General features: G+C 41.4%; 3 protein-coding genes and 1 non-coding gene across 4 annotated transcripts; 1 reads left to right on the top strand and 3 right to left on the bottom strand.

Moving 5' to 3' along the window:
* The first annotated feature begins 145,489 nt into the window (after positions 1-145,489).
* Positions 145,490-145,573, top strand: TRNAL-UAA (transfer RNA leucine (anticodon UAA)). The gene has a single exon. It is a non-coding gene; the product is annotated as a tRNA-Leu (tRNA).
* Positions 145,574-192,250: 46,677 nt separating this feature from the next.
* fz (frizzled class receptor) lies at positions 192,251-445,029 on the bottom strand. Its single transcript, XM_071591153.1, has 4 exons — positions 443,520-445,029; positions 440,619-440,788; positions 196,290-196,558; positions 192,251-195,019 (listed from the first exon to the last, which is right to left on the bottom strand). Exons 1-4 carry the CDS (start codon positions 444,695-444,697, stop codon positions 194,609-194,611), a joined length of 2,028 nt encoding a protein of 675 aa, XP_071447254.1. The 5' UTR covers positions 444,698-445,029; the 3' UTR covers positions 192,251-194,608.
* A 3,297-nt stretch (positions 445,030-448,326) lies between these two features.
* LOC139692824 (chitin synthase chs-2-like) lies at positions 448,327-478,381 on the bottom strand. The gene is made up of 22 exons (XM_071591122.1): positions 478,377-478,381; positions 476,154-476,392; positions 469,960-470,253; positions 468,822-469,148; positions 467,605-467,822; positions 465,933-466,062; positions 464,230-464,432; positions 463,793-463,981; positions 462,072-462,327; positions 461,118-461,380; positions 459,269-459,479; positions 456,480-456,674; positions 455,552-455,778; positions 454,446-454,613; positions 453,999-454,307; positions 452,239-452,486; positions 451,928-452,082; positions 451,673-451,833; positions 451,267-451,440; positions 450,789-450,962; positions 450,315-450,579; positions 448,327-448,526 (listed from the first exon to the last, which is right to left on the bottom strand). Exons 1-22 carry the CDS (start codon positions 478,379-478,381, stop codon positions 448,327-448,329), a joined length of 4,611 nt encoding a protein of 1,536 aa, XP_071447223.1.
* A 22,362-nt stretch (positions 478,382-500,743) lies between these two features.
* Positions 500,744-569,005, bottom strand: LOC139692823 (chitin synthase chs-2-like). The gene is made up of 25 exons (XM_071591121.1): positions 568,911-569,005; positions 566,819-566,932; positions 559,687-559,751; positions 559,324-559,357; positions 552,731-552,978; positions 548,233-548,542; positions 544,436-544,626; positions 540,244-540,443; positions 538,863-539,016; positions 535,823-536,025; positions 534,668-534,856; positions 532,824-533,064; positions 531,496-531,758; positions 529,316-529,526; positions 527,942-528,142; positions 524,492-524,718; positions 521,557-521,724; positions 517,899-518,207; positions 514,790-515,034; positions 511,780-511,931; positions 510,883-511,043; positions 510,266-510,442; positions 509,642-509,809; positions 507,413-507,674; positions 500,744-500,958 (listed from the first exon to the last, which is right to left on the bottom strand). Exons 1-25 carry the CDS (start codon positions 569,003-569,005, stop codon positions 500,744-500,746), a joined length of 4,803 nt encoding a protein of 1,600 aa, XP_071447222.1.
* Positions 569,006-576,716: the final 7,711 nt, after the last annotated feature.

Here is a 576,716-nt window from a genome sequence, read left to right as displayed (position 1 = left end):
TAAAAAACTATCAATATTCTTTTTGCAATAGTTAACAGCTTCCATTGCAAGAGAGTAATGGTAAACCTTACATCACACATCCTTCTATCTAAAGTGTTTTCTGCTGATTCAATGACGCCCCACTTCCATGGAAAGCGAGCATATAATCGATTTCAATTTGAATCTCTTTGCGTTAAGTTTCGAAACCTCTGCTAGAGAATCAGCGCTATGAACATTCCTCTGGGTTTGGATGGTTCAAATGTTTCTAAATACGGTGTCACGGTGTAACGATATTAACCAACGATCCCATTTTCACCAAAAAACTGGGGTTCTACAACTAATTTGCTAATAACGGTTTTAACGTCCGAATTGAGGAAAGTAAAGGCAATCGGATTTTTCAAGCAATGAATGAAGGTGCGGGGGCAGGGCAGCCCTTTTGGTTCCATTTTATAATACGTGTACTTATATATAACCAAGGTACATGAAATTCTAATGTTGGCAGCTCGCATCAATTGTTATATCTAGTTTCGATTTAACTCAGGTGTACCATTTATTCTTGACTCTTTAATTTTAGCAATGTGAATCATGTCACATGTTATGATGCTAAGCCACATATGCTAAGGGCAAAAAGGAAACGCAAATTGTCCATTATTATTATTATTACTATTATTAGGAAATCCACCGTTTAAGGCAGGTTTTGGATGGAAATGGACTGGAAAACGATACAGTTCTTCACCTCTCCTAACGGAAGACATCCTGACACACGAAATTGCAATTACCCCTTCTTCAATTCCACATACTTCCTTCCACCCGTCATTCTGTCCAGCATTCTTCTCCTTTTCCTGCCCCACCCTCACTCGTCCAACGTTCTCCACTCTACCACAATATTTAATAAAGTGTCAACACGAAGTTACTTGGGGTTCTTTTCACATCACTCACTTGGGTTTAACCAATTCTGTGTCACCATATGTTATTTTTGATTCTCTGCTCTAAACTAATTCATGAAAACATATTTTCAACATTCTATGTGACACAAAAATTATCGTAATGATCGTTTACATTGTTATCAATACTATAATAGCAATTTATCTTGGATCTTGGATCATAACACAATTTTATGCGCCATTGTTTGATCCTCCGACTTGTCTAATAATAAATGTACTGCAGAAGAAGATTCGTTGAAATATGCCAGCAATAATGAAGTTGCTATTATTCGTGTGTGCGGATCCAACAATTTTTTTCACGGCCAGAGCTATTGTTTCAGCAACAGAAAGGCCTGTGTGCTAACACAGTCTGAAATGGTGAGGGCAGTGGCAACCTCCATTCCAGAGAAAAATTTCATCGGGCTCTCGCTTTTATCTTGTTGGTGGGAGCTAACTCGGGCGAATGAATGATTAAAACGCCAATATCTAAGTCATTTCCTGCGAAATACTACGGGGAATTGTGGCAGGTCTTAGAATACCAACGTTATTTTTTATGAAAATAATTTTTTTTATTGCAAAACCTGAGCTTTTAATGAAGACTCGCACAAGGGAAAAGAGACTATTTCAATCAATCACAGCTGCAGTTTATTCCTCAAATTTTATCTGGCGGTGAAAAATGATTTATTTCAATTCAGAATGCTAGGGTGTTTAGGAACTATCTTTAACGAAGCTTAGGATTGCGGTATTGTGCAGCCACGGATCCATCAAAAACCAAAGTTGGCAAATAGTTTACTGTTAATAACTTCCATGGTCTCGTCTGGCTGAGACCCTGATCAATCCATCTTTGTCATTAGGAAACTCGAGGCCCCAGAGCCTTTCTCTTTCGCTTGCCTTCTTTGTTAACAGCGAGACCTCAATTCCAGTTTCTCCTTTAATTCCGTCACTAGTTCTTTTCTCCAAAACCTCCATCTGAACTTCTTTGAGACTTTACTGATTCAATAAACCGAATTTAATTTCACTGAATCTATAATAATTTCTCGATATACGTACATACATTGTATAAAAAGTGACGAGGAAAGTTTCGGAAAAATAGATTTATTTCAGATATTGCTAAAATGCCTCAATATTCTTCAAAGTACATCCCTTGAGCGTCGATTCGCCTTTGCCAGCGGCTTTTCCACGACTCGAAGGCTCCCTGGTTGGCGGATTCCGGAAGGTTCTAAAAGATACGCGTGCAAGCTTCTTTGACTCCACTTAGGGTTCCATGGTGGTGTCCTTTGAGGGAGGATTTCACTTTTGGGAATGGAAAATAGTCTGCTGGAGCCAAGTCGGTATTTAAAGGGAGTTAGGGAATCGTCGCGTCGCCGTTGCAGAAGGTATTCGCAAGCAGACGCTCGACTCTGCTCTTGGTCGTCCGTCAAGCCCTTCGGGACTAGTTTGGCGCAGATCTTTTGCATCGCCGAATTTTCAGTGATAATGGTGTGCTCTGTCATCTTATCAATGCCAATACCATCTGCGACCATGAGCAAACTTAATCGACGGTCTGAATTCAGCACTTCACGCACACGTCAGAAAAAATCGTTGCCGATAATATTTATACAACTCTTGTATATTCCAAATAAAGTAAGTCTTAGGATTAATATTGGTGAAATTGTTCATTATTCGAAATGTTGTCCATTTTTCTTTTTAAGAATAATTTATTTTGTGTGGGAATACTCCTAGTTAAGCTAGGATCTCATCTGCCGGGATTGTGCCCAATACAATATATTCACGTAGGTAGTATTGATTCAAACTGCATTATATAGACTTTGGTTTTAAGAGACATTATGTATCTTATATTCCGAGAACTAAATTTACTCCCATTTAACGTGTGTTTTTGTACGATATTCCATATTGAGTCAATAAACTCACCGATCTCTCATTCTACTGGAGGCATGATATATGATTATACCGCACCATTGCATAAGAAATATTATTCAATAGGGCCAATGTCAAAGTCAGCAATTTTACAAATACCATTTTTAATGTGTGGTTCATAAGCAGTACAACATTCCTTACCGGACACCGTGAAAGAGGCAAATAGTCGCAATGCATGGAAGTTGGGCTAAAGTGTCTCTTTAAGTTTGTAGGGTAGAACATTTTTACACATGGGGGCGTGATTGACAATTTTGTGAAAAATTCATCGAATATTTTTGATGTGGTCCAGCCATGACGAAATTTCAGAACTCATTTTCGTTTTCCCTTTTTGTTCTGCAAACATTCTGTCGCAGCCAAGTTTATTCATGTGAGATATAAACAAACATACATTTTTACGTGCACGCTTGGACGAAATTTGCCATCTCTCCTAGGATTAGAATCACCTCGATTTGAAACCCCGTACTAAAATCCTAAGAAGCAAGACTCTCCATTTGATGTCATCGCTAGTTCACTAAAGCGATTTATCTTCGTCTCCTACGGTGAAACAGCTAATCCACTCGCGTGATTCATTCCTACGAGTCCAATATTTGAAATAATCGTATTTTTAAGTGGAACACCCTGTCGAAGATGGTGCATTGTGCCAAGATGTAAATCATCACGCAACGCCCCCGTAATCATCGCGAGCAACATCGCCCTGGGCGGTATACGAGAGGAGGTAGTCGAAGGCGGGAAGGAACAGGTGAAACGGACGGTAGAGTGGACAAGGGGTGTCCGGGAAAAATATCGGGCCCAAGGCAGTAGAGAGAGGGAAGGGGAGAGGTGAGGGAGAGGGAAGGGAATGGGAAAGGGGTTGAACAGGTGATGCGATTTGAAACGTCGGGATTTCGATTGCGGGCCGAGATATGGACGGCAACAGAAGTGCAGCGGAAAATGGGATTTAGAAGATAAGGAGAATGGGATAAGGAAATGGGCAGTTGGTAATGGGATCCGATTGAAATGGAAGGAATCGGGCGAGGGGATTTGAGAGGGGAGGTGGGGTGAAATGGAGAGAATGCGAGATGAGGGGGATGAGAGTGGATTATGGGAAGAGAAGGGAATGCTCGCGGTGAATCGGGAGAGAGGGAGGGATTTGGACGTGAGGTGGGATATGGGGAGGGCGGAGAGTATCGGCCTTCGTCGCTGCTGCCATCTTCGTCTCCCACGAACTAAGTCTGTCGGATGCGAACGAGCGCGGCGGTCTGAGTCGTGGAAGCCGGCGGTCACTTCAGCCTCTCTCGTCCATCCCCCATTAGCCCCGTTCACTTCCGACCGAAATCTCGAAGTGCATTTCGCTGCTGTGGAATTTTGCATTTCAACCCCTGTCCGAAAAAGTGGGTCATATGTTTACGGTAGTCATGTGGCAACAATGGGAGCATTTTGCTCGATATCTATGGAATCAAAATCTGTTGAAACAGAATTTGTGCCTTCAGAATTGCATGAGACTCTGATTAATGACGCATCATCGAAATGTGGACGGCGTGGGTAAGAGTCGATGGGTGGGACTGTGGGAGAGGAGGACTTCGGGTTGAGGGGGGGGGATCTAGATCAAAGAGAGCAGTGGTGTCCCTCGTATTTTAAACATCAGCTCCCTCTTTCTCTCTCTCTATCTCCAACTTTTCGCGAAGCAGATTACGCACCATGCTTCCTAGGGACAGGGGAGGCAAGAGGGTAATTTTTCGCTTGACCAGTTTCTCGTCCTTCGAACCTCTCCCATCGTTCGAGAGAAAGAGAGGGCAGGAAAAAAGGTAAAAAACAAAAGAGACGTGACCAGACCTCCACAGAGCCTATCTGATGTATTCTGTCGAATTCTGTAATTGCGGCCACAAAAAATTGATTCACAAAAAAACCCTCATTTCCCCGAGCTCATGCCCCCGACAATGGACGAGAGGAGTTCACCGTCCGCCTCACTCCGCTCTCGCTCCGAGATAATCATTCTTTTGTTTTCATTACCGCAGCAACGGGGCCGCAACACCTGGTACTGCCATCTCGATCTCCGTGCTTTCCAATGGCTTACATGACGGGCGCGAGAAAGACGCCGGGTGAGTAATTGCTTAATTCGACCCAACTTCGGTTTTCTCCGATCGCGGGTGGCGAGGGAGTTGTCTCGCGAGACTTTGCAGCGTGCCTCCACGCTCACTCCGTAGGATTTCGACTTCGTGCTCAACACTCGGGGGCAGTGGGGGACAAGGGAGTAGGAGGTGGTTGTATCGGACTGCTTCATGGAAATCGTGCGAAATATTTGCCATTCGTCGTCATTATCGGGGGTATTAATCCGAGAATGTGAAACAGCTGTCCTGGTTAGCCTGTCAACCTCTTCATTCTTTCATGGAGAAACCTTCTTCCATCAATGCATTCCTCTCACCCAAGAGCCTTTCTTCATCTGATTCTCTTCCTTCCATTATTCCTACAAGTATCGTCTCCTAGCGAATTATCGTGCATCAGGACGTGTTCAAAGGTTTTTCTTCCCATCTTTCGCCTTTCATACACTACTTATCTTTTCAACCCATGACGTCCGATTATGAAATTTATATTCATTGAATTTACTATATTAATATTGATTAAGGGTGGTAGATTGCAAATCTCAAGAATATGTTCAACAAAAAATCATAATTATTGTCAATTTTATTTTAAAGTAAAGTTCCAGCAAAACATTTAAAAAGCTCAGGTAAACGTATCATATATGAAATAAAGAGCCGTGCGACGTAAGTGTTTGCATGCCTACCATGTGTTTACGGGTAAGTAGTGAAGACTACTTAGTGTTGAAACCTGCTAATTACGTTACTTTTAAAACTAGGAAAACCGAAGTTGACCTTTAATGGTTTCGTAAAAGGCACAGAGAGATAAATTTCAAACCATGTGCGAATGGTGACTGAGTTTTGACAATTTAAAATTCGCTTCCAGCTCTGCTGAAGAGTAGCAATATTTGACAGCATACTATCTATACATACTGAATATAGGCAAGCTTCTTTTGGCACGTCTTGTCTTCTTGGCAACTGAAAAATCGAGGAACCACCCTTTTCAGTACAAAATATTTGATTGATTTTTATATTAACTTTTCGATGAATTAGACTGCATTCACTTCGCCATGTTATTTTATACATGTAAAGGTATCAAAGCAAGAGCAGGGTAATGAAAAAGATCAAGAGTATAAATATCAGTGTGGAAAAGAGGAGATAACGGTATATTTATCTGAAAAAATAATATTATTATTGATGAAATTTAACATAAAATCGAGAAGATAAAATATTTCATTTGAAAATCACTTCTGACCTTTATCGACCTAATAATCTTGCGGAGTTTAGCAAAGTGAAAACTATCTAAGATGAGAATGAGTCAAATCTAATCGCGAATTCTCACAATGATTTCGCTATACGTACATACCTTTTTTTGGGCAGCAATACCTTCAATATTTGCTTCCCTCATTCAATATCACCCAAGCATCGAGTTAATATTCCATCCATGAAGCAAAATCATGAATATATCAGCCATATAAACACAAACGCCGCCCTTTGTTTTCTATCATTATGATGACTAAAGTGTGAAAAAAATTATTTATCAAACGGCTTTTCCAGTACCAAATCAACCAGACCTTAAAAAAATATTTGGTGCCAGTGTTTTCAATAAATTAAAGTAAAACATGTACGGACCCCATTTTCAAAGTTATACTTGTACTGCAGGAATGGCTGTCTCATTTTCTCAAAATTCGTATTATATCTCATATCCTAATATTAAAAAAATGTTCTGTTCAAAGGCAAGACTTTCATTGATGTTTCTCTACGTGGATTAGCGAGTTACCAATTACTTCAGCTGTCATCATTGGGCGTACAGCCAAAAGTTGTTAAGTATCAGCTCCAATTTTTATTGTGTGCCTAGTTATAAAAAATGATGAGATACTCAGAGTGTTATGTCAAGTAGCATTCACGGTTGAATTAAACCCAGCCTTCCAGGATGGCCAATCACACTTTTCTCGGAGCTGGAAGTAATGTTACTACGGTATTAATAATACCCCGGAGCAGAACGAAACTACACAATGCAGATATTTTGTTTTTAAGGTTCTTTTTGGGCATTTAATTTCCCTTGCGTATTCCCTTGCGGTCGTCTCATCAGTGAAAAACACTTCGCTGTTATTAATTATTTGCCTGAATGTCAGTGCACCCTGTACCAATCACTTAAATATTTCATTTGCCTGAAAGATGGTTCAAAGCAGATTTCAGCCTTTAACGACCCAGAGGTCGGTTCACTCAGTATGCAAACTGATTAGGATTCGTTTTCGAAGAAGGTATTCATCGATGCCCCAGGTGAGAAACCACTATTACTCTTAGAACAGGCAGTGGTTATTTTCCCCAAGAGATGCAGCTCGGAAACGTTCACGTTGCTTAGAATTCCTTGATTATATATTCATTGGAAACGACAGAGGGCGACCATACGTATGAGAAAGGAGCTTTGAATAAGTTATCTGTGGTGATGGCTGAGAAGACAATCCGAGAATTATTTGAGGTGATAAAACCGAAAGGTCGATTCGAGAGCGAAATTGATGGGATTCCAAAGCGGAAGCGGAGAGAGAGAATATGAATCATCGCGAACAAATAAAAACCGCAAAATAATTACAATAACGGGAACAAAAGTAAACACGACGCTACTACGTGATTTAGTATTCTTCAAATGACACATAGGAAGACTACCATACACATCAGTCGATGGGAAGGGGTAAGGTCAAAATATAGGAGAATTCGCCTCCTACAGGTATATTCGCCTCCGAAACAAGTATCTGAAATTAGCTTCAATTCGGCCAATTAGCTAGGGCATGAATTATTTTCATGCGTTCGAGTAAATATTCACGACATACGGTGCTAAAAGTGATCGCAGCAAATACCTTCAAAGAAGTTGTCCCCAAGTTTCAATCATACAGGCAAAATTACTACATATTACACTTCTTCCTCCAAATCTTCGCATTTACAAAATTTAAGGTGAGGAAAGTTTAAATGTTAAATCTGTGCGATTAAGCGATAAAATACTAAAATTGCTTGAGCCGTTACTTGGTGGGTTATTTCCTTCGAACCGAATAATTAAAACCCTGAAATACCGCCACTTGATTTTTATTTTCCACTTCCATGACCACGGTTTCACCACTATGAAGTACAATCAGATCACATTGCAAGGTTGAAAGGGAAATTGACCTTATCTAATATACGCATGCAAGCTTTTAGCATATATCATATAATATGCGAATATTTAAAATATAGCTGCTGTCGAATTAACTTGTATCCTACCCATCGCATTGATGTTATCGCGTAGCCTTGTCAAAACCTGTTCAATTACTTCGCCTGCTTGTATTGATGTTCAAAAATATAAGGTGCGTATTACTTGATATACGAATTTTTGCTCTTATACATTTTACGTGTTATGAATGGGTTTTAAGTAAGAATAAAACATCTTTGATTCAGACGAATTACTTGTGCGATAGAAATTTCCAAACCCCGAAATTAAATTGGCATGATCCCAGAAAGAGACCTTTTATATACATCTATATTCAATAGAAAAATTCCAGTTTAGTAATCTTGGATTACAGGGCATATTCTTTTCAATGCGTCATTTTTTAAAGCTAATCATCTTTCCTGTTTCAATGAAAAAACAGTATTATGAATCGCAATTCGATATTTCTAATGATCTGAAAAATTCACAGGCTTTCAATGTTATTAACAACCAGATAGATCTAAATGGACCTCAATGCAGAGCCAACGCGGAATGAGATTAAATTATTCATTATAAAATAAGTCACCTATTTCTTAAGTGTTTACAACATAACAGGGTTTTTAAACATTTTATCAAATGTATAAAAGAAATATATTTGTGCATCATCATCATAAACAGTATTTCAATCCTAAGATTAGTTTACTGCAGCCCTCCATTATTTGATATTCAGTGTTATTTCCCTCACCCCTGATATCTTCTCTGTTTTAAGTCCTTCTCAATTTGTCCATTGTTCTTGTATCTTAGTCTTCTTCACTGGATCTTCTCTTTAATTTCCGCTTTGTTACTTTTCTATGTTATTGTGTTCCAACGTGTGCCCAAACCATCGAGTTCTTCTTTGACTTAGTGTTTTCTGCCTAGCCTTTTCTCTTCTGCTCTTCTATATAATCGTATTTCCTCGTTCCTCATTTTGTCTGTCCATTTAACATTCAGCATTCTTTTCCAGCACCATGATTCAAAGACTTCTATTCGGTATTAGTCCACTTTTCCAATGTTCTATGTCTCTGATTTGATGGGTGCCGTGCTCCAAATGTATGTTTTGCCGAACTTTTTTTATGTTTATAACCTTTGATTCTTTGAACATAGTAGTTGCCCCTTTTCCATGAACGTCTTTTTAGCTTACGTTATTTTTTGTTTGATGTTTATTGAAACTCTTCAATCTCAAATTATGTTTCTACCAAAGTGAATGGATTCTTTTTGCTCTAGTTTCAATCCGCAACTTGTGATATCTACCTTAAGGGTCTCTCTTTAACACACAATGGTGTTAGTTATCTTCTTATTGGTGGTCAATATTATATTCTCAAAGTACTTGGTCGATAGCATTTAGTTTCTTGCTCTGCCGTTTATGCTACTACTGCGATGTCATCTTTGAACTGGAGCATGTTAATTTCTTCGCCTTCTACCTTGAATCCTTGGATGCCCAATTCTTGTGTTCCAGTTATTTTCTCCCCCACTGGATATACTTTGAATAGTACTGGTGAGAGATTACGCCCTATTTCTAGCTCCTTTGCTTATTCTGGCTTCTTTTTTCCCTTGATTTTTCATTTTAATTGCTGTTACCCGATTCTGGTAGAAGTGATGGATTGTTCTCCTGTCATTGCAGTTCATTCTAAACTCTTCTAGTATCTTGAGCATCTTGTCCCATTCGGTGTTGTCGGAGACGCTCTCTTAGTCCACGAATTACACATATAATGTGACAAGTTCATTTGTATCATTTTTTCGGCCAGTACTCTCAAGCTGAGTATTGCCTCTCTTGTTCCTCGTTTTTTCCAGAATCCGAATTAGTTTTCCGCAAGAATTTCGTTTCTTCTATTTTTCGGCTAATTATCCCGGTAATTATTTCGATCCATGAGGCATCAGGCTAAATGCCCAGTGCTCTCGTATTTATTTTTTCTTGGTTTATTCGGTATTATAATCATCACATTCTTCTCCAAGTTCTTTGGCAGTTATCCCCTGTCATAGCTATCTTTCACTATACCATAAGGGTATTCTTTGCTTTGGCCCGAGTGCCTTGATTATTTCTCCGTCTATTTTGCCAACTCCTGGTGCCTTACTGTTCTTCAAAATCTTTCAAGGTTCTGTCAAATTCACCTCTCAGAATCTCCGGGCCCCGTTCGTCTTCCTCTCGTCTATCACAATTCCTTCTTGAATTAAGTCATTTTCAAATGAGTTGGTCCCTTGGTTCAGTTCTACAGATGTATTCATTCCAACTCTTCCCAATTAATTCGTCTTTTATTCGTACCTTTCCATTAGCTTCTCGGACGTCGAAGTGTCTCGTCATTAATTTATAGGCCGTTCCGTTGTCTCTATTTTTTAGGTTGTCATTGATTTCCTCGCATTAGCTTTCGGTCCATTCTTTTTTTGCCTTCTTGCAATCTCATATGACTTGGTTTCACAACTTCTTGTGTTTTGTCCTCAGTTTCATAGCTTGGATTCTTGTGCTTTCTTTTTGACTCAATGAAGTCCCTTACTTAGGCTGTCAATTTGCATATATTTGTGCTGTTCATGTATTGCAAATTTCCTGGTCAGATACGGCTTACATTTGATATAATTGTAGCTGTACAAACAGTCTCTACTACTTACATTTCTATGTTTGATTGAAATGATATTTTGGCAACCTACATCATTAATTTTGCTGAACTTCTGTAAAAATGGTACTCATATCCAACTAATGACCCATTATGTGAAATAATAGCCGGCCATAAAAATAATCGACCATATGGACCAAAGATTCGGGATGGGGGAAGCCACAGCTTTGATCCTGGCATAGATAAGGTGAGGAGGGCCAAAACCATAACGACCTTTGCATTGCATTACATTGCAGCCCTGCTATTTCCATGGATGTTGAGGCGAAAACGAAAACACGGGGGAGAGAGGGAGGAGATGTGGGAGGAATGGAATAAGCGAGAGGGCTGTCGGGGGGTGGGGGAGGGTGAGGTGGGCGAGGGGGTGGATAAGGTATTAAGAGGAGGACGCGATACGAGCGCCACAGTCCTTAGAGGAAAGACGCTCACTCTACTTATCTCGAAGGGACTCGCTCAGCCTCCCTTCACTGCACGCGATGCATTGTGGTCCACCTCTTTAAGTGCTCGGAACACTCACGGAGTGGGGCATAAAAGGGTGGGCATACACACACACACACACACACATATATATATATACATATCGTTCTTTTTTTCGATCCCTTTCACACCCTCTTCATCTTCCAACGCGAGTCCGTTTCTGTCTCCGAGTCCCCTTTGTTCTTGCCACTGATTCACGGCGAGAGCCGTCGACGTGTGATGGAGTTTGCCTGCGATTCTCTCCCTATCTCCCTCTTTCTTTCACGTACACATTTTCCAAAGCGGGGACGTTGAAACAAGCGAGACGCGTCCGGCGTATGATGAAGTGACGGGTAAAAAAATACGCATTTCAAATGAAAGAGGAAAGGAAAAAATGAAAAAGACTCCATTCAACCTCCACACAGGGAGAAACCAGTCGAACTGCAGTGATAGACATTGTTATCCAGGTGTTAAAAACACAAAATTATATACGCGATACAGATTGTCCACCATCTGAAAGTGCACTATTCTAAGGTTTTAGTGGAAACAAAAAAATTCGGGAAACTCTTATACTTATTAGAATTTTTCTAAAACCTCATAAAGTTCTGAGACTAGATATCTTCGGGTGAAGTAGTAAACATGTACTAATATTCCTAATGGGTAATGATTTGAGATTAAAAATAATTTTGAGGCCTTCTGAACTTTGAACTTTTAGTTGTGATCTGACCATAATTCTAAGAATCTTATTTCTTCCAGTAACGCAGCGGCCAATCGGGCCTCATCTTTTTTTCCCAGTCATGCGCGGAGAAAAGATCCTTGTCAGTGGATACTTCAAGAACTTAAGATTTAAAAGACGGACAAGAATTGAGAAGTGATTAGCGAGATTGATGGCTGAATTAGTACTATCACCGCAACAAACATACGCACCTTAAGCGTGTGATAACCAGACTATGCGAAGTATGAGGTATAACGCATATATATATATATATATATATATATATATATATATATATATATATATATATATATATATATAAAAGAGATAACCTCGTAAATACGAGCAGAGACTAACTTAACACTTCCCGTTTCGAGATAATTTTCTCATTCTCTGCTGTTGTAGCTATCTCTAATGAAAGGCTGGAGTGGGATTCTTAGACAACGATCGAAGTATCTCATAAAATAAATAGACATGTCGTAACGGGCTGCAAGCAATTAAGTAGAGAAATATTACTCCTTGAGGCTCTATATATCTCAGAAGTCATTCAACACTTGCGGTTTATGTATTCACCCGCTTAAAACGAATGTTTTCTACGCGGTCACCATTTTTTCCTCAGGATTCTGACGCTCAAATTAACCTGAATATTGCTTCTTCTCATAAATATAAAGGTTTTAAAGCAATTAATTAACACTGCTATCATTCGATCTTCACATTCATCGCGTTCATATCATTACCACTGCTTACTTGGGGAGAATACCTCTTACAGGGGCTAAAATATTTTCATGCAAAGGTGCGACTGAAATCGTGAAGATAAAACACCGAGTTGGGCAAGACTGGCCGTGTTACTAAGTTATGGAGTCGACCGAAGTCCATGTTAATGCCACCACCGCCGTCTGTTTCGGAATGCTGTCTCCCTGATTCCATAATTTCTCCAGCCAAATTGCTCGAAGAGAAACAGTCGCTCGTTCGTTTATTTGCCGATTGATTAATGAAATCCATATATATTTTAAGCTAACCAAGCTTATGGGGCCTTTAATCTACCACTATATAAATCGAAAAGTCGCAACTGAGTGAAAATTCACAGAGAAATATATAATTTTCTTTGTGGTAAGCAAACAGAGAGGAAACTGATATATCTTTTATCCCTCAGATGAAAAAAATGAGCTAAGACTTAACACCACACAAATCATCAAAAGGATTACTTTGGCTGTCAAACTCCCGTGTTTTTATTTCATTTTTCAGATTAATAATATTTTCATGCCACTTTTACACCCACCAATTTGGAACTCAGCATAAACATTATTAATCGACTTTTCTAAAATAAAACCAAAATAATGAATCAACCTTTATGCTGAGAAGTGAGAAAACGACCATTCTCAAAATTGATTGAGAATTCCAATCAAGCTACTCCTGTGCTCTCTAGTCGCAGGAATTCCATGCTTACTATTAGTTGTCATTGAAGGATTAAGAGTAGTTGACGCGCTGATCATGTTAGAGGAATTCACAAGAGTCACGAAGAGTGAAGGTAGGGTTAAGACAGGTAGGGTAGGGAGATACAGAACGCCCTAGTTTATTAGTGACTCCAAAGAGGGTACTCAGAGATACTTGAGACCGAAGCTTCGTGGAATTCCATTATTGCTATAGGGAAGTGACACATGGGACTTTGCGTTTTCTCAGTCCCAACGATGCTACAGCGTAATGAAACTTGTCGGCAATAAAAATCCATCCGGTGAAAACGCAAGGTCTTATGCGTCACTTCCCTCTCACAATCAAGGGAGTGATTATAGTTCAATATTAAATTCACAGTTGGACCACCAGGGTAGACATGAGAGATATATATTCCAGCTCCGACAAATTCAAGCACTCATTCTTCCCTCACGCGATGCATAATTAAAACAATGCCAATCGCATTGGAACGCAGGAACCCCAACGTATTTGCCTTAAAAAGTAAAATTCAACAATTAAGTCGAACAAACCCATTACTGTTTGACGTAAATATAGGCATGTGTGCATAAATGTACGTGTGCTAATGAGTAAATATATATATTAATATTGTGTAATGATATCATATTTTTGCATGAATGTCTAGCACCTTAACACCGCAGCCCCACACCCAAGCCCTTGCGATGCGCTCGTATTGCGCAGGTGCGCAGTCACTTTTCTAATTAAGGCTAAACTTTCTCAATTAACGCAAAAATACTGTCGGCATTACTGCATCTAATGGGTAGACCTTCATTAATAAATATTTTTAATAAGCGGAATATGTTATTCATACAAATATAAGTTGCAGAAGGGTATTTCTACCCTATACCATGCTCAGCGTGTGTTGGGTGCGCCTGCCATAATTTCGCATAATACTTGGCATAGGTTCGATTATAGCATCCCTTTCCTTCTGAGTCTATTAAGTGACACCGTTTAAACTGAGGTCTCCGGAATCCGGGCTCTGAATCAAAATTAACATAAAATACCATTAAATCATACAAATACAAAAATATATTTAAAAATTTCAAAAAAATATATAAATCATGCATCTCAACAAATAATATCACAGCAAATCATATTTATATGATTATATAATTATATCTACATATGATGTGATATTAATTTAAATCATAGTTCGCAATAGCTCCTAGGTAGCTCGCTACTGCGACACTTATTCCTCTTTGTATTACCCGAAGCTTTAAAGCGATGCATATCGGACAAAATAGGTTCAATTATAAAAGTAAAACGCAAAACTTCATTGTTTAAAAGGGTCTGTAGCTTGAAGTTGTTATCTCTAGTTTCCTATTTTTGACTTCCAAAACGAATTCCACTGCACAGTATCGCCATTTAAAACTGTACATATGCTCCTTCCCAAGCATACTTTGTTCCTTCCATCTCTAGCTATCAATCAACTTCCATATCTCCGATATTTCTCCTCCCACTTTACTTTCCTTGCCTTTGCAGCCTTGTGAAGAGTTGAAAGAATTTTGGAGAGCTACGTCTCTCCGAAATTCTTTCAACTCCTTCCTTTCCCATCCCTCTTGATCGCAATATTTTTGCTTTTTTTCCATATACAATGACCTTCCCCTTTCACAGGGATGTCAGAAGCTGTTAAAACACATGTGGTGGTCTTCATACCCAAATTAGTTATCATAGCGGAATCCCAAAGGAATGCAAATACTTCTGTCATCACTGCAAAATAATTTCGTACGAAGGATATCTGTGCCGCGTCACTCATTCAGAGGTTCAATCAATGATGGGAGAGATGAGTGTTTATTGCTTTTATTACTCATCAAACTCGAGTTGTTCGACCTCTGAAAAGCCTGATGACAGGCCGAAGTGCTTTATCGAGATCCCAGGCGCACAATGATCACCAGTAACATCTGGAGGGTGGAAAAGAGAATGATTGAACTGTAGCAGGAGGCACGGTAACCGACTGAGGTAGAGCGTTTGGATATTGACCCGAGGCTCATATCATGGATGATAACTTTGGACGATCCCACTTAAAATCGTATCATGCAATTTTCTGCACATGAAAACTTCGTGAGGAACTGTGGGTGGCAGAGGGAAAGGACCTGCCCTCAAACCCTGAATGTCAGAATTTGACATCCTTCTCGTATTATGCTCATTCCAAAGTGAGGTACGCCTCTATCAAACCCAACCTTCTACCATGCTTGATAACTATCTACAGGTATGTGAATTATTTCCTGTACTCCTGTGAATAACTCCCGTCATTTTACCGTACCCTTGACCACGGAGGCTCTCCATTTCCAACCCACCTTTCTACTTGAGTGGTACCAGCAGCTCCAGGTTCAGTGTAGTCGTGTGCTAGGGAAAACATGATCACGCCTTTCTTAATTTCTTTGAAATCATTTATGTATACCTAACACGGAGAAAGAGAGAAATATTTGCCAGTCTCGTCTGCCGTGACAAATATCGCCTCCTGACATTTCTTCATGAAAACATGCTGTATTAGTTTACCAATAAATTTTACTACATTTTTTCGCATAGACGGACTACGCATGTCTCATACTCTACATGGTATTTCCAATAGTGTTCATTGTGCATAGCCCAACATTTGGCTTTACCGACTGCTGTGGGATGAGTACTGAAATTTACATCATTACAATTTCGCTAGGCTCACAATGTGAATCTAATTTACTCGAAACGGTGAATCTTCCAAAAATCAGAAGCTTTTCAAAAATGACGAGAAGTATTTGCATTTTATCCACGTGAGATTTGCGATCGGACGCATTCTTTTCTTCTGTCAAAGAATCTTTGAATTAACTGTTGTAATGTCGTAAGCATCCTACTTCGCGAATGTTTTTTGGAAAATGGAAGATTGCTAATATCGCATCTTGATGAATGAAAGAAGAATAATAGGCAATTTCCACACACTATTTATTCGATACAACTAGTTTCAACGCATAGGCGTCATCCTTTGGTACAAATCATTGAAACTAGTTGTATCGAATAAAAAGTGCGAGGAAATTGCCTAGTATTCCTCTTCCATTCAAGATGAATTTCCACGTAGTCAATCCTGATACTATCAAGTGTATCGTATATTAGTATTAATTAAACGGTTTTCAGCACAAATAACAGGATATTCCTGAGGCACGCCCATGACTTTAAATGCATCTGAATTGAAAGGACCACACGCATATTTTGAAAACTGTTCGTTGCATTTTTTCACAAAGTGTTAATCAGGAAAATCTTTCAAACATATGACTTAAAATTTAAACCTGGCTCAGACCGTTTGTCACGAAAACCCTGCCTCATATTTACTCTGATTTCGAACCATTTGAAAGTCCTCTTATTTACTTTGGCGTATAGATAGGTAAAGAATAGGATGATGTTGGAACCCATATTTTTTCAATTTATATAACACTGCATTTCCTTGCCGATATATCATTCCTGCCAAATGAAGTCCGATGTCGTTCTTGAGGAAATTTTAATCTAGGCTTTTTCATAGGGACATTCATTACCCAGTAAGATTCGCCTGATACTATTGGAAGAGCCGGAAGAAATCTTCTGCGGAAAGAATGAAGCATAACCCATCGCGAGAAAGAGGTTGGAATGGGTTGGGCTCTCTTGGGCATCCCCCCCTACGTTACTGTTCAGATACTAAAAAAGGCAGTAAATGTATTCTTTTTTCCAAAAATGTTTTAAAAATTAACGTAGATAGAAGAAAAAAATAATTATACTTTCATGGAGAAAAAGGAAGTAAAACTCGGGAACACTTCAATTAAAACATAACTTCCATGAATTACAAGTATGAGCAAAAGGTATTCTTTCAGCCTTATTCAGTAATACCTCCGGAACTCAAATGGTCGTTTTTATGGAGTCGATAGCAGAGCAAACTGTTTATACCTTTTTAGCTCGTGTCAAATCACTTTGAATTATCACTCTATTGAGTGGTTAAGAGAATAACTCGATTCTAACTGACAACGTTCTACACAGATGGGCCAGTCATGCTTTAAAAACTTGTCTGATATTGTACAAATAGAATGCATATAAATGAGCTTCCTTCAGTGCAAGCAATAAACTGGATGCATTATTGGCTCTAGTTCAAAGTTACAATGCATGAAAACATGTTTGCGCTGTGCAATGGGATTTATTTTTTGTGAGACCTAATGTACATTTTCAATACAGAGAACTGTTATCTCAGTTCATGATCAAGAGATTATGATACAATAGAAACTGATTGAATAATCGATTTTTTGTGCATATTTTTGAAGATGTTGCAGGAATACCGGATTCCTTTAGACTGTAGCGTAAGGTCTAATAATGTTTTTTGCACATAAATATATATTTCAGGGTGAAATGCCATTTTGAAGAAAGATGCGAGCTTCCAATAATTCAAATCCCCTACTGAGCTCTACCCTTGTATTTCTGAGCAGAATAGTTCAACATTGTCAACGATGAAAGAAAAACACAAAATTATCGGCCCAAAATTAAAGAAAAAGAAAGGCATATGAATTAATGAGCTGTCTTGAATGCATTGGCGCCTATGCCATAACTTGCATAAAGGTTCGGACTATTGTTAATTTTTATTTGATGGCGGTTCAATCTTGAAGCCCTGTTTTAATTGTTGGATTTATTTTTAGAGCTAATCTCTCATAAGTTTAATTTTGAAAAAAATACAAATTCTTCTTTTCTTTGACAAGGCTGGGATTTAAATATGCTTTCATATTAAATATCTCAGAGTTGTCTGGCACAATAGGTCTTTAGGCTCTTCAATAATTGCTCAATTGTCATGAAATATCAATTCTACTAATAACATCTATTAGCTACCCAGTTTCGTTTTTTATAATAACGGCAGCTGAAAACAAGAAAGAAAATCGACAGAAAATGGGTTTTTCTAGTCATAAACTCTCCGGCAAGGCTCAGCAGATTATTCATTCATGTCCTAGGGTGCTCATACAATTTATGGCCGAGGTAAAAAGTTAATTTTTAATTTGTCCGAAACTGCTTTTTTTGCCGAATCCTGCCTAAACGCGATGTAAAAAAAATAAACGTTGTCGTGCCTTTAACTCAGCCAACGCGATTATCATGTGCGAATGGTTGGTTGAGGAGAGATGCAGAGAGGCCAATTATGACAGCCTAATTGAAGGGAACCCGTTGCATATTTACGTTGGGAAGCACGGACTCGGCAAACAATGATGCGTCGTAAATCACCTTCGTCCGCGAACGTTTCCGAGAAGATGATAGGTTGGGCTCGCTAACGAGAAACATTCCTCAATAACAATGGATCCCGCGACCTGTGGAGAGAGCAACCCTATTTGTTTCAATAGGTATCAGCAGGGAGGTGGGGGAGAAGAATGAAATCAATATTACTGAGGTGTTTCTTTTCCGATTTTTGCAAATTGAAATGAAATTCAAATCGTGACAGGAATATCTCGAACTGCACGTCCGCGGCACATTTTTACGATTCTAAAAGAAACTTATGCGAAATGAATTTAAAATGGTATCTCAAGAACGGAACAGATAACAACCTTGGCATTCCTCTGACACACGTACCCAGCTCGGCTTCGGGAATCGAGCGAATTGAGCTGACATGTGAATTGAATCTGATTGAATCTATAGCTTGATTTTAGAGCGATACATTTTTACAAGATTGTGCGCCCTTGTTTGACTAATTGATCGCATGCATTCCAATCAGAAGAGTGACAACTGCATTCCATAATTTTTCTTAATACAATGGCGTTCGAACCTTAATGTTGGATTCGATGGCTGAGGGTAGAGCAAGCGTCGAAGGAATCCATATTATGTGCGATGTTAACACAAAATGCGGATGCCAGTTCCTCTCAGTGTCTCAACTCCGGTACCCACGAAGCTTTTCCATCAAGGGTGTCCCTTCCATTATGAATATGAGATCGCTTGATAATTGTCATTACCTGCGGCGGAAATGTATTAAGTACACTTGAGGTAATAAAGGTGGTTGAAATGTTAGAAGAAACGCATTGCCTTGCCATTTTCGGGAAGTGGTGCAACATGAATCACTTTTAATCGAAGTTGAAATCGGAGAAGACTTCACTGAAATATTTTATTGAAGCAAAATTCTAGTAATTTCCTTCTCTAATGAGGGTAAAAATTTACTTAAGCTACATTAAACTGATAAAACTAGGGCATTGAACTAAAATGGATAATTAATGCTCACTTAGAAAATGTTCGTTTCCCATTTTAATGTTCTACTCTGTACAAAAAAGAAGATGAAAAGTTTAATATGAAGGGTAATTAATTTTAATTTTCTCAGTAGCTCATGATCTAGTAAAAGATACATTTATGTGCAAGACAGGAACTTTTTTCTATTGTTAATAACAATTATTTTACGCTGTTAACATTGCATTATCATTCAATTAGCAGTTTCGGCTTGACTTAAATATTGGGGATAACAAGCAATAAAATTCTGCTGGGCATAAAATACCACAACAGAAACAGAGGTTCTCATATATGTGCATTGGTTTACATCAGACTTGGAGCATTAGAGTATGAAAAGGTTACTGGTAAAATAACTCGTCAAAGGCAAAAAGAGAAAGCAATGGGCGAAATAGAAAACGAATTTGCAGACACAGAGTCCATTAGTTATGGCCTGAAACTATAATATCACAAAGGAGACTATATTGACTCAGCCGAACTATTGTTGTTCAATCTCATGAATACCTAATGAGTTTCGTAATGGATTGTTTATGGGGCTCATTTTCTTGATATATTAATTTTGATACAGAAGTATAAATTTTGTTTCAATGAACGAAAAGAAGAACATCTGCAAAAAATATCAGGGTTTTGTTTAAAACTGTATGGTAGAAACACAATAGTACTTTCGGCATTAATCAACATTTCCCTATCAGTATACTCATTAAAAGAAATTAAAACCAATTCAATAAAATATTTACCGCCCGAAAGAGATCACTCACCTAATAAATATATTTAAGTAAAACTCTGACAAAGCATCACTGCGTCATATTAATTATTATTTATAGACTCCAGCATAAAATATCACAGAAATTATGTTTTTAATCTGGTTGGATAAAAGAAAAATAAATACATTTTTCATGAGGAATTAGAGGACAAATAAAGATATAATTTGAATAAATATTGGGTTAGGCATATATGAATTACTATTAAAGAAAAACTAATTAACTGGTAATTTTTTTCACATTTTCCCCTACCTGAATCATCAAATTTTAGCATTGGCTCTTCGATACGCCAATTCCAAATGAAACTGTGGGCATGAAATGATATTTAGCCGTAAAAAATATGCACCGTAAATTTTTACGCGACGCGACGCTTTCATACCAGACTGATCTAACACAGCCCCGGTCCCTGTAAGGTCCCCATTCCACTGCCCCCCCTCCGCCTGTCCCTATCGGATACATATTCCGCCTCAATTGTCTTTGATAGAATCCCTCAAATACCACTTCGGTCAAAAATGCCTTCCGTTTTTTCATTTTCGAGATTTTCGTCATTTTTCAAATTTTCCACCAGACAGTTTATGCATGCATTAGTCTGTATTGTTTCTCGTGTCCTTAAGGATAGAAAATAAATATTTTCTCTCCTTGTTATGCCCCTATCCATTTGGTTTCTCTCTCTCTCTGCCTCTCTCCTTTACTCGTGAGGCACAGACAGGAACGGGGGGTGAGAGACTACTGCGCCGCTTGGAATAAATTCACCCCGAGGAGAGATCACCGCTGGGCACGGCGGTGAGCTGCGCTCGCTTAAGCACACACACACACACACTCATACACACAAGGACGAACAATCACGTGCTCCGACGAAATGGTCCCTCCTTCCTTCCATCCCTTCGTTCTCCCTTCCGACCCTTCCCGTTTATCCCGTCGTTTCGCGACGGGATAAATGGGCCCCTCTTGTCCCGTCCTCTATACGAAATGCATTTCCTGTCTTTGGAGTGAGGGGGTTGAGGCCTCCTGGGCAGGGTACGTGTGGCCGGCCGGCGGATTGGCCTGTCGTAGCGGGTCCACGTGGTTTGGTCAGTTGCGGGTGAGGGAGGGTGCAGGGGATGGTGGAGGAGTGCGTAAGGAGGGTGGAGATGTTGCGAGAGAGGCTGCGGGGAGATTGACCGAAACGTTGAAGAAGTCCCTTTGAAAAGCGAAGTGATCCACGCCATTCATCTCCAGGTAATCCTATCGCTCTCAGCGGAAGGTTGCGACGGGTTACCGAGGCGTTTAAATAGAGACGTTTACGCCAATCCTAGGAAGTTTTGCAGATGCTTCGGGAAGTGCAGTTAGAAATTTATTTCCAATCAAGGTCTAGGGGTGATTAAAAAATGAACATCTCAATGCTCATTATCTCAATGCTCAATGCAACTTTTGCATGAAAAAGTCGTATGAAAGCAATATTGAATGTTTATTTTCGTCAATTTCTTTATTAATTAGATTTAATATGTGCTTGGAGCATACCTAGCACCATGATATTGCTTGGACAGAGCTGCAATACGTGTCTACTCACTTTACTATATTTCCTTTGTTTTAGGGAGAATTGTTTTTAAAGTGAAAATTTTTATTCATAGAATATATGAAATATAATACATTCTATTTGTATTCTTAGAATATATGAAATATAATATGAGCGATGCATTAAACCTTTTAAATATTAGAAATAACATACCTCACAGACTCTGTTTTGGCGCCAACAAATTTTGGGTGGCTACTTTGTAACGATACTTATTAACACTTAAGAAATGTATGAATTATAAATTTCCTTTGCAATGAATATGATTTTGGACTCGTTTTTGCTACTCACGAATTTTGCACTATGGTGCTACTATGCAGGTGATATTGGCATGAATAGCTTCTAATCTTAGATATTCATTGTTTAAGTTTAAAATAATACTGAATATAGCGTCATTGAGTTGACTCTTTTAATTTTTTATGCTTCCTCTTTAAAATGAACTTGAGTTAATGCGGCGGGATAGGCTCTTATTTTTATTTTTTTAAGTAAGGTGAGCAAAAAATATTACGTAAATAGAAAAGTAAACTGGAAAACAAAACGCCTCACTCAGAACCAGAGAAATGCGCTGGAAAGATGGAAATACGAATAGTCTTTCAAGAGAAAATGTTCCGTACTTAATAAACTCTTTCCTACAGCCAAGGAATAGAATAAATTTGACGCCTACCAAATGGCCAATCAAGGAACCAATTTATTATTCGGTTAGCATATTATTTCCTTATGGTTCGGTAGCATCTCACGATTACAGTGAAAATTGAATCAACTAAATATTCATTCCATGAGGGCATGTTTCCTCGGCGTTTAAGTCACTTGAGCCAAAATTCAAATACAAGTTTAAAAACAAAAATATTCGGCGCGAGTGTAATGCAGCGGGAGCAATTTTCCTCAACGGTGGCAAAAATTGCTGATTGTTCCCTTTTTTCGGGCTGGTGTTACTGAAATGGTTTCGCCTTCAAACAAATAGCTCCCCTAGTCAGCGGCGGCCGCCTATTTTGCATGGGAGTAGGAGGAGGGAGAAGGCGTGGTTGAGGAGAATAGGGAGAGGAGAGAGAGAGAGAGCGGGAGAAAGGCGGGGGCATAGCCGGGGGGGGAAAGGCGCAGGAGGGACGTCTGGGAGGGACGGGTGAGGCGTGATGGAATCGAAGAATGTGAGGCAGAGGGTAGGGAATGGAGAAAGAAGAGAGAGAGAGAGAGAGAGAGTTGGGGAGGGGTAAACGAAAGACTTGGAGTAAGCGAAGCGAAGTGAAAAAAAAAGGATGATGGAATGGAATGGGGAGTAGGCGGGGCGGGAGAGCGTCCCTTCCTAGCAACACCTGCTGCATTAGCAAACACACAGCGGAGGAAAACGGAATGTTTTTAATAGTCAGGGAGAGAAGGAGTCGAGGGAAAGAGAGAGAGAGAGATAAGATTGACAGAGAATGAGTAGTGTGTGTGTGTGCGTATATGCATGGCGGCGTGGTCCCCGCCCCCCTGTTGAGGAAACAAGGGTGTTCATGCATTTCGAAGGTTCCGATTCCGGACGGGGTCTTCTCGAATGCGAGCCCCACTCCATCGTGTGTGTGAATTACATCGGAAGCGGAATATCTTTTCGCCAGATGAATGGTCTTCAAAGAAAGGCCTCCCGAGCTTTGTCATGTCGTTTATTTAAATATAACTCACCTTATCTAAGTTTGAAAATGGAAGAAAATTAATAGAAGCGATCAGTAACAAGAAACACGGCACTTCATCTTGCCGCATTCATGCCGTACGTACTGACCGTCTCCATGTTATTTCTTTACCCTTGTCTCTTCAACCTGCCTTTGGCGCCGCGGGGTCGTAAAGATAGATGAACGTGAAGGTAGAAAATGAGACAGCTAAAGACTGTAAGCTTGAACGGAGGGAAATTTGATTTCTGTAATTTAAAAACAAACACTCCCTATAGCGAATTATCATCTGCCATTAGTTTGGAACATGGTGGGGTAAAATGACGGAAGATATGTGAAAAACGAAATTTTAAATGAGTTTCCTGTGCTTAGTATTTTCTGAGAAATTTCCCCTTTGCCCTGAGTGTGTTTCGGAAATTGCCATAATTAAAATTTGGCTATGCTATTTGAAAAAGGGAACTAGATTCGTGGAATACTAGGGGAAACAAGAGAGATGATAAAGGGGGTGTAAGAAAATTAGATTGCCTATTACGCCGAAATTCTAAACCGGTTATGGCTTACATGTAGCTTTCCAGGTTTTCGTTCCAATTTTTAGAGGAATACAACTAATAGATAAAAAAGATGAGACAGAAAATATCAAAATCCTCACACGAAAATAAGCTATAATGACGATATTACTGCTTACGGCGAAGATAAACACACGAGGCGCTGCTCATATTTCCAGATGGATTTTATTCCTCTTCAGGTTTCAGTGCATGCGGAAAGGACGGGTTTGGATGCATGGCAGAGAGAAAAAGAGTTGAAGAGCGAGTGTTGAGGAATTGCAAATTTTTTTACCGACTGCCTGCGTGCGTCGTACGATTTAGAGAGAAACAGGTGTTGCCACGGCGACGGGCGTGTGGGGAGGGGGGAGGGTTGCCGGCGTGGAGGAGGAGATACGGGAGGGAGGTTGGGGTCGGGGAGGGAAACGCGAAAGAAGAGGAGAGGGTCCAGCGACCAACCACGCCCTCGAAGCCCATCTCGTGCAACCCTCTCCGGAGGAGGCTTAGCGGACGCAGCGGGGAAGGGGGGTTGTGAGTTGGAGCGGACAGGGGGAAGGGGGAGCAGGAAACCCCCTCTCACACAACCTCCGCCCATCACACACCCCTCATTTTACACGCCTGTTTCCTCGGGACAGACAATGCAGGGGGGGAGGGAGGGAGTTCGACGGAGGGATGGGCAAATGGACAAATGATCGCCGCTGTGCTTTTGGAGTGGAATGCTGCGCTGTAAAGGACGGGGGAGATGCAGGGGGTTGGCGTCGCTGTTAGGAGGGTTGGGAATGGTGTGGGGTGGGTGGAGAGATGAGGCGGGAATTGGTTCTGTGCTTTGGGGGAGACCGGAGAGAGAAGGGGAGAAGATAGAGAGAGAGCGAGAGAGAGGGAGGGATTTTTGGTCGGGGGAGAACATATAATAGTGTGGTGAATAGGAGTGGGATCCCCAATAAGCAGGTGTCCCCCGCAGTGAGAGAGAGCAGATTTTCGCCAACGCTTCAATTATGAGCGCCGTGCTAATCGATGCCAGTGGGGCTATTAGCCTCGATTGCTGCCCGGTGGAACGAGCAAAAGGGAGAGATGATGAGGAATGGGTCTACGAATCTCACTAAATGAAGAGGGGAATATTCTGGCGCCGCGACCAACACCCGCGCCAGTCTATGTTGACTGTAGGGTTCGCTGGCTCCCTTTTCAACTTTTGTTGTCCACACACCGCCGACCATGGCAATAGGAGCGAAGGAAATCATCGCTTCAACTCCTTGTCACATCAATGTTTGACAATGTTTCCCTCGTGGCCTTCTCTTTCCTCCGATTTTCGTCTGCCCATCAATCCATCCATCGCAATTCGAAACGTAGATCATACCACCTTTTGTACTCTCAAGGCACTCAATACCCTTCGCCGACCTTAACATTTCTCATTAATTCGGTCCTCACCAACTCTCATCATTCTCTGTGCATCACTTCTCCTGTGTTTTTCACTCTCCTCTATCTACCGAAGAATTATGTTTCGGGTTGACTAAAAACATTATCGTAGAGGAATATATTAAAAACCATAGTAGTGGCGACGAAAGGAGTGGCAACAGAGAGCTAAAATTGACAAAAGTTGAAAAATAAAATTAATCAACCACAATTTTGTCTATTTTTGCAAGTGCGATGTATAATTCTCGAGTTCATCAACAGTCCCTTAAATATATTCAGCAGATTCAGGAGAAATGGAGTGAAATTTGTTCATTATGACAAAAACAAATTTGCACTAATCCACAGATTTATTTGTTCCTTACAGCGCGTTTTAGTTCATCGAACCATCTTCAGGTACAAGACAAGATTCAAATTGCGATACATCATATCACCTGTATATACTTGTTTGAGGTAGGGGGGGAAGAGAAGAATGGGAAGTATGGTAGTCGGGGACAAAGAGGGGGAACATGGAAAACCCAAATAAACAGAAACTCAAGAAATGGAAGGGTAAAAAGAGGGGGCGGGGGAGACAAGCACTTTTGGTCATTATTTGAGAGGATGGTTGCAGGTAGCTGGTATCCTGGCGGTAAGAAGGGGGGAAGAATAAAGAAGGGTTAAGCGGGAAGGGGACATGGAATGGATAGAGGCAAAATGATGGTTCGATGAACTGAAGCGCGTTGCACGTTACAAATGTATGTGTGGAAAAGTGCAAATTTATTTTCGTGTCCCTGAAATTATGCATAAATAATCGATCCCAAAAAACACTATTTTCAACCATATTCTTTTCGCGTCTCAGATTTAAGATATTTTGACATCTGAGATGGTGAGCGTGATCATTAGTTTTGGCTCATCTTAGATATATTCAATTTTTAATCATTGGTATTTTTTATATAAACGATGGATGAGTATTTAAGTTGTATTTCAAATTTTTATTTAACTTATTTTTAATGTGATTCTTATTCACTGAATTCGTTCGAATCATGTTAGCTGTTTTTATTTAATTTTTAGAAATGATTCTTAGTGTTTACACTCATGCTGAAATCGGAACAGACGCCAGTACTCGTCGCAATAATTTTTCAATTTTGAGATCCCAGTTTTTCCAAAGTACGCTTTCATCTCGTGTTATTTGAAATTTATAAGAAGAGCTCATAAGATAAATGTAGTTATCAAATACAATACCAAGAATTTTATTCCAATGATATCGTTGAGTCATAGGGATTGTTTATCCAACTCATGGACCCTATTTAAGTTAAATACCTTCCAATTTTATTAAAACCCACATAAATATTTTCAAAAATTCTCGCCTCTCAAAAACGCATAGTATTTAATGGTCGGCCCTTAATGAAAGCATAAAATTGTGCCTCCTTGGCAGATTGCATGCGCGGAAGCGTAGTCTGATGAACTCAACTGAGTACAATTAATCTAAACTTAAGGAACATTTGCAGTACTGTACCAAACTAATTCCAATACTCCATTCCAATTAACAAAACATTGCGTCTTATTTTATAAATTAAAACTTTCAAATTTTAAGCCCAAAAATGTTTAATATACATTTGAAAATTTTAATTCCTCTATCGATTAAAGGTTATCGACAAGAGGTTCTCATATTTTTTTGTTTTTCGCAGGTCAATGAAAATCTTTCCCAGCTCTAATTAGTGCACTTCCCACGATAGAGCATCGAACTCAAAGCCATAGGGTCAGGATGTGAGCGGATCCACTTTGAGGCCACCGTAGCCAATGGTTCGCATGGTAATTAGCCGAGTGTGATGCGTTGACCATGTGAAATACGCCCACCTTTCCCTTCCCCTTCCACACACATTCTCTTTTTCTCTCCCGCCCGCAATGGACTGATAAGGGCAGGCGTCGAAAAATCCAACGGACGGTTGACAGCGGCGAGGGAGAAGAGAATAACTAACTAGTTAATGGACGTCGCCACTTCTGCGAATGGGCATCGGAGAGAGAGAGGGTCCAATTTATGGCCGCGAATGCCACCGGAATCTTTTGTCTGATCCTTCACATATCCGATCGCTGTTCAATCGCCGCGCATTTTTCGCGATGACGTCCCGAGGCGATTATTTTAGCCTTCGCTTTCCGAACACCACGATTTATGGTGAAAGGAATGTTTTAAACCCGGTCAGCATGCATAACTTGTCACACACAACTTGTACGTCGCGATATCACTTCCACTGACTACCGCTAACGATAACCATCGTCACTTCCAAACGAAACTACAAAATCTCGTATGAGGTTTTTACTTTCCTCATTTATTTACAGTGAAAAATCGAGGGTGTAAGTCATCTGCGTAAAATCCTGAAACACCACTGGAGCTTTTGACAGGAAGCAATTGAGCACCAGTAAATGCGCAGTAAAGGAGACGGAAAATTCAAAAAAGTAAAGTTAATTTTATTTAACTTCGCTGCTTTGATTTAATACACACATCAAAATTTTATGAACACATACGCGCGTACACACACGCACACAAAAAATATACAATTTTATATATATATATATATATATATATATATATATATATATATATATATATATACATACACACACATATATATATACATATATATATTTTCATACATATACATATATACATATATATATATATATATAAATATGTAAAAACACAGATTTAGATTTTTAGAATATAGAAACACAAAGAAAGGACACTCACAATTTGTTATTTGACGTTTCGACAGCACGGCTGTCGTCTTCAGAATCAAATCACAAAGTCAAATAACAAATTGTGAGTGTCCTTTCTTTGTGTTTCCATATTCTAATAATCTAAATCTGTGTTTTTACATATTTGTGCGTCGCCGAAGAGCGTTCCATTTCGAAGATATATATATATATATATATATATATATATATATATATATATATATATGTATGTATGTATATGTATGCATATGTATATATATATATATATAAATTAATTAAATTTAAAATTAAATAAAAATAAATATATATTCACACAAACACACATATTATTGAAAAAACAATCAAAAACTGATGAAGTGTCCATGAAATATAATAAATCTGTATACTTTTATTGGGTTGTCGAAATAACACACATTTTTAATGAACGCGAGGCAGCGGATAAACACTTTACTTGCACTTTAAATAAATGGATGTACTCATGTTCCGATGGAAACACAAGAAATGTTTGGGGACTCAATTCCATGGAAAGTATTGCAGAACCCCCCACCTTCCCACCTCTTTCCCAATCTCCCTCGAGTGCTCTCAATCCCCTTGAAAGGGCCCCACCATAGATCATGGCATGGCACCCTCCCTCGCTGCACGTACTGTTAATGCGTGTACTTAACACGCTCTCTCTCTCCTTCGCTCCCTTCATTCTCGCTCTCCTGCAATCGGCACCCCATCAACGCCCAAGTGAAACGAGAAATCCGCCTTCGCATGATCGGATGTTGGGTGGCGATCTACTATCCTGTGAGTTATGCAACGAAAACGTCATTTCGCGAATATCGCAAAAATCGCCCTGTAGTATTTCTGACGACCACTATTTCACCCACAGTCTCTAAATATTCACAGGCGATTTCGCCGGCAGTCTTTTGGTTAATAAATTCACCTTCCTATGAGCTATCGCAGCAAATTAATTCACGTCAGAAATGCTTGCTACGACCGTTCCAAAATTTCCATTTCCGTATTCGGTATATAGTAAGGATGAGAAAATTCAAACTACTTGCATATGTAAACAATACTCAAAGGAGGAAAATAATTTTCCACATACAGTCCCGTATAATATGCAAAATTAAGGATTAATAAATGAAATAATTGCGTGAGTTGAAAGAGGATGGTTACCTGACCTGTGCCCTATTATTAATGAATTCTCGAGACAAGCCTAAATTATATTTTCCAAACGTTAACGCGTTATTTTTAAAGTTATTGAAACTTTTATTATTATTTTAGTTCTTATTCATTTATTTTTATAGCGTTCCTCCGTCACTCCAAGGCATTCTAAGCTATGCTTCAAATTAATGTTTTCACTAGACTTTTCTCTACATATTTATTAAGGTAGCTATCATCAACTCTATAATCAACTTATAAGCACTTATTTATCCATTAAAATTCTTCATTTAATACCCTTACTACTCTTTTTCCCTTCTCCAAAATCCTTCCCAAATAAGTAAACTGCCCAACCTGTTCTAGTTTATGCCCGGCAAATTAAATGCTTATCTTATCCTTTCTCATTCTTGAGAATCTCATCACCGTCGCATTAACTTCGCATGATCATAACGTTAATAAGCGTATTTTAGCCAGAGATATTTCTGAATATTTCATGACGCACAGCGGATATATTTTTATTGGCAAGATTTTTAACTACTTCGCAAATGCTATGACACACCACAACACGTCGTCATTGTACTAATTTCACCAGGCACGCGACGCGTGAGGATTTCTGAGAAAAAAATGAATGTGCTAAATCAGTGTTACCACGCACAGCATTTTTCGATGAAATTCACTTCTCACCTTGCGAAAAATGTTCACACATAAATAATGCGTAAATCCAAAGAGTACGTAAGGGCGGGGATGGATGAATGGCTGGACTGGGGAGATACACAGTGATCCTCGGATTAATCTGAAACTTCATAAATATTTTTACATGCATAATGGAAGTTGACCTTTAATATTGATGGGTATAAATTAAGGCAGATAAGATTTTTTACTCATTTATGAAGGTTACGATAAAAATAAAAAAGTCAGCAACAACTTTAAGAGAATCATTGTGTCTCGCGAAGAAGTATTTAAAAAGAACCAAGTGGGTGTACGTATAGAGATAACGAAAATACCATTAAAAACTTTTAAATAGAGCTTACTTTGGTACGACCCGAAACTAAATGATTCAGGCAAGAGGATAACACCATAATGGAGACCTTAGATGAGGGCGTAGAATGGAAGAATTAAATAAATATTTTGGACGGAAAAAAAAGACACGGAGAAGTGCTCGGCATGGTGGGGTAAAGGAGATGGTTTTTGGAAGAATTTCGAAGAATTTTGGAGAAGAGAATGGAGAAGATATTGAGAGAAAGTGAAATGCTGGAGAATGTTAGATGGATAAGAGAGACGGAGGAAAACATTTGGCATGTTGGATAGAAAGAAGACAGGTTGAAAGTGCGTGCAGCTGAAAAATTGTTCATTGCAATTTGAGATGTGTATGACATATATTGCCTTGTCGGATAAAACTTAGAGATGACAAAGCTTAGAGCTGCACAAGTACTAAGTCTCTGGGTTTGTCAAAAACGTACCTCGAACAGTGAACCACTGATAAAATAATAGCAGAATACGTTCGCAGGGAGATGACAAGGTAACGGAAAGGTGGATGGCCCAAATTGCAACGGGGAAGGGTAAAGATAAATAGGTAGACGTCTTTATTTTGGGATGAGATTGGGACAGTTGAGTCTACGGGGAGTAAAATAAGGAATGGTTGTCTTATGGTGTATTTTTAGCGATTGTATTTGTAAGGCTTCAGGGAAAGCCACAATGTTTTTCACACTGGGAAAGATTTGGTCGATTGTCAGCCGAATTAGAGGTCTCCACTGAATGTGGCGGGCGCCAGCAGTACCTCCATGCATGAGACTGCGGTGTATGCGATGATTAAACTCCACACAAGAGAAATGTTCGGATCGCTTCGTTCTTTGTCCTTACCCCCACTCTCACACTCAAATGTAAACTTGCAAGGTTTCTGCAGTGGAATAAGAGGGGGAAGAGTAGAATTAAATTTTACATTACGTTTATCACAAATATTAAGAATCTTTCTTCAAGAGATTGGTACTGGTACTACATACGTTAAAAATCTCAACGCGCCAGAATAAGAAGACTCGCATCCTGCAATTGTAGACGGCTTGACATCCACTTAATTTCAATAGGACAACATGATACTTATACCTGCATTTAAGATCTGCAAGTGTGATCCTCGAAAATTAGGAAACGGGTTACATTTTTAATTTTGGAAATGAAGTAAGGGGGAGATTTTACGATAGAATTAATAAAAATTGATATTCATATCATTCATTTGGTTTCTTTCATTGAAATTTGGGCAAAAAAGGTGGAAAATAGGAATAAAATTACTCATTAGCACGCATTAGGCCAACCGTAAAAATTTTCTCAGTTTTTATGATAACTATAAAATAATGGTAAAGAACCGTAAAGGTGTCTGCTGTAAAAGCAACAATAGATGATAAAGAACGATATGCTTAGGTAAAATATAAAACAATTAAGTCATTATAGGAAATACGCATATTAAAAAAATTCCCCCTTCCACACTAATCAACATAATTTTTGATGAAAGGTTATCATTTTTTAAGAAATTTATTTCCCTCTTGCGGTGGTGGCTCCCCAAATTATTTCTCTTTTGCGACGCAGCCTGTTGCCTCAGTATGGTTGGTTACACTGTCTGTTCTGTTCGGCTCTTTAAGAGGCGTTACACTCGCTTACAATAACCTACCAAATATATTTCGATGAACGTTCGGGTTAAATGACTGTCAGTATTTTTGACAGCATCGTCAGGTGGATATCAAATATAATTGCAGAGTGACTAATGACTAACCTCTATCCCAATTTCAATCCAATGCAGCAGATGCGATTCCTGGGTAAGCAATAAATCTTTCCCGAGAGATAGATGGCTACTTTAGCATCGGGTAGGCGGAGAAAAAGGTTGAAATAAAAGTTAAACCACTTGAATTAAATCGTGAGCAACTGTGCAAAAATCTCTTGCGATCTTCTAGTTTTCGATGGATTTATTAATTATTCGATAAATCAATTCCAGAAGGAACAAAAAGAATATTGTGCAAATGAGCCATATGCTTTAAGATCCTGCAAAGAAGCAATTAATCAACATAGAATGGCAAAAAGGCTATTTTACGCCTTTTTTATTCTAGTGCTTACATTTACAGTGTATTGCAGACATAATGGCTGCAAGTTCATTTTTTTCACGCAATAAGCCCCATTCACATTAGATTTTAATTATCAACTAACGCCTGAATACATTGATTTTTAATTCGCCAATTCAAAATGCGCATTTTAAAGACGGTGACTTTACCAGTGACGCTTACTCTTTAGCCTTGGAATTTATTACTTCCATGAAAATAACTCATTAAATTTCTAACCGATTAACAATATTAACATTTATCACGAAAGATAAGCACCAATATGGTCCGAAAGATAAGTAATAACTCTATACAGAAGCCTTATTCATTAGACCGGTCTGGGGGAGAAAACAGGCCATGACAGCATTGCTGAATGATGCTGGACGATCATCATGAAAAGAGCACCCCCTAAGGGGATAGCAATTTGCAGTTAGCTCATGTGACGATGAGAGATGACCGGGGACTTTTCGCGCGCGTTCTCATTAATAGTAACTACTGCTTTTATTATTTCATTGCAGACCACTTACGTGAGGTATGGCGATATTGTTCGGTAAACATTTGCAAACATTAAATAGCCACGAGGAAACGGGTGCCAGGTTTTAATGACCTTTATAAACCATTTTCGTACATCTGAACGGGAATAAAAACATCATTTCAACGGTGGCATATAATGGTAGACTCGAAAACTCTTTTTTACAGCGATTTGTACTAGAAATATTATGAAATGAAGATGCTTATCCATGCTAATTGCATTTGCGGGAATGAAACGGACGCTTTAAAATGTCTCATTTATCACAATACAGATGCCAATAAGCAATAAGCTAAACTCAAACAGAAAAAAGTTAAATATCGAGAGTGAGCTATAAAAACTGAGGATTCCTTTTACACTCTTATACATTAGTGTAAATTTTAGTCTGTATGATGGAAATAGAAGTGGTTACCAATTCAAATAAAACCATCTTGTCACTCGATTCGATTTTAAATACTCAGTTTATGTTCAATGAAGAGTGATCAACAAATTTTCATTCCCATCATTAATCATGCAAAAATATAATTTATACATGTAAGTTATATATCCTTCAGCTTTCTCATAATACGCCAAGTCATGCTGAAATTACACTTTCACCATCAGAAGCAGTCGAGCATGTTTGATAAAATATAAGCACTTTTCATCTTATTTCTTTAAGTATTAGGTATTAAGCCTGCCGATACCTTCTTCAGCCTTAGCCCTTCCATCTACTTCTTGGACAACCCAGAGACCTTCTGCTTCTCGCTCGACATTTCTGTTTGGGTATTCTTTCTTCATCCATTCGTTATATGTGCTTTTTCCATGTATTTTTTATCTTTGCTCCACGCAATCACATCATTGATGAAACCGATGTAAAAATCGGAAGCGAAGGAAGATCAATAGAGTTCCGCATTCTTCGAGGAGGAGCTCACGTCTTCGTGAATGGGAATAGAAGTATATTTCTCTTTTCTACCATTGTTCGCTCACTTTGGCATTCGCTTCCCGTTTCTCATAATGACGTTAAGCTCCTGTAATTAAATCCATTACACCGAATGGTGAAAGTCTCCAGTTACGCCAGCAGTCGATTTTGCATCTGAAAATCCAGGGAGGTAAGGTGCAGACACAATGGACATTTGTAACGGTGGCGTAGGCACGCGGGAAAAATACGAGTGATTTCCACACACGTTTCAATGGCTCAACGATGTGGGAGACGACCAGTGCTCGTCATTTCCCCACGCCAGTGAAGTGAGACATGCTAATTTACCGCTAGAATATTCTCGGGACACCGATCATCCACTGTATACTTTTCGAGGATGGATAAGAGTTAAGCGTTCGAAAGGGAAAGATGAAAAGCAAGCATATGCATCACAACTGTTTGCAACGGAGACGATTGTGCCGTTGTGTTTAATCTTATTTTTTTGTTACGATCGCGAATTGTGTGAGGCACGAGAACGTACCTTTTTTTTTAAAGCCCATCATTTCGTCAGTCTCCTTCCCTTATTTTAACCCGGGTGGTCTTCTCAAACGTTTACACGTGCGATCTAACTCGGAAACGATAAAGCCCACCTAACTTGTCGACGGCGATAGCAGTCAACCGTGCGCATTCATTGTGGGTGTAATAAAACGGCAGAAGAGTGTGCTTTTCTGATGGAATGGTGTTTTTAACCGTGGAGAGGTTGAATTTCAGCTACTGGGGCTCGGAAAATTACTTGTTTGAGCTTCATCCTCCGTGGGCGGTATTAAATCACAGCGCGTCCGTCAAGGCGATGGGGATTCTTCTCGGAAGAGCGGAGGGACTGCCGCTCCTCCTGGCCGTTTCCTGTCAACCACCGCACGCTCATTACTCCCTGAACAACGTCATTGTGCATTTATATTTCACTGGCATACCGTAGAGAAAATTCAATCCTGAGTACAAGGGAGATCTTGGGTAAGAATGATTTAAAAGAAAGACTGGTTGATGAAAATGACAATAGTTGACTGCATCGGGTTGAGAGAAACGTAACATAGGCTTGCGAGGCATACAAAAATCTAATGGATGCATTTAATATAGTATCCTTTGAAGGAAATAAACTTTCCAACAAGAACTTAAAAAAAAGTCATTACCTCAATTACCCCCGTGTACGTTCGCATGTTCGTATCTAATACGAGGGTCATCCGGAAAGTAGTACCCGTTCGTGAAATAAAGACACAAAAGTAAATATTAACAAACATAAAAAATTTTATTTGAAAGAGGATACTTTAAACTACTTCTCAACATAATCTCCAAGCAAATTAAGGCATTTGTCATAACGTGTGACAAGTTTCTGTATTCCTGCTGCATAGTCCTTCGCCGCCAGCTCATTGAGATACGCGAGGGACCCATCTTGCACAAATTTTTGCATAATGCAGATGGTGTTTAACAATTTCATGAACAATTGTTCGAGAAACATTGGGAAAATGCTCACAGATGTCATCAATTGTGACGCGCCGATCGTTCCTCACGAATTCGTCAACTGAGCTCACCAGTTGGTCTGTAATGACAGACGGTCTCCCCGAACGCTCATCGTCGTGTGTGTTCCCCCTCCCCATGTTGAAGTTGCGACACCACCGCCGAACAGACGACTCGTCCATTACATTGTCTCCATACACCTCCTTTAATTGGCGATGAATATCACATGGGCGAACGTTTCTTGCATTGAGGAATTTAATCACTGCCCTCACTTCACAACTGGCGGCGTTCTCAATTTTTTTAAACATTGTAAACAATCACAGAAACAACACAGGCAATGCTAGCGTCACGCAACTTGGCTCAGAGAAGGCAGACAAGCCACTGAAGCTATCTGACCTCGTCCAGCGGCTACTCGCGTCGTCAGCACTTCATGCGGCACGAACGGGTACTACTTTCCGGATGACCCTCGTATAACTAGTATCGTTCACTGCAGTCACAATGTATTATTGTCTTTCAAAAACGAGTCCATTGGTGTACCAATACTAAAGTATTATATCCTTCATGGCTTGCTAACGGGTTTCCCAAATCATGCATGGGTGTGCACAAATAAATTGGAAGGTGTGTGTCTAAAGTATTTTTATGCATACTGAATGCGCTCTTGGAACTTTTTCTGCGATGGATTGCATGTCAAGTTTGCTCATTTTGATGATAAACTAACACATCTGTTAAAATAATGTATCTCATGTACGGTTTATCGACGAATCTGAAGACAATTTCTCTGAGCTCGAAGCTATTTCATGAATATCAACTCATGCGACTACATAATGATATTAAGGGTACCAAATGTTATTAAACATTCTTGACATTTCGGAATTTATAACAGATTTCAATCATTTAATTTATGCTTTGCACTTATTTATAAAATATGTGCAAACTAATAGACTTGAAGTGGAAGTTACATAAAAACGAATAAAATTTGTTGTCTCAGGCGTAACTTTGTGGAATTTGCATTACATATTGAAATGTAATGAAATAATTGACTTAGTAATTCCACACAAAAGTGTGTGGAATTACAAAGTCAATTATTTCATTACATTTCAAAAACGAATAAATTTCATTTATCGCCATCTGACACACAGACATATTACTGAAATGAATACCTTTCGATAACTATTTAGGACATTAACTGTAATCAATTATATAAAACAATATAACAATAATAATACATTCATCACTAAGCAAGTCGTGCATAGTTGATGTACTCTCCTTAAAAATATTTAGACGTAATTAGAGCCTTAAAATTCTTTGTAGATCATTATTTATTTGTATCTTGGGAAAACATATATTAACTTCCTCCACATAAATTTTCCTGAAAAATATTTGCTAATATATTTTTTATATTTTAGCTTTTAAATTAGTCATCTAGATCTATCATTTGTGTACGCAAGACCATCAAATTAAGACTATTACGCGACCGAAGCCACAATTTCTGTTTTCCATTTGTCGTAAAGAGTTAAAATTTCAACGCTGCAAAAAATATTTGCTTGGAATTCCATCATAAGAAAATGAATTATTTACCAAAGTGTTTTTCTCTTTTTTATATTGATAAATATTCAGCTGCATTGTATGGTGGTGTAACGATCTGAATGGGAGAAATCCTCCTTGTGCATGCTTTCATTTCAATGGTACAATGGTTCAATGGTATTTCAGAGGTTGCAGGCTTGAAAGCGCCAAGAGGTTGTTTTGTCCTTTTTTATTGGACTGATAAAATGAAGTTGATTAAACAAACAAACGAATTCATCATCTCAGGAATGTCGCAAAGCAGTTAGAATCTTTTATTATTTAAATTGCGACTGCTTGGAGTTAGATAAAAAAATTCTGCACAAGCGGGCAAACAAAGAAATGCAGCACAATTTCCTTCCTTGGGTCGCCTTGTTGTTTTCAGAGTAACCCAGCGTGACTGGCAAAGCGGAAGACCAAAATAAAAGAGAATCAGCAAGCGGTAGCGCTTTGTTACAAATGGATTTTTGGCGCATAAAATTAATTTTTCCTCCATCTTTTGTGTTTAGATGCGACATCATTACCGGGAAATGTATTTATGTGTATGCAGGAAAACAATTTAAAAAATTCCCTTTACAATGAGAACCGTTACAATTCACGAAAAGAGAGAAATATTTCGTTTTAAATATAGCATAGGTCATCACCGTTGGGTTTGATTATTTTTTCTCTCACTGGAGAATTGTGATTCAACCACAAGGTGGATGAAGGTGGTCATATTTAGAAGCGGAAGTCATTAAAATGGCAGGCTGGGGGACTTTTACTGCGGCATAATTTAGTTCGTGATACAGCTTCGGTATGAATGAATATACGTATTAGCGTCATGGCTTTTGTGTTTCCGGATTTTGGAATAGGAAATACAGTGTGGGTAATGGTGGAGCTTAAATCCAGTCCAGCGGTCTGGCTGTATGTACATAAATAAGTATACTGTGCATAGTCTGCTCTTGCTGTATTTAGCCCGCGGATGGATCGCGTAGGTGAATTTAAGAATGGAAATGAATGGGCAATATCCAACGGTGGCCCCAGATTTAGCGTTCACGTGAGTAATTTTCCTTTTAGAAAAACCAGCAAAACGAAGTAAATGCACGTGCACCGTTGGCTTAATCCGGACTTCGAATACTTCCGCCAAAGCTTTGGCTTTCCTCCAAAAGTCTCGAATATTCTACGAGAGAGCGATGAATTTAACGGAATTGACTGACCTAGTGATCCAAATGGCTTTGTGAAATTTTTCTGAGAAAAAAGTAAATTTCCTCGCGCTTTAAATGCAGTTTAAGGAAGTCTCATTGACTGCGTTGTGCAATAAATCTGGAAATCCTCGTGTGCGACCTGGGATACTGAGAAGTCTCGCTATGGAAGGCCAAGTGAAGTGAAATACCTGAAGTGAAATCTTTCGAGAATTACCTATAGCTTAGAATTTGCTTAAAAGTGGGTAATTCAAGGTAATAATTGATAAAAGGCAAATGGAAAATTTGAAATTAAAAAAAATGGTACATTCAGGTGAAATCGGTCGCACAGTCCGTTTTTATTAGAGAAAAATAAATTGCGTTTAATGCTATCGACGTTAAAAAAAGATTTAAAACCGTGTGGGCTGGAGTAATTGACTGCTCTAAAATTTTCAAAAACTGTTTTCTTTATTTGAAGACTGATGCTCCACTCATCAATGTTAAGATTTAAGTAGTCATTATCAAATGAAAATAAACGCAATAGAATAACTGGTTTGCATTTTTTGCCAGCAATAAATGAATTGGCCTTGCCGTTTTTTACTAGGAAGAAGTCAATAAAAAGAAATTACACTATTGGGCGACAGCCAATATAAAAATATAGTTTTTAAAGTGTTTATAGTTTCATTCTGAAATTCCCGTTTTCTCCACAATATTAAAAGGACAATTTTGTCCCCATTTGGTGTTAAACGAGTTACAAAAAATAAGTAAAAGATTTCAGTATAGAGTAAAAATGCTATTGGTTATTGATTATTCAGCCGTCAAATGTTCCTACTTTACCAATCAAGCATGTGTTCCAGTAGGAGAACAAAACATCAATTATTATAATCTAAATGCTACAACATTACAAAGGATTCTGTTTATTACAATTGCTAGCATTGCAGACAGAAAATCTATGGGAAAATATCCAGTTCCTTCTTCAAAATTATTTCATTGAACGCCGTCGCTTTATCGCAAATTATTCCTTAAATTTGTCTTGTTTGTCATTAATAGTTATTCTTTGTTTCTATTTAACCAGTATTTGAAATTTTGACGAAGGAACATAGTGAATTTTACTTAGCGAAATATAGACAATCGTCCAATCGGCGATCAAGAAAAGAACATTGTTAAATGGAACCGGTACTCAACACTACTTACATTTAAATTCATGAATGAAATATTTCATTCAGACTTGATCCAATTTCCGACATAAGATAAACTATTTATCCATTTTAAATGATTTAAATATTCAGATATCAGTGAAGTTCAAATCTTGATTTGGATTTAGTGCCAAGGTTTCACCGTTTTCCGAATAAATCTTCAATGACTGATAACAATTCAACATTACTTTACTTTGAGATTCCCACTAAGAAATGTTGAAACTCCTGAATCATCGACTGACGTGAACATACTACGTATCAACTTGCAGATAAAACACAAACTTAGTTTTTCGCCAGCAACTGTATTTCGAGTATTTTTTGCTTGTCATTAAATATTTGAAAAATAAAACAACAGGGCTTTTATAATTGAAAAATATGGGACTGAGTAACCAATATAACCTCCTAGCATGATTATTTCTGATTTCAGAAAAGGAATACCTACTGATTTTGTAAAAGATGTTTAAATTTCTGATTATTTGAGTGCCCACTTTCTCTCGTCATAGTCAAACGTCCATATTTCCGTTTTTCTGGCTCCTACTAATCGGTTATTGAGGTACATTTTATCAATTGGTTAATTTTATGAACTCAGGGATGCTCGAGGGACACTATAAAATACGGCTACCTGACGTTCGGAACCCCGCGAGTAAGGATTTCGTAAATGATGTCTCACATCATCTAGGACTCTCCATTCCTTCAGTTCACCGAATCAACCAAACCATAGAAAGAACAGAACCCCACTCAATTTAATGAGTCTTTAAAATGTTCTTGGGGAATTTTTTCTCGCAAGGTGAAGGTCGAGCCAGTGTCTGCTAATTACCAGAGGACTTCCAAGAGTTATTTTATCTCTTGGTCGATTGCCTGAGATATAATCGCCCAGTGAGGTTAATAACTACTCACAATTTCGAAACATAGTGGAATATTCATTACAAATATCCAGAGGAATTTGTTTTTCAACGCTTCGTTGACTAAGCATCTTTAAAATCTCTTGATGACCTCTCACAGGCGTGCATACCACTCTTTTCATTGCTTATTAAGACGCTCGTTAGCTGGAGACATAATGGCTTGTCCTAAACAAACAACCTAACTGCAACAATCAGTGCTGGAGATGATAAAATACTTTCTTTCATGCTGTCGGGCATTTAAGAAACGGGGTGAATTTCGGATGTGAAGTCAGCAACTTACAATTAGAAGAGATTTGAATATCGCTATTAAGGAAAATGTATCGACCTGTCACCGGAATATTCCGCATGAATGAAAAAAAAACTCACGTCAACCCGCCACACTCGCCGTTGTTGATCGAAACGTTGTTTTGAAGCTATTTATGAGGATAGCACGGTGATGTAGGAGAAGGAGATCCTACCATTAGTGAAAGGAGGATCCCATTTCCTCTTCCTTCCCACGCTACTTCCCTCCGCCCGCATTAACATACTCAACCTACCGGACTTAATTTGCTTCTGTCAGGAGCCCACTGCGCTTCACAGTGCCCGGACGAAGCAACACGGACGAGTTAATTTCGGTTACTGCATTGAATAGCACCGAGAATATTTGAAGTGAAAAAAAGTGATTATTCGCAATTCTCCTGGTTAAATTAAGGTCAAGTGTGGGGTTTGTTACAGGCATGCATTAGCATCAACTAGAAAGTCTGCTACTGAGTTTTTCGTCCAAATCATTACCCGCTGGATTTTAATCTTGGTCTCCTCGTCCGTACAAGTGACAAGGCAATTAAAATGAAACTCCCCTGCCCATATCCTAAGAATTCTATTATTATTTACTCTGTAGATTGATGGAACACTAAGCAGTGAGAAAAATCACGGTTGTAATCATAATCAAATTCAAGAGGATTTAGTTGAAAATACGTGAATTTAATTTGGAGCAGATTATTTCTGAATCCATTGGATTACGTGAAATAGAAACTCATTTTTTTCCATAGAAACTATTGCGAAATCGGGGTAAGTAAAAAAAACGGAATAGCGTATTAGTAATCTGAGATTTAGTAAAAAACTTTGAAAAAAATACAAGACATAAATCACAAATCCAACATTATCTGACTCATAAATTAGATACGTATGTAGGTAATTAGTGCTGGCAGATGGAATTAATTTGAAGATATCATTTTCGAAAGTAAATGTACAGTCAAAAAGTAACAAGAGAGTACAGATTTTGAGAAATACTTCTAAGGCACACTCCAAGGAAGTATTGACCGCAAAACTCACTCCTTGGAGATTAATTAGTATTCCATTGCAATTGATTTATTACTGGAAATGTTTACTGACCACAGTGCAAATGACATACGACCCGAGTATCGCTGCATTACCATCATCATCTAGAGAACTGATGGTGATGCTAATGCATTGAAATCCCGGGCCGTCTGTCATTTTCAATATGATCTATAATGCTTTCAGTATTAAATCAAGTGGCGACAGATCTAGCTCCTCATTTTCCTCAATTATGACTGTAGCGGCATGTGATAAATTAAAATTGCTATGAAAGAACATCAAGTATCACAATTATAAGAAAATGTAGGATAGCAGTCACTCAAATGGCGAATAATGCAACCAGGACGTAATTGAATGAAAATATGCCAATATAGAAGCTTGTATCTACACAATTATGATATTTATAACTCCCATTGCGTTTCCGTCACCTTAATAGGATGTTTGTCTGGAATAATCAGTCAAATCAACCTCTTAGGAACCCGTTTCCCTTCGCCATGTTCATGATCGTATCAACAAATAACATAAGCCACTACTATTTTAGCAACAAGAAAACTGTGTGATCCCATTTTATTTTATAAGGGGACGTGCTCAGTTTACAAATCTACCCCGCCGCAGACCACTTTATGGCGTACATACGTTGCCGTAATGACTTTATCTCCATAATGATGAAAACTACTTTCTTAAGTAAAAATATGAATGAACACAACACCAGACAGAATAACAAGAACATACAATGTAAGACAACTGGTGATATTTTTATTCATACTCTCATAAATGCCGCTCAAACACTCAAACAGAACTCCTTAAAGTAGTAAGAGACGATAACGCTAATCTCGCTGTTTTAATAGACATTCAAACTCTCCATATTCCGTTTTATTTTGGTTTATTTTTAATCAAAGAAAACCTGAGGTTGTGGGCGAGTATTTTGATAATTAAATATTTTATTTAGACCTATGTATGTTTATGTGAATTTCAGGAGCGTGCTTTCCATTGTACGCTCATAAATGGGTTTGATGCAGTTCTTCAAGTCACTGTTTGCAGAGATAACGTCGCAGAATGATAATTAAATACTCCTTTCCCCTCAAACCCTTCCTCATTGCCCATAAGCATTAGAATTCCTCCTCATTCCTCCTCCTCCAGTCTCGCCTTCCCCCTTTTTCAATCCCTACCCCAACGGCTCGTCTAAAGACGATATAAGTGCAAGTGTTCTGAGAAAATATACGCGATGATGCCGACTATTCGACGCAACCTGTCTGCACCTGAATACAATCACTGTGAAGATTACTAAATTGGGAATTTTGTTCTGTCTGGTATGAGACTACAGAGTTGATCCTAATGCCATAGATTTTATTTTTCCCTTGTTTACTTCGGAGAGAAGAGTAGATATTGCCATATCAGCAATGGCTTTAATATATTTCTTGAAAAACATCTGGAAGCGGTGTGGGCTTTGTGCCAATGAAGGAGTCTTCTCATGTCAGTTTTGAAAGATTTGATCACTTAATCATTTGAGTTGGTCGCTAAAATAAGCTGGAATTCCCGTTGAAAATAAATCAAAAATACATCAAATTAAACAATCCAAGTGTTATTTTGCAGAAAATTTAAGTTAAACTCGATGTTGAAAAATATAAATATTGTTAATAGACACGATTTAAGCTCAGTTAAAAAAAATAATTTAAGGAAATCTTCCGGTTTTCCTGTTTTTCTTAATCCTCGCAAAGTTAACTCCACATAATGATACAATTAATTCCATCTGGCCTCAATTTTTGGAATGACGCATCAATTTTTGGCCATAAAAAGAGTTTTTAGGCAATTTTCAGGACATCATTTACTCTTTTCAATGGATTTAACCTCCCCGGCGTCATTTTCATGGAAAATTAAATGCTTTCATACGTATCAATTTCACCTTAAAAGTGAACCCGAGATGATAAAATCTCCCGGAAGTAATAAAAGAATTCTCGAAGCATTATCGAGCATTTCCAAACAATCATAGTGATTTTTCCAAAATTTTCGCAGCATTTTATTTAAAACAATTATACTATAGCCATCCATATATATGTTGATTGTAAAAATTTTCTGAAATGCGGAATTTCCCAGAGCTACGAGTAGTAGGGCGTTCGGTAAATTTGTAATTTAGTCAAGGAAAAATAATTGCATCCGTGGCGAGGGGCAAGGCTCATCCTCGGTCGCATCGGAGATTTTTCATTTTAAAACGGTTACGCACACGAGCAAGCATTTCACTCGAACGACATCGCCGCGTTGTATCCGACAGAATAATGGTCACCGCGGCGGCAATAATTCTTACATTTCCTCGCAATATTCTCTCAAGGCACTTCCACCATTCCCACTCCCTCTCTCTCTCGCTTTATTTATTGCGGGCATCGCAGCAGCTGGAGTTGATTCAATGGCGCGTCGCGGAAGCTCATTGTCCCGCCTCGTCCCACTCAGCGTCGGCGGCGGCCCACCGCAGATTTCGAGGGCCCATTGCCGCCCCAACGCTGTTGTCGATGCAAAAATAATTAAATCTCTCATTGAACAGGATATCCTATTGACACGGTACTCAGCTGTTTCTCCCTGGGGTAGATTACCGCGTGCTTATATCAGGTTAGTTTCAGCTTGTATTCCTATAAGGGATGCATGAATCTAAAATTTTCACGAGTTAATTGCACCAACTCCCTGCCATGCGATTAGCGCAGATGATTTTTCACAAGTTGAAATCAATTAATTCGGCGATACCGGGCCTAAATATTCATTTCGTTCTTTTTTTTAACTTAACACCTTCCAATTATTCCAGATTCTGACATAACAATCCATCATCGGTTATTAAGCCCAACTTAAAACGAACATATCTTTGTCCTCTCCTCAAAACGTGCATCACAATAAGCGTCTTCAGAATGTAACAAATTATATGGAATTTATGAAGCTTGATGAATGCAAGAAGGACAGTCATTTATTCTTCCGAATGTCTAAATATTTTATTAAATACAGAGCGGTATATGTCAGACTTTATTATAACGACTACCATTTCAATTACATTTTGGTCCTTATATTACTGATTTATAACTGCTGAAATGATCGCTTTAGATTAATTATAACGAGGATTGATTTCTTCGGTCCTGCTAATTTGTACGTTCAATATAATCCAACTACCTACTTGAACACGTTAAAATGGAGAGCAATATATTATTTACAACACACTAGGTACAAGGAAATTAATTTTTCCACGGGCACTACCGGTGTGAGAGAGATGGCAGAAGATATTAAGATTTTGCGAACAATTTGTTACAGAAAAAAGAGACAGAAAGTATAACACACTATAGAAAATTGTGATGTTGCATGCAAAATACATGATGTATCTCTATGCTAGACTTCATTAAGGTGGTTCATCTACTTCGTTTCAATATTCAATTTCAACAATTTTTACTTGATTTAAAGATAGTGGAATGCATCACGATTTCAGCGTTTAGGTATCTCATTATTTTACGGAAATACACAGAGGTCCTATTTCTGGAAGTGACATTCGGGAATGTTTTGGACCAGCGTGAAAGACTTTTCATTGGACGACATGTAAACATTTGAAACATGCATATATTGTGCAAAAGAAATGTGTTGCCTCAAGTGAAGGCGTCCTGAGTTAAAGAATCTTTTTAATTATTTAAGTTCGCCGTGATACGTTCCCAACCTTTCTGGATTGCAAGCCTTGCGGTGCCCCCACTCAGTTCCCTTGTATTAGCGTACTTGCGCTGTTCAGGAATCCGTCGACTGTCTTCATGAGGTCACTGTCATCTGTCACACAAAACTGCCGATCGACAAATTTCCTCGGTAAAATCCAGAAAATACATCATCCCTCCCCTCTCCCCACAGCCAACCAACCACGGATTAATCGGTAATCATGGCAACACCGCGGCAAACCGCGCACCGACAACAAATGCCCCCCACCCCCTCCACCTCTCCCTGGACACCCCGCTCCCACTAATTCCCCATCCCACCCCCCCCCCCGATCCCGCTCGAGATGTAATATATGGAGGGCCCTCTGCAGCATTGGCGGTCTCGTGTTGGACCCCTATCGGGAACGGACATGTCCCTTTCTCCGTCGTTGCGTGCCCTCGTCCGCCCCCAACCCCCAATCCGACCAGCCCAAGGGAGAATGGGCGTGTTGTAAAAGAAGCGCGGAGGGTGGGAGGGGGTGAGGGGAACGGGGGCCCGAGACCCCCTCCGCACGACACTGGACATTTCACCTCACCCGGTCGCCAATTCTTCAAATTTAATAAAAGAGCTTTTCCATTTTCCCCTCCCGCCTCCACCCCCATCCCTACTATCCCTCTGGTTAATTCGTAAAATCTTTTGCTCGTCCCGCCTCGCGGAGGAAATAAAAATGTCCAGAAAACGAAAGAGAAGGCTGGGGAAGAGAGGCGATCATGGGATACGTCCCTGATTTATCGTCGACCACCTCCGCGCTCAAGAGTTTATTCTGGCCGTGATGTATTCAAGCGCAGCTGAAGATTCCCCGAATCATCCGCGGAGGTTACTCAGGCTGAGAGGAATCCACGTACATTTAAACGATTTGAGCGTTGGCTCTTGTAAAGGTCTCCTGGGAACCTTGATCTTTCGTCCAGTTAAACAAGGGTTCCTTATATTCCATTCACTCTTTCTTATCACCCAAGGCCTCACTTTGTGGCCATAAACTTAACTTTCGTAGCCTGGGCGCATGTTGTCTGCTAACGCTTCTGCGCCTGAAAATATCCATTACGTCGTATCGAGTAAAGACAAAAAAAAACGTATTCATTCTCTGTTGCTTAAACACAAATGGAAATGGAAAATTATTTATTCTCTTGACTACTGATCCGCCAGATATAAGCAGTATTTGTCATGATTCTTTTTCTCGCGAGCAAAAGTAATCACCTAAGCTCTACAACATCGTCTATCCATTAGAGAACATGTATAATATGCCAGAGAAAATATTAAACATGAATTTCGTCAAGTAAAACTTAAGGCATTAAACTAGCTTTCAATGAAAAATATCAATATATTCTGAAAAGTTATAAAATTGAACCTATGACAAAAATGAAACCAAGTTTGTTGTCACTGGGAGACCAAATGCAACTAGTTCGCCACAGCTTTTAAACAAGGCAGTAGAAGTTACTTCTTCAAGTAAAATTCGCTTTAGCAAAGTAACCTTCTCGTTTTTTCTTTCAAAAGGTTAACTTTATATTACTTAGGAACTTTTCTTGCCGATTGAAAGCCGTATTTCATTATAACTTCATATGCATAGCGACGCCATCATGCCCCTATAAAAAGTTTTGCAGAGTGATGGCTTTAATTTTAAATTCAATTCACTTGCGCCCTTTTTATAACCAACTTTTTATAGAGACCCAAGATGAAATGAATACACACGCATACTATTTATGTAAAGATGGGAGTAATAAATGACAAGTAGAAGAATACCTCCGTCATTTCCAAAGGTCGCATTTCTTGCAGTAGCAATAGTACTGTCGCAGTTTACATCAGTAAATAAAAGACACCGAGTTTTTTGATAATGCCGGCAATCTCTATTACTTTGGATACGTTCCATTAGTATGGAAAAAGTTATCAAATATGTACATAGACATACTTATGAATGACATCAGAAAACTTTTCTCGTACAACGAGCATTTTCGAGAAGCTGGAATTTCTATATTTGGATATCATAAAAGGAAGTTCTGACGATAATTTCACTAATCGCTGCTCAAGGTGGATCTGGTATCATCTAGAGGGCAGCAAAGATCTTCGGGAAAGGGTTCTTTGCTCCCTTTGCTGTGAAACATTTTATTATTGATCTGATATTTTTTCTGTGTGTATATCATTCTTTATCATTTAAATGCCCAATCGTAGTAATAGTATTAAAGAGTATTTACTTATTGCATAGAAATGTGATAATCTACTCAACTAGTACCTCTGCGTGACCCAGATGGTGCTACTGCTTCTCTCCCCGTGAGTTGCGGTGGAGAGAACGAGCCGAGATATTTTCGACCAGTATTTCATATTGGCCAGAGTGGTATAATGTGGGGGGATGGTACATAGCGATTGATTACAACACTTGCTGGAATTACTGCATAACTTCATACAAGTATATGGATATCGATGAAAGAGTGAGTGGCGGATGACGCAATACTGACCACGGGCCTTAGATCTTCGAGAATTTAAGTGATTCATGAGGGACTTAATGCAAACCAACAGCACACACACTGATGATATGAGGATTTTCCACACAATACTTTCCCTCGAATTTCACTTGACTTTTCACATCATTCCCATCTCAAATATCCATCAACTCACTTTCGCACATCATTAATGGTAAAACATTAGGATGTTATGCCGTAGTAGAAGATTGTCAATCCCCAATAAAACACGGTAAAAATATCCTGTACCTATAGTTCCTGTGAAAGATTGTAAACATTGTAAACAAGGAACCGTCGAGCCACAATTCAGCGGTTCGATTACCACTCCCGTCGATCTTAATTAACGGTCAGTCACAGTTTTGTTTGAGAGACCCTACGAATAAATCCATCCCTCCTCGACTCCGAACGTCTGCATTCTCCCAGGATTACTTCTCGCATGACAAGGCTGTTTGGGTCATGCAGACGCTGGAAAAGGACGGGCAACCTGATGGCGTCAATACCCAACTTGCTGCTGAGAGAGGCGTCCGTCTAGTTCAATCGCCAGACTATAAATCTGTAAGCACTCTAGGCGACTGCAGTTAATAGCAATACTTTGATAGAGACGCCGAGACTCTTCCGGGTAGACTATGGATGCATGCATTCTTCCCTCGGGGCTCCAGACCGCTATTCTGTCAACGCCAGGGTTCCGTTGAAGGAGTTGTGATCCCAATAACCCTCACGGATGGAAAGATATCCAGATTGCGAACGGACAGTAATTAAGGGCGAGCTCTGGAAGTAGGTTTATGTACGTACGGCGGCGCAAGCCACTCGAGCCCCGTGATGAGTATTTATAGGCCGTGAAATGATCCTCCGTCTCACCTAACTAGGCGTAAAGAGTTTTCGACGAAAATGTCGACTGGCAAATTGTGGCCGTTGAACCCATAGGCACAGCACCGCGAGCGTTTTCTTGAAGAAGTAGTCTTAGATATTAAGGTTAATTGCTTGCCATCCACTCATGACTCCGGGGTAAGGGGATCGGGAACTCCGCTCCTAAGACGTCAGTCCATTTCATGTATTCCTGCGGGAATCCAGACTCCTTTGTCAAGATACCTGCGATACCTCCGGGGAAGAGAGGGGACGGTCGCTCTCTCACTCTTTTTTCCAAAGGAGAGCCTTCCAAAGGCAAGGTGGAGCAGAAGGAGCATCGTCGTCTTCCATCTCCCGTCCCTCCTCTCTCCCCCATTGCCCACCTCCGCGTTCCCTCATTAGCATAGCAGTCGTACATACACGATTGCCCCCGGGGGACTTCGGAGGGGCGGCGGCGCACCATCGCACATGAATCCATCCCCAGACGTGAGGCGGGGATGGAGTCATCAATCATCCCCGCGGGCAAACGGGCGGGGGGAGGCGATGCTCCCGATGGATGCCCGCGGGGCGACGAACCGGCAGGAGGACGGGGGGAGATTCGCGAGGGACCCCCACGCTCGCCCGCGAAAAAATGAAAGACGAATGAACTTGGTGGCTTCGGTCCGTAAATAGCAATCCGTTCCCCGTTTTTACTAGTAGTCTGCGCAGTAGTCTATGCTCACAGTTGTTATCACAGAAATTGGATACGATAACGCGTCCCCTCGCGAAAATAACAGGGAGAGGGAAAAGATACATACATTAACTCTTTCCACTAATAGGAATGCGATGCGGAATGACGAAACGCATCAGAGACCACCATCGATATCAACATCACATCGACATTTGTCAAAACATTGGAATACCTATGACAAGAAATTTTCCGGTTGAAGCCGAAGGATATATTGCTCACTCCCCTCCCCCTCCGACGACCAACCAACTCTCTCGCGAGAAATAATCACCGGGGGTATAAATGCCGGTGTGCTTGATTTAAGATGACAAAAGCATTAAAAATCTCGGATGCATGCGAAATGGACGTATAATTGCCCTCCATAAAAGCACCACGATACGACATAGAAATCGCAGAGGTCGCCCGTTTATTACTTTCAGCCTTTAATATTGGGGGAAATCGAAGCATTGAAGTGATTAGCTCTACCGCTCATAAATTCCTTTCGAACCTCGCTTACAAACATTTATTTTTATCTGAATAAATATCTAAACTGCGGAACGCGATTTTTTTTCCATTCGACGCACAAATGGGTAATTTGTGAGAAACTGGTTATTGAGGATAAATAATACTATGGCTTTGAAAACGTATTTCTTCTCGGGAAACTCATTTTTCATCGTCACTACTGCCACAATCATGCGTTACATTTGAATGTAGTTCATTGAATTAGCAAATTTTAGTTCATTCCAGTTGCAGCTTGAAAACATGTAATCGTAGAGATTTCAGGATAAATATTTTTTAAATGGATAAAGAAGAGCTGTGACTAGAATTCAAGTGAATTTTACTTTTGAACAGTAATGAAATGATGGTTTTCTGCTGTGATGTGGTGGAACTGGAACATGATTTGACCAATAATTGAAAGCTTCCACTTTTAGAGCTCAGAGCATAATGATATAGGTTTCAATGGTTTTACATCATCTTCAGGTAATCATTGAAATAAATGATTGTTGGTGTTCACCCTAAGTCTGAGGCCGCCAGGTGTGTAGCGGGTAGGATATTCGAGCACTGCACGGCTTTTTTAGATTAAAGTGTGTCAGGGTGTAGGTTAATTGATGGGCCTCTAGCCTTCTTTACCAAATTATATGTATAGCTGTAAATGAAGTGAGTTTCAGTGCTAGCAATAGTTCATTTAACACGAATCAGATAGCATCGGACGGAAAGTTTCATAAGGGATTCAATATTAATAAAAAGACGATCCTCGTCAAAAATTCAAAAAACCATATGGGTAGTCAATTTCCGAAGTTTAAATGTCGAAGTCGCGGAATATCATCACCTTATTCAATGTATAGACGCAGATATAATTATTGGGACAGAAAGCTGGTTATCCACTGTTATTGCCGACGGTAAAATTTTCCCATAATACTTTTTCATTGCAGAAATAACAGAACAAATAGAATCGGGGGCGGTGTCTTTATTGCAGTTAAAAATTCCTGCGTTAAAAGGGCTAAGGTAATCCCGGTTAATGGTTTGTTAAATGTTTGGTGCTCCATTAAAAGTCCTCGATCCAAAGAGCGTTTTACAGACCGCCAATCGGCAGAGATAACTCAATATTGTAATTAGATTAGCAAATCAAAGGTTTTTATTCCAACACAATGTTATAATGATAATGACGCTATAATCGGTGGAGATTTCAATGATCCATCTATTAGCTGGAGCACATATAGTTTTGAAACGGGCGGAAAAGACAGATCTATCTGTAAATCGCAATTGAATTTTTTTACGTTGAACTCATTGAATCAACTGCCTACTTCACCAACTAGGGGAAATAATATTCTTGACTTGTTAGCGACGAATATTCCGATACCGTCTAAACTATAGAAACTATAAAAGGAATTAGTGACCACAGGGCAGTAAATGTTAAGCTAAATGGGGTCTGAAATAAGAAGCCCAAAAGTAAAACATACTTGTTTAAAGAAGGGGACTACAATGGCCTAAAGAATCAATTTTGCAAGTTTTAAGAAAGATAGTAATCACCGGAATATTGAAGATACACTACCTTGAGATCACGCGCTCAGCAGTCAACAAGTTCATTCCCAGTAAATTTATAAAAGACAGCACGGGACCGAGGTGGTACAACGCGGATGTTGGAAAGGCAATACGATGTCAAAGTCTATGTCATGCCAAGATGAAAAATATTAGGGATGATATCTGTAGTGACAAAAAGAATGAGATCGCTTATGATTATAAGACATGCAGGGCAAATGCCAAGAATGAATTTCGAAAAGCGTTAACTGAATTCAAAATGAAAATATCAGCGAAAAATTTGAAAGGTAATCCGAAAGCAATTTGGGTCGTGCATCAGAGGGGTTCAGGGAAATAAGTCTACATTTAATTCAACAAATAATGATAAAGGTGAAAGAGTAACCAGCAGTTTGAAAAAGGCTAGCGTATTAAATTCCTTCTTTCAAAGCGTCTTCACTAACATCTCAAGAATGTCTCCGATAGCTTACCAAATCGTGTCGGTCAACCGATGCCCGGAATTGAAATCTCACATAATGGAATAGAACATTTGCTGAAAAATATTAAGGCTAATAAATCCTCCGGGCCCGACGAAATACCCGCTCGTATATTTAAGGATCTAGCTTCGGAAAATGCGCCGTATCTAGAAATAATATTTGAGAAGTCACGAACTTATCACAGTGATCCCAAAGATTGAAAAACGGCTAACGTAACACCAATATTAAAAAAGAAGACAAGGAAGAACCGGAGCAATTACAGACCTATTTCCCTCACACCCATTTCGTGCAAGGTTATGGAACATACTGTTGCCAGTTCTATCGTGAGACACCTCGATAATCAGAAGATATTAATGAAAAATCAGCTCGGTTTCCGAAAGGTAGGTCCCGCGAGACACAACCTGCGCTTTTTATTCATGGTATTCTTATTTCAGGAGAGAGTAATATTCTAGTGGACGAGATTTTTCTAGGTTCTAAGAAAATATTCGACAAAGTGCCTTGTATTTATCTACTCGCAAAGTTAGAAGCATATGGCATAGATAAAATATCCGGGTTTTGGATTAAAGACTTTTTGAATGATCGGGTTCAAAAATTAGTGATAGATGGAGTTATCTCAAATGCAGTAGATTCACCTGAACGCCTACTGCATTGGGAACACCGAAATGGAATGTGTAGGCTCAAATTCATATATAGCCATTACCCATCACTCACGATCTCTCCTGGGTGGAAAACATACTGGGAATATGTGGACAAACTAACAAAAAATTAGCATTTACAGGAGTCAATTATGTATTAGAAGAGTGCTAGGTGAATGTGATGTAAAGGCCCAAGAGAAATGATATCTGTCGTGGGTTAGGCCTCAATTAGAATATGCTGCAAGTATATGAGATCCTCAAGAAGTTGGATTAATTGCCGAATTGGATCGCGTGCAGCGCAGCGGGGCTAGATTTGTAAAACGTTGTGGCGATAGACTTAGTAGCGTATTCAAAATATTAGAGCAGCTAGACTGGAAATCACTCACAGAGCGAAGGTTAAATTACAGATTGAAGCTCTTGTATAAATGGGAAGGAGGTCTCTTTAGCAGTGATGTTGAAAATGTATTATTACCCCCATCGTACTGCGGTAGGAGAGATAATGCTAATAAAATTAGAGAGATTAATTGTAGAACAGATTTATTATGTCATTTTTTCCACAAACGATAGAGGATCATAATAACATTATTCCACTCCGGTAGGGTCATGTTCGGGCAAAATTATTCTGGCGTGTATTCACCCCCTGCCACACACCCTTGAGGTGGCTTACAGGGTATATATAAATAAATGAATTAATAAAAAATACGGCGTTAACACATAACCAACATTCATTGCAAGGATCGCAAACAACAACTATTCAATTTTCAAATCATTCAAATTTCCTAACTTGAAGAAATTTACACTATATTAATCATTCTCCTTCAGGGGAACGAGGACACGAACCAAGAATTATTAACTAGATATGAGATAATGCCGAATAAATTATGTAAGGGGGCATGTCCAGCTCAAAGAAAATGAGAGGTCGTGCCAGTTGGCTATATGACGCCATGGAAAAACAGGCATTCTCATCCTCGGCTAAAACGCCGTCAGCAAAGAAAATATGACAACTTCCTCCTCGAATGGACTCTAATACTTTTAGAGGCTATTTAACTGGTGGCGTATTTGCAGATAAATTTTTGCATCCTGTGTCTCATGCCACATGCTCACGTTCAATGAGGCATCTTAATGGAAAGTGTCGTGAACTTTATCAACAGGTGATTGATACAGGCTTTGTGTAGAGAGCACATTGCAGTGATCAAATATGGTGAAAAGGGGGGTGATACCGTGTAGAGAAGAATAAGGGGGATGATGCTTATCGCCTTTGGTCGTTAATGTGTGCACAGAGAAAGCAATAAATGAGATAAACGAAAAGATAAAACGCAGTGCACGGATACACGAAGGAAGGATAAGCATACGGCGGTTAGCGGGCGACATAGTTACAATGGTTGAAAGAGAAGAAAGAAGGCCAGTAAAGGTGGGACTTTATTCACCGCGACGGTTTATACTTCCCCGTTTAGGCAGTCAATGAACATTTCGTAAGAAGAAAGAAGAGGTAAGAGGAATAGTACCGAGTAGGGAGGAGAGGACAAGAAAGTGAGCCTCAAAATTAGAAGTTGTACGAATAAAGAAACTATCCTGTAGCTAAGGCAAAGAAAATACTCGCAAAATAAAACTGAAAATGCTGGACTAGATGAAGGGGAAGGAATTCGCTACTTGGAAATTAGAATTGTCAGTATGATTAGACGAAGTAGAAGGAAAATTAACGATTACGAGAATAGCTCAAGCGATGAGGGATTTCTATGAGAAGGAACGGCAAAAAGAGGCGGGACTAATCTATCCGGTACATGAAGAAATTATTCGTGAAAACCTGAACTTGCGATACGTAACTTCTTTACGACCGTGAGACGGGTCACCACAGAATTAAAACATTGAAAGCGATCTCAATGCAGTGCCAGCGAAGACTCCTGATAATGACATTTCTGGATTGAATGATTAATGAAGGGATTCTTCGAGAAATACGTGAAGGGAGATGCCAATGGAAGATAACAACGAGAAGAAGAGAAAAACTAACATAAGAGATATCCCGAGTCGCAGTAATGCACTGGATAGCACAGTAGAATGTACCACAAAAGGGAAGAGCACACAGGGAAAGAGAGTGGATGAATCACAGGAAATGATAGAAGAAACAGCGCAAGGGACTTTGAGGAGTGCACGAAGAGATTATCAGACAGCAAAATAAAAAAGGAGTGCTTCAAACTGTCATTTGAATTGTAAATCTGCGATGATTTTTATTACGTCTAAAAAGAATATCAGCATTTTTTATTTGTGATCGCCCATGTTCTACGTAAAAGGCGAAATAATTTAATTTTAAACCGGTGCGTATACAAAATTACTGGAAAAAGAAAGCATATGCGTGGTATAAATAAGGTTAGAAGTGTGTCTATACCTTTAGACAGTTATTTCCCATTGAATAGAATTCAGTTAGCTGCATTAAATAAACAGTTTTTTCGAAAGAACGTAAGTGTTTCAAAGAGACAGTAGATAATTACAAAAAATCAATGCTTCGGGAGGGTTACAATGAAAAATAATATTATTTGATTCTCGCGTGAAAACATTAGACTATTATTTTGATTGGATAGTATCTTTGTTTTCTTCCTTTCCTACCAGAGGAGAATCCTGACGTATATGAGCTCCAAACCGAATGAAAAAATAAAGGTATAATGGGAATTTGTAAATGGATAGATCGGCCTTCGACTCTTTCGCATCCCTCTTCCCTATCTGCACTTCCACTCCATCTATCCAATGCTCTCAGGACTAAAAATAATCAGAACCGGCGATGACTCATCTCCTTCCTGTTCTATCACTCCATTCAGCCTCATCATTCACCCGCCACTCCCTCTCGACCAAGCCCGTTGAGATTGATAGTGAAGGAATACCTTCAATGCGACGGAAAATCGTAAAGTTCATTTCGAGCTAAAGCAAAAAATATTCTATATATTGCACTCACTGTTTCCCTTTCTCTCTCTCGTATTTTTATCGTATAGATCCTTATTAAATTCATTAAAAGGAAGTCTTTCCTACGCTCTGCACGATCCAGATTCTTCGGTCGTTATACGTAAATAAATTATATCGAACGACACATGAATGGCTATGAATAAATAAATTTTCATTCACTCCCTCTCTCATGCTCATTCTGAATAAATAGGAATGAATTTCTCGTAACTCAAACGCTGCATTGGACACACGGGAGAGCTAAGCTGGAATCGCGGAGAGCGAGGACCGATGATTATTTCTATCTTTGGCTTGCTCGGGTTTCCCGAAAGGCCAATTATTTGCCCTTCTCTTTGAACGGCCTCAGAGAACAACTCAACGAGACTCCACTTTGAAACTTAGTGATGAAAACAAAGGAACTGCTATGCAATAAACGACATCATTAATGTTAGGATCTACCTTAAAATGTATAAATCAAATTGCACAAATATTCAGACATGTTATATTTATGTTTAAAACTTTATTAACCACTAAACCACTGATATTAATTTGATATACTTGGATTAAACGTCTCATGTTGACGTCGAGGGCAGATGCCAGACATGCAATGCATCCTCGCAATGTAAGTTGTAGAATGATACGAGGCCTCTAATCTAATGGATAGAGACTTAGTACATCCTCTACTGTAAAATAGGCGACTGCCACTATTGAACTAATCAAGGATTCTTCCTTCTTAAAGCATGAATTAAAAATATTCATGAATTGACACTTAAATTGAAGTCATAAAGAGCCTTTACGAAAACTGGGGAAAAAACGCTTGGCATCCCAATCGCGTGCAGCGTAGAGGAGCTAGAGTTGTAAAACGTTGTTAATGACGAACTGGGTAGTGTATCAAAATTGTTAGAGGTCCAATGTAGGTTGAGAATCACTCACGGAGCGAATGTTAAATTACATATTAAATCTCTTGCATGAATTGGAATGCTGTCTTTAAGCGAAGATGTTGGAAATGTATTATTAAGCCCCATCATACTGCGGTAGGAGAGATCATGTGGATAAAATTCGAGAGATTAAGTGTAGAATAGATAGATTTAAGATGTTGTTCTTCCACAAACGATAAGGGATCAGAATACCATTGCCCGATCGTGTTAGAATGGAAAGAAGTTTTGGGTCAGGGGTAGTCTGGTGTGTAATCCCCCCCTGCCACACACTCTAGCGGTGGCTTCCGGGGTGCCATCTACAAAAAAGGGATGCGTAGAAATTATTGATATCTGCTCCAATAAGGGCTGCAGCGAGATAGTAAAGACGGATTATGCAAAAATATAGGGCCCGTACAATAGGTACCGGGACTGGTTCGCTGTAGCGTCAACAGAGCGGTGGATGGGGGTCCGACCAGTCGGCTCGGTAGGGGGGTACCCCACCACTCAGGCGCACTTTAGTTCAGTCGCCTCCGGGCATACCTTGAGAGAGGAAGTGGATTTTTGTGACGTGTGATTGTTTGTGGTGTCGTCGCGCCAGCATGGAGCGCACCGTCGAGCAACGCTACGCTGTGAAGTTTTGTGTTAAGCTCGGGAAATCCGCTCCTTGAACTCATTAAACAGGTTAATGGGGATGATACCTTAAGCCGCAAAAGAGTTTTTGAGTGGCGCAAAATGTTTAAGGTAGGGCGGGAGCTCGTCGAAGACGAGCACCGCGTCGGACGCCCGACAACCGCTCGAACCGATGCTTAGGTGGCCAAAGTGAAAAAAGTTTTGGACTCGGACAGGCGTTTAACCATTGCCCTTATCAGTAAGGAGACCGGCCTTACAGTCGGAACCGTCCACACCATTGTAATAGAGGATCTTGTGATAACTAAAGTGTGCGCGAAGCTGGTGCCGGAGGTCTTTAGTGAGGAACAAAAACTGTTGCGATTGTTGTGCGGCAGCTGCTGACGAAATTCGGCGTGGCAACGTTGCCTCGCCCACCCTACAGCCCCGGCCTGGCTCCACCTGACTTCTTCTTGTTTCCACGAATAAAAAGGGAACTCAAAGGAAATCGGTTCGACTCCATCGAGGCGGTTCAAGCAGCGACGACAAAGGCTCTCAAAATTATTGCGGAAACCGACTTCTAGCGGCTTTTGACGAGTGGCAGACGCGCCCAACTAAGTGTATCGATGCAGGAGGAATGTATTTTGAATATTATTAAGTAATTGTAATGATAACTGCAATAAATTTTGTCAAAAAACCAGTCCCGATACCTATTGTACGGACACTGCATGAAGTTCATAGTAACATCTCTCGTTGACATCCCTCTGTTAAAATAGTCTTAATTTGAAGGGACAGTTATTGTTACAAGAGTTTCTATTTATCAACTCTCAGGAAATGTAATAAATGGTGATCCCATTATATCTTCTATTATACCATACGTAAGGTGAACTGCATTTCTAATCATTGAAAAAAAGCCGGAAGACGAGAGAGAGACGCAAATTTCAGAGTGCACGACTTTGTTACCCGTCTTATGATGTCCGCTCTCCGATTTCTCACCTATTTTCATTCTCCCCTTATCCTTTCCCCCCTCTATCTCGCCTACCTAATCTTCTCCCCTCTGTCACTGTTTCCAACATTCCATACACAATGTAAACGCCCTGAATCCATCTTTCCTGTCTCCTTCGGATTTCTCTCAACACTCAACTCCTCTCTCCAACCTTGTTTCGCACTTCCTCGATTTTTGCCATTCTGTCCAATTCACATTTTCCATTTTTCTTCAGACCCACAATTCCAAAGCCCTCAAACTGTTTTCAATGGCCGCGTTTCCACGACGTGCAAAGCCAATCCATATCAAACCTCGATAGCAAAGTTCCAACGGGCCTTTTTTAACATCCTTACTTAACGCCCCGGTACTAAGTCCCTTCTCCTTGTGACGGCTTCTTTGCCTAGCGCAATTCTTCTTCTCATGTCCCTACTATTCTGCCTACTTTGATCCAAAACACTTTCAAAATAGGTCAAATCTACTACTATGTTAACCAAAATGTATGCACAGAATTAGCAGCATGTCTCAAAATAGCTCTTCAGTGTATAATAGCTCTTTAATAACCTAAAATTGAAAACGTTATACAAATTACTGCTAAGTAGACCAACAGTGCATACGTTGGTGCGTACAGGGTGAATAAAACTGAAGTCTTGCTGGGAAATTGTAGGGCCAAATCAAAGGGAGCGAGCCGTTGACTGAAATTTACTCCTTATGCGCCCCTATTATTTTGCATACATTTTATGGATCTTTTTGCTTATCTTAACTGTAAGACATCACCAAGACAACAAACCGCTCATACGGACCTTCGCGGAAGAAACCCCGCAAGACACATATCTTCCCAAACAACAGGGTGCAGAAGATGTTCCCACTTGTTTGTAGCCTAAGTATTACGTATTGCATCAGTTGAAACTTTTAATTGGCACTAAATCGCAACTCGCAGGCAATAACAATGAGCCACGACTTTGACATGGCTGCTGTAAAAGTAACAATGATATCAATAAATGTGTACTTTTCGTGATAATTAACCGAGCGTTTGTGTAAGTATGACGCCATCCACCATTCATCTCTCCTTCTTCTTCTATTTCATCCTCCACTCCCGCCACGTGCAATTCCTTATTTCCCCCCTCTCGGATTCCCCCCCTTCTAACCCATCCTTAACACCCACCCTGTTATATACCCCGCGTCAAACATTACACTTCCTCCACCCCTTCAACCCTTCGCATATGCACAGCCAAGCAGCTCTAGAGAAATGAGCCCTCCCGCACGCACCCCCTTCCTTCCCTCCCCCCCAGGGCGCCTGCCCGCTGCACCCGCTTCCTCGGCTCCCTCCCGCGGAGCGCGTTCGGTTCGGATCCTAGGCGGGTCCTGCACGTGTCCTCGGAGGGAGCATTAATCATCGCCTCACTCCCTGCAACCCAACGGGTTGTGGATGCGGAGGAGGGCGAGGGTGGTTGGATGATTGGGGAGGGCGAGCGGGTGGTTGAAAGAGCGCGGAGCCATTGCCGGGCGGAGGACAAGGAGAAAGGAGAGATGGCCTGCTAGCTGGAGGGGCCGAAGAGTGGCGGAAGGGAGTATGGGGAAGCGGATGTCATGGAGGAGTGAGGTAACCAAGGAAGGATTGGGCCCGTAGGGGGTGGGTGGACGTGAGGTCGGGAGGGAGGGATATGGGGAGTGGGGGAGATTGGGGACCACCGTGAGACTCAGCCCAGCCCCATTCTTCAAAGGGTTAATCGAATGAAGCGATCGGCCACTTCCCGCCCATCCGAAATTTCCATCCCACCACCCTCCCGTCCGCTTGCCCTCCTCTGAGCAACCTCGCTCAACGCCGCGAATGAGCACACTAGCACATTGGCTGCCATTGCATATTGGTGTGGTTTCCCATTCGATGCCTCGACACTTCGTAAAGAATGTTATTCCGCCGACCGATGTACACTTCTCAGAAAGGGAGGCAGAAGTTTTTGGGGATTCGGATGAGGGAACGAGCGTTCGAACGAATGAGTTATCTCATAAATGAAGAACCGTCATCCGTATCGCCATCCCACAGACCTGGATAGAAAAAAAATCGTAAAAAGAACTAATCTTTAATCCACGAAGCATCAGTAATTTTTAAATTGCCTAAAATAATGGTGTATACTTTGATGTAAGACCAAAAGTCAATTTGCATATGTTCGCCGATTGAAGTGCATAAAGTAAAAATGTTTGAGAAAAATGCCCGAACGTCAACACCATTTAAAGTATTTTCAAGTCACGGGTCTCTTTCAGCGGACTTCAGCTTCGGTGGAATGATTTCCTCGTGGTACTCATCATCCCTTCTCTGGGATAAAACCTTTCAATGGAACACTTCGACTTATACCCGGATTAAAGGGGGTAAGAACATAAGAAGAATTCCGTGGTGAATTAGGCATTTACATAACTGAAGAAACTGCTGAGTGAATTCTGAGTTGAAGCAAGGCCAAGAGAGACTGATAAGAAATGCTCTTCGGGAGCTTGGCCATTAAGCAATCAAAATGAGATAGACTAAGAAGGTTTGGAATTCGACGTTGGAGATGATGGAAAAAAACATCTCATTTGAGAGGAAGGCAAATAAACAAGTATTATCTGAGGTGAGGTAAAAGAGAGTAAATTTGACAAGCATTCGAAGCAGAAAGAATAAGTCGATGGATGAGACGCTTAAAGGTAAGCGGTTGAAAGTTATAATATAATGGCGAAGGCCAGACAACAGTATACGAAAATAAGTGTTTCAGCACAAATGAAAACAAGCAGGGCTGACTGCAGAAGTCTATTTACTATGATGAGACCAACGAGGTAATAGCTCATACTGTGCTTGAATATTTGGTAATAATTGTGTAATAGTTCTATTCTATTATTTTTCGTGATAGGGTGCAGGCCACCGCAAAGGGTGTGTGGCAGGATGTGATTCCAAATCAGGCATGCAACAATAAAAGTTACGTTTTCCTTAATTTTTATAAACCAATAATGATGTAAAATACGTTAAATAATGGAGATGATGTCGACTATATGTACATGAACTGTAATATCTCGGTGTAATATATCTGTACGCATGCGAGATGAGCTGCCAGTAACAAGTTAGTTAGCTATGTAGTTTTCAGGAGCACCTGACGCTTGCTGTCGATAAAAGTTACATTAACCCTACCGAATTCTAAGTTTCCAGGAATCGTGTAAGCACTTTCTCTTCATGGGAACAATGGTATTATAATGGCTAATATTATAATTGCATCACACGACGGATAATTGTCGGATATTATTTGGGAAACACGAACTCTGTGCTTAAAATATTCCGGGGACTAGAAGGATCCTAATATATTCTAAACTAGAGAACACTACCTCGTTATGCACAGCATATAGTACATTCACAATCAACTCTCTCATTAAGTCGGGAGTAATTCAGGTGCATCCGTGCCTATCGTTCAGGGTAGATACTAGACTAAACGAACGAATACCGGACGACATGCGCGGATGGACAATTCAAGGGGAACAAATGAAAAAGGAACACAACTGGTCCTAAACGGTTGTCTAGTTCGGTTGTTCACGTGAAAGCTATCATGTTTATCGGCGATCTTCATTGGAAGGGGACGAGTAAGAACCCGACGATTGCTGGATAAATAATGAAAATGTTGGCGGCGTAAAGTGATGTTTCGCTTCTCTCTCCTTTGACCGCCTCAAGCCCCGGACCAGAGAGAAGAGAGGAGAAGAAAATTAAAATTTTATCGCCTTTATCTACGGTGAGGAGAAATCGGTCGGCTGGGCCTTTCGAACCCCAGCTAGTTCATTGTTTATGCATATGCTCGAGTAGTGAGTCGACCGACGAAACAATCAGCGATCCGACGAAGCTAGGAAAACTGGTTTCGGTCAAACAAAAGCAAATTTCTTTTAGTTATTTGGGGAGGTCACAAAAGCATTTAATATTCGAATCACATTATAACAGACTGATGAAGGTTTCGATAGCAGTAAATATTGACAGCGATATTAACGTCTTGTCGAAAACTGTTAGAAGCACTAACATAAACACTTCGGAGGTTCTGAAGAAGGCACAATTTTCAAAATGATCACGGCGTTATGACGCTTTTAAATTCTTAATTGCTGTAAATAATCGGTAGCTCATAACGTAGAGATATTAATCTTCCAAGTTGTGTCCTCGATTAAAGTTATCGCTCGGCTATTTTTAGGCTTAGTTCGAATTTTCTTGCAACGAAACGAGGAAACAGTTCCAATTCACTGCTTCTTCATGTAGATGTATGTATTCATTCATGTATTCATTCAATGTATGCTTCTCCATGTAGATGTATTTGTAGACTGTATATTGTTATAAGCCGTAGATGAAAACATACTATTTATACGACTAATAAAAAGTCATATAACCAGAATATACCGCATTTAAAGTGTAATACAAGTCAGGAATGGATTATCAAATAGAATAATTGAACGGTAGTTGTACATACTATTGTAATAGGTTTACCTATGACAATAGTATGTACAAATTATGTAAAAGACTTCGATAACACTGATAGACACCAAGCCCTCTAATAAGATACCACTTTTCCCAATGACAACGAGCTTATAACTCAAGTTTGATTCGACTGCCGCCGTAATAATTTCGCCTTAAACTGTTAGGTTACATTTATAAAAAAGGTCTATTGTCACTATTTCGAAGGAGAAACAAAACAAAAGAATATGTCCTCAAGAGGAAACGTACAAATATATCCATGAAATGTGAAACAAAGGAACATTTGTTAAGACTAAATTCAAGAACGCCGAAGAACATGCATCAAATCAGTACCAGGCTCTCTCTGCCCGGGAGAGATTTTTTTGGGACATATTTCCAAGGCAGAGAGGGGTTCTCAGAAGAGCAAAAGGACGTGAAGCTAACAGTTAGGTCATTTTTCTCACTAAGTGCCATCTTCCACGCCTGACAAAAACTTCTTTGCTCCAGGGATATAGACTTAATTTACAGTGCACGCTTTGAAGGAGACAAAAAAATCTGTGGCTTGCTCCAGTTAGCATAACTACCGCGATAGCAGAAAGAGCATTAAAAATGGTCTGATTTTTATCAACTTATAATTCCCGCCTCTCTTCTGAGGCTGACCTTTTTTGGCTCGGGGTCAAGAAGAAGAGTGCTTGTGGAGGGATGAGACAGAAATAGAGGGAAGTCTCGCAGGAAGTTGTTCAGAGAGCCTGTGTGTGAAGGATCACCTGTTTCATTATTCTCGTCGCCTAGTGTTAATGTAGCTGTTGTCCTAACGTAATCGACTGACAAAAACCCGTGCAGTTTATCACGAGGATTCTGGAGGGACGCTCCGCCCTTTTCGGCCGCATTTACCAAGAATGATGGTCCTCCATCTCTTCGCCCGAATTTTCCCGCAATCCCAATCGTCGGCCCACCCACGGCACTACGACTTAACGAGTTCCGTAAATTCGTCCCAAGGCACCAGATTGAATGCCAAAACTTCCGATACAAGTCTTTTTTTCCAGTGAGTTAGGTAAAATTTTTTAGCTGCCGTTCACCTACCCCTTTTTTCAATAGGCAATTGGCTAGATTATTTTTTCAACAGAGCAATATCGCGGATCAATATTGCTTTTTACGCATCTGGAAAAAAACAACAATTTTCCGCTGACGCAACCCGTTAATTGGATTCTCGCTAGGTCGAGATATTAATCAAAAAATTCCCGTGCAATCGAGCGATCAGATCTAAGAGTTATTTTTTTTTCTTTTCATCTTAACCTTTTTTTTCCTTTACATCACGTCTTTTCCTGCGTTCCTGTATGCATATATACGCGAGCGTATATATATATATATATATATATATATATTTACAAGCACACACGTAGAAGCATACTACCTTGATCAAAAATTTCCCGGAATTTATTCAGAAAATTAAAAATACAAGTTTATTCATCTAAATCTATATTGTCCCCTTCAAAGTAATCCCCATCGACTGCAACACACTTATGCCAGCGCTTGATCCAATCCTCGAAACATTTTTTATATTCGGTTTTCGGTATGTCCATCAGTGCTTCCTGCGATTTTTCCATTACTTCCTCTCGGCTGCTAAAACGCGTTCCCCGTAATGGTTTTTTAACTCGATTGAACAGAAAGAAGTCACAGGGAGCCAAATCAGGTGAATTCGGTGGCTGTTGGATGGTATTTGTTGCATTTTTCGTCAAAAAATTACGAATAATGATAGCACTGTGCGACGGTGCGTTATCATGGTGCAAAATCCACGAGTTTTCTGCCCACATTTCTGGTCTCTTTCGGCGAATTGCTTCACGCAAACGTCTCATAACGCCCAAATAATACTCTTTGTTTACTGTCTGGCCTTCTGGCAAAAATTCATGATGCACTACACCGTTGTAATCCATGAAAACCGTCAGCATTGCTTTCTTTTTTGACTGAAAACGACGTGGTTTTTTTGGTCTCGGCTCATTTGGTGAACGCCATTCACTTGCCTGATGTCTGGATTGCGTGTCGTACTCATAAACCCACGTCTCGTCTCCAGTAATGATCCTTTTGATGAATGTGGGATCGGATTCAGCCTCGCAAATCATGTCTTTTGCGACGTCAACACGGTCTCTTTTTTGCATGAAATTGAGGTCTTTCGGCATGCTACACGACGGAAACCCAAATCATTAACCACAATGTCTTGGGCGGATCCATAGGCAATGTTCAAGTCCTCCGCTATTTCTCTGATGGTTAATTTGCGGTTATTGACCAACATTTCTTTTACTTTATCAATTTTTTCACCGACTTTCGATGTCGATGGTCTGCCACTGCGTTCATCATCTTCGATTGACTCACGACCACTTCTGAACCGCTCGTGCCACTGGTAAACGACCGTTTTTTTTAGAGAATCGTTGCCGAAACACTTTTCCAACATTTCCAACGTCCGTGCGCCACTAAATCCGTTTTTTACGCAAAATTTAATACAAGTTCGTTGTTGCAAATTTAAATCCATTTCTGAAATTGTAAAAAATCGCCAACACACACAGAGATAGATGTACTCTTGGCTACGTAACTTTTGCAAATGTCAAGTTATGACACTAAGATTTAAAGGGAATATCAACAACAGATGTAACAATTTAACAAAAAAAAACAGAACTCAAATCGGAACGATGGGAGCGCCACACGGTGGTTATTCCGGGAACTTTTTGATCAAGGTAGTATATTTTTCATCAGTTGTTGCGAATCGCTCGGCACCTGGTTTGGAGCTGTCGGATAAAACTCAGTGCGGAAGGATCATGGTTCAAAAACTAGTTCGCGCCAGGGCTCAAGGGATGGATGCTGGCGAGGGTGATTGGCTTTGGCATGGGTCGGGCCCAAAGGGCTCCCTGCAGCGGGTGGGTGGTTAGGCGGCAGGGATAGGGTGGAAAAAATCAGGGCGGCCCGCACAAACAAACAATAAATCATGCAAATACATCGCGCGTGGAATGACGCATCATTAAAAATGGCAATTACGTACTCGATGGGAGGTTGTTCGGTCGCCTCGGAATAGCTTGACCCCGGAAAGATACTGGGGCAGAAGATTTTTGTTCCCTTAACATTTGGGCTTACAGATTTGGTTCCCTATTCCCTCCCCAGCATTCCTTGAGTTTTCTTCTCCTTCCTATGCCGCTGATTAAACATTTTTTTCCTTTCAATAATTAATCATTGTTTTTCTCATTACTAGCGTGCATGATTTTTCCTTAAATATTATGTATAGTGGATCTTAAGTTTTTACCCGATGTTGCACTTCATTCCATTCAATTACTGCCACAGAGTTGTGCAAAATAAAAAAAAATGCAGTCTGGGTCACGATCACGGAATTTCATGATGTGCGCGCGTTTTCATTCTCGCATTGATGCGATTAATTACACATGAGTAACTTTGTGACTGCTCTTCAAATTTGCGAAATGGAACCTGAGGCAAATACTATTACTACATTTGGGGCTACCGCGTATTATTACAAACTATCGCGTTATGGAAAGCTAAATGAATATCGCACATAAAAGACAACGCCACTGGATCCACTATGAGTAGAATAATAGCACGCCATTACGGGTTGTTTGTGTAAAAGAAAACCCCAAATACTGATTTTCTTCTAGGCATATAACAAACATTATGTCTTGACAGTTTCCATTATACAAGAATAAAATTTATGAAATTAATGCCCTTCAACCTTGCGCTAATATTCTTCATGCCCCAAAATAGGTATCTCTAGCCTTATAGAAAATCATTAATTTCCACTTTTAATTGAAGCATACCTTGCTAATCATTACTTCAATAAATATCAGGGAGAGTGGGACCAGTGTCTAACTACCGGAAAAAATTATTTGAACCTACGTTTAGATTAAACATGCTAGAAAAAAGGACTCAAATCAAGCTTTTTCATCAAAGTTTTTGGGAAGTTAATGTTAGTTAAGAACAAATACTTCTAGCCAGAAGTGAAAGCATGAGTGTATTTCCACCCTGTTTTATTATACATACAAACGATTAGTGTTTCTACTCATAAATGCCTTTTATTTCCGGTAAACCAGTGGACATTCAACAGTATTTTCTTTTCTGCCACATTAGCATAAAGAATTACCATAAATTTACGCATGAAACTCTTCAATAAATTTTGGTAACCCAACATGTATCTCTGCTGGAGTATATTTTTTACTCAATTGGGACAGTCTCAACCGCCAATTTATTTTTAATTAGAGTATCCTTGGTGCTATAAAAAGGCCCGAGTGCATTTCATCTTCCTAATCATCTTAGTCATAGCTTTCTCTCATCCATGGCTGGAGGGAATCCCATCTATTTTCTTGCTTTTACTTTTCCAGCGAAGCAATTTAATTTTGGGATCTTCGTTAAACTTTAATCGGACTCAGAAATTAGCACTTTTTCTGATGGCCTCCGATACTTATTCTGAGTTTGATAAAATCAAGGCGAAAAACCATCTCACTTTCACTTTTTCATTTTATTTATATTTTATCCGTCCAATGGAGCCGAGTTCCTTTTTTCTTTAGCATGCCTGAAAAGGAAGTTTAGAATTAAATGGCTCAAAAGTACTTGACTCGTTTGGAATTATTTAATTTAATTCAAGTGTCGAACTTTAAGGTGCAATTCCCATTTATTTTTCTTATTCGAAATATATAGTAATAAGTCCGAAATATTCACTAAATCGTCCGAGTAACCGGCCTCTGCTGTGCTCGTCATTTCAGGTTATGCTAATTTGTTGCCTGTATATTATCTAATGCTGCCAATATTGGAATTTTAAGCCATTTTATAAATACGTAGATAGGGCCTAATCATACTGTCCAATAGGATAGAATATGTCACTTTTGATATTTTGAGCTCATAATATCAATTATTATTTGTAAGTTAAATAATACTTACCGAAACAGTTAAGTCATTTTTTTTCTATAAAGGGAAAATCATGAATAAAAAGTAGCACATGGTTTCATATGATCCACATTCCCCAATTCCCTTATGACCAGTATCACTAAAAGGACACCCTCCTCTTTGTGATTTATATTGTCGCAAGCTAACTCTTAATCACGTGGTACTGAACCTTCAATCGTAGACTTACATAAAAATGCCCTTTCCTGAGACCGATTTGCCCTTCCCGCCAGTGACACTTTCATTTCACTCCTTGGATCACCAACTTCTTGAGAGATTAGAGTTGACGGACTAATGTTTTTAGTCCAGGCTCTCTGAAAAATTTGGTTCTATTAAGTTGACCTAATTTACATGTTTCAACTTACATTTAAAATGTTTGTCTTTCATTCCTTTCATTGTTACTACATTTAACTACCTTTCACTAATTCCCTAAAAATATGAAAACAAAAGAATTTTGATTCTCTTTCAAATATTCCAATCGTGTCTAGCTTTTGAATACTGTACGCGTAGTAGGACATCGGGCATAATCTCTCTGTCTTTGCTCTACATTTTATTTGTTCCTTTCTTAAAGTTATCTCAAGATTTTCAACTTGAATACCTTTAGAGTTGGAGGGTATTTTTCTTCTGTTCATGTTTATGTCACTCCAGGTTCTCTCTTGAGCCATCAATACGCAGTGAAATGCGTTTGAGTTTGTATGGAGTGGCATTTATCTACTCTCTCAAGTAAGATATTCTCTACTCTCTCAAGTAAGAGAAGGGAACAATTCCCTTCCTATGTTAAGAGACAAGAAAATTTTGGAAGGCAACCAAATTGGCGCTCTTACAAGCCCTTGCACCCACAATCCATTCCCATATACATATCAGTTTTTTAACAATCGGGTTTATTTTTTTGCGGAATTGGCTCTCTGTCCTCTCTTCTAATATCACATTTTCCTTGTGTTGGCGCAGCAAGTTTATATTGTGCATTCTGTGAAATCATTCTTCAAGTGACGCTGAAAACAATCAAATTTAAAGAAGTATGTTTTATCTTGACAATTATCATGAATTTAGTTTATTTTTCTTCATGTATAGTTGACATCACAATTTAATAATATCACCTCAAATTATTATTGTTATTTGAAGGTAGGTTTTCAATGGACACAAAATTAACACCCTTACATTTATTAGCCTCGCCCAACAAGACGCAGCGTAACTCTACACATTATAATAAACCCTTCTTCAATTCCGTATGCATTTGACCTTCCTTAAATCCGCCCAACATGCCTATCCTTCTACCCTCCACCTACCTCGCCCGCCTAACGTCCTCTCCTCTGTCACTGTCGTCAACATTTCCTCCTCAAAGAAAACGCTCTGCATCCATTTTTCCTGCCTCATTTGAATTTCTCCCAACAATTCTCTCTCATCCCTCACCATGCCTCTTGATTTCCTTACCGATTATTTTACTTTTTTCCGTAATGACCATCATTTTTCCACAGCATTATTATCATCTCAAAATCCTTCAATTCTACACCAAACATCTTGCGTCAATGGCCAAGTTTCCGCACCGTACTTAAATACGTCAAATATCGATGTTACACTTATATTTTCCTAACATAATATGTCTGTCATCAACCCCCTCGTCCCCGTGAAAGATTCTTTGACCAATGCCATCCTTCATCTTGTATCCCTACTACTTTGTCTAAATCCCTTCCGACGCATGGAAACTGCTCTACGTGCTCTAGTCTTCACCACCCAATTTTGATGCTTAACATAGCCCTCAAGAACTCTTCTCGTAGACCTCAAAAACTTTGTTTTGTTAACATTGTTTCCCATCCTATTCCACTGATTTTCACTTATTACACTGCTTTTCTAACACACTCAGCAATGCCTGCAATCACCTTGGCCGACTGGTTGGCTAAAACTCGATCATTTTTAACTGGTAATCAAAGTCAAGTGTTCATTTTTTCACAGAGCTATAAGATAAGAAGGAATTAGTTTAAATTTTTTTATGCTTGAGTAGATTTGGTTTCGCGGCTTTTTTCATCAAATAAAATGCCTACAATAAATAGCGCAAAAACTTTCAATCTCTTGAAATTGAAGGGCTTTCAGGAGGCATACCTTTCACAGTAAATCAATTAAACCGCCTTATAACTCTCCATTTGAAAACTCAAGATAATCATCCGCCTTCCTGCATTCGGATCGTCTCCACTTGCTGCCCAGTGTAGCAAACTTTCTAAGTAAACCTTAAACGCCAATCTTCTGCGGCAGCCATTAAAATATCGAGGGCGTTCGATCAAGCGGCGAGTGATTTATTTCGCGTGGTTACTCTGAGGTGGATGTGCTCAAATGAGAGGCGTGCCCAGACATTTCCCATAAACGTAGCAATGGAAACGTTTCTCCTGCGAGGCGGGGCTTCGGAATGAGGAATGATAAAAGCGGATACACTCCAAGGCCTGTGGCGGGTGGAGTCATTCCAATTACATTCACCATTGTAAGGATACGATTAACTTACTCATAAAGTCAAGACCGTTCCGTCGCTCGATGAGAGGAACTCATTATTAAACCGAGACGAAAGAAGCCATGAGACCGATCTTTGAGCACCTGAAATCTCATCGAAGCATGTTGATTAACGAATTAACTTCATGCAGAAATTGTTAGTTTAGTTAACAAGGCCTGTATCTCTTTCACTGATATTCCCCTAACAGTGTGTTATGAATTCTCCTCTTTCTCGAATGTTTGGAATAGACTACCTTTGATCAATTTTGGTATAACTACCACCGCTTCTGGGAATCAGCACTCAAGCAGGAGAACCTCAGACACAAGTACACCATAGAGAAGAAATTATCTCATCAATCGCTAAGGCACTGCGAGATTCTGGTTAGGATACAATGAGTAACACTCAGGGAATTCGGTCACAATTAGTCTTCACCCAAAACTAGGGCCGTAAAAAACGGCTTTTTCTAATTGCGTTTTAGTAGAAAGTGGTTTTCTTTAAAAAAAGACTTGTTTTTTTCAGTATAATACGTATAAATTGGAAGTGTAAGGAAACAATAAGCGGTGATATACCCTTTGTTACGCATGACTGAAATCAATATGTGGCATAATTCAAATAAAATAATTATTTTTGGAATGTTTAATTGCGCTACAGTAACAATTATTACCGATGATGGCAACATCGTAGAACACACCTGGAAAAATCTATAAATCTCAAAATTACATGGAAAAGTTTTAACTTTTGATCATGCACATCTATGCCTACGTGAATATAGCTACTATAGGATTTCAATTTATAGAAAAACTAAAAATTAAAATGAAATATGCTCGTAGAGTTCACCTTCAATATTTGTAATTTTATCAGCGGACCCACTTGATATACCATGCACTCTAAATATCCGGCTCATGCCTGTGCGTGTGATAATAGGGAATTTATTTTCCTTCGAGTGTCGTAGGAAAATTGAAAATGTTTTTGTTAAAGGAGTAGAAAGTCTTCATTTTGGTGGTCTGACCTTAAAGGACATCAGAATACTACTTCACATGTCATTGGATGAGAAAAATGATGAATTTTACCATACTGGGAAGGCTACAAATTGTGTTTGATATGAAAGAGTAACCATTACTGTTGTGATTAATTTACGTTTTAAACTCGACATTTTTGCATGTACCAAAAGATCTTTCAGATATTGCTGATGCTGCCGGTAATGATAAAATCATCACAGCATATTTTGGCAGAAGTAATAGAACACAGAAGCGGTTACTCCATTCCATGCATCAGGAGGAATTGATAAGAAAGATACTCCAAGAGTACCCATGCTGAGTAAATTGGTCTCTTTCTCACCAGCACGTCAGGTTAATTGAGATACAATTCCGCTAACATCAGTGATTATCTTAACTACTTTCTTGGCGTCATCTACAATTAAATATATATCAATATCTGATACACCTCGATGAATATGCATATCGCAAATCCAAAAATATTGGAGTAAGTTTGGAAAATACGAGCAATAACAAGCCGGGAAATATTTTTCGATTTTCACTCCACTCAGATGAGATACGAAAACTGCTCCAGTACATGAAATGCGGAAATACAGCCTTTAGCGTAGCTATTTTAAGAAGGAAGGTAATTAGTCAACTTATTTTGCAACACAAATGTAATTGAGAGGTTCAAAATTTAATATTTTTAGTATTATTAAAAATTTCGTTCCCTGTACTAATTGCGATATTAATACACCTCAACATCTTATGATCACGTGGTAATGTCTTATATTTAACAATAAAGACGTTTTATTTTACAAGTGATTTGCTCCACTCATGTATGGCTTGCTGGAGAAGTTTCGTGGATAGGTGAATATCAACTTGAATTACCATGATATAATCCCTAATTGGTATTGTCTTCAAAATCTCATAGAAAAAAAACACAAGCCTCCGACGAAGATTACATTAATTTTAGCCGCTAGCATTTTGCCCAAGTTTTATTTAACACTAAACGCCAGGCTTGTGACCTTAGGATAATCGCCTGGGCGTTGGAATCATTTGGTCGTGCCGTGTCAGATAAGAAAGGGAGTGCAGCCTACCTCTCGTGCCGATTCCACAAGGTGAGTTCCCCTGGTAAGTCAAGCATTTCGCGTGACAATCTCTTTCCCATCTTGACAGATATTGGCAGGAGTTGCCACTTACTCCGTTGGGGCACGATTCGCTATCGGAGGCAGTAGTAGCATTATCGACACGAATTTTACAACACGCCCGAGACCTCGCGCGCGTTCGCGTCTGCTCGGAAATCTCTTTATGCAAGCGTGGGAGGAAGGAGTCGCGGCTCTGCGGCAATCGTTCCGTTGCATCGTGACATCGAACTTTTTTTTCTTCGGAAGAGTGTCCCATTCCCCCGGTGGCAGCCCTGGTCGTTTCGCCGATGCGTCTTCTAAGCGATGGTGCCTTCTCGGAATTTCCGGGCTACGTCCTCCACGAAAGTATTTCTTAATAAATCAAACTCGCAGCTCCGAATCTTCCGCGCTACGGTCGTATTATTCCTTTCCGTTCGAGGTACTTACTTCAACGCATCTCCGCCGTTTCGGTATTTCCGAGCATATATTTTCAGGGAGCTTTAAATGGCCAGCCCTTAAAACATCAACGCTTTGTAGTTCACCCCCTAACATTACAAATGTCTCGAGATACGAACTAAAAATACGGTCCACCGAAGAAATAAGAGGTTCAGAGCTTAGATTAAAGCAAATTTGTATCATCATCGTATTCCATCCGAACTTATTTCGATTCCAATTCTTTATAACAGAACCATGTTTTTTATCTGGACAAAAAAAAATAATGCTCTCGCGAATCATGAGTTTGCATGGGAGAAATGAGAGAGATAGAAAGTATTTTTGGACTGAAATTACAGCTGATTATCATACGAATTTCGATCACCATCTACCGTTGCCTGAGGTTGACTGAAACAAAAACCTAATTGAAATGCAAATTGAAACGATTTGTAACGTAATTGAAGATCGATTACGTTTGAATAATGATTCTCGGGCGAGCCCCTTCGGCTGAAACTCCATATTTATGAAATAGATTGAGCGATTGAAAATTGGTCGAAGTAATAGTCTCTTTCTATGAGCCTGCTGTTTTTTTTGGCTAAATTGACGCCTCTCGTTACCCACACTCAGACTCGAGCGCGGCAACTTAATTAAAATAAATCTGAATTCGCCGTTGACTGTCCGCGGAAGAGTTGATTTAGATTTCGCTTGTCCCTTCTCATTTATGCCCACCTCTGTGACGAATCGCGACTCATTTTAACGAAATGAAGTTAGCATCTTTGAGGTACTTGGATACTTCATAGTGGAACACAGTTTTCACGGACCTGACGACCGTTCTAATGCATGATACATGAATTAAATCACGTACGAGTTTATCGGCTAAAGCGCAAGACATACTCAACGTGAAAACGATTTTTGCTGCCGGGAGATGATGAATTATTGCATTAAATTATTTCTCATGTGCAGTGGTTTTCACGAGCAGGGATCTCATAGTGTTGAATAAATGAATTTGAAACTTAGTCTTAGCTTTTAAACTCAGCTTAGGCGTCCGAATGGATTATGACAAAAGTAGACGCAAAATCCAATGAAGAGAAGACTGTACACTGATATTCATCTAATACAGTCTATTTTGGTCGTTTACATTGGTCTTTACACTAATGTCATTGCTTATCATTACTATACATACATTCTATTTCCCTTCATTCTGCCTATTATCTCGAACCTTGTCCTGTTCATTCCTCTCTTGTTTAACTTTCTCCACTCACCCAAGTTCCGACATCCCATCGTCAATGAAAATGCTCTGCGCCCATATTTCTTGCCTTCATTGGATTTCGCCCAGCAACGCTCTCTCTTCCCCCACCGTGCCTAGTATTTTTTCGTTTGATTTCCTATCCTTCAATTTCACCTTTCCCATCATTCTCTCCAGCCACATCTCAAAAGTCTTCAAGCTACGCACTCTGTACTAGCATCTTGCTTCGATGACCAAGATACCGTGCCGTACAATAACACGTTCCATATCGAAGTTTTATTGATATTTTCTTGAATCCTTTGCTAAACATAAAAACACAACAAAAATTAAACATAAAAACATCATTAAGTACGAGAAACCCATAAGTTAATTCTGAAACTTATCTGTCAATTTGTGACACCATGTTTTGATTATTTCTTGAGTGAACCATGGTAATACGTATGCTACATTAAAGCACAACAGAACCGTGGAAATAATTTTGTAAGAAGTTAATTACATTAATAGAGTGTGTGTTTTTTCTGGAGATAGATAAGACCTTGCTTCTTTTAAAATTGATCGATAACGAAATAGAGGAAGTACGATTAAATTCCCAAAATATTTACAAATTTTGATGATGAATTACCCACAATAACGTGTAATTTAGGAGTGTGGAGAAGTTTTGAAAATCGTCTTCTATCTTTTATTTCGGAGCTATTTATTGATTTTCTACATCTGCATAGTACTTTACGGAATAATCGCTCAATCAGAAGTCATATTCCGTTGGTTTTTGCCTGACCTTAATATAATGATAGCGTTTACTACAGAAGTTCAATAATCCACAATAGTACGTCGCACTGAGGTTTTTATGGCAATATTGAGAAAATATTTTTGATATCATGGATCTGACGAAGAATCTATCAATTCAAGTGCCTCGATCAGCACAAGCCTTACAATGAGGAAATATATTAATAGCTTCAGTATCTAACGGTGTAGCAATCGCGCCCGTCTAACCTGGCAGCTTATAAATTGAATTGGGTGTTATTTTGTTTCCTTTAATTCATTCAAAAATATTCAGTAGACCCTTCATATTTTGAAGATGTATACTTCAATCGAAATAACAATAATATAAGTTAGTAAAAGATTATTTTTAGTGCCAAGAAAAATTACAATGGCCGTTGATTCATACAGTGCATGAATAAAATAACGAAATAGAAAATCATTGTATCGCAGTACAGAAAATTCATATTTATGCTACAAGTTTCCGAAGTGCCAAAGGACAGTGACATGATTTCACGAAGTTACTTGGCAACAGATAACTTGAGGGGAGTTTTATTGGAAGAGAACACTTTCTCAGATAACCAGGATCTGGTATCAGCTCATCATCCATCTCATCCTGGTGTTTCGCAGCGATGGTGAGAAGCCAGACATGGGTATCTTCCCAGGGTTGGGTCTTTCAGCTTTGAAAATATTTGCTTACTAAGCTAACACTCAAAAACCATCGAAGCTAACAGAAAATCTGTATCCAAGCTAAGTAGTTAACATTATTTGTCATCTTAATTACTGTCACCACCAGAAAATATTATTAGTATAAATATAGAAAAAAATATAGAAAAAAATATAGAAAAAAATATAGAAAAAATGTATATATTTATACATATATAAAAATATATATTTTTTGTATACATATATTTATACCTGTATATATATATGTGTATATATATATATATATATATATATATATATATATATATATATATATATATATATATATATAAAATATCTTCGAAATGGAACGCTCTTCGGCGACACACAAATATATAAAAAACACAGATGTAGATTTTTAGAATTAGTATAGAGACACAAAGAAAGGACACTCACAATTTGTTATTTTACGTTTCGACAGCACGGCTGTCGTCTTCAGAATGGCGCTCTCGGGGAAGAGCGGAGAGGATGTGCGGGGGAGAGGTGGGGGAAGGAGAGGTAAAGGGACCAATAGGAAATGAACAAGGGGGTGGGGGGGATATGTAGGCAGCCAATTGATGCATTCAGTGGGCTTGGTTCAGCCCGGGCGGTTTGAATGATTGGGCCACCCAGATATGCGCCATCTCGCGGGTTCTCACTTCTATTATACTCGCAGATTTGGGAAGGATTTCAATAACCGAAACAGAGAAGCAGTCGTCAAAAGATTGGTTGTGGGAAGCGGTGTGAGTAGGGATGGGGTAATTAAGAAAGGTGGGAGATTTGGTGGAATATCGGTGGTTATTCATGCGGAGGGAAAGTGCGGTCGTGCATTCGCCCACGTAGAAGGCAGGGCAGAAGTTACAGGAGAGGCGATATATAATATTTTTTGAGGTACAGGTGGCGAGTGGTTGGGAGTTGGTACTGAGTGAGGGGGAGGGTCTTAAAAGATGACAGCATTTGCAGCGTGGGCGGTTGCATGGTGCGGATAGGGGCGGGGGAGAGACGGGGGTGCTTGAAGTTGGATTTGTGGACTTAAAGATGTCTCGCAGGTTCGACGGGCGTTTAAATGAAACAGAGGGACAGTGTGGGAACAAAAGTGATGTGGACTGAGTGTTATTGATAATTGGGAAGAGGTCACGGATTAGATGTTTACGGGGACTGTGTGTGTGATGTGGGACCTCTCCCCCGCACATCCTCTCCGCTCTTCCCCGAGAACGCCATTCTGAAGACGACAGCCGTGCTGTCGAAACGTAAAATAACAAATTGTGAGTGTCCTTTCTTTGTGTCTCTATATTCTAAAAATCTACATCTGTGTTTTTTATATATTTGTATATATATATATATATATATATATATATATATATATATATATATATATATATATATATGTATATGTATATATATATATATATATGTGTGTGTATATATATCCGAAACAGAACACTTTTTCGTATATATGAAAATCTGCACCCATATAATATGGCAGAAATCTAAACTTAGCGTAGAAACACAAAGAAAGGACATTCATGAACATGGTTGACGTGCTCCGACGGTCAAGCCGTCATCCTCAAATTCTGAGGATGTTTCAAGGCTCCTGTTTGTAAACACACACTGCGTAAAGAGGAAGCTAATCTATTCGCTTTGTTCACAAAGACTATAATGCGAGACAATATGATCCGAGTTCAGAATGCTTTTATAATGTTTTATGCCGAGGGATAGAGATAGATAGATAGGTGTGCGAAAAAGACATGAGCGGCTGTGGATGCGCGGGGGTTACCCGAAGGTTTAACATAAACGCTGATGCAGGGAGAGGAAGAAGACGGGTAGCTAGATGATCGACTCCTTTGTTTTTTCCCCACCCAAGACCAAGGGAAGGGAGTTGCTTTCCACCTTCCGCCCTCCTCACCAACCCACCCCTTCCTCACTCCCTCCCCTCCCCCCCCAGTCGCTCGCTCGCTCCGATGGCTGCGCTGGAAGGGCGTACCGACGAGTGAGCTTGGGGAAGGGGGAGGGGGTGGGGTGACGGGGATGAGGGAGGGTAGGCGGGGGGGGGGGGCGTGAGGGTGTGTGCGAGTGAGAGAGACGAGACGGATCCCGGGGCGGAAAATTGGTGCTCCTTCCCACGAATTTGAGGCTCACTCACTCGGGCACGGACGCATTCGCGCACGCACTCTCTCTTTCACACACGCACACACACAACGCAACAAAGAAGAGGGCGGTAGTTTCAGGGAAGGAGGGAGGAGCACGCGCAGTCGGTAACTAATAGCGAAGGGAGCGAGTAAAGAGAGGGAGGGAGAGGATGTGGAGTGGTATAAGGAAGGTTGGGGTTGTGGGAATGGGGAGGGTGGAAGGGGGCCAGGGGGGGATAGGTGGCAAACCGGAGTGGGCGGGGAGCGGGGTGTGGGGGCGGGAAGTTGAGGAGCGGAGGGTGGTGGGAATGGTGAAAGGGGTTGATGACAACCTCGTCCGACCTTGGATGAAATATCGTGGCCGAGCGATGAGAAAAACAGTATCAAAGGAAAGAGTGGTGTGAGTGTGCGGGGGGGGGGTAGAAGGGGCGGTAGAGGGAGAGTGGTGGGGGGTAGAGGGGGAGTGGTGGAGGGGGGTAAGGATGAGGGGACGGGAGGAAGTCTGAAGGAATGCGTGCGAGGGGAAGCGGGAAGGAAGAGATATTAAGGTATTAAGAAATGGGAGGAAGTCAGAACAAAATGAAGGAGGCTCTAAATATAGGTGTAAAAATGTAGGAAAAAACTGGTCAGGCTAATGAGATTATACTTGATTAAAACCACATACCCGTGTGAAATGAAAATAACTCCGTACCAGGCTCTCGTCAGGGAGTCAGAGAAATTAATCTATCAATAGCCCGACATTTTCATAATTTTATCTAGGTTTAGACCGGTTAATCAGCGGGAAATTTGAATTTATGTTTAAGTGACGTCAATATTTTATTAAAGATATTAATATTTATCGATAACATTTAATTATTAACACTAAAAATGAATTTTAATGTATGTGAATGCTATGCAAGCTCGTACAAATAGACTGCTGGCTCCTTGATAACATCATTAACGATTGTTTGTAGTCCAGTAATAAGTCAAGCATTTTTTTCCCAGAGCTGGAAGACAATGCTTCTTTATCAAGGACTAAAATTAAAAATTTAGCTAGTATTTGAGAAAACAGTAAATTAAAATATACACCCTTAATGATGGGGCCAGTTCTTTTTAAGGTGAGTGACGATGTATCCCATATGTTAAAATTAGCGTTTTAGGAATGCAAGGAATACTTATAGGTGTAAACATGCCATTAGTTATGACGCACCTTTCATGATAGGCATATAAATAAATTTCCGAAAATATGCTTTACAATTTATTTTAACCATACAACTGGTACAATGTAACATTGCACGTCTGTACAAAAGGGAGTAAATTCGAAGGTAAAATAATAGTGATATTAATCTATTGAGTAAAACGGGGAGTGTTTAAAAATGTACCAGTGGAAAGTGTACGCTAAACAATATTGATCTATATTTTGGGGAACACAATCTGACTTAATGACTAGTAGTGCATATTATCAGTTTGTACTCCACTTGCACTTGATAAATACATGGACGCGCGAAATAATATAGGTATGCTTTTGATTTTTCGATTTGGAAAAAGCTTGGCGAAGGCTCCAGGATATATCTGGTAAAGCTGTGGAAGGTTTTAAAAGAATGTGTGATGGACGAAATGTTATTAAATATATTTAAAGTAATTATGGAAATAAGAAAGAATTGCTATCGTTTTGAAAAAAGTCATCGTGTAAAAAAATACGATTTATGCAGCAATGATTTTACAATGACTTTATGGATAAATGTGTGAGAGATGGCATGTCGGAATGTGTCAACTCTAACTTTGTGAAATGAACAAAAAATTTCTTAACACGCTCCTACCGGTTTCATCACATAGGTGATATCTACAGGTCTATGTGATGCCCCCACCTATGTGATGAAATCACTAGTACCGAGTTTTTCTGTTTCCTCAAGATGAATGCTCACAAGGTTTAGCCGGATGCCATTGGAATTCTATGATCCTCGGTATAAAATCATGACATTACGTATATAATCATATATCAGGACTATATGATGAAAGTTAGGCACATAGTTTGTAAAAATTACTTTTAATGAAAATAAGCCGCGTTTAAAAGTAATATACTAGTCAAAACTTTGAAGTCAATCAAATAAATCCCTCTTCTTTCCTTGAAAAGTGTTATTGCAATGCATGGTTCAGTATATAGTGTACTGTTAGGTCTGACTTAGAAGAGAAGCTGTGATTACTCTCTGGTTCCATTATACTCATTCTCAAACCGGTAGACTTCCTTTGATAATAACTAAAAAGATTCGAAAATTGAGAAATCATCACAAAAAGTTCTTTAACGAATGCTATTAATTTTAGAGCACACTTAAAAACTCATTCAGAAAAGAGAATGACCTGACAACCCAAATCTTAAAAAATTGAATGGATCCTGTTGGCCTGCGGACTGTTCGGCCAGGCCCACAGAACTCGTACTCCAATTCTTTTCTGCAGGGAGTGCTTTTTAATGATCATGTGATAGGTGCTCTGAGTGAGGTCTTGGCGACACCTAATTCCACAATTGCAAACGAAAAAGAAAACACGGAGAAGAGAATTGCCTGGAGAGTTAAAAAAAATTCTCCCTCCTCCAACGAAACCGCTTAGAACGTCGGGGCACCAGTGTCAAAGGAGTTGCCTTTATTAGTTTCATCAGAGATAGTAGAATGTTTGAAAGGGTAAACTTTAAACCAATTATTTTGCGTCACATGGACGCTGTGCGGACATTTTCGGCGAATGGAGCACGTCGAAGAGGGAAACCCCGAGGGAGCAATGTGGAGGTGAGGGAGGTTGCATGGGAGATAAGATGGAAGGGAGAGAGAGAGAGATAGAGAGTGAGGAGAAAGGGGAAATGAAGAGAGAGGGACGACCGTAATGAGAGTTGCGTGAGAGGGAGCAGTGCCCGGGGGAAAGTTTTTTTCCCTAAAAGAGCTCAATATTCTACGCCTAATTTAAAAAGTAAATAAGAGAGTATGTACCTTAATTAGTAGTCTCACTTCTTCTAAGGGAGACTGCGGCGGTGTAGTTAAGAAAGGGAAAATTGGGAAAATGGGTGAAGAAGTGGAACGAAGGGGAATAAGGGAGAAAACGATAAAAAATATGACTGAAAGGCTCAAAGAGCCCGAGGATTTTTACGTCAATATCATCCACTTTATCAAACTAGACACACTGCTGCTGCTAAATGATTCTATGGCAATCGTACGGTCCGCATGCCTTCCACCTGACACTACAATAAACCCTTTTTCAATTCCGCATACTTACTTACTCCCCTCATTCCGTTAAACATGCCCATCCCTTCCCCATTTGCCCAACGCTCTCCCCGATATCACAATCTTCAATATTCCATCTCCAATCAAGATGCTCTCCATTCACTTTTCCTGGTTACCTTGGATTTCTCCCAACAGTCCGCTCTCCTCCTCCACCATTCCTAGTACTTCCTCGTTTGCTTTCCTTTCTGTCCATTTCACTTTTTCCATCCTTCTCCACACATTTAAAATCTTCAAAATTACGCCTATCGTCTAGCTTCCACAACTACGAGGGTCATCCGGAAAGTAGTACCCGTTCGTGCCGCATGAAGTGCTGACGACGCGAGTAGCCGCTGGACGAGGTCAGATAGCTTCAGTGGCTTGTCTGCCTTCTCTGAGCCAAGTTGCGTGACGCTAGCATTGCCTGTGTTGTTTCTGTGATTGTTTACAATGTTTAAAAAAATTGAGAACGCCGCCAGTTGTGAAGTGAGGGCAGTGATTAAATTCCTCAATGCAAGAAACGTTCGCCCATGTGATATTCATCGCCAATTAAAGGAGGTGTATGGAGACAATGCAATGGACGAGTCGTCTGTTCGGCGGTGGTGTCGCAACTTCAACATGGGGAGGGGGAACACACACGACGATGAGCGTTCGGAGAGACCGTCTGTCATTACAGACCAACTGGTGAGCTCAGTTGACGAATTCGTGAGGAACGATCGGCGCGTCACAATTGATGACATCTGTGAGCATTTTCCCAATGTTTCTCGAACAATTGTTCATGAAATTGTTAAACACCATCTGCATTATGCAAAAATTTGTGCAAGATGGGTCCCTCGCGTATCTCAATGAGCTGGCGGCGAAGGACTATGCAGCAGGAATACAGAAACTTGTCACACGTTATGACAAATGCCTTAATTTGCTTGGAGATTATGTTGAGAAGTAGTTTAAAGTATCCTCTTTCAAATAAAATTTTTTATGTTTGTTAATATTTACTTTTGTGTCTTTATTTCACGAACGGGTACTACTTTCCGGATGACCCTCGTATATTTCCACGCCGTACAAAAACACGCTTCGCATGAATTTTTTAACGAGTCTTTTCTTAACATCCTTAGTCAACATACTCTGTCATCAATTCCAACTTTTTAGTGAAAGCTTCTTTGCCTAACGCAATTCTTCTTCTTATGTGTTTACTACTTTGACCTACCTTGGTCCCTCTTCTTCTCCGTCCCTTCTACATATGTCCCTAATACTTAACCTTGATCAATAAACCCTGCCAGGATAGGTTAACTGCTCCACCTGACCTATTTCTGACCCTATATTTTAACGTTTAACTGAGCCATACTCGAATTCGATGGTTTGAGGGTCTAATTTGTAAAAATTCATGGTCACCGTATTGATATTTTTTTCGCATAAAAACTTTATCATACTACTACCGGTTTCGACGCATAGGCGATATCATCAGGCATGGTAAGTTTTACTCTTTCACGTAAACCTCATAACCCTTGTTTTGATCTCTTAAATTCTCACTCCATTCCTATAACAATGAGTTTTAATTTGCCTTAAGAAATATATTAATTAACTCCAAGCTAAGGATTACCTGCGTTGCGGTCTTATTCGACAAGAGACAAAAGGTACCTCTTTATACAATCCACTGCTGCAGAACCACGCATTCGGCATTGCATAATCTCCTTCGTGTTTAGGGAGAGTTGCTTAGGCTATGTCCCAAAATAAAAATATTCTGTAGCTCCCAATCCCTTACTCTACCCACGCTTACCACTTCCGCACGCGTTTAACCAGCCAGTAAAGTTCAATGTTGATACCATACTCCCCGACGAATTCTCTTGACAATTTACATTGTAAAGAGAACTGCAGTTCCCCTTTTATACATTAGTGAAATTGTTTGTTCACTGATAATTATACTTGTTCACAAAAAACTGTACATTTTTTTAAAAAATGGTCCACATCGTCAAAGGTTTATCATTAAATTCAAAAAAGAGGGGTATCAACTATTTAAGGTTCAGAATGACTAAAAATGGGAAATGTATGAATCTCATCATAAGCTCTTTTAATACATAATGAAGAGTATTGATGATCACAATGGTTGATAATAACTACTAAACGTAAATTTCATTTCATCTACAAAAAAACTAAGATTTTACACTGATTTTCACAATTTATAAAAATAATGAATCTTAAATTGCTGTGAATACGTAATTAACGTCATATAGAGGTTAAATAAGTGCCTTAAACCAGGCAATTATGCCTATTTCGTGGCAAAGGTAAAACCTAAGTATTCTGAAATATAAAATACATTCTTAGAATGTCAAGAATATTCATCGTGATTTTCTTCATCCTCTGACCTTTTTGGGGCTTTGTAATACATATTAATAACGAAGTATATGTTTGTATCCAACTGTTCCCTCGAAAATGTAGGTACTGGGTGGGTTGTCTAAAACTAATTCGAGTGCTGCCGCACCATAGATGGTGGGGTGGCGAGCGCCCCCGGAGTGTGGGAGGGAGTTGAAATGCAGGAGGCGAGATCATGAGTGGCGAAAAATGAGTGGAGGGGTAGACGCGGTGGAAATGACGCCGTGGAATATGTAATTGAGATAAGAAGGGTGCGGAGGTTTGGGACTCGGTTTTGAAGGAGGCATTTCTGGGGTGCCTCCCTAGTGTGAGGGGAGAGGGGGGAGGTCGAAAGGGGAGGGGAATAGGGGAGAGAGGAGAGAGAGGGAGGGGAAGGAGGACGGATGGCGTTCTCTCGTCTGATGGTGACATTTCGATCGGATCCCAAATCTGATTTTTTGTTATCCCTTCAAAGACTCGATTTCGAGGTATTTTAGCCGAGCAGATTCATATCTCCAGAGAATCAATGATTACACTTCGGTATTTCCTTTTTCGGATGAAATTCAAATTATTTTTCATCATACTGTTACTTTATTACTCGCTGAAATAAAATTACCGCCACATATTCGGAATTAATAAAACCAAACCATTAACACCGAGGGGATGGTCATCCTGATGATGAAGCTTTCGCTTTACATTACTTACTTCCTATGGATAAGATACGTAGATGAAGAGGAATTAAACAAACTTTGTAAAAATCACCAAAATTTATTAAAGCTTTTCTTCCAGTTTGATCACATAAGTGATATCTTCAGGTACCTAAAGATATCACCTATGGAATGAAACCGTATGAGTTCGATACCACTGAAAAGATATATGCTCTAGACTGGGATAAATCATCAATTATTTTACAATATATAACCATATTTAGTAGAATTTTTTTAGTAATAGCTTACGATGGATTGGAAAATCTCCCTCCTCAATCCCTTCCGACTGAGGTTAAGTTCAGAAAGTTATTTTTCTTACTGCCAAGTGATGGATAATTTAATTTGCTGTCTGTAACACAAACAATATAGGTTCCCATGAGTCGCTTATAAAGGAACAACTGTTTAGTCTTCATGGGACGCCTCTAAAACTACTTAAAAATAAATACTGAGCTTCCAGAATGGTAGACTTTTGTTCTTATCTAAGAAAAAAATAGCACGTCTAAAAGGAGCTCCGCCAAACAAAGATATGTTCGCCTCAAGGATTAACACAAAGGAAACGCAAAAGAAATACGTATCGGGCTCCTTATCCATTCCGGACTCCTTGAATTTAATTTTGATAAAAGAAATACGTGGGACTCATTCCGATGGAATTCAATTTCACATCTCCCGTCGTCACAACGACCGAACGCTTTGGTGCAGATGGATCTGGAAATTTTAAACGCTGGAAACATAAAAGCCGCGTGATTTATCTTCGGATCGCTTTGAAGCATCAATGAGAGAGAAAAAGCTCGAAAGCCCATTCGGCGGTGCCCCCTCGAGGCCCCACGATATTATGTTAGTATGAGGGCCCTCGGAATCTCAAAGGTGGATCGTTGGTGAGTTAAAAAGGGGCGGGTGGGCGAGGAGGCTTGGCGTTGGTGCGGTCGTGAGATTTGGGAGGGTGGCGCGGAGGAAGAAGGGAGGACTTGTCGGGGAGGCAGGGGTGATGGGGTGGGAGGGGTCGAGGATGGTGGAACCCGAAGGGAGGGCGGTCGAAATGGGGATGAAGGGGGAGGAGAGAAAGAGAGAGATAGGTAGGGAGAAGAAGGAGATAGAACGAAGGCGATAAATAAATATAAGTGAAGGAAAAGGACTTGGTGGGGAGGAAGGAGGTGGTGGGGTTTGTGTGTGTGTGTGAGAGGAAGTGGGGGAAAGAGCCGGCAGAGTTATGTTCCCGCCGTCGCACTGCTTTCTTCACCAATTAACTCGTGATTCACGTGGTCAAAATAAATTGCGCCCAAACAATATTGGACAGAGATGAGTAATGAGCGCATGTACCTTTGCCACCGGGGCAGACCGACCCTTCGAGGACCGAACCATTCACCGACCAACTCGCACACGAGGCCGCGTCGCACTTTAATTAACATCACACGATGCACACGATCGCGAGGGAAGCAGTGTCGATTCCATGTGCGCGATAATTCGAAAATTTATCGGCTTCCGTGCGTTTCTGCGGAAAAATTTCTCCGGAACAGATGGTCTCTAGATCAAGACGGTAAATAGGGATTGGAGCGACATTCTCGTGATAGGGGAGTTCACTTTGCGAGATGGTGTGCATAATTTAATCAGTCATGCCTTGCGAAAATCAATGTTTACCGTCTATTCATGGCGTAATGGGCAACTCACGATATGACAGACTCGGAAAAAGAAAAATATGAATTGCCAAAGGGGAAATTGAGACCGTATCCAGCAATTCAACATTTAAGGTGGGGTGTGGTAAACCCATCCAAATGATTTCATCCAGCGAGTTCACATTTGTCACGCCGCGAGTAGAAATGAACTCGAAGACGTGGAGAGAGGGTGGGTGTGGTGGGGAGTGACGTGCTACAACCACAAGCCAATGCCGCAATAACACCACTCGGCGGACCCGACATCGTGAATGGAGTACGTCGCCTAACGAGGAAAAGTCTGGGAAGTAGCATTTTGTTTGGAATGACGGGATTTGGAACAGAGCGAGCCCTGGAATCACTTGACGTGAACAAACAAATTATTCACATTTGCTGCTATTCGCCGGTTCATTATTTTACGCCGCGGTGTAAACCTTGTCAGCTTTTGAAATATTTCATTTTCCTCTGACACGCTGAAATAATGGATCCTTTTGTGTCGCATAACGCGCACGAAAAGAAACAAACAAACCACGAAAGGCCGCCGATTCGATTCCCTCCCCCCCCACCCCCCCCCTCCCGAACCCCGCCGTCCCATCGCCATTCCCGCCCCCCCCCCCCCTTTCACCTCCCACGCGGAGGGTATTTCATCACGCCGTTTTAAGTCGGCCCTTTAATGAATCAACCGTCGTTTCCATAATGAGCTTCACCTTGTAATGCACTTACGTGACGTCCTTTCATCGGCGTGCTTTGTTTCCGCCCCCGCGGTCTAAGGGAAGGGGGAGTTAAAATTCCGTTTCAAAGAATTTGCATCAACGCCAACACTTGGACATTTTCCCCGACGTCCACGACAGTAATTAAGGGCTTTATTGCGTGCGAGATAAACGCCGCATTATAACGCTCCATCGATCCACCGGTCAGCTGTCCCCCCCGACCAGTCTTTTACTTCCTCTCCCCTGTTCTCCCTCTTACCCTCCCCCCCGCCCACTCCCACGCTCACTCCCTCCACCCACGCGACCATCCCCCCGCCCCCGCGCCGCCCTCGACCGGCGGCGGCGGGCGGGGATGACGACGCCCCGACGCGACGAGCACGCGACCCTCGCCGAGACGAGAACGAGCGGGAGACACCGGTCTTCGCCTCGCTTTCAGCCGTTCTCGGCTCGGGAGAGGCCGAGAAGCCGAGTGTCGACTTCGTTTGTGCGTGTGTTATAAAAAAAGGAATGCTCCCGGTAGGAAAACCGTTTCCGTTGCCCGGTAAATGGGCTACCTGAGGATCTCGGATCACGTGAGAAGAGCACCTGGGGACTTAGGAGGCCAAAGGGGAGGGGGAGGAATCGGAAAGGTTGAGGATTTCAAGCGATGGATTGGAACAAAACAGCAGAAAATGCCATGATAGAGAAGTTTTCTCTGAAGAGGGGAGGAGGCAGACACAAAAAGGACCTGGTCAAGTGTCAGGCGTGGCTTTAAGTAAGACCACACAGGTATGATAGATACGAGGCACGCCTAAAGAGAAGGCGGTACGAATGCGTAATCGGTTATGTTTGGTACGCTGTGCATGTATTAAATACATGTACGCATACCACGGAGCAAATGGAAGACGGATTTCGGGGATCCGTGAAATATTATTATTAGCTACGAGGGTCATCCGGAAAGTAGTACCCGTTCGTGAAATAAAGACACAAAAGTAAATATTAACAAACATAAAAAATTTTATTTGAAAGAGGATACTTTAAACTACTTCTCAACATAATCTCCAAGCAAATTAAGGCATTTGTCATAACGTGTGACAAGTTTCTGTATTCCTGCTGCATAGTCCTTCGCCGCCAGCTCATTGAGATACGCGAGGGACCCATCTTGCACAAATTTTTGCATAATGCAGATGGTGTTTAACAATTTCATGAACAATTGTTCGAGAAACATTGGGAAAATGCTCACAGATGTCATCAATTGTGACGCGCCGATCGTTCCTCACGAATTCGTCAACTGAGCTCACCAGTTGGTCTGTAATGACAGACGGTCTCTCCGAACGCTCATCGTCGTGTGTGTTCCCCCTCCCCATGTTGAAGTTGCGACACCACCGCCGAACAGACGACTCGTCCATTACATTGTCTCCATACACCTCCTTTAATTGGCGATGAATATCACATGGGCGAACGTTTCTTGCATTGAGGAATTTAATCACTGCCCTCACTTCACAACTGGCGGCGTTCTCAATTTTTTTAAACATTGTAAACAATCACAGAAACAACACAGGCAATGCTAGCGTCACGCAACTTGGCTCAGAGAAGGCAGACAAGCCACTGAAGCTATCTGACCTCGTCCAGCGGCTACTCGCGTCGTCAGCACTTCATGCGGCACGAACGGGTACTACTTTCCGGATGACCCTCGTATATACCCACAATTGAAGAAATTAATTGTTTTTCAAAAAACCAAGTGCTATGCATCAAGATTCTGCAAAATGTATGCAGACCAACCATTAGCATTCACCACTGAGTAAATCCTAGTTTTCACTTGCGAAAGCTATGACGAAGTCTTGCTGAATAGTGCCAGTTCTAATGCGATTTCTGAACTTGAGAAATACCACACTCGGTTATTGCACACCTCGGTTATCCCCGGGTCAATGCAAGAGGATCAAAGAGGTGCTTAGTGGTGGAGGCCCATCACATCTGAATAATGTGCGAGTGGAAACGGGGGATCTGCTTGATTTCCCATTGCGAAAAACCCGTTGCGGTGTCTGGCAAATTTTATTTTTCGAGTGCGAGAGTACCCATGGTGTATTCCTAGCAGGACTAATTTTAGTTCGCACTGCGGCGAAGGACTATTTTTCCTTCCCCACTAGTGAGACTTGTCAGACCTTCGCCTTGTACGAGTTGAATTGACCACAAATCAATTCCAATTCTATTTTTAAACGATCGTTAACGAAATGTGCTCTGACGTATATTTTTGAACCTTTCAAATCGCTCTCTCAAATATAGTCCATGCTAAAGGGAATGACGACTGTTATCGGAAAGAGATAAAACTGGAAGGAGCGAATGCTGGAATTTTTATTAGCAGTAGTCTACCGCCTTAGGTTAGGGTTTTCATGGGCCCCGATACTACCCACTTTTGTAACCCTAAGTAGCATGACCCAAAATATTATTATATCCACATCATACATATAACAATAATCTTAAACTTCACACAATATATTATTCATTCTTTAGCTCTTCATCCATTATGCTTCCCTACGTAAATGCCATCCCAAAGGCCTATTCTTTTCCTCCCACTACTTTGCTTTCCCAGCATTCTCCCTCCTTTATCACCGCTCTCACAATCCCATTGCCTCTCAGTTTCTCGTGCATCAACTGGCCCTGGCTAAGAATGTCTAACGGTAGTGCCCTCCTGGATTTTAGGATCAGTTTATATTTCCAATGGGAATCATTACTGACCGGTAATGTGTTAAAAGTTATCATAAGGGAAGAAAAATTAAGGCAAAAGCAAAACATGGAATGAAGAAGGTAAAAAATTTAATCGAGAGCTAAAAATTTCGCGGTTCACATAATGATGACAGGGGTGATGGGAAAATGTCTCGCGCTGGCTATCATCACGGAAATACATAAGTATGAGAAATACTCGTATTCGCGACTGAAGGTCTCTTTATCCTCACCCAAAGTTTTCAAAGTGTGAACTATAATGCATGTACAACATGGGACAACTCAAGCAAACAATGTCATCATTCCAGGCAAACAATGTGTTACTGGAACAAATAAATGAGCTATGCATATTTTCTAATTGGCTAATAAATAAATTGATTTGGACATGGTTACTGTCGCAATCATCACTACCAATAAAGTATATCCCTAGAGTGACATTTAAGTCGGAAAATGCGACGTAATTTTCTCGAGCGGAGCCGATACAGAATTGCGATTGACGGTAAAGCGATGGGAGCGAAATAATGCTCTTTCAAACGAAAAGTTGATAATGACATTACGTAAAAATGTAATGGTGAGGTAGGTCGAACACTTTAATGAGTGCCATACGCCCAAATAATTACGATTTACGATCTCTTTATCAAGATCACATACGAAATTTCTCGTTGGAACTATAAGTTGTACTCCTCCCTATTTTAATAGACCTCAGAGGTATAGACTCAGGACTTTCAGAAAACCTCTAGAATCACGCATGAGAAGAGTTTTGGTTGATTGTAGAATACTATTTGTTATGCGTTGGTGCGTGCACAAATTAGATCAAATGTTGTCACTCCTCTTAAAGTTTCTATTAAAGACGTAGATTTATTTAGGAATCCATCCTTTTAAATACTAAATATAGTGAAGTAAATACACTTTCTGACGCTCCACATACGAACTCTCGATGCCAAAATACTTCAAAAATTGCACCAACGTTACTCTCAACTTCTCTGATTTCCAAAATAGTCAGCGAAATTACTTCCTTACAGTTAATTATTTAATTGCAATCTCTTATACCATTTCCCCCATTTTCATGACCTTTAATGTTGTTCGACATCCCCTCCTGCATTTAAACCACCTCTCAGACTCGTAAAAACCGACTTTGGGTAATGTCAGTGAATTGGAACGATGCGCATTCATATGGGGTATGATCAAGAGTTAGTCTGCATATATTGTACTATGCATTATATTTCATTAGAATGTGTTGGCGCACTAGACGTTCAATGTCCATGTTATACGCTCCTAAAATTTAAATAACTAATGCGTAAATTTTACTGCCAGAATGAGAACAGTAAATAGATTTACAGAGAGATAATCTGAAGCACAGCCGTTGCACGCAAATGGCGTGATATCCTCGCCGCGCTCCACTTCGGCAGCTCCGGACAGATTCAGTGGGTATAATAAAGAGGATAAAACATTTTTGCTATCGTGGAATATTTTAGTCGGCGTTTAACTAAATTAGCTATTATTTTTTTAAAAATTTAAATCGTAAATAGAATATTTTAATTGAGTAATTTACACGTCATGTATATGCTCGATATCCATGCTAAATTAGGTGTAAAACCGTACTCCGTGTATGCGATTGATCCTCTCTCGAAAATATTTAGAAAATACGTATTAAAAACCTGTTTTCACGGAATAATATATCATATTTTAAATAATATCATTATTAAGCAATTTCATAGGATCTCCCAATGCGAACTATGGTTAAGTTAGACCAATATTCCGCTGTATCCATAATGATGTTTCTGCATTCATAATGATTTATGATGGGAATTTTCCTGACCTCATAAGATAATACTTGCCCAATGTTTTCCATCGCGTAAATGAGAGAAATAGTCTCCAGAAAGAGAAAAGAATATCTCTAATGATAATGAGATTACCCACTACAGTTGAGGATCGTGAAATACAATAAGGAAATCAAATTTGTAGTTCTTTGTTATTCCTTTTTATATTAGTCTTCGTTGCCAACTCTAGGGCGAATAAAATTCCATGATTTCGGAGAAAAGCATCCCGGTCATCGTGTAACTACATATGTCGGTTGGCTGGTCATTCGCAGGCTCCGAGATCAGCACGTTTCAGCAAGATAGATGGAGGCTGTGTGATGGGTGACGAAGCAGAAGCACTGGGATTGCTCGCTCAACGCCCAGATTAGATGGTGTGTTGACTCGATTTCTAGCGGAAACGGGTTTTTTATAAAGGGTAAGCACTTGCATTTTAAAAGGAGGGTAGACCTCTCAAGTGCTGAATACTGATCGTCGAAAGATACGCGGAGAGCGGCAGTCATTTCAACCTGGGAAGCCGGCGCAACCAGCTATTCCAACTCTTCTGCCCTCACTCCTGCCCCGTAGGGGATTGGAATGAACACAGAGAGTGACTTGTGTATTTACGTGTTCGCAGTTCACACTTGATTCCCGGGAGTATTTTTGCTTTCCTTATTTTGATCCTGATTCAAATTCCTGTTCATGAAATTTAATATCATTCCATGATATAAAAGTTTTAGCTTGAGAATATGATGAAGAATTAAAAATTTGCAGAAATATTGAACATTTTCCAAAAACTTGTTTCGTAAAAAATTAGTACGATCGGGAAATCAACAACCATTATCTTCTGCCTGTAAAGAGCGAATTGGAGTCAATTTTAAATCAGTTAAATGTATCAACTATACCATTAATAACACCACAAATCACAATATACGAGCTTGTAGTTTCATTAAAGCAGGTCAGTTTATCGACATTAATTTTGAACCACGCGCACTAACAAAGAACTGTTGGGCTGTCTTAGAACAACTGGTATACTGAAGTCTGAGCCCACCCATGCAGAGCTAGAGTAAGTACTATTTTACCACCGTAAATTTACAGTGGTTGCGTCCTTTTAAATACTTGATGATTCAAGACTTATTCAAGATACTTCATGATAAATGATTATACTAAAGCTCAGCGTAATAGCCGAGCTCGGGTATGCCACGAAAAGTTTGATGAGATGGTGACATGAAGACATCATTTTCTCACGCAAGTGGAAAGATTACAGTTATCCCAAAAAAGATGCTTGAATAATGATGATTATTATCGACAGCTGCTACGCACCGTAGACGATGTATGCCAAATTTGTTGGCGTATACATTAATATGAGGGTTTTAATTCGCAATAAAATAGTCTGACATGGAAACTCGAGACATGAAACAGGAAATTCGAGCAGCACAGCAGTCAGATGAGGCCATGGGTCTCATTAGCCCGTGCTCGTACACTCGAAAAACATCCGTGGAAGTAATAAAATTAAATATTTCAGAAATCGACCAGGGGGAATGGGAATTTTGCCCATATTGTAAGCTCAATTAAATTCCATATTTATCAATAGCAGCTAATTATTCTGCAATTATTACGCGCTTCCTATTTATGTATGAATTCATAATTCTTTGCAAAGCTCGAGCCCAGCGTGCGGCCCTCTCATCTTGTGCCAGTACCGCGATGTGGCACATCGCGCAAGCAAATCCAAATAATAAACATGCGAAGAAATTATAACCACTCTCTGGCAAAGCAAGGAAGAAATCTTTCCTTTTGGCTTCAAATAACATGAGAACCGAAATAATATTGTAAAAAGAAGGTAGGCTTACCTTGGTGGAATTTGGAGGAGCGGATTCTTCTTCTCAAAACCTTTATGGAGTGCCTTGGATGTAGAAGTGGTTGCCGATTATATTTTACGTTGAACCCTGTTGCAACCCGGCGATGGCGACACGTGTAGTAAATGAATTAAAGTTCCTTCGTTTCCAGGGCTGCAAAGTCAGAATAATTTAAACAATCAAAAATTACTTTTAAAGAAAAATAGAAAATATATTAGTACATTAGTACCTTTGTTTAATGTTTCTTTAAACTAATACATAAATATTGCATTATTGTAATATTGTATCTAGAAGCGCCAGTGAAATGAACAAAACGATTGGGCATCAATGGAGTCGTGCTGAATGGCGAAGAAATTAACATACTCCGGATCTCAGATAGCATCGCAGTAGTTGCAGAAACGTGAGAGAAGCAACCCCGAATGATATGCTTCAGGAATACAATATTATCTTCAACAAGAAGAAAACTAAATTCCTCGTGTCTGGAAGAGAGAAGCTGAATGCAGATATCACAATTAGCGTAATGAAACTAGAGTAAGAAGAAACCATCCTCTACCAATACAGCCATAATTTAACGTAGTGGATAAGGATGGGAGAAGTTCAACCGACACCAAGCGACGAATATCTCGGGCTAGGAAGCAATTCATGAAGACTAGGTCACTACTAAGTTTAAAGAAACAGGTTGTAAACAAGGGAGCAGTTAGTGAAAACTTTCGTGGGGACCACGGCACTCTACGAATCAGAGAGAGACATGGTAAATCGGAAAAGTGGACCATCAAAGAATAGAAGCATTTTAAACGGAGTTGGAGAAGAATGCTGAAGATTGATTGGACCGGCAAAGTGAGGAACAAGGAAGTTAACAGAAAATCGGAAGAGGAAAAGACCATGCACGTACAAGTATGTAGAGAACGCTGCGGCAAATAAGAAATACAATATAGATGAAGTGGACACACACACACACCTTGAGGCACAATGGATCAATAAAAAATTAATAGTTGAGAAAATTGTAGGGAAGACCCCCTAAGGAAGGCCAAGAGAAGTACGTCTGCAAAGAAAAAATTAAGATGGATGTAATATAAAGAAGCTATCCAGGGGTGAGGATATTAACGCTGAATAGAGAAGATTGGAGGGCAGGAGTAGACCAATCTTAGAATTGAATTTCTGATGATAATTGTAAAAGTGAAGACGGATAGTTGTTACTTATGTTTTCGTGATGTAAGCATAGGTTTGCAACCATTGTTGTAGCGGAGAATAGATATATCGCGGTCCAAATGACTAGAATGCAGTGCTGACAAAATAAGATCGGTCATTAAAACTACTAACTCTTTTGGAGCACTTATCACGTGATTCCCACACTTATGGTAGGTCAAAATAAATGCTAGACATGGAGAGGGCATCAAATCAAATAAAACACCTCAAGCTTAAATTGGTGTAATGCCCTCCCCAAACGTGATGGTGATTTCAAACCTTGTAATTTATAATCATGTTACTTGCAATAAGAGTGACCACGCGACATTGTAATATTCCCGAAAAATAAGGGCAATTTTTCAGTCTTTCGTTATTAGCTTTTGTTCCTATTTTCAATTACCTTTTCCTTCCATAAGCAACGATATCAACACTATACCTGTAATTGTGAAACCATGTAAAAATTAGAGTTCTTGAAACACCCATGCATTTGAGGTATGTAAGGCTTACGCGGAAGAATAACTGCAATGCATACAAATCATACGATTGCCTCGACAGAAGTGAGTTCAGCGATACTTGCATGCGCAGGTATCCAATACCTGTCGGGAGACCCCATCTATCTCCACGCCATAAACTCACGGATTGCAACCCTGAGGGATATGTAAAATCTCTTGTTCGGTCTGACGAGCAGGACTCCGTTCCCGCGAATGTAATCCTTGGGGCGAAAACACTGATTTGAATTTTCACGCGAAAAGGAATGATTTGATCATCATGGTAGCACCAGAAACAATGGCAAGCGGGGGGAAAGACGATAGCCCTACATAGATCATGTTAGGATGTAAACACGTTAAAGTGCATTGCATAGCAAACATTTATTAAATTGACTCCGACATTATGCTTCAACGTACTATTGTGTTCGTCTTCTAGGTGTAGTATTGATAAATAAATTACCGAGCATAATTAGTTCCGACTTCATGCTCAGAACCGTGATACGAGGACGTGGAATACCAATAGTTGTCGTTCGTTTCATTATTTCTTAGGAAGACGGCAACCGGTGAGAAAGCCGACTATCCACAAATATTAGTGATATTTTGAACATTTTTGGAAACCATTGAGGCAGCATAGTCTGATCCTCCACGGGAATGGACAAAAAAAGGAGTGTGGAATAAAAGAACAATTATAAACGTTAGTTTCATTTTCCTCCTCGCTGTCGTGGGTTCATCTGACAAAGTTTGTGTTGCTTTGATAGCAATAGAACGGTAAATACGTTGATGACTTTGAAACAAGTGAAATAGAGCACATCTGGAGGGCACCAAAAACTGCGAGCTTGTTAGAACTTCATAGATTGAGATTTTAATTACATTTTGTGGTTATATATTTCTCCGTTGCTTAGACAACTAGAAGACAAGGGGAAAAACATAGAAGGATAGTAAACAGAAAACAGAAGAAACCAAGAAACAGGTTCATAAATATTTATATCTTGCGGCAAACAAGAAGTACGGGCTCATTGTGTTCATTCCCATTTTTATAATGGCCAGACCGAAATAGAACGAGGTAAAATCACTCGGTACCATCATGCTTCTCTAGCTGCCTAATTCAACTCTTACTCAACTGCCCGCAACCATGAGTATTGAGGATTTTAAATCAAGGAGATGGTTGAAAGCCATATGAAGCTCCCTCATCCATCATAACCCTCCTTTTCATCACTTTTCCAATTTCAGGCATGTCATTTTCTCCTAGCATACATTATTCAAAGTAGATTTAATTAGCTGCCGTAGCAAAATAAATAGCAGTGTTTTGATTATTATAGGAACGAAAATCCGGGGGATCCACGTTCCCCTCTCGCTTATGCAGCTGGAAGCGTCCATTTCAATGGAGAAGTACGTTGTATGCACATACATATTTTAATGAAGTATTTTCTCACTCCCAAGGTTTCATTCTCCCAATACCAGTCCATCAAGCGTCTGCGTACTCAGTTCTATATTATATCGGTACGAGATATTTCCACCATCTTCATTTGAAGTTTCACGCTTCACCGAAAGCCGAATCCCTTAACGTACATCCCCTCGAAAATTGCTAAATTCTCGCGAAACGCAAAACTTGTAATATTCGTGTGCAGGGATGAAATTAAATTATTTGGCGACGAATCGAGATTGACTTTTTCTGAGTGGCTTCAGGCCGTCTCCGCTTTGGAAAGCAATTCTCCAAACGATACACTACAAACTACCTGCTCTAATTCTCTCCCCTATTTTCTTCATCCTCTTCCAAGTTACATGTTCGGGGGGTCGTGGGACGGTTCCAATTTCGACCAAATATATGGTCTCTCCCTTTCCACCCCCCCCTCCCTCGTGGCCTTAACAGTGACGTAACGGATATTTTCCAGGAGCCCAAACCGAAATGGTCCCAATTCAGAGGCTCATGAACTCGTTCCGAACAAGCCAACGATGGAATGGGAGAGAATACGAGTGGGAGGGGTGTATCCGGGAAGATTACGGAGCACCACTGGATGCTAATGGATTCAGGTGCCGAAACAATACGATTCCGAATACAAATGGGGCATCTTTTTTTCCCTCCTCCCGCTCAAAGACTGACTGCGAGCCTCCTCCTCGAGTCGATGAGGAACGAAGGTCCCCGAGGCCACGAAGGCGCAGAAGAGGCGGGAGAGAGAGAGATGCGGAGCACATAACACCGACGAGAGTCCGAAAAGGAGGCGAGATTGGAATGGTTTCCCCGGCGCTCAAAAGAGAGTAGGAGGGTGCTGCAGTTTGGCGTGCGAAGGAGGCATTTCCTTTTGGCAGCCAAATCGCTCCGTGTAGGAGCATTAGCAGGGGAAGAGGAGGAGGAGGAGATGGGAGGGGTGGAAGGGGAGGGGCGGGCGGAGGAAAGGAGAGTTTGGCGTGGCACCAGCACCATGAAGTGTGGAGGAGGAAAGAGAGGCGTGGGGGGAGGTGGGAGGGGGAGGATGGATGGTCGGCGGGAGATTGAATTGGCGCGGCGGCGAAATTGGGAGCGCTCGGGGGGTCGTCCGCTTCGGAAGTGGACACGAAACAAGAAGCGTGGGGGTGGGCTGGGGAAAGGAAAAAAGAGATAGAGGGGAGGGGAGCGGGTGGATAAGATGGAGGTGCGAAACCTATCCAGATGCCCGCCAACGCTGTTGGTTTTTACCGAGGGCGCTAACGCGAGACGAGAAACCTCTCTTCCAGGCGGGCGAAGAAAACCGTTTTCCATTTCTTGCCATGCATCCCCTTCGGGCAAAAATCGTCGAAATGGCTTCCAATAACGGAAGGAGAGAGAGTGAGTGGGGGGAAGGCTCATCTTTCCTTCCTTAAGGCCTTTAAACTCGCTCACCCCTCCCCAGACGAATCATGATCCTTCGTTTCGCAAATTTCGGGATGTGTGCGATGCGGTGGGAGCACAAGGCGTTGCACCTCGAGGGCTCTTCGATGGACGTGGCGGGGCACGAAGCGAGAGTTGATGGGAGGCGTGGGTAGGCCGGGAGCCCGGAGAGCAATTCCCTCAATCCAATCCCGTATGCGGTCATATTTGAATATTCTCCCGAGGCGGATGAGGGCACCGCTCATCACGAGCGATGAGCGAGTAATTGGAGTTGGAGGAAGATGGATGTCGCTCGCGCCCGGGCGGCGAATGAACGAAGCTCGGTCTTCTCTAGTTGTCAAGTGTGTAGTGCAGTACGGAATCTATTACTTTCTCCATTCCGAATGAGAGCAAATTTGAAAACGCGTACGCCCAAAATGTATGTTGGAAAAAGGTGAATGTATCCTTATACCTTCAAAGGATTCGCCAGGAATAGTCTGAAAATATATCTACGCGCTAGGCATTCAGTTTTAAAGCCATTAGCGTGACAGTGAAGTCAATGAAATTTTCCGCAATAACTTATTATATATTGATTGAATTGAGCTCTTACGGCTGGTAGTATTGAAAAAATAAAAAAAAACTCCAATAGCCGTGAACAGTTTACCTTTCCAAACAATGTACAGTTGAGATTAGTAGGCTAACGCCACAAGTCAAAGGATGGGGTAAAAGTATGATTGACCTTCAGTACGCTGAAGAGGGCTACTTGGCGGCCGAAACACGCGTATTCGTATTCAACTTTCTCATCCCTTTCCTTTTTGACCCTTTACCCCCTCCTTTGATTTTTGGCGTTAGCCAGCTAATCTCATTTGAACTATGTTTTGAAAGGTAAACTGTTTATGGCTGTTATAGTTTCTTTTATTTATTCAACTTCTATTATGTTTAGTGACAAATTTCCACACCAATGCATTAACCTAATTTTCAGGTCCAAAATTTTGGTAGATTTTGTACCTGAAGTCGATGACGCCTATGCGTTTGAAATAGTAACCTAGGGTTCCTACGCTTTCAAAATGTATAGGCTTACTATAATAGTTGAATCTATTAAGGTACTTCACTTGTACCGTACTTGAAATAGGTAATTTGGGGGCAGTGGGAGAGGCAAGAAGAACTTATTTTACATCTTTTTCACACCTTTAAAGGGGCGCGGAGTGGTACCTTCTAATATTGCACCTGGAAGAATATGAGCGGAACTTTAATCTCGTTAATTAAAAGTCTAAATGGAATGAATATTGTAGACGAAAAATATTCACGCTTTTCGGCAATAGAACTCTTCCAACTGTTCTCTGCATTTGGCACCGAACCAATCCCATTTTACATTGGTATATTTGAAACTGTGATTTATAGATGTATATCGAAAAAACCACCCGAATCAAGTACATACACCCCCAGTAATCAAACAGAAGGTTGGTTTGCTAGCAAACTGTGTACCAAATCTACTCCTAGAACTCTTTCACCAATAATACCGTTTTAATTTTATGAAGTGCAATGCATAATTGCTATACGAATGAACAGATTTTTTTAAAAAGTTAAAAGTGACACTATCAGAAAAAAATAGCTGTCTTTTTAAAGGGATGGAATTCATGAAAAGGTAAGCAAGAAAAAAAACAGCGTTTATTTTACTTCTTACCGCAACATTTGCGCATAGGACTAGTTCGTAAGCTTGCACGGAGGATTTCTGACGAGATCAACATGTAGGAATGGCATTAAAATGTCGGAGAGAATTGAGACTTTTTACGGAGAATCCCGGATGACAAGGCCGCCATTAATCTCCCCGAAGAATAGATCGAAGAATAGGAGAGAGGACGCGCTTTTTGATTCCGGAAGTCGTGTACGAGACGCCAGCGACGAGAAGTCGACCTGGTCGCGTGACTTACGAGAAATTTCGTTCCCATTTCAGATCTTGCACGAAATCGCGATCCTCGCTCTCTCTCTCTCTCTCTCTCTCTCTCTATGTGAAAAGAGAAGGCGGAGTGGGGTGTAATCTGAAGAAGCATTAGAGTAGACAACATCTTCACTATTTCCACCCCATTATTCTCAGCCTCCCTCTGTTTCTCCGTTCTATTATTTTTTATGAACTGGTTGATAGACACATTAACCATTTACATACATCACGAATATCAGGCATAAATCGCCATGCGATAATATTAATGGCCGACTAGTGCCAGGTGTAATGCTTGTGTTCAATGACATCTATACCCATTTTGTGACCAAAAGAAAATGCTTCAAACTTTAAAATTGCAATCATTTTTAACGGTGAGCTTGCAACTGGTACCTCTCGTGTAATGATTATTCCGGATAGGTTTTGTATTCCACTTCTAGCACAAATCACTCCGCACGAAGGTTCGTGAATGTTTTATAGATCTGCAAATGGGTAACTGTACCAAATGAAACGCGAGAGGTCAGCTCAAGCACATAAATTTCAATCCACCACCACCACCACTCCGCATGCATGCACGCCCCTGGATTATTCGAGCGTGTACACGTCGATGTCCTTGCATCCAAATCCGTTCACTACCAAGTTTATAAGAATAAGTAGGTCTATTCTTTTGAGAGAATCAAGCAGAAACTTAGATTTCCCACGGTTGCTTTCCTTTCACTCTGCTGTACAAGTGAATGTTAAATTGAGTTACAATTGACTCCGACAACGATTTAATCATCCGTGTCGGTGACCAAGGAATCGCGGGGAGAATTTACTACTATTGGAGTCTGATTAAACATCACATTATTATAGAAACTGTTATGTTTTTTATACAGCAGCTCAAGATGCTAAATTTACTCTTCGAGAGTACACAGGAAATTGAACGTGACATAAAGACGCTGCGTATCATATCATCCCGTAGCAATTGAATATTATCAGTTGCTACGAGATGCAATGTCATCAGCAGCAAAACTTCCCAATAATATCTGGACTAGAGCCTTTGATGCACGAATTTAGAGAAAAAAGTGACGTCAGATCTCAAGAGCAACAGAAATGGACCATTACCAACGGGTAAATGTCAAATCTCTGAGAACCATAACGAAGTGGCAAGGAAATCGACGCGGAAATAGCTTCAAAGGTAGAACAAGGCAAGGTAAGAGTACTCATGTACGAGCAGTTACCCTGACGTTAGGATAATTATCCATCCTAACCTGAAGAAGAGTATTTTATTAGCGAAGAGAAAAGAGAAGACGTATATATGTAGAGAAACGTGGTAGGTTAGAAAGAACAGGCGTTCAGAAAAATTGTAGGCCTTAAAAATCAAAGATATTACAAAATAGTTTTTGTTTCTTCAACTAAATAGAAATAGTGAGAGTAAAATTATACATATTTCCTTTTTAAAATTTTTATTTGCATTATTGCACGTAATTAGGTGTACATTTCAAGTAAAATATGGTGGTAAACAATTCAAGAAACTCATATCACCTCGATTATATATTATATTACTCGGTTACTCATCAATTGGAAATGGGAGTCTGGTTATTTATTGTTAATAGTCTTAGATGCAGGTCAATGTTTAGAGAGTTAAATCGACTTTCAAACGTATGTACCTTTCCTGTTTTTTTAATTTCGGGCAATTATCAGAGTAAGAGAATCAATTGGAAATAATGTTTCAATGAGATAAAAAGCCCTTAATCGTGGGTAGTTCACTGAAACTTTCACAAAGTGACTTTTGCCTGAAGCGATTGCCACTGGGGGCGATTCTTATTTGATCCTTAGTCACATGCCAGTAAAAACTACCGAATTTCGTGACAAAAACAATTCACTCACTAATTCGACGACTCCACCTATATTCATCCTGACACCTGCATTCTCACTTCGTCACTCCTTCATATCTAAGTTTCACTCATATTTGAGAAAATTTAATCCAATACCAGAAATACTGGAATCTACATACTCACGAATTGAATGAGAGCATGAGAAAATCGTTGGCGACAGTGTGGTACGGAAGGAGGAGTGACAAAGAAATACAGAAAATCTTAGCTGATTTGTCGATCGCGGTAATCTGCAATCAATCCAAAATTCAATCAAGTGACGTAATCGGATACAAACTTGCGGGGAAAATGATGAAAATTAAAGCATTAAAAAAAATTTTTAGAGCGAAGAAACTTAGTGTGACCGAGATGGCGACGGTTCGCACGAATGGCACAAAAAATGTTATCTTAAGAAAGATGGGGTCACGCATCTACTGGAAAGGTCACAGTGCAGTGACTTGCTCCCAAATCCTTATCGGTTAAGTGCTCCTCAGGTCGCCGGCATTCCCGACAGATATTTTCATAAGATCAGAACGGAGTGCATAACTCAATTTTTTTCCGTCCACGGCAACCCTATCTGCGGCGCGCTCTGATTTCAGCGAATGACAGCACGTCGTCCCAGCCAGGCATTCCTTTCCAAAAGACGACGACTTCTCTCTCGCTTCCGTTTCTCAACCTCCTTCGGCTCCTGCCAGTTACCCCAGTGCCAAGCAAAGCGGTAAAAAGGCCAAAGGAAAAATCTGAGTCGGGCGTCGTTTTTGGCTAGGTAAACAAGGGGATGTAAACAGGTAGGTCAGAGAGAGGGAGGGTGGGTATTTGAGGGCAGAAAGAGAGGAGCACGGTGCCCTTTTTCGGACACGAAAGGTGGGGCATGCAAACAGGGGAGGGGAAGCGGATAATAATGTGCGCGCTCTCTCTCCCCAGTTCCCTTCCCACCACCCTCCTCTGTTTCCCTCTGGTGCCACTCCTTCCCGGAAGAAGAAGAGAAAAACCCTTCGGGGGGAGGGAGGGGGTGCTAGTGCCATCTTAAAAGAGAGGGGGAGAATAAAAATCCCTTCCGGGAAAGGAACGCCGAGGAGAAAACAATATTCAAAGTGTGCCCTCGGCTCCCTAGTCGACCCTTTTGCGTCTTCTTCTGCTTGGACTCCTCCAACCCCCCCCCCTACCTCGCTAACTCGCAGGCTGAGGAGATCCTAATAATTAGAGGGTAACATTTTGTATTCTACAGACACCCTTAAGCTTGATGGCAGTCGACTCCTCTCCTCAAAGAAACCTGGAATGATAGCATATTGAAATGGATTCCTATTTGTCCTTTGCTGGATATATCCTAAAGAGGACATCACGGGTTAAAAAAACATAACGGCTTCCACGGCAATAACTAACCGTTCATGTTCATTTCGCCCAGCGGAATATTACGTATTTTCGTTGTTCAATGTTAATTCTGTCTCCACCATCCAAACTGCGTCAGTGCAATATGAAGAACTGGAAAACAACCAGGTCTCACGTCTTCAACATTTTGTTCGATAGCTGTAAATATACATTTGGAAATTAAATTATTTCAAACTAATTTTTATCACTCTCATATTTTTCAAGGCGATTATTTTCTGGTTGAACGATAAAATGGCGGGGTATTGCAATCAAATTACTGAGTTGAGTGCATCGTTTAGTTTTTGTGAGCAGAAAATACAACTTTGACTTAAAGCGAGACATGGGTGACCTGTTAAAAAGTCTTGGTAGCCTGAAATGCCTTTTGTGCTAGAAACTACTTTATTAAATTTCAGATTTGCTCTCAACTTTAAGATTTTTAATCAGAGAGATAATAGTTATAAACTCTACACAGGTCTTTTTTCAAATTCATTTGCCCATGTTTTATATTTAACAAGCCATAGAACTTCATGCAATATTTCTGACTAGCACATTATCATTTATAGCAATTGCTTTATGCTAAGGCTTGCCTATGTGTTGCCAATAAACCTAAGTTTGGCTTTAATTTTGTGAGCATATGCATTTAGGTTACCTGAGCATCAAATCTTCTGCAAAAAAGTTTACATGAATCGTATGGGGTAGTTATTATTCCTAATTTGTTGCCATATGAACACTCCTTTGAGAGAATTATAGAGCGATTCTTCAGAATATTAAATAATCTGCCGGGTTGGAATAAAGTTCCAATGATATAAAATTGCTGCCATTTCCTACAAGCAAGTGTTAAATATTAGTGTGATGAAATAATTAGTCTTCCTAAAGTTTTAAGAAATGATTCTTCTATATTGCAGTCCCACTTTCAGTTGTGAGGAAGAGATAGTCTGACATTACGGATATGAATTGCGTTTTCGTAATTCATCTCATCCTTCATCTATGGAATAGCACATACCTATATAGTCATTAATGTTGATTATCTTCATTGATGTTTTGGCAACAACATGAAATATTAATTTACCAGGCTAAGCAATATCTTTTGTGTGTTAGCATTGTAAATCACGGAATTGTATTTCAATTTCTGTTGAGCAAGGAACTATAGTCTCGACTGGTCCATTTTACAGAAATGTTTTGCAGAAACAGACACCATTTCCTGGGATATATCAATTACATTTCTCAATCTAAGTGGCATAAAATAAAATCTATTATTTGAAACTATACATATGCATTTTTATATAAAAGAAATATTATTATTATTATTATTAATAAATAAGTCTACAAAGTGATAAGTTTTAAAGGTTGATTCCGTGAAAATCATATTCGGTTTAATGGGAAGATTCGGAAGAAGGGAAATGATAGGCTGCAGAAACAAGAATGAGAAAAAATTTAAGGTAGTTATGTTTCAAGCGCTTGCAACTTGGGAGACAGAATGATACATTTTGCGCCATGCTATTAGAAATTACAAGTCACTTGTAAGACCCGATAAACTTGGTCACTGAGTTAGGGAATAAGTCGATCACTAATCCGGGAGCGGGGAGGAGTGAAAGGCACGAAATCCACGTGTTTCAACATAAAATATTTTTTCTCCCGTTTGATCGAGTCAACACAAAACGGGCAAAGCATCAAAGAATAAACTGTAGCTCAGCTCGAACTCTTGACGGCGCGACAGACGCTTTGTGCATTTCAGCATTTCCATTCGTGTAAGCCATTGGAGAGGGGGCGGGGGGGGTGGTGTCCATCCCTCGAGAAAGATAAGTAGAAAGGAGAGGGAAAATAGAGGAGAAAGAAGTTTAAAAAAGAGCGAATGTGGGTGAGAGTGGCAGAGAAGGAAGGAAATCCAAAGTTCCCTCACAGCAATCCAAGTTCCTTTTGACGGTAAGTAAATATTTTTTAAGTCGAAGTCAGGTTTCAAGAGTGGGGAAAGGAACAACACGGAAATAACTGAGTTCCCCTAAAGCGAATACATAGTTCAGGAATTGAATGATTTCCAGTAATGCGTTCATTTTAAATCCAAAAGGTATCCTGGAAGGAACCCTCAACGTGTGCGGCAAGGGGATAAATTCACAAAAGGGGTGCAAAATTCATATATTAACCATGTGTCAAAATTAGCATAAGAGTTTTAGCCAGACACGTAATATGAGCGATTACAAACAGATTTACATCCGCTATATTAACAGTTGTTTAATCATTATCTAAACTTGTAAACCATCTTGTACCCAATGACTTTAGTATTATTAGAGTCGCATACAAAAATTGCTGCAACGTAAGATATCCAGTCTAGCATATCAACCCTTGGCGAATTTGATCACATTGGTATATTATCGTACCTAAGCGAATAAAACCGTACTTTACGGCTATTATTTTATCTCTTTAATCTTATATTCATCGCCTTTCCTACCTTTGTTCGATGAAGCTGGAAATCTTTCTTTTTGCGATCTTCACCAAAGAGATACGCCTTAAATTTGCAAAAGAGATTTCGCCTATATTTAAATCGTCAATCTTCATGTCATCTCAACCCTTCTCACCATCTGGGCACACTACTGAGTTGATTTTAACATATATCTTTTCAAACCGAGCTCTTGTTAATTATTCTCGATCTTATTCAGAAAATAAAACTTTCAGGCATGGATATTGTAAGGATCCCATTTACAAGCAGCATGCGTTGAAGCGAGGACTAAAGTCGCAATTTTTCCCTTCATATTTCCCCAGGACTCTTGTACGTTTGTAACTCAGGGAAACTGAGATAGATGGATGATTTATAGAGTTAATTACATATTAAGACTTAAAGTAAAAATTGAGGATTGGAAAAATAGTGTGTTAGATGCACTAGTGAGCATTATGTTTCTCTTTTACCATACTTGTATATTCCCTTGTCTAAAAATATTGTTTACTCAGCGTAAAACGTTGTGAAATATTATTGATTAATTAATATGTGTATATGTATTATATATATGTATATGTATTATATATATACAGAACAATGAGTTTGCAAACAAGATATGTATGTAATAAATTGTGAATTACACTATGTTTTCGGGTGTGCTTCGACTGAAAATTTAATACAATTACAAATATTAAAGCGGAGTAATGACAAAACCTCAAGAAAAGAAGACAGCTTTGCGAGAAGAGGTGTTAGATACGGAGAAACCTAATGATAGAAATGATGATGATCAAGAAAGTGGGCAAGCGTTTGAGCGAAAACACAAACATTTTGACTGTTTGGTCCAATCGAATTTATTTATGACACGGTATAGGAGGAGCTCCTGACGCTGAGATAAATTCTTTTAACAATAAATGTTCCAGATATTGAGGTATTTGCAATAATAATATTTTGCTCTTGGCACTGATGTATTCATAGTGACCACTCACGTCAAGGAAAACAAAATATTCCTTTAGATTAGGATGTTAGCACGGCGATTACTTTAATTTGATGTATGAAATTGAGATTGATTGGAGGGGAGAAGGAGAGGAGGGGGACAAAACGAAATAACGTGGGGCAAAGGGAGAAAGGTATTTGCACACACCAACTTTCGACCAAACACAGCTTTTGTGCATACATACACACACGTGCTTTGCACGGCGGTCCTTAGTCAGCCGCCGCTTTAAATAGGGCGGCGGCCGGTGCGGAAAGGGCGGCGGAGGGGGTGTAGAGCGGGGGGAAGGGGGGGCTGACCCGGTCGGGCCATTTTCGGTAATCACGGCGATGAGCGGGGAGTCGCCGCCTGCCGTTGCTGTGGCGACCGTCGTCGGGCCGGGGTTGTTTGGAGGGGTGGCTCGGGGAAGGGGAGGCGAGGCGTAAGGGGAGCTGGTGGGAGGGTGTAGAGAAAGGTGGGAGGGTTGAGGCAGCCGGCCCTGTACGTCCATCCCTTTGCATGACGAAAGGGTGTTAATCGGCGACCGGATAGTTCGTGCCTTCAATTTATTCGTTCGACTCCTAAAGCCATCTCCATTTCTCTCTCTCTCTCTGCGTTCCGAAAAATTGTTTCAGGTCTTCTGACTGTGCATTCGGGGAAATATTACTTTTCGTCCACCTCAACCGCACTCGCCGGAGTAGTTTTTACGACGGGAGAAGAGCGGTGGTTAGTTTGACGACCGGTTTATTTTCATATTCCTTCTCACTCTTCCTCCCTCTCGTTTAGGCGTCAAAAACGAAAAGCTTCGAAGAGCCCACATCAAATTGTTACTCCTCGTTTCATTTGATTTTCCAGAGACGGAATGATTCTTTTTCGTTTGATATTTCTCTTTAAATTTTATTTATTACCTTTTAGAATAATTTTTTGTCGTGTGACTCCTTCGAGTTATCAGAATAACACTAAACAATTGGCAAAACTGTCGGGGTGGGTTACCTTTGTTCTATTTCCTGGGGGCCGTCTGGTTTTAGGAAAATTTAGTGCATTTAGGAATACATATTTTTACATTATTTCACGTAGGTATCTCTGGCTACTGGAAATACTTCTCACGGAGAATCATTCAAAATTCATTTAATTTGGAATTCTTTCTCGTAGCTATTCAAAATAATAATGGAATCCCAAACATAAATAATCCTAATTTATTCCCTCACAGTGGAGAACTCATTCGATTACGTGGTCTGCTGAAAACAAGAAAAATTTCAGTTGCCATACCATTATGAAAGCCTTAGGAGAAAAAAATGTGAATTTTCACATTCGCTTCCAGAGCAAATGGAATATTTTAATGCAATAACATCAAGGTTGAAATTCTTGTCAGGTCATGCGCGAGATTGAAAAATGGTACATTTTGAGCGCAATCATTTATAATGGGCGTGGTGATTCCGAAACCGGAAAGAGTTAACGAAATGGCATCAACCGCAATAATCCATGGCTGCAGACTATGCGTCACGAAATAGAATGAGCGGGCACGCAGCAGCGGACATGATAATGTGAATTTAAACTACTGCGGTGCCAGAGTAAAAGCATTTCCATTTCGTATATTTTAAAGCACTTCCCTTCCGCAGATCCAGGCAACTAAAAGTGACTTCGAGCTTAAACAGTTTCTCAACTCGCAGAGAGGGGAAATGTTGGAGCGGAAACTGCGAGACGTATTGCATATTTGCATATTCGGATAGGTTTCCTGCAAAGCGTATCCGCAGTCATTTCCCACCGCCACGCCATCCTCGACGGCCACTTGGACGCGATCCATTTCGCGACGAATCCGTGTCTGCATCCTGCTCTCGCGTCCCCACACCTCAGGGAACGCCGAGGGCTCTCGTAGGGAGAGGGGAGCATCCCGACGGAACGGAAGATTTGCCACACGGGGGAGTGGGGAGTTGGGGGTAGGATGGAGAGACGAGAGGAATGGGTGAGATTGCACATCTCCTTGGTGTGGACCCTGACAACGCTAGGGCAAAGGAATATTTGGATTCATTTTATCTCTCGAGGAAAAGTGTACAAATAATATATATATACATATTTCAATATCATCTGGTCCCGTTTCTGGCAGATCTTTCTGTAATTATTGGAATATTAAAAAGCAACAGAAAAGCTTTGCGATTTAATATTGGCAACTTTTTTCATTTCACGATTACTGTGCCTTTGTCTTTCATCAAAAAGAGGGGACATAGTGGATCAAACACCACGGTTTGGTGGAGGATTCAGACTATTTTATAAGACTGAAATAAAAGTACCGATGTATGATTTCAAACTTATTCTTCATTCTTCAGCGGGGACTACCATCACTATTAATATTCTCCAAGTGCATAAGCAAAAAATAACAAACCTAGACGCGTGCCTTTGCTTGTTTTCCGTTACTTCTGTGAATTTCAAAATTTTTGGGTTGGATTACAAAATGGAACTAAAAATCAAAGTTTCATGAACAATGTTTTGTTTCTATTCATGAAGGCCATGATGTTTTAATTTAAGCATGAACATATGCTAAATAGCGAAAAGTCGGAGAAACAAATGTAAATTTCTCCCAAAGTAACTTCATGATAATCATCCAGAGAAGGTTTTAAGTGAAACTACCCCAGAAACCAATTTTAATTCTGGCGTAGTGACCACTGAATAAATAAACTCGGTGTTTTTTCACACAAAAACATCAGGGCGTTGGTGATATCATCAGGTCCATCAGACCTGAATATGTCGCCTATTCGTCGAAACCGGTAGTATTATAAATTTTAATGCGAAAATATACCGAGTTTATTCATTCAGTGATCATGAATTTTAACAAAGAAGAGCCCCAAACCATCAAGTTCATGACGCAGTGACGTTAGACTGTGGTTTTAGATCATGACACAACCAAAAACTCTTTCCTGCTAGTTAATAAGGAGTCATTGACGAGGTTACCAATGAGTTCCGGCTTGCAATGGGTTCTCGCAATCCATTCTTTGTTCATAGTTTTCGTCCATGGGGTTTCGTTTTCTTGAGAAGTCGACTGGGCGGGACCGAAGGAGTCGACTGGCGAGGCCTCTGAGCTGCCCATCCCCTCGCAGATGGGCCATTGTATGCTAAATCCCGGCTTTTTGCGCGGAAGAGGAACGACTTACGAAACATGTTGAGGGTTCGCCCCCCTCCCTCTCTCTTTCTGGGATGTTCCCTGGGTGCGCCCTTGGGCCACGCCGCAGGAAAAAAATATAAGGAATTCCTGCTGTCGGCTTGCTCTTTTCCTCGGTACTTTGTTTTGCAAGCCTCAGGTCACAAACGGATTTTAAGCCTCGGTGAATGTTTTTTTTTGAACACCTACCTTACATCCTCTGCTTCTAACTCTACAATACGTGACTGATGCCCAGCTTTGTGGCCTCCGTAGCAGATAAATTTATTTGCTGCGCCTGCCGAAATTCTGAGCGGAGGAATGGATGAATGTTAGGGGAATAAGTGTTTTGCTTGGTGGATTTTTGAATGGAGGATCTGACGCTCCTTGTTTTGTTTATTCCGGGATTTTAGCCACGCCGGTATTTCATCGTATCGCCGCAGAGGTGCCACTCTTGAACGCCGCGGCTACTGCACTGCATCACCTGCCGCGCATGCCGCCCAATGGCACACGTACGTACGTCGGTGTCATTAGTGTTATGCCGCAAAACTGACGTTGGCCGCCTGAACGTCCTAGGGTGCCGAAATTCCTCATTTTCCGATGTCATTTGCCATATTGTAGCTTCAGAATAAATCCGTGCTTCTTTATGATTTCGCTGCCTGATACATAATGATTCTTTACAAAGAAAATAGACCTTGGAATTTTTTTCTTCATCACCACGTGATTTTCTCCGCAATGTTTAGATCGTCGGTCAAAAAATAAGACCATCTCAAAACAACATTCCTCCTTTATAATTGATGGTTTCCGGCGTAACTTTATGAAATCGATTCATATTGGAAATGAAAAAATAGAACTTTGTAATTCCACTGGCAATTCATTTCGATACGACCCGGATTTTGACGATCAACGTTATCTTAACCTGAAGATGACGCCGAACGTCGAAACCCGGGTCGTATCGAAATAAATTTTCTGTGGAATCACAAAGTGGCTATTTTTTCATTTCCAACATTTCTCCTCCCCAATGCTTCGCTAATGCTTAATAGAATCTTCGAGGCAAACAATTGAAACTAAACCAATTTTATAAAAGACGCAAATTTGAAGAGACCATGAACTGGATGAAAACAAGATTCTCTGAATACTCTGAATTTTTTTAATGTGAATATTCCTTACCTACGAAAATATTGCGAGACTCTAGAAAACTATGAAGATTATCACGGATTCAATAAAAAACTGTTAAATGTACCCAATGATTTTGATTAATACGACCCGAATTGCGTCGCGTCACGACATTTGAAGATGATATATCATTAAGTTAACTTAATTCTTAGTTTTTTCGTTATCTCCGTGATGGATAACTCCCACAAAATAAATTCTGAAACCGTTTCCTCCGTTATAAAATTATCATTTACAAAAACATGAAAGGTTAGACAGACGGCAGATATTTTTACTGTCACATTTGACTGACATACGTATGCAAAAAATCATACAGTTTTTTTACCTGGGGCGACTGCCATGAATATTAGCATCATATTAGGGCAGCAAGTCTCAGTGGCCAAGGAAAAGGTGAGGAATTTGAGTAAGAAAGATAAATGGAGGAAATGGCTCCAAGGCATTTTCTCCGCCATATGCGGGAAACATTAGACAGCTTGTTTCCATTTTCTAAATTTTTTAAATATTCTTAACTGAAAGCAGCGAAGAATCATAGTTTGAAGTTCAGTCCGACAGACGGACACGGCGCGCATTCAGTAATATCACACTCATCCTGAAGCATCTGAAACGATTGGGAATCGAACCGGGACCGCGAGCGTCGGAGGCCATCCACCTTGTACTTTTTCCTCCCCTTTTCCATAAATATAGTGACACTATAATTTGAAAACGGAGCCATCTGCCTACCACATATTCCAGTGCATCCAGGCTACGAAAAACAGTAACATATCACTCAAAATACAGGTATGTAGCTATTTTTAAGTGCGCCCAAAGTTTTAGCGTTATTCCTCTGGATGAAGTACTTCATCCCAAAATTATTACCTTGGAAAAACCGAGATATTTGATTTCGATATATGCTCGTGTATTTAACAATCTCCCTTTCTATCACGTCGCTAATGAACCACAATTTCCTCAGTTAATTTTGTCTTCCAACTTATAATTTCACTTTTTACTTTAAAACTTCTCCCATAATCTTCTGACTTATCTTCAATCCGTTTGTCTTCCTTCGTACCGAACTCTCTATCTTTATCTTTAGACTCTCTAAACTCATGTATCCGACAGTTCATTGCCTACAGTACGTACATTGTCCTAATTATCTAATATATACTCTCGCTCCACTCCATCCCTAATTATTATCCATAATTTTATTTACCTCTTTATCTCGTGGTATCAAATTAACATTTACCCTAATTACCCGTATCAAGAGTGATTGTGAAATTCCGAAGGATCCGAAGAAAGTTGAGTGTATATTATTCATTTGGTTGGGGAATATTTTAAATGTACCTGTCCTCAAACCTTAAGTTGATTTGACTGGTGAAAGTGGAGTATACCGCTTGCAGCACCAGTGAAATTCACACATTCAGCCTAAATCACTTTCCACAAATTCCCAGCCCAACCTCCTTTCCCCGGATCCTCCGCTACACGTTCTCGACCTCAGAAAATCAAGTGCCTCAGTTTATGTGGGAGTATTCAGTGGCAATAGCGATATTTCAGTCCACGATCTTCAGCAGGGATTTAAAATTGGTCCTAATTGTTGTCAAAACTTTTATAATTTCTTATTTTCTCAATATTAATCCTTAAAACGTGAACCAATATATGTAGCTTCATAATGACATACACTTTAAGCTCTCATTTTTGTTTACGTGGCACCTGCAAACAATCCAGAACTGACTGGCTTGGCAGGACCTGAATGGGTATTCCATGTATAATTTTTTAATGCATGCCACTACTACCTGTATTGTACTACTTATTGTATATTATGAAGATCATATAACTATGGTATATGATAAAGATTATCTGTAATTGTACGTTGCATTGATTGTCTTAATTCTTTGTATATTATATATGATGAAGATTATACTACAATTGTAAATTATACATGAATAAAATAAAATTTTCAGGAAGAAAATAAGGATGGTAATACCGCAATTTACGGATTAGTAGCACGTCTATTCACTGACCAAACTTGATGACATTGACCGTGAAAGTGAGGCCTTCACACCCCGTTGGACCCGCCCCTGGACTCAACCCTTCCCCTGGCAAGGCAGTTTCTTTTTTAGCGTCCATACCACATTCTCCATACGATATAGTAATTAAAATATTCTACCTGATATGTCAAGAGTCTCCCGCACTCATCAATGTTTCCGCCAACCCTTTTACGAAACCTTGCCAGTTTTACCCACAGTAAATCTCAGTTTTTCTGTTCCTGTGTCGATCATAATCACCATATCTAAATATGGTCATAATCACTATCTATTTAGCCAGTCGTTTAGTGCTTTCTAACTGAACACTACGGCTTTTATCGACTTTTTGTGACCCGATTCATTAATGTTAGCATTTTATTTCCATAAGTTTATAGTAAATAGAGCTCACTACAGATGACTTGAAAAATGAGAATGTGTAGTTAAATTGATTTACACCAGGGTGACCCGAATACAAAATGTTATGAGACAAAAGTAGGTCCAACATAAGTAAGTGCCCATTGTAAGGTATGCAAATAATTATGGGCGATATTTTAGGATTTGGCAATCCTTACTTTGTGACTATTTTAACTTAAATACTCATATGAGCAGTCCTACGTGACAATTTAAGTCACTTGGATGATTAACCATATCTAAAAGCATTAATTTCTGAGAAATAATATAACTATTAATAAACCTACTGCTGTTATTCCCGAAGACAGTATTTCCAACGCCTTTCTCTCCAAGTTTTTCTTGCGCACATGCCGGTGAAGTAGGGGAGATAAGGACGAACCTCTCCCATTTTCCCATCAATAATTAACTGCCCCGTTCCGCCAAATTTTCTTAGGTGTTTTTCGCGTAGATATTTCGAATAAGGTATTTATCTCATTAATATATGTTGTATAATATATCCGTTTTCTTCAATATTGCTATTGACTTCGTTTTAAATACTCTATCATATTCTTCTCAAAATTATCGAAACGAAGACATTGTATTTCGTTTTTATATCAAGTAGTGTTACCATTGTACAACTTTCACCCCCTGTCATTGAATTCAAGATAATCATCACGCAAATTATTGCTTCGGATGAAGACTAGGAAAATATAATTCGTCAAATATTGCTAAAACTCGCGACAAATTTTCCGAAAAAGTTGACAGAGAAAACGAGGTGAGAATTAATGTATATTTTTTTTGGATGATGTGATTGAACTATTGTGGAAAGGTGTGTGGGGATGAAGGACGATTTTTTTGGGCGACGCTCGAGAAAATGGGAGACACTATGAAAGCTTTCTCAGGAAAGCGGTCTTTACGTGCCCAGCCATTTGGAACAGTTCAAAACCTATCATAAATAGGAGAGGGACACCGATTATTTATTTAAACGCCGTCGGTCATATAACTCCTCTCGTTCGTTTATTCTCCACGGAGCGGAGTTACGTATACGATTTTCAGCCGCTTTGGTGAACACGAAAAGAGAAATAGGGGAAGAGGAGAGGAAGGAATGATAAAAAAAAACACTTGAACGTTTTTTTAAAATAGGGGCGAACGTGTTTCACGAGGGCGCAATGCATCGCGCACGGGTGCGACCGCACCGTGCGCGATGCTCGTCTTCTTTTTTTTGTGGAGGCCACATGTAGTGTCGGGGGACGGGAAAATCAATTCAGTCGGGAGGTCGGACGGCGGCGAAGGTGAGGGAGGGGGATGAGAGGGGGTGGCCGGGGTGGTTGGGGGTGCGGAGGGAACTTGGGGTGACCGTTGCGTGCGACGGCCATTAATGCGTTATGCGCATTCGGACCCGCAAAAAAAATGAATGAAACAAAACGAAGACAGATGGCGCCTGCGTGGCTGCACGAAGGAGGTATCGGGTTCGACCCCCCGATGGACTCACTCCCTCTGAAGTTTGCCGCGCTGCATCCCTCAAATGTTTCCCGATCCTCCTCATGATCTAATGGCTCGGAGGGTGGCGCGAGGGGGTGCGCAGTGCCTCACTCCTCCGATTCATATCGTACACACGACGATCGTACTTAAGCATCGAAGTCGGTGCTCGAATTTCCTCATGTATAAATGTTTGACAACAGAGGAGTGAATTTAATGTGACACTTAAAAAAAAAAATAACAAGAGCTCACTTTTCTACCATTAAAATATACCCCGCTGGTCATTTCAAAATCGACTCACGTGAAAACCAATACGTGTACGCCAAGCATTGCGTACGAACTAAGAAACTTCTGAGAAAACACGATACTAGAACTAGCTGCAATTTCCTGCAGTTCATCCTGAATTGCATTTTTTTTATAACGTTGGAAGTTTGAGTTAATGATACTCAAAGAGATTAGCTACCCCGTAAAAATTAGGGCCACAAAAGGTTAATGATTTCGTTCGGCCTCCATAATGGACGCTTAATTTTATGTTAGGAATAGAATTCACGGGTAATTTCATTTTTAGCCAAACGCGAGGAAATTACGAGGGATTACTGAATTTTATTCGCGCCGGAGTAAAAAAGAAATCAAGAGAAGCGAAGGCCTCCGTCATTATTACCGGTCGCTCTCCGTGGATCGCAGATCGAGATGAATTTTTCGTGAAAGGTTAATAGCTTCGGAGGGAAATTTCAGCGTATAATCGATCTCCGCCGAACATTTCCGCGATTGCATCGGACACGACGGGAAAACGAAGCGGGGGGAGGGGGGATCAGGGGGGGGGGTTTTCTCTTCGCCCCAATTTGTCCAATAATCGCGTTCTCGTGTCTTCGAATTTCGAACCTCTCCGCCGTTTCGGAAAAATTCCTACGCCAATGCTCAGACATGCCCTACTCCTCGATCGATGTCCTCACAATCTAATCGAGAGTTTCCGGACTTTGATTTCCTATTCCTACCTCTCGCCCTAGAACAATGCATGAGACATGTCGCCGAAAAAAAATTTAATTCCGATCAGATTTTTTTCGCCGAGTCTGAATCCTTTGTGCGCTCGTCATTTGAAAAATTCCCCGATCTTCAAACTGGTATCACGGCTCGCATATTTTGATTCCGCGTCTCCGACGGAGGACGTGGTAGGTGCGACGATGACATCTCCCTCTCGACCGGGACAAAAGTTGTTCGAATTATCCGTTCTTCGTAACTCTTGCGGAGAAACTTTTCCAATCACCTGGGCCATTGTTCCTTCGGCATGTCCCAACCTATCTGGGTGAGGGGTAGGAGGAGGGCCTTTTCGAGCGATCACGTTCCGCCGTCCCACTTAAACGGAACGGCATGTAGTATCACGGCCGAAATTTCAGGAGAGTTCCCCAGATTAGTTTCCTCTGCGGAGCGGATGAGCGAAACGGGGGCGAAAACGGAACAGAGGGAATGCGTTGGGAGTACACGGGACCGTCGAGAAAGAACACGGGAACAGCCGACTTAAGCCTAATTTCTGACGTCAAGGGGATCTAACGTACCTAGGACGGTCCCCGATTCCTGGAAATTTGGCAAGAAACGGAAAAAATGGAACTTTTTTGACTGCAGATTTGGATAGGTGGGAAATGGAAGATTTACTGCTGACCATGTTGGAGAAGAGAACAACACTGGTTAATTTTCACATATTATTATTAATGATAATAAATCCATTAAATATATGTAATTACGAATCCTTGATAACTTGCTCTTCAGAGATGAAACAATAGACGCTAATTCATAAATAAATATCGTAGAACAATCCAATGCATTCTCTTCTTTCACATGAATACGGAGTAATATTTCCACAAAGTTACGCCGTTAAGTCTTTTTGTGTGATTAAAATATAATCTGAAATTATCAAAAAAACATTTTAGGCTTCGGATTCATTTCTTAAATTTAATTAATTGTTCACAATCCAACGTGTGTTAATTGAAAAGGTCATAGGAAATTAAATTAAAGTAAAAGAAGCTATACGTTTAAGAACTAATTTTTCTCGAGGTAGGTTGCAACAAATTTAGATCCCTCTTCCTTCAATTAATCACTTGAGACGTCCTCTCCAATTACCCACATCACATTACACTGCCCCTTGAAACCATATCCGTGCCCCGTTGGGTGGATTTCAGGGTACACTTGCAGTTGCAGAGTTCACCCCGAGATAGGGGACCTTTCCTCCAATTGGCCAATGCTTGCAGAGGGTGATGGGGGCGGTGTCCGGGAGGGCGAAGGGATGGACGAGAATGGAATTAATTACTTGATTACAACCGGTTTACAGTTGACATTGGTCTCAAATAAAGGACTGTTCCAACATGGCGAAGGGGTGAAGGAGGAGAAAGGGCGTCGATGTTCCCTCAACCCTTGGAATGCATTTCGCATCCAGCAAATTGGCTCGATGAACGGACCGTCACACTGCTAGCCCTCGCGTTAACCTTCCATGATATACTGAATGATTGTCACGACTAGTGGCAAAACAAACTAAACCCTAAAATTATTTTCCTCGCGAGAAACGAAAAACTCAAATCTCTGGATATTTCAATATGAATTAAACCCCACGCCTTTTACTACGGACGGGAAGTAGTGGTTTTCGATAACCAATATCTACACATCACGGGTATATGAGGTGAAACGTGCTTCTGAAAAATGTCCTTAATCTATTTGAAAAAAATACATTGAGATAATTCTATAGACTTACCTAAATGCTGACCATTTTGACAAATGTTAATGTTCAATATGAATATACTCGACCCTAGCGCTAGTTAATAACTCTAAACCGCTCCTGCAGATGATTTTCAATGCATCCATAGTTGAAAGGCATCTAGGTACACAATTGCCGCAGTATGAAAAAGTTTATGAATACTGAGAATCAATGAAAATTATAAGTAGTAATGGTGACATACAATAACGACAAGGAAAAGTAAAATCTTAGTTATCTAGCATAAAATTTTCTGTCATCCTAAGGAAATTTGTCCACTCAGGGTAATAGGCATACATACCGCCGTCATCTAACACCGCCATTATTCTGACCGTTATTGTCGGAGGCAATCGACAGCTGAATTCATTTACTCCATTAAGGATAGATGAGTAATACGGTTAGAATAGAATATCCAGGGAATGGGAGAAGGATGGGTGGAGAGAAACACTACGCAGCCATCAGTCTACTCTTAACGAGACACGCCAAAGGTTCCACAATTTAACGCCCCGTCCGACGGACGGCGCACTCACTAGAAGTGCTGCTCTGCATATTGGAATCTAAGTAGGGATAGGGAACCCACTGAACTATCCTGCCAGCACTGGGTTTTGAACCCGGGCCCTCGTACTGAGAAACCAGTGCATTAAGCCACCGCGCCATCCCAACCCCCTTCAGCCTCTTCTTAGGGTGAAGCGTTTCAATGAAAAGGATAGGTGTAAAAAATTTTAATTTAATGAATGATGGACGCTGTTTCAAACTTGTAATATTTATTTGCATCCATGGAAAATAAATTATTTTTTAAGACGCTGGCATAGCGCCTTAATTTTGTTAGTGATAAAGTTTGAGTTAATTTCAGAGCTTTGTGGTTGACAACAAAGCAAAATGGGTCGAGGCTTGAGTTAATTCCGTGCATTTGTAGGCGCGCACGATCAAGTAGACCTCCGATTATACATTGCTCGATTTCTCCAGGGGGGAAGCGGGGAGTGGGAGAGGCTGAAGCGCAATTCCCTTCGATCCTTCTCTTTTCCTCCACACTATACGCGTCAAGCTCAAACTCCGTCCTCCCCCCCCCCCACACACACACACATACACCTCTCACGAGACGTTCTCCTATTAAATTTCTCATCTCCGAGTTCCACTCACTCCCTCTCTGCAGGGTGGGAGCGCTGGGGGGGAGGGGGGACGAGGGAAAAAAGGAACGATGACGGGGGTAACGAGCGCACAATTCGCGGAAATCGAGCGAGAGGATCGCTCTCCCTCCTTCGCTTCTGACGCCCCACCCTCTCCCCCACCCACTCCCCCACTCGCTCGTTCATTTGGCGACCGCGAAAGAAGAACGGTCCCCCACATCCTCTCCTTCCCTTCGTCTCTCTTCTCCTCCCCCCCATCCACTCCGTCTCACGCCAGCAAAACAAACAGAGGAAACGACCCGCGCGAAAATATGGAACTCGCCGGAGAGAAAAATAGTAAGAAAAGGCAAACCGCAGAGTTCACACCTGGCATGCGGGCGAGGGGTAAGAGGAGAGAGGGGTCGTCTCGCCGAAGAGAGAGGGGAGGAAAGAGTTGGAGGAAGGGGGTGGGTCCTGTGGGTGGAGAGGGAATCTTCAACGACGTGGCGAGAGGCGACGTGAACGAAGGTGACGATCGAATTCAACAGGGCTCGAGAGTGCTGGGGTATTATTCAATGCGGTCTCTCCAGCCCCGCGATCGTCCATGTCCCTTCTCCCGCCTCCTCCGCCCCCATCGTCATCATTCAAGCTCTCGTCATGAGGAAGGTAGTCAGTGCCGGTCAAGACACAAGAAGTTAGGAGCACACCTTGGCGGGAACGCACGTCTTGTCGATGGTTATCGACTGCGTAACTTAATTCAATGGAATGACCAACCAGGTGAAGGTATGCTAGCATATTTTGCGCGCGGAATCCGGAATGAAAGGATGTACTGTACATATAACAGCGATTTAGAACACTGTAGAAGCGTCTCACGGTTGACTGAATGAAGTATCTCTGTAATTCTCCACATAATCTAAAACCTTGAAAAAGACTTCGTTGAAATCACGGTAGGCAATCAAGTTTCGATTATCACGAGATCAATCACATTGATGGCGCACGTCAGCTTAATTGATCTCGTAGATTAGAATCCAAACTTAAGATTCGTGTTTCATTGCTCGATGCTGCTCCTACGATCGTTTGGAAAGAGTCCTCTCCTCTATTCCCGCATTACCAAAATACCCCTTTAACTGCTATGAAATTACTGGATGCAAAATTTGAATCCACGGGCAAAAGTGTTGGAAACCTAAGTAAACAACCCGGAGGCTGTTTTTTTTGGTGTGGATAGAGATAATCCAGTATCAAGCCCTTGATGTTATATAATGTCAGGGCATTGAGGGATAAAAAGGTCATGGTTATTTATTTTCATATAATTTTTAGTTGATGGACTAAAGTACCTATTGGGTGGATCATCATGAATTAACTTTACGTTAGATAATATTATAAAATTGGTAAATGGAAAAAATAAAAATAGTTTCATTCCAGTATTTTAACCTGTCTCAGGGCATTAAAAACTAGATTGAGGTTCATCTGGTTGTTTACATAATAACTCCAAACTTGTTAAATAAATTTACGGGTTGCTTAGTAGATGTTCTTTTTAACCTACGTATCCACACATCTTTCAACTGTGTCACTAAATATTCGGTATCCCTGGAAATATTTCCTTGTTTTTTCCCTTTAAATGTCATGAAGTATTTGTAGGTGTAATAATTATATTTAATCAAAATACTTAAATTCGACTGGAGTAAAATGGGATTAAGGAAAATAAAAGAGACAATTCTTAGGAGGTCGTGATAAAAATACAACAGAGGGCAGATGGGGGAAACAAAAAGAATATTGTTTCGTCTCCCTCATCATTTATTTTCAAAACTGCTGAGGTTAATTAAAACTGAACGTTTGATATTCTCTCATTTTCTACCGTCAAACCTTTAAATCGTATAATGAATCATTCGTGGCACATTTAAGGTCTCATATTATTCCGAGCTTTAGGACGCTGTCCATCACCAAGATTATTTAATCAGCTTGGTGTTTAAAACCGGTTGTTTGAAGAAGGAATTGCTGGACCACAGTTTCATTCCGTCGTTCCATATACGATATGCTGTTGCTCAAAGAGGTTTTCCTTAGATGTCATCGGTCTTATGGCTAATGTATTCTTCTTATTCCTGGTATTTGAAAGAACCAGCAGACGAGCTACAGTATGAGGGACTGATAAATGGTTTCTAGTAAAAGCAAGTGAGGTGAATAATGGAAGGAATAGGACAGATAGAACCTACGAGTGTGCAAGTTTGGGACACACTATACATTCCATTAACTTTTAGTGATTGTTACTACACGGTTAGATATATCAAGTTATCAGTATAATATCAGAACACATGAATTTCGAAGGTATGGATGTATACGTCCAAGTTGTCTGTCATAATATACGAGTTATTTATTATTGTTACTCGTATAGTTACTAACTGGCTAACATTTCAAGAACTATATTCGATAAAGATTTTGAGAACGAAAATACTAGAAAGGGGGTTGAGACTGTCATGAGGAATGTATATTATGAGAAATTAGAGAGTAGTATTCTGGAAGAATGTTTTGAACATATTGAAGCAATACTTCTCATTGCATCTCTGTGCATTCGAGATGCAATGAGAAGCGTTGTGCATTGCATCTTCTCGTGCGTGCGCGAGATGATGCAATGTGCGTTTTTACCTTAAGTAAATGTATCATTGGTCATTCACATAGTAAGGAGAGCATGACCAGTTTTGTGGCAAAAAGGAGCGAAAGCACCGGGAAATAAAGAATAAACACAGCGGAAAGTTGTTAATAATTTGACAGGAAATGAATATTGCTAAGAATTTGCCAATAAATTAAGACGATTTATTTCACGATGTAATTGACACTGAACGTATAGAGTTTTGAGATAAAGTGGATATATTGGCTATTGCCCGTTCAGAAGATTTACCAAGTGATATGAAGGAACGCATGTGGTGAGTTGGGGATTTAAAGGAAAGATTGAATACTGGAAGTGCCTCCCGCATCGTTTATCCCTGGGATTCCATTCAATTACACTTATTGTGGGCATCCGTTTCTGTTTATCCCGACTAAAGAGGGCACTTTCATTCATTCGTAATGCGAATACGTATCTTTTCTACGCTCCTCATCTCGACCGAGGAAGTGGGTAGGCAAGGTCGTCTCAACCGGCAGTTTTTATAGCGGTGCGAATGGAGGGAAACGTGAAATCATACGGTTACAAAAAGTCTTGACGCTGTGGCTTCGTGGTTTAATGCGAGCGGCAGTGACGCGGAGCTCCGGCGTAAACAATGGGCGCACGACACACGCACGGAAACACCGCTCCGCAGCGCAATCTTAGGGCAGACAATGTATGTTTAAGCTGGCAGGGACGGAGGGAGTCGCTAAGATACAATCACACTCAGATGTTATCCCGTCGCACTTATATTCTTTCGTAACTATGGTCTATCGAATCTAGCGCAGCTTCTTTTAACTCATCTGATTACTAGTTCTTTCTTAGCACTTCCTCGGATAGATCCCGATCACTTTCCGTGTATTCCAAACTTAGATTCAAGGAAGAGCCTCGGGCCCTAGGGAAGAACTTTGCACTGAGTGCATTTCAACTCGGTAGATATTGAAGAGAACTGAGGAAAAAGCGGATTGAAGATGTTGAGAATTTGATGCGGAGGCGGATGAGGAAGATCTACTGGAATGATAGGGCAAGGGATGATGAGAGTTTAAAAAAATTAAGGAAAAGGCAACGCTAATGGGGACAATGAGGAAGACAAGAGCGAGCTGGAAAAGGCATGTGCTAAGAGGAGACGGTTTGTCAAAGAGCTTTATTGAGGGCGTGTTTGAAGGAGAGAAGGAACGGGGGAGAGAGGAGGAATTAAGATGCTGAACGACTTGAAAAGAGGAATGCCCTGTACTGTGAAATGTGGAGAATGTCAGAGGAAAGAATGTAGTGGCGAGGATGTGGCAAATGGTTGTCAAACCTGATTTAGAAGCAGACGAACCATTATGATGATTATGATGGTGATGATTCCAGAGAAGGCCTTATAAATGCGAAATAACGCCTCTTCTGCACTTCATTTTCCCACAGTTCGTGCGTAAATACAGGCGAAACTCGGTGAGGGGGCGGGGGACGCGCTCGCCTACAGCGAAAGAAGTCACGGGTTAGATTCTCATCTAAGCAGTTTTTCCTTTGACTAGGGCTTGTGTGTTTGTTTCTGTAAAATGTCTGCGTTGCAATGGTTTGTTTCGGGGGACATTAAATAAATGAATAAGTTTTTAGCCAGGAGTTACATGTGCTGTAACGCTTTATTAAAGATTCAAACGTTTAAGTGACAAGTTGTAACGCATGTTAATCACTTAGGCAAGTACTCACTGACGAACATCACTAGCGTTTTCCGCCTATACGAGTGAACGGAGCGGAAATAAGAAAACGGTTGATTCATCAAGAGAATAGTGGGGAAATATTCGAATGAGATATTTTAGGACACATGTCATTTCGAGTAATTCAAACCTCACTCTAACTACACGTCAAGGGCTCACAAGGTCTTGGGGACCTTGCACAGAAAGATTTATTTTCAGATTTAAACAAGATAGGAAAAGAGAAAAGTTCACCCTTTCGTGAGGAATTACTGTGAACATACAGAAAGCGTGATATTATTTTTGGATGGCCTCGGTTGGGACACATTGAAATCGCGAAGGTTAGATGCACAACTCAAACTTTAAGATAAACACATGCACAAGTTATTCGAGGATAGCACTGGTACAGAAAAATACTTTTAGCCCCGCATTAGCACTCTGGTCGGCGAGACCACATCGCGAAGTTTCTTTCACACGGTTAAGGTTTCGCACACTGTAGAAGACGGATATTGACTGGCGAAGCGATCGATATAGTAAGAAACCCTCTGTTCCCTCGCACGATTCGTGACTACTACAGTAGGAAACAACGTACAACTCGAATTTCCCGAATGCTTTTAATCACTTAGCATCGATTATATTCATGGATGGTTCCGTTTTTCATCCCCTGCCACACACCAACATGGCAGACGCCGATGTTGATGTGCTCCTCTTCCATCCCTCGCGAAATTTCTAGATCCGTCTATGGCGATTCTAATTCGAACACTCTCATCATTTTTCCTGCACGCCCTTGGAATTTCGACTACTCCCGAGATTGCCATGTGCACGTAATATAAATTACTGCGTGCACATCAGTGCAACCAGTCTTGCTGAGGAAAGGGGGAGTGAAATTCGTGTTTGGGTTGTTGAAGAGCTTTAAGACGAGGGCAGGTGGAGAGGCCGTATTGTGGAGGGAGGTAGGCGTTCGATGGGAGGGGGCGGGGGAGGGGAGGCCGGGGGTGGCGAGGTCGCGGAAGGGGTGAGGAGGCGAAAGCGAGTGGTGGAATGGGGATGGGGGATGAAGATAGCGGGAATGTGATTGGGCGAAATTGAGTCCGAAAAATAAGTCCCAAACAAAAGATAGCGAAATTCGGTGACGCGAGGAGAATGAATGAATGATCGTCGGAATGCGAGGACGCACATAGTAACAACTTAATACTTGTATAATGGCTATAAAAAGGGTATGCATCAGGTTTTCGAAATCCGAGTATGGGGGAACATAGAACTCAATGTGATTTTAAATATCCTTCTTAATAAATGATGAAAGGGTGACTAAAATAATGCCTCTTTGTTTTGAAGTCCAACGAATGCATTTGAAAGGGAAATAAATATCTTCGAAATTGAACACTCTTAGGTGGCGACACAAATATAAACAAAATTTGATTAAGTAGTAACGTCAAACCTACGTATATGTGTCCTTTGTGTTTCGGTGTTTAAGTTTTCTAATCAATGTTTAGAAATGTGTGTATATATATATATATATATATATATATATATATATATATATATATAAAATCCCTTTTCCTTATATCTACTTCCATGTGAATGAATATTTGTTCACCATATGGCGAGATTCCGTGTTTGAATGTGTATTTCGCCAATGTGGCTCGTCTCCTTCTTCTGGCTATGCGTGCCAAGAAACGCACTGTCCCTATCCTTTATGGCGTTGTATGATTGCTTTCCTACTGTCCTTTTCCGTTGTGTCGTCTATTTCTCCTTTGGTGGGTGAAACAGCTCCATAACGAAATCTCTTGGCCAAAGAATCGGGGCACTTGGTTGCATTAACCCCCTGCAGAATACAGTGTAAATTACGTTTCCTCGATAGCTCAAGTGTTTAGAGCATCGGCCCAGCTAGTCGAAATATCCGGTGCTCAAGTCCCGGTCAAGGAAATCTGTGATCTGCTCGATTCGGCCTTCCCCACCTCTCCTGTGTTCGTCCTCTATGTGTGTTCCCATCCATTTTCCTTATATATATATATATATATATATATATATATATATATATATATATATTTATATATATATATATATATATATATATATATATATACCATAAACACAGTAATCAACCCGAAGGTCGGTTTGGTAGGTGATGGTAGAGTACACCCAGTACTAAGCCCGAAGGCGTGTGAAATTCACACATCAGGGTAGGGGGGCTAGTTCCTTTCCCTGTGCCGGCTATGGTTTCCCAGGAAGACCTGGTACCTGAAAAATCACATAGCTTGGGTGGAGCTGCAGGTGCCCAGAGTGCCTTGCCCGGGAAACGAACCCGGGAAAAAGTTGTGCCACTGAGAAACTCAATATATATATATATATATATATATATATATATATATATATATATATATATATATATATATATATATATATATATATATATATTGAGTTGACGATATATTGAGAGACGAGCATCGAAACTTCGGCGAATATGGAACCCCTGACCCGGTGGAAGACCCGAGAAAACTTCATCAAGCGAATCGTTCTTTTTACAGCAAATATATAATGTGTTTCAATATGGACAGTGTCCATATTGAAACACACAAACGCATGGGCACGAGTGTCCAATGGAATCAAAATCAGGAAGTGTCCAGGAATCAAAATCTATTTTTCAGTTATAATGAGTGTTAAAGCATATTTACGCATAATTCCGAAATAATGGTTTTTTTTACACATTTTGGTCACATGTTTCACAATAAAATTCTTTCTGCTCTAATGGTACATGAAGAACGAAAGTCTACTGTGATTTATCTCACTTTCAAAACATTCCGATTTATAATGAAGCATTATTTAAATATTCATTTGAGTCAACCGACTCCTCTCACTTAAAGTTTCATATCTGCTTAGCTAACAGTGTCCTGTGGCTCAAAGCATGCTTTGTAAAATGAGCCTTCAATGCTTTCGGGCATAGTTTGTGTTTTAAAGCCATATTTTCGTATTTTTTAATTCCACGAGTGCATCCATTTATCATAAGGACACAAAGCATCAGACTTTTACTATAGAACGCATTTTACACTATGTTGTCAGAGAGAAACCCCTACATGCTTCTACCGTAAATTGAAAATTATCATCTTGATCACAGCATTCTATCGTTTGGCCTCTTGGGTCGCCATTGGAGAAAGCATGGATGTTATCAATTGAGTAAATTTAACTCTAATCAAGGAAGGATAGATGTAAAAAAAATCTTGCAACTACACCCGGGGATGTTTACTGACTATGAATAATTGTCCCCTGGATAAATCGCCAGCTCCAAGAGTGTGGACGGAAACATGTACAAATTATCTAACTAACTGTATAAAAATCGTTATCATTTGTCCTGCCATTCCTATGCGTTTGGCAGCATTCTGATATCTCTTTTCCGTAAACTGTGTCAGAAATATGTCAGTATTTCTTAAAAAAAACATCATTACAGCCCATCGTGCTTCGAAATTTAAAGGACATTGTCGCATTGAACATTTTCAATCGCATATTTATCATTATCTGGATTGATTTGAATACTTATTTTAAAGATCGTATGTGAAAACGCCTGAGGTTGAGGCGCGCGATAGAAAATGTTCACTGTCGCCTGGAGATCGCGGCACCGGTGGCAATTCGCGTTAAACACGTCCCTTCAGCGCCAACCGAGCGCCCCTCATCCCTCCTCCCCCCCCTCGCCCCCATTTCCCTCCCCGCAGATCGCAGGCCCTCCTGCTCCCGTCAGCCCCACATCCCGGCGAGCGCTTTGCGTGCTGGCCGGAAGGGGAAAAAACCAGAAAGAGGTGGAATAATTCATGAGGGTGGCGGAGGAGGAGAGTGGTTGGTGGCTGCTCTTCGGTCGGGGGAGTGGGAGGGGAGGAGGGAGTTGTGGGGCCGGGGGGGGGGGGTGTAAGGACTCGTTCTCAAGGACGAGTCTGTCTCCTTCCCAATACCAACCCTCTCGCTCTCCCTTTAAGGAGGAGGGGGGCTGACTAGACGGGTATTCAAGTCGTCCTCAGCCGATGCTCCCTCAGCGATCGAGAGCGCGCGCGCTATCCCTTTCTAATCTGCTCCCGATGCAACGAGAGGGAGGACTCACGGGGGGAGGGGGGTTTATGCGGTAGGGGTAAGGGGAGTGATCTGTAATAGGGGTAGGTGGGAGTACAACAGGGGAGGTGGGGTGAGACGGAAAGTGGTCGAGAGAGGAAGTGGAGGGGGGATAATGAGAGGTTGGGGTGGGGAAGAATGGCAAAGGAATGGGATGTACTTGGGAGTGAGAGCGAAAGTACAGCTGTATGCGTTCAGACGCAGGGATCAACTTCAATCCGGCGACATGAGTGGGGTTTCTCGCGGATTTTTTTAAGGTGGCCCATGAAATAATGCGGGCAAAGCCGAATTTTGATAGAGCGAAGACGGCGCTCACTTATTATCAAACCCGAGGTATCACTTATTCAGAGCAGACACTTCAGTACTTTTCTTCATGCCATGCAGAAAAACTGGCTTGAGGGAAACTTGCAGATAAAATGAATGATATCGGTTCACTGAAACCACGCTATAAAATTCGTGAAATAAATTTTATAAACACTAGGAATACGGCGTGAAACGTCACCTTCATGCAGAAGGGGGGGATTGAATTTTCTTTGAGCCACGAAAAACTGCTTGTGGCTCTGCTTGAGAGCGCTCTTTCCTGCAATAAAATAATAAAATCACTGATATATCACATTAAATCAGGGCAGAATTGAAAAGATTATGAGGAAGTAAAAAGAGATAGAGAGAAAAACGATTTACGGATACGATTCACTCATCACTCTACTCCATCAGTAAACAGAAATGTAATGTAAAGAATGGTCGGAAAGGCGATGCATTAACTATAGTCTGAGTAACAGGACGGACAGGAGCAATGGAGAAAAGTTGCCCGGCGAATATGAACTGTAGACCTAATGAGGTGTCTGTCTACTCGCATTGCCTCGACCAAAATATTAGGAGACAGGAGGGAGGGATAACCAAGAGGGAAGCTAAAATTCCGAAATGGGAAAGGAGAGAGGGATGAGGAAGAAGGTGGAAAGAGAGGAGGCGAAGGGGAGTGGGAGGATGGGAAGGGGCGGGAGAGGGAGGTTTGCGGAGAAAGCCGATGGCCCAGGTGATGCGTTTACATCGACATGCCCCTTGCTTCTGCCGCCGCGTGGTGGGGAGCCGCCGGAGGGGATTTCGCCTGCGGAAGAGGCGGGCCGCTCTTTTCGAGGAAGGAACTCTTGTCGTCGTCGGAGAGAATGGCGCTTAAATCATGTTTCCACGGAAAATCGCATCCCCGCCCTCCAGGCCCCAACCCAGCAATCCGCCCGTCTGAACCCAAACACGTGAGCGCGCCGATACCGACTATTTATCCATTCCTATTCGGCTGATTGGGGCTTGTTGAGGCGCGCGCACGAGTGGGGGGAGGTTATATGAAGGAAGGGTGTTGGGCGGAGGGGGCGAGGCATCGGGAGGGTGAAGAGTGGAATATGGCTGTCAGGGTGGAGTGAGGTTTCGGCCGGGGCTGCTGGGTGGACCACCCGAGGGCTGTCGGTTGCCTCGTCGTCTTGGATTTATGAGCCTTCGGATAATAGATGTGAGAGATTGAACAGCCGAATTTGGTGCGTTATTTATTCATTCCTGATCTTTTTTTTTCCACGTCGTTATTTTATCATCTTCTGGATGGAGAGAGCAGTAGCGATGGTTGAACGGACGTCGTTGGAAGAAGCGATGGAGCGAGGGCGAAACAGTCTTCGATCGACTGGAGATAATGCGGTTAATTAGGTTACCTTTTTTGGGCCGGAATAAAAAAACCTATGAAGCTTGAGCATGAACTTTCGTTAACACGCAGGAGATAAAGATTAAAAAGTTTTTTTTTGGTTCGTTTCAAGCGATCGATACGAGAGAAATGTCGGTAGCGTGTTGGTAATGACTTGCTGAGATCGGGGGGAGAAGTGGGAGAAGGGAGCAGTTTTCACGTTGATCCGCTACCAATGATTTAACCGAGGAACTGGTTCGGGGATGTCCGTGGCTTTTTTTTTATTTTAAGATGGCGCACTCGTCCTCCCTTCAAACCGACGAGCACCTGAAAGGATTTTTTTTTAATGCTGCAAGGCAGAAGCCTTTGGATGGATCCTTTTGATATTTCCCTCACGTAATTAATTACTATCTGGGAGACTGTGCATTTTTCGTTTCGCTAAAAAAGTAATTAATTAGAGGGCATGATTAATTCTCCCCGCAAACTTTAAAACATTCCCGGGCCCACACAAAACAGACGGCGCTAAGCATGTCATCGCACTTAATGCGACAGGGATACTTCATGAGATTCCCACACTCCGCGCAGTTTTTATTTCCAGAGGGTGGCGACTAAACCAGGTCACGACTTACACATTATCATCACAAATATCAGAAGATTCGTTTAAAGCAGCCAGCGAAGATATCCCGAACCCTGTTCATTCTATCAGTGCTCTACCTTCCTCTTCGTTTCTTACTTTAAATGACTCATTTTATCAAGTTCTTCGGCAAAATATTATCCGTCAGAACGCGAACAAAGACTTTTCCTCCTCTTATTGCCATGTCTTGCATAAACCGCAAAACCTCTCTTATCTCTTATTCAGCCATTTTTTTCCATTTAAGTCAATTAGTTCTGCCTTCTTCATTAGTCACTCAGCTTGCCTATCATATTTTTTATAATCCTTTGATAGAATTGTATTTATATTTATTTTAGGATTTTTTCTCTTCTTCTTTTTTCATCTGGGCCTCCATCATCAGAAAATCAAGCGTATATGTGGAATTTTATTAATCGTTTCCTACCCAAGCCACCGCCATTTGTTATCAGTATTCGTTTTTCTGATAGGAACTATTCTATGAATTCCATATTCGATCTAATATCTCCCCCATACCTCTTCCATTATGGCGATCCTTCCACCAATATATCACAAATTCATTGCGTTATTCAAGAGGTTCCTTCCCTATTTTTATTTTTAAAACTATCTTCCCTCGGTATCTCCCTTTTCTTTAATGTACATTATGGCAGTTCCTTTCCAACCCATTCTCCACATAGACCTATATCCTTTTCAGGCTTTCTTCCCTACACAGCGCGTCTAGAGCACAACCGTGTCGTATACAAACCGCAATTTGCCTATCTGTTTACCCTGCACCTGCACACCGCCTCTTGCCCATTTCATCATCTCGTTCATTGTATTCTCGAAGGATACAATGAAATTCAAGGCAGGGTGTTATCTGTGTCCCATCTTTTTTAAACCATTCCACCTACACCACATTTATCCACTATTGTCCACACCGTCTTTGAAGAAAGGCATATTCCCCTCCAGACCAGCCATCTTCTATCTGTGTCATTTTTCTTCATTACGCTTCATTCCGACCTATCAAAAATTTCACTAATTCCTGTTCTGATTCTGGGGAAAACGTTGCGACACTTGGACTGGAATTATATTACCATCGGTCCTTGTTTGCCCTCCTCAATGAAGTCAGCGGTCAAGAACAACCTCTCTTGCACATCTGCTGACGCTAAAGGAAAACTGATCTCCGTTGAAGCGCTTTGAAAATATCCTCTATAATTTTCTGTAGGTTATTTCGGTCTTTAAATTCGGTGAGTGGTCAGTGACACTAGTTGTACGAGCTTCCGCCCTTTCCCTTTTCACAATGGAAACGATTACCCACATAATTATGGACATCAGTATTTTTTCCTCTTGAAATAAATTACAGATCATTTTCTACAAAGAATAAATTTTTTTCTATTATTTCTGATGACACTTCGTCGATTCCTCGTGTTATGTTTGCTCGTAAATATCCAGTTAATCTCCGAGTATGGAGATTCCATTATCGCCATCATCAAAGACTTCTTCTTCGAATAATACATTCATTAACTTACGAATCTCCATCTTTTGGCTTCGAGATCTCATAAATAATTTCAAATTTTCCTGATTGCAAATGACCCTTTCTCACCTTCCTAGCCCATTGGCATTTCGTATTTTTTATAATTATTTCCCCCTAAGGCATTTCTTCAATGTTCCTGTCTTCTTTCTTCTATTGCCATCACCGTATCCGTGATCAAAGATTCGCTCACCGTAGGCTTTCTCTTCTGGCTCACTTTCATCTTGTATGACGGCGTCAAATACCACTCCTAGTGCCTATTTTAGAATTATTCCGTATTGCTACGATTTTCAACTTGATTTGCTAATATCCGCTTCAATGCTCCCTTGTCTTCCGTTTCCTTCATAATTTTTTTCTTCCCATCAAATATCTATTGTTTTTCATTTAATTTGGCATAATAGAGGGAATATGAGCTTCAATGTTTTAATATATCTATTGAAAAACATTCTTTTACTCGATACTGTGTTTACACAAGCTAAAAAATATAATGTTATCATAATTTACACATTGAATACAATGGCCATATTTACCTAGAGCTTAATGTTTTTAGTAAACCCTGATTTCCATTTCACCTCCATTTCACTTTCTCCAAATGCTTGGAGGAAAATATTGTTTCTTGAACAATTTCTGCTTCAAAAAATTCAAGAGAAATTAACATTTATAGGTTTCCGAACATTTTCCGAATTATTTCTGTCTGTATCTATGCGATAGATTTTCGTGAGCATTAAAATTGTGAACCTATTAATCTGAGCTCCCAAAAATTCATATATAAAAGTTGGATTTAGAGTAGACGAAGTGGTCGTACTTTGGCCAACATTTTTACATCAGCAATACTCGTTTTGGACTGGAATGAACTAATCGAGCCGCCACAAAAAAACCATGAAGATAGGAATAAATGAAACTATTTTAACTAATACGACTCCGAGAAGCGCCTATTTATTTTTCATTTAAATATAAAATAGTTCCTTTATTAGCATGGGACTTAAAAGGTTATAAATAATTATTTGATCTTTCTTACAATGTTTACCATTTATTGTAGCTTGTAAGTAAAGTTTAAATGCTATCAATATGTGAATCTGTCGTGTTTTTGGTTCTTTAGATATAGTCACCTTGGAAAGCCCAATGTCGGCTACGGCCCATTCTGCTTTACAGGGAAAATACCGATTCCATTCAACCCCTGAAAGAATTATATTTTGAAAACTAAACACACACACACACACACACACACACACACATATATATATATATATATATATATATATATATATATATATATATATATATTATACGATTGTACGGAAAACTCACACGAGCGGCACAATAATGGGCTGACACAATATAACACAAATAGAATAGAATAGCAACATTTAAAAGGACACTCACACGGTAAATTGTTCGAGCTTTCGGCCCTCTCAGAGGCCTTCTTCAAGAGAGACTCTCTTGAAGAAGGCCTCTGAGAGGGCCGAAAGCTCGAACAATTTACCGTGTGAGTGTCCTTTTAAATGTTGCTCTATATATATATATATATATATATATATATATATATATATATATATATATATATGTAAGAATAATTGTAATAGGAGATAATTTCGAGGCAATTTCTCCATAATTTATTGTCAATGAGGACCATTATTCTTATCATTGGCCCCAAAAAGGAAAACCGTGCAGAGAAAGTAATATGCCGTCCATATGAGACATTTAAATTGACATTTGATTAGTGCTAACGTGTTGTCGCTGTCAATTAGTTTACTGGTCATTCATTTAGCACCAAAAATCTGATATGGAAAGATAGGATCTTTTAGAAACAGCGTATTCAACACCATCATTTTATTTTTCATTGCTCAAAAATGGAATAACCTTTTCCTCTTTCCAGACCGAGCAGTCGCGCAGGCCTTGATCCGTCAAAACCTCCCAAAGGAAAATTTTCACCTGAAGGTATCACGCCGTGATTAAAATCTAGGATGTAAAAATAAAAAATTAGAGTGGAAAATTAGTGCTTTTTCGTCTCCCCTGTATATTACCTTCCTTTTTACACTCCCATCACCTTCCACCGCGATGCATTCTGTCCCGAAGAAGTTAGAGAAAAATCATTAGAAGCATAAATCACTTCTAATTAACTTATTTGTTTTCTTTTTGGTAAATCCTGATGGATGAATTCGCTCTCTCTAGCAATTTTAGGGAAAAAAAGGAAGAGAAATGCGAACTTGATGGGGCATGTGTTAAGAGGAGACGGTTTGTTAGAGAACGTGTGAAATCATGACTGAAGAAGAGTAGGGGTGCAGAGGGAGAGTAAAGATACCGGATGATCTGAGAAAGTGGATGCAGTAGGGTGAAACGGAGAAAATGACAGAGGAAAGATATCATCAGCGGAGAAGATAGTGTTAACAGCTTGCTGCACCTGTTTAAAGAAGCAGATGAACTAAGATGAATTCAAATGAATTAGACTGTAGGATAGTTTATTTCTTGGACCTGGAATAACTATTCAGTTTTACCCTCCTAGATACGATTACGGAAGCACAGCGTTAAGCTGCTCTCGTAGTTGGACCGTAGTTTCGTTGATAACTTGTCAATATCATCTATCGAAAACACGAAGTATATCTTCTGGGATATCTCAGACCTAGTGAATTCTGGGACACATGTTAGAACTACATGAAACCACTGATTGAATCCAAGTTTCCTGTAAGATATCAATGGGACTCAAATATAAGTTCCTTATGTCCACAATGCTGTAAAATATTATGCATTTTTACAGGAATTTCCATATACCGTTAGTCTGATCGCGATTCTGAGTGCTTTAGGAGAATTTCCTCTCTGAATTGAATTTCTAGCTAATGAAGGCAACTACCTAATTTTTAAAAGCAATATTCTTAGGGTGAGATCGTGGACCAGCGTCATGATAATTAAATTACAAAACAAATTACTACCTCATTTTTTTGTCTGTGCAATGCACCAAACATTTTAAATATTCATTTGAAAGATTTTTAAATGTTTAATTCGTACCAAGTTGGGCTAAAAATTTAAATGTCAAATATTTCTTTTGCAATTGAGGAATTGTTGAAGGGGAATAAAAGAATCCACTCCTGGAGTATTTGGCTCACACATTTTGGTATGAGAATTTACTGAAGAGTCCCGTAATGAACTCTCTTTAAAAATAACCAGACCGTTTGGTTTTACAGGCGATAATAGCTAGGAGAACTCTTTCAATGCAAGAAATTATTAAAAATATAAAAATTGAATCCCAAAGAAGAGTGTAATGGTTCTTTATCAGTTTTGCAAACGATTATTTTAGTCGTTTAACTTATAGAAATATTAATTAGAGGGACCTGTCAAGTGCCCGGTAGGATTAGAATCCGCGAAGCTTGAGACAAACGACTTCGTCCCATACTTAGATACCATTTCAGTCGATCTCCTTTCCATGTCTCCCTTTGATACTGACTCCTGCTTATTTTGGATATAGATTTGGAATGACATTTTTTATAACCTTTAACAGCACTCACCTTTTTTTGCAGAACTTCGTAATGACATCTGGTCGAATAGCGCAAAACGCAAATGGGACATTTCTCTTTTGAAAATACGTAAAATTAACGGTGGCCATTCGAATTTACGTTCCCACACTTATCCCTCACAACCCTTATTTCAAACCCGTAATAGAAGGAAGACTTTTTTTGCGAGCTTGAAATACGAGAAAATAACAACGCAGCGTTCCTCTAGACGACCCTCTCTTAAAAATCCAGCGAACGGTCATTTCGTGAGATGAGATTCTGGCGTTTTTATTTCACCCGAGAGCATTGTTTCGCTCTCGGAGCAATGAAGACATCTTCCCCAGCCTTCTCACCCTCCTCACTTCTCTCTCCCCACCCTCCGCTCATACGAAATAAATAATTAATTTATTAACCGCTTCCGCGGGAACGGGCGTAATTCACGTCGAGGATGGCAATTTCGAGTCGGACAATTAAGTAAACGTTTCCGGAATTGGGGAAGCGATAGGGGGAAATCGTCGAGGGATGGCGGGATTGCGGAACATCTTCTCTCGGGGTCGTCTCTGCGCTGGCTCTGGTTTTAAAGCTCCAAGCGACCAACCCCAAAGACCGCCAACCGCTTCCAACGAAACCTCTTTTCAGGTAGGGTAGTACGAGAGGGTGCGGAAGGGGAAATGTCGGCCAACCACTGAAGGTGGGGAGGCTCTGGGGGAAAGTACGTATTTGGAGGATTTTTTGGGGTAAGGGGAATTTTAGGAACGAGGAGATCCACGCAGGGATTTACGAATCGTGAAAAATATTTCCGCATAAAAAAATCAAGGAGGGGAGAAAGACAAAAAAGTTTTTTTTATTAAAAAAAGCGAAGGTTGAACGGTGAGGGGACAGCAGCACTCACCCCGTGGGTCGTTTGAAAAGCCTTAACGAGACCTAATTTTTTCCCACATTTAACTCCCTCTCTTTGCATGGCGACACTAATGCGCGAGGATTGGCGGAGCAAATTGCTCCGCAGAAACAAATGAGCGGGGAAAATTTCAAATGAAAGTACGGAGATATTAAAGGGAGACGGTGACAGTCAATTTATGCAACTGCTTTTGCCGTCTGCTCCTCCATTTCCCCCCCCCGCCCTCCCTCTTCTCTCTCCCCACCCCATCCTCCGCCTCTGCGTTTCATTTTTCATGTTCTAAATGGTTAAAAAATAAAATTCAATGAAAAGTAACGAAGGGTACGAGGTGGGTCGGACCGATTAGTACTTCCCGATAAAAACGCCATCCAACGATGTTTTATGGAACGGCTCTGCGATACTCATTTTCATTTTATTTTTCCCCGGAAAAATATATCGCGGATTGCAACTAAAATTTCAAACCAATTCTTGTTTCCCTATAATATTGAGAATCATTATTATTCATTATATTTTTGCTCAAGTTCCTCAAGCCTCCTCCAGCAGGGATTACTAGTGAATATGGACTGCAGTTGACTAGAATCAACCCAGCGATTCATTTAAATTTATATCCATCAAGCAGTTTTTTTCACAAGCATAATGGCCTGAGATTCACATATAAAAAAAACGCCCATAAGAAATTTCGAGTGCGAAGTTGCAATTTAATTATGAAACGAGATTTATCCTTCGTCGTCGGAAAAGCGAATAAAATAGGCCCACGCGGTTTCATTCGTCGCCTTTAGAGCGGAATTTTAAAAAAATTCTTTGTGTAATTAGTAACAAATGAATTTAGTAGTCGACCTCTTTTAATTTTTTTTACCTCCCGTTCAATCGGCGTGTTTCGGCCTTGATTAAATAAGCTCGTATTTCATCGACTGAAATTAATTAGCCCTGTCGACACTCGATCCTTCTCTGACGTGTCACCGTCGAGCGCGATGTCGCCGGGAAGGTATGACGGAGCGTACCCGAGTGAGTGATTTTTTTCGACAACCAATAAGAACCAACAGAGACGAGCGCGTTTCGAGCCGCGTTGGGCAACAGCGGGGTCCGCGAGAGCGGCGCGCGGCGGCAGGGCGTAATGGGCCTCCGAAAAAGCGAGAGAGGGATTTCAAATCATTAGAAGGAATCTCGCAAAACAAGCAGGGCCCGAAAGGACCTATTCGCTTAATTAAGAGCAGACGAAATGAGTTACGGAGCGAAGCATTTAATTAGAGGATTACCGATCAGGAATACGGATTCAGATAGAGAGAACGGGGTGGGGGAGGGGGGATAAGATCGAGTCGAATCACGAACGGGAGAATCGATCGATGATTTAACAAGGGTGGAGGAGAGGGATGGGGAGGGGAGTGGCGGGAACCGGGAGTAAATAATAGGTTGAGATTCCCACACGGATCCCTCTCTGCTCTTCCTCCCCCCATATTGTTGACAGTCCAGAGACGCTGCTTAAAAGGAGCTGTTAACTCGGAGAAATGGTCGGCTCTCCTCTTTTTGCCGCGTCTTTTTTTCCATCGGTACCGATGATCACCGATGGCCCGCCTCCGATAGAGCGGTCCTTCCCCGCGGATCGTAAGAAATCGGCCCCATTTTCATTTCCCCGCCCTCGGAGCGCCATCTCGAAGGCGGAAATCACGCCGGCACATTTGGCAGCGAAAACGAGCGATCATGTTTATGCATGGGCGATCCTAAAAAGTTGAATCTTTGAAGGAGTGGGTCGCACGGCATCCCGACCCCACTTCCTTGGCTGCGGACCTGGGCTCTCGGTTATATAGATGGGAGAGGTTTACTACGGGTACGTCTTACACCTTTCGATAAAGCCCGTCACAAATGGTGGCATTTTATTTTTAAAATATTATTTTGGGTAGTTCGAATTGTCCTACGTAATTTTAATACTGCTTTGTTCAAGAATGGCGAGAGTGAAAAAGTACTACTTATATCTTCCTGTCTGGCAGTCAATATTCCCCAACTTCTCATTTTATTCTAGCCTTCCAATGTAATGCGGGGTTCAAAATATTTCTTCCCTCCTCAACGTCAAACTCACTCGATTTGCATTTATCTTTTGCTTGGGCCAAGTCGTGTGTTCAATCTTCTCGATTAACAATGGCACCCAATTCATGATCACCAATAAAAGTGTGGCGATTTCTTTTTGTCCATACGGTCTGCAACGAAACGAGCTATTGTTCCTTGAATCTTGTTCAATTCCGATATTAAATCCCTCCACGTTGTGTCCCAAAACGCAACTCACTACAATCGAGGCCTAATCAATGCGAAGTAGCACCCCTCCTTAATATTTTCAACGAGTATTCCCCCGCTATTCATTCTATAAACCCAAATTGAAGCACCGCAGATATTCCGAACGCGTTTTTCCCATGCTGGGTCCGATGCTTGATTGACCCCCAGTCCCCTGGATCGGGAGAGGATGAGAGAAGGAAGCATCGGAACCCAGAAGGAGCGCGCCCCACGGGAGCATCATCCCCCGCGAAATGATGAATGTCCGCAATCGTCGAGCGATGAGGAATGAAAGACGGAGCCGGAGTTGTGGTCCGAAGGACACGGGGAATCTTTTCGCATCGCATGGTCGCGCGAGTGGCCACTCAATCAATCGAACGGAGACGTCAGACGGCGTTGAGGAGGAGGAGAAGAGACGTCGGATCGAAATGCATTTGCGCGGTGCGCGTCATGAAAAGGTCGCCGCGGGTTGATCATCAATCTCGATATTAAATATGTACGGGTGCTGGATGTTTGCTTTCCTATCGTGCAGTCTCCCTTTAATGAATGCAATGGTTTTGCAAGGTTTATTTTCAGTAGGGTCGCATCGAGCAGCTTAGCGAGATGCAGAAATAAAAATCTCTCTCGGCTGTTTATCTAGGACTTGCGCGGTCAACACAGGAGGATTCGTGCGCCGACAGACCTGACTCCCCGCGGGCTTGGTCCTACTCTGATGATGCTATGAAGACGAAAACGTAATAGACAAAATGAGCCTTCGCTAGTATAGAAGACTACATTAAAACACACTCGACTTTCTATTCATTCTGAAAATCATCCTTTAAAGAAGAAATCACTGTATTGCGACTTTTCGTCTATGAGGTACTCATAATATTCCATATCAATCTCTCCTCCATCCCTTTCAAACACATTTTCCTTTTATCTATCAAATCTACTCTGTACGTACACTTCACGAATCATGCGACCCCGTGACACTGGGTACTATTCTCATTATACGTATTTCACTAAAATGCAAGAGAGAAATAAAGAACAACAATGTTCCAAATTGAAAACGGAACTGGAATTATAAATACCTGTATACATCAATTTATCGTAAGCTTTGAATAAAAATCAATGCATGTGATACAAATTTTTGCAGTGATTATAATACAATAAGAGTTGCATGAAAACTGCATGAAAGTGTGGCAAGACTGTTAAATTACGTCATAAGCAATTTGATGACGACTGAGCTGGGGTGCGATAGTGTAATTGTTGTGCCATAGCAGTTTCGCTATCCATATTGTGTGTGCTTTTCATGTGTAGCAACACAGTTTGGGATCACGAAACTTGGGGCTCCAATGATTCATGGTTGCCCCGGGAATCGGGTTATGCTAGGTTTCATATCGCTAAATTTAAAGAAAGGGAATAAACACTCGTTATTCACACCCTTAATCACGATGCCGCGCGTGCGTTATGAAGATTCATGATCGCGCCAAAGCGGTGGCGTTCCCTATACCCGGATTGACTGGGCCTACGTACCGTGGTATTAGCCAGGGGGGCTAATTCTAGTCGTACTCTATTGTGAACTGTGATAGATGACCGATGAATACACATGGAGTATTACTGGTTTCGGATGCGGTGACGTGTCCTGGGTATAATGACATTTTTCGAGGGGAAAAACGTGCACTATATTGAATTCAACTACGGTTCGGGGCAATTCGAAAATGCTCGGCTAGCTACGCCACGGCGCCCCGTACCCCTTATCGTCCGCGGATAAAAATAAATATGAATTTGCTACAATTTTTTCTCTCCGATTTTTAACTCGCGATCCTATCTGATGTAGTATGATTACGAATTTAGTGATTTTTTTTAACATCCTGAGAAAATAGATCCGGACCCAATTCGCATAAGGGACTTATACTATATTTTAAATGTTGGTTTCAGACTCATTCCCACTTTCTTATAAATCCAATCAAACTAATAGGGGTAAGATGATCATAAAATCTTTTATGCAGACACGTTTCGTTGCTGTACACGATTTAATTGCCTCCTAAAGTTACACTACCAATTTAGTCTAAATGAATATAAAAAAAGTGAAAACAATAAAACTTTGATATTGTTTTCACATTACCTCAGTGCCCTTTGGATAAATCTTAATTTTATAATATTTTTCCTATTACCTTCAATAGAAGCCTTGATTACGAATAATACTGAATACTTTAACATATCAATTAGGCTACTTATATTCAATTACAGATTGGCTGGTAAAGGGTGGTAAAACAAATATTTTTAAAGGAAAAATATTTCTTTCCGAAGCATAATTACCACGCATTTTTAAAGTTTAATATCATTTGCCAAGCGCCGTTCAGCATTGAACTGCATCTATATCCGTCACTAATGAAGTCCTGTATACTCGTATGTTGTCCTTGCTCAACACTACTAAGCCAACTAATGGGCTTGGAAGAGTTTAATTCAAACTCGGAAATGACAGTACTGATGCATTAAAGAATAAAATAGGATCAATTTCGCGTTACTGGGGAACATACGATGTAATAGTGACTGAATTAGAGATCATGTCAATAAAATTTGAGAGATTACGTGCAAAAAAGGCAGATTTAAGTTTTAATTTTTCTCATGAATGATAAGGGATCAAAATAAAAGAACGTTTGTCCGACCGCGCTAGGAGGGAAAGTCAATATTAATCTAGAGTCTAATCACTCCCTGCCAATCACCCTGGTGCTGGCAAAACTAAATAAACCTCCAAAACTAAGCTGATAACCTCCAAATCAACCATTCATGAGCGTCTATTATTGCATCTTCTAATTTATTAGAAATAATTGTATGCAGTCCATAAATTTCTAGCTAAGAGGATAACTTGCTACAGAGCACAAAATTAGACGTTTTTCTATACATACCAGATCAAATTGAGCATTATTTCTCTCGAAACCGAAATATCATGAACAAAAATTGTTAGTTGGATCTCGAAGTATCCCGCGTGAGGTCAGTCTAGGAATAATGAATTAATGTTGATCATCATGTCGATCAACCAATCAATAAAAATTGCTTGGTTAGATTAGTTAGTATGAGGAGAAAGTGGTTTTCTTTTCTTTTCTTTTCTTTTTGAAACTCAATTTCTAGACCAGCTTTTTTCAAATGAAAATCCGCGCAGCATGTGCTCTTGTCGTACTAGTATTATGCGCCTCTTTCGAGGGGCATAATATCATAATATAATAATTTATATAAAAACTACAATGTTATTTTTACAAAGCGAGGAGAACGAAAAAGAATGCAACCAAACTCTACACGATTTGAAATACTTGTAGGATTTTTCATCAAATTTGACTTCTCCCGATTTCGTTTATCTATCAGAAAGAAACTAGATATACGATCAACCTGAGACCATGCTGAAACTTGATGTAACCAGCTTCTTTATCGGAAATCCCACTTGTACGTATTTTTGTCTTGATTAATATCTAAGTGATCGTCATTTCTCTGAATCGAGAACAAAAACCCTTTTCCTTCCTGAAACATAATTTTGAAGGCATCCGAAATGTCGTCTGCCTTCCCGTTTGCATGCTGTTTGATTTCGCTTGATAAATGCACCATCACTTCTGTGCATTCTAAAGTGAACTCTATATTTAAACGCTTAAAAAGTCGAAGTAAAACGGACAGGTTGAATCGGTGGGGAACGCAAACACCAAATAAAGCAGAGGAATCCTCGCTGCACTAAGTCTTGAGCATGTAAACGTAAGGCATGTCAGCGGGATGTTCCGCTTAAGTTTTTATTGCGCGTTGTTTTGTTTCCTCGAGATGAGGGTGAATGTTATGCAAATGTGCCGAGCGTCAGAGGGGTGCGAGGAGAGGAGTCGTCTCTGTTTGGGGCGCTGCCCGATCGGTCCTGGGACGGGGAACATACACCGGGAGTCCTTATCACTTCTCCGCCGCTTCGCAAGGGAACGCTCAAACTTCCGGTTTGCATAAGCCACCATTTCGCGAACACATGCCGAAAGAGGTATGTTAGCATAGGAGAGAGCAGGAGAAGGTACACTTCTGTGGGAAAGGAAAGGGGGTTATCGCTTCTATAATATAAACTCCACAGGAAGGTAACGATCAAGACGCATGAAGATAATATTATCTCAGTGGTTTGTTTTGACTCCGGTTCCATACAAACTTATGAGCGCAGCAAAATGGCAGCAGCCCGAGCCCAAGTTTTTATGCGATAATCCAAATGTTACCTTAGACAAAAGGGAAGCGATATCAAATCCTTCTCCTAAATAAAAGGACGACTTGTATCCCTACCCCGACTTCCCTGGTATCATTTTGGAAACAAGGTATTTTGCAACAATGACACAAGTATGAATTATTGTTTCTATGGTTTTGATATCGTAATGATGGAAATACTACGATATTTGCATTATAATTTTAACCAGTGTTCCGAAAGGCTGAAAGACCGATTGTCGCCCACTGAACGTTCATGGAAGGAGTTCACGTGAGCGTGAACTTTGAACTTGTGTGTGTGAAGAAAGCCGTTACAAAGAACTCTCATCTTTATTAGTCATGACACTTTCATAAAAATACGTGGGAAATAAAGAGGCGATATTCTGCGGCGGAGATAAAGATCAGCGAAGGGGAGCACGAAGACCATTTCAAAGACTAAAATCCTAATGTAATTGTCTGGAAAGGTTAGTGCCGTTATGATAATGGAGCGGCGAGAACTTGGAAAATTTCGCTGTAACAGGGAAAAGATGGGGGAATTTGCTGTATTTCCAGGAATTTTTCGAGGGGCCAATCATGAATAGTTATAGACTTTACGTCGACAGTGAACGTGAGAAATGCTCATTAAAATAACCTTTTTTCCCATCGTGAGACTGTGAAAATACGCGTTTCTTCTTGTATTTGCGTCCAAATGATCCCTAATTATGAAAATAAAAATGAGGATATCATAATTTTAAGGAAATTACCATACGACTAAAAGATTAGAATAACCTCAAGAAATTTAAAACAAAATGAATACTCCCACCTTCTATCAGGAATGTCAGATTTGTGTGCAAACTGCATGCTTTCCACGTTCGTGACTGCCGATTACATTGATAACTTTCTGCAAAAAAAGTGAAAAAAAGACCATCGGGTAGTTATTAGTTATTATATTAAACACGATGGCCATCCCGAGGTACTTCAGCTGAATACTACACTTTAATATATTGAGGAAACTCAAGTTTGATCATCATCTTTACGAATTTCTCTTCTTAAAAGCTTAACAAATGTATGCATAAGGAAACTCATGCGAAACCATACTTATGCATTCAAGAATAGAAACATTATTAATAGGTTATTCCATACTTAGTTAACAAATTATCATACAAGTTATTAAATTATCAAAAATTTCGGTATTCCTTTACCCCAACTTCCCCAACGGCAAATTCTAGTGATATTTTGATTCCTAGTTTTCCTTCCAAAAGAAATTTTTCTTTCAAAGTTTTTTTTCTAACAAGAGAACCTTCGTGTTAACGGATGCTTCTTTTTTCGCAGGCCAATAAAGCACCGGTTTCATGGTTCATGCATTTTTAATGGCGAAAGTGATCTTTAAATCTCCGTGCGAGATTATTATTTCCATTATATCTCGACTGTCTCCCTCGTATATACTCAAGTAATCAATTCTGTAATGTGTTAGGAGTGTGAAATACGAGTTTCTATCTGGCCGGGGATGCTATGGACCGTTTTATTATTTCTAATATGTCACCTATATTAATATTACCTATCTAATCCTCAATTAATGTTAACCTTTAATGTAATGCAACAATGGAAGATATGGAAACGAGTAGGGGGTCGAAATTGCAAAACCCTTTTCTCGAGACCCGATGGTTTTTCGACGTGGAGCAATCGAGGGTGGTCAGGCGTCAAAATATCATATCCATGCGTTAGGAGCGTGCAAACGAGACGGAGAGATAGCGCGCACGCCATTCGAACGCCTCCCACATCCTCCCCAACCTTATGGGGCCTCGTGCAGCGCTGCTGCACGGCACGCTCGCCACTCGCCACAAGAAGTTGGGAGCACAAAGCGATCGCCGATCGGGATCTCGCGCTGCACCTCGATCATCAATCCTCGGGTCCGCTTCGAATCAGGCTAAAGGCAACGGCAAACCGTCAATAAAGACGGAAACAAACTATGCGGCCGTGCGCACTGGAGGGAGGTTCGAGCGACCGAACGATTGCGGTAGGGGGTGCAGTGGGGAGGGGGTTGGGGGGGTCGGAGATAATGAAAGGGAACGAGAAATGTCTCAATCAGCAAGCTCTAAAAATGGGAGATGAGCTGACTGATAATAATTCGAGTTTCTCGCTACGCCATCTTGTCGGAGATAATTCTTCCTTGACCGTAACGTACCTCGCCTTTCTTCCATATGCCTCCTCCTCCCTCTCCTCTCCACCAAAATGGAAGCATGGATGCCTTTTCGCTCGAGACGTTAATCTCACGTTTTCCCTGGCCTCAGCACGCTTCCTCGCTTTCATGCATGCATTTCCCTCCTCTCAGGAGACACCGACGACAACGGATGGGTTGGCCTCGCGGGGCGCATGTAAACGACTGGCGGACCCATAGCGGACGCATTGATGCATCGGGAGGGAGGGGGACGGGGGGGTGGGTTGGAAGGATGCGGGTGAGACGGGAGAGTGGCGGGAGAGGAAGTGCGCGCGACGGCCATGATTCAATGCATTCGAATGCAGTTTTGTTGAGCGGGGGAAGATGGGATGGGGAAAAGATCGCGTGTGTATCCAAGAAACCACACCCTCCTTCCATCAGACTCGAGAGGGACGGTAAGCAAACATTTTACGAGCGGTCAAGGGGAAAAAAAACAGCGACTCATCATCGAGCCAGTCTTCGGCCGGAGGAGCTCTCCCCTTCTCCTTCGAGGCGATCGGGGTCCTAGGGGAGTGAGTACATACTCTCCACGGAGAACCCCTTGGATCGTGAATGACCTCGAGTTCACGACGAGGCATTCGTGCAAATGGGCGAAACTCGCTGAATCTATGGCGGGTAGGAGCTCCGAATCAGTCACGCACGTAACTATTCCTCCGACGTCGTGTGTCCGCTCGGACGGAAGCGAAATCTTAGGCATTTGTCGGGTCCGTTAAGACGTCGACTTGGAAAACGATTGGCCAGTGAGAGAGATGCGACGGGACTTTTAACCACCCAAATTGCGCCCGACAAATGAACTCGGTCGTCGTCAATTTAAACGACGCACGCGATTAAACTCGAATACTCCCAGTCAAAAGTCTCGTAATACGAATAAAAATGCTATCCTTTATGGAAGGACACGCAGACGCTCTAAGAAGATATCTCTCCCCCGCAAAGACTATTCAAAGGACATCAACCGTTTAAGAACAGAGTGGATGATATAAAAGTTTAACTTTCAATTTACTAGATTATTTTTCTTTCTATTCTTTAGCTTGATAATAGATAACATCAGTCGTTTCAAAATCATTTTTTAACCAGAAAGGATTAGGTTCATTCACATTTACAGCGATGAATATGCTTGGGGTTCCCTTAAGTTTCATAATTGGATTCTCGACGAAATAGGAGTATTCATTCCATAAATCTGATAATAAGGCTGTTATTGAATGAAAACTGGATCAACAAAGGAAATAAGCATTGATTGAAGATCTTACAAATACTTATTTCTGCTATCCGAGTATATGTACCGGTAAAAGCAACAAAAATTGTTGTTATTAATAGAAAACGTTTAAGCAGTCTGGAATCTTTCCTGTACAAAATTAAACATAAAAGTTAAATAACATAAAACATAAAAAGTTCAAAGAAAGGCAGCAAGGTATGTACTCGGAAGGTACAAAAGAACAGATAGTGTCACGGATATGTTAGATGTACTGAAATGGGAGAGTTTGAAAAATAGAAGAAAAAGGAGTAGGTTAGGCGCGATGTATAGAATTGTTAAAAAGGACGAAGCGTGGGAAGATTTATGGCAAGGGATAGAAAAGCCTAACTTTAAAGGAAAAAACGACCATAGCCACAAAATAAAAATAAGGACTCAAAAGACCAATAAGAAAAAATACTCTTTTTTAAATAGAACCATTATTGATTGGAACCAGCTGCCTGGAGGTTTGTTTGAGCCCTTTCCATCCAATTTTAGAAGTTTTAAGTTGAAATGTAAAGTAGCCACTGGGTAATAAACTTCACTGTAGTTTTGAAAATATTGTTTGTATGTGATGTGGACGGCATTTTGTAGGTGGAGTGGAAGTTTGTTTGTATGTGATGTGGAAGTGTCATTATGTAAAAATATTTTGTCTCTTATCTGTTTTTATGTGTTCGTATGTAATTTTCGTTGTTAGTAGTTATCTTTGACCTAACCTGACCGTTGCCACCAGGAAATTTGCCTAATTGTAACGTAATTGTGTAAATAAATAAAAATAAATAAATAATAAAATAAATTGTTTAAAATTAAGATCTGCCATTATGTACTGCTGATTATTATGGTAAAATTAATTACCACAATTTGATAAGTTGCATTCATATTTCGACATACCCTTTTTATAAGAGGAACCATATCAAGAAGAAATAAAATCATAATGGAAGTGAATGCCGTGATTTACTAAAGTAATATTAAAAAACTAAGGGTTCATTTTGAGGATATAAAACGATGAAACACAGCGAAACTTTTCGCTTATCATTGAACGTAATGGTTCTACGTCGCGTACACCAACCCACCCATTTATCAACCCACCATAACTCACATGATAAAGTTCCGTGAACCAAATCACTAATTACTTATTCAAGGCTATCGACATTTTCCCCATGTATATTATATTTTTTAAGGGAACATGTTTCACTTGTATTTTTCTGATAACTAAAACTAGCTAGTTTTACTGATCCCAAATTTTCCCATATTTTCCTTTCCATCACTAAAGATATTTCCTGCTCAGATATGTAATAGTCACGAATAGTTTCTTGCTTTCATTTACCTTCAACTATTCAACATATCTTGAAATGCTCCGATGGATTATTTTGAAGTGATTTTTTTTTAGATTATTACCAATAATATTACTTACAGGAATAAATATCGTGCGTTAGGTGACAAAATAAGGGATGAGCCAATGGAATATTCTAATATGAAGATGTTAAAGCATTCGAAGGGAGATGCCGTTTACCCGGAACTCCTAAAAAACAGTCACCGGTTAAATATTGTTATGCTAGAATACTAAATCTTTAAAATAATAAACTGGCGGTGCCCATTTGCTACGAAATACTTTTATGGAGTAGGGATATTTTTCAATGTCATGCCGAATGCCTGTTGCTTCAAATTGCACTTGAGGAAATACAGATGAAAGTGAGACCGAAGGAAAAGAGATTTATGGCAAATTGTACGGAAACAGCGGTTAGGTTTCACCAAGATTGGATTCCTGATACACCCTCGATCGACCATAAAGATTCGAGCTTAACGGAAATCCCACTCAAGTATTGTCACTACACCATTTTAAAATTGTATACAGAAAAACTTGTGCTGCTTCAACACGTAAATATTATCGGTTTAGGGCTAACAATAAAGACAAAATATGTTCAAAGTCGATTGGGGAAACGTGTTAGATGCACGTAAGGTTGTAAAAACCTTATATGCAACAATTCTTGAGAATTATATCTACAGCACGCCATTGAATGAACTTACGTAACAAATGCACTTTGCACCCTGCACGAACATCGTCAGGTTGGCCGAGTGGTCTAAAGCGCCAGACTTAAGTTCTGGTTCCCAAATGGGAGCGTGGGTTCGAACCCCACACCTGACAAACAATTTTGTCTTTATTTATGTTTATCTTTTCCTCATTCAAATCTGCTATGCCTTAAATCTAAGTGTTAACTTATCGATTCAGTTCGATCAACGACAGTCGACGCGAGTGTTTTATGGTTAGATTCAACTACATATTCCACAAGTTCGGTTGGATAACTTTTCGTAGGAGGGATTTCTACAACACGATATTGGTTCTAGGCGCCGAAGTTTATTGGGCCTTTAATTGTTCACAGTCAATCTTTCGATTTAGTCGTGAATATTTTCAGAGGGTTCAGAATGTTTGGTGGATAAAAAATTAACATAATAGAAACTAATTTTAAGAATATATAACAAATAAAGTTACTTGGAGACAAAGAAGACTAAAAAATATAACTAATTGGGGGTAAAGAAGAAAACATATGACTACTTGTGGGTATTCATTGATAAAAATATTACCTCAGGTCAGCATAATGGAAAAATAAATAACGAATTAAATTACATCCTTCGTCAAGTTCACTAAATTACGTTTTTTACGTTTGAATGAGATCAAGATCGAGTATTTTGTATTAGGTGAGATTATTTAGAGATATGGTATAACGATATGGAGATTCACTAATTCTACAAAAATTAATATACTAAAAATAAAAAGAAAAGTCCTAGAGGAAATGTCAGGGACTCGATCAAAAAATAAAAATATCCTAGAAGTAAGAGGGAATACTACTGGTTGAAAGTATGTATAGATGATATATAATAGGAAAATATTTTAATGACAAATATAAAATACGTGACGCATAAAAAGTAACTACCCTGAAGTATATAACAAAAATATATCGTAAAAATCAAGGTAAAAAAATGGAGGCCACTGTAATTCTAATGTAATTCCTAAGGAGATCATTAGATTCAATAAATGACATGAAAAAGAAAATAAATACTGGTTTTTCCATGGGAGGGTCTGGTGCATTGGAAAAAACTAAATACAAAATACAGTTGAATAATTTGCAACATTTTATACGCTTTATAACTATTTTGTTATATAGCGTATAAAATGTATATGTGGCACCTGCTGTTAAGCCAGAACTTATTAGTTTAACAGGACCAGAATGAGTATTCAATTCGTGCCTCTCTCAATTTATATTACTATTATATATGATGTAGATTGCCTGCCAAATATCATTTGCATTAAAATTTTCTATTGTACATGATAAATAAAGCTGTCTTCCAAGAAAAGAATCACGACCAAATTAAACCTGCTTTGTACGGAAGTTTTTTGTTTAACTATTTGATCGAAGGGCGTTAATCCGTATGCAAGGCTTCAACATGTAAAGTGAAAGCTAACAATGTTGTCGGATAAAATTAGAATTTAACTTCAAACCCCTTAAATCAATCGGTTTGTAAAGTATTGACTATATTGATTATATGCAGGTGGAAATTTCAAACATTACTGGAAAGAAAAAATAAACGAATATAAATGTATGTCAGAGAAATTTGATTATCATTTATTTCTCAAAAGGAAGGACGACGTAACGAATAAAAATATGATGGAGGGTATCCCATAAGACATCAATAGTGAGGAGGTCTACAGCTCATGAATAATAAAGAGAATAATGAATTGGTGTCTTACAATATAAGAAATTTCGGGGTGAATTTTATGTGACAGAAGAATTTCTTAACCCTTGCAAAAAATTTGAATGAATTTGAAATGAATATCCAAGTAGATTCCAAGTGAAATGATATCCAAGTAGTAGAATATCCAGTGGCTTTCACTACTAGACAACAACAATTTTATTTTCCAAATGAATACCACTCGAAAAGTATTCATAAAAAGAATTCATTTTGCAGTTCATTTTTTTCTTTACTAAATTTACAACTAATATACATTTTAGATCAACGATAGTACAGGTCATTTCACAGGATTCTGTAAATAAAAAAACAAACATTTTCAGGAAAGTATTTTCTACGTCTTACCTCAGAGTCAATTGACATTAGTTTCTACAGGATAAATTTTATAATGGGTTCAGAATTTAATAGCTAATTGGGAACCAGTAACCATGAAACTGTCAAATATTTCATGTATTCTTAGGTTATTGAATGCCTTAAGCGCTTTCTGAAGAATGATCCAACTTCAATCGAAATGAAAAACCAAGAAATTCATGTCATTTTGTTCCAAGTTTTCGGAATGATATTAATTCAACTATAGTATTTTCATCGTCAAATGAGGCACCAAAGCTATATTTTAAGCCCAAAATAACCGAAATACAATGAATTGTTACTTCATCATGTCCTAAAAATATCAATGAACATTTAAAGTAAATTTTAAAATAGATAATTGAGAAAATGACATAGCAAAGTTGGTTTGAATTTTTATTTCAAAATTCAAAGAACATTCGATTCCCTAATAGTTAATGAGATTTTTTTAGCCTTCGGATCTTATTACGGACTAAAGAATGGAGTAAAACGAAAAAGAAAGCAGCAACCTAGGTACGATACACTCTAAAGAGGAACGAAGTTACTTTTATCTACTTCACCTATTTCAGTTTTACCCACCAAAAAAATTGAGGAAGATATTCTCTTTACGTATAAGCATTTTTTCTGTAGTTATGCGGTGGTAAGTGTGTTATGTGCAATCGAATAAGGAAGAAATCAAGACAAGAGTAACAGGTTCTCCGTTACAACACCCCAAAGTTGTAATTTTAGAAACAATCGGCTCATAAATACCCGAGAGGATGGGGAGATTATGCCGAGTTGGTCATGCCAACAGCAGTCGAACGGGTTGGTGTGCTTTTCGGAATGGAAGGTAGGCATACTTATCGGTTCCCAGGGCAGTTAAGAGTCGGGCGCAGAAAGCCATCCGCTCGGTGAAATTGTGTTATATTTATCCTTGGTTGTGAGGTAATGAAATGCACATTTATCATCCACTCGAATCGCACTCACGTATGCTGAATATGTAGTGCCTCAAAAAATGAATTCGTCGACAATCGCAAAGACCGCTGGAACAGGTGCAGAAAGGATGAAGAAAATGTAGCCTTCAATCGTCGAATTTAAAATTTGCAACCACGGGGTCACGTAGGTTTCCTCGCCAAATGTAGAGTGAATTACTGAGTGCACATTCTAAAATAATTGCGCTTCTGTGGATATACGATGTCCTTATTATTCCTGGAATGTCAAATATTGTGTGTGATACATTGCGACACACATTTCTTAGGGCATACGAGTAGTTTATGTTCCGCATGAGATTTCCGCAGGTTGATTTCATTCCACGCTGAAAAATGAAAATCGTTATTGCTATAACTAGTATATCACGTGTATTTGAACTCCACTTTAAAATGTAAATTCCATTCCTTTCCTCTATTTCCAGACCTTTGCGTGTATAAAGCTCCGAATAACAATATTTAAAACGCATTAAAACCAAAATGCAAAATCTGACGATGATTTAACGATAAAAAAACAATTTAATTAAATTTCACTAGAGTAATCATACTATAATATTACTTATGGAAATCAATTGCCCTTGGAAGTAAAAAGAACACAAATCGTCGATTGATGTCGAGATTCCAAGCTTTATTTGAAAACGTGGAACTAAATCGGCAGGGTAGGCGGCGTGGGAATGGTTTGGTGAGAGCATTTGTCGAGAATTCGCTTTCGAATCGCATTCGATTCTCCATCCCATAAGGGACCATGCAGGGTAAACGGTCTCTCTGCCTTTAGACGAGATTTTCACCATCCACGTAATGCAAGTATAATATGATTTATCACTTCGTTGTGACTGATAAATCATTTTCCATACTTTGAAGGAAATTTCATTTGAAATTGAATCAACAGCTGAATATGGAAAAATAATTAAGAACTTATAAAATTGCTTGAAAACAAGGACAGGTATATTAAATACCATATCAATTCAAACTCTTTTCATACAAATAATTGATATCCTGCCAGAAATGACAATTGTTATTCCAATAGTAAGTTTCTCATATTATATCAGGAATAAAATATCCATAGAGAGAAATGAACTTAAAAAAATAAAACAAGTATCAAGGAAATTTGGAACAACATTAAAATAAAAGAGTTTGCCAGCGAAGTGTGACAAAAATATGCCTTTAATGAAAGAATCCAGAAAAGTATTTTAAAGATACTGCGGAATGTGAGGTTCAAAAATTCTGCAGCTAAGCTCGAAGAATTACTTTCACTATTCACAGAAGAGGAAGAAAATATTATTTTTCACTCACATTCGTATAAAGGAATGACAGCAAAAGACTATACTTATATCTCGATCGTAGATTTCAATTACAATAAATTACCATTGATTGAGCCAGGACTTTAATAACTGTAACTCTCATTTTTTTAAAAATGCAATAAAAGTTCAAAATAAATGTGCTTAACATGTTTCGTTGATCTTTTGACATCCAGTTATTATATTAAATTATATTAAAATGGGTATATTATCTGATTAAATATATCCGGCATCGTGATTTTGGTGTTTTTGTAAATTAATAACATTTATAGTGTAGCTCTGCGATTATTGCATAGAATTAAACTCAATGCTACCACATGGCCATTGTTTAACTGCTGATTGTATTATAGCCTCAAAGTAAATATAATAATTTCGCAAAGCGTCAACGATAATCTACTTACTCGCGCGCACAAATAAAAACACATTCGTAAACAAGCACACACATGCATGTGCGTGTGTGTGTGTGTATATATATATATACACACACACACACATACATATATATATATATATATATATATATATATACATACATATATATATATATATATATATACACTCATTTCTATAGAAACAGATATAAGGGAAAGGGGATAGGAACACACATAAAGGACGAACACAACAGAACAGAGGTGGGGAAGGCGGAATCGAACGAATCACAAGAGTAAAAAAACGTATATCCTTGACCGGGACTCGAAAACCGGATCTTTCCACTTGCCGGGCGGATGCTCTTAACCACTTGAGCTATCGAGGAAACGTAATTTACCCTGAGATATATATATATATATATATATATATATATTCTTTTTTTTTAAGGTAATCTACCGGTTAAGGTAGGTTTTTGGATGGACACAACTACCAAACAAATATTTTATTACTCCTAACAAAACACAAAATCCATCATCCTACTCTATATCAGGTCCCTCTTCATCTCATCTCTGAGTACTTCCTTCCTCCCTTCATTCCGTCCAACATCCCTATCCTGTTCCTTCCCTTTCCTCGTTTGCCTAACATTCTCCCCTCAATTACAGTCTTCAACATCCCACTGCCGGTCAATACCCCCTTCATCCACTTTTCCTGCCTCCATAGGATTGCTCCCAACAAACCCCTCTCTTCGCCCACCATACAAAGTACTTCCTCATTTGTTTTCTTCTCTGTCCATTTCACCTTCTCCATTCTTCTCCACACCCACATTTCAAAAGCCTCCAATCTACGTCTATCCTCCCGCTTCAATGACCACGTTTCCGCACCGTACATAACTACGCTCCATATCAAAGTTTTTACGAGTCTTTTCTTAACATCCTTACTCAAAGTCCCCGTCATCAACTCCCTCCTCCTTGTGAAAGCCTCTTTGCCTAGCGCAATTCTTCTCCTTACGTCCCTACTACTTTGACCGTGTTGGTCCAAAACACTACCGAGATACGTAAACTGTTCTACCTGCTCTAGTTTTTGCCCTCCTATTTTAATGTTAAGCTTGGCCTTTTTCTTTCTAGAAAATCGCATAACCTTTGTTTTATTAATATTGATTCTCATCCCATACCTGTCGCACTGAATTTCCAATTCACTCAGCAATGCTTGCAGCCCCTTGGCTGACTGACAAACTAAAGCTTGGTCATCAGCAAACCTAACTGATTTTACGAATTCCCCGCCCACTTTCATTCCTACCTCGAGTTCTTCCCATGCCTCTTTGATCATTTCCTCTGCATATCGGTTGAACAACAATGGTGATAATGCACAACCCTGCTGTACACCTCTTCCTAAAACTGCCCATCCGAACACCCCGTTCCTCACCCGCACCTGAGCAGTCTGGGACATGCACAGGTTGTGGATTAGCCTCCTTTCCCTCCAATTTATTCCTATTTTCTGCAGAATACTCATTAGTTTTTCCCAATTCACTCTATCAAACGCTTTTTCGAAATCTACGAAACAGGCAAATACCTCCTGGTTGTGTTCTATATTCCTCTCGATTAATATTCTCATTACTGCAATTGCATCACGCGTACCTCTCCCCTTCCTAAACCCAAACTGATCATCCCCTAAGTAATCATTTGCCCTACTCTCTATCCTTTTGTTTATGATCCTGAGAACAACTTTAGCTGCGTGGGATATCAAACTAATTGTCCTATAGTCCTCACATGACGTGGCCTTTACCTTTTTCGGAATATATATATATATATATATATATATATATATATATATATATATATGTACATGTATATATATGTATATATGTATATATGTATATGTATATATGTAGAGTCGTGATGGGCCATTTAAAAATATTTTGTATAGTGTAAAAGTAAAAGTGTATGATAAACAAATAGACGAAAACAACAAAGGATAAGTAAATTTCCACGGAAAATATGATTCCGGATGTGTCATATTTTAGCAGAGGAAATTCCTCATCCCTCGTGCTCATCCATGCACACGAAACATATCCTTTAAGTTTACTAAACCGCTTTACTTTGCCTTATACCAAATATGTCATTTCATTATAAAGGGTAAAGACGAATTATGTTATTAGTATACCCCTTTAAATTATAAACCAAGCTAGTCGGGAGTATTTTCACTTATCCTCAAGAAGAGATACAATACGCATAACTTCACTTCGTGATTTTGAATGGTTAGGAAACAACGTGAATGATCCTCCTCATCCCTACCCCTCAAAACCCCTCTGGTCTGGGAACGGGAGAACCATTCTTCTGCGTGCGCGTACGCTTCAGAATCATTTAAATATGCCATAATCGCCACCACATCCCGTAAAATAGAAAGGTTCATTCTACATCAGACGCAGGAGTTCTTGGAATGGCATATCCTGAGGCAATCGGATATTCCCGACGCAGCCAACTCCACGTCCGGGTCATAAATGAGGCGAAACGGTCAAGGGATCCCGAAAAATCCCGAAAGAATTCCTTTGGTCCCTCCTTCCTCTTCCCCCCCTTCCCTGACCCAAACCCGCCTCCCCCTCCCCCATCGTCATTTTACATCGAGAGGAATGAAAATAAGAAGCGCCCGGGCAAAAACAAAAGCGAAGCGATCACCGGGCATCGCTCCCTGGCCGGGGGCGGAATTGTTTCGGCTGCAGAGGACTCGAATTCTTACGGTCGCATTTTTTTATTCCTTTCCTTTCTCTCCACCCCCCTCTCCCCATACCGTCCGGGACGAAATTCCCCCCTGTGAGTTTTGTCCCACCTTTTCGGTTCCTTTCTCCCCTCCCTTCTCCCTTGTCGTCCGAGATAGAGGGGCGGTGGATAGGGGGGGAGGATACAACGGAGGAAACAGCGCGCTTCGAATGTTGCGGAAATTCTTCCCTCGACGCCTTCGCCTTTGCAACGAACGCGATTCCCCCCTCCGCCTCCCCTTCCCCCGACCCCCACATCCCTCGGGAGTGCCAAAAGTATTCGCCAAATCGCACCTTTCGATCTCGCGACGATCGATTTCTAATTAAACATCGACGCGGGACCGGGTTCTCTCACCGGGGGGCGGGGGTGTGTGGCAAGACTGGGACAGGTAGGGGAGCGAAGCTGGGTGGAGGAGAATGGGAGGGGTGAGCGAGGAAGGAAATGGGTGCAGAGGAGGGAAAGCTGGAGGATGCAGGAAGGAAGGAAGGAAGGGAAGAGAAGGGAATAGCGAGGGCTGCCTAAAAGAGAAGGGGTAGAGGGAATGGAAGAGGAGCGAGAGGGGGATGAGTAGTGAGAATCTTATACAAGCACGCACTAAAGCCATGTTGCGTGCATCGGCGGTGGTGTGCAGCCAGGGTCAGAAATGGAATAGTGTGAGCGATTTATCGACGCCGGGCGAGGGCCGTTTTTCAGCTTATCTACGTCCCCGTTCCCATCCTATCAGCTGGATTTTTGCGTGGGAATGGCTGCTGAGACCCCATCCCAAAATATAAGTAGTCATAGGCGAGCTATTGAGGAAAACATACGTGGATTTAAGAAGGAATTTTCAAAGGAATGGTTTAGGACGTTTGGGAAAGGGAATGGCGGAGATTAATTAGAAAGTTAACACGTCGAGAGAAATAAATTAAGTTTGATAACGAATTTTCAGTCAAGTTTTCACACTAAGTGCCAGAAACATCGTGTATTTCTCATTCAACTCATAAATCGTCCGGAAGAAAAACGACTACTTAAGTTCTTATCAAAGGAAAACAGTTCAGCATGCTATAAAATTCGAGTTCCGAACATTTTGTTTCAGAGGATTTCCCAGTGAAAATTATGTTTATGAAAACTTTATACAGGCCCCCACTAATCTCTATTAAGAGATTTCCGATAGAATATTTTAAACGATTGGTACTTCTTCCCAAGAGGCTTTTTTTTAAATCCCGGGTAATGAGACGACGCGAGTCTACATCATCAAATTATCATTCAATAACATGCAAAGGAAATTGGCGTAGTCCTAATGTATGTGCATTGAAATGTATAATAGTGATTTCGAAAAATAATGAGATTATTGGTGGATTGATTGATTAATGTGTTAGATAAACTCAACAAGTCTGTAAAAAAGTAAAAATATTCCATTCAAAGATAAATGTCACTCGCATGCGATAAGACATACTCTAATAAATATTTATATTCACTATCCTGAACATGTTCCAAATATTTATGGATATTTCAAAGAAGCTGTCACGTTACAGTTTCATTTTGTTTCGACTCTTTTAGCCAACTGTTCCTCGTGCGGCAATAAGCTTGTTAACGTCAAATTTAAGATAAACTTTGGAATTAGAAAAAAATCATCATTTTCCCCATTATATTGATTTACAATCAAAACACTCTGAAAATCAACAAAAACAAGCATTGACAACCGCTGATCCAACGATTAAGTTAGCATAATGATCTTCCTACCTCTCCCCATCAGCCTTTAATTATATTTCATTTCCGAGCTTGAAATAATAATGCTTTCGTTTCAGACCCTAAGAGGTTGGCAGAACGACCACTTTTACTCTCCTCCATTTACTACCTATTTCAATTGATTAATCAATTTCCAGTCCTAGCTATAGGAAAGGGCTGAGCTTACGTCAAGGTCGGACCGAAGACAGCCACGATAGGCCAAACGACGAGGCCTCGAGCGAAAGATAATTTTGCGACAGCGGAGATAAAATGAGCTGTCGAAGGGAGCGGAGGGCGGGAGAGAGAGGCGCAGTGGAGAGGAGAAGGACTTAATTTAGGACGTACGATGGAGAAGAGAAAGGAGCTACAATCGGAGCCGCGTTTATCATTCCGAGGCGGACGGCACAGGGAGAAGGTTATATTTCTTGGAGGATTGACAAAGCTTTTAGCGAGGTATTTGTCGAAGAAGCAGGTTTATATATTTTTTTCTTTATCCACTACATGTCCGGCGTCTTCTTCTTCATTAAGTCTATTAATGTAGCTCCACGTATTGAGGAAACGTAGGAAAGGAAAAAAATCAAACTGCCGTGGAAGAACGACTGTTGATTAAAGAGACGAAGGGAAGGTGACAAGGATCGGGCGAGAGATGGCGCTGAAAAAGTTCCTTCCAATCATGACGCCATGAGGGGGCGCGAGGGTAAGTGCCTGCGGTGGACACATGAAAATGACTTTTTTTATTTTTACGGCAGCTTTAGATTATAATCGTTTCTGGAATGGCATGGCGGTTCCTTTTCCCTTCGTCATGAGCGCGTTAAAAATTAAGCCACAGCGAAATTCTTCCCTCGTTTGGTGAAATCGCTCGCTAAATTAAGTGTCTCACAAAAAAGTCAAAGCGTCAGTTTTCCGAGGATAATTAAATTCCTGCACTTGTCACTATTCTAATTCGTTCCATGTAATTAATTCCATTTTAATGTTTTCATTTACCAAACAAATTTAATTGAAGGAATGCTCTGCATTTCAGATCTCACCTGCGGTCTTCACAGACGAGAAAAGGGTTGGGTTCATCAGCATTTTTGCTGCCTCTTATAATGAAAATGAGGGATTTTCGGAAAAACAGTGACGGATGTATGTTTAAATAAACAATTAGTCGCCGTTGGGAAACACAGAACGTGCAAACGCCGAATTGTATTCAAGGAAGGTGATAAAAAACGTGTATTTATTTATAATCCGATAATTATTCAAAATTGGTAAAAATATTACTTTCGAAAACAAAATTCTTATGAGATATAAAAATTTAGATGAGTTGGCAACTAAGTTTTCAATATTGCATACAATTACATTCAATGCAGAAAATGAACGGAGTTAAAGAGAATAGTAAGCCTGAATGCAAAAAATAATTTTTTTTACCCCTTCGATATATAACGATTAAATCTCAAAATTATAATTTTAATGAATGCTCCATCGAAATTCAAATTCAAAGTACATCTAGTTAAGAGTTAATTATCTAAAAATAAATAAATGTCATCTGTAGAAATAATGGGAAATCAGACAAGTGCACTGAATGGTTGATTGCTCTAAATAATTGGGTATTTTCCTTCATGAACACAAATTAAAGCTGGAGATAATGTCAAAACACAACTCACGATCCCGTGCAGGTAGTGGACCCCACGCCCTTTGGATTAGATCGACGAGTCTTATCCGCCAGCGAGAGAAATTACCCACCAGCCTGACCCCGTCAGCGGCAGATTTGACAAGAGACACTTAGTTTAAGTTCTCACGAGAGCATTTTCGTGTTTAGTCCGAATGCTGGACGATTCCGGAAAATTGGGATCAAACACACAGAAATTGTTTCCTTTTAGCCATCGCCGGGGATTTCTGACTCGAGTGACGCTGGCCAAAATTTCAGCTCTATGAGTAAGTGGTACAATTTGGGCTACAATAAAATTGTTTACGAAGATTAACTTAATAAATACATATTCAAATATGCTGCTGACATTTCAAGTATCTCAATAATAATTAAATATAAACTAAGGGAACATTTTCCATAAAAATTATTAGAATATTCAACTCGTAAACCTGCCCTAGAATGCTGCCATAGGGTCGTGGAGCGTGTAGTTATGATTATTAAACATTTTGGGAAAGAATTACTAATTGCAATAAATTCGCAGACAAAGAAACAACTATATTTCACCTACCCTGTGCATGTATGTATACTACCAAATATTTCCGAGCATAATATTTAAAATTTCTGAATAAACAATTCTATGCCGCAGCTGATATTTAATAACGTCAGTTTCAAGTATGGAAGACCCGCATAAAATATCTGTACATATATTGAGTATCAACAAAGTAGCGTTCCCTTTCACCTTTCCGACCTAGTATCTGTTAATTTCGCATGAATCATAATCATTCGCAAAACTAAAACATCTCATTGTGCCTGAATGAGCTTTTAATTAACACGGGGCAGCAGGAGTGGATTTGACGTCCTTTGAGAAGTAACCAAGTCATAATTAATGAATTGTTTGTATGAAGGCAAGAGGTTTCCGATAAAATTATACTTAGATTTAAAATTTTAAATTATCAAATGCAGGGGTATTAATAATTATCTTAACCTAAACACAAATCCACCCTTTTTTCCTGAAGAAATGCCATAAAATCCAAATAATCTCCCCATTATAAGGAACAGAATTTTGATACCAAATTATATTTGAAACGACGCACATAAACTAAAGAGTGCATCCTGTAATAATAGTAATAAAATATCTTTATTGGGACAATATTGAGACTAGACAGTCCCTTTCTTCCTCCTAACTACCACGACCAAAAAATTTCCCATTGATTGCAGTGATATATGGAGGACCCCAATTATCTCTGCCATTGGAAAATGTTCACTTTAGCACTTAAGTCCTAGTTACCATGTATTTACACTAACTCCTTTCAGGACTCTGCCTAATGGTTCGGCAAACGTATTACTCCTCCACGGTCTCATGTTTATGTACCTGCACGAGTTGGAAACGGCACTTCGTTAATGTCCGATAATGCCTGGTTAGCTCATGAGGCAATCGTTGAAATGTTTAGCGTGGAAGTGATAGGAGAGGAGAAGTGGCGAAGGTGCGAGAGGGAGACGAGGTCAAACAGTTTCGTCTGCAGGCCATTGCCATCGACAGATGAGGAGTAGTAGCTCAAGATGTGGAAGTGTCATTGTATGTAAAAATATTTTGTCTCTTATCTGTTTTTATTGTGCGTGTATGTATGTAATTTTCGTTGTAAGAGTTATCTTTGACCAAACTTGACCGATGCCACCAGGGAAATCGCCTAATTGCAACGTAAGTGTAAAATAATAATAATAATAATAAAATGATGAATGTTCATTTTTGATGTGTCTTGCCCGGTTTTCGTCAGAGTGGGGCCACACTTTGTAAAGTCAGTAATTGTCACTGAGTGCCATACATGATACCAAACTAAATCATCAAAGAATATGTGTATTTATAATGCCCATGATCACAGTCAAACATTTACTAAATGCATTTTCAACTTCAATAGTTGGAAGGATTTCTTATTTTACTTTTTCGTAAAACGTTTTAGATCAGGTGATAGCTAAATATTTACTTTCCCAAGTTTAAATATTAATGCAGAAATCAGATTGTCTTATAAACGCAGGGGGAAAACTTAATATTTATATATCAGTTTTTGTTCACTATCTATTAAGAATAGCCAAAATATACGATACGTCGGTAATTCTTCGAAGATATACCGAACTGTATCGATACATATTGCCCCTAATATGTATCCACTGCATTTATACCGATATACATGTATACTTGTATACCGACATTATTTGTCGATAGTGACGGCAGAATACTATATTTTCTATATTTTTAGAAGTAGCTTCGTTGTTAAATATTATTTCTACCCTGAGGATGTACTAACATATTAAACAATAAACGGTAAAGGATGACCAAATAACCATGACATTTTACTTACATATCCCATGGATTCAGAGCTAAACCTATTGACAAATTTTTATTTACACTGGATAGTAATGAAAATGAACGGAATGCTTCGGTGACACTTACAAATTTATGACTTCCCTTTAAGTCAACTTCTTTTATATATACTGAAGTTGATTCGGTAATGACACCGCTCTATAGTTTACATAAGACTGTGGCAGAAGATTTATTCGATGATCTCCATTGTTTTTCTGCTCTATTTATATCACCTCCCTGTCTACTTCTGCACCGAACATTATACATTGTGTGTATAAGCACAAGCTTTTTATTGCAAGCATGCGATTTATATCATTTCTAATTCAGTTGAAAGCATTGTGGATTTAACTCTTCGTTATGGAACTTAAAAGAAATTTGGCACTAAAGGTCTCATTTCAAATCATATCCTCGCATAGAGTGAAATGAATTTTTATCGGCTAATATGTACCTGCTTCTCTTACACCAATAACCTATTTTCAAACTTCTTAGGACATGTTCATTGTGAATACTTAGCCAAAGTAGGAATATCACTAATGCTCATAATGTTTTCGTCACAACCATAGAAAGGGACAATTTTTGTGAAAATAGTGAAGATGTTAGATTACTGATCTTAACAGAGCCTAATTCATTATTTGAGGTAATCATTGAAACGTTTAACACATGAATACGTAGGAAGGCATACATAGATAATGACGCTGGTTAGCACTCTACCTGAGCCAATCCTCGCTATATTCCGCTATACGCAATGCATATATTTCGCAACATTTCTCGTACTATCATCAGTTCTATCCGCTCTGATTTGCCTAACGCCTTCTCGATATCCACTAAGAGCATTAAGAAATTCTGTTGGTGAAATCTTCTCTTGTTTTCCACTGGGCTAGGCTCTCCTTCTCCGACGACGTTTCAACGATTGACTCGCTCATCACCTTCAGGGCAATGTCACTTCCCTACACCTACTCCCTCCTCCTTCCCATCGAGCACATCACAAAATTATCAACTGGGAATAATAAGAGCTGTTTCCATAGGAAACCCTCGGCTTCGGTTTTATTTGTCGATCACAGAAAAATGACGTCTATATATACCCTGTCTCCATGGGTCCGGTGCCAGCTGATTGGTTCGTAGAATGTTCACCCCTTTTTCGCCTCCTAATTAGCTGTCCGTTTTTTCTCTACTCCCAGATACGCGTTACTGAGTTGGCAACCGGGATCCCAATTAAAAATATTGCTTTGGAGCCGGATCTCAATAGCCTGCTTTGTAACCCGGTCCGAATCACCTTGCGAGTGGCAAAGTAGTTTTGCGTTGTTCCATGCAATGGCATGGTCACGGCTAATATAGTACTATGCCCTGCCACCGCTGAATTGAGCGGTTGTTCCAACCTGGGCTTCCTCCGCTGTTCCTTCAGTCTAGTTTCAAACTTCGCCGCACTCACAAGGGATTCCTCAGACACCCGGTGTTTAAAGTCCCATTCGACCCTTTACTCTAACTGACCAACTTATTATATTTGCCGGTGGTTTACTCACCGAGACGACATTGTGCCTTTGGAGAGTAATCGATATTTTTTCTGAAACGATTGAGATGAGGAGATGCCCGGAGGGCATGCCCTGGCAATCCGTCCATCCTCCCTCTCTTCTGCCTGGCTTCCTCTTGGCTCGATGGACCTTTTTAGGACCAAGGAGATCTGCCGTTCGTGGTGCCTATTCTACCGGAAAGTCTTCCTGAAATATTTAGTTTCGCCTGGCAGACTTGGTTGTTATTAGTAGACTTGGTTGGCTCCAGGTACTAGCGGTAACAGCACTTCGAACCGTTGGAAGTATGGTGGTGACCTGCTCCGTTGTATATATAGGTCGTTTTAGCTTGGTTTTCGGAAGACACTGTGTCCTAGGTTACCACCCATTTTCCTTTGAATCAAGCTATCAAGGAAAGGGAATGACCGTCGATCTCATTCTCTACCTCAAATTGGATGTTGGTATGCTGGTTGTTCATGCGTCCCAGGAACGAGTCCAGAGGGTTCATTCCATGGTTCCAGGTGGTCAACGTGTTGATCACGTATCTGTAGAATCATTTCAGGCACAGATGGGCTGGTTCAAGGGCCCGCTCCTCCAAGTTTTTCATGTTAAAATTTGCAATGGCTGGTGGTTACGGAGATACCATGGCAACGCCATCCGCCTGATCCTAGAAGTTTCCAGCGGGCGAAAATATCTTGTAGTCAGTATGTAATGGAACAGTTTCACCGGGTCACATTCGAGTTTTCTCTGCAGGAGTTTTTACGGTGTCGCCAATTGGTTCTCTGATGAAGAGCGACAACATATCGAGGCTGCCTAAGATATCGTCAGCCTCTAATTTAATTCCTTACTGGGTATTTACACAATCTGTTGACTGTCTGACGTGGTCCTGACCTGAACCCACGTACGACGTTAGGACCCCGGTCACGTATTGAGCCAGGTCGTAGGTAGGTGAGCCTATGGCACTCGTCATTAATCGTAAGTGTATTCCCTTTGGCGATTTTTTTTATCCATACTTTTGGCAAACCATCCTACTTAATATCAGTTGGGATTTTGAATTGTCCAGAAGACGATGGGCGGATTGTGTGTCGGTGGAGATGGATGACCTAATCCGGTAGAAAACCCGAGAAAATGTCACCAATACCATCCGCGGGGAAAGCACGAGAAATTTCTTCATAAAGTTATTCTGGTTGCATTTCATATTCCTTTTTTTAATGTTCTCATGACTAAAACAGCGTCAGGTATTTCCTTCCACTTCCAAAGATGAAAATGATCTCAACCTTAGTACCTGTACACGCTATTGCGTAATCTTCTAATGATTTATCTCGGCACTTATTATGTGGCATATGGAATTAAACTAATAATCAGCTTCTATAGAGCTCACATACTACCGATATGCGTACTCAGTTGCAGAAAGAGATTCTAAACTGACCTAATGAATACTCCTAGCAAAGTATTTTGACCGAAAGGTATACTATAATGAAGCCGAATTTTTAATGTGGCACACACAAATATAATTCTACCAGTTTTAGAAGTAATTATTTGATTTTTAAATTAATTTTTTTTTCATATTTTACAATCGACTTGTACTTAGAATTTTGTCTTTCGTAAGTTGAGTGCTACCATCGACTCCTTTACGAACATGCTCCTTTTAATAAAGCTCGTATTGATTCGCTCAATCGGCGATAATCAATTATATGCTGTAATGTGTTATCTAAGGTTTCAATGTAATAATTACATATAATTATGTATAAGAAAGTTGTGATGTAACTGACAGTTTTTCATTAATTATACAAAAGGCAAAATTAGTTGAATTTTGATAAAATATGCATTTATATTGGCCTGTTAACAGCAGGTCTGCAGAAATTAATGGACGTCAAGCCGTGCGCTTGTTAACATTTTCATAATACAATATTACGTGAAATGAAATCGTAAAATACTCGGTTCAAAAATTGAAGATGCTAATGTTTTAAAACTACATTTATTGATCGCAAAATTCTCATTTACGGCTTGAAACAACAGCAATTCAGTATTTATAAGTTAATGAATCTATAAATATCTCTCATATCTGTGTCCAATTTAACAACTAACATTTATGGTTCCATAGCAATCATATGAATTCACATAGCAATCAATACTGCCAATTTTTCAACATGAAAATTGTTCCGATTTTTCGATACATTGATTTTTAATGACATAAAAATCTATCGAACAGAGCAATAGTTTTTATAGTGCCAAAAGTCGATTTATTGATTTTTTACAATCAGCCATCAGCTATACATCCATGTTCGACCTTCACCAGGCATTTCATCGAACTGTTACTTGGTATTTTCTGGCCATTAAACTGCTTACTGCTCTCCTAGTATGTAACTTGGTATTTATTAGCTCTAACAGTAGATTTCCATTCCCACAGCAAGCACAGTTTAGCGGACACCATTACCCAAGACCGCAACGTCCACACCGCTAGCATTGCTCAAACTCGCGACCTTTGAATTAATTGACCTAAAGGCTTGCCAAACCTCTCAGGCGCCTCAGGTAATATGTCTGTGTTGAGCGTGTATATTCAATGTTTAATTTAGTGCTCATATCGCCAAGGCGAATAACTTTATATTCATTCAAAAACATGTAACGGAAAGAAAAATAAGTATTGCTATGAAATTTCTATGATAGACGTTATCGACTTCCCACTTTTCAGTTTTATTAAGAAGAGTATTTTTGCTCCAATACTTTGTCAAATGTAAAATAATATCTACTGATAGGGCTTCGCATAACGCGACGCTGCTATAAGTTAACCCATGCCTCACATTTTCCTAAATTTTAGTATAATAGCGAAGCAGAAGTACACGATGGAGGGTGACACAATGGCTCGGGACATTCATCTTTTTTTTATTTTTCGTTAGATTATTGAAAGTGACACGATATCTCAGTATTTTCATGAAAGCTTATCTTAAATAATGAATACTACTTTCCGCTCGGCAGTGATCGGTCATAATTTTGAGACATTTTAAAAATAAACTCTAGGCAAATTATTTTTTGGCAGAAGTGTTGGTCAGTAAAAGGGTCAGTTATCCAATATCAGAGAAGTAATTGAATATACCCAATAAAAAACAATGCTATTGTGCTCGCCGTCCATGGGAGGTTCTAATGCAGGGGAAATTTTAAGTTTCAATTCACATCACACAGAAGAAATGGAACGACGGAGGTATTACGAATTCAACTGCAGGTTGATGCACATTTATATCTTATCACGCCAATCACTGCGAAGGACGGGTGGAAGAGGGTGTTGGATTACCATTCAATCAAGTAATTATTCATTTATGTGTCGTAGAAAATGTTCCCTGTCGCAGCGGCCTTGAGTTGTGCGCGAGGAAAAATAATTCCTTATACAGCGATCGAAACTTTTGTCAATTTCCCTTTGGCCTATCACTCGCCTAGAACTGGCCTGCCACTGCAGCGATGCAGCGTAGGGAATAGTATTCCTTCCATGTTGACATTAAATTCGAGTGATATCTACTCTTCTTAAAGTCTAAGTCACACCGGCTACCTTCGTGTTTTCAGTGTTTCCCAAGGAAGGCCTTCCAATAATACCGCTACTCTTTATGCTCATTCATATGGAGCAGATTTTAATTGCATCTTACTTAAGCCCGTAATTAATTGCTTATGCAAAGCGTCTCAAACATATAAATAAATATAAAGTTAAAAGGTAACGATTGAGTGAGTTTAAATTAGCGGTATAAACATCTCCTGGTGTCCCTCTCCTTAAATACCTCTGTCGTATTTGGATAGATCTAGACCATGGCATGGCAATTAAAGGCATGCTTAAGTTTGTCAGCATGCCTTTAATTAATGATCGATAAAAATTTTTCTCATCCACAGTAACTTTTGTGAATAGTAATACTCCGGTTGTGGAAAAAACAAATTACGGGGCATAGATATAGACGCATGAGTGACTCTGTGGTATTCCGAATGGCTCTGTTCAAATGCACATTACTTACAATGTTTATCACACTTTTAGGCTCTAACCACGAGTGCCCTAGGTATCCCTTTGTAACGAAAGATTCTTAAAGTTTGATTCTAAGAACCAGAGCTAAAGTACTATCAGTTTGGCAGCAAGTATAGACACAGTTCTCATTCAGTTAAAACGGGTTCAAATTACAAAAGAAGACCTAACTCATGTAAAGTAGAAACTAATCTTACCACCAAGATTATTTGCAAAAAGTTATAATTCCTATTTTTTGTATGCAATTTTCATATGTTTTAAATGAATTATTTCACTAACTACCTAATAGGTATAGTGCAGTGATTAAGACAGCAATGAATGTCCACCAGGCTTAATTAAGTCGCTGAAATGTAAATAAGAGGAGAGTAGAAAAAATACTCTATTTTTGTTTTTGGCAAATTTTAATATCCATTTGGCATCTGCTCAAAAAAACATAAAATTACACCATTTAAGCGTCAAGCATGATTCATGACCAGTGTTTGCGAAACGTATGAAATCACACATCACATTAATACCGTGATCATAATGAAGATTTTAGACTACTTTAGAGATAGCAGTCTAGCTGAATAAACAGACTGAATTTAGGCAGTCCCATATTTTTCTTGGCATGGCGTAATTTATATAATGCGTCACTGCTATTTTATTTTATTTTACTGCTGCTTTATCAAAAATATAACCGTGACATTTGCAAACAAATGTCATGCGTGATGAAATTTGACGGATATTCACCGGCCTACCGCAAGGGTTAGTGTAATGCATTGCATAAATCCTTGATGGGATTACCGGACAAGCGAGAAACCGAGTTGTGGGGAAAGAGGCAGCAAGGTGGGAATGGGAAGGGAGCAGGAATAGACCGAGAGAAAGTTAGGGGAAGGTGGATGGAGGAGAAAGGGAGAGAGGGGGGAATTTAAGGGAGAGGTGGGGTGGGATGGGGGAGGTCGCAGACCGGGCGGATGAGGGAGTTCTTTACGGGGGAGGAAGCGGCACTAGAGGGTCCTCTGGCGGCCTCCCAAAGCGGTCATCACCCCCTCCCAGTTGGCGTCTCATCGGCCCCCCACCCCTGGACACCCATTTCAAGAAGTCCGCCCACGCACGGAGCGCGAGGGGCCGCAAGGGAGGAGGATCATGGAATAGATGCGCCCCACGGGGACCAGACGCGATGCGCGCGGGGCCCTCAAGGGTTCGGGATGAAGACAAAGGGGGGGGGGGGGAAAGTGGGAATAATGGGCGGGCCCCACAACGGGAGCGGTCCAGCCTGGTTTATGGAAAGGGTCAGCAAAGGTGGTCTCGGAGGGCGTCGGGGAAAAGTGGGGATAGCGGTCAAGGTGTGTCCAATGGGTGCGTGCCGGATGGGATCCCGCAAGGTGAAACTGGAGGGGTCGACAGGTTTGTGTGGGGTCTCCCTTGGCCCCTCTCCACACCGCACACCACTTTCGAACACCTGCCGTTCCTGTATAAATTACCCCGTGGGTCTCCTGTTTGCATCGTCGGGAAAGGGGTGCATAACTACATTTATAGGTACACACTATCGGTGCTGGCGGCGACATTCCCACAGAGGGAGGATGAGGGAGGGCGGGGGTCGCATGGGGAGGGGGGAGGGAGGAAGGGAGATTTGTAGGTGGGGCAGACCTGTACGCGACCAAGTCCACCACCGACGTATCGGAAAATTGAGCCGAAACGATAATAATAAAAAAAAACTTGGAACGGGACGACACTGGAGATTTAAAAAAAAGAACTCCCAGACGCGTAAAAACAAACAAACGTGCGAAAAAGCGTTTTCGAGGAGAGAGAGAGAGAGAGGAATGAAAATGGCGGGATCCTGACGGGCAATTTTGTTGCTGTGCCGGGTGCGGAGAGGGGTCGCGGAAGGAGGCGGGGTGGGGTGGCTGGGGCGATGCACGTACGCGAATTCACGCAGGCGGACGCTGTGCACACAAACGCGCCGAGGAGGAGCTGCTGTTTTCCTGCACCGCCGGAATTCATTTTGCCGCATGGTGCAGCTAGCTCTCTCTCTCCCTCTCTCTGCATTTGGCACGCTCGTCCGTCGGACGGGATTCACACTCACGACCGAGGCGCGCCGTGTGCGAGAATTCTGCGCCATTGAATCTTGACTGTTTATGTGTGTGTCCATCCCCGTCTCCGAAAAAAAAATTCCCTACGTCATTGCGTATGCACGTGGTGGTACGTTCGCCATATCGATCGCACTTTATTTCGAAGATCTAAGTCGCTGAACTGGAACCACTTTTAAAAAAATAGCCAAATAAATATATTGCACGACGGCTATTCTACGGTAACCGCTCATCACGCAATATTCGTCAAGATCAAAATTTTCCCCTCCATTTTATATTTTACATAAATACCTACAACCGCCAAATATCAGTGCACATTAAACAGATTGTCAATCGGGATGTTTATCATTTCATGATGTGAGACCTGAAGCAAGATTAAAAGGTGACGATTGTACCAAATTTTTAGTCCTGATATCATAGTTATTATAGGATATGATACTTCAAAGTTGTTCACCTCCTTTCCCGAAATCACCAAAACCGGTCCAAATTCTTTAAAATTTGAGATAAATAACTACAAGATCATTGCAAAAATTTCAAAACATAAACATGATTCGCTTTGTCCGGCCATTGTTTTGAAAACGGAAAATATCTACTACATTTCAGAAATTCTGGCATGATAGATTCCAAATATTCATCTCATAAAGTAGTTATTGGGCAGTCAATCTAAGGTTCGGGGAAATCAGAAAAAAATTCTCTCCACCATCGTTGAATATTGGGACTGATGACGACGTTTCAGTCCTGTATATCCTATCCCAATGCTTTATTTCGGTGATTGGTCAAACCAAATCTCGAGGGAAAAATTCAATTCGTCAAATCTTTCACAGAATTGGGCACATCTGATGGATACTTGACGTCTGCAAAGGAGATGGAAAACCGAAAATTTATGGGGAAGGCCCAGTTACAAGATTTTGGGACGAGGATGATTAGTGAAGGGGGGTGGCGGTATAGGAAGGAGAAAGGAATGGTTATGCCGTAAGGTATAGTCTCAGGATGAACACGCCATCATCGATGGATACTCATTTTCTGGAAAACGGCCAGGGGAGGATGGAGGAGGGAGACCGCCGGAAGGTTGAGAGAAGGAGATGGAGCGAGTTTCGGATAGGTTCGTGGTCCGAGGACAATTACAATTTGCCCCCCCCCCTCCTTCACTGTTCCAAAGTGAAGGGAAGAGGGGTTTGGGTAAATCATCAACTGCTGGAATGTTTTGCCCCGGTGAATCATTATCTGCATAATCCTACAGGAATGGGGTATAACGTCAGGGGAGAAAACAGGGGCACGACCGAGGTCCCGAACAGCTCGATCCCCCAACCTCGACCACACTCCCCTCCCATTCCACCTCCCACTCCACCCCCTACCCCCCTCTCCAAGGCCTCGTTGCTCAAACCACCCCTGTACACCGCCGACGAGGAGGAAGAGGTAATTGATGGGCAAGTCGTCTCAATAAGGAGGCGGGGAGGGCGAGCGGGCGTGAGGGGTAAGAAATAAATACCTCGCGGATCCAAAATCAGCGAGAAGCGTGGTCTTGCTATCACTTCCCATTCTTTTTTTTCCCCCGGATTCCGGATCACGTCATAATCACATCACTTTGCCAAATGAGGCTGCTCCTTTTCTTGTGATCGTTTCGCTTTTATTTTAACGCGCAAGGAATGAAGACATTTTCGAGGTATTTAAATTAAAGCTTCGTGTGAAATTATTACCTCACTTCTTAAGAAGCTGTTATCGCATCATTAACCGCATTTTATTCTATATTCGATGATAATTCACTTCTTCGGCCCTTTTTTATTGACGTACAGCGTAGACCTTGCTCACTTACATTTTTCAATCAATCCTAGACGATGAATCAGGATTGCAATCAAACTCCCAAAATTTGAGTAACCAAAACAATAATCATTAAAAATGAAGAAAGAACACGTCGATAATTGAAAATATTTTTGGAACAATTTATAGATATAGGTTTGCAGTGCATTGTATTTGGGTGCAAAGAGAAAGTAGAATGGAAAATGTATCGTCATCAATCATGCAAAGCTTCCTGAGAGATTCTCTTGAAACCCCGTCCCTTGTTATATATAACAAGGGACGAGGTTTCAAGTATGTATGAAAACCCATATTATATATATATATATATATATATATATATATATATATATATACATTCAAACACGAAATCCCGGCAAACGGCGAACAAATACTCATTTATATAGAAACAGATATAAGGAAAAGGGATAGGAACACACATAACGGACGAACACAGGAGAGGTGGGGATGGCGGAATCAAGCAGATCACGAGAGTAAAAATATTTCCTAGACCGGGATAGGAAATATTTTTACTCTCGTGATCTGCTTGATTCCGCCTTCCCCACCTCTCCTGTGTTCGTCCTTTATGTGTTCCTATCCCTTTTCCTTATATCTGTTTCTATATATATGTATATATATATATATATATATATATATATATATATATATATATAATATTTAGACGACACAATAGAACACAAATAAAATAGTAACACTTAAAAGGTAACACCCAATGCCCCTCGCTCGCATACAGACGACCCGCCAATCTCAAAAACCTTCTGAGATCCACCAACCTTTGGCGACCCCCCTGACAAATTTCCTCATATTTTCCCTACTTGTAACCGCCCCCGATGTAAAACTTGTCTACTTATTATATCTGTTTCCCTCTCCTCATATCCCCTCATTGCCCCCTCACCTCGTTCCCATGCTAATTTCCTCTCAAAAAATATTATTTATCTGTTTTCATGCAAACAATGCTCCTCATTTTACATAGGCGGCTGCATTACCCCCTTATCCATTCGAATGAATAATCACCGCTACTCCTGCAATATTACCTCACTCTCTCCTCTTCCTATTGCTTCACACGCAAATCCCCACAACCTTTCATCTGATCAGTGTTTCTCCCTTAACATCCTAGAATCCCTACCTGATTCAGCCACCAATATAGAGGTGAGAACTCGTGACTCCGCATATATACTAGCTTTCCGATCTTTTAAAATTCCCACCCTTAACCGTCATCTTTAATTCCCCTCCCAGCATTCCCTGCACCTTCCCCTTCCTCCCCCCCCCCCCAGACAGCTAACGTTTCTCCGAAATTTTTAGTCTTACTTAAAGAAGGCCTCTGAGAAGGCCGAAAGCTCAAAAAATCCAAAATGTCCTTTTAAGTGCTACTATTTTATTTGGGTTCTATTGCGCCGTCTAAATATTATACTGCTCGTGTGAGTGTTTCTATATCATCGATATATATTGTATTATGAAACGCTAATGGAACCCTTACTGTATATAAATTTCCTCTGTACCAGCGTTCGATTGTTTTTCCAGAGTGCGAATAATCGTTATTGAAACCCAATAAATGTATTTTCCCTGATAGTGAAGCTTTTTCCGTTCGCTTTATGATTTGTGATCTCATCGCACGTCATTCGACGGAGAGTACCTTCACAATCAGTTTCCTTCTTCATCCCCCCCTCTTTCAAAATCCAATCGAGTCCTCCGTGGCTTTGATCGTGGGAGCCCCCTCCCGCGGGCACAAGTTAAGTTTTCCAAAGGGTTTCCTGAAGCGAACTTTATTCAAGTCTAGGAAACGCTCGGAGAACAATCACCAACCTTAACCGGAGAAATGGGCTCCCCGCGACGCCTTCCTGCCTCTCGTCAAGTGGCTGTGACGACGTAAAGACGCCCAACACAATAAACGGCGCAGGAGGCTAAGGGAAGTGGCCGTCTCCTCCCCAGAATAATAAACCCTATGACGGGAGAGACGAATTTCCGACGCCACGGGCGCCGCGGCTTCAAGTTAGTTAGGACACTTAATGAGTCTGTTTTGGACGCGGGGACCTGAGATGTTTGGCCCCAAGAACTTGTCAGAGTTGATCAAAGACGAAATACGCATGAGGGCTCCGTTACACAGTAAAGCTTAAAATGAGACAGTAGGTGAGAGTAAGGAAATTGCTCAAGTCATGTAGAATGCATACTATAGCCTGTTAAAAATGATTATCCTCATGGGTGGTATCCAGATGAAGAGGAGATAAAACAAAGAGAATGATGAAAAGTTTCCGTGTATCAAGGTAAATAAGCGTATGCATAGCTGAGGTCATTTTTGCCGCTCAGATTGAGAGGTTTCTCGGGAGTAATGGAGCTTTTCGCGAGGGTGGGAATCATGGAGTGAGATCAAGGTGAATACACACCAGACTAATTTTGACCAGAATATTTTTCCCTCTAGCGCGGTCGGCCGAAGTTATATTGATCCCTTATCGTTCGTGGGAAAAATTACATTTTAAATCTATCTGTTTTACAATTCTTCTCCCTAATTTTATTGAAATAATCTCACCTATCGTAGAACGATGGGGCTAATAATACATTTTCAACATCATTGCTAAAGAGGCATCCTTCCAATTTATGCTGGAGATTTAATCAATTAGCAATTTAAAAAATGCAATTTAACCTTCGCTCCGTGAGTTTTTCCCAGCCTAACTAGTCTAATAATTTTGATACGCTACTCAGTTAATCATAGCAATGTTTTACAAATCTGGTTCCTCTACGCTGCAATTCAATTTGCCATTCAATCCAACTTCATGAGAATCCCATATACTACCAGTATATTCTAAATGAGGCCTAACCAACGAAAGATAACATTTCTCTTTAACCTTTGTTCAGATTACTCCGTAACTCTTCTAATAAATCCTAATTGTTTGTTAGCTTGTACACATATCCCCCATATAGGGAAATACAGGGTAAACGTCCCACTGTTCACTCTTTGAAGACGGAAAATGGAGAAATCATTACAGATAGCGTGAAAAAGGCAAATATTTTAAACCATTTTTTCCAGAGCGTCTACAACAAAAACACAAAAGCACCAAACGATCCTCCACGCCCACCCGGGGAACACATGAGCGATCTTACACTGACCAAGCAGGGAATAGTACATCTGCTCCGTAGTATCAAAGCACACAAGGCACCTGGTCCGGAAGAAATACCTGCTAGAATATTAAAGGAATTAGCTGACGACATTGCCCCATTTTTACATATTGTTTTTCTAAAATTGATAGAAGAAGGCTCAGTGCCTCGCGACTGGAAGCTAGCCCATATAACTCCCATCTATAAAGGCGGCGATAGGGATAAACCAACCAATTACCGACCCATTTCTTTAACATCGATCTCTTGTAAAATATTGGAACACATTATTGTCACTAACATTATGAGATTTCTTGATAGTAGGAAAATACTAATCCACAACCAGCACGGATTTAGGAAAAGCAGATCTTGCGAAACACAACTTGGTCTCTTCATTCACGATATACTTAGATCGGGAGAAAACAACACCCAAGTCGATGCAGTATTCCTGGATTTCAAAAAAGCCTTCGACAAAGTCCCACACAATAAATTGTTACATAAACTTAAATACTATGGGATCAATGAGAAAATAATTAATTGGATTAGAGACTTCTTGTCAAACCGCAAACAAATAGTAGTCATAGATGGGTTGTGCTCAACGGAGAGAGATGTTACTTCGGGCGTCCCCCAGGGAAGTGTAATAGGGCCTCTTCTGTTCTTAATATACATAAATGACTTAAGCACACACGTTAGTAGCAATCTAAGGTTATTTGCTGACGACACGGTGATATACAGGGAAATAAGGAGCCAACTAGATCGCGAGCTACTCTCTAGAGACTTAGACAATATCTCGGAATGGTGCAATAAATGGGGATTAACACTTAATATAGATAAATGTGCAGTTTTGAAATTTTGGAATAAAGGAAGCGAGGAACAGGATATAAACTACAAAATAGAGGGTTCAGTATTGACTACGGCAAATCAAGTTAAATATTTGGGGGTTGTTCTAACACCACACCTTTCATGGGGAGCACATATCAGGACAATATGCGGATCAGCTTTAAAGAAACTTGGCTTCATAAAACGGGTGGTGGGGAAATGTAATGAAAAAGTTAAAGAGAGGTGTTATTTTGCTCTAGTTAGACCTCATTTGGAATATGCCGCAAGTATTTGGGATCCGTGGGAGAAAATTTGGCAAAAAGAATTAGATAAAGTCCAGAGAAAATCCGCTAGATTCGTTAAAAATTGTTATGATAAAAACACAAGTGTGACTGGTCTCTTAGGGGATTTAGGCTGGGAACCACTTGAAGTGCGGAGAGAACAAGCGAGGCTTAGACTTTTAGAAAGGTTCAGAACAAACGAGTTTAAATATGACACTGAAGGAATTATAATGGCCCCACACTACTTAGGTAGATCAGACCACAAAGATAAACTAAGGGAGATAGATTCCAAGACAGATAGGTACAAATACTCATTCTTTCCCCGAACAATCAGTAATCATAATAGCAAGAAACCGAAGTCACTTTAGAAATATTAAAAACGTTGAATTTACAAGTCGGAACAAAATTAAACACTATAGAGATGTTAGGTATACTTTCAGGTGCATGTGTATGTTAGTTGGTAGTTTGAGTGTTTGCATGTGTGTGGGGTGTAAGTGTTCATGCATGAATTTATGCCAAGTTTTTTTTTTTGGATATATGATTTTGTGGTTATTGCATGCGGTTTTTTTTTCTTTTTCTTTTCTAAATTACGGGTGGTGTCCTAGCACCCCCCGCCACACGCCCTTGCGGCGGCTTGCGGGGTATTGAGTAGATGTAGAGTAGATGTATATGTTACAGCCAGGAGAGATCGTGAGTGAGGGTAACACCTAGGTATTTCATCGAGTCTACACATTCCATTTTGGTTTTCCTGATGCAGTAGGCCTTCGGGAGGTCATTGCACGTTTTCACTGGTATTTTGGTATTCCCTCTAGATATATTATTCCTTTATTATCTCATTCCTTATGTCGCTAGAGATATCATTCCTAATATTTTTCATCATGGCGTGACATAGCCATAGACGTCGCAATGATTTTTTAACATCCACGTTGTATTACCTAGGTTCCGTGTTATACATTTACTGGGAATGAGCTTGCTGGCTGTTGAACGGGTGATGCCAAAGAAGTGATTTTAGGTATCCTCACTATTTCGGTGTTTACTATCTTTCTTAAAATTTGCAAATTGACTCTGTAAATCATAGACATTTTAGGCCTTTATAGTCCCCTTCTTAAAACAAGTAAGATTTTCTTTTAGGCTTCTTATTTTGGACGCCATATATGGAAAATTTAGCATTTACTGCTCTGAGTCCCGTATTTCGTTAATAGTTTCCATGGTTAAAACTTTTTCGGCTACGTTTGTTGCTGACAATTCAAGAATATTATCTTGTCTAGTTGGTGAAGTGCAAAATTGATGCATGGAGTCCATAAACACAAAGCCTTGCATTCCCAAAATACTCATGCACACAACGCCATATTCCATACTAACGCTTTAAGAATGTCAGGCATGAGCTAAATGATATGTTTATTATGATAATTTCTCGAAGAAATGGCTATATGATTTGAGGGAAGTCGGTACATGGCGGTTGAAATAGTTACGTACCAGCGATGAGAGATGTCTATACGGAATGATCTCTTTCCATACTTTCTATCTAAATGCTAATGCTTACGATCCGACATCTCGAATCCGTTTCCATTTTTTAAACCGAACTCAGCGAGGTGTATGGATGAAGAAGAGATAGATTTTCAATAAAATAAAATACATTGGCCGTATTTAAAAAAATGCATATTTCATTTTATCTTTACCAATTTTAAGACAGCCATTGCATGAAAAAGGCCTCGATCCTACAGTTATCATGCATCAAAATTCCAATTAATGAAAATAAATGGTATTGATTGAAAAAAGTCTCTGAAACCAAACTTCGATCTTTCTCGGCTACATGTATATCTTGATTTCCTCTCTCTTTCTCAACTCCTTTTGTAGTAAGTCAACTTTTTGTCAAGTAATCCACATTGAAGGTAGACTTATCAAAAACAATTGGGTCGAAGTAAGTGAACTATAGAATTTCTTCGGTTACAGCTCTTCATCTGACTCAGGACTTTTGCTAAGTCCCCAGTACATGCATTTCCCATCTCCTGCCATTGCCCATTACATGCCGTGCGCCGGCGAAGTGACCAACGACGAATTCCAATCCATTCCCTTGACCCGGGGAGGCCCCTGATTCGGGAAGGAGAACGTGACGAGAATGGATGTCGTACCCGGGCATCGGATGGCGCTGCAAAGCGAACGAGACAATAACCCGATGCCGGCGACAATAATCCTGTTGGCGCCGCAGTGCCGCCGGGATAATCCCATTTCTGTTGCAATATTATTATCACATGGTGACAAAACAATAAATCGCACTCACGGATGATATTTTAAAAGTTCTAATTGCTAGCTGGGTTAAGACTAAATAATTTGTCAAAATAAATTATTTGGTCAAAATCTGATTCTATTCTTATAAAAATTCATAAATTTCGATGATATTTTCTTAATAGAAGCTTTTGCAGTGCTGTGAGAGGAATTACTTGTTGAGAGTCACTTCTTATTATTCTGAAATAAAACCCTGCCTTAGCCTTCGATTGCAATCACGATACTTGCCCTTGTTGATAATATGTTTCCCTATTAAATGGTAATTTTACTATTCACCTTTCCATTGGCAAAAGAAAACTGAGAAGTGCTCATCGGAGACGAACACTTTGAGAGTTTAAGTTGTTTATTCTCATTCTGCATTAATAAGAGAGCGTATTTAATTCTGTTTTGGTCGGGGCTTGAAATGAATGATGGTCATTTCAAACTCTGCAATCAACATTTTGACGAAATAACAATTGAATTCCATCAATGTTAGCGTACCAAAAAATTACCAATTCATTCATTAGCTTAATGATCCGAAGACTGTTTAACTTTAACTCAGTAGAATTCAAAATATTATTACAATGCTGAATTGAGAATGCTTTGATTGAATCATACAAGCTGTTCTCCGAGATTAAATATATAAAAGAAACAAGTTTTGGGAAACTATTAAGCAATATTGTAAATTTATTTAAACGAATTCACTGGCTAGAATTAGCATTATTAACCTTAAGAGATACAGTATAGCAAAATGTAACCCAACATTTTAAAGGAATTAACTTCCGATCTGTATATTACCTCACATAAACAAAATAGGATTTGAAATTTAAGCTAGTCATGGAGTAAGTAACTGATTCCTAACTCTTATTGTAAGATGTAACTCGAAGGAAGATTCACTCGGTGACCGGTCAATACGAATACTAATTCTTTTAATTTAACCAAATATCCAGTTATGGCAGCAGCCGGTTTACGTATATCACTTGACTGTTAACAGTTTGATTTCATATTTAGAACAAAAATATATGGGGAAGAATTTACTCGTACATTCATTGTAACAATTTTTTTATTGCGTAATAGGACATAAGTTTTTTGAAACTCCCAGTCTTTTATGAATGGCTTGTAACCGTAACTTTTTGCGTACTGTACATGACTGTTGTGCATTCAACTCCTGCCAGACACCATAACTGTGAATAGAAGGGATTGCAAAGTCAATGGCACGCAGATTTATACAAAGGGTCTTCGCCGTGATGGTGATATCTCTTTAGATCTGAAATGAAATATTACATATATTCTTCGAATGTGCCATGCTATTACGGTAAAATTGTTTGGAGTGCCCCTTTCCTGTCTAAATATGAAAATTTTAACCATAAAATAAAGTATTTGATCCTCAATTGTACAATTTGATCAAGTTTTTAAAATACTGTAACTTTAATTAAAAGATATTTGACTTGAAACATCTCTTTTCCATCTGAAATATGAATCATTCCGAGCAGGAGCAATAAACCAATTCAGACATTAAAAAAAATTGAAGTACACTTTACCGTACTCTAAACACCGTCCATGATTCATGAAAAACTCAACTCTCCCAAGAAAGAAACTACATCTAGCAAACCAGTATTTCTATCTGCGCACGGATGATTCATTAAAACAGCCAATCCGATTGGCGTTTAGCCAACAAAATTGACAGTTTCACTGATTCCTTGATGTTGCTTAAGTGACTGGCGACGTTCTGAAAAAATGTATGTACACCTAGGGTTTTAAAACTTGTTCAGATAATTTGTGAACAAATGTGATAAAATCATTTGATTCCACAAGTATGACGATGCAATTTTCTTCGCGGCAATGCAAGGCGTGACCGATACATAAATTGTAAAATTTAGAAAAAAATAGTGGCGTGCGCATATTAGGTACCAGGGAAAATAAGCAGCGTTCACCCATATGCCAGGGGGTAAACTATATCCCTTACAGACATTCATTTAAAGCGTCATTGTAGATAGATAGATAGAGGTCTTGTTTGGGCGAAATTGAGACCAAATGGTCCCTTCTTTCATTCAACCCATCGTCGTATACATATTATATTAGGCATTAAACTTATAGTTACATTCATATGTACACATAAATACATATAGACAGACATAAATTCATTTAGCACAGATTTGCACATCGAAAAGAAAAAAGTATATATATTTGTATATACTAACGCACATACATACACATACCTGTATACATACATATCCACACACATCATTGTACAGATGCTAGAAAACTTTATCACAACCCCTTTCCTACTTCAGTAGAAGATGGTCAGTGTCGGATTATAGAAATCAAATTCATAATCCACCTATTGATACTATGTGTAGGTATGTGTATGCATATATCTATGTATGTGTGTGTACAGGTATATTAAAAATATCATTTTTTAGGCGAACGATTAGGGATATCTATATTTCTCAGCGAAGTCACCTAGAGATGACTAGGCCGAATAAGAAGTCTAATTCTTAGTTACTACAGCATATAACTATATTTTATCGTAAGCCTCTCTATCAGCTGGAGTGGCATGCGGAAAATTCTCCTTAAAATTTAAGAACTGCAGTGCATTAGAAGATTTTTATAAATATTGTTAGTTCTACTTGTATGACTTTTAAAGAAAGTATTAATTAACCTTAATACTTTCGGGTGTAACTTTTTGAAGTGATGCTAGTTAAGAGAAGAGACAGACTTTTACCCAGTTTTTATAAGTATAAATGCCTGAAGGTGTGTTATTAATATGAAAATGGTCGCATTTATAAAAAAGAAGTGGTAAAGTACCATGCCTGCCACTTCTTTGAATATCCTCAATTTGCCCCTAATGTTTCAGCAAATTTAAATATAGTACCGTGCATGCCTGGTACGGAATCACCATTGCTATTTAACCCAGAAGTATTCTACAAGTAGGCCAAGGTGCAGATGAAGCATTACGTTCCGTTGGAGTACATTTGCACGCCATGGAAGAATCTCGCGACGAATGGAAGGGGTGAAAAGGTTCTGATTCCCTAGAATTTTCAATACAGAAATTCGGGAAGTCCACATTAAAATCACAAAATCGACATCACTATTTTCCCCATGTGGACTAATACGGTCTCCAGAGTTGTTTACATTATCTCTGCTTCTAGATGAAAGTCGCCTTGCAGGCCACTGCGAGGGAATATGGCAGTGCGTGTCATGCCAACAGCTTTCGTAGTTTTTTATTATGAGCTTTAGGTTTCGTTTGACACTCGGGGATTTTGAACTCCCGCGCCTGATGTTTCCATCTTCCATGGTCACGGATTTAGCGAATAAAAATGATATCTTTAATCGATTTGTTCGACAGTGAATTCCCCTCAACCTCTCGCCATAGTTTCATTCACGAATGCAATACGGGACTAAAATTATTTCCTCTTTGTTAGTGCCATTCTCGAATGATTTGTATACTACAGCGAAACTTGTCAACGGCGGAACATGCTTAAGGCGAAAAACTTTCTATGCCGGGATTGTTATTTTAATTTGTAAAGGTTTTCTTCCAACGAGCTCCCGTGTAAGACGGAACCTGCGAGACGCAGAGCATCATGCGAGAGGCATTTCTCGGGGGCCATGAGCTTCATTTGGATGCATTAAAAAAAGAAAGAATATTTATGGCCAAAAAAATTTTAGGAAGTCTCATTCGGGGTTGGAGTTTTTTCTAATCGTTTAAAAACCGTTTGCAGTCACAAAAAATCCTTCCCTCTTGGAATTATTAAATTCTTTTTATAAACCGTAAGGTTGTTAAAAAAATATTATTTCATTTTTATGAATTTAGTTCCATTTTTCGCGTATTCCATGGATTGGTGCTGCCTGAGATGCTAAATCACTGTATCTCGGAAATTGCAAGCAGTCCCCTGAGAACTCGAATTTGGTTGGTTTCACTGTGGTTTAAGTCTTCCTTGTAATCTTCGCGATTCCAGTCGGCCCCAAATCAGACTACTATCAAGAAATAATGCGATGCTTCCCGTTCGTTCACGAAGCCGCCCATTTCCCGAAACGGGCAGCTTATCTCGGAATTATTTAATTCCGAAATTTGGTCCGTTTGGGTGGTGTGAATCTCTCCATGATTACCGGGTCTCCTCGGGATTGCCTCTGCAGAATAGACACCTTCGCCAGAAAAAGAAAAAAAGTAATAAACAAGCTGCGAATAAGCCTCATCGCTTCGGACTAGCTTCTGAAAGGATGCGATGATAATTGTGATCCAGCATGCTATCCAGCCATGCTAAAGGACTCGGATATGCAGCGGACCATCGGCGAAGGTGAGCTTAGGAGGATTAATTATCGCCCGACGAAAAAATACCGTAGCCTTGGACAATCAATTTGCATACATCAGCAATTCACTATAAAATATATATCAGAAAAGAAAATTTATGCAGCTCGTCGAGTTCACAAAATTGCAGGGAAGATAAGAGGAATATTTCGACGGTTCAAAAATTATGCCTCCGAGGAAGACTTAATTCTACCCTCGAAAGATGTGTAATTGACATTAATATTTGTTCTCTTTTTCCGTTAAAGATTTCGGGGATAAGAAGCGAGAAACTTTGAGAAATCTGCCTCGTTTTCCGGTCTTCTTTACCCATTCGACTGGGACTCTGACATTAAGCCGTCAAGAATATCCTCTTAAGGGGCTCAGAAAGTGGACGGAATCGCCGAATTTCTTCCCTCCAATCTTTATATTCCCTCCACGGGGTTGACTCCCCCCCCAACACCCGCGTTTGTTTCAAGTGTTTACGAAATATCCACTAACCCTCCGGCCGGAAAGTAGGGACCACTGGGCTCATTCCCCAATACCGATATGCCTATCCACCTTCCTCCTCCACCCCCTCTCCTCTAACCCCTCGCCCGACTCCACCCTTCCACGCCCCTCCCGCCCTTATCCAACCCTCGAGCCGGGGTGGTGTGTGGGTAGGGTGAGAGGTTGGGTAGGAATTTCCTCGCCGAGGACCCGGTAATTACCACTTATCATGCAGGAAGCTGTGAACTCCGCCCCTTTCCCCCACGTCGTCACACTCCCACCCAACGCCACCGCCCCCCCCCACACCCCCGCCAAAAAAGAGAATGAGTTAGAGAAGGAGGAGGAGGAGGACTGGAGGGGAGGAAGACGACAAAACTTTCGGTGCCAGAGGAGGAAACGCGAAGTGTGAGTGAGTGAGTGGAGGCGGAGTGGGGAAGGAAAGAGAGAAAATCCCTCCCGAATAAAAAGGGAAAAACCATCCAGGACCGTGAAACGTCGGAGGCAGCTGCCGTCTTTAACTTTAGCCGCGGAGTGTCCCTCCCTGCCTTCTCTCACACACATCCCCCCATCCCCCTTATCACTCTTATAAACGCCTCCAAAGCGTGGAACCAGCCCTCGATCTCCGACAAGAGACAGCCTGGAGACCCCGTGCCCCTTCCCATAAACCCCTACCTCAAACCCCCCTCCCTCCCTCCCTCCTCTGAGCTGAAAACGAACAAGCGAAACAAAAGAAACAAAGCCCTCGCCACACGACATTTCTCTCCTTGTCTCCTACCACCCCCTCCGCCCCCACTCTCTCTCCATTCCGCACTCGAAAAGGTCCTCCTCCTTCCTCCCCCTCTCCCCCGGGAGAGAGGGAGAGAGAGAAAAAGGGGAGGGGAAGTGTGGGAGAAAAAAAGGAGTCCCACACCTCGCTCCCGTTCCCCATTTTTCTCTCCGAACCAAATTAATGCGTCCTTATTTTTTTTATTATTACATTTTTGCTCTCTCTCTCCTGATCTTTTGTCGCCACGCCCTCTGCCACGCCAGTGAGGGAGCGGAGGAAAAATAACAGAAACGCTCTCTCCGTCCCCCATCGTAATCTCCCCGTAACACGCGACACTCCACCGCTTCCTCTGCCACCTCCCTCACAACCGATTCCCCCGCTCCTCTTTCTCTCTCTCCTTTAAAACATTCGACGTATACAACAACGAAATCTTTAGGAAGGACAGAGGGAAAGGGCATTAAGAAAGGATGTAAAAAAACAACTCGGAAAGGGTATTAAATCCCCTTTCACTGCACACTTATCTGCGAGGTTCGCCTCCCTCTAGAAGTATTCCGTGGCGCACTTTCCGTCTCGCTCACTCACACAAACGCACAAGCCCTTCCCCCGCTCCCTATTCACTCCCTCCAATCTCAGTTCCCTCCTCCTCCTCCTCATCCACCCGACGCATACCCCCACGTGTCCCTTTGCCCACCACGCTCCGTCTCCTCTCGCTCGCTTTTATCCGTAATAAATCTACGCGAAGAATAACGCATATCTAAAAGGACGGGACAAGGGTTTACGGCGACGGAATGAGAGTGAGGGGAGGAAGAGGGGGGCGATCCCTTGGAAAAAGGAAAGAAATGAACTCGGGACGAAGGACGAATGGGCGATTGAGAGACGACGGAAATAAGTGTCGAGGGATGGATATTGAAGGAAATTTGATTGGCGGGAGATGAGGGAGGAAGTGTGGTGCGGAGGGTTGCGAAATAATTATCAAGAGCGGAGGGTGGGGGAAAGTGGGGAGGGCACGAAAGAGATCACGCCCGACGCACACTTGTCTTATATTTTACACTTCCCGTGTGCGTATGCAAGGATTCTGTTGCCCGGGCGTTGAACTCGACTCCTTCGATGTCGAAAATTTCCTGGGAATCGTACTGCTAGAGAACTCACGTTTTGAATAACTCCGTGTAAATTACGATTAATTACTAGAATTATGCTACTGATTGGGCTCAAGAACTTTTACAAACAAGCAGAAATTTTTTATTCGGTCTTAAAAAAAAGTGTATAAAGTCAGGTTTACGACGAAAGAAAAGTGCTGCTGAAATGAATAGATAATTTTTTTATGCTCGACGGCGTATCTTTGTTGAGTTTTTATTGTTTTTGCCGTAGGAATTTAATTGCATGCAACCACGCTTTATTGAGAGTTACCTAGATTTTTCATGAGGACTTGACGTAAATGGGTTCAAGCAGATAACTATCGGAATAAAAAGCGAATGATTTAATGCACAGGAGTTCATGGGAATAAGAGGAATATCACGCAGGAGGCATTTTACTTAGTACTTGCGCTTTTTTGAGACCTCTAAAATTACTACCCTTTATCTGACCGCTTTATTCAATAAGAGATGGAATGGCTTGTGTAAATCGATAACACAGAAAGCTAGGGAAACGCCTATACTATGTCTATAAACGAGATAAGAAAATGCAAAACTCCATATTTTATTATAAAATCTATTGCTTCGAGATATTAGAGTGTTTCCGCAAGACGTCAACCAGCGATAGTTGAAAATTACTTTAGCTTGAGACAATTTTGCCATCTAATTTCACTTTATGTTACGTACTAACTTTTCCTACGTCATTTTGATGTTTCTCACAACACACAGGTTACACCTAGTTTAATTTGAAATGCCAATCTTGGCAAAAATACACACATAAATTAAAGAAAAAACATTTCATTTAATTTATTCCCAAGAAGTCACAGACTCAAATGAATGCTTTCTTTACTTTAAAACTCTTTTTTTTGCGGAGGTAATTTTCTAGTTAGGAGGGTTGACAGAATGTTTTAATGTAAAAAGACATTCCTCGGGTTTAATCACAGGATTTATAAATAACCTCGAGAGGAGTGATGTTGTCGGGATGGAAAAAATGAAAATTAAACGAATAAAGTTGTATTTGATGTGACAAAAAAATTCGAGTATCCGAGGAAAGAGGAAAATCAAAAGAAACGGGATGAAGTTGGATAAACGGAGTGGAGGAGAGGAGAAAAGAGTGTCTGGGGAGGACGCGTCGCTGTGGGACCGGAGGTGGATAACTAGTTCAAGAGATCAAGAGGAGCTAAGGGAGTGAGGGATAGAAGGAGAGAGGTAGAGAGAGAGAGAGATTAAGGTAGACGGGGAAAGAAATAATTGGTATCCGACGCCTTAACTTTGAGTCTCGGCAGAGAATTGATGGAAGGGATTACATTCAGGGAAGCGAGGGATAATCCCAAGGGAGGTGGGGGATGGAAGAGGGAGCTATTAGGAAGAAGTGTCCCGGGAGTCAGTAAGTTCAGCAACCAGTAAATTTAGAAGCTTAGAAGAGAATTCCCGTCGACAAGGTTAGAAGAGAGACTTTAGGGGCGTGGTTGGAGAATATTTAGCATAACTTCTGTTAGCTCTTGGGTAGGGAGGCTGTGACAGGATGTGATGGGGAACAAGGTGGCTGGGTTATAACGGACGCGCATAACATATGCCAGGACGATTACTTCTCTTTATCTCTTCTGGGGTCCCTCGCCACTATTCTTGAAGGAAAAGAGCTCGTTGTCTGGTTTGTTGGTGCCACGGACAAGATGACTATGCCTAGATAGATTTCAAAACTCTTACTATTGAATAAGGGAAGAGATCATCGTCCTCTTAGGTTCATAATATTAGCTGTAGTTAAGGTTGTAAGGATTCACTTTTTTTCCAAAGTAAGAAAGAAACACCCATGGTCCTCATTAAAATATTTTTTACTTTTCCACCGAATTTCATTCTGTGTAAAAGTGCATAATCCTTTAATGGGGATATTAAATACTTCCACGAAGTAAAGCCTAAAAACTTAGAGTATAAATATCCATGCATAAATTGTAAGTATTTCCGTTTACATGAACTCTGACTGCTGAATTCACAACAGCATTTTACTCCTGAAATGAAAAAATGTCTATCAAACGGCTTACTTCACAATATCCATGAAAGACGGACGGATATGCGGCTTTTCAACCGTCTATACTTATGTATGGGATGGGTTGCCGAATGCGCTACGTTCCAGTGCCCAAGTTCCAAACTATAATCTAATGGAAAACGTATGACGCAAGAGTGGAAAAGAATAAATTGAGTAGCTTCAGGCGTGATGTGGTGGAAGTCGAACATAATGAATAACTGATCGTAGCACTTTTCCACAAGTGGAAAAGTGCTACGATCAGTTATTCATTACAGTGGAAAATAAATTTGTACCCAACCCAAATAATTCTGGAAAAGGATACAAGCGAGGTATTACTTCTTAACCATATTACTTAATTTTCACTCTGATCTATTTCGACACAAAGTTTGTGAGTTTTAAAGTTACACATTTATTGTTTTTTTTTAAGACGAGTCCAATGGTTTCTTTTATCGTTCCAAACTTTTTCCGAGTGGTGTCGCGCAACATAACTGATCACATGGGACGGAAAATGGCAAATCGTGCGTTCATTTGGAGAAGAAATGAATAAAATAACAGAGGATCGATCCTAACGAGTAAAATTACAACGAAACCTAAAATGCCTAGAATCGGACCCAAATTATTGGTAAATGTCTGGGAGAATAATTCTTTTTACATCCGCAACTCACCTATGATTGTGACAATTGGAAAAAGAGACCCCTGGGACCCGGTACGAATGTGACATATCGTACGTATGTACTGAGGGTCACTTTCACGAGGAAGGATGGAAAACGTTAGGAGGACAGAAATATATACAAACGAAGAGACTCTAGGAATGTTAGAAGAGAAGAGAGATGTTGGGATGAATTCAAAAAGGGTGGGGAATATAAATAGATAAAGGGAACAATGAGCGGAAAAAGAATTGTGAAGACCATGACGGGGGAGATTGGTGGCTAAGCGAGGTGGAGGCAGAAAAAAGAATAGCCAAGTTGGACGGAATGAAAGGAGGCAGAAAGTATGTGGATTTGAAGAATGGTTTACGGTTAGACAGGGTTTTAAATATTTATTTTGTATTGAGTCAGATGGGGATTTGAAGTATAGCTGTTCTTAGGTAGAGGAACCATCAAAAACAACCACCATGGCCTGTAGACAACTCTTGATAATACAATCTAGGAGCTGAGGGTAAGGGAGAGAGTGTCCATAGGGAGCAATTGGGTGCGTGGGGAGGTAGGGGCCGGGTCAGGGCCGCGGGTACAAAGATATGGGTTGGTAAAATCTCATTGAATAATTCACGTATATTACTTCTGATTGGCAGGCTCCATTTTCCCCAATTTTTCTGGAGAGGATCGATATTTTCTGGGTCAATATTAACTGTTATCACATGCGCAAGGGGAAGAATCAACAAACATTATTTTTTAAGCAATAAGGAACCGCTTTTCTTCAATTTAGTTCTTCTCGTAAGAAGTCCTATCCAAAGTAGATCCATTAGAATTGATTGATGATCAACATGAAAGATTAAGCCAATGCAGACTTCACGTCAAATCGTTTTTGTAACATCGTTTGAATAAATTACACAATCCTTATAGTGTTGACTTTGGAACCTTGTGGTAAGTTTTATGCTGTGTGCACGCATCCATATGCTATGCCAAAGCGTTCTATATGCTGAGTATGCGAAGCTATTGAATTGATTCCCCTTTCGGCGCCAGGAACACTTATCGAGACATTTTTTGTGCAGGCATTCCAGAAAGCCATCTTCATGGCCGAAATTCAGAATAACTTCTCTTATAATTTACTAAGAACAGATCATTCATTACTTTGACAAACCAAAATGTCCACAGAATACACTTATTGCATTTGGCTTACGTGTAGGAGTGAGATTCAATGGATAAAATTCCCAGTACCACTCAGATTACAAAATTCAATTATGAGACAAAACAAATCTATGCCCATCCTTAGTGCCATGAACAGACCTATCAGATAATTCATAATATTTTTTTAGAAATACTCAGCTTAGCAATTAAGTAGCACGCGATTCCGTATTCCAAGAAGGTGGTTTGATATGTTAAAGAATCTTGATATGCATTTATTTGAAAGAGCAGCAATGGCCTTGTCGTACGATGACATCAACTGGGTAAGGACAGCGTATTTCATGTTCACGAGTCCACACACAAGAGGAAAAATCAATTTCAATAAGGACTCGTACATAATCGATGAATTTGGACAAACGACTACGGTGACCAGTGGGCATTTTACAGCTTATACATTGATTTCAGATGATTAGTGGATAATTAAGCCTCTCCTTTTTCAAATATGGTTGGAAAAACTCAGTACTTTTCATAATACCGTCCTTTAATGATAAGCAAACAGCTAAAATTAACGCCATGCTCGACAACTGCAATGAAATATTTAAACATCCCTGTGTCAAGTTCATGCGAAAAGAAGCCGTCAAATGGTAGCATGCCTGCGTAGTACTGCTTTTAGTCCGAATATTGTTTCTTTCGACTCTTAGTGAATCATGAGCTCCAATGCTAATTCCTCGTTACTCATCACGCTTACTGCCTCCTCGCAGAAATTTTTAACAAACCTATTGGATTTTCTCCGAACCATATACAATTGCTTGATTAAAGCTTTCACCTATTAACTTCAAATATTTGCCACACATTACGAACGCGGCCTATCAAAATCATAACCTTTTCAATAAATTTGCCTATAACCCGTCTAATGAAACCTCGCTTCCTTTAAGGCTGACTCGAATCATGTATCGATTGGCAATCGATATGTACCTATAACTACTGCACATGCCGGGCGTTTTGAATATTCTTTCGCTTTTGTATAACCGCCGAGAGGATATCGTGTTCAGCGCCCCTCGATGTCTTTTATGGAGACCTAAGTTGGTCAATTACAATTGTATCACGAGCCCAAGTCTACGTAGACTAAGGTGGAGACATGAAGGAAATGCATTGAAGAAAAAAGCTAGTTAGGAAAGAGCTAGTTGTACTAACAAAGCTCAAGAATATCTAAAGAATGAGTGCGCAAATCGGCAACTCGTTTTTGTTAATGGGGGAAAAGGTTTCCTCCCGTAGATCCAGTATGCAAACTGAAGCCATGAGAGAAGTATTTAAAACCCGGCGGATTAAGGTCGATACGGTGGAAATCCTTATTAAGACCCAGCGGACTTCAAGGAAACTTGAAGTTGAGCAAAATAAATGTTTTTAGGAGGTATAATTCACGTTCCTGCTTAATTAAATTCCAATATTTTAGGTAAGATTCAGAGAGAGATCATTTTGACAAATCTCACTTAGGGTAGGGGACGCCGCATTTCCACCACCCTTCTTCACTAACGAGAGCCCATACTCCATAAAATTTTGAACATACTGTCACGTGGGAAAAGGCGTGGTGCGATCGAATTTCGTCCCTCTGATTCGTTAATTAAATGAGAGTTCCATTATTCCCTGAAAAAATTCACCAAAAACCCTTAATCCTTCTACCCTCCTAAACTATAGTCGGGAGCATAATGGGAGTAGGGCTAAGACCGCTTAGTTCTTCGATTCTTAGTCAATACTTTCACTTGAAATCTTAAGACCGTAAATAATAGTTCGGCCTTGCAGCTCTAAACTAGGTGTTTCCAAAGCTTAACAACAAATACCATTATTTAGGCATGGGATTCGATACAAGGCAGGCTAAATTCCATTCAAGTGTTCACTGTTTAGCGCGCAATTGTCGATAAAGAGTTAAACTTACAACGTGTGCGGGGTGGTTAGTGGGCATTGTTTGCATTTACCTTGAGCATCGGGATCTGCTGGGGAAGAACCCGGCCGAGGGTCGTCTCAGCGTCCGCCGCGAAGCCGCGAGGCGTCCATCCTTACAGCGAGGTGTCTCGGGTCACACGACGCTCGGTTCAGGACTCGAGTAGTCCGTGTGCGCAAAACATTTATCGTCCCAGAAACATCCACGGTTATCTTTTGACAGGGCGTATGCGTTGCGGGGTTTGCTGGCTGGCAGCCAATCCACCACCTTCGAAATCTTACCCTTTTTAAACTTATGCCGTTCCGAAACGATGACTACGCTCCTCCATTGCACACACCTGATTCAAACCCAGGGCAAAAGAGTAAGTATATTGGAAGTAAACATGAGTTTCATTCCTCCCTGTGTATTTACTCAAAAAAATAAATGTTTTTATATCTAATACTTTCAGATAACTCATGTGTATTAATAATAAATAAATTGAGATTACTTAGAAATAATATCGGAAAACTATTTAATTCAATAAAATAATACGCTAAGTAAAGTTATGAAATCCCTGAAGCCGGAATAATTTATATAATTTTTGGTCCAAGGGTTACAGTGAAAAAAGAGCATGATATTCTAATTATTGAATTGAATACTAGTTGAAGCGGCGATGGGGAAGTAAGAATTCACCAAAGCTCTTCTTTAGATATAGGGAATAGTAGGACACCATTAACCCAAAGGTTATAATTTCATGGATCTCTGCCAAAATGACAGGTTCATGAAAGGAGGTCACTTCTGACGTTGGAATCACTTCTAGGTCAGGATTTTTTTCTGTGGAAGCGTTTCCATTGCATTTGTTCGAGCTCTCTACCCCTAACTATCCACAGTATTCATAGGAGTTAAAGTCAGCGTAGTAGAAGATTAATCATTTTCCTTATATGTCGATATTTTTTAATACAATAATAAAATAGAAATGAAACGAATGAAATTTTGATCGAATAACGGCAGCGGCTGTTAAAGTAAAATTTTAATTTTGAAGACTATGGATGCGAATACGCAATGAATAAACATATAATATCACTTTATAGTAATTTTTAAAATGCATACAAATAAATCTATACATAAATATAACCTGGTGCTTTTCTGAACAAAAACCTGGAAAAGCAAAAGTGACCATGATTATTCATGAATTGAATGCAAATTATTGGTTTGCACGAACAAATTTCGGTGCACGAGATTTGTCAGTTGTGTTCCATTCACTATTAGTGTGTATTAATCATTACGTTTCCCTGGTATATCGGTTGGCCGGAGCACCACTATGAATTCCGATGCGTCATTCATAGTTTTCCATCAGATTTCCCAGGGCTAGAGCCACCAGCGTTTACGCAATAGCCATGCCAGAGTGAGGGATTCAGGATAGCAACCGGAAACTCCTTCTCCAGACCGACGCATCCGGATGTACGTTAGCACCGCGGCGAGTTTAAAGCTGTTTTCAACATCGGTTATTTTAATCTTTTTGGGTATATAGGAGGCTCTCCACTAGCTCCAAACCATATCGTAGTTGATATTTATTTCTGATGCCTGGAATCACTCTAAACGTGGGTTGAATGGTAGGTATCAAATAAGCAGAGGTAGATGTGTACAAGCACTTGTACATGAACTTTGTGTGAATGAGAATTTTTTCAAAGGGAAAGTAGGCTAATAAGCACATTTTACCAGATGTAGGCAAATATCGGTGTCGGAAATCTCTCGATTCTTCTTCATTTCCTAATTAGTACTTTAACTAAGACACTACTTTTTAATAAATATTCATGGCACATACGATTGAGAAAACCCCGGACATCTAAGAACGCAAAGGATCAAATCATTCAAGCATATGCCCTGGAAAGAGACTAAATATTCGAAATACGGACGAGAGATGCTTGCAAAAAAACATAAAAGGCTGGTTTCGTAACACCCCCGCGGTAATTTACGAGGATAATGTAGACGTAGATTGTTAAGGAAACTTAGGGTTATAAGAAGGGAAGGTTTGAGCGAAAACCTCCGTAGATTTCACGACTTTAATATGATACAACCGGCTTTATCACATAAAGAAGATGGAGAATCATCTCGGTTACGCCGTCTTCAATATGACAAGTTTCACAAGTTTGACCCGAAACAACTGGGTAAGGGAAGGACATTAAGAAGGAGAATCTTTCGTCTACGTCAGAAACAACATAAGATGAGAATTTACGAACTCGACAATCATCAATTTCGGGATAGCTCAAATAGCTGAAGCCACTAGAGACTCCTGATTAGGCAATTATGAGAAGCATCTCCTGAGATAAAAAAAGCCACGTTGTTAATCAAGGAAACAGTACATAAAATATATTATGAAGTGAAACACTTTTGGACTGGGAGACTTTTGAAAATCAAATCAAAGTCAAGAAAGGTATAAAAGAAGGGAGGTATCCGAACCTTGGTTCTGGATGCTCACATGATGTGAAAAACGAAGAAAAGTACCGTAAAATAGAAGAGGATGGCACACACTGTGCCATGCGAAATGCGTGGGAAAGATGGAAGAGATGGCTTTGTCAAATCTTGGGCAAATGGATCTGCTTGAAGAATAATGGGAAGTACGTTTCATGAAAAAGAAAAGAGGAAAATTTACCCTAAACAAACAGTAATGCAAGAATATGGATCTCTCAGGGAGTAGACTTGCGTTGGGGAGGGAGGAATGGATGGATCCCGTCATCCTATCTAATATATGACATAAAAGATCTTTCCCAGGGAGACTTTATGCATGTTGCCTCAATTTTAATTTTAAATCCCAAGACTACAGCCACCGTAAAAAAATCAGCAACTATTCGCATTACAAATTAAAGGACCACGATTTATGCCAATCAATTCAATGGATTGAAAAGAATTCGTAAAGAACTCGGTGACCGGGCCACAACTACGGTGGAGGGGGACATGTGTCCCGGGAGCCACGCTGAAAGGGGGGCCAAAATGGCAAAACAGTTCCTGACTACTGAACTTTTTTCTTGACACTTTGATAGCATCTTCAATACAACTCTCTGCCAAGCCCTTCTATGCGCGGCCATGATACACGTAGATGAGTTGCCTAGATGTATGTGTACACATTTGCAAGTACAAGTTGTTGTTACAGAAGCCGTATGGTCAACGATGGTAACCAAATCTGTCAAGTATGCATGAAGCATTTTGTAGGGGGCATTTATTCTTATTTCCCCAGCCGTAGAGCATAGGCATATTCTCATTTGACCAATCACGTACCGTATTAAGATTCTGCAAACGAGTTATCCCTTTCTTTAACGCTTAGGGTGCAAAATATCACCCGATGATGGGATGAATGTCTCGCCGTCGAGGTGAATTTCATTCGCAGACATCAACTAATGTTGAACTAAATAGTGGACAAAGAATCATCCCGCCGCATCCGAAGAAACCATCCGATTAAAGAGATCCCCTTAAAGATGTTAAATCACGCGCTGCAGGAGATTGGAGAGCTCGTGTCTAATTGGAGTCGTCGCATAATTTCATCCTGCTAGCGAAGCCAGCGCCGCCTCCGACGCACGGAGCGTTCGACTCTCATTCCCCTCACTCCTTTCTATTCCCTCGACGAAGGGGGAACTGCCGTGCAGTGACCAATATTGTTTTGAATCCCAGGTTTTTCAGGAAGAAGATTTTTCCTAACTATCGATGGTGGTTATCATGTGGTTTTAGTAATTATTCTTGCAATTGTCAAATAAAATCGGTCTGAAATTTCAAATTTTGAAGACTTTTTTCCGATGGGAAAGGTGATAATGCAAATTCGCCCACAATACACCGCAATAGGCAGTGGGAAAATATAAGGAGGTAATCGACTCCACGTAGGCCTTCTTTTTAAAATATATCTTTAACGATTAGGCCCACTTTTATAGTGTCCCAAGATATCAAATCGTTAGTTGACTTGGACCATTACTTAACCTGATAACCGACAGGTCCGATTTTATATACAAGTAGTAGTAGTTTTGAGGGGAGGCGACCGACAGCTAAGGTCATTTGCGCCATAGGGGATGGACAGGAAAGGATGAAGGGTGGAGAGAAACCCGGCGTCGGCATTAGCCTACTCTTTACGAAAGGCGCCAAGAGGTCCGCAGTTTAACGTCCCATCCGACGGACGGCGTACTCACTCAAAGTACCCTCCACAAAGCACCTCAAGTAGGGATCGAGATACCTCTGAAAAATATTCAACACCGCCGGGATTTGAACCCGCGCCCTCAGGGTGGGAAGCCAGTACGTTAGCCCCCGCACCATCTCGATCCCCTTTTATATACAAGTAAGATTTCTTGTTAGTGAGCATAAACATACCGATTCTAGTAACTCCGTCTTTAAATTAATGAACTGATATAGTTAATGTAGATTTTGTACAATCCAGTTTCAACAAAACAATGGGTGTAAACGTAACATTTGCGTTCAACATTAAAGAGGGTTGATGGTAGAGTATCAACATTCTTAATGGAGGAGAAAGGGATGGAAGGAGACCACGCAGAGCGAAGGGTGCAAAGAACGATGGAAATGTGTGAAAAGAAAGTTTTAGGAGGTGTTTTCTTCTCTCAGAATTTCTTTGAATCCATCCCCACGATTTGTTTCCTTCCTTCCCTCACCTCCTCTTGACTAAGCTACGTGCATTATGCCCCTTTACCGAAATATTTTTCAATAGGTTTTGGAAGTCAGGGCCCAAGAATAATGCTTAAAGAAATGCTTGTTTCACTTCCACTCTGGGACAATGGAAGTTGTGTTGATGCCATCGATTAAGGATACAGAGTCTGCAGTATTCAATCACTAGTTCGGCGATTGAAAAAAACTGTTAAGAGATGTAATTCAACACAGTGAAGAGCAGCTCAAAAGAATTGGAATTTACTATCCATTTATTAACTGCGCTCGACGGGTTGTTGTCATACGTCATAATTAGATACAAATACAGGATTATTCATTTAGTTTGTATTTATGATTGGGAATATGCATATATACTCGTACGTACTATACGCGTAGTCAAATAGGAAGGATCGGAAAAAGGGGGTTTGTGGAAATGAGCTGGTCAAGTAATGTAGGGGAGATGTTAACTCAGTTTTATGACTGACAGACACACCACTCAAAAAGTTGCATTTTCTTAATATTTCCAATTTCTCAAGCACGCTCGTTCTGCGAAAGTTACATTAGAAGCGCTGGAGTTGGAGCCCGCAACCGTCTCACTTATGCATGACTGACATAGTATTTTAGTGGCGAGGAAATCGAGGGGAATTTCTCATTTTGATTTATTTCTGTAGCAGTTAAGTTAAGAGCTTCCTTCATCACATGGGAGGTCTGGCCAACAATGCAGTCCTCACCAAGTAGTAGTACCGGGATGGGGGTAGGGAAGAGAGGCAAATGCAGTGAACTCATTTATGATGAGGCAATAAGTCCTCGTTTATTTTTAAAAATAAAATAAATACAACAGGTGCCCCACAAAGTGAGGATCGTCAATGCTATCGATGTGGACGATGAAACATGTACACCATAGATGTGAGAAATAATAGACAGCAATACAAATATACAAATGGCATCGTCCGTACAGGTGGACTGACCCTCAACATTTAAAGTAACAGCAATGGTTGAACATTAAATCGGGCATTTCAATTTATAAGTGGGAGACACGATGATGATACACATTGTTTAAGCCAGAGAGTACGGTATATTTAAAAACACGGCTGAATAAACATGAACATTTTTCATAGCACCTTTTTTTTTTTAAACGATACATTTTTGCACAAAATTATTACTTAGACCTTCAATGATCCAGAAAAAATGTGAAGCAACATAATGATGTTAAGGGTGTTACAGTGAATGAAAAAGGAAGTTTTTGGCTTCTAATACCATAATGACACAAAAACAAAATGCATGGATGATATTAATACAACACTATACACAGTTAAGTTGTTTCACACATCAGGGTGACATGCTAGCACACTATCGCCACAAATCTCTTTTATTTACAGAGTTATAAACACATCCCTATGTGTGACACAGCTGTTTTCGACTAATGCAATTAATCCATGCATTTTTTTTTATATTATATAAAACATTGTTAATAGTTTTAATTAATTTGTATTATAACTTTATACAGCTATGTACACAATGTAGTGAAGCTCCAATTTCCAATACCCACATAGAACTTGCTTCTTTATTCTCAATGATCACATTTTTAAAAGAATGGGTCATAACAAAAATACATATAATGTCTAAGTTTTCACAAAGGATTCAATCAGGTAGCACTTCCACTTCCTAAAAAATCATGTTCACATTGACATCAATAAAATGTTATTTACAATGACAAGCCTTTCCTGAGAGCCAATAAAAGGCCTTGGTATTCAGACTTATATATGACACGTGAGGTATAATATGAACAATTTGCTTTACTTTCGGCAAAGTCAGTCATGCCACAAAACTAAGTTGGCTAAGGACAATTAACTCAAATGGAGGAACTACAAATAACCAAAAGCAACGCAAATTTTAATAGTGATAGATTGATGAAAAACAAAGTAACTACAATGCCCTTGAAACAGGTGTATGAATGAACTTCCCAAATGAGGCAAACATGATGTGAACACTTTAACTCTACGCACGATAATGAGTTGGTCAATGAAATAATAATAAGTTTGGCACTATTGAAATGGAGTGCATTCTTAAAAAGTAGGTTCCACTCGGAAACCTAAACAATAAGGCTTTCCTCATCAAGGACACTAATAAAATGGTATCCTTAGTGACAAAGGAACCAAAACATGATATAAAATATTCTCACGGGGCTACCTTTCCTTACTCTCCTCCTTATCTTCCTTTCTATAAAAATTAAATTGCCCTGCTACTGGCGCACTAAATTCCGCCGCACCACTTCTGAATTACCTCACAAAAAAAAGAAGCCAAAAGAGAAGTGAATGGCACTTTGATCACATGCAATGCTTTTTTTCACATCCACATTATCAATCATTTGACAGACGAGGAAAGCTCAATAGTTTAAGGCCAGTCCTGTAATCGCCACTTCTTCACTACAAGAAGCTGTCATCCGAAGATCTTACTGAGAAAGACTGACATATAAAAATGGGCCATTCCTCAAAAATATTGTCCAAGTGATAGCTTTCAAAGGCAATAGGTGTTTCTTTATAATGCTTAAAGTAAAAATTTCATCACCGTAAAATGTATTATCACTTTGAGCAAATAACAAAGTCGCCGGAACACATTTCCAACAAAATGTTTGCCACAAATTACTCTCAATTAATATTGTGTTGCAAACGTGCGATATTTACAGTCCGCGTCGCGGTCAATGCAACATATTTTGATTACAAACGTCGGTTGACTCATCAAAACATTAAGGAAAAGTAAGATACTAAAGGCATCCCAAGGAGATCCTTCAGCGGCTATTTCGCCTTTTCAAAAAGCTGGATGACGTTTCAGCGCACTCACGAGGAAAAAAGGCACTGCGTCGTCATGGCGGCGCAGATACTTTCCATCGGACATCGGCGAAAGACATTATCGGGTTTCGGTGCGGGCCTAGGAGCTCGGGCGACACCAGATCACAACGTGAAAACTTTCAGTCTCTTCAGGGATTCCTTTTACACGTTTAAGGCTACATACAGTGAGTGAGTCCTCTCGAACAACTTTGGCGAACGCTCACGCAAATAAAAAGAACTCGATTTGAAAAAAAATCAATTCAAAAAACGAACACAATTCGCTCCCGATGACAGCGGTGCTAGGGTTTCGAATCACACGTAGGCTTCGACCCTCCTTCCCCTTATCCTCAGGAAGAAATTCCTCCAGCTGGTGACCGTCTTGCCCGACCATATCCAGAAGGAGGATGTGATCCCCACGATGAGCGCCATCAGGTATTTGATCATGAACACCTCGAACTCCGGCTTGGCGGTGACCTCCGTCTGCTGCTGGTGCAGGATGGGCACGTGACCTCCTCCCTGCGAGTGGACCCCCTGGAACTGGTGGTGCGCCGCGCCCACCACGGCGCCGAGGCTCGCCACCAGCCCTGTCGAAGTGAGCGGGCACGGGATGGGGTAGGGGGAACTGCCGCCCGGAATTCCGCCTCCGGGGAGGACGGCACCCACGGGCACCCGCGGGTGGCACAGCTCCAGGTGCCAGCCCCTCATCCACGCGTCCAAGTGGGCCTGTGGACGAAATCGGGCATCAGAAGGCATTCCACAGGACATGGGCTAGCGAGGGATCAATTGACTGGTGAATTCAGCGAGTAAAGCCGAGTAGGGTAACATCTGAACCAGACCTAGAAACTATTTACATTGACGTCTATCTAAATTCATCAATGCACAGTGGAATTTGCTCGAAAAAAATGGTTCAAAAGGAGATGACGAAGTCTAAAGATTATATTGATGCTTTATTCAACTCAGAGGAGACCTTTGAAGCAACGGTATAATGTAAAAGGTATTTTTGTGTCATACAATAAACGAATATTTCAAATAAAAATAACCAACTTTTAATTTAGTCGCGGACATATTACAGGGAATGGATCGGGCTCATTTTTCTCATCTACATGAATGACGTTCATTGTTAAGGAACTAGCAACGATTATACTCCGATGATACGGTTACCTAACGAAATTAAAAATCACTTACTTATACAATAGACCACCAACATAGCGCGACAGATTCCGTTTCATCTCTTGGACACTGATAAAAAACAAAATCAAGGGCAGGAAATACAATATAACCTGAAAATTAAGATTTCCGTGGGAAGTCCGTGGAGAATATGACTCCAGATGACTGGACATCACTCTGGATTTATTTCAAATTTCTCTTAGTTGACCCACCATTTTACACCCAATATTATAGCAAAATTTCAATGAAGACTGGCTTCAGAGAAGTCTAGGCTTTCTTATGACGTTTTGGTCGTGTAATGGCGGTTGCTCCATTACCATGTAACGGCAGTGCGAAGGGTTGCGGTTGCCAATTGATTGGCGGAAGCCAATGGCTATTCACCACCACTCTTATCAAACTTTTTAACTTATGAATCAAATCAATTTTCATTTGCCTATCATGAACACCAAGAATTCATTGATTTAGACATAATTATTATGCCTGCCGCCTTTATGTACAGGTGTTCCATGTATGATATTACGTACATCCAGTGTTCCATCCATCCCACTAGGTTTGCTCCACCTAGTATCACGTAGGGAGCTATAGGCCGAGACTCCAGTACCAAAGGAAGCACACTCAAGAGCAATGAAACGGAAAACGGACCCAGGGGACACAGCATAGGAAAATTACAGTTAAGGGGTACGTGTAAACGAGAGAGACAAAAAAGGAGGAGCTTCCAAAATTAAACTTGCTTCTAATTCACTTTGTAGTATTGAATTACCACTTGTTATTGCTTTTATTATGGTTGGTAAAAAGCTCATAATGGTAAATGGAGGGCTTCGCTCACTTGTTCGTAGAAGAGGCAGGCCAGGACGACGACGGCTGGGACGGTGTAGAGGACAGAGAAGACGCCGATGCGGATCATGAGGCGCTCCAGTTTGTCCGTGCGGGTGCCGTCGTGCTTCATCACGGTGCGGATGCGGAAGAGGGAGACGAAGCCGGCGAGGAGGAAGGCGGTGCCGAGGAGCAGGTAGAAGGCCAAGGGGGCGAGGACGAAGCCCCGGAGGGCGTCCGCGTCCCGCAGACCAACGAAGCACACCCCGCTGAGGACGTCGCCTGCGAAGGAAACGAAGAAATTAATGCGTGAATGGTGGAAATCACGAGGAAGGGGAATCACTGCCAACCGTTTTCCATGCTAATGCAATCGGGTCGCGTACTTTGAATGAACGGTGTTTCGTGGCACGGTTCATAAAACTGACAATTTAATGATATGACACTGGTCTTCATGCATTCATTCACATGACGTTTCACTTGACACGCCCGAGCAAATCGTTGCTCTTATACAAATATTAAAAAGTTTGACTGTTCTCTAATTGTGCAATAGTTTGGTCAAGGTGCGTTTATCTCAAAATAAAAGCCAACTTACTGGTCGTGATAGGAGGATAACATGGCTGAACCACAGAACGCAAATAATTTACCACCGGCACAGAGTACTATCTCCTGGTGACAGAATACGGACGGCCTAATGGTTTCTTTCCACATCATGGATTTGAGCCAAGCGACGCTTTATACTATTAAATGCATACATTATGGCTCGTATAAAAAACCCTTTCGGTTCGCAATTTCAGAAATTTGCAAATATTTTTTCTCCCAGCACAAACACATTTCCACAGCAAATGTGGGCGGTTTGAATTTTTTAATGTCTTTATTAAGTCTCTTATTCGAGGCCTTGCAAATTTACTTAAGCTAGCTATAAGCTTCGAGAAACAGGTGGAATAATAAGAAGTTGAGAGAAGCAATGAAATTCCCATGAAAAGTCGGCCTTCTCCAGGCACAGAAACACCACTCAAAAGAAAAGGGAGCGGAAATGCTTCGGGCACCGCGGGTTTATCCCGGATTTCCTCGAACGAGATGGTACGGTGGCTAATGCACTGGCTTCACACTCTGAGGGCCCGGGCAGGATATTACGGTGTTATCCCAATTTTTGGTGCCATATGGAGAGCACTTAGCAAGTATGCTGTCCCTCGGAAGGGACGCTAAACCGTGGACCCCTTGGCGCCTTTCGTCAATTGTAGGCTAATACTGGCACCGAGTTTCACTCCACCTTTCATTCATTCCCTGTGTGTCCTACCCCCACCAAATTACCCATCTACCCCTAATGGAGGCAATGATTTCAGATGTCAGTCGCCAAATGACCTCAAAATTCCGAATCTAGAAATAGTTACCGTTCACATTTCTCGAATAAAATGTATTCCCATTCTCAACGGTCAGATTTTCGGAATAAAATACATGATAAACTTTATAATGTCTATAAAACTTATTTATGGTGAGCGCACCAGGTTAACTGTGTGTGCGAGTATAATACTAGGTCGAGAAAATCTACGCGATGGACGTGAAGACGCACCAAATGACTACTCAGCACGCCAGTTTCTCAGCGAATTTAATTGAGTTTCACCGACTGCACCTCTATCGAACTGGCTCGATCGAGAGAAGTTTAGCCCTCAGCTCACGTTGGTATCCCAAAAGCGCTCTCGTAGGACCACCCCATTTCTTTTTACTCACTTTTTAAAGAGCTCAAGAAAGTTCGTCGAAAATCTCCCCCGAGGGGAAAAGCGCGGCTAGGGAGCGCAGGTGCGAGCGAGCCCACATCGCTGCTCCCGACTTGCCCCCCCCAGGGGGCTCGACGCTACCCCTCCTCCCGCCCCTGAGCGAATATCAAGGGTCTGTGAAACAAAAGGTAACGGCACACGCTCAAATGATAAATACCGAAATGCACGAACCCAAGGTGACTCGAGGGTAGGTGAATAAGTGAAGGAGGGCGTCATTCCACAGGTCGGCCAGGTGTCGCGGATCGTGCAAGTGCATGGGCGGAGGGATTGGCGGACATCTTGGGACAAGAGCCCACAGCCGCAGGTTTTATGGGCAGGGCGTTGCGAAGTGACTGGGGCGGTTCTCCGCATGCCCCCCCCCCTCCCCCCCCCCCGTCTCTCGTCATGCCCCGACGCCTCCGACTCTGCTTCAGCCGTGTCATGCCTGCACTCCCGTGGAGCAACTCGATGGCATTTCCATAAAATCGTGACAGCTGCGAATTGCTCACATTCCCATAAAATAATATGGGGGAGTTATTGATTCTTTAAGATGTCAAGCGTCTTGTTCTTGTCCCTTCGGAATGCTTTATTTATTAGTACAAACTCACGGTCGCTATTATTGGTCTTTCGTGCGCTCAATGCTGTCGTCCTTGCATTTTTCTGAACGTACGCTGAATTATGCAGATGATAAATGGAAAAAATTGGGAAGAATGTTGGGTTCAGGTCCAAATACGACCGTTATTATTCGATTTAGCAAAAACTTGAAACCGTTATGAGTCTCGAATACATTTATGAGAAAAAATTGAAAGTTAAGAATCTCAGCAATTCGAAGTATTAGAGTCAAATTCTACAGCGTTTTATATCAAAGGAAATAGAAATTAAATCCATACGCTCAATAAGAATCAAGCAAAGTATTGCAGTATTTGCCAGCTTGGAAAAAACGAAACAATCTGAGAAAAATAAATGAAAAAGGTACACTCCTGATGGGATGAATCGTTTCCAGCAGTGAAGACGAAATTGGGGATATGTAATGGTCTAAAAAGTGAATCAAAAACGGATCTAGGATCGAGTGGCTATTCACAAAAATGCGATTAAAATCGAATCGATCATATCGACTCACAGCCGTTTCTCGTTAATTCCAAAGGAAATGTTTCACGTGGATTCATAGTCGTGAATTACAAAGACTAATACCAAAAACTCCCTCGGTTCGTACGTCATACTATATGCCGAATGATAAAAAACGCGAAGGAATATATGGCAGAAGAGGACATTGTGACCATGTAGCCTTGGAGGCTAAGAGGAAAGATGTTAAGAGCGGCAGAAAGGGTTGGGAGGAAATAGCATCGCGACGAGGAGGGTAACTAAAAAGGAGAACTCGACAATGAAACGGTAAGCCGTCACCGAATGCTCAGCACGAGCGAAAAACGAAGGAATAGAGTGGATGGAAGGTAAAAATAATTGGTAATACACACACGCGCACCGTTAATCATTAGACAAGAGAGCGATCCTAGGGCGGAGATTCACTCCGAGGAGGGAAACGGAGAAGGAAAAGGAAATGGAAGGCATTCGCGACTTGCGGGCCGATTTATTCTTCTCCCCGGAGACGTTGTTTGCGACCTGATACCTGACAGCGAGTGGATATGCTCGAGAGTTTCTTCTTTCGACCGAGTGGGTTTAAGACCCGTTCCTCTCGCACACCGAGAGGAGAATAACACGTGAACTTATTTCCTACGAGGCGACGGCGATATAGGACACGAGCCACGGAATCGGATTATCACTTTTTTGCGCTCATAGGATTATCACTCAATTGGCCGAAAGGAACTCCGCTCGCGGTGAAAAGTAGGGAAACAGACAACCCTTCATCTGCGCGTCCATGGGACGGAGACGGAAATAGACACGAAAAGAGACGGTTGAAGGGAATTCCTAAACAAAATAGAAAATACGAAGGCGGCAGTAAAGCGCACGTCTCCTTATTTTGATAACCTTTTTTTTATGGAAAAGCGTCCTTGGCACTGCGCTAGGAGGAAGCGATTCTTTTATCTTGTATTTTATTTTTTTGCGCAGCTATAAACACTAATAATACATCCGAAACCAATTTCGAAATGTAGCACGGGATGAAAACAACGTTGCCTCTCGTTTTTTCCCTTTTTACGAACTCATTTTACGAAACGCAACCAAGCGTGAAAACAAATCATGACCGTCCCGTTCCCTCGCGAATAACACCCTTTTTACATTCGCATTTTTTTCCCCTCTCCCCCGGCCCGGGTGGACGTTTCGCTGAAAACTTGGCGCCGAGACGGGGAGGCGCGCACGTAATATTCACCGAGGCACAAAACACGCCCCAGAGCAAACGATGAACGGCTACGAGGGAAACCCGCCCGGGCCGTGGATTGATGGCGGCCCGCCCGCCCACCCTCCCGCCCCGCGCCCCCCTGCGCAGACCCACGCCGCCTTCGGTCGAAAGAAGACGGCGGGAAATGGACCGAAAACGTCGTAGCCCGTCGTCCGTCCAATCCACTTTGTGACCCATCCAACCCGGGGAGGACACAGAAGAATATCGGCGGAGGAAGGGAGTGAAGGACGGGCGGCAGAGGCCGCGGCGTGTGGGATGATTGGGTCGCCTGAAAAGGGCCCGGCGTGGATTCCGGGGATGTGGGGTGGAGGGTGAGATGGAGGGAGGGGGTGGGAGGTCATAAGGCCTGGCGGGCGAAATTGCTGAATTGACTGATGGGTCCCAACGCGGAGGAGCGAGCATCGGGGTCCGCCAATTGCGTGGGATGGCAGGGAGAGAGAGAGACGGAGAAGTGGGGAAGAAGGGTCACTCACAAAGAGCCCTCCCTGGACGCGGTGTCCTCTGGGGAAGAGGGGGGGGGGAAGGTCATAATGCGCCCGTTGATGGGCAGGCGGAAGGAGAGGTCCCGTGGGACGGAGGGCAGACTTTGTGCTATAGTATTCGTGTGTGCGTGGGTGGGCGGAAGGGGCGGTGCAAATGGTCAACGCCCGGAGGGATTTGGGGTTGGAGAGGGGGGCCGGATTCAGAGAGTGCGAGCTAAAGCGAGGGTGGGTGGGGCGGAGCGATTATGGAACCCAACGGCGATTATGACGCGGGGAGGGAGGGGGCACAAATTTCGCGGCAGGGGAACGAGGGGACACATATTACCAATAATAATTTTTAGGCGGGAGATCCACCGCGTCACCACGGGCGAAAAATGAGCGTCGAAAACGCGATGACTTTTTCAACGCGCCCGCGAAAAACGTCCATCCGAGTCAAACCTTTCACAAAGGAATCCAATTTGAAAAGCTCGTTCGGGGGTTATATTTTTTTTAACACCATTTTGAAATTTTATAAAATTCCCTTGCATCGTCCACGAGTTATGGCATTTCGCGGAAAGCGTACAATAAAAAATTCCCTTTTCAAGCATAAACCTCTTAACTCGGATTGAGGGGTAAGCGTGTCTGAAATTTTCTCTTTCGCGAATGAATCGGCCGCTAAGTGCAGGACGACGCAAATTAAAACTCAAATCCACCGCTGGGAATAGAAATCAGCCGTGGATTTTACCAAGCAGCTTATGGCAGCAGCCGTAACAACGTCAAAAAAAGTGTTTTTTTTTAATTTACATGCCCACTGCGTAGAGTGAAAAATGGGATACTACATCGAAGCACCTACTTTAATCGTGGACAACATTCCGGAGTCGAAGGCAATCAGTAATTGCGCCGTGGGAAAGTGTGCACAGAGGAAGGACAAGATTAGTGAAAAGGAAAGGAAAATAAACCTATCGCGGCTAGGGAATGTTGTCTAATTTAGAAAGCGTTTCCGACAGCAAAAATTACGTCAATGTCTATAAGTGAAAGTCAGCAGAGGTCAGCGTAAAGCAGTGCTCTGAGGGGCAATGCTTATAAATGAAAAGTGATTCATCAATCAGAAGGATTTTTCTTGACCGATCGCTCATCTCTTCCGCATCCCAATAGTCTACAAATTTATCCGTTAGCATGTCTCGGGAGAATTCCCCCTCCCCCGCATTAAACTCCTACCTACTCATTCTGCTTCAACGTGAATCCATTTATTCGGGTCCAACATTTATAGGCCGCGCTGAGAACTATCACTTTCAAATGAACGAATTTGTGGATAAAGTGGGCATTACACTCATTCTGAGCTAAACCGAAAAGTATAAAAGTTCATCCTTGCGGTAGGTCCAACTTTCTGGCGCTTATTTGCATTTCTATAAATCCACATGGAACTGACAAGTTAGAACACTTTTACGTACCTATTTTACGAAGTCCTTAGCTAATTAACCATAAACGGTAATCGACCAGAAGGTCGGTTGAATAGGGGAATGATGAAAAGTAAAAAATACATTCGGCCATCATTTAACTTTTAAATTTGCCTTACTATAAACGTGCGAGAATCCATTTAAATAACCCTTTCTAAACTCTCCCACATCAACTAAATAATTCAAAAAGAAAAACAGGTACAAATTTGATACTAACTTGATTTATACCTTAAAAACTGAGCATCTATGAAGGTGTTTTCTAATACACTTAGTGTAAGAGGCCAACGAAGAAACTGGTGGAAGACCTTTACCCTGAAATTCTGACTATTTTCCGTTTCTCCTTCGATTAAGAATCCAGAAAACAGTCAAAGTGCTCAAGAGTCAAATTTTATGAGCGAATCCCTCTTAAAATGCTCAAATTGCCTGTTCTGCAAATACACACAGGGAGAACCGCGTGCCAAAAAAATGATAAAAGGATAATGAGGAGTTCGCCGAGTCGAGGACGAGCCAAGAGGAGAGGGAAGGGGGTGAAGCTCCTGAATTACTCGGCCAAACAAAAGAGCGAAGTTCTCTCTCTTTCTCCAAACAAGAGGCCGTGTCTTGTGCGCTCCGAGGGGTGGGTGGGGGGTGAGTTTGGGGAGGAAGGGGGGTTAGTTTGGGGAGGAAGGGGGGCGGGAGAGGCCAACCGATCCCCCGCTGCGTGGACGCCGCCGGCGCCACAGAGCTTTCACGCCCTATCGCCTCTCTCAGACCCTTCCCCCACTATCCCTTTTATTCCGAACCCTTTACCCTGCAACCCGCCGCCCCTTCCGCCTCTCCCCTCTCTCCCTTAGGGACGAGCGGGCCGCGGAATGGGAAGATGAAAGCGGGAGGGTTAGGGCGACTGGGGAGTCGTGAAGAAAGATAACTCCTTCCCGTTCCAATTCGAGTCCTTCCCTCCCTCGAGGGCTGACTCGCTCGCCCTCCCGCCCTGTGCCGCTCCCTCTCCAGCATCAAGGGACAGGCTCTTCGACGCCGGCCGAACAATTCGAAGCGTGGCCGCATTCTCATGGAATGGAGTTCGTAACGACATATTGTACACGCCCATGTGCGTAATGATAACACCTGAAACAACGGTAATTCGCTCGAAGCGCACGGAGATTTCCAGAATCAATGCCCACCACGGTTTAAACAAAGAGGAAATATATTATTTTATTGCCAAAGCACCGTTGTACAGTAGTGTGCGCTTCATTCAAAACCTACCTAAACCGATTGAATACCAAAATAATAATATTATTTTATCTACCTCTATCATCAGTATCTATCAAAGATTTCCACATTGTTCCTCCGGCCAGAGAAACTCCCATTGATTTAATGCATCTAACAGTTATTCTAAAATTTACTTTCATTTTAGCAACCGGAAAGAGCCATGAATTATTTTGCGTTTATTTCTTTCCATTAGAACGGAGAACACGTATTTTCCGGCCGAGAGAGCAGTGGGAAGAAAGCCCAAGATCGATAGATGGACCACAGATTGGACTTCAAAGTATCCCCTCAGAGAATCTATGGTACGAGTAAACACGGTAGGAGACTTCCTTTCCTCACTTCTTTACCTTGCTCTCCGCATATCAAATCAACCCAAGGTCGAGGAGACTATCGCCTCGATTTCTTTCAGGGTGGTGTGCCGGATGAGTGGTCCCTCAACTACAAACACTTACTGGACTTCAAAGAAATTTAATGCAGTTCGATCAGTTTCATAACATACGTGGGGGTATCGATTTTTAATAATCATTACAAGAAATAACCTAGATGCCTGGATAACATTTATTCTGTATATTCATTCATCCCTTTTATCGCGCCTATTTTGTAAATTTCAGCTATAAATGCTGACTTGTTTTATTTCAGGAAGCCGTAGATTGGAACAACTCACAGTATGCAGAAGGCAGAGGCTCGCGTGTGTGATCCTCTGGAGTTTCTTCATTTAAAAAGTAACACTGCCCGGCATATCCACGATGAAATGATGGCTCGCCATACAACACATTTATGAGGTAGAAGGGGAATTTTTAAACTGGCCACATTTCCCTCAGAGACGATCCAGGAAGTAGATCCACTCACGGACGATGCTGCCACAGTGAAGAAAATAGAGAACTTTATCCTATTAGACCAAAGAGCCACCATCCAAATGATAATAAATGAGACTGACCTTTGCTACGGCAGTGTGTGGAAAACTATTCACGAAGAACTGCACATGTCAAAGGTGTCAGTGCTATGGGCTCCACGACTACAGACTCATTTTCAGAAGCAAAAATGGCGCAACCTGCAATCGCGACCACAGCGCGCGGCCCGCAATCAGAGCGATGCGGCTTTGAAAATTTTCCACAGCCGCCCTATTCTCCCGATCTCGCCCCAAGTGACTTTTTTTTATTCCCAAAACTCAGAAAACCATTGCGGGGTCGGAGATTTGACAACACAATCGACATCATCCAAGAGGTGGAACAGTGGTTTTCGAGTCCTACAATGACGGCCTTCGAAATGTGAAGAAACGCTGGGAGAAATGTTTAACTCTGGATGGTGATTACGTCGAGAAGTCTCTAGAAAAAGAAATAAAAATGAAATTCTTCCGCGATAATTTTTAAGAAACAAAAGTCAACGAAACCTTGTAGGTGCCATCTTGAAGTGCTTTTTTTGCCTAAAAAATTGCACCTAAAAATGTGATCTGAAACTGGTCGTACCTTAAATAAATACTTTTCGTTTCCGAATGGCCTTGCATTCTTTTTAACAATTTCTGGTACTATTGTTAAGGAGTATGCAATCAGATTATTTTCAGATTTTTGAAACCCATTCCCGAATTTTATTGTCGCTATTACGGTGTACGTATTTTTAAAACAGCTACTGATTAATGGCACGTTAATCGTTCCTCCCGTAGAATGTAGATGTCAAATACTAGACAAATTGGACTTGACGATTCCTAAATTTCACACATAAGAATTGGGAACTTTCGAGACTGCGATATCACACCCACGGCACTTCAAATGAACGACAATTCCGAGGCCTTTCTGAATTGCCCCGCGGGACCTCCGCTCTTGCTCTCCTACTCCCTAAAGCCTCTTCCCTCGCCCATCCATGCGGCGCGCATTTGGGGGTATTTCCCCACGTGATCGTGGAGAAAGGGAGACGCGACCGGTGGTCCCCCTCCCTCCGCGTTTCCACTGCGCCCTAACCCTCCCTTCGTGCCCTAACCCTAACGCCTTCTCCTCCTCCCTAAGCTCGTGCTATGCAACGGGAGGCTTTTCCAAGAAATAGAAATCCACCCCCGCTCGTGAGGCGCGGAAGTTAAAAGGATCCCTCATCCCTCTTTCCTTCCCCTAAACACCCTTTCCCTACCCCCTCTCAAAGGCTCTCTCGGCTCCCCAGTTCACCCAACCCGCCCGCATCTAAACGGAAAGATTCTATTTCTCTCACCCATCCCAACCCTCGCGCGAGAGGCCAATTGGAGACTCGAAATGGGATTGTTTACTCCCCCTCGGAGTGGAAATATACGATAGATAGGCGATGTGCAAGGGGAAGAGACTGAGAAAGAGGGAGAGTCGAGGAGGAGGGTCCGGGGGGGGGGGGAGCGAGAAATAGTTTCCTTGGCGGTATCCATCCTTCCGAAGCTCCTCGACAAACAAGCGCACGACTTCCGGAAGACTTTTGGGGTGGAAGCATTTGAAAGAAAGGGAGAGAGGGGGAGATGAAGACCGAAACAATACAAGTATGGCAGGGCGCGCAAAAAGCGTTTCGATTTTTTTCTAGGGGACAGGGGAAAAAGAGGGGAGGAGGCGATTCGGAAGAACGCGGGGCGGTGATTTCTTCTTTGCGAGAGTGGCGATCCATCCGAGTTACGGAATGGACTCCCGAGCGTCGATGGCACGAAAACATAAATGCAATCAAAGCAAGCAAATGTTTCCTACGCAAGGGCTGCGGGATTGTAAATAATATCTGGAATGCCCCGGTGCAACGCTTGGCACCCCACTCCCGCCAGCAAAGGGCTATACGGGCAAGGATTTGTGACCTGTAAATGCCACGGCGCTCATGATTTACGACCGATAACCTTCCTATTGCTGACTCCCTTGGACCCCGCCACTCGAAGCAAGACTCCTGATTTGAAAGCATGAAAATAGCGGACGTAAAAGCCTCCTCATAGGTAGCATGAAATAAAAAGGGAATAAATTAATGGTAGAACGATATTGTTTCGTGGGGTTAAATAGGTGGCTTGCTCGCCCGCATTCATTTCATAAAGAGTAGGGCTTCATAACGATGTATAAGAAACAACGAGTAGGAAGTGCGATTAGTACCCGAGGGAAAGGAACTTTAACAGCTTTCACATTTTAAGTGACAGACATCGATGGTTAAATTAAAAAAAAATATACCGGCAATGTTATTAAGATTACGACGACCGATAATCGTTCCCTGGACCATCAATCACTTATGGAACGACGGGAAGAAATAGATAACAGGAGAACGAGAAGGAAAACTCATCGGTTAAATTCAAGTGGTTCATATCCGCCCGTTTTATTTTTCGAGCGCCAATGGAAAACTCCCACTCATCCCAAGCGCTTTACGATCGGTAGTGGGGCCAGAGACACGAATTGTCCCGAAGGTAATGAATTATCGGGTTTTGAAAGCGTCGAGTACACCACCTCTGGCGCGGCGCCGATGAGAACAACAATCGAGCTTTCCCATTCGAACGAGAATTGTTTTTATCGACTGGACTTTTTTCTTTCATTTGTCTAATATGTATAAGGATCTGGACGCGGACTCGTAGCTACAAATCTCATGGAGCGAACATTATCGCCATTCTTCCACCATGCCTTGTAACAGTCACATGTGACGGAGGAAAAACAAAAAAAGATTAACGCCAATAATAAACTACGCAACAATTTAATGCTCCTCTCTCGGTGGGCGGGGGGGGGGGGGGTAATTACGGGGGGGTAATTCCGGGGGGGTAGTTACGGAGGGGGGCGACTTCTATCGGCATTCCTCGGCCGATGCTCACACGAGGTTCGTGTCGCGATGTCCTAGTTACACCGCAGAAGGGGTTTAGAGGCCGTCTCGGAGGAACCGTGCAACCGAGCAGGAAAATCAGCGGCTCTCTTGGATAGCATCAGCACAGAGGTGCGCCGGGCATGTCGGCGGTGTTGGGTAACGAACGAAATCTTGTATCGCGCGAACAGGGGAAAGAAAACAAGGCACGGATCCATCAACATTGACCCCGGTAGTTGTTTTATCCTGAATCTTAGGAAAAATCGAACTCATGGAGTACGAAAGGAGACCTCTACAGCCTTTCCTAAAACGATGTCCCTGGCTGAAACCCGCGACAAGATTAATGAATGGCGAATTTGAACATATTATTTCATAAAATTTCTCTCCCATTACTAAGTGATGCATTGAGCCAGCCAGACTGCAATTAACGAGTTGTTTATATTTAAGTGAACCTGCGAGTTCAGCAGATCTAGGACATGGAGAAAACTTATGAAATTAAAATGACATCTAAGACAAAGACATCGACCAAATTATAGACCACTTCAACTGTAACATATTCAATGCTTTTCTTGTGAACTACCAAATTGGGGCTGGGCTTCCACGAATTCGTGTAATCATTAAGAAAAATGAATGGCACACACAATAAATAAACTCCAATACCTCCTTCTATCGGGTATGGATTGTATGGCGTCAGACAAGAGCATAACAAGCCGGAAATTTAAACGCAGCGAAAATTCAGCGGCAAACTATAGCAGAAAAAATGCTCAAAATTACAAATCAATTTGCTTCCAACGAAAAGCCGTTCTCACTCGAACTATGATGATTACTTTGCTCGTGGGAACTAAAAAAAATCAACCCCGGCATGTGACCTGTCCTTGGACCGCCAGAAAAAAAGTACGTCCGAGCGGCGAAATAGCATCAGAATAGAAATGGTTTGGAGGAGGTGGGTGGGATAAGAGGGGAGCCAAACAAAAGAAAGGCACCGCGGACGATTATAATAAGCTCCCGTTCCACAAAGAACGCGGTCTAAAAAGAGAGCGAGAGCAATGAACCCCAGCCAACTGACCTTTGCAAGATCCACTCTTCTCCTTGAGGTTGAGGAGCGTCTTCCCGCGAACAATTGGCCTCCGTATCATCATCCCCTCCCTCCTCCTCCTCACTCGAGGAGTGACCGGAGGGAGAGGCGGGAAAGGGAAAAAATATACACGCGGGACAAAGACTCGAATAATAAATTTCCTCACAACAAACCACCCCGGAGAGAAAGGCGCCTTTCCGCACGACACCCACATAATTGCAAAGCACGGAGCCAAGTCCGGAGAGGGAGGGAAAGACAATTAGCTACGAAAAACAACGGCGCCGGAAACACAAAAGGACAAGGACGACCGGAGCGCGACAAGACGAGAAGAATGAAAGCCGTAGTTGAGGAGGCTGAGACAGTAAACTTCTAAGTTCCACGACACGTGACGGCCTTTCGGATTTTTGATCTCTCGACGAAGGACGACGATGTGCGGGAGAAGAAGTGGGAAGGGAGATTGGACGGGAGCGGGCCGTCGGAGTAAAATAATTGCACCGTGGACAGGCGAGACTCTCGGTCGAGAAAACAACTCTAGGCCTACTGTAGGCCGAAACTTGGGGAGGAGGAGTTTAGTTGCTATTAAAAGGGCAGGAGCAGTTACTTAGTCAATTTCGACATTCTACATTTTCAAAATAGAAAAAAACTACTTCAAAACAGGAATCAGCATTAAAATTCCCATCGAAATTATACGCACACTATGCATTTCTGCTGTATTTAATTTTATTCATGAAATTAATCTTCTACCGCAGCAATTCCCAAGGATTTTTCGTTGACGTCTCTCAAAACCTTACCATATATGCATACGACCTTTCCATTCCACGTACACTCTTCTACATATACATCAGAAAAATATTAACTCGAAAGTAGGTGTAAGTATGAATAAAAATATAAAATTACATGATTTGAGTCTGCCAAGGTGAAATAATTACTTAAAGCATTGACATAAAACCAAGCCACCATGCATTCTCTTAGGAAAGGAAAATTAGATATCGCGAATTATAATGGCCGCTTATAATGTTTCATTTCCAATTTTTGTATTTTAAATTCCACTGCGACAATTTCGCATCTCTCGAGGGAATTGGTTTAAATACAGTTTGATAATCATTAGTCAAAGTCAATTACTTTCACCTTCAGCCGTTGTTTTTTTTCCTTTTGTATCAGGCCAAATCTGGGACAAATCTAGGAACATGCAGCATTCCAGGTTTGGGAAAATCTCATCCAAGAGCACATAAATGGAGAAAATTTCGAATGGCCGAAAGAATGCCCGTACGGATCCAAGTTTTTTTCGAAGGAAAAAATAATTACTAGATCTCTCGGCTATGCAGGTAACAGGAAACTTATGTGAGAGAGAACACGGAGAAAACGGGGAAAGTTGGGCATTCGTATCAAACAAGATTGTGCTGAAGGAAGAGAGCAAACTCCGTAATGAACATTTAAGGAAGAAAAACAGTCTAGACATATGGACATTATAACTGGTGAGCGTCCACACAAATAACACGCCATTTCGCATAAACGCTGCCCTGTAAATGCATATAATTTTATTCCTCCCGTAAGCTATGCGCGTTCCCTGAGAGTCTAGTTAATGAGACTTGTTTCATTGCTGCGTTCAGGGCGATCGAGTTTCAGGCAGATTATTTGCAGGATTACTCGCCAACACCCTAATTTAGCGTAAAAAACGCAAGTGAAGGGGATAACGCTGTCTATTCTTCCGCATCGACCGAAATTGGAGCGCGAAAAAAAAAATGATTGCAAAAAATTGGGAGTTAGGGAAATTATGTACTCAACTCTTCACAGACGGAATTATTTCAGAAATGCGGTCGACTCGCAGCTTTCCCATTTCGTGAAGTTCACTTTCTTCTCACTCGCGTTACAAAAAATAAAATTCTTCCGTTATGCAATGGTAAGACGCAATGAAAGTGGTGAATAAAATTACATTTCCCCGAGAAAGCTCGATGTTGGCCGCAGCCATTTCAGTAGATCAATCGATATTTCACTAATAAGTTTCGCAGTAGACGGTTGAAGCTGATTTTTTCACTCATCGACAAGAATGGAAAAAATAATTCCATAGTGTATTAATGCACGGAAGTGATGCCAAGGAATAATTTAGAGCAGGAAAATTGGTAAGGTTGCCATGTAGATGAACATAAAACGAAATTATCCTTTTAACAATGCACCACACTAACGCACCACAATTAAAAACTGTCTCTCTTGCGATAAAAAAACAAAATCATTATTAATATCAATACCGTTTAAGTTAGGTACACTTGATCCTTAAGGTGCGTCTCAATCGATGAACGCAAGATTTTTTTTAAGAATCACAAATTATAAGAGTCAATAAAAGTTATAAGATTCAATAAAAATCAAAAGCCTCAGATTATAGTTGCACATGAGCTCTCATTAGACATTGCTTAATCTATCAACGTAAGGAAATAAATTTATTTGAAAAACTACTCTCTACAACCCTCCTAACTTTTTCATTCACGGTTGGATGAATGCGCCGATTCAAACGGAAATAAACCTAACTAGAACCTTAAAAGGGGATCGCATGATTTGACACATGACATGGCCAACTATATTTTCTGTTAATTTGGCAAAAATTCTCATTTCTTCGCAACAATTGTGAACCACCCATTGTGAGTGGAGAGAGAGAACGCCCACTTGGTACATACAGCAGGAGAATCTCAAAAGAAACGGGCACGCTAAAGCTTAACCGCAAAACAAGAGGAAGTCGTGGCACCGGACCGACAACCCTCTCATTACACGAGTTCGAGAGGAAAGGATGGAGGCTCGGGAAAACGGACTGACCCACGCTCTGGTTCCATGTGTCGGGCGGAATAGAGAAGTTGTGAACAAGAATAAAAGTATAAGCCACCAAAGATCGCCACCACCCTGAATCAGTCGGCTCTCTCTCTCCCACGCCATCTCAAAATAAAAGTATGCAATTCCTTCGCACGAAAACGGGAATCCTCACGGGGAGAAGGACCATTGTAAGCGGAAGGGCGGAGGTGAGGCGAATCTCCGCCACAAACACAAAGCCAGAGAGAAGAGGAAGGCAGTGGGGAGAGGGGGTGGCGAGGGGGAAGATTCAAAATAAAATAATGAGTAGGGGAAAGAGGGATGTCGAGGGGAAGGAGGGGAATTAGAGCTTTAGGGGAGGAAGGGAGGGGGAGGAGAGGGATTCCGGGGGGGATGCGGCGCCTCTCTCCGCGGGAAGAGGACTGCGACAGGGAGGAGGAGACTCTTGCGGCACCCATCCCTCGGGGAAAAGTCACGCTCCCTTAGAGACGCCGCTCGGTGGAGAATCCGGAAACCAGCATTCCCCAACACGTCCGCACGTCCGTCCCGTCGCACCCTCCCTCCCCAAGCCTTCCCTTCATCCTCCTGCCACACACACACACACACACAAACACAACTCTCTCCCTCCACCTCGCTTACCCCCACACCCTACCGGACGCATCCCAAAAGCGGATCCTAACGGAAAGAAATCCGCGAATTCTCCGTCCCGGGATCGGAATGAGAAACGAGATGAAAAGGGTCGTTGAAGGAGAAAGGGGGGGTAGGCGGAGAGAGAGAGAGAGGGAGAATCGAAGGACATAAAGGACGGAAGAGGACAGGAGGAGGGTGGAGGGATGTGGGGAGGGAAAGATAGAGAGAGGGTGAGGGAATATGTCGAGGGCGTCTTTTTATCCCCCAGCGGGGTCGTGAGCGAGTGGAGGGAAAGGGAAAGAAGTGGAAACTGAAGGGGAAAAAAGAAGAGCGAAAGAGAGAGAGAGGCTGAAAACGGAGAGGTCCTCGCTAAAATAGACGCAAGGCGAGAAAGTGGGAGGCGGGTGGAGAGGCGGAGGGTTGGGGGAAGAAGGAATTCCGGGTGCTGAAATAGTGGGGCTTATAAGTAGGGGCGTGAGAGTTGGGACGAAGGGTTAACAGCGGGGCAAGGAATGGGAAGAAGAAGGCACGGGTGACGAGGGGTGGGGGGAAGGCCTTGACGGAGAGGACTCCAGATTCCCTGTCTAATTAATACGCCTCTTCCGTTCGCCTTTCAACTGTCAGCTCACGCGAGCGACGTGAGACGATTTTTTGGGGAAGCGCTTTATCCCCCACCCCATCCCCACCACACCGGACTCCATTTCTTCTTTTACTTTCCTGGACCGGTATCAAACTCTAACCTGCCCCCCTCCCCTCCCACCGCCTTACATCCTCCTCCTTTTCTTACCTTTCTCTTGCTCTCCTCCTTCCACACGGAATGATACGGGCCCCGCCCCTCCGTAGCCATGGAGACGGTAGGAATGCGCGACTACAAGCGGGAGCACCACTAGTCACTCGGTTCAAAGTCTCCTCTCGTTTCCTTCACCCCTCCCATCCCCCCCGGAGGATCTGAATCGAGGGAAAACGGAAAAGAATTTCCCTCCCGTCTCCCGCTGACGGTCCTTTCATTATGGCTCGACTCTCTCGCTTGCTCGAAAAAACAAACGGTCGTAAATTGGGAGGCAAAGAAAAATATGCGAATCAACGGTTGGAGGTGGGCGGGGAGACGTATCATCGACGCGTCGGGCGATTTACACGGCCCAGCGGCCACAACCTCGCAACCCCTCACCGTCCCCGAAATAGGAAACGACTTCGCCTCCACTCGGCCGAAAAATTAAAACCCGAGAGCACGACTTCATTCATTCGACTTCCAGGAAACATGTCACACCACCCCCTCGTCATTTCGCACCCGGGAGAGATGGAGAGAGGGGGGGTGGTGGGGATACGGTTGCTGTCGACCCGGCGCCAGTCGATCGGCAATGAATGTAAACAAACACTTGTGCATGTATGTGCGAGCGCACCTTCCCGTATCGCATTTGGAACCCCCCCGACAGCACGCGGGTAAAAAACGTGTTCTCTTTTCGACCTAAAGGACTATTGCGCGTGTTTGGCCATAACTGGAAACGCCTGGAATATAACATCCATTCCCGTCGAAATCCATGCCCCTTCCACTGCTATGAACGGGGAAAGAGAGAAGTGTCCCTTTCCCATTATTATATAATAATATATTTTTGAAGCATCTTCCGGGTTAAGGTAAACTTTGATGGACCTAGGCACTAAACCCTAGTGCATTCCGAAACCCTTCCTAACAATACACAATATATCCTTTCACCTCATATGAACTATTACAATAGCTCATCCGTTGTCAATGTATACTCTAATACCTCCCTTAATTCTATACAAAATGTCTATTCTATCCCTCACTCTCCCAACTAATACCGTCTTCTGCATCCCAGTATCTGCTTATCCTGCCAATAATTACGCAATAAAAAATTTCAGCTACTTTATATTAATTTCTTACAAAAATTTAACTCTTAAGTACCTTTAACATCACGCATGCATCTGGTATTAATTTGCTCATCCAAACTGAACAGAGGGTTAATTTGAACCGTAGAATTTCATTCGGCATTCCCGAGATTGATAAATAATTACATTCCACAATTATTTAGCCATTTATCCGTAAGTCAGCACAAGCGCGTGTGGTCGCGAACAATTCAGGAGGGGAAGACATTTGTAAAAGGAATCCTCGAGTGGATTTTTTCGAAAGCCACTACACTATACATCTCTAGTTCTGTCGCTTTTGTCTTTTCCAGCTAAGTATTTGATCTTTCCACGATTTCACAAGTAAAAATAAGAAATGTACACCTTTGTTGATGTTGAATGTTTGCGTCCCTACGGTGGAAATGGAGGGGCCGATGACGTACGTTAGACCGGCTAGGACAACTGAAGGAGAAACACCTCAAACATTCACTCTAAAAGAGAAGATTGTTGTTTTTCGCAATATTTTTGGAAATATGGGCTCTTTAACTAACAATATCACTTGCACTGAAGCATCTTTTATGCTCATTTCTTGTCTTTCAGGATTTATTCTGGCTACCCGTCGCGGTGAAAAGGATGCCGCAGGGTTGCGACAAGGAGAGATCTCCTGTCAGCCAACCTCGGGGATGATAACTGAAGAGGGATAATGCCATCACCACAGGTAAGAGATTAAATAATGCCACCAGCGGTCTCTCGTCCGATTAATATGCTCCCCATCAAAGAAAATAGTTATTTGTTTCGGACACAAAAACCCGTTAGGCATTGCGGTAAAAGGTCAAATGTTTCATGTCCCCTCCTTATCTGCAAGTATAGCGTGATGCAAATTTATCGTTCTCTTAACTTGTGTGGTGAATGTGAAAATGCCATCAAAGTGCCATGCCACTAGCATTAGACGACAGGTATTTCAACCATTACAAAACAAACCTTTGCTTTAGCATTATCATGATGGGTTGTAATGCGACTTCATTTGCGAGTGATCCGTTAAGAGGCCGATATGGAGAAACATGAACATGGGGAAGGAAGAATTGAAGGGAACCAGAAACGGCGTGACGTCATTCTGTTCATGAAGCCAAATTACACTGTTGCATACATACACTAAATGGAAATTCGATACCGCTTGATACATTATAAGGAAGAACACTCGCATCATCTCTTGAAGAAATTAAGCGGGGAGTGACGAGACACACCCTTGAGGATAAGGGAATGCGCCTTTTATATCTTTGTTGCGTAAGTACAGCCCCGGGAAATACACGCGAGGGAAATAGAGGAAAGGCGGAAACCAAATGAGTGCCCCTTTCTCGAGTCGCCGTGCCGAGCCGAGCGCACTCAAGAGCTCCACCCCCCGCCCCACCACAACCCTCCTCTCCCCCAGTTTATGCCCCAACACGGGGTGGGTAAACGATGCGACATTTCCCCCTTTTCCCTTCTCCTCTGATATGAAGCCCTCGATACCTCGAACGCTCCTCTTTTTACGTCTCCACTCGGAGAAGGCGAAATGAGGTTCTGTCGCCGACAATACCTTATAAAGGGATTCCTCCTCTTCCATATTTCCGACCCCTCTCGGAAACCCCTTTCCTTTCTCCGCATCACGGGAAGATTCCGAACAGATAGAGAAGGTGGGCGGAGGTTCCGGGAACTCACCGAGGACGACTGCGGACCAAGATGACGACAACCACGGGGGCATTCCTCTTCCTTCCCCACACTTCCCCCCCCCTTTCCCCAGACCACTCCGATGGGAACGATTTTTAACGGATTGCGGCGAGTTTTAGGACACGGCGCGCGAGTGACTTCTCTCTTCGGCGGAATCGAAATGGCTTTCCGATTCCCAAGAAGAGGACGAGCCAGGAGGTTTAAAACTACTATCCTCTTCTAAGTAAGTGGAGTTGGATCTCCCCGTGATTACGACAAAACGTAGATGAAGGAGGGAGAACTGACTAGATGTAATCGATTTCATTCCATCCCATTCCCGAACGAAACGGGACACGCCACGAAGATTTCAGACGCTTGGATATTCGACAGTATGCGAGATAAAAACTTTTTTAATTTTTACGGGTCTCGTAATAATATCGTTCCTTTCCTAAATAACCGCCTTCGGAGTGAAATATATTTTTTCAGTGAAAATTTGCCTTCGACCTATATTCCTAAAAAAGAGACATGACAAATTTATCTCGGATTAAAAACAGATCGGTCGAGTCGAATACTGTCACGAAGCGAAAGTGAGTATCACGCGGTTATTAAATAAAATGGAACGGGAGTTCCCCCAAACAAGGCGAATTAGACTTAACTAAAAGACTTACAGACGCGACATCAGAGTGTCCTGATAATGCAGAGGGAATTCTAAAAGCAAATAAAATATCGGAACATTGAACAATCCAAGTAAAACAGAAAATATATTGCATTATGAACAGATTTAATAAGAAACTACAACAATAACTTTAAGTTGCCATTTCAGAAAGGTTTTACCATTTTGCAATTACTATTACGAAGTCATCACATTCATTTGATGAATTAGAATTATAAAAGATAATTACCGATAAACCCTTTGCCATACTTCCATATACGACACGCTGAATAGAAAAATAATGCAGATGAAGTAATTTCTTATTCGATTACAATAAATGAACAGTTGTTAAGTTATTCTGCCTTTTACAGTGGAAAACCTGTAATCTTGTGTTTTAATATCAAACGCTTCCGCCACATCGTTTCAGAGTCATAACTAAACTTAATTATCACAGATGAACTAGCCAATATTTAGATCGAAGACGAGTCGTATGGATCTGAAATCGTTCACCAAACTCTAAAAAATTGCAAAACCGACAAAGAAATGCCTTTCCAACTTGTGAAAACAGCTCAAACGAAAAATAGAAGTGTTCTTCTCATAGACCAAATATATCTCGATTGCTTAAAATAAGAATAGTTTTGATTGGTGGAGATCCGATATTCATGAAGCGGAAAGGGCTTACATCTAAACTTTCGACATGACAATCAAGACCAAAAAGAAGAATGACACACCCTTGCTGTATAATTGAAACTTCAAGCAATTAAGGCTTAGTTCACTTCTAGGACTATTTAAGGAGACTTCACAAAGGCCAAATATTAAAACTTTTGTTCCTAATCGTCTTACTGGCGAAATTCACCAGCGAGGGCTGCAAAGAATTAAGTTACAATAAGGTATTCCTGTAATCGATAATTTCGGGAGAGCGGAGGGAGGTTATGATGAGCAAGAGAGCCAAATAAAATCATGCCATCTTCATCAACTGCGATATTTTACCGTAACTATTTTATTAAGACATGCGCAGAAACATTATCTACCTCACGGTGAATAGCTGGATTCCACTTTTCGTTTATGACAGGATTGGTGATATACCACACAGAGAAAGCCGCAAAATTGTTATAAAAGCGTAGCATTAAAAATTATACATCGCATGGAAGCCATTTCACAATCAAACTACAGGACATCTAACAGGAGATGATTGCTATTCAGAAATAAACTAGAGCATGATAACTAACGGATTTCATTCTCTTTAGCCTCCAATGAAAGTTTTTATCTCCATTACCGACAGCACCTAACACCGAAATTAGTTCCCCGTCGAAGAGATCCATGGTTTCAATCAAGATTCTTGAGGCTGTAATTATATCTTTCAGCGAGATTGCGGTCGGGGAATTTTTCGTTTAAGTGACGCGTTATCCCCGACGTGGAGGGAGGAAAAAAACCGTAATCGCTCCGAAAATCTTATGGTTACGAGACGGATTTGCCTAGGCATCCGAAACTAGCGTGGGATGGAGGCCACCAACGAGCCCGCCTCGCCGCCTGGAGAGATCACTGCTCCCCAGGGGGCCACCCATTGCCATTATGCGCCATTTAGTCGTCGGGCAAAAACAATCGAATGCCCAATGGAAAAATCGACGATCAAATTTGCGGGCAGAGATATGTGGTGGCCCGAGGCAAGAGCCGTCGCACGGCAAGCACACGAAGTTGGAAACGATGGGCGTTGGAACGGACTAAGGGAGATTTGAGAAGGGAGGAGGAGAAAGGATGCCGAACCTACAGTCCGTTTCAAAAAGATACCGAGTGGAAGACGTGTTTGAGTCTTCAGCAATTTTAAGCATAAACGCATCAACTTAATACTATGTGCGTTTATTTATTTAAGTACCCCACAAGCCACCGCTAGGGTGTGTGGCAGGGGGTGAATACACACCAGATCAATTTTGACCCGAATATGAACCAACCGAGGTCGGACAATGTTATTCTGATCCCTCATCGATCGAGTAAAAAATTACATCTTAAATCTATCTGTTCTAAACTTAATATCTCTAACTTTAATGACATGATCTCTCCTACCGACGGGGGCAATAATACACTTTCAACATCACTGCTAAAGAAAAGTCCTTCCAATTTATGCAAGAAATTTAATCTGTAATTCAACCTTCGCGCCGTGAGTGATTTCCAGCCTAAATATTTTGAATGCACTACCAAGTTTATCATAGCAACGATTTACAAATCTAGTTCCTCTAACGCGTCGTAACAATCATGAAGAGAACGAATTTAATAAGTTTCATTGATATTTCCTTACCATAAAGACATACAAAGTTTCACACCAATAGCGAATTCAGTGAGACTCGTAATTTCTAAAACAAGCATCAGGTCGCTAAAGTAGGAGCCTCATTCGCCAAGACACGTATCGATATTCAAAGGGAAGGCTTAGCGCAACAGCTGCATTACTTTTATAGCACCAGTTCTTTGCTCCAAGCCACCTTCATCATTGTGATAGGTTAAGAGTGACATCATTATACGAGTCACATGGAATATTCCGAGTTCAATGATTGGATATAAATTAGTCAAGTCTTGAAAAATTAAAGATATTATGCATATAAAAACTATGAAGGAAGTGTGTGTGTTGTAATGATAAGATACACAAGTAACGTGCTCACTGGACATTTTTAGCTTTCAGGAACATCGGAATTCTAATCATTACGTGAACATATACCATGGGAGAAAAACAGATAATTTGTGTGCATTTAAGGAATAAATCTCAATACTCAAACGAGAAATTGTCGATGCTGCGAACTCCTTTCAACGCTTCATAAGCACCTGTCCGTAATCTTAGTGAAATACGTTTGACTAATAAAAACATTACGATTACTTAGAATTTACTTTGATAAGTATTTCGAAATCTCAAATGTAAATATATCATATATTCGCAAAAAAAACTGTAGGCTCACATTTTTTATGAATATTGCTAAACCTTCACGACCTTAAGTTAACTATACACAAAAGCGTGGAAATTTTCCAGGTTTTTACTGACTGGCAACCTAGTGTGCACCGGACCTACTGTAAAATAATATATTTGGTTCAATGATCACGGATCAACTGAGTTCATATACTGAAAACTAAATGAAAAGTTCGGTAAAACCAAAAGAAACAATTTGGGGCGTCAAATTTTCAAAAATCTACCAAATGTATTTGAAAATTACTTTGCCAAACCTTTCGCGAAATGATGCGACCAGCGTAGCGCCAAGACACAGCACGAATTCATCTACAAGGCTTGGGCTCAAATATAAAAAAAACATATATACTCCACCCATACAAAAGGAAAAAGTATCAAACCCAAACGATAGATACTGTTGAAACTGCATTTCAGAATGTGTGAAAGTCATCGTCGCAACGGCGAAAATTACCCCAGGCAACCTCAAACCAGGCAGCTTCTTCCTCTGGGACACCGACGAAGTTCATTAAAACTTTAGCAAACACAGCTCCCTTTCACACTCACCAGGATGCGGACGGAGTTCAAGGAAAGAGAGGCTATTCATTCTTCTCGTCGGCAACTAATTGGAGAACTTTTCTTTCCCACGACGTCGCGGGGAGGAGCAACCGAGGGCCGCCACGAGACAACGGACACTCTTCGCTAATATTTATTCATATTTCACGTCATAACTCAGCCCCTCGTGAGCGGAGGCGGAGGTGCCGGTGAGTCACGGAGGAGGCTACGGATGGCACGCGAGGGGGCGCGGGGTGAACGACGCGCGCCCACCGGCGGCCGTGGCGACACTCGCCGACCTCATACGCGCCACAGTCCCGTCGCACGGGGGGCGGGCGACGATGTGAGACGAATGAAGGACTGCAAGGCGTCCGATTGCTGCCGCGCGCTGAACGCTCCCGCGAACGAAATCGATTAGCGGAAGCGACGAAGCCTTTTGGCGCTGCCGAGTTTTCTTCAGGAAATCAACGGAGAGTCGACGCCATCGCTGGACAAAATGAAAAGCTAAGAAACTTATTCACGTAAAAAAATATCCGTGGAATCTTCATGCCTTGCACTGAAATTAGCTGGCTTATCCGACGTGACTAGTAGCATTTTCACGGAAATCCGAGTTCACATCAAATGGCGAATGTAAATGCAGAGGAAATAAAAGACCCGACTTGAAGGAAGATTTCCAATGAACCACTCGAGAACATAAGCATGGGCACACGTTAAAAGGTTAAGATGCATTCACAATTCCATTTTTTTGCCTGCCCAAGGGGGAATGTGACAGGAAAAACACGATGGATTAGGCCATTGGGGAAATCTAGACAGTTTCAAATGTCAACCGGGTTTTGCGAGTGAAATGCGCTCAGAATTAATGAATTTCTAAATCGATGATCTTTAACTCTTTAATACATGCGATTGATGGTACTACAAGTGCCCTTCATTTTATTCGAATTAATAATCTTTCAATCTCAAGCTCTATACTCATAGTTGCGTACATGTAACTTTTTCTTGCATAGAGAAGGGGACTCTCAATGAAACCAAAACGAGACCGTGATGATTATATTAAGCGAACAAAATTAAGTTTTTTTTGTGTTCCTATACTTTCCCCTTATTCATATTTCACGGGAATATTCCAGAAGGTTTAAACAAAATATCAAGCCTTTTGGCCGGCAAAGCATCCCGGTAAATTTTCTTACAAGTAATTTAATTCCAACTTCACTGCAGTAATTACCTTACACTCTCAAAATAATCATCAACCTGCAAGACATAATCCCATGTAGTAAAAACTTTATGTGCGCTACCAAGGCGATAAATCTTCCAGTGGTTAATGAATACGACCAACTCACGCCCAAGGTTTAACTTGCTATAAATAGATTAATTAATCACTACCATTCGGTTAAAATTCATGCAAAGAGTGGCGTGAGATCATTGGTTTGGATTTAAGGATAAAGAGAAACAACTCAAGCAAATTGCACCTTTTATTCTGAGCTTCTATTCGAAAAAATTAATAACAGAGCAAAGCACTATATAGGGGTTATGTAATTATCAAAAACATTAATATTGCGTTCCACGACGAAAGGAAACTACGGATGGCGGAAAAACAATTAGCAAACACAAGAAACAGTACCAGACGATTAAATTAACTCTCGAGAGGAAAAAAATGCACATTCTTCAAGAAATATAACTCATAACTCTTCAACATCATGTTTTACGGCTGAAATGTATTAAACCAGGAAGGTAAATACGCCATGAGATAATTGCTGAGATCAAGTGAACGTTCAAATCGTTCGTTCGTTTCGCCTCACTTGCTCTCTGACACGAACCAGCTAATGAAAAAGCAAGTGTTCCGATGGGGTTCCTCTATGAACTAAATCCATTAAATTTCCGATATTCAAAATGCATCACACCTAGAAGTCTTGCATTCGCGCATACATGTCATGAGAGAAACTTCTGGTCGGGGCTTAAATACAATTTCTAAATGTACACACTTTGACAGGATATTAGACAACATAAATGGCATCTATTCGAGATACTCGTTAATGCATCAAATCGCAATCAAAATATACTTTATTTCAGCAAACTTTCACCCTCTTTATTATTAAAATTCCTAAAATTAATTGGAAGCCACCCAGATAAATATAAGCAACCATTGCCGATTATGAAACGAGGAAGAAATATGACACGTTAATCTTTATGGATATGCATATGGGATACGCTAATCTAAACAAGAATTTATTTGGGTGGAAACATGATTACCGAATTGACATTATACCATTTCAGATACTAGGTAATGTCCAGCGTGTCTAAAATTATGTAATTGGGTAAAGTGGGCATATATCGATTGGATTGAACAGTACTTCACAAGGAGAGAAGTACATCAACGGTTAATACAGTCAAACTCGTACATCTTCAAAGTTCGATAAAAATTTACACAAAAGATAATAAAAGTTGTAGATCATTAAAAGAATGTTTGACACGATTCTGCCGCGAAACACCCCCACGGCGCACGCCCCGAGAGCGACAGATTAAACCCCCGGTTGAAAAATAAAAGGGTGAGCGGCGACACAAGCACCCTCTTTCCTTCCAGAGGCGAGAGGTGTCGAAAAAACAAACAAGCGGACGTCTATTTGGGCAGGCGACCGGGTGGGGGGGGGAGTCTTCAACCTCCTTCCTCCTCCTCCTCTCCATTCCGGTCCCCATCTCCTTTTCCCCAATAATGTACGGATTCCTGGAAAGTATTGAGCAGAGGGTGTGGTGGAGCGGGAGAAAGGCGCAAGGGGCTCGTGTGTGCGTGTGGAATGCTCCTGCCCCCCCTCCCCATCCGCTCCTGCCCCCCTCGAGAGGCCAAGCAGCAGATGTGACGGCGGAGGCGAGAAGAATGGCCGAAGGACGCGCAGCATACGCAGGGGGCGAGGGGTGTGGTGGAGGGCGCGAGTCCAAATAAAGGCGCGGTGGTGTTGGTGGTGGTGGCAGTCGAGTTAGCGCTGCATTATGCCCGGGATGGCTGCCGGGCCATGACGATGATGATGATGTGGGGCGTGATTAGCACCTGCATGCGAAGGGAGGATGGGGACGGGGACGTTGCCGCACTCCTCACCCGCCACCAGAGGGGGTAGACGAGGGTGGCATGAACTTCCGGAGGGGGAAAGGGGATCAAAATGGGATGGGAATAAGGAATCCCAGCTTCCCCGGATCAATTGGACACATCACGGAATGGGGGGGGGCGGGCGGCGCATAGTTGGGGGATGGACGGGGGGGGGGAATTGGAGGAAAAGGGTGGCAGAGTGACGGGGAGGAGAGAGAGAGAGAGAGGCGTATGAGCGCCGGTAACCAGGCAACTCGCGGCGTGCACGTAACCTGGCAACCGAGTGACGTATGAAACGCAATTACGCTCCCTCGCTTTTCGGGTTTCCGAGCCCCGGGGAGGTGTGGCGAAACCCTTTCTCTCGTGGACCGTGTGCTTTCGGGAGGAAAACTGGATAATAATTGGCAGGAGATGAAACTTTGGCGCCGGCGACCCGGCTGCGGAAGCGTCATTTGTAGATTTGGTTGGGGAGCGCGCGGGACCGTGGACGATGGCGTGATTCAGTGCAGTGGCGTTGGCGCCGGGTAGCGATAAAAATAAAAGACACGTCTTCCGGCTGACGAGCAGGGTGCGAACAAACAAACGCTTATTTTTCCTCCCTCCTTATTCCAGAACAGCAGCATTAATGCATGGAAACGTCATGGGGACCAAAACAACGCGGGGTTAATTTTCTGTCACGTGTACGCGCGCTGAGCGCGACGTTTTGTCCAAGTTTTCCCCAAACGTAGACGAGGCAATTTATTCGGCCGAACGAAACGGTTAAAAAAGTCGGAAACGCACGTATGCATGCACCTATAAAGTTATTATGCCCGTTTCACTCGAGCTATCACGCTGCGACGAAAAAATCTCTTTTCAAGTTACGTCGTGGAAAATTAGAAACGCTTTGCAACGCCAGAATTTTACGAGGCGATACGACGAACTAAATTCATACCCAGGGATCCGTAAAGGAATGAATTTCAGCTGATGCATTTTTGAACCTGGTCTCGATACTGACGGCATTCCTACCTGCAGGCATTAATTAGCGAGTGACGCAAAGAGATGGAAGGTAATCGGATTCATTTAACTAACAGGGTTGCCATGGACTAAAAAACAAACGACACGGATAATTTGAACTAAAAACAGTAACTTTTGACACGATTAGAGTCCGAAAATAATTAGAGTAGGTATTCTTCATATGCATGGAGAAATATGAGAATAAAAACTGAAATGATATGGGTAAAAAATGGGACAAAAATGCGAAAGCACTTTTAATTGCAATCTCTAATTAATATAAAGTTCAGTGAACGAATCCGATTAATACGCGTATATAAAGCAGATGAAAATGTTGCGGGGCATTCATTTTTAGCTCATTTATGCGGTTTAGTCGACTGCATTCGATTTAAAGTATGCACCAATGAAGTGCGAATAATCTAACCGATGACTAAAAGCAGAGAAATGTGACTTGAACCGGTAAAAAACCAAATCCATTCACCATTTCACGGAGAATTCATCGGGACACGTGCGAGCCACGCTTTTCGACACGGGTTTTGATTGACCTGACTTTCCTAGCTCGAAAAGAAACACCGAAGAAGAATTTTAGGCAATACACCAACCCCGATGACCACAAATGTAATCTCTTTCCCAGTGTCTCTCCATTATTCCATTATTTATAAGTTGCCAAAACACTCGTAAATAAAAAAGAGCTCGTATACTGTTAACCGACGCGCAAAATTAACACGGATGATCCTGCCACTTTGAGATATGTCCGTCGGTAATTAGCTAATCTTCGACGAGAAAATGATAATTTTAAATGTCCATTTTTACCTAATAATAACTTTTGTCGATTACTATATTCATTAATGCAACGGTTCGCTCGCCCCTTTCGAAATATTTCTCGCACTCGTAAATACTAGTAACGCACATTAATTACCAAGCTGTGAGAAACAGATTCGGAGTCTCATCTTGCTTTCAGTCAAGTTCGCTTTTTTTACGATATGCAATTGCGATAGTCAATATGAATCAATTATGTTTTAGAGCCTTTCTCATTCTCACCGGCAATCACGAAATGAAGGGAGGTTCATTTGAAGAAAGTGCATCCCGCCGATGCCGGAATGGCCGCATGCGCTAGGCAATTTGAAGAGGACTGGAGAGACAAAAAATCACTCTTCTTCTTCACAACCGCCAATTGGAAGCTCCAGCCCTAGCTCCCTTCTTCCCCCCCCCCCTACTTTCCCTCCCCGTGGGCCCCAACTCAGGCTCGCAAAAAACCCGGTGCCTTCTTCAAAAGCTCACACCAGGAGGAGGAAAATAAGCTTAACACAAGCCAATAGCGCAGACTCTCTCCTATAACAAAAGACTAGGCTCATCCCATTAACGGCTCATGAATAAATCACCTAAGAGCTGTAGCGAGATAATAAATGCCAACATCCAATCTCGTAAATGTAATTCGTTTTTATGCGAAACAGTGAGTGACTAGACACAGATCATGAGAAATAATCCCACCGTAGATGAAGAAGAAAACACAGCGGTTTTCAAAGGACCCACGGGTGTTGCTTCCATATGAAAAACATGGCACAGTAATTTACGACTCGTGTACTCATAAGGTAACTTTCTCTTTTTAGCCCGAATTTTCTCCCCTCCCACGAAATTTGACACTTTTCTTCCCGGAAGACTGATGGTAACCACATAACGTCGTCTTTTCAAACACACATCTCCAGACGGCATGAGGGAAGAGATAAATATGAGCAATCCGTTTTAAACGCACCTGGTAAGGATGTCCCTAAGTCTTCGTAAGTACCTTACCTGCGCATTAAAATTAAAACCCACCCCGAAGTCACGGATGAACTTTAAGGTGTGCGGAAATTAATTGGTACTTAATGGTGGTTGGATGTACACGTTCGTACATGTGAAATGCTACACCTAAATTTGAAAAAAAGATTGGCACGTGATGTACAGCGAAAGGACGTCAATGACAAATGCAGTAAGCAAGACAACAGATAAGAAAATTTACCGCACATATTCCCCACCTTTCTTCTTATTTATGAAAAATTGTAGTTGCGGTCAACAATTGGCATTTAAATAGCGTTTTTGCTTTCCCTCATTAACATTACTATTTTTTTGGAGGTATATCAGAGTCATGGAGTTTTGATGCAAAAAATGGCCGAAATTGAAGTGAAAAATGAACAACAATAAGGTTCTTCAGATCGCTTAATTTCCTCTCACTTCTGTACCTCGTATATGTGACGCCGTGCGAAGTACATTTCAATAGATTTCCACCAACTTCGAAGATGAACTGACAACAGATGACCCCGCGTCGAATTACCCGATTTACTATGGAAGATCAGATCACCAACGTAAATTCAGGAAGATAGAGAGTTGAGCGGATACATTTAAAAAGTTTTTCCCTCGTACCATTAGAGATCAAAATAGACAAGACAGCAATCGCATAGGAGATAATTGGAATCGACAGTATATTTATTTATATTTTGTAGATATCCTGCATGCTATTTCCTGCACGCTGTGTTTTATTTAATAGAAACCATCTTTTTAACAGTTCTACCGCATGATTTGAATATAGGTATTCTGTTATTGAATATTGTTGCACGTAAGTACCTTCCTTCGGGTGATTATCTTTGCTCCAGTGCATGATGAAACTAATATTTGTGTAGAGGTGTCCTGATTGGGATTGCGCACGCATCGCTGGTGACCTAACACCCCCCGCCACACGTCCCTGCGGCGCCGGGGAGTTGCGTAGATGTAGACGAATCCTGCCCGTTTCGGTCCTCTGAATGGAATGCCCCATTCCATCGCGACGAAGCAGCATTTATTAAATCCGCCACATCAAACATGGATTCAACTATTGCCACTCTTCAATTGCATTGAACAGTTTAATACTTTGCCCACGCATGTGCGCACAGAACAAACCTAAAATCGCTATAAGCGTCTCGGTAACAATGACACAAGGGCGCTAAAAGTCCACAACAGGTGTTCCATTCTCTTGGAGCGGTTAATTCACCACCACTCTGAAAAACGCAGTCGTGCCGTACTGAAGGGAGTGCTTCCACCATTTGCACGTGCGTGCGCATGCACTCCTTAGCACATGGGGGGTAGGGCACGACACGGGAGGGAGGGCACGAGGCAGGGGGTGCTCAGGCACGAGTCTAACAAGTGGTAACGGCATTCGCGGATGGATGACGGGCAGCAAGCACAATCCAAGACGTGGAAGACAAGCGTGCAGATCACCTCCGCCAACCACCTCGCGCGTGAATAATGGAGGGAAAAGAAAGCGGAGACGCAGTGTGTGACAAATCCCACAGGAGCGTTAACCTCCCGGCGAAAAGATCCTCCCAACGAATAGAACGCGGAAGGAAACGAACACTTATTTAAGGGGAAGGCACGACTCGAAAGACCAGGGAAGGGGACAGAAAGAGAGCGCGGGGGATGGGGGTGAGGGAGGTATTGTGAGGAGAGGAGACTAAAGAGGGAGGGGAGGGGGGCGGCGCGACCCGACCCGTGCTGCTGCCCCCCCCCCCCCTGCTCGCGACTTCCACGAGGAATGAAAATGAGTTCACGGCCGCGGTGTCGCATTTCGAGGAGCACTAATAAATTCGCGAGGGAGACATGGGTGAGAAAGAGAGAGGGGTTGTGGGGGGATGAGAGGAGTTGAGAGGGAAGTTGGGCGCAGGAGACGTGGGACGAGAACACAACCGGACGGATGTGCGAGCGCGGCGAGGGAAACAGGGCGTCGGAATGAAGGAACTCCTCCTCTTCCATACGCGTGGAAAAACGAATGACGAACGACCGGCGGGGGAGGGATTGTGTGTGCGACAGAGTACTACGCGGGGTGCACTACTGCGATCCATCGTGTCAACGACAAAGAAACCGGATTTCATTTACGAAATAAAAGAAAGGAAGAGGAAAAAGAATCGCATCCGAAAAGCGTGAAAACTCGGGAGAGGGTGAATCTGAAAACGATACTGAACGCTGGGAACGAGCACGAGCGGGAAAGCGAGCTCACTCAGATGCTGGCGAGAGACATTTAATTCGTGAATAATGACTCGGATTTAAAAAAAAATAGGATTCTTTAACAAAGAGCGATGCTCGCTTGGGATATCTCGCATTACGGAGTGCTTGGGGTGTCGCTGCGAACTTTTTTTTCCAGTGGGAGGCGTAAACTATCAAATAAAACGCAGGAAATAAGTCGTAGGAAATTACTGCTGATGCTTGGGAATTCCGAATGGCCACAGAAAGAGATTTAATCTATTTTTCCAAAGGCGATTCATCTATAACGAATGACTAAAAAAATTAAGGGTGGGCATCAATGATTATGCAATCACGGGCCAAACCGGCATAGTTCCCTCCCCCATAACCCGACTTCTAGTTAAACATTCAGTACCAATGGTGACCTAAGCAACGGGGCCAAAGAGAAGTGAATGCCAATACATTGATAAAAAATTACCTACTTAGCCATGAGCAAGAGGCATCGCTGTGTCATGAACACCACTTCAAAAGCCATGCGGCACCATACCCGTTATGTGATGTCGGGGAGAGTGAAAGATATGGAATTCTTTCGCATGGAGAGCTGGCAAGGACCAGCATTTTTTGAAGGATGATCTCCCTCGTTGCGTGGGCTGCCTTCGGAGCTTTTCACTGAGGCTTTTAATTAGGGACAGGGAGAGAGAGAGGAGGAAGAGAGTTTTGGGAGCGGGGAGGGGGGGAGGGTGATCCCTAAAGGCCCCTGCCGCCACCACGGTGATGGAGTCGCTCCGAAGAATCAGAGCGGCAGCCGGGGCGACGATGGCGGAAAGCGCACTCGGCCCTCGTGGACTCCAGCATGAGATAAACAAGAGCTCCACGAGCGGGTCGACCGCTGCTGGAGGGAGAGGAGGAGGGGATCGCGTCGGTTGTGAGGGCGGGAGGGGAACAGGATGGCGGAGGAGAGAAGTGTGGCAACACGGCCCGGAGGTTCCTGAGACGGCTCCTACGGGAGATCTGGTGCGTCGGAAGGTGAGAGGAGTGGATGTTTGGGATGGTGCGAGGGAGGGGGGGAGAGAGGGGAAAGGGCTCGAGGAGAGATGTTGTGTGCGCTGGGTGGGTGAGGACGGAGGGCGACGAAAGGTACGGGCGTGCCGGGGCAAGAGGGTGCGGGAGAGGGAGAGGAGATGCCCTCCCTGCGTGGGAGGAAGGACGAGAAGAGACAACCGAAGAGTCAGCCCCGGCTGCGAGAGAGGATGAAGGAAGAAGGCATTCGCTTTTTATCCGCAGCGTTTACCGCCGTAGGAATTTCCAAAATTTCTCCCTCCTCCCCGGTCCGTCCCGAAATTTGCACCTCGCTGGATGATGATGATGGCGGCAACGATGATGATGTTTTCCCCGCCTGCATTCCGCCCCGAGTCGAAATTTCCACGGTCGGGGTAATTCGCTTGTTCCGTTCGCTCCCTCGTAAATATCAAGTCCGCGTGCTTGAGCACACTCTCGCTTTCAATTACGGGATTCGCATCTGGCCCGCACTCTCACGACGACGAAGGCACCTTCGAGAGGCCCTCCTCGAATTCTGAGCGTCGATCTCACAATTAGCGCGGGCTGCAAAGTGGAATTCCTACGGCCTGGTTCGGAAAGTTGAAATGACACTGAGGGTTATTGTGTTTGAGAAGGATCGAAATATTTGCCATTCGGTAACCAAGGAGAGTGACGTCAATCGTGCTGGGAAAAGATATTGTTGCGAGCCGTTTAAACACAAAGAAATCTCGAACCGAATGTACTCGTGAGACTTTTGTCTGATATTATTATCTTAAAAAACGCCGAATAGTTCTTAGGCAGCCACGACTTCTCAAGAAGTAGGCTTAACTTTAGAAAATTAGGAGAGCATCTAACTTTGATAAAACGTATGGAGTCAAAGCGCCGTTTTCCCAAAGAAACGTGAGAAGGCTTTTACCTACCCATATGTTCCTACGTAGACAAAAAAATGTTACAATAATCTGTCAAATACCAAAATTTTTAATAAAAATAAGGAGAATTTCAAATATTAAATATTTTTACTGAAATTGTTCATTATACACCCTTTATCTAGGAACCATAACATTTTTACACTGCCGACCGTAGGTGCACTCTTCATAAAAAAGTCAATTAATATCAGCACAAAGAAGCAAAGTTAAATAAAGGAAATCAAGTTCAACATGATCTAAAGCTACGGTGGAGCCGCAGAAATGATTTTTTTGTATACTAATACAGCACACTCGGACATTTCCTTCGGATGTCAAAATGCAACGGCTAATCAATCAGCTAACAAATGAAGAAGAATAAACACTAGGACTCTCACGAGTTTTTTTCTTATACATGGTGCAACTTCTTTTTTAGCGCTAAACATCGATCTGGGGTTAGAGCCACAATTAAATCCAGATACACCAATTATGCGGAGTCAAGCAACCTCAACAATTCCATAATTATGCCCCATCGGATAACTTTACGGAGGCCTCGCAGCTACAGACGGTAATGAGTGATTCAGTTCTAAACCTCTACGATGGGATGCGTAGGGATTAGAATAACGGTGGAGAGCTCACATTACAGAACGGTCGAATTACGAGGGAAATTGACCCCCGGTAGAGGTATGAAAATGTAACCGAAGCGCAAAAAAAGCCGGGGAGCGCCACGCGGCGGAAGCCGGCGATTGATGCGATGGCCCGCGGGTGAGCTTACGCGGTGATGCCGGAGGAGGAGAAGATGGGGAGGAGAGGGAGTTGCGGGCGAGGGCGGCTTATAATACAAATTACATCCACGGCCCCCACCTAGGGCGGGCAAATAGCAGAGCGAGAGAGCGGAATCTAGTTTCCAGAAGGGCGGAGTCTTTCCGATGTGGCATCGGAGGGCACAAGATTACCAAAGGCGTGGAGGAGAGCACCCAAGAAGGAGTTTTATCTCGTGGCGAAGGAGGGCGGGAGAAGGAGCGGTGGGAGGCATGGAGGGATGCCTGGGATCCAATACAGTAGTAGGCTTTCTCCTACCATTCGACCACACTACGGGCCCAAACTTTGGTCGGATAAACGAATGAATGACCTGTGATTAAGAGACCGAACTCAAAATCTAATTTCAGAGCATCAAATTAGTAACAGTAATTATTGTTTGGCAATCTTTTCCATTATGAAATAAGAAGATTGTTGAAAAATATATTTCAAAAATATACAGTAACGAACTCGGATCTGTCTAATTTTGTAATCGCTACCACGCCATAACCATAGTTTATTTTTAATCAATAGACCCAAGTCATATACCTTGTTTTTATGCAAGTCCGCCTTCGGGGATGGAATGACGTGGGAAGCACCGCCCCTTTCCCGTCAATTATTTCCTGGAATCTCGTTTTCCTGAAGAATCCGTGAATCAGGTATGTACAATATACAGAAATTATATAGGGGTAAGGCTGTTGCAATTCAGATTCTCTAAAAAAATAAAAGACCGAATAGAGTGAGCGTCAGGCGGTTGGTTACGCGGGGATCGGATAAGGGAAAACCTGCTGTAGGGCACGCAATGAAATGAGTGCAACAAATTGAGTGCTAGTCTCATGCGACCTGGGGAAATATTTTACACTAGGGTAAGAATGAAATCGACAAACATATTCCGACAAAGACATCAATAACCATGCGAAAGATGACATGGGAAACGTGATGATGTACGCAAATTTACTGAATTGCGTAATTAATTAAGTACAGCCCCAACCCAGAAGCCGGTCGGGCTTCCCCTTCATGAGGAACACATTGCTCACATTAGGAGGATGTGTTTTGTCCACCTAATGGAAATTTGTCTTCGTTTCACGGGTGAAAGCTATACAATACAGGTGAGGAGAAGGGGCTATTTCACGTCGATTTCTTTACATTTCGAATCTGGTGCAAATATTTGGCACCTTTGGAGGAAAGAACCAAAGAAAAAGATTATTCTTTGAGATTATTTAAAAATTTGTCACGAAAATAAAATTAATACGAATGAATATTTTCAGTTACTCTGGCTGGAGTCACGCCAGACCTTAAGAGAACAAGCGAGAATATCACTAATAAAAGCAAAGGGTACTCGATTTCACTTCAGTCACCGATGGAAAACACGGAATGCCATTCGTGCTAAACAATTACCGTCCATATGAAATGATCAAAAAAATAATGCTTATTTAGATATTTTAATACCGTGCAAGCCACCGCTATGGTGTGTGGCAGGGGGCGAACACACACCAGACTAATTTGGACCCTAATATGACCGTTCCGCGGACGGAAAATGCTATTCTGATTTCCTTATCGTTCGTGGAAAAAATGGAAAAAAAGATTAAAAATGGAATTCGGATAAAAAAGGGGAAAAAATATAAACATGGTAAAAAAGGATAAAACTGACACTCGCAGGTTCGGCAATCGCGACAAAATCAAGGTTGAGCAGTTCCAACATATTGAGTGCCACTCATTGTAAGAACTCCAGAAAAATTCCCACTGTTACACGGATGTAGTTTAGTGCCTCTCTCCAAAATGCCTCCGTGTGCGCTCGATAGGTATGACCTGCCATTAAGCGCAGATGCTGCTGAGGTGATTCGGGAGCGGGAGGGGGGGTGCGGGGACGACAACTCAAGAGGGCCAGACGGAGGAGGGAATGCGTGCATGCGAGCACGCGGTGCACTGGTGGCGAGAGCTAAGAGCGCACGATTCGATTGATCGATTAAATTCCAAGCCGGGTAGGATGTAAGTGAGGCGGCCTCTATCAGCAGTCAACGTTGATGTATGGCGCGTCCGGCTACAGGCCACAGAGTGGGTGCGGGGCTTGGGGTACGGGGAAGGGAGGGTTAGAAAAACTTCCTCACAAGTACAAAAAAGAGCGACTGCGAGTGAGAGGGAGGGAGGGAGGGGGGGCTGAGGGCCGGGTAGGAAGGGGGAAGTTGTGGGGGAACTTTTTTCGAGCCTATCAATTTTTCCCCCTTGAAGATGGAGCGATGAAATGGAAGGGGCGGTCGGAGCGAGCGGGCGACCCGTGGAGGCTGGCGACCCCGGGGCCGTCGCAGGCGCCTCCGGATGTTTGCTCTCCTCACTTGACTCGCATTTCACACTGCTTCGATTCTTCGTGACCCTCGCATTAATCACATAGTTGGGAGTTGTTGAACAAATTTTATAAAGCCTGCGGGAAAAAAATCCTTTCGCTTTCTCATTTATCGGCCTTCTGTTGTGAGAGTGGGGATCGAGGGTGGTGGTGGGCGGCTGTTCGTGCCGGAGGTACCGAAATTCCTGGGGTGAGGAGGATGAGACGGGAGTGAGCGAGAGATAAAAAGGACGGGGGAGGGGGGAGAACGAACGACGAAGCGAAGGAGGTTGAACCCTGAAAACGATTACAAAACGTCATGCACTCCTAAAGCACTCCTCCAACAACTTTTGCTTCCAACTACTTCCTCCTAAAGCCCCTCACGATTCCTCACTCCATAAAAGACTGCCATAACTCCCCAATCCTAACCTCTCTCTTCTGAGATAACTCCCTCCCTTCCATCATAGCCCTCAATATCGTATTAGTTCTCATTGTCTATTGCATTCATTTATTCAGCTAATTCTTTCTCCAAGTCTTCACCCCACAATTCTCAATCAAAAAATCTACCATCCTTCTAAACTCTTCTTTCGTTTCTCTAATTCTTCTCCTAATGTCCCTAAATACTAACCTAACACTTTTGCCCGAAAACGCTAAGTGCTCCACCTGCTCTAATTTATGCTCTCCTAATTTGCTGCTTAGCTTAGGTTTCCTACTTCTTTCTTGAGACTCTCGCTTTCAGATGGGGCGGAACTCACCACCGAATCTCCTCTTTAACACTAGAAACACCACCGGCTAAAACCGACGGGAAAGTCAGGGGGGAAAAACGACGACACCAAGAGACACGCGGTCAAAGAAGGGCAAACATGGGGCGAAGGGGTGAAGAGGTGGCGGCCGGGAAGGACATGGTGGTTCGGGGGAATGTGGTTCATTGTCCTTGGGAGAGAAAAATGCCCTCTAAAACCCCAGAGCATACACATGTTTTGGCGACGCCTATGTTACATTGGAAAGTAGTTTCAGAAAAAGGGAAAAACCTGGAGATTCGGTTGATGCGGTGGATTTTGTACTGGCTTCCCACCCAGAAGGCCCGGATTCGAATCCCAATGGTGGCAAAATTTTTAATGTTATCCCAATCTATGCCCTAAATAGAGAGAGCACATACCTTCAAGGGCAGTAGTACTCCATCCGTCGATTGGGACGTTAAACTGTAGATCCCTTTGTTAATTCCTTTATCCTTACGTTAACAGATAATGCTAATGCCGAATAAGGATTCCATACCCCTATTCACACAATCCCTGAAAATCCTAAATATAACTACACCAAATCACCCACCAATCCCCAATGTCGTAAATGACCTCAGCGGCCGGTCGTCAACCCTTATAACTACTACCGCATAGAAACAACAGCCGCATGAGAGTTATATATACGCCCGCATTCCTTTCTGCCACCACTGGCATGAGTATAGAAAAGCCAAAATGAGACGATATATAAACGAAGAACACAGAAACAAATATGCTAAAAGGTTCTAAATAAGAATTTGCCGCCAGAGAAGAGGCAAATTCTTGCATTCTCTTGACTCTAAAAATATTTTAGCAGCAGAGAGGAGGGAATTTGAAGCTAGCAGAGACATGATACACGTTTGAAGAAGTTTGACATTTAAAATGAAGTCCCATTCAAATCATGAGAAGTCATGAAAAATAATACGTAATGAATGTTCCGTTAGATGATGACTATATAAAATTCAGGCTAAATGCAGGGTACATTTACGATTGAAAATAGCGCGTGAAATATAACAACACAATATCGAAACTTGATGGAGCAGGATGTGATTTTAGGAGAATTACATATACATAAAATACGAAAGATTTGGCAATGGAAGGGTACAAAATCCACAATTGCACGAAAAAAAATCTTCAATTGAACACCCAAAAAAAATCCACTCTGAATACCAAAACCAGGATCCAGCAACTCATCTTTGATTCCCAATCACTATCTTCGCAGCTACATCTGTGAAATTAACATCCCAATTAATTATTCCAAACTAATTATCATTGAAAATCACAATGCCAACCAACTTATTTAGATCTAACTATAAATATTGTTGGCCGCATTTTTTACAACCTGACCACAATTTCATTTTGATTTTCGCTCGTGAAGCGCAAACGGGCCCAAAATCAGAAAAGGAATGCGGAGAAAACGGACCTTAGTGGCGTCGGGAAAGACAATATGCGATGAAGATTTACTGTCGCAGGATGAAATGGAAAATAAGTACAATTTCACGCATGTCAACGAAAGGAAGAAAGAAAAAAACAATAGGATGTACGAATCGAGAGAGAGAGTAGCGGAGTTCCCGTAGAGCACACAAGAAGAAAAAGGCATGGGTGTGAGGGGACCTGAGAGAGGAAGGGAGAAGAGAGAGGAAGGGAGAAGAGAGAGGAATGGAGAAGAGAGAGGAAGGGAGAAGAGAGAGGAAGGGAGAAGAGAGAGGAAGGGAGAAGAGAGAGGAAGGGAGAAGAGAGAGGAAGGGAGAAGAGAGAGGAAGGGAGAAGAGAGAGGAAGGGAGAAGAGAGAGGAAGGGAGAAGAGAGAGGAAGGGAGAAGAGAGAGGAAGGGAGAAGAGAGAGGAAGGGAGAAGAGAGAGGGAGGGAGAAGAGAGAGGGAGGGAGAAGAGAGAGGGAGGGATAAGAGAGAGGGAGGGAGAAGAGAGAGGGAGGGAGAAGAGAGAGGGAGGGAGAAGAGAGAGGGAGGGAAAAGAGAGAGGAAGGGAGAAGAGAGAGGAAGGGAGAAGAGAGAGGAAGGGAGAAGAGAGAGGAAGGGAGAAGAGAGAGGAAGGGAGAAGAGAGAGGAAGGGAGAAGAGAGAGATGTGCATACAGAGAAGGCACGAGAAGGAGCGGTGAGGGCCGCGCGGGAGCAGGAAGAGACGAGAGTGAAAAAACGGGAGGCGAGAGAAATAATGAGCAGCCGGCTCGGGGAGAAAAATATCTCGGGCACGGGAATGGAGATAAAAGGAAAAACCAGAGGGCGGAGGACGAAAAAGCGCGTGACTGGCCCTCTTATCACTCACCGGGCGTGAAAAAAAAACCATCCCAGTGCACGGGGAGGGGCAGAGCAGGGAGGGAGGGTGAAAGAAAGAAGAAAAGGGGTCGGGAGAGGAGGCTGGACAAACTGGGGTAGGGATGGTTGGATGGAAGGTAGGCCGGCCCCGGGCACGCCCTCCATCTCATACCCCTCTCATACGGACGACGCACGAAAAAAAACACGACGACTCCTTGCTGACTCCACCCGCCGCGAGAGGAAGACGAGCCGAGGCACGGGGGATGGTGGGTGGGGGAGGAGAAGGAGGACGGCAGGAAGGACCCCCGGCACCTCCCGCGGGAGAATTTTTTCACATTACCCACTCCCTCCACTCGACCTACTTGCCTCCCTCTCTCTCATTCTTTTCACATCCAGAATGCAGGAAAACGCGGAGGACAGCGGAACGACGGAAAGGAGGAAAAATATAAAAGATTTCGGGAGAGGAGCATAGAGGGGAGGTGGAGGGGATAAAAAAAATGAAATCTCTCACTCCGAGAGCACAAAGGGATAGCGGTGAGAGAGAGAGGAGAAGAAGTGCGGAGAGAGCGGAGTGAAAGAGAAAGGATCGAGGTGGCGCATGTAATGGAGGGGAAAAGGAAAAACGCGGAGAATGCGAGGGGGGTGGAAGGGGCGTTGGGGTTGGGGGGGGGGCGGTGGGTGGAAGAGGAGACACGGAGGAGAGAGCGAGAGGTGTGGCCCGTGGAGAGTGGGGAGGACGAAGGAAAAAATCCGAATCGCGCAGAGTTTTATGTGAATATAATGGAATGCTAACAAAAGAATTGGAGAATGCGGCGGAGGAGGAGAGGGGGAAAGCGAGAGGGAATTTACTCGGGAGGTAGGCGGGAAATCCCGGCGAGAGGGAGAGAGGCGGCATGCCGCGCCAGCCGCATCAGATGGCCACGGTGCCTTCCCAAAAGAGGGCCAAGGTGACGATGGTGTGATCACCCGTAAGGTGTGTATGAAAAAGGATGGGAAAGAGAGAGAAAACTCTCTCTCCTATCACCATGAGGATTCAGTGCCGAGGGAGTAATTGAAGTTAACCCACAGGCGGGGGTCGCTCGCTCAACCCGAACAAAATGGAATCCTTGATCACAATGCTGAATGCTAGGTGGAATTACTTACACGAGAAACAACAAGAACACTTAACTCACTCTCTCTCCTCAGACACATTTAATTTAACTAAATTAATAAGTTGCAATAGCAAGTTCAAATAAACGGTGGTCCGATTTAGCACTTCAGGATATTTTAATCGTGAAATGGAATTTCTACAGTGCACTTTCATCCTAAGATAAATATGTAATAATTTTACATGGTTACTACCCAGTCAAACCTTTGCCATTATTTGTTTCAATCATTTTCCATTTATTTCGACAGGCCAATCAAAAGATTATCAGCAGCCGTTGTGGATGGATGGGTTATTTCCACACCTTTCCGCCACAATAGGCGTTTCTATGTGTATGCTGATGCCACATAAACTGTGAAGTAGGTTTTCAGCGGCGCATTGCAACAAAAAGGAATGCGATGAAAATAAACACATTACTAAATTAAGGAGACCATTTCAAACTTGACCTCGATCAAGGAGCAATACGACATTCCAATTCAAAGATTACGAATACTCGAAAGGATAATGTCGTCGTTTACACCAATTCTCGTCTCAACTGGTCCTTTGGCTTTCATTTAAATAGAGCGCTTTAGGATGCCATGTTCTTATGTGGCCATGGCAAAACACAAAGTGGAAAGGCGTGCCTAAACCTGAGGTTCAAAGAGAGAGGAGAGACATCGTGTATGTGTGTGTGAAGGTGTGTGTGTGGGCTGGGAATGGTTTGAAGGAAAGTGGTGATCTGAAGCGCGGGATTTGGAGAGCGTAGTTGAAAACGGAAAGGGATGACGGAAGGCGGACTTTGCCCGCTCTGCTTCCTCCTCTTCTCCGGATATCTCAACCCTTCGGATTTATGAGAGACACGTCTTTTTGTTTTGACTGGCAGAGTAGTGGTTGGAATAGGCATTCCTTCTACTTCAAACCACTCGCCTCCAATAAGGGAAGCTTAGGAAATACTTCGGAGAGAGAGAGGAAGAGGGGGGGGGGGGAAGGAAGACAAACGGCTTTTTCAAATGGCTTTCTTTGTCCCATCTGGTTCCGCGCGGCAAATGAGAGAGAGAGCGAGAAATACCGAGTTCCTCAGGAAAACGAGACGTCCCGCTCAACTCCACATAAACTACGGCCATCTACGCCGAGACAGTCGCGATCGTTTGACGCAAATACACTCTGGTAATAATTCTAGGGAACAAATCTTCTTCACTTTCAGACTGCGCAAAGAATTTTTTTGCGAGAGAGACTAGATATTCGAAGCGACGAGTAATAGAAGACTTCCCTTAGTGACAAAGTGCAGCGACGGCGGACCTCAACGGTGAGAAAAGAGCGGAAATCTACGTAAAATGCATTCCACTTCCACGCCATTTCGACTGAACAGAAGCGGTAAAGATTACTTTGGGAAGATCAATAGAAGTGCGGACTAAATACGACATTCTAGATGCCACACACTTTAAGGAGTGAACAAAAACGGGATGAAGCATCGATTCCAAATGACCTATAATTGCTGAAAAAATACCTCGAAGGATTCAACGCTCATGAGAGCCGATAAAGGAAAGTTTATGAGGCCTTATAGGGTTAGGAAAGGGAGAATCAAATTACTTTGAAAAGAAATGAATTTCTAGACGCACCATTGACGTACGGAATGGAATGGAGAACCAATTTCTAGACAAGAATTTTACCGTGGAATAAATCATGGGAGACCAAAGGTGAAAGGTTTTCAAACTGGTGAAAGGGCCATTCTCGTGAGCTGAAAATTGCTCTTTTACATAGTACTAACAAAAACGCAGCGACAGAGATGTATTCCATACGGACGTTAATAAATGTGGAAAGGAAAATAGATAAAAGGAAGGTGTCAGCGCGGCCTGCTAGGCGATGACAAGATTAAAATGCCCTCAAAAATAAAACGCCTTCTTTTTGCAAGCTCCCTCAAGATCTCGACGTACAATCAGCAATAACGTGGAACGAGTTTTGGTCGAGAGCACTCCAAAAACGGTTCGCTGAGCAATAAATCAGACTCATTGCGAGCGACTTCATTTCAATTATGGAACCCACGCGAGGCACCCGGCTGAAATGGGAAGTAGCTAACGGGGCGCGGATAAAAACTCATAGCCACGTGTAGCGAAAAAACTTTTGATAAATACACGTGGGATATTGCCCCTCTGGCTACTCTATCCTCGCTTGCAGGGATACTTGGAATCCTGCATAAATATACAAGAAAGCGCAACACATGTAAGCAGTTCAAAAATATGAGTAACGAGGGAAAAATGTGATAAACACAACTAATATAATAAATTTATTAGAGGTTAAGTACTTCCATGAGGAAAGTCACGCAACAGATGCCTTTGCACCACAAAAGGGCTCGACGAAAAAGAAAACCATAACTTACCATTAAGGCAGATTCGTAGCAAAGATTATGCCAACGAGTCGCCCTCTTATAATAAATTTCCTACGGTGTAGACTTCTTCGAGAGCACCAACTGAAATGGCAGCTGTTAATGATGAAAATAAATACACGGTCACAGTTTCAATCGGGCTCGTACTTATTTAAAAACATTGTAATTGAAATTATTCTTAATCTTTAAATGGCATTGAGAACACTTTTATGATTATCTACCGAGGTGAAAGTGAGAGAGTTTTTACTTGAAAATTTATGTTCACTAGAGGGACACGGGTAGACACTGGGGAATAAATATGTCAAGGGATGAAATTTGAAAGGGGATCGAGATGGTGCGGGGGCTAACGTACTGCCTTCCCACCCTGAAGGCGCGAGTTTAAACCCCGGCGGTGTTAAATATTTTTCAGAGGTATCTCGATCCCTACTTGAGGTACTTTGTGGAGGGCACTTTGAGTGAGTACGCCGTCCGTCGGATGGGACGTTAAACTGCGGACCCCTTGGCGCCTTTCGTAAAGAGTAGGCTAATGCCGACGCTGGGTTTCTCTCCACCCTTCATCCTTTCCTGTCCATCCCCTATGGCGCAAATGACCTTAGCTGTCGGTCGCCTCCCCTAAAAACTACTACTACTATGAAATCTGAAAATACGAACTGAAGTTGGAATCGCTACCGCATCCATCAAACTCGCCGGAACTAGATTCAAATTAAAAAAAACCCACGGGGAAAAATTTAAGGCGAAGAAAGCACCATCGATACAGTGTAAGCCTATTTCGAAGGGTTCGACAAATATTTACAAATGAAAGGGATATAATTGAGCTACGCCTACCAAAGTTAGAGGTTAAAGGTCAAAAAGAATCTATCATCAATTTCACTCTTTTCTTTTTCGCTAAATTATCAAAGAGACATCGGACATTGGCGATGCATGCCGCAGGGGGAGATTTCATGTATCTTTTGTATAAGGAACACGACGATCGTCCAAGAGTTCCGTCATTGTCATTCGAGTAGGAAGGAGCAGCAGCAAGAAATCACGGTGGAATTTTAGCCGGGACATGGACAGAAAGACGAGCGTCTTATGAAGGTCAAGCACTGTCCGGTCTTGCCACAATCGGAAAGCACGAAATTGTCTAATTCCCAATCGGAAAATCCATCTTCTATGTCGGCTCAATCGGTCTTTCCCCTATCTCATTTCTGAGGAATGATCACAACGGGCAACTTTTTATTCAATCCTCATAATCCCTGAATTATCGCCGCGTGTGCATTCGGCAAAAGAAAAGGCTTATGTTCTCAGTGAATCCATGCTTTATATCCTTAACGATAGACTGACTTCTCAGCCCTTTCACACTCGATTTTAAGCATTCTACCCAACCCTTTTCCTATCTCTGCGCACCGATTAAGATGTCGTCTTAATGTCGTAAGAATATCATGTATCGCGGGAGAAAAAAAAACATCAACCACCGCTCTTACACAAGTTTCCTCTAGAGACCGCATATTTATTTTTCAAATTACGAGACGAGTGATAAAGAAAAACAGAAGAGGAAAAAGGAAACTTGGAAGATTTATTCGCGAAATGAGACTTTTAGCGACTTAAGCGGGGGGGAAAAAGAGACCAAAAGAGTTAAAAACGGTTTGTTCCGAGAGCTTTGTTAGAGCAACAGGGAATTACGAAGTGATCACCTACACGGACGGATTACGAGGGTTAAGAACACGCAGGCATATCACGTGGATAAGGAAAGCGGCGTGAGGAGGGGGAGGAGGGCCTTCGTCGCTGGGACCTGCGAGCCGACACGGTAGGGGTGTTTGGGAACGGCACCATTTATCATGTAAATTCAGGTGAACGCAATATGATACTCGTTCACACACCCTTCGCCTGGAGAGCGTGGGACATGCGAAGAGGATCTGAAAGCCGAGGAATGGGGAAGACATAATAAGTGAGGCATATCGTGTCCCTAAACGAAAGGGAAGTGGGCGAGGAAGAGGTGGACAGAAGGGGAGTGATGGAGAGGAGAGGAGAAGGGAGGATTATTACGAAACAATCGCCTTCGACTCCCTCCCTCCCTCTCATCCCACTCCCGAGGGAGCCATCAAACGCCCTTCTCGCCAACAGACGCCCCCACACCCCGAGCCATTCTCCGGGAAAACATTAAAACGCCCCGGCGGCGCACATATTCCCCCGCTCCTCCCCCCTCCTTTTGTGCCTCCTTGATCGACGTCACGTGTTAACAGCTACGGGGATGTAACTAATGACCCAAACAAGAGAGAAATAGAGAGGAACCCTTTCTCCGCGACCCATCATCCATCCTTCTTCCCGAAAAGCGAGCGGCGGCCCTTCGGCAGTTAAAAAGTCAGTCACCTCACACACACACACCCTTTCTCTCTCCCTTTCTCTCCCCAAGCGAGCGAAAGGCGAGGAAGGGGAAAGGCGTGTAGGAGGGAAAGGGATGCCGGGAGGTGGTGGTCCTCCCTCTCGAGCCTGCATCACTTCTGGGCACCGATAATTAAACACGACCCTCGGGAGGGAAAGAGCGGCGAATCCTAAACAAACAGCTGCGGCAACGCATCTCATCGCCTGCGCGAGTGTGCGCGCCGTGAGAAAGGTAAATAGCAAGGAGTATCAACAGACCTCGAGTTGAAAAAGGCAAGGGCGAAACAGTGACAAAAGGACAGGGTTGGAATCGTTGGTGGAGAGAGGACAAGGAGGTGATCCCGAGGGATGATGTTACGAGCTCCTGTTATTAGACACGAGTTTTGGCCCTCTGATGACCTAACCGGGGGATAACCGTCCTCGTAATTAAAATAAATATTGGGGACTTCAAGGAGGATGGATCATTTTAATCTACAGAATCCACGCGCAGCTTTGAGGCACAGATGAAACGATCCGTGCGTACCTATTCCCTCGAATTTTCTCGGACAGGGAGTCGGCGTTAAGAGATGACATGCACAGTTTGCATACTAGATGTTCTTAAGAAACGATTTTAATAAGCTTAATTTGCAATCACCACCAACATTTTTGATGATACATGGGAATGGAACTGGATGTATTCTCATCTACATCTACATAATACCCCGCAAGCCGCCACAGGGGCGTGTGGCGGGGGGTGTTAGTTGACCAACCGTAAAATGGAACAATACCACATGCAAAACAACAAGATGGAAAATTAAACCCACAGCAGCGCACACACTCATGCAAAAATCCCTTCATCCAACACTCATGCAAACACATATGCCATAAATCAACAAACAACTCCACCCCAGGATGCAGCACGAAAGCCATCCAAGATGTATTAAGAAAAGGCCGAACTTAACATGGCCAAACAAACTCGTACTCTAGTAATTCTTTGGAGAGCAACATCTTATGTAACATACTCACGCGAATCTCAAATACTTGGAACCCTAACGTGCGGTGGAATGAAATAAATAGTAACCAAACATGTTCACATCCTTTGACATTTCCTTTTTTAATTTTGTGAATTTTTCACTTGACCTAAAGACCGAAGGACGGATGCTAACCGTTTAAGTAAAAGCGAAAATAATTATTTTTCGACGACACCAGAAGAGGAAGTGCTGAAATGGGCAGATACTCGAAGCCAACATCGCTTTCATATCGTTTTATTTTACAGGTAGGCATGTCCATTGTGAAAACTCTCGCTTAATAACGGGCATTTATGAAACTTATAGAAACACAATCGGAAACAAATATCCCGAGTCACTACAAATACATTCAGAAATCGCTTTTATGTCAAAATTCTGAAAATATTTCAACTTAGTTTTAGATTTCCGATACTTTCGATTCCCGGGACTTTTCAGGTTAAAAAATCTTTTAAAGAAAATTCCATTAAAAACCAATTAACATCGATTAAATTGGTTAATTTAAGTCCCCCACAATCTTTGAGAGTAGTACAGCAATGTCTTCCTACAAATGAATTACTCGAAGAAACAATTACAGTTTTGGATATCGAGAGTTCCTTAACCCCTTTCGAGCATTTTTTTCCTCCAAGCGATGGATGAGTCGTCGCTTTTCCTCCCATTCTAATAACAGTGCACGGTTTAGAGCAAGCAGGGTTTCAAATTGCAGGCTGAGCGAATCGAGCCCTAAACTTACTTTCACGATTTCCTCCGCGTCCTCAAAAGACTCCTCGCTGGAGTGACGAAGGCACTTAAGCCTGAGCAATGGGATCAGAATGAATGATGACTTGTGCGATTAACTCCGAGGAAAAAGGACAGACGCGGAGTAGTCGGTTACCTCGCATTACCACGCCCGCGGACTGCTTTACGATAACCCCCTTTATTTCCGTCCCATCCGAGCTCTATTTTATAGCCAGTTAGAAAAATATCATGGAGCCAGGGAGGAGTAATGGCCTCAAATTACAAAGGACAATGGGCGGGATTTTGTATAAGACAAATCCTCCCAAGGCTGCGAAAGCAAAACAATTTTGAAATGTGCACAAAGCGTTGCATGTGGGAATAGACGAATAGCACTCTCGGTAAATTCGTTCAGCGGGTAATTTGTTCAAGGATTCAATTTGGCATGGCGGAAGCCTTCACGGCGTGAGAACTCGAAGTTCCTCTTCCTCCACCCAAAACAATGAATTTTACAAATGCTCTCAATTAAACTTAAAAACTTATCATTATTAAACTTAAAGACAAACTTACATGGATCGACTTCCGATAATTTTTAACATTTTAAATCCAAAGAGGAAAATACGAAGGCATTGCCAACGGACTCAATTCTGATTGAATAGCGAACTAGAGGTTTAGGAGAACAATAGATTACGAAATAAAACGTCGAAGATGAAATAAACATCAACCGCATTCATTGGCTTCCTTCCATTCATTCCAAAGACTTAAATCCTGGTTAAAGAAACCTTGGGAAATTTATTGGGCAATAAATCCTGTATTTCAACGGGTAAACCTCATGAAAGCGCTCAGTTCCAATTTGTGGATGCCGAGCAACCTACTATATGAACGTCAAGCTCACGGAGATCCCAAACAAGCGCATTCGACGAATTAAGTTTCACGGTGAACTTTCAATCCAGAGTCATATCCGTTGATCCCATCCAAATTTTATGCCTTATTTTGCCTATATTAATGGAATGAAAGTGCTATTCATCAGAAAAATTACATCACCAACAGATGTACGTGGGGCTGATTACTACTTCTCAGCCATTTCACCAGAAGACGGCTACAGAAAGGAAACGATTCGTTCGCTAACCAAAATAGCTTGACAGAGAACTATTTCCAACTTGGTGTTATCTTTTACTATTTTTAACCTGCCTGTATCCATTACCAACTGTTACATTTGCCGCTAACGGTTGCTTTCCATTACTTTTTTCTTTGAGTTCCAACGTTGATTAATTCTTCATTATACCCATGCATTACACTTAGAATTCAATAAATGTTCAAAACTTTCGTGAATTTCATATTCATTAAAAGGATGCCTCAGGTTAAACTTCTTGTCGCACTGCCATTCACGTATTTTTTCTATTTTTCTATGAGAAATTCCCACGGCGAGACAGAAGAATTTGTAGATGCATCGAATACGCATCGGAAAACATTATCGCTTACGCCGTATTTCACTCACCTCCCAGGACTATAAAAAAATCATCAGTCAATCTACTATTTACAGGAGCCGTTTTACGAAGGAAATAAATCAGAAAACAGGTCTCTAGGGACTTATCCTGATAGTAAAGGGTTTACCGTCGTAGGGATGAATAATGTAAAGCAGTTACGAGATTCATCAGCGAGAGGATGAATGCACATAAATAATGGATTTTAACAGCAGGGTATTCATCTCAATTCCAACCTTTCCAATGCTATTTTTCGATTAAGTTCCATTTACGCCCTCAGAAGTCGTTCACGACGGGCAGTGTCAATAAAATATTAAATGGCGGCGGTGGGGTAATCTTCGGCTTGGAACTCCAGTATGAACAATGCGAAGCAAAATCAATTCTACTTCCGTATTAACTATTCATAATCATTCTCGTCCACACATTTCCCCCTCCTCTTTCCACTAATTCCTCTCCCACCTTCCTCTATGGGATTACGGATGACAAAGTCACACTCCCTGATGATACACGCACGCACTTACGGCGGCTTGCGGGATCCAGCGTGAGCACAATTATTGCGGCAAAAACACGCTCTGGAGGTGGTGAGTCGAGGGATGGGTCGGTGCACGGAGTGGTTGGGGGAAGGGAGGGACGGGAAGGGAAGCATGTTCGCTAGGGACCCTGCCCCAGTCCCTTCCCCCCCTGAATTTCTTACTATTTATCCGCTCAGCTGCCGAAACGCACGCTGATCACATCCCGGGGAGAGCGACCGACGCCATACGGTGGGACACGGCAGCGTTAATCGCCAATTATCCCGGAGGACAAACTTCCTCGCGACCCGACCCCCGTCTCTCCCCGAGCACACCGGTTCGCGCGGCGGGACGGAAAGGGAAGACGAGGGAAAAGGGTCCACCCCCCTTCCTCCCGCATACCCTCCTCTCCCTTCCCGGAATACTCCCCCTCAGAGTCCCCCCGACCGCACCCCGACACCCGGGCGCCGCAACAGAGGCGTCCTTGGTTATGAAACGAGCGACACCTCTCTCCGCGGGATTCAACACTTGGCCAGAACGATGGAAATTTGAATCGAGAGGCAAGAGACGGCGGCGGCAGGGGGTTAACGGCACCTGTTTATTACGCCCGCGGGAAAGCATACGTTGCAAAAACGAATTCCCTGCCTCGTAATTGAATAGTACTCCAAGGCTCACCATACTCCGCGGAACGCATCGCTAGACTTGTTTTTCACCCATATCTTATTTTCCCTTTTCTTCGCGGTCGTAACGAGAGGCGATTCGAGCCTCCATCGAAAATTAAGTTTCCGCACCATCAAAGGAAATAACGTGATTAGTGGAGAACTTTAAGCTCAACTGCCTAAATTTTGTTAATTATTCGCTTTGAAGCTTGAACGTCTTAATGTCGAGCGACTCGCTCCGAAAGGCCCAGACGGAATGCGCACATTCCAATTAAGACCCTCACGCGAACCGAGGTTTCACGTCTAGATCTCTCCTTTTTCTTCTTCCTCTTACTTCCGGCGACGTACGGCCGTTTATGATTAAAATTAAAAATTCCCACTCAAAACGCCCCATCCCGTGGTACTCCGTGCAGCAGCGCACGCGCACAAAGGCGCACTTTCGCTTTGGGTGCATACGGAGGGAGCACAAGAGGCTCCGTTTCACACGAGAACTGCACACAATTCGCACTTGGTGGGAGCGCGGAAGTGCGCATCGATGTAATTTACCTTTTAAAGGATCAAGAAGGCGCAGACGTTGGTATCCCTTTTTTCCGGCACGGAGAATTTCTTATTCTCTACGGCCCTTCCGGTTAGAATTTGAGACGCCTGAAACATGATACTGCCCAACACACACACACGAGTCCCTTGCTCTTAGCAGTGAGGCCATTCGCCGAATTCATTACCCACGATCGCTCTTCTCAATGTTTTACTTCTCCAAAATGAGGAAGTAGCAGTCTCCGCAAGAAGCCATTTCCTCACATATCATACGAGCATATCATAAAAATATTCTCTTATAAAACAAATAAAATAATAATAAGACTCTCATCACAGGTTTACTGAAATAATACATTTTAAAATGCCCATCTTTCTATGGCAAAACTCAAATGTGTGGCAGGTTTTGGAATGTTTAAAACAAAGAATTGATATTTTAGGTGGACGCTTTTGGTGATTATTTATTTTAAAATACACGAAAAATCCTAGGCTATCACATAAGAGATTATGTTGACTTCGACATACATTTTATTAACTCGGAAGAGACATTTCTATCCTAAAATCATACGCTCCTAAAATAGGCACCACACTTATTTTCCCCATTTTACTTTCGTTAGTGTCTCCATCAATTCAATAATTTCGGCACAAAGACTCGTGGCACCTTAGAGCAAGCCACCTCGACCCAAATAGAGCCAGCCACACCATGAACGGGGATGTGGCAAAACGCTCTGTTTATCAATTCGTCAGGAAATTTGTGCCCCGGTAAATAACGACAGTGGAGGGAATCCGAGCCGCGAGGGAAATCCGCGATGATTAAAAGAGGAAATTTTGGTGCTCGCGTTCGCCGGGACGGGATAAAGAATCGGCCGGGAGAAAGAGGGCGCTCGGGGAGTGGAGTTGGGCGGGGTGTGAGGTGGGAAAAGCGACGATTCTCGGGTTGCAGGAAGCGAAACGCGAGGAGGATGGGGGAGAAGTCGTTATGGAGTGAAATGAAGAGGAAAATAAAGGGAAGGGGAAGGAAGGGCGGTGGGAGAAGAGAGAAGTTCCAGTGAGATGGAGAAATCCTCGAGTTAAAACTTGAGCCATTTTAGTCGAGAAACGCTTTCCGAAGACCCAAGCGAAGAACATACGGGAGGGGGGGTGGAGGTGAGGGGTGAGAGTAAGAAGGTCCCTTGATCCACTCGATCCCAAAACCATCCTGCTTCCAGCACGTAAGGCAGTCCTCCTCCACCTACCCCACTCCCGATGAAAACCCTCCCATGGGTTGGAGAGAAAGGGGAGCAAGGGTTGCTGGCTCCAGTTTGAGCATTTCTCCCAGCCGCACGGAGAGAGAGAGAGAGGGAAACAGATGGCTCCTCTCAGGATGGGGAGAGGATTGAAGTGATGATAAAGGAACAGACTACACGGGGGAGTCCTCGAGGACACCTCCGTGCTCCGGAAGACTAGACCATAAGACTTGAGCGGCCAAATCTTCAACTCCTGTGGGTTTCGGTAATAGAGAAGTGACGCTAAAAATTAAACCAATTCTTATTTTACAAAAAAATACGCAGGCATTTGAAGTTCGATAGAGACAGAAGGTAAATAATAGCGGTTTATATTAATACCTTTAATGGCCTCTTGTGTGTTGATAATCCCTCGACTACCAGGTTTGCGGGGCTTATCTACACATTTTGTCCTGATTATACGTGTAGCATATATGTGAAAAACTAAAGAAACTAGAGAAGACTACCTAAATAATACGATGGGGTCGCTTCGTGCTAGTTTGGCGACATTCCTCTCTCTACTCTCAGTATGTGTGTCACACTGCTTCCAGGTCGTCTCTTTTATCATTCATTTCAAACCGTCTGACAAAGCATTAACCTACATTCAAAATTAGGCACATATTTTCTCCGAAAACCCCTAAAAATTACATCATCCCGTATAAGTACACCCCAAAGATTCCCAATGCATTTTTTCCCAACAGTTGGTCTCGCGGTGAGACTGGAATAAAATAAATCCTTCGCTCAAAAGGCGATTATCAATTCCGGAGTGGAGATAAAGGAAGGAGGGGTGAAAAAGGGGTGAAATGAATGGGGGACGAAGGCTTTGAAATACCCTGGAGAGCGAGAGGAGAGTCGGGGATAAGGAAGTTTCCAGGGAACAGGACTGGGAATCCACTCTCTTCTCCCTAGAGGAGGAAAAAAAGGAAAAAACAAAGCAATAAAGTTGCTCACATATATTTCCCAGACGGAGGATGAAGGAGAGGTCGTGTGGAGGAGGCCTGGGGTGGCGCTTAAGCAGATGCATAAATTCCGCGCCGAAACTTCTTTTTGAAAGAAAGAAGAAATAAAAGAGAAAATGGCTAAGGGGGCGCACATTTTTCCCCAACTTTTTTTTTCATCCATCCCGCACAAATCGCGGAAAGGGGGCCAAAAAATCGTAATGGACTGCCCCCCTCCCCTAGCCACTCCCTTCTGGGAGGGGGAGAAAGAGAAGGGTTGGTGGGGTTGGGGGGGGGAAGGAAAGAGAAAATAGGACTCCTTCCAGGAGACATTTTTGCGCAGACCGCAGAATTCTCCCCCGCGGAGATCATATTACGCGATCCCGACACGTCGGACGGAATTAAAACAAAAGAAACCGAACCTCTCGATCGGGACGACCTCTAAAATAAAATACGAGAGGGATTTTTAATTCCGAGGATCTAAGCAGAGGGAAAGAATGAAAGAGAGAGAGCGGGGTGGGAGAGCGAAAAGTCGCGAGAGCATACGAGGCAATCGAAAACTAAGGAACAAGAAGGGAGTTGGAATCATTTTTTTCCGCGAAAAATCTCCCGGGCGTAATGGAGATTTTTATTCCGCCGGCAATGCGCAACTTGACTCCCGCCGCCACTCAGGCCGCGACGCCACACCAATGGCGCTCCGCTCAATGACCGCCGCGCGCGTAATCCCGGTGGCCGGGGGAAATTAAAAAAATATATATAAAAAGGAGGCGCACGACCGGGCGAAGGCCGACTCGTGTTATGTTTTCACGTCCGAGTAACTTTTCCCATTTTTTTAATGGGAGGGCCCCACTTTTTTTTTGTTTCTCCCCGGCTCACCTCTTCCCTCAATCCCTCCTGCAGCCCAGGAAGGGAACTGGTGGATTCCAGAAATTAGCCAGATTCTCAATCCCGATAAACACGCGGTATTCCTGGGTCGGAGTAGGAACGCGTGGGGAACGGAAATAAAACTTCAACCCAAAAGCTAAAGTTTGGACACCTATTCTCCGAGATGGTGAGAATTGATAAGGGCAGGGCAGGGACGAAGAACTGAGGAGGGAAAAAGGAGAGATTAAGGGAGACACAAAAGGTACATCTGGTAGGAGGTGATACCACTAAAATTACTTCCCGGCGACCTTCGAGTTACCCTTCGCCTCGCCGGGCGAGATTAGCACTGCAAAACACCAACCCGAAGAGTTTCACGAAAATCGAACAGATTGGAAGGGGAGAGAGGGATTTTATTTTTAAAAAACGAGGGGGAACTGGAAGGGTTTATTGAAGGAAAAACGACAGCCACAAAGCGAAGCCGCCGATGCTGGTTCGATTGGAGGAGGAGGGCTTAAGTCTTCTTGCCCCGACGTAAAATGGAGGAGTTTCAGTGGGTGGGGGAAGGGAGGAATGGAGAGGGGAGGAAGGGGGAGGGAGGCCAGGGGGGGGAGTGGCCCAGGAGGAGGTGGCACTCCTTTGAACTCTCGATAAGGTGAAGTGTTAACTCGACATTCGCACAGAAGTCGCATGCTTTCGAAAGGGAAAGAGGGGGTTGGGGGAGGGTTGAAGGATGAAAAGGCGACCACTCTCGTCACCGGTTGAAAGGGAACTTTTTCCCAGCAATTCCAAATACGATTTAATTCCCTTTCAATATTCGTTCTTATTCTGGGCGAGGGTAGGTGCCCCTGTCTGTGTGTGTGTTTTATCCTCAAAGTATCAAGGTTTTAAGCAACGCGAAACTCCCCGTTGAGCACCTTGCCGACGGAATGTTTGCTTAGGTGCTGCCTCAAAACGGAGGCGACGGTAATAAATAAATACAACCGGTGAGTTCCAGAAAACGGAAGAATAAAAAAGCGACCCCGAATGCAATCTAAATACCGGCGAATTCTCCCGTGGCGAAAAAGAGTACTTTTCTAGATATTAGGGAAGGATTTATCACACTTAAGAGAAACCAGGCGTTCATTCTATTTGAAATAACATGAATGTGTTAAGAATTTGTGATGAGTTGTGACTATAAAAAATTTCCAAATGGAATTTGACGCAAAGAGCAATGGGTATATTTTTTCCGGCATTTACATCAACATATTTTCAATAAATAAGAACTGAATCATGTTGGTTTCGATCAAGTGTTCACGTATTTCAGTATATTTTACTTGCGAATTTTTTTATGGATGTCACATTATATATATATATATATATATATACATATATATTTATTTATATATATATATATACATATTTATATATATATACATACATATTTATATATATATATATATATACATACATATTTATTTATATATATATATATACATATATATATATATTTATATATATATATATATATATATATATATATATACATACATATTTATTTATATAAAAAACCATAAACACAGTAATCAACCCGAAGGTCGGTTTGGTAGGTGATGGTTGAGTTCACCTAGTACTAAGCCCGACGGCGTGTGAAATTCACACATCAGGGTAGGGGGGCCAGTTCCTTTCCCTGTGCCGGTTATGGTTTCCCAGGAAGACCTGGTACCCGAAAAATCACTTTAGCTTGGGTGGAGCTGCAGGTGCTAAGAGTGCCTTGCCCGGGAATCGAACCCGGGACCCTCTGGTCAGCAGCCCAGCGCTGACTGACACCCACTGGACTACCGCGACCCACATGCTAATTTTTCTCCTGTGGTTGGTAACCTGCGACGAAGAGATTTACCTGAAGAAACCAAACCAATGCCGGACGTACCTTTGTGCCCTTTATATTAATGCATACAAAAACCTTAACATAAAATAATATTTATGTATTTTAAAACTGCCTACTCTATAAAAAACTAACCACAGTAATTAACCTGGGGGTTGATATGACATGTGATAATAATTGCAACATTAATCACGACATTTCCTCAGCCTTATATAGAACACAAAGCACTGCAGGGCCTCAAAATATAACCAATGGCACAAAACCTTGTTTATAAGTCAAAGTAAACACTGAATCACAGACGGAAACAACATGCGCAAAATTTATAAATAATAAGTTTGCCCGACGTAACTAGAAGTGAATTATTCAGTGGCGTTAAACCATCACAGAGGGTGAGAGAGCAGAAGAAATGGAAAGAAATCAGATTAGAGAATAAACTTGGTGCATTCAAACGTCAAAAACATTGGGGGACTCGCCGCGTCAAATAAAGTATATTTTTTCCGTAGAAAAAAGTATACGCCAAGCCGTACGACTTTAAAAAGGGTGAGGAGCACCTTTATTTTTTTCCATCACCGCTGCCCTCGATAGCGACGCCATCTGTCCCGAGGACTCAATCTCGGCTGGAGAGACGCGGGAAGGACACAGGACTGGGTGTGCGAAGGAAGGACGTGGAGAGGCAATGGGAGTTCCAGCACGTACCCCTCAACGAAAGGCCCCCCCCCCTCGCTCGCTCGCCCGCCCGACCACCAATTCCTTCCCTTGGTATTCGTCCCTATCCATCCCTCCTGCGCGATTTTAAAGCATTAAGTGCAATGAAAGCCCAATTACATCGGTCCTAAACTCGAGGTTCTGTAAGCTTCTTCTGCCGGGGCACGATCTACTCAGGATATTCGCCGATCGTCCCACAGAAATCCACGATGAAATGAAATGGGCACATTTGTTTACGCAGCTCGAAGGTCTCAGGTTCGAGATCCACCTGAGGACTTATTTCTCCGCCAAGTCGGACTACCAAGCCGGAAACACCCCGCATGACGGGGCGCAATGACTCACCGATTGAAAATAAACTCCCGAGGCTCCCCAACATCCGAAAGAACATCACCTGCTCATGAGAGAATTTCTCGGCGAAGCTAAATGTCGGCGGGACACCAAATCCTCGGGAAAGACACAGTCGAGCCTAATTTATTATATACGTACACACCAGGAATAACATTATACCCACAACACGTCGAGAGTCGGTGACTTTTGAAGAATTTACTAGCACCCCGGGGAGAATAAAATATATCCCCGTTATGAAAACACGCTTTTCCCGAACAGCTACACAAAAAAAGCCACGCGTTCCGAGGACAATAATTACGTACATTCATGCGAAACACGAAAAACAAATTCAAAGGAGTGAAAAGTTATGTTTGAGTAAAAGATCCGCGGATGGTGAAGGTGTTGATATCCACGTGCGACATTCGACACTTTTCTCGAGAGAGAAACAGATGATGAACTATAATCGAGCATCCGACTGCGATATGGGGAATATGCACACAGAAAAAAGGTGGGTAGGGGATTGGTCTAAAGATGTTACGAAACAGCGCAAAAACCCGGTTTTTATCAGCTTTTTTCCTGCGAAAGAAATCTTTCACTTTCTGCGAGGGGAGAACAGGTTTCCAGATTTTTTTCATTCCAAAGGACTTCGAAGCGCCATTATGGAAAACAGCCGAGAGTACAAGGAATAGACAATAGGGACAGGGAGAAAGAGAAAAAAATAACAGTTAAGGAGACGTGTTCCGTCGGCAAAAAATACAAATCTTCTACCCTCTTCGCCATTAACACTTTCTTGGATTCCTACCTTGTTAGCGATATGGGACGACGCCCGAGTCGATTACGACGAGCAAAATAAGTAGCAGGGGGATAAAAAATCACGGACCGACACAAGGGCACGTCTTCCTGCGAGCAAGAAGAACCAAAACGCCTTGGCTTCCCGATTCTTTCGCACGCACAACCGATGATGCCCCGGGGCGGCGAGGACGGAAGGGAATGGGGGACAAGCTACCGACCGAAGGAGGCGGCTCTTCGCGTGGAAAACAGCGGCGGCCCAACGCAAAAAGGACCGTCCACTTTTGATCCCACCGCGGCTAAAACAATCATTCGAAACGAGCGATAGATAAGCACACTACGGATAGCATGACAGGGAAACAGATACGGTGAGTTATCAAAGGAACGTCCAGTTCTCAAGATCTCAAATAGGTATTTTTGGAAAGATTCGAACCCGCTAGTTAGTGATAAGAAGTTAGACATTTTAACGATACAGGATTTATAGTCACGAAAAGCGAAAGACGCATTGATTGTCAGATCGAAATAAAACCATCATTCGGGGAACTATATGATCATCGTAATTCTTGAGTCCTCGGTGTCTTGGACCAATCGATCGACCTGTACGTAAGGGAAGGAACATATGGGCTAAAATGGGAAATATGGAAAAAAAGGTTTAATTGTCCTAGGGTAATTTAAAAAACTTTCGAGCTCATTTAAACCAGAGTATATAGTACGGCTTAGTATTAACTTCATAGACTTATCTCCCTGCGGCATTTAAAAACATGTCTGAAATAGTCACATGGCTACTGAATAAATAAAACACCGAACTCCGTATGCATTACTGGTATCTCCGGCCACTTAACCTTCAATCTTATATCAAATAGCGCCCGAAGTAACTATAACCATGAAGGAGAAACGATCCCTCCGCAGGAATTTCCTCCCGGGCTTCTGGAAGGAGGGGAGCAAGGCCTACGGGAGTGTTGAGTGCGTACCTTTTTCCCCAGCCAGCCATCAATCGGCCTTGCTAGAGGAGAGCTCTCTCCCTCCTCTGCTGATGAGCGATGAATCAAGATTACGAACCAGAGAGCGGTGTCTCTTTCTTTTTTGCCGGTCCGGTCGGGGTTTCGGCCAAGAAAAGGATCGGCATTAATGAGGGGGGGCCGTGGTAAACGGCCGCTTGCCGGCTGAGCGGCCCATAATGATTTCTATATCGTTTAATCGTCTTCTCGGTCCGATCATGTTTTATGGAGACGAGGGAATGGAGGGTGAGGGGACACCACCACACGTAATGGGAGGGGCACCAGCAGGGGGAGACGGCAGCAGCAGGAACAGCCTCGCAATTAGCGTAATTGCCATGGTTACCCAGTTACGCCGTCGACTTGGGCTTATCTCTCACGACATGGAAATCACCGGGCACTGGAAACGACGAATGTACCTTTCCCATGCCATGCCATGAAAGAGGAGGCAGTTATAACGCACGTACATCGTGGGGGAACCACCCACTCCCTTGTATTTACTTCACCCCGTCACAAGCCACGGAGGGGGCTACCGCGAGGATTTATGTACATATATATCACGCATGCAAGAGGCAAAGTTACCTCAACACCTATTTAAAATCATATTTTTAATAATTTGGACTCTTACTTACTCTACAATTAAAAACGGCCTGGTAACCTAGAGACATCGCTTGTCTGATGATGTTTAACTCTGGGAGTAGTTTAGCATACAGGAAACATAGCATAGAAGTAGATTTCACACACACAAAAGTACATTTCACAGAGTTCACAAAAACTTCGTGGAGGTCTGAATCTGAGGCGTGGAAAACGTTCCTTTAGAGCAGGCATCACACTGGGCTCACTTGTTCCGCAAATAATATTAAGTCTTGCATTGTGGCGGGTGCAAAGTTAGATATTTAGCTAAGCACGTCAATTACATTTTCCGTAAATCCGTTTTCTTAAGCGCAAGGACTACGAAGAAGAAATTACCGTCTGCCAAGGAACAGATGTTGCTCCGGTGATCAATCTAAGGAGCTCAAAATGTTAAGGAACTCAAGATCCAGCCACCTTGGCGATCATTTCGGGCAGAAATGCTCGGAATGAAAAAAATGGTATAGCAATCCGAAGGGGACCTTTACTAGAGGGATAAGAATTCGATGTCACAATCAACAATTAGGCATGAGGATTACGCACTAAACCATCAGATCAATCACCAAGCTAATGATACCAAGGGGCATTTAGAAAAGTGGTTTAGTTTAAATAATCACTTAAACTTCAGCATTGAACAGACGCCGGCAAGCACCTCTTCTTCCACATTTTCACGAGTCGATACGAGCTGATGCCGAACCCAATAGGAGAAGGACAGCTGGTTAAGGTGCAACGAAGTTTAATGAATTTGCATAATACACACACCTTTTTTCATTTGTACAAGAGCACACATATAAGCTTCCACTTCTAAGCCTTTCCTTTTGATTCACCCGAAACTTTTTTCTACTTAATTCGGCGCGGTACGCGGGGCGTGGGGAGTGTTTTTTTCAAGAGGGCTCTTATTATGCTGGGACTGATAAAAGGTTACAAAAAATACGAGAGGGGGGAGAGGAAGAGGGAGGAAAGCGACGAGACAGGGAGATTGGATGAGAAACGAGAAAAAACAAGCGAAGGGCGACCAGCGATGAAAGGCTTTCCTGAATGGTACAATTTGAGTAAGCAAGGTCTTGCATCATCCCCCGGGAGATAAACACGCCAAAGAAACAGAAATCAGGGGATAGAAGAGACGCACACGATGATCACTGATAAGAGCACAGATATCAATCCCCCCAACCTCTTGCAATGAAATGTCCCATGGAAGACTAAGGATTTACATGCTCAAGAAAACAAATGGGGGAGACAAATACAGCATAACATTTGGGTAGGCACTGCTTACGAGGCTAGCGAATCTTGAGCAAGTGCAATAGACAAATGATAAACAATTTTAAACGGAAATACTCCATCCCCAGATATTTATTAACTTGAAATAATGAAAAAAATAAGTTTTTCTCCGTGAATATCTGCGGCACTTATAACTAGTGAACAACCACGCAGGCGCGAGTCAGAGATGGCAGTAGTTATTAGGAGAGACGATCGACAGCTGATGTTATTTGCGGAATAAGGGATAGGTGAGGATAAATTGGCAGGATATGAAGAAAGGGTTGGGAGAAACCAGACGTCGTCGGCATCAGCCTATTCGAACAATAGCCCAAATGATAGGCAGCAAGAGGACCGAATTTCAACGTCCCATCCGACGAACCGCGTACTCCACTTGAAGTGCTCTCCACATGGAGGCCAAAGTAGGGATCGGGCACCACTGAAAAATCCTACTACCTCCGGCCTTGGCGAGGGAACGTAACGGATTAGCCACAGCAGCGGCCTGATCCCCTTGTGGAAGGATTATGGGACACCTTGCATCATTACCTACGAGGGTCATCCGGAAAGTAGTACCCGTTCGTGAAATAAAGACACAAAAGTAAATATTAACAAACATAAAAAATTTTATTTGAAAGAGGATACTTTAAACTACTTCTCAACATAATCTCCAAGCAAATTAAGGCATTTGTCATAACGTGTGACAAGTTTCTGTATTCCTGCTGCATAGTCCTTCGCCGCCAGCTCATTGAGATACGCGAGGGACCCATCTTGCACAAATTTTTGCATAATGCAGATGGTGTTTAACAATTTCATGAACAATTGTTCGAGAAACATTGGGAAAATGCTCACAGATGTCATCAATTGTGACGCGCCGATCGTTCCTCACGAATTCGTCAACTGAGCTCACCAGTTGGTCTGTAATGACAGACGGTCTCCCCGAACGCTCATCGTCGTGTGTGTTCCCCCTCCCCATGTTGAAGTTGCGACACCACCGCCGAACAGACGACTCGTCCATTACATTGTCTCCATACACCTCCTTTAATTGGCGATGAATATCACATGGGCGAACGTTTCTTGCATTGAGGAATTTAATCACTGCCCTCACTTCACAACTGGCGGCGTTCTCAATTTTTTTAAACATTGTAAACAATCACAGAAACAACACAGGCAATGCTAGCGTCACGCAACTTGGCTCAGAGAAGGCAGACAAGCCACTGAAGCTATCTGACCTCGTCCAGCGGCTACTCGCGTCGTCAGCACTTCATGCGGCACGAACGGGTACTACTTTCCGGATGACCCTCGTATTTGCGGGCAAGGTTTAATGCTAGTCGAATCAATGGCAGCAAACAATGGAGTTTTATATTTACAAATGCAGGGGCCCTTAATCTTGTTTAAATCACTAACAGTTCGGAGGAAGAGTGCAAAGGTAATTTTAATCTATCGATGCTAAAATCTCTCTCTCTTATTTTATCAAGGTAATCTAATTTGCGATTCACCGCAGGAATGAGCGGATGTAGGAGGTTACTTAGGGGAGAGGCTATTAAGCAAAGTATAATGCATTATTAAGCAATATTAATTAAGGAGTAATATAATACTTATCAAGTAAAATAAGCATAATGGAAAGTTCTAGAAAAATTAATCAAGAATGCATAATGAAACATTGAGCAAAAAGACGCGGGACATACGTTAGCTCACTCAGATAGAACGCCACAGGAATTAAATACAAAATTAACAGGGTATTCCATAACTCTTCCCCGCCTGGGACTGTTGAGGGATCAGCATACATAGGGTTGAAGCCCTCATGAAATAAGAAGTGGTTAATATTTCTTCATTTCCTCTTGATGCAGCGCTTACGAAACCCAGGAGGGAAACAATAGAAGAACCGAAAGGCGTTTAAGTAATATCCTAACTATGGCTTATCTAGAAAGATAATATTCCCAAGTGACCGCTCAGGAAAAATGACTATTTTTACTTTAGCGCCAAGAAAATGAGAACCCTTTCCCTTGGAAGGGGGTGTCGTCAGAGAGGGAGAAAGAGAGAGAAAGTGGAATGGACTCAAAAGCCCCTCATTTCGATTCCACCGATTCCTGGAGAGCGGCAAAAAAAGGGCAACGGATTGAAAAGGGAGGGAGTGTACGAACCTGGACAAGTGGCCACGGTGTTCGCGGAACTGCAGAGCGAGGTGGGATCAGTGGATAAGCAGTCGCGGTGAGAGAACACAGTTGTCAAGAAAAACACGCTCCGAGCTTTGAAATGCATCCATACCCAAAGCGAAACTCGCAGTGCCATAATTTTCACACCGCCGCGCACAGACTGCCGGGGAAAAACGTTCCCCCCTCCGGCGAAAATGGGCCTACAAAAATACTATGAAAATCGTCCCCCACCCACCCATACACACACACAAAAGCTTATGACGGCGCGCGTCGACGATAAGAGGGCCTCGAGTACTAGAAAGCCGGGGAAAAGAGTGTCATTACAGGAACGCGGTCGACGCCAGATGATATATTCCGGAAAAATATGCCACATTCACTCTATTGTCAGACGATTACTGTCGGCTCTGGTTCTCGGGAACTGTGTACAGCTCTCCGCGCGGAACCGTCTCTCTCTCGCTCCCTCCAAGTTATTTATCACGACTCGGCGTGCGCGAGGGGCAACGCGTGGGGGAGCACCCCGAACAATCGGCCGTCCGCAGCACGCCCCGATGAGAAAACCCACCGAAACGAACTCCATTAGAAAGAGAACCGGAACACATAAGGAGATCACATTTCGTGGGGCGGTTTAGCGTACTCCACGCACGATTGCCACGCCTATATGATTTCCACGGAACGGCGACAAACAAAAACAAGGAACTGGAGTCCTTCTCCTTTGACGGACGGTGGGTGTTCCAAAGCCGATGGGAAAAAAATGTCCCCGCGACTTGAGAAGTGTCATCTGGTGACAGGACTCAGGGGCGTGAAAATCTCGGGCGTCTTAACACGAGGGTGGAGGACGTGGGTGAGTGATACGCGCGCCTTTTACGCGTGGGGGGGAGGGGTGGCGGTGTCGAGGGAGTGGTACGGGTGAAGGGGGAGTGGGGGACCACAAACGATGAAGCGCCATCCTTGGCTGTGCTACGTACGTACTCGAGGGTGGGGACAAGGGGGCGATGGGGGATGAACTGGTGGTGGAGCGGAGGAGTCTCTCCACCCGTGGGGAAGGAGTAAGAAGAAATTTATTTGTCCTCCCTCTAACCCTTCTGCAGAGAGAGGTGCACGTTCGTTCGCAAGGCCGAGGTCACAAGAAACGGTCTTACGAGTTCACGCTTGGGATAATCGTGACTGCAGATTTTCAGAGAAGCACCAACGCGATGAAACTTTTTGCACCACTTCCGAAGCTACATATGATAATATAGGGGCGAATAATGAGTGTTGACACTGGAAACGTTCCACCGAATTGCAGTTTTATGCGACAAAAGAAATACTACACTGATATCTTGGCGAGACGGAGACAAACGCCACTCCGTCTAACAAAACTGTCTCATAACGGAGACAAACGCCACTCAGTGCTAGACCAACGCACTTACAGAAATATTAATGCTCGCTATATGTTTCGTGCGGATTAGGCTAGCGAAAGACATGTGTCACAGAAAGAGGTATGCTAATGAAGAAAGATCAACGTAAGCATTCCAAATTGAACAAGTACCCATTAATATTTTAATTTATACGTTAACAGCTCTAAATAACGAAATTAGCGTGGTGGTACTTCGTTTAATGGCCACACAAATCAAGACGATCGCGTGGGTGACGACTTAAATGTTTGACGGATGCTGAATAAAAAGCTACTCTGCAAAGATTAGAAAACTAACTTAAAGCTAATTAAATTTTCGATCAAAAAAGCGCTCAATAAATTAGTTCCTCGTCGAAATCATAAAAATGGCAGAGAAGCAAATGAACCAGCGAAAACATAACATGAGCAACTCACCCCTATGATGGACTCCCTCTCTGTTATTAATTAGTCTCACGGAATACAAAACTACTGCTTACCTGAAAAGAGAAAAGATCAAAATTAGCCTTTGTACCATACACATTCATACTTTTAAACTCTAAGAATTAAAAGCAATTCACACGAAAACTGGATATAATCACATTGTATACTCATCTCAATTTCCAATTTTATATGCACGTAAATCTTAGCTGAAACCAACAGTCGCAACAGCTATACCACACTCTAAAAACACTAAAATACCGCGCTAACTAAAACACTAAAAAGTATTCCTGCTGGAGATTAGCAGTCTTAAGTGCTAATGAAGGCCTTAAGTGAAGCAAAGCGGGAAACAGGAAAGGAAAACCCACCCCAAACCCCAGAAAAGCCCACAGTAAAGTTGTGTATTCCCACTTAGATCATGAGGCTCGCGGCGAAATTGACGACAACCTCTTTGAGATCCGAACCACGTTGGGATTGAGTTTGTCCTCCGGAGCGCGATGGTGATGGCGGGAGCTCGGCGTTGTGATGCAAGGAGAGCCATTCGCTCTCTGTACACCAGCTGAATAGGATGTTAAGTGCGACAAACAAATGAAAGATATTGAAATAGAACTTGAAAGGTAAAAGGCCCATTAGAAAACACAGTTATTCAATTAATGGCGAGATTTCGCATTGAGCAATGCAAACAGACTGGTAAGAAGGACGGAGAATAAATTTTATTTGCATTTCCTTCTCGGCCATGGCCATGTAAAAGAACCTCAGCATTGCGAGTTTCCACGGATAAAGCTGATTCATGGAGAGTATATAAGTTCCATTAGAGCACCGATGGTTTTTTTCTGTTTACTTTCCGAAAGAGAAATCCAATGGCTTTGGGATAAAACCCTTCCTGGAAAGCAAAAACGCCCAGGCGATAGGTATGGACGGGCAAAAAGCGCGCATTTCGAACGAACTCCGATACCTTTGCGTAATGGGATTTTCAGCTCGTAAGATTAGCGGGTAATAAACTAGTTATTAACGATGCGTTCCCGACAAGTAAAACCAAAATTCGATCACCCCGATTAGTGCCAGAGAAATGCACATTTATCCAACCCAAGCACATTCATATTAGAAAGACATTAACGAACACCATTAAAAGAGAGGATACGGCTGAATTTCAAAGCAGATGCCCATTACATTAAATATCAACCGTAGTTAAAACATACAGCCAATAGTTCAGCTTCCATGACAGTGTTGGCGATGAGAGAAAATGAGCATAACATGAAGCAGTTCGGTATGTTTGCAAATTAAATTTAGGCCAAATCTCAGCATTTTATAAGTACTTACGAATATATTGATTAGTTTTCACATGCATACGCTGTTTACTGTTTCAAATTTTTTAAGTACTCGCACCTTTCACCGTCCCGGTTGACTACCCGGAGTGTCCCAGGTCGGAATCCGGTTACTCAAATCCGTTTCTACGAAATTTACACGCGAATGCACTCTAGATTATTCCGGACGGATTATTCCAAATTCCATTCCTTGGCAATGCCCGAAAATCGATAAGAGGATGATTAGGAACGTAATGTACATAAATCTAGAATTAACGTTCAAAGTAAAATACGATCTAATGAGAAATGAATCAGGTATTCCCTATCACAATTGCCAGAGATTCTTTCTGCTATGAATTATTAAAGAACCCTTGGGATGAAAAAGTTCCACTTCAAAATGTCGGTACTACTATGAGATGAATTATTTGTGTTTTTTGCGTACCTCAGGGAGAGAGGGAGAAAGAAGAGGAGGAGGAGGAACGGCGCCCCGCCTGCCTCTACGCACTCTTCGGTCCAGCAGAGAACCCATTGCAGACGGGCTTAAGAGCCCAAAGCTTACGTATTATATAAAAAGGGCGCACATGGTAATCACAACCCGCTATCCACTGCGAAGGACTGGCTCAAACGAAAAACCCCACTGACAAACCAACCCTGTTCTAGCACCCTATAACAGACAAAAATATTATGCCTGTGATCCTAATGAGGCACAAAAATGGACTTGACCATTCCCTTACTTCCGGATACTTAACGGAAGGCTTTCCATTTAATTGAGTTCATAATATGCCTAGTTTTGTATGTAGCCCAAACAAATCTTTAAAAGGCTTGATTCTGACTGTACTCCCTCCCACAGTCCTGCACGGAATAGAAATAGAATAACAATTCAGAGAAAATTATCCAAATATAAAAAGCAGTCCAAAAAATGCACACACGCCATTTTCAGTTTAAAATATGACAAACAGTGACAGTAATGAACAATTATGTCACCATTCGGAATTTTACACTTATGCCTGACATTATCACTTTAACAACTTAAAACTACATGAAACGACGCAAGTCTGCATAAGAATATGTTTCCGTACTGGTTTATGAAATTTAATTTTAACTAGGTCAATATTAAATTTACAGGATGAATTTTTAGCTAAAAATTCTTACAATTTTCATTTTTTTTGGGAAGAGTTGAGGGAACATTTTTCATATAATGATCGACATTTTCATTAATACAGAGCTATCGTTCTCGACTACTTCGGCACATTGCACATTTGTGGACGGCAATCGTAATTCCTCCATGGAAAGAGAGAGAGAGAGAGTACAAAAAATACACGGAGCATAATGACGGATCTCAGAAGGAATTATTAAAAAATCCAAACCAACACCTAAAGCGATAACATGTCTTCATCTACATCTACATAATACCATGCAAGCCGCCGAAATGGCGTGTGGTGAGAGGTGATATGCCACCACTCCTGATACAATAAAACCACACGAAAAACTAACAAATTCATGCCAACTTACGCCTACAGAGGCGTTTTATTTCTTGCGAAAACCTCTTTCACTTACACGCATTCAAATACATATACTATCAACATATATGTCTTCGAGTAAAAGGTATCTTAGTGATAAACTTTCCTACTTTCTAAAGACGTGGCAACCTTTAGATGCCAAGGCTGGCGATCATTTGTTATGGTTCTGTTTCGATGGCAAAGCCTTGTACACAGGGAGTGAAAATATGTACGATATATTTGCACATTTGTCACGCTGTGCGACGATAACAACGTGAGGCACGGCTTAATCATTTCACGGTGCCGGATTAGCTCATTGAGTTGAGTGCCGGTGGGAAAATCAAGGCTCGCGGATAAGAGCGACCACTACGTCGTTGGCATGACTAAAATGTGAAACGGTGGAGATCAAAATGGAGATTGCAGACTAGGGATCAAAAGGGGCTTCACCATATATATGAATTAAAAACAACGTCCACAACCCCAATGCGATTACGGTTGGCAAGACCTCCTTTTACTCCCCAGGGCTATGCAGGGCAGTCTACTCCACAGCGCTATGAACCATTTCTGACAGCATGCTTTCGTGATTTCGTTATTGTTTTCCACGTGTCCGCGCCGAACAAAGATGACCTAAAGAAAAGCACAATTCTCCACCGGAGAGATCTTATCAAAAATCTCTCCGATGATTATTTGGTCACACAGGTGACCAAACCAATTACTTAATGGATTTTTGCGACACAAAGCCCTTCTGGAACACAGACATACTAGAGAGCGGAGAAGAACTCCCCCAAGGCACGCCCCCGCGGCGCACTCTTCGGGGATGACCGCTGCCTTCCGGAGTGAGTGTGAGGTCAGGTGCACCTTTGGACGCCCGCGGTTCGCCCCGGGAGAAAGCAAGGGGATTTGGGGTCGGGGGCGGGCAAGAGAGCGCTCGCAAGGAGAAGCAACGGGAAGAACATCTACATCTACATAATACCCCGCAAGCCGCCGCAAGGGCGTGTGGCGGGGGGTGTTAGGTCACCAACCGTAAAAAGGAAAAATACCACATGCAAAAAAACAACACGGAAAATTACACCCACAGCAGCGCGCACACTCATGCAAAAATCCTTTCATCCAATACTCATGCAAACACATATACCGCAAAACAACTTAAATAACGAACGAAGTTAAACGGAGGAGTGTGACGTCTGGAGTTCGCATCTAAAACCCTGTCAGGATTTTTAGAGACGTATTTGAAACTTAGATGCTGCTGAGGAAATCTGCATCTGCATAATACCACGCAAGCCGCTGGAAGAGCGTGTGGCGGGGGGTGTTCGGTCGCCAGCCATGCATGCCAAATCATTACACTTTACACAGCTATCTGTTCGATCATACAATCGAACAAAATTATTAAACTCTACTAATAATAATAATCCTCTACACTCCTGTGATCATACCCCCGCCACACGCCCTTGCGGAGGCTTGCGGGGTATTGAGTAGATGTTGATATCTATTTTGATCACTAATCGTGGGAGGAAAATACGATATTTTATTTGTTCTCTAATATCTATTTCCCTAATTTTAAGTAAGGGGTTCACTGGTGTATTCTTATTGATCCCAAGGTCAACGCAAGGAGCACTCCAAGCAAGGAGTACAGGCCGGCTGATTTTCTACAACTGCTTCAGGATAGCGTCGACCAATAAGTAACAGCCGGTATTCAAAACAGCATTATAAGAGGACAGTGAAGACTCTCCGACAGGCAAAACTATTCATGGGATATTAAATTAACTATGGCTGTATTAATCAAATAACGTGAGGAAGTACCTACGTGCTTTCACTTCAAGGCACGCGCCACAGTAGACAGTGATACAGATGAAGACGCTGGATCCTCGACTTAAGTCCAAAGACGCGACCCCAATTCACACGAAATATTTATCAACTAATAGTCAATTTATGCTAAAAAATTTAAACTCTTGAAACGAACGCTTCTTAGAAAAGGTCTATTAACAGCACAAACACGTGTAAACGTTTGGGGAGGGTAAAAAAAAGAGTTTCGGGACGACTCAAAAGTTCCAAGTTTTAATTGCCACGAAAAGAGCTGGTGCTTAAAGCATTGCAGCAATCAAGCGAAAATCGGATAGCAATAATTAAGCAGTAAAATTCATAAATGATAACCGAGGTCCACATAAAGGAAACACAACGGGAACACGTTGAAAGACCTTAAAGGAAGAAATCATGGGGTGAAAATGGGATTCCTTAAGAGGCGACGGGAAATTAAAAAAGAAGCGAAAAGCGCTGGCAGTATTTTATGGCTAAATAAGAAAGACTCACAGGAGCAATAGCCCCCCCCCTCCAACCGCCACTACTTCTATGGAAATTGGTAGTTATAAAAAGCTGGGGAACTCCGACGGCGAACTCGGACAACTCGAATAAACTCTACCTCTCAGCCACTTCGCCCAATCACTTTTGATTTTCCGTAAATACGTTTATTATCACTCTCCTCTCCCTAGCTTGGCGGGGCTCTTGCGCTGTAAATCAATAAAAGGAATGGAAAAAAAACATCTTCCCACGATTGGCTCTAAACAAGGTCCCATCGTCAGCGGATGAAAAGAACCGGACTTTTACCCCAAAAGCGGAAAGTTCCGAGAAGAGGATGCACTATAAAAAAAAGACACCAATGCCAACCAAGATAAGCCACAGACCGACGAGGAGAGCGGGAGCAGAGACAGTGAATAAGTCGGGAGCGGATGACGGAGATGTAACAAACAGTGGGGGGGAGTTGGCGCTTAGTCCCCGTCGCCCACAAGGCCTCAGAAATAGGAATTCCCCGAGCGATGACAAGCCAAGTGGACCTCGCCCTTCCTCTGGCTGGTACTCTTCCTTCTGCTCACCCCTCGAAGAACCCCCCCCCCCGTTTATGACCCATGCCCCCGATTCACTCCTCCCCAGCCCTCGCCCGAATGAAGTCATTCCATCAGTGGGGAGAGTGTAAAGATACGTCGTAGGGGGGGATGTGTACTTGAAAGAGGGTTGGGGGTGGTGGGAAGCACTCATCTCCTCCCCAACGGTTTCCATTCAAAAGGCCAAGGGCTATATAGTACGGTAGGCGGAGGGAGTGGGGATGGCAAGAATAAATACAGGATTTATATTTAGGATGAAAATAAGACTATCAATCTTTGCCTCATGCCTTTTAGTGCCAAAGTTATAAAACACGTAACATACATGCACGCATGAATAATTTAAATGAAGACTAGATATAGTCCGGTTTTTTTTACTGCGCGCGATTCTGCATAATACCGTCGAGAGGGTTGTTCAACTCCATTCACGTCTCCCGCAGTGAGCGTAGACACCACCGAACCGGATGAAGTTGGTGTGACTCGGTAACCGAATGAAAGAACGATTTTGGTGATTCTTCAGGGACAGAATATTATCGCCATGTCAGCAAGAATGTAGACGGAGATCATGTCATATGTTGAATTTAGACGTGAAGTAGTTAGATAAATGACAGGCATGAGTCAACGCATGTATTTGAAACCAGTAGAAAATTCGAAATGCTCATAAGTGATTATCCATGACATCATTAGGAATAACGAAACACCAGTACGTAATTTGGGGAGGAGGAGTGATAGTGAACGCGACTGCAATACCGAAGTATGTTCGCCCTTTAATTACCAAAAACGAAGCAGACAATCATCAGAGATTAATGCATACATTAAGGGAGTGCGTGAACTCGAAATGCTCTCCAGGATTTATAACTGCCCGAAAATGGTACATGTACTAGTAGTCGCACATACGAGTGGGCATAGGAAAATGAACGTGTAATCAAAAGAAAAACAAGGGAGGGCGGCCAAGTGAGAGAGAAGAGAGGTAAAGTGAGGAGGAGCGAGTGGAGGAGGGGATATAAAAAGTTAATGGGCACGGAATACAGAATGCGGGGGCGGGTCTGGCGGGAGAAAGGGGGAGGGGGAGGAGGCGCGTCTCCTTCGCTCTTGGCAAGATTCGACACTGGAGTGGACGTGCAAGGAATCGCGTCGGGGGTCACACAACCCCTCCCCCCCTCGCCCACTTCCCATCCGCACCCCCGCAATCTTCTGGGCAGATAGGCAGTCCTGAGTGGCGCCACCGATCCCCAGACCCTTGATTACGTCGCGCCGCGGACAGAGGGAAGCGATTGCGGACGAGCCATCATCCCCTCACTCCCAAAAACACAGCCGACCGACACAGGGCGGCGAAATAAGCACTGAGTGCGGCCCACGCAATCTGTTCTTTCGCGCGCGGGAAGTCGCTCACAACCCACTTGACCGTGGCGAAAATCACGGGTGGGTGTTAGGAAGCTGAGCTGAACGCCGGAGACGCGGGGTGGACGTCCACGATAGGCGACTGGGGGGTGGGGGCAAAGTTACTTCGAGAATTCCTGGTCGACACTGTTAGCATCACTCTGGAGCGAAATCTTTTTCACTGGACACAATATTTTAGGGTGTCAGTATAATTTGATTTTAAGGTCGAATGAGGAGGCTAGATTGCACCCGAAATTAAGGTTTCCACAGATGAGATTCCAGGGACATCACAAAATTATCATTAACCATGATAATAACAATCCCTACCTCGGAGCGAAGATTTTCCTATCAAGCTGCAACGCGAATTAGTCTAAGAATTGGTGCAGAAATTGTCAACTAAAGTTTCCCAAACATATTTCGTCAAAATGTTTTAAAAAGCTAATGAAAGTAAAAAAAAACAATTTTCAACTCGCAACAAAAAAGTTGTGGGCTGGCAAGGAAAGGGAACGAAGATGAAAAAAAACACATAGAGAGAAAAAGAAATAGACAGAAAAGAAAGATAAGCTTATCTTTATGAGACTGCTCGCTTTATGATATGCTCATAATAGATTAAAGATAACCTTAGGGTCCAGTTGTCCGATGCGTCGAGTAAGTTAGAAAAGCAGAAGTGCGCGAGAACACATCATCTAAAGAAGACGTGATATGAAATCTAACAGACAAAAACTTTTTCACATATTATTAAAATTAATTCCACAAAATTGAAATAAACTTCGTGAAAATTATACCTGGAGATCTTAAACGAGCGAAACCAAATGTACTCGTCTTTTATGAAATATATCTTTGAAATCTATCTTAATCGTCTTATTATGTCTCATATCTACTAATTAATGCCTGCCAGTGTGAATTTTCATAAATATTATTCAAAAAAGGGATCATAAATTTTGCAGTCAAATGTATCCCTTTAAAGCTACTTCCAAAACACTCCCGAGCGCCAATCATTTATCCATATAAATGTACTTATGAGACCGCACTTAATGGAAGTGTGAAGATTGAACATGCAAGATTGTGTACACCTTTGCTCCATCCAATCCAGGTCGACTTGTGCCATTTCAACGTATGAGGGGTTCGATGCACCACCAAGGGAAGTGGGTGCCAAACACCTTAGCTCAATTGACACCTCTCTGACCATTACCCATTACGATGCAATCCCAACATCGTTCCTACCCGAGTCTTTATGGATCCCGAGTGGTGAAATGGGGGTAGGAGGGGAGCAGGCAGGTGGGATGGGAGAGGGAAAGGGTGGTATGAAAGACTGTGTGGGACTCGTCTGCCACCCTCGAGGAAGAGCGGCACGGAGGGAATACTTAATGGACCAAATTATAACGGTAGGCCAAGCCACTACGATTAAAATAAGGGAAGAAGACTGAGGCACGGACAGATTCATACCCCTTTCCATCCCTAGCACAATCTGCGAACACGACGACAGGAAAAAGGTTGCACCCACCACAATGCTCAGGAAAATAAATTAGAACCTGATATCCTTATTGCGAACACATCGTCTTCCCCTGAATTTGCACGATAAGGAGTGGTTTCCTGAAACCCCCGGTCATAAGGTCCATTTGGGGAGGGGGGCGGCTCACCGGCGATAACGTAGAAGCATATGAAGGAGGAACCAGACGGCGTGGCTCGAGTGTGGTCGACTCGCACTCCGACGGTGAGGCGAAGATCGCGAAGGAAATTATCTTGCCGCCTCCATCTACGCCCGGAGGACACCGTTGGATGTTGCGAAGGGTTGAAAGGGAGGGCGTGGGGGCGGGGATGAGGGGGGGGGAAAGAGGGAGCGAATGTTCTTGCTGAATGAAGGCGTCGCGAAGAGGAGGCGAAAGCGAGCAGAATACATTTCAAGACGCTCGCCTTCCCTCAATATTCCCTCGATTCAACGAGACTCAACTTGTAACTCGTGACCGGTTGAGGTGCTCGGAGAAGCGAGATTCCTAGAGGGAACTTAGATCGCGTGACTGAGAACCCCAGGGCGGATTACCACACGAACCCCTCCCCCCTTCCGCCCCCAACACCACTCTCCTCCCCCTCGCTTAAAATGCTTTACATACGGCTTCTGGATTTCGGAATGCCTGAGGACTACGGTACGGGTTGCACGGCCATTAATCGGGTGAAGACTGGGTGGTTGCTGGGATGGGGGAGGGAGTGCTTCACGTACATGTCTTCCCGAGGAGGCACGCCGTGAAAGTTGGCCGTGATGGCGGGAACGGGGGCTCTTTTCGTTGAGCGCTAAACCGAGTGGAGGATTGCCTCGATTATTTAATGCACCGATGAGAGGAGCGCAGGAGACGAGGGTTTCGACATAAAATGAGGTGAAGTATCTACAACTCCCAGCTCCGAAGGAAACTTGCGCGCAGGCGGTCGGTGACTATGCTCCGGCTGATTCCGAGTACGGCTTGAGGTTTAGAATCCGATTTGGATCGGGTCTCGAGATTAGGACAACGCAAAAACGTCAAATGACTAACAGTCAACTGCTCTGAAGTTATAGGCCATGTTCGCCTAAGTGGATGAGTGACTGCCAACCGTACATCGCATTGCCAATTTTCTCGTCTCTTGAAGAGTTGGAATTCTCAGAGCTCCCAGCTACTGATTTCAAAGTCACGGGTACCGGTACTTATTTGCACGGTGGAAACAAAGACTAAATATTTCGGTCATGTACGTGGAATTTTATTTAGAGCCACATAAAAATCATTTAGGACGTTGTAATTTTTTTGAACGACTGAGAAGATGGGGGAATCGCCACCGTTTACGTCCTCATTGCCATAAAAGCACCACCCTGCAATGCGAAGTGCTTGACGGCATTCGTATTTTAACTGCCGGCAGCTATTAAATTAGGATCTCACGCGTTATGGCGAGGCCTTTAATTTTTTAATGCTTCCTTACCGAGAAGTGGGAGGGGAGAATTTGCCCAGTAAATTCCACTAATGCAGTTTTAAAATTCATCAGCTGCCTGACAAATGCATCGTACAGTAATTCACGCGGAAATGAAAATGAAAAAATTGACTCTGGGTTACATAATCTACATTATACCCTATGAGCCGTGAGCGAGTGGCAGGGAGTGTTTTGAAATCACCCACTATTAAATAAATTCATATACACGAGATGAGAAATAATCGGAATTCTACTTAAGGTATCGCATTTTTTTATTTTTTGAATGATCTCTCTATCATTAGCGATCCCTCTTTCTCCACTAATTTGTCACACTTAATTTTACATTACTTAATATGACAGAATATAAGACATAAGTATATTGCAACATTAATAAGACAGTTTTTTGTAACTTCAAGTCTTTCATGAACGGTATGTGTACTTCGCGTACTGTGGATACCTGGCGTGGATCCTAGCACATGCCCTGCCACACTTTCTCCCGGTGACCTGTTGGGTTACAATGTTCAAGATATAGCTATTTTCGTAATAAAAACTTCACTTTAGAAGTTCTGGAGCATTACCCACGGGTTACTTAACTCCCTGCTTCGTTTGTAATCGCAGATTGTTCGCGGGAATAAAAAGTATACTTCCGTGGCCAAAGCAATGACAACTTTTAAATGTCCAGACCAAAACTTTACTAAAAAAACAATCGGAAGGAAAAATTTCATTTCAAATGTCTTAAAACAATCCATAGCATAACATCGAATCCAAAGCGGAACGAGTTTTCATTTAAATAGATACTAAATTGCCGCAGCAGCAATTCATATGATAGTGCCGCGGCAAATCGCCTTCTTGGGAGTGACTGATGACATCAGCTTATCTTAACTCGTAAAAATAAAACGGAAATGGAAAGGGCACGAATTCACAAAACCTTATCTGACATAAAAAATAAGGAAGAGTGACGACGTCTGTCTCTACCATATCAAATACGCTTCAAGATCGAAACACTTAAAAAGGCGAGAGGGCGAGAATGGGTCGGAGGCATGCGAGATCTTTAAGGGGTCACGGAACACAGGAGGCATTCATTAAATTATCCCCAGCACTCATCATTCGACGACACATTGCATCGGCTAGCCAAGACAAACAACGGTAAATAACTTCAGTGTGATTGCATTGGGCGGTTTTAGGACTGACGCAATTTCATATTTACTTCCCCATTAAAAGAAAGCACAATCAATATCAAAATTCATAGTTGATTTGTATGAGACATGGATGGCGAGAAATGAGTATTCTCGTACCATTCGTCGCCATCTTTTGCGACCACCTTTAAAACTACCGCTCTCCATTGGCATGCCTCGACACTTAATTTGTGATGGACGATGCAATCGGGCGTTGAATCAAAATTATCATGGCAAATAATAGCCACGCACCGTGTAATGCTCGACGGTCACACAAAGCATTCCTTGAAAATTCAGCACGTCAACTGATGAATATAATATACAGATATTTATGAACACATTTAATAATAACAAAAGAGTCGATAACAATTTCAACTTTGGAAGAATATCAATTTGCCTGCCTTTTCTTTAGGTGTTTCTTGCACTGGGAAGTTGTTCTTAATCCCATTTAAAAACTAATTCCGCAATTGTCAATGGTATTTCTCTTGTTAAGTGAAGTTGCACGGATATTATACCCCTCTCTCTACCAATTACCCCTATTATTGACACAGCTTTAAACAAGGAAATATCAAAACAACCTTCAGCCTAAAGGTTGTTATTATTAATAAAGCGATACCTCAATCCCAAAATCGAGAACCTCAAAATGCCGCATTTATGCCTCACTACATTGAAGTATTTCTCTCTGAGACACCTTCGCAATCAGGGCACAGAATGCATTTGCTAGACAAGTAGGAAATCTGCAAAGCTTGGACGGGATGGTCTTGTGCAGCATTATACCACTCAGCATGAGTTTGAACGACTTTGGAGGAGTCCTCATGTCGGTCAACTTTTCCTAAAGCTTCCCCATCCTCAAAGGTTGACTGTTGGACCAGAAATGCAGAGTAAGTGGCAGCACAGACTATATTCCCCGCTCATTTATCAAAGAATGTCCCACCCCCACAAAAGATGAAGATAAAAGTGTAAAATTTATTGCGAGATTACGCAACATTACTTCCAGAAAAATGACTCCACTCAGTATATACCCGAGGGTCGCCACCTCAACCCTTTGAAGAGATAACAATATCACGAGGATAAACAGAAGTAAATCAATTCATACGAATAATCTTGGCTCGATGACGTCTTAATGGAGTAATATTTTCTGTGTGGTCTCTCAAAAGGGTTTAGGGCCCAAGACCGAGGTCTCGAATTAACCTCCTGAGCAGTGATTCAGGCGAACGATAAACCTTTTCGGCCTTTTATAATCGGACCTTGCAAAGAAATATTATTTTAAAGTTGGACGACAGAAAGCGAGGAGAATATTTGTAGTTACTGTATAGGCATTAAAAAACTGATATACTCGTATATAGACAAATATAAAAAATATTTGTCGTGACCGTAAAGAAATTCTTTTCTTCAATAGGCATCTACATCTACATCTACATCTACTCAATACCCCGCAAGCCGCCGCAAGGGCGTGTGGCGGGGGGTGCTAGGACACCACCCATAATTTAGAAAAGAAAAATAATAAAAAAAAATCGCATGCAATAACGACAAAATCATATATAAAAAAAACATGGCATACATTCATGCATGAACACTTACACCCAACACACATGCAAACACTCAAACTACCAACTAATATACACATGCACCTGAAAGTATACCTAACATCTCTATAGTGTTTAATTTTGTTCCGACTTGTAAATTCAAAGTTTTTAATATTTCTAAAGTGACTTCGGTTTCTTGCTATTATGATTACTGATTGTTCGGGGAAAGAATGAGTATTTGTACCTATCTGTCTTGGAATCTATCTCCCTTAGTTTATCTTTGTGGTCTGATCTACCTAAGTAGTGTGGGGCCATTATAATTCCTTCAGTGTCATATTTAAACTCGTTTGTTCTGAACCTTTCTAAAAGTCTAAGCCTCGCTTGTTCTCTCCGCAATTCAAGTGGTTCCCAGCCTAAATCCCCTAAGAGACCTGTCACACTTGTGTTTTTATCATAACAATTTTTAACAAATCTAGCGGATTTTCTCTGGACTTTATCTAATTCTTTTTGCCAAATTTTCTCCCACGGATCCCAAATACTTGCGGCATATTCCAAATGAGGTCTAACTAGAGCAAAATAACACCTCTCTTTAACTTTTTCATTACATTTCCCCACCACCCGTTTTATGAAGCCAAGTTTCTTTAAAGCTGATCCGCATATTGTCCTGATATGTGCTCCCCATGAAAGGCGTGGTGTTAGAACAACCCCCAAATATTTAACTTGATTTGCCGTAGTCAATACTGAACCCTCTATTTTGTAGTTTATATCCTGTTCCTCGCTTCCTTTATTCCAAAATTTCAAAACTGCACATTTATCTATATTAAGTGTTAATCCCCATTTATTGCACCATCCCGAGATATTGTCTAAGTCTCTAGAGAGTAGCTCGCGATCTAGTTGGCTCCTTATTTCCCTGTATATCACCGTGTCGTCAGCAAATAACCTTAGATTGCTACTAACGTGTGTGCTTAAGTCATTTATGTATATTAAGAACAGAAGAGGCCCTATTACACTTCCCTGGGGAACGCCCGAAGTAACATCTCTCTCCGTTGAGCACAACCCATCTATGACTACTATTTGTTTGCGGTTTGACAAGAAGTCCCTAATCCAATTAATTATTTTCTCATTGATCCCATAGTATTTAAGTTTGTGTAACAATTTATTGTGTGGGACTTTGTCGAAGGCTTTTTTGAAATCCAGGAATACTGCATCGACTTGGGTGTTGTTTTCTCCCGATCTAAGTATATCGTGAATGAAGAGACCAAGTTGTGTTTCGCAAGATCTGCTTTTCCTAAATCCGTGCTGGTTGTGGATTAGTATTTTCCTACTATCAAGAAATTTCATAATGTTAGTGACAATAACGTGTTCCAATATTTTACAAGAGATCGATGTTAAAGAAATGGGTCGGTAATTGGTTGGTTTATCCCTATCGCCGCCTTTATAGATGGGAGTTATATGGGCTAGCTTCCAGTCGCGAGGCACTGAGCCTTCTTCTATCGATTTTAGAAAAACAATATGTAAAAATGGGGCAATGTCGTCAGCTAATTCCTTTAATATTCTAGCAGGTATTTCTTCCGGACCAGGTGCCTTGTGTGCTTTGATACTACGGAGCAGATGTACTATTCCCTGCTTGGTCAGTGTAAGATCGCTCATGTGTTCCCCGGGTGGGTGTGGAGGATCGTTTGGTGCGTTTGTGTTTTTGTTGTAGACGCTCTGGAAAAAATGGTTTAAAATATTTGCCTTTTTCACGCTATCTGTAATGATTTCTCCATTTTCCGTCTTCAAAGAGTGAACAGTGGGACGTTTACCCTGTATTTCCCTAACATAGGACCAGAATGACTTTGGATTTTCCTCAAGATATTCGCTTAGCATTTTAGATTTAAAAGAGTGTAGTGCTGTGCGCATAATACTTTTCGTCTTACTACGACATTCTTTTAGTAGCTGTTTGGTTGTATTCACAAAACTTATATCGTCACTTTTTAAACTCTTTTTGAAATTTGACTGTAGCTTTCTTTGCCTTCTTAATGCCGATCTGACTTCCCCGTTGTACCATCTAGGTTCCTTACTGTCGCATTTGAGTTTGGACGGGATGTACGTCTTTATTCCTTCGCGTAAAATATTTAAGAAATAATTCCAAGTGTTCTCTGTATTTGTTGTCAGTGTTTTTGTCTTGTATTCCGGTAATTTTATCTTTAAATATTCTCTTAGTCCGTTAAAATTTGCCTTGTTGTATAGGTATATTTTACGCTTTTCTTTGTTTATTTTGACGAACTTAGTTTTTAACTCCACAAGAATAGCCTTATGGTCACTGATTCCGTCTATTATTTCAATGTTAGTAATGATTTCGGGCATAGAAGTCGCAAAGATGTCTAGTATGCTTTGGCCCCGTGTTGGTGATTTAACTATTTGTTCTAAGGAGTGTTTTGTGAATATATGAAGGAGTTCTTGGCATGAATCTCTGTTTTTGGCAGATTTTCCCACGCAGTAGTTTTCCCAGTCAATTGACGGTAGATTTGTGTCACCAGCGATTATAGTAATACTGTTGCTTTGTCTGCTGCTGATTGTGGATATTTGTTCGTCGAGCTTGTGTAGGACATCTGGGTTAGAATCTGGGGGTCTATAAAATGAACACACGTATAGGCTTCTGCCGTTGTAGTCCTTAATGTTGCACCAAACGCTTTCTATGTCATCTACGTCGCATTCATATCGTTGGCTACTAAGATGTGACTTTACTGCAATGAATACTCCCCCACCCAACCTATTTGGTCTGTCCCTTCTGTAAATTGTGAAGCCGTTTGGAAAAACCTCATTGTTTGCTATATCTCCCGTGAGCCAACTTTCTGTTCCAACTACTATGTCTGCGTTTGTACTGACAAAAATATGTTCAATATCCGATATTTTGTTTCTAATGCTACGGCAATTTAATGTTATAATTTTAATATGGCTAATAACTTCTTGTTTTTCGGTTTTATGTACGCTAACAAAACTGTTTTGAGACGATTCGTGGTGAACAGAGACAAAAGAATTACATTCACTTGCATTGCTATCTGTTATGTATGTGGAGGCACCAATTTTATTAAATTTACGTGGGTTATATGTTGTTTTAACGCAAGTGCTTGTTTGTTCAATATTTTTGGGGATTTGAGAGGCATTACCTGAACTGAATTGACAAAAAGCGCTGGATTCTACTTTATTTTTCCCAATATATGACCTATGCTCTTGCCTACCAGCTATGCTAAACCCTCGACACGTGTTCGTGTAACCTACGCGCTACCAACTGCGATGCCTCGGCAGTATAATGGACCCCGGAGCGATTAAGGGGTACCCGACACGATGAGAGGACGGGCCTCAGATCAACGAAGTCCGCTCCGATTCCCCGGCAAAATCCCAGCAATCTCTGATTTAAACCCTCAATGTGGCTCCAAACGAGCCTTCCGCGGTCTGAACGCGGCACAATACTACATATACTTAATTTAATTGGGACCTTCAACTCTGCCTCGACTCGTTTCACCTCCGAGTGCATCTCCTTAAAGGAGCGCAGGATCTCTTCAGATCCACGTTCCGAGGCGTCGTTTGTCCCGACATGAGCCACAATGCGTAGCTTGGAGCAGCCCGTATTACTGACGGCCGCCTTCACCGCCAGCGTCGCCTGGGGTACCCCGCCGCCCGGTATACACCAGGACGACAAGAATCCAACACCTCCCTCCCGTTGGACTCTGCGGCGCAGCGGGTTCATTATACGCCGGACATTTGAACTACCTAATATAACGGTTCCCTCCCTCCCCGACCGCTGATGCCTTACCCTAGGCAGTGCCCTCGGAGTAGGGATAGGGGCTGCAGGTACGGTGGTGCTGTCATCCGACAGCACCTGGTACCTGTTGGAGACGGGGATGGTATCTGCCTCCGCAGAGTCGAATCCTCGCCGCAGCGTTACCTTCCCCTTGCCCCGAGAGACGACCCTCCAATCGTCCGACCTACGGACGTGAGACACTCCCTCGTTGAGAGATGGGACACGGGGTAGGTCTCTAATCGCCCAGCCACGTGCTGCATTCGGACGAATCCGTGCACCCCTATGGGCGTGGCGGGTTTTCGAATTCCCACCCTGAGCACCATCTCTCCCGAGGGGAGCCCTCCGGCCGGCGATCTCCGATCGAAGCTCCCGCACCATTCTCTCCAGCATGACGATACGGGCCCTTAAAGCCGCGCATTCGCCAGTGCCTTCGAGCATAGCAACAGGGGACCTGGATGAAGCCATCCTAATTTAATTACCAAGTTCCCAACAAAAGCTAGCCTGTATACACTATGCTAAAATTTCTAGAAGGGGTTAGCTAACTTTAGCTCAAACAATAAGTTACGATTTGGAATTGAATATGAAGCCTAAGTGGAAAAAACGATGCTTGAGTAAGGTCTGGTTTTCAGAGGACCAAAAGAAAGAAAAAGGAAAGCACTCACCGGTCACCAATCAGAGTCGAAGGACAAAAACCACCACAATCCACTAAATAAATTACTACTACCACACACAGGTTAACGAACCACACACAAAACGAAAACTATATAAACGAAGCAACGTATACGTTGACACTACACTGCACTTCACTAAAACCAAAAGCACCAAGAATCGAGGTGGCAGGCAGGTAGTCTCTGGTGGGTCAAACCGGTTACCAGGAGCGCTCAGTAGGCAGGTCCGCTCAGGTGGGCAGGTCCGCTCAGGCATACGTACATTTACAACCAAATGCACATGACGGTTTATAGATCACACGGTAAAAGTCCTTTGTAACCTACAGAATACAGCAGCTACGCCGCGGATTCGGGAACAAAGTTTAACGCCAAGTAATTTATGTAAACAACTAGATTATTAATTTCATAAACTTATGTAATTACCAGTGAAAACAACCTGCCTGTGCAACACATGCCTTCTCGTTCAAATAATGCAAACTATCCTTCATGTTAGAAGTAAATTCCACTCCGAGGGAAGAGGAGCTTTCTGAAATGTAGCCTCCATCCAACTTGTTTACTTCATCCTCTTCTCTACCGAAGACAAAACCGCGTCTTAATATAAGTCGCAGAATTTCAGATTCACGAATTCCCTCAGCAAATATGCGTACGAAAGTCTTCATCCCAGTGCTTTTATGCACGTGTTTAAAACGCCTCGCACTTGCGGTCCACAAATACGCATAATCACACAAAAAAAGATCGGTCGTTAAAAGAGTTGGCCGGCCTCTGGGGTGCGAGGCGCCAGACAATTGCGGCCATTCTCTCCTGGCTGGCGGGGGTGGGAGGGACAAAGACAAAAACCCTTTCTTCTAGGACGAGGGATCTGGACTAGATAGCTGGCTGTCTGTCGGACACCGCAATGAGGATGAGCAGAGACACTCCGGGGCTTTACGACGCCACTTTAATAAAACGCGGCGGCGGCGGCGAGGGAGCACGAGGTACGAAAAAAAGCAACGGCGGCGACGGAAGAGGCGGACGGGATACGAGGAGACCCCGGAGTAACGCAATAAACCCAAAAGTTAACTCAAGCGAGTGTTAGCCCAGACCGCCTCTTCTTTTTTAATCAACGACCTAGCAAGAACAAAAAAAGGGAAAAACTAAATGGACCTCCATTTTCTCACCCAGTCTATGCAGACATTTTGCACCCACACACACACACAGGCACACTCTACACTTCGAGCCCCCACGGGGCCGTTGGGCACCGGGCGACCGGACAACGGCTTTTTTAATGTACACTCCTGGATAACTGTATATTTTTTCTGTGACGTTCTCCCCAATATATTTATCTCCTCTCAATATATCTCCAGAAATTCCCCGGGATCTGCCAAAAATGTGTGTGGCAGGGAATGCAAGCACCAGGAGGGAAGGGTAAGGGATACGGGAGGACATGGGAGAGGAAGGGAAAAGATAAAAAATATTCATTTATAAACCTCAACGAAAATGCAAATTTGTATACATGCTAGAGGAAGACTTAATTCAAAACAAGAATTTATTTACCTAATAAATTAGTTCTTTTTTTATACGAAAAAAGCGAATAAAAATGAACCACAACCATTTATTTGGCAGATCTCCAACATAACAAGATAGGTGAAGATGAAGATCTGAAAATTTAGAAGAGGAAATTCCACTATTTCATGGGCATGCAACTCATTGTCTCCGCCCCGAAAGTCCCACGTAGAGAATGTGACACACTGCAATACATTCGTCCTTACGAATCCCTCGAATGCATCAATAATTTTCCATCATTGGGCTCGTGCCCCCTATTCGGATAGAATGGAATTTTCAGATAGAAAGCTTGTCCGAAATTAACATAAACTAAGCTGAAGTTTCTGCGATGAATCCGGACTGTGGGTTCAAACACACGAACTTAAAAGGGTCCATTCTTCTTTTGTAAATTATCTTTTATGACCGCACACGCGAAGGCGGAAGAGGGTCGACGAGGAAAGCACGGGATGAGTTCAATAACTCCGGACCACCACCGCACATCCAAGTCCAAATAGAGGGCATCAATCAAGATCTTCTGATGCCCTTCCCTTATCTACGGTTCATTAATTGCGACATAAAATAGAAATTTGTGACAAAGTTCATCAGCGATTATGAAATCATGACTTGCTTTCACCCCGGGAAAATAGGGATACAATAAAATTGACCGCAACGTACAGCATCGCGAAGTCTTCCCAGTTTCATTCACGTTCGGGGCATTTTCCACGACCGCAAGTTTCCACTCCAATAAATAGTTTTATCGCCCATCGCCATTGTTTCCAGTGGTGTGTGCGAATAAAACGTTCCCGAGTAGCAGCACATCAGATTCCCTGATATGATCCAAGCTTCCTGTGGTGAAAGTCGGGGTCAACCAATTTTCACAGCAGCAACAACCCATAAAGCATGATAAACTTAGAAATTCAAGTGTAGAGAATTTATTGCACAGCAAGATCGGCCGGAATGACATCCGTGGGAACTATGCATGCGATACCGCGTGCATACTCCGCATAGCAAAACTTTTTTCTTCGATCGTTCGAAACTCAAACGCATTCGACAAATTCTAACCGAGCGCTCGAAAAGTTTTAAGAAATTACAAATATTAATTCAAATGAATTATGAACTGTTATGGGTCTCAGCGTACTCTCTCATATATTAGTATTTACAAATTAATCTGGACTTAGCTGGAGCTGATGACTTAGATTAGGTACACACTGCCATTATGCAATGCAGCTTAATTAAGAAGGAATTGGAAGCCGGATAAAATATAAGAAACAAAGTACATTACCGATGATAATCGTATACATTAAAAAACCTATCGTATTTATATAGTAGAGGTCAAAGAGAAATAGATCGAATTATAAAAACGGCCGATATAAATGCAATTATTTCCGCAAACGACAAAGGACCAGAACGATCACCATTAAATTCATCCGAGAAATAATAATTTCGCGGTATAAGTCCTAGTTTGCAAAGCACTTGGCTATTCTACTTAACTTCTATCATAATATTTCAAATGTTAGCAGCTCGTCTTACATTCATAGGGTAGCACTGGGAACCTATATAATGTATTTCACGTTAAGCTGTTAAACGTAAATGTTAACAATTGACTTTGAATAAAGCGATCCCGCAATAATTTGATAAACATATGACGTGCATAGTGAATGCTTGATATGGAGTCACCACTCCCTGCTGAAACTCCAGCGGCGTGGGGACCATGCAGACGTTGAACCTACAACGACGCCTTCGCATCGTGTCAAAAGGGCATCCGGGAATATCCTTTGTCGTCTTTTAAGTGGGCCCGCGAAAATCTTAATTAAATCGGAGGAGACACGATTCGGTGAATATTTGCGCATCCCTTGCACGAACCGAAAGCCTTCCTCCTCGCCCTTCTGATCTTTGGCGCTGCAAACTTTACACGGGGTTCCCTAATTAAAAGCACAAACCCACTCTTGCGCACAAGCCAAAACATCTTCATTTGAGGAACTCCAGAGACGACGGCGAAGAGTGAGTGTGCGGTGGGAAAATACACAACCCTACGCGTGCGTACATACATACGGAGGCGTGCACGCTGGAGATAGACAGAGGGAGGGAGAGCATTCGGTGCACCGACTCGCTTTCCCTCCATCTCTCCGCGAGAGCCCTTGTGCTCACGCAGAAGAACAAGACGGGGTGCGGCGTGGAATGGATGGATGCGTGGAGGGTGCCTGTGGGAGGGGGGAGGTGTCGGAGCAGAGAGGCGTGTCGCAGGTCTGGGATGGGCGGAGAATTGCCCGCGAATGCATGAGCACGCAGGAACACAGGGAGGTAAGGGAGAAAGAGAGAGAGTAAGATAAAGGAGAAAGGAGAGGATGAAGAACAGAGGTTTCAACGAGGGCTATAATAGATCGACCCGTGAGGGCAGTCATTCCCCCCCCCCTCCACCCCCCGCGCTTGCGAAACCACGGAGGCGACTCCGATGGTCGGCATTCCGCGACGGGGCATGTAAAAGGTCACCCGTGTGACGCAGGGAGGTTTGGGCGTCGGAGCGGCACATTCTTCCGGGAATCCGGCCCACACGTCGAGGGAGAAACGGTGGTCGACCGAGCATAGGGCACCAGGAGTGAATTGTGGAGCACATCGAAAGGAAACGAAGCAAATGAGGCAGCGCCGCCAATACCAACGCATTTCTGATTGACGCTTGGAACACCTGGAACAGATTATTTGCCAACAACAAAATATGATGATGGAAAATAAAGATGCCGAGCTGATTCCTCGAGATTTAGAAAATATTTCAAATTGACATTAATAATCGGGATAAAATAAAAAAAACACCAATACTTATTCTTTCGTGACATTTCGAAGAAATATAAATTAGAAAAACAAATCTACGCTTACTCGCAAAGCAGACGGAATCAAATTATTACGTAATTTGGAAAATTTCAAGTACATGTTTGCGTGTCAATCTCCAACCTATCACGGAGCACACACTTCAGAGAAATGAGCGGGTGCGCCTTAAGGAAATTTGGTGTCATTAGATAGAGCGGAAATATAATGAGAAAGTAAAGGAAAGATACGATTTTGCATTGGTGAGGCCACATTTGGAATATGCGTGAAGTAATTGAGATCCACCGGAGAAAGTGTTAAATTATCCTCCTGGATATGAAAAGCAGTTAGATTGGTCAACAAATCTTACGAAAAGAATATCAGTGCGACGGGGTTACCCGAAATATCATTCTTCCATTCACATATAAGAAAGAGGGAATTCTGGAATGCGACTTTTAAGGAACGAATACTGAATACAGGCACTTGTGAAACCCGAGGGGATTATTAGGGCGTCACGTCATATCGGTCGATCAGACCACTCCATTAGAAGAGAAGAAACATACCGCGACGAGGACATAGCCAGATACCTAATCTCTTCCCTCCCTATCAAAATTTGCGATCACCACAAGAATAAGATTACGATCCCCCGACAACAATACTAAAAATTGTAATTATCATCTCAAAAATTTACGGCCACCTGAATTTACACAAAAGGTTCCGAAGACTGTCACATGCCTCCGTGGCGACTGGCAGTGAGCGATATAGATGCATAGGTTCACCGTAGGAACCCAACTAAACCATTAAGTATGAATTACTACAACAGCTCCAGAAATATGACAGAAGTACTATGAAATTCGATCTCCAAAGAAACTACGGCTAGAAAACATTCTTGACTCTCATCTACCCTGTTCGAGAATCAATTTAGCAGAAGTTACGTGAATATTCTTAGCTTTTATTCTATGATCACTCGGTTACAGTCATGAACGGCTCCCTTCCCAAAAATATCCATAGGAAAACAAACCATTTCAAAAGAACTCCAGACGTCGCGTCTGAAAAAGCTGTGGCATATTTCCATTGAATTTCGTCCCACAAAATAAAAACTCGGTGGATAAAAACAATATCGATTTTTAACTGTTGGCATAATATTATGAAATTTGTAGGCGGAGAATTAATATCAGTTGCCCGATTCAAAAAACTTAACTTGAACAAACTTGGAAGGCTGGATTTCCGGATCACTGTGCGTGCTCCCAAAATCAAACCTTTCGTACCGGAACGCTGAGAAAACACCTGAAATGAATGGGGCAAACTTAGACTTCCATTGTTTCAAAGCGAGCCGATGTGACCGCTTATCCTCCTGGAAACGTCTCAAAAAAAAGACGCGTCGCAAAACGAGACAAAGTTTCCGAAAGAAGCGCCAAAATGGCAGGCACCCCTCGTCGTCCCCCGTGGTTTCGGAAGAGCGCAGGGAGAACTCCCCGGAAAGGAAAGCGGAGGCCGTCAAGTCGGTTGAAGGGAGGCATCTGGCCACTGCCGCCCCTCGAAGTGAGGGCGAGGGCCGCCGCCGAGGGGGGGAGGGAGGGGCGGGAGAAGTAAGCACTTTGATGCGGATGGACCTCAAGTGTAACGGGGTCGAGCGCGAGGGAATCAAGCGCAAAAGAGCGAGTCGAGAATAGCGCAAGGGGTGCTTAGAGATTACTGGAGATAGTGTTCCACTCGTGAAGGAACACTAACATGAGATGCGGCTGAAAATGGATTTCTCACGTAGCCATCAACAAAATACACAAACGGCAGTAGCGAAGTTGCTGCCTACACGCGTTTGGTCGCGTTTCCGACAGGCCAATAAATAAAGGAAAGGCGCTAACATAATCGTGGCAGGATGAAATACATTAAAATTAACCAGGGATATTTTTCGGGAACCAGGGAATTTTTTAATTCAATAATTTTGAATGAATTGAGGTAGTAAAGTATCACTGAAAGCGGTGCTTTTAGCATACAGCAATGCATTTTCTTAATAAATAATTTTGATCTAAATTATTTTCTTATTGAACAATTCCTATTCTCAACTACCAAGGAAGGCACAAAAACGAAACGCTCTTACCATATTGCTAAACGAAATACTAAAATGCCGAATTCTAGGGGATTTTTCTACACTATTCCAAAGCATCACTATTTGCGTAGTTACTAAATATTGCCGCAATAAGGACAAAAAACCAAGGACATAATTAAAATGTTTAATCTACTGCCTTAAAATGTAATTTGTGGTAGCAGCAACGAATGTTTACTGGAAGCACTGCGAAAAATGAACGGTACATATTCTTGCTATCAAATAAAAGCAAATCGCTTCGCGTTCCCTCGCTGACAATCCAAATGTCGTTGCAATTAAGGGTCCTACATATCCGTAGGCCAAAGTTCATCCAGACTCCAATCCTAATCCGTCGAAATGGGCGGAGGTTCCCGTTTATCATCCATCCAGGTCGTCATATATGCGTCAGAAGGTACAACAGAGCGGCTACAAATGTTGATTGAAGCCGGCGACAACGACGGGGAGCCAGTCCCCAATCCTGTCTTCCTCTCACACCAAATCAGGTGGGTAAAATAAATTGCCTCTCTCACTGAGTAAGTGCGGTGATCACACCCCAGCGAATAGCAATGGCGCAGACCAACACTCCGCATCCCTCTATGGATTGATGATAGACAAACAATGGTCCAACCCGAGCCTTCATTCTTGCAGGAGTAACGGGGGCGGGGGGAGGAGTGGGGAGGGAATGGACAGCGAAGTGGGCTCACGCACTTCTCGGAACGGCACGAGGGCGTCCGCCATTCCCAGAAGGAACCCCATAACGACTACATGCAATTCACTTCTTCCGAGGCGCAAAAAAAGGTTCGTTCAGTCGTCCGGTTGGTGCGATTCGGGCCGGCGAGAGATAATGCCCCGCGCGCCTGAGAGGAAGGCGAGAGCCCCGTCGTCGCCCTAACATACGCGAGGGACCACCCGGGGAAAGAAAGAGGGGAGGAAGGGGGGACGACCTGTCCTCTAACCCAGTCTCTCACCCCCGCCCGCTCTTAAAACGCATACAAGAGACAATGATGACGGAACGGGAGTGGGGGAGAATAACGAACGGAGGGGAATTGGTGACATTGACGACGGCGAAGAGGGGGACAGATGTGTCGTTGCGATGGCGTAGGGGAGGGAAGATGGCCAAAGGAGATGAGAAAGTCCCACAGACACGGTCCAACGGAAGGCAAAGGGGAGGCTTGGCGGAGGGTGTGGGAGGAAGGACAGGGGAATGGGGGGAGCCATGAGGGGAAAGGATTTTAAAAGACTACACGGGTCCACTTGCAGTCACTCCCCGCGAGAGATGGAGTCGCCATGTGGTGAAGAGGGTCAAGTGAGGCAAAGGGAGAGAGGAAAAAAGAACGGTAGAGTGATGAAGTGAGAGAGAGAAGGGAAAGGATCGCCCTCTGTGAAGGGAAAACGGGGGACAGATGGAGCCGGCCCACCCTCCAACCTTCAGGTCTCGCCCGGCACGGCGGGGGCGGTCGGTGGGGAATGAGGTGTCACTCGGAGGCCGGGTGGAAATTACTGCGGACTTCCCGCCGTCTCTTCTCCATGTGGGACGGGGATGGGGAGCGGTCGCTCCGCATCTTGCCGCGCCGCTTGTCTTTCGGTGGTCCCTTCCCCCGGTCGACGGGACAGGGGAGACGGAGATGGGCTCCGAGACAAGCGGTATGCACGGAGAAAAGAAAAGAACGGAGTGAAAGGGAAGGAAAGGGGGTGGGAGTGGGGGAGAGTTACGGGTCGTGAGAGGAGTCGGCGGGAAATCTTTTTTCCCCCTCGCGAGTGGGGATGGGGAGTGCGTGGGTGGGACTGCGGGGAGGAGGGGAGGATATAGGGATGATAAAGCGAGTGGTGTGTGGCGCCAGAACCCCGGGGCCACCGACAACCAGCACGGCACCACCCCCACCCTCCCCGCCTGCTCCCCCACCATCCCGGTCGTGAAAACACCCAAAACGACTTCCTCTCTTCCTGGGCTGCTGCGAGCCTGTGCACCACCCCCAACCACCCTCCTCCCCCCGAGCGCCCCTCACCCTCGGCCCGACCGGATGACGGGGCCTGGAGGAGGAAAGGCAGCTCCAAAGAGTAAACAAGAGACGGAAGAGTCGACTAAGCTATGATATAAGCTTTGCATTGTTCCCCGGTGGGGGGGGGAGGGTGGCGGGTGCTTCGCGAGGCAACCGACCCCGACAGCCACCCTTACCCCACCATCCTCCAACCCCTCCCGCCTCCTTTTTAAAGCAACAATTCCCCCTCCACATAAACGAATACCATTCCACGCCCCTCTCGCCCCCCCCCTCCAGGACGAGCGCCCAAACTACGACGACCCGCCGCGCGAGGTTCAGGGGGAATAATTTCCCACGCGAACGCGGGCACGGCTGACTCTCGCAGGCCCTCGGGAGGTCGTCGTGCGGGCGAGTTCAAGGTTGGCCTCGGGAGAGATGGGGGAAATGCCGGTTTTATCGAGGCACTGAAATCACGGGTAGAACAAATTTTAGGGCCTCGATGAAATCCATCAAAATGGGAATGACGATTAAAACCGGAGGCAATAAGGAGTCAATTTAGCTATGGGGTACGGTGCGGAAAAAGAGGATGCCGCCTCTGGAAGGCAATTCTGAGGGAAAAATAAATTATTACAAGTGTTTAAAGATAATCCGAAACCCTTAACTGAAAGAGCAAGATTCAAGAAGCAAGATATTGCCAGCTAAAACTCATTTCACGCCTAACTGAGTAAATCCGCTAAACGTAAATCTTCGAATCCAACGTCTGAATGAAAACGGAAAGTAATTTAATAAGTTCAACGTATTTATTACATGGGAGTGACCATGGAATCGGTCACGAGATTGCGAATGAACGCCAAATGATGATGATGATGACGGTAACTCGTCGAAATTCACGGAATGGAAAATTTAATTGGAAATTAAGAAAAACGCTTCCGCCTTGGTCGCTGGCTGAAGTACATCCTAGGAGCAGCGGGAGCCGGGAAATGATGACGAGTTGTGGCACAGGGTTGAGGACAATGATTATCTCCGGGGGAAATCGTCGAACAATGGGGAAATCGTCGAACAATGAATTGGACCCTGAGAGCGGATGCTATTTAATTTAGACGAACGAGGAAATTTCTCGAGGAGCAATTAACGCTTGAGCATTCTATTAAATTCGAAGCGAATATTTTATGCGAGAAAATGAGAAATGACCATCCGGTGACAATTATCACGCCCCAGTTGGGGATTGAGAAGCAATGTAAACACTTGATGCTAGCCATTGACGTAAGAGTTCCCACAAATAGCACGAAATGAACAACTCTTATGATACGAGCATTGCAGCTAAGTACTTGGACGTGGAAAATTTGAACTGACTGAATTGCGGTGGACTATCGAAAAGGAAAGAAATTACGGAAAGTAAATGATTAAATAACATCACGAACGTGAGAGACAGCTCAGAGCTCCTTTTTTGAGCATTAATTATTCAATGGAAGGGAAAAAAGAAAAAAAAATGTGCCGTAAGGCCGCTTTGAAGTGAGACGGCAGTCAATATATTATAAAGTAACTTCATTTATAATATTAATAATAATTATTAGCTCGGCGGAAACAACGACTAAAACGGGTTTAAAACGATAGGTCGACAAATAAAACTTTTCTAGATCAATCGCGCCTCGACGACTACTCTTAGTCCATTTTTACTCATTTTACTTGAAATATCAATAATTTTAACACCTTCAGGCCTTGAGTTGTTCGGCGAACGAGAACTGAAGAATACACACGCAACATTCCGACTACCCGGATATTACGATATGTACCAATTCGTGAATTGCTATTCTACGACATGGGAGACAATGCGCTTTGTTAGCTGATTAATTAGCTGTTTGATGACGGGGCCTTAACAGATGTCGCTCCCTAGATTAAAGCCTCGCGGACAGATCATTTGCGGAGAAGACAGAACACTGGAACTGTCGCCTAAATTGGAGAGCTGCACCGATGAAGATGACTAATTAGAATGGGAGTCTGCTATGCAATAAATTACGCGAGCTCATGAAGCAGCGAGTAATTTAGGAATTGGGTAACAAAAAAGGCTCATCGAAGGTGACAAAAAGCCACCATATGTGCTGTAAAATACTAAAAGCAATAAATCCACATAAAAAATTCAAAAAAATATTACGACATTTGCATTTTTAACAATAAAACTTCCAAGCAAAAAGTACGAAAGAACAAAAATGAAGATATATCGCAACTCCATTTTAATTACGTCATGCCGACTAATTTTCAAAATGAGACTTAATTATTTTACGCTGTCAATTTACGCACATTAAAATAAGACGCGAAGAAAAAAAAGAAGGCCTACTGGTGTAACAAATTCGATGCAATAAAATATACAGACATTAACTTTTTGCATGGAAAAAAGTACCAATGTTTCCCCAGACTAATTTGGAACCAGTTTGATGTGAGCACGAGGTCCCCGACGACTTGCGAGGATTAGAAAAGCATATTTTCCGAGTCGACTCCACAGAGTGAGAGAGAGGATGTTACCCCGTGGAGGGCGCACTTGAACGGGCGATAAGAGTGAGCGAGTTTCTCGGCAGGGGGAGGGGGCGTTTCCTCCATCCCCGGAGTGCGGCACTCACACGCCAATCGCCTCGGCTACCGTCTTGAGCCCCGGAACCGGGAACGTGCTCAAAGGCTTGCGAGGAGTTAACCTGTGCCGTAGAGGGCGCGATTAAGCGGCACCCAGGGTAAACAACAGCGGCGCAGGCGGGCCCCGAGGGTGCGCCAGCGACCGATGATCCACTTCAATTACGACGTTGGGGGGAGTCGGAGAGTCTGGGTTGGGCTACGGAGATGTGTTGACGTACCAGAATTATTTCACTTCGGATTAATCCCACCAACTACTACCTCTGGAACGATGAGAGGTGGGCGCATTCTCAGGTGGACAACAAGTACAACGAATAAACTGAGTAGCTTCAGGCGTGATGTGGTGGAAGTCGAACATATTGAATAACTGATTGAAGCACTTTTCCACTTGATAAAATTTTGTATATTTACGACCGGGTTTCGAAGTATTACATCATCATCAGGTGATCAGGTCACCTGATGATGATTTAATACATCGAAACCCGGTCGTATATATACAAAATTTTATCAAGTGGAAAAGCGCTTCAATCAGTTATTCATTAAGTACAACGAAATAGAAATATGGAGTAACAACGGAAAATATTAATACGGGGTTTCATATAAACGCGAGTATGATATTTTACACGCTACCTAAAAAATTACAATCTTTTAAAAGATCAATTAGGAACTCAGGGTAATGTAGGCATTTCATGTAAATCAAATTCCTGTTATGTACTACAACGCAACGATTTCAAAGAGTAAAAACCATTCGCTCAATGGCGAACTATTGGTGCAATTAGCGAATGATTTCACATTTTGGAATTGCTGCTGCAATGCTCATTAGCGAACTTCGTTAAAAGTTTCTTTCGCGACATCTACAGCAGTTTCTTCGAATTCTGTAACGCATGTGCACAAATAGAGGCGTGCTGTTCCTCTGAAAGGCTGTACCAATATCAGTATGCTGCTTACACGTGAAAGTTGGAAACAAAACTTTCTGAAAAACCTAGTTGACAAATAAAACCAATCCTTCTTTGATTCAAAAGCGGAAAAGTTATTCATAACCAATTCCCACTACCTCCTACTTGACTGAACATAAAAATAAAAGCTTTTTCACGAATTTGGCACCTCTTTGGCCCCCGGTGAACTTGACCCGCGTTTGCAGCATTAAGTTGAACTCGGCCAGTGAAATCGTACGAGCTCAATATCACAGGCAGGCACAGAGCCGGTTCAGCGAACTTTGGCATAACGAGGATTCCCCGACCACAATAACGAATCCTTCATTAAAAAGAGCCCGTGTCACGAGAGATGAAGCATTCCATTTTAACATGATAATAGGAAAGATGGTGGGTGGATGAGACACGGGACGGTGGGGGCGCGGGAGACGGTGGCTGAGGGGAGGAGGAATGGGAGGGAGGGAGGGAGCACTGCTACCGACAAGGAGGGGCAGGCAGGAAGGCCTGCGACGCGACGCAAACGGGGCAGCAGGGAAGGAGGTGTGTGCGGCGAAACCCGGTGTCGTGCCTCGTGAACGGGAGGAGGGTGTGAGGGGCCGAGGGGAGCGGGCGACTGTCGGGGGAGAGGTGGGAAGCGAGGTGAATCTACACTCTCGCGCGGGTACACACGAGCACACAAACACACACACGTGAGGCACGGCGGAGTCATTTTTCATCAGCCATTTCACGCCGTCATGCCATCCCACGAACACTCGCTCGCTCTCTCCCTCGACTATCATCCCCGTCGCCTCCACCGCCTCCCCACCCCCCCATGATCCCTCCTCCTCCTCTTGACGGAGACAGAGCAGCTTGGACGTAACGAGGCAAAACTAAACCAAGTATGATACGAAGAGGGATGGGTAGCGGAGAGGGGGTGGGAGACGACCTGGGAATGTTTAAAGAAAGGGCATGGGGGGTTGGATGAAGGACGGTTGGAGGGGTTGAGGGGAGAATAGATGGAGGAGGCAGAGCTCCGAACGGGGGCAATAAATCTCTTCGAGTAGCTGGATGGGGGCCAGAGTACAACAAAGGCTGCGAGAGTGGGTGCGGGAGGTGGGCCGAAGGGGGTTGGCGGCGCGGAAGGGCATCTCGACGGTGGGATGGGAGAGGACGAGGATTTTCGGGTGCGAGGGCGGGAGAAACCAAGCCCGTCCTCGGGGCATGCAGACGGAGTGGGTGGGTTACGTGAGTGGCAGTTGGGAGGGAAGGAAGGGTGAAGTAACAATCGAGAAATGCAACGCGGGAACGAGATGATTACCCGCAACGCCTTTCCGCTCTTATTTTCTACCCGAGTGCGTCGGTGGGCGACGAGGGAGCAACCGAACCGTTGGAAATTACCATTCAGATAAAGTATAAAGTAGTTCCGGATTATGAGAAGGGTAAACACGAATAAACATATACATTATATATATATATATATATATATATATATATATATATATATATATATATATATACATACACATATATAAGTCATGAAAAAATATCCAACGACAGCGGAATGAAAGCGTGATAAATCCGCAAGGTTCATTTAAGAAGGCAGGCGATGCAGACAACGGAATTCAGTGGAGTGATGGTTCCTTCGCGAGGAAGAAAAAGGAATATGTTGAATATTAATAACATCGTGGAGCCAATCTAAGACGGGATGAGCATAATACATCCGTGTAAACAAGGAGTCTATATTGTCAAAAAGCTCGTGTTCTTTGTATCTACGTCTATGGTATGTACCGTTCAAGTCAACGATATAACCTTCGCTTTCGTTTGACCCCACGCACACACTATCCACCTCGTTTATTTCTGTAAGTTTAGCACTAGTAAATAAGGTATATAATTCAAACGACGATAGTAAATGGCGTTTGAAACAATCTTCCGTTCACCGCGGGGTTTAGGTTTTAACTGATAATCTACGCAGACTCTACGAGATTTCGGATGTGGTCCAGGAGATAAAACAGACGTGGAAAACGAAGATGCCAAGAAACTAAGCAACCCAACCAACAACCTCTTATCTCTTACGGGATTTTAATGACTAGTGTAAGTATCCCTCATCGATCAAAGAAAAATTAATTTAAACGTGCCCGTTCTAGAGCCCGTCTACACATATATATCCGATCTTAATTTATGATACATTTTACCGCAGTATCAATGAGTGCTTTTTTATAGGATCATTAGAGCATATCTTTCGATAACAAGTTTAGAGGGCTTTGGGCTTCCAAATTTTCACTCTTAAACTTTGGCCTGAAAGTTAATCCAGTCAACCTAGTTGTGACAACGCAGACACAGCACTCATATATAGTATATATTTACAAATCTAACCGCCCCTCTCCATTCACTTGAGATCACAAATACTTCGCAAAGATCCCATATTCTGACTGGCAACTAACAAGTGGCTTGAGGTGGTTGCGTGAGATGGTTAAACAGACTCAAGACTTAACTCTTTCGCCCGTGCCTAAAAATGGCTAGACCGCGCAATACCCCCCCCCCTCTCCATTTTTCCCGGACCGTAGACAACGCAGATTATAAGCCCCCTCCAACGCGCCGTCACTCCGTACTCGCGACTCGTTAAAGTTTCGAATCCCCTTTGTCTATTCCTCCCCCCCCCAAACCCCACTTACAAACCATTAATATCCCACCACCCATTGTCCGGCCCTCTTTCCCCCGACCCCTACGGTGACAAAAATCGCCCGCATTTCAGCATTCCGACGGCAGCGCATCCGAGTCGCCACGAGAAATTGAAAATAGAGGGATGGTGCGCCGGGGGTTGGGTAGGGTGCGATTGGGGGGGTTGCGGCGAGGAGGGATGAAGACGATGGCAGTGAGAGGGAGAGTGTGAGGTCGGGAATGCACGAGGGAGGGGGAGGAAGAGGAAGGCTGGGGTTGGAGACAAGGGGGGAAAAGAGAGAGGGAGAGAGAGAGGATTGCGCGAGGGGAGGTGAGTTGGCGGTCGTCGAATTTGCATTTGAAAAGGTGGAGGGGCGAGGGGTTGGGGATTCTGCGAGAGAGGAGTCAAGTCTTCAAGAGTCTTTATTCGGCAGCCCCGCCATACGAGGACATTTAATCCTCCCCACACCTCCCCCCGGAGACACGGGGATCGTAAAAGAAGACAAAAGGGAGGCCGCTGGAGGGGGACGAGGAGGGTTGGAGATGATAAAGCTGCCGGGTGTATTTTAAATCGCAACGATAAATACTTCAACGAGGGGAGGAGGTGCATGCCAAAAGAGAGATACACGTTCCTTGCGCCGTCCATGGCTGAGTCTCCGGGCTAGATTAATTTTGCCCTTAAGTTTTTAGAAGCGTCTAAAAGGCGACTTCAGAAAAGGCAGGAAAAGATAAAGAAAGGGTTTTATATTGCAGGCACTATATGTCACCATTAACGTCCGCGGCCGTGGTGGAGACCATAATCAGATCTTAAGTGCACGCGGCGAAAAGACGCCACAGTGAGCCGTCATTATTTATAATTTCCGTGGTTTCACATTAAATAAGACTTAATTTAACACGTGTTGGTGAACCGAAGGACCGGAACGCCAATATTTTCTGCAAACTTGAAATCTGAGGAGATCCTTTAAGCAGAACGAAACGTTCTGGCGGATGGCGCTAAACAGTGGCTCTTTGGAGAATTATCGGCTTCATAATAGTACCCGCAGCAAACATTCAGAATGGTAAGAAAACATGAATTATGATTTATACTAATACATTGATGTCAAGTGTAATTAACAAAACTTTATTTTTTTATTTCCGTTATAGATAATTTCCACAAAATAAAACCTGAAATTACGAATTTTAAAAATTCAAGAATTACGAACATGGCTCTCAAAAATCTCATAGAAGTTAAACGAACCCCACCCAACATTGAACCTAAATTACATTGGAAGATTCGATCACTGCGATAAAATAAGAGAAATTGACACCGTCATAGACAGATTAAAGAACTCATTCTTCCCTCGCACGGTACGCAATCATAACAAAATCGAACCCATGAGCCCCAAGAAAGTAAAATAACTCTTAACGATAAATTTTAATGAATTGGTCAAACGTAAAAATTATTGCATGATAATGCACGATGTACATAGGCATGTATGAGCACGAAAGTTTTGGTAAAAGAGGGAACTTGCATTCAAGCTATGAATATACTAATAAGCCTGTATGTATGGCTGGTGTCCTTACATCCACCTCAACACGTTCATGTGGCGGTTTGTGGGGGTATTGTGTACGTATGTCGAAGTAGACGGACAGTCTTAAATATAATGGCACGGTTAAAAAAAGTAACTGAAGAAAAATCATGAAACTACTCAACGCATACAAGATACCACTATCACCCATATCTTGCACTTCCGATATCCATTAGATATTTTGATTATTTCACCAGCTACTACCACTGCCATAGCAAAAAAATCAAATTTTAAGTCAAAATACAAGTTCAGGATGACGCACATTTGGTATTATGCTAAAACAATCCATTCCTAAGCTCGTTTAGAATGACATTTACTTTTATCACTGACGCTTGCATTGTTGTCGGAGATTAGTGCTTTGCAAAGAAGTGTTCGCATGTGCAAACGAGTGTTAATGGGCCAGAGTCCAATATGAAAGATTTTATGCCACATTTACTGTTTTATCTCGATCCTTTCTACCTTCCCCACGTTCTTCTTCCTCGTAAACGTGGCTATGAAATGAAGAATGCACCACCAGAAGAGGACTAGTAAAAATTACGCCCTATGAAGCTTTATCATGCTTACATTAATATTTTACGGGAAGTAACTCTGTGAAGCTTTTTGCATAAACTATTCATTTCTCTGCACAGAGAGAATTCCTGCTAAATGTTCAATTCTTACCGGAATACCACGGCTGAGCTAACTTTACAAATCCATACATGAAGGAAATTCTAACTTTCCACTTGACCACTAACAGTATGTCCTCACTTGAATTTCTCAAGTTGAGTTTTTATTATTTAGTTTACATATTTAACCCATCATGACGCCCTAACAAGATTCAGCAACTAGAGACTTTCCTAACGTTTCATGGAAATGTAGGGTTATACATTTCACCTTTTCCGTGAATTAATTTTTATAACAGTGCTAATAAAAAGTTATTTATCATACTATTTCACCATACATGAAATATACCTGGAATTGCAAAAGAGCGCATTTTTACCGCATTCTTCCTGGAATCAACCATTCAACCCCTTAACTCCAGGATATTCCTCGCTTAGAGCATTCCGGTCCTTACACTGGCTGACAGCTGGTATACGCTAGCGAGTTGATGGGGGGGGGCTTCTCACGATGCATAACGGAGCGTGAAATTAAAAATAAACAGCTGTATTCATCACGGGATACGAATTCGATTCGATTAAAATGCACAATTTCGGCATTTCCCGTTCACATTAAATCCAAACATGCTACTCACGCGCAGTTAAATTTTCATTTCCGTCACGCCGTCCGAACTTCATGGTAACCAGGGCATACACCACAAGGGGCCAAAGACGGGGGGCCGGGCCAAGGGAGGCGGATATATGGGTCGGTTGTCTCTGAACGCAGTCTTTTTCGAGACCCTATACGGTTACAGTTCATGGAATACTGAGAGAGCATGCAACCCTACTTATCTACTCATCCTCCTACGCTCGTGTCCACATTTACTTGCATTACGATATAACGTGGCGCTTATGTTCAATGAATTCAACTCATTGAGGCGAACCCAAAATACGAGCATCCTTTTCCTATTTACGGAGTTCACATCCGTAAGTTATCTTTATTCCCTTCTTTGAATTCCTGCTCCTTATGATTTATATAATATTAGTAGTAGATTTGGGGAGGCGATCGACAGCTGAGATCATTTTATCCGTAAGGAGTGGATAGGAAAGAAGGATAGGTGGAGGGAAACCCGGCGACAGCAAGGCGCCAAGGGGTCCGCAGTTTAACGTCCAGCCCCACGGACGGTGTACTCACTCAATGTGATACGGACGGCGTACTCACTCCACAAAACTCCACGGGTAGGGATCGGGATACCACTGATAAAAAAATCGTCCGTCTCCAGGATTCGAAGCCGGGGTCTCTGGGTGGGAAGTCAGTACGCTAGCCACCGCAACATCCAGATCCACTAATGATTTTTCCGGGGCCATGAATCATGAGATCGCAATACCTTAAACGCATATCATTTTTCCTCCCAAACTGAACAACATAGCTGAAACCGGTTAAGGAGGCCGTATGGAGGTCGGATGACTTGAACATTAAAAAATGGAATCCAATGTGCTAACAAACTATTTGCTAAAAAAATGATCGTTGATCCACGCTAACTACCTAAGTTTTTTTGCGTGGCTAAAGAAAACCCTTCCGCTAAAACGCTATAAAAAGTAAGAACGCGATTGCGCTCCAAATAAGCGAACGACTGAACCTAAAATTATATTTTCAATTTAAATCAGGACCGAAATATGAGAGAGGATGTTTTTCATCGTCATTCGAAACCCATGGAATTTAAAGCATCCTCGACGCAACTGACACGAGGGACAGTGATATGACTCTCGAGGGCCATGATTAATGGCCCGGGTGTCATCCTCACGCACAGGGATCCAAGCGAGCGCCGTGCCACTGCCGACGAGGCACCATTTATAAGTCTCATCAACGAGGGAGAAGGAAAAAAAATGACAGCCGCAATCAATGAACCCATTTAAAGAAACGCCGCTGAAGGTAACAGGGGCAAACAAAAAAATAAACAGTTACGCACGACTCTTTTTTAACGGTACGAATGACCTAACCGCGAACCAGAGTGGAAGTCCATATACCTCACCCGATCGGAAAACGGGAAGCGGCGGAAAAAGGAAATCATATAAATGGGATGGAATAGCAAATAAAAACGGCGGGATTGGCGGACCCACGAGCGCATGCGAGCAAGTTGGACTGGCGCAACTAATTACGGCCGCGAAGAGATGATGCCGGTCGCCCGGGGGAGGGAGGCTCCCCTGTGCCCGGCCACGCATGGCAACGGAAAGGCCGTGCGTCGTCATCTTAGAGGATGCGCGGCGCCAGGCCGGGGGCAACTCGGCGGTCTGTGTGTGTGGGGGGCACCTAGTGCGAGTTGGAGGATGGTTTGGCGGATTAAGAAACACGGGCCTCTACCCTCGAGAAATACGTTTATAAACAGTGCGGCTGCAAATCAATTGTGCCGCACGCCATGTCTGACGCCACGCATTAAGGTCGGCGGAGTGTGCTGAGTTTAGCGTACGGCGTTAACCCGCCACCAGGCGGCACACCTATCGGAGGGCGAGAAGACAGATGGGGGGGGGGCGAGGAGTTAGCAGAGGGTGGAGGCGCATCCAGGGACGGCGTCCTGTGGAGGGAAGAGATGCGACGACCACAGGAGGGACGGCGGATGTTCGGAGTAGGAAAAATTGCGCGGCGCTTTATGAGGGAAAGAGTGAGATGAATACGTACTCAAGAGAGAGGTGGTTGGGAGTGAAAAGGAGAGAGGGAGATAAATTAAAGCGACTGATTGCAGTAAATCACGGGGCAAATGACGCCGGGGTAAATGAGAAAATAAAAAAGGCGGGGGGGGAGGAGAGGGGGAGGGGTTACTACCTCACAACGGGCGAGCGAGTGGGGGTTTGGATTGATGACACGGTCACGCGGGGGAGGGGAAGGCGGACGCGCGGCGACCCCACTGGGAGGACGCCGGAATACGTATGCGCTCTTTTCATTTTATATTCCCACGTGTCACTGACGTGATGGCATATTTGTGGTGACAAATGACGGACTAATATCGGTCCGGATGACCGCACGTGTGGAGAGTCTTCATTCAGCATAATTTAACGGTTCGCGAGGAGATAGAAATAGCGATTGTATCTCACTTGGGGTATCTAAGCCTTACTTCGACGCTCTAGGACACTCGTCGAAGTTCTATTGGTATTGACCATGCATTGACTTTTCTAGTGGCTCACGCCGATGTAATCTCTATGGAGAATTTCAAAAGATCCGGTATTATAAGCCGAGGTTAAGTCGATAAACGACATTATCTGTGACTGATATTGTCGACGCACGATGTGAACGATAAAAGACAACATCGCTCAGTAAGCAATACGTACACGTTTTGCACTCATCCGAACATCCATTTAGTTTCGCGTTCGGGAAAATAGCAGAGTTGCAGATCCATCCCGTTCAACAAACTGAGAAGGGTTAAACAGACCACGTCTGATATTGACATAGGGTATCAACGACGTGAATTTACCGTCGATATCGTTGCACAAAACCCATACGTCATCCCTGTGCCCATAAATCAAATACCACCGAGAGTCTGATTAAAAAAAAATTGGAAACGAAATAACGTTCAGTGGTACGTACACATTCGCACGGATGCTACGAACACATTCACACAAGGGTTACAACTCATGGGTGTGGGGGTCAGAGTTTCCAAACGGCAAAAATACAATTCCGCTCAGTCCATTCCTCCCCTTTCCTCGGCTCCGGACCGCGCCTCCTTTAACTTTCCTTACGCTCAATTCCCGACTCCGGCATACCTTCGAGGCACCAGAGTTATAATGAGGCAGGGCGAGGAATGGGGGGGGGTGGAAGGGAGAGAACACATTCGCGAAGCGGTGTCGGGATTGGACGTGCAACTCCACAGCAAATTGCGGGAGAAGGCATTTTAATGCGACGGTCCGGGATCCGAGCCAAAGCAAGCAAGGCAGCGTGGGGTTTCGTCAACTTGGAAGCCATTTACCCTCCGTAGAACTCGCCCCGCTCCCACTGACCCCCCAGCACCCCTCCCCGCGAAATCCACGGCGCGCCTTGGTGAGCTCGGGCGACAACTACATGGCGCAAACATTTTCGTAGACTTTACAGCCACCCGTTTTGTCACCCATTACTCCTTCACGGCGAAGAGAAATTGTGGTAGACCGCAGACGGCAGCATTAAAAAAAGGAAGGCTGTGACCGCTGACTGTAAAAGGAACCGGGAGGAAGGGCAAGGGAAACTACATCAATAACTCCGCTGCCGAGACTTTCGCGGGGATTTAGATTTTTCCCTTCCCGCTCTAAGCGGTCGCTTATTAAACGCTTGTGTCGCACGTGGTGCTTCCTGGGAAAAGGGACCACGTGGCTTTATGTCGCCCGTCTCCGGCTAAGTATAGCAAGGAAAGGGGGGGCGTGGGGGAGGATGAAGTGAAGCTGACACGGCGGATGAGGACGGGAGCATCAGAAATAAAAGACGAATAAAGTGTCTGGAGCAGAAAACGAAGATGGGACGTGAAAAACGTGGAGAGGCAAAGACAAAAAGGCAGAGTGTTTTTGAGTGACGCGGATATGACGGGTGCAAAAGTAAATGCAAGGAAGGTGTTGGGTGGGGAGCATTTACTTACCCAGTGTATTTTCACAGACAGGGATGCCGAGACGAGAATGGACGACCGGACGTCCAAGAGTCCAAAGGACGGCACAACAATGAAAAGGACGAAGAAAATGTCCCACACGCGAAGAAGTTACACCTTTTTTTCCATTTTTTAAAATGGAATTTGATTTAGTACGTGACATTTTTCAATGCCCTACCAAGTATCCTTAAGTCCTACCACATGCATACGTTATTTAACAAATGGCGCCATTGTGATAGCTTAGTCGCTTTCTAAAGGAATGCAGAATTTATTTTATGGAGTCGTGTCAACATAATTCATTAGAATTGGTATGTCTTACATACAAATTCGTTTATGACTGAAATTAACACTCACAGCTCTCGTGAAATAAAATACTGTCATTCCGTGAGCAGTATTAAGAATACGTAATTGATGCTAACCACTTTAACATGCGAGTTCTATGTGGCTATTCATGAATACTTATTTTTGGTCACTACGGTTACTTCATATCCACCACTAGGCACTATATTTTTCATGCTACACAGAGATGTCACCGCATTCATTGACCATTAGCAACGAGACCAGAAGACATCTTGCCTGTTTACGTCTGACTTATAATATTTTTGACTCACCCCAACAAGTACTCACGCAAGGCATCATTTTCGAATATCGTTTAGCTTACCTGAAAAGAAAAAAATAGTACATTAGAACGTGTAAAAGTATGTATAAGAACATTAATACATAACAATACAAGATAACATTAGCAATGAAAACCATCAGAACAAATCAACGTTTCTATTATGGATGCAGATCCGTATTAGGATGTTTACAAAGAATTACTGAAGAAGGGACTTTGAAGCACGAAGCAAATTTCCAGCCGGGGTAGAAAGTGACTCCACATAGGATATAACCCGAATTTTGTAATAAAGCATATTTCCAATAAAAATAATTGAGAAAAGCCACGAATATTTTAGGTTCTAACGCAAAACATAACACAGTTTATTGTTACTACAGATTTTTTATTGTTACCAAGGATTATTGTTACTACAGATTATAGTTACTATAGATTATTGCTAAGGGACTTTTATCTATCAATAAATTACAAACGTTTCCCTAACGCAACTGAAAACATGCATCCTTGTGAAGTATTGTGTAGATGAAATAGATATTATTATCCAATTATTCGCACGACTATTGAAGATATGAAACAGATTATAGCAAAATGTCTAAACCCTTTCGTAACGTCTATCTCACAGACATCAATTTCTTTTTTTTCAAACAAAACAGTTTCTCGACGAGGTCGCCCTTGACAAATAATATATGACTGAGAGGTAATGAAGTTCGGAATATATGTACATCATATCAAATACGCTAGCTTCAATACGGAAGGAGGTTAACTTGAATCTTCGGGCGAAAAAATGGAACCGCTTCCACGGTCATATTTCTCTTCCCCCTTGATAGTGCGCAAAAAAGGAAACGGCACTGAGTCGCCGAGGAGCGGAACCGCCGTTCGCCGTCTGCGATCTCGGAGAAGGGAATCGGATTGCGTGGATGACGGAATGGAAACAACGGGGGAGGGCGGGGTGTAAACGGAGAGAAAGGGAGCGAACGGGTCTTGGGCAAAACCGGCGAACGAGGGGAGAAAGGAAGGGTGTCACTACATACTTGTGAGGAACATGCACATTTTCGATAATATTTTCTCCAGCATACACGATCCAACTTTTTTACAAGCGGCCATGTTACAGACGATAAATTAGCATTAAATAGCTGAAAATAAAGAGCGAGAGTTCTAAGCAAAATGAAATCGGGTCGCGAATATTGTTTTATGTATTTATACGAAATAAACACTCTTAATTTTAACGACGATTTAAATTAATGTGGATCGTGTAGTAATTTATTTCATAAATAAAAAAACAGAAACTCGCCTGCTTTCATTATTTCTAACAAAAGACAAAACGCAAGGAAACATGGAAATAAAAAACGGACGCACTACATTTGCTTCCTTCCCATGCGATAAAAACATCGATCTAAGCTTTTATGCCGATAAAATGCTAGAAAAAAATGTTTAACGGGTGAGGAAGGAAAGGAACACAAGATGCAGCGGGACTGCTGCAATAGAGAATATAAAGAGAAATGGGAAGGATTCATTTGTTTTCATAAAAATTTTACTTAACTGCTCGGGGTTAGCTTGTTAAACCCTGCACTTAAATTCCTAACACAATTCACTATGAGAAATCTAATATGTTGTTGAAAAAATTTTCCGGCTCGTACTAACAGCACCGAAGAGTATCGAACCTGTTTTCGTACTCTTTTAAATTACGCAAACAATCTGATTGGTAGTGCATCACTTGCTTTTACAGTTCTGTAAGATTGATTCCGATAACATTTTAATAAATAAAGTTACATCACCACCGAAAAGGTAAGTTTAGTTTGGCACATAGCAACGAACGTGTGGCATAAAATGAAGAAAATGTTTACGGTCACGAAGTTTAATTCTTTTGCGACACATTACTCACTCCGGTTTTAACTCCCTATTTTATTTATCGACAGTAAGAAGCTGTTGGCGACATTGAGAGTCGGAGATCGGGGAGGAGTGATCAGGGGAAGGAATAAAGGGAAGTGAATAAAATTGTAAAAGAAAGAAAATGAAGGCCGTGGCTCTGCCAAGGGATTGTGAGGAGTGATCAGGGGAAGGAATAAAGGGAAGTGAATAAAAATGTAAAAGAAAGAAAATGAAGACCGTGGCTCTGGCAGGGGATTGCGAGGAGAGGGTGGGAAGGATGCAAGCGGAAGACATTACACGCGAGAGGGGAGAGTTCAAAATTGGAGAGTGCACGCGTGAATTATGAGGTGGACGTGGGTGCAGGCGGGTGTGTCCCCGGTCGGAGGGTCAGGATTGGGGGGGGGGGGGGCAGGACAAGGAGAGTGGGGGCACGGCAACAGGGCGAGGGCGTTGGGGGGGGAGGGAAAGGGACAAGGAGGGATCCGGTTGGGCGGAATAAAATTACATTCCGACCCGGCGCAATGAGGTGGGTGCGGAGCTGCTTTGGGTTTCACTCCTCGACGCAGCCCGAATATGGTGCACTTCGAATGCAAAAAGCCGCAGATATCAAAATCGTATCCTGTCTACGTTTCACGGGCTCGACCTTCTCAATACTGCGAGTGTGTGCACAAGTCCAAGTAGAATAATCATACACGGTCTAATTTTAACAATATGACTATAAATACTATTAAAATAAACAACATTACATTATAATACAACTATGCCAGTAAATCCATTTAAACTATCAATTCTACTACTTAGGACCGGTATAGATATTATCCTCGCGATGTATTTTACAAATGTTTACAATGAGTATACGACTGTTTTGAAGGGATGTGTAGAATGGTGCAAATGGACCACCTAGAGTCCAAATGCTCACTGCAATTTTATATTTCGTGCGTTCTTGCAGCCTGAAATCGCACGGAATACAAAAATAATAGGGACACACAGACAATAACGTAACATGCATATGCAACACATGTTTCGGTATACATTGATACCGCTTTGCTCAACTACGCACCTCAAATAACCAAGTACCTGATAAAATTAGTGGAAAATTAGTCGTTTATATGCCCAGAGCACTTTGGGGAAGTTACGGTCACGACGAGGTTGTAATCAGATGTCTGGCGCGCTTTCAATCTTGGGGTTGTTTGCGATTCATTCACGCAGTTTGACAGGAGCGCATTACAACCTGCGCCATAATTAAGTCACCGTGGCATTAGTGTTTATCCTGTCAAAGCACATACACAGCCAGAAGAGGGGTGAAAATGAAAATATCCACGTTTGATGATGTAACTGGGATTCAAACATTCTCTAATGAACTCAGTCACAACTGCCGGTATATCTCGGGGCCAAAGGAGAGAAGTTCTTGCATACGTGCTCTCGGAATAACTCAGCGGGCAACTGCATCCGCTGGGATGCAAAGAGAACCCGAGACCCCTTTCCAACAGTAGCATCATGTGTATGGCATGCCATACCTTACTTTTGGTGGTCTTCCCCCTTCTCCTGTTCCTACTTAACATGCTCAGAGCGGCGGCTACTGAAAAGCGCCACCACTTAGCAAAAGAACGAAGGTCTACTGGACGAAACCCCAACTGTGAAATATGTAGTACATTATGTGTCACGGTATGACCGGTAAGCAGAGAGGAGGGTCGAGTGAACATTTTTATTAAACCGACCCAACAATTTTTGTCCACTGATTTAACGATTAATAACCATTGAAGATATTCAAACTCAAGCACCTACGCTAATTTTTCCTGATACCTACGACACTTCAAGGACGCATACAAAATCAACGAAAGTAATCGGAAGGAAAACATGGATTAACTGGAACAACTATGACAAAACGAAATTTAATACGAGTCGGGGGGGGGGGGGCGAGAACATCTAACATCGCCCACACGTACCATCGCCCAACAATCGATCCACACATCAATGCTGAATATAATAATGACTTCGGTGGAGCGAAAGCGTTCCGGCATCGCGCGGCGAAGCGCGGGCCGCCGCACAGCCTCCGTCCCAATAAAGCACTCTCCTAGGACCCTCCCATTTTCTTCCTTCCCCCCTCCCTCTTTCACCTTCCGCCCACCGAGCATTTTCCTCGGCTGTCAAATTTGAAATAATATGCGCGCGCGGCCCACGACGGGAGGAAGAGCGAGCGAGAGAGATCGAACGAGCTGGCGGGCGCTCTGCTTGTCCCGAGTGCGGCCGGGACAGGAGACAATGGAGAGGCGGGGCGCTAAGGGAGGAGGACGGACGCCACCAGTCGAAGGGGGTGCATGGAAAACTCATAATTTGCGGGCCCGAAACTGTTGAGCTGGGAGAAGAACATCGGTTCGGAGAGCGTGCCCGGGAGCATGCACCATGACACGATAGCTTGTGGCACGGGCATCGTTTTTTTTATTGGGCCGGGCGCACGCTCCGGTCCCACAACCGATAAATATGAGTGGGTTTTTGGGGGTGTGGGTGTGGGGTTAAGAGGTAGCGACTGTGAGGAGTAGAAGGGCCGGGTGACGGACGCTTCCTATGGAAATTGAAACCACCCCCTTCCTCTGACCTCCATGGATTTCCCCACATCTCCACAATGGAAAGTTAAAGGACATTTTTTTCCCTCTTGACACATCCACTCCGCTCTCCTTTTCCATTACTCCCCACACTGCCCTCCTGGGTCATCAATCGCCCTGTCAGGATTTAATGGGACCTGCTGGATGATTCGTTAAAAAAAAAGCCGCGAGGGAACTTTACTGTCGCACCGAATATCTTGGGCTGAAAGTCATTTCAAGGGGCGGAACTACCCTTTGGCCGACATAACGAGCGCCCTGTGGGGCGTGGTCCTAGCCAATCAACGATATACTTCAATGCCAACTAGTAAAAGCGCCCTTAAGATGGCTATATATCTAGGCGGATTCTGTTACGCCGGAGATACAGAAAACATCTTACGACGAACAGAGAATAAAAATAATTCTAACACGATGTACATTTATTACCACAGTAAAAGCAAGATGTTAAAACTTTTACATAAATCTCTTTAAAAACTGAAATAATTCATTACTTTACAACTATATAAACATAAACATTTTGATTATAGTATTCATGGAATGGCATACGGAGCTGTTTTGGCCAGCAATGCCACGTTTCGTTTACATTTCATACCATACTTGTCACCACGCATACCGCTGGGGCGATTGTCAGGAGATAAATCTACATCTGACACTATATATACCTCGCGGGGAGTTCCAGGGTATCAATCATTCGAGCAGAAACACTAGTTCATGCACACACTCGAATAGATATCAGCGCGCAAACCCAACTCGCGAGCATATGTACAACAAGCAATAATTGTTGGTTTGACCAATTAATTGAATCCTAATAGCGAGATAATTTATTTTTTCCGGGGTTCGATTTTGTTATAACTGCATATCTCACGGGGTAAGAACGAGCGATTCAATCTGTCTGTTACGGTGTCTATCTCTGTTATTTTGCCGCGGCGGTGGAATACACCAATGCAATTTGGTGCCGTAACAATTCCCTCACGGTCGTAAGAAAACTCAGGTGACCTGAACCTCTCTTTAAGTCTGCCTTACCTTTTCTCTTAGAGAATCAAGAGTTCCCGACCTCCTGTATATCCTCCCGCGTACCCGTGACGATTAATGACTTCTCGGAGACATTATCAACAAACCCATATTATTTCCTCAGAACCATATCTAAATCTTTGATTAACCCGCCGGGATTAACCACGTATTCCATATGTGATCAAACTAAAACGAAGTACTTCTCCATCACGAGCTCCTTCAACCCGTCTCATGAAACATAGTTTTATTTAAGGTTCACCCTCACATTCTTCTAAGACGTGGACCCCATGAAAGATTAAATGTCAGTGTAACACAAAAGTATTTGCCGTGCTTTGCTTTACTCGAGCCCATCAACTTTTTTTTCCCGTGCTTTGATTCTCTTTTCTTTTATTCCAAACCTTCAACGCTTAACATATATACATACACATATATATACATCTTTACCACATATGTTACATATACATATGTAACTACAACGCTTTCGGATATTTAATTAAAACCCTGACTCTATACGCCACTCCGATATCAGGTCTAAATCGCTAAGGAGTAGCACGCTATCGGCCAATATCCTTATTTCACAGTAAACCACTGTGTCGTCTGAAAATCATCTAAGATAAGATGTCGGCTCGTCCATGCACTTGAAAATGGTAAAAGTAATGCACACGTAATATGAATGACGAATTTAAACGTTGTCATGAAATTTTGTGAGAGCAGAGGACTAAACTCGAAACTCCTATAGGTGAGAGGACGAACGAACACCTCCTCCGCCTCATGTCCCCCGCAACAACCCACTACTCACCCCAACTCATGGCCGGGTCATTAAAGTTCCACGTGGATGTCCAACGAAGCAGTAAACTCGGAGGAGCGCGGTTTGGAGCACGAAGGGTGTCCGTGGTCCCACCCACCCACGCGCGCTCACGACGTTGGATCGCACCCGCCACGGCCAAAACGGCACGCAAACCCCGGCGGCACCGTCTAGCATCTTATTTGTCAAAATGATAATTGAATTTATGGCGACTCTGCCCTTAGCGCTAACCTCGGGGTAGACAAATTATTTCCTCGCCCTGCACGTAATTCAGCGCACGGTAAAACTCCTAGTCTCGCCACGGCGGTTGGTCGAAATAAGGAGTGTCATTGGGGGGCGGGGCCGCTCCGACAAAGTGAGGGCAGCGACACGGATCCGGAGAGGGCCGCGGAAGTTGTACACCCTTTCAACACCGACGGAAGTTCAATGGTCGCGAGCGGCATGACCGCGGATTTCCTCGAAATAGGCACCGCGTTTCCCGAAATACACGAGGTCATAATCATCAAGTCGTCAGCACCTTGTACTGTGAATCGCCATCGGAGCCTAAGAGAAATGAAGTCTCTCCCGAAATACCTATGGTCGACCATCTGGAGACATACTAAATACATGGAACATCTGGGATTGAAAGTAAATATCTCGCCGTCACTCAGTCCCGGCCTTCCTTTGCTCGCATCATTCATTCACATCAGCTGGAAAAATTGTGAAATATAAATTTTAGGAAGACATAAGGTAGTTGAAAATGTATTTTAAACGTGGTAACAGAAATATGATTAATTACGGGTAGACGAACACTGAATTGTACGAGTGATTTTTGTGGATCCATGAATACCGAAAACACTAAGTATAAAGCGTTATTATTAGACTCTATTCGGAAATACCCTAGTCGGTTCAAAATTTAGGAATTTTTAATTTCTTTCACATTAAATAGATAAGCAAGTCCGCATAATGATAGCAATTTTAATAATATTATTAATATCGCGATAAAAATAATTAGAAAAATTTCACTTCGTGACAAGACACGGAATTAACGATATTAGTAAGCGACGGAGGTGGTAATAGTTCAATAGAATTTTTCTGGAGTAAAATTGAAAAAAAAGCAATATCATCCCGTCTAACAGCCAAATAATTAATCAGTACTTTCCCAGAGTCTAGATTCATACTTTAATTAAAATTGTCATTAAAATATAACGGAAAAGAATCTCTAAGCACACCTTAGAGTCGCTACGAGTCCGAGTGAAAGGGGATGTTGGGAAACTGACCTTTATGTATTTGCGGATATACGTGAAGGTTTCTCAGTGAATATGACCAACGGAAAAAGGGTGTTTAATCATAATTTCTGGCGAGGTTAACCAAACACGTAGCGTTGGTGAAATGTACAAGAGAAAACAATATTTATCTCTGTCACTGCTGGAGGCAATTTCGAATCCATCGGTTGAGCCTCCCGAAAATCCTATGAGCCCTAGTAATGACCTCAATGTCAAAAGTTAATCACGTACCTTCCTCAAGAGTACGCTAGCTCTATTTTGGTTCAAAAGGTCTTCCATGCCAGCTCCTCGAATGACTCAGTCACAAGTCCCTTTCGTCAAAACATTTCGCAAATCTTGCGGCACTTTAACATTATCCAACTCCTCCACTAATATTTCTTCTGCTAGAAAGATCACAAGGAAAAAAAAAGAAATATATGCTTATATTAGAAAAGTAAATAATAGTTTTTTTTAATATTTTGAAAACCGGTAAGGAGAATCATCGTATATCGTAGTGATCCCTGAATTTATCGCGCCTAATCCTATGAAAATTTCTTTCTTCCCGGCCTATAGGATTAATGAATTATCATGAACGAATAGCCATGATATCATTCATGATAAGGAACGAAGCAAGTCGTTTCAGATCTTCAAAGAACTACACAATGAACATTAAACCACGAGAAAAAGTCCTGGAAAATTCTCTACGTCATTCAAAGGATTCCAGCTTCCCACGCCCAAAGTTGTCAACTCTGCAAAATCATAAAGCAGGAAACGCGGGGAAAACGATGGGGCTCGCTGCATTCACGCCTAACATTTTTATAGCGCCAGGAATCAGGAAGAAAGAAGACAAGGTAAGGGGGAATTCCGCGGTGGATTTCAGCCAAACCCTTGTTGACCGCTTAACAGAAAATCGCCGTCGCGGGCGCGTACCCACGAATGCGAAGTCATTTCGGAAAGAACCATAAAACAGTTCCTTTTTTGAAAAAAAAAGGGCCTTAAAAACAGCAGGAGGAAGACGCTTTTTTAGAGAAAGAGAGAGACCGAGACAAAGCTAAGAGAGTTGAATACGAAGAGAAAATATAAAGCCCACAAAGAAGCAACCGAAAAAAAAATTGGCGAGAAGAAAAAAAAAAGAGGGACTGGTCGGGTCGTGAATCACCAAAACTTCGAAAAACGACTGGCAAACCCGTTCCGGCCCCTTCCAACTCCTTCTTATTTATCTCTTCCTCCTCCTTCGAATCCGTCCCTCTTTTCTTTCCCCTTAGCCGTCTCCTCCTCCCCACACCCCACCTCGGGCCCCGCCCTCCACCCACGACAATCCCCGCCCCACACCGCACTCGTGAGGAGGGTCGCAGCTGCAGATTCCAAAGGGCACGGAGGAGGGAACAATGATCGGCACAGCGGTGAGGGGGGCGGGAGGGGGAGGGGGCGGAGACGGAAAGACTGGAGGGAAAGAGGGAGAGAGAAAGAGAGAGGTGAAAGCAACGAGCGCGTGTGGGAGAAAATGGGGGGTTAAAGAAAAGAGGGGGTGAGAGAGAGAGATGGGAGGGGGATGAAAAGCTCTCCTCTCGAGAAGCAAGGGAGTTGGTGGGTTGAATAAAAGGTCGTGCACGAGGACGTGCGAAATGCGAGTTTTACTTTGAATGGCGTCAAAGTGGATTGGAACGACTGTGGAGGGAGGGAGAGAGAGGGGGGGATGTAGCGGATGAGGTGGTTGGAGAGTTGTTTGGGCGGGTGGACGTGAAGCGAAGGAAGTGGCGCGAATGAAGTGACGAAGAGGACGGAAAGAGAAAGAGAAGGGGAGTGGAGGTGGGGAGCTCCACACGCCCTCCCTTCTCGGCCTTGCCCGAAAGGAAGGATAACAATCTTTTTAATTATGCGCCGCAGTCCTCTCGACACCATTCCCAATCAAGAGTGAAATCGCTACACCTGAAAAGAACTGTCGAATTAAAGAGACGAATGGCTTTCCCTCCTGCCCGGACCAGGAAATGATCTCAATTCGAACGAACACTTCTCCAAGCAGTAAATTAAGCGCATTATTATCGACTTGTAATTATCTAAATATTTCCCAACAGTCAAAAACGGAATACTCGATTGTAAGATATGTGGGCACGTTTTGCCTTCTTCGTCTTGAGTGAAGAGCAATTTTCCTGGCCATATGGATCCCGATTTTTATATCTTCCCAGTTCAAATATTATATCGATGAATGGCCAGTCTTAACAATGCTACCCATCCCCTCAGGAAAGGGCATTAAATTATCGATATTATTAAATAATCATGAAATACCTCTTAGTTGGTAAGCGTCACTAATTTTTAACTGGAAAATGAGTTAACACCTTCCAACAAGTGGGTCGAGGTAATTGATGTTCTCATAATTTACACATGTAATACGTATTGGTTAGACCGTAACAAAAATATTTTGTAAATTAATATAATGATTTGGCTTGCTTGAAACAGAATGTCAATTTCCTGAGCGAAGAGACATACATTTAGGCGAGGGTTGAACCCTTCGGATTATTATTTCTTCATTGCCATAAGGGTTACTAGGCGGGACGACAGGCAGAAGCTCAAAACAGCACATAATTCGTCGAATCCCATGGATTGAAGAGAACTTTTCGAAAAATTGGTCCTCCAATCACGGTGAAAACATATTAAAGGGTATTTCAAGGAACTTCATAATGTTCACGGACATGATTCGCGTGAAGAGAAGAGAGAAAAAAAAACTATCGTAAAACAGAGTCCATTGGATACACCTAAATCACATTCACTAACGAAGGAACGAGGCGCGGTGGAGGGGGCAGGCGAAATGTCGAGGAAGGAGAGGGCGAGAGGAGGAAGAGAAGTGGGGAGACGTAGTTGGAGCTGTCTGCGTGGGAGAGCGAGTGGGAGGGAGGGTGGGGATCGGGAAAGGGATACCGGAAAGCGGGGGATTAAGCTCCGGCACAGGGCTTGGCGCGCATTTCATTTCACGCCCGCTGACGACGCGACGAAACAACTGCAGCGGCGTTCGTGGAAGACGAGACGCGAGGCAAGCGAAGGGAAGGGGAAGGCTGGGGCGCAGATGAGGAGAGCAGCCAAGAGAGAAAGCGGACAAGACACCTCAAACTGGAAACTTTGGGCCGCCTTGGTGAAGGCCGGATGAGCGCCCCAACTCGGGACGAGGGAGTTTGGGACGGCGGGGAGTGGCCCACGGGAAGGGGGACGTCCGGAGGGGGCGGAGGAAGGAGAGCAGAACCGACTCGAATCGAAGGGTTTCGGGTCAAGTGAAGGCAAAGTCAAAACAAGGCCGCGGGCACTTTCGAGTGTTACCGAACTGGCGGACGGCGTCTCCAATCGACGTTTTCTTTCCAAATGATTTTGATTCTCCAACTGTTCCACGTTCGAGTGTCCCCCCACGTCTTTCGGTACGGTGAAAAGTTCAAGGTTGGAACAACACCAGGGAAACTTCATGAATAAGCTACCGAAGATATGTTTCCACATATCACGAGAGAGAGAGATGAAAACAGGAGGGTCGATTTCAGTAGTCCATTTTCCTCCACTCTGATGGTTATGGGATGAAGTCCACATTTCGTTCAGCACCTCAACCAGATTTTGTATAAAACCATAATTCACAATTTAAAATGCTCAATTCTGAGCATTTTTTATTTAGAAGGGTATGGGAGAAATTCAATCCTAATGAAGAAGGCATCACAATACGGACAAAAAGCTACTAATTTGTTTTTTTAAGTTAACATTCGAACGACGTGAGAGTGAACTGCCGTCCATATTCGATTTTAAAAATAAAGACCGATTATCCACTTAATTCAACTTGCACGGAATTCATCGAGCGAAAATTGAATAGAAAATCATCAAGATTGGCTTCGACATTTAATGGAATCAGACCAAGAGTTTTTCTGTCGTAAAACGATTAGTGTAATTCGAGGAAAAAATACCAAAATTCATTTGAAAATTAGTGAATTGAAAGGGTTTATTTCGCAATTATATTCAATCATTATTGAATAGCATTGACTCATATTGAGCACTATCGCCGAGATGGAAGATTTTTTATGACCCTTGATCTTAAGAGTGAAATGGCTTGGGGCACAACCATGCTGCTTTCCAGCAAACCGCCGTAGGGGTTCCAGAGAGAGATTTAATGGCATGCTAACCTTAGAGGAGCTGGGACATTCCCTGTTTGTATAAAACTTTGAGAGCTTAAAGGTCAACACCATAAAACCCAGCAACCCTGATGATTGGCAATTTGGGACTTCTACCATAAAAATCCTTCCAGCAATGACGACACTAAAACTGTCATTGCCTACGAGACAATCCAAGATAAGACTTACCAGCCAAAACCCAAATTACGATGCGTGCTTATCGGAGGAAGTCAGCATCAAAAAGCCAGTAAACGTTTGGGTATCCCAAATACGTTTAGGCTATTTTCCGTTTGCGGTACAATTTCATGTAAAGTAAAGGGATATTCTACAATACCCAAAAATTCAATTCAAAGCCTGTTTCTATGCACTGGCTCTGAAGAATATTTACTTAAGCCAAAACATTCCATATTTATAATTAGAATGTTTTTGAAATGCTTCAATAGTTTCTTACGTGCATTCATTCAAAAAAAAGAACACTTCGCATTATTAATAATTCAAGTCTAAATAAAATGGAACGATCTTAAAAAATACGACTATTTTTAAATTCCAATTCTCCTAAGACAGGTATAAGGCGAGGATTTACGAAATTATACGTAAAGGTTAACTTCCCATAGAATTTTTAAAATTATTAATAAAGATTTTTTTCTCTCGACATTATTTTAACTTTGTAAATATTGAAGGAAATCAGTCACATGATATAAGAAATTCTAAAGAAACCAAGAATCGAATAAATTCAATGGTTTCAGGCTCTACCATGTGAAAATTCATATTCACTAAATGAATAAACTTTCATTTTTTCACACAAAATTTTATTATATTACTTCTCTGTTTCGAAGCATAAAACAGTATACCTGATAATGTAAACTATGCATTAAAACCGATAGCAGTGCAATAAATTTCAGAGTGAAAAATTACTTCTTCAGTGAATAATCGAATATAATCACACATAAATATGAAACATCAAATCACATTTTCAGAATACCATTCAACATAACATCCAGTTCAATGTTAACTGACCATTTGAATATTTTTTGACAGCCAAGTAGATAAAACTTTCTAGATGAAGAGTTGGAGTGAGAGCTTGGACACCAACCCTGAACTATGTAGCTATGGACAAAGACATTAGTATTCCTAAACGGATTTGCATGTGGAAATAAGATTTTTGGATAGCTAATGCACGGTGGCGACCAATAATTATGGCGAGATTACAAATTATTCATTAGTGTATATCGATCTTTAATATAAACATCACTACTGGAGCCTCTTTCTCTTATTTATCCACGTGGTTTCATACTCCGAAATATATCTAATAATCCTCAAAATTCCATCAGCATTATAACTATACTATAAAGCCTTGACATTCTACGAAACTACAAGAAACGCTTTAAAAAATCGTCTCCAAGCTTTTTCAAACGATTCGCTCACAATTTCCAACTTCGCAGCTGTCAGAGGGAGACGGCCTCCCGGAGCTGAGAGGCTCTCTTGTCTCCTTCCGTCAGTGATTACGTCAAAAACTGCGGATGAGTTCTACCCGTCTGATACGCCGGAGTGACTCCCATAGCCGAGAATAGACGATTAACATGGGTGCTACTCTGGATGCGCTCCTTTGTGTCTGAAGAGACTCCATTCTAAATTTTCAAATAAACACATCACACATTTTTCTTCTCGCAACAGCTTTTCACACATCTAATGTGTAATCCTCGATGGATCCCAAATATTTGCCAAAATGCTCCAAACGTGGCCTAAACAACCGGAGCGACACCATGTCTTGGGAATTTTCCTTACATTTTCCCTCAGCCCGTCTGATTTCTTTGAACTGGACCCGAATAACGCCCCATAAAAGGTTTCGGGTGAACGGGAAACCCGAATACCGGGCTTGTTCCGAGCCACTTAATTCGACACGGTCATTTTAATGGTATCCCACAAAGCGACGGGATCCTCGATGAGTTTTTGCCATTCCAGAGAGAGGGATGGACGGCAGAAACGCACACACTCACCATCCACACTGTCCCACCGAGGGGAGAAGAGGACACACGTCGCACGCATTTTCCAATTCTCGCGCACGGCGAATCCGCGCGAAGTAAAATAAACCATAGCTCGGCGCCGTCCTCTCTTTTTTTATCATCAACCCGGTCACGCAACCAATCAAAATCTGTCAGTCCCGGGGTGGGACGTGACTTCGCGCGCAACCATAGGGATCATAACTGTTACGTCCCAGCATGCGTCTCACGACCCCACCCCTGCCCCGTCCCTCCCCCGTCTCCAATCCCCCGCGATCCCACCCACTCGACCCCTTCGCGCGACAACGGAGAGAAGGGAATAGAAAAAACGGACAATGGCCACATAATATCGCGGAGGGATGGGGTGGAGGGAAGGAAGGGAAGAAAGGGGCGGCGGGGAATGTGGGGGGGGGAGGGGGGAAGAACGCAAATAAGAATGAGAAGAAATGTGCAACTACCTCCCAACATCCGAAGGATGTGGAAGGGTGGAAGGTGAGCGGACGGGGAAGGGGGAGAGCGGTTCGTCGGGGGACGAAGTCACGGTGCGGGGCCAATTATTCTCGAATGGGAGGAGTCACGAGGAGTCGTGACACGGAGGGGGAGGGGATGGGGTGTGGGAGGGAATGAGATACGCGGGTGGGCGGGGATGACGTGGGGGCGTGGAGGGAGGAAGGAAGGAGGCTTAGCTCGCTGGGGATCACGGCGTGTGTGTGTGACAAAACGCACTGTTCGACGGTCGTGCGACGTGGAGCCGGGGGCGAGGGCGGGGAACAGGAGGGATGGAGAGGGGGAGAGAGAGAGGAAACCTCTCGGCCTCTCTTCCTCGAGAACTATCACCCAGCCCCCGCGACCTCTCTTATTTTATGGCACGTGGGATGGTAACGTTCCGTCGAGAAAATAACTTAGATATATCGTCTGCAAAGAAAGGCATGGCTTCGTACGGATACATCGCCGCTGTGTATATCGTATTTTACGGTTCAATGGATGCTATCAGCTGAAACATTCAGGAAATGGGGAAAAAGCGTTGTTTTGGCTCGCAAATTCCATTGGCTTTAAAGAATTTCACAAACTGTTTCCATTTAAGCAACGCCAATGATTCCGTCTACGAATGAAAATCTTCAATAAATCTTTTCAGCCGGGATCCTGATATATTTCGCTATTCATAGCCTTGTAATTGTAAGCCCCCCGCCATACGCCCTTGCGGCGGCTTGCGGGGTATTAAGTAGATGTAGATGTAATTGACGTAACCTTTTTCTAAAGCATCTTATCGACACCCGTCCGGATATGTCAATGTGGTATTTATGGTGTAGGTATTTATGTAGATGCAATAATTTTGTATTTGTCTGATTCACTAAGGTTTAGCATTTCAAGTTTTTTCGGGCCCTTGGGTATGTATGATTTTGTTATGACTGCGTACCGTGCGAGGAAAGAACGAGTATTTAAATGTGTCTTTGACGCTGTCTATCTCTCTTAGTTTACTCTGGTGGTCGGGTCTACCACTATAATTTGGGGTTATAATAATTTCCCCCGAGTCACAAGAAAACACAGATACCCACTATCTTCCTAAAAGACAGTCTTGCATGCTCTCTTCCAGAATCGATTTTTGACAAACCTAACGGATTTTGACCGTAAATTCTTTAATTAACGTTTTCTCAGATGGATCCCAAATGCTTGCTGATCATTAAAATGTAATAGTTTATCACTGGATAGCTTTCCTTGCGAAACAACAATTCGTCTCTCGTGTATCTCAGGGGAAATAAACGCTAAGGTAGCCCTACAGCAATAGTTATAGAAACCTTCGCAGTGACACGAGTAAGTTTAACTTTTACAGATAAACTATGGCTAACGCAGGCTAGGTTCAATTTTCAGGAATTACCCGCATAACTGAGTTGATAAAAGGCACCACTCCCGAGGAAACATGCCTTCGCAAGAGAGAATGCGATGTCATAAAGGAAATAAAATGAGAATGCGATGAGTTTACAAGTCTTTTACGGTAATTTATGCGAAACGCTAAGCTTAACAAAAGGGCACGAGGAATGGAAAAGGATAGCTTGACGTCTTTCGGGATTCCCGGTCTAAAATATAATTGCACGACAAAGCAACGGAGAGGGGATTGGGGAGAGAGGGAAGCCTATATGGAGACAGAGAGAGAGAGAGAGATATGGAGAAATATGCAACACGTCAAGAGACCCCAGGGCTCCTCTTACGGAGACCCTTCGCGGGGACCCTGACACAGCCAACCGTCAAACCGTCCTCTACGGATGTAATTTATGGCTCCTCATTGGCATCAGTGGTCCGGCAGAGACCTCTTGTCGGGCATTGCGCCCGCCAATTGTGTGCGTGTGAGGATAATAATGAGTCAACCCACACGGACACAAGCATGCATACGTCACAAAAACGAGGCGGGACACACCAACGGCAACGGACCCGCATATGCATACACATACATATTCACGCGCTCAATCACCGATCTCAGCCACGGACCACGCCCATCGACGTTATACAAATGTGAACGCGATGATTTCACCCTTATCTTTCCAATTGGAGAGGACGTTAATGACACGACAGCACTAGAGTATATTACCGCGATTGATCACGATCCATCCAGGGCAAAAGAGCAAACGGTTAACACAGCGAACTTAATAACCCCAAAAATTAAGGACCTCAGGGAACTTATTCGTCTCTGAAAATTTAAAGAGCAGACCATGGCTCTAGTTTTATTCAATGATAAGTAAAATATCCCCTACTACCGGTGAAATAATTACGAACAACTAATTTAAGGAACATAACATTTTCATTACATGAGAATGAGAAAATAATATTACCAGTCTATTATTCTGGTTGCTCGATAATCTTGGTTTAAACAATATGTTACAAACTTTCGTCGTGCGAAGACTAAAACTGATCATGACAATTTTTGGCTTTCCTTTGAATGACAGGACGCTCTATTTCTTCACTTTTTTGAGCAGGAAAGTCAATTTTCTATGAATTTCACATTGGAGGCGTATAAAAAAATATAAAGCCAACAGGTATTAGATACAACTGCAGGACATAATTGACGACTCTTAATTCATCTCAAAATTGCCACGACGTTTCAGGCACAATCGGATTAGAAAAAATCTCCATAAAGGGTGGAGTATAAGGATAACACAATATATTAAAAAAGAGTAGCTATGGGGCTTTTTACTAGGAGCCAGTTACCAATGAATATTAGGATATCGTCACCAAAGCCAAGGGCATCAATCATGTATCGAGAGATACACGAAAACTGGTATTTATTAACGGGTGGACAGGGCACGAGAAGAGAGAACATTGAGGGTTTGCCAACAAATCAGCGAGACTGATGAAAATCTCTGGGAGTCCAAACCCGTACGCCTCGTGTTTGAACGGTCTTCAATTATTTCGGGCTAAAACAAAGCTGTTAGTGCCCTATGCATACACACAAGGCTACGAAATGCAAATTTTCGGATCGTCGACATATTTCCCCTGGAATGAATGATAGCACACTATGAAATTAGCATTACGACAAGCATCAAGCGCGGAAAAAAACGGCTAAATCAACATCCCGTGAAAATCGAAAGTACTAACGTCGAGACGACAGGCGGCCGGAGGCTGACGCAAAGACAGAGCTGGTCCCGCTGCGGGCACGGACTTCGCCGCGCGTGATGCGACTTCAGATGAGATATTAACGGCGGGTGTGCTGCTCTAGCGAGACGAGCGAGCCCACACGCCGGGGGATGCCATAGCGCAAATGCGCTTATAAATCCCACAGCGAATTTTCACCACCAAACCTCCACACTCATACGACTGCATATCGAAAGGGAGAGTGATGTCAACCCTTAACGACGTGAAATAAACGCTTAACAGACACGGCCGAGGAGAGAGCCAACCCTTGAACTCGCCCACTTTCGCCTTGGAGGCGGCGGCCGCTGCCGCGCCACGGAGAGTGCCCGCGCGTGCGGGATCAACGAGGCGGACGCGTGGAAATTTGAGTCACGCCCCCACGCGCCCATCAAATCATCTTCTCCTTATTTAGGCTCCACTCTTCCTCCCTTCCCGCCCCCCCACGCAGGAAGGGGGAAGCGGTCTCCCTCTCTCTCCCTCTTTTTAAATCCCCTTCAGCTGTAAACCGGAAGCCATCCACCCCCTCAACCTCCCTCCCCTACCCCCCCGCCATTAGGATACGAGACCATATTCTTTCCTTTCCCGGAACAGTATCGTAAAAATCGACCGTCCTCGAAGTGCCTCCCTTTGGCTCCGTACCAACGCATTACGCAACTCGGGGAAATATGCGCCCCGCCACGGGGTTTCCAGCCTTCCATTTCACACAACAAGTAAAGGTTTTGCATAGCCAGTAGAGTTTCCCAGAGGATTCCAACAAACAACATCACGGGAATCTCGTAATTCGATCGGAACTTCAATCAAAAACTTGGAACAACTACCAGGGAGGCAATCGGTTACGGATCGCAAATATTGTCGAGGCGCGAGAGCAAGAGCAACGAGTCCATCAGAGGGCAGAGAAAACAAAACTGAGGAGTTCATCACAGGAACGCGGATTCCTAAAACTGCATGAAGCTTTCATATGCAACACAAACGTGTACTGAAATATAATTCATTTATTCCAACTTTGTTTTTCTTCTTTCATTAATTTTTTTTCTCTGCCGCAACGTATTCGTTTCAAAGAGTTGGTTACCAAGGACAATATCTGGTCTTTTATTTGACTGCCATGGGCCAAATTTAATTTCAATTGGATGTGGGAAAATAATTTGAATGCGCAGAAGAATTTTGTACGCAAAAAAAATACACCAAATCAAATGATTTGCCGGTGAAATCCACATTATTAGTATAGAGCGAAAATTAAGAGACCCATGAATTATATTTTCCGTGATTAAATCGGTATTAAGCTTTGAGGTGGGTAATGGAGTATTGGTTTGCCTTTGGGAGTGAAAATAGAAAACCTTTTCATTACTTTTCAACTTAATCAGTGTTGTTGATATTGGTATTCGTAATTTTTGCAAATTAATTTTTATTTTACCCTGAATCGTAAACTATTTTACCAGCAGTACTTGAATTAAATTTATGAATTGGTGACAAAATTCTGTCACTTAAGCGTTATAATGAATATTTAAGAAAGCATACACATATTAAAATAATTGAGCAAGCGATTATGGCCGACGTTAGATCAATAATTTTTTTTCATAGATTTTATCTTCTAAAATCGAAAGAAATAAATAAATACTAGTACGAAAAATACGATATTTTAGTTTCGACATTCGAGTCACTACTATCCATTAATATATATCCCCTTTGTTAAAGTTAAATATATTCTTTCGTGGGAGTTGGATTCGAAAAACCGAACCAAAGTCAAGCAATTATTTTGAAACCATTTCCAATTCTTTTGTTCTTTCATAAACTGGGGAAATGCAACAACTTATGCAGCTCATACACCATTTGGAAAAAGGAAAAGGAATAATATATTCCACTTAAACGACGAACCGCCTTTAAAATCCTTAAGATCCAGCGAGCTGTTGGGTCTCGCAGTTCTCACCGCGGCCGCGGCAAACAATGGAGAGAAACTCCCCTTCGCTGCAAGACACGAGAGGCAAGCGAGCAGGTGGAGGTGCGGGGGGAAGTGGGGGCGGGGCGAAGGGGAGGCGAGGGTGCGGGCACATGCATACGGATGAGAGAATCTCACGCAGACGTGCACCCCGAGCCGTAAAGGCTCACTTGGTACCAAACAATGGAGGGGCGAAAGGGGTGTCGGAAGACGACCACCCCCATTCTCCTTCTCGTCCATTTCCTCCCTCCTCCCCCCGCACACACCAATACGAAACGCACGAAGACGCAAGTTACGAGCGGTCGCGCCTCCAATTCCCACGGGGGATCGAACCCACAGCCGCCGCCTTCCGAAACCGCAAATCCCCCGCGCCGAGTGTGCAACGACAATCACAGCAGGGTAACCAAGCACGCGAGGAAGGGGGTGAAGGAGCGGAAAGTAAGGGGGGGGAGGCGGGGCGCGAACGCTCTCCCGTCTCGGCATCATTCGCCACCCATCCGCGCCTCCCAATGCCCATGTTCTTGTTATACGATACTGCGACGCGTGAACTACGGTGCGCGGCTCCGAGTGCGACTTCTACACATTGCGGTGCTGTAATATAGAATTAAGATTATCGAGTTTACACCTCAAATATCAACTATCGACAATCAAAAAAGAATACTGGGAGGATAAAGACCGAGTATGCTGAGAAATAAATAAATTCGGTCTATATCGCAGAGCGAGTAGTTCTCACAGAAAACAAGGGTGAATTCTAGCGTGGCGTAATCAGCATCAAATTTCACAGCCTTAATGTGAATTTGATGATCGAGTATAAATGGTGCTCGACAAATTGGCTCCATTGCTATTTCAATTTTGATCACACCATCATCATCTCTAATTCCATCCGAAGAATTTGACTGCTGTTCTCTTAAGACTTGGATTTTCCAATTCTGAGTCCCTCACTCCTAGCTAGGCCAACAACCCTATCTTTGCCTAAATATTTGTCCCTCGACCTCCCTCTTGGAGTGGGGAGGGGGCAACTATCTCCCCAACACTGTGGTTCTAACAAAAGCCATTTATGTCCCAAGGTGTTCCCACTACATCTGGTTCTCTCACTGTGATGCTCAAAATCCAATCCCTCCCAGCGTCCCCCACTTGAGCTCGCCTCAGTCCCATTCGTCGCCAGCGCCACTACACTCCTGCCCCAACGCCTCCCAATGCTTCACACTCCCCACGGTTCTCCTGCGTGCCACGGCAGCTGCATACACACTCCCACTACATCTCCAAGCATTCCTGCCAAGCGCACACGCCTCACCCTTCCCGAACATCTCCACCAACGACCCGCAAACAGAGCCCTCAAAAGCCGCAGCTCCCCAGGGCTGACTGGTGGTTCGGTGCGCAAACCAGTTAACCTCAAGGCCGCCGGATCGAATCCCGCGTCCAAACTCAATATTCTTTCCGTGTCACTCAAACCCACGGGGTGAGTATGGTGGGAACGGAATCGTGGGCAACAGAAAAAAATAATTGGACGGGGCATGGGTTGTTGATATCACGGTTTAGTGAGAGCATGCTAAGGCCACGACGCCTGTTGGCATTAATAGAACACGTAGCTAGTAAATAAAATCGAATACTTTATTACTTAAACTCTTTGCTCATGATTTGCAATTATCACATCATTTAGATTCAAAATATTTTTGCTTCCCTTTCCTCTACAATCCCTACTCGACAATTATCAAATACCATAATAAGAACTTACTAATTTCTACAGAGAAAATAAAATCATCTAACCTTCCAATTTACAACGAAAATCTAGGTGGAAATTTTCCTATCGATCAAAGTTTCAAAGAAGAGACACATTTTTATCAATTGGAATTACATTACACTGAGTGACGCATATTCAACGCCTGGCAACAAACAAGGGTACATGTATACACAGATGAATTAAGATCTGGCGCTGATTGTTTTTCCAATGAACATAATTTAGTTATATGAGGAATAGTTTCTCAAATTATATTCCAAATATTTGTGCAGCTTCAGGATAGTATTCTTCCTTTATGCTTATCTATTATTCTAATGAATAACAGATAAGATCAACTTAAGCCTTCAGGACAACACCCACTTATTTAGCATATTATTTATCCATTTGAAGCTTCTTTCTTTGAAACCGAAAAATAGGGGACGAATGATGAAACAGTGCCAGCGCATTACACTATTACTCACGTACATATCCAGTTTAAAGTCTAAGTATAAACGTAGAACAATAGTGCCTAGTACGAAAATCCTAGTACGGTGAAGAGTTAGGGGACCTGATCCGAAGGCCATGGGTTCATATCCGGCAAATGCCTCCACATACCCCCAAACTAACACAAACAGATTTTCCGGGTTCCGCTTGATCCTCCTGGGAAACAACGGACGGCATAGGGCAAGGAACTAGCCATTCTAGTCCGCATGTTCGAACTACACATGCATTAGGGCTTAATACCAGGTGAGCTCTCCCGCACCGACCAAATCTTCCTTCGGGTTCGGTATTAAAAATGCCCTCCTGCCCATCACCTGCTCCTTACTCCCCCGTCCTACAGCAATTTTCACCCCTTCCCTCCGAATCCACCAGGAGTCTCCCTGTCTCTCTCCATTCCCACACGAACCCCTATCCCAGATCCGGAAACCCTCTGATCCCCTCCCAACATCGTTCCCTCCCCTAGTTCCTCACGGATGGCCCATAAAGACCCCCCAGATATCCGTCCGACCCCTTCCCCCAACACATCCATCCAAGCGCACGCCGGTAGCATCACCCTTCTTGCCCTCTTCCACCCACCCACACCTTCACCCAACCCCCATTCCAAGTCAACCCCAGCCGCGCCTCCACCCACAGTACATCCGCCCCTCGACGCCGTCACCACAACCCTCCCGCCGACCAGCCGCGCACCCACGCACGTGTCACGACAGAGACGCGACGCGCGCACAGTCGATAAAAACGCCGCGGCGAAACGAAAATACATGTTGTGGGCGGCGGCAGGGTCGTGAGGGGGGAGGACCGTCCGGTAACGGGTAGGGAGGGATCCGGAGTTAGGGATGTACTTGTGAAGCTCCCTGTTCGCTTTTGTAGTAGGGGGGGGGAGTATTATGGTCTGTGTGGTCCCGTGGACAGGGATGGGAGGAGGGTTGTCGTTCACCACCGACGGGGTGATCGGGAATCGACCGCCATTCAATATCCAGGGAAAAATAAACCGATAGATTCCCACGGTCCCGAGATGATCCCCCTGAGGAAGGGGGCGCGTCCCGACAAGGGTGTGTGCGGAGGTACAGTAGGGTGGACCGCGGGGGGGGGAGGGGAGGAACCAGCAAGGGTGTGTCCGGAAAGCACAGGCGAACACGGCGGAGGAGGGGGATGTGTGGGACACGAGAGGATTTCAATAAGCGGGCGGTTTAAAAAAAATAATATAAATAACGTTGGCACACGCTGGAGGGGTGGAACGACGATGATGAGTTACGGGGATTCTCCGGGGATTTAATTACGTACACCAGTTACGTAAACACGCTCCGTGGTTTTTGTGCGTGCATCGAGAAAAAAACATTTCGAATATCTGTTGCGGGGGGATAAAGCGTAGGGCAATGCCAAAGGAGGAAGACCTAAATTTAGTTAGTAACCCTAGAGGGCAATGCGTAAATATACTCGTTTTATGGGATGGCCGTCCATAAACTACAACCGGTTTGATATTCCACGGTTATCTCTCCGAGGGAATAAATAAAAATAAAGAGTTGCTGAATTGAAATACGGAATCAGTTGCCTGGCTGATTCCTGTTCATGATACGTTACTTCTTCTTCTTCGCACGGGAGATTGGTCCACAAAATCTAGATCCCTCGCAGAGATAAACATAATAATGGCCGAGATACAAAAATGTCTGCGTCCGCGAGATAATGGAAACCAGTTTTCCATGAGAAAAACTGATGCCCCATAAAATTGGGCTAGGTTTGCACTTTGGGTTGAGAAGGAATCGCAAGCTTACATTTACATACACGCGGGAAGGAAGGAAGGAGAGCTCCCCGCAGACCATCTGTATTGGTAAGCGCCAGCGGATTTGAAATTTGAGCGGGCGGCTCAAACTTGGTGGCCGCGGACGACAACGAGTCTCGCGGTGGCCCTCTCATCTGCATAAATCATTTCGCCGAAGTGGCCGCCCGCTTTCGGATGATGCGAAAAACTTTCCCTGGGGGCCCGGGAGACGGACGGCCGATAAAACCTTAAAACTTTTCCCGGCGACGAAGACGACGCAGGGGGGGGGGGAAGGGGGCGAGGAAATTTCGCCCAACTTCTGGAGAACGCGCAGGACGAGCGTCTGGAGGGGAAGAGGTCTAAGGTGACAGGGCATGAAAGTGCCCGTTTCTTCCGACGACGTCCCCACTTCCGCGCTTTTCCATCGCCTAGATGGCAGGTACGCACATCCGAATGTCACGAGCCAAACTATTTTCCAACTTTTCAGCGGAAATTGGTTTTCGGTTTAAGTTACGGCACTCGGAAGGTGTGAATTCTTTCCTTCCTGTGAGGATTTTTAAGCCGAATATGTGGACCGGAAATGCTCCTAAGGGAACGTTTGCTCCCCACGCCCTCCACTACCGTCTTCCATCGGACGAGGGAACGACAGACGTTTGAACGCGCCTTTATGAATTATTCGTGACTTTAATAAACTTAAAACTATTTTCGCTTTACCGACGGCGAACGGACTGGATCCTTTCTATACGCGGTGATTTGGTTCATCTAAATTTTACACCAATTTCGTGAACGGAATTATGTTACTAAGGGAATATTTCTCGTCTCCGTCCTTCATTCCCATCTCTCACTGGCGATTAAGGGAAATAAAACCGCGCCTGCACGGTTTCGATTCCAGAAATGAAAATGATCTGGGGACATCAATCAGTCGAGAGCACTTGGCGTCAGGGAGCAAGGAGGCGGGGGGTGTGTGTGTATCATATGGGAGGGAGGGTTGGGGAGATTCAGTCCATCCCCGCGCGAGCAATTCTCATCAAGCGCCAGCCGCGGGGTGCCGTGGGACGGGCGGGCCATAGTGATCTCCACCCGGCATCCAGCGAAGAGACACTAACACGAGAAAAATACCATCCCATACACGCACACATACCAGCACAATATCCAAAAGGAGAGGGGAATTGGCCCTTCTCCCCCTATTTATGTGTCCCCTCCTCCCCCCGCTCATATGATAATGGAAAGCAAACATTTGCTCCGGCAATGAGAGACATCAAGGGGAGATAGGGCTGGTGGGATGCCGAGTGACTTAAAAAAATTGAGCGGCCGAGGGGGTGAAGAGGGTGGAGCAGAAGGGGAGGGCGCAACGAATAGCGACGGGGCGGGTAGTATGGGAAAAAGAACAAAGGGAGAGGAAACAGGAGGGAGTCAGGGGGGGGTTGGTTGGAAATGAGGTTCTTAAATGAAGGACGCGCGAGTATCATCGCGCCGTAAAAGGGCCGAGGATAATAACACTCTCGCAACTAAACTAATCGGATAACAGGGATGGAGCAGATACGTGGGAGCTACAGGGTGTCAAAAGGGGTTTATGGGGAATGGTAATACAGCAGCAGGAACTAGACTGCGGAATGGGGAGGTGGTTGTAGGCAGAGAGAGAGAGAGGCCTGACTCAACACGAGATATAGAGAGACTGGGGGTCGGAGAGGGCTAGGGACGGGAAAGGGGACGGGAGGGGGGTTTAATACAGTCGGCATACAGACGGGGGCGAATTGGGAGACGGGGAGCGAGAGGCATTTGTCCGCTTTTCGGGGAAGTCGAGTGGTGCGCGCACGGGTGTGGGAGGGTGGTTGAGCGTGTGGCCTCATCCAGCCGCGAGCGGGAAGATGAGTTAAGCGGGAGATCGAGGGCGCGAATGCAAACGTAAAGCAGGCAATGTGGACGGATAGCGGCGGCGGTGGTGCCCTTTCGGACGAGACGAGGGGAGCGGAGAGAGGTGGAGGAAGATTATGGAGGATGATTCCAATTAACGCACAGGCCCACGGCGCCGTGGCGTGGCGGAACGTCGTTGGGGGGGGGGGGTTCAAATGGCGGGCGGAGGAGGAGGATTCGACGCAAAAGGATGCATCGCCTCGTCTATTGGGGGAACGCGCGAGACGGGGAAACCTTTCTCTGATTCCTTATTTTGCCGCTCGGGCCTCTTTCCTTAGTCCATCCGCGCGACGCCCACATAAAAAGCTCTGAACTGAAAAGCATTTCGCCTTTTTCTTCAGCCAATGGAAGACGGGAACAGCAAATATTTCTTCCCGAGTATTTTCTGCCAATGCATTAGGCCAAAAAAGCACAAAGAACCCCCGCGACGTTAAGCAACTGTTCGCTTATAAAAAAGGTTGCTTAACGACAACCAATTCTTACACTACACAATTTGGAAAATAATTCCATAGGCTTGTCATACCTGCATTCTGCAGATGGAAAAATTATTGCAACGTTAATTCGCAAATGAAAATATTGAAAACAGATCACAGAGTCCATTAATAACGATGGATGTTAGTCGAGCAAATGTTCTTGTTCAAAAACAAAAATAAACTATCATTACGTTTAACGGATTATTTATCGAGCGCGATGATTTACCTTGGACATTTGATAGCAAGAGAATACCACGACCTAACAGTCCCATTTCTCTGGCGATGTTATTTCAGCGGACCCTAATAGGTGTGTATGAAACAGTTGTATCGTATCCGGATTCAACAGTCAGAATAGTTAATGGCCATACAGGTTCGTTTAAATCGCTCTCTTCTGAGAAAGTAAAAGTGATTTTTTGACATTGATATATGAATCAGGTTCTGCTTAGTTCTTAGGTGTAAGTAAGCTCGGTAAAACCTCGGTTTTTTTTTGTTCGAAATAAAACCTACTTCTGCGGGATTACGCCGAATTCGTCAGTAATAAGTTATTGTGGATACAATACAATGTTTGCGATTATGAAGGACGGATAACATGAGTAGTTAGAAACACAGAAACTTTCACTCAGTCTCCAACTTCCAAACAAAAATAGTAGTGACAATTTCCAAGAAAAAATCTCAAGAAAAAAATGACTTTCCTTTGACGCGAATGAAATCATTGAGAGCCTAGAAGACTCTCGAAAGTATAAACTACGCACCATTCTGAAATTATCACCAAGGTTAAAAATTCAAATAAAGAGGAAGGAATCCTGAGCGGAAGCGTATCTTCCTAATAGAATTGAAGCCATGAATTTTATTAAGAAAACAATTATGAGGGGAACTTCTCCCTCGGTACAATAAATTATGAGACGTGGACTTCTTTTTAGTGGGCATCAGGGCCACTATATCTATTAGGCTGCTGCAGTCCAAGGGGTCTCGACTTTGAGGACGTATCTTACGGGGATTTATCTCGTAAAATTGAAGCGCCGACATAAAGCCCAACGATAACTGCCCTGAAAAGATAACTTTTTCGTTTCAGCCCCTTGTAATTTTTAACTATAGCTTTAATTTTAAAATTATTTAGATGAGAACTGAGGATTTGAACACTTGAATAAAATTTCAAGGGGATTCACCCTTGCCACCTCCCACTGCAGCAGAAGAGAGAAAGTGTTCATTTAAACTGGTGCAGCCAAGGGGATGTAAGCGGCGAACCGAAATGTCGCTTTTCTGCTAATTGGAAAACTGCGACGGGATTTCGTCGAACAACAACTGTACAGTACCGTTAATCCAGCGGTGTAGATTAATAAATTGGCATGTCGCTGTAACCAGGGCCCGGATGTGGTTCGCTTGTTTCGTGTGTGCTTTCATGTCCTCCCTTGGCACTGGTCAATACGGATGGAATGCGGGCAATGGAAACAAGCACAAATTAAACGGTTGGAGAGACTGAAGCGCCCTATTCCCCATCAACTGGGGGAGGGGGAGAGGGAAGGGGTGCGGGCGGCAGGGGGAGGGAAGAATGCCGGGCGGACGACGGGGTCGGGTGGGCAAGAGGATTAGAACGGCGAGAAAGGGTGGAATCCCACAGACCCAATCCGCTCGGGGGGAACTGCTTGAGAAAGGGAATGGCGGACCGAACCGGGGGGGGGGGGGGTGTCATGGGCGAAGACCGATATTATTTCGCCATTCCGCCATCGAGACAGGTCCGTGTGACGTAGCCGCCACCAAATTCAGAAATTCTCGATCCGTACTTATTCCGCCTGGATAATTTATATCGCTCTTTCCTCGAGGATCACAGGCCAACGAGTGATCCCGATGACGGTTTAAGCCCAGAAAGATATTCCGGATTAAAATTAATATTCCATCTCCGTCGACATTCCCTTTGAAATACGATGCGATTAACAAAGAAAGGATTCAGCGAAGTGCCACTAATGCGATTCCACCGCTTTAATGTTGCGAGGAGATTGGATTCCTATTCCAGAAGACATTTTGTGTTAGTCATAACGACAAAATTGACCGAAATGTGTCGTAGATCTGCACGAAAATAAAATACATAGCAAAGGACATGATACCATTAACTCCAAATTTCAACATTGGATCTCACAGGTTGCTGATGGGAAATCGCGTATCGATGAAATGAGACAGAGAATGAAAACAATCATGAGGCCCTGTCAAGATGGATGGAAAATTGACAACAACCAACCGCCTTTTCTAAAAACCACGAATTTCGAGGGGGGGGATCGAGATGGTGCGGGGGCTAACGTACTGGCTTCCCACCCTGAGGGCCCGGGTTCAAATCCCGGCGGTGTTGAATATTTTTCAGAGGTATCTCGATCCCTACTTGAGGTGCTTTGTGGAGGGCACTTCGAGTGAGTACGCCGTCCGTCGGATGGGACGTTGAGCTCCGGACCCCTTGGCGCATTTCGTAAAGAGTAGGCTAATGCCGACGCCGGGTTTCTCTCCACCCTTCATCCTTTCCTGTCCATTCCCTATGGCGCAAAAGGCCTCAGCTGTCGGTCGCCTCCCCTAAATACTACTACTACTACGAATTTCGATGAGCGATTAAAAGTCGTAATCCTTATTGAACAACTTTTTTGATTGGTTAGGTTTTGGTGAATAGATGGGACTACGCTAATATCAACGGTGAAATCACAGACGACTATTTTCCAGAGTTAAAGAGTGGTGGCCCGTACTGCATTTCGATTTAAATTTAACCCGAGACGAGAATGAAGAGGCGGGAAATGACGCCCCGGAGTAATAAAAATAACAAACGGGAAAGTCGCAACTCATCCCTCCTTTCCGTTTAATCCAGAATACTTTTCCACGCTCCAGCAAACTCCCCATTCTTCGTAAAATTAACGTTAGCTCTTAAGAAATGCCCCGTCCTAACTTCTTTGGACCCGTCCGAACTTTCGCGAGGCTGGCGAGCGGCTGAAGGGAGGAGGAAGAGGAATTGCTTTTATCAGATGGGATTGGGAGGAGGGAGCGGAGGAAGTCTGCTGCAAGACTTCCTCCGCGACAGAGGGAAAAGGAGAGAGTGGGTGCAGGGGGAAGACTTCGACGACCCGTGGAAATTTGCGCAAGGTAAAACAAAAAGAAACCACACTCTCCACGCGATGCGGGAGGACAAACAACGGAAATCGAAATTTTCGCCAGAAACAAGATGAAAGCAGCCAATAGCTTTCTTAAGCTGGAGTTTCCTTTTTCTCAGCTACTAGAGTTTCAGAGAGAAAAATACTGGCGGGGGCGTTTGAAAGCAGGCAGAAAATTCATAAGATTGCGAATGCACAAGAGCCAGATGATGGAAAAAAAATATGCACTTACTTACTGGTGGTATTCTGGCAATCTATTCCCTGAGCTCTCACTAACATGGCTCTCCCGTTAGCCCCTGATGAATCACCCAATTTTCAAGATCGTCCGAGTGAAGGTACTACTTGATCTCCCTTCTGAGACATTTCAGGCATTTGATACACGCACGTAGCGATATTATTAATGCATTGGATTGATTGATTCACCTCACTGAGTGCATAAAATGACAAAGAAACAAAATAAAATGTTATGCTAGTTTATTTTCAAATATACTCTGGAACTCAAAGAAAAGTAGGTTCAACTGTGAGGTTTCCTAACCGAATGCTATAATTTTTCACCCTCGAAAGCCCGTCGTCATTACTAAAAATGTATTATTATACAATTTATATCTGTTATGGAATGAAAATCAGTAATTATTATTCGTTCTACAGGACTGTAACTCCCGAGTTTTAATGTTTTCTTGGGACATTAGCCAACGGAAGATGGCCATTTTCTAAGACCTGCATTAAAAACAAGGTGACAGTATTTTTGCTACCATGGAAGGCAAATTGTAACTGGACACCATAAAATACCACCAATTTCATAAATGAACTAAATAAAAATACACCTAAATATTAAATAAGGACATGGCATAAGACCATTTATTGAATATTCATGTTTTGTTAAGTCCTTAATATCATATACTCGACTGCAAAAGCATTTGAACGAACGGCTACGAAGGAAAATTTGAAAATGATTCATCGCAACAAAAACTAAAATCCGGGAAAATCTGAAGTTAATTTAATATTAACCAAAAATGTCCATTTTGGATAACGCCGAGGAATATAATCGAAATAGTATTTTCATACATCGGTACACTGCCCAAACTCATGGATGTTAAAACAGACGACGATCACATAAGTACGTACAATTTTCCACGAAAAATTGGGTTTGACAAATCTTGGCAATATGGGGTGCCACGTTTGCCCAAAGTGGAGAATAAACAATTTTAGGCAATTTATCTCACCTGACAGGTGACGTGTCGGACACTGGAATGGATTTGGGGACAGAGGAGCTACATCTTGCTTAACTTGAAACCTGCCAGTCTTAAAGTCATCGCGAAGTTTTATCACCGAGCAGTTCAATGCACTTCCGAAATGTCCCCACCTCTTTAGAGAGCCACACTGCTAAGAAAATCATTGTGACGCTTCCGCAAGTCAACCATAAGATTCGACGATTGCAATAAGAGCCCTCCAAATCCGCATTTATACTGTTAGTTCGGATAAGTGCTCCAGCGGTTCAAGGACTGCCATTCAAGTCTTCTTGAATCCCGACTAAGCTTCATAGGAATTCATCCTACTCAGTCCTATACACAGCGGATGAAAAGATTTATGTCCAAGAGAAGATTTGTGAGATTTAAACGTAAATCTGTGCTCAAGCCATTTTAAGTTATTGTCATGAACCTTTTGGAAATGATTGCGTTCCTCGAAAGCCGTGACCTAGCAATACATACGTTTACCCCCAAAGATTCACGAATGCCCGAAACGTATAATAAGCGGGGTAAATTTCCTACTAATATTGCTATCGCTAGAAAAAGCACACAAAATCGTTGGCTAAGAGGTTTCAAAATCGGAAACATTTTTGATTATTCCTAAAAACAGGCAATGCATGCATCACACACATAATTTTTACCCATCCGAAGAGATGATTGGCTGTCATTTTGACAGAAAAGACCAATAAGCATTTACATCCGAAGTAAACATCCCTTAGGTGCGCACAACACACTTGATTAACCACCACAGCCTCCGCGGCAACTTGCGGGATGTGGTGTGGATGTAGATGAATGCTTTGAATGCCACTCGGGACTACAGTGGCTGAGTTATTTTCATGACGTTTTTAGATCAGTTTTTCAGTTTATGGAGTGAAACGTATGCATGGAAGTAGTTAGCCATTCTAGGAGGTACCCATAGGGATTGCATAAAATATGTTATCAAACAAGAGTTTTAAAAAACTTCATTTTCGGCAGTAAAACCTCAGCCTCTCGTGTAATGAAATGACTTCAACCCCGTCTCGACGTTGGCTTTGATGGTCACGCCCTCCATCCCGCAATTTCCATAAAATAAAGCATCACTTAACCAACGCTCGAGTGTACTTTTGAAACGCCTGCATGGAGTTCATTTATAAAAATATACAATGAGATACGTGACTTATTTTTACCAGAATTTAGACGGTGAGAAAAGTCTCAAGTACCTAGAGAATAAAACCGTTCAACATCTCAAAGGAATTTTTCGAATTGCATCAAAACGCCACGAAAACACTGCAGAAAAACATACGAGAGTACATTTCTCTTTCGACTTCCTTTACTATCTCCCATCGACTCTTTAATAAGTACTAATGAAAATGGTTTATGGAACTCTTTAAAACGAATGACACTAACTTTTTTAAACCTAAACTTCTGCGTTCTTGCTACACATTCCCTATGTAGTTAAATAAACATGAAGCAGCATGAACACTCTAAACAGCTGCGTAAAAAATTTTAATAGAAACTCTATTCAAATGAAATACGAAAAACTCTAGAAAAAAATATCAAGACTCACTGGATTCACATGTCCAGGTATACTATATGATTCAGATTTTTAACATTTAGATTTTTATTTGGATAACATAAAAATATTATGTCGGCTCATTATTCAGTCAATCGGATAGGAATTGGAAATGTGGACTCTTTGGCGCCTTCCGTTTAGAGCAGCCATAGGCCGACGTCAAGTTTATCTCCATCGCTACAATACATCCGACAAAAACACTCGACCGAAATTACATGGTTACCTTAAATGGGGAAAATCACCACAGATGATGATCCCTTCTTCATGTGAAATAAAACACAACCACCAAGATGCGTATGAACCAATTGATTCCAAGCCGCGAAGTCAGTTCCTTGGGCTCTTCTACATAACGATGCCTCGAAATATGTTTCCATGCTCAAATGGACGCCGCCATTTTGAAGACACCTCCAAATTGAGGTTCGACAAATAGCGTCGATCTATCGACTCATGGACGATAGTGAAAACACTAACTACCATGTCTCTGAATATTAAAAAATATCACCAAAATTGTGAACTACATTTCTAAACTAATCACTTTCGAGTTTTGGGCTGCAGATATCCGAATCCTGATATCTGAAGGAAGAGGACGAGTTATTAATATGAACCAATAGATGCACACCTGGAGAATAAATGAGAATAGACAAGTTGGAAAGAGATAAAGACAAACAAACAAATGTTTCAAATGAGGGAGAGGGGAGGAAGTTCCCAGGTGAGATTTGAAGGAAGAAAAGTGGGAAGAAGGAAATATTGAGAGGCAGTAGGGCAGGTTGAAAGCCGCCACAGAAGGGAGAATATCAGGTAAGTGAACGGCATGAGGGAGTAAGTGAACGGGATGAATGAGTTTCGAAAGCATTCAGATCAGGAGAAGAAAACAAGGAAGGCAAACAAGACTTGCGACACAGAAGACGTGGTTACAATTACATGACAAAACAAAACATTCCTTTCGGGACCATCCAAAATGTAAATTGCATTTAATCAGTACAAAATCTACGATGAAATCGTGGCTTTACTTAGCAAATGAATATTTTAAAACCCCAATCAGCACATTGCGATGAGAAAAAACGATTTTTCTCGACATCGAAACCGACGGCGAAAGCGTTAAGCATTGAGCGTACCCCAGGCACCAATTCAATATCTGTCAACGCTGCGGACGAGACACTCCCGAAATTTAATCCGTGGAATTCAAGCCTTCGCAAGTGGGATTGCGACGATGACCTCTCACGAGAGCGCACCGCCCACGACGCGGTCGCCGCCACCCCCGCCACAACAAGAGCGTTAAATCCCATGGAAACGAAAAAATAAAAAAAAATAGATAAAAGTCCTCCCACTCCACCTCCGTCTGGGAACTTTGTGAGTTGAAATAAAGCACCGCCATTCGCGAATTTTCGGACGGGAGGGAGTGGGGGGTGGTGGGGGAGGAGGAGAGAACCGAGATATCCAGACGCCAGTGGACCTCTCTCACCAGGAAAAAATAAACAGTTTGCTCGGCGAGGAGCTGGAAGGGAAATGGGAGGGAGGGGTAACCGCCACTTGACCCCCGAGAGGCACAGAGTGAGTGAGAGAGAGATATATATATATATATAAATCCACGAGAGTGAGAGAGAGAGATATATATATATATAAATCCACGAGAGGGAGAGGAGAGATGGAGGGGCTGCAAATAAAGAGAAAAAAAGTAACCCACGCACACACGAACGCCCACGACGACGATGCACTCCGGATCCACCCGTGCACTCCGCGTGTCGAACATTTTTATCGGTGGCAATTTCAGAGCGATAATCACGGTCGACGAATCGAAGCCAAGTACAATAAATACTCCAGGGACAATAGAGTGGAAGGGGGAGGGAGGAGGAATCACGAGGTTTGAGGATTCGAGGGGGGGGCTAGGGTGGAGGGGGGCAAAGGGTTTGGACGTCGGTGCGCACATCGGGAAAGCGAGAGAGAGATGGAGAAATATGGGCGAGGGTCGAGGCGGACGCTCTGACGCACGCACCGATCACCGAGCAGGGAGCAGATCGGGGGGGGGGGGCGGAGGCTGAATAAGCGAGGGGTAGAGGGGTGTTTGTGGCAGAGGGGTAATTATGTAAACAGGAATCCTCGCCCGCTTTGTCTCCTGTCGACGAGAACGGTCGCGATAGATGCGAATGGGAGGGGGGAGGGGTAGATGCCGACTGAGATGGTGGGGATGACCGGGAGGGGCAGGGGAAGGGAGATCAGTCAGTGAGAATGGATCGAAACAACTTGTCGATTGGAATTGAATCTGCGGGGACCCGACGGACCGTGAGGTTTGCACAAGCCATCTATCTCCCATCCGGGTGCCAATACAAACACACACCCGCTCCGCTTCGACCCCGGGACCACCATTTCTCTCCTCCCCCGCAGAACCTCCTCCGGACCCATCCCACCCACATCACCCCGCACTGCGCCCACAAGCAAACAAACTCAAACGAGACGCGGGAATAAAGGGAGACCCTATCGCCCCTTATCGAATTGTGCTTCAAGTATCGACTTTTTTCGCAATTTCGAGCCCCCTTTCCACTTCCCTACCCACTCCACCCGCTCCTCCCCTCACTTCTCCGCTCGGCGCCTCGCGGACCCGAATTCCCGAAAAGATCGGCCAATCCTCGCGCGCCCAGCGGAAGCACGACACAAAACAGGCGCCGACCAAAAACGTCCAAAGCGACCGCGTTTAGTTCATCTCTACTTCAATTTAGGGAAAAAGACACTTAACTCGATCTCTGATTTGTAGAAATAAATTAACCGCATGATTAAGAGTAAACAGTTTGTTTTTCTACCTTGAATCCAGGATAAACATTCATCTGGAGTCCTGTCATAGCTGAATTATTTGCTTAATTTTGGGTGGATATTGATTTTCCTACCTACTCACTGGAATTTCGTTCAACGAAATTTCCTTCGTGAGATTGGAATGAATTATTTGAAAACGAATCCTTAATTCTATCAATGCTTTTTTGTATGCGTTCACGAACTTGTCAAATATTTTACTTTTACCTGCGGAAAGCGAGTGGCTGGCCGTTTGTTAAACTGGGGATCCGATAAGGCTCTCTCTCCTAGTTCGTCATCCCTTTTTCCAGGCGAACCACCAGTGTTAACACAACGCCCAATCGCAGTACCCAGCGTAAATGTTTCTAGTGGCGTGGATTTTTTTAGGAGAGGACGACATGGGGAGGCGATACACTTTTTTAGCAGTCTTGTTGATAGGAGGGGGTATGAAACCCAAGCATGCCATGTTGGTGACACTTGACGACCAAAAGCGGGACCCGAACCTGCAACCTTTGGGTTATCTCGCGAGCGTGCCAGCCATCCCTTACACGAAGCGTGTGATATCGTTGTCTAACACTGCGTGGTACTCTTGTGTGGAGGACTTGCAATCGGATAGAGGTCTCATTGGATGAGGGGGAGTTCTTCTCTGAAAGATTCCACTTGGTTCCCTGAAATTTTCACGAGAACGCACGACTTAACTCTCCTCCTCTGATCTTCGAAGGTCAGTCTTTTCTTCTGCAGTTAACCGCACTGTCTTACTCTATTGCTCAAATCTGTGGACTCAAATAAAATACTAAGGAAACGCAATACGTTTTTGTCCTTGGCAATTTTCAAGTGCGAATTTCGCCCCACAAGCCACCGCTAGGGTACCGTTGATTAAATAAAAGGCATCCCATCCATAATACCTATTATTCCACTATATTCGCACGATTTATGTTTTAAGAACTGGTAAGGCATATAGTTATGAGAGAAGCGAAAAAGAGAAAATAATAGCATCAACTCGGGTAAAATAAAAACAAATTCCTGAATGACTTCTTTGTCAATTCCACTGATCCCTTACTATTTGTGGAGAATTTTAATGCTTGAACCCTACATGTACGCCATGGTTTAAACTCAAATTACAGACACATTTTGTTCTTACTCCATGCCAGATTTGCGGATAAAAAGCTTTAGTTTGGAAGTCACCCAAATGTTTCCAAACATTGCTGAGTGTATTGGAAAGGCAGTGCGATAGGTATGGGATGAGAATAAATGTAAACAAAACAAAGTTAATGCGGTTTTCGACAAAGAGAAAAGTTAAGTAAAACATAAAAATATGAGTTCATTCACTTGAGCAGATGGAACAGTTCACCTATCTCGGAAATGCTTTGGTCCAAAATGGTCAAGTTAGTGGAGAAATTACAAGAAGAATTGTGTTAGAAAAAGAAGTTTTCACAGGGGGGATGGACTTGGTGACAGTGGTGTTGAGTAAGGGTGTAAAGGCTGGTAAAAACATTGATACAGAGCGCGGTTTTTTACGGCGCGGGAACATTGAACGGGTTGTTGCATGGTTTGTTGAAGCAACACTCAGGTTGTATTGTTAGACAATGCTGGGGTGTTCATTCTGTGTCTATCCAAATGTTACCTAAAACGGTAAACTACCAATTAAACAAGACAACTACTTACATGTGTACACATTTACTATTGTCTCGATTGGATTCCATTGGTCCCTGCGAAAGAGATAATTAGACACATGCATTCAATTCGACTTTAACCTCTATGCAATAGCACACTATCCGTGGCCTCCACAGAATCCGAACCCGATACCTCCGGGCTAAGCAGCGGGAACTAATCTCTCAAGGCTAACCGGGTGAGTTCCTCGCTCCGACGAGCACCTATTCTCACTTGTACGCAATGATCCTAACGGGAGCAACAGGAATCCTCGGTATTTTTTGACCGCGGGGTGCTTATTCCGACCCCTCGATCCAGTCACCACGAGCGGCGAGTTATATTCTATCCGGAAACCCCGGGCGGACGAACCCGCGCGCTCAACCCTCCCGTTCCCCGCCTGTCACTCTCGCACCCCCTCGCGAGACCATGTCCCGTCGGATCGCCCTCTCGCCCGCAGTGCGATCAAAGGAATGATACGCTTGTCCCCCGGGGTACTTTTCAGGAAAGTATGCAGGCGGTATTCCGAGCAATCAGAGCAAAGGACGTACTGGACCTTGTGAGCGACGTGGCTAGAGTTTAAAAAAGGCTTAACTTGGCCGCATGCGGAAATGAAACGGTCACAAAGCGTAATCCAGTTCTTGATATGACGGGGTGTCCGTCAGTCAAATAAGGTGCTGGGACAGAAAGGTCGACTCTCGTGTTATAAAACTATTCACGTTGTTGTGTTGACCAACGTTAATAGGATCATACATCTCACGCGGAAGAACTAACGGAATATACGAGTACTTCCACAGGGAGGGAAATTGTGATCATAGGCATATGACGTAGGACTTGGCTAAGTGGTCATCATTTTGAACCGGTCGTTCAACAATGTAAGCGTATAATTATTACATTTCTAGAGTTTACGAAGGTAATAGTTGATTTTTTTATCCACTGCAATGCAAAAATGGATCAAAAAATAATAAAAGTTTCTTCGGGTGACGCAAATGGGCACTTTGCTATTTTCTGACTTTGCATGCAGCAGCAATTCTGCACTTACTGCACCGCAAGAATGTTTGATGCCGCGCCAACATCTAAATCTCACACTCCCAGCCGCCGCGAAGGCGCGATATGATAGAGGGTGTCAGGGATTAGAATTCAGTCAATAATAATCTGGTTAACTGGTGCTCATTGACATTCATTACAATTCGATTTGTGGAAACTTAGAATTACACGCGGATAGTATACGTACAAATGTTACCGTTGTAATCCTGAACTGATCGACGCAGACAGGTTCTTGCGTCTATTCCTCAGTCGATAAACCTTTACTTCTAGCTGTGCTTCCGCTTATCAATACAATGTGGGGGCCTTCATTATTCCCCCTGAAGCATGGCTAAACTCATTCGATTTGCATTTATCTTGCAGTTTAAGTCGCGAGTAAGTCACTTCCAATCCAGTAGTAGGCCAATGGGGCGGTTCGCGGAGCATGGCCCGTGCTTTGCCGCCGCGACCGAAAGCGGAGATTGAAAGAAAGGTAGCCGACGCGTGGGCGTCACGCGGTAAGGAGCAACAATGGGAGTGGGGCAGGCGGCAGGGGAGAGAGAGGGGGGGTCGCGAAAGCAAGGCGGGGATTTATTACGGAGGCGCTAAGCGGGTGAATCGAACGAATGGGTTGTGGGGGAAGGTGAATAAATTAGTGGGCATTAACCCGCTTTCTCCGCCTCGAAAAGCAACGAGGACCACTGCCCTCAGCGTCGGTCTTATTCTAATGAACATATGGACGAAAAAATAACCACAGTAATCAACCCGAAAAGTGGTTCGATAGCGAGAATAGACCTCATACTAAACCGTGTTAAATTCAACAATCAGGGTGGAGAGTCAGGGTTGATTTCCCTGGAAGATCTGGTGGCCGAAATATTCCTCAGTTGAGGGTATCGAGAGGCATTACCTGGATCCTCCGGTAGGTAGCCAATCGCACCACCCAATGCACTATCACGCCTTACATAAGGACATAATTTTGGATTTCGACTTGATGGGGAGAAGCTGCCTGTACCGTACAAATTTCCTTATGAACAAATAGAAATTATAAAATTTCATTGAATAGAATGGTTTTGGAGCCACGGGAAGCACGAAAAACACATGCACAACTCAAATGGTTAGATACCAATCATTCGAGTTTTATCCAGACAAAGAGGGAATAATTGCAGCCCCACATTACATTTGTCGGAGAGAGCACAAAGGCAAATGAACGGTATGACAGGTCAACATAAGGAATCTCCTTTCCCGGACATAAATCGTGACCACAACAGCATGGCACTTCAGACAATTCAAACTTCCCGAAAATAAAACGATACCCAACGGAAATAATCACCAATTACTCTGACAACTGGATACCGCATACGCCTTGCCACACGCCCTCGCGGAGGCTTGAGTTGTGGATGTCCGCCGCAACTCCTCTCTCAAGAGGAGCACACCCTCCCCACACACTCCGACAGGGCGGAACGGACCGAGTTCGACATAAGCGCGGGGGGTCTGTGGGATGTGGCTTAACCACCTCCGCTCTCGAAAAGGATCGGCGCCTCCAAGGAGGGAAGGAATAAAGCAAAGGGCATCCACGTGTACCACCCACTCCATAATGACTTGGTGCCAGCCCACAAAAACGGATAAAATCTCACGTCGATACGTAAATTGCGATTCTTCGCTTCGATTCGAACCATCGCAGCTCCTCTCCACGTAAATTTTTTCAATCTTACCCTCGCAAGAGAAGTGATATTTTTTCTCTTGGGCGACCTCGTTATTCAAAGGGAGGGCTGAGGAAGAATTCCTCTCTACGGAGTATGAGTAAAAAAATTGAATTTTCGTGCATTCATCCGATTCATCAAGTCAGGGTAATTACATAACTTAATTACACGGAGGTCAGACGTCATAAGTTACGAAGACAGTTCCGAAAAGATATCGTTAAAAGAAATTTAAGAGAGATTCAATCCACAAAAGCCAACTCGAAAAGGAACCCCACCACCGTAAAATACTTCCGCTTAAGCCCATTGAGATGCCCACGCTCAGTTTGCGATTGTATTGATCGAGGAATTGCTTAAAAAAATTCCTAACTGTCTCAAAGATAAGCCCTCGATTTAATCTTAAACTCAAAAGCGTCTAAAATGACTATGGAATCATATTCAACTTACCAAGGACTGACACTTTGAAAGGTTAGATTACAACGGCAGAAACTCACCTGCAAATAAAAAAGAAAGAATCGTCAGTAATCAATTCCACCAAATTCACAATACTAAAGATCCATATTATTCTATGATATCATTGCGTTCCAACAAGCGGCTGTTAAATGCAAGCATTAATAAACCAGCAACTTCAAAATTGCACAAAAATTACAAATGAATGGCTGTCAAGAAAACTTCCAGGAGTGACCCAAAAATGTCCGCCTAAACGGGTCGGGAAAGTGCCAACAACACGGGTCGTTCACACTAACCAAAGCAGACTGGACCCCATTATTCAACCCGAAGTTCACTCAAACCTAAAGAAGCCCCTAGGGCTTGTGACATTTGCAAATTCAAGGCAGAGAGGCTAATTTCTTTAATTGTGCCAACTGCGGTTTCTTCCCGCTACGACACTGCGCCGAAATACATAGGAATAGGCCTCCGTTGTGGTTCACCCGCGCGATACAAACATTCATGCACAACATTTTCAGACACTCAAAAAGGGAACTTGGAAGAGTAACTCAATATTCATTTTACACTTTGAACTCAACTTATTATTATGTAAAATACATACAGACTTAAGTCAGCCATGATCATCAGCATTTGGTACTTCTACAGAAACTTTTTTCAAATATCAAATGAAATTTTACTCTAGAGAAAAATTAAATCCGTTTCACTGACACATTCGAACGTGCCACATAACATGTTATCGCAAAGAAATCACTCATCCATTCAAAATAGGTGAAAAGTAGTTCATTATAAATAAGAAAATTTCTTTCCTGGCATGAAACGCTAAAACATCCATGAAAATATTGGTGAAACAGAATGGATAAACGGGGGTCACTGCCAATGTAAAGTAAGCATCTACGTCTACCTAGTACCCCGCAAGGGCGTGTGGCGGGGGGTGTTAGGTCATCAGCCGTAAGAAGGAACAATACCACATGCAAAATCAATACATACATGCAAAACTACAACCACAGGGGCGTACACACTCATTCAAAAATCAAAAATCTACATAATACCCCTCAAGCCGCCTCAAGGGCGTGTGGCGGGGAGTGTTAAGTTACCAGCCATACACGCACAATCATTAGATATACATCTCGACAGATGTTAGTTCGATCATGTAATCGAACAACATTAATCATCACGAAAGAAGCTACTTGCATGCAAAAATATTCCGTAAAAATGACAATATTAAAATCATACGGGAGCAATGTTTTAAATAATGCATCTATTTAAGCTACATGCATGATATCGACAAAATATATACACTACTAATCCTTCCAAATGTTGTGAGAAGCAAATAAACTATCGAAAGTACAACGACTAATTAAATAATGCGCGGAAACATGGTTTCTTTAACAAAAATTTGTCCATTTACAGGTTTCGAATGAAAAGTCGACTATTATCCAACATCGAGCCCAATAAGTTTCGGTTCGGAGAGATAAGCCTTTACGCGAAACGTGCCAAGATAAAGGATCTCATATCCCTTGGAAAAGAATCACTCGAAAAGCTCCATAATTGACTTCCAGGAGTATCAGTCACAATCGTCATCCAACCTCTTTGAAAAACGAAAAGTTTCTCGCGGAGTTGTATCCGTCCATCGAGTAAGCGATGAACGGTCAACAGAGGCACTCGGACGCGTCCTCCGAGCCCTCCTGCGGATGGCGAGCTTCAGTTTGAACAGGAATCGGTTTGGGCGTTGGAGGCGTGATATCGGGAAGGGCATCTTGGGAGCGGAGAGATGGACTGCGAAGGCAATTGGGAGGATTGGGATCAGCGAGTGTGTGGAGAGGGTGGGAAAGGGGGGCGAGGGGAGGAAGGGTGGGGCCGAAAGGCAAAGACGACACACGTCTCGACTTAACGTATTAATTTGGGAAGAGGGCGAGAAAGGAAACGGGAATAAAGAGAAGAGATACGGGCGAGGTGAAGCGAGAAACGTAAAACTCACGCTCAACTTTCAGAGGATAGGTTATTTCCGAAATCCTGCCAAGGGGGAAAAAAGTCGTCCCACAAAAAAAACACTTAGGATGAGGACAAGACCTTAAAAACTAACAAGCGACCTCTTCGGTAGTCGGGAGGTCGGAGGAAAGACCCGAGTGGAAGTAAAAAATGAAGACTACAGGTGGAGGGAGAGCTGCTGGCGAAGGAGGGGACGGTGAAACGGGAGACGGTGGCCAGGGAGGCGGGAAAGGTGGAAGGAGGAGATATTTAACAAAAAAAACACGGACGAAAGGAGCAGGTAAAATAAAAATTCTGGATGGGGTTAGGCGGGAAGGAGATGGGTGCGAAGGGGAGAACCTTGAAGCTTTCGGGAGGAGATGAGGGGAAAAAATGAAGAACTCCGACGAAAATAAGTGGCTAGACTTTTAAAATAAAAGGGAGAAGGGAAGAGAAGGGTTGCTGGCCTCCTTCGGTCCGTAAAAACTCGATGGCCGGTGCGAGTACATACTCCCCATAACTTACTGCCACTCTTGTCCCCCCACAAAACCTCCTCCCGTCCCACCTCGTCGTACAAAACCCTTGGCCGGCCATTTCGATCCCCTTTCCTGCCGTCCACGCTGGTGAGGGGAGCAGGGAGGACGAGAAGGGGAAGAGGGAGGGAGAGAAAAATAAACTCGTCAGGAGTGGAGGCAAAGTGAGAGCTGGGGCGGAAAAAGGTGAGGGATAGGAAGTGGACATTTCTCGAGGTATACGATTACTTGGGGAGGGCGGACGGTAAACGGGTAAGGGAGAGGGATGTCACGTGACTGGACAGGTGGAGAGAGGGTTGCCAGCCAGGGTGCGTGGGGAAGAAAAGGGCCCGGCGCCTTGAGTTAGCTTTTGGGAGGCGTTTTAACTTCGGGGAGCGGGAGAGGAAGGGCGATGTCGAAGGGGAGGGGAGAGTTGTGTGGATGGGTGGGGGGGGGGGGAGAGTTGTGTGGATGGGTGGGGGGGGGGAGAGCTGTCGGTCGGCGGCAAGTGGACGTGCCATCCGTCAGCTCGCTGCTCCGCGGAGAAATAACGTGCTGGGTGAAGCAATATATGAGCGGGGATCGATTACGACCGCATCCTCCCCGACCCAAGACGCACACACACGCGCAGGAAACATTCTCCGCGTGAAGAATTCTGCGGATGTGGCCATTAAGACGCCGGAGGGTGAATTAACTACTCCCGGCGTCACCTAACGGCCTGCTTGCGTGGGCGGGGGTTGCTCCTTTCGGCGGGGGGCGGGGAAGGGGGCTGAGGGGAGGAAGGAAAACGACACGGCTCCGGAAATCCACTCGGAGGCACCCTTGGAAAGAAATTAACACATCCGAGAACTGGAGGGGGGGCCGGTTGGTTGAGCGTGGGCTTTGGGGGGAGGGGGAGGAGGCCGACCGTAATTTTCAGCTGCATCGAACCCTGCACACATTAGGAAACGGGGTTCTAATCGTTTTATGGATTCCTGTACATGACGGCCACATTATCGATTGGTGGGTCGCTTGGATATTGCTGCACTATTATCGAGAGACGAGCGCATTAGCGTAAATAAAAGCCAAGTAACATTTACGTCCAGTCAAACGAAAATTAATGGGTTTAAAACTAATGTTTCTTTTACAGTAATTTCCCATTCATTAGTTTTCCTTAGAGTTAGAGATGTAAGTACTCTGCCAAAACTCTTCCGTTTTCAAGCGCACAGGGAAGAACTTTACGAAGAGTAACTTAACACCACGCTCGTAAGTGGAATGTCCGTACTCAGACAATATACGAAGGACAGGAAGGAATTATAACGTACGCTCTTCATCCAATATTTGCCAAAACCTAATGATTACCAAAAGATACGATAATAAACCTCAGCACTATCAGGAGTAATTTATATCAATCTCCGTTGTACTATCCCCAATCTTCATGAGATGCGTGTTAAGTCTATGAGCATTGATAGAATATTTCTTTCATTTGAGTGACACATATGTCTACAACATTCATCGTGAATATTTTTGTCAGCATAAACCATTTAATACATTCTCAATATATGATCCAAAATACAGTTTTTTAACACGATGGAAAAAGACCTCTATTAACAAATAATAAATAATTACGAAGTGATGGATTGAGGTGGTCGGCTTAAATTTAAAGAGGGAGTTTTCTATAAAAGCCAACATAATGAAGGTATTCTCTTCCAACGGAAAGATGATTTCTCCCCGCTTGGGTTAGAGAGAAAACACATTTCAATCAATAGTTACAATGAGCAAAATTTGCAATGTTCTAGCTAATTAAAATGGCTTTTAAAGCTGTTCCATGACCCCATCAAAGCATGCTCACGAGTTCGATAATTAATCTCTAATGAAGGTTATCCAAAGTTACAAAGGCTTACCCCTTTCATCATTTTGTGGTCTTGATAATCAGATTGGCAAATTCGCGCAGAGATTTTTTTCCAGTGGATCGTTCGTTTAATGGTGGATGAGGAAGAAATTACGACATATCACTTCTAGATATAAACCGTAAGCGTAGATTCTCGTTCAAACTGGCTAACACAAAAGGTTAGCTTGGTATTTATCAAACGGAGCATTTTGTGGTGTACACAGCCTGAGTGAACCCATAATCTTCATTGGTATAAAAAAGAATTTTTAGCGAATGAAATCATTAAGGGCACAGAATTATTTTGTCCTAAAAGCCGACGGCAATATCTCCAGACTTTTTTTCAATCCTCCGCCAAAATGAACGCCTCTTAAAGGACCGAAAGACAGCATTTCATAAATCATTTAATAAAGCATTTGATATAAAAACAATTGTAAAATTCCAAGCGGCACGCACAGAGGTCGTTAACGGTTCTGTAGCCGACGCTATGGACTGCGAGCCGGGAACAGCAAACCTAATAAGGTATGGCCCTTCAGAAATCCACACCTTCCATTCCCCACCGTTTAGCACCTCAAGCAAACAAGGAAGCCCCATAATATGGCGGCCGTTAAAGGGCGTGAAGGGGGATGATTCCCGCGTTAGAGCAGAGAAAGGAAAAGGGTTGGGGGGAGGGAATGGGAGAGTGCGAGCAAGCACAAAAGAATACTAAAAATAACGCGGCCACAGATGCCGCGGTACGGTCACGACGATATTCCAAACGACTGAGCACCGAATTGAAGATCTGGACGCTCGCTCTCGGACCAGAGAACGGGGAGGATTTTTATTGGAAGATTAACGCCGCGAGTTGTTGAAATCTCTCCCCCTCCCTCGGGGTCCAGCTCCGAGAATAGAGTGCGAGGTCACAGTTCGGAAAATTAATGCTTCATTTGTATACGCTCGAATAAAGCTATAATTAGCTCGTGGTTGTCGTTACGCCAAGGATATCCAAGTCCCACTAAAAATAAGCCATCGAAAAGGAATTTACGGCATCAATAGCGGCGCGTGGTGGCGCTTATTTCGGTATCTCTCGAGATTTCGCTGGACCTTTCCTGTGCCCCTCTGGCTTTCACCCTAACATGGTCGATGGAAATGGAATGTTGACCTCAGCATCAATGAAACCCAGCTACTCAGAAAAATAGCCTCATTAAAATTAATTTCAGTCTTTAAGATTAAACCGATATTGATACATAAAATATATGTCTTAACATTAAAGGCTATATTCATTGTTTGAAAATATTTTATGAGCCACTTGATAATTTCAACGCGTCCAACATGAAAACTGAGTCTACACGCTCGAGCCAAAAGGATCTTATCGAAAAAAACTATGGGTCACATAAATGAATACCAAGGCGAAATAATACTGCATCCTACAGACAGTTTAGATATCAAAAAGACTTTCAATGCACACGGATGTTTGTGGAAAGCACGCGAAAACGATTAAAGAGGAACCATGAAAATGAACAAAAATCTTACTGGATAAACGGTGCGCCCAGATCAAAATAATGCAAGCCTGAAGGATGACATGCCATTAATAATGTACATGAAAGCTATGTTATTCAACTAAAATAAAAATAAAGGAGTTTATTTAATAGCAGGACATTTAACAAGATCCTTTTAAACCCTTTAAACTATATAAAAAAGTATCTGCGTAAAAGGCCTTCATATCAATCACAAATCATGCCGCAATGTCCCAAAAAACTCGAGAAACAGTATAAAAAATCAATGAGGCAGCAAGATTTTACATCTGCAACACCACCTAATACTCTACCTGTAGCGTTATTTCCTAAGAACAATGGTACTTCATTGATAGTTTAAACTAGCTGAATACCCGGCTTTGCACGGGTTAGGGAGAAACAATAATATAAATAAACTACATAAATAAAAACAACAAATTATAAAGTACAATAATACACTACTTCAGACAAATTTAAGAATCTTTTTTATTTAACACCTGTTTATAAACTACATTTTTTGTTTCATATCCAGGAGAAAGAATATATAAATTTTTAGGCGAACCTACTCTGGAGCAAGCAACATAAAGTTGCCCGTGGCTAAAACATGGCGATCTTAGATCAACACCACAAAACTTTAAAGACTGTCCCTGTGATTTATTAATGGTAATTGAAAAAGCTAGCCGGACTGGAAACTGTAATCTTTTAAAGTTGAAGGGAAGATCAGTTGGGATTAGATGTATCCGTAGAATAAAAATCATTTCACCTTTTCCTTTTCCAGTTAAAATGACTGCCTGGATTATATTTTTCATTAATTTTGTCACACACAATCGTGTCCCATTGCAGAGTTTTGGTGGATCTAAATTTCGCAATAAGATGATTGGAGATCCTACTTTAAGCATAAGGCGATGTTGTGGAAATCCAGCTGGATCAAGTCAATTTAGGAATTCCGTTGGATAATTGACGGCTTCGTCAGCATCCACCACGGTATCAACCGATTTATATTCTATCACGTCTCCTGGCAGCATGGCTAGTATCTCCTTGTTAATTTCATTAACATCATCATTCTTAGGAGCAAGAATGGCTCTTTCTCGCAACCATTCTAAATTTTTATAATTTTGATTAACGTTAGGATAGACTGCTTGTATCATATCGCGGACAGTTTTCACCGATACACATAAATCTGATGACAATTTTATCATACCAGATGCTTCAATAACTAATCTATCTTCTCCAATCTCCAAAAGTTTATTTGCAAAATTTTGAGCATTCCCATCTCTTAAGAGGATTCGCATGTTTTGTTTAAGGCTAATTTCTTGGGCATGATTCCATAGAACAGAATGTTTTAAACAGGCATACATTTCATCGGCTGGAGTCGATTTTGGAATGACAGGCAGAGTTTGACGGAAGTCTCCACAAAGGATTACCAGAGCTCCTCCCATTAAACTGCAGTTTCCTCTAAGATCTTGAAGTGTTGCGTTGAGGGCCTCAAGAGATTTTTTATGAGCCATCGTACACTCATCCCATACTATCAATTTACATTCTATAAGAACTTGTGCCTGGCCGCTTGTTTTATTTATATGACATGTGGGATTTTCTTTTCGGGAAATATTAAGTGGCAACTTAGGGCAGAGTGGGCTGTTCTTCCTCCTTCCATTAATGTCGCTGCAATACCTGAAGATGCAACGGCTAGAGCAATTTCTCCATGAACCCTGATTTCAGCGAGAACTAAATTAATGAAAAATGTTTTTCCCGTGCCACCAGCAGCATCAAGAAAAATGATACCTCCTTCTTGTTTATCTACTTGATCCATTATTGTTTCGCACGCGAATTTCTGATCTTCATTTAAAAGTGGCTTTTTATCCGCGATGTATGCTTCTAAGTCTAAGACATTGTAGCTAGTTTCACGTATATAATATGGATAAAATACACCCTGTTGATCTTGTACAGGTGCAAAAAGACCGAGTTCCACTAAAGTCTTGTTAACCATGGTGATACACTTTTCCTCCAAAATAATCAAAGTTTTATTAAAAATGTCGGAGTTAAACGTAATATCCAATGTAGGATTTTCACTTCGAACTTTGGCCAGTATATCCTCGCTCATTGATTCTTTATATTTTTCCCATATTGTTTTTGGGTTAGATGGATTACAGGAGGTTATTATGATGGCAAACAAAATTCGGATTTGTCCTGGAAGAGAAATCAAACTGGCCTCTCGCAATGAGTCATCCCAGTGTTGATCTCCTTCTAGCAACCCTAAATTCTGGCAAGCTTCTCTGAATGTCTCACATATTTCTCCGTTTACCGTTCTTAATTCTGCAAATGAGCGAGGTCCTCTAATGGTATGTAGAAGCATTCTTAAAAAATAACATTCGGCGTTGTTAGGATGGACTGTGTAGACTCGGCCCAATGCGTCACATGAATAAATATTATTCTCAGGATCAAAGTTGCCCATTTTTCTTCTACAAAAGACTTTCCTTGATGTATTCCACGTATAATATCTCGGCAATTCTGAATACAATAGTTTTCTTGCAAAAGTATCCTGCTGGCATAGTTGGAAAAATGCTGTTTCTATGACAGCAAAAAAGTAAACAAATTACATACATACAAACAAACACTCTCCTTTATATATATAGAAGAAGAAGAAGATAAAGCGGACGGCCGAGGGGGAGTCTAAGCTCTGGCGGCTGTCGAAAGTTGACGCGGACACCCCCCCCCCCCCCCCAAAATACCTTTTTATAACTGTGCGGCGTATCACGACGGTGCGGGACGAAATGAGCGTGAAGAGGTGGAAGACGGGAAAAAATCGACAGACACGCCAGCGAAGATGTGAGAACGGATGGCAGGGCACGGCGGGGTGTGGGTGGGGGCATGATGGGAATGGGACGAAGTATAAGAAAAGCAGGACAAAGAGTCCCAGGAGCTGTTGGTTCCACTGCTAGAGGGATATATGGATGAGGACGAGGGGGGGAGCGAGGGTGGGGGCTCTCTCGAAAACCGAAGTCCGCATGGACTACGAGGGAGACAGAGACGGAGATGAGGGCTGTGTGTGTGTGTGTGTGAAGTGGGAATGGAAGGTACTTTGAGTAGAGAGAGTCTTAGGACAAAGGGTCCGGTGTGACCGGGAGAAAAAGTAAGCAGGGACATGCGGAGGCTTCGAGGGATCGGGCGAGGCCAGGGGAGAAGTGAGGAGACGGCCAATGGGAATGGGGACTAGGCGAGGTAACTCAAGACCAAAGGTGTCGGTGGGAAGACTGCTTGACACGTCGAATGAGAAAGGGTACGGGGGAGCGCGGAAACTGCCCGACGTGGCTAGGAGGGCTTTTGAGTTCGAGGGAGAAGAATAAGAGAAAAAGCAAAGGCCAAAAGAGAGGAGGGAGGCTTTCTTCTCCGTGTCCCCGTTCGAAGGCATAGCTGTGCACAGCGGGGGTGAAGAGGGGGGGTGGTTTACACAAGGCCTCGGCAGGCGAGCTAGGGGGATTGAAATCGAAAAGAGGGAGAGACCGTGGCCGAAAAGGAGAGATTGTTAAGGGGGGAAATGCGTCCACAATAACATTTGTCACGGGGCGATAGGACCAGAGTAAACAAACAATCAGAAGACGGATAAGTGGGCGATGGAAGGCCGATGTAATGCCGAGGGACGCATTTTATTCTTCGGACAATAAATAAGGTGGGGAGTGGAGCCGAGGGTGAAGAGGTTTTCCAATCCCAGTAGTCTCTCTCTCTTCCCAGATCACTGGCAGTGAACATTTTTACCAAGCGATTCTTAAGAGACAGCTATAACCGCGTTAATTTTAACCTCCTGAACATTCGTTCTATTCGTATGGTGGGTGGAGCAAATAAATTATACAGAAAATAGCTGCTTCAAGGTTGCCCAAAACGCTAATTTTCAAGCATGTTATTTTAATTAATCTCCGACGGCTACCTCAAGACCGACAAGATGTCTATATTCATTCGGAAAGCAGTGATAAGAGGAAATCTAATCCTTCCGAGATGTCATATGCAATCAAGACAACAATCTTCACCGCAAGCGATCGCCGTCTTTCTCTCCCGTGAAAGGCAAGTCTTCGCACTCCGAAAGCATGATTTCTCATGCGCCTCCAAATCAGTATGCCGCCTCGAGGGATCAGAATCCAACGAATATTCTGAATGGAAGCAAAAACATCAAACGATTCAGTGCTTCACATCTTCATAAATCAAGGACGAAAGAGACATTTTTATGTTATAGCATGCCTTTAGTTGGGAGAGCTCAGCGTTTAAACGTCATTTTTCTCCCCTATACAAAATATCACGAGAAATATGGTAGGCAATCGTGCCTACACCAGCCCACGACGAATCAACGGAGGAGGGACTCAATGAGGGGTTCCGACCCGTCGCCTGGGAGACGACGACGACCCAGCATCAACCAACAACTTCCACACAGAACCCAAGCCGAGCGCTCATTCCCATGGAGCAACCTCACGCACCCATCGGACTCTTTCAAGACCGACCCCGCCTTGGTACACCGGGAAGGAAACCACAAAACCACCACATGCCACATCCGACCCTTATGGCAACGAAAATATAATATAATATTACCCACAAACTTGACGGGGTTAAGGATGAAAGGGGGGGGGGGAATACTGGGGAGAACTGCGACCATAAGCCACACAACTTCCGCCTGTCGAGTCAGGAAGCGGACGATAATGCCGGAGCGGAATTCGCTCCTTCGAGAGCCATTGGCACCGCTCCGAGGAGGAACTCCACATGACCAGGTGCGGGCGATTGAGGGCACTCACACACGCCGGGGGAAGAAAGAGAACAAAAGGAAGAACAATTAATGGTCCGGAGGGGGGGAGGGACTAGCGCGATAAGGGGCGTATCCCCCCCCGGTCTCCGTGGGGTTCCTCCCTCGCCGCGGGCCGCCACCTCCGACCTCCGGCACCCCCTCGCAGGCCAAGGAACCGCCCAGAGGGACGCACTCCCAAGCGATGATTGACGTGAGGACTTTTAAGATCATAACCGCCGTGAGCGAACAATGGGGACGATCCCGGACAACTTGAAAGGACCCATCAAACATACGCCACTGGGAAAGGAAAAAACTGAACTCCATCCCTCCTCCTCTCAGACGGGAGGAAGGAGCATGAAAAGGGGAGATGAAAAAATATCCTCAAAATATTCCCTCTCGACTTATTCATTCGCTTCTTATATTTCGATCTCCGTCTTCTTATTTGATTTTTTTTTCTCCCACTCGACAACTTCTCCCGTCTGAGGGGACATGGGAACGAGCGTGGAGAGGGGAAAAGGATGAAGGGAAATGAGAAAGGACCGCGTGGTTTCGTGTATCACAAGATAGCCTCCCCCGAACACACTGCTGACCATAAACGAGACAATTTATTCCCACTTCCAAGGCAAGACACTTGAGGAAGGGAGGGAGAGAGGGGGGTAGCTAGAAAGGGATACGTGGAGAGCAATGCGGCCTGGCAGGAGGGTGGGGGACAGATGGAGCGACGCTACGTGGGGGCGAAAGGTAAAAAGCACGGCGTGTGGGGTGGGGGGGAAGGGACGGGGTGGAGAGAGAGGAGTCGATCGGGAGGGTTGAATGGAGAGATTGAAAGAGATGAGGTTCGGTGTCGAATTATATGGCGTCGGCCGGCCGGGTCCATTGCGGGGAGGATTCTGGGCGGACGTGTAAGGGAATTGAACAAGTCAAAACCGATATCCCCGTCGCCCACGGCCGTCTCCTAAATAGAAACTAGCTGCGCGTAACATACACTGAGGGGTGACGGTCAGGAGAGGCGGCTCGTGGGAGTGGGCGGGAAGGGATGAAGGCGGACGCGAGGGGTCCCTCGCGCGATTAAGACGCGGACGAGGATTATGTGGCACCGCGTGAAGGTGGAAGGTGAGGGAAGAAGGCACGAAGCGCGATAAAATCCAAAGTAATGGGATTCGCGGGTGGTCTCCCGACCACTCCTCTTTCTCTCGACACAAATTTCTTCTCTGATACGCGACACTACGATACGGGTTTTTTCGCCCTGATATTATTCCGGAGGAATATAAACGTCCGGTGCCCTGACGTCGAGGTGTAAAGTCGGAGACGGAGCGTCAGGAGGGGAATCAAGAGCCAGCCGCACGTCTGTTTTATCGAACACCAACGGGGAAACTTTGTTTCAATTTCACACACAACACTCAAACCGAAAATGTTTATATCCACGTGGAAGAACCTTTTGGAAATCGAGATGGAGGATAGAGATGGATACTCCAACGCACATCTGAGAGCGTTATGACTCGACTCAAAGAGCTTACGATCCCAAAATTGAGATGATATTAGATATGTTACCCATTTAGCTCAACGGGAAGCGAAAGGTTGATAATTTGGTATGGCAATTTTATTAGGGTGATCACATGTACGACAAATAAAACAAACAAACATAAACAGAGAAAGGTATGCAGAAAACATACAGCGCGTCTTCACGTGTACCATATGTGGCTAGGGTCATTCCACACCAAGTGGAAATGAATTATGTGTAATGATCTTCAAAACAGGAAAACTGGAAACGGTGTACATATTGATGGGGATTATCACGTCCTCACATATCTCGAATAATAGTTTTGCCTCAATCGTGAAGCAAATTTCTTCTTCAGGTTCGCCCATCAATTATTAATCGATGGGCGAATTAATTAAAATATTCAACAAAAATTAACATCCCGAGGGCATTAAATAGAAGTATTCCACCATTATATCCTTAACATTTCGTCCTGTGCCTTTTCCCGACTATTCTCTATTTTTCCATCAAAGGAAAATATATTTGTGACTTATTCCTGCAGAAGAAACTTTAAGAGAAAGAAAGGTAAATACATTCGCAGCGATAACTGAGATACTGTGAGAAGTCACGCTTGGAGATGCAGTTTGCTATTTTAAACACGTGGAGAAGTGTAGGCGAATGAAGATAGACTAAACAAGTAAACTTATGAAACTTGCCGGAAATGTCCAGAATAACTAGCCAATAAGCTTCTCTGAAGAATGAGTCCCAATAAGCGAATAGAATGATTGTAAATTAAGAAATATGAGCAAAGCTTTGATGGACGTTGTGCTTTAAGTGTTTTTCCACCCTCACCATCAACCCTTCCTTGGCAACGATTGTTTTGCTAAGTGGCCACGCCTGTGGCCTCGGGATTTGGCCTAATCTGTGCCACCCAGAAGACTTCCTTGAGACAATCAACGGGTTAAGTACTTGAAGAGGAACGCCCGGTGGGTCGAGAGAGAGAAAGTTCCACCATATGTACGTATTTACCGGGGCCAAAAATACCCTAAGTGATCGCAAACGATAGGACGCGCAAGGAAGGACCCGTGGCAATAAGTCATGTCAAAGAGAGAGGGGAAAACTGTCAAGAGACACTGTCCATTCTCCTTATTCCCCATCCGTCAAAATGAAGAGACTTCTTCCGAGGGCAACAAAACAGGACGGTGCTGGAATGAGGATAGCCTCTCCCTAGTGCCTCACTCACCATGTCCCTTCCCCATTTCAGCGTGCCCGAGGTCTCCGGGAATGAGTGAGAGAGAAGGGAGAGAAAGCGAATGGGAACTGAGGTGGGGGGGGAGGAGCAGAAGAAACCTCATCATTCAGACTGTAAATCCTCTTTAAACCCTCACACCTTCCCTCTTCGGGTAGAGGGAAGTCCGTTTTCGGCCCGAGAGACCCCCACCGTTTCTCTCTCTCGCCCTTCGAGCAACCCCCCCCCCCCCCACACGGCGACTTCCCTTGAGCCATATATCACGCACGCACCACCCCCCTCTCCTAACAATTCCACCCACCCAACCAGCAATGCCTAACCCCAGCGCGGGCGACAAAAGGTTCGTTCCTGCACCAAGCCGAACGGTGTCGCAAATCTTTCATAGCTCACTCCCAGTTGGCATCGTGGAGGAACGCGGAGAGGGACGGGTGATGGGCCAAGGGGTGGGAGGAGGGCTTTGGACTCCAGAGGCGAGGTCGGGGTTCCAAGAGGATGGGAGACCTTTATGGGCATCCCGGCGTTTCAGGATTCATCACTGTTGACAGTCAGTTGCCATGGTGCCTTGCGGAAAATCTCTCGACTCCAACATCCACGTTCCCTGATAATATTGAGGGCGGTTTCCCGGATGCACTTGACCGAAGAAAAACAAACACAAAATATATTTTTCCTAAGGGTACCGAGGCCGGGAAATATTACATTGCCAGATAAGAGAAAGATAACACGCACCTCAAGCTTAGGAGGCTCAAAAATGTACGCCAGGTGTGAAGAATTGTTGTTAGATGGAAATCGGGTCCCTATTGAGGATCGTCGGCGTGAATCCTGATTTAATTCATTGCTTGCAGGTTAAACTGGCGGTTAGTCCGCCGACACGGCGATGTGGATTGGTTAAACACAATTAATACTGTGCAAGCAAGAGTTTCCAGAATAAGAAAGACATTTGCGACAAAAAGAAGAGGGGAAAACTAAGCAAACGTTTCCTGAGGTATGCAAATCAACGGAAGACGGTAATAGGAGAAACCACGAAGGATTACGCAGCGAGGCAAAAGATGAAATACGAGATGATAATGGAATATGTCAAATCGAGAGGGTGTGAAGGGGTGAATGAAAAGTTAGCAGGTTAACAGGATATCTTGAAGAGCTAATACAAACCAATCCTCGAACTAATAACCTATTATGATGATATATATTTATCATAAAGAACGATAGCAGTCAGCCCAAGGGTTGCTCCGATAGGTGAGGGTAGGTCACCGAATACTTAGTTAAATGGCACATGGAATTCACGAATTATAGGGCGTGTGGGAGGCATATCCTTTCCGTTCACTGCATGTGGTTTCCCAGGAAAATATGATCACCGAAAAGTTTCACAACCTATGTGAAGTTGAGCGTGCTCCGAGGAATCATCCAGAATCGAACCCGGGCCCTTCGTTCAGTCAGCATTGCTCTACGCCCTGGACTACCACGCCCCATCACGGGTCAAAAGCGAAATAGCACTGCTCACCAGGGTGGGTTATCGCCACTAATAAATACGATTCGGTAAATTATAAATTAATATTAGCATAATTTTATTTTATGACGTACTTAAAGGATAAAATCTAAAGGCATCAGCGGTCGGGGAGGGAGGGAACCGTTATATTAGGTAGTTCAAATGTCCGGCGTATAATGAACCCGCTGCGCCGCAGAGTCCAACAGGAGGGAGGTGTTGGATTCTTGTCGTCCTGGTGTATACCGGGCGGCGGGGTACCCCAGGCGACGCTGGCGGTGAAGGCGGCCGTCAGTAATACGGGCTGCTCCAAGCTACGCATTGTGGCTCATGTCGGGACAAACGACGCCTCGGAACGTGGATCTGAAGAGATCCTGCGCTCCTTTAAGGAGATGCACTCGGAGGTGAAACGAGTCGTGGCAGAGTTGAAGGTCCCAATTAAATTAAGTATATGTAGTATTGTGCCGCGTTCAGACCGCGGAAGGCTGGTTTGGAGCCGCATTGAGGGTTTAAATCAGAGATTGCTGGGATTTTGCCGGGGAATCGGTGCGGACTTCGTTGATCTGAGGCCCGTCCTCTCATCGTGTCGGGTACCCCTTAATCGCTCCGGGGTCCATTATACTGCCGAGGCATCGCAGTTGGTAGCGCGTAGGTTACACGAACACGTGTCGAGGGTTTAGCATAGCTGGTAGGCAAGAGCGTAGGTCATATATTGGGAAAAATAAAGTAGAATCCAGCGCTTTTTGTCAATTCAGTTCAGGTAATGCCTCTCAAATCCCCAAAAATATTGAACAAACAAGCACTTGCGTTAAAACAACATATAACCCACGTAAATTTAATAAAATTGGTGCCTCTACATACATAACAGATAGCAATGCAAGTGAATGTAATTCTTTTGTCTCTGTTCACCACGAATCGTCTCAAAACATTTTTGTTAGCGTACATAAAACCGAAAAACAAGAAGTTATTAGCCATATTAAAATTATAACATTAAATTGCCGTAGCATTAGAAACAAAATATCGGATATTGAACATATTTTTGTCAGTACAAACGCAGACATAGTAGTTGGAACAGAAAGTTGGCTCACGGGAGATATAGCAAACAATGAGGTTTTTCCAAACGGCTTCACAATTTACAGAAGGGACAGACCAAATAGGTTGGGTGGGGGAGTATTCATTGCAGTAAAGTCACATCTTAGTAGCCAACGATATGAATGTGACGTAGATGACATAGAAAGCGTTTGGTGCAACATTAAGGACTACAACGGCAGAAGCCTATACGTGTGTTCATTTTATAGACCCCCAGATTCTAACACAGATGTCCTACACAAGCTCGACGAACAAATATCCACTATCAGCAGCAGACAAAGCAACAGTATTACTATAATCGCTGGTGACACAAATCTACCGTCAATTGACTGGGAAAACTACTGCGTGGGAAAATCTGCCAAAAACAGAGATTCATGCCAAGAACTCCTTCATATATTCACAAAACACTCCTTAGAACAAATAGTTAAATCACCAACACGGGGCCAAAGCATACTAGACATCTTTGCGACTTCTATGCCCGAAATCATTACTAACATTGAAATAATAGACGGAATCAGTGACCATAAGGCTATTCTTGTGGAGTTAAAAACTAAGTTCGTCAAAATAAACAAAGAAAAGCGTAAAATATACCTATACAACAAGGCAAATTTTAACGGACTAAGAGAATATTTAAAGATAAAATTACCGGAATACAAGACAAAAACACTGACAACAAATACAGAGAACACTTGGAATTATTTCTTAAATATTTTACGCGAAGGAATAAAGACGTACATCCCGTCCAAACTCAAATGCGACAGTAAGGAACCTAGATGGTACAACGGGGAAGTCAGATCGGCATTAAGAAGGCAAAGAAAGCTACAGTCAAATTTCAAAAAGAGTTTAAAAAGTGACGATATAAGTTTTGTGAATACAACCAAACAGCTACTAAAAGAATGTCGTAGTAAGACGAAAAGTATTATGCGCACAGCACTACACTCTTTTAAATCTAAAATGCTAAGCGAATATCTTGAGGAAAATCCAAAGTCATTCTGGTCCTATGTTAGGGAAATACAGGGTAAACGTCCCACTGTTCACTCTTTGAAGACGGAAAATGGAGAAATCATTACAGATAGCGTGAAAAAGGCAAATATTTTAAACCATTTTTTCCAGAGCGTCTACAACAAAAACACAAACGCACCAAACGATCCTCCACACCCACCCGGGGAACACATGAGCGATCTTACACTGACCAAGCAGGGAATAGTACATCTGCTCCGTAGTATCAAAGCACACAAGGCACCTGGTCCGGAAGAAATACCTGCTAGAATATTAAAGGAATTAGCTGACGACATTGCCCCATTTTTACATATTGTTTTTCTAAAATCGATAGAAGAAGGCTCAGTGCCTCGCGACTGGAAGCTAGCCCATATAACTCCCATCTATAAAGGCGGCGATAGGGATAAACCAACCAATTACCGACCCATTTCTTTAACATCGATCTCTTGTAAAATATTGGAACACGTTATTGTCACTAACATTATGAAATTTCTTGATAGTAGGAAAATACTAATCCACAACCAGCACGGATTTAGGAAAAGCAGATCTTGCGAAACACAACTTGGTCTCTTCATTCACGATATACTTAGATCGGGAGAAAACAACACCCAAGTCGATGCAGTATTCCTGGATTTCAAAAAAGCCTTCGACAAAGTCCCACACAATAAATTGTTACACAAACTTAAATACTATGGGATCAATGAGAAAATAATTAATTGGATTAGGGACTTCTTGTCAAACCGCAAACAAATAGTAGTCATAGATGGGTTGTGCTCAACGGAGAGAGATGTTACTTCGGGCGTCCCCCAGGGAAGTGTAATAGGGCCTCTTCTGTTCTTAATATACATAAATGACTTAAGCACACACGTTAGTAGCAATCTAAGGTTATTTGCTGACGACACGGTGATATACAGGGAAATAAGGAGCCAACTAGATCGCGAGCTACTCTCTAGAGACTTAGACAATATCTCGGGATGGTGCAATAAATGGGGATTAACACTTAATATAGATAAATGTGCAGTTTTGAAATTTTGGAATAAAGGAAGCGAGGAACAGGATATAAACTACAAAATAGAGGGTTCAGTATTGACTACGGCAAATCAAGTTAAATATTTGGGGGTTGTTCTAACACCACGCCTTTCATGGGGAGCACATATCAGGACAATATGCGGATCAGCTTTAAAGAAACTTGGCTTCATAAAACGGGTGGTGGGGAAATGTAATGAAAAAGTTAAAGAGAGGTGTTATTTTGCTCTAGTTAGACCTCATTTGGAATATGCCGCAAGTATTTGGGATCCGTGGGAGAAAATTTGGCAAAAAGAATTAGATAAAGTCCAGAGAAAATCCGCTAGATTTGTTAAAAATTGTTATGATAAAAACACAAGTGTGACAGGTCTCTTAGGGGATTTAGGCTGGGAGCCACTTGAAGTGCGGAGAGAACAAGCGAGGCTTAGACTTTTAGAAAGGTTCAGAACAAACGAGTTTAAATATGACACTGAAGGAATTATAATGGCCCCACACTACTTAGGTAGATCAGACCACAAAGATAAACTAAGGGAGATAGATTCCAAGACAGATAGGTACAAATACTCATTCTTTCCCCGAACAATCAGTAATCATAATAGCAAGAAACCGAAGTCACTTTAGAAATATTAAAAACTTTGAATTTACAAGTCGGAACAAAATTAAACACTATAGAGATGTTAGGTATACTTTCAGGTGCATGTGTATGTTAGTTGGTAGTTTGAGTGTTTGCATGTGTGTGGGGTGTAAGTGTTCATGCATGAATGTATGCCATGTTTTTTTTTATATATGATTTTGTCGTTATTGCATGCGATTTTTTTTTTTATTATTTTTCTTTTCTAAATTATGGGTGGTGTCCTAGCACCCCCCGCCACACGCCCTTGCGGCGGCTTGCGGGGTATTGAGTAGATGTAGATGTAGATGTAGAGTCATTTTCCCTTAAATCCGGACACAGAAGACCTCCCAGGGTCCCGCACAAGGCTGTCTACGGTCAGCGATCCGTCTTTCTCGCATCCATCAGCCCGAAGATATCTTTGATAAATCGGAGCAAATTCCGGCGGAGGCAAGATCGAATGCTGTCGCCCGTCTAAAGGGAACATTCAAAGGACGGAAAGGGACGAGGGAGTCACTCGGAATGAAAGGGCGTCGAGCCACTGGGTGTCAGAGGAATATGATCACCGAGGAAGGATTGCTTGCGGGGATTTAGGTTGACGTCCGTCCGCTTTCAGGCATCTTACTAGAATACATTGGACGGAATTGGATCTCAAATCTAAGCACAGCAGGACATGGGTCGGATGTGGGGTACCGTCGAGGATTAAGGTGTTATAAGCGGGAATGGCTGTAAAGAACGTAAGCACCGAGTCCTTTAAAGAGAGAGCGACGAGTTAAAAGTACGAGGGATGTGCAGTTATTTCCACTTGAGAGTCCATTCCACTCCATCCTCTGCGCATGATCGCAAATTTCATGACTGATAATGGTGGTTGGAAAACACTGAGACGATGCAACACTAACATGATTATCGTTGAATCTCGGAGAAAAAACTATGACCATTCTCCCAGCTGTCCAGCTGTCGAGTGTAACATGGGAGTATAATTCTAAAGTAAAATAAAACAATCCCTGAATATGTTTTCCGCTAAAAGTCGGCTCGTCGACTCAGTAAGTTTAGTCATGGCAAACATAACAAACTCAGGTTAATAAGTGATAATTTACAGATAATGCACATTTTCATTTTATGTCTTTCAAACGACATTTTCCCGTAACTTTTCCAAACCACTAATCCAAATTTCAGCAAGCCGCTCGGAATACATAAACAGCTATGTAAATGAGCTTAAACAATAGTCCCGAAAAATGACAAACAACTCAAAACCTGAAGGACGCATCTAAAGATACCCAGCGGCTCTCATCACACACAAGAACGTCCCCCCGTTTATATCTCGAGATCGATAGAATGACTTGGCACTCCAGATAAGAATCTCGCATTAAACGAATGGCTTTGGAGAGAGGGAGAGAGAGAGAGAGAGAGGAAATCTTGAGATCCTTCTTACTTTTAACATCTTGCCAGTCATTTGAAGATGCCTCTCACCCTCTCGACTCGATGACGATGCACATCACATCCGTAATCATCAATCCACTTGAAATACAAGTCAGTTAACAGGACGTAAGGCACTATTCCCTTTCTAGCAAAAGAAATCGCCGTTAGAACTAACCATCCATCCCTTGGCAATGAGATCATCTCACGAAGGAAAATATCAATCACGAAGTCAAGGTAATCAATTTTCACCGTACACACAGCCGTTATCATTACGTACCGGAGAATTCAAAGTTTAAATAGATGGCTATCACGTTGACTCATTGGTTCAAAATAAATCAGACAACGAGAGTATGGAATCAATTACGAAAAGAGGGATATTCAACATCTCACACAATCAATGGAGAACTCTTCCCTTTATAAATACTAAAACGATCGACACGCCACGTTGGTATGCAAAATGACGCAGTTAGTAAATTTTAAGTTGATCTCCGGATAAAATTTAACTTCCGTCTCTCTAGGACCACTAGGATTACGCTAGGTAGAACATCCAGCGTTCGACGACGAACGAAAACCAGCCCATAGACGGCACTTTTTTCCGGATCTTTGAAATTCTATTCGTAGCAGATGTTCCTCCCGCTCAACTTCCCTCCCCTTTCGTCGTCTGCCGCAAGGAAGCAGGGAGGCAGGCCCACACAACCCCCCCCATGTCCCATCCACCACCCCCTACTCCCGAAGATTAATGACTATTCCTCATTATTTCTCAAGAGCCACGCTAGACAAGCATCCCTTCCTCTTCCTAAAGGAGGGAAATGTGAAGGAAGCGATCTGACCCAGGGTGGGGATGAGGAAGAAGGGATTGGGTAAGAGAAAGAACCATGTACTGTAGGGAAAGAGTAAGAAAAAATCGCGAGGGGGCCTAATTGCCAACTAAGCAAGGATAAGGGAGGATTACGGAGAGGAGAACGGGAAGCCGTTGGGGAGAGTACGGCGCGAGAGATGTAAGGACAAGGGACTCGTCAAGAAGATTCCCTGCCGTCCTCATTAAAGACTCCAATCTATTCCCTTCCACTCACCCACCCCCGCGTCCTAAAGCCTCTTCTTCCTGTGAAGGGGGAAAAAATTTCTCCCTAAGTTCCTGGCTTACGGACTTATATTTTCTTTTCCTTGACCTCTCTTCGACGCGAACTTCCCTTGCACGTGAGGGGACCCTCTCCAGAGAGAGAGTAAAAAAAATAATGGATATTCAAACCATCTTCCCTCGAGCGGCTCTTTTCCCAGTCTCCTCAAAGCCCCAACCCCATTCTGTGGCCGCCTGCAGTCAGGGACGAGGAGTGAGAGAGGCAGGACCGGGCGAGTCCTGGCGGGAAACCGCTCCCACATCCTCCCCCTCACTCCTCAAATCCTTATCTCGACCGACGCGTCTGAACCGCCGGCACTCGATCTTCAGGGTTCCCAAGTCCGATCGCTGCATCCCCACAAAACCGCAAGAAACCCTCGTCCACATACACCCCACCCAAGAACCTCTCCCCCAAACCCTTATAGTCTACATACTGACACTACATGCAGGCGTTCGAAGCTTGGAAGGAACGGAAGAGGAGGTCACACTGGCGTCTAGGGAGCGCTTGTGTGTGTTTGGCACTGACAAATTGGACAACAGTCATCTGATAACGCAGGGGACAACTACGGAGGACCCTGTGGAACTTAAATTTAAGGGCGCAAGATGACATAATAGTGACGCTGTTTAAAATTAGAATTCAAAATAACTGAAGAATATTTTATTTTCACAAACCCAGCCCAGCTAGGTATTACAATCCCAGTCCACCTTGCAACATTTCCCAACAACTCCACACGGGTTTGGGAACGCAGAAGCTTGGGTTGATTTTTAAATGAGTTCGACTGCTAGTGAAAAGAAATGTGTTTAGCTCAATTAAAAAAAAACTATTCTCCTAACTACTGGAAATTGATTCATCACGCTTATCAATGCTGACTAATGAATCCTTCAAAATTCTGATTCCACATAGGTACGGTAAAACAAATTATCAAAATATCTGGATATGCATAATCCTACCCTAAAATCTTACACGCACGAGTATAGTGAAACCCATTCACGCATACATTTTAACAATCTTTTATTTTAAAAAATGAACTCCATTGGATACCATTTTCAGACGTAAATTGTTTTTCGAACTCAACCTAACGCGGCAATAGCTCTTTCTATTTCACCCCTTTGTCTTTCCCTTAATTATGCATTTTTACAGCAAAAAAATACTCAAAAGGATAGTCATACCTACACCAAATACTTCTCCAACAGCAACCAACGTAAGGGATAACAAAAGCCAAGGTTACGAAATATCCCACTGCTTTTACTCCCAAAACCCGTTCGACATTAAATAATAACTAGATAATGATTTTTTTCCCTCAGCATCATCCATTTTAAAGGAAGTCACACATTTTTCCGAAAAAAACATGACTCACAATATCCCATGAAACGGGAAATTAATTTGTTTCATCTAGGAAGAAAAAATAAGTGTTGAAGGACAATTAGAGACAGGCAAAACCTTACTTCGTTTTATAAGAATTTTGAAGGTCCCAGCTATATTGTTCTCAGCTTATCTACATCTACATCTACATCTACTCAATACCCCGCAAGCCGCCGCAAGGGCGTGTGGCGGGGGGTGCTAGGACACCACCCATAATTTAGAAAAGAAAAATAATTAAAAAAAAAATCGCATGCAATAACGACAAAATCATATATAAAAAAAAACATGGCATACATTCATGCATGAACACTTACACCCCACACACATGCAAACACTCAAACTACCAACTAACATACACATGCACCTGAAAGTATACCTAACATCTCTATAGTGTTTAATTTTGTTCCGACTTGTAAATTCAAAGTTTTTAATATTTCTAAAGTGACTTCGGTTTCTTGCTATTATGATTACTGATTGTTCGGGGAAAGAATGAGTATTTGTACCTATCTGTCTTGGAATCTATCTCCCTTAGTTTATCTTTGTGGTCTGATCTACCTAAGTAGTGTGGGGCCATTATAATTCCTTCAGTGTCATATTTAAACTCGTTTGTTCTGAACCTTTCTAAAAGTCTAAGCCTCGCTTGTTCTCTCCGCACTTCAAGTGGCTCCCAGCCTAAATCCCCTAAGAGACCTGTCACACTTGTGTTTTTATCATAACAATTTTTAACAAATCTAGCGGATTTTCTCTGGACTTTATCTAATTCTTTTTGCCAAATTTTCTCCCACGGATCCCAAATACTTGCGGCATATTCCAAATGAGGTCTAACTAGAGCAAAATAACACCTCTCTTTAACTTTTTCATTACATTTCCCCACCACCCGTTTTATGAAGCCAAGTTTCTTTAAAGCTGATCCGCATATTGTCCTGATATGTGCTCCCCATGAAAGGCGTGGTGTTAGAACAACCCCCAAATATTTAACTTGATTTGCCGTAGTCAATACTGAACCCTCTATTTTGTAGTTTATATCCTGTTCCTCGCTTCCTTTATTCCAAAATTTCAAAACTGCACATTTATCTATATTAAGTGTTAATCCCCATTTATTGCACCATCCCGAGATATTGTCTAAGTCTCTAGAGAGTAGCTCGCGATCTAGTTGGCTCCTTATTTCCCTGTATATCACCGTGTCGTCAGCAAATAACCTTAGATTGCTACTAACGTGTGTGCTTAAGTCATTTATGTATATTAAGAACAGAAGAGGCCCTATTACACTTCCCTGGGGGACGCCCGAAGTAACATCTCTCTCCGTTGAGCACAACCCATCTATGACTACTATTTGTTTGCGGTTTGACAAGAAGTCCCTAATCCAATTAATTATTTTCTCATTGATCCCATAGTATTTAAGTTTGTGTAACAATTTATTGTGTGGGACTTTGTCGAAGGCTTTTTTGAAATCCAGGAATACTGCATCGACTTGGGTGTTGTTTTCTCCCGATCTAAGTATATCGTGAATGAAGAGACCAAGTTGTGTTTCGCAAGATCTGCTTTTCCTAAATCCGTGCTGGTTGTGGATTAGTATTTTCCTACTATCAAGAAATTTCATAATGTTAGTGACAATAACGTGTTCCAATATTTTACAAGAGATCGATGTTAAAGAAATGGGTCGGTAATTGGTTGGTTTATCCCTATCGCCGCCTTTATAGATGGGAGTTATATGGGCTAGCTTCCAGTCGCGAGGCACTGAGCCTTCTTCTATCGATTTTAGAAAAACAATATGTAAAAATGGGGCAATGTCGTCAGCTAATTCCTTTAATATTCTAGCAGGTATTTCTTCCGGACCAGGTGCCTTGTGTGCTTTGATACTACGGAGCAGATGTACTATTCCCTGCTTGGTCAGTGTAAGATCGCTCATGTGTTCCCCGGGTGGGTGTGGAGGATCGTTTGGTGCGTTTGTGTTTTTGTTGTAGACGCTCTGGAAAAAATGGTTTAAAATATTTGCCTTTTTCACGCTATCTGTAATGATTTCTCCATTTTCCGTCTTCAAAGAGTGAACAGTGGGACGTTTACCCTGTATTTCCCTAACATAGGACCAGAATGACTTTGGATTTTCCTCAAGATATTCGCTTAGCATTTTAGATTTAAAAGAGTGTAGTGCTGTGCGCATAATACTTTTCGTCTTACTACGACATTCTTTTAGTAGCTGTTTGGTTGTATTCACAAAACTTATATCGTCACTTTTTAAACTCTTTTTGAAATTTGACTGTAGCTTTCTTTGCCTTCTTAATGCCGATCTGACTTCCCCGTTGTACCATCTAGGTTCCTTACTGTCGCATTTGAGTTTGGACGGGATGTACGTCTTTATTCCTTCGCGTAAAATATTTAAGAAATAATTCCAAGTGTTCTCTGTATTTGTTGTCAGTGTTTTTGTCTTGTATTCCGGTAATTTTATCTTTAAATATTCTCTTAGTCCGTTAAAATTTGCCTTGTTGTATAGGTATATTTTACGCTTTTCTTTGTTTATTTTGACGAACTTAGTTTTTAACTCCACAAGAATAGCCTTATGGTCACTGATTCCGTCTATTATTTCAATGTTAGTAATGATTTCGGGCATAGAAGTCGCAAAGATGTCTAGTATGCTTTGGCCCCGTGTTGGTGATTTAACTATTTGTTCTAAGGAGTGTTTTGTGAATATATGAAGGAGTTCTTGGCATGAATCTCTGTTTTTGGCAGATTTTCCCACGCAGTAGTTTTCCCAGTCAATTGACGGTAGATTTGTGTCACCAGCGATTATAGTAATACTGTTGCTTTGTCTGCTGCTGATAGTGGATATTTGTTCGTCGAGCTTGTGTAGGACATCTGTGTTAGAATCTGGGGGTCTATAAAATGAACACACGTATAGGCTTCTGCCGTTGTAGTCCTTAATGTTGCACCAAACGCTTTCTATGTCATCTACGTCGCATTCATATCGTTGGCTACTAAGATGTGACTTTACTGCAATGAATACTCCCCCACCCAACCTATTTGGTCTGTCCCTTCTGTAAATTGTGAAGCCGTTTGGAAAAACCTCATTGTTTGCTATATCTCCCGTGAGCCAACTTTCTGTTCCAACTACTATGTCTGCGTTTGTACTGACAAAAATATGTTCAATATCCGATATTTTGTTTCTAATGCTACGGCAATTTAATGTTATAATTTTAATATGGCTAATAACTTCTTGTTTTTCGGTTTTATGTACGCTAACAAAAATGTTTTGAGACGATTCGTGGTGAACAGAGACAAAAGAATTACATTCACTTGCATTGCTATCTGTTATGTATGTAGAGGCACCAATTTTATTAAATTTACGTGGGTTATATGTTGTTTTAACGCAAGTGCTTGTTTGTTCAATATTTTTGGGGATTTGAGAGGCATTACCTGAACTGAATTGACAAAAAGCGCTGGATTCTACTTTATTTTTCCCAATATATGACCTACGCTCTTGCCTACCAGCTATGCTAAACCCTCGACACGTGTTCGTGTAACCTACGCGCTACCAACTGCGATGCCTCGGCAGTATAATGGACCCCGGAGCGATTAAGGGGTACCCGACACGATGAGAGGACGGGCCTCAGATCAACGAAGTCCGCTCCGATTCCCCGGCAAAATCCCAGCAATCTCTCATTTAAACCCTCAATGCGGCTCCAAACGAGCCTTCCGCGGTCTGAACGCGGCACAATACTACATATACTTAATTTAATTGGGACCTTAAACTCTGCCTCGACTCGTTTCACCTCCGAGTGCATCTCCTTAAAGGAGCGCAGGATCTCTTCAGATCCACGTTCCGAGGCGTCGTTTGTCCCGACATGAGCCACAATGCGTAGCTTGGAGCAGCCCGTATTACTGACGGCCGCCTTCACCGCCAGCGTCGCCTGGGGTACCCCGCCGCCCGGTATACACCAGGACGACAAGAATCCAACACCTCCCTCCTGTTGGACTCTGCGGCGCAGCGGGTTCATTATACGCCGGACATTTGAACTACCTAATATAACGGTTCCCTCCCTCCCCGACCGCTGATGCCTTACCCTAGGCAGTGCCCTCGGAGTAGGGATAGGGGCTGCAGGTACGGTGGTGCTGTCATCCGACAGCACCTGGTACCTGTTGGAGACGGGGATGGTATCTGCCTCCGCAGAGTCCAATCCTCGCCGCAGCGTTACCTTCCCCTTGCCCCGAGAGACGACCCTCCAATCGTCCGACCTACGGACGTGAGACACTCCCTCGTTGAGAGATGGGACACGGGGTAGGTCTCTAATCGCCCAGCCACGTGTTGCATTCGGACGAATCCGTGCACCCCTATGGGCGTGGCGGGTTTTCGAATTCCCACCCTGAGCACCATCTCTCCCGAGGGGAGCCCTCCGGCCGGCGATCTCCGATCGAAGCTCCCGCACCATTCTCTCCAGCATGACGATACGGGCCCTTAAAGCCGCGCATTCGCCAGTGCCTTCGAGCATAGCAACAGGGGACCTGGATGAAGCCATCCTAATTTAATTACCAAGTTCCCAACAAAAGCTAACCTGTATACACTATGCTAAAATTTCTAGAAGGGGTTAGCTAACTTTAGCTCAAACAATAAGTTACGATTTGGAATTGAATATGAAGCCTAAGTGGAAAAAACGATGTTTGAGTAAGGTCTGGTTTTCAGAGGACCAAAAGAAAGAAAAAGGAAAGCACTCACCGGTCACCAATCAGAGTCGAAGGACAAAAACCACCACAATCCACTAAATAAATTACTACTACAACACACAGGTTAACAAACCACACACAAAACGAAAACTATATAAACGAAGCAACGTATACGTTGACACTACACTGCACTTCACTAAAACCAAAAGCACCAAGAATCGAGGTGGCAGGCAGGTAGTCTCTGGTGGGTCAAACCGGTTACCAGGAGCGCTCAGTAGGCAGGTCCGCTCAGGTTGAGGGCTAGAGAGAGAATATTATCAACAAATCAAATGCTGCCTTTGCCGAGTTTTCCACAGAATTGCGCGAAAGGCACTTGAATTGTATGGCATCACTTCCAGCAGCTTAGAAAATAAGATCCTTATAGGTTCACACCTACATCTGAAGCCGGAGTGCAAGTTTCCGTTTATGGAAGTGCACTCGGCAGTCGCTGCCAGTCGGGCTTCTCTACGCGAAGCGGGGAGATATATACGCAGTAATGTGCACTGATAAGAAAACTCCTCGATACAAGAAAGTCGGATTGGACAATTTATAGCGCAGGGTGACACAAAATCCCAAAACTCCTCTCGTTTCCAAAGCGGTTCATTAACTGCTATCCATTACGGGACATTAAGAGGCATCGTATTCTCATAGTGATGGAATGTTCGTTCCGACTCGTGACGTGACCTCGGGAGAGGAAGAAACTAGTGCTTTTTTACAACTGTCACACGATACCCCGAGGGAACGTACTTATGCGTATACCTTCCACTCCCACATAATGTGACGTTTCAATTGATGACATCTCCATCGCAGAGTAGTGAGCCGTTTTAACATCCCGTCGAGGAAAAACTTCGTGGAAAATGTACAAAGTGCAACTCACAGAATAACTGCGAGTGGAGTTTTGCGTTTCAAATAAAAATATGAAAGAGACACCTCGCGTGACTAAAGCTAGGCACGGAGGGCCTACGACCTTTGAACCTTTTCCTTTCTTATTGATATATATCGCCACCGTCGCCATAAACATAAACCACCAAGATGCGTGTTCCATTTGAGTGAGAAATAAGCGGGAAATCTGATCCTTTATTTTGTCGAGAGTGCAGAATTCGTTAAGGCAGTTAAAAAACATAGAAAAATGAATAATTCCCCTGCTTAACCTATGTGATATTTATAAAAATACCTGTTACTCAAAGTTTGCTTGGCCGTGCCAAATCCTCCCCAAAATTAGCTAGGGCTCATGGTGCCAAGTTAAATAAATAAGCAAATCAAAATTTTCCTGAATGATTTCATTGATTTTCAGTCGTGATTCTACCAAATATATTCGAATGACATCACGACAGGTCGAGAAAACAGTGATAAGCCGAATTTCACACCAACCCATGGTGTGTATACAAACCAGGGGCCTCGCTGGAAGTGGCGAAACAAAGTTGAACAAATCAGAAATGGTTAATTAGTCTCAAAAACATGATAAAAACATCTATATCCATGCTCTGCAATGGACAGTAGCATAAGCTGGTGCGATCCCTTAGCCATCCTACTTTGATAACTCAGCATTGGCAGCAAGCACATTTACAACTCGGAATAAGAATGAGTTTTCTCGATTGGCTGATTGAATATTGAGTAATTGAGAGAAAATCAATGAATCTACTTAGACAAGTAAGTATTTATAATAGGACAAGGTCTGCGGAAAGTTTAACTATAAACTAACATATAATAAAAATGAAATTGTAATGTTAAAAATAGGGACCTAAGCGACAAAATATTAAATCTTACCAAATCTTACCATGTGTGCTGATCATACGTATGGAATCTCAATCAGCGCACAGATTAGTTCGCCGGATGAAAGCACTCACATTAATGAACACAGCTTAAGAACAGACCAGGTAAGCCCCGTCAAGCCACAATGCACAAAGTCGTTTACTTTCCGACCTTTGCGATTCCTTGGGAAGGGTTAATCGTCCGATTCAATCGCCGAATTCCACTCCCCAGGTAAGGAGGTGAAACAAGGCCCTGCAGGCGAGTGGTCATTCCTCCTCTCCACCACAAGGCCTGACTTTCCCATGAGGGTCGGGTAAAAGGGGCCAAGGAGGAGCAGGAAGCGACGCGACGAGGGGTAAGAGGGCCACGTAACCCCGATGGGTTGCCTGGCATCACCAGAACGACCTTTCCCAAAAATCCCGAGGGAGAGAAGCGGAAGGCGAGAGAGAGGGAAAAGGCTACGAGGGGAAAACGTCAAACCACGCACGAACATTTTTCCCCACTCCTCCCTTCCTCATGGGTGGGATCCTGGAAGGGCCAAGGGAGCTGCTCCCTGGGAACCACACGCAAGACCAGCCCTACACAAGTCCTCCCATTTTCCCGCTCCCCAGCCCGACAGACCTCAAATATCACCTCCACCACATCCGAGGAGGAAATCTCCACACATCCCCCTCCACCCCCCCCCCCGCTGCTTCGCCCGGCAAAACCCCCGAAAGCACGAAAAGGCTGGCTTGCGACGGGGAGGGATATAGAAGGGGATTTAAGAGCAGGAGGTTGAAGGGAGAGAGGAGGGTCCAAGACGGTGGCCTAAACAATCCCGGGGAGGGGGAGGGGACGGAAAAAGGAAGAGGGGGTGTGACGGATGGGGGAATGGGAGGGAAACCGCCGGGTTGCTTATAAGGGTCGGGGACCGAGGGATGCGTTCGAAGAATGACGTGGGGGTGTCCGCGTTGTGGCCGGGGGGGGGGGGGCGGATGCTTTGCGGGATGAGGCGGACGAGGAGATAAACGAGGCAAAGAAGGGAGCAGAAATAAATAAAATAAATAGGAAATAAAAATGAGCTATGTCCCTTCCCGGCTCGGGGAAGCACATCCTTCCTTCCCTCGGTCCACACAAGAAAATGGGGTGAAAAAACAGCTGCTGCGCCACGTAGGAGGGAAGGAAGATGGAGGGTTGGAAAAGAGGTTGGGAGAACACGGGGAGGAGGACTCCTGCTGCAACCCGACTGTATAAATCGGTAAAGGGAAGAGGAGGACGCGGGAGGGGAAGGGGGTGGACGAAGTGAGGAGAGAGTGTGAAGGGAGAGGGGTGAACTTGGTCGAGTAAGCAGCGGCCACAATGGCGAGACGGGGGTGTGCGTGGGAGGGGGCGAGCCCCGCGTGTCGAGAGAAGGGTTGGCGGGGTGGTGGTGGTGTGACTGGCGCCGACAATAAACCTGCGACTGCGGGAGAAAGACTTCCCTCTCCCCCCTTCTGCGGGGACACTCTCATCCGACTGGAAAACGAATTTGCTTCGTGGATGGTACGTAGGATGTCGAGGCGAGTCGCTCGCCAAACACGTCCCTCACCCTTTCCTTTTTTTCCTGTGCGTGTACTTCCTCCGCTTCCTTCGTATGTACGCGGGCGGGGGGGGGGGGAATTACAGGCGCCGATTTAAGGAATCGTCCCGAGCCTAGTAAAATTCTACACCGCCGTTATGACTCTTCCCCATCCGAAGGATCGGAGCTGAAAGCGACCAGTGGACCGGGGAAGGGTTTGAGCGTAAAGCGAAACAAGGCGAGCCGAGTGCGAACGGAGGGAGTTTACGCTTGAATAGGGCCACTTAGAGCGGCGCTTAATGGTTGATGCTTCGGACTTGTTGCGAGTACACGAACGCATTACTTCCCAGAAGACGGGCCATGGCCATCGAAGGGATGCGCGAGTGGTTATGAAATTCCCTTTCATCTGCTACTAGTCGCCGTGAATTATGCCTGGTGTAAAAAACATGCTCCTTGGAATCGTACATGCAAAAACACCAGGAACTCCAAGACAATACAAGGTAATAAAGAGATGCCCTTCATTCCTAGTAATTAAATAATGAGGAATGAGTACTTCTGTAGTGGGTATGAGTCAATGCAGCAATGCGAATAAGCAAGGATCGAACACGTAGAACAATAATGAAGAATTAGGGAAAAAATAAAGTTCATTACAATGCGCAGTAATGAAATTACCTACTCAAATTTGAAACTATTACGCACCACCATTAATTATGCATAAAAAATCAGTAATCCAGATTTATTCGACAAGATGGAGCAATTTCGGGGGATTTTCTCGATTTCGGAAAATTACGGTCTAAACTAACTCGGAAATCAGGATTTGGCACATGAAATAATTTCTCGTAACAATTCATGGCTTCAGCCGAATGGAAATTCCATCCCAGCCGCGGACCTTCCATGCATATACTAAGCAACAGAACTAAATGATGCACAAAAGAGCAAATGCACAATAATATTTAGCAGCGCCATTGACTAGCATACGTTCATAAATAATTACATAGTACTAATCAAAGTCTTAAATAACCACAATATGCCTTCCTTAACTTACGACTAAGGAGTTTGAGTCTCTTAACTTCTGAATTTCGCGCGTGTTAGAAGTACTCATTCGCTCATACCATTTGAATAACTATATTACTACGCAAGCCTCCGGGAAGGACCCATAACTCTTCGGAAACATTTCGACGAGTATCTACTTGTCCTGAGTAGAAATATCAAGGCAGAAATTTGGGAACAAATGATAATCAGAAAATTACAGGCGTGGTTGAAACAAGAATCGACCTCACGGCCATTACAAGTTTTTCGAGAAACAGAGAGGGAAAATGTGTCAAAGAAAATTCGTCCTGAATAGATACCGACCTCACCCCCAAAAAGAGCCCCGAGCGAGGTGAAGGGGTCAGAGGCGAGAAGACTCATTGGAATGCTAAGGGACACGCTAAAGGGTGCCAGGGAGTGGGGATAGGGAAGTGAGCCAACCATGGGAAGAGAAATGACGCATGCTTCGGGTAGAGGGAAGGGGTTGAGGGGGAGGAAGTCGGCGGGGGAGGGTGAAAGAGGGGGGGATGGTGAAAGAGGGGGGGAGGGTGAAAGAGGGGGGGAGGGTGGAAAAGGCGGCGGGGGTGGAGAGGGAAACGGGGAGGGAAATGACTGTGGTGGACCTTATGAGAGCTGGAAGTGCGCCCCCTTGAATACGGACTCGGGAGAGAAGACAAAACGAAACGGAGGGAGGAGAAAAGTGGCATTCACATCACGGCGTCAGAGGGGGGGGGGCGGGCACCGGGGCCTGAAGGGATTCGTCTCTTCGAGTTTCATTCTCGCGGCAAAGTGCGGCGTGCTTACGCTGTAGATTTTATAGAACCTAGGCGCCTAAGGTAATAGTGACAGTAAGAACTTGGTGGTTTCTTTGATGCCAGCCGTTTCTATAACCACAGAAACGATTTTTCCAGGCGAGACAAAGAGACCACGCAAGTGTGAAAGAAATAGCCTGAATGAATTCTTTCACTATCATGAGAAATATTCCACGGATTTGGAGGATTGTGGGCAAATTCTTCGGAGTGGGAGTGAAAATTTATTCGTTGCGATATAAAAATACATGAATTCCTCCAGTGCACGCAACAAGGGAGGTTTACAAAAATAAATGTGTACAATTAAAGAATTGAAATTATTTTACAGAACGACAAGTCATTTAATTTCCTGATGTAGATTCACCACATGAAATACAATATTTGATTCAGATTATGAGCCACTGTCCTTACCAGGAGAATTACAACTTCATTTTCAACTTCTGATGCTAAGTCAAACGAAGCTTTCGGTTTTTTTTGCAGTGAAAGGGTTTCACTCTCGCGTTCAAAAATACCTCAAAAATCAATCATATTTCGACTACAGTCACGAGAAAAATGTTCTGAATTTTCAAATTCCTTACCAAACGGAATACAATAAAAATTAACGCGATGGAGTGATTTATGTCCTCGGAGTATCGAACGAAATGAAATATTATTAATTTCTGAACTATGTCACATTCGTTAACTGTCACTGGTATACAGGCCGAGCAAAAAGCCAAAAAAATGCTCAAATTCTGCTTTTTGAGCCAGATTAATATCGTAAAAAAATCTTGGTTTGGAATTTATTGGAGTCGTAAAAATAGTGTGATCCCCTATCACAGATTCTTTGAATGACTGCGAGCTGACGAGGCACGTATAATAAAATACATAAATTATGCCTTGTGGTTGCTCCATTAAAGCTTTGGTGGGAAGCTAACAGCGATTTGGAAACAAATGGAAGAAAGAATACTACTTTCCGACGGCAAATCAACAGTATACACACACGATACACCTGCACTGTAGAATAAGAGGTAAACACGATAGGGTGACAAGCCAGCACACTTCGGATTTGGGCTGCTCGTAACATTGTCGGTATTCATTGTAGCGCACTACCAAGCATTGGTCACCCTCTGCACCCAGCGTGCTACAGGATCACTTGAGTGAGAACCTGGACGAAGGGTAAGGACAGAAGGAAGAGGGGGAAGGCGAAACGTCACGGGACGGGCAGGAGCCATAAAAAGTGGAGACATATAATTTTGGGATTCCGAGTCGCAAGTACTTTAAAACCGGGGTAGGTCATAAATTTCCTTGATAAGGAAGCCCTCTTCGTTCGAGGGCACTTAAAACCGTTGAAAGAGATTCGCGTCATCCCGGTCGTTGTATTATAAAATCGTAAGCTCTTAAGGGAAAAAGGCTATTGCTTCGTGGGATCCCGTGGCGTGGAATCTACGTCCCGGAGTGATTGGTAGGGAGGGATGGAATGGGACTCGGTGACTAGTCCGGTGGAATAAAAGGGAGGAAGGGGGCACGGAACCCTGACAGGGGGCGATTGCCATCGGTCGGCTCGATTCCGGCAATTTTTATGACTCCACGAAGAAAAGCTGGAGGAAACGATAGATCTCCAGTCTTAATTCTCAACCCCGGCAGTCAATTATAATTCATGAATCTTCCAAAGGAAACTGGAAAGATGGAATGGCAACTGCTACATTACTACCAAAAACAGATTCAATGAAATTAGAGACTTTCTAACGAAGAACAGTGTGGCCAATGCTTACAACTGCACGGGAAAAAATTAACCTTTACCACGTGGCGTATACATAATCCGTGAAAGCATCCTAAACAGAGTGAGAGACGACGGGCACATTATTACTACACTTGTTACAAAAAAGTTATAGATAAAGCAGACCGTTTGTAAGTGTTAAAAAGCTACAATTCCAAAGATAATTCGTATAATGCTTGGCGACACTTGACAAAAAACAGTGAGAAATAAGAGAATTTCGTTTTTAATAGCTAAAAATAAATGACTTCACGCCATCAACAAAGTAATCGCCGTGTTTACACGATTAAACATTCACAAAAACTTCACAAGTACGACTTTCTCACAAACTACACAGCGTGAAAAGGAGAAGTGATAATGTATTCGAGCGTCTCCCGTGGCTCGGATTATGTGTCTCTAATCTCCTCCGAAAAAACGCATCGCCATGAAGTTCTTGACGGGGAGAGAGAGGAGGGCGCGGATGAAGCGAGTTGAACGAGCGGGGAGAGGGGAAGGAAGAGGGCTCATCGGAAAGGGGGGAAAAGAGCGGAATAAATAATGCCCGTGATGATCCCGCCGAACAAAGAATCCCTCCCCTCGGCCAAATCTTCCCTTATTTCCCTAAGCCTCGCCTCCCGCCCCACGGTCAAGCCCAAAGGGCCATCATCCATCGAGGAGGCTCCAACACTTCGTCCCATCACAAGCAGCAAGCTCGCTCCCTCCTTAAGAAAACCACTTTCAGCGTCCCAGACTACCCCTCCCCCTCCTCTCCTCCGCACGAAGGAAACCGGTTTGGAGGCCATTGGGAAGATGTAGAAGGCAGGCGGGTTAAGGAGGAATAGGAGGATGGAGCAGGCGAGGCTGGGGTGAGGAAGGCGAGGGAGGGCGAGGAGGGGGGCGCGGAGGGGACAGGGCAGAGGGGCGGAGGTGGTCACGCCGCCCTTAGCTGGTTAGGGCGAAATGAACGGGTGGAAAGAGGGAGTGCTTAAGGTACACCCAAAGCATCCCTCTCCCGCTACCTCTCCGTGATTGGTTAGGGGGTGGGGAGGGGCAGGCAGGATTTCGAAGGAGAAGGGTTCAGGAGGGGGGCTGCTCACGGTCATCGTCCTGTTTGGGGAGTACGAGATGCGGAGGGCGCCGTGGGGAGGCGGTGGCGGAGAGGACGGAGGTGGGGGAACGCGGGGAGACCCCTCTCACCTCACCTTCCTGACCCCCGCCTTCCTCAGTCCGCGGCCCGTCGAAAATTCACCTTTACCCCCATCTACCCCTCGAAGCGACTCTCCAGGACGCACAAAGTGTTCTTCAATGCGAACCACTCTTCTTGCCTATTTTTCTTAAATTTATCTCTCTGGGATACAACTTGAGTCACGTTTGTTTCTCTCGCGGCGTATACCCTCGCGACGTCTTTATATTACTGACGGGATGATGAAGCTGTGCGAAAAGGAATAAAAACTCCGAAGCATTTTCACGCAGTTTACGATTAAGGTATTCAGGCGATAAAACCTAAAGGTTCTTGCCGTCTTGTGTTGGTTCGTTTGATTATGATATTAACAGCAGAGGTATTTTTGCACTACGGCGAAGAAAAAATCGACACGCAGTAAAAACAAATCGCACCACGGACCTTTCCCGTACCGGAGGAAAAAAATAGGCTTTGAATCCGGTGCATAACGAGCGAGGTGAGATGTGCCCCGACATCATCGACTTTCGATGTCCTCATAAATTTCAGGTACATATTCTTGTTTGCTGTTCTGTTGTAGATATGATTAATCGTCTAAGCCTAAGTTTGATATAAACTATTATAATACTGATATCCTTCGGGTAGAAAGTTACATTCGAGGAAAAAGGGAAACGAGGATGTACATATCGACTAATAAGGAAGCTTGGTGCATAGCTCGCCCTCTTTCCCTTGAGATTCCCTCAGGGTAACGCCTATGCTCAAATCGCACACGTCTCACTAAATTTGAATTGGATAACGAAGACATCGCCATCGACATACACCTTCGATCATATATCAACGTCTCGAACGTGTGTGTACAAATGAATGTGAGCCTTCTAAGCACGCTGAAGGCAATGATGAAAAGATTCGTATAAAGTTACAACTGGCACACAGCACATCAAACGTTATAAACCGATTGAGAAATCCCACCCAGGAGTGTGACTGGCGAAAGATAATTATTATTGAGGCCACCTTAGCGCCATATGTTACCCAGAATCAAGCTGGGTCACTTGTTCTTCTCAAAAATTAACATAAATACAGTCAGCTGATTACTCGATGAGCCAAATGAATTGCAATTAAGAAAAGAACAAAAAGTGGAAAAAGGTTAGTTTTACGAAATGAGCAGAACAATGAGACTCGGCGAGGTCAATTTTAATAGGCGTGAAGAGAAAGTGGATATTTCGCAAGGTCGTCAGTCATTGAGTGACGTCGTGACCCTATGATGAATGCGCATGTGCGCGTGGAGAACACTGAACGAAATAACTAGAAGGAGAAAAATAACTTCTAAGAAAAGAGCTAGATGTCGAGGGCAGGCCATTAGGGCGACTGGCGGACTGCTACTCGCCCTTGGCTCCTAAGAAGAGTGACGATTAGAGCATCCAGCAACTTACACCACAAACAAGGAGCGGCGATAGGGGGATCGAACACGGCACGGGCGAGGAAAAAACGACGATTAAGTCGGAAAGACGATCGGAGAGAGTGCCGTGAGGGTGGAGATGAGAATAAAGGGGACGCAACTACATCTTCCACCCCGGCCCGGTGGTTAAGACGGACCATCAGTTCAAGTCCATCCCGAGATGGAATACATGGGGCAACAAAAAAAAGCAAGATCGATTCAGAAGAAGGCCATATCTTCTTGCTATAAGTGTAACAAGTAGAAATCGCCATTAGCGCAAAGCATCCCATAAACTGCGAGCGGGGAGAGAGAAAGCTACAACGGAAAACGATGGCGAGATAGCCGTGTGTAATGGCCCCGCGAGGAAATTGAAGCAAGATGATCTCATTACCGACATCTGGTTATTCAATACCACGTGGACCCACATACGTCTTCACCCACGGCCTTGAAAGCAGGGTCACGGGTGAAAACATATTTCCGGGTGTGTTGTGACAGTTACACGTCTCGACATTACACAAGAAAATAGGTATAGTTCCCTACTTCTACATCTACACAATACCCCGCGAATCGCAGCAAGGACGGGGGTAACACAAAACGAATGGCAACAAAACACACACCCTGTTAATTGTATGAACACATTAAAGTGCGGGTGAAAGGCTTTTACTATTCATTCATGGTATTCTACCGGTTAAGGTAAGTTTTGGATGGACATTGACTATGCAACGGTACAACGATACATTAAATTGCCTATCCCAACAAAGCACAACCAGACATATAATACTACAAAGCGCCCCTCTTCAATTCAGCATACTCCCTTCATTCCATCTCATATGCTTCTCTACCGCACCATATCTCGCACTCTCCGTCTGTTTTCCTTTCCGTCCATTACACCTTATCCATTTTTCTTTTGTACAGTCCAAATTATTGTAGCTTACTTTTCTAAAGACTGATTACGCTAATCAATGGTGGCATAAGAATCGGGTGATAAGAATGACAAACCAATGCGTGCAGACTCTGCTAGAAATAAATGTCCTAGAAAGCAATAGGGCTTGAGTGCCATTGTTTCCTTCGTAAGTTTAAACTAGAGAAGGGGTTAAGATCAAATAGAAATGCTTGGTTGGGATCAGAATGACGCGGTGGGCAATTTTCTTCTTTCTCGTATCAAGGGCTCGGGTTCAGATCCCAGTCGAGACACATTTCCAAGCGCTATTCCGATCCCTGCTTCGGTTGATTGTGAAGAGCATTATCGCTAGTGCATTTAACCTTTTCAATGGACGAGGCAGAGAGAGCTCCTTTCGCGGTGAGTAGGGCAGTGCCTACACCATGCCTCTCCGCCGGAACCCAAAAAAAAACTCCACAACTGTTTGGCATCAGAATAAAGAGAACGCATGGGCGCGAGACGCTCACGTCCCGAACATTTATTCACAATAAATATGCGGAGGCCCTGAGATCGGGGATACGAAGGCACAGGTGCTGGACGAGTAGTCAGCCGGAGAAGCAGGTGTAATAAGAATACTTCGACGAGGGCCAACGAGGAAAGGGCCGGAGGGAAGGGCTGCGAAGGACGTTGGGACGGGGGGAAGGGCTGGCAGAAAGGAAAGGCGAGAAGGTGGGGCGTGTTTAGAACGCGACCGGACGCTGCCGTGCTCTAACGCAAAGTGTGCGAGAGAATAAGGCCGACGGGTTAGGGAGAGCGAAGGGAGGGGGTCGAAAGGTGCGCGTGGTGGCCCGCGACATCCACCGGGATCCATAAAAGTCTCCATCAAATTTAATAGAACACTCAAGGCGAGGTGATGAATTAATGTCGCATCGCTCCGTGGCTTGTGCTTAACAATTTTGACGGGGGTGACGCAAGTGAACTCATCCGAGTCTTTAGCGAGGAGTCACGAACCGGGGCAAGTGACCTGCCGAGAGATGGATCACTTGGTTAACATCAGGAACAGAGCGACGGAAGTTCAACCTTCCAGTTATTCTTACTATTTTTAGGTCCCGATTTATTCTTGTGCGTGGTGCAACATTTGCTATATTACAAACTCAAGAATTAGTTCTTAATATTTCTAAAGAACAGCCTTCTGCATGGTAGAAAAATATCAGTAACGATTCTGAAAATGGATTCTTTTTCTGGCTTCGATTGTAAGATAAGGAATAATTCACTAAGGCCCCAACTACTTCTTAAATTTATAATTGTACTACTCTTATGCAGAAGCAAAAGTGGCTCAACTTCAAGGTTCAACAGGGTGACAATGAACGACGCTTAGGCTGTGCCTGTTCCATCAAATGCATGCGACTTCCTGGGTGCCAAGGCTTATGCGATTTCGCAGCCAACAAACTATATTTTGCTGGTATCAAATCCAAACTATGCACTGCTTCTTATTCCAAGAAACTGCGGGAGATGCCGCAACAGTAACTTTTAACGGACTCATCAGCTAATATGCATTTCATGCAACAATTCCAGAGTATGAAAATCATTCGTTGCATTGCATTGCTGCTTAGTTATTCATCTTACGTGAACATGGGAGCATCAGCGAGTGGCGAAATTAGGCTCTACCGAGCAGGGTACCGAAGAGATAACGATATCCTTATAGTATATAGTAGTCATTGAGTATATCCTTAGATGTAGATTATCGACATTTTCCTGACACATATCGACACGTTTTCCAAGCACTACATTTATCAGAGAAAGTTATTCACGAAATATTCGCAATCTTATAACCATATCTTGAGCAAAATTAGAGCAAACTTGAACAATCTTCCCCAAGAGTAAAAATTTAGTTTCAGCGGAAACCGGTTGAACTAAAGACCGACAGGGCGGATCATGACGAAACGCTCCGAAATGGGCCGAGAGTAAATTGGTCCAACAGAATGGAAAATTAAAGCTCTATACTAAATCGCTGATGCGTGGTGAGACCCGAGATTCAGCACGCGACGCTTCGAAATGAAAAGTTAGAGCCAAGAGTGATAATCAACGAGAGATAAACCCTCCCATTAACGGAAAAAAACTAAGCGGGAGTTGAAAGCTTACAAAATGTTTCATAACATCGACGGGTAGACATTTTATTTACCATCAAAACTGGAGGAAATGCAAGTAATGGGACTTCGGCAGCTGCAAGGGGATGCAAAAACAAAAGAAAGGGGGTGGGGGAGTTAACATACGAATGAACACCAACGAAAGCCGACAATGAAGGCGGATGCAGGCGAAATTAAAAGCGTTGCGCGGGCGACGTCTCGTCTTCCACTCACCTGATGAAGACTGGCGAAGGGAAGACAAGTAAGAAAGGGGTGTGGGTCTGAGACAAACGCCTCCAGTCCTGAGGGATCAGGGGGAGGGAGGAAGGTGATGGGGATATAAAGGGGATGAAATAAAAGTCTCGGGTGACACGGGCCTTTCCCCCCCCCCCCTTCCCCGAAAGCCCACGACGACTCCCAAAAAATCATTTTTCCCTTCCCGAGACAACGTGGAGAAGGAACTTTGCGGTCTACCTCCATCCCCCATGGCGTGAGCGGATGGAAAGGAAAGGCTCTTGCGAGTCGGCCGCTGGAGCCGCAAAAGGGGAGGGGCGGTTGCGTGTCCCCGCTCCCTGCCTCCCCAAGAGCCGTGCCTTCACCGCCAGACTGCGGTAATAGGGACGCCTCGAAGAAAGGAAGTGGAAGAGGATAGAGGGGGGAGGTTCGTTCGGGCGGGAGGGACATGAGGGGGGGAGGAAGAGGCATTGTTGGGAGGGACCGGGAGGAGGGGAGGCGTGATTGGGGTGCAGATGAGGGGCTAAATGGACGAGAGATGGTCGAGAGATTCGTGGAACGAGGAGGAGGAGGAGGGAGGGATGGTGTCGGGGAAGAGGCCGTGGAAGGAGTAGGAGAAGACAGAGGGGAGAGATGTGGGTCTTGAGATTTGGGGAAATGGATTGGCCGAGACTCCACTCTCTTAGAAGCGCCTTAATGACCACCTGGAAATTTCGGTACTCTGTTTATATGGGAGATGAGGAATAAAACGTTTTGTCCAGCAAACAATAAAAGGGCACTAGTTGGGGGGGGGGGCAGTGTACTATTGTGAAACGTTCGAGGGCGCTGGGATGAAAAGAGCACGTTTCCACATCTTGCGGGAACTATTTCCCTTATCAAGAGATCAAGTCCTCGAGCCAGGGTGGGTGGGTGGGTATGTACATGAATGAACGATTCAAGGACAACGAAGAAAACATTTCCCGCTCAGAAACGAATCAACAAGGGAATTAAATGATAAGGCGGCACACTTTTCGAACCACCTGCTTATATTTTAGTCACTCGACAAGAAATCTTAATTTCCTTAAGTTGTACAATGGTACTCACTAATAAGACAGACCGGAGAGAATCACTGTCTCAATTTCCTGTGAAGTTTTAGATATATGCAAGGGCTTCAATTGGTTACAAGAACATAATGAGACATAAAATTACACTAGGCACAGATTTAGGCATTGTGGTCACAAGAAAATCTCTTCTCATTTAAGTAAATTTATTTATCGATTTAATTGGGCGAGATTGAGACAATTGCCAGTCCCTTCTTACACCCAACCCTTTGACACGACACTGAAGACAATTGCACACCCAAGCCCAAGGTGGAGGAAAATCCACCAAGGCGGGAATCGAACCCGCGACCTCTGGGTTGGCAGGCGAGGACGTTAGCCCACCGGGTCCGGAAAATTAAAGACAAGAGACATACGACTAAGTGTACCTAAGTACTTAAGTGTACCTTTGATATTGACTCCGGGACTAACATCAATAATACGGGTTAATTCAAGAGTAAAGAGAGTGCTGGTATTCTCCACAGTTAAAGCAAAATAATCAATTCCTCTAGTGATAATGGAATATTGATGCCAAACGGTTTGTATATAATTGCACTAATTGCTGTTATATTAACAAGAAAGTACCCCAATAAATGTGAAAGTGGGTCAGGGCTTTATATAGTTCAATTTAATTTAAAATGTGAAACTGGGTCAAGTGTTTCAAAGCTCAATCTAATTTTACAGGAATTAAACAAAATAACATACATTAAATATCCAATTAATTACTGAGTAACATTGAAATTTAATTTTCAACAATAGTTTCATAGGATAGCTCAGTAAATCTTTTAAGCGGGCGAATAACAACGATCTTTCCGATCGTTTTTATTCGCCCCTTATTCTATCAGCCACCGAATATCATCGTTATAATGAACTGCTTGATTAGATAGATATGAGACCCTACTCCTTGAGCCACAAAATTCATTCCCCCGAACAACTTCCTTGAACCACAAGTTCTTGTCTTAAGTTAATGCAGCCAATGTCCAGAAAAGATTTTAAGAATCAACAGCACAAGAGTGCGTGCACACAATAGCAAGCATGCATACATATATCGTGCACTGGTGGACACAACCTTTTGAGTGTACCCGCTACCATGACATCGCCATGCTTTGTTTTTCCAGGTGCTCGAGCAAAGAGAAAGGAGGACGATATGGTGGTGTTCCTCCCCCGAGCATCACTCAAAACAATAAGCCAAGCCTCGAGGTACTACTAGAAGCAACAACGCTGCCAATGCTCCGCAAACAGGAGATGGGAATATAGGTAAAAAAGAAATCCCACCCCTTCCAATGGGAATGGGAGAAGACGCTTCCAAAAAAACAACAAGAGAGGAAGAGCAGGTGATGAAAAAAATATAGAATAACAAACTTTCCAAAGGCCGGAAAACAAGAGAGGAACCGAGGGAGAAACAAAGTAACTCAGAAAAGACGGAGAACGGAAAAAAAGTAAGACGTCGACCAAATCCCTTCTCAGGAAACCACGGACGATTGCTTCAGAAGAGATAGAGAGGGAAAGGAGTGAGTGAGGGACAGTCCATTGCGCCCGAGATAAAAAGCTACGTCGGCCAGCGCGGAAAAATCGTTTTTCTTCCGCGCGGAGAGGGAGGAAGATTGAAGGCGGTGCGGTGCGTGGATTGGAAAGGAGGGAGGGAGGGCGAGGACTGAGACGATTGACGATAAAAGTGTAGAAGGGAAGGAGGGGAGGGAAGGGAAGGAGTCATGGGAGAGGAAGAGAGAAAAGAGATGGATCCATAGCCAGTTTTATGCTATCAGAGGGAAACATCACCCAGACACGCCCCCTCAACCTCTCTCTCGGCCCGAAGCACCCCTCTCGTCCGTTCTCTCTCAGCCCTCGGAAAACCTCCACTCCCCTCCCCCCATCCATCTCCCTCTCATTCTTCTCTCCACGCCGGCCTCCTCCACCGACCCCCTCGCGGAAGAACGCCAGTGCAGCGCTCTGCCTCCTCAACCACCCCCCCTCGCCACCCTCTTTGCCATCCGCCCCGCACACAGCATTCACCTCCGTCCCACCAAATAACCAAAGGCCAATGCAAAGAAGCCCTTTCTCCGCCTCCTCCTCCTCCACGAGCCCTTCATTCCCTCCACGCTGGGCTCCGCGTGGAGGAGGGGGTCTGAGGAGGAGAATCTCCCGGTATCCCGCCGGCCGCGGGTCGTTTGTGGGTGGAGCTGAAGAGGTGAGGAGGGCGGAGGGGAAAGAACACGGCTTATTATCTTTCCCGAAACTCTCGAAAGAATCGCTGGGGAACCTCAAGGAGTTATGAGAGGGTGGGTAGTAGAGGCTTGTGTTGTCGAGAGGAAATAAACAAGAGAGGGTTAAAAAGGACGGCGGGGGGTTGGTGGAAGGTGGACCTTCATATTTCTCTTTTTTTCCTTTTTTTTAACTTAAGTGGTGATTGATTGCGACAAAGCAGGTTCAATGCCTCGCATATTTCATTCTCCGACTCCATCCACCACACGACGTAGAGAAATGGCGTAACTTTGGAGGGAAGGTAGGTTGGCGGGATTATTGATTTCTTAACAATAGGCTACCAGAAAACTTCTATTGAAATAAGACTAGGAACATGGAATGATAATTGTTAAACCGAATTAAATTGACAAACTCGATTTACAACTTTCTAGGACGCCTTATTGGGAGGTCCATATGCACTTTCGGATACGGATGCATGAAATTAAAATGAATCAACCAATTACGCAAAACCCACGGTTCAAGGTGAGCATAGAGCGAGGTTCCTCGTCGGCAAAAAGAGTGGGATGATAAAATAAAGAATGGTTTCTCTGCAGACCGGTATTTCAGAATGTAGTGGTATTTTGAAGCGAGGCACATACCGCGCGAGTGAAAATTCACACTGATGGTATACACGCTTTCCCACCAAGAAAAATTACAGTCACTCATCGGGTATAACACGGCGGTATCGTCACGAATACGCAATCCGAGGCATAGCTTTAGACATGGGAATGAATTGCCAATGGAAAAATTCAATACGAAACCTCAACAATCGGCGAAACAGTAAATACACGAAAAATTGCGCGAGAGGCATCTCTAATTCATTTTATACCTGACATAAACGTTAGGCAAAGGGATTTTCCAATGGAATAAGATCTGAAAGTTATCGTCAATTCTTTAAAAAGAGTAACGGTAAATGCAAGTTTATGTAAGGGAGTTTATAAAACTTTTCAATTCCTGGTTCAGATTATCCAGGCCTTCGGGCGAGAATTGATTGCTATTGCCATTGTAATTTCAAATAATCACTTGAAGAAATTTTAAAAAGTATGTCAAAGCAACGATCATATCATTATCGAAATATATTTTTCTAATTTAGGTGGCAACGTAATGAAATAACAACTAAAGCGAGTAAACTGCGGAATTTATGTGGCACATGAGAGTCACTGAGAGATCTCAATCATCATGGTTTTTCATTAGCAATCATGTTGGCACAAGGAACTCCGTATATCGTAATGAAGAGATTGGCAGAAAACAGAAGTCTAAAGAGCTGTTACAAACCAATCTTCGGATCCATAAACCGTGACGATGACCCAGTTAATGTGAAAACCTCATTTTAACTCGGTACTCAACAATGATTGAAAGTAAACGCGTATATATGCCAAGTAATTAACGGAACATGGAGTTATCAATTACCTTCTCCAATCATTAAAAACTTTTGATCCAGATTAAAACGCGCCATTTTTGAAATTAAAGTCGAAATTCATTTGAAGCGTAATTATAGGAATATCATATCATATGAAAAGTATTATTATACAACTGACCCATGGATGCACTTTTTAATCTTTTATAAGAAGAAATGGGATGCGAATTTAAGACGGTATGTAGGCAGGTGGAGATTATGACAAACAGACGAAGGAAATATATAGCCACAGAAGAGGAAATCAAAGCAAAACGTAAAACTAAACAGCTGTAAGGGAACGTTCAAGGCCTAACATAAATAGGTAGATAGCCAATATCCAACTGCCTTCAGGAACGTATCCTCCAAATATCATCGAATCCAACACGTATTCAAAAATCGACCCAGCCACTCATCGAGGACAATGCACAGGGACAAAAATTATCGTCCGTCAGTCACAGCCCCAAAATGACATTCCAAAGAGAAATCTACTCGCTGATAAAATACGTCGGGGACGAGATTCTGCGGATTTCGCAGACAAGCCAACCGTGTACAACAAGTGAAACGAAAATCCACCAGAAACAAAACAATGTTCCACGCTGAAAAATGTCGACGCGTGCAAGGTTAATTGGACCGCTGATTTCTTTATTTCGGAAGGATTTGAAACATGAAAGCCGGGCCATGGTACTAAAAACTTACCAAGCAGTCGGGGTGCGAGGGGAGAGGGTCACCTCTCAATTCTCGAATTCCACTCGAGACGTGGGAGGAGGCCCCCCCCCAACTCCCCCGAGAGTGGAGTTTCATATGCAGGGGGAGGAGAGAGGGGAGAAAAAACCAAAATTAATTTCTGCCGATCAATTTAACGGAGCAACAAGTTGCGGAGGAGCAGTCGCCATGTTTGGGAGCGCCATCATCTGGGGGCGATGGGAAGGTAAGAGGTAACTCGACCGTGTTCCGAATTCATTAAGAGCATCATCTCGAACTGATTTTCGCCGATGGAAACAGGTTACCCGAGGCACTTAGTGCCGAGATGGTTTCGGAAAAATGACCAAAGGAAGGAAAATCGCTCCTCTCCCAATACCTCCTATGTATGAGAGGAAAACCATTCGGAATCTTTGGACGGCGGGAAGAGACGAAGCTGAGAGGACGAGGGTAAACAGGAATTTCACGCCGAATGGCCTGTTTCTGAGAGTAGCAAGGGTCTTCTCTACATCATTTATGCGTGCCATCATGTCCAAACCAAGTTATTCCTCGGCGTGTTTCTTGGAGTTCCTTCAAATACTAAAAATATCTCAAAAAACGGAGGCGAATGAAAAAAGCGAAAGAGGTCGAGACCAGTTACAAATGTGGAACAATAAAGTTTGCATACACAGTGCTTATTCTCAATCCATCAGCATCTCACTCTGACATATCGCGACACTACGTGATCGCTACACCCAAATTACAGAAATAGAGACTTAAATCCATCGATAGTGTCGCCGTGATCGTCATAAAATCGGATCACGGCAAAAAATCTAAAAACCATTGACGGATTAAGTAGCATTATTTCAGTCTTTAGTGGATGGCCAGACTATGAGACATGATGAGCATCTTCTTTTCCCAGCAAAAACGAAAACGAGGGCTATCATCGAGGAAAATCACGAGCTCACAATGCCTACTTAAGGGGAGTTAAAAATTGTACTGGCTATAAAAAAATGAGCGGTAAACCAATTCGAGGAAGAAATGCATTATGAAACGGAAAAATTCCCTATGGCTCTCTAACAGCAGCATTTCAGATACCAATTATTTCAGAGGGGCGGAGGAGAAATTGTGCACCAATGAGGGAAGGATGAATCAAAATGGCCAGCTAAAGGATCATCGGAATCTCATGCCACAAAATCGACCCTAATGATTGATGAAAAAGTCCTGGGGAAAAGACTTGGGATAGAACGAAAATGGGCCTATTATCCCCGGCAGAGACACTTAGAAACGCCCGTAAGGGATGGGTGATGGACACGTAACGATCTCCAAATGGAAGAGGAAACTAGCCGCACGTACGCGAGGGGGCGTAACAAGATAACCCTTTGACCGCAAAGGCAAACACGCCGAACTTCTAGAGAGGGAATAGAGAGGGGAGCCGGTGCGAGGTAAGAAAGAGTACGTCCCGAAGACTTACCGATCGCTCATAACGATCTCCTTCACCGCGGTCCCTTTCCCCTTCACCACTCGGGATGAAAATGCACATGGGCCGAGTACAAAGCGACTTCATAGGTAAGGGAGAGATTTTTTCAACTACGCGACCATTTCGTCCACAACCAAGCCACAGCGTCACAACGCGTACAGACCATCGAGTACCGCTGAGATAATATGAGTGATTGAATGAGTGCGATGACGCAATGGCAAGATCAAGTAATGCTAGATCTCCATCACCGTCTACAAGGGGAAGTTAGGCCCAACCCCAGATGAAAACTTGACGAAGGAAAATTAACAGAATAAACGCCAAAGGGGCTATCTCTGTGAGGTCAGGAAAAAAATTAGGGAGAAAATCCAGTAAATGCATGCATGCGAAAGGTATTTTGGCATTGCAATTAGGTAGAGCTTATAACCGTTTTGGAAAAATTGAAAAGGTGACAAATAATTTACTTAATAAAAATACGCCGCATAGTGAGTCAGCATTTCAGAAATGTTAATCAGAGAATCGAGGCAACTTTAGCAAAGAAAAAATACATTTTGAATACATTACATACAATACACAAAAACAAAGACCAACAGTAACATTACAAAATCTACGACTGAAATCCTTTGAGGTTTTCATACAAAACAAAGAATTGCACACGGTGCTAAGAAATTGGTAGGCACACGAAAATGGATTTACTGAACACTGAAGGCAATATTACTTCTTACAATCATACAAACAGTCAAAACCAAACGAATAGTAATAGCATCAGATAAAAATTTGACTGCAAAAACAAATACATTTAAGTACTCGGATTTTTGCATGGCGCAGTTCGAACCGAGTTGGTTTAAGATTAATTTCCCATTTGAAGCTATCTGCTCTTAAAGAACTTAACTCTGTTAATTTAATTGTAAGTGAACTTGATGAATCCGTTCCAGAATGTCTAATGACCGTGATGCAGGTGCCGTGCAAATGCATTTCACCTGCATAAACTCTCCTAAATAGATGTGCAAATGAGACGCCAATGCAATAATAAGTGTGAATTTAAAATAAGCAGCAAATTTTCGATTAATGAAAATTCCTCCTTACTTCTTTCCATTCATGGTTGACTTCATTGGTAGGGTGGAAGTCTATCGTACAAATAGTTGCGGCTCATTTTTATTCCCTCCTTTTTAGTATGCCAAAGAACTTTTAGAGTGGGTGAAATTAACACTTATTTGAAATAAAGTTTCCCTGCTAGCATGCATATGGATTTGCACGTATTTTCAGGTTTTTAGCGAATAATTTTCCCTTTTCCAAATCACTAAAAAAACCATCCTCTCTCGTATCACTTATTCCCACCTGGTGCTTGCACCCGCTGCCACTGACGTTTTCGATGGATCACGGGGCATTTACACAGATGAAAATGAAGGTTACTACCTCGAGATTCATCACTCAAAAAAACTTGGAGAATCTACGGTCGAGCTTGGCTTTATTGGAATGAAACGGGCATAGAAACCATCAAATCCAACAACTCTCGCATTCAATCGAACAGCGCATAACCAAAACGAATCCCACAGATCAAAAGGAGTACGTTAAGGGGCCGGACGACTGACTATCGCACAGCTCGGCAAATGAGTTACGTTTGATTTCTTCGAACGGCACCCGCCCCAACGGGCGCCACTCCGCCCAGGGGAGAGCCACTACTTTCTCTCTCTCTCTCGCCTGGTTATGCGCCCCTTAAAATAACACACAATGCCAAAGTTAGGAGAGAGACAGAGAGAGAAAGAGAGAAGGATAGCTTGTCCTCTCAGAATGGGCCCTGAGGAGAGGAGGGCGTGGTCTCGAAAGACTCCACGGCGTCGAAACAAATAAAAGGAATACATTAGCCGAGAGACGGAGAGAAGTCGCCAACCCGTTGACCGCTAGACGCAGAGAGAGAGAGAGAGAGAGTGGGAGAGAGACAGGAGGTAGGGAGAGAGAGTGAGGGAAACACACACGGCAAGCACATCTGCTCCCCACGGAGACGACCACGGACGGCCATCTGCTCCCCGCCTCCCCGCGCTCCGGCGAGGTGCTAAAAACACCGCATCTGCACTGACGTAACATCCGGCGCTAGGGAAACGAAGAGGTCTCCCTCGTGCCTCGAACAGACACTCCATCTCCTCCACTCGCTCTCTCCCCCCCCACCACCACCCACAAGCGCACAACCCGCTCCATCCCGCACCCTCGATACCCTAAAACACCACCCCGTTTCGAGCGCCGAAATCCTCGTCGGAAAACACCTGAACATCTGGCGGCCGAGTGCGCACGCACGCACGCGACAGGGTTCCTCCACAGCGCGTACACCACGGCTCCTGACTTTCCCGATGGGATGAAATGTCAAACAAGGGGGATCGAGTGGATTAAGGCAACTCGCTTCGCTTGTTTGTTTGATTCGCTCATTGGCAGGGACCGATCGGCTAACGTCTTACAAGGTACACGATAGAAAACACGAGGGACAAGACGCAGACGAACAGATGTGGAAGACTGCCGCCTTCGTACGGTGTTACAAGTTCGCTGTTCTTTGATTTCCCTCAGGTTTTATCATTATCATTTCATGAAATAAAATTTTTTAGGACTAAATTAGCATAAGAGTCTAAATTTTGAGCCTATAAACGCTTGTTCCCATAGTAATCCACGTATAAATACGTTACCTGAGGGTAACAAGTGATCAGCGCTAGTCGAAATTACCGAACAAAAAATTAACTCCACTGCGTTACTCTTTCAGCCTCAGTCCTGTGAGAAGCGTTCTCAAAAATCGATTAATATTCCAGAAATACTAGCTTCCTACGTGCGAAGAAACATAAAAATCTCGGACGAGATCTTCGATAATCTTAACACGCAGCGAATTACGTGCTGGCCCATATCTCTGGCGTTTACGCCCATGAAATATTGCCGCAGCGCCCAGCCCTGAAACAAGGTCACAGAATTGATATCATCCTTCGAGAATTGAATTCCACAAAAAAGCTCTTTTTTCGTGCTTAAGGAGACAACTAGTTTTCACTCGGGTTGTAAAAAGAAAAACTTTCCAACCCACCTATCGTTAAACCACCACGTCACGTAAGACGCCCTTAAAGCTCATGACGGGAGAAGCTTTGAGAGGATGGAACCAAACGAGCTAAGAGTCGAGGCAGACCTGATGATGGATACGAAAAAGAAAAGAGAGAAAAAAGTTTTCTTCCCGCAGTGACTTACTTTTCGATTCCAGATGGTCCAGTTTTATCGCGAGATAGAGACTGCGTCTGCTCGAGGGGACAAGTGGAATGAGGGAAGGAGAGGGAGAGAGAGTTCGACGGGGATTCATGCTTACGGGCCAAGTCCGGCGCCTGCCCCACTTCAAATTTCAACATTTTAATTCCTCATGCAACTGGTTCACCGGGCGTCCGCATTCCACTCTCGGAATAAAACCCTCCGTTTAAATTCGGCGAACTCGCCAAACATGGACAGATGATTGAGCGTTTCACATATTATATTCTTTTTCTTACTGGAAGCCAAAAGCCGTCGCTGAGAAATAATCCTCTTTTCGTTCTTTCACTTTCATGGACGAATGCCTAACGTACTCGCCTGCCAATAGGATATCTCGCGTTCCGTTCGATAATTTTTTTCTAATAATTTGATGATTTATTTTTACTAAATTTATTTTAGGTAATCTCAAAATATATTTAAGCAGTCCAATAAATTCACTCGTCCGATTGTCTGATACAAATTATAGGTTGGTCGAGCCCCATGTAGAAACTAGCTATGCTGAATGCCCATTATTAGATACTAGACAGGGTTAAATGACCAAAACCCGAATCGAAAAGCGGTAAACAAGATTTTGCAACGTGAATTGCCAGCCTTCAGATAGAATGCGGCACTTTAAGAAGAAGACAGGGCTGCAACTCATGCAACTCATTTTTAAGACTTCATTTTAAAAATACAATACATATTAACTGGGTTGCATAAAAGATGATATCTACATCCTTGAATCGCATATGCTTTATCAATCATCTAAAACGACAAAAGACAATAGCACTTGAAATTATATCAAAATTAAATATTCTTGGGAATAAATTAAGACGATGAATATTAACATTTAAGATAAAGTCATCATATAAATACATATATCCATAGATCTACAAGTTTATTAAACGGGTGACTATGTGAAATTTGAACGATTTTCGTATTAGCTACGGGAGAATCATCTCAGATTCATATATGAGTAGATTAGTACCTCTAAAAATGGCACACAAGGAATATTTCGCGAAAAAATACATATTTCCGATGTTGAAGGGTACAGTTCAATAAATATCCTCTTAAATTCGACATAAATAAGTAATACTTCCATGAATGGTTCCCAACCACGCTCTACTCTCCCTCCTTACGTAAAATTGAAGGGTGATTGAAGGGTTCACCGACAAGATGAACTACCTACAAGGAATACTCCATGCCAAAGAATGAATACTTGGAAAACGTTTAGATGCTCTAAAAGAGGTTGAGTACAGGTCTACATATACTCGCAAATCCTATACCTTCCTCCAATGAACATGGCACCAAGAGGTCACTGAGGACATTCATGCGCGCCTTTAAATTATTTTGCACTTATGAAAGAGTATTAGTTCGATTATAGACAATACACCTGCTCTGAAATATTGCTTTGCCCGTCGTTTTATGCCTTGCACGTAGTTATTTTCGAATCGTTTTACGGGGATTGCTTACGATGATAAAACAGTGACGCAGAGCTGAAGAAGACACAAGTGCATCCACACACTTACATTTCTCTTTACTCCTCGGGGTTTTCCAATGGTTAAGAATTCAAAAAAATCTTGAGGTCTACCCTGCATCAACCCTGAATCAAACGTGGGTCGATTAAAAATCTTCCCCGAGACGAGAATCCGCGGAAGAAATACAAGTCGACCCAGATGCAGGAAAGCACACCAGCGCCACTCCTCTTTAGAAAATTCTATTCATTTAAGATCCATTTTCAAAGGAGTGGGCGGCTCGCTATTTGCGGACTCCGCGACAAAACAAGGCCGTGCTCCCATCCATTTCCCGCCCATTACGGAGATTTAAGAAGCCAAGTCTCCTCCCGACAAGCGTCCTCTCCAAGTCCCAGGAAGGGGGTGGCGGGGGGTGCAGGCGATCGGAGGGGCGGGCTGATTGCGAGTGAGGCGGCGGTTCGAGTGGATGAGTCGGGAGGGAGGCGGATGAAATGACGTCCACCGACTTGGGAGAGCGACATCCACGTCGCCTGAAAGGAATTACGAAGCGCCACTCTGGTCTCCAAACACAATTTGCCATCCGCACGCATAAAACCGGGGATGGCACAAGCGTCGAATTAAAAGAGTAAAAGAGAGGATAATTCGATCCAGAATGTCAAATTAGGCAACAAGTACAAAGTGCTGGTAGACTAAGTGGGAGTCTATTTGCATGCATAAAATACGCCACCACTGGGACGACTTCGAAGGCGGACCGCAATCGGCAGGAAGCGGGGATCCTCCACGCCCGCCCTTCAATCCCTAACCCCACTCCCCGTCACCTGCGCCCTCATAAAAACAAAACACTTCGGTCGGGCAACTTCTCTCGTTATTTTTTTTGCACTTATCGATAAAATACTTATTAACCTGCATTATCGTTCCCTCGAAAGGAATTTTAAGGCGATTAAAGTGCCGCAATTTTAAGCAAACGAAGAGAGGACAAAGTGTAACCGCATGCCGTCCATACACAAAGTAGACGTGGATATAAAGCAACGACGAAAGGAAAACAATACGATTAATATGAAAAACTTCAACACACAATCTGCATAGTCTAAGCAAATCAACATACCTGCACTTTTCAAATACGAAACAAAATACACCAGAAACTTCCTCGGCAGTATGCAATCTTGCCTGCTGATACAGAGGCATTAGTATACACAGGAAACCACCCCGAGGTAGTATCCCAACTCGCAACTGCTTCATTCGCTCAGTAGCTAGGGCAAAAAGGTAGACCACATCGGAAATAGAAAATGTTATTTTTTTAATCAATGATTTATTTTACGTAATTGACGGCAATACTTTTGAGCTGAGACAGCTGTACTTGTATTTTTTTGTATTTTTTAGTACCCTGAAAGCCACCGCCAGGGTGTGGGGCAGGGGGTAAATAAACACGACTAATTTTGACTAGAATATGTTTACCCCTACCGCGGGCGGACAAGATTGTTGTGCCTTATGTCATACAACGGACGGAATCATGAAAAAGTAATGTCAGCAATTATAAACCTCCATGAAGACGTCGTGCATATGGATCGATAGTTCGGCGAGTTTTTGTACTTCCTGTGTCAATTGTGCTAGGTGACAAATACATCAACAATTTTATGTTTAAAAATGGTTGTTTCATCTACCTTAGGAGTGTCGCTATTGCTAGGTGGTGGGGAGGGGCGGCGGTCAATAAATGAATGATGCTTTATGCAAACCAGATCATAGAATAGGAGAGTAATCGATTTCCTACCGGGAAGCAACAGGTAATTACATACCAATGCTATTTTATAGTATGCCTGTTGCAATTCGCCTTCGGACACACTCCGGTTCCGCACGGCTTGAGGAAATGAGGAAAGCCCCGAACGCCTCTTGGCGGATCGCCTCGCAGCTGACCGCCGACACGCATCGACGCGGGGAATATATCGACCCGCGCCGCCACACTCTCCCCTCGGCACGAGCAAGAAAAGCGGGGCACTTGGAGACGAAATTGATTATCCCCATAAAACCGCGATATGGCAGCACACGGACGTCCCTGGAAGGAGTGAAAATAAAAAAGAAATCCATCGCGCGAACAGAGACCCACAGACGAGAACGAATGGGACGACATGCGAGAAGGTAGTGGGAGAGGAGAGAATAGAGGGGCCGAGGCGACGGCGAGGAGTCCGGCGAGGGAAGGAGGGAAGCGGGGGAAGAGGGACCAGCACATATCACGTCATGACAACCAAGCGCCCTCCGACCAATCCGTCATCGACCGTCAGTCACATTTGGGGTGGCCCTGCGGTACCGTGATCCGTCCGCCCTGACCCCGTTCTCTTTCACTCGGACACTTAAGACGGGACCGTCAGCGACGTGAGGAAAAGGGTGGGAGAAGAACGAATGGATAGAGGCGCAAGGGAAGGGAGCGAATACCGGACCACGTCTCTTCCATCATGTCCCCGAGGAGAAAGAAAGAGACAAATTTACGAAAATATAACAGGACCTACTGAGGAAGCGAGAGATTGCCAAGCTCTTTAAGTCTTCCGAACACGTCCCTTACTGCCCGGGTCACAGCCCTAGTTGGCCAGGAAGCATATTCCAGATTAATTCATTTGTAATTCGTGTCGCTGTCCACGATGAGGGACCGCTCGAGAGAAACACAGAAGATTTCTAACCGTAATTCAATAAAAAATCAAGCCCAGTTATTTCCACTTCCGAGGCGTAGTGTCGGCCTTGGCTTCAGGGGGTGCCGAATTGAGGTGGCTCCAGACATAATATTCAAAAGCTCACCACGACCCAATTACATGAATTTCAAAAGGGTGAAATAACAACGCACGGAAATAATTCAATTTCCAAAAAGCCCGAGACAAATTATGACCTATAGTTCACAAAACGTGAAATTCAGGGGGTTGGCAAAGATTTCATGCGTGCTCTCCCTCGAGTAGACTAAAGGGAGTTTGCGCTCAAACGTATGTGCAAAAACACGACATGCGAAATACTTTCACAGCAGATAACAATACTGTCAAACGAATACTGTCGATGTTTATAGATGCAGGACCTCTCTGACATCTCCAAGACCCAGTCTAATACCAATCATGGCATCAACTAAAACGTATGCACACAGCTCTTGTTGATATGAGCATTTCCCTCGGGCGATTACCACACCCTCCCGAGCCGTCTAATTCACCACGGACTGCAACTTCCATCACGACTCTATCGGGAGTGGAGAGGCCGACTAATCACGCACGATCCACCTAGAAAAAGGAGCGCGGCGCGGCGGTTGGGGTCGCTGCCGGGAGAGGAAAAGGATGCAGAGCAGCGGTATACTGAAACCTAGGCCCCCAAACCTACTATAATAATCAAGGAAAATCCATTCCACATTTCAAAACATATTTTGACACAGTGAAACTCCCTCAGGCACGTGCGAGAGATACGTTTTTTCTACTGTCGCCCACCAAAACGATTCAACAAACTATCGGCAAAGACAACACAATTTGAAGCATTCAAAACCAGGTGGCACACAAAAATACATACAACTCAATCAAAAATAATTGACTGGAGGAATTGACTCAAAAATGAAATTCCACAAGTAATTCACTGAATGTCCATATTGATGTCGCAGTAATGAACTCCATGTTGTCTAAAAACAAAATTTAATCATTCCCCGTTTTAAAAGTTTCAGGCGTCAAAATAATGATTAAGACGCCACAGAGAGAAAGGAGAATGAAAACTCTCGCGCAATAAATTGATGAAGTAATTTCCTTCCTTTTTCCATGAGAAAGATAAGCAAAGAAAGAAATCATGCAGAGAATGAAGAGAAAACAAGGAAGTCTAGGGCCAATCAGCACATACCAAACATGGCGCCCACGCGCCCCAGGGACCACCCTCCCCCTTCCCACACGGGAGTGGCGGCGAGGTGGAGGGACTGTGAGGAGGGGACGCGGTGGAGGATAAAAACCCATAACACACACACGCCTCCTCCCCACTCCAATCTCGTCGCTGGCGTCCCGTGGACCCCACCCTCGTTCTCGAAGGCGTGTCGTTAGGGCGCCTGGGAAGGAGAAGAAAGGGAGAGGAAGAGGGGAGGAAGGGAGGGAGGGCAGGGGAGAGGGAGGAGGAAGTTGGGTGGAAGGAGAGGGGGAGGAGAAACGACGGGGGAGCTAAGAAGCGAAAAAAATGTATCGAGGATGAAAGAGTTCTTTGGGGAGTTTTGAAGAGGGCGGGGTCACCGGAGGTTGCGCGCCACGAGGAGGGAGACGTTAAAAGATATACAAAGGAGGAAGGGAGGAGAGTTAGAGAGAGAGAGAGAAGAACACTTTGAACCGAGCTGACAGAGTGACTGCGCTTTCGAATCAGCTATTTTCTCCGCGCCATAGAGGAGGTCTCCGTAAAAGGAAGGATTGGAAAACGACGAGAAGACCGTCCTATGTAAGTTCGCCTCCAAAGCAGAATTAATCACGCGAAGGGAAGGAGAGGGGGCGGGGGGGGGGTGAAGAGGTTAAGGAGACAACTCTCCGGTTTGCAGCGAGGATTATGCACTTTCCGTGTAACGAACGATGGAGGGCGGAGGGAGGTAATGAGGAGGAGGCTCTCTATCTGGTTCACTGTTTGGTGAGTGAGCCTTTGCCTACGGATTGTGATGCCTGGGGACCGGGGGCTGGTGGGGGGGGGGGGGTGGAGAGTAAGTGGAGAGGAGACGGCAATTTCTCTTCGCGTAGTGCGCTGAAAAGGGGGGAGGGGCCAACACCCCGTGCCGACACATCTCGCGCGGCGGGGGTGTGCCGTGGGAGAGCCAGTCATACCGACGACGCACCTGCGCTCGGCGCCTATTATGGGGTGCGGATTAAATGCTACCCTCCGCTCGCGGCGCGGTTCACCGCTCCGCGTCATGAAGAGGAACAACAACAATGTGACGGAGCGAGATAGTTGGTCGGGGGAGAAAAAAAATTTAAGAAAAAGACGGAGAGAAGAGGAGGAGGCGGAGTGGGGGGGAGTTGGGGGGGAGAGGGGAGAAAACGAGCCTGGATACATCTTCATGAGCGGCAGTTCAATTAAGAGAAAATGAGCGGGGTGGAATTTTCCCCCTTTTACTCCTCCCCCCCTTTCCGCGCCCGGTGAAGTGAACGTGAAACGGCGGACTGCAACCAAAAAGCGAAGGAGCATCCGCTTCGAAACGATTAATTAAACGGAAATTCGACAAGCCATTCCGAGGGATGATGCCATTTAATATCCGAGCCAAAACTCGCACTCGAGCTTCCTTCACGCTTCCTGTTAAAAGACCCGGAAATTTGCGGGTACCTGGAAGGACCAAACCTGAAACTAAGGCGAATATCATTGGAGCGATTGTGTAAAAAAAACGACAACTGTGTTGCCGAAGTTCAGCTACAAGCTATAACCGAGGTAAAAATAATCGAATAATAAAACGGTCACTTTCTTGGAAGTCAACTTCATCACGATCCACTAGGTCCTATGATAATGCCCGATAATTAGAAGTTTCGGTAGGAACGAAAAACATTAAGTTTGGAATGTTCTTCCTCTCAAACACTCGGGAGGCTAACATCTAGTCGCAAACGATGACACGCTCTCAAAGACAAGAATGCTATTGAAACCAGATAACAATTTACAACATACAAATATAAAAATATAAGATACAAAAGAAAAATAACATTTCAAGACAAAAATAACAATTTACAAATACGCGGATATAATCCTGGTAATTAATGAAGGTAAAAAGCATATGCTTCAAAATATCACGTAATCGCGTAGTAAAGAAAACATAGGGTTATCCATTTAGGTGAGAAATACCGGTCGAATTTGACTATTTAATGTTAATTACAGATGCAATTTTAAATCAAACTAATGTATTCCTGGAGTTCATAAGACATCTTTGAGAAGCAAAACGAGGGTCCATACAAACAGACACCGGTAGAACAAGGAAAGACTAGTACAAGGACACGAAACGTATTGCAAGGAATTCGGACTGGCTTCATTTTCAAAACTGGTATTATCATAAAAAGGTTCTACAACTTCCCCTCGTCTTTATGAGCAGCGTACTTGACGGTTCATTCCTCTCATTATATGGTTTCAGGAACACGGATTGCACGAGGCAATAAATCTCCAGCGGGTGAAACCAACAACAACCTTTCCAGACTCCGAGGGAAAACCGAGAGGAAAGCGTAGGGAAGGTTTAAAAGCGTCCTTTTAACAAAAGGGGAAAAAAGAATCAATCACGCATTACGCATCTCCGGAGAGGGGTGGGGGAACGGAGAGAGAGAGAAAAGGCACTCGCCTCTCTGGTCCGCGGAAACCAGCCCGTCAAGGGGTTGTCATGCGCGCAAAGACTTGCTAATGGCGAGAACGGCGGATTTTTCCCTCGGCATCGTCGGAACAGGCCTCGCATTATGGAACAAGGGGGATGGGATACGACAAAGGGGGTTGCGGAGCTGGGGTTGCGCGTGGGGGAAGAAGAAGCAAGGTTATTTGGAGTGGGGGTGGGAAAGATCGCGGTGGGATGACCGGAGTGGGAGAGAGAGGGGGGTTTGGATGAGGAGGCGGAGGGTACGGGAAGGGCGAGGGGACGTGGGGGTTGGGGCGAAGGGGTTACCGCGGTGCCGCATTGTTCAGAGATGCTTCAGCAGGCTAAAGGTACCGAGAGCCTTGAAATAAAAGAAAATCACCGCGCACGTATGCCTGAGCGGCATGATCGCGGACGCTATGGAGAGGCCACGATTACGAAGCGAAACATGTCCCGTGAATTACTGACTCAAACAATCCAAAAAGACCACGAGAAATCAAATTTTTCCTACGAGAACGATCTCTCCAAATGAGAGGGTGTTAATCCTTCCATGTGTTCACTAATTTAAACATTCTCGGAAACATCCCGAAGTTTTTCGTCTAAACATACTGTAATCAACGTGGATAACAAGCCGAGTGGTTATCGCGTTTGCTTCGTACGGGACGCGTACATTGCTAACAGGAAGGGTGAAGGAGGAAAACACGAAAAGAACATGTAAATCCGAGCTGCGGTCTGCCTGGGAGCTTAAAAATCTAATAGACCACAAGACGACAAACAAGTGGCGGTCCGACCTTTGGGAAACGAAGTAAAAAACAAGGTGGGAGAGACCCCGGGCATTCGCTGACGCTTTTCCCACGGAGAGAGAGAGAGAGAGCCCCGAGGCGAAAATTAGAGCTTTCCCTGAAACAATTCTCTCGGCGAGAGAGAGAGAGAGAGAAAATTGAATGAAGCGAGAGGGAGAAAACAGAAACCTTGGACGACAGATCCTCACGTCAGTCGCGGCAGTAATTAAATGGCGACTACACCGGAAACGCGCACATATTTTTGCAGAAAAAATTAAAGTCGGCGACAAGAGAGTAGTACATCCGTGCGCTCGAAATGGCGATTCAAACATGACCGTGATCGTACAAAAATGTCCGGGGAAAGATGTGGAGAGAACCCGAAACGGGCACCTCGCCATGTGTCCTCGATAGCACTCGACATGTAGAGAAGAGTGGCCCGGAAGGGTGGGCAAGCGGGGCCTGAAAAGAGAGAATGAATACCACGAGAAGAACATCGGAAACTATCCCGGGAAGTATTACCATCAAGAGGAGACCAGGGGAAAGACACACCAAACGTTTACCATTCAGCCTCTCCACCGCTCCCTTCCCCCATTGCCCCCAACGGATTTTTTTGTCGGCGTCATACGCACGAATATTAATGTCGCGACAACTGGAAGAGAAGAAAACACGAAAAAAAAGGAGAGAACCGCTTCCATTCGGAATCACGAAAAACCATGAGAGGTCGGCAGAAGTGGAGTGGGAAGGGAATTAGGGAGCGGGGAGACATAAAAACCCAAAGGGTCGAAAGTGTACGGGGCATTCCGGGGGCGGGTGAGATTCGGGATTCATTTTTTTTCCTCGAGTCGCACTCATCCTCCTCACCGTCCGCCCTCCAAGTTGAGTGGCATCGCTAGTACCTCGTTAATTCTTCACGCGCACGTAAGCCAAAGCAGCTTCCGTCTCGCGTTTCTTCGCACTCTTCTCCCCTCCAGAATTTTTTTCATATCTCGAACGGAGGAGAATGCGCACGGCGGGGGCGGGAGGAAGAGAAGTCCGTGAGGGGAGGGGGAGGAGATTGGAGAGGGGAGGGAACAAACATACGACCTCGGCCGAACCCGACTACAACCCCCCACCCCTCTCCCCGCCTACGGACCGACTACCGTTTTGAGGGGCGAGCGGAAGGAGAATTGTGCGGGGGTGGAACGAGGAGGGCGCGGGAGACGGGGCCGGCCGGCTAGGAGGAAGCGACTGATGGGAAGGAAGGAATGAGAGAGGAATGGAGGAGGAAGAATGCATATATTTAAAAGGATTTTCGAGACGCTCGTCCTCTTATGATTCATCGACGCGCTGCACGCCCGTGGGAAGATGAGATTGGGGGATGAGCAGAGTCTGGATACTTCAAAGGAAAGAGGAGTAGGGCCTTCGCCCTTCCGCGATTTTTTCCCTTCTCCCTCCTCACCTCCCATCTCATTTCCCCGTCCTCCCTCTCACTCTCTCTCCCTGCCCCGTTCCGTTCGTGTGGCTTGCAGAGGAGTGAGACTGATTTGAGTCGCGGCCGGCGGGAGTCGAGGGAGAGAGATTGACGACTGCCGCGTGCCGGCTGCAAGGGACGCCATGCCGCGGGAGTCGTTCGTGCGACGCCGAATGGAGGATCGGGGCAATCGAACGAGGAGGCATCCCATATATGCATCGACGGAGAAAATGATACTCGGAGAGAAAAATAACCAGAATCATTAGAGGAAAAAAATAGTACTCAGCTCGAGTCGCCGCGTACGTCACAATTGCCCTCCGTTCTTCATTAACACTTTCTCGGAAAGAGTGGAACTTTAAACAGACGGTTTAAATCTAAGAGCTGAATAAAACATTTTTTTGGTCGCAAAACAGAAGAGATTCCGGAGCAACAGAAACAAACAAGTTGTTGTCGTTTTCAATTTAAGGTGAAAACATCTCCAGACCACAAAAAAGGCGGATTTGACGAGTATATTCGAACAAAAAAATGACAGTTTCAATCCGATGATTCAAATACAACCCTAGCCGTTAGTTTTCAAACAAAATTAGAAAGCTAACTTTTGATCTAATAGCAATTCACAAGGAGTCAACGAGAATAGGGTAATGGGTAACTCACCAACGAAGATTAGCCTTCCAAAACCAAAGCACTAGCGAGTATTATTTACCTGTAATGACAGAAAACATTTAATTAGTTCATGAGGAATAATGGAAATCATTAAATATATGAACTTTTATATACAACACTAACTATACATTTCTTGAATATTAACACCAAAGTTTTCAGAAAGAACTGACAAATACTATGCCAAAACGTTGTATCTTAAGAAATCATTAGCACGTTAATACTCTGAATTAATGAGAGAAGTAATCAACAAAAAAAATCAACGGATGAACGGAAGTCATTAATGAGATAAAGTTACTTCAATACGCCTTCAACCTCAATTGATAATAGGATATGATGAGATAAAATGGAACAACTTATCCTCAGGCAAGTGAATCAGAGGAAACATGGAATATTGCTACTTTTCCATGCCTGATATGCCATTTAAATACGAGAATAATAGAGCTCCGAAGCCAAGAGCTTATGTTCACAATCGCACATCGACGCACTGCCAATAGAGCACGCAATAAGTGATGAGAAATCTTTCATTCATGGGGGACGATGGAGAAAAGAGGAAGCTCCGCTGATTCTTCGCAGAAATTACGACAAAGAATGAAAAGCTATCGTGGGAGGCGATCTCTTGCCCGGCGCTCGCAGCGGCTAATCCGCGAAGACCGAAGCACGGGTAATCCTCCTTTCGCGAGCAACCCCAAGTCCGACAATTTTTTCCCATCAGAGCCTGTGAGAGGGAGGCCCAGGGAATCTGTATGGACAAATGGAGGGAACAAGCAAGCATCGGGCCGGAAGAGCGAGAGCAGAGAGGTCCCAAATCGCCTCAACTGCGTGACCGATTTTTCAAACCCGACCTCATTCCACCGCTTGCAAGCAAGGAAGCGACCACTATCGAACTTTTCCATTATTACACTCCTTGGCCAGGAAGGTAGGAAAAAACTTTTTCCATTCTGCTCCTCTATTCGTATCCTCCCCCATTGTGGACCCGGAAAAGTCATTACGTAACGGGAGGGGAGAGGGGAGACTCGCCATGGTCTCGCCACCTGACCAGCCCCTCCCGAACGGTCTGGGCTCTCGTCCATACCCCCGCCTCGCTCCCACCGCCCATTCTGCCTAAGATCCGACGAGGCCCAGGACCATCTCCGAGAGGAGCCCGGTGCCAATAACGTCCGGGTGAGGGGGAGGATTAGGGTGGGGGGGGGCAGAGGTTGGGAATTGGGGGCACACCACGGGACGAGACGGGCGAAGGACATAAAGCACTCCGGCGAAGAGCCGAATGAAACGACCGCCTCCTGCTCACGTCCGTAACCTGGTTTACCTTTAAAAACCCCTCAAAATGAAGGCGGGTCCAGCGGGGACGAACCATTTTCCGGAAAAAGGAAGTCTCAACGAAAATACCGGGAGAGCTAGGCGGGGGGAGGAGAGGGGGAGGGTTGAGGGTGGGTGGGTGGGAGGACGAAAAGGAGATGCGGAAAGAAAACGAATTTGTTGGCGGGGCAGACGGACGGAGTCCCATTGTGCGCGACCCTGAGCCTTCAAACAGTTGTTACTGCATATTTATGGGGGCGGAGGGATTGGGAAGGTGTCCTCTTTTTCTCCTCTCTCCTTCTCTTCTGCTTCGTCCTTCCTAAAGCCGCGTGGAAAACGCTCCGAAGCCAGGTGTTCCCCGGGCGACACAATACACCAATCGGCAGAGAAATGCGATCCCCTCTTTATTACCGAGGCCAATTCTTCCGCGACGACACCTACGCATAAAGGCGGAGAATGGGGAAAGGAGAGACTCGAGGGAGAATCAAGCGATAGGAGAGTGTGCATTAAAATGGTAATTTTTTTCGCAAGGGGACACGTAAAATCGTGCCGCTTTGGCACCAAAAACATAACAGCCTGCCTGCCATTCCGGCTCTATGCTATTCGAAAAAAATGAATACGGCTTGAAGTAATCGTCTACTAAAGTGTCTACTAAGTGTGTAGGAGGTGAAAGGAGAGAAAACGATCAATATGGCCCGATATATATGAATGCATAATAAAAGGGCATTAGGTGAGGGTAACGGGAATAGTGAGACCTCTAAAAGCCCGGTTCCATCCCATCGGCCACCTTACATCCGCCAGCCATTACCTGCGTAATGCACGTCTTGGAGAGTGCAACCGTAAAACTCAACAGCGAAATGGATATTAAAATATGAAGGATCGATAAACACTCAAAGTATTAGCCGAGGCCGTTTATCATACGACGTGTACGACTCGTGGGAAGGGGCAAACGTGATGGTAAGATTAAGCCTCTCACCTTAGGCTCACCGTCTTAACACGCAGGGACTGTGGAAGGATTGGACTGTGAAAAATGAGCTACACTTCTGCATAATTCATGGATTCGCTCCTTGACCTTTAATTCAAATGAAACTTTTATCAAAAGCTACCACGAGAGGAGTGCATTCATTAATGAGATTTATATATATGTACAATTGACGCCGTACCCTTAGCGATGTTTTCGTAAAAACCGAGAACTAGGATGGTTAGGATACAAAAATGACATCAACTTTTCTTATCTTTCAACAAGATTCACCAGTCATCTTAAAATATCGAGGAACAGCTTCTTTATTTCCTTGACAGCATCATATTTCAAATTATTTTGTTAATGCTTCACTGGAAAGACACCGAAAAGAATGTTTTCATTTGGACTTTTCGACTCGTAAAATGGAGAACATGGACACATGATTGTTGGTTTCAAACCGAGTGCGGTTAGGAGGCAGTCAGTCCTAAGGCACACCTGATATTCTGGCTCTTAACAAACAGCGCACACCACCAAGAGCTAAACTCAAAAAACCACAGGATGTAGCGATAGGTAAACACGAGAATGAGGCACCTAAAACCGATTAACACATCACGCGAAGACCACGGTATTCCTTACCAGGGATAATACCTCTGCCCACGAGTGAAACTTCCTTATAGGCCAAGATAATGCCGTTGAACAAGGAGCAAAAGAAGAAGTTAATAGACAATAATTAAGTTAGAAAGTATACTGACATAGGCTCTAATCGCCACTCCCCGCAAACAACAGAGTGTTTTATCTACCGAGCTCCGAATGGGCCCAAAAGAACACCTTTCCAATAGCTCAAACAAATTATAGAGAGATAAAAGATAAAATTTCCAGAGCGTATTTAGAGTTAGGTTTGATAAGACTACATTCGACCGTTTCACAGTCGTAGCTTTTTAGGGGCGCCCATCCGTACTCTCGTGTGAGTTACAATGCAACTGTTCCGTCGAGTATCCAGTAATCTTTTTCGTTTTCTTGGGAAAGCGGGGTTGAATTCCCTGGCTCGTTGGGCACGAATTTGAATCGAAATGAAAATAGTCGAGTACAATACCAGGGACAAATGACAACGGTGAAAGATAAAACCATTTCAAAAAGTATCATACATGCAATGGGGCCTCTCTTCATTCATTAGTTTGGATCAACGTCATGGTAACGTACGCCAAAAAGTGGTATCTGATCGAGACTCTTACTACTGAGTAATCAAGAGTTCAAAATGGCCTGTCGGCAGAATTATCTGTTGCAACTTCCCCTCGTGTACGTTATTCCTGTCCGTCGTCGCGAAACTGTTCGTCGTGCGCGAAAAATCAGTGCGAGCCAATGTTCCGTTCGCGGCAAAGACTTCCGGGGGTAGCTACAAGTGTAATAGGTCGTAACTCATTACACTAACTCCCGTAAGACGCAGCTAAAATATTCCCGGTGGGTACGAAATAATATTTAAATATGCCAATAGTATGGCTTATTGGCTCATAAACTGAATAATCACGCATTAGATAAACCTCTCGAATACATTTCTAACACTAATTGCAACGAAATACAAGAGTATCACTATTGTAAATAGTTCAAGCTGCTAATAAAATTAAGTCACCGAGTACGAAAAAATATATATTCCAACAATAAAAAATTTGATGGCATCACACATCAAGCAAAATGTTTTACGACATGAATACTAAATATGAATTTTAATGGAACACTCACCGCATCGCTAGGATGTGGCGCCCTCGATCAATAATTTCCCGAGAGTCCATCTTTGTACATCCACAGGAAACCAATAAACCGAATCCGTAAAATATAAGCTTCCATTATATACTACTGGATTCCAAAATCCACAACGTCGTAAATTTTGACGCAAGAACAGAATTTATATAAGTTTTTTTTTTGACATTCGCGCCAACACGCGAAGACTTCTTATGAAGATTTCTTATGTCATCACCACGAAAAGTCATTCCCAAAAACCAAACGGTTAGAATTAATGGGTGAAAATATAATTAGTGAGTCTAATTATTCAAGCCGCCATCATGCAGTAGTACAGTCATCCTTGAAATATCTTTGGAAACGAAATTTCCCACTAAAATAATTTCCATGACATGTGGTGTCTTTTGTACAATTAAAACGGTATTGCTACGAGAACTGAAATGATGAATGCGGCCACACTATTTCAATCCAAGAGAATCCAGGCTACGCTTTTCTCGCCGTCTCTCTAAAATGCTCGCGTTTAACGGCGTATTTCTATTTACTCGCACTTAACGATGGGAACACTGCGACCCAGAAAGCCTCAGGAGGTGACAGGATGAGAGAGAAAGGATGAAGTGCACGGGATCGCATTCCCATTCTGGAATAATATTATCAACTGCATCTCGGGAATTGCAAAGGCAAGCGGACCCAGCGCGGGAAACTAGTCATTATGAACTCCAGTTTCCAGGAGTCTCCACGATTTGGGGACGAAAGAGCCCACTTCATCAAATTTTTATTCCCGCGCGATGCACACCTGTTGAGGGGCGAGATAACTCTCCCGGCGCCGTCGTTCGCACCGATCCATGAGGGGACGGACGTTCGCTCACTCGGGACGATCGAAACGTTTATCTAACCACCTCCCCGGCCCCAAACCGACTCCGCCACGGTGCCAACTGCCACTGCGGAGCACTCGGCGTGGAGAGGCGACTCTTTCGCGGAGTGCCCGTTAACGAAACAGATGCGGCGATTGTGAAAAAGTTACACTTTTTTCGGGCAGGGGAGAAAAAAAACCCGGGTAACGACTTCGGAAAAGTCCGTGTGGGCATGGGGGAGATAACGCATCCGCAGCTGCTCTCACCACATCGGGTTACCGCCAAGCTGGGCGGAAGACAACTCGGGAACCACTTGGTGCGCGGGTGCCAATCACGGGAGAGCGATTCGAGTCGTTGCGTCGCCCGAAACAACGTTTGCGGGGCGAGGGTGTTTTCGGATAACGACGAAAAGGGAGCCGAAGTCGGACACCCGAGAGGATATTTCGTGCTGTTATCCCGCCAGTCACGCATGTGACCTGCGTGATCTCTATGAGGCCCAAACCAAGTGTCTCCAATAATAGGGCGACGCTTTTAGTTCATGTATAACGACTTTTAACGAAATGAGCAGCTTCTCTCCTTATTTAATCACTGATATTACAACGCGTATTCAAGGTGAAACCCAATCAACTCCTCCCCTTAACTGTCTCAACCGAATAGTCCCCCGTTATTCGTATAATGTAGCCAAGTAACTTCAATGCAGTGTCCCGTAGAAGTTTCTAACTTGTTTTCTCCACGCTAGGACTGATGTTCACCTACCCTTCAAGTCACCTCGAGACTTATGTGGCAGGGGGTCGTGAGTCAACATCCACTAAGATGAACTGGCCATTAACGGAATTCCGCGGTATTTTAATTTCGGGAAATTTAAATCGTCGTAAGTAGCTGTGACCAAGACATGCGCTAGCGAAAGATGATTTCTTACAGCCATCGATCGGTTCGGCACTAAAATTCCATTCTGGCTGTGGTCTCAATTACCAAATACAGCGCGAGGCTTAAGTTATTCTCCCTGTGTCAGCGTTTAACTCGCATGCTATGTATTTGTCTGAAATTCTCAGGTCGTAAATTGTAGAGCTAAGTACGAGGGTCATCCGGAAAGTAGTACCCGTTCGTGCCGCATGAAGTGCTGACGACGCGAGTAGCCGCTGGACGAGGTCAGATAGCTTCAGTGGCTTGTCTGCCTTCTCTGAGCCAAGTTGCGTGACGCTAGCATTGCCTGTGTTGTTTCTGTGATTGTTTACAATGTTTAAAAAAATTGAGAACGCCGCCAGTTGTGAAGTGAGGGCAGTGATTAAATTCCTCAATGCAAGAAACGTTCGCCCATGTGATATTCATCGCCAATTAAAGGAGGTGTATGGAGACAATGTAATGGACGAGTCGTCTGTTCGGCGGTGGTGTCGCAACTTCAACATGGGGAGGGGGAACACACACGACGATGAGCGTTCGGAGAGACCGTCTGTCATTACAGACCAACTGGTGAGCTCAGTTGACGAATTCGTGAGGAACGATCGGCGCGTCACAATTGATGACATCTGTGAGCATTTTCCCAATGTTTCTCGAACAATTGTTCATGAAATTGTTAAACACCATCTGCATTATGCAAAAATTTGTGCAAGATGGGTCCCTCGCGTATCTCAATGAGCTGGCGGCGAAGGACTATGCAGCAGGAATACAGAAACTTGTCACACGTTATGACAAATGCCTTAATTTGCTTGGAGATTATGTTGAGAAGTAGTTTAAAGTATCCTCTTTCAAATAAAATTTTTTATGTTTGTTAATATTTACTTTTGTGTCTTTATTTCACGAACGGGTACTACTTTCCGGATGACCCTCGTACTTTTCTTGGCCCGCGAGGTGGTCCTGGTTGGAAGGGTCCGCGGGGTCTCCCGAAATCTGCCGCCTTCTCCCATTCCGCCTCCCTCCAAAACACGGGATGGCACCAGAGGAGGGTCAGTCTGACCCCGGCGAGGACGGGGTAAAATAAGGCCGCAGCCCAGGCAGAGCAATTGAACTTTCCCGGGAGAGTTGACTACAAAGGAATTGAGTCATGACTACGAGAGTAATTGCGAGGGTGATGAACGGCCGGAATGCGAAGAAAAAGGCCGCCGGAATTAATCCCACCAACAAATTTCATGGTCTAGAAGCAATTACTTTACTTGTTCAAAACAAGAGGTGAGGAATTTAATTAATCTCTTCATTGCTATGCTATCTAGTGGGAATTGAAAATACTTTAAAGTAAAATGATGCATGAGGGAGGAAAAAGTGGGGAGATTAGTCAAGAATCCAAAAAACAACAGAAAATCTTATAAAGGTAAAAACAGCGTGGTAGACGCAAGTGAACACATTGTTTAATTAAATGCTCCTTTACTCGATCAAATAAGGATGTACCAAATTATCCGGGACATAATCCTGAGGATTACAAGAGAAACAGAATGGAAACGAAAAATAATTAAAAAATACAAAATATGTAAAGTTTTAAAGTCATTATCGTAAGCTATAAGAGCATAATGACAGCACTAAGACATAAAGACACAAGAGAGAACATGACATAACTGAAATTTAGTGTTATTGATTGATAAATGAACATAACACTCTCAAACCTTATACAGTGTTAAAGAAAAACGGTTCCCCATAAAAAAATATTGTAATATGACAGTAAAAATATCATCAACATTTAACAGAGGAACAATTTATCATGTAGACTTTTAAACTTACGCCAATTCCAAAGCTGATGAAAAATACAGAGTACAGGAGGATGGGCAACGCAAATAGAAAAATGTTTTGGATTGGCAACGCAAATAGAAAAATGTTTTAAGTGTCATCATAACATGCAACAGTAAACAAACACACAAAGCGGTCGGGTGCTACAACGCGTCCTCGTATTGTCTAAAATGATATATGCAGTGAGCACCCTGCAGGTTATTCAAACAAGCGCAGCAAAAAAGACGACTGACGTAGCGCACCGCATTTACATTTACACACACGGTCCCTCTCCACGCCACCCTAAGTAAACGGCCATCAAAGCAACAATGGGCACGTCCCTCCTCCTCGCGGACCGAAAACATTCGCCCGAAACTTCCCCCGCCACCCTCAAACAGTCTCGCGGCCATGCATTAGACCTTCCGGACGGATCCATTAATGCAAGCATGCGCCGGGGCTCGAAGCACTAGCGCTGCAATTACATCACCCCCGGTCCTTAAAAACCGGTCCACGGAAGAACGGGGGAGAGGGGAGGGTGGGAAATGGGATGGGAGAGCGACGGTGGCGAGCGGGGAGACAAAAGCTGCGGGCAGAAAAAGTTATTCCACGAGAGAAGCCGAACCTTTCCTCCTCCCGCCTGCTTTACACAATGTAAAACGTCCATTCATCTAAATACGATTTCCATAGAACGGAGGGGGCGGGGGAGAAGGCAGCACGGAGAGGGCCGCAATCAAAGCAGTCCAATCTTCCCGAAGGCAAGAGGGAGACGGAGAAAGGGGGCCTTATAAGGAGCGGTTGCGGGGGGAACTCACCTACCTACACCACGAAGAGCTTTTGCGGCGGCGTGGCGGTGTCGTCTTTTGTTATGCCCGGACCGCGGAGGGCGAGAAACGGTCCCCTTACATGCGCGAGACAGGGACGGCCGGAGAGCAAAAGACGCCGCCGCCATCCTCCCCCCCCCCCGATCGACTCCCCCCCCCACCGTCCACGCACACGGGGCGGCCCGTCCCGCCTTGACCATGCGTCCACGTCTAGGGCCCGCTGTCAACGGGCCGGGCGGGACGCCTCCCCCAACCCCCCGAGTACGCGTTTTTTGCCTTCCGCCTGGAGAGAAGGGGGAGCCCTCCCCCGCAGTCACTCGCCCCAAATCCCCGGTTCGAAATGTCGTGGTGGAGGGAAAACGACCCGGGCGGGCCCCGTGGAGTCGCGGCCGGGTTGATTCGCCATAATGGGACGGGCCAAGCCCCGCTCTCCTTTTCACGGTGCGGAATTCAATTAAAGCTCCTTATGCGGGACGCGCACCGAATGGGACGTCCCAAATGAAAGAGGGTGAACAAGAGATGAGAAAAACTAACGTGTCGGAATACGTAATGAGCGCCCAACGGACTAGGTGGGCTCAGTCCGCAACAAGTAGCCGCTCTTTCCACGGCAGCGGAAAATGGGAGGGTGCAGGTGGCAGAGGGCCGGCGGGGGTGCGTCTGCCTCCGTGCCACGGCGATGGGCCTGGTCACCCCGAAGTCCGGCGCAGGGCGAATTCCGGGCCGCCCCAACCCGAGCAAGGATATTATACCGAATACAACAATTACGTTAGTGGGCAGTTTTATACTGTGAACTGATGACCTGTGACCAAACGAACGATTACGACGCAGTTGGGAGGACTTGTCCAAACAGAAACCCCGTGGAACGCCCGCGAAGGCACCATTCCGAGGAGGGCATCCAGGCACATGAAGTACTGTCAGCCCACTTTTAAATCGGAAAAAATGAACCTCAAAGACAAACATTGTTAAAAGGAAACCGTTGTCATTTCAGGCTCTGCAAACTTTCTCCGGATGAAATGCTGTTGCACGGTCATTTTTGTACACACAACGCGTTCGGTACTATTTTAGTCAGAAATGAATTGTGAAGCACCAGGAAATATTTCTCATTGATATCTTGTGACCTGCTAAATCACAGCATGTATTCTAGAGAAAATCAAGACAAGAAAAATAACCCCATGCATTTAAAAATCACACAAAATATCTACGAATTTAAAACCAAGGTTTCATAAACTTTGCGCAATTAGTCATTTCAATTGTGCTCTCCAAACACCGAAAAATACTTCCACAGAGTTTGTACCTCTTCGCTTTCAAAATCAAAATTCCTTCCCCAAGTCGCACCTTCTAATAATAGGGTAAAACGTATATTTATACCTATTTCAAAAGGGCTTTTGTAAAATTAATTTTTACGCCGTTTTTACCCAGTACATCTCTTGTTTAAATACACCTCCAGTCGTTAATTCAGGCTAAATAATGACCCAAAAACAACCCGTTTATCCTTGCAATGCATCAATTTGTACGCCAATATTGCGGAGAGTTATTGGGATCGGTCTTTATGAGCTGAGGTGGAGGATATCATAAATCAAAAGTGTGCACTATGATATACTGAGAATGATACGAAAAAGTGATAGTGGCACATATTGGATTTCATGTAAAAATAAAAGAGGGATTTGATTGATACAAGTGGGGTTCATAAATGTACAGCCGACTGACAAGTTGCGTGATACCCTGAACGGCTGTGGTTAAAGTCGCTTTTAACTTTATTTCAGGTGGAAATATTGAATGAGCATCGTCAGCCTTTTAAACGTTCATCATTCCAGCAGAGGGGCAACTAGATGGTCTCAGCATGGCTAAATATACGCGTTGTGTGAAATATATTAAGTGATAGGAGCCAACACGACAACTTACTCTTTTACCTTTAAAAGGGTACCACTCATTACTCTCGAAATGTTACGAACTTCAGGGCGAGAGATCTTTTCTTGCGGACAAACAGGAGTGGGCTGTAGAGGCAGAGTATTCTCCACGAGGAGCAGTTTGCATTTCCGAAGATCATTACTGTCACTGAAGTGATGAGATTAAAAGCCTTCCCTCTAAGAGTATGAAGGGACGAGTTCCATGGTCCTCACGATAACACGAACAATAAACCTCAAGCACAATCCATGCCAAAGTATAGTTTATCACGCATTTCAAACCTAATTCATCCCGTAACCAATTGAGGTGGTGTTTCAAGTGAATTTAACACATTTTGTAGTTCAAACAGACTCGGTAGCTTGTGATTCCAATCTTTTGGATATGCACTCGCTGTTAGGGAAGAAATATCAAGAGAAAAGGGTTTTATCTTATGCTACCGCTTTCCCTGTCTTTAGAAGAACAATCCCGATGGACATTTGTAAGGAATATTTATGAACAGTATTTTGACATAGCTGGAAGATAATACATCACGAACGTGGTGATTGACACCAGCGCAAATGGCTGAAACACAAATCACCCCTACACGCGCCTCATCTCCAGCTTCAGCAAACAGTCTCCATGACGAAACTCAATATCATACACCTTTCAACAATCGGATCCATACTTTCAAATCTCGTGCACCATGATTTATATGCAACACATGAAACTATACGGGTTAAAATAATTCCAAGTCGAATTATGTGCAAGTTAAGAAGAGATTAGAGAGTATGAAATAAATATTAACCCAGACGCTCATATAGTGACGAAAGCAATTACCTTGAAATGCAATGAAATATTTTCTGTGATGAGAACAGCATGGTAATAAACTAAGCAAAGATAAGGAAAAACCATAAGTTTTAATAAGGAACGGCAGCGCGACTGGCATAAAATGTTGCCTGAACCTCAGAACACACTGAGGAGGAAAAAATGGGAGCTCCGCCGCTGAAAATTCACGTCACGATCGGAAGACGAAGGCCAAGAGAGAGAATCGAGCCAAATGTTTCAACACGTTCCGGGAATCGTCTTGGACTACAGGTCAGAGACTGCAGGAGGTCAGTCCCCACAAAACCTACAACGACATATCTCACTTCTATGGGCGCATACCATAACTGGAATTGGACTGCGAGAGAGAGAGAAAAGAGGAGAGAGAGGGTCCACATGGGGACTCAGCATGGTGTCGGAATACATGACCGGCCCATATAGAGGGGGAAACTAAACCAAAAACTTTATCGCGTGCCGATCATTCCATCATCTCGCATCCGATTTTCACAACGGTCACCCTACCAACGGAACGCCCGAAGGTACAACACGACCCACTGAAAATCGTGTGTTATGTCCCTCAAAAATAACGATTGAACGTCTCGTCTCTTCAAAAAACAAGAGAGCAGAGGGGAGCGAGGTGGGAGAGGGAGGGTCTCCGCTGGAGGATGAAGCGGCGAGGAGTCAGGACACAAAAACATTTACAAAAAACCAACCAAGCTCAAAGGAAGGACTCCGGGGAGCATCCTTGCAGAGTCATCCGGAGCTCTCTTTACCATTCGTATTTAAGACAGCCACTCCACTCGAGGCGGTCGGCGACGGTGACGGCGGGAAATAGGCTAAGCAGGAGCAGGCGGGCGGGGGGAGGAGTCGTAACTGGCGGGCGGCAGGGCGGAGAAGTCAGAGGAGCATAAAAGGGGAGACCGAATGGCGCAGGGGAAGGGGATGGAAAGAAAACCAACGGGGGTGTGGGGAAGGGGGGCCGGGACGTATACGTGTGGAAGACAGATAACGAGATTGAAAATTCAGGCCCGGGGATAAGAATGAAGGGATGAAGGGGAAAAAAGGGAGAGGCACCCGGGGCGGGGCGAAAGAGATTCCACGGGGGAGGGGGAGCCTTGCGGGAAAGGGGCGCGAGGAACACTTGAGAGACGGAGACGGCTGCCCGAATAGGTAAAACCTGGGGCGAGCGAGAGTGGGATTTCCAAAGCACAGGACTCCGTGATGAGGTTACGAGTACATGAGAACCCAAGGGTCTCCTCTTTCTTTTTTTTAAAGAGCATGGAAAGTGGGTGGAAGGCGATATTGTGGGGAGTAAAAAAAGATGAAAAAGACAACGGGATGATGCTGGAAATTGTCGGACAGGGCAAGAATGGGGAAAGGGGGGAGGAGTGTTGCGGATGGAATATTATGGGGAAACTCATCAAAGGCAAAAAGTGGGAGGCGGGGGGGGGGAGAGAATCGGCGGGAAGGTGGAGGGAGGGGTTTTTGCGGATAGAGATATAGAGGAGGAATGGCAAGGGGTCCCCGTGAGAGTGGAGAGGCCACTTTGAGCGCGCACCCATACTCACCTCCCCCTCAACAAATGAGTGCACACCTCTCCGGTTCGAAAGGAAATCTTGGGCGGATGTCTCCTGGGGTAAACGCGAAGAAAAGAGGTGGAGGCCGATGGGGCGGGAGATGGGATGCACCAATACAGAATCCCGACCCCGGCGACGAGGATCGAGGGCGAACCCTTGCACGGGGTAGGCGCGGATGCGGCGAGTCATGAGGCGGGCAGGCAGGTAGCACTCTCGAGATTACTCCACCCAGCGAGGCTTTTATTCTCTGCCACTCCACCCTCGCGAGCAACATCCTTTTTTACGGACGCACTTTTGAGGGTTATCGAACAGAAAACAGGCGATCGAAGGCTCCCCTTGAAGCATACTGCTTTTTAAGAGCTTCCCGATTCCACCATGAAAACGGCACATTAGCCATTTGTGGTTTTTATGGTCTCAAGAGGACTCTTATGAAACACAGTGGCACGATTTATACACAATATGATGTTTACCTTACATCCAACGCGCCATCCTTCCCGAAGTGTCCCAGGTTTAGCTGTTAGGAAGTGATAACCTTCGAATTCCATGAATTCAGGTAAGTTATAACCAAGTAAATCGAAAGATTCATTCCAATATCAGCACTGGGGATGTTTGCACGAAAAATAAAAGAGGAATTCGATGAACGCTAGTAAATACAGCACATTGGAGGTACGAAAATTATTAGGCCATCTAAACACTTGAACATAAAAAGAAGACAGCTTCATAACATGTGAACAATATAGCACGCGAGTATCAAGAATTCATGTCTAATATCACGAAGCTACACAAAAGACCATTACTTCGGCCTTCTTTAAGAAAAATAATAACAACGACTATTTAAAAAAACGGTGAGCGGAATCCAAATACCATCCGCAGCAGGCAACCAGCTATCAACGCACTCACTAACTAAAGTCTCTAATGGGCTACTTCCAACATACGGACTCTTTTAAATAGCAGGAATAATACCACACTCAGGCAAGGAATAGGGAGCCGTGATTCCCGATCATTACTTAGGAACACGTGAAAACGACATCCGATCATGATAAATGATCAAAGAATTGGACGCTTTCAAGCTCGAGTAACTGGTAGTCCATGTCCATGAAATGAGGAACACACTGTACTCAAATTTTATTCAGGTACGCTTCAGCGCTATCGTCAGGTACCTGAAGATAACGCTGAAGCATTGAAACTAGTTGCACCTGAAGTCAGTCGACGAATGCAGCGTGTTCCTGAATTCATGAAATAATTGACGCAATAAAAACACTAGGCGAAATGTAATGACTCGAGGAAGGCGTGAAAGCTCTTCTGCTAGCCATCCCATCAACTCTTGCATAGCCACGAGGCATCATGAACCAATGGATAAAATAGGGCTAATGCTTAATCGGAAAGCACTCCACTAATTTTCAGTAAAGCCTCCTCCTTGTACAATGACTTTCCACTTGAAATATCTCCTAATAGACTTCATAAATGCAACTTCGGTACACTTAGAAGTCTTTCTTAGATTGAAGCTTCAGCGTATTTGCGGTATCGCAGTAGATAAATAATCCGTGAATCTAGCGGTGAAACAGCTCAAATGAGGGATGTGTCTACCACAACAAATAAGGTTAAGTAAACGCGGCAGAACGAATTGGAGGGCAGGGAGAAAAAAAGAAACTTCTAACCGCAAAACTGTAAGAACATAGTAAAAAACATAATAAAGAGGCCGGCGGCGTAGAAAAAAAAGATCGCGTATAGAGAGAGACCTGCAAAAGGAAAGGTAACGAACTTGGTCTTTCCCGCTGGGCAGGGAAGTGGCGCTGCCGTCTGCAAGGCCGAGGAAGGTCGGCGAAGACTCGAGGAGAGCGGAGGCATTGAAAAGGATCGAAGGAAGAGGGAGCACAAGTGATCGCAAATGAGAATGCGGTCGAAGGGAGAGGAGAGAGAAGAGTGGGAGCTTTTATATATGTATCGAGGCGATGTCCGCGATAGCCGGAGGAGGCTAGAACGTGGGTAAGTAAGATGGGTGGGAGGGGGAAAGGAAGGGAAGACGCCACCATCCTTTTAACAGCGAACTCCTGCCGCCCTTCGACCAGAGGCGAAGCACCCAACGGAGAGGGAGGAGGGGGAGGAACCCGCGAAAGACGATCGGAGGACCCGAACTTGGCCGACTCCGCCAGCATCTCACATAAGTCTCCCCCGCGACAAACCCAAAACAGCTCGAACCACGAGTTTGGCTCGCAAAAACTGTCCCTGCGGTTGGAAGGCGCGAAGGGGGAGGGAGTGTTGGAACTCCAGGAGAGGGCGGGGAGAGAGAGAAGGGGGCGGCGCCCTCCCTCCTCCCCCCCGGAACCGAGAGCGCCCATAGGAAAGAGGGTTCTTTTTATCTCCCCCGACCCATCTCCTTCTTCCCCGGTGCAACCCTCCTGGACCCGTCCCCCCACACCACCCTATTCACAACGCCCCCTCGGAACAACCCACCCTACACGAAACCACTTCGCTCCCACCACCCTAATTCTGCACCCCCCCTCCCTCCCACCTAACCATCCCTGCAGCCTCCTCTCCCGCCCCTAAAACTCGAGCTCGTCCTCCCGATGTCCAATCTCACCGTGGTGATCTAAAACTCGCCCCAGTCCTCTGGTGCGTGCAGCAGGACCGCGAGGGAGGAGTTGAAAGGGATCGAAAAGAGAAAATACCACCACCGCGGAGGAAAATGGTGCGAGGGGGAAAAGGGAAGGGAGGGGGTGGAGAAAGTGGTGGTGCGAAAAAAAATTACGAGCGCAGGGCAATAAAGGCCGGATAATCGTCATAATTACGCCTTCGCGGCATCCCCACCCCCTAGCCCCCTCCCTCTTCCACTCCCGCGGAGCCATTTTCCGATAATCACTCCCAATCCCCGAGGGATAAAAAGAATCGAATCGATTTGGGATTTTTATTGCCGGACCGATAAAGAGAGGCGGTTCTGCGAAGGGGACGGCGGGTTATCTCGTCCCCCATTCGGCATCACCCCAGTCTCCCATTCCCACCTCCCTCCGGGAGAAGAGTGCCGGCGTTTACTTATTCACGATCCGTGGAATCGGCCCAGCACATTCCGCCTCGGGCTATTTTTCTTTCCGCGAGCCGATATCTCAGAAACGGATCCGAAGCCGCCGGGAACGCAAAGCCCTCCCCCCCCCCTCCCTCCCACTCCAACCCTGCTCCTCCCACCCTTGGCAGCGGGAGAAGAAAAATAAAGAAAGATAGTGTGCGAAACGGAGAATCTCGGACGGGAAGGGTTGGGGTGGGGGAGGGATGAACCACTAATTGGCGCTAAGAACCCTCGCAAGGCAAAATCGACGATTGTATCCCCAATTCACTCGCATTTCTAAGATATTGAAAATTGCATCTCTTTCTTCCATCCAGCCTCCCTTCCAGAACGAACTCGCCTCTAACCGAAGATGCTATTCGCTCGAGTGCAAACGGAGGCAGGCACAATGGCGGAGGGGAAGAAAGAGAGAGAGGATGACTCCCATTGAATTCGAAGCTAACTGATATGGAATTTTTTTCCCCTTTCCGGTATAACCGGTTGATTTAGCGGGGCTGTAAACAGGTGAAATGGGACGGCGGCGCTAGTTGGGCGGCATTTTCCGTAAGTACGGATCGTTTACACGTTCGGTGTACGTCTCCTCATTCGTCGCCAGCGAACGGCTCCGGCGCAGGAATTCTCAATCGGAAGGTATCCTCCGATTTAATGCGGGGCGAGATCAAGATATACGAAAGTAGCGCGAGTTACTAAGGACCTCAATTACGACATGACGAAGCGATTAATCACGGCAACGCAAGAAAACAAATCGCAGTCACTTCCCACCACCAGATCCGAATCCAAGGCCACTCTGTCGAAAGGGAAATTGAAATGAGGAATGCGGAGAAAGAGAGCAGGGCAGCTTTTCCTACAACTGCTCCTAATGAATCCCCCCTTAATGTATCGCGAAGTTTCCGTCATTCGGCACACGAACTTTTCCCGGAGGTTACTGATGAAAGCATGAAACGATGAACACAGCCGATGATGGCACATAAAAAACAACACAGCGACAACAAACTGTGCACACCATTTTTTTCATTATTACGTGAAAATACGTCACGACTATAAATGAGAGAAGAGCCGCAAAGATGTCAGATTCGGGCAATGCCAATTATAGAAATTCATATTGTTGTAAAAAATATTCAATTCGAACACATAATTACGGCTTTGGAAATTTAAAAAAAATACATTCAATAAACCAGACTAAATGAAAAAACTGAATTGAAACACTCGCCGACGTCCTTTAGAATGGTATAACACAGTCGTCTCGCATGCAACTAACAAAATCAAGAGAGGAACTCGAGTTCTTCACGCTGAAAGCAACAAGGCATTCGGATTAACGCAGTTCTAATACGCTACCTGAATGCAACGAAATAACATGCACCTCATCAATTCTTACACTGAATACAGGCTTCGAAGGCAAAAACAGCCCTCCCCTTCGAAGATGTAATCGTTTACATATTGATGAGGAACAGAGCACTCCATAGCAGACTCTGCTTAAAACAATAACGTCCACACACTATCGACGGAACCATAAAACGTCAATGGAAGATAAATAACCCAAACTAGACTAAACATATGAATGGGACGCTGCTCGCGGGTAAACGAATAGCAACATCAAAACTGGAATAAAAAGGAAAAAGGCCCTGAAAGCTCCTTCCCGCGCAGCGTTGCCGCGACTGCGCCACGGCCTCATGACACAACAATGGCCGCAATCGCGGTCCTCACCTGGACAACGCAGCACCAGGCCCGTATTGAGAAGGCGGTTTCCCTTTGTAGTGGAAGACTTCTTTCAGCGCCGGCCCAGAATGTGGTGAAGATCCCTCTCCCCCCATCGAGGATACATCCCAGTCCCCGTCTTCCCCTCCGACAACCACCCCTCGAAACCTCAGTGTTCGCATCCCCCCCACTTCAGGATACGCACGCCCCCACCCGCTTCCCTATCGCGTCCCCTCGCACGGGAACTCGCTCATCCCTCTTTACCCCCTCACCCACCTCTGCCTCCCATCCGAGGAGAAATGACCACTTGGTGCAAGAGCCCACGGGTCCTCAGGTCGCCGCCGAATCGATGAAGAAATCGAGCCAGGGACAAGGCCGTCGTGGCGACGTGAAGCCCTTGCGTCGCTGGTCCCGAATATTCGGGAACGAACCCTCTTTAGATTGGCCGATTGATGGCCGTCACAATAATCGTGTCTGATGGTACATTATCAACCCCTCAGTTTCTCTACATGCTTCACGGAGCAATTCAATACTGTGGGGATATCAGATCTGGACATTAACCACAAAACATCGCAATCACCATGAGAAATCAAAACATAATCCACACTGATTATAATATGACCATGGATGAAGAGTAAAAAAAACTTCGTAGGGACGGTGAAATAATCTCTAATTAGCTCTGATTTTGGATTGAACCAATGGTTAACAAATCAGTCGTTACTCGTATCCAGACATGAATCCTATCAGTTTATCTAAAGCATATACAGTCGTTGAAGGCTTCGGATTACCGCAAGCAACATCCTCCGGCATTTACACTAACCTCAATCCCTCCACGTCCGGTATCGAGACATTCTACAAGTTCGATCTATTATCGTTAACAATTTTACTTCATTTGTATCTCAATAAGAACTCTCTTAAACTCTTTTACACAGGGACATCAAAACCAACTGGGACAATGCCTCGAAATGAAAACTACATAACACTGAAAAACTTTATTTGAGAAAACGCTGAAGAAACTAAAGAACCGCACCGTTTCGCCAACCAAGTCCCTCTTCCACTCCCTTTACACCAGGGTGCCCATCCCTATTCCTCCGTGCATTAATCCCCGCCAGCCTCTGTCTGCGGAAGAGGAATATCCGAGAGGAAGAGACGAGGAGGGTGAGGGGAGGGGGGAGTCGGTGGGAGTGCAGAGTCCCGCCCACACATTCCCACCCCAACCCATTCTCCTCCCGCCCACGCAAGACGGTGGAAGCGAGGGTTTGGGGGTGGGCAGGGGGAGTGGACTCGGCAAACCGGCGCATGCATACATACAATTTCGAGGCCGACACCGGATAAAATGAGAGCACGCGGGAAAGAACGAGACAATGAGGGACGGGAAGGAATTGAAAAGGCAAAGGCAGCTCACTTCCTCGGCTGGCTCTTCCTCTTGAGATACCACGCGCGGCTTGGTGTCTCCCGGAGGAAATTACCATGAGGTATGCGGGGATATTCCAATGGGATACTAAAAAAGAAACGGCATTAGCATGCTTGGATGCCTCAGCCACGAGTAGTTACCCAGGAAAAGGAGGTCTTACAGGACAGCATTGGCGGAGTCAGTAAAAAAAAACGTATGCTAGGCTTCGGCATTTTACAGAACCGGTATATCCCCCCGGCAAAAGTCAAAGTGATGACAATATCCCACGGAAATAAGGACGTAAGAAAACACAAAATATAACCATTAGACCACCCGTATCCTATCAATAAGGGATCCGAGTTTTCCAACTTTGTGAGACAAACCGTCACAATGTTCAAAACTGCGTTACAGTTTAATTAGAACGTTAGCGAGACGCATTATGTTAAAATTGAGGCACTAAGACTTATGATGAGTAACTTATTTCACACAATTCAATGGCATTTCCAATCAATTAAAAAACTTCGCTCAAATGCCAAAAATGAGAAACGCTCACCACAGAGCCTTGACCCACCGCAGAGAGCTACACACAGAGCCAGAGACTTACTCCTTCGTGAGCAACAACAACTGTAGGGTACATAAATAGATGCCTTTTTGATTCCTTAAGAGGAAAATAGTAGCTAGCCACGAATATACTAAGATAGCGAAAAAGTTTGACGACAACGTCATAATACCTGTAGAAAGACGGAAACTACCTCATACAACATTGACAAGCGTCGACACCTTTCGAAGTCGAACACTCCATGCATAAGATCCACGTATTGTGATCGCAAGGCGAAAAAGAATTTTCCGAGTGGTGATTTTAATCGTTTTACTCACTTCTAGCTGAAAGGACACAACCGCCTCGGGATATAAAAGCGTACGCATGGGAATGGAATTGAGAGATGACTGGTAAAACAGCTCGCGCGCACGCCAAAGGCTTAAGTCGACACTTGGCGCAAGTACATTCCACCGCGGCAAGAATCACAACAAATGCGAAGGGGGCGGGGGGAGAGGAGAGGGCTGGGGAGAAGACGCGGCCAATGCCGAGGAATGCACAGAGGGAAATATGAATGGAGCGCGCGATTAATCCACGGTCCCGTCATCGTCTGCCACGGCCATCTTCCTCGTGAAATAATTCAAGACTTCTTATGCTAGCGATAGAGACCTGCCTTGCACCGCCCCTCCCTCCTCTCGCGCCTTCCCGGAGCCCCGGAGTAGGAGTGATATGTGCACGCATGAGGCCCCCGGACAGTCCGAATAAAAAATAATGTTTCCGGAAAGGGCACATGTATCTCACTCGCTGTGAATCGCGTCACAAGAAACCTCTTTCTTAGCAGCCGACTACATACGCACCCCCTTATGCACGAGCAGCAGTAAAAAAATATTCAAGAGAGGAGTCTGTAACTGGGCTTTGTGCAGATTATCCTGAAAGCCATCCTCGAGAAGCAGACGTCTCTGAAGACTTTACGACTCCCTTTACTCCTCTCAAGAGGCTCTCGAAGGTCGACATGAAAAATGAAACGCGGGCTGCGGAATATATATGAGACTCCTCAATGGAAGCCCTTGCTAAAGCGAAACCAGAAAAGGAGTGACGCAAACCGCGAGTACACCACGCTTGTGCCACAAATAAATGAGGATGCGGGCTTTGGTTTCGTTAAGCTATGGACGGAGATTTCTAAACCACTGCGAGACGTAACACTGGCCTGTTCTAGATGATCATCACTTATGCCGATTAAACAGCTCCTCCTAAAAAAAACTTTAGCACTCTCACTGCCCCAGGATTGTAAATAGGCATGATATGAAAGGAGAGATAAACAAGGAGAACCCAGTAAACAAGATATGCGTTAAAACACAAAACTAATGAAGATTATGACCATTTACTCACGAGAACTAAGTTTTTATCACCGGAACATCGCCTTAAAAGGCTGGAATTAACAACTAAAAAATTACAGGCCTAACTTCGTGGATATTATTTACATGCATGAAGTAGAAGTGAAAACACTGGTAAAACCGAAAATACCAGTGTTCCCAATGGTTTCTCTTCAGCAGCTGGAAATTAAAACTAAAACGTAAACAATGACAAGAAGAAAGACATCAAAGCAAATTTACCGCACAAAATACGAGGCAAACCTATTACTTGATAAGCTCTTAATTCATCAATACTACTGAAATGACAATGAGCACCTAAATAAATGTGGATCTAGGACTGAATGAGGCTTGTATCACAGTTAAAAACAACGCTACAATTAATAGTTCAGGAAGGCACTCCTAAGGGAAATCAGAAGTGACAAAGCTCATTAATGTATTTTCATGAGTACCTATCTAAAAATCATTAAACAAAGGAAAATTAATGGAAATGGAAAATTCAATTACAGATCGAAAATAGGCACTGGAAAAGAACTGGGTGTGAGAGCTTCTCGACGGATTGTCCCTGCAACTAAAAATCTACGTGAAAAAAGAATTAAAAACAGAAGATATTTAGACACTGCTGGGAGAGTTTCGATTACGCCAGAATCCCGAATAACTAACGCCTAAACGAACCAATTACTTCGCCGTATAATAATGGTAATCTCGATTCGTTTAAAACGTACCCGATAAGAGGAATCTCCGTTCTGTGATATGAAGTGAATTTCAATCATTTTTTAAATATCTCAACGACATTGGTTGATTAATCCAGACATGCGGCAACAGTGCTCCTAACATATGAATAAGCTATATTTTTACGAAAAAGAATTAAGATTGTTTACTGTGTCGCGCATAATGGCTCCAGCAGATTTTAATTAATCAGAGTGCAATTAAGTAGATTATACACGAAGGCCAGCGTAAATTTTGATATTCGAATTTACATCGACCTTCGTGTATACTCAAGTCCTTTAGGTCTCTGTCGACAAGTAGATTGGTCTACCCAGCTTAAAAAAATAGCTTCTCAGCTCCCAAGAAATTAAAATAGAAACTTTAAAAAACAGAATAAAGGGACATAGACCTGAATATCAAGACGGCACAAATCTTAACCCGTCCTCAAATGTGCTGAATAGAGAAAACTAACTGAAACCAGGGAGAAACGTGTTGCGAGGCACATTCATGCAAATATTCTTAGGAGAGATGCAAAGAACGAGTGGAAAGCCCAAGCAACCCCCATCGTGGATAAGGTGAGGGGTGGGGGAGATAGAAGAAAGAGAAAGGATTCGGAAGAGCGAGGCTCCAAGCGCGCCTCTCCCGAAGAGCCAACAGGTGCAATGAGGAGGCGATTGGGCGGAGAGGGGGTCGACCACGAGTGAGGAGTACGGGGGGGGGGGAGAGCGTGCGCAGCTTTCTGTTACCCATCGACCGAGCCCAGGGGAGTGCCAAAGCACGCCTTCAAGGGGGGGAATGCGAAAGGGGGCGAGGAGCAGAGGAAAATAATATTACACACACGGGCATCGTGGTTGGGGAAAAGTTCGCTGCTTCAGTGGGACGGGGTAACAAACGCAGACGCACCCCGGAGACGAACGGACACACCCCTCGGTCAGTGGGCTGGGAGGGATTATGATTCGGGGGCGGAGGAGAGGAGTTAGGGTGGGGGCACGGGAAAAATAGCCACGCGAGTCGACACGAAAGTGAGGAGATTAACTGCGAGTCGGGATAAAATTGGCCGGAAGCGATCGATACTTCCGAAGCGTTTGAAACACGATTAAAGAGGGCGTTTCCATAAATTTCACCGGCCCAGATCGGATAAGTAAACGTGCCCGAGCACTGGTAACGGCAGGGGGATTTAAGTGGGAGGAAGGTAATGGCGCTAACGATTTTCATGGACCAACGCTTTAACTTGAATAATAAACAAAAACGATGTAAGAAGGGCTCAAAACCGCGATTATCTAAAAGGCATCATGAGAGACCATTGGCTGATATCAAACCTCCATGAATAACAAAAATGCCTCCGTTAAAAGACAAGACTTTGATGTCAACAAGACCTGTCTATTTATTAATGGGAGACCTTGAAGCACTAACTAAATTAAAAAAACATCATTAATACTCTTTGCAGCACGCGTAAAATGTGGCACTGAAATCAGAAGAGGAGAATATACAGACAAATGAAAAGTGAACGCCGTATCCAAACGTGAAAAGAGTGAGTTGAATTAATCTAAACGCTTCAACGCACAGCAATGATAGAGACCAAACTTGAAAGGGTGGGAAAAAATTACACTGGGATAGCGTCCAGAGTATAAATCGCAACTGGATGTTCCCCCAGTACGCAGAAGTAATCAGAAACATACCGTGACTGAAAAAAGCGAACTATATAAAAAAACCTCGAATCCAGAATACTACGCCACACGTGGTGGACACGAAGTTAATTTACTGGCTTATGATATCAAAGGAGAACTAAACCGGCAGGGCGAGGAAGAAAAACCTGAACGCTCGGAACGATAAATAAGCGTCCGCTATTTTTGGTTCCGACGAGACTGACGTACAAAAAGGAATCCACTCCGATGGCAGGATTCACCCAGACAAGCAGAATGCATAATACATCGGCTACCGAAAGTAGCCCCACATATATAAATATGTGCATAAACTTCCACCAGAAAAACCATTACCATTGGATAGTATCAAGCGTTCGTAAGATGTACACAGATATTATTGAAGACGATACGACCGGGTAAAACGATAACCGCACCTGTGAATAAAAATGACGGGTAAAAAGACAGACGGTCACAGAAAGAATGCCACGAAAGTGCGTGGACCCGAACGAAAAGAAATCATATCGCAAGACTAGATTCACACGGTACAACCAATGATTAGCCAGGGCCACAGCCCCACGAGCACCACACATGCCATGCGGTGCGGTAAGCAACCTACGCAATGAAACCGTGCAAGATGGGCACCAGGGTCCTTGGGTGGCTCGTAAAAAATGGGGGTAAAAGACAGCTAAGCACTGAAGGGAACTCCACAAGGGATGGTGCGGGGGAGAGGAGAAGTGGAGGGTAGCATTCCGAGTCACCTCAGGTGATTGAAGGCTTGCCCGGCCAAAGATAACAATCCACCGGGCAAGCCTTTGAGGCCGCCCCATCCCCCCGGCCGGCCGCCAGGGATAGGAAGATGGATGGCGGGGAGGCTGGAGGGAGACGGAGGGAGCATGGGGGTTCGCGGAAGGGGGAGCACATAGTTGGGGTTTTTGGGTGGAGGGCCGAAGGGGGTGGGATGGGAGCACTGGAGGGAACGGCACAAGGCGCCGCGAAGCCCACCGTCACTTAAAGCGATTCCCCCTTAAACAAGGTTCAGAACGAAAATACCGCTGCAACATCGCGCTGAAGGAGGGAACGAGGAATGTACAGACGTGCTAATTAAGATGCAACACAACTTCCGGCATGGTTTGATCCCTTTAAAAGAGAGTAAAATAGCGCTGTAAAAGTCATGAAATTCCCCAAACGGCGCCGACAGTAACCAACGCAAATATAAACCACGGGTCTACGGACACGCCATCGAGACAATTAGATAGAAGGGAGAAATTAGCGCAAAACACGTGTAGGAGCTCGCTGATACTCGTGTTCAATTCACATAGAGGAATGCATATGTGCTATAAAATGCGCCCCTGTTTAGGTAGATGAGTGAAAGACATGACCTGGTCACAAGCCATACCCTAAATGCTACTAACACGGAGTATGAAGGCCAATTTCTTTTCCTGTACCAGCCATGTAGTTTTCTAAAGATGTAAGGAACTGAGTACCTTACTTATTTCCTTAGTACTATGAAACTCACAGAGGTCGGCTGACCTCTGTGAGTTTCATAGTACTAAGTCAGTAGCATCACAGGGTCATTTGACCCTGGGATGCTACTGACTATGGCCGAATGATCTCTACACTAGCCTGACGATTTCACACATTAGGGACCAATTAATTTACAACGAGAAACTGAACGTGACAAGTAGCTAGCTCATAGAAAACAAGCGGAATAGTATAAACTAACAAACGGCTAATCTTTCATGAAATAATAAATGCATCTCAAAGCTTTCTTTCTCACTGGACTATCCTGTTATGGAGATAATTACTACTCAATTTTTTTGATGAATCAATACCGATGAAATAAGTTGGGAGTGTGAGAAAATAACACTAAAATGGAAGTGGCTTCCGCTCATTTCATTTGCAACAGAAAATTTGAATAATTTAGGAAGCTAAAAAAATGACCAGATCATCTCTCAACTAAAGCTTAATATAATCAAATACCCACGTGCAATACAATTAAAAATATGAATGTAGCGGGAGTACATTTACACATCTATCGATTAAGTATCCCAATACTGGAGTTGATATGGGCGTTCCAATTTCAGTTTTACCATAGTGTCCACTACATTTGAATACACGCTGAAACTATTCCAGCACGAAAAACTTACAACTGACAGACACAGCAAAACTTATACCTCCATACATGTACGGTGATTGTGTACCATCATGCCATTTACAAGACCACAAAATGGCAATTACAATTAAAGTTTCTGAAAAAATGTACAGAACATCTTAAAAAGGAAACTTAATTTAGACGGACGATTCACAGGACGGGACGAACGCCCAAGTACACTTAGAACTTTCGGTTGAAGGAGTGACGAAAACCGAGGGCGAGAAAATTAAATGCAAAATTCACAACAGAAAAAATGAGTGGACATTTGAAAGAAATGAGGTGAGCAACCCGTTACATCATCCGCGGAACCGATGGGGACCTAAATTCCACCTCGGCGGCGTCGGGCGATTAGACAGAGAGAAAGTGTGCGAGATAGAGCGATGGCGGAGAGAGTAATGATTCTGACGATTAACTCTTTAAAGGAAAAAAAATTTAATAATAGAGAATGGGGGGCAGACCACGCCACCAGGCGGCGGTTTGGGGAAATTATCTCGTCGGGCGTCACCGTCTTAATCGCCGCCAAGGGCGTGGGGGAATTACGAGGGTCATCCGGAAAGTAGTACCCGTTCGTGAAATAAAGACACAAAAGTAAATATTAACAAACATAAAAAATTTTATTTGAAAGAGGATACTTTAAACTACTTCTCAACATAATCTCCAAGCAAATTAAGGCATTTGTCATAACGTGTGACAAGTTTCTGTATTCCTGCTGCATAGTCCTTCGCCGCCAGCTCATTGAGATACGCGAGGGACCCATCTTGCACAAATTTTTGCATAATGCAGATGGTGTTTAACAATTTCATGAACAATTGTTCGAGAAACATTGGGAAAATGCTCACAGATGTCATCAATTGTGACGCGCCGATCGTTCCTCACGAATTCGTCAACTGAGCTCACCAGTTGGTCTGTAATGACAGACGGTCTCCCCGAACGCTCATCGTCGTGTGTGTTCCCCCTCCCCATGTTGAAGTTGCGACACCACCGCCGAACAGACGACTCGTCCATTACATTGTCTCCATACACCTCCTTTAATTGGCGATGAATATCACATGGGCGAACGTTTCTTGCATTGAGGAATTTAATCACTGCCCTCACTTCACAACTGGCGGCGTTCTCAATTTTTTTAAACATTGTAAACAATCACAGAAACAACACAGGCAATGCTAGCGTCACGCAACTTGGCTCAGAGAAGGCAGACAAGCCACTGAAGCTATCTGACCTCGTCCAGCGGCTACTCGCGTCGTCAGCACTTCATGCGGCACTCTCCTCTCCCCCGGAGGGGAGAGGAGAAAGCGCCCCCGTGCGACGCGGGGGCGAAGGAGGCGTCGCAGCAAGGCCGGAAGGCTAACAACCGCGGGGCGTCCAAGAGCGGCGCACGAAGGTGGATCCAAAAATAATGCCGGTCACCACGCAGACATAAGCAAGCGAGGAAGACGACGTGTTAGGGAGGGAGTTTGACTCGGGGAACTGAAGAATAATTGGAGGATTCGGCCCCTTGAGACCCCCCGCGGGGAATTGCCGCGGAAGCATTAGGGTCGGTCGGGGGAGAGAGGCCGAATGTGACGTGTGGAGCATTCATCGCTCACCTGCATTACGCCGATCGGTGAAAGAACGGAACCCTGAGAGGGACCGATCAGAACATATAATATATATGTATTTATGAATGTGTATATAAATGTATATATATGTATGTATATATGTGTGTATGTGGGCCGCGTTAGACAAGGGGGTTGAACGTTGGACTAGTGACCGGAGGGTCCCGGGTTCGATTCCCGGGCAAGGCACTCTGGGACACAAGGCACCTGCAACTCCACCCAAGCCATGTGATTTTTCGGTACCAGATCTTCCTGAGAAACCATAACCGGCACAGAGAAAGGAACTGCCCCCCCTTGCCCGATGTGTGACTTTCACACGCCGTCGGGCTTAGTACTGGCTGAAATCCACCATCACCTACCAAATCAACCTTCGGGTTGATTACTGCGTTTATGGTTAATAAATATATTTACACACACACACACAGATTTTTAAAACATACCAGATCAAAGAAAGGATACTCACAGAAGTAGTTAAGTACTTTGGACGTTTCGACGACACATCCGTCATCATAAGACTAATGATGACTCTGATGACGACGGCCGTGCCGTTGAAACGTCAAAACTACATAGGTATCCTTCTTTTGTGTTTCTATGTTTGAAAAATCTATATCAGTGTTTCTATATATGTTTATATATACAAGTGACGGCAGCAGGTGGTGACTTATCTAGTCGCTCATTTCTTTTTTCAAAAATCACCCAAAAAAAAAGACCAAGTTTGAAAAACTAATTAACTAGGTGACAGCTAAATATGAAGAAGCAGAGAGTAATCAAGCACTGTAGCACTGGGCGTGGATGCATGCATGTATTTTAAACGTTTCTCAAGCGAGTGGCACCAGATCAACGAGTACGCTGCGCGTGAAAAGGATCCGAAAGCCCCGCCCTCCTGATGCCTCGCTCCGATTAAAAAATCCCCGAGAGCGCGCGCGCTACGGCGAATATAAACCCTGATCTATTTTCACGAAACTTTACGATTAGAAATACAATTTCCCGCGCGCGTAACAAAACAAATAGTCTCTCTCCCCCCCCCCCCCCCTCCCCCCCGCGCCTGGTTCACTCGGCCACGCTCATAATTTGGATTCAGGGCCTCCTGAAAACGGGACATAAATATTAAAACCCAATAAATCGGGGCTACTTAAAACAAACTTCCCTCTGCAAGCATGGGGTCCCTATTAATTCCGGAGAAATCGATTTCGTGCAGGACGGGTGTAGCGGCCCCCACAGGGAGCGCGCGGGGTCGACCGTCGAGAATGCGATACGGGAGTCGAAAAAGGACGGCATCCTAAAATTAGCGCAGCGAAAATCTATCCAAATCTCCCCAATCCAATGGGCAGGGCGACGCCTTTAGTGTGGATCCCCTACGCTCTAAATAAAATTTGGACGTTGGTTAATCTTTTATAGGGAACCAGTACCCTCAACCATGCGAAGCATCGATGAAATCCCCTTCCGGATACACGGAAGAAGAGTCATGACAAGCATTCTCAGACACTGTAAAGGAACTGTCAATTAAGAAAGAAACGTCCCCGAAGGAATACCAAAAACTCGTTACAACACCACACCGAGAAACCAATACACAACATGTCAAGTCTTCAAAAGTGTAGGGCTGTTTCTGAAAATGCAAGACCAGAATTACAGACACCTACTTTGCAGTATACCGAACGAACAAAATGCGTCAAGCAGTAAGTAATACTCAATTTACTCCGATATTTTGGATGAACGACTCATGGCTAAGCAAGAGCAACACGACAATTATTTCACAAAAGATTTCGAATTTTTAAACGCCTATTTGGGCAGATGATAAATCCCTGCTACGAAAGCTACACCACCTTATAAGCAAAAGGAACAAGCAAAACATGGAAACAGCTTTCAATTCCATAATACGGCGTGCTTACTGAGTGCTGAAAGACGACTGCAGTGGAACCAATATTTACGAGACCGCGATCATAATGTGTGGCGAAGGAAACTTGAAAAACACCTCTTACATCGTAACTACCCCTGTAAAACCAAACTTGGGTAAAAAGGGACGGAGGAGAGCGTAGTAGAGGATAAGGTACGCGCTAGGTAGAACATAATGAACAGCCGATTTTGACGCAAGTGAAAACAGATGGCGATCGAAACGGACTCGACCTGCCTCCTGCAGAGAGCACCAAGTTGCAAATGGACATTCGTTAATCTACAGCACACAAGACCGTCGTCTGCCTGGCGGCCTCGGTTCTGTTAAAACGATCCACATGGACGTCGCGCAAACCCTAAAACATGAGCGAAGCCCTCAGCGCCACTCCCTTCGCTGCAATGCCCTCATGTCTCAGCACAAGGGAAGAAGGGGAAACCTCAGTGCCGTCCCCTAAACTTTACGCTACCTTCCGCCGCCACCCCCCCCCCACTACCTCCACCAAGCAAACACCCCCTCCCTCAATCTCCTTAGCCCACACGAGCCTTCTCACTCGCCTTCTCTTCCCCAGTCCACAGCAGTCTCCGCGCCGAGATTCGACGAGGGAGAAAGAAGAGGTGAGGTTGGGGGGGGGGGAGAAATTGTGGAAAACGGAGGGGTAATTTATGGGCCTTGATAAGGTCTTATAAACCCCGTTGATACAACGTTAGCGACGACGCGGCGAGATGAGGACGGACATTAATAACGAGGGGGAGAGTGCGAGGGGCGAACTACGACGATACTGTCGGATTACCCTCCCCCGGAGAGCACGAAAAATTTACCAAAGTTAAACTCTCCAGTGTGTGCCAGCGTGAAACTTCAAGGGGGGCCAAGTGAGTGGGGGGAAAAAGTTCGACTCTAGACAAATCAATGTCAAAATTGACAGGCTACCCAGTCCTATTCAGCCTTAAAATAATAAAAACTAAGACAAGATGTGAAAGAAGAGCGACAGGGAGGGAATAAGGATTCAACTCGCTTTGTTCGCACGCCGAAAGGGCAAAATAAAAGACTGCCTCCTGTGCCTAATGCCGAAATACCAAAAAGGGTAAACACTATACGTATGAAACAACCAAAAATTACAACCTCTAACTACAAGCCACCATTTTGCAATGCTTCCATTGTCAAAATGGAATAATTAAATAATGTCCATTGATCAAGTTAATATTCTTCTACTAGAAAACATTCATGCCTCTGCCGCTAGGATGTGGAATCACTCCGTACCAATGGACATTTTAGTTACGCAGTATGCACTAAGTTTAACATAATTCTCTACACAAGAGAGACCATGTTATAGCAATAAGAGGACCGCTCCATCATATTGACACCAGTTTTCTCCCATATTAAACCAGAAAAATCGCCACTGATAACTGCTTAACAAATTACTTGAAATATCCCGGCACAGCACTTCTCGCATTAAAACCGTTTTCAAATTAAGTAAAATACTATTCAAAATATAAGTTCATAATACGAAAAGGCCTTAAGTCAATGCACACGCTACGATCGCAGAGAAGTGGCAAGAAGCGTAAGTGGGGCATGCATTCTTGCGGGACACCAAAGCGACATGCACATTCATGACCATGACAACGACACGCATTTGCGCCGACTAACTGCAGTGCTACAGAAAAGGAGAATGGAGAAGGTTGACGATTACAAAATCGCCCTCGATGGAAGATCTTCCGTTCCTCAAATAGATGAAGTACCGAAAATTCGAAACTATTAAAATAAGTAATACTTAAAAAAACCCACCCACAGCAGGGGACCAGACATGCCTCTCACATTTTGAACTTTGAACGAAAATTGATATGATAAAGTGAATAAACAACTTCGATATCGACACCCGCTCCGCCGTTAGCGGGAAATCCCTGGGAAAACATAAAACTATATTACCCCATCGACACATCCCTGGTATTGGAGCCCTCCAATTCGCACAAACGGACAGTGAATCTGAAGCGGCGCGCTTGGGCACCAACGGCTGGCTACCTTTGAGCTGCTCAAGAGGCGAGCGCCGGACGAGAAATAGGACGGACTGCCCATCGCACCGGCAACAAAGGCAGGTGCGGCCGTAAATGAGACGGAAATAAACGCGTGGCACGGGAATCGCTCGGAATAAACAAAGGTGAGCGCGGGCGCGAAACAAAAAATACAACGGTGAAAAATAAATGGAAATCGCAAAGTAAACCATTATTCAGACTTCAGCTCACCTTCCAGCCACAAATACGCAGTAATTCAGAATTAGGTTTTCCAAGGCATCAAGTCAAAACAAATTCAATCATAACAATATGAATATTTTGTGGAGTGCAATCGCCTTATTCGTCTTGCAGTCCGCTTTTATAATTGAAAATTTCTTGTTATATACTACCTTGATCAAAAATTTCCCGGAATTTATTCAGAAAATTAAAAATACAAGTTTATTCATCTAAATCTATATTGTCCCCTTCAAAGTAATCCCCATCGACTGCAACACACTTATGCCAGCGCTTGATCCAATCCTCGAAACATTTTTTATATTCGGTTTTCGGTATGTCCATCAGTGCTTCCTGCGATTTTTCCATTACTTCCTCTCGGCTGCTAAAACGCGTTCCCCGTAATGGTTTTTTAACTCGATTGAACAGAAAGAAGTCACAGGGAGCCAAATCAGGTGAATTCGGTGGCTGTTGGATGGTATTTGTTGCATTTTTCGTCAAAAAATTACGAATAATGATAGCACTGTGCGACGGTGCGTTTTCATGGTGCAAAATCCACGAGTTTTCTGCCCACATTTCTGGTCTCTTTCGGCGAATTGCTTCACGCAAACGTCTCATAACGCCCAAATAATACTCTTTGTTTACTGTCTGGCCTTCTGGCAAAAATTCATGATGCACTACACCGTTGTAATCCATGAAAACCGTCAGCATTGCCTTCTTTTTTGACTGAAAACGACGTGGTTTTTTTGGTCTCGGCTCATTTGGTGAACGCCATTCACTTGCCTGATGTCTGGATTGCGTGTCGTACTCATAAACCCACGTCTCGTCTCCAGTAATGATCCTTTTGATGAATGTGGGATCGGATTCAGCCTCGCAAATCATGTCTTTTGCGACGTCAACACGGTCTCTTTTTTGCATGAAATTGAGGTCTTTTGGCATGCTACACGACGGAAACCCAAATCATTAACCACAATGTCTTGGGCGGATCCATAGGCAATGTTCAAGTCCTCCGCTATTTCTCTGATGGTTAATTTGCGGTTATCGACCAACATTTCTTTTACTTTATCAATTTTTTCACCGACTTTCGATGTCGATGGTCTGCCACTGCGTTCATCATCTTCGATTGACTCACGACCACTTCTGAACCGCTCGTGCCACTGGTAAACGACCGTTTTTTTTAGAGAATCGTTGCCGAAACACTTTTCCAACATTTCCAACGTCCGTGCGCCACTAAATCCGTTTTTTACGCAAAATTTAATAGAAGTTCGTTGTTGCAAATTTAAATCCATTTCTGCAATTGTAAAAAATCGCCAACACACACAGAGATAGATGTACTCTTGGCTACGTAACTTTTGCAAATGTCAAGTTATGACACTAAGATTTAAAGGGAATATCAACAACAGATGTACCAATTTAACAAAAAAAACAGAACTCAAATCGGAACGATGGGAGCGCCACACGGTGGTTATTCCGGGAACTTTTTGATCAAGGTAGTATATATATATATATATATATATATATATATATATATATATATATATATATATGTGTGTGTGTGTGTGTGTGTGTGTGTAGGCTTTGCGTTGTAACCATGAATCTTACACAGAATTTGCATACCTGAAACGAAATCAATTTTTATCATACAGGCGTAATTTTTTAGAGAGAAATCTTCCTGTTACATACGTTTATGTACACTTCTAGAGATATATGCTTCACTAATTAGGCCAAAATGTACCGCAATTTCATTTATCCTCAACCCGGTATTATTTAATCAACTAACAACAGCGGTTTTTACACGGCCTGACCCACCCGCAATTTCTTCTGCACGTTCCGAGTGAGCCGGCAAAGGATAAGGCCAAGTGATCCCTAATGCGAAATTAAATTCTCGCCGGAATGGGCAAGGCGAGAGGTCGAGGGGCATGGGAGTGAGGGAAGAGGAGAGTGTACGAAAGTATACGTATATAAGAGGACGACGCGCTCCACCAAAAAGAGTCCGGCGCTTTCCCTTTTTCTCTCCCGAGTACGATTGTCCACACCCCCACCAGCACGACACCAGGCACGAATGGAGAGAGAGAGCCTGGGGACAGGATGCTTGAAAACTCCCTCGGCCCTCCTCGAAAAATAAAATTATTAAAAAAAAACAAAGGCCAACTCGAAAAATCTCCCCCGGCATCCACTCCCCACACCCTGCATAAGGAGAGGACGTCGCGTAAGTCCACTAAACTTCCCTTCACTACTATCCCTGCCGTCTGCCCTCCCCCGCGCGATGGGTGCATTTATTATTCAACGCGGTGAGTCGGGGACCCGCTGGCATCTCGCGAAAGACACGACCCCGCCCACCCACCCCTCCACAAGCCCTTCCTCGCATTCCACGGCAGGGCTCGGAATAGTGCCGCCACTGCCCCCCACTTACCTCCCGCCCTCCCGGCACGCACCACGGCGAGAGCCGGAGACGACACCACAATTCACAATTTATATTTGAAAAAGGAGGGCGGGGAGGAAAAAGAAAAAAGCCGGGGAAGGGTGTGATAAGAGGGGGTCCTCCCGATCGATACTCACGCATTTGCTTACGGAGTGTGCGGCAGAGTATTTGCCCAGAAGAGAGAGGGAAGGGCACAAGGGTGGGGGGGGGGGATGGCGTCACGCGCGCGCGGTGAACGGTATTCTGACATCCAGACCTTTAATTTATTGCGAGGAAACAGCCCAAGAGGAACGAACACGATTGACTCTGGCGAACCAGAGAAATAATTTACATTTACAAGGATACAGAGAAAAGTGTAAGCGATCCGATTAATACATACACGGTCTCTTAACAACATTAATAATGTATCAAGAACTATCATCAATCAAAAGAGAACAAAAAAACTATGCAATTTAAAAGGCTTAGCGGAGAATAATCGTTTTCAATTGTACCAGAAAAATCAGGGAAGAAGACGAAAATGATGGAAAAGAAAAGAGCGAAAATTAAATGAAAGGGAAAGTAATTCAATTAAATAACTAGCTTAAGAGTGTGTATTCTCCATGAAATCACATGTATAATTGGCCAATGCTATCCTCCATTTTTTTCAATTTCATGCCTAGACATTGGCCCTCCTTCAGTATTCCTTAAGCATTTTTCGTCATTCCCGTAGCCCTTTCTTCATTTACCCATTCCTTTGAGTTGTTATTTGGCCAAATATATTGCGAGTGTTTCCATTCCAAACATATTTTTTCTCTCAACGACATTACCGGATGAAATAAATATTTATCACATCGTGTGATCATTCAGTGCATTCATACTTATTATTTATCTTTTATTACAAAAGCTTCTAACCGCGGCGTTGGCGTCCGCGGTTTCTTATCCTTGTCGCCCGGCGGAATTTGCCTGCATTATCTGAGTTGGCCAAGTCACCTGCGTTGCTTTACGAGTGGAACGTGGTACTCGTGTGGCGGGAATAGGAAACGACATAATAGAAAAGCATTTTACTATAATAATTTATCAAACAGGGAGAAAACCTTTGTTTTGAGTCATCACCCGAAAGGACGGGAGCTTCCACCATTATTCCCCTTCCTTCTACAGATGTTTATGTCATGTTTGGATGTTTAAATTCCGAGGAATTTCGCTCGAGTCCTCTCAGATTGCTCAACACGAAATGATACTCATTACAGAACGAAGACAGTTTAGGGTTTATCACATTGTTCAATTATTATTACTTATCTTGGCTAATGAGAGGGGCAGCATCCAAGACGGAATAAAAGGAAACCAGAGAAAGATAGGTGAATGCAATTTCTAAAGGCTTTTCCAGAGGAGACAACAAAGAGGACCTCAGTGTGTACGGTGAAGTGGAAAACTCATAAGTATGAGCGCCTCATGGAATCATCCCACGCGCTAAAGCCGAACACAGTTCGCTCCATCCAATTCACACAAAATCTAAATACACGCCCGATAAAAAAGACAATTTTCCGTTTGAACAACCATCTTCGTCACGGTACAAGCAACGTGGGGGATAGCTGCGCCATCATTCTTTCGACACTTGGGCTGCTGACGGATTAGCCAGTCAGGGACGTGTGGGCAGCTTGAGAGGCCGGGGCCCGCGAACGAATCGAAGGGGAAATTCGAAGCTGCTCCGCGGAAACAGGAAGGCAGGCTATTTTTCCTCGGCTGTAAAACATCAAAGGGAAAGATCACCGACACGGATCTGCAATCTCTCTCTCGCACAACCGAGGAGGAGGCAACGAAATCGATGATGAACCGAGGACATGGAAGACAAGTCCCCCCAGAGTCAATAAAGAGAGCGAGAGAGAGAATCGGCGAAAGGCGGCGGCCACGGGTGGGGGGTGGGAGCGAGCTGGGGCGGGAAAGGGGCTGAAAGCAAACTCCTGTCGAGATGATCGCGAGAGCACCGCGGAGGGTGCAAAGGGGGCGGCGCTGCTGAATATCCACCAGGGGGGGGGGGGGGAGAGTGCGGGGGTAAGAAGAATAGACGGCAGACTGCGAGACAAAGCGAGTTTGATAAAAGTGCCACCATGGCTTTCACCGCAAGGAATCAAAGTGCGCAGCAGATAAAATTTTAGCTCCTCGGATATCTCGTGGAATGGATGAGGCACTGTAACACCGGTGACGGAAAAATTCTTTTCCTTTACGAGCTGGAACTCACGGCAAGGAACATCGTGTAACTGAGGAAGAGGGAAAATCAGCTAAAAATACTTCTAATCGTAATCTAACCATAAACAACCTCTAGGCCATCTTCTCAAAATGTACCCAACAAAAGGAACGTCAATCTTTTGAAATCTGTCGCCAAAACACCCACCTCGGAATATTCCCACAAGCGGTACGAGCGGTGTACGAACTTGCCTGCTAGTTGAAACTAACTTGATAGTATGGTAAGTTACATAGCGATGCATGGTATCTTCATTTGAGTCATTCAGCGTTGGAATTCTCGCCGTCGCAAACTATGGCAGTGACGACGAAACTACTACAAACATATATATTAAATGGGGACCTCTCAAGATAAACATTGCAATTATACACTTAAAACGTTTAAAGCCACGCTGCAACAGTAAATATAAATACACACACAAACCCATTGATGAGATAAGAGAATCGGAGGGACGAATACCGGAGATACGTACTCATCCTAGAAATTATGAATTTTCCCTTGGAACGTATTATTTCGCAGGAAAATAAATGATCAGATATATTATGAATATTTTATTGGCTTAGCTTTCCAGAAAAAAATGCAAAACATTTTATAGGCGTATTGGTGGGATCTCGAACCCAGCACCAACATAAGAATTCCACCAAGTATGACCCGAGGATGCTTATACCAGAGTGAAACAACATCATTCTGTGCAAAAATTGCAATAAGAACTCCACGACAAGACTCGGTAAATCACGTGAACTAAAAGGTTTTTGTAGAGAGTTGAAACCCAAAAGGGTACAATTGAAATAACAGGATGCAATTAATCTGATTCGGGTACACGAAGAAGGCATCCTTCCTCCCAAAATACAAACTGAACGTTTAACATACACTGATGCAGGGAATAATTTCTTTCCAGGCAACGAAAAAACATAATTTCTCCCGAACGCACGAAAGGCAAAACACGCGCCCGAAAATTTTAGTGTGGCGCGAACAAAACAGCCAGCGAACCACCCAACCATATGACACGTACTCCAAATACAGATACACCACCAGGGCGATTAAAATGAGCCCTCGCCATGAAAAAAAACCGGGTTGAGTCCAGCAGACATCGATGATAAATGAGAGAAGTGGAGACAAGGGAACTCGCACAGTCGAATCAAATTCCACGAGTGGTTTATCATAAGCTCCGCGAGCCAAGATTTATATTTATTGCGACTTTGAGAAATTAAGGTGGAGCGTCATATAAGCGGAAAAAATGAAGACGATTAAAATGAATCAACATCCCAATGCGCCGCGGAATCAGTTACAGGGCGCCCACGCCGCGCCGTGCGGGGCCAAGCCCAGCCGCCCCTTCCCTTTCCCCCTGGGAGGCAGTCGAGTGACGGAGCCAATGAGGCCCGCTCTTCGCAAGCCTTGACTCGATTTCGCACGCTGTCATGCACGCTAAGCGAAAGTATGACCAAGGAGAAACCATGGAAAACCTAGCTTCCTAAAGCAGACAGCCCTCCAAGCGAAATAATCTATTTTTCACAAAACCACACACCTTAAAAGAAGACTTCTCACCGAAAGTAGGGTAATGCGGAACTACTGAAAACAAGGCATTGAAAACTCCTTGCTCCAAATTTGGGCGTCATTTATCAAAAAGAAAATAACAGTATCCATCTCCCGTTTCTTTAGCATTTCAAAATAAAAGAGCTAGACAGCTTTTGAGATCACCTGAAAATAATTTTTAAATTCCCTTTGCATCGTCAACTGGAAGCCGTGAATGGAGTTATTATGGACCAACTGCAGTTTTTTTAAGAACCCTAGAGCAACCAACTGGGCTTTGAAACATTGCAACTATTAAGGCAAGTACACTTCCATCTCCACATCTCATTAATCTTCTCTCATTCAACGCTAGCAAGTAAGCAGAGGTAATGATGTATGTTCTACATGGCGGAGACTATGCATTTCGCTCCGTGACTTTCGATTCAATTTGTTAAAGGTTGATTGTAATTGTGTTGATTGGTTGATTAACCCACGCTAAATAAACTTTTGATACGTACCAAATAGTGGTAATGTCTTTATGGCCATGCAATCTTACAAGAACATATGAATACCCTACGATCACAGTGTCACGACCAATTACCCTAAAATTATTATATCCGTACACTTATCCTCACATAGAATATGATATTGCGATAGTATTGTGAGTAGAGCTCTGGGCTACTGACCGGAAGGACAGGGTTCGAATCTCGACGACGCCTCCGCGCACCCTAAGCGTCACCTAAACTGTGTGACTTTTCGGATACGGGATCCAGTTGGAAAACCGTAGTTAGCACGGTGAAAGGAACTGGCCCCTCTATCCTAATGTGTGAATGTCACACACCAATAGGCTTAGTATCGGGTGAGCTCTATCCTCGCATATCAGACCAGCCTTCGGCTTGATAACCAAGTTCTTACATGTCGGATGTCATATATTTATTTTACTATAATATAACGCGATTATTGAAAATTTCGATCGCATAGCCAATAAATAGCAGACATGAAATATTAACGACGCGGAGTCAATCGATCAGCATATCGCACGGAAGACAGAGAGGTAAATAAACACATCAGACAAACGCCGTTGGGATCATTGCACTCACGTCAAGAACCCTCCACGAGCACGCCTTCAACGAGAAGTGAGAAAACAAAAGGATCGCAGTAAATATTGGTCCAGACTTCGAACGAAATCTGCGGGAAATAAAATAAAAAGAGGCCAACGAGACCGTCTTCATTACACCTTCGATTCCAACCACAACGCACGCACTTTCGCCCCGGCTAAACTCTTCATCATCATCTAAACCGGCAATAGCTCCGACGCCGTCCAGGGCACTCGTGAATCCGAAAGAATTAATCGCTCTGTCATCGAGCCCCGGAACGAAATCATTATTTACGAAACGGTTCGCCCCGGAGGAGGGCACGGTACAGTCGCGGTGGAAACGGGTGGGGGGAAGGGGGAAACAACGGAGGGCGATATTTCCACCCCTCCCGTATCTCCCCTCGAATGAGCAAAAGGTATACGCGCGCATACGCGCCATACATCTTCCCAACCACCAATTCCGAAAAATCTCTGGGGCGGCAGGAAATTCCGTGGCGGTGACGCAACATTACCTCCATCATTTTTGTAAGGAGGGGGTTAGGTATGGAGCTGGTTTGAAGAGCGGGGGGGGGGGAGATTGTGGGCGGGGAAGGGAGGGAGGGTACAGTGGGCCGTGGGCCCGATCTGCGGTCCGAAGGGAGTCGACGAGTCGTGATTACAATGGACGGCGAGGGATGAAGACGTATCGTACTACGCCCTCCAGACGAACGCGGGCGAAATAACACGGCGCAGGCGCCGATGAAAACGAAAAAGCGCAGTCGAAAATCAAAATGCTTACCCAAAAGGGCGCCCAATCTGCCATTGAGTATGCACCCACGTACCCAATTTGGATTTATACAGAAACGGCATTATATACGAGCAAAATCTTTAAAGAAAGGAAGATTTTTATCGGTCAGATAAACTTTTTTCAGCACCTTTAAATCAGTCAGAATATCTATGATATCACTCATTTCGGACGGGAATGAAATGCTACTAAGATGTTCAAGAGTTAAGAACGGTTATCCAAATTTCGTCTTCAAGAAAAATTGAATCAGACATCAAAATACTCATAATCCAAAGCATTAATCAGCCTATTACATATCTACACTCAATTTTGCAGCTAAGTACGGTCAAAATTTAATTTTATACTTCACCCAAATCGGAAGATTTTTACGCTTTCTGACATCCACAAATGTTTGCCGAAGCAATTCAATTCAAGCGTAATTCAACGTTTTAGGACTGCTCTTTGCATTTAAGCACGTAATAACTATACTTCCTCGACCGCAACGAAATCGTTCCCAAAAAAGACGGCTGTGCCAAAGCGAATTTGCCATTTCATTCGCCATGACAATGGAATCCTAGGTTACAACGGGAAAACAACAAGCGAACGTGTAGGAGCAGCGGACACAAATGGTTTCAGACTGCCCGGAGTAAACGTCCGTAAGGTTCGGGAAAGCCTATGGATTGTTAGCGGCGTGAATATCAGGAATCAAGGGAGGGGAAGGGGGATGGACGATGGCGGGGGATGGTCGTCATGTGCACGGCGGAGGGTGTGGCACCGGGGGCGGAGGAGGAGGAGGGAGCGCATGGAAATGGGTTGAGCTCGGAACGGAGGCGTTTGCAGCTTGCGGAATATCTGAAGTGGAGGAGATGGGAATCGGAGGTCAATTCAAACAATTGCGAGCGCAAAACTACTTTGCCTCTCTCTCCCCATATTTCAACTTCCACACCGCGCTAATTCAAATTCCGGAGGCCAAGAAGCATTAGAGTCTACACTCTTGCCGAAGATGTTGGGATCCAGGAAACGAATCTGGTCAGAATAAAATAAGATAATTCACATTTTTCCGGTAATCAGAAGAATGACGAGAGAACGAGATAAATCAAAAGAGTAAACCGCACAAGAACTACGACGTGAGGAAAATGTTCGCAAACGGTCAGACCCTAAACACTCTAGCTTCCACGTGAGGGGCTCATTCAAGGGACAGATATTGAAATATGGGCGACAGGGAGCGAATGCATTCATATCACCAGTTGGATAATCAACCGTAGGGTTCCGAGCACACATTTTCTCGTGATTTCAATGTAGAATTAATGAAAATGTGTCTCGAAAAAAGAAATGGGCGATTTTAAAATTCAAGCAATTCCAGCACAACTTCAACGCAAACGAAATCCCGCAATTCGGAGGTATTGTGGCCAACAATTCACGCAAATACCAAAACATCAAGAGTAGGCAGTTGAATTGGCCCTAAGAAATAGCATAGGAAATAAGAAGTTAGTTCGAATGCAATAACAAATTAAAAAATAAACATATTACGCATTAAATTGTTGAAGCCAAAATTGAATGAGTTGGATTATCTTTGAACCGTGAACAAGACGTCGGAGGGTATTTTTCTCCGAATACAGAAGGAGGCATCGACACATAAACTCAACGAAAATTTTTTTTATCACGCCTGAAAGGTCATAACGCTCCTGTTCTCCTGGGTACGAATGCATAATAGAAAATGATTTTTTCCCTTGAAAATTAATAACGTCGGCATTCACAGTTAAAGGTAAATTTGGAAAAGGTAACAGTGACTATATAAAACGAAACTCATGCAGAGACTGAGGAGGTATTCCAGCGGATACTCCCCGGGGGCTCTAAACAAATAATACCAAGATTCAGTAGAAGTATGACGAATATCAAATGGATTGATCGAATTACTTACGAAGAGGTTCTAAAAATAGGAGAAGAAAAAAGCCTTTCTAAAACTGAAAAAAAGAAGGGGCAAGCTTATCGGAAACCTTTTGAAACACGACTGCCTGTTGAAGACAGTCCTCGAAAGGAAAGTGAACGGCAAGGTCCGCTCGGGTGAGATACAAGGAAAGCATATGACAGACGTCAAAGAGAAGAAACATGCAGACATGAAAACGCTATCCAATAGGAGAACTGTGTTGGGGTGCTTTGTCAAATCAATCTTAGGATTAATGACCACTGATGATGAATATTAAGAAATAAAGAACCTAGGAAATAAACAGGCATTTCGAAATATGAAAAATCCTAAAAAATTAATAGGGATATATGAACAATTATTAATCGGAATATGAAAACGTAAATTTAAATCAAATCCCAACCACACCATCCGGTGAATCCTAAAATGAGAGCTTTCGACTGCAGCAATCGTAGAATGAATGCAATTGAGTGATTGACATTCAGACAGCGAAGGGCCGTCCAATATCCCCCACCAAGAGGATGGGGGAGGAATGAAGTGAAATATTCTTAGGGCTACTCGAGATTCCGCGAGGAGAAAAATACCATGAAAATATATTTTCTTCCGTGACAGAAACCTTTCAAAGGAGGCAGGTAACCTACAAGAAGTTATCTAATATCGATGTTTAACGAATAACTACCCGAAAAAAAAGGAAAAGTAGCAATCAAATTTTTCAAGAACTCGAGAAGAAAACGCAGATTATGTCATATCATATAAATATCACAAACTTTTTCAAGGAATAAAGAGAGGCGAATTGATATAAAACTTGAAACACACGTAGGGGCGATTTCAAGCTTCAAGAAACAGTCAGTTTTATACGAGAAGGACTGAAGCTTGAAGAGGACCCTGGTGACAGACCATGATGGGTCTTCCTCTCAAGTTTGCCGGAAAGTTTTACCGGTAGCATACGGGATTAGAAAATCAAAAAATATACATGTCTTTACGTTGAAAGCAGGTGGGAAAATAAGATCTACACCAAGCACTCACCTTCAACTTTTCCCATAGCAAGAATAGTGATGGTCTTGACGGCCGGAACTGCCCAGGCGGCAAGATGGAAATACTGAGAGTTGGCTTCGATGGCTTCGTGCCCCCACTTGAGACCAGCAGCAAGGAACCACGTTAACGCCAGAATCACCCACCAGATAGACGATGCCATGCTGAAATTTTGAATTCGCAGAAGAAGATATTGAATGAATCGAAGATGCGAAACAAAACCAAATTCTTAACCGCTATAACGCTGTCATTTAAAAAAAATTAGGAATCATTTTCGAAATCAGCATAATGAATTTGAAAAAAAGAGAAATGTAGTTCCATTTCAAAATGCTCCTAAAAATGTATCTCCTTCATTCAGCATTTAACATAGGACAAATAACCAGAGGCAAGATATTATAGCATGTATGATCACCATTCCATTGGCATTTCAGATACGTTCGTGGAGATGTGAACTGGAAGTGCTACAGCTAAACATATACTGCGGAATTCCGACGTAGCATACATTTTCAATGATTAATAACACTTCAAACAGAACAGTGACAATATATAACTTAACAACCTATTTTACGTGGCTGGGGAGACAGTGAAATCGAACAAAAACATTGCTCATTGATTAATTTGACGAGAATGGATAAAAATCTAAATCTAAAAAGATGCTCAACAGACACATGGAATTAAAAATTATTCATTGCGGGACTACTTAAACTAAACAAGGTCCAAATCAAGGGGTTATTAATGGCAATCTTTCTTTGCTCACGCGACAGAAAAGTTAGTTAAGGTGTCAACAGTAAAATGTTTTAATTGATAAAGATATTCAAAAATAATTTTCTTATAATTTGCCCTTTGATGAATCATGTAGGCGAGGGCATCGGGTCTACCAGAGTTGGTGTTTACTCTTTTCCTTGGCGGAAAGAGATTGAATTATTAGATTAGACAACATCAATAATATTATCACTAGAGTGCCGCAATAGGATGGGACTGAGCGATTCCATTGGGAATACATACATAAGATATCTCACGCCCATATCGTTCGTTCCTAAAAGTATATATAATAAAAGTCTTTTCCTGTCCGTTCCATTATCATCTCCATGCACCATTCTATTGATAAGGCCACTTAATTAAATCCTACTCGTGTTTTATCACATCCCTTTGTCCCCCTATCATGTTCATCCGTGATACGAGGGTCATCCGGAAAGTAGTACCCGTTCGTGAAATAAAGACACAAAAGTAAATATTAACAAACATAAAAAATTTTATTTGAAAGAGGATACTTTAAACTACTTCTCAACATAATCTCCAAGCAAATTAAGGCATTTGTCATAACGTGTGACAAGTTTCTGTATTCCTGCTGCATAGTCCTTCGCCGCCAGCTCATTGAGATACGCGAGGGACCCATCTTGCACAAATTTTTGCATAATGCAGATGGTGTTTAACAATTTCATGAACAATTGTTCGAGAAACATTGGGAAAATGCTCACAGATGTCATCAATTGTGACGCGCCGATCGTTCCTCACGAATTCGTCAACTGAGCTCACCAGTTGGTCTGTAATGACAGACGGTCTCTCCGAACGCTCATCGTCGTGTGTGTTCCCCCTCCCCATGTTGAAGTTGCGACACCACCGCCGAACAGACGACTCGTCCATTACATTGTCTCCATACACCTCCTTTAATTGGCGATGAATATCACATGGGCGAACGTTTCTTGCATTGAGGAATTTAATCACTGCCCTCACTTCACAACTGGCGGCGTTCTCAATTTTTTTAAACATTGTAAACAATCACAGAAACAACACAGGCAATGCTAGCGTCACGCAACTTGGCTCAGAGAAGGCAGACAAGCCACTGAAGCTATCTGACCTCGTCCAGCGGCTACTCGCGTCGTCAGCACTTCATGCGGCACGAACGGGTACTACTTTCCGGATGACCCTCGTATAACTGAAAACATTAGGTGAAGCCAGAGTAGGGCGAATGAAAACCTTGGATCCATAAGTGTTCAAGCGCTTACCTGAAGTAAATTGCACAGAATAGGTATACCCTGAACTGGTGGTGGAAAAAGTGTACTTCCTCAACGACTGTTGATTAATGTCATCGTCCCGCGGAGGAAAAAAGAAAAGTATTTCATCCTTAGTCCCAATAAATGCATACCTTACTCTTGGTAATAAATGTCTCCGTTAATATATATTTACTAAATAATTAATATGGTAATTCCAACCTAAAAATATGAAAACGTTTAAAATGTATCAGAGAATCCACAAAGATTCAGAAATCGCTCAATATTGTACGGCGATGATTGAAATAGAAATGCGCCGATGAACGTATGCTTCAGAGCAATTAAAACAATCACTTAATTTTTATTTCAAATGTTATTTGCAAGTTGCTTATTACTTTGACAAAATCGATCGTAAAAAAATTGACGTTTTAAGGCACTGATACGTCTACGAATGAGGCAAACTGACAAAAAGGAGAAGTAAACAATGATGTGGTGGAGGTGCATTTCTATTCCCTGCTATGCACACCCGAGATCGACTAGAGCGGGTGAAATTAACACTTGTTTGGAACTACGTTTTCTGCTGGCATGTACATGGATTTGCACTACCATGCACGCATATCTTTAACCAAACCCTTAAAACACTTTTTCCCCTCCCTTATCACTTACTGTTCCCACCTGACGTTTGCGGCCCCTGCCACACACCTTTTGGGAGAATTATTTATGTAAATGTATACCATACACTGACAAGTTACTCATAATTATCATAGAGAGATGATGACAGCAAAAAATTATTGGTTTTAGAAATATTCAATATAAATACGAAAAAGTAAAATGCCTATCATACAAAAGCAAAAAGCAAGAACCCAGCCCCCTTGCCATAGAATAATATTTTTTTAAATCTTACCTAAAGAAATACAGCAGCATAAACAGCAAGGTGCACCCTTCGGCTTTGGTCCCTTGTGTTATGAGAGATGCCATTTTCAGACGGGGAGATAACTGCTCAGCGGGCGGAGAGAAGGGCGGTCGGCAAGCGGCTGAATCCCCGAGGGCGAAACCCGCCGCGTAGCCCAAGGCAACGGCTGCGTAACAGCCAGAGAGGAAGATTATAGGCCTTTCCGGATAGCGAAATCGTCCTGGATCCACCGCAAACGTGAGAACCGTGGCCAAACACGACACTAGGCACAACAAGGACCAAGATCCAGTCCACAATCTCGCAAATCTCCTCTGTTCAGCCGTGAAAAACATTCCTTCGCAAGGAGCTCCGCAATCTCTCTCCGTACGCCCGCCAACCTTAAGAACGTAATCCAATTCTTTAGGAACCTTAAATTGGGGCGGACATACAAAACCATAGTCACGAGCAGGGACGCTGGGAAAACCAAAAGTCCCACTTCCGTAATCTGGTACCCCAGCGAAGGTCCGAATTCCATTCAAAACAGTCGTATCGATAGCTCCCCCCATGACACCTGTCCAATGAGGATTGTGAGGGTGGTGAGGATGACCAGTAGTACCCGCCGAACCGCCGCTAGAACCGCTACCGGAACTTTCAGAACTGGTGGTATTTTCTCCCACGCAAATTTCTGTGCCCGACTCAGGATATTTAGCGCAGTCCAAACCTTCAGGCCACTGAAAACCAAACTTGTTCATAAGCCCTTCACAGCCGGTGCGAGCCGAAATGCATAGCGATCGGCAAGGCGGAATCGCTCTATCAAGGATTGTGCAGACGGGAGCATAAACAGAACACAGAAAGAACTGAAGTTCCGTCGAACAGCGAACTTTCACGAGAGGAAAGAACTGATGAACTTCAAGAGCAGCATCCTCTTGCTTTTGATGATTTAAAAGATTAGGCATGATAGTTTCGTTATACTGAATATCCCGACAGAAAGGTATAGTGATCGGTTCACAACGTCCATGGTGTGGTAAGCTGTCGCGATCGGTTACACGGGAAGTCATCCCTCCCGAGCCAGAAGAAGACGATGCAGATGAAGGATGTGAAGATGTTATGCTAATAAACATTACCAACAGAGTTACAGAAAGAGTTCTACTCTTACAAAAGAGCCTATTCCGCGACTGTAAACACGCCATCGTCTTATTATTATTGACAAATTTTACCCTAGTTAATTGCAGAAGAAGAAATTCCTGTAAATATTAACTACTCAACACACATAGAAGCGCTCATCCTGCTTCGTCCTCTCAGGGGGCCACGAGCGAAGCATTCCAATGTTGACTTCATAAAATATACAGGCAAAGCAGTTACACAGACCTATCTTCACGAGAAAATCATTCACGACTTTTAAAGAACTAATTTTTCACAGTTACTCCATCGCACACTATTGACAGACACACCACATGCGTAACATCGACGAACACCGAAGTGCAAACACTACACACTTGACGCCAGGCAACCACGACCTCTCCTCCCGTGAACTGAACTGAAACTTCTACTCCCAACATGGCCGACACATCTTCCTCCCCTCTTTTCCCTCTCCTTTCGGAGTGTTGTAACGATGACTGCTATTGGACGTTGGTAGCAAATGGAGTAGCTGGTTAGGAATTCGCGCGGATGAGAGAATTTAAAGGTGCTTTCATTATAATTGTGAACACCTAAGATGTATTTTTGCTATATTCTGGTAGATAGTCAAGCACTGAGCGGCTGTTTATAGTTGAATTCAACTCTACGCTACCCATATTGTTCACACCTTAGTTAATTCAATTGGGGGTAACTCAAAAATTATGCTAGTTTAGCATTTTTCGATCATGTTGTTGCACAATTCATGCATAAATAGTGGAAAGGTAAAATTTCAATCAGTATTACACCTGCGAGTTTTACTATAGAAGTCCGATCTTCCTTTATCGGATAAAAGTATACCATTATTACTACACCGTTGATAAATTTTACTTGATAATTTATTATGTCTGCAATTAGCGCGGTCTCCTCCATTATCTTTCATTTTTCGAAAATATTATTATTTGGGCTATTATTCTGGGAAGCTAACTACTGAAAGAATTGTTTTGTCACCTCATAAAAGCAATTACGGAAATAAAGGTTATTCGTACGGCATAATATAATTATTTACTTTGCAAAACGCAAGTGGCATCTTCACTATAAGGACAAACATTGCTGTTGGACAGCCAATTTATGGATCATGCGGAATTATTGATGTATCAATGGAAAAATGCTGCATATCGGTCATGATATTGTTCAATACCCTACCTATAATCTCGCTAGCTCATAGATAGCAACCGACTATTTTTATATGTTCACAGCAACTCTGTTTTAATGCATATGTCAGTTGTTTTACTTACTTTTTCTAATCCTGTAATCTGCCAGAGGTCTTTCCATGATACAACATTAGAGTAAGTGCTTACACAGCATCGTTTTCCGCAAACAATTTCTTAAAATGCCCTACTTTTCATCATTGTTTTATTTATTTGCTCTTTGCTTATTTCATATATTAAGAGGATACCATCAGGCCTATTAAATTAGTATTTTCATTTGGCACAGCTGTATATTCATACAAGTAAATTATCAATACTCACACAATGTGTATGAAATGAAATTTTAAGATCTCATATTTGGGGATGAAAAGGCAATCAGAAACCTATTGAAATATGTAATAGCCCCAAACCAATTGATATTTATAAGCAAAAAAGATAATCCACCTAACTATAACATACATTTCAAATAATGTGTAGTACAATTCACTGAGAAAGAAGTTCTGAAACATAAAGTATTGATTATTTCCCATTAAAATTATTTATATTTTATTTTGAATATTACTCAAATTCAGGAACGTCGTCAAAAGATAACAACAAACAGGAAAAGATGAGGGGGTGCATCAAATATGTTTATTTTGAGTAAAAGGTGACCCTCCTCAGAGAACTGAAGAAAAATGTGCACCTGCAAAACAGGCTCTTACAACTAACATTCCCACAAACAACTATAGAAGGGTATTCTGATTGAGAGGTTGTGGTGGGTCACTGTCCTGGAATTTCTTTTGCCACAAACCATCACAACAAATTCAGTTTTTTTTTAAAGGACTAGTGCTGCTAAAGTATTATGGCTATGGGAGTTCTCCTTTAATTTGCCATTTTACAAGGCTGTAGAGTTCGTTTCCTAGTTCTCAATGTAGATTTAGAAAAAACAGGTTCACTACAACAGTCACTTATCACATGGCAAATCAAAAACTTTTAGATTTGGATAATAGAACTGGGACTTGAGGATTATTTTGTGATTTCACTGAAGCTGAAACATCATGGTATAAGAGGCAAATCTTATAAATGGATTGAATCATATCTAAGCGAATGGCATCAGCATATGGAGCTCTCAAGAAATGGCTTCGAATTTGTTTCTTCTGGTAGAGGAGTAACACTGGAAGTTCCCCAGGGATCTGGACTTGGCCCTATTTTATTTTCCTTTTATAATAATGATCTACCGGATAAGCTTAAGCCCATTAAGGTAATAGACCCATTATTGTACGCTAATGATACAAATATTATTGTGTCAGCCTCTTCAGTGGACAACAGTTTGACAGAAAAATCAGCTGAAGTAGCACAGCTTTTCAATGAATGGTGTCTTCTTATCTTCATAAAACCCAATTTTAATGAGTCAATCCTGATTTATTTCACAAATAGAAAGCAAAATTTCCACTGCAATCTCAGTAGATGCAGAATTACCCAAAATCCAGTGCCCTAGAGCCCTATTCCTAGGAGTTATCCTGCATAGAAACATGTCTTGGGAGAAACACATTTTCAAATTACTTAGAAAGTTAAGCTCCCTATGCTTCTACTTAAGAAATATCAGACATGCTGTACATTTGGGGTTCCTCTCCCCATGTGGTTATAATTGTCAAATTGCAAAAGAGAGTTATACATATCATGAGCAATGCACCTTTTGATGCACCATATAACCCTCTTTTCAAAAGACTTGGTTTACTACCAATATCCTGCATATATATATTTAACGTCATCTTGCATGCAAAGGGCAATATTTTTTAGCAGAGGTCTAACGCATTAACCATAGTCACTATACAATGACCTGCGATAGACCACACCAGGTATTTGACAGAATACACAATTCCACTCATGGGCTCAAAGCAATGGGCTTATGGTTATTTCATAAATTTCCCCATAAAATTAAATATGGAAAAGTAACTGTTTCAAGAAAAAGCTGTTCAACCTATTGAAAAATAATATGTTCAATTCTGTAAATGAATTTCTGGAATCATCACTGCACATCAATTCCAACTTAATCAAATAATAATAAATATAGTAGTATATTTGTATGTTTATGTACACACATAATATTTTTTCTATAATTGTGATGTTTATATTCTGACATGTCCTATATTTGTGTGTGTGAATAGACACCAAATCTCCGGATAAATAAATGCATTATTAATATTACCATTCAAGTAATTTCAATTTGATTATATGAAAGCATGCAAGTTATACAAAGGTGATTCAATTGCATAAAAAAAATCAAAATGAAACTCATGACCGGGATAATAAATTATTATTTTTATTTCTTTTTATAAAAATATTTAGTTATGAGTTCTAATTACAGGTAATAGGATACTAATTGAGATTAATTGTGGTCATCTTCTAATTATATTGAAATTGTTTGAAATCATATTAGTTGTACTGAGTATGTATTAACAATAAAGTAGGCTGAACTTCATGGTTTTAGGCTTCACTTCTTGGATGTGGTCAATTTACACTGCAGTATCATACTCATTTTCTTCACATGTTTCTTTAACTGGCATAATTTTTATTGACCTGGCAGTTAGAGGTGCTTCCACTGGTAAATCCAGTGAATTTTTTTCACCAGAAGAGTGAGAGGCATCATTTAAAGAAATTTTACATGAAGATGTTCTCAATGATGTTGCTGAACCATATGGAGTTGTAACTGAGCCTGCAAAAGAGAGGAATATAGTTTAGTAGGCACCCTACATTTTACATGCATTTGGTTCAAAAGATAATTTCTGTAGTAGTAGTATTAGTTTTAGGAGAGGCGACTGATAGTTGAGGTCATTTCTCCAATAAGGAATGGACGGAAAAGGATGAAGGGTGGAGAGAAACCCATTGTCAGCATTAGCCTACTCTTAATGAAAGTTGCCAAGGAGTCTGCAGATCAACTTCCCATCTGACGGATGGCATACTCACTTAAAGTACTCTCCACAAAGGACCTCAAGTGGGGATCAGGATACCACAGAAACAGATCTATCACCTCCAGGATTCGAACCCCCGGCTCTCAGGGTGGGAAGCCAGTAGCCTAGCTTTTGCACCAACCTGATCCCCATAATTTCCATTTTTTTTTTTAAATGTAATCAAAGAAATGAAGATCCTTTTAGATTTGTTGAAGACTTGATTGAAAATTGGTCAAAATTCAGTAGTTCTTGTGCCATTATTTCTAACTGATGGAAGAATAATGTAAAATTAAGCTATTGAAGGTTAAGCACTTAAACCTTTTATGTCTTTCGTGAAAATTAAAGATGACTGCAGCCACCTTTAGATGATCACCGAAACGATAGGTAAGCTTTCAAATAGTGTTCTACATGCAAATACACTTACCTCTGGATAATGACTTACGTCGCTCTTTCTCATCTTTTAAAATACTTTTCACTGTTTTTAAGCTATTTAAAGTTGCACTTCGGTTTGAAAAGCTCCTGCCCAATTTTGAGGCACCTAAAATCAACATAGCTAAATTATAAAATCGAAAAGTAGGCATATAAAAGGATCAGTTTTTCATGCAAAATGCTATCTCAGTTTTTTCACTCTGACTGTAAAATAAAATCAAGTGTACAATTTTCGTACTTAATGGATTTTTTTTCAATTTAATGGTGACTAATCTAATGTGGCTATTCTCTCATAGTACATGGAATTCCCATCAAGTATGAGTACCAATGATCCAGAATTTAATGGTTGTCAGACAAAACAAAAAAATATTATCTACACTATGCATTGAGACATATCTAACTACATATGCATTGAGAGAACTCATATCAAAGAATACTCCAATGTAATTATAACTAAAATAACTCAAACCATGCTATCTCTTCAGGTTCAAGCACAAATGGAAGTTAGGAAACATTTTAGAGGGACAGTTGGTTAGTGACATTTAAGTGTTGATATGAACAATTGTTCATAAGTGAAAGAAGTTTGTTAAACTCATAGTTCTGGCATATTTTCTGCAATTTTTTATTCATAGCCCTGCTCTAATGGGGTGTACCCATTCATTCAAAATTTTCCGTCACTTTTGACATAGTACTGTGAACTTTTTCTGTGATGATTCCCAACCCATACCAAAGGCTATGTAGAATTACTTTTAATTTTATTGCAATAATGTTTAACAAGTTATGCCCTTTGATGTGAAGCCGCCTTGTCCTCATGAATAACATTTTTTTTGTAGATCCATTTTGTGTTATGGATAATATTTGCAGATCTAATTGGATTTTTAGGCCATTCAAAATTTTTAATGAGAGAGTACCATTATCTCAACACAAAGGATAATGTAACACAGGGTGGCTACACAACATCTACGTATACCTGTTGAATTCATTTGGAATTACAATTTATAGGTCTGAAGTTAGCCAACTGTGGCAGCAGACACTGAGTTAATGATTGGCTAAGTACAGCTGCCTGTTAACAAAGGAGAAGAATTAAGAGTAAATAGCTAATTGAGTGGAAGAAATGTTCTTACGAGGCTGCACTGGATTTATAGATTGAATACGTTTCCTGAAGGCCACATCATGAGAATCAATTGGTCTTGACTCTTTACTCCTGTTATCTTCAATGATTAGGACTGTCGATTTTCTTCCTCCATTGCGAGGACCATATTTTTTGTTCTTTTTACTTTCCTTATCAATTTCCTCATGTTCATCATTTGCACCTTGTAACTTTTGAGCCTCTCGTGTTATGGATAAAGCCTCTTGTAAAGTTATGGCCTCTTGCTCAGCAGTTTCAATCTGTAAAATAGGCCAAAAATGTTTTCTTAATCTTCCGGGAAGTAGTGCATGTATTACAGTGAAATTATTCATGTGTGAATTCCGTGCAGATATTATTTGGACATGACTCCATTTAGGAATTTTCAGTTTGCTACAATTATTTCTTCATAACATATGAAAAATGCAATACTTGAATTAAATTGTCAACAGTTCTAATGTTTAGTGCTTACCGTATTGCAGAGGTAAAAGTTTAATTGGGTTGATGCCAGTAGGTGAGAAAATGTTCCCAGGCGATGCATGCACATTGCAATAAATTGCACTATTAATATGAATCCAAAGAACAGCACAAATACCAATCCAATTGGCTCAAGTTTCTTATATTCTCTGCTGATTTGAATTTCAATCTTTTTTGTGATTCAACCAGGCACCCAGAAATAGAATTGCATTTGTTCAGCATTAGTAAATAGAAGAACATGTAATATTATCAAACTATTTTCTAAGGTAAATGTATGTTACTAAATTGATGTGTATTATGGCGCATAAACTAATACACAGCATTGAGAAAAATTGGCTTGAAAAACAATGTCATCCTTCTATCAAAACCCTTTAAATTTCAGTTAGCTTAAAATGGCATAACCACATAGAACCCATAATGTATCTTAAAAATTATTTAAGTATCATAAAAAAGTTGCATATATTACTTACTACTTGTGCATCCTCAATGGTCGTTATGTTATTTTTAACTCCAAGTGGCCATTTAACATTGAGAAGGTCTTGATGCAATTGAAGGAGGAAAACTGTGACTACAAAAAAGGCATTTAGCATAAAAAATGCAAACACACATTTGTCACGTAATTGCTTCAAATCCTGCGCAATTTTTTCCTGAGAAAGGTAATAATTATAATTCAGTATGTTTATACAGGAATAACTGAGTACTTTGACATTTTTGGTGTGGATTATTATCAAGAAGGGTAGTTTTATTGGTATTTTATAATAAAATCTCCCTCCATAGTTCATAATCCAAAATTTATGATTTAGCTCTCTTAGAGTTCCTCATTAACATGAAATTCACATAAATAATGTATTGGACGGGGAAAAAGTGTAAGTAGAATACCTTTTCTTTTGGAGATTCTGCAATTGGATACAAATATTTATCAATTAAATCTTTCCAAAAATCTTCCTCTCCCCTGGTAAGGAAATTGACTTCCCCACTCTTTAGGTGTCGATCCTCAATCCAGTATGGATTAATGAGATCATCTCTCTCAATTTTAGGGTCTGAAATAGAAGGGTTTTAGTAACCAAATTATCATATAGAATGGTTAGCTCTACGTATAATGATATGAACTATGTAATGGTTTATTAATCTTACGCTGTGAAATGCTATTTCTGGTTGCCGTAAAAACCTGAATTTGGTCTTGGTGGAGCTCTTGCTCTCCTTCAGGTGATGCATACATATTATTCCCCAAGTTGCTGCCAGTAGCTGATGTTCTCCTCCCTAACGGGAAGCTGCGAATTCCTGATGTTCTTAGATAATAAAGAAGAATATTCATTTCACTTTTTAAATAATTATGTACAGATGTGAAATTGCAGCCAATGTAGTGTATCTATGTATATGTAGTTGGCAAAATATAGTGTTACAGTAGATTCCGGATATGGCTTATTAAATTGAAAACGAGGTACCTTTCTATGGTTTCTAAACGTTTGTTAATTTGCACAAGAGACTCTGATATTTGCAGTAATTGAGTTTTCTCTTCTTCTTTTGCAGTGTCTTTGTGTGTGCACATCATGCATTTGAACAAGCCAGCCAGTGATATTTCCATGGAACCAGCCTCATTGCCTTCTGTTGCAGAACCAAAAACACCAAACAAACTCTTCTTTTTCCCACTTTTCTTGGCTTCTTCTTCCTTTCTCTTTTTTTCCTCTTCCATCTTCAGCAACACATGCAAGAAGAGGCACCAATAAGAAAATATTATATTTTCAAATAATTTGGTACTGCTGAAAATATACAATAGATATTTCCCTACAGGTCTCCGTCAATACTTTGAGCAACTAAAATATCATTTTCAAAATAAAAATATACTTGTATCCACCACCACCACCACCACTGCAGATATCAACTCAAATACTGGTTTGATAATGAGAGAGGAGTTCACCTAATACAAAACCTGACTGCGTGTGAAAGTCACCCACCAGAGTAGCGGGGCCAGTCCATTTCCTTATGCCATCAATGGCTCCACAGGAAGAGCTGGTACCCGAAAAATCACCAGGTTGGGTGACGCTGAGGGAAAGAAGGCCCAGAGAAGCATACCTGGGAATCAAACATGGGCCCTCCAGTCAGTAGTCCAATGATCTACCTCTGGATTACCACATTACCCAAGGGTCTTATATGTTTTTGATTTTATTTCTCTTGGTAAGAAGTTCGATTTAATCAGAGGGATAGTTGTATAATAGGCTCTTATTGCTGGCTGTCACACTTTGGTGGGTCTGATTAGAAATCTTATTTTCATTATTCGGGATGACTCCTAGATAGATGAACTATTTGACTCCTTGTTGTTTAAAAACAAAGTTACCAATGATTACTCTTTGCACAGCCTGTAATAGCCACTCTAGTAGAGACAATGTTTAAAGCTCATTATAAAGGCACACTTATGGCTTCATTAAAAGAAATACTGCCATAGGGCTACTCCTTAACATTCATACAATGCAACTGCAAGCTCAACTGAATCATATGTTGGAGATAACAGTTCATATTGATAGCGTCAACAATTTCTCAAAATTGGAATTGTTCTCTGAATCTACACTTCATAAAATTGTAATTTTTTTAATACAAAGAGCTATGATATTGAAAGAGTTGAGATTGAGAGTTAATGATGCATCCATTGTGGACATCTTTTTTAGCAGAGCCCAAATATCCTAATTGTAAAATATTATTTAATTCTGAGGAACTTAAAACACTGTAGTTTTTGACATTTTTAAACAATTATGTGGGTGATCATTTTCATTTTTCTTATCTCTGAAATATTTCACAAATTATCTACACAATAAAACACTGAGTCAAAGAATATGCAGAAGTAATGAATAAAGTAAGTTAGTCAATTGTTGTAGAAAGAAAGGAATGAAGGCTGTAGGGTAGAGAAAATTTTAGTTTTGGAATGAACTAGTTTTAAAGAATGGATTCTTCAATTTTTTCTGAGATATATTTTCTCAGATAATTGAAATTTGGTGGCCTTTTATCAAGTGGTCAAAATATATAAAAAATAAAAATATCCCAATAAAAAATCATCGACTGCCTAAGTGGTAGAAAGCACTTATAACAATGTATAACAGAGCAGTGCTAGTTGATACCTCATAATCACTCCTTAACTTAAACGCTGGATTCAACCTTGAACTGTAGCTTTATTTTGAATGGTAACTTTATTAATAATTAACACTTTTCCTACCTCTTGCCTTTTCTTCTTTGAAATAATTTCACGAGTCCCCCAGCTCACATTGTTCAAATTGAAGATGGAATAGATGATGAGGAGTAGGTACATAGATGGTACAGTGATGTAATAGGTGATTCCATGAACAAGGCAAAAAAATTCCTTTGGGTGCAGAAAAGCTGTAATTATGAATTCTCCTGCTACTGTGAACAAGAAGAGAGATGATGGTGCCAGTGGACCATCTTCTGCTATTTGCATCATAATCCCAACCAGTACAGCTACCATCACTAGTCCATATAATGTGCTGATTAGTAGTGCAACCCAGAGCTGGAAATTAATGTACAGATAACATAAATAGCCCTAGTTTGGAAATAAATTATCAAAATACACTTAATTTTCTATTGTCTTGTTTTCCTATGTTTATACCCAATAACATACTAACAAAATGATTCACTTAACACATACCTGCACATCAGATTTGCAAAGAAAGCACACAAACATGTACACAAGAATTGGTATAAGGTTGTAATATAAACTTGTGTAATTGTCAATTCTAAATGCAGCATTGAAAGCCCCAACAAGCATCAAAAATATTGTTCCTGGTCCAAGTATACTCCCAGCCATTAGCACCATCTGTGTATTTAAAAAAAATAAATACCACTATTAGATATTGAGAAGTAGTAGTGTTTTTAGGGGAGGTGACCAACAGATAAGGTCATTTGTGGCATAGGGGATGGATGGGAAAGGAGGAAGGGTGGAGAGAAATCCGGTGTCAGCATTAGCCTACTCTTAACAAAAGGTGCCAAGGGGTCTGTTATAAAATGTCCCATCCGACGGACAGCACACTCACTCAAAGTGCTCTCCACAAAGCACCTCAAGTAGGGAGGGATCAGGATACCACTGAAAAATATCTTCCCTCTCTAGGAATCGAACATGGACCCCCAGGGTGGGAAGGCAGTAAATTAGTCACCAACCATCCTGATTCCCTATTAGATATTTAGAAACAGCTTCATGCTAACATGTCTTTTAATTTAATTCATTTATTTTTATTCAATGTGAAAAACGTAATTGTCCTCAAACCCAGACACCATGGTCAGTACCCAATTCAAGGATTTTTTATTCACGTATTCAGTGAATTCACACCTAGAAAAGTGCAAGTATACTTTATATATCTGGAGACTATTTTTGAAAACCAGATACAAACAAGCTAGTTTAGAATTCCTTTTAATTTGATCATAAAGGATCTTTAAGGTAAAATAAATCTGATACAACTTCAAAGTATTCAACTTTTTACAGTGTGTGGTATGGACATTTTTATATTATGTTTACAACTGCTTGCAGAGGATCTTAAATAGACTTGGTTCTGATAAGTTGGCCATGTTCTTAGAATTTCAACAATTACTATTCTTTTGTAAGAGCAAAGATGACTTCAGATTTTTATGGTTATATAAAACCTCTAGATTACATATAAAAGACTAGGTCTAAATTATCCCATGCCATTAACTCACACGACAAATCAAATGCTCATTCTAATCAAAAAGTTTGAAGGTTCTGGCTTTGTTTCAGCATACCTGATATCCAATGTAGAGAGATGAAATGTTATCATTCAGTTTCACAGTTTTCTGGAAGTTGCCCAGTAAGTCCATTATGTTGGCCATAGTAGATGGAACCCACCTTCGTCTCTGATTGTAAAATTCATTAAATCCCTCAGGGCAGTGAGTGTATGCATCACTTGCAGCTGAATATTCCACATGATACCCCTTTTGGAGAAGTAAGGTGCAGAGCCACCGGTCTTCACCTTTTGAAACGAAACAGAGAATATATATATATATATATATATATATATATTTGCTCACTGGTCTCCAAGAGGTTTTAATCAACTAATGTTCTGGTAAATATGCCATTTCATGAGGTAGAGAGAGCCACGCGATGTGCTTTCAAAGCCACTTTAGGGTCCCGTGAGTTGAGGGATTGATTATAACTTCATCTCTCACCTGGGGACAAGTTCTTTTTCTTGTACTACATATGGTTTACCACTAAGTCAGTCATACTGCAAACTACAAAATGAATTTTGGAATAAGTCTCCAGTTACAGAGTCAAATATCCTTCCAGGCCAACCACGCCATCTAACTTTCAGGCAGAATAATTAGAAACAAATGAAATTCACCCTCTTGGTAACTTACCCCATCCTACACTGTATATAATGAAAATTCAGTTTAAATGAATTTGACAGTCTAAGTTTTCTATAAAGTAGTTTTTAGTGGTCATATTGTGCAGTTGCTCATAAAAAGAGTTCATGGACAAATAAAACCACTCAAACAAGATATTAAAATTCGTTAATGAGTTTATATATGCCAAAATAAAGAGTTTGTCAATTCCTAACAAATTTTTGAGATATGGGAGTACAAAGTCGAAACTATAAATGGCAAAGGTGTGATAACTTTTGATGATTCCATAACTAAATTTATAAGTTAATAGGTCAATAAAATATTTCTTCACCTTGGTCATACTGGACATAATGCCTAGCTTCATAAGACCTGGCAGTATAGAGATGCATAACTTCCATTAAAGCTGTGGCACGAAATAGTGAAAAACAGCCTGGACTACAAAGTACAGTACCAATTGTGTGTTCTGTAGCCTTCTGCAACCAATGGCCAACGGCATATTCAAACTTCTGGTACCATACCATTGGTCCTATAAAAAGAAACAAATAGAAATTACAAATGTTATGTTTTAGTACCTGTAATTTTATTTTTAATATATATTTCATGTTTGTTTTTTCCAGCGCCATTTTAAATGTGAGGGGCAGTCAAATGAAAACCCAACCCAATAGCATCAACCTCACAATCGTCACCAACGAGGATATAACCCAACAACTGTGTGCACCTGTGAGTTGTCACTATGCAGTTCTCCTACCACAGCAATGGCAGTATCGATACATTACAACTGTGTTGCCACCTTTGTGGGGATTCTGTGTTATGGTGGGAGTTCTGTGTTCATTTGACTGCCCCTAGTATATTAAGAATTTCGGTCTGCTGAGGGCATAGCCATAGAAAGGTGGAAAATATATTGCAAATTGATACACAGTAAACTGAAGATGAGATATCTTTTCAGTAAAGGGAAAAAGGAAGTTTTTTTTCAAAAGAGTATGATTTTCAGTTTAATAAGTATACCTCGAGCTTTTGCTTGGAGATAGAATGACCTTCTGTTTAATACATTCCTCAATGTGCAAAATATTAAATAATATTTTTATTGTTATTTCAATCAGTGCTTACTTGAAGTAATTTATTTGTACACACACAATTTTTCAGGGAAGGTACCCTCTAAAAAAGCCTGGTTTTAGTAAGATCTAGTGTTTGCCCTGTGTATTGCACGTAAATATTCCCCTCTGCTCTTTCACTTGGTGAAAGTCTCCACAATGGCTGGAATGGAGATGTTCATACAGTGGAAGACCCAAGAGGAATTATATAAGCCTGATTTTAGGTTATGATAGACACTTTTTTTTGCAATTTAGAAACTTCTTTTCTAATTTCTTTCATTTTTATATCCAAGCATCCTCATATCCTTCCTGTCATATTCATACATTGTTTAATACATGTTTTGCTATTTCTGAGACTTCTAATATTCTCATTAGTATCATTAAACCATGACTTCCTTCCCTTTTCTCTTAAAATATTTATACTTTTCTCATATTTAGGATATAGGTTGGAATTCTTGAAAATCCTGGCGTTGAAGATATAAATTGAGACCATGGACATAAATATAGCACATGTCTACATACCAATGACCAGCCATAGAGAAGAGAAAATAGGAGATGTATATTCACAACTGGAAGAAGCCCTCCAGAGTAGTTAAAGGAAAAGAAAACCCCTTCGTAATGAGTGACTAGAATGAAGGACTTGACTGGGCCCAGAGATTAGATGCATAGGCCAATTAGGGGTTGGGAATTGAAATTTCAAAGGATATACGCTAGTGGAGATCTATAATGAAATGAATAGCTAGGAAGGAAAGAGAGAATGACTGAAGTAGAAAAAAATATTCAGACATGAATACTAGACGAGACATGAAGACCAAACTAGCTTAATGCATTTCAATGCAACAATTTCAGAGTGTAAAAATCATTCGCCCGCTTAATGCATTTAACTCATTCATGTCTATAATCAGAGTATACAGCCTACCCTCTTTCATAACCTATTCATTCCTCACCCTTCTATTTTTATCATAAATAATACACATATACCACGTTCATTGAATGCTAATGTTTTTGCCTGTTTTCCCTAGTTTCGCTTCCACAAAATAATGTGTTGAAGAATGCTTTATAATACGCTTCCATATTTGCTGCCTAAGACATACATTCCCTATTCCCCAAATCTAAGTACTATTTATTGTAGATTGTCATCAACTTACAATATATTACACAATATGAGCATACGACTGTATAACTATCTGCCTACTCAGTTGAAATCGCACTGTATCCAGAGTTTCAAGAATAGGGTATATACCTGGTTACTTGCTCACCCACTTTACTCATTGGATGAACTCTTTTGTGACAATCTTCATCACATTTAAGAACCTATGTTTATATATTAAGTAATATTTATATTGACGATATTTAATATGGTTGTACTATTTTTCAAAATGAATAGAGTATTACTATTATTCACTTTTTGATACACTCCAAATGCTATAAATAACTTCTTTCCTGGTATTCATACACCCTTCTTTCTTTTCATCTAGCCGATCATCTTTCACAAGCAAGCTATGAAAGTATTATAAATCAACCATCTAGTCCCATATTTTGCTGTTCACTCTTACCATGCAATCATGATGCATGCTACTCATAAAATAGTAAAATGTATCCTATTCATTCTCCTGATCATACACAACTGCTTTCTTTTTTGACTCATTTATCCTGAATTTCATTCTCTTGGTTATCTCACTGGAGCTTTCAAACCCCCCTCCTTACATATATTTTTTTCAGTTATTTAAAGAATGGATATTATTGATCTTGATTTTTATAGAAAAATATTTAAATATATAAGATGGTGGCTGATTTTCATTTACAAAATCTGAATGAATGGTGTCATTTGAGGAAATGGCCATTGATTTTTAAATCACTTGGGTGAAACTGATTCTGAGTAGGTTTTTCTTCCAAATTCAATTGGACCCTTAATGGTCAATTATTTCTTACACTGGAATATCTCACCCTTTGCAATGGATTTAGGCCAAGGCTTGAATAAATGGGAACCTTTTTGTAAGAAATTTCAATTTTATAGCACATTTCCAACCTGAGCCAACTGGATGGATTCTGCCACAAGCAGCTCCTAGTTTTGGATTCTTTTTCATCAAATCAACAAGTAGTTGTACTGATTTTGGCTTGAAGTCAATGTCACCATCCAAAGCAAGGACATAAGTGTTCTCTGCTCGTACTTGTTTACGACACTTATGTATAGGAAGTTCCATTAAGCGATAGCCAAGGAGGAAGTACATATACATGACCTAGAAGTCAAAATACCCAAATAATTTTAAAACTCAAGTTTTGATTCAACAAGAACAATATGGTATTAAGCATAAAAACAATATCTACACTTTTTAAATAAAAAATACATCTAGTGAAACAGTCAGCATTAATTTTGAATGCACTCTTTTTATCATAAAAAAGTAAGTTCAGTTTGCATTAAAATTGAGCAAGTGAAATGTATCAGACATCTTGTAATACCAATTACCCAAGATATAACTGGAATAAACATATTAACAAGCTAAAAATGGTGATATTAGCATGAAGAAAATGTTATCTATTAAGTCATTGGATTTAAAAATAACGTTATAATTTTCTCAAAGTAATTGTGCATTTGAATACAATTTGCATAACACATTGTGAATATGCCGATAGTATGTAAATAAACAGTGCTGAGATGTCTGGCGTTAATATTTGCTATAAGGGTTTGAAGGGTTCTTGAGTACACTAAGTACCAAAGAGCATTGCGCAAATAGTATGAAGTACAAGCAATTGTCATTGGTTCAACCACAATCAGAGACTAGTTAAATTGAATGATTTTATGATAGCTCAGGATAGAAATACTAGATGGGGAGTTCAAAAAATGCTATCCAGGTAAACAGGATGATTGAAATAGAGGTAGTAACACAAATGTAGCCAAGATTTAAGGAAAATTGAAGAAGTGTTTTGTCATGAGATTTGTGAGTCAGGAGTTTATAAAGGAGTTTTTTTTGGCTCAATTTTAATTCCTATCATGTACATACAGTAGAGTATGCAGTATAATATGCCTTTGAATAGAGTAAACTATGAAGGCTATACTTTAATTTTTTCTTTTAGTAAAGGTACCTAATATTCAAAATTATTACTAGATAATTGGAGAGCAGTAAAAAAAACCTATTGTCTATGGTAGTGACCAGTTTCAGTTTAGAAAGAGGCAAAGAATGCTTGAGTCTATTTTAACAGCGAGAAATTAATGGAAAGGAATGTTGGACATGGGGTGGAGAAAGGGCAAAAAGGAAGGGGAGTTGGTTTTTTGTGAATCAGATCAAGTTGTTTGGATATTCATTTTTAGGTCAGTCAGTAAACCTGCCAAAAGATGGTTCTCCTTGTTGAACATATTAAAGACTCAGTGACATAAATGGAAGGGAAATAAATATAAAATAAAAAATTAAGCATTTTGCAAGAAATAGGAAGGATAGGCCAAGCATAAAAATTTAATTGCATAAATTAGAGCAGATTCATGAATTAGGAGAAAAGTGCACATTAATAAAGACCTTAGTGGAAGAATAACGTTGCATCAGCAAAGTTATAACTAAAAAAAAGACAGCACATTGATGACTGAGACCCATAGGTGAAAGAAGAAAAGCTGTTGAAGAAGATTCAAAGATGAGAGAAAAGATATATTGACAGAGATTTTGAGAGGTAGTGGTTTTTTCAAATATTGTGATTAAAGAGAGATATTAAAGCAACTTTTATGTGATCTCCTGCAAGCCAATGTCAGGTATGAAGCATCAAAAATTCAGTTTTGCTTAATTTTTAGTTTGCCATGCATATTCATGTAAAAAAAGCTCAATTGATGGAGATGCTATTGACTACAGGTACACACACTACAGTATCTAAATCAAGTAGTACATACATACCTGACTCCATCTCTTTTTTTGCCTTATTTTTGTTTTATCCTTGAGGTGAGCTATTAGTTTGTTTTTCCCAGGCAAAGTCCATACAAGACGTCCACCATATGGAGTAGGGAATTTCTTTGGAGCCCTTATTTTAATGTTTGTACCATGGACTTCAGCAGCTGCTTCATCGATTGTTGGAACAAGCAACTGAACGAAAGAATTCACAATTTTTTCCTCCTCATCATCATCAGTCAGCTCAAAGGCATCATCAAAAAATATATTTACTATAAAAGGAGAAAACAGACATGAGTGTTAAGTAATATGCAACCATAGGCAGAATTTACATTATGTGAATTGTAAAGTGAGGTCTAATGCCAGGGTTCTTTCTCTAATTAAATGCTGCTTCTGCAGTGAAGTGTGCAGGGATAGCCTTTCAAAAATCTGATATCCATTCAGAAAATACTGTGCATTATCTCTTGATGCATGAAATATCTTTCACCCTCTACAGTAGCAAATCATAACTTTAATTGTGTGGGGGTTTGATGGATTTATTCTCAATTAAATTTGCCATGCTTTTTTACATAAATGTCAGGACATGAATTGTTGAAGATGTGATGAGTATTAGATCAGAAGACACTGATAAAATCATGTAACCTTTATCTACTGAAATAGAGGTGAGTGGAAATTATCGAGTTATCAATTGTATTCCACAATACTCTGGACCAGATTAAGGCCTTCATTGGCATTGCACTAATGCAAAAATTAAACATTCTTCAATTAGAAGATCAAAGCTTTAAACATATGATTTTTTTTTAAGTCCCCCAAAGGAAAAAGCAGCAGGCTACCAATGGAGAGTTTTCCAAGAGGCAGTAGGCCCTGAGAAACAGTGTTTTTCATTCTCTTATTCTGCTTTTGATAGCATCATTAGGAACCAATAGGTATTTTATCAACACGAAGAAATATAACTGAACTAACCTTCTAACTTATAATAATCAGGATCAACAATGCGAAAATATTGTTGAGCTTTTTGTCGAGCACTTTGGTCAGAATCAAGATACAATATGGATTTTAACATTTCAATCATTTCTTCTCGTGTTTCATGCCACATTGTAGCACATGCATATATTCTTGTGATTCGGTCTGATGATTTAATATTGCTGGAATCGGTGGGCTGACTTTGAGCAGCTGTATTCTGAGTCATTTCTTCCCGACTCAAATACTCCTCCAATTCCTATGCCATAGGTAGTAAAAATATTTTACATGAAAACATATATAATAATATAGATAAATAGTAATACCATAGAATTTATTCAATTAGATTAGATTCATATTTCGAAATGAATAAAGTATTATTATTATTATAAAAGATGAACACAGGAGAGGTGGGTAAGGCAGGATCAAGCAGATCATGAGTCCAAAAATATTTCCTTGACCTTATATACATATTATAAGTGTATATTTTTTCTTTCTCTCTTTTTCATTTATCATCAGCTATTAGACACATTTTAACAATAAAATTCATTTGGATTAGGCAATTTTAAATCATAAGCATTCTTGGGTAATAAATCCTCAGGAGGTACCAGTATAATGCTTTATTTCATAATGAATGTTTGTGATCTATTTTTATCAGTTAGCTGTGGCTCTCAATTTTGTGTACTTAACAGCCAAAATTCAAAACACAAAGATATGCAAGCACATCTGAATAATGCATAATTATGTGGATAAACCTTAAGTAATCAGGAAAGGTATATTAGAGTAGAACATAGAAATGCTGCCAAATATACATAGGCATATAAAAAATGCTTAGAAAGTTTTGGGAGTTAATCAATCTGATGACTGTAAGGGTATATTTTGACAAGTTCATCTGGACATACTGATGGTGAGGCCACAGGTTATTATCTATAGTGTTTCAATGGTTTTAATATCCCCTTTCTAGAAGAGTGTGAGCACAAAGGAAGTTGATGAAAGACCTATTTCATCAGTGTTGTACTCACATCAATTTTTTAATTTCCCGTAATGGGTTATGACAGTTTCTCCCTACTTCAGACAACCCTCAACTCAAATGGCCATTGATATTCATTGTGAGCCAAGGGTACTCTAAGATCATTTTCATTTTAGGTATTTAAGTAAAGTTACCATTCAAGGCATAATAGGCATTCAATATAATAGTTTTCAAATATGTATACACATTCCTCATCATGGGTAACATACTTGAAAATTATGCACTTCTAAAGAAGAAGTTCATGCATCTGGTATATCTATGAACAATCACATAGCATGAGATGGAATATTAACCTACTTCATTATCACTTAGCAGTCTGCCCCACTGTAGTTGAAAAGGCACAGAAATAGCCAAATGTGAGTGCATGGGTTCCAGCCAGCTAAACATGTTTACATAGTCCATTCAAGAAAATTCTGTCACCTGAAGTTCTATTGATACCAACCTTGAACCAAACTAGTCATGATCAAGAACAGTTCCTGAACTCACTGTTTAGTCCAAAATAAAGTTTTGTTTGAAATGGAAGCTGTATGGTGAGTGTATATTTTCACAACCATGGTTTATTATAATGGCTCCTACTATTAATGTCGTAACCATATATTTCAAAATAATTCAATCTTTACCACAAATAGACCAATGAACATTGATAAATAAGATTAACAAGTCATATGTACTTAGCAACAACTTTAAAACTAACCTCATATAATATATCAGGCTCATCATCCTGTCTACGGTTAAGAGCCAGTGATTGATCTGTCACAACTGCTGAGTATAATGGACTGACAAACAGTCTATCTGTTGGTGCTACTCGGTCACATTTTGGTGACCATATATGTAAAGTTATCCAAGCTTGAGAAAGCAGCCATAGCAACCATAGCCATGCTTGCTGTAATAAATATGAAATGATTTTTAGTATTATTAGCTCTAAGAACAATATTTCTCTTATTGTAAATGTTTTTAGATATGTATTAGCATGCACATTAATAAAATAATGCTTTTATTAGTGTTGCAACATTAGTTTATAAAACGAAATGGAATATACAATATTATAATGAAATATTACATTTGGCTACAAAAAATGTGGCAATTAATGTATGTCTTAAAATATCATGGGTACTGCATCTCCGTTCTTACCTGTTTAGAGAGGAATTCAGTCAGCATAAACATTGAAGGGGAATTAAAGAATAGATGATTTGGAATTATTCCATAGAAGGCACAAGCATTTTCAGCATGCTCTGAACAGAAAGCAATCAGCAAGGTAATTGTGACAGGAACAGTAAGATTCAAAGAGAATGCAAAACTGAAGGGTTGGATGCATATTTTGCAGGCAAATTTTCCTAATTTGAAAAGAGAAGTTACATATACAACGGTTAGATAAAAATGTTTGCATGGACTAATAAGAAATAAAGTCATTTTAAACTCTCTCATATCTTAGAGTACATAATTCCTATAGATATGACCTACTTTAAAGTTAGGTACCAGATGTTCCCATTTTTTAAATTCTATAATCCAATAAAAATGACTGCATGCTATGAAAATTGATTGGAAGAAAACAAAAAATATGTACAGGTATGCAGCCTGGTTTTTCCCTTATATATCAATTTATGAAATGCTTCAATGTGCTTTGCTACATGTACTTAGATAGAATGCAGTAGCATATTACCTTCTATAGTAGGTACTATCATATGGGGTGACTTCAGAAATGCACAACTACAGTTTGAAGTTTCGTAGTGAAATATCTTAAAGCTATGATCCCCCTTATAATTTCCTCCCTTTACAACATTTTCAAGATATTGAAGGCAGAGCAGCCGTGCCTTTTGCAATGGTTACTGAGCAATTGTATTTAACAGCTCTGCTGAAACTCTTGTATTCTTGAGACAAGTGTGCAAAACCTCAGCTATCATTTGTCTCAGCTAACATCAGGTAAATGGGCAGAGGAGGGGCGTGGACACATTGTTTGGAGGTGGGTCAATGAGGGATTGTGTAGTGAAGGGAAGGGTAGAAAGTGCAAGGAGCACCTCCATATGGAGCACTCTTGCTATGGTGAAGGAACATAAGGGGGGATTTAGGTATACATTAACGATAAAAATGGAAAATAAAGGACTGAGACCTTTTAGGACTGTAGGAAAATTTAAATAGTGTAAGCTCCAAGGAGAATATTTTTAATGAATTTTTGTATACATCGCTCTCCCCAACACCTGTGAGTCAGATGAGATACACATCTCCTCTACTCGACCCTCTCCCTTTGATCTCTCAAGTATGCAAAGGGTCTTACTATTATCGTCAATATACAGCTAACCCCCCCCCCTTTCCACATGTTTTCAACATTTGACAAGAGTGCTCCCTATGGGGTTGCTCCTCCGACTTTCTATCCCTCCCTTCACTATGCAATCCCTCACTGCCCCGCTTCCAAACAATGCCTCCACCCTCCCTCCACCTAAGTGTAATATATAAAAAGATTAACGGCTGTAAGTGTATGCACTTGATGATGACACTGAACATTAAAACATGGATCATGTCTAAATAAAATACTCCGGCGTAACAAAGTTATAGTTTTTCATTATAAAGTGAATCAATTCCATTATTTCATGCCTCAAACAACCAATTAAATCACACTCCGCGATAATTACACAAAGTCACATCACTGATACATGGTAGTGAGTAAGGATGCCCTTTTTAAGCATGTACTTTTTTGGGATCATTTTTAAGAAGTGTTCATAAGAATAAATACAGACGACAAAGAAGTTTGTCGTAAATACTGGAATGTTTGTACTAGAAATTTCTGTGGCTATTTGGTGAAATTATGAGTTGTATATTCTACTGATTTAATGACGTACCAAAGGTATAGCATAAGTAGGCTGACAATACTTGGAGACCAACAACATAATATAATGCTGAGGGTGATGTTTGAATTTCAATACTGTTACCAACTGGCACAGCATTTGATATGTCAGGCACCTTTCCATTGTCTGAGTTATAAATAGATGCAACCTGCAATATATTATCATACAAATTAATTGATTAAAACAATATGATATTATGGTCAAACAGCTAAAAATAAAAACACAACTATCTAAATATAATTTTTTTCCCAATTGAAATAGATTTATGATGTTATATGGATCACACATTGTACAAGCGCAACATTCTTAAAGGAAGAAGTTCCATGTCTAATTCATATGACAAATCATAATTCTTAAGTGACCCGTTAAATCTGAAATGCTTCTCAAGGAGCCTTATAAAGCCATCACAGGGTATGAAGATGTGTCAAATGTGCAACCATTGTGTTCAGAAACAACGAAAGGACCAACAAGATTTACCTCACAGCTCTGTCCTTCTCTCTGAGATTAGTTAGTGGCAACATGATCTCATTATCATATATTTAGGATTAGGAGAATACACTAGAAGTATAGAGTAAACTTGATAGGTTACCTAAACAATAACCATTCATGATGCTTGTTGAGAGAGCTATTGCATAGAGAAGGCATTTGAAATGACTGTACAGGAGTACTACAATAAACTAGATAATCTGAATCAAGCATTGAAGAAAAACAATGTGGAATTTACTGACTGGCAATGAGTATGAATATGCCATACTGGCCTCCCTTTGGAGAAATTTGAAATTATTATGTTGAAACTCACGTCATTACAGAAGAAAAAGTTGTCTTGGAGCTTTATTTCAAGACATCTGGGTGAGTAGCACCATCGTCATTTGTCTTAATGAATCAAATGTTCTGTGAGATATACACATACATGTAAACGAAAGTCAGGTACTGTTATAATTGAGAGCTAATGGAGAAGGGAGAAGTTTCATTCCAATAAGTTAAATGTAATGAAACTGTTGGAGATCTCTTAACTAAGACTTTAAGTGGATCCAAGGCTTAAAGAATTGGCAAGGGAGTCTAGGAGTTTGCGAATGAAGGCCAAATATTTTTTATAAAAGAGTTTCGGCAATGTACATTTTTATTGAATGCTAGGGATGATTTTTCATTTGTTCTCCCTTCCCCATCTTTGAAAGAAGTTTATGTTCCTTAAATGGGCATGAAACTGAATATTTCTTGAATAACTGAGAGGTGTTAAGTAGGTGATGGGATTCAATATTGTGATTGTTGGGTTCCTGATATTTTTTTAGGCAATTTATTTCTCTCTCTGTTGAGAAATGGAATAGAGAGAAATCCTTCTTCTTGGCAATTAAGTTGAGTAACCAACACAATGTGTTGTCCTTTTTCTACCAGCCATTAAATGCCAACATTTCTGGTCAATATTTTTTACTTTGGCTCATTGTTGGCAGTCATGATTTAAAAAAATCTTGATATTATGAAGTGGGAATCATTAGAGTTTAATTTATTGACTCACTTTTCATTTCCTCTTTATGGTTGTTCTGGTGTACTTAGTTGTTATCACATATTTCAGAATTTGAAATAAATAATTATGAATCATGAAATAAATTACTTAAAAGTTATTTATTACCCACATTGGATAATGGAAGCAAACTATTTATTCATGTATTTTATACTCTTCTCTTACCTCAGTTACCATGACACTGTGAGATGAAAACCCCAAAGCAGCTTTACTGAACAAATCTGGCACATACACACCATCAGTGTGCATTATAAGAATGCTCATAGCGAAAAAAATTCCAATCTTCCAAATGGAGACAAGCGAATATATAAAGTAACGAGTAGTCCTGAGTTCATCTTTCATTTTGCACATTTGTCTAATAATGGCTGCAATTAAAGAAAAAGAATTTTGGAGAGGTTTCATTGATTTGATAAAACTAGTTATCATGTACCTATTATGGAAAATATTTACATTACTAAGTTTCTACAGGATGTTTTTACAGCTGACCCAAACAGGTATTTTTACTGCTACTTCAGCGGGAATGTTTGCTTCGTTATTTTTTTCTGAATACTCAATGACATTTTTTTGGGTAACATATTTCAAATTATTTAAGCAAGGGTTTTTTCCATTAAAATTCATACTATTGAACCAAATTCAATAGAATTCAGATACAGTATTGAGGAGCAAAATCTGTATTCAAATGGTATTACTATAAATAAGAGGACATTTGCCAGAGATGACTTCAAACTCTGTTTTTTCATTTCATTCAGCCCATATGCCACACACATGAGTAGGTATAATTTTAGCATCATAGCAGTATCAAAGGAAGGTTTGTGATATTATATGTTTCGAGTTTTGTTTACAAAGATGTTCAAATTTTATTGTCTTCTCCTGGATAACCTAAGCGTGTAGGATTTTAAACTTAGTTTTTCTCTGAAGCTTTCTAGAATTTCTAGAAGCTTTCTTCATTCATTATAGAATTTTTTATGTAGTCATTTATTTTTTCTCTGAACTTTTGTATCATATGCCAATTGCATAATAAGGAGGTAGGTTTCTTAATTGTTTTTATTTTAACAAAAAGAAATCAGAATAAATTCTAAAATGAATGATGCCTGGGGACATCCATCATTCATGCTGTTTTTTGTTTTGCATACATTATGATATTCTAATGATTTCTTCTCTAACTTACTTTACTAAACTGTAATACAAAACTACGCTTTATCAGAATTAGAATTTCAGTTGAAAGTGAATAATTCATTAAAACTTTACATTAAGCCTTATAGTTGTACTTATGGGTAAATTTAAAGTTATTTTTTATAATTTTAGTCATTTTTAAATTCTAGTTGAAGAGGAAAATGTAGAGATATCAAATTGTTTCATCTCACCAAACCGAGAATATTTGGAGACATAATTCTCCCACCAGCAAGCAGAGATGAAGATTAAAGCAAATGGTGTACTCCACAGCTGCCATTTAAGGTTTCCATCAGTTATTGGCCAAAGGAAACATCCAATAATTTGAGATGTGATTGAAAAGACATAAGCTCCATAAATACACCAAGTTTTTGTAGGAATTTTTCTAATTTTTTCCCAGGAAATCACACTTGTTTTCTCATCCATTAACTCATTGAGCTTCTGATTGGCTTGAACATATTCACTTTGCTTGTTAACATCCTCAGTTTCCTTCTGACTTGCTTTTGACCAGGTTAGTAAACCTTAAAAAAAACAGTTGAGTATTGGAAGTGTCAAGTGCTTATGTCAAAGAACATGCATATTGCTTAGATTAGTTAACTGGAATTAATCTTTTTCTGAATGTGTTTCACATTCTGAAAAATAATGGATAAAAAATATATATACCTATGCATAAATCTCATGGGAAGTGGCCATCAGGACAAGACAAGGACATATATATATATATATAAACTCAGATTTAGATTTTTAAAACATAGGAAAACAAAGAAAGGACACTCACATATGTACAGTTGACGTTTCGACGGCATGACCGTCATTATCAGAAAAATGTATATATATATATATATATATACATATATATATATATATATATATATATATATATACACACACACACACACACACACACACACAAACACACACACACACACACACACATATATATATATATATATATATATATATATATATATATATATATATATAAATATACACATATATTTATATTTATTTGCCTTGATATTATTGCAAAAGCTTATTTTAAATTTAACCCATGATTTAACAATGCTAGAATTGAATAGAACTCTTACATTTTTCTTCACATTTTAGTTTGAAATTATAATTCTTCCTAAGTATTATAAATCCTTTCTTGGAATCACATAAATGTGGTAGCTCAGTTATCTCTGATTGAATTTCATTCCTAGAACTCATCTGTAAGAAGGTATTGGCTTCTAAAAGCCAATTCTATGCAATGTCTGTCTTGCATTTCAGATGATATGGACTTGTATCAAGAATTTAAATTAACTGTAGGAAACAAATGAATTTGAAACTTACCCAATATACCCGGAATGAGGCATACACAGTTTGAAAGCATTGCTCCACGAATCACATCCAGATTGGGAAGGACAAAGAAAAGAAGAAGGGAGCATCCAATAGCATTTAATGTCTCTGCTAAAGTGACTGATAAGAATGCCACCATAGTTGGCAGTTCCCAAGATTTAAAGAGGCAGATTCTAACAGATCTAATGGTTTTACCCAGCTCTGGAATAGCAAATGCAATCATGATGCACCATCTCCATGCCATTTTCTCCACCTCAGGTACTTGAGAAGTGAAGTGCTTATCAATACCTAGATAATTGATAATAACATTACCATTAGTCATATTTAGAAAAAAACTCTATGGCTTTATGTACAGGGAACTATCCAAAAAAGCTAATAATCTGATTAGTATTAATATGAATTACTAATAACCAGGAAATTGATGTTTTTTTGATTAGGTAAAAGATAAAATAGATCAAATATGGGAGTTGCAGATTAAACATACAGGTATACTTTAAAACAGGGGTGATTTTGGCAGCATGGCAACTTTTAAATATGAAGAAAATATATTTCAGGAAAAATTGAAAATTTTCCTTTTGAAAATGAACAAGTGAGTTCAAAATTATATAGAGAACCTTCTTGGGTAGACATAATTCATCAAAATTTTTTAATCTTAAAAATCAAACTTTTGGGGTAAGATGGTAGCCTAGTGGGTAGAGTATTTTAGCCCTGAAGGGTTCCGGATTCAATCGATCAATAAGTGAAACTATGGATGAACACCTTTCACTAAATTTCATTTCAAGGTTGATACAAAATAAATTTCATAAAATTACTAAGTTAGTTTCATTATTTACACTAGGGAGCCTGCAAAAGGTACCAAGCTATGTAATCTCTGGCGTCAGACGAGCAGCCTTATAATATTCCGTCGGCACCTTGGAGATCATCTAGGCACACACCTTTCTCATGACTAAATCTTCTGTAAGAATACGATTCACTGTGGTTTTCGGAATATTGCACCCTTCTGCTAACATTCTGACACACAAGACGTCGATCGAAACTGAGAATGCCTCTCATACAAGCACAAATTCGTCGCTCTGTGTCGTTGATGGACGTCCAGGGTATTCCTCTTCGTCCACCTGCTCTCTACCCACCCGGAACATCTTCTGCCAGCGGAAAATCATTCCTTGGGACATCGCTTCATCTCCCTAACCCGAATTTCCGAGCTTCACACAAACTTTCATCGCATATAGTTGCTCCTAGGAGCGTGGCATCGTGAATTCGAAACGCAACCCTCGAGAAGGGGTCCAGTCTAGCAGCGATCAGCATACTGTAATTGCCCAAAAGCCAACTGAAGCCGGTCACGCTGCCTTTCCAAGATCTCCCTCCACCTTTCCTGTCACAAATCGCCACACTCCAGGCGTCCGTATCGGCGGGAAAAAATTATTCTACTTATTTTTGGGCCAGACCCTGTGTATATGAGAGTGTGTAAAATAATAAATCTACATCAGAGTCAGAGGGTAAAGATATATATGAAGATACTGCTATACAGCAAGTACTGTAGGGCTTGCATGTCCGCTGAAAAAAATACTATTTTTTTTCTTTCTTAAATGGGAAAATAGTTCTCCAGGTATTTGTAGCTTTACATTATAAGGTATAATATTTTAACAAATGAACGAAGTTCAATTTAAGGCACTCAAAAAGTTTAAGCATTTTATAAATAACGAAATCAGTTTTAAGCAATAATTTTTTCAAAAATGTTTTTTGTCCATAATTATACTTGGAACTAAGTTCAGATTGAAAGAATGCCCTGCGATTGTCATTTCAATCCCAGAGGTCGAGAATCAACTCGAGTCCGAAGTGGCGCGAAGTGAATGATCAATCTTTTTGACCTAATATAAACGAAGTTACATTCTGAAATCCCGCAACAAGTAACGTTAAAAATTGTATTAAGAAAAGTATGCACACGTCGGGTTTTCATTTCAGCCTCGAAAAACTATTACAAACTTGTTGGTGATACACAAAAAATGTTTTGAAATAGGTTTATTCATCTTAGGTCATCAGACGTGGTTGGCGGGTCCATGGAGGCCTCCTCTCCACCATGTTTTCCTTTCCTGTGCGCTCTTCATTTCCTCATACCTCTTCATACCTCTTCCACATTGTCTGTCATTTGGACCCTCCCCCTTTTGCCTGGCCCTTCCATTGTGCCTAATAGCGCTTCCTTTAAGAGGCAGTCTCTTCTTAACACGTATATAAGTCAATTTCTTTTTCTTTTTTCGATTGTTTTCATCAATCTTCTCTTTTCTCCTAATCTCCTCAACACTTCTCCATTCCTCACCCGGTCGGTCCATTTTATGCTCAGCATCCTTCTCCATACCCACTCCTCAAACACCTCCAGCCTTTCCCGGTACCTTTTCAATGCCGACCCCGGTGGCGGCGGGGTAACGTCCTCGTCTGCTATTCCAAGGGTCGCGGGTTCGATTCCCGCCTGGGTGAGTTTTCCTCCACCTAGGGCTTGGGTGTTTGTAAATGTGATCATTGTTATCGTTGTTAATTGTTCGATGTAAAGGCCAGAATGCGCTGTTTTCGGACTTATACTGATAAATAAATAAAATAAATAAATAAATGCAGTCCATGTTTCACAGCCATATAACATAACACTTAATTTTATCTCTTTCTCGGCCCAATATCCATTCTGCTACATAGCACTTTTCTTTTCCTTTTGAACGCTTCCCTGGCCATATCAATTCTTATTTTAATTTCCTTTTCACTCCTCCTGCTTTTTTGAATATATAGATATCCTGACTTCTTCCTCATAAAGGTTAAAGATGGCGGGGGGAGAGACAGCACCCCTGCCTCACTCCCTTCCCAATATCCAACCAACCCGTCCTCTTTTCACCAATTCTAATACGCTCTTCCTGGTTTAAGTATAACTTTCCAATATGCCTTTTATGTCTCCAGCCGCACCTTTTACTTTTAGGATTTTCATGTTTTTTCTATTGCACACAGTCAAAAGCCTTCATAAAATCAACAAAGCATACACACAAACCTTTCTCAAAACATCACCCTCCGGTTGTACGCACTACTTCTATTGCATCTTTTGAGCCTATTCCTCTTCTTAAGCCATACTTCTCCTCCGTTGTGTTCTCCTCCATGATTTTGTCTAGTCTTCAATGCAGAACTCTAAATAAAACCTTCGCTTCATGAGTGATGAAACTAATCGTGCGATGTTCATCACATTTTCTTGCACCTTTCTTCTTTCGTAATGGTATCCTCTCCATTTTTTAAGGAATCCAGCGATCACAGTCCACTGCAGTGAATTTTGTTGCAAAGGGATATTTACTCTACCAATTCCTCTTCCTACAAGCATTTCAGGAGCTCGACAGGTATTTCATCTACACCCTGTGCCTTTCCGCTTTAAACCACTGTTGCTAATCTATTTTCGTGAAAGATCGTCACCATAAAACTAAAAATATGTTAGTTCTGCCCATACACGATAATTTTAATACAGTCCCAAAGATTTGTATTATTGAAGTAACACGCGCAAAGATTGCCTAGGCAAGTTTTGTCAATCGTTACATTCAAAGAAAAAATAAAGGTAATCGCCGCCGCATGAATATTAATCAGTGACATGTCCATTATTATTATTATTATTATTATTATTAGGTAATCTACCAGTTAAGGTAGGTTTTTGGATGGACATAATTTCTAATTAATTAATTTGTGACCCCTGGCAAAACACAACATCCTACTCTACATCAGGTCCCTCTTCAGCTCTGAGTACTTTCTTCCTCCCTTCATCCCGTCCAACATCCCTATCCTGTTCCTTCCCTTTCCTCGTTTGCCTAACATTCTCCCCTCAATTACAGTCTTCAACATCCCACTGTCGGTCAATACCGCCTTCATCCACTTTTCCTGCCTCCATAGGATTTCTTCCAACAAACCCCTCTCTTCGCCCACCATACTAATACCAAGTACTTCCTCATTTGTTTTCTTCTCAGTCCATTTCACCTTCTCCATTCTTCTCCTCACCCACATTTACAAAGCCTCCAATCTACGTCTATCCTCCTGCTTCAATGACCACGTTTCCGCACCGTACATAACTACGCTCCATATCAAAGTTTTTACGAGTCTTTTCTTAACATCCTTACTCAAAGTCCCCGTCATCAACTCCCTCCTCCTTGTGAAAGCCTCTTTGCCTAGCGCAATTCTTCTCCTTACGTCCCTACTACTTTGACCGTGTTGGTCCAAAACACTACCGAGATACGTAAACTTTTCTACCTGCTCTAGCTTTTGCCCTCCTATTTTAATGTTAAGCTTGGCCTTTTTCTTTCTAGAAAATCGCATAACCTTTGTTTTATTAATATTGATTCTCATCCCATGCATGTCGCACTGAATTTCCAATTCACTCAGCAATGCCTGCAGCCCCTTGGCTGACTGACAAACTAAAGCTTGGTCATCAGCAAACCTAACTGATTTTACGAATTCCCCGCCCACTTTCATTCCTACCTCGAGTTCTTCCCATGCCTCTTTGATCATTTCCTCTGCATACAGGTTGAACAGCAACGGTGATAATGGGCAACCCTGCCTTACACCCCTTCCTAACATTGCCCATCCTGACTCCCCGTTTCCCACCCGCACCTGAGCAGTCTGAGACATGTACAGGTTGCGGATTAGCCTCCTTTCCCTCCAATCTATTCCTATCTTCTGCAATATACTCATTAGTTTTTCCCAATTCACCCTATCAAACGCTTTTTCGAAATCTACGAAACAGGCAAATACCACCTGGTCGTACTCCATATTCCTCTCGATTAATAATCCAATTACTGCAATGGCATCACGCGTACCTCTCCCCTTCCTAAACCCAAACTGATCATCCCCTAAGTAATCATTTGCCCTACTCTCTATCCTTTTGTTTATGATCCTGAGAACAACTTTAGCTGCGTGGGATATCAAACTAATTGTCCTATAGTCCTCACATGACGTGGCCTTTACCTTTTTCGGAATAGGAACTAAAACTGATCTCACAAAGTCTTCCGGCCAGATTCCCTCCTCATAAATACTACGGATCAGCCCATATAGCCTCTTCCTCCCACATTTTCCTAAGCATTTTAAAAGTTCCACGGGAATGTTATCTACCCCACGGCCTTAATTAGTTTCATCTCCCTTAATGCCCTTTCTATCTCATGGTCTAGTATGCCTGACCTAAGCTGTCCTCCTCTACGTCATTTTCTTTTTCAATGTCTAACTTTGTTGGTCTGAGTTCTTTACCATACAGTTCTTCTATATACTCCTTCCATCTCTCTTGGATCTTTCCTGCGTCAACTATGACCTTACCCGCCTTATCTCTAACTGCTATCGTTGATCTCACTTTCTTACTTCCCGATAACGATTTAACTTTGCTGTACAGCGCACCGATTTCACCCTTCCTCTGCAGACTTTCCATATCCTCGCAATGCGTCTTCCACCATGCTTCTATTGCCTTATTTGTGGCCCGCTTCAATTTATTGTTTAATTCTTTGTACTTCATTTTGCCTAATTCTGTGTTTACATTCTTCCATTTGCGCCGCTCATCCATCTTTGTAATCATCTTATCCGTGATCCATGGTTTCCGAGTCCTTTTAGCGTTAATGGTTCCAATAGTGTCTTTTGCGGCTTTAGACAACCTTTTCTTGATACATTCCCATTTTTCCCATTAGTAATCAGCTGATAAATAGCTTTCTAACTGCGATATTTGAAATCATGGCTACTCAGCAAGTAGTCCAGCAAACGATTATTTATCGATCAATATAGCCAATACTTATGTACATTGTCATAGTAATCTTGATACGGCAATGCCGTTGCATTAATCCGTTTTTGGAAGTATTTTGAAACAATCTTGCATTCAAGTAGGTACGACGCAACGATATGAATGACGTCGCGGTTGGAAGTTGGCGCAATGCATTGGTGATTTTTGCTGGAGTCGACCGACAGCTAAGGCCATTTGCAAAAACGGTGAAAATGATTTTATCTTTTCCAGGCGTCTCGTTTTGATGCTTTAAGCTATTATCTCATTTTTGAGGGAGAAGAAACGAATTTTTCATCTCTGAATATTTTTAATAGATTTTTCAAAGGACAAAAAATATATAATTTTTGCTCTGAGTGAATAATCGGATTGAGCCAACTTAATTACTATGGGTTTGCCAGTTAGTAAGGCAGTAAATCAGACTCACCAAAGTCCTTGTTGCAGAACTCTGTTATTTTCCCAGGACTTATTTGGGATGTCATGAAGAGTAGTAACCCTTTGGACATCACACTCGTCAGTAGAACCACACAGAATACTATTATGTAAGCCAAGGTCTTTAAAATTTTCAGTGATATTTCTATCCAAGGAGGATCTTCTGAAGAACTGGTTTCTACATCTTCACTGGGGTATTGGATATCCCACTTTTTCGTGTCAGCTTCTTCTTCACTGTGATGAAAAAAGAAATATTAAAGGGAACCTGGATTGCACATTTTTCAGTGACTGAATATTTCCCAATGGTCTATTTTGCATAAATATTTTACAAAATTGATGGATGCATAGTTTTTTCACGTACTTAATACATTTATTGTCTTCTCCTTTTCCTCTCCCCTTCTCCTTATCTCATACAGGGGCACGTTTGAAAACCCAGCCATATGACCCCCAAAATAAGGGAACACTATACCCTCAAGCTAAATTCACAGGAGAGTGTTACAATCTGTTTTCCAAGGAATAGACCAGCACAAGGATGATCGGGAGGCTTCTGGTTAACGGAAGGTGTAGAACTTCAGCCACAGATATTCAGGGTTGAGTACACATCGCTACATTCTTGGTGGAACTACGTTTTTTCTTTTTCCGACCCCGAAAAGGAACTTGTTTGTAAAACGGGAATTCCGGGTCATTATTGTTAATTTATAGTTCATATTATTCCCGCAATTATTCTTTGGTACCTGTCGCGATCGCAGAAAAAACCTTTTGAATTGAACTGAAACCGTATATCTTCTACTAAATTTAACAGGAATAATATCAGAATTAGGACCGGATAATGAGTAGCACTGTGAATGCACAGGACTACCCTATATAACAAGAGTCATTAATGCACCTATCAAACCATTGAGAAATAAGCTCCCTATCAGATATTTTTATGTCAAAACCCTCTCCAGTAGTTTCCATGGATATTGCTGATCGTCCTATAAGAACCCTTTGTCATTACTCAAATTTCCAACGATTATTCCGGAATAGGTAAACGGAGAGAAAAAATGGGTGATGAGTTTCATCAATTCTGTCTTAAAATTGATGATCAGTGGCGGTGATAAGACTACTTTTGATAACTCTTCGCTTAGACCAAATTATTTCAATAAAAACGTAGACCTTGAGTAATTTTTATCTTTTAACAGAGCTGTATTATGATTTGACAGTTGTAATAATGAAGTGATGGTGCATAACTTACCAACCACAAACAATTGGTCAAACTTTTCTCCCAGGAAGTTTTTCATATATTTGCATTATAAAAGGGAAATTGTTCACTGAAAAGTTCAAAACGTTCCGGATTTTTTCACGAATAACATAAAGGTTTAACGATAAAATTTACGATTTCTGCAACACACTTGCTTGACAAGGTTTTTTTAAAGTTTGAGGAAATATGATAAGCTCTTTCAATAAATATTACTCATTAGGTTATTGTGCTAGGTTGCCTAAGTCCAATTCACTTAAATTAAATCAAATGGATTTGGTTTTGGACCAGTCGAACTTCCAAACGAGAGTAGTGGCAGCTTCGGAAATGCTACTGTGCGCGATAAAAGATTCATCTAAGTTGAAATGGAACCAACTTTAATATTAATTACTCGGCTCATACGGTGACGAGCAACCTGCATTGGTGGTATGCGATTAACTAATTAGCTGGGTGCTACCTGGCAACTGTTTCTTGATGTTCAAATATAATTTTCATCTTCAATATGACTTAGCTTCTGTGCTTTTGAATAAATAAAGATATTTTAATACTTTGAAAGCCTACGCTAGAGTATGTGGCAGGGGATGAATAAACACCAGATTAATTTTGACCCGACTATGACCCCTCCCACGGTCGGACAATGATATTCTGATCCCTTATCTTTTGTAGAAGAAATGATATCTTAAAACCATCGGTACTACACTTAATCTCTCCAATTTTATGGGCTAGGCCTCTCCTACCGTAGTACAATGGGGCCAATCATTCTTTTCCAACACCATTGCTAAAGAGACTTCCTTCGAAATTATGTTAGAGATTTAATCTGTAATTTAACCTTCGCTACGCAAGTGATTCCCAGCCTAGTTCCTCTAATATTTGGGATTCGCTACTAAGGTTATCATAACGTTTCACAAATCTAGCTCCTCTACGCGGCACACGATCCAATTCGGCAATCAATCTAAATTCGTGAAGATCCAATATACTTACAGCATATTCTAAATGAGGTATAACCAGCGAAAGATAACATTTCTCTTTGACTTTTCATCACATTTACCCAGTACTCTCCCGATGAATCCTAAGTTTTTGTTTGCTTGTCCATATATATTTCATGTGTTTCACCCAGGAGAGATCGGGAGTGAGGGTAACGCCTAGTTATTTAATCGAGTTTACACATTCCATTTCGCTCTTCCCGATGCACTTGGCGTTCGGGAGGGAATAGATTTTTTTTTAAATTCCTCACGAATCACTTTCTTAAGTTTAATTCTAATTGCCAAGTGTCGCACCATTGTTGTATAGCATCAAGGTCATCTGACAGAGCTGATGTGTCCTCAGGATCACAGATATCACGGTAAACCACTGAATCGTCGGCAAATAAACGTATCTTAATAGTTACCACGGAGTCAATGTCGTCAAGGTAAAGTAGGAATCAAAGAGATTCGATAACACTTCCCTGGGGAATACCTGAAGTTACGTCTACTGCATTTGAGCCAACTCCATCTATGACTAATTTTTGCACCCGACCACTTAAAAAGTCTTTAATCCAACCCGGGATATTTTTACCTATACCATATGCTTCCAGCTTTGTGAGGAGTTTACCATGATGTAGTTTGTCGAAAGCTTTCTTAAAATCTAGAAAAGTCGTGTTCACTGGAGCATTGCTCTCTCCCGAATATCATGAACAAAAAGCGTAAGCTATGTCTAAATATTTAAGGCACAATGCATTTCACGCTTCCTTAAATGCAATAGCGAATAGAAACATTTATTTTATCAAACCGAAAGATTCTAACAGATGAAATCAGCCGAATTCCCCGGATTCAATACCATAAACGGCAATTTAAATTACGACGACGAGGTCCTCCAACCATCCAAATTCATGCATCCGTAGAGTAGATGACTTTCCTCGATTCTTTTCTAAATTTGCATCTTCCAGCGAGTTGTAAAGCCACTAGCGAGTATGAGATGGGGGCAAGGTAATACTTTGGCGATGTTGAAGTTTTGCGAAATATTGTTGTTCAAAATGTGCTCCATGAGCAGCCAAACTAGAAACCGTCGTTGGTAATATGAATACTATTTTTTATTTTTTTCGGAGAAAAAAATAATGTAAAAATTTATTTTCAGTTGTTTTTTTGCTCACTCTGATAAATGATTTAACCTTTAGATTAATACATGGCATCCGCATTCGCAGGAGAGGACTTAAAGAATGCGATTAAATTCTTGTACAACGGTATTTACGCTATGAGGCTCATGGAAAAATCGATATCACAGCCTAGTTCCCAACCAATTAATGTGACAAGAACAGTCACACTTCTCAACACAGGAAAGGAAAGGAATTCCACAATTTCTCGGGATCTCTGATACCATCGCAAATATGACACGTTCTGGAGTCACTGAAGTTTATACGATAATTACATTAAGATAAATGATAAGGCAAACGTGTTGACACTACCGAAAACTGTTACCACAAGAGAGAAACGCAAAACACAGATAAGGGATGTATTTGATAAAGAGTTATTGGAAAAAACCGATAACAAAGTTCGAGAATAGCATGATTTTACCGATACGGAAATTTATGTGCGTCAAAATATTGATGCCCCAATGAGCCTGAATAGAAATTCATGATCAGGAGCTCTTTAAATAATATGTCAACGGGTACTTTATGATCGGATACTTACTTGAAAACTACTTGTGATCATGAAGCTCCACGGAGCATTCTCGTCTCATGAAATGTGCACCGTCACAATTGATTTACTTATATTCTTATCGCATATGTCATGGATGATGCCGTGGATGATGATATCGTGTATATCCAAAACTTTCGACCATATTTTGTTGAATAAACTTTATGAAGAAAGTTCTTGCTAATTTTTGAATGGGAAGTGGTGGCAAAAGTTGGACTGAAAAGAACCAATCATCTTCCATCTACGTGATGGATTTTCTGACTCTAATGTACCAGTGTTCAGCCAATACCAATATAAACCTACCTGTAACGACAGAATGCCATAATAATAATACTTGTAGTGTACTAGAAGGTTTTATAATCTCTCATCATAAAATTCTGTCGCCAGTGATGATCAACCAAGCCCGGACCGCACTGTTGTAACACCTCTTTGTCTTCAAAGCGCTGTGATGCAAGACATTTCTTTAGACGCATGAAGAGGCGGTAATCACTCGGTGGAAAATCTGGGCTATCTGATGGATGATTCAACAAGTCCCTGTTGAAATTCTTCCAAAGATTCCCGTGTGCTTACAAGTATTCGAGTGGGCGTTGTCATGGAGCACAATTGACCACAACAACCCCAAGGCCCAACGTGCCACGACGTTTCATCTTTCAAAGTGAATCTCCAAATGTATTTTCCCACGCCAAATTTGTACTTTACGTCCTCCGCACAAACTTCACAACGTTTACGGGGAATTTCAACAGTCCTACAGTTTTGATTGACGTGCACGAAGACATTTTCCAGTGTAAGTTTTATTACTGCACATCCCTTGCAGTTAGTAGGACTCTCAATTGCAGCGCACATTAAGAACGACAGTTATAAAGCAAAGGAGAGAAAGGTATCCTCTAGCACGATTGTATTTTTACTGAATCACACTATATTGGACAGCAAAGATGACTGTTTTGTAAACACTTCGATTCGTGTTCAATGAAGACGGAAGTTGCCATCCGGATAGCCGTGGTGTACTGGAGAAACGGAGGCGAAATCTTCTTAACACAGAACATTTTTGGATTTGATTTTGAAAATTGACTCGATGCGTGGTGATAGCATTATTTATTTATATACAGTGTTCCGACAGAATATTTAACATCACACGGTTAAATTTATTTCGGAAAGTTATGAAAACCGCGGTATTGCATCCATATTCGTGTAGGGACTCGAGTTAACGACCTTCGGGCTAGGCGAAGAGCGATTTAAAATCAGAGAATTATGGTGGTCAATGCCATTTCTCATGGATGAGTAACTAGCCGACTTGACAGTAATATATCTCCAATGCATTCAAGCAAATAAGGAAGGAAATATTTTTGGTGGAAGTTAATGCCGATTTTACTCACGGAATTTAATTATTTTGCATGAAGCTCCTTTCGTGCATTTCACCCCTGTTCATCTACCAACGATGATAAAATAATTTGAGTGATTACTATCTTTCTTGGAAGACAGTAATCACCGAAATACCGAGGATACGTGCATTCATTTCCTTGAGATCACACGCTCAGCACTCAATACGCTCATTCCCAGTGAACTTTTAAAAGGAAACACGGAACCTAGATTGTACAATGCGGAAGTACGAAAATAATGACGACGTCAAAGGCCGTGTCACGTAAAGATGAAAAATATTAGGGATGAAGTCTCTTGTTACAAAGGAATGAGATCACTTATGATTACAAGCAATCTAGGGTGAATTCCAAGAAGGAAGCTCGGAAAGAATTAAGGGATTCAAGAGGAAAAGATAGAGGACAATTTGAAAGACATTCTGAAAGTAATTTTGGTCGTACGTCAGAGAGGTTCAGGGAAATAAGTCTGCAGTCGATTCACTCAAAAATGATAACGGCGAAAGAGCAATCAGTAGTCGTTTGTTGTTTTCTTTTAATTTTTTCTTAACGTTACCTCTCAGGCCTGTTCATAAAATCGTGATAGAAAGACTGATTATTTCGAGCGCGGAAGATTAAATTACGAACTTTTCATCTCCCGCGATGCAAAGTTCGCCTTCATTAAATTGACAGCGACTTCACAAATCCGCGTTGTCCTTTTGACATTCACATGCAAGTAGACATGAGTGTGTGCGCTGCTGTGGGTGTAATTGTCCACGTTGTTGCTTTGCATGTGGTATTCTACCTTTTTACGGTTGGTGACCTAACACCCTCCGCCACACGCCCTTGCGGCGGCTTGCGGGGTATTATGTAGATGTAGATGTAGTTCGTACAGGGTTAGCTCATTAAATTCCTTCTCTCAAAGCGTCTTCACTAATGTCTCACAGAATGTCTCCGATAGCTTACCAAATCGTGCCGGCCAACCGATGCCCGAAATTGAAATCTCACATAATAGAACAGAACATTTCCTGAAAAATACTAAAACTAATAAATCCTCCGGCCCCGATTAAATACCCGTTCTGATATTTAAGATACCAGCGTCGGAAAGTGCACCGCACATAGAAATCATATTTAAGAAGTCGCTAGAAGATCAAAGGTTCCCAGATATTGAAAAACGGCTAATGAAACAATAATATTTAAAAACGGAACCAGGAGGAAGCGAGCAATGATAGACCTGTTTCCATGCAAGATCATAGAATATATAGTTACTAGTTATATTGTGAGCCACTTCGATAGTCAGGAGTTATTGATGAAATAATACCACGGTGTCCTAAAGAGTAGATCCTGTGAGACACAACTTGCGCTTTTTGTTCATGATTTTCTTGTTTCGGGAGAGAGCAATGTTCCAGTGAACACGTTTTTTCTAGATTTTAAGGAAGATTTCGGCAAAGTACATCATGGTAAACTCCTCACAAAGCTGGAAGCATATCGTATACGTAAAAATATCCCGGGTTGGATTAAAGACTTTTTGAGTGGTCGGGTACAAAAAGTAGTAGTCGAGGGAGGACCCTCGTATCAATTCCCTCCCGAACTCGAAGGGCATCGGGAACAGCGAAATAGAATGTATAGACTCAATTGAATACCTAGGCGTTACCCTCACTCCTGATCTCTCCTGGGGGAAACACATATGAAATATATATGGACAAGCAAACAAAAACTTAGGATTCATTGGGAGAGTACTGGGTAAATGTGATGAAAAGGTCAAAGAGAAATGTTATCTTTCGCTGGTTATACTTCATTTAGAATATACTGTAACTATATGAGATCCTCACGAATTTGGATTGATTGCCGAATTGGATCGCGTGCAGCGTAGAGGAGCAAGATTTGTGAAACGTTATGATAACCTTAGTAGCGAATCCCAAGTATTAGAGAAACTAGGCTGGGAATCACGGAGCGAAGGTTAAATTACAGATTAAATCTCTAACATAATTTCGAAGGAAGTCTCTTTAGCAATGGTGTTGGAAAAGAATGATTGGCCCCATTGTACTACGGTAGGAGGGATCACTCAAATAAAATTAGATAGTTTAAGGATAGAACAGATTGATGGTGTCCGACCACACCAGGAAGGAAAAGTATTTTGGGTCAATAGTAGTCGGGTGTGTAATCACCGCCTACCACAGTCCATTTCACCTTCTCCATCCTCTTCCACATCCACATTTCAAAAACCTCCAATCTATGCCTATCATTCTTCTTCAATGATAATGTTTCCGCGCGGTACATAACTGCGCTCCATATCAAAGTTTTAAGGAGTCTTTTCTTAACATATTTACTCAACGTCCCCATCATCAAGTTCTCCTCCTTGTAAAACCTCTTTGCCTAACTCAATTCTTACCTTTACCTCCATATTACTTTGTCCATTTTGGTCCAAAACAGTTCCAAGTTACGTTAACTGTTTTACCTGCTATAGTTTTTGCTCTCCTGATAAAACGTTAAACTTAGCCTTTCTCTTTCTGGAAAACCGCATAACCTTTGTTTCATTTACATTTATTTTCATCCCATACCTATCACATTGGTTTTCGATGTACTCAAGGCCTGTAATTCCTTGGCTTGCTGACTGACACACTAAAGTTTACCTAACTGATTTTATGAATTCCCCCGATTTTCATTCCTATCTCCAGTTCTTTTCATACCTCTGCCATCATTTCCTCTTCATCTAAATTGAAGAGCATAGGTGATAATGGACAACATTGCCTTACACCTCTTCCTAACACTGCCCATCCGGACTCTCCGTCCCCCACTCGCACCTGAGTAGGCTGAGACATGTAAAGGTTGAGGATTGGTCTTATATCCCTACAATCTATTCCTATTTTCTGCTAGATACTCAATAGTTTTTCCCAATTCACTCTATCAAAGGCCTTTTAGAAATTTACGAAACAGACAAATATGCCCTGTTTGTATTCTATATCCCTATCTATTAGTAGTGCCCTCATTACCGCAATAGAATGATCCGTACCTCTCCCCTTCCTGGACCCAAACTGATCATACCTTAAGTCATCATTTGTCCTGCTCTCTATTTTCTTGTTGATGATCCTAAGAACCCATTTCGCTGAGTGTGTTATCAAACTTGTAGTCTTGCTGTCCTTACATGAAGTAGCCCTTACCTTTTTTGGAATAGGAAATAGCACTGATCTGACAAAGTCTTCCGGCCAAATTCCTATCTCATAAATGCTACGAATTACCCCATAAAACCTCTTCCTCCCACATTTTCCTATTCCTTTAAGTAGTTCCACGGGAATGTTTTCCACCTCCACGGACTTATTTGATTTCATTTTCCTTAATGCACTTTCTACCTCTCCGTCGAGTAAGTCTGGACCTAAGCTATCTTCATTTACGTCATAATCTCTTTCTTTGGCTAACCTTGCCCAGGTTAATTACTTAACCATACATTTCTTCTATATATTCATTTCAGCTCTCTTGGACCTTTCTTAGCACAATTAATATTTTCCCGACTTATCTCTACTTTTTAACACAGATTTTCTCTTCTTACTTCCTGATTGTGTTTTAACCTTCTTGTGCAGTACACTAATTTCACCCTTCTGCTGTGAACTTCCCATATCCTTACATTGCGTCTTCCACTACACTCCTTTTGCTTCATTTGTTACGCGTCTCAATTAATCATTTAATTCTTTGTCTTTCCTTCTATCTAACTCTGTATTTTCATTCTTCCATTTCCTTCTCTCATCAATACTACTAATAGTCTCATACGTAATCCATGGTTTGATGTATTACCATGGTTTCCTTGTCCTTTTCCCATTCACGATTCCTATAGTTTCATTTGCGGCTTTCTAAATCCCTTTTTTGATGTATTACCATATTTCCTCGGTAGTACTGAGCTCTTTACCGTCATCCATGATTTTCTCAACAGCCTGCTGATACTACTTCCTCGTCAATCCAGTTAATGCTTTACATTCGATTTCCTAACCCGCATCCCCTGCCTTAGATTTTGAATCGGACTCTACACTTCATAACAACTAAATTGTGAGATCAAGCCCGAATCCACTCCCGGGAAGTTGTGTGTGTGTGCATATATATACGAGGGTCATCCGGAAAGTAGTACCCGTTCGTGCCGCATGAAGTGCTGACGACGCGAGTAGCCGCTGGACGAGGTCAGATAGCTTCAGTGGCTTGTCTGCCTTCTCTGAGCCAAGTTGCGTGACGCTAGCATTGCCTGTGTTGTTTCTGTGATTGTTTACAATGTTTAAAAAAATTGAGAACGCCGCCAGTTGTGAAGTGAGGGCAGTGATTAAATTCCTCAATGCAAGAAACGTTCGCCCATGTGATATTCATCGCCAATTAAAGGAGGTGTATGGAGACAATGTAATGGACGAGTCGTCTGTTCGGCGGTGGTGTCGCAACTTCAACATGGGGAGGGGGAACACACACGACGATGAGCGTTCGGAGAGACCGTCTGTCATTACAGACCAACTGGTGAGCTCAGTTGACGAATTCGTGAGGAACGATCGGCGCGTCAGAATTGGTGACATCTGTGAGCATTTTCCCAATGTTTCTCGAACAATTGTTCATGAAATTGTTAAACACCATCTGCATTATGCAAAAATTTGTGCAAGATGGGTCCCTCGCGTATCTCAATGAGCTGGCGGCGAAGGACTATGCAGCAGGAATACAGAAACTTGTCACACGTTATGACAAATGCCTTAATTTGCTTGGAGATTATGTTGAGAAGTAGTTTAAAGTATCCTCTTTCAAATAAAATTTTTTATGTTTGTTAATATTTACTTTTGTGTCTTTATTTCACGAACGGGTACTACTTTCCGGATGACCCTCGTGTGTGTATATATATATATATATATATATATATATATATATATATATATATATATATATATATATATATATATATATATATATATATATATGTGTGTATATATATATATATATATGTATATGACAAATTTCTTCGAAATGGAACGCTCTTCGGCGACGCACAAATATATGAAAACACAGATATAGATTTTATTCCATCAGATGGTGAACGAGGAAGTCTTTCCTCTCCCGCTGTCGGGCACGACACAAGACCCATTGAGGCGAGTCCCGTAGTTGCTAGGACTCATTTTCTCTTTACTGTCAATCACATAACTCTTGGGAATAATAAATGAGGTGGTTTCCCGCGGCTTTCCTGAAAAGTGATTTTAACGTGAACCCATCACTCAATGGCCGTCCCTCTGGGATCAGACGCTCCGTGGACTACCTTTCGTCTGGCTCCTACCCTCCGACATATCTGGTTACCCTACCAGGAGCAATTATCATTTCTCCCACCAGCACAGCTCTAGGGGTCATCGGAACGCACAAGCCCTTCCAACACGTCAAGGTTGTAGGCCATGGGAGGGCCCGAACATGTTATCGTCACCGAAAAGAATACTCTATATCTTTGGTATTTTGCAACGATTTGTCATTATTTTTTGTTCAAAACAATTACATACACATCAAATTAAAAAAGAATGCCAAGTGATCATTAATCAATGTCGCTGTAACAAATGTAACATCTGGAAGCAAGATAAGTGACAAGATTTGAAACGAGACAGAGATCTAGTCAAGCTGTACAGCGTCCGCTAACAGACGGCAACTCATTTATTATCAATCTTTTTGGCAGATAATAATAAATATTGATTCGAGATAGTTCACTTTGAACAATTACCATTCCGAAGCAGTATTACGCTAAGTGCTATCGATGGATAATTACTTAATTAGAATTGTTTGGACATACTGGACACCTGTAGTAATTTGAGAAAATTTAACGCATATGCAATATGATTGTTCCACTAAACTTCACTCGCAGAATCGTCAAATCTACTCTTAAATTCTCTTATTTCCATTCATATCGTTAGAGATATAAAATGACAGGTGAACTGTGCAATGGAAGAGCTCAGGGAGCTAAGTTGTTTCCTATCAATCTTTTGAAAAATGAACTTCGACCTGAAGCCGATTGGACTGGATTAGATTATCAACATAAAACGTCAATACCCACGGAGGTAGAAGGTAATTATTTGACCACATTGCACTGTTTAGGGCATCAATGCCATAGAATTATAGGTTCTGCTCGAGGTATTCGAGGGAAATCCCCCCAATGTGTTGGCAGATAGATTACTTTCATTGGTATCGCCAAACCGTGAGGTAGATTCTCTATCGCTTTGCTCCACTAATGTGACCACCCACCCTTCATCACTACAGGTACATTGCCATCGGGCGTATTTCCTGGGAAACTTGATTCCGTCAACGCATGGCGATCTCTCACGTCACACGTACGCATGAGGGACGGTATCTCCAGCTATCACGATGACACTGGCCTCAATATGACCAATCCGCTGCTGGTTCAACGGAAGCAATTAAATTTTGTCCCCGCGACGAGATACAAGATCGCCGGGAATAAATCTAGATATTGGGTTCGTCGTCTATACAGACGATTTCGCTTTCCTAGCTGCCATAAAAATATATTTCTCAACGCCCAAAGAGCAGAGATAGAGAGAAGTACAAATTAGTCCAATCCAAAGTGATCCACATCAAAGCGGGCCATGGGCTTGTTATTTTGTTTTCAATATCTTCGAAGGACGACGGCTCCACTAGTACAACGGAGTAACGCGTTCGCGTAATAATCCGAGGACCGCGGGTTCGAATTCCGCCTCGGGCATGGATTTAGTGCCGCCCATCTAGACGGCTTTTGGAGTCAAGTTTACTGTGCGCTACGAAATCAGCGACTGAACCACCTCGAAAACCCAATCACTGCTACATCCTAAGTACAAGTGGACTAGGAGTTTTGAGTGAATAGGTGAAGTTGAACTGGACAGATCAGATGAGCATCGATGTACATAGTTCATTAACTTATTTCGAGAACAATGGGGTTTTCAACGCCTAAACGTCATCGTCTAGCACATAACTTATCAGGTACAATCTAAATGAAATTCACCTATCATATACAATTCCATTGAATATTTTCTAAAAATATTGAATAAAACCGAAGGTAATACATGTAAGTAAAACAGCAAGAATGTTTTGCAATATCTCTCCTGTACTTGCGCACAAGTTAATTAAATTTCGCCAAGAGCTGTGGAATTTTTAGTGTTTATCTATTAATACGGAGTATGAAAGACATGCATTTTTGAAAAAAGTATTTGGATCTCCAATTCAATGGAAAAAATGTTTTGAGGAAAAAATTTAGTTGAAACAATATTTTTTAGAGATATTACATGTGTAAAATAACATGTTTTCGGAAGGGTCGCAACTACGTTTTCCGGGTTTGTTTGTAAGCATATTTAGCGAAAATGATTGCACCTGTCCTTTTTTGGAAACCAATAAACTAATGGTAATTCATATTTCATTCAAGCAATATGAATTGCAGCGAGAAAACCGCACATTAAATACGTGCTGTGATTACTGCCCTTTTGCATCAGCACGTCGATTTTAACTCCAAGCCTGCCTGTGGTAGAAAGAATCCTACGCGACTTCCGCATGTTAACGTAAAAAATGGCATCGGAACACGTATTTTGAGTTTAATGATTTAGTTAAAGAAAAAGGCCGGTAAAATATTTTTACGTGATATTTCAAACTCATTTTTGCGCCAGTTTAATATTTCTACAATAAAATTCCATGGAGTAACTTCAATCCAATGCGAAGGTGTTTCGGATGGCGCGACATTTGTCCACTGTAAAGTACATTTTAATGATAATTATAAATCTGTGAGTTTGACGGAGGCTTTTGGCTAATACCTTCTAATACGCATTTATCATACACTCTACTCACCTCACATAGTCACAAATTTATTTGCATATCGTCAAGACCCATTGCTCTCCCGTTTAACAAGTTGTGAGATTGCTGTCGAAGTAAAGAGAAAATTCGAAATTTTTCCATCAATGGTTTTCCATATATCATTCTTTAAAGTGAACTACTGACATCACAAGTAAACTCGTAACTTAGAATATTTTAATTTCAATTCGTAACCTATTATCCTAAATAAAACTATGTAGGTTTTTTTAAATTCTCTTTTTTAATGAAATGTTTTAAATTATTTTAATTTAATCCAGGAAAATTGCTACCTTGTACTAATTATATCCAAAATTGTCTTTCCTTGCGTTCTGCTTTCACCTCTGTCGAAATCATTTATGTTTCCATACATATCCTTCCTTTTCTGAGACTTCTAACTTTCCTTGTCTTGAGATTCTCTCATATTCCTCATTTATCAATTTTTAGTAGTAGTTATTAGTAGAGACGACCGATGACATTTGCACTGGAAGGGAATCTGGAAGTCGGGCAATCTGTTCGGGGTAGGATGTTTCAGGGAATGGAGGAAGGTTGGAGAGAAACCCGCCGTCGACATTAGTCTACTCTGAACGAAAGGAGCCAAGGGGCCCCTAGTTTAAAGTCCCATCCGACGGACGGCATACTCCATTGGAAGTGCTCTCCAAAAGGCACCTCAAGTAGGGATCGAAGCTACCTCAAGGATTGCAACCTGGACCCTAAGGGTGGGAAGCCTATTCATCAGTCACCGTACCATCCAGACCACCGATTCATTAGCAAACGCGATCGAAGGCACTCTCCAATCACGAAAGATTGGACGCCTCAGGGATAGAAAACATGTATGAAACAGCATATATGCATGCACTCATGTGAAGGCGAGAGAAATGTACATGGGTAGGCGGTATGGAAGAAATTAGTGAATTAGAGTAATTATGCTCAAACAACATCAAATCAGGCTTTCATTGACTTCGCCTACCCCGAAAGAGAACTTCATGATGGGCGTGTATATTCCGCATAGATAAGAACACAAGAGAGATCTCCACGAAGCAAAGCAAATGTTTTCAAACGAGCTAAGGAGATGTGAAGGCTTTTTGGACCTTCACTTTTGAGGCTGGATATCCAGTCTGTGAGGTTTGAGGTCTGTCTTCGTTGGATATCCTGAGTTTTAGAGGGATTTTACACATACGATGACGTCAAGCTGAGCCAGATTGCGCCTGCTATATATATTGCGTAAAATTGATACGAACCTAACATCACCAGAAGTATGTAAAGTACGTCATTTCCTGGAAACTGCTTTTCCTTCCTCATTTTGGTCCCGTTGTCACAAGCGTAAAACTTTAATCCGTGCACCTGCCAAATATGGAAGAGTAGCTACCTTGACCCCAGTGATTATTTCTTAACTAGAGTCATATATAATTATTAATATACGATTCACCGGCCGCTCATACTACACTGCTATATAAATACATGCATGCAATATTTGATGAAAAGTGTGTACAGAGAGAATATCACGTTCTAACTACTGAAACCAGAATTACTATACTCTTCCCCTCCGATTAATTTCTCATAGTATCGATACACTCCCTCAGGATTTTCCCCGCTACGGTCTTTCACCAGATGCATTACAAAAAGAGATATTTATCCATCTCAGATGGAAATCGTATTATGTACTCACTTTCCTTCCAGAAGCAAAGCGGATTCGTCGTCTGAGCTCTCTTCTCCTTCTTCATCCTCTCCCTCCGCTGGCCCAAATACGAAATGGGACGCTGCGAACAAACATAAATAATATGAATACATATAATGACTTAAATCAAGAGCGTTATAGATTTGTCTAAGAGGGAATGCTGATATATTTCATCCCTGAATCAGATCGTAAAAATTTTGCAGGTCTGATTTACATGTATTGTTAGTGCATCGATTATAGGAGTAAGCAAGGTAACAGTTCGTCATCAGATCGGACCCCTAATCCCTCAATAGGGAATGGAGTTTATCGGCAGATACTGCCACGGCATGAGACCCAATTATTGCTATGGCTCGTAAATAGAAGTTGGTCAATAAATGTCTCAATTTAAGTTTCCGTAAACGGTGGTGTAAATCCGGCCAAAACATTTTCATGATTGATTTTAGCAGATTCACAAATTCATAAAAACGGGGAATTGGTCCCGAATCCATGTCATGATTTCCCGTTATTATACATGATGGTATAATCTACCGAAATTCGGTTCCGGAATAGGAATATTGATATACAGGGAGTCAGGTAATAACATAGGCTGGCACTGTTTGCCCCAATTTCGTTGTGCTCAAAATCCTTTTCTACCTTACACGTAAAATGGCATGAGATTTGTTGGAATTCTGTTATTATGTGCGTAGGGAGTGAGAAACACGCAAAGGCGAGGAATGGGTGAAGTATAGCCGGAACGGAGGAGAGAGAGGGAGAGAGAGAAGAGTGGGATTGGAGAATGAAGGGAGTGGAGGAAGAGATGCCAAAGTTTGAGAAATTCAGCGAGAGTAAAATAGTTACTTATCCAGATTGACTCACAAGTCATGCTATAATTTATAATTACCATATTTACAAATTATTATAATTATAGAGCAACCTGACCCTATAAAAAGAACATTGGATGAGAATTGGTGTCGAAAGGTTTTAGCAAAGCGGATATGAATACTCACTTCTCCTCGCCATAACTCCTTAGTGCTCTTTTCGTGATTCGTCGTTACCGTTGTCACCGTGAGGGAGTCTTAATCTGCACTGCGCTCACTTGTCCCAGTGCGCGATATTCCTAATCCTCCCGTATCGCCAGTTTGCTTATCAAGTTTGATCTCATGACGTTGAGAAGTTTAATTTTTTGACTCTTGCATTCCATTGTACTGGATCTAAGAAAAAATGTAAGGCACATTTATAAATATAAATGTAGTATGTACAAGGTGTGATCAAAAAAAGACAGGCTGATATTATAACTTGTTTATTTCGACGGGTACAGCTTAATCGAACTTGTCGCCCTCCAAGTACATGCCTTGGCTGACGACACACCTTAGTCGACGTTTCTTCCAGCTCTCGAACCCTGCCTGGTAAGCCACCTTAGGGATCATCTTCATGTCCGCCGTACAATTAGTTTTAATGTCCGCAATAGGGTCGAATCGACGCCCTTTCAAGGTTGATTTTAACTTTGGAAACAAAAAAGTCTGATGGAGCCACGTCATGAGAGTAGGGTCGCTGCGGGAATACGGAAGTTCCGGTTCTGGCGAAAAAATCTGTCACGATCAGCGCCGTATGAGCCGGCGCGTTATCGTGGTGGAAACGCCATGCATTGTTTCTCCACATGTCCGGCCTATTTCGGCTCACTGCGACCCTCAGCCTCTTCATAGCCCGTCTGACACGATCCAAAACTAATGTTCACTTCCTCGGCTATCTCCCTAACAGTTAAACGGCGAGTTGCTCGCACCAAATCGTTCACCAATTTGACACGGTTGGGGTCTGTCGAAGTGAAAGACCGCCCTTTCCGCGAATCTTCATCTGTCGAGGTTCTGCCCGATTTAAAACGATTGTACCACTCATAACACTAGCTTTGACTCATAGCTTCATTAGCAAAGGCTTGCTGAATAATTCCAAATGTCTCCGTAGCACTTTTGCCAAGTTAGGAACAAATTTTCACGCACACACGCTGTTCCTTTAGCTCCTTCATTGCTGCCGTTGCACGCGGCGACGAACAGGTTAAGACACGTACCGCTTCTGCTGCGTAACGACTCGGCGTAAGCAAACGCAACACCTCTCGTTTTAGTCGTCAGATGTGTCGCGTGATAGCGTACTGTGTCTCGTTTCGATCCGTTGATTGGTTTGCAGAGAATAAAATCAGTCCGGTCTATTTTTGATCACCCCTTGTACACCTGCTGTATATGCACATGGGACTGGGCAATAAAAAAATAAGTATCACTAGAACAGAATGAGGTGCAGCGTTTGACTATTATTTTCAATAGGAAACACAAACCAAACTTTCTTCGGTGAAAATTTATTTGTAATGGGATTTTGTGCTTATGGGAATGCTTCAGTCAGACTGGAAGTGGAAAAGTGAGACATAAGTAACCATTTACTTTGCATAATCAACTTCACAGCGGGAATGATTTGTGGCAGTTCAATTTTTCTTCTAAAATGTGATTCTCTTAGATACATTTTGAATCAAACCTCTTAGGAACATGTCTTTTGATTTAATGTATCGAAGCAAAATACTTTTTCACTGCAGAGGATTTCAGTGAATGAGGTTTGAGGAGTAAAGTGTTGTAGCTGAGCTGTAAAATATTGCCTTGTATTTGGAATATACAGAATTTGAGTATTTCAGAAAAAAGTAGTGTCTAATCACAGTAAATATTAAATATGTTCTGCATTCACATCTGAAATATCGCATGATTAATGAACGCGAAAAAATTGATTTTGTTTGAAACTCATTTTATTGCCATGCTGACTACATTGAGTGATATTTGTATCAAATTCCAAGGTCTTGGTTTTTCCCGCGTGATGCTGAGGTGATTCACAATGTTTCGCGGTTGTTGCGGTTGGTATCTTCCAGGAGGCAGAACATCATCTACCGGGATTGCACTATTTATTTACACGACGTAGATTTCACTCTATCTCGCCGGCAGAAGCCAAACATGCGGGCATGAAACGAGACTGACTTTGCAAAAACAAAAGTGTTGCTCGAGTAGGCGAGTTTAAAGTTAAGAGATCCATCCGAGACGCATTCTTGGCACTAATTCACACCACCAGATCTCTTTCCCTTCCTATCTGCCTCAACCACCTAGGAATTTGTGTACGTAAAATCACGGTGGGTCATCTTCAAAAATGATATTCTGTAGTCACAAAATTTTAGTCCATTACTCCTAGATAACTTGATAAACATCTCTAATAGCTACTTATATGCGGCATGAATATTGTGATGAATAATGTTTGTGTTATTATCCACCCCAAAGAACTAGTGAAGATGTTTACTTTTACCTATGCCGGCAATGGAGAGGGAGGAGGCAACAGGAGTTCAGCCCGTCTTCTTACTCCAATATCACCATTCCCTCGGATAGTGAGAAGATTGAAATTTCGATTGAGATCGATGAAGATTGAATCGTTTTCAAATACCTATTTTCAGAATCTATTTTACATTGTGTTTCTCATATCACGCCACAAACTAATGAACTATCGCTTCTATGCGGATCGTTAGTGCTTGTTTTGCTGTAATCGCAGAAACGTTAACTGTCGCTAATACTCGTGCATTTTGATCAAATGAGGAATAGTTTTAACGAAAGTAAAGAGATTTATAACAATATATGACTTTAATAATAAACTGCAAGAGGAGACAGTTTTCAGCACTTTTCATTCTCATTACCTTGCAGAGTTACGATAAAAAACTATTAATAGATCGGGTAATAAAATATGGCACCGTCAATTAATAAAACCTGCCCTTACCTTCGGTCGAACAAATACGACCGTAGGGAGAGAGCAATATCCTGGGCAATTATTTTAAAATATACCTTCTATTTTTATTAACTGCTCATTTTCTAAGCATATTTTTTCCCCATACGTATTCTATATGCCTTCCGCTTGGCTTTATCAAATCTTTTTTTCAATGCACGAGTTCTTCTCGGAATTAATTTCCTAAATTTACTGTTCCTAAGGTCAATGTCTTCCTTACTTCCCTCGTCAATTATATTTCCTTGTGTAGGCGTATTTTCAGTCCAAAGCATTTCTTTACTGTGCTTAGGGATACCGTTTTTAATCTATTCCATCCGTCTTCAACTTTTTTTTGGTTATCCCTTAAATGCTAAACTAGCTGCTCTTCGAATTTGTTTTAAGTTTCTTTCTTTTTCAGGTTGTCCAGGTTCAGCTTTGCTGTAGTTTTTATTTGTTAATTCTGTACATGAATTTGGCTTTTAGGAGTCGGTGGGCTGCTTCACATGCCACCCTTCTTGTAACTCTATTAAAAAAGACGCTCGCGACATTTCTCTTGTCTATCCGCAGGTGATCGATTTGATAAGTTGTTAGTCCGTCTGATGATAACCACGTTGTTTTATGTATATTTCGATTTGAAAATAGGTTATACGAAAGACTATATATTAACCGGCAGCGAAATATTTTACCGTTTAACTGTTTTCAACCACCTATACGTAGTTACAAAACGCTCCTTTTTTCTTTCTAACTTGGCATTTATACCTCCAAGCAGAGTTTTAATGTCATTCTTTAGGGAGGAATTACACGATTATATCTGCTCAAATTGTTGGAAGATGGCTGCCTTGAATTCACTCTCTTTGTCCTCATTGGGACCATAGGGGTTCTTGATGGAAATGTTGAAGAATTTGAGCCCTATTCTCAACCTTCGGAACCTCTGTCTCTTCCCGAAAAGATTAAAATTTATTAGGTAGGATTTAAAGTCAGCATTTATATGAACGCAGCACGCACTTCATGTTTTTTAGGTGTCTCTCTTTCCATTTCTAGTACGCTCGGCTTCCGGTATGGCAGCGATATTAACTTCTTCATTATATTTTTAATTCATTTATAGAGTTATTTATGAGCCGGGCCTGATGAAGGCCCAAATATTCCATAATCCAATCTCAAAGTTCATTTTCTACTGATTGTGTCGATTTCTACATATTAATCAGTCTTGACAGCCGGAGCTAATCGCAAGGTTTCGTGATAATTCTTGTTTTTATGGGAATCTGTTGCTTCAACCTCCATCTTGGTGAACTATTTCTCTATTGCTCGTCTATCCTATTTTTACTTTCTACAAGCGTTAGTTTCCCAATATTTCGTAGTCATAGACAGATCTAAGGTTCACCAACGCGGAGGAGAGGATGGGAATTGGGTAAAAGAGGCTCTATGGCGTTAGCAGGAAACGTCGCCGATTGGTTCCCATGCATTGCCCTATTTGGACCCCGGTATATCTACTCAGTTCATTATTCAACTCTGTAATTTCTTCTTATTTATTTTATCCTAGCCTCCTTAAATTTCTTTCTCTTCTACAATCGATGATTTCCTCATCCTTTTCCTATTTACTATCCCTGTTCTTTCAAGTATTGGGCTTTGTTAATCCGTCTCTCTAGATTCCCCATCTTTCTTATTCTGTCCTTTTCTCCTTGACCTCACACGGGTTTCGTCAAATGCCTTCTGGTAGTCCTCCATATTCCATTTTATTATGCTTCTTTTCTTTTTTATTCACTTGCATTTTACGCTACATGCTCACTAAATTATGACCTGAATCTAAATCCGATTTCTGGAAACTTAGAGTTGATTACACTTCTCTTAAACCTTTGGTTAACCATAATGTAATCTGTACCCAACTTTTAATACTCCGTTATTTTCCTCACACATCTATTGTGGTCTTTAAATAAGGTACCTATTAGTTACAATGAAACCATTCCACAAAACTCTTGTCTTCCTCCCGGGTCGTTTCTTTTTCCTAAACCGTGCTCCCCTACCTTATTCCCATCTCTCCCTTCATCCGCAACTGTATTCCAATCCCCCATCAACATCCTGTGTTTCCCTCCAAGGATACATGTACTTTGATCGTGTATACAGCATATACCTTCCATATATTTCTTCATAAGATTACTTGTTGGCATATACATCCGAATAAGAACAAATATGATTGTTCTACTATTATCTCTACCTCACCCCCTCAGCTGTAAGTAAACATCACTCCAACCTATCTTTCCATCTCACTTCGCACAGCACCAGAATACCCGTATTTCCACTCTCAATTTGATTTTTAAATCTCTCTTACCTCAACTTCGATACAATACAAGTCACTATTCTAGCAGATTCGGAGCTCACGAGTATTCTTTTCTGATGCTACCAATTTCACTCTGCTAGGATTTCGTATGATGACGATGGGGACTTCTCCCTCCCATATCTCCGGACGACAAATGTTCCTCTGGGTTGATAGGCGGGATTCATTGTAACGCATGTGTCCATCGTGATTGTTTGCGAAAAGAATTTTTCGGTTTCCCATTGCTCTCCGCGTTAGAGATAACGTGGTACAATCACTTTAAATGCACCACTCCCTCCCTGGCCTCACTTTGGTGCAGGCGCTGCTGTGGGCTTGTTTTCATATGGTTCCTACCCATAGATTTATTTGCCAAACCAAAAGAAATTCGCGGCATTTGTTTGTTGCTAGCCCATTGAAGGAAAACTGGACGAACAAAAAATTCTCAAAGGGTAAACTTTTGGTACAGAAAGAGGAGTGAAACATTATAACACATGTAGTTACTGATTCGGAATGAGAACGAAAAGGGTCCGCAGTGCCCTAACGCGCACCGGATGACTGAAGCGCGCGGCAATGAACGGTAAATGTACGACTGTTCACGATGACAAATTGATGTTTTATGTGTCTCGGGCATCTTGAAAGTTATGTTGGGTGCTCATGGACTCGACCGAGGGTTACCGAGGTGTATTTACAAGACAAGTAAATCACTCAAATCTGCCGCCACAGGTAATGAGCGTCTTTCTAACATAGTAACTTACCTTTGACTTGCCTTGAATAAAAAATATAGCGATCTTTTCCGTGTTTACTGTTTGCGATGAATTCCCTTTTGCGAAATGAGAAATTTCCCCGTGAATCGACGTAAATGAATCTCTGCCGAAAATAGTCAAAGAAACTTTTCTCTCTTGTTAACATCAAAATTTTTTAACAATTGATTGTTTTTAAAAACTTCAGGGATCATAATTATCTATGGTGTTAAGTTTAGATCGAAAATGGCATCTCTCGTCTGTATAAACTGATTCTGCCCTCAGATCTACATGTGTAGTGAGAAGTACTTGTATGGTTGCACTGAAGAAATACCTGTTTAATACAATAAAGTTTAAAAACCATTTTCTCTCTTAAAAAGAAAAACACTCCTCCAATTATTTCATAGAATGAACTTTACATTTTGAGGATATTTTTAAAAAATGAGCGAAATTTGCAGGCGAAGTAAGTTTGAGATAAGTAAGAGGACCGTTTGTGACAATACAGATTGAAGTGTTCCCTTGTCCAATATGGCTTTGTTTAACACAACTCTCGCTAATGCATAACCAATGTTTGAAGACTACGCCAATCGTTTGTGAGGTATTTCCTCATATTGGGGGGTCGTTCAATAAGTCCTTAGAAAAAAATAGAAAACATCATTTTGGGTAGAGTATTTTTTTTTCAACACAATCTCCTGTTTGCTCGACAAACTTTGCCAAGAGTTTCTTCTTTTAACTTTTTTAAGCCGTCCAAAAAGTAGGTCTATTCTCCACTGAGAGCAAGCGCGGCACCCATCTTGCCGAGATTTTTGCACACATCATATTTCGTGCAAAATTAAGAACACTGGACCTTATGATATATCTGTGGCCTAAGCTATTGTGCAAATTTTGATTCGTCGATCACTCTAAACCATATCGTAGATGTTGGCAATCATTTCAGGGGAAGTTACTTTCACTGGGCATCATGACCGAAGTTCATCATTTGTGAATGTAACGCTACGTTTAAACACCCCTACCCAATTGTAAACAGTCACAAATACAGGAGCAGATGTGTCATGAACTTCATCCAACTTGGATTAGATCTCTTTCGGTGTTAAGCTTTTAAATACAAGTGTTTAATCACCGCACAAAAGTACCACACCACATGTATCTATGGTTCTGTCCAAGAAATTGCAAAGAAAATTTATTTATCACAAGCTACATTTCTTTTTTGACTTAACCATTCTATAACAGGCCGTATTGAATTTTATTAAACTTTTTAGCCAAACTTTAAATATGAAAAACCATTATTTTAGTGTTCAAATGCATTAGGACAAAGAGTAAGGAAAGAGTTAAAGTAAATTTCTACTTTACCTTCAGATGAGGGGATCGCACAAAATCCACCTTTGGCTGCATAAGAATACATTCCTCAAGGGAGGACAAATGTCTCTGAACTAAGAGGCAGCTGAGTTCCTGAAAAATGCTTATACTTCCTCTGGTGGTTGGGAGCACTTCTTAGCTAAAAGTTGTACACTTGCTAAAAGCTCCGTTTTTTCATTCCTTGGCTTTAGGTTTATTTTCCTGAAATAGTTTAAAAAAAAGGAAAATATGTGGGGATTTTCAAAGTGAGATACAATTAACAAAAGGAATTAGGTACTCCTGTTGGAGGGCAAATTGAAAAAAAAATGAGTTCCCAATGACTGTCATAAGGAATAGTCATATAACTGTCAATTTCAAAAATAAGGATATCATTAATTATATCAAACACTAAACAGAAATCAACAGTCTGACTGTAGGAGAGAAAATTCATGTCAATTTACAAACACTATTCCATCAAGTGAGAATTTTTTAGAGCAAAGAGCAGTAAATCTGAGAGCAATGCAAGAAAGTGATTGCATGATAATTTTTAGAAGGGATATAAGACCCATAACATGAAGATTTCTGGTGAAGGGGCTTTGGAAGATAATGTTATTTCCAGTTTCCTGTTAATTTCATAAAATTAATTGAAAGAAATGGTCATCTAAGAAAGGAAGCCTAGCAGTTCCAAAGTAATGGAACTGTGGATGTGGGTACCACTGTGGATTATTCAAAGTCTGAGATTCTGTGAAAAAATCGCCTAAGAATTAAATGAAAAACTGGCCATCTCAAAAATATATTTTAATGCTTTTAAATTTTGCAGTAGAATAATGTGATAATAAATGTACTTATGCTAGAAAATGCCCATGAACTTCTGCCATTCAAAGTCATTCCTACAATCACAGTAGTAACCAAGCAAGTGCATTCATGAACAGAATTTTAATATTGACATTGGTGCTTCCTCCCTTCAACTTTTTTGATGTTGCTGTCAGCCATCATATACAAGGGGCTAGGACATTTCAGCTTTAACTTTCATGAAGTCTACGTGAGTTATAAAAGTAAATGCTAGGGAACTTATTCCACAGCAATATGGACCATGAAATCTTATCTCTGATTTCCCATATCCTTAGAGGTTTGTTTACTGCAGTTTCGTCAACAGCAGATGTGTCCAGGAATGTAACCCCTATTGTTGTCAAGGAATACCTATAATCTTTTTTTTGACTTGTTTTATCTGGTATTATACAATGAAAAACATTTATTAGGAATCATATATTTTGATACAAGAAAAGTTATTTGTGCTAATTTCTCACTTATGAAAAATAACTGGCTTGAGATCTTAACCATAAGCACAATCAATAAGACAAATTATTTGAAAAGAGTATTACTTTATTTAGTTAATCAAACAGAATAAATAAATTGAGGCATTCTCCTTAGAAAAACCATACTTTAGATTCATTAAATACAGAATAAAAGCACAACACAATATATTATAACATATTTAACTTATATATGCAAATTATAAAAGTTATGAGGCACCAGATAAGCTTCCTGGCAAGTATAAGCCGAATAAGACCAATATTAAGTAGCCCTTGCCAGGTAAAAATGGGTGAAAGTCACAATCAGTTTGGTTTCATGAGTCAATTAAACTTTGGATTAAGTATTTGGAGAGGGACTCAGAGAATTGAACTATGGATTTCAAAGTTACACATCACTGTTTTTTTCCAAATCCATGCCATCTTTAAATTGCACAGACTTCCGAGGATGCTGTCGACTCATAAATCGAGGTGATTCTTGAGAACTGTAAATATCATTTCTGAATCCTTTTTCCTCTTTTATTTCATCAAAAGACTGATTGCTTTGGTCACTGAAGCTGTTTCCATTTGTGGATGAACGATTTACGGGGAGACCTAAACCACCTTAAGAAAAAAGAATATGGATAACAATATGTCAGATAAAAATTATTTTATGCATTGTTTATGTTCATCATTGATTTTCTAGGAACATTTTTACATTACCCCAGATCCATGACAAGAATATCCCACGAAAACACTCATAAATGATTTCACCAAATTAGATGCTGGAGTATAGAGGCAAAGTCAGACAATTCATGCCTTTCAGAGATATCAATATTTTAGCTTACATAATTTTCCTAAAACCTAAATATTGATATCAATGAAATAGTTCAATGGAGAAGTAATTTTTAAATTTCTCAGCAAATATGCCAAGTTGGATTTCATGGGCCAAGTTTTTTCTATGTCATAATCCAGGTACTAACATTGAATGAATAGTTGTTCTAGTGGAAATTAGACATAAATGATTTAGGTTCCATTAAATTCCTACCCCATTCTTTTTGAAGTGATTAGAGCTAATTTTAGTCCATCAATTTATACTTGAAATATTTTCAATGCTTTTGCTCCTATTTTCTCCCTACACTAATATTTTTCCTTCTTGAATGCTGGAGGGCTTGGGAGAGTTCTCGAAAGTTTTGTGAACTATGATTAGCTTCCCATTATTCCATTGATTTAGGATGCTCACAACGTGGTATTAAATTGCCAAAACAGACACTTTTCATTGCCCCAATCATATTTTATGAAGCTATAAATATACAGAATTAGGTTAAACGTTTAGTCTATAACTGGGTACCAGGGTATCCATTTCAACTTTGCAGATAGAATTAATTGACTTTCCCTTAAAAAAAATTGTATGACTGCCTGGATCCCCAAAATTGAAGTAGTTTCATAGTAATTCTTTATAAATTTTTTTGCAATCAATGATTCAATATCAGTTATTAACTATCAAACTTAATACCGCCCTCCGTCATGACCTGGTACCCGGGTACCCACTAAGGTCTCTGTGTATGAAAGGTGGGTTTATACACACTAAAGAGACACTTTCATCAAGGTGTTTATGTAATTAAACTTTCAAATAAATAAACAAAAATATCGTTTGTAATTTCCTTAATTTAAACAATTTTTATTATAATCAATAGTAAAGATAGCAGGTAAAAAAACATCATTCCATTTTTTTCATTTTCATTATTTTTTTAAAGAAATAACACAGTTCCATAAAAAAAATAGCATTTAATTATTATAAATTGCAAACGTTTATTTATTTCCCTCACTCCTCACATTTGTGGTTGTAATACAATGTTCATCACAAAACAGGGAACTCACATACTGAACATGACTTTCAAGTTTAGCGATGTTTTTTGGATTTTCTCTGGAGACAAATATGGCATGTACCAGGAATCTTTTTCCTTCCGGTTGACTCTAACTGTGTCTGAGGTTTCTCGGCTGTTAGCTGTGCATATGGATTTATGGCTTGACCCAAAAAACTTCCAATCGCCACTTTTGTTATGAAATGCCTCATGATTTGTGCATTATTTGAATGAATTTTGACAAAGGGAGATCTCAGCCCAGTTGCCAATAAAATGTCGTTCATAAGTTTTTTTCGAGATCAATTTATTATTCTCATAATAAAGAATATATGCTGCAAGGCAGACGATATTGAGAATATTGTAGAAAAATGCTAGAGGCCACCTACAAGTTGATCTTTTTATAGTATATCGTATCTACCAAGCATCGTGTCCGTTCAAGCTTTTGACCAATTATAAAATTCAATAATTTCGGGTTTTTTCTGGGCACCATCACTAATCTTTGCGTCCTGATACATTGATGATGGTAAAATTACTGTCTGGTTTTTTGGCACATAACTGCACATGGCTACTTTTCCATGAAAGCCAAAACTCTTCTTGTATTTTTGATACAACCATTGCCGGTGGAATGCATGGCTTATTTTTCTTTGAAGTGCCAACAATAGTTAAACCCCATGATAGTAAACATTTTGCCAATGGCAGAGGAGTGAAGTAATTATCCATTGTAATATTTCTATGGAATCCTTTGTATGGTGCCACCAAGTCTTTGACAACTCTCTCACTGTTTTTCTCATGCCTGGCACTCAATTTTCTAGTGGAAAGCTGTCTAGCAAGTGGATACGAATTTTCAGCATCATATATTCACGATACTTTAATTCCATACTAGGCTGCCTTTGATGGAATATTGAGTAAATTTAGTTTGACCCCGGTACGCAAAAAGTTGCTCATCGATTGTCAGGTGCTCTGTTGGCTTATAATGTTAATATTAAGCATTATCCAAAGGTTTTGGAGCTAATCCCCATTGCTGCACGGTATAATGGATATGAGTAAGACTTCCAGTACTACGACTCACCGTAGGTGGGTACCTGGTTATAGAACCAATGGTGAAAGTTTGGTTATGGACCGGACGGTTGAACCACTGTTCTTGTACATACATTGAAACATTATGCTTTTTTCTTATGATTATAACACATTGAATACATGGTGATTAGAATATTTATAAAAGAATAGATTATCTTTTCATTTTTTGTTGATAGCAAGGGTAGTAGAATTTTTCTAAACAAATATCACAAAATGAGTATTCAGGTGATGTCACAAAATAATAGGGCATGCATATGTTTGTGGTTATTTTTATAAATGCAAATTATAATCAATTTTCACAGATCTTTAATAAAATAATATATATCATTTAATGTACTCCTAGATATATTTTTATGAGAGAGTTTCATTAAAAAAAATTGATTTTGTCAGTAGGCAGTATACTTGCTTAATTTTAATTTTGGTCTTTCATTAAATGTGTAAAATAGGTAATTGAAACATGTTAACTGAGTACTAATCCCGCGAGGACGTTACCCCGCCGCCGGCCTCGGTGGCGGCGGGGTAACGTCCTCGCCTACCAACCCAGAGGTCGTGGGTTCGATTCCCACCTAGGTGGATTTCCCTCCATTTAGGGCTTGGTTGTATGTGATTGTCGTCAAATGTCTGTAATGTAGGGTTAGATGGAAGAAGGGACTATTAGTCCCAACCTCGCCCAATTAAGTTGATAATAAATTTATAATCAGAACCAAAAGGAATGGATTTGCTAACATGGTAAATTTACTACCAAAGAATGTTCTCACAAATTCCCATGGTATTGTCAGTGAAGCTGTAGTGGGCGAGGTGTTACCTCCAAAAATATAAATGTTTTAAAAAATTCCTATAATTCCTCCATTTTACAAATCACTGGCACAAATATACTTAGGCTGAATATCCTTATACAGTTATGGGAGTTAAATTATAAATCATACATCTCTCTAAAGAGATCTATCTATGCTATCCCAAATTGCCCTACTTTAAGATATCAATTTATTAAAGTGCAGGAACTCCATGAAGTTATTTCGTCTTAGTGAATTAATTTACAAGATATTGTTTTGTATTTGTCATGCTCTGTTTTTGACATGGAGATGCTCCCTCCATTCTTCCCTCTATAATCACACAAACCAGTTTATAAAATTAAGTATATTTTGTCATTAGTATATATGTAAATAATAATAGGTTACTCGTAGATTTTAATATGCTGTTTTGTAATAATTTTTTATGCATCACAATTTATAGTCAGATCATGATCAATGATTTAATAGTTTCTCCCTCCATCCAATGGGATTTTTGCATGCCTATCTCCACTATAATTATATCTATGCCTTCCTGATGCTATTAGGATATCACAGTGTCAACAATATCTTTGCAATTTTTTCTATAAGCTTATGTGAATCTTCATTGCTAGTTTTCATTTCAAAATGAATCATTTATAATTATAGCCTATCAAATTGAGTCAATAAAGGTTCATTTCAAGAACTTAAGTGGAACGTATATATGCTTGCTTGTCAACTAAAATTCATCAGCCTATTCAAGCTATTTGTGCTATTATGTTGAGTTTTGCTCATTTGCTCAAACAACATACAACTAAGTTTGGTGCACTTATTAATTTGTGAAATATAACTTTCTTCAAATAAAAATAATAGTTATAGTAGGCCAGACTTTTATATGCTACCCAAAACAGCTGACACAGGAATGAAACATATAATTCAGTATGATTTGAAGGTCTATGTGCAATAAAATCACCCACCAAGCATTTATCTCTTTTCATAGAAGATGGAGAGTAAGTAGACATTTACATTTTGCCTCTTATTTTGTATGAACAGAACATATAAAGTCCTTATTATTGATTAATGAAGGATTCATAATACCAATTCAAACTACATAGTTCATTTTCATACCATGGCATTAGTTATTCTAGAATTTTAGTTCTCTTAAACCCTTGTATATAACAAAGTTCTGAAAATGCAACTTCAAATGAACCTTAGAGTATTACTGCATTTGGAGTGTGTGATTGTATATTTAAAATTTTATATAAAAGAGCTAAATAGTCAAAAAAAATTATACCATAAGCATTGCAGTCAAATTTAAAAGATTTGATGATAAATAGTGTCATACTTTCAAGTGGTAATTGTAAGGACTACTAATGGCTTATTCTCCAAGCTTATGGATACTGGAGTGTCCATCCAGTTAATCCAAATTTACCCTAATTCTCATGTGGACATCCAGTGAGCCATAAGTTTTTTCTTGGAGCTATGATAATGTTTTTAACTTTGTACATACTGAAGCTACAATACCTAATAGATTGAACCATGAACTGAATAATATCTTTTTTAAATCTCCCAATGAATCCAAAATCAAATCCATTTATATCTATTCTCTGAAATGCAAATTACCATAGTTAGCAAATTACAAAGCAAAAATGAGCCTAAGAAGAAAAATATTTACTTGATTTAAAAATTAATCAGTAATCTTAATTGAGAATTGTTTAATATTTGAATAATTGGAATAAAATATCATGTTTTGAACATCCCTGATAAAAAGAGTCTAATTTTTGTCAATAAATTTTTTGAAAATCTGCTATAAATTAATAATTAAACTTGCCTCCAGTTAATGATTTCCGACGTTCAGTTTCTTCTCGGATTATACTTTGTGCTCTCTGTATACCATGTAATGTACTGCGTCGCACTGATAGGTTACGACTTATAGACTCTGAAAATGAAATGAAATATTCAATTATTGGAAAGGTAACAGCTGGCACTTATGATAATAATTGGCAATGTTTAATGATTATGCTAACCCTAAAAAAATGGAAAAGAGTGAATTGCATTTGAACATTGGCATTTGCCTAATTCACCATAACAAAGAACAGACTTATTAATCATTACTTTCCATTTTTTTTGACTTCCTTCTTGCATATGAGTAATGGTGGATTTTTGGTGAATATTCTGGGGTCAATTTGTAAGATTAGGATAAACTGTGAGTTTTGTTCCTTTCCAATCACATACTTAATATTGCTGTTCCTTAAAAAAATACCCCTCTATCTCATTTTGCAATATTTTTTCTAAATAAATCAAATGAGGTAATATCCTAAGAATTAAGGCAAAATGTAAGGGTATTGGTTATTACACTGATTTAGGTTATAAGACTGAATATAAGCTTTCACCACACTGATAGGATGGCTGACTCATTGAAATCTGATCTGATATTTTCATCAAGTAATTTTTATTCATGAAGTTGAGAATTGGGATGGCCCTTCCCCTCTGTCAGCCATATCTAGGCTGGGGGATGAACAACCCTTAAAGACTATTTTCCTATTGGATAATTAGATAAATAGTTGAAATATGCATTACAACAATAGAACCTAGTTTATAACATGCTGAAGTGTAAATAAATTATTACAATTTGTTCATCATTAGGTCTGACTGTTCACATTAGAAAAGTCTCCAAATTGGGAAATATCCTTACTTGAATTGCCTATCCTAATGATGAACTACTCACAAATTCATTATTTCATTCATTTGCCTTGGCATGTTGAAAACTAGACAAGATCCAGGCTCTAGACAACATGTGGGGAAACTGCTCAGCAAAATTCCTTCCGGCTTATAACTGATGGTGATATTATTTTCATTACAGGGAAAGGTAATGATAAAAGTAAATGGGTATGACAGTGAATGAAAAGGGTATTACCTCTACCCATATGCAAATTGGGAATTCAGGAGCTAATACTTGAAGCAAAGGCAAGTATTTAATGAGTTCATATCAAGGGTCAAATCCCTGGTTCAAACCTTTAGACAAATATTTTTTACTGTAACAGTAGTACTCCAAAGAAACCATTATTTTTTCAACTAATGCCACTAAATGATTTCATAGAAAAATGTTAGAACTGGGACCCATTTTCACCGTTCTTGCTGGAATAAGCTTTATTACCATAAATTTCAACTTCATACACTTGAAATGGCATGAATTATGATGGCATGGAATATGAGTTTGACTTATGGCACCTACAAGAGTCTTGGAAAGAACTATTTCGGAATTGGATTGGTAAAACTAAACTATGTCTAAAATAAGCTGCATTCCTTGAATTACAACTTGTGAAGACATTTTGTATAAGTTATCTCTAAAAAAAAATATGAGCTTACCAAAAGTATCAGGTCTGATTGAATTAATGCGTTCCCTGAAAGCTGTGGCATGTGAAACTATTTGTTGTGCCTTGCTCATCTTCTTCTGTAGCCTATCCACAGTTTTTCTCTGACCTACATTATACCTTTCTAGCTTTTTCTTCTTTTTGGCTTTTTTGGGATCATGGTCTAAATCATTATCTGACTCTTTCAATTGTTGAATTTTGCGTGTTATAGCTAAAGCTTCTTTATATGAAATGGCATCATCATTTACATTTTCCACCTGCAAAACAGAGAAACATTCTCAGAATAAAAAGATTCATTATTACAGACACTGCCATTCATTCATACATGTAGGATGGACAGTGGGAATTGTGGAGGTCTATGCAAATATAATTTTATAGATAAATTAATGGCCGAAAATTACATAAACAGAGGTGAAATATAATTATTTTTGTCACAAAAACTCATTATTGCAAATCCTATTTCAAAATGCAAATTTTTTGGATCAATCAGTTTCATAAGAAAATGTAAGAAAAATGTAATGATACGTAGTAAAAAATCTCAAGAAAACATTTAATTCACATATTGAGATAGCATAAGCTTGCTGGGACAATAAATTAGGGAAATTAAGGAAAGTTATCTAATTTATCCTTTAATTTTTAAACTTAGATACTTAAAACATTTCTATAGCCTTGCACCATAAAGTAAATAGCCATGATTGAAGTATATAACGTAGTAATAGAGGTTTTACTTTTTTAATAAAACTTGTTGTAATCTCTTTCAAATATTCAAGTAAGGAGTTAAACACTTATTCAAAATTTTTTCTAACTCTTATGTTTCAGAAACTGAGGGTAATCAATGCAAAGGGTACACTATATTTGAAAAAATACAGTGCAAATTATCACAGCGGTATGTCACAACATTGAGCAGATATTCAAGGCCTTGTGTATTCAATGGTTTCTGGCTCAGCTTTGTGGCAGTTCATGTTCATTAAATGAAGAACACAATGTATATTTCCACTGTTCTTTATTTTGGAAACGTGACCTCACGCAATCTTACTTTGCCAAGAATCTGTGGGAAGAAAAACATGGGAGCAATTTCAACCCGGAACTGATACACCAAATGGACAAAGGAAGGGTGATGGACAAGTGGGGAGAGCTAGAAATCAGAAAGAATATGAAAAAGGGTCATTTGGTCAACGATTTATTGTTTGAATACCTCTCCCCAATCCTGGAAGCATCCCTTTCCTTCGTGGAAAGACTTAACTACCCTCCCCCCCCCACCACTTTAAACCCCTCTAATTGCCTTCCCTGATGCTTAACATCCCTCTCCTCTTACCCATCAATGCAGATCACAACCCCTGCTCTTCCATCCCTCTCCTTCCTCCCTCTCACCCAACCCTTCCCACAAAAAAATGGTACGCAAATGGACCGCAACTTGACTAATTTGTACCTGATGATGACACTTTAGCATTGAAACTAATAGTACCAAAATAAAGAACAGTGGAAAAATGCATTGTGTTCTTCATTTAATGAATTAAATGAAGGCCATCTAAATCATCCTTAAAGAATTCAAGACGGCTGGAAGGACCATAGCAGAAATTCTTTTTGCTGTACTAATTAAATATTCTATTACTTCATTAGAATTAGGATAAAAAGAAGGAGATACCATGTAGTTTGAAATGGTATAGTATGATGAATATGGTGCAGCGGCAATAATAAGCAATATAGTAAAGAATTTTTAATTACAATGCAGTCCCCAGTGCAACTTGGTAAGACAAATATGGTGCCTTATCAAGAACAGATATATCATGGCAATAAAAAAGATGAACCTACAAAAGAGGCAGTGGGTTAACCACACCAGACTGAAATCTCAGATATCCAGAAAAAAGGTTTTACTGTAATTGCATATATTTATTCATATATTTGTTCCCTGCGTCATACTTCATGATGCAGAGTATAGAAGAAAATCATACCACGTATAGTATCATACTCTATCATGTCTAAGGAGCAAAGTAAAACTCATTATGCAATTGGTGATGATAAAATTTATGATTCATGTGAACTATCTTTTAAGAAAGTTGCACATTACTCATGCAGGTATCATGTTAGCTAGATTTTCAAGTCAAGAGTTCACTTTCTACAGTTAGGGCATTTCAATATAAGGAACTCCGTGATCATGTTTGAACTTTATACTGTTTTTAACATTACAGCTCACTTTTTGCTTTAATTCTAGATAACAGCTTACCTTTTGAGTAAAGTAACAGCTTAATTCTGTCGAGGCCAGGATATGTGAAAATGTTCCCATGCGATGAATCAACATGGCAATAAACTGAATGACCAAAATAAGGCCAAAGAAAAACACGAAAACCAATCCAATCGGCTCAAGTTTCAAATATCCTTTGGAGATGTTGACCTTTTTGAGTGTTACAGCAGCCATGTAAATGAAAAATACAGAATTTTGGAAAATTTATAATTGATTGATGAATTTTGAAATTGATTTTCAATAAAAATGCAAAATAAAAAGATGCTTCAGTTTTTTATGAGCCAAAATGTGTTTTGGTCTTGGACTCCATTCTCCCAGATTAGATAAAAATAAGCCAGTAGCATCTTGGGCAGAATAAAAGGCGTAACTCTTATCCATTTTCTCAATGTGGAGATGATTAGGTGGGTAAAGCATCATGCATTGGGCCAATTAGTCTCTGGTTCAGGGTCCACATTTATCAAAAGTTTTTCTCAGTTAAAATATTTGTAAATTTGAATGGGGAAAGTGAATCTACTATGTGCATTAGAAACATTGAAAGAGCAATAAGACAGAGACTTACTGAAGAAAAATTAATAATTTTAGTGACCCATTGAGATTTTACTTTACCTCATGCTGTTCCGGAATGTATGTAATGTTATTCTTCACTCCTAATGGCCATGTAACATGAAGAAGATCTCGGTGCAGTTGAAGCAGAAACACTATTACAACAAAAAAGGCATTCAACATGAAAAATGCGAAAACGGATTTGTCTCGAAGCTGCTTTAAGTCTTCAGCAATTTTTTTCTGTAATAAAGAAATGTGAAAATAAAATGATTAAGTAGTCTGTAAATTATATAGGTAGTTACTATATGAGGCGCGGCTATTCTGAAAATAACTTCAATTTCAGTTAAAGTATGATAGTGCAAACAACTTACAGTAAAAATGGAATTGAAAGTTAGAAGCTGATGGTGTTTTATCATTTCTTTTAAAACGTTACTGACTTGCTATATTCTGAAGTGGCTTTTGGAGTTTTAAATGACTGGAGAATATTTATGTTCAAAGTTCCATTTTTTTCTCTAGTTAGCATTTTAAGGTATGAAGTGAAAGAGAATTTAGGATGCTAATTGGTATTTAATAGAAGTGAGCTGGAAAATATCAAACAGACCTTAAAAGCTAGGTACTTCAGCATAAATTAAATAAAGGAGAAGTCTTAGATCAATAATTGTGTAATTTATGATACAAACCTTCTCATCATCAGTCTCAGCAATTGGATACAAGTATGCATCTATCAGGTCTTTCCAAAATATCACTTCATCTCTAGACAGGAACTCTACATCACCATTCTTTAAATCTGGATCTTCAATCCAGTATGGATAGACTAGATCATCACGCTCAATTTTAGGTTCTGGAATTATATCATTAGTTAATAAATTTCAGGGATCAATTCATTATAATGACAACTTTAAAGTCATCTCTGATATTTACTTAATGTTATACCTTTTGCATTATAATTACAAATTAAACACAATGCAATCCCAAAAATCTCTGCTGTGACCCATTTTTAGCAGTATTTTATGATTCAGTATAATATATATCCCTGCAATTTTTTCAAAGAAAGAGGAGAACTGAGGTACCATAATTAGGGCATAATTGTACATATTAAGAAGCACATTACTTACACCAAAGGATTTCAGCAGGTTACTCTTTTTAAGTTTTTCTTTGGCTAATATTTCCAAATTGTTGAATGAATGATGGCTACAGGAAGTAATGTGGATGAGCTAATATTGTTACAAGTCTTAATACTTGAAATCTGTTCCATAAATAAATTCTGACATAGCAAGCAACCATGACATAGCAACTAGCTTTGGAATTGATAAAAAAGGTTTATTTTCATTGATAACAGATAAAATGCATTACTGATAATGGTATGGCTGGCATAGCTATGGTGACGAGCTGCTATTCCATTCTCCTTCCCAAGGGAGAGAAAAATCTCTCTAAAATTTATTAAATGGCAATCCAATACATACATCTGAGACCAGATTTGAAATCTATATCTATCTTGTTAACTTCCAGTTACATATCCTCTCAGACTAACTGGATGATTTTATAACAGGATTAAACAGGGATACAAATCATCTTACCAGAAATCATACTACCACTGTCAGAACTGACGCTCATGTCATCATTAATTTTGCTGGGGTCTTCTTCAGCAAGTGTTCCCATGAAACTACTTGGCCCAACACTCACAACTGATCGCCTTCGTCCAGAGTTGTTTCCACGTGGATCAATCAACCTTTTAGAAGAAAAAATATACAACATAATTAGCCATTGGTATAAAGAGAAAATACTATATGGTATACAAGATATATTGACTTATAATAAGAAACATCCCCATTTCTGTAGGGCATATTAGGGAAAAATGGATTTATTTCATTTTCATGTCACCTTACCGTATATATTGTGCTTTAAACCAGTCAAAATACTACATGTAATGATAAAAACAACCAAATTGTTTAGGAGTCAGTGCCTGCTGACCTAATTCGATTTAATTACCCTATTTTAGTGATCATCAGGGATAATATTAAACTTTGGAAGGATTCATTAGCACGAACAAGTCCCAGGGAAAATTTTTTGAGAGGTCATCTTGAAAAGTTTATCTTACTCAGGATATACCATAAAATATGGTATATACTGAGTAAGTAACATGAAAAAACATTTCTTAATCGCTGTTATTCATCAGCTTTCCTGTTTCATTGAACACCAATTTCAACTTGCAAGGTCAGTACTGGTATAGAACACAGCAATTATTACATGGCATATATAGTCAGGTGCAGAGAATAATTATAATATTAATATAGTTTAAATATAACAGTGTCAGGCTTAACTAGGTGAAATGGCTTCATGATGAGAGTAGAGAAAAAACTTTGCTATTCCACATGTATAGGTTTATTATATTACATGATTATGGTTTCAATGCTGGGCATCATCATCAGGTATTGACATCAGATCACCTGATGATGATGCGCAGCATTAAAACCATAGTCATGTAATATAATAAACCTATTTATGTGGAATAGCAAAGTTTTTTCTCTACCCTTATTAATATTGTCTATTTTGTTTTCTCCAGAGTATGACATAATTTTTTTGAGCTATGAGATGCCAGAGTGGTCACAGCTTATGACAAGGATTATATTTACTCCCATTAAAATTTTTGTGGCCTTTCTAAGAGATAGCAAATGAAAAACATTGAGAAATCTTGTTTGCAAAGAGCACATAACATTTTTACTCTTTGGTTATTGCTGCCATACTTCTTACCCCAGTTTATCCATTAAATCATTACAGGTGGACATGAACAGTTTTGTAAATAATTTTTCAGAGGTAAAAATGTCAGTGAAATCTCTTTTTGCTGCCACTCCTATTGAGTAGCTGCTCCTTTTAATGACCACTAGTACTCAAAATTGAATGACATTTCCATAAGATCAATGCATTCCACACTTAATACTAAGGTCACTCCTCAAGCCAAGACTAATGACCACTTCAATGGCCTGGTTTTCCTCTATTCAGTGGTCAAAACCTGGTTCAAAAACAGATGTGTTCTTGGCCTTAGCATATACTGGGGAATCTTTCAGGTTCAAATTTTCTCTAGATTTTTTAAATCAGACCAGAAATTCCTGTTGTGTCTATATGTTAATGAATCGTGTAGCCTTATTTTGATTTCTCTAATAACAGCAAAGGATCATGAAAATTGTGGAGGAAATACGGTCAAATACCTTTTCTTTACTTTGAGACATAATACTTTGTCAATTGTTTCATTTTCCATAATTTTCCTTCTTTGATTTAGGCATAATCAATGGAATTCAATTAATGTGATTCTTCATTATATTTACAATGATCAGGAATACTGGGGGGGTTTCAACCCCCAGAATTTTTGTTGTTTCTAGAATTTTTGAAAACATTTTCCTCTAAAAAATTATTTGGGAAATAATTTTGATTTACTCACCAAACCTTTAGTCTAAAATAGAATGGTATTTATTTACTGGCCATTGTGTAGTAAATAAAATTATCTGTGATCTTTACTCCTGAATTTTTCATACAACCAGGAATTTCAAATATATGTGCATATTTAAACTCATTATGAGGCCTTCCTAAAAATCAATAATAATTTGGATGATTCAAGAAAAAAATGTGGATTATTAAAAAACATTTTTACCCCAGTGACTTTATGCTAACTTTTTACAAGTGCACTACAATTGTTTCAAAGAAGATAAGTCCACAGTTGGAATTATTAATACATTTAGCCCAGCTTGTCTGATGTTGCAAATAAAAATAAACATAATTTTTTAAACACATGAAGTACAGCCTGATGAAATACAAGCATAGATATAACCTTATTTGATGACCAATTATTATGAAAAGAAAAAAATATTTGAGGAAAATTATGAAGGGAATTAATCTATTGAAAAATGTAGGAGTGGTAACTTTTCCTCAGAATAAAAGTAGAAAACATTGGGAATCTAGAAAATAATATTGCTTATACATTACATTTGTCTCTCTGGATATACTTTTGCACTTTTAATAGCAATGTAATCGGTAATTGACTCTTCAGTTTTTAAAATACAGCACATATGAAGAAAGTATCACATCTGCCCAAGTAGAAGGCAATCCCAGATTAAAGCTGTGCCACAAAAAAATTAGCAACATAGTTTGGAAAGAAGTAATTTTAGAAGATTTTGTGCTTAAGCATTCTGGAATGTATAGTCAACCTAAAATGTGCTATTCTTTGTATTTTAATGAGTGTGATATAGTGAGAAATAGTTGTATTAATGAGTATGTATGTACCTACATTGAAAAAAATGAATTCAACTTTCCATACTTTATCTGTAAAAAGGGAAATATGTTCCTAGAGATAGCTCTTGATGAAGTTGTTTCAAGAGCTTGATAGGTGTGTTTTACCACCTTTTCAGGTGTAATATTCATGCAGTTTCATTAAAATGAATGGTGATAAAATCAACACTTTGTAGTAGTCCTTGATTATTTCTCTTTCACATTGGGTAATGTAGTATGAAATAAGGAATAAATATTTTCACAACTCATATCATAACAATATACCTTTATATGAGTATATGAACTTTACTCTTAAGACAAACCTACCTTTCTAAATTCTCCATTCGCTTGCCAAGCCTTTCAAGAGATTCTGAAATTTGAAGCAAACTTCTCTTCTCTTCTGCTTTGGTATCATCTACATGAGTACAAAGCATGCACTTGAACAGTCCTGCTAATGAAAACTCCATTGATCCAGCATCATTACCACCAGCTGGTCCTAAAAATCCTAATAAGGATTTCTTTTTTCCTGTCTTCAAAGCCTCTTTTGCTTTCTTCTTTTTCTCTTCTTCCAGCTATGGCCCGAAATTTTTGTAAAATTATTTTTCAGACAATGGAAGTGAAAATCAAATGGAAAATGCATGAAAAATCAAAAAGTTACAGGTTGAAGGAAAATATAACATAGATGCACTTAATGTAGGAGAAATTACTTGAGTTAAGAATACTACATTTACTATAGAAATGCCAGAAACAGAAAAAGATTCCTGGTGAATGAAGCAATGGAGTGTATCCAAAGGAAAACAAAAAATGGTGTGTATAAAAAGAAAAAAATCATGTGGCGCCAACGGTATGTTATAGTTATTCTATGCTGTTGTTCTTAAAAGTGACTTTAAAATATGGATGATGTACTTCAACTGGAAAAGCAAAATGATTCTAGGAAAGAAAGAGCATGCAGCAACAATATTACCATAATTTGGCATGTCAATGAAAAATAAATGTAAATAGTTTAGAAACCCATTAAGTTTCCTTATGATATACCAAATGACATAAAAGATTTTGTGTCAGACTGGTTTGTGAATACAAGAGAGTGGCATAAATTAATGCTGCAAGTAAATTGAAAGTAGATTGCAGTAATTTCCTGGCAATAAAAATTTTTGTGGCTTGAAATTGAAAACAGCCAGAAGAGAAGTATTACCAAAACAGTGTGCTCGCAAAGTGATAAAAGTGTACATGGCATTTGTTTGGTTCACCATAGATGCTAGATGAATGGTTTGATGAAAAGGGAAAAGTCTAAATTTTACCTCGGTTCTTAAAATAAAGTTTCAATCGAGGAGGGAACCACATGGCTGAGTGTGAGTATCCTTGTCATGAAGTTTGTCAAACCCTCACTAATTCAGATTATTTGGCCCCAAGAGTTTTCTGGAATATTTTTCCTTATTATGCCACACATAACCCCTAGGAAAATTTTCCCCTTACTTCGTACACCATTGATTACTGATGATTTCGAACATGTGACACAATAGAGTCCAAAAATATATGATGTTCCTACATAAATATAAAAAACTTATTTAAATGAAACATACGGCTGATTATCTCCTAAAATGAATCCGTAATATCTTATAGTATCTTATTTATTAATCATAACCCAGACTATCCCATGTTTTTTTCAAAATATGACAGTATTGTCACTATATTTTTGGAAGGCCCTCACTGGGAATAGAGTTCACCTTTTTAAGTGCTTATATTTTGTTTACAATTAAACAGTTCCTGCAGGATGTTATAATAATAAACTTTTTAAGATTGTAGCTGCAATGCATTAAAGAGAAGTTTTCTGTTCCCAAGCATACAACTTCCTTTGATTAATCTCTACTACTGTGGAATGGACACATAAAATGTATAAAATTCTTTGTCCTGCAAGAGTGTATATCAAAATATGCATTAAATTTTGGTGCATCTTGGGAATGACACAATGAACAGTGGCGAATATAAACATTTTAAAAATAATGGCTGCAATGCATTAAATTCTAGCTGCAATGCATTAAAGAGAAGTTTTCTGTTCCCAAGCATACAACTTCCTTTGATTAATCTCTACTACTGTGGAATGGACACATAAAATGTATAAAATTCTTTGTCCTGCAAGAGTGTATATCAAAATATGCATTAAATTTTGGTGCATCTTGGGAATGACACAATGAACAGTGGCGAATATAAACATTTTAAAAATAATGGCAGAATCATATTTACTAATCTTTGAATCTTGTTGAAAAGTGCTATACTATTTCTCCACACGAGTGTTAAAGTAGTCCTGACATAATTGGAAAAATGTGTGCAAGGAAAACTGATGTAGTTGGAACATTCTGGAAAAATAGGAAGAATTTTCCTTCTACCATGAAGTAAAAGAATTAAAGAAAAAGGATGTAATGGCAGCTTTCCATGTGAAAAATGATAGTGAAATGGGAAGATGAGAGATTTTTCACAAACTGGCACATGTCATGATAAGGACATTTAAAGTCCTAAGTGGAGATGGGACAAAGATAAACTAGCTATAGCTCAAGAGATTACACGTAATCAATTCCAAATTCAATCAGTACTATCTATAGAAATACATAATATGTATTTGTTTTTTGACAGAGCAATATTCCATTTACTTATCCACAAACATTGACACTGGCCCACAAGTACTTACACTGTTTAACATGGTAACGTTTAAGGAATATAATTTTACTCCAATCAAGTAAATGTTTATAAACATCGTAATTTTAAAGTTTGTCTTAATTTATCATATATCACAACACATTTTTTTACAATATATGGCTGCGTAGGTTTTAACAGCGGTAGTTTGAAGGATTCTGCATTCTTAGGTTTCACCGCGTTGTTGTTTAATGCTGACAACAGTTTTGCCAAAGTTGCATTCAGCATCTTCAGGTCGAAGATGAGGGACTCAGATTTTGGCCACCCTCTTATGGGTGGTTCTGTGTAGTGTCTGCTCGCTGATTGGTCCATTTCCGGAGAACTCTCTTCCAGGCGTTGTGGAGATGGTAGCCTTCATCCTTGTTGATGTTCTCCGGGTTTCAACAGGGATGAAGGCTACCATCTCAACAACACAAAGGAAGAGAGTTCTCTGGAAACAGACTAATCAGCGAACAGCCACTAGACAGGACCACCCATATAAGGGTGGCCAAAATCTGAGTCCCTCATCTTCGACCTGAAGATGCCAAATGCAACTTTGGCAAAACTGTTGTCAGCATTAAACAACAATGCAGTGAAACCCGAGAATGCAGAATTCATTTTTTACAATATTCAAAATATAATTATGAATCATTTTTTAATTAAATTTTAGGTTTCAAATATTCTTGGTTCAGATGAATATAGTCCCTTAATAGTATCATACATGTTCTTTACCTTAATTTGAAAATTTATTTGAAAACATATTCCTTACCTCTCTTTTCCTTCTCCGTGATATTATTTCTCGTGTTCCCCAGCTAACATTGTTCATGTTGAACACTGAATATATAATGAGTAAGAGATACATTGAAGGCACAGTGATATAATATGTAATGCCATGCGGTAAGCATCCAAATTCTTTTGGATGTAATAATGCTGTTATAATAAATTCTCCCGCTACAATGAAAAGAAACAGTGATGATGGTGCCAAGGGTCCATCCTCTGCTATTTGCATCATTATTCCAACCAAAACAGCAATCATCACAAGTCCATAAACTGTGCTTATCAATAAAGCTGACCAAAGCTGAAAAGGAAATTGACTAAGATAATTAATTCTTATTGAGACAAATTTTTCTGTAGTAAGTTCCAAAAATGTGTGTAGCCAATAGGTATGGATTCTTTTTTACAGTGGCTATTTTCTTTTGACAATCATCACCATTAATACAATGAAAAATTTAATTATTAACCAAAGAATATAAGAATTTCCCACTTTCAGTTTCTACTTCTCATGTTTGATTGGACTGACAGCATAAATAAACATTTCATATTTGTAGAAAATGACATGAACAACTGTTTGTAAATCCACACTTGTTTTGCCATTACGAAGTTCACGCAATTATTTTCCCTCTTCCCCCTAGAATTTCAGCGGTTGAGCAACATTCAGCACCATTTAACCTCAAAGGTACTCTCCTATTGCATGAGGTACCTGTAACTTGTCTTCATTTATTCCAAAGCTGTGAAAATTCTCTTCCTGATGACTTCATCTATATTTTTGGTGTTCCCTCTCATCAAACCGAAATATTTTAATTCAACTAATGCATTTACTTCTTGCACTCTCATGAGCACAGTTGTTCCATCATCTCTGCATACAAACTAACATGCAGAGTATTCCGTTTTGAATTATCTAATTCTGATTAATCCCAAATTCTCTCCAGATCCTGTAATATTTTCCAATTAAAGTTTTGATGCCCAACATTGCATCAATAACTGACTCTCTAGACATAAATCCACATTGGTTTTGAAGTATTTACATTTATTATTATTTATGCTTCAATAACTTTCTCCCACAGCTTTATCTTGCAAGAACAATTTCAATTTTGGACAGCCATCACATTCCTACACATCCTATTTTTTCTCAAAATTTGGTGCTAAAATACTTCATCTCCATTTCTTCGATTCTTTCTCTTCTTGTGATCCAATATGACAGGTCAGTAAGCCAGTTAACAACTCACATCACCTTATAACAAAAACTTGATTAGTAGACTATCTGGTCCTATGGCATCACCCTTCCTTCAAACTGAGCATTTTTTTATAGCTTTCATCATTACTAAGCATGCTTATGTTTCTTGAATAATTTCTCTTTAAGAAGACATCATAAAGCCATGGGGGAGAGTGGTTCCTGGCTAAATCTGACAGGGGGTTAGTCATCATATCTTATTGCAGCATCTGAGTGGAGGGATGAGAACTATTTGAGAATGGGAATCAGCTACAATGTTCTGCTAAGAATCCAAACTGGTGACACCTCAGGCATCCAGGAAGAAGATCCTCTTACCCAGTCAATTTCGTAACCAAAGTAACAGATGAAGAACTCATGATGCAGCAGCAGAATCTAAGCAGCCATGGATCACAGCTCAAATATGAAAACCCATAGAGGTAACAAGAAAATACTAGGATCCAAGAAGTTACACCGATGAAACCCTTTAAAAAAAAGTTTAACGTTAGTGCAAGAAGGCAAAGAAAGAGTGACCTGAAACCTGCTTCATGGAAATAAGTGACAACAAAAAGATGAGAATCACCAAAACTGCTTATTAACAGGTGAAGAGAAAGTTTGGTGAAAAAAAAACAAAATCCCACATTTCCCAAGATGCTACTGGAAATATACTTGAAGAAGATGAATAAATTGGGTAAAGATGGAATTAATTCATTCAAGTAGTCTAACAATGGCCCAAACAGCTTATAAGGGATTTAATTTAAGAAGGTCTTGATGGAAGAATGTGAGTGAGTCCGAAAAGGTTGAGAGGTTCTTTGATGGAGCTGTGAAAGTCCTAAAGAACAACAAGGGATCAGGTATTGACAAAATAAATGGAGAAAAATTCAAGGTACACTGGGTCAAAGCTTAAGTTACCATCCTTGGAATTAGTAAAGACAGCTAAGACAGGAAAAAAACTACCAGAGAACTTTGAGAAGTGTATGGTGATTGCAATACTGAATAAACAAAGAACATATAAATGCAAAGAACACAGAATATTGAGCCTGATGTCTCATGCATAAAAACATTCACTCGGATAATTGGCCAAAAATTAGAGGGAAGGAAGAAAGCCCTATGAAAAACTAATTCAGACACTGTAAAAACCAAGGAGCAATAGAGGCAATACTCAGTTTGAAGGTACCAGCTGAAAAAAATGGTACACACTAACAAGCCATTATATGGCATTTGTGGCCTTGGAGAAGGCCCTTGACAACATGAAATGAAACAAAATGTTCAAGATACTAGAAGCACTTGGAATGGGTTACAATGACAAAAAAATAATCCATCACAACTACAACAATCAGGCCACAATTATGCAAATGAAAAATTAAACGAAAATTAAGACAAAATAAACAATGGATTTAGACGAGAATTCAAACTCATGCCAACAGCATTCAATGTATATCTAGAAGAGGCAATTTAGGAAGCATTAGATTTAGGCATCAAAGGAGTCAAGAAGAATGGAGAAGAAATAAGCATACTCTGGTTAGCATGTGGCTTCACAGTAGAAGTAGACATGCAAGAGGACCTGAAAGAAACTCTTAATTGCCATGGACAAAGCACTTCTGAGTGTATGTTTATATGGACCAAGCACATTTATATTGAAATATAAAACTCAAATCAAAGCAAATGTGAGGAAGGAAGAGGCCAGAAGATGATAGAAGACAGACATCACAATTTGAGGAGTGAAACTTGAGCAAGTGGAATCCTTTTACTTGGGCAGCAGTATAACTTGGAATGGAAGAGGTTCAACCAAGATCAAGCAAAGAATGGCTACTACAAAAGCAAAAATACAGAATAAGTATGGAAATATCAACATCCAGATAAACCAAGTGGTATTGCATAAGGAAATAATCATTTTATTCAAATTGCACTAATTGCATATATTTATTATTGTGCATATGAAAGGAAAAGTTTCTATATAAAAATTTCCACCCATCCTTTAATATAAGGCTAATATGAAACGTAGAAAGCAGAAGAAAAGATAAATGAAATTATCTAATCAGTTTCTTCTTTAAGTTTTCTCTTCAATGATTTATTTCTTCTCCTTATATATTCTTACTTGGAGGATAATTTCAAAACAGCAATTTAAACAACATAACTACATATTATTTTATAATATATAAGGCTAACTCTTATTCCTAAATTTTGGGCCCATCAATTACATTTTGCCCCTCTGGGTTCCTTGGTATACAGAGAGAGATGCCAAATGTTGCAAAATACAGATATTACTGTTTAATACTATCCAATAATTCACAAGGTACAGGGAAGACTTTATACCTTTTTCAGTTATCATAACATGTGCACTCATGGAGGTCATAACTTTTGCATTACTCATTCATTAATCCATTATAATCTAGATAAATTTTTACATTACACTATAAGAAAAGAATATTTCACAAACCTGAACATTTGACTTGCAGAGGAAGCAGACTACCATGTAAATTAGAATTGGAATTAGGTTGTAATAAAAACTTGTCCAGTTATCAATTTTGAAAGCTGCAACAAATGCTCCCACCAGCATGAGAAATATGGTACCTGGTCCTAGAATCGTACCAGCCATTAACATCATCTGAAGTTTGCAAAAGAAATAATAATTACATATTATCAAATGATTAAAATACAATAAAATAATACAGTAAGTAATGGTAAGTGAAAACTGCTGCTGTAGATAAAGGATCCTCAGAAGAGAAACATGAAAACTTATGAAATGGGTTAATTTTCAACATAGAAATATTACACCTACAGAGTAAATATTTCTGCAAGAATTCCAAAATGAGAATACCATAAAGCTGAATAATCTCTATCTGATTAATTTTTGAACTATTTATTTTCACTCTGCTCAGAATGAATTTTTTGACACATATATACATACAAGTATACATATACACACTTCTATATTTTTATCCCCTCCTTATAAAATGCAGCCTAAATGCGGTGGAAGGCCTTGTGCATTATGATGATCCCAAGAGCTGTGCTGGTGGGAGAAATACATTTCCTTCTGGCAAGGTCAACCATGCCAGAAAAGTCGAATGTTAGAACCCAGATGGAAGACAGTCCACTCCGCGTCTGTTCCTCAATGAGGTAGCTGCAAAGATATCTGACCCCAATGGGGTGGCCATTTGAGTAGTGCTATCATGCTAAAACACTATCGAGAAGCCAATGGGAAACCACTTCAATTATTTATCCCAAAACTGTCATGATGGGCACTATAATGATAATGAGTCCTGGCAACTAAGGGTCTTAACCTGGCAATTATGGGGCTTATGGACTAAAATCAGGATCTGACGTCCTATCTTTTAGATGCGGTGTAATGGTATTGTGGCCAGGTTCAAATCAGATTCCTCCTTCAAAATTCACTATCTCATATGGGAACATTGGACCAAGGGAGAAGAAACACAGTTTCATCAAGGAATCAAAACATGGTAAGTACATTGATGGCTCCAAGAGATCAATGACAAAGTGGTAGCTGGGGTATACTGCAAAAAACCTATAAGCAGCTCTCTATCCCATTTGGAAGGCTAGTCACTTTGAATCAGAATGAGGTCTATAACATCACAGCATGTGTACATGTCTTAAAAGAGACTGGTCAAGACCACAGACCAATACAAATATGCCCAGACAGTGAAGAATTATTAAAATCCCTTAACTCTGCTACATGTAAATTATGTCTACTCCAGAGTGCTATGAGTTACCCAACAACATAGATAAACAAAGTAAAGTACAACATCTCTAGGAACTATTTCATAAAGGTATAACCAGAACTGAGATAGCAGAAAATCTTGAAAAAGAAGGAGCTGGCCAAGAACCAAATAGACTGGAGCCAATCACTTCTCCTATACCTTCAACTAGTATGTCCGAGATTGGTGCATGGGACATGGCCCAGCAGTCTTGAGATTTGGCACACTCTGCAAGGCTTAAGGCAAGTCGAAGCCCATGTTTCTGGGTCTAGATTGAGCTATGCATAGAAACTTCTATCCCTCAATAGAAGTTAAATAAGAATGATGTTGGGATTTATAGATAGCCAATATCGAGTGAAGAAGTATCTCCACCTCCTGGGGCTTGTAGACTCTCCAAGGTGTAGATAGTGTGAGGAAGGGGTTGGAAATAAAACCCATATTTTGTGTAAATGTCCTTAACTAGCCAGGACATTTTATGGTTTTGGCTAGGGGCTTCCCCTTAAGGGACACACTGGTCTTCAGTAAGGCCATATGACTTCATGGGTGAAGATACCAAGTTGATTGGCATGATGAACTGATGGGTTTAAGTGCCTCAGGGCCCTGAGAGGTCCTCTACCAAGAAATAATCTATCTTATCTGATCAAACAGTACAAATGGCAAAACCTTTTGATTTATTTTTACTTCTGCTGATGACATAGTCCCACTATAATCTGACCCTATTGCTTTGCAGCCCTGTTTCTGAATGAGGGCTGACTTAGTACATATGCAAACCACAGTGATCAACCCAAAGGTCAGTTTGATAGGAGAGAGCTCACCAATTACTAAGCCCTGTGGGAAATGAAAGCCTAAGAAGTGTGAAATTCACACATCATGATTAAGGAGCCAGTTCCTTTCGCTGCGCCAACTATGGTTTCCCAGGAAGATCTGGTATCTGAAAAATCACACAGATTGGGTGAAGCTGAGGGTATCCAGAAGCATCCCTGAGAATTGATTCAGGGCCTTCTGGATAATAATCCAATGCCCTACCTCCTGAACTACCATCTCCCTTTATACGTACATATGTGTAACTTTATACCTGTATAGACTATGCGAAATAATTACCTTCTTCTGACCATGGGATATGGAATTCTACTTTGTTAAATTGGTAATTTTCTGCCTATATTTCTTAAATATTGTAGAGTTTCCTTTTCTTCATAAGTTCCTAAATTTCTCCTTGTTATAATTTCCACCCTGCATCCATGACCTGCTAGTATTAACCTCCTTTTGCACATGTGATATTCATAGATGGATCATAGCTATTGCTAGAAATTGGTTTGTAGTTCAGTAACAGTCCCCATGTCATAGTGACTGAGGAACTTAAAAAAAAAGTGGCCAGCATGGCTAATTGCTGACACAAACCCTATGGCAAAAAATTCTGTATTTAACAACTATAACAACTAATTAGAGGTAAAAGAATTAGTTTTATTATACCTAATCATAACTTGTTATACCCAATCAAAATTAGAGGCTCACATCACTATGAGGCAGTTTGAACAGTTTTCACTAGGTACATCCGACCATATCTAGAGTTGAATTGTAACAAGATGTAGATAGGTCCTCCTTAATATATGAAAACATCCATCTTTCAGTCTTTTATGTATTCAGTAATTGTAAACATACCTGGTAAGCAATGTATAATGTCGATATATTGGCATTACATTTCACTGTCCTTTTGTAATCTCCTAATAAGTCAAAAATGTTAGCCATTGTTGAGGGAACCCATCGTCGTCGCTGATTGTAAAACTCATTAAAACCCTCAGGGCAATGAGTATATGCATCACTTGCAGCTGAATATTCCACATGATGCCCTCGCTGCAGAAGCAGAGTACACAACCACCGGTCCTCTCCTGTCAAAAAATGAAGCTATAGTTTTAGAAATATATTGCATAAATATTGATATTTGGCTTCTGAAAAAATGTTTATTAATGATGCTCTGTTATCATTAACAAGAAATATTGTGGGGTGCTTTGAACAATATAAATTATGTTATATAGCCAACTGATGCTGGCCAATTCATAGATCTGAGTAAAGCATTTGATCAGGTGAGATTATTAGATAAATTAGAAGCACTACAAATCTGACTTCAATCATTTTAACATATCCCAGTACTTTGATATGGATCAACCTCAATTTTGGCAAAATGTGGGGTCCCTCAGGGACCAACTCTTGGACCACTACAATTCTTAATGTTTGCTAATGACCTGCTTTCAATTGTACCACTCTATACAGCAATTCTCTATGTGAGTGACACAAATTTGATCTTCAGCAGTCAAAGTGCCACTCATATAGTGAACAATGTAACTGGTACATCAAACATCTTGATAAACTGGCTTACCAACAATACTTTTTCATTAACTATTATCTTAAACTCATGTCATAAATTTCAACCCTTAAATGAAATCAACAGTAACTTTTAGTCCAATCTTTAACAATAGTCCCATTAATGAAGAAAATTTAACTAAATTCTTAGGTATTTAGATTGATACTATCCTATCTAGGGAGGAAAATATAGGAAAACTAACAAAAAAACTAGCTCAAATTTGATACATATTTTGTATATTGAAGGAAATTTCTAGTAAAAAACTGTTGAGAATAATATACTTTAGCTATGTGCAATCACCTCTAAATTATGAAATTCTCTTTTGGGGCTCATAAATCTATTTTATAGGTGCATACATAATGCAAATTAGATATAATATGTCATACTTCTAATAGAACATACAGTAAACCCATATTTAAACATTTATCTACCTTATCTGTCCCGTGCATGTATATCCTTGAAACTGTTGGGCTCATACACAAGAATATTGGTATACTTATAGATAACTGTGGTGCTCATGGGCATAATATCACACCATAAAGTTTTCTCAATGTTGAACATCGTAGAGATAGTAAAAGCTTAAAAGAAGGGGAACATCAAGGGGCTATTTTGTATAAATTACAGCTGGACCCAATTAAAAGCATTAAAACTGCAACAAAGTTTAGGAATACATTCAACAGATTGTTTCTAAGTAAGTAATGTAGTCTATAGTGTCACTGAATATTGAACTAATATTTGATCAAATATATCCAATTGGTAATGCTGTGATCTTATTTCTCATTGCATTTCATTTTTTTGTTCACTAGATTACCTGTGCTTGGAATTGTAATACACAACTGAATATGTTAAATTCTACTCTAGGAAGCTATGCACTCTGTGCATGATTATGGTGAGTAAATTATTGTTATTACATACAGCAAAGGCTTATTGAGCTAATGCCCTTTATTTATTCTTTTCATTTCAATGAGAGCTACTATCTCATTATAGAATTTTGCCTTAGATGTTTAATTACATCTTTTAGTATTTGTATTTCCATACTTTTTAAACTGTAGTATTTTTAGAGAAGAGTATATATTTGAGAGTAGTAAAGGGACTATGCATCTCTTCCTTATATTTGGCCAGGGTCCATGGACTTATTCTCCAAAAAGACCATTCATAAATCAGATTTTAAGAAATAACAGGTGGTCTCTCCCATACCTGTCATGAAGACATGACATTACATATAAACCTTGCCTTCTTACATTGCATAATGGAGGCAATTTTTCCGACTAGGACATTTTCCTGAACACTTTTACTTCCATTTCTTTGGGTCCCAGCTCAACCCATGTAAATAAATACAGTTAAAAGTCCTTGGCTAACTCTTTTTAAAGTTTGATATAAGTGTATGCATACAAAAATTTTATTCTCTCCCTTACTTTTTAGCTCATCAAATGGAATAGGTAGATGAAATAAAATAAGTCAAGGTCATGAGGACCAGGGAGGGAGGAAGCAGAAATGGCAGCCTTTTATGGTGGGGGAGGCAGGAAGTGGAGGATGTGCTACAGAGAATGAGTAAACAATGAAAACTATTTACAATGTCTAGGGTCAACTCGCCACTCATAGCCCTTTCCAAATAGCTACTGAAATGGTTCTGAGTCTCTTCAGGGACTATGTAGGTGCTATTATTGCTGTGGTTCTCCTAGTTCTTTTATCCAAGTGACACCAAAGGTGAAATATGCCCATTAAATTTGCAAACACACAGCAACTTTCCAGGCTAAAACATAGGCCTAGTGAAATATATGACAAAGCACTTTTTTTCTTTTGTGACAAGTTTTAATGTTCAATTAGATGATATGAATGCTGAGCATCCTCATTTTTCCTGAGGTCTTGTACCATTGTATCATTTGTATCATAAAATGAAGATATTTTCTGGGTGTTTAATATCATTACTATTGTTCTTTTGCCTCATATTTGGTATCTTTCAAAGTTTTGAGGACTAACTTTTAGGGTTTCATCATTTCACTGGTTCTATAGAGCATTATCACCAGTGAATTAATTATCTTCCTCCTTGAATTTCCTCATTTGGGGAGCCTGCTCTCTATTTGAGGACATCAAGGTAATCTTTGCATAATCTAGGCCTCATGGGCATTGTTACTTGCCATATAAATATGTATAAATGTATAGCATTTTTGTGATTAAATGGATACCATGCTAATAGTTTATTGATTTCAGAGAAATACTTTGCATTTGATATTTAATTCGTTTTTAACATTAAATTCATCTGGCATGGCTGTACAGCATATTATGAAGTTATATACAGGTCATTTTGCTTTTGACACAAGTCAAATCATATATTATCCATATGGATTATTGTATTATTTCCAAAAAAAATAAATTACCTGTATTGTTATTCAGCTATTATAATGTTGGTTTTGAGAATGGGTGGAGTCTCTATCATTATATTCTTGTATAAACCATAAACTAGATGAATAAAAAATAAAAGCCATAATAATGGGCTATTTTTCTTAAACTCATTTTATCACATAAAACTAATAAATATGTGCATAGGAATGTGTCTTACACAAAAAATATCTCATTCAATTAGTAAATGATAAATTATTTCATTCATTATAACAATTTTAAATCTCAAAAGGAAAAGATAACATCTTTTATCTGTGGATTCCCTTTGCAGAAGTTTAACTGATATGAATACACATGGATTTTGAGAGACTTTATATATGAAAATTAACCTTTCATTTTGCAAAGCTTACCTTGATCATACTGTACATAATGCCGTGCTTCATAGGCCCTTGAAGTGTACCTCCGCATGACATTGTCATCCATAAGAGCTTTTCCACGGAAGAGGGAGAAACATCCAGGACTGCAAAGGACACTCCCAATAGTGTGCTCAGTTGCCTTCTGTAGCCAATGTCCAATGGCATATTCAAACATTTGGTACCACACCATAGGCCCTAAAAAAGAAATATAACTCAGCAGGAATGTCATTGAGTATACACATAATAAATGAAGAAAATTACTATTAAGAAAAAGTAGAATAAAATACTAAAATTCTAACCATGGATTTAGGACTCAGTTTAGAATATTGGGCTACGTTATATGTAGTTATTTAAATATTTGTTAATGGGAAATTTTAGAGCACACAGAGAATGGAACTAGAAGCCTCATCCCAATCAGCATTGCATGCCATTCTTTAATTACAAAAATTATACAGCAAGACACAGCAATTATATAAAAAGTCAGGATACCTGCCTCTATCCATATATTGAGTACAAAATATATGTGTGCCATACTTTTATGAGTATTAAGTAAAATAAAGTTTTTATTACATATTTATAGCCAATAAATAATATTTTGCAACATTTTGCACCTTAGCCATTGCAAAATATAATGAGCCACAAAAGGCACTGTTTGAGTTGTTTGAAAATTTATTACTTCTTTCCTGTAGTGCCAATTCATGTTTTCATTAAAATTATTTTGGCATGTTTGGTCTGATTAACCTTTGAATTTTCTCACAGAATGCTGGAAAAGTACCTAAAGGTATGTAACATGTTCATATATTTCACATATGCTATATAGGTACACAGATATAGGGATATGCTACAAAGATATAAAGGTGTCTGGCAGTAGATAAGTGATTAATAATGAAGAATTAAAAATATTATCATTTTCCATTAAATAAAAGATTTATTAAAAATTGCATTTTGGCTCACTAAGTAATCGTCATGTTCAACAAATTTTTTCCTATAAAACCTGTCTTTTACCTGACCATTGGTCAATGAACCAAAATGCACATTAGAAAATACTTATTAAGTAGAAAAATTGAATAGTATTTTTTGATTCCTTTCACCTTGTGTGCCCTAAAATCGTGAATATCTAGTCAATAATGCTTTAGAGTGTATAAATGATGCTTTAGTCAATTTATAAAGAAAGCTAAGGAAAAACAACTTTTGGTCTGGCAAACCTGGAAAAGTTAAGTAAAAATTTAAATAATTGGCAATCCTGAATACGCACTAAGGGGATATTATACCCTTGGCTTCATGCCATTAGTTATTTTACTCTTGGAGGAATCAATACTCAGTGAATAAAATAATCAAAGATTTTTAAAGTTTAAAACTGGTGCTAACCTGAACCAACTGGATGAATACGGCCACAGGCAGCTCCAAGGTTTCGATTCTTCTTCATAAGATCAATCAGAAGTTGAACAGCATTTGGTTGAAAATCAATGTCTCCATCAAGGGCAAGAATAAATGTATTTTCCGCTCTCATTTCTTTGCGAATTGCAGGTATTGGAAGGTCTATCAAACGGTGACCAAGAAGATAGTACATGTACATTACCTGGAAAATGTAAGGAAGTATAAATTTTCACTAGGTGGATGCATATCATCCATCCTATGTATATACCTCATGAATATATCATGATGTACTGTAACAACTACTCAAATAAGTATTACTACTGTATAATCATTACCAAAAGAGGCAAGGAATATAATTTTTCCCATATTATATAAATGTCTTTTAGGTTTACAGGGTCTACCCCAAGAAGTATGAAGTAGATGATTTTTTCCCACTGACATGACTAGCTGGATTGGAGATATTTGTGGCAGGAGAATAGGTGGCGGGAGATCTTGGGAAATCAACACAACTCATGCCAGTCCTCTGTGGACCATAACAGAGTGCAAATCCCTCCTAGACTGGACCTCTGTTCAAGGGTTGCATCACAAATTCATGATGCCATGTTCTGTAGAGCAAAGATACTCAATTAAATTTTGTGCTAAGCTTGGAAAACTAGATTTGGAGACCATGGCCATGGTTAAGTATGCTTGCGGACATGAAACATTGTCCCAAGGAATGATTTTCTGCTGGCACAAAATCTTCAGGGTGAGTAGAAAGGTGGTTGACAACAAGGAATGCCCTGGACATTTGTCAACAATACAATGCAATGAAAATGTGCAAAATAGTGGGAGACATGCTCAATTCCATTCTATGTCTAAGTGCCAGAATGTAAGCTAGTAAAAGTGCAACATTCCAAAAACCACAGTGCATCACATTCTTATAGAAGATTGCATTGGGAAGAAGATTCTATGTCAACTGGAGACTGCATCACTATAGTCCAACACTGCCTTCCTTGTGACCAAGTACCTGGCCAATAACAAGGTGGTAACACTCTCCCAGCCACCCTGCAGCCCCAATGCCCTACTGCCTGACTTCTTTTGGTTTCCAAGAATAAAAAGGAGCTTGAAATGAAACCATATTGGAATGCTAGATAATGTCATGAGGCCATGATAAGGGGCCTAAATGAGGCTCCCATCGACTCTCCTTCCTGGAAGCATACTGCAATTCGCACTGACAATTGGTGTGTTCATTTAACAAACCAATGTGTAACCACAACCAGTAATTTTTTTCCTTGCTAATTCTACTTATTTTTTGGGACAAACCAACAAGATCAGCAAGAGAACACTTGGAAATTGCCTCCCCCTGTAAAGTGGGATATAGGTCATCCATTAGGGGAAAGATGGTCACATGTCTTACTTGACCATGTTTCTTCTATATATCAGTTTTATTTTTGAATTTGTTTTTCCAGATGTGCAGCTTTTTCTCAGATGGCTCTAACAGTCATAGAGGAGCATAGCTCTCCTCATATTGTAATTTGGTTGCTCCAATAAGAATGAAGGGGCAACTTGTTTGTCACACCTTCGGGAGGCTGTGAGCTGCTCTGGGAGGAGTGTTTTGCTCTGTTTGTGGTGAGGAAATTTGTTGTGGAATTGGACAACTAGAATTATCATGGTAAATTTTAATCAACCAACACTAAGATGCCACCGGGCAGCTCAAGTGGTAGTATAACCTCCCAGGTTTGCATATTTTACTTTTTATTTATTTAGAATTTTAGATCCCTCAAAAAACATCCCATCAAGTCCATCCTACTTAAGTTAGGACCATACTTACTATGTAGGCAATTATTTGTGCGAACATTTTTCTTCTTAAAAGTGAAAGTAGCATAGATACATTTTGATGTGGACATTAGGTGACCATGTTATTATGAAGAGGAGAACAAGAATTAAATGAAGATTTCCAATATATGTAACAGAGATTTTATAAACAGCTAGTAACTGAATCAAGTTTAAACAGAGGTTGTGGTTTCAATTCCCGCCTAGGTGGATTTTCCTCCACCAAGGGCTTGGGTGTATGTAATTGTCAAATGATTATATCATTGTTCATAGTCCGATGTAAAAGGCCACAGTACTGTTTGCGAACTAATACAAAAAATGAAAAAATAATATAAAAATAAATTAATGAATATAGTTACCTGACTCCACCTCTTTTTCTGCCTTATCTTTGTTTTATCTTTGAGATGAGCAATCATTTTGTTTTTACCAGGCAAAATCCATACTAAGCGCCCTCCATATGGCGTGGGATACTTTTTTGGAGGCCGAATTTTCACGTGTGCCTCATGAACATGAGAAGCTGCTTCATCGATGGTCGAAACAAGTAACTTCACAAACTGATTCACCACCTTCTCTTCATCATCATCATCAGTTAACTCAAAGGCATCATCAAAGAAGACATGAACTGTAGAGACATAAAATTGAGAATATTTGTAAAATGATTAATGGTTTTGCATGTTTCAGACATCATACAAATATTTAATATTATGGAACCATCCTAATGAATATTATTGGGAGATTGACAAGAGTATGGAAAGATTTATTATAATTGGCCTAAAAGTGAATCATCTTTTGCAAATCAAACCATGCTGAAAATATATGTTAATAGAAACTGCAAAACTGGCTACACACATCCAAACTTACTCAACTGCTGGACTCCTTTTCTAAGAAAATAGTAACTTTTTAGTCTTTTAATAGAATAATAGGCAAGGAGTGCTTTATCCACATTCACACAAAGGTATGCATGCCATAGACTGATGAAGAGGGTGAAATAGTTGATTCAACTTGATTATAGAAAAATATTATATCAAAGAATGAAATCATGAAATTTTAAATGACTGAAAAAACTTTAAATAACCAACAATACTTGGGAAATATCTCAATTAACCACAATGAAACAACAGCAAGAATAAGAAATAAGACATGAATTCATAAGAAATAATAAAAATTTTACATAATATTATCTGCATTCTATTATTAATCTCAATTTTACACGTAGAGATAGAAAAAATATAAAAAATCAATGAAATTATTTGTTTGTTACGTGATTACAAACATTAGATTCAAATTAAAAAAATAGTGTAAAAAACAAAATAATTCTTTATATTATATTTACATTACCTGATAGATCATTTACATCTAAAAATATAAGCTATGCGACATAAAAAAGAGTTTACCTGTTTTATTTTTCATGGTTTTGTTTCTTTGTGTGAGACTTTTGGCATTTGGATGCGTGAGACATTTTGTGTGAGGTATTTTGGATGGAATTAAGGAAAGTAGGAAGTATGTAGGGCAAAAGAATGAATTATTGTAATATACACATAAGGGGTCTAAAAATATTTTATCATTTTAGTTAGGGCTTAGAAGTACCACAGTGAGTAGCCCTAGGACTCATCAAAAACCTACTCTAAGCTGGTGGAATTTTGTTAATAAAATAACATAAATAGTTAAAATTTGGTCAGTAACTCACTTTCTAGCTTATAGTAGTCTGGATCAACAACACGGAAGTATTGCTGGGCATTATGCCGGGCACTCTGGTCTGAATCTAAACGCATTATTGATTTCAGCATTTCCATCATTTCCTCTCTATTCTCATGCCACATTGTTGCACAGGCATATATACGAGGAATGCAATCAGATCCTCTGATTTGGCTATCACCTTGTCTTGATGAATCTGATTTATCATTCGTCTCAAAGAACTCATCCAATTCCTGAAAAGGAGATAGACACATATTTTTGTTTTCCAGTGTGTTTTAATCTAAATATTTAGGTAATATAAAAAAAAATTTTTCATACCAATAGTTTGGTACACTATGTAAGTTTGACCTATTTCTTGACTATTATAACTGCCACTGTAAGAATAGATGAGGAATAAACACTATAACTGGAGGCCCAAAATAACACCAAAATAAAACACTGAAAATTTTTATGGAATTTTTTCACTCCTATAATTAAAGAAATATATTTATATGAATATTATGTTATGAATATATGAATATAAAGTTATGAATAAGAACTTAATAATCTGAGAGCTCTGTTAAAGATTTTGTGGATCCATTAATATCTCTTGAAGGAGTCACCATTTATCCCTAATTCAAAAACTGAGCATATCTTAAAGCTTCCTTTTTTTTGGTGAAATTCTTTTTGGTGAAATTTTCTGTAGCTTGAACATGACAGAATTTCATGTGAGGTCGCTGAAAGTTGACCAACATTTTTTCTCGATTACCATCACCTATGTATTCTTTTCTCTTGATAAAAATGACAGAATAAAAATTTACCCCAATGAATAATTACTATCAATTAAGTATACTTGTATAGTGACATTTGTAGTGAGTTAGTGAAGTTGATAGTAAGTTATAGTTAAGTTTTCCAAAGCTTTGCATTACTTTTCACTGCAACAAAAGTAACTAGAGTAACATACTTTCAAGCTCTATTATTATGTCACTTTGAACCCAATAGTTGTTCGTCAGTAAAAAGATTTAAATAAATGTTTTGCAATTGGATTTTCATCGATACCATTCTCAAAATGCAATGAATATATTTTAAGAAAAATCTATGCATGTTTACATGAGGCCACCTGGGCATTTTGAGAATGAAAGTTGTAGGTAATAATACACCTGAAAAATTTAAATTTCATTGAAATAATTCTAAATATATCCAATATAATTTATAACGTTAGTTTTGACTGACTTTAATTATGATTTGAAAGATTTTTAATATTAGTCATGAAAAATCTATTAATATCAGTTAAATTTCATAAATTAATTTTTATCATTGATTTATGATTTTATTATCAGTTGGTAAAATTAGAAAGAATTAAAGTGTAATAAATTCAATTCTTACAGATATCACAAATGTACTCCCATTGAGTACATTTGTGATATCTGTAAGAATTTTTACAAATATTTTAATAATCCCAGAATTCCTATTTAATACTAATATGAAGTTATGGGACTTAGTAGAAAAATTTTATAAAATAAATATGCCACCAACCCACCACAGTTATCGACCCGAAGGTCGGTTTCGTTGGTAAGCTCACCCAATGACATATGAAATTCAAACATTTGGGTATGGGGGAAAGATTCTTTCTCTGCTCCACCTATGGTTTCCCAGGAAGATCTGATGCCTGAAAAGTCACACAGCTTGGATGAAGCTGAGGGTACCCATGGGCATCCCCAGGACTGAAACCCAGGCCCTCGGTTCTGTAGCTCAGCACTTTACCCATTGGACTTCTGTGCCCCACAAAAAATCAATGTTTTAAAATTTTTTGGAGGAAAGAAATTCTTTACGAACACTCACTCCTCACTTACTAACCTCTTTCAGTAAGTCGGGCTGATCATCTTGTCGCCTGTTGAGGGCAAGTGATTGATCAGTAACAGTAGCCGAGTATAATGGAATGACAAAAAGTTTTTCCGTTGAGGCAACTCTATCACATTTTGGTACCCAGGTGTGAAGGGTGATCCATGACTGAGATAATAACCAAAACAGCCACAGCCAGACATGCTGGAGGGAAAATACAATACCATAGTTAATTTTTTATCTGTGTAATGATTTTTATCACACTATAAGTTAATAAATTGGTGATCTTTATACTGTGATGATTTACATTTGTATGAACAGTAAATTATGTAACTATTTTCATGGAGAAATATGCACCTGATAAAGAACAAGGTGTCACTTTGTTGGGTGATCACATTACAATTACCACTGACCATCATTAAATCGACTAATGGTGTCGTGATAAAATTGTTTTAATCCACATTATGTTAGATACACATAGTACAATATGCAACATAGATTGGAACCAGATGTTGTGACTACTACACATAATTCATAAATCACACAAGGTTTCAATTTCTAAGTTTGTTTTCTTAGCTAAATATGAAAAACACTGAAATGACTGCTGATATATGGCTTACACATTTAATGTTGTCACATATTGTAGTATTTTATATTACTTAATAAGTGGCCTGTTACATGAATGTTTGTTTTGAAATTTACAGCTTTTTAGTATGTCCGACAGAATCAGCTACCTATTTTCACACTCCTCATATAGCTTTTTTCATTTTTGTGATTCCCTGTTAAGTACCTAAGCCAGACCACAATATAAGAAGTGTCTAAAACATTGTGACAACGATGTGTGATATAGTTATAATGCTCTATACTAGAATAGGGCAGCAGGGCATATGCACAGTTATTGAATACTTTTGAAGGTCCAACCTCAAGGAGTCTACAGGAGACAAGGTTTGATGAAGGATATTGTCCTTGTATTGAGGATAAGAAAAAAATGAATATGGCGACACAAAATGTAGTTATCTAACTACATTTTGATGCCATGAATAATTAAGAGAAACATTGAATTTTCTGCACAATGCAGGGCTAGGTTTTGATATTCCAGGCAAGGTTTTATACTACAGTTTGATATTATAAACAAACAAAAAGGGTATTCCATCCAATTCTATTTCTTACCTTTTCAGAAATGTACTGAGTGAGCAAATACATAGAAGGTGCATTAAAGAATAAATAATCCGGTATAATTCCATGGTAGTAACAGGTATCTGCTGCACGATTAGCGCACATAACAGTCAGTGCAGTAACAGCCACTGGGACTGTAAGGTTCACAGGGAATGCAAAACTGAACTCTTGAATGCATATTTTACATGCAAATTTACCTGTGTAAAAGAAAATGAAATAAAACAAAAATAATATCTTAAGCAGTGGAGTACCAATAACTAGTGACTCTTAAGTGGAAGGAGTAGAACTGGTTACTTTTTTCACATGTAGTCTTGATTGAAACATGGCCTTTTAATGAGTTTTGCTAATAGGCATACATTTTTCACCAGACAATGGCTGTTCATAGTAATATAAGTTGCGCATATAGCTTAGAATTAGAATATGGTACCAAATAATGCAATGGCCACTGCACCAGAATAATGTCTACACTATGTTCCCTAAATGGTAAATTGCAGAATCTATCTGTTGGTACCAAAGTTTAAAGAGATGCTTTATAAGAAAAGTAACAAAAATGTTCAACTGTGTCAGGAAGAATTGTTAACCACATTATTTTGGTGTCTAACACTATTTGAGGGCAAAAATAATGCTCTAATGTTGCACAAGACAATTAATGAAATATAAATACTCTCTCAGAAACATTTGAACATGAATTAAATGGTGATCACTGCTACATTTGCTGAGTACATTGTGTGTTTGACAATGTCAAAATTATAAAATCCTTTTGAGTAATAAATAAGATTGCTACCACTTTAGAGGAAATTAGAAACTTCATTATGAATTATTTGCTATAATATGAATAAAGCCAATGCCAAAATGTGTAGCAAAAATTATATCACTGCTTGTCTCAATGTATTCATCTCCCTCTGATCTGCATGAGTTAATTCTCAAAGATTGTTGACTTTCCAGAATAAATTGCGGGAGAAAAATCTACTATGACTAAATTCATCTCACTGCAGTCAGCTTATTGAATTCTTTTGATTTATCTCACAAGCATTCATTTCTTGAATGAAGGAGCATCCTGAGGTGAAACCTCATAGTAAAATTAAAGAATTCCATTGATTTTTTCTACTTAAGTTGAAATACAAATAAAACCAACTTGAAACAATGATCCAAAATTATCTCTTTATAAAAATAAAATTGATTTATTTAATGACAAGTTTTACTAATTATCTTTATTTTTATTTGGTAGTCTACCATAAGGTAGGTTTAGATGGATACCAACTAAACACCTCTATATTTCTTAGCCTTGCCTAAGAGACAACCTGACCCCACACTGCAATTAATCCTTCTTCAATTCCACATATATTCTTTCTTTCTTCATTCCACCTCACCTGCCAATCCTTTCCCTTCTTTCATAACGTTCTGCACCTCCCTCTATCAGAGTCTTCAGCATTACCTCCACTATCAAAATGCTCTGCATCCATATTTTATTTCACCAATCAGTCCTTTTGATTTCTCACAAAAATTATCTCTCCTGCCCCACCATGTGCAGAGGTACTTCTTCATTTGTTTATCTGTTCATGAATTTTAACTTTTCCATCCTTCTCCACATATCACAAAAACCTAAAATCAATACCTATTATTTTACTTTTATGACATACTAAACTTCTATGACATAAAAAACAAACTAGTTTTGTTGACAAACAAAACCACACTCTCTATTAAAGTTGTCGCAAATCTTTTTAAAACACCTGTACACCCTATCACCAACTCTCTCCTTCTTTTGAAAGCTTCTCTGCTCAATACAAACCTCCTTTTTATATTCCCTCTCTTTGAATCATCTTGGTTTGAAACACATCCAAGATGGGTCAACTTTTCCACCTTATCTTGTTTTTACCCTCAAATTTCAACATTTAACTTAGCCTTCCTCCTTCTTGAAAACCACAACCTTTTTTAAGTTTACATTGATTCATATCCTATTTATATCATGCTGATTTTCCAATGCCCTCAGCATGCTTTTAATCCCCCTTTATAGGTCATATATCTTTCCAATTTACTTTTATCTTCTGTAATACATTAATTAATTCTATCCAACTCACTCAATTGAATACCTTCTTGAAATCCACGAAACAAAAAACATAATATCCTCAACAAAAATATGCATAATGTTCTCTTCATGTTCCTTTCCATTAGTGACTAGGACATGTGCCTAATTACAGATGTTCAGTTACCCCTATTCTCTCCCCCTTCTTAGAAAGCAAGCAGGAAATGAATAATTCTTCGGACACTCCTTTCTTCTGCCTCTCGGGCTAAGGGTAAGGTCTTGGTGGGAATATGCATCCAAGTTCAATTTCACCAAGTACTTGATTACTCTCTCACACCCACCTTCTCTTGGCAGAAGATTTAGACTTTAATTCTAGTCTTGATGTCTTATAAGTGGAAATTTTTGATTTCCCAGAGGCTGAACTGCTAAAGTTCACAACATGCATGCTCAAGGCAGGACTTGAACCCATGGCCTTTGAATTAGCAAGTGGACATGCTGCCTACCTGTCCTATCCAGCTAGTCCATATTATGCTTTTTATCAGAGGGCGTAATATAGGCTTTAACAGATTAAATAATTTCCATTCACCAAACAAGAGCTTATTGTAAATACAGACAAGAACCTCAATTTATCATGATTTAAAAAGTAGAGCATTATTTTGGGAAAGAGAAATAAAATTAAGGTATTAACTTTGGCATAACTGCACTAAATATGTTAATAAATATATTTATTTTCACAAAAGTATGAGGTTTTTAGGATGCTAGCCTTTCTGAAATGGCTTGAAGTTTTGACTGGGCTGACATGTGTGAACCATATACATAATAAATATGGTTGATTCATGTAATAATGATTCACCCTATATATTATTCCTTCAAACTACCCAAACTGAATGGTCAAAAACAAAAATATTACTTCATGATAAATATTATCATTCTTAAAAGAACCATGGTATTTATGGGTTAGGTAGGCACTGTAATACACTGTATATTTCTGAGGAACTAATCAAAACTTACCAAATATATAGCATAAGTAAGCTGACACTATTTGTAGAATGCAAACATAGATGGGTGACTGGAAGGTTGCTCTGACATCAATATAATCTCCTACAGGTATGGCATTTGATATATCAGGCAAGTTGCCAGAAGGTGCACTATACACTGTTTTAACCTGCAATTAGAAATTAACTGCTATACATTATTGAGTCTGATTTCATTCAGAATATAGCATATAAGATATTAGCCTAATTTAATATTGAAAATGAAAATTAGCACCAATGTGGATCACCTCTTCAAGGGGCCATCTAGATCCATCCAACATTTTGGATGCCTTTTTGCTTATTAAAAATGAAACACCTGATTATGGGCACAACCATATTTACTCTAGCACTGAGAAACGTGTACATGTAAATTATATCTAGGTACTTATATTTAAGTTTTAAGCATTGAATACCTATCAATTTATTTGGTCACTATGCAAATATAAACAACAACAAATGAGAAAATACGCATAAACTAAGCAATGAGCCAACAAGTGCCAAAATTTAACAGAGCAAACATGGTGATATTTAATGGCTTCTAGGTACCTAGTTCCCTGTATGTATAGGTACTCCAGGAGGTTGAGGATCCTGGTCAACTTAGCAGTGTGCCCTGGGAGAGCAGGGCATCATATGATCAAGTGGAATCCACCAGAGGGTGTTTGATTCAGCAATTATTGATGTGAGAATTTCACATGCTATTGGGCTTAATACTAGGTGAACTCTATTGAAACCTACCAACCTGGCCTTCAGGTTGATTACTAAGTTAATAGTTTTTTAGTAGAAGTAGGCAGAAATTTTCCTAGTTCCCATTGGCCATGATGGAAAAGGAGTAGAAGGAATAAATACTGGAATGTAATATCAGGAATATGTATGTCTACCTTCCATTGAGAAGTTTTGCTTAAGAAATGAAAGTAAAAAATAATAATGTTTCAATCACTCCTGTTGTCAAGTTGTGATATATGTGCTGAAATGATTAGGCAAATAAAGTTAAAAAATTTGCTGAAATAGACTGGTTAGCTTAAATATGTCTACAAGTTTTGGCAGTGAAAAACCTTATTTGAAACTGGAATTGGTTGCACCCTATATTTCATCAACTGCTTATGGCTTATGATTCATGTTTACAAGAAATAAAAATATTTTCATAAAGCACTGTGCTTTTATTTTCAGAGTACAAGTATCTAGGATTACAGTTACTGCAAACCCACCCTCAAATTTATAACATGCTATGATGCCAATTGCAATGCTATCTATAATAAGTTAAATCAAAATGCTCAACAAAAACACTTGACCACTTAAGAGTCATTCAGCCTCAATGACATAATTAATACAAAGATATTTGGTGAATTTTTCATACTTACCTCTCTTACAGTAATTTTGTGGTCTTTGAATCCTTCTCCGACTTTTGTAAAGAAATGCTCTACATTTTGGCCATACAAGTGTTGAGAGACCAGGCAAATTATAAATATTACAAGAATTTTCCACAAGGAGACAATGGAGTATGTGAAATATCTTGTGGTTTTCAGGCGATCCTTTACCGTACTCATACTTCTGATGAATGCTGCAATTAGCAAAACAATGTTAATGTTTGATTTTGTTCAAACATAAGAAGAACATCAACAAACAGTCTGCGATAAAATTTAAAACTTTGACTTTGCCAATCTCTGTTATATCAATCAGAGAAGACCTGGAAAGCACGCAATCATTAATCAATAAATAAGATCAAAATATCAATAAATAAGATGTTTTTAGCATTAATTTTTCAGTTGTTCATCCACAACAGAACCAAAGAAGGGTTTTTCATTGTGCATACCTGTAGGATGCCTGATATGCTTCTTCAGATCTTTTAGTTTCCTCGTTAAACTGTGGTTGCAACTCATTGATAAAACTCAAGTGAATTTTATTTAAGTGGATAGAATTGAGGTATTGCTTTCTTTTGATGGAAGAATCATAATGCTCAAAATACAATTTCAACCAACTTGACTGTTCTCAAGCAAACGTAGACATGTCTTAACATTTGATTCATCCTGGGGGGGATACTATACATTTAAAGCAGGTGAATCAGGAGAACAAAGTTTAACAGTGGAGGAAGAGCATGTTAGCAAGTTCATTCATAATTTATGTTGGCTTATTGTCATATTAAGACTGAAATATTAACGACAGATGACATGTTTTGTTTTTCTATAAAAAGGCTGGCAAAACTGTCTTCCTATGCTCCTGTTATTCCCTTGACATTACCCATAGCACAAAAGGCCACAAGAAGTCTTGCAGTTCTTAATCCTTACAATTGAGTGAAATATACTTCCGTGTTTCTTCTCAAATACGCTTTGTTTTACATGCTATTTCAATCAAGGTAAAATGTTCCTGCTGTTGCAATCACTTGTAACTAAAATAGAATGTTTTCAAATGACAGAGAGTGCAGAAACAGAAATAGTGGAACAATATTAAGTTGATTTAGGTTTGGTGTAGTATATATATGTACCCAGTACAGTGAATGCAAATTATATTTTATGCACATTTCTATTTTTGAAATCACAATAGATAAAGCATTTTAATACTCCACCTTGTGAAATTACCATGTTTTACAACACAGATTCATTAACACATAGTCAATGACTTGAGTATGCAACTATGATTCGATTGAAATTTCTAAAATGAGAACTTTTGTCAGCACCATTAACCTTTTCTGACATAAAGTTCCTGGAACCTCATTATTACACTTTGCATTTCCAGTTTAAGCACATATGAAACTATTCCAGCAGAATATGAGGTTGCAAGAAAATAGGTATTTTAATGCAGCCCTTAGATGTTTTAAAGTTATTGAAGCATGTTACGAATTTTCTGAAACAATTCTAGATTTGTTTAAGACAGAAAAAGAAATCACAGTGGAAATTATACGAGGTCTGTTGAAAAAGTATCATGAATTTTGAATTTCTGCGGGTTACGTTTATTTGATTTTTTTGTGGCGTTATGTATGGTACTACTACCTTGATCAAAAATTTCCCGGAATTTATTCAGAAAATTAAAAATACAAGTTTATTCATCTAAATCTATATTGTCCCCTTCAAAGTAATCCCCATCGACTGCAACACACTTATGCCAGCGCTTGATCCAATCCTCGAAACATTTTTTATATTCGGTTTTCGGTATGTCCATCAGTGCTTCCTGCGATTTTTCCATTACTTCCTCTCGGCTGCTAAAACGCGTTCCCCGTAATGGTTTTTAACTCGATTGAACAGAAAGAAGTCACAGGGAGCCAAATCAGGTGAATTCGGTGGCTGTTGGATGGTATTTGTTGCATTTTTCGTCAAAAAATTACGAATAATGATAGCACTGTGCGACGGTGCGTTATCATGGTGCAAAATCCACGAGTTTTCTGCCCACATTTCTGGTCTCTTTCGGCGAATTGCTTCACGCAAACGTCTCATAACGCCCAAATAATACTCTTTGTTTACTGTCTGGCCTTCTGGCAAAAATTCATGATGCACTACACCGTTGTAATCCATGAAAACCGTCAGCATTGCCTTCTTTTTTGACTGAAAACGACGTGGTTTTTTTGGTCTCGGCTCATTTGGTGAACGCCATTCACTTGCCTGATGTCTGGATTGCGTGTCGTACTCATAAACCCACGTCTCGTCTCCAGCAATGATCCTTTTGATGAATGTGGGATCGGATTCAGCCTCGCAAATCATGTCTTTTGCGACGTTAACACGGTCTCTTTTTTGCATGAAATTGAGGTCTTTTGGCACCAACTTTGCTGCTACACGACGGAAACCCAAATCATTAACCACAATGTCTTGGGCGGATCCATAGGCAATGTTCAAGTCCTCCGCTATTTCTTTGATGGTTAATTTGCGGTTATTGACCAACATTTCTTTTACTTTATCAATTTTTTCACCGACTTTCGATGTCGATGGTCTGCCACTGCGTTCATCATCTTCGATTGACTCACGACCACTTCTGAACCGCTCGTGCCACTGGTAAACGACCGTTTTTTTTAGAGAATCGTTGCCGAAACACTTTTCCAACATTTCCAACGTCCGTGCGCCACTAAATCCGTTTTTTACGCAAAATTTAATACAAGTTCGCTGTTGCAAATTTAAATCCATTTCTGCAATTGTAAAAAATCGCCAACACACACAGAGATAGATGTACTCTTGGCTACGTAACTTTTGCAAATGTCAAGTTATGACACTAAGATTTAAAGGGAATATCAACAACAGATGTACCAATTTAACAAAAAAAACAGAACTCAAATCGGAACGATGGGAGCGCTACACGGTGGTTATTCCGGGAACTTTTTGATCAAGGTAGTATGTCTCTCTCTTATGCCGGCAAGTTCGGCTGTTTTGAATATTCCGTTAATTTTTGACAGCTTTTTTGCTGGGACGTGTTTCGACTTGTCTTTGATTTTTGCCTGTTCCAAAAAATGGATCAAAGAATCTGTACCAAATTTTGTGTGAAAAACGAAATTAAGTGCGCGGACGCATTCCGAATGTTGACTGTGACATATGGAGAAGCTATCTTGAACCGAAGCAACGTTTAGCGGCGGTACAAAATGTGCCCAGAGGGCCGAGAAGATTTGAACGACGAAGAGCGTGCCGGACCCCCGAGCGCGTCACATCAGCAACAGACGGAAACATTGATGAAGTGAAGAAAATAGTATTGGCTAATCGCCGAATCACCGTTAGAGAAGCTGCTGACCACATAAACATATCAATTGGCTCGTGCCATTAGATTTTTACCGATGATTTGGGCATGACACGGGTCGCCGGGAAATTCGTACTAAAATTGCTCAATTTCGGCCAAAAACAGCAACGCATTAACGTTGCTACGACCTAAATTTGCTCCAAAGGGTCATAACTGTTGACGAATCATGGGTTTATGGTTATGACGTAGAAACCAAAGCTCGATCATCCCAATGAAAGCTGCAGCATGAGTCAAGACCGAATGTAAAAGTTTTGCTTACAGTTTTCCTCGATTGAGGGGCGCGATGCATCATGAGTTCTTGCCACGGGTTAGAACGGTAAATAAGGAATATTACCTGCAAGTTATGCGCTATTTGCGCGAAGCAATCCGCCACAAACGCCCAAATTTGTGGAAGAACAAAAATTGACTTTTACACCACTACAACGGCCCTGCTCGCACATCGTTGCTTGTGCGCAAAATTTTGGCCAAAACAACACACTAATGATGCTGCAGCCACCGTATTCCCCAGATATGCCCCCAGTGACTTTTTCTTGTTCCCGAAACTGAAGAGGCCCATGAAAAGACGACTCTACGCTACGATTGACGAGATAAAGACTGCATCGAAGGAGGAGCTGAACAAGATCACAAAAAATGATTATTTGAAGTGCTTCGAGGATTGGAAAAAACGTTGGCACAAGTGTATAATATCTAATGGAGATTAATTTGAAGGGGACAAAATAGATATTCATGAATAAATAAATAAAATTTGAAAATACACATAAGTCGTGATACCTTTTGAACATACCTCGTACAAACTTATAGTAGTGTGAAACACACAACGATAAAGATTCTGACTATACTTACAAAATGGTGAATACTTTGAAGTGTAGTTTTCCCACCAACCAGCAGAAATGAAGAGCAAGGCAAATGGGATTGCCCAGAGACTTGGATTACTTATGCCCTCAGTTAAAGGCCAGACAATTAAGCCAGTTCCTTGTAGAAAAATAGCCAAAAAATCTAATCCATAAAAAACCCATCCTTGGTATGACAGACCACTTAGTACTTCTTTCAATGTCTTATCTGTATCTTCATTTTCAGTAAAAGATAAATTGACATTTCCTCTTAGATTTGCGTTTGACTGCCCATTTTCATTCCTTTTATTATCCTCATTCCGAGAAAATAGACCTGATGAATAAGAAAGGATTAGAATTATTAAGGAGTTAACAAGCTATGAGATAGACAGGATTACCAAAAGTCATCAGTTATTCTCAAAACTGTGTCGGATCCTTGAGCCATGTGGGTAGGGATGACTGTTTTACAAATAACTTTGGAATCAGAATTTAGAATTGAGTTAAAAAATTAATTTCCGTTCTCTGGTGGATGTTGGAAAGAAGTGCTGAGTCTGCAGGTTTTTTTCCACTGCTATCAAGTAGTGAAGGCAAACTCTCTCCCTTGCTTAAAGTGCACTGAAGCACTTTGCTATTGCTCTCATTCTTGTAATTAATCACTGAAAGTTCTCATTATGTAACCCTGAGTGAGCTTATATCATTAAATTGCCGAAACACTCCAGCCCTATGACGTATGTGATAAATGGAAGAAGGGACCATTAGGCCTCAATTTCGCCCAAATAAAGACCTCTATCTATGTTATCAAAATGTTTTGAAGCTAGGATGCAGGAAGGGAATGGCATTCTAATATGCTAGAGAATCGCAGCATGAATCGGAAGTGACACATAATTGAGTTAAAAAAGAAAAGTTTACACCCCAGAGGGCCATATTCACGTGGCCATTCATGACAATCAAATATGCTTGATATTATACACATGCATGACAATTAAATGTTATTTATAAAATATTTTATGTGCATATTACATTATGTATGAGCAAGGGTCATTATTCCAACCTGAATTTCAGCATTCAACACTTAATACGTGTATTGATATTGATATATTGTAATCCAGATGTAGTGATTAAAACAATTTAGTGGAAATGCTTTGTACAAAGTTATTTTTACTTATTGAAGTTAAACACCTTTAATTAGTCCCCCAATCGGATCTCCAGGACTGATGGGGACAACGGGGTGAGGAACACCAGTCAAGGTATGCCAAATGTGGGATAGGGATATGAAATGGTCATTCAGAGGGTGAGCAAATATTGAAAATTTTAGAGTGGATATGGACAGACTGGGAATAGAAAACCCAGGAGTCCGTGAAATTAAGTGAGCAGGGGCCAACAACTTCTGGAGCGACAGAAAAAGGGTGATGTATTCAGGAGACAACCAAAAGGTAGCACATGTGGACATCATGCACAAGGAGAACTGGAAAAGAAAGGTCAAATCGTACTCGAACTACAAGGAGAGAATTCTGATGTCACATGTGGGGGCAGAGTGCTAGTGCAGGTGTATATGAAAACATTCAGCCATCCGGAGGAAGAAGTAGAGGAAGCATATAAAGAAATTCTAAGTGCAGGAAAGTGAAAGAGAACCTAATCGTTACGAGAGACTGTAACGCTGTGGTCGGAGAGGGGAGAGAATGAAACAGCGAGTGAGTTTAAAGTGGGAAAACAAGACTCCGAAAGAAAATTACGGATATAATTCTGTATTCAGGAAAAAATGATAGTGGCATACACCCTCTTCGAACAGCATCGGAGAAGAAGATGCACATGAAAGATGCCAGCGGATAGGGCAGGATAACAAATTGACTACATCCTAGCCAGAACAAGATATAGGAATCACGTGATGTAAGAGCTACCTTTGCTCAGATACAAATAGTGATCACGACCTGTTGGTGATAGACAGCTAACTGTAATACAAGAGATAGAGAAAGTGGCACAGGAAGCTAGATGGAATACAAAGACGCTGGAAACAAAGCAAGGAAATAAAAGTTCGCCGCGACCGTCGACAGAAAAATAGAATAGAGTATAGGAGGGCGCTGGAAGGAAATAAAGACTATAATAATCAAAGTAGCAGATGAATAACTAGTGAATAAGGTGGCGAAACTCAGTGGCCATTGATAACAGCTCAAATGAGAGACCTCAAGGAGGCTAGGAGAAAATACAAGAATCCAGTGAATGAAACTGAGGAAACCTTATGAGAAATTGTTGAACCAAGTCAAATGAGAGAGCAGGAAGTCAATGACAGCATAAATAAGGGAAAAATGAAGATACAATTTGGAGAAAGAAAAACAAGATCCAATGACGTCCGAGATACTGATAAAAGGTGAAAAAATTGGGAAGAGATTGAGGAAATACATCGAAACACTCCCAGTGGCGCAAACCACTCAAAGGTGACTAAATAAAAGAAGAAATCTTGATAGAAGAAGAAGAAAAAGGTGGACGGGAGATACTGAGAAGCGAATTCGACAGAGCCGTGAAAGACTTGAAGAGCACAATGTGTGCAAGACACCAAGTCTTGACAAAATAAAGCGAGAAATAATTAAGGCCCTCGGGGTCAAAATGAAGAATAGTCTCTAGGATAGCTACGACAGTGGAAAACTACCAGAGAACCTAGAGAAAAATGTGATGATTACAATAACGAAGAAATCAAGAAAAAATAAATACGAAGAGTGCAAAATTTAGCCTGATGCCGCATACATTGAAAATAATTACCAGGATAGTTAAGCCAAAGAATAGAAGGAACGTTAGCAGAAAACCTTGCGGAAAACCAATTCAGATTCTGGACAAAACGATAAACAAGAGAGGCAATATTCAGCTAGAGGGTACTTGCCGAAAAAATGACACACACGAACTTGTCACATCACATATGGAATTCGTGGAAATTCAGAATGCTCCGATAACATCGAATGAAACAAGATGTGCGGAAACTTGGTGCAGTTTTGAACATTATAATTGCTTGTTTATGATAAAATATATCGCAATAGGGAGAGAGCACTGTATAATTGGTTCATTTTGATTTTTAATCTTTCTTACATTAATTGTAATGAAGTTACAATTCCAAGTCAAGATTTTACCTGAACATGTCATAATTGTAATGGAATCGGTCGTACGCAATAAAGTTTGGTGAAATCTACCAAGTTTCTTCTAAGGAGATGAAATACCAGAAGAAAGATGTGAGGTGTACGAGAATGCTCGAATTACTCGTATGATAAGTATAAAACGAGAATACTCACTTTACTCGGAACCGAAAGGCGAATTTCATTACCTTTAATAATCAAAAGTGGCAATTTGTATTAGTATAATTTATTTTTATTATTATTTATTCTAAATCTCATAATATACGAGTATAGCCTATTGTGGAAATGGATTTATCTTCATCTCTCAGATAAGTCTTAAGGTCGAACCGCTTGGAGTTACCACCTGGCTACCATTTTGTATAAATGTCCTCATAACAGATATATGGTACAGAAACAACAAGTTTCAACTCAACGCCCCAAAAACTACAAGAATTTTTATGATATCGTATCTCTCAATAAAAATTAACGAATACTTGAATTATGGGCACCCTTTCTTTCGATTTTCGACCACTGTGGGCCGCTTGGAAAAGCCCTCGGGTTAGGTTGGGAGGTTTGTTAATGGCGCACAGCCATTGGGGACACTTACTCCATTCTTCTTCATTTCCTATAACATTGCATCTGTCGTAATCGTTCTTCACTCCACAGGTTTAAAAATTGATGCTGTAGCTCCAATTCGTACAAGTTTAAAGACAGCTTGAGATACTCACCTAAAACAGCCGGGATGAAGCACACACAGTTGGTGATCATTGCGCCTCGGATGGAATCGAGGTTTGGCAGGATAGCGAAAACGAAAAGCGAGGCACCAATAGCGTTAAGCGTTTCCATGGTAGCAACGAGCAGGAAGTCACGTAGTGGCGGCATATCCCAGAATTTGAACAGGCAGATGCGAAAAGACCGCAAAAATGAACCAAGTTCTGGGATAATCACCGCGATCAACAAGACCCACGTCCAAGCTATTCGCTCGGATTCAGGTATCACTGATGTGAAGTGTTTCTCTTGACCTGAAAAATAATTTAGAATACCAGTTTAAAGTGTTTTTTCGTAAGTAATAACACATGTTTTCTCTTAAACCATCAACGAAGAAATGCTTGACATGCCCATTGCTCATATCTATCATCGCTCAAAAGCTCTTCCAATGAAGATCTTTCATTTGTTGCCTCGTAACGATTCGGAGAAGTGCAAACTTTTGAACCCCCATTGTCATGTGGATGACCTGAATAAAAAGTATTCGTATTCCCTCATATTAATTGGCATATCCACTATTTCAATACTGCTTTTCGGGACGCTGATTTCATTTATAACCGAAGCGGCGCCCCCAGTTTTGATATCCCTGACCACGTGGCATTATTCGTTACTGCCTAGTGTCCTTACAGTGGCGACATCAGCGACTGATTGTTCATTTGTTTAACTTCACCATGCAGGCACATGATATAGGTTATACTATTCAGTGTAGCTGCAACAAAGGTACCTTTCATGATAAGTTATTATTTGATGGCAAATAAAAGTATCAATAAACTCCATTCATACTTAAATGGCTCAAAGTTTAGGTGTAGTAATTGGGGAATGGATATAAACAACTGCGGCCAATGCAGTAGAGTTAAGATTTAAAGGTTTGAGGGAGAGGGAAACCTCCAAGTGCAATAAAATGTTGAAATAGCTCTTAATTTTCTACGCAGTGCTCATCAATGAGTTATTACACCTTATTAACTTTCATTTCACAACTGAAATATTATGACTATAAAATATTGAAACCATAAGTAGTCATTAATTTACCCCTGTATTTTAAGCAATTAAATGTTTACTTTTTCCTCGAATGATTTACAGTGAACCAATAGTTTTATCAACGAATATAATTGGCTACATTACACTGCAATGGATTTCAACCAAACGTCTCACGAAAGTTAGTGAATTTAAGCTGCTGACTTCACTCTTTAGCATGGGCATTAATTTTGATCCAGTTTCAGCTCTTTTTTTCGGGACAGCAATGTTGATGAAGGGTTTGATAGGGAGAGTAATGGGGGTGACCTGAATAAAAAGGCTTCGTATTCCTTCATATTAATTGGCGCGTCTACTCTTTTTTTTTGGGACACTGATGTACCTATTTGCTAAATTAGAAAGGATCTAAAGAGCATTCCATTGTTCCCGGCTCAACCTCGTGGAAATTCATGTTTATTTAATGATCTAAAGAGTATTATGAAGGGAAGTTAAAGCGCAGCATGGGGGAATATATTGGAATATGAGGGACTATATTGAGAGTGTCTGACTTAAACATAAACATTTTGTTGAAATAGGAATCAGTAGAATACCGCAATGGCCTATGTTGTAACTTCTGTTCCAGGGTTTTGGTCCTTATCCGAGCTTCTGGGTTCAATTATTAGAATTTTAAGCCTCACTTCTCCCTTAAATTGACGTTCTACCGGAATTTTCCCTTATCTATCATATGCTTCATGCAAACTTGATACCTTTAATCTGGTCCTTACTTGGTGACAAATGAACTGATCTACTGAGAGCGCAGTGCTAAAGTCGAATGGAAGTTAAGCATTGAGCCTTTATTTGCTTTCAATAAAGATTTGGCTCGTGAGGAAGCTGGATTTTTATCCATCCTTCCTCATATCCTTCTTTCATGTCTACTCTGAATTTTATATTAAACCTCCAAGACGAATTTGGCCTAAATAGTCGATGGCTTACTTATATTACCAATTAAATTAATACAGCCAAAGCTCAACGTGCTTGACTTGAAACAAAAATCATGTATTATCGTCAGCGCACTTATACAGACAGATCATCACCCAGAAAAATCGGTAAACCTGGGGGAAAACATTCGACTTGGAAAACAAAATCAAAAGAGATTCAAGGCCTTCCATACATTTCAGCCTCTTCCCAACTCTTGCGCAACTGCATTCATCTGATAAACATCGATACGCGATCGCAATCTGCAAATATTGCAATACCCGGGGCTCCAATATGCTTATAACGCAGATGAAAGCCCTTGATGCGTACAGAAAAAGTCCATTAAGGAAGAGGTTGTGTGAGGGGAACTTTTTTATAGAAATGAAAGGCTTAATAAAATATTTTTTACATGCTAAATTCATAAATCAAGATGGATCTATGATGAGAGAAAACTAGCATTAGCATATACAAATAAGAAAGATACCACTTTTACATAAATTCTCACTACTCAAGAGAGTGATACATAAATAATTATTTGAAGGTTGGAAGTAAAATGCCCTAAATATGAGCTCAGGAATTATTAATTTATTGATAAATAGGAGGGCTACCGTCTAGGATGGAAACGGCGATGCATTTCTTTGTTTCCTTAAGCGAAACACAACCTGACACCCCACATTACAGTAAACCCTTTTTCAAATCCACATACTTCACTTCTCCCTTCATTCCGTCGAACATTCCTATCCTTTTCCTAATCCTTCCTCGCTTGCCTAACTCTCTCCTCTCTATCACAGTCTTCAGCATCACCATCTCAATGAAAACGCTTTGCACCCATCCTTCCAGCCTACTTTGGATATCTCCCAACATCCTCCCCCCCATCCCCCATCCTCTCTCCTCTTCCACCATATCTAGCACTTCCTCGTTTGTTTCCCATCCAGTCCACTTCACCTAAGAGTATATCATCCTTCAGGGCAATCATATTTCAAGTGCCTCCAATCTATGCCTAGCATTTGGTTTCAACAACTATGTTTCCGCACTGTACTAAGCCATGCTTCAAACAGAAAATTTTACTAGTATATTCTTAACATCTTTAATCAATATCCCTGTCGTCAACTTCCTCCCTAAAGTGAAAGGTTCATTGCATAACGCCATTATTCTTCTGGTGTCTCTTGTGCTTTAACCATCTTTGGCTAAAACACTTCCAAGATTGCTCCATCTGCTCTAGTTTTTGCCCATTTACCGTATCTAGCGTTTAACTTAGCCTTTCTCTATCTCGAACGCCGCATAATATTTGTTTTATTTAAATTTATTCTCAAACCATAACTATCGCATTGGCCATCGAATGAGCTCAGTAATGCTTGCAAAAACTTGGTTGGCAGGCAAAAAAAAGCTTGGTCATCATAAAACCTAACTGATTTTATGGATTCCCCAACAATTTTCATTCCTATATCCAGCTCTTCCCATGCCTCTTATACCATTTCCTCCACATATATGTTGAAAAGCACTGGTAGTAATGGACACCCATGTCTTACTCCTCTTCCTAACATTGTCCATCCGGACTCTCCAACTGTCACTCGCACCTGCGCAATATGTGTTATGTACAGGTTGCAGATAAGTCGTCTATCCCTTCAGTCCACTCCTATTTTATGAAATACTAACATAAAGTCTACCCAGTTTACTCCATTAAATGCCTTTTCGAAATCTACGAAGCAAACAAATACATCCTGATTGTACTCTAATGTTTCTTTCTCTTAGTGATCTCATGACTGCTATGGCATTACTCGTACCTCTTCCTTTCCTGAACCCTTATTTATCATTACCCAATATTTATACACCCGCAGAAAACAAATGGTCGAAGTTATATAACATTCTATCTCATAATTTGAGGCAAGAATGAACAACGGCTTAGTGGAAGATTTCTCTTGTAGCATTTGAATTTTCATCATAAATGTCCAAATCTGAAGAAATTCAATACGAAACTCATTTATTAAAATCTCCTAATGCATCATGAATATTGCTATTGGACATAAATGTACGGTCATGATTCGTCGCAGGCACAACGAATTTGAAAGAAGTGACAATGATAAACATATGTTGGATTGAGTTTGGGAGGCTTTGATTGATTTTCTAAGATTTTCTATTTTGCTCGATATTTTTCAATGGTAAATCATAGTAAATACCTACAGGTAAGTAATACCTACAGGAAAGTAATGAGTGACTCTTTTTGGACTCTTGCTATTCCATTGAATTGTATTCTGACTGCTTGGACTGTTGTTAGAAGCGACCTTAGTGAGATAATGAGGAAAAGTTTCGCTAAAATGAGTAGTTTTCAGCGCGCGATGAACAACTTCACATCTAGGAGGCAGTTTCATTATTCCTTTCAGGTTTTCATGTATACACCATTTTCATTTCTGTTTGGCTCGCATGCATTCAAAATTGATCTTTTTTATTATATCTTCTCGATCGACCCGATTATATCTTCTCCTATAATGGTGCACAACAAAAAGTTTTAAGCCACTTACTCAGATCTCTGTTGCAAAATTCTGTTATCCTTCCGGGCTTGATCTGTGATGCCATGAAGAGTAAAGATCCTTTGGCGACTACACCACATGCAAGGACCATAATGAAAGTCACTATATAAGCAGAGACCTTCATTATTTTCATGGAGACTTCTATCCATTTGTGCTCGGCAGTTGACCCACTCTCTTCGTCTGGTGGGAGATTTTCAAAGACGTCCCATCCTTTCACTTGTGACCCATCATTGTTCTCACTGCAAAGAAATCGTTCAGTATTGTTAGAGTAATTCACCATTTGGCGTGAAATTCAATCGGCCTCAGCGAATTTACACCTTGGTTGCATGTTAATGTAGAGTTCAGAGAAATCATTGTTTTCATCGGGCTATAGAGACGTTTCTTTTCCGTTGCACGATTTAAGGACATTTAGGACTTTCTGACCCACCCAGGTGTCCTTTCCGATGAATGAAATTGTGTAAGGGTTTTAGATGGAATTTTCCAATGGTCTCCGATAATGATCAGCATTAAGGTACACTTGATGCTAAGATGGACAAATATACATTATTTCTGTGAATTCTCTGACACTAAAATTATGATTTATGTTTTTCCAGCATTAAAAACTAATTATTAGTTGAGGAAATACTTGATATAAACTCGATAATTAAAGTGTAAATGAAACCATAATGAATAAAGAGGGATATATAGAAAGAGACAGGTCTTTATTTGGGTAAGATTGAGACCAAATAGTCCCTTCTTCCATTTAATCCATGAGAAAGACAACAGAGCAAAAATAGTACATTACTAATATATTTTAAAGCTGCACTCCTCTTTGGTTCGATTGCATTTTTGTGTTGAAATTTTGCTTGGCGTTGTTACTCTATAGCAAAAATTAGGTACCTAAAAGAGATATGTATTTTTAAACATTATCATTATTTTCAAGCGGGGTTATATATTCACATTAGAATCAATGACACGAAAAAATGTGTGAGCATGGAGGAAAGTAAGCATCAATGCCCAATTAAAGATAAAATACGCCATCGTGATCCAATCACTGCGGTATGCCAGAAATAATATTAAAGAGCAAGATAAGGAATGGAAACACAAAATGACAATTTTATTGTCTTATCTAGGCGAGATTAAACTCTTCTGAAATTGACGATTACCGAGGTACATCAAAATCTAACTCAAAACTAACTACAGGGCCTAAAACCTAATTTGGGATGAAATGCCAATCTGACATCGATTTTACTAGATTTAGTATGACCCGGCTTAAAAAACTAATAGACATAGATTATTCCCAGGTATTTTGATACAGTATGAATTCATAGGAAAAATATCGAATAATTTATTAAATGTCTAATAATAGGAAAATATAATATCTCTAAAATAGCATTTGGAAAATATGAAGTTGTACCACAAATCCAGCCATCAGGAAACGTGTCAACAAGAGGTATTGTCAACATTGTGTTCCAAACATATGTACAAACAAAGGTCACCACCAAAATTACTTTTTAATTTTTTTCAAGAAAAATCATCCGCTCTTCATACATGTAACTCCTGTAACCATCGTGGGACACAGCAAAAATGTTCGCAGGTCAGCTTTCAGCTGTCCACTTCCCTTGTCAGAATTTTTCTTCGCTTATACGCCAAGTAAGCTTTCGACCTACAACTTACTATATATTTAAAACAATAACAACTTTCAACAATCACCAGCTCAGAAAGATGCATCAAATATCGACTCGTTTGACTCCCGTAGGGAATTTCACCAAATGAATTTTCACTATATCAATTTCGAGAAGAGACGCTGGGTTGGACTAATTTTGAAATATGTTTACAGCATTTTATTGGAATTATATGGTGTCCTGATATGATTTTTCTTCCTTATTCTTCTCAAAAAGAACAGATTAAAATTGAATACACGCATCAATGATTTTGAATTCTTATTTGTGATTAGTATCCTTAACCCCACGGAGATTTTGGACCAAGCAGAACAAGAAAAATATTTATTGCGCAACACTCAGAATTGATAGGAACTCTACTATTTCTCCAGACCACTTGATGAAAGTAAAAATCCTTTCTTTCAGATCGTTTTATCATTTTATACAACACAATATAAAAATGGCTGGCCTTCTGTCTTCGAAAAATTCCATGGTAGAATAGAGAGCTTTCTTTAAAAGACATAATCAAATTGGTGGAGCTTCCCACATAATAATACCTCCCAAGAGCCCTGAGTATTGCCCTATTCAAAACCTACATGAAACAGTATGATGTCAATATTAAACATTTATTTATTATAAGCCTCTAAGCTCCCCCACCGATAATTTCAGTGCAGATAGAAATTTCCTTTTGTATGTGCTGTGCAATTTTTGTGAATATCGTAATAAATAAATTGTACATATTTTACATTAATAATTAAATATATAAACATAAATATAATTCATTAGGAAAGTAAAATGTGCATGATATTGAAGAAAGTCATAGGTAAAACATCAATATGGAAGAATTTTGCTACCGTGAGAACTATCTGTTACATATCATCATTCCTATTGCCTTAGCTACATGGCAATTCAACAGTTTTCATCAGATTTTTTGCTTAATTTATTTTCTAAATGCAATGTCTATAGGTGTATGTGAGTACGCGAATCGACTCACTCTGTGAACAGCATACAGTATACCTAGACATGGCAATGCCTATGAACTCAAATATCTTCAACCCTTCATTTCTGTCATACGGATTTCTCTTTACGACCCATACAAAGTTAGGCTCATGTTCGTTCTGGAATGGCCAAAGGAGCTGAATTGAATAATATTATGAATTGCGAAGGAAACCCCAAAAGTCTCTAAGTATTCATTAGCAAATTATAGTTAATTCAAAGACCTAAAGTTGTCACCTATTTCATTATTAACTATCATTGGCATTCGAAAGTCTACCTCATAGTTGGCTTGAAGATTAAGATAAAAAAACAATTTTAGCAAAAACGGTGAAAATATTTCGAAATTAAATGTAAATGCATGTACAAATTTCTTACAAATATAAAATTATTAATCATAAAACATACTCTTGGGTTGAAAAATGAGAAAAAGGTTAATATTGGGGTAAAAAATTGTTACTTAAAAACCTCCTATCTCCTTCCCTTTCTAAATAAATGTAAATAGAATAGGAATTTCACACGCAATATTGCATATGAAATAGCCCGCGCACTGACTGTGAATAGGGCGTGAGTCAGCAAAATGTAAATTTCAATACCTGGAGCGGCGGGTATGGAATGAAATAATATATAAGATCGAATTTAATATTGAAGAAAATACTTGCAAAAAATCAAAGATAAGTCAGAAAGATAATACTTGAACCAGGTCTGATTCAGGACAGATAGGAGGAATACATAGAAGCAACTACATACAGGTATATGATAAAGACATTAGGCCAGCAAGCTTAGTCACAGAAAGAATATGACGTAGATGAGGATAGCTTAGGCCCAGGGTTACTCGATGGCGAGGATAGAAAGTCCCCAAAGGAAACTAAATAAACAACACTTTCGCGGAACTAATGAGAGGTTTGGGAGAGAAGAAGTTTTGTTATGGATTAATTCGTGGAATTATGAGGGAGGAAATAAGCCGAAAGATTTCGTCCGATCAGGCTTAGTTGCTACTGTAAAAAAAGAGAAAGGTAGCCAAATGTGAGGACTACAGAACGATAAGTTTGATTTCTCACGTGGGTATAGTGACTTTCATTGTAATCAATAAAAGTGAGGATAGTAGGGCAATGAACACTCAAAGGGTGATCAATTTGGGTTCAGGAGTTGAGAGGCACGCGTGATGCCTAAGTATTGAGGTCACTAATACAGAATACAGGCCCTACAGAGGAACATAGAATGTAATCAGGATGCATTTGTCTGTTTCGTGGACTTCGCAACGGCGTTTGATAGAGTGATTTGGGTGGCGTTGATGAATTCTTTGTAGAAAATAGGGGTATCTAGGTATGATAGTAGGCTTATCCACAACATGCACCTGCCACAAAGTTCTCAGGTAGGTGCGAGTTGGTGGGTGGGCAGTGTTAGGAATAGTAAGAAAGGGGTTATCCCTTAACCTGTGCTGTTCAACGAATATTTGGACGAAATGGTAAAAGAGGCATGGGAAGAATTGGAGGTAGAAATGAAAATCGGTGGGGAATTCATACAATTAGTTACGTTTTCTGATGATCAAGCTTTAGTTTGACAGCTATGCAATGCTTTGAAAACAATACTAAACAAACTGAAAAGCCAGTGCGATAGGTATGGGATCCTTAAGTAAGGATTTTTAGAAACGGCTCGTCAAAACTTACCATGGAGCGTGGTTTTGTACGGCGCGGAGACATGGTCATTGAAGCAAGATGATCGGCGTAAATTGTAGGCTTTTAAAATTTGGGCGAGGGAAAGGACGGAGAAGGTGAAATGGGTAGAAAGGAGAACAAACGAGGAAGTGCTAAGTATGGTGGGGAGGAGAGAGGATTGTGGTGAGAAATCGAAAGGGGCAGAAAAGCTAGACAGAGTGTTTGATAGTTGATTTCTGTTGAAGACTGTGATAGAGGGGAAGGAATAGTTTAGGCGTATTGCATGGAATGACAGGAGGAAAGAAGTATGAGGAATTGAAGAGGGACTTACTGCCGATTTCAGGTTGTAGTTTTTGATAGGCGAGGCAAGGGAATTTTCGCTGTACCCTTTGGTAGTTTGTGCCCATCCAAACCGGTAGAATACCCATAATCATAATTTAATATGCTCAAATTCTAGTAGCTTAAATACGTAAATGACCAAATAGAACATTACCGGAGTTCTACTGTAAGGTAAAATATAATATATTCTCCTATCCTTTTGATGATTACCATCTTCAATGGTTTTTTGGTGAAAGTTCCTCGTTTCTATCATTTCCTTGCCTATACTCGACATCGCCAAAGTTGTTTTTTGGACATTTGCTCCGCAAAAACGTTTAGATAATTCAAATGTAGAAAAAATCGCTCAGCAGTTGTTCTCAGACAAAATCTTTCTTCTAGAAAGTTTTGAAGTATATCACTATGTAGTAAATAATAAGGTTTCAGTGTTCCCAACGCTTTGAGAAATTATCCTATTTCATTGAGAGCCTGTAATAATGTAGCCTCTCTTTGTTAGGTATAGGATGCGCTCTAGTAGCTTTTGTGAGTGCAGCCTTCGAAAAATCACGGGCGGACTTTGGAAACATTTTTGAAGGAAGTAATTACGCTGTGGACAGGTGTCCCAAAAATTAAAATTTTTCTTTTGTTTGGAACAAAATCGTATCACATTCACAATCTTATAGACCTCTATGGAAAAAACAGTGCGAGGTTCACGCCTTATCTTCCTTTTAGTGACGGCGACGTTCACTGTATCTTCTATCTCATCGTTTCTTGATTCTTGATGGTAGAAACTGCTACGTGAAACTCGTCCACCGCTTAATGAAGTGTAGTAAAATCAGAAGAACAGTTCTGTAGCCGAGCATTTCCGATAAGTCGGATTGATTGGTGAGTTATATTGCGTGCAGCGTAGAGGAGCTTGATTTGTCAAACGTTGTTAGGACAAACTGAGTGACGTATCAATTATTAGAGGAACTAGATTGGGAATAACTAACAGGGCGAAGGCTAATTTACAGAGTAAATCTCTTTAATAAACGTAAAGCAGGTTTCTTGAGTGATAACTTTGGAAATACGTTATGGTAGGCCCTATCGCACTACGTTAGGAGAGATCGTGTCCATAAATTTAGAGAGATTAATTGTACCACAGTTATATTTAAGATATGATTTTTTCCCACGAACGATAAGGGATCATAATTACTATCCGACCGCACTAGGGGGGAAATTATTTTTCTTTTTTCATTCTAAGTAGCCTAGGATACTGCCATTATCTCGCCTAGCCTTAGTAGCCCTTCTGGAATTAGTAGCCTCTAGCCCTTCTTGTTACTAACATATTCTCTCACACACATAGAGAAGTATGGGTATGTGATGCATAGTGCATGTACCTGTAGTTATCATGATCTACATTATTTTAATTATTAATCACACACGCATATATATTGTTCCTAAAAATTGAGAAAAACTGAATTCTTGATGTTGCATGCTTGGTATGTAATCATCCCTTCCACAAACCCTAGCGGTAGCTTTCAGGTTGCCGTGTAGATAGATATAATATGTCTTCATGTGGTATTACTACGTGGAAAAAGCGGAGGCAAAAAAAGGAAGTCTTGGTCAATCATTAACCTTTTAAGTCCTGTTACTGATTGGGCTGTTTGATAATTCCATATTTTCGTAAGTTCCTGAAAGCATTATGTAATAGGTTTTAAACTTTCATAAACAGTTTTCACAATCCCTCTATTAAATTTCTAAACTCACTTTTGAACATATAACAATTCTTTTTGACAATATATAGAGTATTGAGACTCGTTGCGGTGGTCGTGAGAGAAATTCCTGTATTCCTGATTGGCTGCTGAAAAAATTCGCGTCTGATAGTTTTGGAATACAGCTTTTTGATAATCATATTTGACAGGTGCGCATAGCGATGAACAAAATCAGCGTTTTTGTGTTTTTCACTATTTTAAACACTTTATCTATTTCCACTCACCTTGCCTCTATATCAGCACCATCAAAGGTTTGAGCTATAATATTGACACAATCACCGTTTAGAACGATGACAAGCGTTTCTAAAATACATTCTGACGAACCCTTAATATTTTGAGAATTTGAACTTATAAATCCAAAGATCCGAAGCCCTTTGCCTTCGTTCTCATACTGAAATTCTGAAATATGTCTTGTCATTATCCATCACATTCAAATGTTTTTTAATTTTTTGCTTCGCCTATATCCGAAGTTATTTCCGATCTACCTAAATAATTCTAAAATAATCTGGTAGTTTGTTTTATGTTACAATTTCATTTAAACACAATATATGATTCCAAATGATGTTTTAGGTTTTCCTCAAGCTTACCAGCAGATTCCAGTAGCCCACGAAAAACATCACGGTTGACCGAATCCATAGATTCGTCGTGGCCTCTTAAAGGAAGTTAGAAATGTGTACAAATCATAATGCAATCAATTAATTCCGAGGTTGATTTCCTAATTTTCTATTACTACACAACAACAATTAACTTTGGGATCTAACAATATTTTCCAGTCGAATTTATCCCTGATAAATAATAAGAACTAGTCCATAAATAACTTTGTTCCATGTGAAATAGTTCCGCGAGATACGATATCGTCTATCATATAGACCTCTATTTATTCTTTCCAGCTCCCTCGAATATTTCTTCGTTCGTATTATTTCTTTTCTGCCGACACAACACGCCCACTAAAAGTGTACGTGTAGTATTCTTTCTTAATTCCTGATAGCGCTTTAAGTTTTCACTACAGTCCACCCAATACACTCTTCCTATGTAAACTCTCAACGTCCTAGTTCTGCGTTCTCCATCATACTTCTTTTGATCTATTTGTTTCCCTAGCTAATTATTTATCTTTTTATACTTCCTTGTATTGCGTTTATATTATTCCATTTTATTCTCTCTAAAATTCTATATTTGAGAAAAAAATAATGTAGCGGCCGTAATGAATTCTAGTTACGTTCATTTCCTTCTGTAGCGTCTTAGTTTTGATACGAGCCATGGTTCGTTGTTATGTATTTAAGCAGTTTTATTTATTTAAACCAAAAACAGCATCACGCCAATTGAATTGAATAAATAGCAAAAACAAATTATATCAATATAAACTTAATATATGACAAATGAAAGCAACACATAAAACATTAATTTCGGTTTCCATAAATGAGGGGGGGGGGGGAGAAATGAGTAGTGAAGAATGGGAGATCCGAAGAAAAAGCACGGCAGGATTGGACGGCATGAGGAGTTTGGAACGGGTCGAAGCCAACGAGGCATTTCATTATGGTATTACTGATTGATGGAGGTCTAAAGATTAATTTGCGTTTTGTGATTGAGGGACGAGGGGTGAGTCCTTTGCGTCGAGGTCGAGTACCTTTGCGTTCAACCGCGTCGAATGCAAAGGTACTCGAAGAGGGAAAAGGTGTTAAGTAATAAGCGAAGAAAAAGATGGAGTACCGAATTGCGGTAAAAAGATGCAACACATTTAGCATTGTACAAACCAACAAAAGATTTTTTCAACAATTTTAGAATATCCCGTTTGAGTTGAAGTGCTAGCTTTAGCTATATAACGATTTTGTTAATAATAATGGGAGGGGTTAAGGGAACTTTAGGTTCAAACTTTGTTGAAATGAGGTGAAATAACTGACCTACAGAGAAACGCCGAGTGCATATTGTGCAAACGATTTATATCCATTCACTGTTATTTAACGTTGATTACATATCACTTGCAATTGTACTAGCAAAACTGATGTATATACGCATACCAAAATATTTTTAAAAACTTTCTGATTTACAATATGTTACATAGCGATTGAATTGGCCCTAAACCTTGCCCTAAAATTGTTAAAATAAAAATAATTGAGCGATTGCTTAACTCAGTACAAAAATTGCTTCTTTTTGTCTCCAAAAATCTCCCTCCACAATTTTCGATAGTAGAGACGGTATGTGCATTATGGATGTGAGGTTTTGTACGGTGCGGAAACATTGCCAGTGAAGTAAAATGATAGACATAGATTGGAGGATTTTGAGATGTGGGTATGCAGGAGGATGTAAAAAGTAAAATGGACGGAAAGAAAAACAGGCCAAGAATCGTGATATGCATGGTGGGGGAGGGGAGAGAATTGTTGAGAGAAATCCAAAGGAGCCAGGAGAAGTGGATGCAGAGTATTTTAATTGGCGATGGAATGCCGAAGACTATAATAGAGGGGAGGGCATTAGGAAAGTGATGAAGGAGGAGGTAAAAGATAAGCAGTTGGATGGAATGCAGGGAAGGAGAATATCTACGAAACTGAAGGTTTTATTGCATTATGTGTGAAGGTTTTGCTTTGCTAGGTGAGAATTAGAAATGTAACGAAAATCAGACTGTGTCCATCCAAAAAATATTTTTAATGAGACTACCAAATACTACTCGTAAATCTTTAGCTCTGCATACTTTCTACTTCCACTAATCACATCAAAAAGGCCTATTCTTTTTTTTCTCTACTTTTTAGTTTTTTTAGGTACGGCATACCGCGTGCAGCAGTCCGCTGCTTCTGTTTCTCCTGCATTCGTCGAATTTCTCCCGAGTCGTTTCTCTTCTATTACTATGCTTAGAACTCCAATTGTTTGTTTTCCTTTTAGTATGTTTTCTTTTTTCCATTTTTCTCATCGTCCATATGATGAAATACTCTAATCTATTCCTATTCCCTTTCCTCAACGACCAAGATTCCGAGCCATACAAAACTACGCCCAATAATTAAGTTTTCACTAGTCTTTTGTGTACGAATTTATTTATGTTTCATGTCATTAACTAAGACAACGCTTGCTTACCTAACGCAATTCCTTTTTTTATGTCCCTAATACTCGGCCCATCTTCACAACGCTTCCTAATCAGTAAACTGTTCTTTCTTTTCTATTTTATGTCTCTCCTTCACTGTTCAAATGGGATTATTATACAAGTATATTTTCATTCATAACTCGAGCTCTTACTTAGGAGAACCCTAGTTAAGCGAAACAAAAGATTCGTCTTATGGTTTCGTGACAAAATAATGCACAACGTAAGGATGAAATTTCAGATGATAGATGAAATAATAAAATAAGGCACTTACTTTCAAATCAGCCTTCTTTTTTATACGAATTTCGTGTCCATTATTGATATTAATCCACTCAGGAAAATATTCTTACAAATCTAATGAAGAAGTTATGATGGCGTCACCAAAAATTGAATGAGCTCATATTAATTCATATACGCTCAGATAAGTTTCTACTCGCACGGATTTAATTTATGAGTATGTCGCTTTTTAGTCCACTTCCTACCACTGGCGGTAGTCATCTCTTGTCAATGCTTGCTGCGGCTGTAAATATTAACTGGCATAAATCAGTCCTTAGACAAAATGAAGGGTGGTTCTCAATCAGAGGATATTTAAGAAAGGGAGCGGGGTTAATGACGTTAAATAATCTTTTATTACCTTATATGAGGAAATAAATTTGAGTTGATGAACGAGAGTGTAATGGAACGTTTCTTTAAAGTACTAATGATACTTGAATTCCATTGAGAATAAATTCATTAGAAAAAGTACCTATTTATTTTATTATAAATTGTGAATGATAGATTCAAAAGGTTCGGCGACCAGTTTCTCGGTCCCTCAAGTTCTCGCATGCGCCTTAATTAGCGTAATGGAAACTCTTGTCGAGACAAATTCAATAGGATTCCTCTAAGGGTGTCATCACTACTTCTTTTCTTCCTTCCCATATTTTTATCCCTAAACATTTAGATATGGGCTCTTAGCCCTTCCACTCGGACGGAAATGCTGTGACTTTCATGTATGTTTAACTTTCCCTATTATGAGAGAGAAAATGCTTATGACAATAAACACGGGTTTAAAAACCTTACTGTTAATAATTAACTGCACACTTTAGGGATAGAATAAGTACAAACACCTTATGAGAAGTATGCACGATGTAAAATCGAAACATCTCTCACTGGAAGTAAGTACTAATTGAAATTATAGCCACCTATCACGTGCTACATTCTAATTGTCTGCATATTTAGAGCGACTAGCCATTCCAAAATAGTGAGTTATGAGGTGGAAGGTTATGCAATGAGAATAAATATTCTATGCAATAAAATATCATGCAATATGTTTCATTTGAAGAACTTTCTTAAGAAATTATAAAGTTGTTATTTTTTTGCTTTGATGATATACAGGTTTCAGAAATCTTCAGTTAACCATCTCTCAACGACATATCATTTCAATAACTTCAAAAATCTCTTTTAAAACAACACAACCCCAATGTCACTGCACCTGAATCAAAGTACTATTCACTAAAAATATTTTGATAGGCTGTAATATGGACTTGCAAAGGTTTATTTATTTCATTTTGTAGACCAGATTGGTCTGGAAATGATACATTCTTCACCAAATTTATGGATTCGGCGGGGCTTCTAGGATATTCTCGAGTAATCGGTTGCCTTGGATTCACATTGAAGCCAGGCGAGGCGATGAGTTATGGCGCCTATAACCGGACTGCTAAGTCGAGCAGCGATGTCAAGAATGTTGGTACTACCATCGTCTTTGGTGGAGAGATGAAGTGATGAACTGGCAGGGTCATCATCTTCAACTTGAAGACTGTGTTAGAGTCACTCTTCGAAACGTCGGTGTTCAACTGATTAGCCCGGTTAGAGACCCGAGAACTCTTCACCCAAGCATACATTCGGTAGAACGTAGCTCATATAATTGCCACAGTTACCCAAAGAAGAGAAAGAGATAAAGCCGGAGATCCCTTGTCTTATTATCCGTTTTTTTTGTGAAAAAAATATTTACATGCCTGTTATCAGTTAGGTAGAAATCGATTGGGCCTGTGGTGAACCTTCGGAGTTTTGCGCAAATGCCGTGACGACACTCACTTAGAAATTCCCAGCATGAGTGCGGAGGATTTCTTCACATATTTCGCTTATACTTGTATATTTTCCAATTTTTGGTTTTAAGGTCAAAAACTGGTAAAGATATCATCTGGTATGATTTCTTCATCTAAGTGGTTTGATAAGCACTCTTGAATGAGACATACGTCAGGTTCCAGAAATTCCACGTAAATATGAAAAGTTTTGGAATATTTTTCGTTAGGTATGAAATGCATAATTATAAAAAACTTTCTGGTAGAGGTGAAAGGTAAACCATTGAAATAAGTTACAGAGAGAGGACGAACGGATGAAATGTGGTTTCATAAATTCTTAAAGAAATACGTATTATTTTTATCAACGCGCATAGAATAATGCTCATGTGAAATGCGTATTACACTGAAAGAACCACCCCCTGGCTGGATCATACCGGTAACGATAATCAATGTAAGTTATAATTACTTTGAGAGTGATAAGTAATGATGACTTTTGAAAACTAAACCAAGCGTAGATATTCCTGAAAGACGACTATAGGAAAAAATGTTGTTCTAAAATGGTACGAATAATATCCGTTGAAAGAGGTGGCACTCTATAGCTGATGAGATAGATAATATCTTTTTCCCAACAAACACTAAGGGCGTATCTAAACGGCTCAATACTGGAACCTTTAAGACGTAGCAGAAACGATAAGAAGCACCGGCAGAGGAAAACCTTGCGGGCAAAAACGACTGAAAATTATCACTCCAAAGTCTCTTCAGATTAAAGGGCTAAAAACCTGTAAATCGAAAGACGGAGCAAATATTTGTGTGCCGTGAGATAGGGTGAGATGTTATTATATTGGCCTGTGAGGTCTCGTCCACTTAATTTATTTGTTTTTTTTGTTTACTACTTGTCCAATTGTGGCTTTATACACTTATTTTTTTAAATGGTAGGCTGCCATGAAATAGTTTCATGATGGCCCCATGACTTTTAAAAAAATCAGATTGACTTTGAAACCGAATTCTTCAATTGGCGATGCAATAAATGCTAAAACAGTTAGATAAATGATATAAATGAAAAGAATATTGAGTATTGATCATATACGGTGAGTAGTGGATGTTCGTCACATTTTTACACAAGTAATGCACGCGGAAAGTGAGCGGCAAAGAGCGGCAAATTACAATTTGCCATCTAAACAAAATAAATTAGGCTTCTTAAAAGTGGTATGAATTTCTTTCAAAGAATTTTTATACTTAATTACACTCTTTGAACTCAAATCGTTTTGGTCTTCTCGATTTATGAACAAACGAGTTAGGATTAAACCTAAAGAGACTAGCGGTGCTAGTGATAACCACAGTGATTTTCGACAGTTAAATGTGAGAAAATGTTGAATATATTGACTTTCGAGTTTATTTGTTCAAATACTATTCATCAAAACTCTTGAGGCAAACGTTTTATTTCTACTTGACTGAAAGTTATTAGCCATCGTATTTATCTGAAAAGGCAAAATGATACAATGCTTTGGATGTCTCTTTATCTGTGCTCGCGTTTTCCTTTTGTACTCTCCTGTTAATTTCAAGCCGATACCAATATCACTCCAATTGTTTCTATAGGAAATTGATTCTTAGTCTTGAGGAAAGAGCAAAGAGATTAGCCTCCAGAGGCCAATTACTTGCTTCGGCGAAAAGTATTCGTATAGACAATTCATTACCCATGTTTCACTACTCTGGTCTGTCGGAAATACCTGAAATATGTGAGAAGTATATTGCACTGCAATTGCTGGAATATTCCAAACATTAGTCTTAAAATGAAATCTTACTTTATCATTGCTTGGCATCAGAAAAATTTTCCCTTTCCTTGAAATGCAAAGTTAGTTCTTTTTCATGAAATCAGCTCATGAAAACAATTTGCCAACGGAGGCGTCACATTGCCAATAACTCTTGTGTTCTCAAGGTAATTTTTTCAAATAGAACTCCCATTTCAGCGATAAAATTGTCACCAAATGTCATTAAATAAATATTATTTATGAAGCTTGACAGTAAATGAAGTCCGAGCCGCCAAAATGTTCAACGTTGTTCTGTTCGGACGATTTATCTTCCGCAAATTCTTCGATCAGAACCGTGAGCGAAAATGTCTTAGATACATGAAGTCATGTTTAAGTAGGCATGCTAATCGATAAGCGCAAACGACATTTCTCCTCGGCTTAAACAAAATATATAGCATTTCGCCCGACTTAATAATATAAAAGACAATCCGGGGCATACAGGGATGCATCAATTAAATTGAATATGGTTAGGTTGAACAATTAAATAAGGTTTACTTATTTATTCTTCAGTTTGAAAATAGTGCGGGAAATATTAATCAGTGCGCTAATTTTATATAAAATTATTTTCTTCTTTCAATACCTCCTTTAGATACTGCTTCGTGTTGCTATCGTTGCAACTAGAATGCCTTTGATAAAAGGTTTGACTAATGCTCGGAGCCCAATTGTACGTAAAATAGGTGATTTATCGTTTTCCGCAGTCTAAGAAAAGGGTGGGTTTATTCGCTCCTATTTTGTATTAGGGAATAAAATCCTCAGCAAGTAGCATTACCATGCAATATGTACTTACTTTTCCTGCATTAAGGAAGCATCTGAGTCATCATCTGAGATTTCCTCATCTTCCTCATCGACGTCGTCCAACGGTGTCCCAAAAATGGTGGACTCTGTGAAAGGAGAGCTTAGTCTAGAAAAAGACAAGGAACTTCTGCTAAGAAAAAGACTAACTTTGGGGCAATACCAATAATTTCTTATCTTTTTGATACATCCCAAAGAAATTTAAAATATCTCTTTGTGTGTGAGACTACGTCCTGAAAAAACTCAGTATTGATGGATAAATACCCTTAGGATTCCTTTGTAAGGGTTAATTTCCTTGTGCATTATATGTGATATTTGTTAAAATTACTCAAAGAATATTCACACTTAATGGTAAAATAAAAATTTCGCGGAATCACGAACATGAATACCAGCATGTTACGTGTCACTGTTGTAAGTGAACCTTTTCTATCATTTCGGAAATAATCTTTTTTTTAGATCTTCATAGATCATTATGAAGAGCATCATCATATGCGATCAATGATGCGTCTAACATATTGGTATGGATTATAATTATCTAATCTACGGTCTCACTGCACTCATGTATTTCCTCTGTCTGATCGTCTGTAATTAACTTTCTAACACAAGTTGTCTTTTTTTTTAGTTTCAAGTGTTTGGCTATTGTTAATATGTGTATATCTGGAGAAACAAGTGTCGTTTCGTGTGGCTGTGGACTCAGATATCAATGCCGAGGATTTTTCGATTACGATTCTTTGATACCCATCGACGCACCGCTCTTCTACAAATCCATTCGGGTCTTGCGTCGCTTCAATGATCAATGAGTTCACGGCCAATCCATGCGAACGAGGTGACAGGCCCACGTCGCGCGGGCGTCGTGTTCCGAGGTCTTGGGCTGTTAGAATAGAGTGGGGTGAGACCTGGTTGCGGCTCCGGTTGAATATCATGGGAATGTGACCAATAACAGAGAATATTTTTGCCGGAAGGGCATGTTTGGGTAAATGTCGAGTTCGTAGCATTAGTTAGTGGGAGGAAGCGCTGAGAGACTCTGAGGGGCCTGCTCTGAACGGCAGGTTTCAAGGGCTCCAAATTTTGCTGCCCCGTCTAATGGTAAGAATACTGAACTTGAGATTATGGATGTTGGAATCGCATGGCCATTGGAAAAAAATTTTAAGCTTTATGATTTGACTCCGTACTCCTGGATGGGAAGCCATTGTTCTGTGAAAACACCAATACATTACTTACGAGACCCGTTCTCTTTCCGAAAATTAACTCTATTAACTGATCTACTTGCCCACGACTAGACATTTTCATCCTCCATACGCTTGTTACCTGCCAATGTGCTTTCGCCGCAATGCTGTAATGGTTGAAATTTACTTTGAAAACGTTGGTAAAAAACGGCAGGGAAGTAGATGCAAGATTTAAACGAAAACTCTAGTCTAAAGACGCCACTTAATGTCGTTGAGACTGAGATGTATCAATATTATTGCACATGAAACAGGTGAAAGTGTCAGGATAGGAGTACTATAGTTTAGGTTCTCCCTCAGCAGTAATTAGGATTTTCAACAAACTACTGCTCAGCGGATGATCAGTGTGGACATGTCGATGTACGCGTGACGGCGCAGTAGTAATGAGACCAGTGACAGAAAGAAATATGGAATGCAATAAATGCATTTCTGCTTCATGTTTTTCATGAAGGAATCCCACTTAATAAATTAGACAAATCATTTACGTGATTATTTTATGAGAGTAATAAGATGGAGGGACAGCCAACTTTTTATACGAGTATATTTGCAGATGTCTCAGACTACGGGACCGTGGGTAGCGGAGGGAGAATCAAATGGGTTGAATGAGTTCACTAGTTGAATAAAATGATGGACTAAGTAATTATTAAACTGTAGGGATGAATGGCGTTAAACGATGAGGCATTTATAAAGAGAAGTGGGTTGTGGATAAGGGCCTTAATGAATATGTTTAGAAAAGATTAGATAAAAATAACAACACAGAAGATTTGCATTTACATCGGATTTGGTCGTTTTCAGCTAACTATGCTTCGGAAAACCGCAATAAGTCAAATACTAACAATAATAACTACTCAGAAAATAACTCACGTCTCCTCGCCATGGCGAGGTGTCTTCTTCGCTGCCCTACAAGTGTTGGTAACCAACTCCTCAGCGAAACTAGTATCAAACTCGTCACATCGCATGAAGCTGTGTAATCAGAATTGACAGTGGAAAGCAGAATTTCTTTTCGTGCAGATAAATACGCAATCTCGCCATTAATGTTCCATTTGATAATGGGTTATAAGATAAGGCCAAATCATTAGGTGGTTTACTCAAAGGAAAAAATGCATTCTGAAACGTGATAAAAAATGATCACGTTACATGAAAAGGACGCGCGAGAAATCTCGGACACGGGCTGGTGCGCTGGATTCCAAAGACGAAGCCTAAGGTTCAATTCCGAAAGTTAATGGACGTCATACAACTAAACTAGAGTAAATAAAATATTCCACTTATTAAAAATATGAAATTGGACAATCAGTACGCTCTCAATTCTTCCGTTGAATTTGATGAAAAACAACAGTGCACAGTCTTTCCTTAAGAGTCAGATTTTTCCTCCTTCCGATTATCAAGGACACATTGCACGAGAAAGAGACGTTCATTAATCTTCATAGCTTTCCCTAACCCAGATCGAACTCTAACGATTAGTATATCCTACGTAAATGGCGCAAACCACCAAATTTGGCACGTATCTACCTCAGTGAACAATATCAATGCATAGGAAATGAAGAACGGTTAAAAGGAAATCTTAATCCATTTGAACCAAAATATTTCAGAGGGAAATACAAACAATTGCATTTTTCTGTATTGTTTTCTCCGATTACATTTTGAGATGGCGTAATCAAAAATTCTCCTCTTTAACATATCCATCTAATTGAAAACTCCCAGCGATTGCGAGAAAGCATCCATTGCGACCGTGTTGTCCTTCACCGCTTGATAGAGGTTATTTAAGATGAAGTTAAAAGGTATCCATCGTCGTCAATCCAGATTTCCTACCTTCTTGCTGGTCTATATGTGGAAATTTATGAGTATAGAGGAAGTGCGTAATTCGATGGTGAAATAAATTTAAATTTTCAAGACTTTATGAAGAAACTGATACTTATAAAATATACCGGTAATTATTGGAGTCTGATGGAGATAGTATTTTTTGGGACAGGAATAACATTTGCAGATTTTATAAGACATGGAAAATAGCCTTTATGCAATGACTTGTTTAGATATTAGCTAAGGGGAAGGCTATGTGTTGAATACAATTTATAATGACATACATTGGAATTTCATCTGGTCGATGGGACAAAGAATTTATGAAAGAATTGACGATTTTCATAACTCCCAGGCTGATCGAGGGCAGGAAAAAAGGGAGACTGAAGGCATAGATCAGGGCATAGGGAGAATTGGTTCACTTTGTTTCTTTGTGGACGAGGATGAATCGGAGAATTTTTCACTGAATTTCCTGGTTAATTCCTCCGGTTCAGAAGAGTTTTAGTTTTGAAAGGAAATAAGCTCATATTGAGGACACCGCGCGACGGATAGAGGTTTTTGTTTGGTTAACTTTTATATTAGTTTAGCAGAATTATATGAAGCATTTATTCGACTGTCTTGGATTTCAATGTACAATGATTTTATTTTTAAGTTCCTTAAGAAAACTGTCGCATGGTTCTTGGAAATCGCTGTGTGTAAATTTTATTTACGAATACTATAAACAACTTCGGAGTTGTTAAAAAGTGGCATTGGAAAAAAAATTATTTTCAAAACAATTATTGCGCCTATTTTTTTAGAAGGAATAGAAATATTAATGTACAACAGGAAAGAAAATAATTTAAAACAGAATCACATTAACTATCTGTCAAAGTGACACCATCAATATTCGAGCAAGTCTCACGTGAAATTAGAAAACAGAATTCATTGATTGAGTGTTGATTAACAATACATTTGTAATGCAAATGGATTTAACGATGGCCAGGTAAAAATAAGTTGAAAGGTAAGATAAAGGGCTAGATGGCCAAAGAGAAGTGCATGTAATGTTGTTTAGCGAATTGGGAGTGGAATTTGAAAAAAGGAGAGCGTAGGACAGGGAAGCAACTGGCAACGTACCACTTAAGGGTCTATGAATGAGTGAATGGCCCACAGGGTATCAAATTGGGTTAGGATTAGAGATAACGGAATTGCACGTCATTAGACGTGGACTTTTCTTTCCATATTCTGAAGGGTATGAGGTCACAAAATGTGTTTATTTTGAAATGTGTGAGAGGCAAATTCTAAAGAGAGAAGATTGTGATGGGAATATGTGTATGAATAAGCAGGGCATATTTTCATTCAAACGTGGGAACTGGGCATTTAAAAGTTCAACTTGTTTCTAGTGGCCATGCTTTCAAACTTGGGTCGTGAAATGTTCAGCATCAAATTAAAAATGATGAAATAGTTCTCATTTAAAAAGTAATCATAGATATTTCTCCACGACAAATAAAATTATTACTCTGACTCTTCCCCCATTACTTTTTGGTTTCATCATTGCACTGATATTCATAGCTGTCAGAATCTCATTCGTTCATCAATTCTTTGGTACCCATGTGAGGCAGCAAAATTCCTTAAATCCTTCCAAAGTGGTATTCATTGTCAAAACTGTGTCCATATCCATTATAGAATTAAAATGAAATCTAATGTTTCTTAGATATTCTACCCTAATGCTGATTTCACTTTAACTTGTAGCCACATACAAAGATAGAAAAGAGTACAGCTAAAATGTTAACCATTTATTTCAACTAACCTTCCTTGTGCCTTCATCTACTTTGGCAGCAGTATAATTTGAGATGGAAGAAGCTCGACCGACATCAAGCCAAGAACAGCCCAAGCAAAGAAGGCGTTCATTGGGAAGAGGCAGCTACAATATTCCAAGAACATAAGATTGCAAACAAGGAAGCAGTTCGTCAAAACGTTCATGTGGAGCATGGCACTCAACGGATTGGGGAAATGGAATATTGGAAAAGCAGACCAACGAAGAATAGAAGCATTTGAAACATGGCGTTGGAGGAAAATGCTGAAGATTATATGGACCGACAAAGTGAGGAACGATGAAGAATATAAAAGAGCAGAAGAGGAAAGGACCATATAGAGGAGAGCTCTACGGTAAAGAAGAAGTAGATGGATTGGACATACGTTGAGGTACAATGGATTAGTTAGAAACATAATACAAGGAAAAATTGAAGGAAAGATCCCGCGATGAAGGCCAAGAGGTAAGTACATAGGGTAAATTAAGAAGGACGTAAAAAAGGGAACATATCAGATGGTGAGGCAGTTAACACTAAATAGGGAAGAATGGAGGGCTGCAGTAAACCAATCTTAGGATTTAAATACTGATGATATATATATATATATATATATATATATATATATATATATATATGTATATATATATATATATTTATATAGTATGTACGCACACATACAATTATATATAAGTATGTATGTGTATATATATATGCACGCATACATACGTACATACATGTGTATGGACAGGATCCTGTATATATAGTATGTATATAGGATCCCATCATTAATCTTCGACTTCTTTACTTTAGTACCTGCTGCTAAAACTTAAGGTTTTCATCACTTATCAACTACACTATAATTAATTTTTGTTGAAATTATACTAAAATAAAAAGATTAGGGAATCGTTTCCAATAGAAAAAGGTGAACGAACGGCAGCTGCGACTGAGCAAGTTGTGGACCGCAATATTTGTGGTGTAATTTAACTTGAAATTCACCATTTTAAGGTCTCGCTCAATCATCAGATGAATCTGTATTGATTAATAGCTCTGTGTAATGAGACCACGACCGGTGCATAGTCACATGCAGAAATTAAAAGGGGCGTACTTTGATTTGGTTGAGCGGGCTGCCCATTCGGCGGGCGCATAGCCAAATTTTCAAGGGCGGGGGGTACCATAAGGAATTGTTCAATCAAAAATTTACTACCGCAATAATTCGTATTATAAATAGCAACTAATAATTATTAGGCCTGAGTTAATAATTGTTTAAATAGAATCAAGACCTTTAATCCGGGAGTCATACATAAGTATGTATTGAAATATCCATCCATACTCTTTTAGTTTTTTTTTTTGCATTTTCCTCAGTAGAGAGTTCATTTACAAACCGGAGGACCCGGGTTAGGGTGACCGGGTGACCCTACATGTTTAAGGTCACTAGGATTTAAGATTTTATTGGGAAAGTAAAATCGTCTCAGAGAACGAAGGGAATGGTCTCCCTCCCCCGATGCATGAGTTTGACCCGCCGGCCGAAGGACAAAGGATGGTGAATTCCATCGTTACTATTCTTATACATAATCAACCTTTGGATTAATTGCCATGTCCCGCTGGCAGTAGTTTTTGTGCCATTTTTTTAAAGTATAGAGATGTATCTATTCGACTGTCTCATGCGCAACTATTCGGCAGTATTTTTCACTAAAATGCGTTACTTTTTTCTAATTTTTCATGCTATTTCATGTCCATGTTCAAATTCTAATTGTTCATGTCATTCATAAACTTCGTTCATATATTTTAATTTGCAAAACATTTTGTCTTATAAAGTATATTTAATTTGAGTAAGATGATCTGGACGAGATATTTCGAATTACTGCAAATAACCTTAGCCATGCGTTGAATTAGAAAATATCGTTTATTCGTCGAAAATCTTGAAAAATATATTTCATCTATAATTGCATCGAAATGGAAGGTTTAAAAAGTAAGTTTCAATGTATGAAATCCAAGTAAATTACGATCGCCCTTAACAACGTCCCAGGATGTCAATATTTTCAAAATATACTCGTACTTGTTTTATTCATACCTACATTTTTTTACGGTTGAACAATAAATTTCCGGCAAAATATTAACAACTATAAAATAAAAGTTTTTGATTGTACTCTTCCTGTTCCAGTGTGCTTGAGCGTGTAGGCAGTAATGAACCCACCTCCGATTCATATTCCGACACAATGACCTCAATGGATGGCTATGATCACTTTCTATTGTAAAACCACGGCTATCTTTTATCGAAAATTGAAGTACTTTCACAGAAAACAGAATCACAATACAGTCAAGGAGTTTATTAAAATGAGTCAACTTACAGTTTCCAGCAACTGCATTCTCTGTAGCCATCTCTTCCAGCCAACATTATTGCGCTCCTGCACTTGCGATATCTGTTCTTTTCCCACGCCGAAACACTTTCCACATTCGCATTTTGAAAACATCCATCTTCGTGGATAGGTACCATTCCCATTACTTAAATTCGGTTCATAGAAGTTTACTGCTACTCTCCGAACAAAGAGTGACTTCACCAAAATGTGCACCATGTCTTCTTCTTGTAGAAACAATACATTATGAAAAACGATTCCAAATGCTAAATCAATAGTGCTATTGCGAGGCACAAGCAGTTTTTCCATATTAAATAAGAGAATATGCAAATTTTGCATTATTTTCGATGCTGGGGCTGAAAGTAAAATGAAGAATATGCACTACTTGACGAAGAAGAATAAAACAGGACTCCATGGTCGGTTATCCCAGTTGCACAACCCACGATAACAAGAAGGCGGAAAAACGTCAAATGTAATCCATCCAATGTAATCGGAAAAAACGAATACTCTGAGAATGATCCATGTGCTTCTAATGGCATAGGTTAGGATACGCCAAAATGAACTTGCCCTTTCGCTAGGAACGGAATGATGTCACCTTAACAACCTCAGTTTGTCAACCATATTGTGAAATGCAGTTTTCTTAGGAAGAGTAAAATATTTCTTAAGTTTTCATAAAAGCGAGTTTTAGTGAAAAATTGAATATGAGACATGGAATGATGATTAATCTGTCAAAAAATAAGAGCAGAAATTGGAAACACATTCAATTTCAATGCCGAAGTGTAGAAGGAATACAAAGAATAATTTCATCGTAAAATGCCATCTGAAAGCCGACTTTGTCGACGCGCAGTAATTCCCGCCCCCAATTCTCGGTCTACTCTTTGCCATGAGCTCTTTCGTGTGTGAGATATCCCAAAAATGAAAGTCATTCAAATTTCGCATTAGCGTGACCCCGATGGCGCTGATTAGCGATAGGGCAAGCACGTGTATCGGTATATATACCCCACTCCCCTTTCCTTTCGCGCTCCTCACACTTCCTGCCTCTGGTCGGGGTATCCCATTCACCTCTTCCCTTTAATTCCATCCGCCCACCCGCTTACCCCGCAGCTAGATGCGAGGAGGCTCGCGTGTAATCACCTCGCAGAAGGCTGTTGATCGATAACAAATACCAATAATAACACCACGAGGGTATGGCTTTGATTTTATCTACTTCATTACATCTTGACTGTAAAATCGGACCTCAACGCACTGCCTCAAATGTGGCAATGATAATTACAAAATACAATGGTCTCCTCTCTAAAAATACATTCATCCATCAATCTATGTCCTTACCTTGATTGGTTGCCGGGTCAATTCTCTTCGAAAGATCCTTTCTTTTGAAATGAATGCTTCGGATGCATGAATGCCAACGCAACCACAGAGGTAAATTCTTTCCGTTCACCTATCTCGGAGTAATCACTGTATACAGTACCGGGATATTGAAAATATTCACACTATGTGAACATATCATGAATAAAATGATGCACATTGATGGAGTGCTGACTATGTTTTCAGATTCACAGCTGCATTTCAGAGCAAGTTATCTGTCATTGGCAAACCACATTACCGGCCAATGTGAATTATCTGGAACACAGGAGTGTCAGAAGCACACGGAGTAGAAAAAAATCCTTTCATAAACTAGGCACCACGAAAACAAATTTTAGAATTGTCAATGGAAATAAAGTCTATTATCTGACTGGGCGGTCAAACTTTATCACTGCATATGCACCTTTGAAGAGATCCCAGTAATAGAAAACCATCGGAAATAATTTACTAACGGCAAGACACACTCCTTCAAGAGACAGTGATCGAAAGATTCCACTGACTGCGAAGAACATAAATCCTTTATTTCTTTCAGCTAGGATTTTCCAAGCGACCAACCTCACCCTTCAAGCGCGACTACGTGCATTTTAAAATGCTTTCCTCTGCTTGCAAAGCCAGAGAATTCAATGCCCCAAGTCTGGTATCTCATATTTAGGGTCGGCAGGAGTACTGGGGCTCGTTGGTACGGAAGGTCATTTAAACTTATAACTATAGATTGACGTCTACGGCGCCGTTTTCCGAGTTTTGGCGCAGAGTATTTTTTCTATGGTTAGGGTATTCATTTGCTCTTATTTCATCTTTCGGTTGCTGCAATGTTCAAATGGCTGCATTATATTGCAGCGCTTGGGAATCACATGACCGGGCGTTGAATGAACTCGGGCATAAGAGAATAAGATAATTTGGCGGAAGCCGAGTAAACTGTTCGCTTTGTACATCATTTCTCACTGAATCTTCTTAGCCCCAGGGGAGGCAGACTATTTAAATGGTAAAAGTATCTAATTTTTGGTAAATGATGAAGGGAAATATTTTTCATGGTTGAAGCACCAAGAGGAGTCGGGAGGAAATAGGAGCCACACACAATGAATATCTGAGTTGACGTTGAATAACTAATCCTACCGGATTTAAAGTTCGAGACCATTTCGTTCCCTGGGTCGAAAGGATAAGGGTCAGGGGCGGATATGAGATATTCGTGGCAGGATAGAATGGTGGAAGACTGGCAAAACCTTGCGGCGTAACATCCATTTAATGCCGTCAGTAAAAATTTTCTATTATATATTTTACCTAAATGTTGTTTAGGCGGGGGACGTAATAATCCAGCTAGTATAGCGTTGTGGCACTTTATGGCAGTTTTCAATGAGTGATTCCCCAGTAAAAGG

The sequence above is a fragment of the Hetaerina americana genome, unplaced genomic scaffold, assembly GCF_022747635.1.
Source record: "Hetaerina americana unplaced genomic scaffold, ioHetAmer1.1.p SCAF_42, whole genome shotgun sequence".
Lineage (NCBI taxonomy): Eukaryota > Metazoa > Arthropoda > Insecta > Odonata > Calopterygidae > Hetaerina > Hetaerina americana.
The sequence above is the reverse complement of the archived record's forward strand: the minus strand, read 5'-3'. Positions and strand labels throughout refer to the sequence as shown.

Excerpts from the sequence above, each read along its gene's own strand:
- fz (XM_071591153.1), bottom strand. The coding sequence starts at position 444,697 with ATGGCGTGTTTACAGTCGCGGAATAGGCTCTTTTGTAAGAGTAGAACT. Across the intron at positions 440,789-443,519 it reads ATGCTGCTGTATTTCTTTAG|CATGGCATCGTCTATCTGGT; the intron begins GTAAGATTTAAA and ends TCAAAATTTCAG. Across the intron at positions 196,559-440,618 it reads TGCTATGGGAAAAGTTGAAG|GCGACGTCCTCAGCGGGGTG; the intron begins GTGAGTGCTTGG and ends TTTCCTTCGCAG.
- LOC139692824 (XM_071591122.1), bottom strand. Across the intron at positions 451,834-451,927 it reads CAGAAATAGCATTTCACAGC|ACCCTAAAATTGAGAGAGAT; the intron begins GTAAGATTAATA and ends CTTCTATTTCAG. Across the intron at positions 451,441-451,672 it reads CAGAATCTCCAAAAGAAAAG|GAAAAAATTGCGCAGGATTT; the intron begins GTATTCTACTTA and ends TACCTTTCTCAG.
- LOC139692823 (XM_071591121.1), bottom strand. The coding sequence starts at position 569,005 with ATGCGATGTGACGAGTTTGATACTAGTTTCGCTGAGGAGTTGGTTACC. Across the intron at positions 544,627-548,232 it reads TTAGGTGAGTATCTCAAGCT|TGGTCTGTCATACCAAGGAT; the intron begins GTCTTTAAACTT and ends AGAAGTACTAAG. Across the intron at positions 521,725-524,491 it reads CATTATACATTGCTTACCAG|ATGATGTTAATGGCTGGTAC; the intron begins GTATGTTTACAA and ends TGCAAACTTCAG.